The 576,716-nt window shown below is 47.3% G+C and overlaps 2 protein-coding genes across 3 annotated transcripts; one reads left to right on the forward strand and one right to left on the reverse strand.

Annotated features, from left to right (window-relative positions):
- Positions 1-44,433: 44,433 nt before the first annotated feature.
- CLDN16 (claudin 16) lies at positions 44,434-277,671 on the reverse strand. 2 transcript variants are annotated; one of them, XM_069617451.1, is made up of 6 exons: positions 277,311-277,671; positions 219,789-219,891; positions 198,083-198,169; positions 131,594-131,758; positions 52,388-52,579; positions 44,434-45,967 (listed from the first exon to the last, which is right to left on the reverse strand). In XM_069617451.1, exons 1-6 carry the CDS (start codon positions 277,422-277,424, stop codon positions 45,831-45,833), a joined length of 798 nt encoding a protein of 265 aa, XP_069473552.1. In that variant the 5' UTR covers positions 277,425-277,671; the 3' UTR covers positions 44,434-45,830. The 2 variants fall into 2 exon arrangements, with proteins under 2 accessions (XP_069473552.1, XP_069473553.1); XM_069617452.1 differs by lacking the exon at positions 198,083-198,169 and having other exon boundaries at positions 277,311-277,590.
- Positions 277,672-429,380: 151,709 nt separating this feature from the next.
- On the forward strand, positions 429,381-468,175 carry LOC138492795 (axoneme-associated protein mst101(2)-like). The gene is made up of 4 exons (XM_069620152.1): positions 429,381-429,570; positions 431,418-431,534; positions 463,832-463,911; positions 466,010-468,175. The coding sequence occupies exons 1-4, from the start codon at positions 429,381-429,383 to the stop codon at positions 468,173-468,175; spliced, it is 2,553 nt and encodes an 850-aa protein (XP_069476253.1).
- Positions 468,176-576,716: the final 108,541 nt, after the last annotated feature.

Here is a 576,716-nt window from a genome sequence, read left to right on the forward strand (position 1 = left end):
CTTCTGGCTCCTATGCCCAGCTTATTCTGACATCAGGAGTCGCACACTGAAGCTGCTTCTGAGAGAGGCTGGTTTCACTATGTGCAGCCCCAGCAGAAGATATCACCCACTTCTCGCTCCTATGCCCAGCTTATTCTGACATCAGGAGTCACACACTGAAACTGCTTCTAAGAGAGGCTGGTTTCACTATGTGCAGCCCCAGCAGAAGATCTCACCCACTTCTGGCTCCTATTCCCAGCTCATTCTGACATCAAGGGTCGCACACTGAATCCGCTTCTGAGAGAGGCTGGTTTCACTATGTGCAGCCCCAGCAGAAGATCTCACCCACTTCTGGCTCCTATGCCCAGGTTATTCTGAAATCAGTATTCGCACACTGAAGCCGCTTCTGGAGAGAGGCAGTTTCACTATGTGCAGCCCCAGGAGAAGATCTCACCCACTTCTGACTCCTATGTCCAGATTATTCTGTCATAAGAAGTCACGCATTGAAGCCGCCTCTGAGAGAGGCTATTTTCACTATGTGCAGCCCCAGCAGAAGATCTCACCCACTTCTGGCTCCTATGCCCAGATTCTTCGGACATCAGGAGTCGCACACTGAAGCCTCTTCTGAGAGAGGCTGGTTTCACTATGTGCTGCCCCAGCAGAAGATCTCACCCACTTCTGGCTCCTATGCCCAGCTCATTCTGACATCAAGGGTCGCACACTGAAGCCGCTTCTGAGAGAGGCTGGTTTCACTATGTGCAGCCCCAGCAGAAGATCTCACCTACTTCTGGCTCCTATGCCCAGCTTATTCTGACATCAGGAGTCGCACACTGAAGCTGCTTCTGAGAGAGGCTGGTTTCACTATGTGCAGCCCCAGCAGAAGATCTCACCCACTTCTGGCTCCTATGCCCAGCTCATTCTGGCATCAAGGGTCGCACACTGAAGTCGCTTCTGAGAGAGGCTGGTTTCACTATGTGCAGCCCCAGCAGAAGATCTCACCCACTTCTGGCTCCTATGCCCAGCTCATTCTGACATCAAGGGTCGCACACTGAAGCCGCTTCTGAGAGAGGCTGGTTTCACTATGTCAGCCCCAGCAGAAGATCTCACCCACTTCGGCTCCTATGCCCATCTCATTCTGACATTAAGGGTTGCACACTGAAGCCGCTTCTGAGAGAGGCTGGTTTCACTATGTGCAGCCCCAGCAGAAGATCTCACCCACTTCTGGATCCTATGCCCAGCTTATTCTGACATCAGTAGTCGCACACTGAAGCCGCTTCTGAGAGAGGCTGGTTTCACTATGTGCAGCCCCAGCAGAAGATCTCACCCACTTCTGGATCCTATGCCCAGCTTATTCTGACATCAGTAGTCGCACACTGAAGCTGCTTCTGAGAGAGGCTGGTTTCACTATGTGCAGCCCCAGCAGAAGATCTCACCCACTTCTGGCTCCTATGCCCAGCTTTTTCTGACATCAAGGTTCACACATTGAAGCCGCTTCTGAGAGAGGCTGGTTTCACTATGTGCAGCCCCAGGAGAAGATCTCACCCACTTCTGGCTCCTATGCACAGCTCATTCTGACATCAAGGGTCGCACACTGAAGCTGCTTCTGAGAGAGGCTGGTTTCACTATGTGCAGCCCCCGCAGAAGATCTCACCCACTTCTGGCTCCTATGCCCAGCTTATTCTGACATCAGTAGTCGCACACTGAAGCCACTTCTGAGAGAGGCTGGTTTCACTATGTGCAGCCCCAGCAGAAGATCTCACCCACTTCTGGCTCCTATGCCCAGCTTATTCTGACATCAGTAGTCGCACACTGAAGCCACTTCTGAGAGAGGCTGGTTTCACTATGTGCAGCCCCAGCAGAAGATCTCACCCACTTCTGGCTCCTATGCCCAGCTTATTCTGACATCAGGAGTCGCACACTGAAGCCACTTCTGAGAGAGGCTGGTTTCACTATGTGCAGCCCCAGCAGAAGATCTCACCCACTTCTGGCTCCTATGCCCAGCTTATTCTGACATCAGGAGTCGCACACTGAAGCCACTTCTGAGAGAGGCTGGTTTCACTATGTGCAGCCCCAGCAAAAGATCTCACGCAACTCTGGCTCCTATGCCCAGCTCATTCTGACATCAAGGGTCACACACTGAAGCCACTTCTGAGAGAGGCTGGTTTCACTATGTGCAGCCCCAGCAGAAGATCTCACCCACTTCTGACTCCTATGCCCAGCTTATTCTGACATCAGTAGTCGCACACTGAAGCCACTTCTGAGAGAGGCTGGTTTCACTATGTGCAGCCCCAGCAGAAGATCTCACCCACTTCTGGCTCCTATGCCCAGCTTATTCTGACATCAGGAGTCGCACACTGAAGCCACTTCTGAGAGAGGCTGGTTTCACTATGTGCAGCCCCAGCAGAAGATCTCACCCACTTCTGGCTCCTATGCCCAGCTTATTCTGACATCAGGAGTCGCACACTGAAGCCACTTCTGAGAGAGGCTGGTTTCACTATGTGCAGCCCCAGCAGAAGATCTCACCCACTTCTGGCTCCTATGCCCAGCTTATTCTGACATCAGGAGTCGCACACTGAAGCCACTTCTGAGAGAGGCTGGTTTCACTATGTGCAGCCCCAGCAAAAGATCTCACGCAACTCTGGCTCCTATGCCCAGCTCATTCTGACATCAAGGGTCACACACTGAAGCCACTTCTGAGAGAGGCTGGTTTCACTATGTGCAGCCCCAGCAGAAGATCTCACCCACTTCTGACTCCTATGCCCAGCTTATTCTGACATCACAAGGCACACATTGAAGCCACTTCTGAGAGAGGCTGGTTTCACTATGTGCAGCCCCAGCAGAAGATCTCACCCACGTCTGGCTCCTATGCCCAGCTCATTCTGACATCAAGGGTCACACACTGAAGCCACTTCTGAGAGAGGCTGGTTTCACTATGTGCAGCCCCAGCAGAAGATCTCACCCACTTCTTGCTCCTATGCCCAGCTTTTTCTGACATCATGGTTCACACATTGAAGCCGCTTCTGAGAGAGGCTGGTTTCACTAGGTGCAGCCCCAGCAGAAGATTTCACCCACTTCTGGCTCCTATGCCCAGCTCATTCTGACATCAAGTGTCGCACACTGAAGCCACTTCTGAGAGAGGCTGGTTTCACTATGTGCAGCCCCAGCAGAAGATCTCACCCACTTCTGGCTCCTATGCCCAGCTTATTCTGACATCAGGAGTCGCACACTGAAGCTGCTTCTGAGAGAGGCTGGTTTCACTATGTGCAGCCCCAGCAGAAGATCTCACCCACTTCTGGCTCCTATGCCCAGCTCATTCTGGCATCAAGGGTCGCACACTGAAGTCGCTTCTGAGAGAGGCTGGTTTCACTATGTGCAGCCCCAGCAGAAGATCTCACCCACTTCTGGCTCCTATGCCCAGCTCATTCTGACATCAAGGGTCGCACACTGAAGCCGCTTCTGAGAGAGGCTGGTTTCACTATGTCAGCCCCAGCAGAAGATCTCACCCACTTCGGCTCCTATGCCCATCTCATTCTGACATTAAGGGTTGCACACTGAAGCCGCTTCTGAGAGAGGCTGGTTTCACTATGTGCAGCCCCAGCAGAAGATCTCACCCACTTCTGGATCCTATGCCCAGCTTATTCTGACATCAGTAGTCGCACACTGAAGCCGCTTCTGAGAGAGGCTGGTTTCACTATGTGCAGCCCCAGCAGAAGATCTCACCCACTTCTGGATCCTATGCCCAGCTTATTCTGACATCAGTAGTCGCACACTGAAGCTGCTTCTGAGAGAGGCTGGTTTCACTATGTGCAGCCCCAGCAGAAGATCTCACCCACTTCTGGCTCCTATGCCCAGCTTTTTCTGACATCAAGGTTCACACATTGAAGCCGCTTCTGAGAGAGGCTGGTTTCACTATGTGCAGCCCCAGGAGAAGATCTCACCCACTTCTGGCTCCTATGCACAGCTCATTCTGACATCAAGGGTCGCACACTGAAGCTGCTTCTGAGAGAGGCTGGTTTCACTATGTGCAGCCCCCGCAGAAGATCTCACCCACTTCTGGCTCCTATGCCCAGCTTATTCTGACATCAGTAGTCGCACACTGAAGCCACTTCTGAGAGAGGCTGGTTTCACTATGTGCAGCCCCCGCAGAAGATCTCACCCACTTCTGGCTCCTATGCCCAGCTTATTCTGACATCAGTAGTCGCACACTGAAGCCACTTCTGAGAGAGGCTGGTTTCACTATGTGCAGCCCCAGCAGAAGATCTCACCCACTTCTGGCTCCTATGCCCAGCTTATTCTGACATCAGGAGTCGCACAATGAAGCCACTTCTGAGAGAGGCTGGTTTCACTATGTGCAGCCCCAGCAGAAGATCTCACCCACTTCTGGCTCCTATGCCCAGCTTATTCTGACATCAGGAGTCGCACACTGAAGCCACTTCTGAGAGAGGCTGGTTTCACTATGTGCAGCCCCAGCAAAAGATCTCACGCAACTCTGGCTCCTATGCCCAGCTCATTCTGACATCAAGGGTCACACACTGAAGCCACTTCTGAGAGAGGCTGGTTTCACTATGTGCAGCCCCAGCAGAAGATCTCACCCACTTCTGACTCCTATGCCCAGCTTATTCTGACATCACAAGGCACACATTGAAGCCACTTCTGAGAGAGGCTGGTTTCACTATGTGCAGCCCCAGCAGAAGATCTCACCCACTTCTGGCTCCTATGCCCAGCTCATTCTGACATCAAGGGTCACACACTGAAGCCACTTCTGAGAGAGGCTGGTTTCACTATGTGCAGCCCCAGCAGAAGATCTCACCCACTTCTTGCTCCTATGCCCAGCTTTTTCTGACATCATGGTTCACACATTGAAGCCGCTTCTGAGAGAGGCTGGTTTCACTAGGTGCAGCCCCAGCAGAAGATTTCACCCACTTCTGGCTCCTATGCCCAGCTCATTCTGACATCAAGTGTCGCACACTGAAGCCACTTCTGAGAGAGGCTGGTTTCACTATGTGCAGCCCCAGCAGAAGATCTCACCCACTTCTGGCTCCTATGCCCAGCTTATTCTGACATCAGGAGTCGCACACTGAAGCTACTTCTGAGAGAGGCTGGTTTCACTATGTGCAGCCCCAGCAGAAGATCTCACCCACTTCTGGCTCCTATGCCCAGCTCATTCTGGCATCAAGGGTCGCACACTGAAGTCGCTTCTGAGAGAGGCTGGTTTCACTATGTGCAGCCCCAGCAGAAGATCTCACCCACTTCTGGCTCCTATGCCCAGCTCATTCTGACATCAAGGGTCGCACACTGAAGCCGCTTCTGAGAGAGGCTGGTTTCACTATGTCAGCCCCAGCAGAAGATCTCACCCACTTCGGGCTCCTATGCCCATCTCATTCTGACATTAAGGGTTGCACACTGAAGCCGCTTCTGAGAGAGGCTGGTTTCACTATGTGCAGCCCCAGCAGAAGATCTCACCCACTTCTGGATCCTATGCCCAGCTTATTCTGACATCAGTAGTCGCACACTGAAGCCGCTTCTGAGAGAGGCTGGTTTCACTATGTGCAGCCCCAGCAGAAGATCTCACCCACTTCTGGATCCTATGCCCAGCTTATTCTGACATCAGTAGTCGCACACTGAAGCTGCTTCTGAGAGAGGCTGGTTTCACTATGTGCAGCCCCAGCAGAAGATCTCACCCACTTCTGGCTCCTATGCCCAGCTTTTTCTGACATCAAGGTTCACACATTGAAGCCGCTTCTGAGAGAGGCTGGTTTCACTATGTGCAGCCCCAGGAGAAGATCTCACCCACTTCTGGCTCCTATGCACAGCTCATTCTGACATCAAGGGTCGCACACTGAAGCTGCTTCTGAGAGAGGCTGGTTTCACTATGTGCAGCCCCCGCAGAAGATCTCACCCACTTCTGGCTCCTATGCCCAGCTTATTCTGACATCAGTAGTCGCACACTGAAGCCACTTCTGAGAGAGGCTGGTTTCACTATGTGCAGCCCCAGCAGAAGATCTCACCCACTTCTGGATCCTATGCCCAGCTTATTCTGACATCAGTAGTCGCACACTGAAGCTGCTTCTGAGAGAGGCTGGTTTCACTATGTGCAGCCCCAGCAGAAGATCTCACCCACTTCTGGCTCCTATGCCCAGCTTATTCTGACATCAGGAGTCGCACACTGAAGCTGCTTCTGAGAGAGGCTGGTTTCACTATGTGCAGCCCCAGCAGAAGATATCACCCACTTCTCGCTCCTATGCCCAGCTTATTCTGACATCAGGAGTCACACACTGAAACTGCTTCTAAGAGAGGCTGGTTTCACTATGTGCAGCCCCAGCAGAAGATCTCACCCACTTCTGGCTCCTATTCCCAGCTCATTCTGACATCAAGGGTCGCACACTGAATCCGCTTCTGAGAGAGGCTGGTTTCACTATGTGCAGCCCCAGCAGAAGATCTCACCCACTTCTGGCTCCTATGCCCAGGTTATTCTGAAATCAGTATTCGCACACTGAAGCCGCTTCTGGAGAGAGGCAGTTTCACTATGTGCAGCCCCAGGAGAAGATCTCACCCACTTCTGACTCCTATGTCCAGATTATTCTGTCATAAGAAGTCACGCATTGAAGCCGCCTCTGAGAGAGGCTATTTTCACTATGTGCAGCCCCAGCAGAAGATCTCACCCACTTCTGGCTCCTATGCCCAGATTCTTCGGACATCAGGAGTCGCACACTGAAGCCTCTTCTGAGAGAGGCTGGTTTCACTATGTGCTGCCCCAGCAGAAGATCTCACCCACTTCTGGCTCCTATGCCCAGCTCATTCTGACATCAAGGGTCGCACACTGAAGCCGCTTCTGAGAGAGGCTGGTTTCACTATGTGCAGCCCCAGCAGAAGATCTCACCTACTTCTGGCTCCTATGCCCAGCTTATTCTGACATCAGGAGTCGCACACTGAAGCTGCTTCTGAGAGAGGCTGGTTTCACTATGTGCAGCCCCAGCAGAAGATCTCACCCACTTCTGGCTCCTATGCCCAGCTCATTCTGGCATCAAGGGTCGCACACTGAAGTCGCTTCTGAGAGAGGCTGGTTTCACTATGTGCAGCCCCAGCAGAAGATCTCACCCACTTCTGGCTCCTATGCCCAGCTCATTCTGACATCAAGGGTCGCACACTGAAGCCGCTTCTGAGAGAGGCTGGTTTCACTATGTCAGCCCCAGCAGAAGATCTCACCCACTTCGGCTCCTATGCCCATCTCATTCTGACATTAAGGGTTGCACACTGAAGCCGCTTCTGAGAGAGGCTGGTTTCACTATGTGCAGCCCCAGCAGAAGATCTCACCCACTTCTGGATCCTATGCCCAGCTTATTCTGACATCAGTAGTCGCACACTGAAGCCGCTTCTGAGAGAGGCTGGTTTCACTATGTGCAGCCCCAGCAGAAGATCTCACCCACTTCTGGATCCTATGCCCAGCTTATTCTGACATCAGTAGTCGCACACTGAAGCTGCTTCTGAGAGAGGCTGGTTTCACTATGTGCAGCCCCAGCAGAAGATCTCACCCACTTCTGGCTCCTATGCCCAGCTTTTTCTGACATCAAGGTTCACACATTGAAGCCGCTTCTGAGAGAGGCTGGTTTCACTATGTGCAGCCCCAGGAGAAGATCTCACCCACTTCTGGCTCCTATGCACAGCTCATTCTGACATCAAGGGTCGCACACTGAAGCTGCTTCTGAGAGAGGCTGGTTTCACTATGTGCAGCCCCCGCAGAAGATCTCACCCACTTCTGGCTCCTATGCCCAGCTTATTCTGACATCAGTAGTCGCACACTGAAGCCACTTCTGAGAGAGGCTGGTTTCACTATGTGCAGCCCCAGCAGAAGATCTCACCCACTTCTGGCTCCTATGCCCAGCTTATTCTGACATCAGTAGTCGCACACTGAAGCCACTTCTGAGAGAGGCTGGTTTCACTATGTGCAGCCCCAGCAGAAGATCTCACCCACTTCTGGCTCCTATGCCCAGCTTATTCTGACATCAGGAGTCGCACACTGAAGCCACTTCTGAGAGAGGCTGGTTTCACTATGTGCAGCCCCAGCAGAAGATCTCACCCACTTCTGGCTCCTATGCCCAGCTTATTCTGACATCAGGAGTCGCACACTGAAGCCACTTCTGAGAGAGGCTGGTTTCACTATGTGCAGCCCCAGCAAAAGATCTCACGCAACTCTGGCTCCTATGCCCAGCTCATTCTGACATCAAGGGTCACACACTGAAGCCACTTCTGAGAGAGGCTGGTTTCACTATGTGCAGCCCCAGCAGAAGATCTCACCCACTTCTGACTCCTATGCCCAGCTTATTCTGACATCACAAGGCACACATTGAAGCCACTTCTGAGAGAGGCTGGTTTCACTATGTGCAGCCCCAGCAGAAGATCTCACCCACTTCTGGCTCCTATGCCCAGCTCATTCTGACATCAAGGGTCACACACTGAAGCCACTTCTGAGAGAGGCTGGTTTCACTATGTGCAGCCCCAGCAGAAGATCTCACCCACTTCTTGCTCCTATGCCCAGCTTTTTCTGACATCATGGTTCACACATTGAAGCCGCTTCTGAGAGAGGCTGGTTTCACTAGGTGCAGCCCCAGCAGAAGATTTCACCCACTTCTGGCTCCTATGCCCAGCTCATTCTGACATCAAGTGTCGCACACTGAAGCCACTTCTGAGAGAGGCTGGTTTCACTATGTGCAGCCCCAGCAGAAGATCTCACCCACTTCTGGCTCCTATGCCCAGCTTATTCTGACATCAGGAGTCGCACACTGAAGCTACTTCTGAGAGAGGCTGGTTTCACTATGTGCAGCCCCAGCAGAAGATCTCACCCACTTCTGGCTCCTATGCCCAGCTCATTCTGGCATCAAGGGTCGCACACTGAAGTCGCTTCTGAGAGAGGCTGGTTTCACTATGTGCAGCCCCAGCAGAAGATCTCACCCACTTCTGGCTCCTATGCCCAGCTCATTCTGACATCAAGGGTCGCACACTGAAGCCGCTTCTGAGAGAGGCTGGTTTCACTATGTCAGCCCCAGCAGAAGATCTCACCCACTTCGGGCTCCTATGCCCATCTCATTCTGACATTAAGGGTTGCACACTGAAGCCGCTTCTGAGAGAGGCTGGTTTCACTATGTGCAGCCCCAGCAGAAGATCTCACCCACTTCTGGATCCTATGCCCAGCTTATTCTGACATCAGTAGTCGCACACTGAAGCCGCTTCTGAGAGAGGCTGGTTTCACTATGTGCAGCCCCAGCAGAAGATCTCACCCACTTCTGGATCCTATGCCCAGCTTATTCTGACATCAGTAGTCGCACACTGAAGCTGCTTCTGAGAGAGGCTGGTTTCACTATGTGCAGCCCCAGCAGAAGATCTCACCCACTTCTGGCTCCTATGCCCAGCTTTTTCTGACATCAAGGTTCACACATTGAAGCCGCTTCTGAGAGAGGCTGGTTTCACTATGTGCAGCCCCAGGAGAAGATCTCACCCACTTCTGGCTCCTATGCACAGCTCATTCTGACATCAAGGGTCGCACACTGAAGCTGCTTCTGAGAGAGGCTGGTTTCACTATGTGCAGCCCCCGCAGAAGATCTCACCCACTTCTGGCTCCTATGCCCAGCTTATTCTGACATCAGTAGTCGCACACTGAAGCCACTTCTGAGAGAGGCTGGTTTCACTATGTGCAGCCCCAGCAGAAGATCTCACCCACTTCTGGATCCTATGCCCAGCTTATTCTGACATCAGTAGTCGCACACTGAAGCTGCTTCTGAGAGAGGCTGGTTTCACTATGTGCAGCCCCAGCAGAAGATCTCACCCACTTCTGGCTCCTATGCCCAGCTTATTCTGACATCAGGAGTCGCACACTGAAGCTGCTTCTGAGAGAGGCTGGTTTCACTATGTGCAGCCCCAGCAGAAGATATCACCCACTTCTCGCTCCTATGCCCAGCTTATTCTGACATCAGGAGTCACACACTGAAACTGCTTCTAAGAGAGGCTGGTTTCACTATGTGCAGCCCCAGCAGAAGATCTCACCCACTTCTGGCTCCTATTCCCAGCTCATTCTGACATCAAGGGTCGCACACTGAATCCGCTTCTGAGAGAGGCTGGTTTCACTATGTGCAGCCCCAGCAGAAGATCTCACCCACTTCTGGCTCCTATGCCCAGGTTATTCTGAAATCAGTATTCGCACACTGAAGCCGCTTCTGGAGAGAGGCAGTTTCACTATGTGCAGCCCCAGGAGAAGATCTCACCCACTTCTGACTCCTATGTCCAGATTATTCTGTCATAAGAAGTCACGCATTGAAGCCGCCTCTGAGAGAGGCTATTTTCACTATGTGCAGCCCCAGCAGAAGATCTCACCCACTTCTGGCTCCTATGCCCAGATTCTTCGGACATCAGGAGTCGCACACTGAAGCCTCTTCTGAGAGAGGCTGGTTTCACTATGTGCTGCCCCAGCAGAAGATCTCACCCACTTCTGGCTCCTATGCCCAGCTCATTCTGACATCAAGGGTCGCACACTGAAGCCGCTTCTGAGAGAGGCTGGTTTCACTATGTGCAGCCCCAGCAGAAGATCTCACCCACTTCTGGCTCCTATGCCCAGCTTTTTCTGACATCAAGGTTCACACATTGAAGCCGCTTCTGAGAGAGGCTTGTTTCACTATGTGCAGCCCCAGCAAAAGATCTCACGCAACTCTGGCTCCTATGCCCAGCTCATTCTGACATCAAGGGTCACACACTGAAGCCACTTCTGAGAGAGGCTGGTTTCACTATGTGCAGCCCCAGCAGAAGATCTCACCCACTTCTGACTCCTATGCCCAGCTTATTCTGACATCACAAGGCACACATTGAAGCCACTTCTGAGAGAGGCTGGTTTCACTATGTGCAGCCCCAGCAGAAGATCTCACCCACTTCTGGCTCCTATGCCCAGCTCATTCTGACATCAAGGGTCACACACTGAAGCCACTTCTGAGAGAGGCTGGTTTCACTATGTGCAGCCCCAGCAGAAGATCTCACCCACTTCTTGCTCCTATGCCCAGCTTTTTCTGACATCATGATTCACACATTGAAGCTGCTTCTGAGAGAGGCTGGTTTCACTAGGTGCAGCCCCAGCAGAAGATTTCACCCACTTCTGGCTCCTATGCCCAGCTCATTCTGACATCAAGTGTCGCACACTGAAGCCACTTCTGAGAGAGGCTGGTTTCACTATGTGCAGCCCCAGCAGAAGATCTCACCCACTTCTGGCTCCTATGCCCAGCTTATTCTGACATCAGGAGTCGCACACTGAAGCTACTTCTGAGAGAGGCTGTTTTCACTATGTGCAGCCCCAGCAGAAGATCTCACCCACTTCTGGCTCCTATGCCCAGCTCATTCTGGCATCAAGGGTCGCACACTGAAGTCGCTTCTGAGAGAGGCTGGTTTCACTATGTGCAGCCCCAGCAGAAGATCTCACCCACTTCTGGCTCCTATGCCCAGCTCATTCTGACATCAAGGGTCGCACACTGAAGCCGCTTCTGAGAGAGGCTGGTTTCACTATGTCAGCCCCAGCAGAAGATCTCACCCACTTCGGGCTCCTATGCCCATCTCATTCTGACATTAAGGGTTGCACACTGAAGCCGCTTCTGAGAGAGGCTGGTTTCACTATGTGCAGCCCCAGCAGAAAATCTCACCCACTTCTGGATCCTATGCCCAGCTTATTCTGACATCAGTAGTCGCACACTGAAGCTGCTTCTGAGAGAGGCTGGTTTCACTATGTGCAGCCCCAGCAGAAGATCTCACCCACTTCTGGCTCCTATGCCCAGATTCTTCGGACATCAGGAGTCGCACACTGAAGCCTCTTCTGAGAGAGGCTGGTTTCACTATGTGCTGCCCCAGCAGAAGATCTCACCCACTTCTGGCTCCTATGCATAGCTCATTCTGACATCAAGGGTCGCACACTGAAGCTGCTTCTGAGAGAGGCTGGTTTCACTATGTGCAGCCACCGCAGAAGATCTCACCCACTTCTGGCTCCTATGCCCAGCTTATTCTGACATCAGTAGTCGCACACTGAAGCCACTTCTGAGAGAGGCTGGTTTCACTATGTGCAGCCCCAGCAGAAGATCTCACCCATTTCTGGATCCTATGCCCAGCTTATTCTGACATCAGTAGTCGCACACTGAAGCTGCTTCTGAGAGAGGCTGGTTTCACTATGTGCAGCCCCAGCAGAAGATCTCACCCACTTCTGGCTCCTATGCCCAGCTTATTCTGACATCAGGAGTCGCACACTGAAGCTGCTTCTGAGAGAGGCTGGTTTCACTATGTGCAGCCCCAGCAGAAGATATCACCCACTTCTCGCTCCTATGCCCAGCTTATTCTGACATCAGGAGTCACACACTGAACCTGCTTCTAAGAGAGGCTGGTTTCACTATGTGCAGCCCCAGCAGAAGATCTCACCCACTTCTGGCTCCTATTCCCAGCTCATTCTGACATCAAGGGTCGCACACTGAATCCGCTTCTGAGAGAGGCTGGTTTCACTATGTGCAGCCCCAGCAGAAGATCTCACCCACTTCTGGCTCCTATGCCCAGGTTATTCTGAAATCAGTATTCGCACACTGAAGCCGCTTCTGGAGAGAGGCAGTTTCACTATGTGCAGCCCCAGGAGAAGATTTCACCCACTTCTGACTCCTATGTCCAGATTATTCTGTCATAAGAAGTCACGCATTGAAGCCGCGTCTGAGAGAGGCTACTTTCACTATGTGCAGCCCCAGCAGAAGATCTCACCCACTTCTGGCTCCTATGCCCAGATTCTTCAGACATCAGGAGTCGCACACTGAAGCCTCTTCTGAGAGAGGCTGGTTTCACTATGTGCTGCCCCAGCAGAAGATCTCACCCACTTCTGGCTCCTATGCCCAGCTCATTCTGACATCAAGGGTCGCACACTGAAGCCGCTTCTGAGAGAGGCTGGTTTCACTATGTGCAGCCCCAGCAGAAGATCTCACCCACTTCTGGCTCTTATGCCCAGCTCATTCTGACATCAAGGGTCGCACACTGAAGCCTCTTCTGAGAGAGGCTATGTGCAGCCCCAGCAGAAGATCTCACCCACTTCTGGATCCTATGCCCAGCTTATTCTGACATCAGTAGTCGCACACTGAAGCCGATTCTGAGAGAGGCTGGTTTCACTATGTACAGCCCCAGCAGAAGATCTCACCCACTTCTGGCTCCTATTCCCAGCTCATTCTGACATCAAGGGTCGCACACTGAAGCCGCTTCAGAGAGAGGCTGGTTTCACTATGTGCAGCCCCAGCAGAAGATCTCACCAACTTCTGGATCCTATGCCCAGCTTATTCTGACATCAGTAGTCGCACACTGAAGCTGATTCTGAGAGAGGCTGGTTTCACTATGTGCAGCCCCAGCAGAAGATCTCACCCACTTCTGGATCCTATGCCCAGCTTATTCTGACATCAGTAGTCGCACACTGAAGCCGCTTCTGAGAGAGGCTGGTTTCACTATGTGCAACCCCAGCAGAAGTTCTCACCCACTTCTGGCTCCTATGCCCAGCTTATTCTGACATCAAGGGTCGCACATTGAAGCCAATTCTGCGAGAGGCTGGTTTCACTATGTGCAGCCCCAACAGAAGATCTCACCCACTTCTGGCTCCTATGCCCAGCTTATTCTGACATCAAGGGTCGCACATTGAAGCCGATTCTGAGAGAGGCTGGTGTGACTATGTGCAACCCCAGCAGAAGATCTCACCCACTTCTGGCTCCTATGCCCAGCTTATTCTGACATCAAGGGTCACACACTGAAGCCGCTTCTGAGAGAGGCTGGTTTCACCATGTGCAGCCCCAGCAGAAGATTTCACCCACTTCTGACTCCTATGCCTAGCTTATTCTGACATCAAGAGTCGCACACTGAAGCCGCTTCTGAGAGAGGCTGGTTTCACTATGTGCAGCCCCAGCAGAAGATCTCACCCACTTCTGGATCCTATGCCCAGCTTGCTCTGACATCAGTAGTCGCACACTGAAGCCGCTTCTGAGAGAGGCTGGTTTCACTATATGCAGCCCCAGCAGAAGATCTCACCCACTTCTGGATCCTATGCCCAGCTTATTCTGACATCAGTAGTCGCACACTGAAGCTGCTTCTGAGAGAGGCTGGTTTCACTATGTGCAGCCTCAGCAGAATATCTCACCCACTTCTGGCTCCTATGCCCAGCTCATTCAGACATCAAGGGTCGCACACTGAAGCCGCTTCTGAGAAAGGCTGGTTTCACTACGTGCAGCCCCAGCAGAAGATCTCACACACTTCTGGCTCCTATATCCAGCTTATTCTGACATCAGGAGTTGTACTTTTAAGCCACTTCTGAGAGAGGCTGATTTCACTATGTGCAGCCCCAGCAGAAGATCTCACCCACTTCTGGCTCCTATGCCCAGCTTCTTCGGACATCAGGAGTCGCACCCTGAAGTCGCTTCAGAGAGAGGCTGGTTTCACTATGTGCAGCCCCAGCAGAAGATCTCACCCACTTCTGGATCCTATGCCCAGCTTATTCTGACATCAGTAGTCGCACACTGAAGCCACTTCGGAGAGAGGCTGGTTTCACTATGTGCAGCCCCAGCAGAAGATCTCACCCACTTCTGGCTCCTATGCCCAGCTTATTCTGACATCAGGAGTCGCACACTGAAGCCACTTCTGAGAGAGGCTGGTTTCACTATGTGCAGCCCCAGCAGAAGATCTCACCCGCTTCTGGCTCCTATGCCCAGCTTGTTCTGACATCAGGAGTCGCACACTGAAGCCACTTCTGAGAGAGGCTGGTTTCACTATGTGCAGCCCCAGCAAAAGAGCTCACGCAACTCTGGCTCCTATGCCCAGCTCATTCTGACATCAAGGGTCACACACTGAAGCCACTTCTGAGAGAGGCTGGTTTCACTATGTGCAGCCCCAGCAGAAGATCTCACCCACTTCTGACTCCTATGCCCAGCTTATTCTGACATCACAAGGCACACATTGAAGCCACTTCTGAGAGAGGCTGGTTTCACTAAGTGCAGCCCCAGCAGAAGATCTCACCCACTTCTGGCTCCTATGCCCAGCTCATTCTGACATCAAGGGTCACACACTGAAGCCACTTCTGAGAGAGGCTGGTTTCACTATGTGCAGCCCCAGCAGAAGATCTCACCCACTTCTTGCTCCTATGCCCAGCTTTTTCTGACATCAAGGTTCACACATTGAAGCCGCTTCTGAGAGAGGCTGGTTTCACTATGTGCAGCCCCAGCAGAAGATTTCACCCACTTCTGGCTCCTATGCCCAGCTCATTCTGACATCAAGTGTCGCACACTGAAGCCACTTCTGAGATAGGCTGGTTTCACTATGTGCAGCCCCAGCAGAAGATCTCACCCACTTCTGGCTCCTATGCTCAGCTTATTCTGACATCAGGAGTCGCACACTGAAGCTACTTCTGAGAGAGGCTGGTTTCACTATGTGCAGCCCCAGCAGAAGATCTCACCCACTTCTGGCTCCCATGCCCAGCTCATTCTGGCATCAAGGGTCGCACACTGAAGTCGCTTCTGAGAGAGGCTGGTTTCACTATGTGCAGCCCCAGCAGAAGATCTCACCCACTTCTGGCTCCTATGCCCAGCTCATTCTGACATCAAGGGTCGCACACTGAAGCCGCTTCTGAGAGAGGCTGGATTCACTATGTGCAGCCCCAGCAGAAGATCTCACCCACTTCTGGCTCCTATGCCCAGCTCATTCTGACATCAAGGGTCGCACACTGAAGCCGCTTCTGAGAGAGGCTGGTTTCACTATGTGCAGCCCCAGCAGAAGATCTCACCCACTTCTGGATCCTATGCCCAGCTTACTCTGACATCAGTAGTCGCACACTGAAGCCGCTTCTGAGAGAGGCTGGTTTCACTATATGCAGCCCCAGCAGAAGATCTCACCCACTTCTGGATCCTATGCCCAGCTTATTCTGACATCAGTAGTCGCACACTGAAGCTGCTTCTGAGAGAGGCTGGTTTCACTATGTGCAGCCCCAGCAGAAGATCTCACCCACTTCTGGCTCCTATGCCCAGCTTTTTCTGACATCAAGGTTCACACATTGAAGCCGCTTCTGAGAGAGGCTGGTTTCACTATGTGCAGCACCAGGAGAAGATCTCACCCACTTCTGGCTCCTATGCACAGCTCATTCTGACATCAAGGGTCGCACACTGAAGCCGCTTCTGAGAAGTGAGAAGTGCTAAGTATACTCCCGGTGACAGAAGGCGGCCCCATACTTGCTCATGGGAAGTGCTAAGTATACTCCCGGTGACAGAAGGCGGCCCCATACTTCCCCATGAGAAATGCTAAGTATACTCCTGGTGACAGAAGGCAACCCCAAACTTCCCCATGAGAAATGCTAAGTATACTCCCGGTGACAGGAGGCGGCCCCATACTTGCCCATGAAAAGTGCTAAGTATACTCCTGGTGACAGAAGGCGGCCCAATACTTGCCCATGAGAAATGCTAAGTATACTCCCGGTGACAGAAGGTGGCCCTGTATTTCCCCATGAGAAGTGCTTAGTATATTCCCGGTGACAGAAAGAGGTCCCGTACTTGCCCATGAGAAATGAGAAATGCTAAGAATACTCCCGGTGACAGAAGGCAGCCCCATACTTCCCCATGAGAAATGCTAAGTATACTCCCGTTGACAGAAGGTGGCCCCATACTTGCCCATGAGAAAAGCTAAGTATACTCCCGGTGACAAAAGGCGGCCCCATACCTGCCCATGAGAAGTGCTAAGTATATTCCCGGTGACAGAAGACGGCCCGATACCTGCCAATGAGAATTGCTAAGTATACTCCCGGTGAGAGAAGGTGCCCCTGTACTTGCCCATGAGAAATGCTAAGTATACTCCCGGTGACAGACGGCGCCCCCATACCTGCCAATGAGAATTGCTAAGTATACTCCTGGTGACAGAAAGAGGTCCCGTACTTGCCCATGAGAAATGAGAAATGCTAAGAATACTCCCGGTGACAGAAGGCAGCCCCATACTTCCCCATGAGAAATGCTAAGTATACTCCCGGTGACAGAAGGTGGCCCCATACTTGCCAATGAGAAAAGCTAAGTATACTCCCGGTGACAAAAGGCGGCCCCATACTTGCCCATGAGAAATGCTAAGTATACTCCCGATGACAGAAGGTGGCCCCATAATTGCCCATGAGAAGTGCTAAGTATATTCCCGGTGACAGAAGGTGGCCCCATACTTACCCATGAGAGATGCTAAGTATACTTCCGGTGACAGAAGGCGGCCCCATACCTGCCCATGAGAGAAGTGCTAAGTATATTCTCGGTGAAAGAAGACGGCCCCATACTTGCCCATGAGAAATGCAAAGTATACACCCGGTGACAGAAGACGGCCCCATACTTGCCCATGAGAAGTGCTAAGTATACTCCCGGTGACAGAAGATGGCCCCATACTTGCCCATGAGAAATGCTACGTATACTCCCGGTGACAGAAGGCGGCCCCATACTTGCTCATGGGAAGTGCTAAGTATACTCCCGGTGACAGAAGGCGGACCCATACTTCTCCATGAGAAATGCTAAGTATTCTACTGGTGACAGAAGGCGGCCCCATACCTGCCCGTGAGAAGTACTAAGTATACTCCTGGGGACAGAAAGTGGCCCCGTACTTGCCCATGAGAAGTGCTAAGTATACTCCCAGTGACAGAAGGTGGCCCCGTACTTGCCCATGAGAATTGAAAAGTGTACTCCCGGTGACAGAAGGCAGCCCCATACTTGCCCATGAGAAATGCTAAGTATACTCCCGGTGACAGAAGGCGGCCCCGTACTTGCCAATGAGAAGTGCTAAGTATACTCCCGGTGACAGAAGGCGGCCCCATACTTGCTCATGGGAAGTGCTAAGTATACTCCCGGTGACAGAAGGCGCGGCCCCATACTTCCCCATGAGAAATGCTAAGTATACTCCTGGTGACAGAAGGCAGCCCCAAACTTCCCCATGAGAAATGCTAAGTATACTCCCGGTGACAGGAGGCGGCCCCATACTTGCCCATGAAAAGTGCTAAGTATACTCCTGGTGACAGAAGGCGGCCCAATACTTGCCCATGAGAAATGCTAAGTATACTCCCGGTGACAGAAGGTGGCCCCGTATTTCCCCATGAGAAGTGCTTAGTATACTCCCTGTGACAGAAAGAGGTCCCGTACTTGCCCATGAGAAATGAGAAATGCTAAGAATACTCCCGGTGACGGAAGGCAGCCCCATACTTCCCCATGAGAAATGCTAAGTATACTCCCGTTTACAGAAGGTGGCCCCATACTTGCCCATGAGAAAATCTAAGTATACTCCCGGTGACAAAAGGCGGCCCCATACCTGCCCATGAGAAGTGCTAAGTATATTCCCGGTGACAGAAGACGGCCCGATACCTGCCAATGAGAATTGCTAAGTATACTCCCGGTGACAGAAGGTGCCCCTGTACTTGCCCATGAGAAATGCTAGGTATACTCCCGGTGACAGACGGCGCCCCCATACCTGCCAATGAGAATTGCTAAGTATACTCCTGGTTACAGAAAGAGGTCCCGTACTTGCCCATGAGAAATGAGAAATGCTAAGAATACTCCCGGTGACAGAAGGCAGCCCCATACTTCCCCAGGAGAAATGCTAAGTATACTCCCGGTGACAGAAGGTGGCCCCATACTTGCCCATGAGAAAAGCTAAGTATACTCCCGGTGACAAAAGGCGGCCCCATACTCGCCCATGAGAAATGCTAAGTATACTCCCGATGACAGAAGGTGGCCCCATACTTGCCCATGAGAAGTGCTAAGTATATTCCCGGTGACAGAAGGTGTCCCCATACTTGCCGATGAGAGATGCTAAGTATACTTCCGGTGACAGAAGGCGGCCCCATACCTGCCCATGAGAAGTGCTAAGTATATTCTCGGTGAAAGAAGACGGCCCCATACTTGCCCATGAGAAATGCAAAGTATACACCCGGTGACAGAAGACGGCCCCATACTTGCCCATGAGAAGTGCTAAGTATACTCCCGGTGACAGAAGATGGCCCCATACTTGCCCATGAGAAATGCTAAGTATACTCCCGGTGACAGAAGGTGGCCCCATACTTGCCCATGAGAAATGCTAAGTATACTCCTGGTGACAGAAGGTGGCCCCATACTTGCCCATGAGAGATGTTAAGTATTCTCCCGGTGACAGAAGGTGGCCCCATACTTGCCCATGAGAAATGCTAAGTATACTCCCGGTGACAGAAGGCGGCCCCATACTTGCTCATGGGAAGTGCTAAGTATACTCCCGGTGACAGAAGGCGGCCCCATACTTCCCCATGAGAAATGCTAAGTATTCTACTGGTGACAGAAGGCGGCCCCATACCTGCCCGTGATAAGTACTAAGTATACTCCTGGTGACAGAAGGTGGCCCCGTACTTGCCCATGAGAAGTGCTAAGTATACTCCCAGTGACAGAACTTGGCCCCGTACTTGCCCATGAGAATTGAAAAGTGTACTCCCGGTGACAGAAGGCAGCCCCATACTTGCCCATGAGAAATGCTAAGTATACTCCCGGTGACAGAAAGCGGCCCCGTACTTGCCAATGAGAAGTGCTAAGTATACTCCCGGTGACAGAAGGCGGCCCCATACTTGCTCATGGGAAGTGCTAAGTATACTCCCGGTGACAGAAGGCGGCCCCATACTTCCCCATGAGAAATGCTAAGTATACTCCTGGTGACAGAAGGCAGCCCCAAACTTCCCCATGAGAAATGCTAAGTATACTCCCGGTGACAGGAGGCGGCCCCATACTTGCCCACGAGAAGTGCTAAGTATACTCCTGGTGACAGAATGCGGCCCCATACTTGCCCATGAGAAATGCTAAGTACACTCCTGGTGACAGAAGACGGCCCAATACTTGCCCATGAGAACTGCTAAGTACACTCCTGGTGACAGAAGACGGCCCAATACTTGCCCATGAGAACTGCTAAGTATACTCCTGGTGACAGAAGACGGCCCAATACTTGCCCATGAGAAATGCTAAGTACACTCCTGGTGACAGAAGACGGCCCAATACTTGCCCATGAGAACTGCTAAGTATACTGCCGGAGACAGAAGGCAGCCCCATACTTGCCCATGAGAAATGCTAAGTATGCTCCCGGTGACAGAAGGTGGCCCCGTATTTCCCCATGAGAAGTGCTTAGTATACTCCCGGTGACAGAAGGCGGCCCCATACTTGCCCATGAGAAGTGCTAAGTATACTCCTGGTGACAGAATGCGGCCCCATACTTGCCCATGAGAAATGCTAAGTAAACTCCTGGTGACAGAAGGCGGCCCCATACTTGCCAATGAGAAGTGCTAAGTATACTCCCGGTGACAGAAGGCGGCCCAATACTTGCCCATGAGAAATGCTAAGTATACTCCCGGTGACAGAAGGTGGCCCCGTATTTCCCCATGAGAAGTGCTTAGTATACTCCCGGTGACAGAAAGAGGTCCCGTACTTGCCCATGAGAAATGAGAAATGCTAAGAATACTCCCGGTGACAGAAGGCAGCCCCATACTTCCCCATGAGACATGCTAAGTATACTCCCGTTGACAGAAGGTGGCCCCATACTTGCCCATGAGAAAAGCTAAGTATACTCCCAGTGACAAAAGGCGGCCCCATACCTGCCCATGAGAAGTGCTAAGTATATTCCCGGTGACAGAAGACGGCCCGATACCTGCCAATGAGAATTGCTAAGTATACTCCCGGTGACAGAAGGTGCCCCTGTACTTGCCCATGAGAAATGCTAAGTATACTCCCGGTGACAGACGGCGCCCCCATACCTGCCAATGAGAATTGCTAAGTATACTCCTGGTTACAGAAAGAGGTCCCGTACTTGCCCATGAGAAATGAGAAATGCTAAGAATACTCCCGGTGACAGAAGGCAGCCCCATTCTTCCCCATGAGAAATGCTAAGTATACTCCCGGTGAGAGAAGGTGGCCCCATACTTGCCCATGAGAAAAGCTAAGTATACTCCCGGTGACAAAAGGCGGCCCCATACTCGCCCATGAGAAATGCTAAGTATACTCCCGATGACAGAAGGTGGCCCCATACTTGCCCATGAGAAGTGCTAAGTATATTCCCGGTGACAGAAGGTGTCCCCATACTTGCCCATGAGAAATGCTAAGTATACTTCCGGTGACAGAAGGCGGCCCCATACCTGCCCATGAGAAGTGCTAAGTATATTCTCGGTGAAAGAAGACGGCCCCATACTTGCCCATGAGAAATGCAAAGTATACACCCGGTGACAGAAGACGGCCCCATACTTGCCCATGAGAAGTGCTAAGTATACTCCCGGTGACAGAAGATGGCCCCATACTTGCCCATGAGAAATACTAAGTATACTCCCGGTGACAGAAGGTGGCCCCATACTTGCCCATGAGAAATGCTAAGTATACTCCTGGTGACAGAAGGTGGCCCCATACTTGCCCATGAGAGATGCTAAGTATTCTCCCGGTGACAGAAGGTGGCCCCATACTTGCCCATGAGAAATGCTAAGTATACTCCCGGTGACAGAAGGCGGCCCCATACTTGCTCATGGGAAGTGCTAAGTATACTCCCGGTGACAGAAGGCGGCCCCATACTTCCCCATGAGAAATGCTAAGTATTCTACTGGTGGCAGAAGGCGGCCCCATACCTGCCCGTGAGAAGTACTAAGTATACTCCTGGTGACAGAAGGTGGCCCCGTACTTGCCCATGAGAAGTGCTAAGTATACTCCCAGTGACAGAACTTGGCCCCGTACTTGCCCATGAGAATTGAAAAGTGTACTCCCGGTGACAGAAGGCAGCCCCATACTTGCCAAAGAGAAATGCTAAGTATACTCCCGGTGACAGAAAGCGGCCCCGTACTTGCCAATGAGAAGTGCTAAGTATACTCCCGGTGACAGAAGGCGGCCCCATACTGGCTCATGGGAAGTGCTAAGTATACTCCCGGTGACAGAAGGCGGCCCCATACTTCCCCATGAGAAATGCTAAGTATACTCCTGGTGACAGAAGGCAGCCCCAAACTTCCCCATGAGAAATGCTAAGTATACTCCCAGTGACAGGAGGCGGCCCCATACTTGCCCATGAAAAGTGCTAAGTATACTCCTGGTGACAGAAGGCGGCCCAATACTTGCCCATGAGAAATGCTAAGTATACTCCCGGTGACAGAAGGTGGCCCCGTATTTCCCCATGAGAAGTGCTTAGTATACTTCCGGTGACAGAATGCGGCCCCATACTTGCCCACGAGAAGTGCTAAGTATACTCCTGGTGACAGAATGCGGCCCCATACTTGCCCATGAGAAATGCTAAGTGCACTCCTGGTGACAGAAGACGGCCCAATACTTGCCCATGAGAACTGCTAAGTATACTCCCGGTGACAGAAGGTGGCCCCGTATTTCCCCATGAGAGGTGCTTAGTATACTCCCGGTGACAGAAGGTGGCCCCGTATTTCCCCATGAGAAGTGCTTAGTATACTTCCGGTGACAGAATGCGGCCCCATACTTGCCCACGAGAAGTGCTAAGTATATTCCTGGTGACAGAATGCGGCCCCATACTTGCCCATGAGAAATGCTAAGTACACTCCTGGTGACAGAAGACGGCCCAATACTTGCCCATGAGAACTGCTAAGTATACTGCCGGAGACAGAAGGCGGCCCCATACTTGCCCATGAGAAATGCTAAGTATGCTCCGGTTAACAGAAGGTGGCCCCGTATTTCCCCATGAGAAGTGCTTAGTATACTCCCGGTGACAGAAGGCGGCCCCATACTTGCCCATGAGAAGTGCTAACTATACTCCTGGTGACAGAATGCGGCCCCATACTTGCCCATGAGAAATGCTAAGTAAACTCCTGGTGACAGAAGGCGGCCCCGTACTTGTCCAGGAGAAATGCTAAGTATACTCCTGGTGATAGAGAAATGCTAAGTATACTCCTGGTGAAAGAAGGTGGCGCTGTACTTACTTGCCCATGAGATATGCTAAGTATACTCCTGGTGACAGAAGGCGGCCCCGTACTTGCAGATGAGAAATGCTAAGTATACTCCCGGTGACAGAAGGCGGCCCCGTACTTGCAGATGAGAAATGCTAAGTGTACTCCCAGTGACAAAAGGCGACCCTGTACTTGCCGATGAGAAATGCGAAGTATACTCCCGGTGACAGAGGCGGCCCCGTACTTGCCCATGAGAAATGCTAAGTATTCTTCCGGTGACAGAAGATAGCCAAATACGTGCCCATGAGAAATGCTAAGTATACTCCCGGTGACAGAAGGCGACCCCCTACTTGCCCATGAGAAATGCTAAGTATACTCCCGGTGACAGAAGGTGCCCCCATACTTGCCCATGAGAAAAGCTAAGTATATTCCCGGTGACAGACAGCGCCTCCATACCTGCCAATGAGATTGCTAAGTATACTCCTGGTGACAGAAGGAGGTCCCGTACTTGCCCATGAGAAATGACAAATGCTAGTTATACTCCCGGTGACAGAAGGCAGCCCCATACTAGCCCTTGAGAAATGCTAAGTATACTCCCGATGACAGAAGGTGGCCCCATACTTGCCCATGAGAGATGCTAAGTATACTTCCGGTGACAGAACGTGGCCCCATTCTTGCCCATGAGAAGTGCTAAGTATATTCCCGGTGACAGAAGATGGCCCCATACTTGCCCATGAGAGATGCTAAGTATACTTCCGGTGACAGAAGGCGGCCCCATACCTGCCAATGAGAAGTGCTAAGTATATTCCCGGTGACAAAAGGTGGCCCCATACTTGCCCATGAGAGATACTAAGTATACTTCCGGTGACAGAAGGCGACCCCATACCTGCCAATGAGAAGTGCTAAGTATACTCCCGGTGACAGAAGACGGCTCCATACTTGCCGATGAGAAATGCAAAGTATACTCCCGGTGACAGAAGGCGGTCCTGTACTTGCCCATGAGAAATGCTAAGTATACTTCCGGTGACAGAAGATAGCCCAATACGTGCCCATGAGAAATGCTAAGTATACTCCCAGTGACAGACGGCGCCCCCATACCTGCCAATGAGAATTGCTTAGTATACTCCTGGTGACAGAAGAAGGTCCCGTACTTGCCCATGAGAAATGAGAAATGCCAAGTGTACTCCCGGTGACAGAAGGCAGCCCCATACTTGCCCATGAGAAATGCTAAGTATACTCCCGGTGACAGATGGTGGCCCCATACTTGCTCATGAGAAATGCTAAGTATACTCCCGGTGACAAAAGGCGGTCCCATACGTGCCCATGAGAAATGCTAAGTATACTTCCGGTGACAGAAGATAGCCCAATACGTGCCCATGAGAAATGCTAAGTATACTCCCAGTGACAGAAGGCGGCCCCCTACTTGCCCATGGGAAATGCTAAGTATGCTCCCGGTGACAGAAGGTGCCCCCGGTACTTGCCCATGAGAAATGCTAAGTATATCCCCGGTGACAGACGGCGCCCCCATACCTGCCAATGAGAATTGCTTAGTATACTCCTGGTGACAGAAGAAGGTCCCGTACTTGCCCATGAGAAATGAGAAGCCAAGTGTACTCCCGGTGACAGAAGGCAGCCCCATACTTGCCCATGAGAAATGCTAAGTATACTCCTGATGACAGAAGGTGGCCTCGTACTTACCCATGAGAAATGCTGAATATACTCCCGGTGACAGAAGGCGGCCCCGTACTTGCAGATGAGAAATGCTAAGTATACTCCCGGTGACAGAAGGCGGCCCCGTATTTGCAGATGAGAAATGCTAAGTATACTCCCGGTGACAGAAGGCGACCCTGTACTTGCCGATGAGAAATGCGAAGTATACTCCCGGTGACAGAGGCGGCCCCGTACTTGCCCATGAGAAATGCTAAGTATATTCCCGGTGACAGAAGATGGTCCCCTACTTGCCCATGAGAAATGCTAAGTATACTCCCGGTGACAGAAGGCGGCCCCCTACTTGCCCATGAGAAAAGCTAAGTTTACTCCCGGTGACAGACAGTGCCTCCATACCTGCCAATGAGAATTGCTAAGTATACTCCTGGTGACAGAAGGAGGTCCCGTACTTGCCCATGAGAAATGAGAAATGCCAAGTGTACTCCCGGTGACAGAAGGCAGCCCCATACTTGCCCATGAGAAATGCTAAGTATACTCCCGGTGACAGATGGTGGCCCCATACTTGCTCATGCGAAATGCTAGTTATACTCCCGGTGACAGAAGGCAGCCCCATACTTGCCCATGAGAGATGCTAAGTATACTTCCGGTGACAGAAGGCGGCCCCATACCTGCCAATGAGAAGTGCTAAGTATATTCCCGGTGACAGAAGATGGCTCCATACTTGCCGATGAGAAATGCAAAGTATACTCCCGGTGACAGAAGGCGGTCCTGTACTTGCCCATGAGAAATGCTAAGTATACTTCCGGTGACAGAAGATAGCCCAATACGTGCCCATGAGAAATGCTAAGTATACTCCCAGTGACAGAAGGCGGCCCCCTACTTGCCCATGAGAAATGCTAAGTATGCTCCCGGTGACAGAAGGTGCCCGCGGTACTTGCCCATGAGAAATGCTAAGTATATTCCCGGTGACAGACGGCGCCCCCATACCTGCCAATGAGAATTGCTAAGTATACTCCTGGTGACAGAAGAAGGTCCCGTACTTGCCCATGAGAAATGAGAAATGCCAAGTGTACTCCCGGTGACAGAAGGCAGCCCCATACTTGCCCATGAGAAATGCTAAGTATACTCCCGGTGACAGATGGTGGCCCCATACTTGCTCATGCGAAATGCTAAGTATACTCCCGGTGACAAAAGGCGGTCCCATACTTGCCCATGAGAAATGCTAAGTATACTCCTGATGACAGAAGGTGGCCTCGTACTTGCCCATGAGAAATGCTGAATATACTCCCGGTGACAGAAGGTGCCCCCGTACTTGCCCATGAGAAATGCTAAGTATACCCACAGTGACAGAAGGTGGCCCCGTACTTGCCCATGAGAAATGCTAAGTATACTCCCGGTGACAGAAGGTGGCCCCATACTTGCCCATGAGAGATGCTAAGTATACTTCCGGTGACAGAAGGCGGCCCCATACCTGCCAATGAGAAGTGCTAAGTATATTCCCGGTGACAGAAGACAGCCCCATACTTGCCCATGAGAGATGCTAAGTATACTTCCGGTGACAGAAGACGGCCCCATATTTGCCCATGAGAAGTGCTAAGTATACTCCCGGTGACAGAAGGCGTCCCCATACTTGCCCATGAGAAATGCTAAGTATACTCCCGGTGACAGAAGGTGGCCCCATACTTGCCCATGAGAAATGCTAAGTATACTCCTGGCGACAGAAGGTGGCCCCATACTTGCCCATGAGAGATGCTAAGTATACTCCCGGTGACAGAAGGCAGCCCCATACTTGCCCATGAGAAATGCTAAGTATACTCCCGGTGACAGATGGTGGCCCCATACTTGCTCATGCGAAATGCTAAGTATACTCCCGGTGACAAAAGGCGGTCCCATACTTGCCCATGAGAAATGCTAAATATACTCCTGATGACAGAAGGTGGCCTCGTACTTGCCCATGAGAAATGCTGAATATACTCCCGGTGACAGAAGGTGCCCCCGTACTTGCCCATGAGAAATGCTAGGTATACCCACGGTGACAGAAGGTGGCCCCGTACTTGCCCATGTGAAATGCTAAGTATACTCCCGGTGACAGAAGGTGGCCCCATACTTGCCCATGAGAAATGCTAAGTATACTCCCGGTGACAGAAGGTGGCCCCATACTTGCCCATGAGAGATGCTAAGTATACTCCCGGTGACAGAAGGTGGCCCCATACTTGCCCATGAGAGATGCTAAGTATATTCCCGGTGACAGAAGGCGGCCCCATACCTGCCAATGAGAAGTGCTAAGTATATTCCCGGTGACAGAAGACAGCCCCATACTTGCCCATGAGAGATGCTAAGTATACTCCTGATGACAGAAGGTGGCCTCGTACTTGCCCATGAGAAATGCTGAATATACTCCCGGTGACAGAAGGTGCCCCCGTACTTGCCCATGAGAAATGCTAAGTATACCCACAGTGACAGAAGGTGGCCGCGTACTTGCCCATGAGAAATGCTAAGTATACTCCCGATGACAGAAGGTGGCCCCATACTTGCCCATGAGAAATGCTAAGTATACTCCCGGTGACAGAAGGTGGCCCCATACTTGCCCATGAGAGATGCTAAGTATACTTCCGGTGACAGAAGGCGGCCCCATACTTGCCAATGAGAAGTGCTAAGTATATTCCCGGTGACAGAAGACAGCCCCATACTTGCCCATGAGAGATGCTAAGTATACTTCCGGTGACAGAAGGCGGCCCCATACCTGCCCATGAAAAGTGCTAAGTATATTCCCGATGACAGAAGACGGCCCCATATTTGCCCATGAGAAGTGCTAAGTATACTCCCGGTGACAGAAGGTGGCCCCATACTTGCCCATGAGAAATGCTAAGTATACTCCTGGTGACAGAAGGTGGCCCCATACTTGCCCATGAGAGATGCTAAGTATACTCCCAGTGACAGAAGGCGGCCCCATACTTGCCCATGAGAAATGCTAAGTATACTCCCGGTGACAGATGGTGGCCCCATACTTGCTCATGCGAAATGCTAAGTATACTCCCGGTGACAAAAGGCGGTCCCATACTTGCCCATGAGAAATGCTAAGTATACTCCTGATGACAGAAGGTGGCCTCGTACTTGCCCATGAGAAATGCTGAATATACTCCCGGTGACAGAAGGTGCCCCCGTACTTGCCCATGAGAAATGCTAAGTATACCCACGGTGACAGAAGGTGGCCCCGTACTTGCCCATGAGAAATGCTAAGTATACTCCCGGTGACAGAAGGTGGCCCCATACTTGCCCATGAGAAATGCTAAGTATACTCCCGGTGACAGAAGGTGGCCCCATACTTGCCCATGAGAGATGCTAAGTATACTCCCGGTGACAGAAGGTGGCCCCATACTTGCCCATGAGAGATGCTAAGTATACTTCCGGTGACAGAAGGCGGCCCCATACTTGCCCATGAGAGATGCTAAGTATACTTCCGGTGACAGAAGGCGGCCCCATACCTGCCCATGAGAAGTGCTAAGTATATTCCCGATGACAGAAGACGGCCCCATATTTGCCCATGAGAAGTGCTAAGTATACTCCTGGTGACAGAAGGTGGCCCCATACTGGCCCATGAGAGATGCTAAGTATACTCCCGGTGACAGAAGGTGGCCCCATACTTGCCCATGAGAAATGCTAAGTATACTCCCGGTGACAGAAGGCGTCCCCATACCTCCCCATTAGAAATGCTAAGTATACTCCCGGTGACAGAAGGTGGCCCCATACTTGCCCATGAGAAATGCTAAGTATACTCCCGGTGACAGAAGGTGGCCCCATACTTGCCCATGAGAGATGCTAAGTATACTCCCGGTGACAGAAGGTGGCCCATACTTGCCCATGAGAGATGCTAAGTATACTCCCGGTGACAGAAGGTGGCCCCATACTTGCCCATGAGAAATGCTAAGTATACTCCCGGTGACAGAAGGCGTCCCCATACCTCCCCATTAGAAATGCTAAGTATACTCCCGGTGACAGGAGGCGGCCCCATACTTGCCCACGAGAAGTGCTAAGTATACTCCGGGTGACAGAATGCGGCCCCATACTTGCCCATGAGAAATGCTAAGTACACTCCTGGTGACAGAAGACGGCCCAATACTTGCCCATGAGAACTGCTAAGTACACTCCTGGTGACAGAAGACGGCCCAATACTTGCCCATGAGAACTGCTAAGTATACTCCTGGTGACAGAAGACGGCCCAATACTTGCCCATGAGAAATGCTAAGTACACTCCTGGTGACAGAAGACGGCCCAATACTTGCCCATGAGAACTGCTAAGTATACTGCCGGAGACAGAAGGCAGCCCCATACTTGCCCATGAGAAATGCTAAGTATGCTCCCGGTGACAGAAGGTGGCCCCGTATTTCCCCATGAGAAGTGCTTAGTATACTCCCGGTGACAGAAGGCGGCCCCATACTTGCCCATGAGAAGTGCTAAGTATACTCCTGGTGACAGAATGCGGCCCCATACTTGCCCATGAGAAATGCTAAGTAAACTCCTGGTGACAGAAGGCGGCCCCATACTTGCCAATGAGAAGTGCTAAGTATACTCCCGGTGACAGAAGGCGGCCAAATACTTGCCCATGAGAAATGCTAAGTATACTCCCGGTGACAGAAGGTGGCCCCGTATTTCCCCATGAGAAGTGCTTAGTATACTCCCGGTGACAGAAAGAGGTCCCGTACTTGCCCATGAGAAATGAGAAATGCTAAGAATACTCCCGGTGACAGAAGGCAGCCCCATACTTCCCCATGAGACATGCTAAGTATACTCCCGTTGACAGAAGGTGGCCCCATACTTGCCCATGAGAAAAGCTAAGTATACTCCCAGTGACAAAAGCCGGCCCCATACCTGCCCATGAGAAGTGCTAAGTATATTCCCGGTGACAGAAGACGGCCCGATACCTGCCAATGAGAATTGCTAAGTATACTCCCGGTGACAGAAGGTGCCCCTGTACTTGCCCATGAGAAATGCTAAGTATACTCCCGGTGACAGACGGCGCCCCCATACCTGCCAATGAGAATTGCTAAGTATACTCCTGGTTACAGAAAGAGGTCCCGTACTTGCCCATGAGAAATGAGAAATGCTAAGAATACTCCCGGTGACAGAAGGCAGCCCCATACTTCCCCATGAGAAATGCTAAGTATACTCCCGGTGAGAGAAGGTGGCCCCATACTTGCCCATGAGAAAAGCTAAGTATACTCCCGGTGACAAAAGGCGGCCCCATACTCGCCCATGAGAAATGCTAAGTATACTCCCGATGACAGAAGGTGGCCCCATACTTGCCCATGAGAAGTGCTAAGTATATTCCCGGTGACAGAAGGTGTCCCCATACTTGCCCATGAGAGATGCTAAGTATACTTCCGGTGACAGAAGGCGGCCCCATACCTGCCCATGAGAAGTGCTAAGTATATTCTCGGTGAAAGAAGACGGCCCCATACTTGCCCATGAGAAATGCAAAGTATACACCCGGTGACAGAAGACGGCCCCATACTTGCCCATGAGAAGTGCTAAGTATACTCCCGGTGACAGAAGATGGCCCCATACTTGCCCATGAGAAATACTAAGTATACTCCCGGTGACAGAAGGTGGCCCCATACTTGCCCATGAGAAATGCTAAGTATACTCCTGGTGACAGAAGGTGGCCCCATACTTGCCCATGAGAGATGCTAAGTATTCTCCCGGTGACAGAAGGTGGCCCCATACTTGCCCATGAGAAATGCTAAGTATACTCCCGGTGACAGAAGGCGGCCCCATACTTGCTCATGGGAAGTGCTAAGTATACTCCCGGTGACAGAAGGCGGCCCCATACTTCCCCATGAGAAATGCTAAGTATTCTACTGGTGGCAGAAGGCGGCCCCATACCTGCCCGTGAGAAGTACTAAGTATACTCCTGGTGACAGAAGGTGGCCCCGTACTTGCCCATGAGAAGAGCTAAGTATACTCCCAGTGACAGAACTTGGCCCCGTACTTGCCCATGAGAATTGAAAAGTGTACTCCCGGTGACAGAAGGCAGCCCCATACTTGCCAAAGAGAAATGCTAAGTATACTCCCGGTGACAGAAAGCGGCCCCGTACTTGCCAATGAGAAGTGCTAAGTATACTCCCGGTGACAGAAGGCGGCCCCATACTTGCTCATGGGAAGTGCTAAGTATACTCCCGGTGACAGAAGGCGGCCCCATACTTCCCCATGAGAAATGCTAAGTATACTCCTGGTGACAGAAGGCAGCCCCAAACTTCCCCATGAGAAATGCTAAGTATACTCCCAGTGACAGGAGGCGGCCCCATACTTGCCCATGAAAAGTGCTAAGTATACTCCTGGTGACAGAAGGCGGCCCAATACTTGCCCATGAGAAATGCTAAGTATACTCCCGGTGACAGAAGGTGGCCCCGTATTTCCCCATGAGAAGTGCTTAGTATACTTCCGGTGACAGAATGCGGCCCCATACTTGCCCACGAGAAGTGCTAAGTATACTCCTGGTGACAGAATGCGGCCCCATACTTGCCCATGAGAAATGCTAAGTGCACTCCTGGTGACAGAAGACGGCCCAATACTTGCCCATGAGAACTGCTAAGTATACTCCCGGTGACAGAAGGTGGCCCCGTATTTCCCCATGAGAAGTGCTTAGTATACTCCCGGTGACAGAAGGTGGCCCCGTATTTCCCCATGAGAAGTGCTTAGTATACTTCCGGTGACAGAATGCGGCCCCATACTTGCCCACGAGAAGTGCTAAGTATATTCCTGGTGACAGAATGCGGCCCCATACTTGCCCATGAGAAATGCTAAGTACACTCCTGGTGACAGAAGACGGCCCAATACTTGCCCATGAGAACTGCTAAGTATACTGCCGGAGACAGAAGGCGGCCCCATACTTGCCCATGAGAAATGCTAAGTATGCTCCCGGTGACAGAAGGTGGCCCCGTATTTCCCCATGAGAAGTGCTTAGTATACTCCCGGTGACAGAAGGCGGCCCCATACTTGCCCATGAGAAGTGCTAACTATACTCCTGGTGACAGAATGCGGCCCCATACTTGCCCATGAGAAATGCTAAGTAAACTCCTGGTGACAGAAGGCGGCCCCGTACTTGTCCAGGAGAAATGCTAAGTATACTCCTGGTGATAGAGAAATGCTAAGTATACTCCTGGTGAAAGAAGGTGGCGCTGTACTTACTTGCCCATGAGATATGCTAAGTATACTCCTGGTGACAGAAGGCGGCCCCGTACTTGCAGATGAGAAATGCTAAGTATACTCCCGGTGACAGAAGGCGGCCCCGTACTTGCAGATGAGAAATGCTAAGTGTACTCCCAGTGACAAAAGGCGACCCTGTACTTGCCGATGAGAAATGCGAAGTATACTCCCGGTGACAGAGGCGGCCCCGTACTTGCCCATGAGAAATGCTAAGTATTCTTCCGGTGACAGAAGATAGCCAAATACGTGCCCATGAGAAATGCTAAGTATACTCCCGGTGACAGAAGGCGACCCCCTACTTGCCCATGAGAAATGCTAAGTATACTCCCGGTGACAGAAGGTGCCCCCATACTTGCCCATGAGAAAAGCTAAGTATATTCCCGGTGACAGACAGCGCCTCCATACCTGCCAATGAGATTGCTAAGTATACTCCTGGTGACAGAAGGAGGTCCCGTACTTGCCCATGAGAAATGACAAATGCTAGTTATACTCCCGGTGACAGAAGGCAGCCCCATACTAGCCCTTGAGAAATGCTAAGTATACTCCCGATGACAGAAGGTGGCCCCATACTTGCCCATGAGAGATGCTAAGTATACTTCCGGTGACAGAACGTGGCCCCATTCTTGCCCATGAGAAGTGCTAAGTATATTCCCGGTGACAGAAGATGGCCCCATACTTGCCCATGAGAGATGCTAAGTATACTTCCGGTGACAGAAGGCGGCCCCATACCTGCCAATGAGAAGTGCTAAGTATATTCCCGGTGACAAAAGGTGGCCCCATACTTGCCCATGAGAGATACTAAGTATACTTCCGGTGACAGAAGGCGACCCCATACCTGCCAATGAGAAGTGCTAAGTATACTCCCGGTGACAGAAGACGGCTCCATACTTGCCGATGAGAAATGCAAAGTATACTCCCGGTGACAGAAGGCGGTCCTGTACTTGCCCATGAGAAATGCTAAGTATACTTCCGGTGACAGAAGATAGCCCAATACGTGCCCATGAGAAATGCTAAGTATACTCCCAGTGACAGAAGGCGGCCCCCTACTTGCCCATGAGAAATGCTAAGTATGCTCCCGGTGACAGAAGGTGCCCGCGGTACTTGCCCATGAGAAATGCTAAGTATATCCCCGGTGACAGACGGCGCCCCCATACCTGCCAATGAGAATTGCTTAGTATACTCCTGGTGACAGAAGAAGGTCCCGTACTTGCCCATGAGAAATGAGAAATGCCAAGTGTACTCCCGGTGACAGAAGGCAGCCCCATACTTGCCCATGAGAAATGCTAAGTATACTCCCGGTGACAGATGGTGGCCCCATACTTGCTCATGAGAAATGCTAAGTATACTCCCGGTGACAAAAGGCGGTCCCATACTTGCCCATGAGAAATGCTAAGTATACTTCCGGTGACAGAAGATAGCCCAATACGTGCCCATGAGAAATGCTAAGTATACTCCCAGTGACAGAAGGCGGCCCCCTACTTGCCCATGGGAAATGCTAAGTATGCTCCCGGTGACAGAAGGTGCCCCCGGTACTTGCCCATGAGAAATGCTAAGTATATCCCCGGTGACAGACGGCGCCCCCATACCTGCCAATGAGAATTGCTTAGTATACTCCTGGTGACAGAAGAAGGTCCCGTACTTGCCCATGAGAAATGAGAAGCCAAGTGTACTCCCGGTGACAGAAGGCAGCCCCATACTTGCCCATGAGAAATGCTAAGTATACTCCTGATGACAGAAGGTGGCCTCGTACTTGCCCATGAGAAATGCTGAATATACTCCCGGTGACAGAAGGCGGCCCCGTACTTGCAGATGAGAAATGCTAAGTATACTCCCGGTGACAGAAGGCGGCCCCGTATTTGCAGATGAGAAATGCTAAGTATACTCCCGGTGACAGAAGGCGACCCTGTACTTGCCGATGAGAAATGCGAAGTATACTCCCGGTGACAGAGGCGGCCCCGTACTTGCCCATGAGAAATGCTAAGTATATTCCCGGTGACAGAAGATGGTCCCCTACTTGCCCATGAGAAATGCTAAGTATACTCCCGGTGACAGAAGGCGGCCCCCTACTTGCCCATGAGAAAAGCTAAGTATACTCCCGGTGACAGACAGTGCCTCCATACCTGCCAATGAGAATTGCTAAGTATACTCCTGGTGACAGAAGGAGGTCCCGTACTTGCCCATGAGAAATGAGAAATGCCAAGTGTACTCCCGGTGACAGAAGGCAGCCCCATACTTGCCCATGAGAAATGCTAAGTATACTCCCGGTGACAGATGGTGGCCCCATACTTGCTCATGCGAAATGCTAGTTATACTCCCGGTGACAGAAGGCAGCCCCATACTTGCCCATGAGAGATGCTAAGTATACTTCCGGTGACAGAAGGCGGCCCCATACCTGCCAATGAGAAGTGCTAAGTATATTCCCGGTGACAGAAGACGGCTCCATACTTGCCGATGAGAAATGCAAAGTATACTCCCGGTGACAGAAGGCGGTCCTGTACTTGCCCATGAGAAATGCTAAGTATACTTCCGGTGACAGAAGATAGCCCAATACGTGCCCATGAGAAATGCTAAGTATACTCCCAGTGACAGAAGGCGGCCCCCTACTTGCCCATGAGAAATGCTAAGTATGCTCCCGGTGACAGAAGGTGCCCGCGGTACTTGCCCATGAGAAATGCTAAGTATATTCCCGGTGACAGACGGCGCCCCCATACCTGCCAATGAGAATTGCTAAGTATACTCCTGGTGACAGAAGAAGGTCCCGTACTTGCCCATGAGAAATGAGAAATGCCAAGTGTACTCCCGGTGACAGAAGGCAGCCCCATACTTGCCCATGAGAAATGCTAAGTATACTCCCGGTGACAGATGGTGGCCCCATACTTGCTCATGCGAAATGCTAAGTATACTCCCGGTGACAAAAGGCGGTCCCATACTTGCCCATGAGAAATGCTAAGTATACTCCTGATGACAGAAGGTGGCCTCGTACTTGCCCATGAGAAATGCTGAATATACTCCCGGTGACAGAAGGTGCCCCCGTACTTGCCCATGAGAAATGCTAAGTATACCCACAGTGACAGAAGGTGGCCCCGTACTTGCCCATGAGAAATGCTAAGTATACTCCCGGTGACAGAAGGTGGCCCCATACTTGCCCATGAGAAATGCTAAGTATACTCCCGGTGACAGAAGGTGGCCCCATACTTGCCCATGAGAGATGCTAAGTATACTTCCGGTGACAGAAGGCGGCCCCATACCTGCCAATGAGAAGTGCTAAGTATATTCCCGGTGACAGAAGACAGCCCCATACTTGCCCATGAGAGATGCTAAGTATACTTCCGGTGACAGAAGACGGCCCCATATTTGCCCATGAGAAGTGCTAAGTATACTCCCGGTGACAGAAGGCGTCCCCATACTTGCCCATGAGAAATGCTAAGTATACTCCCGGTGACAGAAGGTGGCCCCATACTTGCCCATGAGAAATGCTAAGTATACTCCTGGCGACAGAAGGTGGCCCCATACTTGCCCATGAGAGATGCTAAGTATACTCCCGGTGACAGAAGGCAGCCCCATACTTGCCCATGAGAAATGCTAAATATACTCCTGATGACAGAAGGTGGCCTCGTACTTGCCCATGAGAAATGCTGAATATACTCCCGGTGACAGAAGGTGCCCCCGTACTTGCCCATGAGAAATGCTAGGTATACCCACGGTGACAGAAGGTGGCCCCGTACTTGCCCATGTGAAATGCTAAGTATACTCCTGGTGACAGAAGGTGGCCCCATACTTGCCCATGAGAAATGCTAAGTATACTCCCGGTGACAGAAGGTGGCCCCATACTTGCCCATGAGAGATGCTAAGTATACTCCCGGTGACAGAAGGTGGCCCCATACTTGCCCATGAGAGATGCTAAGTATATTCCCGGTGACAGAAGGCGGCCCCATACCTGCCAATGAGAAGTGCTAAGTATATTCCCGGTGACAGAAGACAGCCCCATACTTGCCCATGAGAGATGCTAAGTATACTTCCGGTGACAGAAGGCGGCCCCATACCTGCCCATGAGAAGTGCTAAGTATATTCCCGATGACAGAAGACGGCCCCATATTTGCCCATGAGAGATGCTAAGTATACTCCCGGTGACAGAAGGTGGCCCCATACTTGCCCATGAGAGATGCTAAGTATATTCCCGGTGACAGAAGGCGGCCCCATACCTGCCAATGAGAAGTGCTAAGTATATTCCCGGTGACAGAAGACAGCCCCATACTTGCCCATGAGAGATGCTAAGTATACTCCTGATGACAGAAGGTGGCCTCGTACTTGCCCATGAGAAATGCTGAATATACTCCCGGTGACAGAAGGTGCCCCCGTACTTGCCCATGAGAAATGCTAAGTATACCCACAGTGACAGAAGGTGGCCGCGTACTTGCCCATGAGAAATGCTAAGTATACTCCCGATGACAGAAGGTGGCCCCATACTTGCCCATGAGAAATGCTAAGTATACTCCCGGTGACAGAAGGTGGCCCCATACTTGCCCATGAGAGATGCTAAGTATACTTCCGGTGACAGAAGGCGGCCCCATACTTGCCAATGAGAAGTGCTAAGTATATTCCCGGTGACAGAAGACAGCCCCATACTTGCCCATGAGAGATGCTAAGTATACTTCCGGTGACAGAAGGCGGCCCCATACCTGCCCATGAAAAGTGCTAAGTATATTCCCGATGACAGAAGACGGCCCCATATTTGCCCATGAGAAGTGCTAAGTATACTCCCGGTGACAGAAGGTGGCCCCATACTTGCCCATGAGAAATGCTAAGTATACTCCTGGTGACAGAAGGTGGCCCCATACTTGCCCATGAGAGATGCTAAGTATACTCCCAGTGACAGAAGGCGGCCCCATACTTGCCCATGAGAAATGCTAAGTATACTCCCGGTGACAGATGGTGGCCCCATACTTGCTCATGCGAAATGCTAAGTATACTCCCGGTGACAAAAGGCGGTCCCATACTTGCCCATGAGAAATGCTAAGTATACTCCTGATGACAGAAGGTGGCCTCGTACTTGCCCATGAGAAATGCTGAATATACTCCCGGTGACAGAAGGTGCCCCCGTACTTGCCCATGAGAAATGCTAAGTATACCCACGGTGACAGAAGGTGGCCCCGTACTTGCCCATGAGAAATGCTAAGTATACTCCCGGTGACAGAAGGTGGCCCCATACTTGCCCATGAGAAATGCTAAGTATACTCCCGGTGACAGAAGGTGGCCCCATACTTGCCCATGAGAGATGCTAAGTATACTCCCGGTGACAGAAGGTGGCCCCATACTTGCCCATGAGAGATGCTAAGTATACTTCCGGTGACAGAAGGCGGCCCCATACTTGCCCATGAGAGATGCTAAGTATACTTCCGGTGACAGAAGGCGGCCCCATACCTGCCCATGAGAAGTGCTAAGTATATTCCCGATGACAGAAGACGGCCCCATATTTGCCCATGAGAAGTGCTAAGTATACTCCTGGTGACAGAAGGTGGCCCCATACTGGCCCATGAGAGATGCTAAGTATACTCCCGGTGACAGAAGGTGGCCCCATACTTGCCCATGAGAAATGCTAAGTATACTCCCGGTGACAGAAGGCGTCCCCATACCTCCCCATTAGAAATGCTAAGTATACTCCTGGTGACAGAAGGCGTCCCCATACTTGCCCATGGGAAGTGCTAAGTATACTTCCGGTGACAGAAGGCGGCCCCATACCTGCCAATGAGAAGTGCTAAGTATATTCCCGGTGACAGAAGACGGCCCCATTCTTGCCCATGAGAAATGCTAAGTATACTCCCGATGACAGAAGACGGCCCCATATTTGCCCATGAGAGATGCTAAGTATACTTCCGGTGACAGAAGGCGGCCCCATACCTGCCCATGAGAAGTGCTAAGTATATTCCCGGTGACAGAAGACGGCCCCATTCTTGCCCATGAGAAATGCTAAGTATACTCCCGATGACAGAAGGTGGCCCCGTACTTGCCCATGAGAAATGCTAAGTATACTCCCGGTGACAGAAGGTGGCCCCATACTTGCCCATGAGAAATGCTAGTTATACTCCCGGTGACAGAAAGCGGCCCCGTACTTGCCCATGAGAAATGCTAAGTATACTTCCGGTGACAGAAGATAGCCCAATACGTGCCCATGAGAAATGCTAAGTATGTTCCCGGTGACAGACGGCGCCCCCATACCTGCCAATGAGAATTGCTAAGTATACTCCTGGTGACAGAAGAAGGTCCCGTACTTGCCCATGAGAAATGAGAAATGCTAAGTATACTCCCGGTTACAAAAGGCGGCCCCATACTTGCCCATGAGAAATGCTAAGTATACTCCTGATGACAGAAGGTAGCCTCGTACTTGCCCATGAGAAATGCTGAATATACTCCCGGTGACAGAAGGTGCCCCCGTACTTCCCATGAGAAATGCTAAGTATACCCCCGGTGACAGAAGGTGGCCCCGTACTTGCCCATGAGAAATGCTAAGTATATTCCCGGTGACAGAAGGTGGCCCCATACCTGCCCATGAGAAATGCTAAGTATACTCCCGGTGACAGAAGGTGGCCTCGTACTTGCCCATGAGAGATGCTAAGTATACTTCCGGTGACAGAAGGCGGCCCCATTCTTGCCCATGAGAAGTGCGAAGTATATTCCCGGTGACAGAAGATGGCCCCATACTTGCCCATGAGAGATGCTAAATATACTTCCGGTGACAGAAGGCGGCCCCATACCTGCCCATGAGAAGTGCTAAGTATATTCCCGGTGACAGAAGGTGGCCCCATACTTGCCCATGAGAAATGCTAAGTATACTCCTGGTGACAGAAGATGGCCCCATACTTGCCCATGAGAAATGCTAAGTATACTCCCGATGACAGAAGACGGCCCCATATTTGCCCATGAGAGATGCTAAGTATACTTCCGGTGACAGAAGGCGGCCCCATACCTGCCCATGAGAAGTGCTAAGTATATTCCCGGTGACAGAAGACGGCCCCATTCTTGCCCATGAGAAATGCTAAGTATACTCCCGATGACAGAAGGTGGCCCCGTACTTGCCCATGAGAAATGCTAAGTATACTCCCGGTGACAGAAGGTGGCCCCATACTTGCCCATGAGAAATGCTAGTTATACTCCCGGTGACAGAAAGCGGCCCCGTACTTGCCCATGAGAAATGCTAAGTATACTTCCGGTGACAGAAGATAGCCCAATACGTGCCCATGAGAAATGCTAAGTATGTTCCCGGTTACAGACGGCGCCCCCATACCTGCCAATGAGAATTGCTAAGTATACTCCTGGTGACAGAAGAAGGTCCCGTACTTGCCCATGAGAAATGAGAAATGCTAAGTATACTCCCGGTTACAAAAGGCGGCCCCATACTTGCCCATGAGAAATGCTAAGTATACTCCTGATGACAGAAGGTAGCCTCGTACTTGCCCATGAGAAATGCTGAATATACTCCCGGTGACAGAAGGTGCCCCCGTACTTGCCCATGAGAAATGCTAAGTATACCCCCGGTGACAGAAGGTGGCCCCGTACTTGCCCATGAGAAATGCTAAGTATATTCCCGGTGACAGAAGGTGGCCCCATACCTGCCCATGAGAAATGCTAAGTATACTCCCGGTGACAGAAGGTGGCCTCGTACTTGCCCATGAGAGATGCTAAGTATACTTCCGGTGACAGAAGGCGGCCCCATTCTTGCCCATGAGAAGTGCGAAGTATATTCCCGGTGACAGAAGATGGCCCCATGCTTGCCCATGAGAGATGCTAAATATATTTCCGGTGACAGAAGGCGGCCCCATACCTGCCCATGAGAAGTGCTAAGTATATTCCCGGTGACAGAAGGTGGCCCCATACTTGCCCATGAGAAATGCTAAGTATACTCCTGGTGACAGAAGATGGCCCCATACTTGCCCATGAGAAATGCTAAGTATACTCCCGGTGACAGAAGGCGGCCCCATACCTCCCCATTAGAAATGCTAAGTATACTCCCGGTGACAGAAGGTGGCCCCATACTTGCCCATGAGAAATGCTAAGTATACTCCTGGTGACAGAAGATGGCCCCATACTTGCCCATGAGAAATGCTAAGTATACTCCCGGTGACAGAAGGCGGCCCCATACCTCCCCATTAGAAATGCTAAGTATACTCCCGGTGACAGAAGGTGGCCCCATACTTGCCCATGAGAAATGCTAAGTATACTCCTGGTGACAGAAGATGGCCCCATACTTGCCCATGAGAAATGCTAAGTATACTCCCGGTGACAGAAGGCGGCCCCATACCTCCCCATTAGAAATGCTAAGTATACTCCTGGTGACAGAATGCGGCCCCATACTTGCTCATGGGAAGTGCTAAGTATACTCCCGGTGACAGAAGGAAATGCTTTTCTAGGTGAAGGGGGGCACGGAAATACAACACAACCGCAATCTTCATGCACCCCGTGAATGCAACAGTCTCTTAACCTGTCGCTACGATAGGTTTGTGGTGAAGGATTGTAACCCCAGGATCTCTGTGACTTTAGCGTTCCATCATAATAATGGCGGAACGTTGAGATAGCCAGACGTGCCCAACAATCATAGCGCGTGGGGAGCATTGCAACCAAGTCCAGAGACTGCATTAGAGAATACAATCACACTTCCGGTTTCTTGATGAACTTTACCTTGCGGTCCATGCTGATGATGTAATCATATAACTCAATTGCCTGATGGGTAGTGAAGCCCCGCCCACTGTTTGTGTCGCTAATAGGGGAGACCTCTGAAACCTCTGATTCCGCACTCATAGGACTAAAATCCTCTAATACTATAATGATTAGTAAATATCTGAGACTATTGCTCCTCTACAGACCCATTTAGTAGGTCACCACAGGGCTCCATGTCAGCAAAACACTGTGCTCCATTCCGGGCCTTTCCTTTTACAAATCATTGACTTCTGCTCATCGCACGACTGCTTCCATGATGAACCAGGAGTAAAACAGTTGTATGTTAAATAAAATCACAGGTCACGAGCGTAGCGTGCAAGAACCCACAAGGTCCTCCTATCGCAAGCAGGGGTCTGGCTCGCCATCTTTGTTTGACTACACTGGCTAAGGCTGATAGGACCTGTACTCCACAACATCTGGAGAGCCAAAGGTTGCAGACCCCTGTGAGAGGGGGGTGCCAATGAAATGAGAGTCATTGGTCACCATGAGAGGTTTGAGACCCCAGAAGTCACAGAAGAGATGTAACAGTAAGGTCATGGTGGTACTTGGTGAAAAAAGCGACTGAATTTCTCAGATACATAACTCTCCCCCGAGGACCATAAACCAAGAGTTGACATGGTGAGTAAACAAACCCCTCAGAATACCTGCCCACAGGCTGTGCTCCTTCATTCAGTGTATCTGGGGTCATTGAACTTGGCAGCCACCAATCGAAAAACCGCCACCTGCTTAACCTGTACGGTTACTTTGAAATTTCTTGGTCCCAAAACGTCAGTAGTACAGCACATGACAAACTGGCGTGGCATTTCACAATGGCTTGCCTGCCAGTTTCTTTACATGGGATAATTTACAAAAATACATTTTGTTTTTTTGCAAATTGCCCCCCATTGGCTACAAAGGTCAGAGGTTCCCCTTAGACTAGTGGTACTTCTTCCTAGGCTGATGTAAGGGTGCTCATTTTAATAACCTTTGAAGTGGTGTTAATAAGGCAGCTATGGCATACTAAATAAACAAGGGTATCTTCTTTTAAGCTTTGGGGGGCGGCTGTAGAGAAAATCAGTGAATTCCAGGCTGGATGTTGCCCCTGAACGGTCCGGAGACCCACAGCATAATCCATAACACGCACAGCCAGTCTCGTTCCTCTTCACATTAAAATATCAGGCAAATCCTGGCACATCCATACACAAGTGCGACTCCCCCACGTGTATCCTCCTGTCCTCCAATGGGTGGCCTCTGTTGCTACGCCCCACCCCTTGACCCATCCCCAAGCTGCCCACAGCCAATAGCAGGTAGGTTAGCAAGTCAGAGGCGGGACAAGTCGCCGAGGCAACCTGGAAGTTAATGTGGCCCCTTGAAACTCAGGCGTTTCCGGTGGATTGCCCCCGAAGGCGTTCCCATGAAGTACCGATATTTGCAAGTCATGCCCACAATAGAATCCGAGGATGATGTGGTTAGAGGCAGGCCTGTGCGTCTCACTTTCGCCCATGAAGCACAAGAAGCGATTGCAGTGTAAGGCAGCGTGCAGGTCAGTGGGATATCAAAGGATGGGGGGGGGCTTAACCCCGCCAGGGGGGATTAGAGAGCCTTCTTAACCTGCCGCTGCAGGCCTACCTGGTTGTTTGCCAGAGCCAGCCAGCCATGCCCCAAAGCGGAGGAAGGGAGTTCTGAGGACCACTTCCCTTTCCATGCCTTGTCATAGGTGGCCTACACCCCTGTCTGCGTACCCCAGTGTGACCAGTGTTCTCTCTTTTCCTTTGTAGGATCCCAGGAACCTCTGTTGAAGAAGCAGATGACCCACGGGAGAGAGCAGCGGTGGGCCGCGCAACTTATGTCATAGCTCTCAACTCACACGCTTTTGGCGGGTGTCACCCGCCTTGTAAAGGGCTGACTCACCCGCCAAGCCTCCTGCACGCCCATTCATTCCAATGGGCGTCTCACCTGCCAAAAACAGAATCGAGAGATTTCACCCGCCTTTACAACACAGATGGTTGAGAGCTCTGAGTTATGTGAAGCTGAATAATAGCAATTTACCATACACCAGAGAGGCAGCTATCTCACCACGGCGACATGAAGACCACTCGCCAGTGGAATCCCTGCAACCAGAACTATTAGAGACAGCCTCACCATGCCAACATAGGTGGAGGAGCATACAATCATTTTTAAAGCCGTCGTCCCGTTATGGGGCTCTTGGGAACAGACAGTAATTGGTCCCTAAGGTCAGGTGTGCAATTGCACCAATGGAGAGCAAAGGGGGAGGTGGCAATCAGAACGTGCATGATAGACAGGGAGTGTGGGAATCACATCAAATTCATCAGATGAGGTCAGGTGAAGGGGAGGCAGACCAAGAAGCCAGGCGGAGGAAGGACACTGGAACGCAGCGTGCTGGAAACTGTGGTGGAGATTCTTACAGGCGAGTTGTTGGATCATGATAGAAAGTGGTACATGTGTGAGGGGGTTTGTGAATGATTGCTGAAAGGTGTGAGCAAGGATTAGAGAAAGAGTAGGTGAGAGTGAGAAGAGTGTATGGGAGTGTGAACGGGGTGAGTGTAAGTGGAAAGAGAGGAGGGGTGGAGAATAGAGAGCAGTGTAGAGGCGAGAGTATAGTGTAGAGTAGTGGGGAGGGAAGACAAACAAATGAGGATAGAGAGATGGGAGGAGAATGTAGAGTAGTGGGGAGGGGATAGGAAGGTGGTGAGCAGAGGAGAGAGAAAAGGAGAATGGAGAGTAGTGGAGAAACAGGAGGAGAGTGGGCAGTAAAGAGGAGAGCAGAGGGCGAGAGAGTAGAGAAGAGAGAGAGGGTATTCAGACATTGCATGACCGTTAAAGTGAGAAGAGAGGAGGGTGTATATAGGGAGGAGGGAGAGAGTGAGAGCATTAAGAGAGGAGAAGGATCAGGGAGAGCAACGGCGTGAACGTACTGAGTGCCAGGAACTGGGTGATTGAAAATGCACCACACCATACTGAAGAAGCCATCATTCCAGGGTCCCTTAGGATTGGTTGCCCCCTTGAAAATCCCAGAAAGACTGAGACAGAGAAGGCTGAAGACTTAAGGCTATAACTCCAGTCAGAATGTGGATGGTAGGAGTTACCGTTCTCTAGTCACCAGTCCACGGAACTGGGACGTCTTGGTAGGCAGGTGGGAAGACGACTGGAGATGAGAGAGGGACCTCTCTAGTCACCAGTCCCGGGAACTGGGACGTCTGGGCTAGAGAGGTGGGAAGCCTACTGGTGACGAGAGAGGGACCTCTCTAGTCACCAGTCCGGGAAACTGGGATGTCTTGGCTAGAGAGGTGGGAAGCCGACTGGAGACGGGAAAGGGGCCACCATTAGAGTGGAATATTTTGTTTACATATCGTTTAGTTTCCACCACACTTGAGCACAACCTAATAAGAACCCTTGAACCATCTGGAGTCTGGACATTCGTAAGGCCACCTGTGACCGGGAGACAAGGGAAGAAAGTCGTGCTGTCGCCCCCCCCCCCTCAGCCAATGCCAGGGAGAAGGGCTGTTCTCAGGTCCAGAGGTACCAACCAACCTGATTTCCTGACCTATATTTCTCTTAACACGTGCACGCCATGGAATGCGCCGGCGCGATTTCTGTGAAGTTCTATTGTGTATCCTAGTGGGACATTGCAATTTTGTGAAGCTGCCAAAATTGGAATTAGGGTAGGGAGGAGGGATTGAAATGTATATTTTTCATAATGAAATCACTTGCTTTTGGGCTCTCATTTTCATTTGATTTGCATTGAATCAAATTCCCTTGAAGGGCCCGCCACGCCACACAATGACCGGCATAGGGGTGTGCGGTCTGGGGTTTAATGTGCATGTTTCAAATATGAAAAATGGGTCTTTAAAAACCTCATCGAACGTCAGGGAACCCCTTCATTCCCAGAGCCCCCAGATTTCCTCCAAAGCGAACTGTACAATTAATAAAAGCCAGCAACAATAGATGCGCTCGTTATTACATTGTATACTTTTCTCTGAATAATTTGGCACAGTCAGATCATTTCCATGGAGCTGTTTTGATGGAAGGAGAAAAAAAGTGAATTCAATGTCGATGTTTTTAGTTCTGTTTTCCTGCAAGCTCGTAGGTGTCATGCTTCAGAAGGTAATGTCCCCTTTTTCAGAAACTCTGCTCCCTATGTGGGCGCCGCAATGCTTTTGAGGCAGGATTTCCTGTGCAATGCTTGAACATCGTCTGCCAGAGTATTTTCCCAACTCAGCACCTGCAAAGCAACTCTCTGTGCCAGAGACTCCAATATTTGATGAATGGCGACCTGCCTCAGAAACAAGAGCCTTGAGCTGAGCTTGTCTTAAGAATACACGACCCATGGCATCAAAGAATCATGGACCCAATGAGGGTGCAGTTCAAAAATAGGATGATAGAGAAGTTTTCCGTCGCCTACCAAAATATAAAGGTACAATCATTTACTTTTTGGTGAAATTCTTCGTTTTTCCCTTTTAGCTTTGAAGGATTGTAGCGATGGCTAGAACTTGGACACCAGCACGAAACTGGGCGTCCCTCGCAAGCCAGTGCTCGGGGAGGGTGAGAGAGTGATGAAAGAGCCCCAACATGGCAGCAGGAAATCAATGTCTAAGACCCCTCGACTTAGAAGAATCTTTTTTGTCATCTAAAGGAAGACAAGAGGTCATTTGATTTTTAAAAAAACTGGCAGAAAATGAAGGGTGCAAGAAAAGAGAGAGAGAGAAAAAACGAAATGGGTGAGCTACTCACTCATGTTTTCAAGAAACATCAACTGCTTTCTTTTAAACGTTCTAAATTCTCCACTTTCAAGTTGCCAGTGTCACTTCCTGCCATTTCTATGAAGTAAGTTTTCAAGTGTGTTCATCGCTTTTCTGCTTCATGTGTCCATGGCAGAAAGAGAATGTCCCTACATAGCTGGCGGCTTTGTGTTGACATCTTAAAATTACAACATTGAGCGAAACCCAAAATTCAATCAATGGCAATGGGCACTTGTAATCGACATGGACTCAGATACATTTGCATTTCGATCAATTCCCCCAAAACCTCAACTCTGCTCGGCTATATCCTGAAAATGCCACCAGTGCAGCCTGCGTGTAATGCCATATAGACTGTGCCCCATGGGCCTGGAAGGTGGAGAAGGCAAAACGCAATGTTGAGCAGCTGGGAGGTGGAGGGCGAAGGAAGCTACACAAAACCACATGTCTTATAATGGGGCTGTATCAGGGTAAGGCTTGAGACTAAATAGGATCTTTCCTCCAGTGGAAGCAATAGCCCAGGTGGCACCACAATTGGGTCCATAGCAGATTCATTGGGCCTGGTGGTCCCCTCCAGCCATCAAATTGTCTGTATGGCAAGCAGTGTCATATCACACTCGTGTGTCCACGGCGTACATCTTGGCAGTTGCGCTTCGAGCGGGTGAGTACAGCTTTGCCATTGCTGTGCCGGCGCGCGATCGGACCTTCCTCGACGAATAAGATGAGTGGCTTCTGCTGGATCCAACATCTGTGTTAAAAAATGAAAAGCTTTTACTCCTCTCCACATGGTGCATCATAGATTCGTTTGTGACATTTTACAAAACATCTTTTTTTTGCAGGAGCAGAGACCTGTTCAGTGATTTTATCTAAGTTCAGCACTTTTACTCTACCAGTTCATAACAGAAGCAGCAGGGCAGGTGGTATTGCCATCCTGTACAAATCCTACCTCGCTATCTCACACTCGGAGGAACATGCCTGCAACTCAGATTGCAAATCCCTCCTGGTAAAATGTCTGCTCACGGCCTCGCACACTCACAGCTTCCTGCTCATATACAGACCCCCGGGGTACAATATATGCTTTGCACGAACTCTTAGCGACTCTTTAGCAGCCCTTCTGGTCTCCCACCCCCTCCTCACAATACTAGGGGACTTCGATGTGTGATTTGGCAAACGACATAACCCCATGACACAATCCCTACTATACAACCTGGAAACCATAATCTAACACAACTAGTCTGAGGCCGTACCCACTCTGCAGGCCACACCCCTGGTGCAATCTTCAGCTCTCCAGACCACGTCACCTCACTGCCCCCTCACCCACTCATCGTCATGGACCACTCAGCCATCTTTGTCACTCTTTCGACGGTAGACCCTGCATCCTGCACCTCCCCCCAGCAGCCAGGGGGGTTGAGGGGAGGCAGGACCTTTGGAACAAGGTCAAAGTAACTCCTGACCTCCAGACCCCTCCAGTCGGGCCAGATCTGCATCCACCACTTTGATCTCTGGCTCTCGGAACAACTCAGCCCACTCACCCCACTCACATCCTTCTCTAGCAGCCCTCAAAACTCTTATATCCCAGAAAGAAAGCTGATGGCAGGCAGACCCATCACCGGCGCTGCACATAATGGCCTACACCTACCAGCTCAAAGCTTACTGGGCAGAAATATGAAAGGCCAACAAAAATCCTACTATTGCTGGAATAGAATCACAATCGTTCGGAACCCCTCTAGGGAAGTCCACAAGCTTATTTCCAAATTCAATGCCTCTGCATGCAATGCCTCCTCCCCCTCACACCTTAACACTCTGCAACTCTATCTCAGACCACTTCCACAACATAGCCATAGAAAGAAACATTGCCATCGTCACTACAATAGTATTGCTCACCCCGACCCCCGCAGGACACCGACCAGGATATTAGAACCGCCTTCCACCCACACACTCTTCTATTCCTTCTCGCCTCTCTTCCACCCTCAATTTCTAAAGCTACTATCTAACAGCAGCCACTCAGGATCCCCTGGAGACCCCGGCCCCCTACTCTGCTAAAAGAAATCCTATCTTCAACACATGCCGGAGACATCGCAAGATCTATCGTTAACACATCCCTCTCTTCCAGACCCTTCCCAGGAGAATTCAAGACTTTGTACACCAAGCCCCTGCTCAAAAACCCCTCGCTCAACCCCCTTGCCCCGGTGAATTACAGACCCATCTCTAACAACCAATTCATAGCTAAACTAATCGACCAAGCAGCCTACTCTCAACTATCCCATTTCACAGAATCCAACCAACTCCTCGACCCTGCCATATATGGCTCCAGACCCCGAAGAGGAACTCAATTGTGCTTGGTCTCCATCTGAGATGATTTCAAAAGACGTTCAGACCCGGAAGCACTAATTCTACTTGACCTCTCTGTAGCCTTCAACACCACTGACCTCGCCCCCCTCACGGGCAGACTCCACTCCCTCAGCATCCAGGGTGCAGCTCTGAAGTGGATAACCTCCTTCCTCTCCAACAGATTCCAAATAATGCACAAGCCTCCTTTCGCCTCGACTCCCCGCCCTGTTGCCCATCGAGTGCCGTAGGATGCCTCAGTATCCATACCACGTTTTATCCTGTACCTGAGTCCCATCACCACACTCACCTGATCCTACGGCCTATCCTGCTATAACTACAAAGATACCCAAACCGTCCTTAAGATCCCAAAGGGCCGTTCCTCCACCTCCCCTGATCTTGTATCATGCCTCTCAGAAATCAAACACTGGATGACTCCGAACCACCTCCTTCTCAACCCAGGAAAAACTGAGATCATGCTCTGCGAGAAGACTGCCCTCTTACCCCAATCCACCCTGAGCCCTCTCTCTCTGGGCCCACCTACCTCCGCCTCCAACACAGTTAAAAACCCCAGATGCATTTTGGATGCAGACCTGATCCTATCACAGCATATCAGTTCTGTGACCAAAAGCTGCTACCTACACATGTTCATTCTCTGCCACATCTTTGACTACCTGACTCTCCCACACAGAGTCTGCGCGATCGTAGCTATTGTCCTTTCATGCATACACTACGCTAATTTTGGAAATCCCTTATTCACATCTCGGACTACTGTCCTCCCAGGGGCGTTCATCCCAACAGTGCTTCGAGGCTATCCCAATGGCAGTAGGTGCTATACAAGTGCCATATAACATAACTTCCCGGTTAGAATAGAAGTTAATGTGTGTGTGTTGTACATGAGCATACGTGTGCTGCTAGATATAGGGGGTGTTCTTGTGTATGACCCTGTCTTCAGGCAGACAAATACACAAATAGGTGAGTGGCCTTTTGGAGGTGAACAGGTCACATTTTATTGTACAAAAGGTTCAAGACAAACCCCACATGATTTCTGCAGTTCACAAGTTAACTTGGTCATGTCACGAGTACCTTCTGACCCACGAGTAGCTGGCTGTTTTTATCCCGGCTAATTGGTAAGTCAAATGCCAGTGCGGTCAGAGAAAGACCCAACCCTGGCACCCACATTTCATCTCTGATTAGCAAGCCAAGGGACCAGCCGACCGCCCACGCCTGCTTGCTCGCCTATTGGACGGCAGAGGACCGCTCAACCACAGCCCAGTTGGAAAGTGGAGCTCACGTATGGCTCATGATCATTACATCTCTATATACATTTGAGAAGATACCCATCAACATCACCATGAAAGCACACAATGTGACCCTGAACACAGAGAGTTAGCACAGCACAATAGCTGATACACAAAACACAAACGCAGTCAAACGAGAACCAGGTCCCAATGTCCAACCGCTGAAAAACCACAAAACATGGGATGGGATGGGAGGATGTTTGATCATCAGGTGGGAGAGCCAGGTGAAGATGGCTTTGCGTGTGTGAACCCCCTTCTTAAAATGTGGCCACCACCAGTAACAAGCTAACCCCCCATTCCCACCCGCCCAGTAAAAATCATGCCCTGTAACTCCCACACATAAGACCCTATGCCCTGCAAGTGCCCAGTCCTGGACACAGAAAATGCCAGGACCCCTCAGCTGCTCCATGGCCAACGAGGGAGCCCCTAATGGCTGACACACATGTGGTGCAATGATGGCACCACCATGACTTGCTTTCACGGGCACCGATCAATCCTCGTATTCTGGAAAAGCAATGCGTGTCATGGCAGAACTGCATTGCAGGGTTCCTGTACCTTTTGTCTGTGCCACCGGGACTTCCCACACTCTAGCTGGCAGCATTCTTATGCCTACAGTATGTAAGACAAGCACTAGTGTTACGGTGGCACAGGGGCCGTGTGGTGTGTCCTGGAAGGAGGAGGTCCCTCGACTGCTAGTCTGTGACAGCGGGATTGCATGGTGTATGCCGTCGCATGGCGATGGTCGCAGGATGTGGTGAGGTCGTGCCACAGACCTTCTACCAGCGATCAGCCCTTCATATGGAAGTGTGGCTCTGGGGGACGTGTTGGTGAGAGCAACACGGTTTGGTCCTTGACTATTCTATCTTCCTCTGGGACCTTCTGGTGTATTTCTTTGTTCTTGGAACCAGCCATCGTCTTGTCGGGGGAACCCACCCTATATGCGTAGGCAATATTGACGTCAAGCCGGAAAAGCAAGAGCTATGGAGTTCCTGTCCTGATTGGTTTGTCCTCAGGCCACTTATGGTGGACTGGGCAGAGCAGGGGTTACCGCTTTGCACAAAGTGCCTCCATTTGCTAAAAGGACATGTTGACCAGTCATCGTCACTCGAGGGGAGAAATCCTATAGAAGGGGCAATGGGATATAGCAGGGTATGTCTACCATGCATAGATACACTTCTCATCCTTGCGCGTTTGGATCCTTAAGAGTAAGTCTATTCTATTGTTGTGTATTTGTGGAGCGCAAATGCCCCAAGTGTCTGTGTGCTGCCTGCGCTGCACTTCTGCACCCTCCAGAGCTTGGAGACTCTATCTAAGAGACTCCTTTGTTCTGCAGAGGTCAAGGGGGTCCCTGGGGGTAGTGCGTGCCATTGTGTCTTCAGTGACCTAATGATCACACACTGCTTGTTGCTTCATACTGTGCATCTTGCTGTTTTTGCACTATTGTGGGTTGTGCGAAAAGGGTCTGCTTTTGTAGATTCCCTGCCTCTGTATGCACTTTGGTGAGTCTCATAGGTTTCTCGACCCTAGAGGGGCCAGCTTGCCTTAATTGATTCAATATCTCTATAGCCAGGGGCGCCAAGTACACGGGTGCTCCGGAGCCCGGCCACCCGCCGGCAGAATGAAGTCGGGGCTGAGCGCCCCCCCACCCCCTGGGCCGGAGAGAAGAGACGCAGTATGGATGGCCCTTCGTTCCATCCATACTGTGTCTCTCTCTGGTCCGGGTAAAAGCCGGGGAAAAAACGATGTTTCGAAATTGAGGGACAGAGGCTCTTGCTTTGCATCTGTCCCTCAATTTCGAAACATCGTTTTGGGTTGGGTGTACCTCTGCATCTATGCACCCGCGCACTATTCAATAACCAAAAGTGCTTAAGCATAATGTGTAAATACTATACTTCTCACCGTTGGGACAGTAGTGCGACTTGGGACAGAGGCTTCTACACCTTTTATGGGGCAGCACCCATTCAGCCTACTGGACAGCTTCCCTTTTAATGGCACTTCTCAATAGGGCTGCTATACTTCAATAGGAAATGACCAATACTACCTCGCAGGGAATTGCATACTCTTGATGCCACCGAAGCAGCACTTCCACCCACCACAGCTGCTTTATTTTTAATGGCACAGTGTGTGTACTTCTCAGCCACTCTACTTTACATTTAAACAGACCGAATTGTAATTTCTCAGCAGGAGTGCGACACTGTGCCATTGTGTTCTGTATGTTGAGTGCTTCTTCACCACCAATGCGGGTTCATGTCACTCTCCCAGTGTCTAAATAGTAGATCTGGCTACTTTCAATTGGCAACAATCATGTCCCGAGCTGCCGGCCAAGGGATAGAAGGCTTGAGCTTATAAGATATCAGAATCAGCAGGGTTTTAAAACCTGCTCACTCATTCTGGCGTGAGGGGCCATGAAGCAGAATGAGCCTGATACCACATACAAGGGGTTATTACCCCTTTATCTCTCCTGAATGAAAGAATGAGCTCTCTCAGACACAAGTTATCACCCCTGCACACACATTGAATGAAGATGGTATGTATCTATAGATCGAGAAAACTAGAGTGAGAATTCAGAGTGTTTTATCAGAAATATAATTGTCTTCCCAGATGGGAGACTGACTCCATTAATATACATGGGGTCACTGAGAGGACCAAGAGTGAAACTATACGTTCAGTTGTGAGATTACCAGCAACAGGGGACACTATGCTCCAAGGAGTGAGGTGCCCACTCAATATATCACACTGTTTATAGGGGTGAGACCCATCCTGAATGCTTGCCCAAAGAGCTTTGGCCAGAGTTTCACACTGAAGAAGTGAGCATGTGATCCGGGGGTCTGCAGCCCACACACACACGCATGGGGTTCCCTTGCACCCACTTGCGAGATTTGCAACAAATTAGTGAGATTGTGCTCCAAGATAGGAGGCACATGCACTGAGGTTTGACACACTCACAGGATGGGCTGACATTTCGTTCTGCTATCCCAGTTGTGTTGCTCTGCTTTTTGAGGGCTACTACAACCTAGATGATTATAGAGGGGTGGAGTAGGGGCAGTGATGGATCACTGGAATGCAACTGGAAGGCTTAAACCTCCTTCCTACTTGACTTTAGTATATGCAATACATGCTAGCCAATGTTTCCACTGTTCTGCACCCCCTAACCCCCTGGCACCAAGTTGGCGACTATGTGCAAATGCGGTCATATAACAGCCGATGATATCACTTCCTATAGTTGGGCACCCGCCAGGAAATTCATAAATCGGCTCCCCTGTCTATAGCCCAGCCTTCCCAGTAACAGCACAGATGATGCCACCCTGAGCACCAGTGTCCAAGAAGCAGATTAACAGTGACCAGCAGGATATCGGGCAGTCTTAGCCACCCTGAAGAGTTGAAAACAATGACTAGAAAGATCCCTAGCATGGACAGCCCCATCTCCAGACTTCACCATGGCTGGTGGGCATTGCTGGTGATCAGGGCAGTTCTTCACTTGAATCCTTTGTAGTTTGTGGGATACAGGAGGGTACGGTGCCCCAACCCCCTGTGATTACCTTTGAAAAGATAGAGGCAGCAGGTCAGCACGGCCCCTCCTAAGAAGCAGCCCATGGACCCTACCATCCCGAGCCAACAGGACCAGCCAAACTTGTACTGGATCCCCAGGAAGACGTTGTGAAAGACCAGCGAGGATCTCTCAACGTAGACATCGATGGCGTACCACACCGAGCCGATGATTCCAGGGATACCTGCGGATGCAAACGACAAGCAAAAAGGACAACCAATGAAAACAGGTCAAGCATACATGGGAACTGAGGAAGCAAGCACTTTATGACTGCATGCATGCTTTCAAGTATTTGTTCACACTCGTTCTGGAAGGTCTTTGCACTTCACTGAGAGTTCTCTCCACTGCGTGCACATGAAACATGACCACTCACAACAATAACTTCCAGACTAGAATAAAGCACCCACAGAAGGATTTGCCCTACACTCAACCATTGCTGTTATTGCCCATCTCAATGGGAGGCTAAGAGGCTGAGTCACCCCCTCAGGAGTCAAGGCCATGGCATTTGGCTTTCAAACACTTCTTCACAGTGGACACAGTAGTCCTCCGAGCTATCAACATTTAGGCTTTGGGAGGTTTACAATTGAGAGTTCATAATTAGTTTCTGCTGCGTGCAGTGGCAGCATATGGGTTTCTGGGCATCCATCAAGACCGGGCTGTTCAGCCAATCACTCTGTCCATCAGTAGTCTGTGCATTGCAGAATCTGGTCTCCAGTGCTCTGGTAACTCCCCACCCGCCGTCCCGTCTCCAACCTCCACAACCAAATATACAAATCCATGGCGACAAAGAGAAATGTGACTGGTCAAATAAAAATAGCAACTGAACCCAACAGACATCGATAACTTTTTCCAAGAAGAATTTCGACCCAACAGGCATACACTCAAGAACAGTTCAGTACATGTCCAAAATGCCACTTTCCTCCAAATGACGCCAGTAGAAACCAATTGTGATTGGTCAAACAGACTTTCCACCAGTTAGAGACTAGTGCTGTCATTAGGAAGCAAGACAGGGACACAGATTTTGGGACTAATGTGGGATATGTGTGTAGCCTGCATGACTCGTGCTCAAATATTATTTAAATCAAGTCAAAATGTCCCTCCTATGAGGTGTATGAAATGAGGAGTACGTTTACTGAGTAACAGCTGTTGGGTGACACACTCTGCAGAACACTTAGACATTTCAGTAGGGTTATTGGGCGGTCCGTGCTTTATTTATTTTTCAATTTTATAATGCACTAGCTCACGAGGGTGCCACTTCAAAGCACCTGGAAAAACCTAAAACAGGACATTGGGTGCAATGCAAAGGTGTGATATATATATATATATATATATATATATATATATATATATATATATATATATATATATATATATATATAGAGGAGGAATAAGAAGCATGTGAAGGGGTACACTCTCTAGTAGTCTGCTTATTTGCAGTCGGTATCAGAGATCTGAGCTGACAGTGGTGTTGCATAGTGTGGTTGATGCTTTTGTTAAGGCAACAAAGGGAACAGAAATTCTGGTGCTTGCAGGTTACTCATATTACAACAAGCACAGAACAAGTGGATGCAGGAACAGTTCATGTAGCCTTTTGCACAGGGAGAGTCAAGGTTATTGGCTAACGGTTAAATGAGGCTATGATGCAGTGGTGCTATATGGTATACGTGTGCAAGAGGATGGATAGGAACCAATGGGGGAGGGGTTATTTGGTTCCTGTGTGCAGGCCTGTCTGAGTTAGATCTTCTGTTCATGGAGCCTGGTTTTCACATTCCTTCTGAACCTCTCGGGCATATTCTGTTTCCTGGGATCTGGGGCAGTAGATCCGGAATTTCAGACCTAATACTGCAATGGATCTCCCTCCTTGTTTCAGTCTTTTGAGCCTGGGTGTAGTCAGGTTGGTAGCCTGTGATGATCCTCGTGTTCTTGTGGGTGCATGTTTGTTTATCTAGAGGTCAGGCATTTAGGAGCAATGCTATAGAGAATTTTGAGTGTAATTCGGCTGATTGTGTCCACTGTTCTCTTTGCAATAGGAGCCAGTTGGGGGTTTCCAGGCCAACTAGGGTTGATTGCCAAAACAATTCTAGTTTCTTTATTTTTGAAACATTGCAGTTGATTAAGGTTTGTTCTGTTTAGTCCTATAAGGAGACTACCACAATTGTCTAGGGTGAGAGACAACAAAGCCTCTGGTCTCCTCAATGTCATTTAAGTAGGGGACCACTCTCCCGCAGATGTGAAGTGAGACGTGCAAGTCCATTTGCAGCTGTAGTGAGAGTTTTGTGTCAGACATAATAGCTGGTTTCCTTTCCTGGTAAGCAGGGGTGGGTGCCATAACCATAAATGAAGCTGTGGCCATTTTAAAGGTAATGTTGCTGGGGTTGCCATCCCGAAAAAGATAGTCTCTGTTTTAGAGGCCTTGAAGCAGAGTGTAAGGGCACAGAAGGGGGAGACTGACACACAGGTGGCATAGTGATTGCTATAAACATTGTTTGGGTGAAAAATAAAGAGAAAACCTAATTTTCCGTATCTCATTGAGCGTTTTCCCTGCCTCAACCAAAGTGCCAATGGGTCTGTCAGAATGTCCTTGTAAATTAAAGAGTCCACCGTCCTGTGTCAAACCTTCTGATCCTTACACGTGTAACTAAACTAGAAGGTTGTGTCAATGTTCTTGGTCCAGGAGAATGACTTTTTTCTACTGGGCTGAGTAGCACAGGTCTGGTTGCACGTTCCTAACTAGGGGGAATGACTCCCTTTCCCTAGTTCCAGGATTCCACAATTAAAGGACTGTCAGTCGTATAACTTCTGCATCAGAAAGATCCATTTCTTCACTCCAGGGGGAATGACTCCATTCCTCTGGCTTCTTAACCTGCAGCTTTGGCTAGCTGGATAATGACACCATTCCCCTGGCCTTGGTTACAAGAAGAATTACTCCCTTCTCCCAGTATCTAAATTCCACAGTTGAACACAACCAGGGGAAATGACTCCCTTCCCCTGGTTTTGGTTACAAGTTGAATGGCTCCCTTCCCCTGTTCTCTTTTACTTTGGTTTTACAATTACACTTGATTTCACAATTCAACACTGTCAGTGTTTTACTTTGAAGGACCCAGACCAAGACTTCCCCATCTCTAGTCTTTGGCAGACTTGGTTCACTCTCCTGCCAAGTGCTGCCACAAGGAAAAAGGCTTGTACTTCTCTTTTGTAGTAGGTGCGTGTCCCAGACCCATATCTCTCTGCTGTTCTGATATAGCAGAACTGGTTTACTCTCCTACCAGGTACTGCCACGAAGAAGATTACTTCTGTTGCTCTTCATTTGTGGGTGCAGATCCCAGACTCTATCATATGGCTTGTTTAAAGTTTCTTTTCAACCCACAGGTTACTGTCTCATCCCTAGTCTGTGGGTCTTGCTCTTTGACCCTCTTCTTAGTCTTCCAAGACTGTGTAGGGTTTCCACCAACCCACCTAGCAACCCAAGTACCTTTAGGGTCTCTGCCAGCATGATCCGGTTGGTCTCTTCCTGTGGCTTCTCTCACCCTCTGCCGTACTGCGATGGCTCTGCAGTCTCTGGTCCCTCGGAGCCTACGTGTCTGACTTCGACCGTGAAGTCCTGCCTCTCTCCAGGTTTGGGCCTCTGCTTTGCCAGAATCCACGTCTGACCTTCTGCGTCGGACTGGATAGAGATGTCTCTGCCTTGTCGCCAGCATCTCGGTCAGCAGCTTCTTCATTCTTCCACACTGAACCGCTTCCACACTTGCAGCTCCTCCAGTGATGGCTTGACTCCTGGTTCCTCCAGGGCAGACTCGACAACATACCAGGTCCTTCTTCCCTTTTTATGTCAAACCTGTTAAAACTTTGTTTATTTTGACTAGAACATTCACCTTTGTTCTGAAGTGTATTCTGCACGAGTCGCACCTCTTTCAGTACCAGTACTACCAGTCTCCAGTGGGTAGTGTGGAAACTCTTCTTCGACCCAGTCTTTATTATGTCACTGGCTCTACACATGTGCATAGGGTGAATAGGTATGGCACTGGGGTGTACAATATGTGTAGGATTAGGAGGGTTGTTTGGGAGGGGGGTATACTGTGTTTTCCCTAGATGTTCGTCCTTGTCCCCAGAGGGGAGTCTCTCCCCATGAGATCCTCCCACTGTGTACCAGCCCCAGGTGAACTATCGGGTTGTGGCCTCACCTCCCCGGCCTCATGGGAAGGGGATCCCCCTCGAGAGAAGTGACGACATCAAAGGATCTAAGGATTCATCACACGATTTTATTATCTATGGTCCAATCCTCGATTTTCTGTAGTTCATTACACAGCCAAGGTAGTGGCTGTGTAGTTATGGTTAAGTTGCTAATCCCATAGGAAGAGCACATTTTGGGCGGTTTATAACTTCGCTCCCCCTGGATGAATCCTCACCAAACCTTGCAAAAAAAGTATATGACCTACTCTGAATTTGTTTGGTGAGGTTTGGTCCAGGAGGGGAAAAGTTGTAGGGGGGTCCCAAAATGTCTTTTTTTTCCCCATAGACTGAATGGGAAAAAATCTTTGCTCATGCCTACAGCCCAAACCGCTGCACAGATTTTCACCAAATTTGTGGCAGGAGCAGCGACTTGGTCCCAAAAGCGTGCTTTTGTAAATTTGGTTAAAATCCGTCCAGAAGTTTTTTTTAAAATGACCAAAAAGTAGGTCACAAAAAATGTGTGTATCTATGTCCACTCCGCGGACACACTTCTCTATTCGCGCCGCGAACAGGACACTGATTGGTTAATCGGCTTGCGTCATGTCCGCAGACATGCAACATGTCTGCTGATTGGATGGTGAAGAGGTTAAAGTGTGTCAGATTTTTGGAAACGCCCACCATCTTGGATTCGCGGACATCTGCCGGTGTCCGCGAACATCGCAGTAAAAACATATTAAAAAATACAACATTGCACTTGTCAAACTTATCAAATAATCTCTGGGGAGGTGAGGGTGATGAGGATGGGATGGGATATGGCTGCAAGAAGCAAAAAATTTGTATTTTTTGCAGCGAAAGTCCGTTCGCGAACAGTCCTGAAAAGTTTGCGGACACCTCAACATTACAGGGTTGGTGAAATGCAGTTCTTACATGGCTTATAAATTTGGCGCCACTTAATAGAACTGCATGAGATTTTGCATGTATATTTCTGACCTGATTCCGAATGAGTTTCCAGATTTGGTGGGATTCTGTCATGAGGGATCAAATTTATAGGGGGATCCCAAAATAATGTAATGGCTTATAAATGAGGTGCCGTTTGCCGAATCTACACTTAATTTGGGAAACTGATAATGGATCTAGATATAAATGTTTTTGCGAAGTTTGGTGGGATTTTGTCATGAGGGGGCAAAATTAGAGGGGGTCCCTAAATAATGCAAAGGCTTATAAATGAGGTGCCATTTGACAAATCTACACCTCATTTGGCAAACTGATAATAGATCTAGATATAAATGTTTTTGCAAAGTTTGGTGGGATTCTGTCAAGAGGGAGCAAAATTTGAGGGGGGTCCCAAAGTATTGTAAAGGCTTATAAATGTGGTGCCATTTGACAAATCTACAGAAAGGTTTGCAAAAAGATTATAGATCTAGATATAAATGTTTTCGTAAAGCCTGAATGGATTTTGTCAAGTGGGGGCTGGGTTATATGACGATTGTATGTGCATACATTTGACACTTTTGAAAAAATAAAACATGGGTGGATTTCCAGCATACTTGCGTAAGGAGCATTGGCAAGGACCTACAAGCATGGTTTTGCAAATGTGCCAGTGTTTTAATATTTGACAAGTGTCATAATGTAGCTACAAAAAATAGCGGTATACCTTTAGTGACTGAGGGGTAACCTGTGGCCATGGGAAGTGGCCAGATTGTCCGGGTCATGGAATAAGGTCATGATCCAGACAATCTGGCTACTGGCCATGACCACAAGAGACAAAACATAGGATTAAAGTGGCCATGTCCACCTGGGACTGGCTTTGTGGTAAAGTTATTCGAAATTAGGATAGATTTGAAAGGGAAGAAAAATGTGCTTGTGGTAATTTGGTCACAGGGTTCTCTTTTTGCCTTCTGCAGGCTGCCATGGAAAGCAAAGAGGGGCCCTGTATGGAACCCCCGCCTTCCCTTTCCATGGTGGCCATCTTGGAAAAGGATTTTCCTTCCTACACCGGGATCGATTGGGTTGATAACTTGGGCTGCTGGGCCGGTATCCACCGTTCCAGTCCCTGGAACGGAGGATGAACGCCACAATATTCCCATTAGCATAACACAAAATGCAAATGAAAATGTTGGAAAATCTTATTGAGTCTATGTACTTTCCTGAGAAATATAAAGTAGATGGAGTCTATACGTTTTTTTTTTTTGTTTTTTTTTTAGTTCTACTTTTTAACTGTGAAAGGTGGTTCCTAAAGAACATTTATTTTGTTTTTGGATGCATTTTCTTTGGCAGGAGAGCTTAGAACGAAAGGTGGGGAAGGAAATGAGGCAAGGGGCACCAAAAACTAATATGGAGGGGCAGGTGGACAGGGGAAAATATTACTCGTGTGTTATTTCTAAGGTAGGGGGCAGTGTTTCTCATGCTCCTTGATTACAGCATTGGTGGTGTCCCTTGGGGAGGAGGGATGGCATTAGCTGATTCTATTTTAAGATAAATAGCAGTTTTGCTAAAAGTATGTACTGTGTACTAGATTGTTAATGGATGAGTAGGAATAGGTGTTGGAGCTGTGCAAGGGAATTTTGAAGTTGAAAGTTCCTAGATCAGTAGAAAATGCAGTTCCGAACTGTCCACGAAGCACAGTGCATACGGGTTCTCGGACACGTCATCATGCCGCGCGCCAGCATATGGTTATGTGGCACTCTCCGGAAGGTCTGCAATGAAGTCAGATGTTCGTAGACATTATGGTTAAGTTGCACTAATAAAAACCTATGAAATTCAATTAAAAATCTTTGTTAAGGGGACGTTATGGTTAAGTTGGACTCATAAAAACCTATGAAATTCAATGAAAAAACTTTGTTAAAGGGACGTTATGGTTCCAAGTAAAACCGAAAAACCCTTGAAATTCGCCAGTTATGGTAAACTAAGAAACCATAATTAGCGCCACCACCCTGCACTGCTAAGACTAACACCCAGGACATCAAAGATGACATCACAAATGTCATTGATGACATCACTGATGACATCACATGTGCATTTACCTTTCATGAAAAGTCTGTACAAGGGATTCTTATTGTAATGTTAATAAAAAATGTGTCAAGGATCAATGGAATAAATATCACGAGGTACGTAGTGCATTAAGTAATGCATTAATCCAAATAGCATTGTATTATGAAGTTTTTTCCGATATACCAAGGTACACATCTAGTAACATAGGCATAGTGTGCAGCAGGCATGATGAAGACGCAATATTAATAATCTTGCCATGTTAAATACTAAAATTATAAATGCTTTCTTATTAGAGTCTTGCATACTGTGAAACATTTAATAAGTGCCTAATCAAACACACTTACTACATTATTGCATGACTGCACACAAAACACAAACAGACAACAACACATACAAATATGAGCATATACAGGGAAAGTGAAGTAAACAAAAAAACAGCAGTATTACCCGACAATCTTCATAACCTACTGATTATCTTCATGCACAGAAATGATTGCTCTGCTTCAAAGCTACTACTTCCCTATGTATAACTATCACATATTGTGACTAGACCCTAAAGAAAGTATTGTAAGTGCAATGTGTACAAATATGAGCATATCCAGGGAAAGTACAGTAATACAAAAATCAACAGAACTATAAAACAGTGTTGATAACCTTACTAATCACCTTCATACATAGAAAGCATTGCTGTCTTCCAAGTCTGGGTTTTCCCCTTTGTATATGTTTCATATGCTGTGAGTGGACCCTTTGTGAATTACTGTAAGAACATATTTGAAGTATAAGTCTACAAATATAGTACTTTGTACTATAGTATAGTGAATGTTTAGTTCTTGACTATTACTGGCCTATATATATATCAGTAAAGGAAAAAAGAGTGAGCGAGACATGTGATGTCATCAGAGATGTCATCAATGACATTTGTGATGTCATCTTTGATGTCCTGGGTGTTAGTGTTAGCAGTGCACGGTGGCGCGAGTTATGGTTGCTTAGCTTACCATAACTGGCTAATTTCAGGGGTTTTTCGGTTTTACTTGGAACCATAACGTCCCTATAACAAAGTTTTTTCACTGAATTTCATAGGTTTTTGGTAGCGCAGCTTAACCATAACGTCTCTTTAACAAAGTTTTTTCATTGAATATATACATATGCTGCTTGTTACCAGGCCGCAGGTTGAATAGTACCTGGGAATCATCTACGTAAAATTGGAAAGATTTTGGAAAGAGTTGGATAATGACTCCTATTGGGTTCAATGTGAACATTAAATGCCATGGAGATAAAATGGAGCTCTGGGGACACCACACTTTAAGGGAAGACATGTTGCATTTAACTCTCCCATTGTAACCCTTAGGGTGCATTCATCAAGGTAGTCTGCATCAGCACAGCCCAGGCCTCCCCTCCAGCAGCACAACACTGACCCTCTCTCCAGCAGCAAAGCCCTCTGCTTCTCTCCAGCAGCACAGACCTGCCCCTCTCTGCAGCAGCACAGACCTGCCACTCCCTTCAGCAGCATCGCCCCCTCTGCAGCAGCACAGCCCCGCTCTCCTCTGTAGCAGTACAGCCATCTCCCCCTCGCCCGCAGACTCTACCTTTTCAGATGTACTCTCCAGTCTTACTGAGGTTATGCGTGTTGAAACTCTAAAATGCTATTTTTGCCACACCTTTTATCCTCTTGGGTACCTTCATAATGTTTCCTGCCATTCCCAGCCTTCAGGACTGAAGCACCAGCAATCCTTGCCTTTATTTCCAGTGATTACTCTGCCACAACACCAGCACTTTACTTCCTGCTTGAGCCTCCCCCATCTGGGAACAGGTGACACTCCTGACTGAAGAGTACTTGTCTTATCTCTGATCTTATCAGTGAGCCACTTCATTAGGGCTTTGGTTAAGACCCCTTGTATCGATGTGGACTGTACGCTGCCCTACTGGCAGCAGCATTCGTATTGGGTCTCCACGCCCCTCCCAGGTGAGCACCCGGTATCTCTGCAGGTACTTGGGCCCCTCTTCCCCCCTAAGTTTGTGGTCCAGCTTCTGTGTAGGATCATGTGCACCCACCAGCCTTTTTGGGGTAGCCTCTGGCATCAGCACACTTTCCTACTCCAACTGTAAGACTGCCCACAACTGTCACACGATCCCAGAATATCTCTCTGCAGTGTTCCCTGATCTTCCCATCCCACAAAGAATTTAGAAACAAAATGCTCCCCATTGCCATGATTAAAATAACAGCAGTGCCCTAACCAGTGAGAACCGACTCCTGCTATACTGCCCCAAGCGTGGCAGTATTTCATCCACTGATATGGACACCATATCTCTCAGCACCTCCCCTTCCTCAGAGAATTGACCAAGGCCACGGCGACTCAGAGAAAGGCTTATCCCTGGTCCCTGTGGTGAGAGGGATCCACTTGCATCTTTGACCATTCACGGGATGGCCAACCGCTGGGGCAGCATCTTACCAGGCCCCCTGTTAGGGAGAATTCTCATAAATGTGCTAAATTCCTTTACCTTTTAAGACCCCCAGCAACTTTGCTGGATTTCTAGGACTTAAATTTTTACCTGGAAAGAGTGTGAGCCTTTTTCCCCACTCTTTCATATATTTTGATGTGTGTTTTACTCTCGAGTTCTTTGATTATGGAGTTTTAGACAACTCCGTAGGCATCATCTTTTTCTTGTGTGTCACTCAGCACCCTCAGTGCAGTGGCACAGGAATGTCATTTAGACATCCCAAGGTTTAAATACCTTCTCTGGGACTGACTACTGCCTCCCAGTGAATATAAAGTTAAATTGACTTTGCTAGTCTTTTTAAATTGCTAGACCCAGCACACAATGCCTTACAGCAGAGTGCCGGAGGAATTACCTTGTGTCCCCTATGCCTAGAAAACTCATGTGGCCCTCAAAAGCTTCCCTTTCCTCTCAGAATGGCTGGTGGCAGTGGTATTACCATGATTTACCCGACCGCAACCCGTTTAAACGCTCCAGTAGTTGAAATCCACCTGAGCCATGTTTTTCAAGATGGCGTCTGAGCCCCTCTATAAAACAGGTTTCCGATCGACTTTTTTCGCCATTTCTTTTTGGAAAGGTCCTTCTAGTGTTTGTTTCCGCACGCCAAACCAGGTTTGGTCCCTTTGTTCGTGTGCCTTTGGCGGGCTTCTGTATCGAAGCCACCCTCTGGAGCCTGAGTGTCTGGGGTGGACAGGATGTGAGGGAGGTGCCCGAAACTCCCTGTGCTTAGTCTCCTAGGAGACCTGAATGCACTCTGGCATTATTGGCTGGCTGAGTGTCCGTCAAGGACAGCCACCCCACCCTGCTGGGTGAGTGACCGCTAGGCTGCAATGAATGGGAGAAAACTGTTTAAAAGCAGGTCTCTGGGACTTGGAAGGCAGAGTCGACCACTGGAACAAAAGAACCGAAGCCGAGCTGAAGGAAGACTGCTGCAACTCCTGGACCATTGGTTTGCCTGGTGAAGCCAGGCAGGAGGTCCGAATTGCCTGAAACTCCCTCTACAGAGAAGCCCCTTCAAGGCCGACTTCTTCCCTTGAGCTGGTGGGAGACACCAACTCGCAAGCCACCTGGTAACCATCTCCATACTGGTCGAATTCTCTTCAGAGTGCTGTTGAAAACCGGATAGCCAGTGAGAAGGATACCAGTTTGTGGACTTTAAGGCACTCACACTTTAAACCAATGTTTTGCCAAGATTGTGGATCCGTCCCTGTGCAGTGCAGGAACCTCCCGACGTCCTCCCTCTTGTCCCCATGACTGAGACTCAGGAACAGCGAGATCTGCAGGAACTGCCAGGAACAACTGCCTCAGCTACAGCTTTTCTTCATTCAAAAGGTACTGTGCAAATGTGGTAGAGAATCCTCTTTGCTGCGTTGAAAGTTTGTGAAACTTTCCCAACTTTGGAGTCTTGTTCACTCCTAAACCGACATACAACTCTTTTTCGTGCAAACTACTTCTAAGAACATTGGCAAAGACTTAACCGTTTACTACCAGAACTGTGCTATCCTATCCAAGACATTGATCCATTGACTTTGGCCCAGGCCTATTGAATTGAACTGCCTCTTGTAGTGAACTGAAACTATTTGCCCTGCCTATGAAAAGTAATTGAGTTTGATTCTTATAACCTTTGTTTTTTTACCCCTTTTGAAAGTTACTTAAGTGCCATTTTGCTCTCACTTCAGGGGAGTCTAACTTGTTCAGAAACTGCTTCTTACTATTGGAATGTTTTCTAACTGTGTAAATAAATTAATATTGTTTTACCAAGAAACCTTGAGTAAGTGTTTGTTTGAACCACTGTGATTGCAAGTTGTTTGTGTAACCCCTTGTACTTCTCACATCCCTCTTGAGATAAGCCTGGCTACTCAGCCAGTGCTACCACATAACTGTGTAGTACAGGCTTGTACCAAAGGTGAGATTGTGCTTACACCTGTAGTCTTAATTGTGTGTAGTGTTCCCAAAGGGTACTGCATGTAATTCTGCCCAACACCACCTTATTGAGCGCAGACAGAATGGGGAGGGGGGCAGAAGTTCTTGCGCAGATCCCAAATGGGTTCCCACGCAAACAGAACACAATGCCAGTCCTAACCAAGCTGTATTTCCAATGGGGACTCGGGTGAAGACTTTACTGCTGAGAGCCAAGCGATGCTGTGCCAGTTGGTTTGGCACCGATGTATGGAGGGAGAGTTCACAAGACGAGAAGAGAAGAAGCCTTGGCCCTCTCTGTGCAGAATCTGTGGGCATGGACACAATGGGTGGCATGGAAGAGGTGGGCATGGACACATTGGGTGGCATGGAAGAGGTGGGCCTGGACACATTGGGTGGCATGGAAGAGGTGGGCATAGACACATTGGGTGGCATGGAAGAGGCCACATGTAATACACGGCTCATATTCCTGGTAGATTTTAATGGCCAACTTGAACCACGTGGGGGGGGCTGGCCAATCTTTATTCTGATATACAGGAGGTTTCCGGAAGCGTTACGCCCCCACCAAGAGACATGACATGTAAGCTCAGAGTCCCCTCACTCCCAACCAGGCCCTGGGTGTTCAGGTGCGCCACCGATGGATCATTAATGATATCCCAGCGAAACCGACCCAAACAAACAGAAATTCACACGGGGTACGGCGCCCGTTGCGCATTGTAAGAAATTCACATGCGGTATGGCACCATTTGAGTATTGTAAGAAATTCACAGGGGGTATGGCACCCGTTGCGCATTGTAAGAAATTCACACGAGGTACGGCGCCCGTTGCGCATTGTAAGAAATTCACACGGGGTATGGCACCCTTTGAGTATTGTAAGAAATTCACAGGGGGTATGGTGCTGTTGCGCATTGTAAGAAATTCACACGGGGTACGGTGCCCTTTGCGTATTGTAAGAAATTCACATGGGGTATGGCCCCCGTTGCGCATTGTAAGAAATTCACAGGGGGTACGGCGCCCGTTGCGCATTGAAAAAAAATTCACATGGAGTATGGTGCCCGTTGAGTATTGTAAGAAATTCACAGGGGGTATGGCGCCTGTTGCGCATTGTAAGAAATTCACACGGAGTATGGCGCCCGTTGAGTATTATAAGAAATTCACAGGGGGTATGGCGCCCGTTGCGTATTGTAAGAAATTCACAAAGTAATACACTGCTTGCAACTCTTTCGCAGTATCTCTTCTCAAAGAAACAATCCAAGTTTATCTTGAATTGGCTTGATAACGTCTATGTAACATTAGCGAAAGCTGAAATTTCCATCAATTTGTTGGTGTATAATCCAGAGAAAGCAAAATCCAAAATTTACCAAACTGATTGGATTAACACCTGTGAATTATGTCGAACATATCGTGATGGCGATGTTGCACGATTTCCTCCAAAAAAACTAAGCATCCTGCCCAAGTATTTGATTTGCGCTCCTTCTCCGCAATTCCGGAGTGATATACTCCGCCTTCGATTCAATCCGTGCTAACACGTGATATCAAAGCAAGACGAGGACCAGTTAAACCTGACCAAAATGTATGCCGTTTCTGTAAAGACAAAACCAAGAGTGAGACTCTCGCACACTTGTTGACAGAGTGCAGAACGTGCAGAACGTTATTACCACAGAGACTAACAGCGTTCACCAGACATTGCCAATATTTGGGAAATATTTTGCAAGGCTGGGCAGCCTTATTAGGTTGTAATAATCTAGCAGTTCAAATTGCAGCCGTAAACTTTTTAACTAGTCTAAACTTGGAGGGGGATAATCTAGAACATTACTCTCCTTGTGATTGTTTAACTGGCACAGCTAAAAGTGCACATAGATACTCCAGAGTTCCATTGATTGGGTATACTTGGCACATATTTTAACTTTCACATACCTCAAATCATATTTCATTTTCTATTAATCACATGAAACGGAAGAGAATGAGAACTTCCTGTTCTTTTAATGTTTTTAGAAATGTCTTTGGTTTCCTGTATTAATTTTGTTTATGTTGCTAATGTATGTTGTAAACAATTGTTTGGCATTCATGCACTAATTTTCAGCTATGTTTAATGAATTGTTTACGTTTTCTGTCGATATTGACATATGTTTTGTAATTATTCGTTTTGAAAGGTTGATTAAATTCAACCATATCAAATAAAAAAAATAAAAAAAGAAATTCACACGGGATCCGGCGCCCATTGTGCATTGTAAGAAATTCACACGGGGTACGGCGCCCATTGTGCATTGTAAGAAATTCACAGGGGGTACGGCGCCCATTGTGCATTGTAAGAAATTCACACGGGGTACGGCGCCCGTTGAGCATTGTAAGAGATTCACAGGGGGTATGGCGCCCGTTGTGCATTGTAAGAACTTCACAGGGGGTATGGCGCCCGTTGTGCATTGTAAGAAATTCACAGGGGGTACGGCGCCCGTTGAGCATTGTAAGAAATTCACAGGGGGTATGGCGCCCGTTGCGCATTACACGTTTCCAAGCTTTCTGGTATATTTTTAAAAATTGCTTTCGCCTATCACTTGGAACCATCTAGCAAACAGCGGGCGTTACTGTCTGTTAATGCATGGCATCCTGCAATATCTGCACTACCATCTGTAAGCAACGTTGTGTTACAGTACAGTTGTGACATCACCACTCTACAGGGGCATCACGCCCCAAATGCAATAAGCGATTACAGTCTGTATGTGAGGACACGAGGCTGCAGCCTGGTCGTGCACAGAAAAGAAATGTCGTTGCAATCTAAGCTTTTAATTAAATGTGTGGCCAGATGTTCTGTTTTCATTTTCAGTTTGGGCTTTTAGGTGGCGCAGGTGTACACATACAAGCCAAAACTATTGCATTCAAGTACAGCTAGGGAGGAATGGGATATGAGGAGGGACACAAGGCTTAACGGTGTTGTTTGGTTATTTGCCCATCCATCTCCACTCATGGCCATGCTAATCCCTATGGCCATTCCCACCCAGGTCCTTACTTAAGTCCTGTTAAAAAAACAATTATTGGCAAAGCCAACAGTTTTGTCTTGTGTATAAGTATTAGGCATTTGAATGGTACTGCTATTAGATGCCCAGGTACTCGCAACATTTTGGACCTGCTACCATCAATGGGCAGTTAATACCACTACAGCAATGCATTTCCCATGCCTATACAAAAGCCCAAACTGTTGGCATTGCCACTGCTTGTTCCCGAATTGTCTGTGACAATTGACAGCCATTCCTTGGTAAAAAGGCATGTATGCTAGCATGCTTATTCAGTACACTGAGGGAGTTTAGTTCAGGAAAGTTGTGAACTATCTCCATGTTATTTGTAGGTCATGACAATATGAATCGTTATTGCCCACTCAGGGAAGGGGGGATACCCTATATATCCATCTATGCTTCACAGGAGAAGCCAGTCTCACACCAGTTGTATCCACCGTATCCTGCCTGAGTGGGTTATGTCCCTGCAGAGTTATATGCAAAATATGCTCTCATTTCTCCGTTTCGAGGATACCTGTGCCATTATCCACAGTTAAGGCCCGCTGATATGGGATTACATTCTTCAGGTTTCTTGAATTCTCGTGCACAGCCTTCCAAACGTGTGCTATTAGTACGCAATATTACCTTCAGCTAGTTGTGTTTAGGTCGTATCTTAACATGTTCAACTTGAGCCATGGTTCGAATCATTGAAACATTGGTAAAAAATGGAGTCGAACCACAATGGACCCGACTTTTGAGGGGATTTAAACGACCCCTTAATGTGCGCGATTCACCTTGTTTGCTTTTCAGAGCAATTAGAAGTTTAGGCATAATATAAAAACATAACACAGCGAACAAGCAGTGACGTTGCTAGAAACGCGGACTGAATCCAGCCCCAGCCGCCCAACCCACCTGAAAGTAACAATGTGGAACACTTGTCACTCAGCTGCCAGCCACCTACACTCATCTCTGCCTCCATCCCTGCTTCTGCCGCCACCTGCCAGCCTCAATGGAAACAGAAAAGGGGCTCTTCCGCAAGTTCTTTCTCCTAGTTCCATGGCGACCATCTTAGTTCAACATCTCCTTTTATATAAAAAAAAAAGTAAATATTCTCGGACTAGATATTATGCTGGGTGCTAATGGCAATATATGTATTGTGGTCAGCTTTACCAGGTGGTAACCTTCCTCCACCCTAATTAAAAGACTATCACGTAATTCATGCATAGTGCTTGAAGGACTCGGAGGTACTGTGTAGTCAGTTGAATTACCGGTACTAAACCTTGAGGGCCACTTTGTTGGCAGCCGGGGCCCACTGGGAAGTTAATCTGGAATCCGTCAAATAGTTACATTTACGTAGGCCAAATTCTTAGCTGGGTGAAGTATTCTGAATCCTCAATAGCTTGCTAATAGCTTTTAATCCCGAACATTAACATACGTGGAAATACAGTGATACAACAGCTCATTAACTATGGCAACTATAATGATAAAGCTATTCCGGTGAGATAGCTCAGTGAGTTGAGCGCTCACTGCTGGGATCTGCGTAAGATCTGCAGGTCGCAGGTCTAAATCCTAGGCAGGCCAACTCAGCCTTTCATCCCTCCAAGGTCAATACATTACTACCAGATTCAGATATGTTTGGTTAAATGTAAATTTGTTCTCTGTACAGCGCTTCGGCGAACGCGCTACCTAAATAACAAATCATTATCATCACTTAAACTAAGTTATTGAAAGGGTGTCAGGGGTTAAAAACGGTCCCATTAGCCATTCCTTTGGCCCTGGAGAACGCTGGTGCGCCTCTTATCCAAAAGGAAATGGTCTGCTTTTTGGACCCAGAATGGTTTATTGTCACAAACGAATGCCCCCGGTAGCTAACACTATAGGTGCAAGAACTTTCCTACAGTGACAAGTGTATTATAAAAGTATATGCACCAGACTGTATCATTCGCCAAATTTGTTATATGAGTTGCATGTGGTACATATATATATATAAAATAATACTCAATAATAACACAATCACAATAAACTGAGCGGGGAATTGTAACACTTGCTATTTGCATATCTTTGGTGTAAATTATACATTTTAGAAAAAAGGGTGCGAAAATAAAATGTAACCTCAAAATTCAGGGTTTGCCGAGCAGCACATTTAGGATTCAGCCAATCAGCACACAGTTTGTCAAAACCAAATATGAAGCGTTACAGTTGTTTATTTCATAAATTATGATCTAAACTTGAAAGACACACTTTTTATAAAAAATTAAAGCACTCATTTAAATAAGTACCCCTGTGTGATGTATTTATATTCATTTTGACATCATCCTTACAAGCCAGAAAAGAACAGATTAACAAAAAAGGAAGGATTAAATGGATGGATGGACGTTGCATATGCAAAACCACTGCTACTCGAAGTAGCAGGCTTCACAAACGCAAAATGCCAGGTTGCAATGAACAAAATGGATATTATAATTTGCCATTGCCATTGCGTACGCAGTTTGTGACCTTCACAGAAACTATGCAACGACCTTGCGGACCACTTTAAAAATAAAATCAGCAAAATCCCTCAGATCATACAAAGCAGACCAGTCAACCAAAACATACAACCAAACCCACCAAACGTGAAACCACAGTATAAACTCCAAAGCTTCCCACAAATATCAGAAGAGACATTTGTCAAGCTGGTAAAACACAGCAACAAAGCAGGCTCTCCCATGGACCCCTGACCTCCAGACATCCGTAAATCAATCCTCAAACAGGACACACCGCTGGAATGCTACAGAAACCTCTTTAACCTATCACTCACAACAGGGAAAGTACTGGCATGATTCAAATCAGCACACATTAAACCACTCCTCAAGGACACGAGAGGCAAACGTGGAAGACCTCTCCAACTGCACACCTATTTCATACATCCCCTGCCCAGCAAAACTCCTAGAAAGCTACATCTACAAACAGGAACACGTTGTAGAGGAGCAGCTGAATGCCTCTGCAGGAAGTCCCGCCCCCATTTTGCCTATATGCTGGAAACCGTAATTGCAACATGCGCAATGCCGGACAAAGAGCCTTTGAGGCAAGGTATCCATTCAAAAGACCCTATATGATGTATCCCCACAGAGATGACAGTCTCTTGGAGGAGATCCTCGAAATCTGAAGATAAAATAAAGAGAGGCTGGTGGCGTCACAAGAAATGGCCGTGACACACTAAAAAGAGTGTCAGAAGAAGAGAATCCATAGACCTTATAGAAACTGACAGCAAAGTAAAGAATTGAGAAAACTGTCATATACGGAATGAAGATTGCACGTGTGAAGAAGCACTGCAGAAAATGCAAGCCGTTTTATAACTGTACAGATGCAGCAACGCAAGCAGACTAAGTGATCTTAAGGCTGGCTATACATAGTGACTAGACTGCAGGCGGTGCCGCCATTTTATAGACCCAGACCCACAGAGAAAGAAGGATCGGGAGGGCTGTGTGTTGCCGAAAGAAAACCAGCTGAAGATCGAGAAGAGGCCTGAAATGGCTGTCTGGCTTGATGCCAAGGATGGAGCAGCCAAGAACTGCTTATCTATCCTTGAAGAACAGTAGATGTGAGAAGCTGAATCAGCCCTTGTTGAGGTGCAAGGAAAGAAGGATCTACGTGACGTTTGCATGAGAAATGTATGCACCACAAAAGGTTCGTACTTTTCCTATGCGAACATCATTTTAAAAACCCTACCAAATCCACACCCCCACCCATACCCCCAACACACCCCCACGCACCTCCTACTTAGATTTTAAAACGCACTGTTGTCCCACCTCGCCAGTTCCCTTTCACTTCGTTGATCAGGAACCAGCGTAGCAGGATTCTTTTCTTTTTTTGTTCTTTTTGGGGAAGCTACAGGGGTTTCCCCCCACAGCCCCTGTTTTCTTTCTTATTTGTTCTTGTTTTTCTCAGGAGTGCGGCAGGGGTGTCCCCCGCAACACCCCGCTCACTATACTGTACAGTGTAGTGAGCGGGATGTTGTGGGGACACCCCTGCAGCCCCTGTTTCTTTTTTTTCCCTTTTTTTTGGGTGTGCTGCGGGGTGTCTCCCGCAACCCTCACTTACCATACTGTATAGCATGGTGAGCGGGGTGTTGCGGGGGACACCCCTGCAGCCCCCGCAGTGTTTTTTTTTTTAAATGCATGCCACCAAAGGTTCGAACTTTTGGTGTTCGAACCTTTGGTGGCATGCATTTACAACCTTTTTGTATAAGTCGAAACCTTTTTTTCGGTAATTTCTACGGATTCCAGAAAGAACACCATGAGTGGCAAGTTATTAATTCAAGACAATTAAATGCTGCAAAACAGGCCGAAATACGGTCTCCAGCCACGTGAGCTGAGGATGAAAATAGGAGTGGATCTGCAGACCTGAGCTACGATAGGGATGTGCCTATACTCCCTTTTATTCTCAGGAGCAGTGCTACTTTGCAAGGCCAAGTTCAAAGACAATCTGAATGGCAGATGGCATGAGTGATGAGAGATGGTGGGCTAACTGAGTGAGGAGACACAGTCAAGTCCACCCACCAGCACCTGCGGTACCAACACTGGTCTTCCAAACACGAAGCGAAGAGAAACATCTATTCAGCCAAGAGCGTAGAGCTTTCCCCATTCTTGGGGAAAGAGATGATGACATTTGGAAGAGAGCAGGCTATTCATGTGTGACAGCACAGAACACAGTGCACGATGGAACGCTGTTTAATAATTGTAGAGCAGATGTCTAGAGGGCTATCAGACTACTGTATTCTGACACATCAGATATGGGTGTAATCATGACACGCAAGATGAAAGAAGATGAGGATCCTCTTGCTTACATTCAGGATACGTGCGTGCCGTCAGAAAAGACAGTGGCATTATTTTACCACATTCTATGTCAACGGTTCCCAGAGCAAGTACAGAGGCAACTAAAAAAGCAAGTGGGAATGGAAGCAAAGCCATAGGCAGAAATACAGTTGACGATAGTGCATCACAGTTGGCTGATGCAGGAGAAAAACAGGAATATAGAAGAGGCCAAAAAACTTGAGGAAGCTAAATTAGTTCAGAAGAAATTGTCAAACTATGCCATAGAAGGGGCGGTTATTGACAAGCGGAGAAGGGTTAGGAGTACAGCAAGCAGCGGGTACCTCGCAGGCGAATAATCAGCGCCTGATGGATCAAGGAGGGAATGGGTTTGTGCCACGAGATAAAGGCATGGGCTATAGAGGAAGAGGCGGATTTCAAAGCAATCAAGGTGGGTTCCAGAACATGCAGAATGACAACCATAATGTGCAAAGAGGGTTCAACCAAGGGGGATCAGTCAGACGGGCTCCTCCCATATGTTGGACATGTGGGATGACAGGGAACATTGTGCGTCTATGCGGAATCCAAGTGTATGTACAGAATGGCCAATTTTCAAGAGGGGGGCAGCTTATCCTCCAGCATATAGCTTGCAAGCTAGGGAAGGTTTTGGCCAAGATTAGACAGTGTATCAGGCACAAGCGCTGCAAATGCAACAGGCATAGCAACCACAGCAAGCACCATTGATTCCACCGCAAGGGCAGTCGCAGCACGCCCCATGCAGATACAGCAGAATGCAAACACAGGACAATCATTGACACCTAGAATAGGGGGTTTCACTGTGGTGGGAGGAAATCCTTTCACAGGTACAGGGGTGTGCATGTATTCACAATAGGACAGCTCACAGGGCGACTTGGTGTGTTCAGTACTATCAGTGACACGAGACCCCCAAGAGGAAAAAGGGTTGATGTGACGATAGGAGGCAAATCTTTTTCGTTTCTAGTAGACACTGTGGCTACTCGTTCATGTATAAGAGAGGGAAAATATCCAATGTCGGGAATTGCCATGAATGCTCAACGGATATTCGGAGCTACGAGTTGAGTTCCTTTTACTGATGAATTACCAGTCACCAAAGGAGAGTGTGACATGTCTGGTCCATTGTTGTATTCAAGACAGACACCAGTTAACATTTTGGTAAGAGACTTAAAGGCCGATTCATGGAATAAATGTGTGCTTCCTGCGCAAGCGTGCAAAACCGTGCGAATCGCAGTGCAAGTGCGAAAATCGCAACAAAACCCGCGCACATCGATTCATGGAAGTCCGTGCGCGAGTAAAATCTGGGATGTGCACTGACAATCTGTGTGGCTGGCGCACAGGTCATCTAACGGCGTTAGCTACGCCACAGCGAAAGCGCACATAGCGCGGCGCACATAACAAAAGTAGGCGTAACACGGGGCGTGACACGCGGAATGGGGAACAACGCGTGAAAATGTGGGCGTCACGGGAGAAGTACAGGAGGCAAGTGCGCAGAACGCCCACACGCTCGCCTACAAGACATATTCATGGAATCGAATAGGGCAAACCAGCGCACCGGCGAAGACGCACACAGGCCTAAACACGTACGCCACACAAAGGCAGGCGGTAACGTCCCTGCGCATGAAAAAAATGTGTGCCAAAATGTGCGCTAACAAAAAGCACGTATATAGAGCTCTGATGATTGTCCCATACTGTGGCCCTCTAGGACAAATGACGTGCAAAGGGGTACGCGACAAACACGAACACCCGCTGTGTCAAAAATAGCATGTGTGTGTATTTCAGGGGTGCGCGGGAAGTTTCACACGCGATTGGCCTTGGGCGAGCGGGGTGCGTGTAAATCTGCGGTTGCGGGAAGTTTCACACGCGATAGGCCCTGTGCGAGTGGGGTGCGTGTGTTCCTGGGGTTCGCGTGAAGTTTCGCACGCGATTGGCCTGGGTACGTGTAAATCTGGGGTACGCGGGAAGTTTCACACGCGATTGGCCTTGGGCGAGTGGGGTACGTGTATTTCAGGGGTGCGCGGGTAGTTTCACACGCGACAGGCCGTGTGCGAGTGGGGTACGTGTATATCTGGGGTGCAGGGGAGTCCTACACGTGAATTGGCAGTGTGGGTCCTCCCAGGCCCCACAGCAGTGCAGGGCACCTGCCAGCAGGCCACCATTCATGTCCAACTCATGTCCCCTTGCACCCCCACCCCCAGCAGTGCAGGGCACCTGCCAGCAGGCCCCCACTCATGTCCCCTTGTACCCCCACCCCCCAGCACTGAGGGGCATCTACCAGCATGCCCCCACTCATGTCCCCTTGCACACCCACCCCCCAGCAGTGCAGGGCACCTGCCAGCAGGCCCCCACTCATGTCCCACTCATGTCCCCTTGCACCCCCACCACCCAGAAGTGCAGGGCACCTGCCAGTGGGCCCCACTCATGTCCCACTCATGTCCCCTTGCAACCCCACCCCCCAGCAGTGCAGGGCACCTGCCAGCAGGCCCCCACTCATGTCCCACTCATGTCCCCTTGCACCCCCACCACCCAGCAGTGCAGGGCACCTGCCAGCAGGCCCCCACTCATGTCCCCTTGCACCCCCACCCCCCAGCACTGAGGGGCACCTGCCAGCAGGCTCCCACTCATGTCCCCTTGTATCCCCACCCCCCAGCAGTGCAGGGCACCTGCCAGCAGGCCCCCTCTCATGTCCCACTCATGTCCCCTTGCACCCCCACCCCCCCAGCAGTGCAGGGCACCTGCCAACAGGCCCCCACTCATGTCCCACTCATGTCCCCTTGCACCCCCACCCCCCAGCAGTGCAGGGCACCTGCCAGCAAGTCCCCACTCATGTCCCACTCATGTCCCCCTGCACCCCCACCCCCCAGCACTGAGGGGGCACCTGCCAGAATGCCCCCACTCATGTCCCCTTGCACCCCCATCCCCCAGCAGTGAGGGGCACTTGCCATCAGGCCCCCACTCATGTCACCTTGCACCCCCACCCCCCAGAGGTACAGGGCACCAGCCAGCAGGCCCCCACTCATGTCCCACTCATGTCCCCTTGCACCCCCACCCCCCAGCAGTGCAGGGCACCTGCCAGCAGGCCCCCACTCATGTCCCCTTGCACCCCCACCACCCAGCACTGAGGGGCACCTGCCAGCAGGCCCCCACTAATGTCCCCTTGCACCCTACCCCCCCCAGCACTGAGGGGCACTTGCCATCAGGCCCCCACTCATGTCACCTTGCACCCCCACCCCCCAGAGGTGCAGGGCACCTGCCAGCAGGCCCCCACTCATGTCCCACTCATGTCCCCTTGCACCCCCACCCCCCAGCAGTGCAGGGCACCTGCCAGCAGGCCCCCACTCATGTCCCCTTGCACCCCCACCACCCAGCACTGAGGGGCACCTGCCAGCAGGCCCCCACTCATGTCCCACTCATGTCCCCTTGCACCCCCAACCCCCAGCAGTGCAGGGCACCTGCCAGCAGGCCCCCACTCATGCCCCACTCATGTCCCCTTGCACCCCCACCCCTCAGCAGTGCAGGACACCTGCCAGCAGGCCCCCACTCATTTCCCCTTGCACCCCCACCCCCCAGCACTGAGGGGCACCTGCCAACAGGCCCCCACTCATGTCCCCTTGCACCCCACCCCCAGCAGTGCAGGGCACCTGCCAGCAGGCCCCCACTCATGTCCCACTTATGTCCCCTTGCACCCCCACCCCCCAGCAGTGCAGGGCACTGCCAGCAGGTCCCCACTCATGTCCCATTGCACCCCCACCCCCAGCAGTGAGGGGCACCTGCCAACAGGACCCCACTCATGTCCCACTCATGTCCCCTTGCACCCCCACCCCCAGCACTGAGGGGCACCTGCCAGCAGGCCCCCACTCATGTCCCCTTGCACCCCCACCCCCCAGCACTGAGGGGCACCTGCCAGCAGGCCCCCACTCATGTCCCACTCATGTCCCACTCATGTCCCCTTGCACCCCCACCCCCAGAAGTGCAGGCCACCTGCCAGCAGGCCCCCACTCATGTCCCACTCATGTCCCCTTGCACCCCCACCCCCCAGCAGTGCAGGGCACCTGCCATCAAGCCCCCACTCATGTCCCACTCATGTCCCACTCATGTCCCCTTGCACCCCCACCCCCAGAAGTGCAGGCCACCTGCCAGCAGGCCCCCACTCATGTCCCACTCATGTCCCCTTGCACCCCCACCCCCCAGCAGTGCAGGGCACCTGCCATCAGGCCCCCACTCATGTCCCACTCATGTCCCACTCATGTCCCCTTGCACCCCCACCCCCAGAAGTGCAGGCCACCTGCCAGCAGGGCCCCACTCATTTCCCCTTGCACCCCCACCCCCCAGCACTGAGGGGCACCTGCCAACAGGCCCCCACTCATGTCCCCTTGCACCCCCACCCCCCAGCAGTGCAGGGCACCTGCCAGCAGGTCCCCACTCATGTCCCACTATGTCCCCCTGCACCCCCACCCCCCAGCAGTCAGGGGCACCTGCCAGCAGGTCCCCACTCATGTCCCACTCATGTCCCCCTGCACCCCCACCCCCCAGCACTGAGGGGCACCTGCCAGCAGGCCCCCACTCATGTCCCCTTGCACCCCCACCCCCCAGCACTGCAGGGCACCTGCCAGCAGGCCCCCACTCATATCCCACTCATCTCCCCTTGCACCCCCACCCCCCAGCAGTGCAGGGCACCTGCCAGCAGGCCCCCACTCATGTCCCACTCCTGTCCCCTTGCACCCCCACCGCCCAGCAGTGCAGGGCACCTGCCAGCAGGCCCCCACTCATGTCCCCTTGCACCCCCACCCCCCAGCACTGCAGGGCACCTGCCAGCAGGCCCCCACTCATATCCCACTCATCTCCCCTTGCACCCCCACCCCCCAGCAGTGCAGGCACCTGCCAGCAGGCCCCCACTCATGTCCCACTCCTGTCCCCTTGCACCCCCACCGCCCAGCAGTGCAGGGCACCTGCCAGCAGGCCCCCACTCATGTCCCCTTGCACCCCCACCCCCAGCACTGAGGGGCACCTGCCAGCAGGCCCCCACTCATGTCCCACTCATGTCCCCTTGTACCCCCACCCCCCAGCAGTGCAGGGCACCTGCCAGCAGGCCCCCACTCATGTCCCACTCATGTCCCCTTGTACCCCTACCCCCCAGCAGTGCAGGGCACCTGCCAGCAGGCCCCCACTCATGTCCGCTTGCACCCCCACCACCCAGCACTGAGGGGCACCTGCCAGCAGGCCCCCACTCATGTCCCCTTGCACCCCCACCCCCCAGCACTGAGGGGCACCTGCCAGCAGGCCCCCACTCATGTCCCACTCATGTCCCCTTATACCCCCACCCCCCAGCAGTGCAGGGTACCTGCTAGCAGGTCCCCACTCATGTCCCACTCATGTCCCCTTATACCCCCACTCCCAGCAGTGCAGGGTACCTGCCAGCAAGCCCCCACTCATGTCCCCTTGCACCCCCACCCCCCAGCAGTGAAATGGCGATCTCATGACACAAACCAAAAGTCAACTATGTACATCAACACATGTCCGCCACACGAAGGCAGGCGGTAGCATCCCTGCGCTAACAAAAAGCCTGTATATACAGCTCTGATGAATGTCCCATACTGTGGCCCTCTAGGACAAATGACGTGCAAAGGGGTACACGACAAACACAGACACCCGCTGTGTCAAAAATAGCGTGTATTGCGGGGGTGCGCGTGAAGTTTCACACGCGATTGTGCCTGGGCGAGCGGGGTCCGTGTACTTCAGGGGCTCGCGGGAAGTTTTACACGCGATTGTGCCTGGGTGAGCGGGGTACGTGTACTTCAGGGGCTCGCTGGAAGTTTTACACGCGATTGGGCCTGGGCGAGCAGGGTACGTGTATTACTGGGGTGGGCGGGGAAGTACAGGAGGCAAATGCGCAGAACGCCCACACGCACGTGCCAAAAAAGACGCGCTAATCCGGAAACACATACACCAGCAGAAAGCAGGCGTATGTGGACCCGCGCAGCATAAAAGTGCGCACAAACAACAAGCAATCTCAGACGCCAGGATGAACATACCGTTCCTAGCAACAGTGGTCGTGGGATACCGCAGGAGGAGGAGGAGGATAGTCAGGCCCAGAATTTTCACACCCAGAACCAGCCTTTTTGGAATGCCTGATGACGAGGTGTATGGGAGGTACAGGTTTCCACCTCACATAATACTCGACCTGGTCAGTGAGTGGGAGGATGACCTCACATCACCCACCCTCTGCTCCCAAGCACTCAGCCCCCTGGAGAAGGTCCTCAATGTACTGCACTTTTTGGCCACCGGATCATTTCAGCGGAGAAGTGCCATAGTGGGGGGGGGTCACAGGCCACACAGTCACGTTGCCTACACCAGGTCTTGGCCATCATGACTGCACGCCCATCAGTCCGCAGGCACATATACCTGCCCAGAGCACCTGCAGAAAGGCAGGCTGTCGTCCAGGATTTGTACGGGGTGGCACAATTCCCCAAAGTCCTAGGTGCCATTGATTGCATCCATATGGCTCTACGTCCCCCCAGGGCAACAGAGCACAGCTATAGAAACCGGAAGCACTGGCATTCCATCAACGTCCAGGTAGTTGTGTTGCCAAGGGAATCATCACCTCAGTATATGCCAACTATCCAGGGTCCACCCACAACTGTTTCATTCACAGAATGTCAAGCCTAAACCGGGACCTAGAAGCTGGGCGGCATGGCGATACATGGCTGCTTGGTGAGTATAAATGCCTCAGCACATGCATGCATGCCAGATACTGAGTAACGTCACAACCCTACTAATGATACCCATCACAACCTCCCCAGGGGACAGTGCCTACTCTCTGAGCACCCACATGATGATGCCAATTCGGAACCCCACGACGCCACCCGAGGTAAGATACAACACAGCCCATATTGCAACCCAGGGCATAGTGGAGCGCACATTCTGAGTGCTCAAGTCACGCTTTCGCTCCCTTGACCGTTCTGGCGGGCAGCTGTTATACGCTCCCCCAGTAGTGTGCAGGATCATAGTGGCAGTATGTGTCCTGCACAACGTTGCAACATGCCGGGGCCTGCCGGTGGACATAGTGGTGCCCCCACATCCCCAACCACATGCAAGCCCGCTGCGCATGGGAGGGCAAAGGGCACAGGGTGAGGCAGCCCTAACGCAGCTGGTGGCTAATTACTTCACTTAGAATCACACCCTTTGGAGTGCACACAGCCCTGCCACATACCAGCTGACAATCGATGATGACACAAGGGACAGTGAACTGTCACAACCATACCAGCCTGAGATTGGTCACCTGGAAGTGTCATAATGTGTGCATCCCTACCTACAGAAACACCACCAATGATGTGTCATCAAAAGACACATATGCTGCTAAATGCATTACCCCCTTGCAAAATACAACATGAGAACAGTGTCATGTCACCCAACCCCTCCCCAACACCACCACCCAACACACCATGGCATGCCATGCTATGTGAGAGCAAACAAGGCAATCCGAAAACCTGACACAAGTGTCACAAAGTACAGTGTCCCTAATGGAAACTGGCCACACACAATATGCTCCCAGTAATGTTGAACTAACAACACACATGACCAAATTCTTACCAACAATACAATGCAGCTACACAAGCTCAAACATAATTTAAACCTGACAGTACTAAGTTAAAGTAGTCGTAGTCTTACAACCTGAATATGCTACCACATCGCCCCCTTCCAACTGTAGTCTTGTAGGCTTCAAACTTGTCTGTGTACTGCATACAACATGAACTCCATCTCCAAAGTAGACGGCCTTGTGAAGACATGAGGAATGAACCTGCAAATTCAGAGGGAGACATGGAAGCAAAAGCATACATAATTCCAACATGCAGTGTACAATACAACAACAATATACACAAGGAATGTCTACACAGTATTGACTACAGACTGCCCACACAGCTCATGGGAGCCCAACATCACTGTGTACATCACTGTCACTTGGTCACACCCTTTGCAAGCCCATGGAAACGGGAAGCAGGAGGGATGTGATTCTCACAAACCCAAGCATCGAACCCAAACTCAGGACAAGCCTGCATGTGCCCAGCCAGAATACAGTGGATGCCCACGGGAGCCACACAAGGCAACACACTGTTAAAAAATAATCAAAAATCAAAAATCAAAAAAGCAAAAATCAAAAATGGCCATGTGGAGGAGGTCCAAGGACAGGGTGCACACCAACAGCCGCCTGTGTGGATGTTGGGAAAAAAAACACCTCCATGGGCTCATGGCCTGCACGGCTATGCCAATGTGGGAGAACTGCTGCTGTCACTCTGAACACCCTCTGCTGCTGCCACAGGAGGTGGTGGTGCTATGGGAGGCAGCCCACGCAAAGCCCTGGTATGGTCCTCCATGGCAGCAAGCATGCAGGTGTGGAAGGTCTTGTTCTCGAGGATTATAGTGCGGAGATCCCCATGCAGCACCTGACGTGATGCCCGGATCTCCTCCCGAGTTGCATGCATCTCAGCTGAGAGCGAACGTGTGAGCCGCTCCAGCTGCTGTTCTGTCCTCAAGTCAGTGGAAGTCTCAAGGTCAACAAGAGTCTCCCTGAGGTGATGGAGCTCTACCCTCAGGGCTTCCCTGTGGCCCTGGGACTCTATTGATATTGATTGGCGTAGAGTCTCCAGTGCCGCCCGCCTGTCCCTGTTGGACGCCAACATGTCCTCCCTGTGTGATTGGCAAATGGAGTCTGTTGCCTGCTGTAGTAGCTCCATCTGCCTTTCAGGGGGGACAATGGAAGTGGCCACCCTCTCCATTGCTTGAGCCATCATCTCAACTGATGCTGCCTGTTGGGTTGCCATACCGTAAATGGATTGTTCCCATGCGGTATTGCCTGGTGGCGTACGGCCACTGTGTCGGCGGGCAGCACACCTGTTTGGGGCAAGGCGATCTGCGCCTTGATGTGCCGGCACTGCCTGAGGCTGCAGGACTGCATTCCCCCTCTGATCTGCTGGCCCAGGAACAGGATCAGATGTTGTGGAGTGTGACCCTGCACCCGTAACCTCCAAAGGCTGACTAACCAACACTGACATCCCCATAGAGGGTACTACCCCTGGTGCAGGTGGGTTGGACAGAACAGAACCCCTTCCAGAAACACTTACCTGCAACGCCACATAGGTCTCATCATCTGAATCAACACCTGAATAGAGGTCTGGGGAGGTGCACCCAGAGACACCCCTCAACAGAATTGTCTGCAGCAAGAGTGGGTTCGCACCCACCACCACACCACGTACCCCACTGGTGGCCGGTTGTGCCTCAGGTTCCTCCTGGGTCTGCACCATCTCCTCAACCTCAACAGCATCAAGTGAGTCATCCCCTGCAAAAACATGAAAGACAAAAAATGGAAACAGGTATTAGCACCATAGCACACAAAAAGGCCTGACAAGCTACAGAACCAGTACATGATTTACACATGTCCCACATGACTATAACCCTCCCATGCATGCACTGTCACAGAGTTGGAAGGGGAGGCAAAAGTCTGACACTGATGACACCAAGATGAAAGAGCAACACATTTGCTGCATGCTGGGTAGCACTGCCATCACACATTGGCCTGTGAATGGCATGTCCTATACACATAAATGACACATGCCATCACACAGATAGCATGTACCATAGCCATGGTACATTCCACAAGTACATCCATATGTCAGTGAAGGAGTACTGTCACCCATCCATGTGAGATGGACATGAAGAGATGAAAAATGCCACATAGTGTGAAAAGATACGCCACGTGCCATACACTGCAACACATCCAGTGTAAAAAAAATACAGTGATTGCAGGGCCATGTACACATCAATGGTTGTGCACTTCAACATGACAGGAAACAACTAGCATGTTCTACATTCAAACAGGCCCAAAAACATCATGTGATCAGGACAATACTCATTCAGCCTGAATGGTCAAATCTTTCAACTACCAAGGTGACACATGTGGGCCTATGTGGGGTTCTTCACTGACAGAAGCATGTCACATATGTCACAATAGAGCTGAGGAATGTGTTGCAAAAGTGGGAGAATTGAAACAATCAGCCTGAAAGAACACTGAAAAATACAAACAATGTTGTTGCATGATGCCACCTCAAGGGCAACTGACGTAATGTTGCGCTAAATTACTACTGTGGGCAGAAGGGATAGTGTCACACCCAAATTCAAGGCCGCAGAATGTTTTGTATGAAGCACATGGGTGACCCATACTACTCAGTCACACACACCCTCACCTGCCACTCAATCAGAACCCGTCACCCAAACAACAAACACATGCATTACACACACACGCATGGGCACTCACCGGACAATGTGTCATAATCGGGTAGTTCTCCCACACCTCGAATCTGTTCCTCTGTGACGAAGGTCCCAGCAACAGACTCATGTTCAGTGAGTTTGTTGTCCATTTGTGGAGACCCACCGCCAGTCACCAGAGTAGTGGCATGACTTGAGGCCAGCTTGTCCTTTGCTCTGCATTTCAGGTCGTTCCACCGCTTGTAGCAATCATCAGCTGAGCGCCTCACAAATCCAAGGGCACTTATGTCGTTGGCGATGGTCTGCCAGTGTGCCTTACGTTGACCAGGTGTGGTCTTGGACCCTGCAGTCACCACCATTTCGTGGCTATGTTGCAACACATAGCTCAGAAGTGCATTAAGCTCCGCGTCATTAAAGCAAGTCTTCCTTGACGTGCCGGAGTGTGTAGCCGTGCCTGGGGTCTCAGCCTGTCGTGCCAGGGCACCCTTCTTCCTCTTTTAAGAAGGTGGAGCGGAGCCAGAGTGGCAAACTCCGCTCTGGTCAGTAGGTGCAGAATCACCGGTGGACTGGGTTGTTGGAGTGTGCGAATGCACATTGACCATAGGACTTGGTGCAGGCATTGTCTGAAGTGTGATGTTGGCAGGGTGAACATCAGTATGATGGACCTGTACCGACACTGTCCTGGTTGGGAGAGTCAGAGCTGGGGTGAATGGAGCTGCAGCTGCCCCTGCAGCCTCACCACCCTGCATACTTGGGGCAGCAGATGACATAGCTGCCCCAGATCCATGTGCCTTGGTGACAATGTACACTGCCACACGTGGCCTAGACTTGCTGCCCTGGAAGTCAGCCAGGGAGTCATCCTGTGCCAGGTCAGGTGCCACAATGGGCTGGTCCAACAGGGGCTGAGCTGGGATGGTCTCAGCCATGTTTCCCTCAACCATGGGGGGAGGGGCATGGGTGTCCCTGATTGATCCTCCACACATGGGGTCTAGGGGCACCCTGCAAATCCTGGCCATGTCCCCTACCGCGTCCACCACGTCCACCTTTTGAAGGTCGGCCACCTTTGCCTCCCTTACCGCTTGGTCACCTCCCAACCATGGCACTGATGTTGTGTGTATGGGAGGAGCAGTAAACTATTGTCCTGGGCAATTGGGGGTCAAAGGGGTAGGGTACTAGATGGCATTCGTACCCTAGTGCTCTAACAAGGCTGTCTGTGACCCCTGGGAGAAGATGACTGGTCACGAAACGCACAGGCAGCACAAAAACAAAAATAAACGTGCACGCAAACCCCTCGTAGACCACGTACGTGGAAAAATGAACCCGCACTATGCTGTGGCACCCAGAAACACAAAAATAAGCATACGCGTGATACACGCAGCCTACAATGACCTCTGAGGGGGTACGCGACACACGGGGCAAGCACAGTTGCTAAGTATGTGCGGAACTCACCGTCTGCCTGGAAAAAGAACGTGAAAAATACGCGCGTGTGCGCGTTGGCAACACCCCCGCCAAAAGAAGAATTGTACGCTGTCTGAGGAGACAGGAGAAAAGGAGAAGTGAAGACTGATTGAGGAAACATGCCCAAAAAAGTAGAAAAATGAAAGCTGTCAGAGGTAACACGGAGTACGAACTTGAAACGCTGTGAAGTAATCACGTGTGAACCGACAAGAAATACAGAATCCACCCACTCGCTCTCCACAAAAAGCATGTACAAGGAAATGGCGTCCTACACGTACCTTTTAAACCGGCCCACACGTACACGTCACTAACGCGTGTACGCGCCCTTTCCTCCAATTACACGTGCTGACACTCGGACGGGCAGCTTTTCCACGTGTGCTCTGTCATCACGTGCTATGAGGGAAACACCCGCGCGCGTCACGTCACAGACGCGCTTACACGCTAAGGGCCTTTGGTCCAATGAAATCGCATACGTGCGCTGACGCGCTTACGCGCTATGGGCCTTTCCTCGAATTACACGCTGACGTGCAAGATTTTCAAGTGCCAAATCACTCCGTATCAAGCTGGCCATGCGTTCACACACGGAAGACCACGCTCCTGCCCAGAAGGCCTAATTACTGCCCCCCAGAGCCCCGAGCACGCTCCCACCTGCCATCTGCTGCTGCCTGATTGCCTGCTGCCCACGTGCCCTGCCATTTGCTGCTTGCACATCAGCCAGGGGTGCTGTTGCTGTGACCACCCCTGCTGGAACCGAAGACTCCTGACTGGGATTCCATCGCTCCACAGCCCAGCCCCAGGACCTAGTTGTTCACCCACCCCTGCCTCTGGGGTTGCCATGTCGGGCACACCACCATCTGAGACCACTGGCAACCCCCAGCCAGAGAGGCAGAGGGCCACCAGCTTCACTGCCACCGAAGTTGGTGTCCTGGTGGAGCAAGTCCTGGGGCAGTATGATGCCCTCTTCGGAAGGTCGCGTGCCGACAAGGAAGGACGGACCAGGATCTGGACAGACATTGTGACTGCCATCAACGCGGAGGGGCTGGCAGTCCGCGAATTCCATATTGTCAAGAAGCGCTGGGAGGATTCAGGTCCAGTACCCTCAACAAGGCCCGGCGCCTCTTGAAGGCAGCGGATGCTAAGGGCGCTGGGGCCACCTGTCGGAAGACCAAATGAGGGTCCTGGAACGCGTATGACCAGCGCTCCACGTCCAGGTCCTTGAGAGGCAGACCCGTCTGGAGTTGAGCGGTAAGTGTACATGCATACTGATTGGAAGCTGTGCGTGTGGTGGTGTGCCAGTAGTGTGAAGGTTGCACATGTGGTTTTGTAGGGCCATTTATGGATGTGTATGTACAGGGCCGTGAGGCTGACACATGCGAGTCCTTTCATGTGTGAGACACATGGATGGTGTATTTGTGGGTAAGCATGCAGGCCAAATGCAGATGTGTGAGCACACATGTTTGAATGACTGTGTATGTCAGTTGTCAAGTTTGTGGTGTCACACATGGATGTTGGTTCCAGCTGCATGTATCTGCACTGTGTACATGTGCATGTTTGTGTATCTGACAAGTGTGCAACTGCCATGCAACATGGATGAATGTGAGACTGATATGTAGAAGACTGATTGCCAGATGTGACATGGATGCCGATCTCATCACTGCGACACTTGGTGGAGGTGTACCCATGCATGTAAGTGTGGTGGCGTGTGTGCATGTCTAGTGCACTCCCTGTGTCTCATGTGATGTCTGGCTCACCTTTGCCTGCTCATGCTGTTATATGTGTATGGATGGTGCTGGCTGTTGCGATATGGCTGTGTAATAGCTCATGTGTATGATTTGAAATGACATGTGTGTTAGGGATTGTGATGCCATGTCTGAAGTTTGACAATGACACTCGTGTACAACTGTCATGTGTGTATGAGTCCATTGTACAGTGCCCTGATGCCTGTGTCCTATCTCTCCCTGTCTGCAGCGTCGACTGATGAAGAGGGCGGAGAGGGTGTTGTGGAGCACAGCGGCAGGGATCGCACCACCAGCCGGAGACGCAAGGCCCGGCTCCCCTCCCAGGTTGTCATCTCATCGGGGAGTGAGGAGTCCGGTGCCGCGTCCCAGGTCGCAGCTGCTGAGGGGAGGTCCAAGAGGCGGAGGTTGGAGTTGGACTCCTCGGCAGCCGAAGGGCAGCTGAGACCCCACAGGGCTCGACGGAGGAAGATGGCACGGAGTCATCCAGGTTGGTGGGGGGTTTGGTGGAGGAGGAGGCCGTGCAAGGGACAGAGACAGGGTCTGGAGGTGGGGATTCCACTGGTGCTAGTGGTGCAGTGCAGGGGCAGGGACAGGAGGCAGCACAGGCTGCTGCAGAGGTGCCTGTGTGTAATCCTGTCCCCGATCCTGTGACTGCATCATCTTGCACCAGCAGGGATACCTACATCCTCACCCGTTCTCAGGGAGGGGATCGGCTTACACCAACTGGCCTTCCTCTCCCTGTGGATGTGGCTATCCGGCACTGGGTTGAGCCTGTCCTGGGTGGGGTGGCATTGCGTCAACGTGCCATGCGAGCTGACCTGCAGTCTTTTCATGAGGAGACTGCACGTCTTCTCGCATGGCTCGTTGACCGTGTTGACCCACTGGGACAGCTCACCAAGGCCGGATTCCTCCGTTTTCTGGACCTTGTTCAGATCCCCTCCTCAACTGAACCCCCTATGCGCCAGTCGTCCTCCATGCCATCTTCCCACCCATGTGTCACCTGGGTGCCCTGTGGAGCTGCCTCTGACCCTGCGGCCAGGCTGGTGGAGGACACATCCCTGCCACAGTCGGGAGTCGGACGTCCAGCAGGGGTGGCCACATCAATGACTGCACCCCGGCCGGTGGAGGATGTGCAGGCAGCAGGAGCCAGGGCACGGGCACAGGCACAGCAGCAGCAGCAATGAGGTGGGAGCCATGATGGCTCGGGGCCTTCATCATCGGAGGGGCAGGCATCGGCTGGAGGGCAGGAGGACCCTGGACGGGAAGTGTCTTCCGTGTGGCAGCGGTTGGGCCATGCGATAGATGCGGAGCGGCAGCGGGCAGAAGAGGCACGGCTCACGATGGTCAGGGTGGAGAACTCCATGCATAGGGCCCTGAGGTGGGCGCAGTGCCTTGAGGCCATTCGCAGGGACCTGGAGATCCAGATGTCATCGTCCCTGCGAACCCTCGGGGCCATGGAAGAGGACCGCCTCCGGGACATCGAGCAGGAGTTCGATGATGCCCTGGCCCGGGACATCAACAAGTGAGCCATTGGACTTGCCCGCTGCCCTTGTAAATAGTTAGTTAGTTAGTATTAGGTTTCCTTTTGTTTTTTCTTTATTTTGCACCGCTTGGACAATGCACCACATTTTTGTATATAGTTTTTTATTAGGTAGTAGTTTTTGGTAGGTTTCATTTCTTAAGTTGGGCTCATGGACCCGGGATTCTTCAATTGTACATAGTTCTTCATTGGATTCATCTTTTTTAATATTTTTTTTTTTTGTGTTCACCATGGAGCAATGGTTTTTACTTTTTATTTTCCCTTGGATTTGATTTTTTGGACTGTGACTTTGGACAACATTTCTTTTTGGATTTCTTTTGCTAATGTTTTCTTGATTTTCATTATTTTTCGGACATGGACCATTTCTTTTGTTATTCTCATTGTTGTGTGTTTAATTTGATTTATGTTCATGTTATCTTTAATATATATTTTTTTATACTTCCATTTGTGGTATTATCTCATTGGTTTCATGCATGTCATGATATGGGTTTTGACATTCACTTGCACCCATTATGTGTGTGTGACAGACATGTGTTCATTTACATACTTGCCATTGGGGTTGTATCATGTAATTGGCATTTCTATGTGGGTGGATGCAATACTTGGGTGGGTCTTTGGCCTGTGGAGGCTGGCCATAAGGGCCAGGGATCTAGATTGTGATGACGTGTTGGCTGGGGGACATGTGTCGGGGCCTGCTGGCAGGTGCCCTGCACTGCTTGGGGGTGGGGGTGCAGGGGACATGTGTGGGGGCCTGCTGGCAGGTGCCCTGGACTCCTGGGGGTGGGGATGCAAGGGGACATGAGTGGGGGCCTGCTGGCAGGTGCCCTGCACTGCTTGGGGGTTTGGGGTGCAAGGGGGCATGAGTGGGCGGCCTGCTGGCAGGTGCCCTGCACTGCTGGGGGGTGGGGGTGCAAGGGAACATGAGTGGGACATGAGTGGGGGCCTGCTGGCAGGTGCCCTGCACTGCTGGGGGTGGGGGTGCAAGGGGACATGAGTGGGACATGAGTGGGGGCCTGCTGGCAGGTGCCCTGCACTGCTTGGGGGTGGGGGTTCAAGGGGACATGAGTGGGGGCCTGCTGGCAGGTGCCCTGCACTGCTGGGGGGTGGGGGTGCAAGGGGACATGAGTGGGACATGAGTGGGGGCCTGCTGGCAGGTGCCCCTGACTGCTGGTGGGTGGGGGTGCTGGGGGACATGAGTGGGACATGAGTGGGGGCCTGCTGGCATGTGCCCCTGACTGCTGGGTGGTGGGGGTGCTGGGGGACATGAGTGGGACATGAGTGGGGGCCTGCTGGCAGGTGCCCCTGACTGATGGGGGGTGGGGGTGCTGGGGGACATGAGTGGGGGCCTTCTGGCAGGTGCCCTGCACTGCTGGGGGTTGGAAGTTCAAGGGGACATGAGTGGGGGCCTGCTGGCAGGTGCCCTGCACTGCTGGGGGGTGGGGTGCAAGGGGACATGAGTGGGACATGAGTGGGGGCCTGCTGGCAGGTGCCCCTGACTGCTGGGTGGTGGGGGTGCTGGGGGACATGAGTGGGACATGAGTGGGGGCCTGCTGGCAGGTGCCCCTCAGTGCTGGGGCGTGGGGGTGCTGGCGGACATGAGTGGGACATGAGTGGGGGCCTGCTGGCAGGTGCACCTGACTGCTGGGGGGTGGGGGTGCTGGGGGACATGAGTGGGGGCCTTCTGGCAGGTGCCCTGCACTGCTGGGGGTTGGAAGTGCAAGGGGACATGAGTGGGGGCCTGCTGGCAGGTGCCCTGCACTGCTGGGGGGTGGGGGTGCAAGGGGACATGAGTGGGACATGAGTGGGGGTCTGCTGGCAGGTGCCCCTGACTGCTGGGTGGTGGGGGTGCTGGGGGACATGAGTGGGACATGAGTGGGGGCCTGCTGGCAGGTGCCCCTCAGTGCTGGGGAGTGGGGGTGCTGGCGGACATGAGTGGGACATGAGTGGGGGCCTGCTGGCAGCTGCCCTTGACTGCTGGGGGGTGGGGGTGCTGGGGGACATGAGTGGGGGCCTTCTGGCAGGTGCCCTGCACTGCTAGGGGGTGGGGGTTCAAGGGGACATGAGTGGGGGCCTGCTGGCAGGTACCCTGCACTGCTGGGGGTTGGGGGTGCAAGGGGACATGAGTGGGGGCCTGCTGGCAGGTGCCCTGCACTGCTGGGGGGTGGGGGTGCAAGGGGACATGAGTGGGGGCCTGCTGGCAGGTGCCCTGCACTGCTTGGGGGTGGGGGTGCAAGGGGACATGAGTGGGGGCGTGCTGGCAGGTGCCCTGCACTGCTGGGGGGTGGGGGTGCAAGGGGACATGAGTGGGGGCGTGCTGGCAGGTGCCCTGCACTGCTGGGGGGTGGGGGTGCAAGGGGACATGAGTGGGGGCCTTCTGGCAGTTGCCCTGCACTGCTTGGGGGTGGGGGTGCAAGGGGACATGGGTGGGGGCCTGCTGGCATGTGCCCTGCACTGCTTGGGGGTGGGGGTGCAAGGGGACATGAGTGGGACATGAGTGGGGGCCTGCTGGCAGGTGCCCTGCACTGCTGGGGGTGGGGGTGCAAGGGGACATGAGTGGGGGCCTGCTGGCAGGTGCCCCTGACTGCTGGGGGGTGGGGGTGCTGGGGGACATGAGTGGGACATGAGTGGGGGACGGCTGGCAGGTGCCCCTGACTGCTGAGTGGTGGGGGTGCTGGGGGACATGAGTGGGACATGAGTGGGGGCCTGCTGGCAGGTGCCCCTGACTGCTGGGGGGTGGGGGTGCTGGGGGACATGAGTAGGGGCCTTCTGGCAGGTGCCCTGCACTGCTGGGGGGTTGGGGTGCAAGGGGACATGAGTGGGGGCCTGCTGGCCGGTGCCCTGAACTGCTGGGGGTTGGGGGTGCAAGGGGACATGAGTGGGGGCCTGCTGGCAGGTGCCCTGCACTGCTGGGGGGTGGGGGTGCAAGGGGGTAATGCGTTGGTGATCACTAGTGCAAGGTGACATGTGGCTTGGCTGGGGCGGCATGCCCATGGTGGATGGGCTGCCTGCGGGACATGACCAGGGGTGCAGGGTAGTCCCCTGTGGTGTGGGCTGCCTGCAGGGGCCGTGGAGGGTGTAGAGGGAACACCTGGGAGGACCCACACTGCCAATTCATGTGTAGGACTCCCCTGCACACAAGATATACACGTACCCCACTCGCACAGGGCCTGTCGCATGTGAAACTTCCCGCGCACCCCTGAAATACACGTACCCCGCTCGCCCAAGGCCAATCGCGTGTGGAACTTCCCGCGCACCCCAGTAATACAAGTACCCTGCTGAAATTGCGTGTGAAACTTCCCTGCACCCCAGAAATAGATATACACTGCTAAAATCGCATGTGGAACTTCCCGCGCACCCCAGTAATACACGTACCCTGCTGAAATCACATGTGGAACATCCCGCGCACCCTAGAAATACACGTACCCTGCTGAAATCGCGTGTGGAACTTCCTGCACACACCAGTAATACATGTACCCTGCTGAAATCGTGTGTGGAACTTCCCCGCACCCCAGACATACACGTACCCTGCTGAAATCGCGTGCGGAACTTCCTGCACACCCCAGATATACACGTACCCTGCTTAAATCGCTTGTTAAACTTCCCCGCACCCGAGAAATACACGTACCCTGCTGAAATCGCATGTAGAACTTCCCACCCACCCCAGTAATACACGTACCCTGCTGAAATCGCGTGTTAAACTTCCCCGCACCCCAGTAATACACGTACCCTGCTGAAATCGCGTGTTAAACTTCCCACGCACCCCAGTAATACACGTACCCTGCTGAAATCGCGTGTTAAACTTCCCCACGCCCCAGAAATAATCGTACCCTGCTGAAATCGCGTGTGGAACTTCCCGCGCACCCCAGTAATACACGTTCCCCGCTTGGCGTTTGCTGTTTGGCAGCCCTGTATACTGGTCCAGGGTTAGCGCATCCCTTTGCGCTGAATTGGGAATTTTGGTGGCTTTTCCTTGCGCGAGGGCGTTCTTGGGGGCGTAACTGGCGCTGCTGCAGGGTCGCTGCGCCACTCTGTGCCACGGCTGGTTTTTGAGGCTAAAATCCATGAATACGGTGTGCGCGGAAATTGATTTTAGCGCACGCGGCTGGCGCAGAAATTCGCACGCGCACACTGTGCGCCAGCCGCGTGCGCCACTTTTGTGCGAAATTCTATGAATTACTCTGTTAATGACAATGCTTAGCATGACGATTTCTTTTACTGATGAAGGGATAGTGTGTTCCACTCCTGGGATACATTATTTGAATGTGGGCGAATTTATGTAGGCATTCACAGGGCAAGTGGTTCTGCAAGGTGTACTGATAGAGCCAGAGGTATTCCTTTATGGGCTGAGCATTCTGTAGACATGGCTACCTGGCTTAGTGGGAAGGGCTATGAGAATACGTGGCGAATTCTTGTTTAGACCACAGATACCCATGGACGAAGAGGGGGGACAGACCATCCTTATAGAATTAGATGCAGCCATAGTACAAGGGGAAATGTCAATGCTCGAAGGAACAGATGACGAGGGTAGACCGTGGAGAACAGTGGTTGCCATTGAGGAAGGGTGTAGATTGACTGATGTCACTGACAATTACATGTTTAGAGATGATCCATCAGACGATGAAGTAGTGTTCTCTATGAGCATTACATATTGGATTAGCATAGAGAAAAGGGAGATCCCACAGCGAATGGCAATAATAAAGCAGCGTCCAGCATTTTTTGACGAAGACTTAGAAAAGGTGCCAAGCGCCTTGTGCACTACAGGCCCTTATGACGTAGGCCTATTAAAGGGGATAGGGGAAGGTAAGATCAAATTGAAGCAAGGAGTGATTTTACTTCTAGTAAGGCAGTACCCCATGTCTCGAGAGGCTGACAAGGGTATTTGTAACTGATGGAACAAGGTATTCTAGTACCGTCAGAATCATCGTGCAACACTGTGTTGTACCCTGTGAAAAAATCAAAGGGAGGGTCGTGGAGATTTATACAAGACATGAGACCAATTAACCAGATTGTAGAGGCAGAATTTCCTTTAGTCCCTAACCCAGCAATGGTACTATGCATTATCCCAGTAGAAGCTCGATTTTTCATGGTGATCGATTTGAAAAATGAGTTTTTCTCAATCCCGTTGAACAGGGACTCACAAGACTTGACTTCATTTATGCTCTGCCAAATCCATCTGAAACATACTAGGCTGCCTCAAGTGTACTGTGAGTCCCCATTGAACTTTAACAGAGTCCTGCAAATGGACCTAGGAAATATTGATTTGAAGAGCACCGTGATACAGTATGTAGATGACATTTTAATTTCCAGCACTACAGAAGATGAGTGCAGGCAAGACTCGATTCAGTTAATGACTATCCTAGCAGACAAGGGATACAAGGTAGACAAAGAAAAGTTACAGTACTGTCAAGAAGAGGTGTTGTACATAGGCCAGTTGATCTCACATGAGGGAAAGAGGGTAACACCTGAAAGAGCTGAGGCGATCATGAAGAATGTAAAACCACACACGGTGAAGCAGATGCAACAGTTTTTGGGACTATGTAATTATGTTAGAGCATGGGTGTTTGACTATAGTTCGTACACAAGACCTCTTTTGCAGGTTCTAAAGAAATCACAGGTGAACAAGGAGAAAATAGAAGGGACTGAGGAAATGGAGGGAGGATTTGAAGAGTTGAAGAAAGCAATTTGTACAGCTCCTATTTTAGGAATTCCCAATTATGCTGAGGAGTTTTTCTTGTTTTCACACACAAATGGGACAGTCATGACAGCAGTGCTTAAACAGAGGACTACATTAGGATACAAACTTCTGGCATATTACAGTGGTATTTTAGATCCAGTTATGAAAGGGCACTTTCCTTGTGAACAGTCATTGGCAGCTGCCGCATTCGCAATTGAGAAATCTACAAGTATTGTAATGGGCTGCTTGTTGACGCTTTTTGTAGACATGCTTTGTTTGCCATTTTAGAGAAACCCAAAGGCACATTGACGTCCCAGAGAGCTTATGCTTATGAAATAATAATATCAAATCCAGCAATTAAAATGGTCAGATGTAAAATAGTCAATCCTGCCACCTTTTGTAGCTGAACCAGTGGGAAATGGCGAGAACGTGCATTACTGCATGAATTATATAGAGCTTTATGATGATATACCGCGTGTAAAGGAAAATGCACTGTCCGGAGGGGAGATTCTCTTTATTGATGGTTCTTGGAAAATTGTTCAAACAAGTGGAGAAAAACATTCTGGCACAGCTGTAGTGAGGCATAAAGCAAATGGCCAATTTTAGGTTGCATCAAGTGCAAGACTACCATCTCATTTTTCGGCGCAAGCGGCAGAATTGGTAGCGCTTATTGTCACACTTGAAAATCATGCAGCGCAGGAAGTGACAGTGTACAGTGACTCCACCTAAGTGACATCAACTGTGCATGCAGGGCTAGCACATTGGTAAAGGAGGGGCTACCTCAGAGTGGACGACACTCCAGTGCAGCAGCCATCCTTATTGGACAGGCTTATTAAGACACTACAACTCCCAGTAGCCATAGCGATAGTTAAATGTGCAGCGCATACTAAGCGAACTGATTTTATCTCTTGCAGGAACGAATCCGCAGATGCAGAAGCCAAAAGGGTTGCATATTCACCAGATATTTTAAGTTTTGATACTCCAGCTATTAAGGAGAACATAGTTGCGATTATGATAGTAAATGAAGGATTTAATCATTTACCAAGAACGCAATTCGCAATTAATGGTGATTCTAAGCAGTGCACCACAGGAAGAGCAGGAATTATGGAAGCAAAGGGGTTGTTCTTTGTCCCCCATAGATGCATTATGGCTACAGGACAGCACTGGAAAGCCGGTGATGCCAGTAGCTTTGTTAAGGGTAGCGCTTGAACAGCGGCACTACCCTGCGCATGTAACTAGGGAAAGTCTTGCTGCAACAATTGCAGAAGACTGTTTTGTGCCAAATTTGTTAGAACACATTGCATTTTATGTAGTAAACTGCATAGTATTTCAAAGGTTTACAGCTGGGCATACACTACGAACAATTAGAGGAGTAATTCCTTAACCAAATGGTCCATTTCAGCATTTACATATTGACTATGTTGATATGCTGCAAGTGTGTAGTGGATACAGGTATCTGATAGTGGCGGTGTGTCCCTTCTCCAGATGGATCGAAGCAAGTCCATGTACACACCCTGGTGCCACTTGCGCAGTGAAGTTTCTAGTACGTGAAGTCTTCTCAAGATGGGGTGTGTGTGAGGTGCTGAGATCCGATATTGGGCCACATTTTGTTAATGATGTATTTGAACAAATAGGATTATTGTTGAGTATTAAGCACAAGTTTTCTTCTGCTTATCACCCGCAAGCAAACAGGATATGTGAGTGTGACTTAACGGCCTCCTTAAGAAAAGGATTGCCAACCTTAAATTGACGCTGAAAAGGGGATGGCTATTTTGCCTGCCCTTAGCTTTACATAGGAATCAACCTGGTTCAGACCACCACCTCACACTCCACAAACGAGTGACAGGAAGGTGAATCAGAATGCCTTTAACTCTTCCATCGAGGAATAGAAGTGATGCCCAAAGTACAGCAAAAATGTTAAGAAATTAATTGGATGAATATTTGACATGTATGTCTGTTAGTATCTCTGTCATTTCAGATCAACTCAAGCATCAGGGGGGGTCAGTCTCATAACAAGGATGAAAACCATTCAGCAACCGGATCTTCAGAATTATTATCAGTACTGAGACTGTTTGCTGGCAACGCCATGCTGATTAGAAATTTCTGCAGGAAGTGGCACGAGCCAAGGTTCGACAGCCCTTATATAGTTGAGAATGTCACTCCCTCAGCAGTAAAGGTCCAAGGCAGACAAGCTTGATACACCTTAACGACGTGAAGCTACACGCCGGTGAGACAGTTGCACCCCCAACAATTGATCCAGAAGCAAGACAAGAAGAAGAATTTAAGCATGTGCAGACTCGATCTATGACAAAGAAAAAGGACAATAAGTCAACTAACTGATAAATGCAGATTTGCATTTGGACTGTGGCTCCCCCTAGACACTCCTTATAGATATTATAGCAGGTGTGCAAACTCTTTGCGTGAGTCACAGGAATCTTTGAAAAATGAACTTTAGAAAATTGTTGACATATCATGAACATGCCTGAGCTAGATTTCGAGTTCAGATTTGATAATTGGAAACATGAACAGTACCACGATTTGTTTCTTACTAAATATTTGTTTGACTGATTTTATGGTTCTCCCTGAAATTGATGTGCATCGTATCGTGCTTGCTATTTTTGTGTTTATTCTTCAAGCTTATCCGGCCCTTGATAGAAGAGATGTGGACAGGCACAGTTTTTTACAGGATCCTAAGAATGGCATTGTAATAAGGAGGTTGCTTATAGCAATAGTAGAGGAGCTACTACAATTGCCCAACATACTACAGTTACCACAGTAAAGGTTTCCCTTCCTTAAATTGCAATAAAAATTAGGAATGTTGAAAATTGTATGATTTCAGAGAATGAGCCAGCCCAAGTAGCACCAGAATGGCACAAGTGGTGAGGAATTATATGTTGGTTTGAATTATACATATGCACTATTATGCTTTGTGCCTTTTTGTTCCTTCTGATTTATTATTCTATTGATCCAAAGAAGGCAGAAGTCCCTTTGGTCCTCCCCACTTCAGTAACTTGTGTAGCTTTTCCCATCACAGGTAAACCAAAGCCTCTTGTGTTGTCTCCTCAGCGTAAGACTGCTCTAGCGTTGTTTCCATAGGCTGCAAAAATCCTGTTAGGAAGACACAGGAGGAGTGTAGAGGAAGACGATAATGGGATAAGCACATATCTAGACAGTACAGCACACTTGGGTAATAACATGTGGTATCAGCATATGAAAAAGGTGGGAGAGAGTACTTCCAGGGAAAGTTGCTATGTCTGCGTTCTCATACCGTATGCTATCTGAACTTCTAAGATATTCATAGCTACAGAACTACCAGTGCAAAAAGCTAATTGCCTAACACATCTCCCTCTCTGCCAGACAAGAGGACAGTTTCAGGGTTGAACAGCATCCTTGATATGGGTAACTGAAAAGACTTCTCAAAGAGAAGATAACTATGTTCTGAAGATAAAGGAGAAGCCAGAAACACATAATCTAGTAATAAGATATGAAAAGCCTGGAATGGACAGAGCAGGAATCAGAAGGGGAGAAAACAAGATGCTAAATTGTCAAGGCAAGAATAAATAACAGATACAGAGATGTAAGGAAAGAGGCCAATTACAAATCAAAGGAACAGTGCTGACTCCAGAAGGATGGGCTGAAGGCCTGATTGTGTGTAAAGCAGCAGCATTAATGGGATATTTCGAGCCAGTTATAGACATGGTAGAGAATGAATGCAAGCACCACTGGCCAAAGATTCCAAGGTTGTTGACATGGGTCGACGATAAAGGAGGACCATTGCATATAGTACCTCTAGCAAGTGCATTCTTGTATTTCAGAAACAATGGTATGAGGAAAGTTGGAGTAAATCATCAGTCTGGCCAAATATTTCATGTATCAGGCATGAAGGATGGATGAGTAGTTCTGATGGACCACTATTGGGCCTGTGAATCCAGAGCCTATATGAAGCTATCCAAGGATTGCGCATGGATGTGCTCTATAGTGCTTATTTATGTTCCAGCATTAGTAATTCCGAAGAGTGACCTGAATATTGGAGTGTTTCCAAAAGCAGATGCCCATTTGAGGAGGAGAAGATCATTCGAATTTCTCAACCAAACAAAGAGGGACAATTATTTCTCGGCTAAATCGATGGAAGCCTTTGATTCTATACTATATGAGCACAGGTTGTTCAGCCAAATTCTAGCAATATTTGAAACTATCTTTATGCCAGGAATCCAAACGATGGCGAATGCAAAGTGGTTACAGATCACTTGCTGGGAGCTGCTGTAGACGATCAACACTACCATAAAGGTATTTAACGCGATCAAAGCTGAATTAATGGTCATAAGACTGATGACCCTCCAGAATAGATATGTCCTGGATATGATCACAGCGATGGATGGAGGGGTTTGCGCCATAATCGGAGAATCATGTTGCATGTTCATACCTTCTCACGATGATGACAATAGGACCTTGACAGAGGCTATAACATTGCTGATGAAGCTACACGATCAGATGGAAGATGAAACAGAAGACATTGCAGATGATAGCTGGTCCGTGTCTATCTTCACATGGGTTCCACAATGGATGGCGAACATCTTCAAGTTCCTGGGAGCAGTATTAGTGATGGTGATGTTTGGATTCTGTGTGAACAGGATAATAATCACATAGTGCCAGAAGACAGCAAAAAAGGTGTTAGGAATGAAGATCATGATTGATGTTGAATCAGGGTTTGGACCCAAGGAATTGACAGATGAAGAAATCAGAAACAATGTAGAAGCCAGCATCTTCGCTCCTGATGGAACAAAGTTCCTGCAACTAATCCAAATGTACAATGCGGTCACATTGTAGAGGAGGTTCCAGAAATGGCCTGCACTCCAGCCACCCATTTTGAAGCACCAGGAACGTACACACCGAGATATGTGACGTATGATGAGCAAATAAACCAGCAGAGAGCAGCACTAGGGCTCTGTCCAGTGCCCGTCAGAATAGGAATACCTGTGGAAGTTCCAATAACCAGACAACCATGGGCAGCACGGTACCATTGAGACAACCATACCAGCAGCTCACACGAAATGAAGACTACTTGCAAACTGTCTCAAAAGAGACCCAAAGGGCCTTAATTGAAGGCGAATGGTGATGACACAAGGGCCCGGAGAGACTTACAGTTGAACAAAACGACAACCAAAAGATGACACGCAAAAACAAAATATTATGAATAAAGATGTAATGGACTTATAAGAAGAGGCGTTGCTGAAATGTAAAGAAACGTAACCATAAAGCAGGATGAAAACATGCAACTAGCTAATGCCTGTAAATAGGCTTAGAACGCAAGAAGCTAAGGAAACAGTAGTGCTTGCTATGCTTAGTAGAAGAATAGAGCGGCAAGCGCCAACTATATATCTACCTCAAGGAAGCACATTATACAAGTGCGAATCCATTTTAAAAAAGCAGAACTAAGCCCAGGTTGGTAGGGTTCAAACAGGCCAGGATTCAAATACCAGCACTAAGCCAGATGAAAGAGCGGAATCGAAAATTGGCAAAAAGCAGCTCATGCCTGGGAATTCGAGGTCAACCCAAGGAAAGGAGGAGAGCGGCAACGTCAAAGAATCGAAACTTAAGAGCATAGCAGCCTGCCCCGTGAAGGTCGAGATAAGGGGGCCCAGGCAGGTGGCGAAGGCCAAAAGGAGAATCAAATACGCAAATAGAAGGAAAATGAAGCAGTTTCACGGTGTACTAACATGTGACCAGCCAGGCACGGAGAGGTACCAACGTCTGATGTCACCCAAAACCATAGGATGCCAGAACTTTTCCTGATAAGAAGCTACAGTTTCGAGGCCATCCTCAGCCAACTAATTGACACATAGCCCTAAAGTACTGATTGATGGAAGGGAGGCAGGGTGAATCTTGGGGCATACCGCAACTGGGTGACCATTCTGCATGCTGCTAATTAAAGTGGAGATTTATGCCAAGGGGTGTAACCGACCCAATCACAGTGGACCAAATAATCTAGGGTCCTATAGCTATTAGAACCAATGAGACGTCATACTTTTAGTGACGTCTGGCACGAGTGATGTAGAGGGATGGGCGTAGACGCCCACCCGATAAGAGTTACCCAATCCTCACACTCCGTTACCATATACAGATATAGCACCTAAACTTAAGTTACCTTTTCCAACCAATAGAATTGCATGACAACATTTTGAGTGTTACACGTCAATGATGATGAATTTTGACTATAATTATTGCTGTTTGAATGAAGATTTTGGGAGTTGCGGCGAGACGGACTATCGCATCACTGTTGATATCCATGTTTCCCCGGTTTTGTACTTGTCATTAAATGGACTCCCCTTTGCCAAACCATTGAGTTGTCCTTATTTGGTTGGTGTTGGAGTAAGAGAATCCTGCACCCCATCCACTTCAAGGTGCATCTATCTCGTCTTAAAGTACTCGAGGGTGAGCTCTGATCCTATGGGCCCGTCAGAGGTCGCTCCGCCCCCTCCTGTACACTTGGTAGCAGAGGATGGTTTTGACCATCGATTATCGATCATTGATTAAAATAAGACACCTATTGACCGTCGACAGGAAGTAACTCTAGGTCTTCGGCAATATCACAAGTCCTTCGCCATTCGGCTGAGTAGACTCTGAAAGTTCCCGTGGACAATGATAGTTTAAATCAATCCAAAACTGCAGTGGGCCTGAAGGGACCCGTTTTAAAAAACATAACCCTTCCATTCCTACGGGCAGCGGATCAGGCGAAAGACTAAAGGAGGCGGTAACGGAGGCGGTGATCCCGAGGGTCCATAGAGGAACGATGAGAACGGTGAGTGAAACAAAAAATTGAATGCTTTGACAAATGTCATAGGCACTAGAACAAGAAAGAGAAGAGGTGGATAAACATAAAATAATCAGAAGTAGAGAAGACTGTATATATATAAGGGGATAATCACTCGAGAAAATTGAATAAATAGCGGTTACCAGGGTAGACACCCAAGAAGAGAGAGGTTACCGGGGTAGACACCCGAGAAGAAACAGATTACCAGGGCGGACACCTGAGGAAAGAGAGGATACCAGGGCGGACACCTAAGAGAAAGAGAAAGGATACGCCTTATTGCTGCGCTTTAATAAGCGGGCAGAAGAAACGTGAACTCAGAGCTCCACATAATAGGGGACGACTAGGCTACCACCACGTTTAAAGACGTCGTAAACAGAGTTTGTTTAGACTCCATGTCAGGGTACAAATTAGAGGCAGAGACATTTGTGTCCAGCTGGGGTCTGTCTAGTCTGTCAAGTGTCTGTCGTACGTGTTCTGTTGTGTGTCACATGTAAGAAATTTGTTGTTTGTTGATTAGAACTGAATTGGGAGTTCACACGATTCTATAGTTGAGTGGGAATCACACACTAATTGATGTTTTGAGTAAATTGGTGATATAAAATTTTGGTGGGAAAAAATTGGATTGGAGCTTGCAGTGTTTGGTGCTCGCTCATATTGGTGGCAGTGTTAAGGTTGCATGAAAGCATTGAAAAGTGTTGTATAAGAAGAAAGTAGAACAGATTTAAGCATGGAAGAAATTACACCATTAGCACACTTATGTAAACAACTGCCGAAATATGCACCCAAGCTTAAGAAATATAGCACCGAGTGGGTTAAGGGTACCGCTCACAAGATGTTTATGCCATGGCCACAAAATGGGTCCTTATCTAAAGCCGTCTTACAGCATATGCCGACTTACCTACATGCCACATATACATGCAAGAAGCTAGAAAAACACCTTGCTGTTCTAGAACTTTGGAAAATGTTCGAACAGTCGAAGGAGGATCTGCCTGCTGCAGACTGGATATTAAATGTATGCAGGGAGGGGGGTGAGACGCCTACCTCGCCACCTGCCCCGCCTGAAACAGAAACCGAGGGAAGTAAGCCTGAGGGACTCTACCCTTTAAGAGAGCTTAAAGCAGCCACAGGGTATAGCAACCCTGCATATGTGTCACCTACGTAGAGTAGTGACGAAAATAAACGGAAGGATCAGAATAAGAATCTTACCTCCACAGTCCCGAGGGACAAGGAGAGATGTGATGATGAGTGAAAGGACCATGCACAGACAGTGCATCCTTCGATAAGGAGAGAGAGGGTAAGAAGTGGAAAGGAAGTGAAAGCAGAACTGATGAGATAACATTCGCAAAAGACAAGTGGATGGGAGGACAAATATTATTGAAACTCGATGGAAAGGGAAGTGATGATGTGAGACCCAAAGAAAGGGTAGATGAGGCACAGAGAACGGAGAAAGAGAAGGAGTTAAGAGATGAAAGGATAAGAAGGAAAGATAGGTTGAGGCGAGAACAGCTATATCGCAAAGAGCAAGAAAAGCAGCTCGATCGCAAACAGAGAGCAGCCTATGACCAAGACAGACAGAAACAGGAAAGGTTGGAAGAAGAGCAAAGAGTATGTGAAAAAAAGGATAAGGAGATGAAGAGATGAGGAAGTTTGAAGGGCAGATGAATGCAGAAACGAAAGGAGAAGGGAAGAAGATAAGGTCAGAGAAGAGGCGAGGAAGTGCAAAGAATTTGATGATGATATTGAACGAAAACGTAGACAGAGGGCACACGATCTCTAATATTTGGAGAGGGAAGTTAAAAAACCCGATCCAGTGGTAGACTGGGTAGACATTGAAGAATTCTTTCCTGCGTACGACTCAGTATCAGGTACGACTGGGGCAAATATTGAAGATGACTTCGAAACCAGAAGCATCGGGGAAACGATTGATAAAATATATGATGAAATGGGGCTAGAATGAATATCCAAAGGAAAGAGGGAAGACGAGCGCTTGGAAAGCACTCAACTGTATGACACTGAGGATGTCAATGGAAATAGTGGGAGCAGGAAACTGTCCCTGGACAGACTAGAAATCAGTAAAAACGATGATGACACAAGGAGTTGCGTGAGCTGGGAACAATCAATGTCCGACTCCGGAGAGGAGATGGAGTGCGAGACAAATAAAGAAGGGAGACGGGGCGAAAAGCGGCTCCCGAGGGACAAAGGGGTACGATGGTCAGATGCAAGCGAATCCGCACCGAGGGCATCAGGGTCTGCCACTCAGTCTGACCAGCATGAAGGAACACCCCATGGTCAGAGGGGGGTGTCAAAACCCGCCTATGTAGACAGATTGAGGGCATTGCCAGGCAGACAGCAATAGACAGGAGAGCTATGAGAGAGGAAAAAGAAGGCTGCGCATTCCAATTTCCGCTACTAGAAAAAGGAGGAGCAAGACCACAATATATTCCATGGGCACACATGGATCGAGAAAACCTGAAAAACAAGCTTCCAATGTTGACATCGGGAGCCGGGAAGTGGATACATGAGTTAGAAAAAATGATGGGGGGAGTCACGCTCACAATAAGGGACATTAAAGGTCTACTGATCGCCATACTTGGTGAGAGAGCAGACAATGTGTGGACACTGGCAGGGTACCCTGGTGTAACCATAATTAACACTGCACACGACGGAGCACCATTTAATAATTGCAGAGCAGCAGTATGGAAAGCGCTACGAGTGCTTTACCCGGACACTTCTGATATGGGAGTTAAAATGAAGGAGTCAGAAGATCTGTTGATTTATGTCCAGAATTTCCAAGACAAAATCTATACCGGTGTTTTACCACATATTGTGCCAAGGGTAGCCTGAACCAGTGCAGAAACAGCTAAAAAATTGGTAGGGGTTGAGACTAAGCCTTGGGCTGAAATACAGTTAACTATCGCACATTACTATAGATTGTTGCAAGAAAAGAATCGAAAAAAGGAGGCAACTCGAAAGGGTGAGGAAGCGAAGCTGGTGCAAAAGAAATGATCAAAGTATGCTCTTGAAGGAGCCATGCTAACGAGCCCAGCTGAACAAAACACACCAGAGGTGGCTAATCCACAGCAGAACAACCAGGGTAATGTAAGACTGTACCCGAGAGGAAGAGGATTTAGAGGAAGAGGATGGCAGAGTAATCAAAGAGGTTTCTAAAGTAACCAAGGAGGTTTTCATAAGGTGCAAATGGGTAACCCAGATATGCCAAATGGACAAATAATCTGACCACTGCCAGTATGTTGGCTGTGTGGAATGACAGGGCATTTGGCGCGTACATGCAGAAGTCAAGGCGCATGGCAAAACAGCCAAGGAATGGGAGCAGGCATGGCGAATCCACCTGCAATTCCACAACAGGGCGGTGCACAGAATCACACAGTGCAGGAGCAAGCGCCAGGCATGCAGCAAGGGGTTCAACCACCGAACATGGGAAACCTGCCTCAGGGGCAATCCCAACAGGCACCACCACAACCTTTTCAGGGCACAAATCCCAGAAGCGGAGGCAACCCTGGGAATGGAGAAAATCCACAAGTGTACAGTGGGCCAAACTTATATATAAACTAGGACAGTTCACTGGGAACCCTGATGTGCTCTATCCTATCAGTGACACCAGACCCCAATAGGGATCCTAGGGTGAATGTCGTCATAGGGGGTAAAGAATATTCCTTCCTAGTTGACACAGGTGCAACACGCTCGTGCATACCTGAAGGCAAATTTTCCGTTTCTGGCGAGGCCATAGATACTCAGAGTTTTACAGGAGCTCACAGTCGAGTTCCCTTTACAGACGCACTCCCAGTCTCCGTAGGAGAGTGCGAGATGAATGTACCTTTATTATATTCACGTCAGACCCCAGTAAACATTTTGGGTCGTGACTAAATGACAAAATTGAACATTACAATCTCGTTCACGAAGGAGGGCATACTATGCTCTACCCCAGGAATGCATTATTCAAACATGTGCGTTATGATTAGAGCATATTCAGGACACACAGCCATAGCCAGAAGTTTTTTCGCATATGGCATGCGTGTGCTCATGGCAGGATTGCCAGGGCTCACAGGTAGGACTATGAGAACTCCCGATTAAATTTTATTCAGACCAAGAATACCAATGCATGAGGAGGAGGGACAGAAGCACTGGTCGAAGGCTACAGTGATGAAGGTAGACAATGGTGCGCGATTATCGCCATCGAAGAAGGGTATCGAGTGACTGACGTCACCGATGACGATCTGTTCGAAGAGCAACTAGACTCAGAAGAGACAAGGGTGGAAGTGAGTCTCGTATTTTGGGTAAAAATGATCAAAAGAGAAGTGCCTCAGAGAATGATGTTGGCGCTGATGCGTCCAGAATACTTTGATGACGACATGGCTCAGGTGCATGTCTCAGTATGGACTACAGGACCTTATGACGTGGGCCTCCTGAAAGGGGTGGGAGAAGTGAAAATTGAACTGAAACCAGGAGCAATTTTACTGAGAGCCCAACAACACCTCATGTCCAGAGAGGCGGATGAAGGGATCGCGAAAACAATTTCCGCCATGATGGATCAGGGCATCTTAGTGACATCAGAGTCACCATGTAATACAGTGATATATACTGTCAAGAAATCAAAGGGTGGATCTTGGCATTTAATCCAAGATTTAAGAGCATTAAACGATATTGTTGAAGCTGAGTTCCCTGTAGTCCCTAATCCATCTACAATCCTATGTAATATACCCATCGAGGCAAAATATTTTACAGTGATTGACTTGAAAAATGCCTTTTTCTCAATCCTGTTACACCGCGATTCACAAGATCTGACGTCATTCACGTTCAGACAAATGTGTCTGAAAAGTACGAGGTTGCCACAGGGGTACTGTGAGTCCTTTTCTATTTTCAACAGAGTCCTGCAGATGGACCTAAGTGATATTGCGGTAGAAAGTGTCGTCTTGCAGTATGTGGACGACATCTTAATCTGCAGCACCAGAGAGGAGCAATGCAGGCGCGATTCTGTTCAGCATTTGACCATACTGGCTGAGAAGGGTTATAAGGTTGACAAGGAAAAGTTACAATATCGTCAACAGGAGGTGCTATACATAGGCCAGCTAATATCACACAAAGGTAAAAAGGTTAAGCCACACACGATAAAGCAGATGCAGAGCTTTTTAGGCCTGTGTAACTATGTTAGAGCATGGGTCTTCGATTACAGCTCATATACCAAGCCTTTGCTTCAGGCTCTAAAAAAGGCCAAGGTGACAAGGGAAAAGATTGAATGGACTGAGGGAATGGAAAAGGGGTTTGCAGAACTCAGAGAGTGATTTTTACGGCTCCAGTTCTCGGGATTCCTAATTATGCAGAGTAATTCTACCTGTTTTCACACACCGATGACGGCGTTATGACGGCAGTGCTCGTTCAAAAAACCTCATTGGGGTACAAGCCCCTGGCATATTACAGTGGGAACCTGGACCCAGTAATGAGAGGCCACTTCCCATGCGAACAAAGCTTAGCTGCCGCAGCGTTCGCCATAGAGAAGGCAACAACCATTGTAATGGGATGTTCCATGACGTTATACGTCGCACATTCATTATTTGCCATTTTAGAGAAACCGAAGGGCACATTGACATCTCAGAGAGCCTCTGCTTATGAAGTGATCATATCTAATCCATCGATCAAAATAGTTCGATGTAAAACAGTGAAACCAGCCACGTTCATAGCTGAGCCAGTCACTAAAGGAGAGCCGACACATGACTGTGCAAACTATGAAGAATTATATGATGAAATCCCCAGGGTGAAAGAAAATGCCTTGGCAGGAGGAGAGATCGTCTTCATTGACGGGTCTTCGAGAATCGATCAAGAAGACGGACAAAGATATACAGGCGTTGCTGTAATGAAACACATAGCAAACTGAGAATTTCGTTTACTCGTTAGTGCACGAATACCATCTCATTATTCAGCACAGGCTGCAGAATTATTGGCGTTGATACTCGCCATTGAGAATCATGCAGACCAGGATGTAACAGTGTATAGTGACTCTACCTATGTGACGTCAACAGTGCATGCAGGCTTAGCGCGCTGGAAAAGGAGGGGATACCTCAGAGCAGACGGCACACCAGTGCAGCACGCAGCCTTATTGGACAGGCTGATTAAAGCACAACATCTCCCAGTGGGCATAGCGGTAGTGAAATGCGCCGCCCACACCAAAGGGACAGATTTTGTGTCACGCAGAAACCACGCAGCAGACATGGAAGCCAAGCGTATGGCATCCAAAAGTGAAACGATCACGGAAGTGGAAGTGGCATGCACCCATGAGAGGATGATGGTGGCACGTACCACACCTGAAGCCTACAGTAATCTGGGGCAGACACAACTAATGGAGCTTCAAGGGCAGGCACTGCAGAACGTAAAGTACCTGTTTAAACGTCGAGGGTGTTCTTTAAACCCCTCGGACGGATTGTGGCAGCAAGACAGCACTGGTAAACCAGTAATGCCGGTAGCCCTACTAAAAATAGCATTGGAACAGCTACACTACCTGATACACATATCAAATGAAAATCTAGCAGCAACGCTCACGGAATACTGGTTTATACCGAATTTAGCAGAGCATGTTGCAGTGAGAGGAGTCATCCCCCGGCCGAATGGGCCTTTTCAGCACTTACATATCGACTATGTTGACATGATTCAAGTGTGTAACGGGTACAGATAGTTAATTGTAGTGGTGTGTCCATTCTCTATATGGATAGAAGCAGGTCCATGTACACACCCTGACTCTACCTGTGTGGCCAAATTCCTAGTGAGGGAAGTGTTCCCTAGATGGGGGGTGTGTGAAGTGATGAGATCAGATAATGGGGCTCATTTTGTAAATTTAGTCTTTGAGCGGATTAGCTTGTTGCTTGGTATAAAGCACAAGTTCTCATCGGCGTATCATCCGGAAGGTAATGGTATCTGTGAGAGGCTCAATGGCTTGTTAAAAGAAAGGATAGCCAAGTTGAAGCTTACTCTAAAGAAGGGATGGTTGCACTGCCTTCCATTGGCATTGTATGCTCTTCGGAACCAACCAGGCTCCGACCATCATTTTACGCCGCACAAGATAGTCACAGGAAGGAGAATGAATACTCCCCTAACCCCTCAAGACAGAGCTAGATGTGATGCCCAGTCAACCCAAGAGGTCCTGGGAGCCGAAATGCAAAGGTATCTGAACTGTTTGACATCCAGCCTTACTGTAATTTCAGACCAACTGCAACAACGACGAAAAGGGTGCAGGCAGCACCAAACACACCAGGAGACACTGCAACAGACTCAGTTCAATGTCTACGTGTTCCACTCAACTTCCCTGGAGATGCTTTGTTGGTGAAAAACCATATGAGGAAAAATTGGGACGAGCCAAGATTCAACGGTCCTTTCATCGTGGAGGACTGCACTCCGTCAGCTGTAAAACTGCAGGGCAGGAGAGCATGGATTTTTATCAATGACATTAAGCCCTATATCGGTGAAAGCCCTCTAGCTGCACCCCTCCGCGAAGAAACTACAGACAACGGGGAAGAACCTCAGCACGTGCAGACAAGATCCATGACGAGGAAGAAGGACACATGAGCAGCAAAGCCAAGACAAAAAGAATCCTTTTGCAAGTTGTGGCTTAATTTGGACATTTCCTCTAAGCAAAAAAGGGGATAAGGACATGAAACGGACACTCTGTCAATCCTAGTTGCAGGGTGAAGAAAATAATTGCGCATATAAGCCACAGCACGTTGTTGATTTTTTGAACGTTTGAACCAAATCACACTTAAGCCATGTTGAGGAAAAGAGTATAACAGACTTTGACCAAGGTCTTTCACACTAAAAGCAAAATACAGTATCCTGATTCGTGCTATATTGAGACTTTAATTGGCAGCACGTATGGTGTCCCCCAGCAGAAACATCACAAAGGACCTGCTTGCCTACTTCCAGTTAGTGTTCGTATCATATCCGTCACTGTTAGGGAGGGTCACAAGGGTCACAGACTTTATCCAAGATCCTGCCAACAAAAAGGTAATCTGGCAACAACTTACCGTCATCGCGGAAGCCTTCATTGTACTGCCTGAATACAGTGATAAAGACACAAATGCTTCCACCACAGGCGATTCTAGATGAACTCATCAATGCACTTTTCTTTCGCATAATGGAAGAGTGCCCATCTATTGTCGGAAGAAATACAGATATGCTAACTTTTATTCGAGATCCAGCAAACACTGAACATTTGAGCCAGCTGTGGAACAAACTAAGCTATTTGGTTGCAATCCACACGTCCGGAAAGTGCAAGCATTGTTCACATCAAGGGAAGAGCCTGTAGTGCAGAAACCAGCAAGGCAGGGCAAATGTCCCTGTCACCCGAAGGCAGCCGACTGGCACATAATGTCCTGTTTCCTCTAGTCACTGACTTTCCAGAGATGGTGGGGAGACCTATCGAGGTTGACGTCCTCACCTTCATCAGAGATCTAGCTAATGTCGCACAGATGGGAACGTTTCTCCATGGCATAATGTTGCAGGTGGAGCTGTCAAACTTTCAGAGAGATTACCTGAGGAGATTCCAGTGAAACTTTCCGCCGAGGAACAGATCGAGGAAGCAGAGACAAGAACTTCACCTTATATTTGAAGATTGCCACTTTTCCCATTTCTTCACACTGTCCAGCATCCAGCATGTCCTCAGGACTGAAGCAGATTCGGGGGGTGGACTCTATTTTCCCATAATCTAGCAAGGAAACTGCATCTTGTATCAAGATACAATCATCACCCGCAAGAGGGGGGACACTTGTGAAGCACCAGACACTTTATGATACAAACTGTTCAAGAACAATACTGAATTGGGGGAAATAAATAACATTGACATTGAGTAAATGATTGAGATGGGGGCCCAGAACAGTAACCTAGTCCTCCCACAAGCAGAGGGGTGCCCCTGCTTCTCTTGATATGAAATGCTGCCAACTGACTTACTGCACCATCATGTATTTATGCATTGTGTTCATCATTATTTTGCTGTCTTTAACGATCAAGGCTGCATTTTTTATTGGTGCACGAAGCGTTCCAATTTCAGTGCACCCACCTAATCGTGTACGCATGAGTCCCACAAAAGCACCCAGACCCTATATAGTTATTCCAGTCCCGAGGAAACCTGATGGTAAGGTAAATTAACTGAAAATTAATGTAATTAGCAGTGGTACGCACACACTTGAGGTAACGAATGAAGAGAAAAGCTGGAGACAGTGTCAGCACGGAATTAATGAAAACATAGCACTGATAACTACACTCACACACACTGAATGCAGGGCAAGTGTCAATAGCCACAGAACCTCAAGTGAAGGCAACAGAGAGCACGAGACTGCCTACCGAACAACCAGTCCCAGAAAATAATGAGAGAAACTGAGAAGAATCAAGAGAAAGGCCAACAAAAGCAAACATAACAAAAGCCCTTAACAAGACAGAAGCGGCTGCAGGAGAATTAACAGCAAGGACTCAAATGTTAATAGATAATTTATTCCCGTTTATAGCTAGAGCGAAGAAACGGCAGGAGGAACTGAAAAATAAAACTGCAGAGACTGTATTGACAAGCACAAGAGTTCCAAAACAAGGGACACGTACCAGGGCCACGATGCAGCCATACACTGGGCCAGTGACAGGCTGGTGGTTGATAAAAGCACTTATAGAGGGCAGAAAAATAATGCAAGAAGAGAAGGAGAGAATTGCAAAACCTCCACCTACCTCATCGATGCAGATAAAGAAACCTGCTCCGTGGACCAGAATCCCCGAGAGTCCTCCAGTACGAAAAAGCCATACAGACGCATTTAGGGATGTAGTTATAGCAAACTACAGGAAGACACTAAGGATCAAGAGAAGCCTGCAGGAAGATAACAATGAACTGAATGACTACCTGGACAGCACAGCTCATCTAGGAAACAACATTTGGTACCAGCACATGAAAGAAGTTGGAAGAAGTAAAATCAGAAGGAGAATGCATCGTTTGTGCACTTCTACCGTACAGCATGGGAAAATCCAAGATCTTCATGGCTGTAGAAATTGATGTCCCGACAGCACACTCTCTGTCACATGTAGCAATGTGCAACACAAGAGGACAGTTTATGGAGAGGGATGCCTCATTGATATGGGCCACTGAAACGGATTACCCCAATGAAGATGACTACATCCAGGACATTAAGACGAGAAATAGAGCTCATACTAGGAATCACGTGATCAGGTATGAAAAGCCTGAAGTTAAAGGAGCAGGAATAAGATGGGAAATAAACCCGAGACTGAACGTCCAAGGAAAAACTCCAGAAGAAGCTCAAGTTTGAAAGAACAGAGGCCAAATGCAGATTTGGGGAACAGTGGTTTCACCAAACGGATGGGAAGAAGGAGTGGTGATCTGCCGAGCATGGATGGTCCTTGGAGCCTGCAAAGAAACAATAGAAAACTCAGAGGTTGTGCAAACCTCTATGGCCTAAACTCACAAAATTACTGACATGGGTCGAAGACAGGGGAGGACCCTTGCAGATAGTGCCACTGGAAAGCCCAAAATTGTGCTTCAGGAACAATGGCACGAGGAAGATGGGAGAGAATCAGAACTGCAGACAAATCTTTGAAGCTCCAGGAATGATTCACGGAACCGCAGTAATTATGTAATTATGGATCATTACTGGGCGTTTGGATCCAAAGCATACATAAGACTGCCGAAAAACTGGGGAGGCATATGCACTATAGTGAACGTCCACGTTCCAGCACTAGTGATCCCAAAAAGTGACCTGAATATTGACAGTTTCCCGAAAGCAGATGCTCACCTGAGGAAAAGGAGATCTGTGGAACTGGTATCCCGAATGAAGAGAGAGAATTACTTTTCTGCCAAATCAGAAGAAGAGTTCCATGCAATCCCATATGAACACAGGCTGTTCAGCCTCACCTCATCAGTGTTCACAACAATCTTCATGCCTAGAATCCAAGTTGGAGTAAATACCAAATGGTTGCAGATAACCAGATCGGAGTTATTGCAGACCATCAACACGACCATAAAAGGATTCAATGTAATCAAGGAAGAGTTAAGAGCGATCTGACTGATGACTCTCCAGAACAGATATGTACTTGACATGATCACAGCGATGGATGGAGGTGTTTGTGCAAAAGTCGGAGAATCATGTTGCACATTTATACATTCACATGACGAAGAAAATGGAACCTTAACAGAAGCCATAAGTATGCTGACAAACCTACAGAACCAGATGATCAATGAAACTGACGAAGTTGATGATGACAGCTGGTTTGGAGTACTATTCTCATCAGTCCCACAATGGATGGAAGACATATTCAAGTTTCTGGGAGCCCTGCTATTGATGATACTACTAGGATTTTGTGTCATTAAGATAATAATCTCACAATGCCAGAAAACTGCAAAGAAAGCCATAGGGATGAAGATCATGATCGATGTCAAACCAGGATTTAAGCCCAGAGACCTGACTGATGAAGAAATAAGAGACTTTGTGAAGGCCAGCAAATATGCGACAGAAGGAACAAAGTGTGTGTATCCCAGGAAACAAAGAAAGTATGAAGGAAAATTGATCTATTCCAGCCCAAATGGACAGTGCCAGCTAATGACCTAGAAAAAAGACAAGCATGTAAAAACAGCAGGAAGTTTGAAAGGAGTGATAAAAATATGGACTCCAAAGAGACACTCCTTCACACCTGCATGTACAAACCCAGAAGAAGAAATGGATACAGAAGAACCAAGTAAGACAAAACCAAAGGAGGAAGCAGAAGTGGTTGATGAACCGACCAGAAGGGGGAGTGTAGAGGAGGTCCCAGACATGGCCTGCACTCCAGCCACCCATTTTGAAGTACCAGGAACGTACACACCAAGATATGTGATGTATGATGAGCAAATAAACCAGCTGAGAGCAGCACTAGAGCTCTGCCCAGTGCCCATCAGAAGAGCAGTACCTGTTGAAGTGCCAATAACCAGACAACCATGGGCAGCACGGTACCCATTGAGGCAACCGTACCAGCAGAATGAAAACATGCAACTAGCTAACGCCTGTAAATAGGCTTGGAACGCAATCAGCTAAGGAAACAGTACTGCTTGCTATGCTTAGTAGAAGAATAGAGCGGCAAGTGCCAACTATATATCTACCTCAATAAAGCACATTATACCAGTGCGAATCCATTTTACAAAAGCAGAATTAAACCCAGGATGGTAGGGGTCAAACAGGCCAGGATTCATATACCAGCACTAAGCCAGACGAAAGAGCGGAATCGAAACTTAGCAAGAAGCAGCTCATGCCTAGGAATTCAAGGTCAACCCAAGGAAGGGAGGAGAGCGGCAACTTTGAAAAATCAAAACTTAAGAGCATAGCAGCCTGCTCCGTGAAGGTCGAGATAAGGAGGCCCAGGCAGGTGGCGAGGCCGAAAGAAGAATCACATATGCAAATAGAAGGAAATGAAGCAGTTTCACAGTGTACTAACACGTGACCAGCCAGGCGCTGAGAGGTACCAATGTCTGATGTCACCCAAAACCAGAGGATGCCATAACTTTTCCTGATAAGAAGCTACAGTTTCGAGGCCATCCTCAGCCAAATAATTGACACCTAGCCCTAAAGTACTAATTGATGGAAGGGAGGCAGGGTGAATCTTGGGGCATACCGCATCTGGGTGATCATTCTGCATGCTGCTAATTAAAGTGGAGATTTATGCCTAGGGGTGTAACCGACCCAATCACAGTGGACCAAATAATCTAGGGTCCTATAGCTAGTATAACCAATGAGACGTTGTACTTTTAGTGACGTCTGGCACGAGTGATGTAGAGGGATGGGCGTAGACGCCCACCCGATATGAGTTATCCAATCCTCACACTCCGTTACCATATACAGATATAGCACCTATACTTAAGTTACCTTTTCCAACCAATAGAATAGCATGACAAACTTTTGAGTGTTACACGTCAATGATGACAAATTTTGACTATAATTATTGCTGTTTGAATGAAGATATTGGGAGTTGCGGCGAGAAGGACTATCGCATCACTGTTGATTTCCATGTTTCCCCGGTTTTGTACTTGTCATTAAATGCACTCCCCTTTGCCAAACCATTAAGTTGTCCTTATTTGGTTGGTGTTGGAGTAAGAGAATCCTGCACCCCCTCCACCTCAAGGTACTTGAAGTACTTGAAGGTGAGCTCTGATCCTATGGGCCCGTCAGAGGTCGCTCCGCCCCCTCCTGTACACTATGAGCTGGAGTGTTGATGAACATGTTCAATCAGCAGGATCTCTGAATTGAGTAGTAAAGATTTGGACTCCGAAGAAGCATTTCTTCAAGAAAGGATACCAGGATGTGAAGATTGATGGAGGAATGGTCGATAAATCAACAAGAGGGGGGAGTTTAGAGGAGCAGCTGAATGCCTCTGCAGGAAGTTCCACCCCATTTTGTCAATATGCTGGAAACTGGAAATTGCGACATGCGCCACGCCGGTGAAGGTGCCTATTCCACAGAGAGATTTTGAGACAAGGTATTCATTGAGAAGACCCTATATGACGCATCCCCGTAGAAATGACAGTCTCTTGGAGGAGATCCCTGAAGGAATATGAAGATACGAGAAAGAGAGACTGATGACATCACAAGAAATGAGCGTGACACACTGAGAAGAGTGGCTGAAGAAGAGAATGCATAGACCTTATAGAAATTGATGGCGAATTAAAGAATCACAAAAACTTTCTTCAGCGGACTGAAGATTGCACGTGTGAAGAAGCACTGCAGAAAATGCAAGCCGTTTTATAACTGTACAGATGCAGCAACGCAAATAGACTATGTAATCATAAGGCTGGCTATACGTAGTGAATAGACTGCAGGCGGTGCCACCATTATATAGACCCAGACCCACAGAGAAAGAAGGATCGATGGCTGTGTGTCGCAGAAAGAAAACAGCTGAAGATCGAGAAGAGGCCTGAAATGGCTGTCTGGCTTGATGCCAAGGATGGAGCAGCCAAGAACTGCTTATCTATCCTTGAAGAACAGTAGATGTGAGAAGCTGAATCAACCCTTGTTGAGGTGCAAGGAAAGAACACCATGAGTGACAAGTTATTAATTCAAGACAATAAAATGTTGCAAAACAGGCCAAAATATGGTCTCCAGTCACTTGAGTCGAGGATGGAAATGGGAGTGAATGTGCAGTCCTGAGCTTTGATAAGAATGTGCCTATGCTCCTTTATTCTCAGAAGCAATGCTACTTTGCAAGGCCAAGCTCAAAGACAATCTGAATGACAGATGGCATGAGTGATGAGAGATGGTGGGCTAATTGAGTGGGGAGACATGGTCAAGTCCACCCACCAGCACCTGGGGTACCAGCTTACGTGATGCTAGTGAGCCAAATGTTCCAGAAGGACATAAACGTGCCAACCAATTGTAGAAGGCCATATTAAGCATATGGTTTTAACTCAAACCTTTGCTACATCACGTTAATTAACAAGTTATCGTAGTTCGGGTTTAAATTTTTAAAAAATTAAGAAAAATTGAGAAGAATAGAAAAAAACAACAGTTCAAAGGGTCACCCTTTAACACTTAAGGATAGTTATCTAACAATCCACTCCACTCCAAGTGGTCCATATCTATAAACACTCTAAGTTTCATTCTGGGTGCCCCTTTAAAATGTAGCCCTTAACACAGTTAGGGCTTTACTTGCACCGCTGATAGTTCAAAGAGTTTTTTCAAGCAAGCTAGCAATGCCAAAGTCAACGAAATTCGTGTACTTGACATCAACTACCCCCACAACTCTGCCGCTGTTAATGCCGTGGAGTTGTCAAGGTATTTAGCCAACCATTTATGTCAGAGCTCAGCGCAACCAGGGCAGATTAAGCTAAAATGGAACAAAGTTTCTGGGTCACAGATGCAGAGGCAACAATGGTGATCACGCAAGTCCGGATGCTTCCTTTCCTCATTACTTCTTTTGTTGGGTATATGTTCATTCTCACCCTAAGAAAGTCGTTGCGGTTAAATTTGCATGGGAACTTTAACATGTAAGGGGGATGGAGCCTCGAGCTCTTACTTCTGTGTAGTTATTGCCCTACAGTTTGGCATTTACTCTGGCCTCTACAGAGTGAATCCAATCCAGATCGTATAGTTTTTTTTTTGGATCCTAACTGGATGTTTTTGAAGCGATTCCACTGTTTCACTCAAGTCTGACAGGATATCCACACATAGCGACCTCCAGTCCTCGAAGAGATGGTCAACGGAGCCCGTCAGGGCCAGTCTAACCGCTGCCAGACCCCCTTTGCTTGTTTCTGCCTTGCACTTCCTTAGAAGCGACAGGCTTTTCCAAACTGTGCATGAGTAAAGAGATGTAAGCCTGAGTTCGGCCCTTATCACATGGATTGGTATAGAATTTGGGAGGTGTAAAACCTTCCTCCAGAAAGTTCCCTCAAGTTTACCCCACACTCAGGACGGTAAGGAAAACGAGGATTCCGCCCATAGGTCAAGATTGGAGCCACCTTGAGGCAATAAAAATCAATCAATGGAACCAGAGAATATTTGCAGTATCTAGTATTTATAAAGGGCCTTATAGTTTGAGAGTCAATGATGTACTGTGTACTTAATAACTGATGAAGATGACTTGCACTAGGGGTGGGCACAAGTTGTCCACCTGACTGTAGAGACCCAACCACAATCCAATCCCTCATAGAAAGTAGGATGTTCCCCTTGAGCCAACCACAATCCCATGTAGGTTTTCTTAGTTTGCCACATAGTATGAGGTCACACATGATGAGGTTTTGTTATAAAAAAGTGTTTTTTACGAAATGCGTTGAGACTTTGCTGTGCGACATCCATTGATGTCCGTTGTAACTCCCTGTTTTAGACAATTGTAAATAAAACAGTCGAGGGAGACATTTTGTCAACTTCCTGAGTCGGTCGTATTATTTAGTGTCAGAGTTATTCTGCATCCACATCCCTGTATGACGTGTTACTGATTTAAAAGAGTCCCTTGTGGGTTCAACGTAGAAAAACACCAGTTGCTGGACTAGACACAAGTCGGCTTTAGACCCGTGAGAGGAACAGAAATGGCACTCCTGTCTATCTGGGATGACCTAAAAACAAACGCAGATACCTACGCAAACTCTGCCCTAATAGTACTCAACCTCTCTGCATGTTAGGGTTAACAGACTTAGCCCTTCTCTGGATTAAATCACCCTTAGCGAACATAACGGAAACTGGGTAAAACCCTTCAAATCCGCTCCGCGGGAAACCAACTGTGGAGTACCACAAGGATCATCCCTTTACCCACTGTTCTTCAACATCTACCTGGCTCCACTAATCAAGATCATTATAAAACACAACCTTACGTGCTACAACTACTCAGAAGACACACAAATCATATATAAGATCAAAGAAGCACAAGAAGAATACACAACGCTGGAGCAATGTCTCAAAGAACTCTACGAATCGATGAACACAAACAGCCTCAAAATCAACCCAGGCAAGACATCATGGGTACATCCAAAAACCTGGAAAATAACATTTATATTCCATGTCCCACAGAACTAGGGACAGCTCCCACATCATTGAAAATAGTCACAAACCTTGGAGACCTAATGGACAATGCACTAACATTAGAACCACAAGTAACGCAATAATCAAGAAATGCCTATTCCTCCTGCAATCTGTAAAAACAATCCTTCCATTCCTGTCCTTCACCCTCATCATGTCAAGAATTGACTAGGCAAACAACCTCTACCTCAGAAACTGCAACGTATCCAAAATGCAGCAGCCAGACTCCTCCTTAAACTATCACGAAGAGACCACATCACCCCAGCGGTAGAAATGCTGCACTGGCTGCCAATCAAACAGCAAATCACATTCAAAACGATGTGCATAATGCACAGGGCAATCCACGGCCAGGGAGCAGAATTCCTACAAAAGAAAAATAACAATTTACCAACCAACAAGAAGACTTGCATCAAGCAAAGACATCCGCCTGGAACCAAAGCCATAAACAAGAAAAACATTGGGGATCCTTGCTCTCGCACCTGCCAGAAGAAACTTGGAACACACATCTGAAAGAAATACGCAATACTAAGAACACCTAAAATTCAGGAAACTACTCAAAACCTTGCTCTTCACCTCAGAACCGGATGTAATAAATTAACATACACCAACGGAAATGGAACACACCACAAACAAACGCACGTGGCAAGAAATAGCTGGAGAGGGCAGAAGCACAGGATTTCACCTTCTACCAAGGCAATCCCCACCGCCAGGCAAAGGCCAAGAAACAGGGGCCGCTTCTGCAGACGAAGGAGCATTAATCATTAACTAGCAGCCGACGTGACAGGTAGCGCTTAGTATTCAGAGGGAGGAGACCATGCCCTAGGAGCACAGGAAGGTAAGGGAAGACAGACCCCACTGACAACCAAAGAGCAACCCACAACTTAATGACCTCAACCCTGGGGAGGGGAGGCCCTCACCACCTTCCGACCCGCAGATCACTACACAGTCACAGAGACATGCCAACGCCTTGCGCAGAACCAGACGAATGAACCACCAAAGGAACGCTCCTGCAGACAGCTAGGGAGAGACACCTAACACAGATGACCGAAACAGCGAGGTAACCCCACAAACCCATCCTCGAAAAACCTAAACTCGCTTTCTACACCTCTCACACCCTAAACAAACACAAGCACCTTTTTGCAAAGGAAACCGAATGCACTTCACTACACTGCAACAACAACAAAAAACACACATAGGGCCTCATTACACGTTGTGCGTTAAATGAAGCCATTTACCTGGATGGCGTTATTTGTGTCTCCGCCCTCGCAAGAGGCCGCTAATTGCGTACTATTACGAGTACGCGGACACGAGCATAGTGCCATGCCGGTAATGGTCCTACCGCCATGCCGTAGAAGTCCCCAAAAAGTCCATTACCGGCTTCGACTAAAGTGCTAATGGCACCTCCGCCTTCACGCTGCATGCAAATTGCGTTCACCGCCATTAGCGGTCACCGCTATTAGCAGTCACCGTTAAAATGCGGAACCGGAAATAGCGTTATCGCACAAGAACGGGAAAGAGCACGGCGGCCATCTTTAAAAACACAATCTATTGCCATCCTCTGCATCCAGGACCCCTTTCCAGGAAACTCGGACACAAATCCATCCCGGATAGCCCAAAGATGCCCAAGGCCGTAAAATAAGCTGCTGATCGCCAATGTAAGGAAAAATTCAGCGATGAGGAGCTGATCATGCTCACTGAGACACTAGCGGCAAATGCAAATGTAGTCTTCAGCAATGACATGCGGCGGGAGACCATCCTCAAGAAGAAGGCCATCTGGGCAGAGGTTGCCCACAAAGTCAGTGCGGTGGGCACCACCACCCGCACAGTCAAGGACTGCCGTAAGAGGTGGGATGACCTCCAGCTCCGTGTCAGAAATATATTGTCAGTGAACCGCAAGCTGGCATTGGGCACAGGAGGTGGCGGCGATTCACCTCTGAAACTCCGTGAGTGGGAGGAGACCTGCGCATCCACAATTGGAGTGGAATCGATAGAGGGTGTTGGAGAAATGGAGCATGGTGTGGCCACTTCATCCGATGGAGGTGAGTGTATACATCAAAAAATGCACAGTGAAGTGTGAGGGGCCCCCCAAATATGTGTCCATATTCAGGCCATGGATCCAGCCACAAACATACATGCATGCATCACCACATACACGTGCAACACAGACCCATTCATGCATGACCCACCCGACATCCCCATTACCGGAATCCACAATAAAGAGGCCCCAATGCATAGAGCGGCATGACGTAAACATTCAGCATAAGGCAGGTAGAACCATAAACGATGATATTCCCCATTTCTCACCCCTACAGGATCACAGACAGAAACTGAGGACCCACGCACTGCGACACCTGCTCCCCCATCTACAAAAAAGCCCAGGAGAGATGCGACAGGGGACACCGCCTCCACCTCAAGGGTAACTGGGAGGAGTGTTCAGCAGCAGAGGGACAAAGGCAGCAGGAGCACAAGTTCCACACAGCCTGAGGCGATGCTGCTGCCATTGTTGCACCCACGGCAGTGTGTCCCATTGCATGTGAAATCAGCACGGAGGGCACGCACTCTGCTGCCACCAGTTCAACTGGTGAGGCAGCAGACACTGCACCACTTTCGGACGAGGAGGAAGCACTTGATATTGTGGATCGAAGCCAGATCCCCAGCCCAACACGCTCCATTGAGGCAAGCCCAAGGTTGTCATCAGGGTCAGGTAGCCATGGAGGATCAGCCACCCACACCGTGGAAGGGGCATGGAGCCCCCAGGTGTCCTCACCTGATGCCAGAGGCATGGACCAAGGCGCAGCAGTCATCCCTCCTGCTCGTAGCACGCAACATGACCTTGCATCCATCAGCCAGAGGGAGGCAGAGATCACTGGGCTGGTAGGGCAGCATGTGGCCGAGGCAGCCCGTCTGAGGGATGACCTCTGTATGTATGCAAGGCAGACAAGGGAGGGCATGGAGGCCTGCACAAACAGGATTTGCAATGAAATGGCCCAACTCAGGCAGGCCGTGATCCGTATAGCTGACGCGATTGAGCGCCAATGCCCACCCACAACACAGGATCCACCGGGCACCTCCTCCTCTGGGAGTTCCCGGAAAACAAGCCTGCGCCGCTCTCTGTGCAACCTGAGGCGCACCACATTCCAACCACCCAGTGGCAGAGGAGGCACTGAGAATTAGGGCCAGCAAGGACTAGGTTGCACATGTGGAGAAGGACACGTACACACTATGAGGCTCACATGGGGGTGTTGTGGGGGAGGGGGGCTAAGGGTGTTTTTGGGAGTGTTGTGAGGGGAGAGGGGTAAGGGTGTTTTTGGGAGTGTTGTGAGGGGAGGGGGGTGAGGTCGTTTGCACAGTCACCACGGCGGGTGGATCTAGCTTCCCAGTCAGAGCTGCCCAAGCATGGAACACACTCCCACTTGACCTTAGACGCCCCCTACCTTACACTAGATTTAGATCTAATGCCATCAAATGGCTGCACAACAACGATTGCAACACCTGTTAAGACAACATTCCTCTGCGCTTCCTCCTGCTGATCCTACATGTACTGCCTCACCTGTATCACCTGCTGTAAAGTATCACTTGCTGTAAATTACCACTGTTTTTGTAATAGGCTGTGTTCAGGCCTCTGTAACTAAGTTTCGAATCTACTTGTTTTGCTGCGCCCGACTGCCCACGGGCTTGGAGCGCATTAATAAATAAATAAACAAACAAACAAACAAACAAACAAACAGTTGGGGCCATGCACTTTTTGTTTGAATTTTGTTCACAATACACTGTTGAGCAATTGAAACACAGGCTTGGTCTTCATCATTGTGTATGTGTACTGTATTGGGGAGATGGTTCTTTGTGGGACTGACCACATGCATCAGGGCAACAATACCCATCTGCATCCATAATAGTTTTCCCTTGTATCTCATGGAATCTGATACATCAGATGCTGATGCACACCGTGTCCCTCCTGGCCATCGCCACTTGCATGTCCTTGCGGGCCGTTTGACCCATCCTCATCACCATCCACATCATCCTCATCTGGCGCTTGCATGTCAGGTGGCATAGGCACATTCCGTCTGATGCACTTTTTGTGCTGCATCACACATGGCATGGTTATCTTCAGCACTTTGTCATGGCCGTACAGGAGAGCCTCACCTGGCACGCTTAGGCCCAAGAGCTGTGTGTTTGAAAGGCCAAATGTCTGCTCCATCACGACGCGGGTATGGGTATGTTCAATATTGTTGTCCTCTTCCTGCTGGTTCTGTGGGTTCCATACAGGGGTTAGGTGCCACCTCGTCAGGGGATAGCTGGCTTTGCCTGTATGGGGTGAAGAATGGGTACCTGTTACCGGCCACCTCTGGTGCGGCCTGTACATGTCACACAAATCGTCTTTGCATTGTGATTGGAAATCACAACCGACAGCATGCATGCAGATGAACTGCGTGACTGCAATGTGCAAAGCTGAGCTCGACCATGCAAGTCGACATGCCCGAATTATGCCTCCGACAGTAATAGAAATGTCCTGGGTGAGGCCAGGTCTCAGGTGTCCTTGGGCCCAGGCAAATTTAGTTCCGCAATGCCAGTGTACTGCCATTCCAACATCCATGTTGCCATGCTGTGAAGCATCACTTCAGTGGTGCTATGGGTTTGTGGTCATGTGCCATGGCTAGGGGTGATCCCTTTGCATACATTCTAGGGCACATTGCTGTATTGATGTTGTGCTGCCCAAATTCTGTATGACTGTCTTGACGGCATGTTGCTGATTTGTGTATTATGTGGTGTGGCATGATGTGAAATGTGGGTGTGGATGGATGTGTAATCTTTCGAAAGTTGGATTGTATTCAATGTTGTGCAGCTTCACATTTCATGTGAGGTCTTCTCAAGTACATTGTGGCGTTCCCCGATGTACATTGGCGTACATCTGTATGACCATTTGTCCCACGCACGACGGTCAACTCCCAGTTGGTGTATGTTTCTCTCCCCCCTCCCCCAATCACACCACCATGTACATGCCCTGCTAATCACCAAATTGCCACGATCGTTGGCCGGCTTGTCGCTCCATGTTGCGTGGTATGGTTGAGTTCTACAGGACCATTGAATCATGGGTTGAGCCGGGATGTCTGGAGCAACAATGTGTGATTATCTTGTTTGCGTCACATGCCAATCGGACAATGATGGAGTGGAATTGTTTTCTGTTTCGGCGGACTACTTCATTGTGATGTGGGACCACCAATTCTGCATGGGTACAGTTGATGGCCCGATGCTACTTGGGATGGTTGCAAGTGAACAGATGCCAACTGTGGTGTTTGCGATCTCCTGGACAGTCCGTGGCAGGAATATGTGTTCATGTGCAAGCTTCAGGAGGGCATTGTGTACCTGGTTCGGCGTGCATGGGAATACTGGTTGTTAGATGCTATGCATCTGCCAAACAGTATGCTGCTAGGAGCTGTGGCCAGGAAGTGGAGCACAGTCACCACCTTCAGTAGAGGGGGGATTGCAGTTCTGATGTCTATGAGGCTCACGCTGTCATCATGTATCTTATCCACGATGCTGGTGATGGTATCCCGGTGCAGACGGTACGGGGTATGTATGTGCTCAGGTGTTTGGTTAAATGGACTGGCTTGGATCCTGGGTATTGGTGGCTGGCTCTGTGGTATTTCTGGGTGCCCTAGTGGTGCTTGCTGCGCTTGTCTTGCCCTACTCCTACTCTTCCTCCTGCGTCTCCTCTGTGCTGCCTGTTGTTGGTGCTGCCGCACTGCAATTGTGTCCTCCAGCCCATGTAATGCTGCCAGTATTGGAACCATTTTGGTGTGGGAAGGTGTGTGGGAAGGGGTGTGGTGTGCTCTTTGGTGCTGCAACTCTCCATTGCCTCTACCTGTGCTGGATGTGGCCACCTGTGGCAGGTGGGAACACTGCTCAGGTCTCTTAATGGGTGGTTCGCGATGCCGGTATTAGCGCCATGCCGGTAAGGGGGTTTTGGGTCTTTACCGTGCCGCTATTGCCATGTCCGCATGGCTTGTGATGCCGTGCAATTAGCGCCATGCCGCTATTTCCGGTCTGGGGCGTGCGCGCCCACGGACTTGTCACTATTAGTGGCACCGTACTTACCGGTTCCTCTAATAGCGGCAAGTCCGGGTCGTAATTAGCTAGGGAATTTAGCAGTACCGGTAATCGCTTACCGGTACCGTTATTCCCTTACCGCACAACGTTTAATGAGGCCCATAGCCTTGCACAACAGCACATGGGAATCTACCAATCCGAAACCCACACCCATGTTCAGCGAAGGGTGTTAACCGAACTGAAGCTGCCAACAGGACATCAATAAATCTCGCTCTACCTTTATCCCTGCTACACCTGACACACACTCTATACCCTCTTACCCTTCAGATGCGCCAGAGCACCAGGGGACCACTCCGGTGTTGATAGTGCACGGTATAAATGTCCTTTAAGGTTAACATTAATATATCTTGTGAGTTGCAAGATTTATGAGGTGGAAAGTGAATTTTAAACTTTCCTCGCAGCTCACATCAAAATGTATAGTTTCTGCCTGTTTGTGCAGGAGAAAAGTTGAGGGTACCAGTGAAGTGAGTGGACGCCATCTCATGAGCCAATCGCCAGAGAGGACTCTCTTAGAGATGCCGATAGGGTTGGAGCAGGCCTAATCATACGCAGGAAAGCCTGACGTGTGACTCCATCTCCCCAACCCTACAAGCTCTCAGAAGGCACTTGCCTGTTGGGCAGTCACTTATTCCACTGAATCTCACCCTGCACATCCTTCCCATCACAGCAGAGGATGCAAGTCTCCATGGGGTTTCCATGTCACAGCCTTCAACCTCCAAAACACCAGCAGATAGAGTGATTTCCGTCTCCCTGTTCACTCAGAAAAGTGCTTTCCTCTCTCAAAGCATCCTTGTCGATACCGTCGGATTTATAATGTTTTTGAGAGATTTCCAAATACCTACGTTCTGCCAAGATGTCAATATGGTTTGGGGATTATCAACAACATCTTGGACTGCATGACATGTAACTGACCTGTCCCCAGCTCTATTGACCTAGAAAAGGCAGCCCGCCTGTTAGGAACTCCTCTGATTTCCAAGCAATCTCCCCTTCTGTCAGTTTCCCCAACAGAGCAGAGCTTTCTGACTAGTCCTCAATCTATCGCTCTATACCCCTTCTGTCAGCCTATCCCGTGGGGGAACTGGAGAGATTTCCCCTTCAGGCAATCTATCCCGCGGGGGAACGGGAGAGATTTTCCCTTCTGGATGGCTATCCCGCGGGGTAACGGGAGAGATTTCCCCTTCTGGTAGTCTATCCCGCGGGGGAGCGGGGGAGATTTCCCCTTCAGGCAGTCTATCCCGCGGGGTAACGGGAGAGATTTCCCCTTCTGGCAGGCTATCCCGCGGGGGAACGGGAGAGATTTCCCCTTCTGGCAGGCTATCCCGCGGAGGAACGGGAGAGATTACCTCTTCTGGCAGTCTATCCTGCGGGGGAACTGGAGCTATTTCCCCTTCAGGCAGTCTATCCCCCGGGGGAACTGGAGAGATTTCCCCTTCAGGCAGTCTATCCCGTGGGGGAACGGGAGAGATTTCCCCTTCTGGCAGGCTATCCCGCAGGGCAACGGGAGAGATTACCTCTTTTGGCAGTCTATCCCGCGGGGGAACGGGAGAGATTTCCCCTTCTGGCAGGCTATCCCGCAGGGGAACGGGAGAGATTTCCCCTTCTGGCAGGCTATCCCGCGGGGGAACAGGAGAGATTACCTCTTCTGGCAGTCTATCCCGCGGGGGAACTGGAGAGATTTCCCCTTCTGGCAGTATATCCCGCGGGGGACCGGGAGAGATTTCCCCTTCTGGCAGTCTATCCCACGGGGGAACGGGAGAGATTACACCTTCTGGCAGTCTATCCTGCGGGGGAACGGGAGAGATTACCCCTTCTGGCAGGCTAGCCCGCGCGGGAAAGGCAGAGATTACCCCTTCTGGCAGGCTATCCCGCGCAGGCATGGGAGGGATTACCTCTTCTGGCAGTCTATCCCACGGGGGAACTGGAGAGATTACCCCTTCTGGCAGTCTATCCGGTGGGGGAACGGGAGAGATTACCTCTTCTGGCAGGCTAGCCCTCGGGGGAACGGGAGAGATTACCTCTTCTGGCAGTCTATCCCACGGGGGAACTGGAGAGATTACCCCTTCTGGCAGTCTATCCGTTGGGGGAACGGGAGAGATTACCTCTTCTGGCAGGCTATCCCGCGGGGGAACGGGAAATATTACACCTTCTGGCAGTCTATCCCGCGGGGGAACGGGAGAGATTACCCCTTCTGGCAGGCTATCCCGCGCGGGAATGGTAGAGATTACCCCTTCTGGCAGGCTATCCCACGCGGGAACGGGAGAGATTACCTCTCCTGGCAATCTATCCCCCGGGGGAACTGGAGAGATGAACCCTTCTGGCAGTCTATCCGGTGGGGGAACGGGAGAGATTACCTCTTCTGGCAGGCTATCCCACGGGGGAACGGGGGAGATTTCCCAAAATGAATGAAGTTCCTCTTAGAGGCCTCATGGGTAGGAGGATGTCACTCTGCCTGACATATCACGGATTAACCCAGTTCTACTGGTCTCCACTGCCTTTTATGAATTCGAGTTTCTGCATAGGCATTTCACACAAACCATGCTCACCTCTCGCTTATGCCTGCCACTCCTCTGCTCCAATGAACAAACATATGCGGCATAGTCTGAAGAGTTATAAAGAATGCTATCAGACAACGTTTAGTTCCTTTCTCTGGTGCAATCTGCACTCCATGTTTGCCTGTGTAACGTGTTAGGTTGCATTCAAATGAGAAGACAAACTATTCCGCAGGAGCCGAATAGCAAGAAACTATTCCGCAGGAGCTGAATCGCAAGAAACTATTACGCATGAGCCAAATAGCAAGAAAGTATTACGCAGGAGCCGAATAGCAAGAACCTATTCCGCAGGAGCCGAATAGCAAGAAACTATTCGGCAGGAGCCGAATAGCAAGAAACTATTACGCATGAGCCAAATAGCAAGAAAGTATTACGCAAGAGCTGAATAGCAAGAACCTATTCCACAGGAGCCGAATAGCAAGAAACTATTCGGCAGGAGCCGAATAGCAAGAAACTATTACGCATGAGCCAAATAGCAAGAAAGTATTACGCAGGAGCTGAATAGCAAGAACCTATTCCGCAGGAGCCGAATAGCAAGAAACCATTCGGCAGGAGCCAAATAGCAACAAACTATTCGGCAGGAGCCGAATACCAAGAAACTATTACGCATGAGCCAAATAGCAAGAAAGTATTACGCAGGAGCCGAATAGCAAGAACTTATTCCGCAGGAGCCGAATAGCAAGAAACTATTCCGCAGGAGCCGAATAGCAAGAAACTATTCCGCAGGAGCTGACTCGCAAGAAACTATTACGCATGAGCCAAATAGCAAGAAACTATTCCGCAGGAGCCGAGTGGCAAGAAACTATTCCGCAAGAGCCAAATAGCAAGAAAGTATTCCACAGGAGCCAAATAGCAAGAACCTATTCCGCATGAGCCGAATAGCAAGAACCTATTCCACAGGAGCCGAATAGCAAGAAACTATTCCGCAGGAGCCGAATAGCAAGAAACTATTTCCGCAGGAGCCGAGTAGCAAGAAACTATTCCACAGGAGCCAAATAGCAAGAAACTATTCCGCAGGAGCTGACTCGCAAGGAACTATTACGCAGGAGCCGAGTAGCAAGAAACTATTCCGCAGGAGCCGAGTAGCAAGAACCTATTCCACAGGAGCCAAATAGCAAGAAACTATTCCGCAGGAGCTGAGTAGCAAGAAACTATTCCGCAGGAGCCGAATAGCAAGAAACTATTCCGCAGGAGCCGAATAGTTTTTTTCAAGTAGAATTTGGTTGAATGATTACTTCAAGTGGAAGTTCGGTACACACCTGCTCAAAATGGCCAATCTGAAAAATTAGGTAAAAAATGCAAGAGGAAAAACAGCAACTGGAAAAAAAACAGGAAAACAGCAAAGAAACAGTATTTGGATGGGGATGTATTGCTGTGAATGCAAAGGACGGGACATTTCTCTTGGTGCGCGAGTGAGCCGTATTTAAGGGAACGATTGTTACTATGCCCTAATTCTCTCACACTGGTTTATGGAATGTGACTTACAACCCTGGATGAAAGTCGTTCCAGGTCTAGTGATTGGTTGGAACTGGACCAGAATGCCTGGTGGTCATTAATCCTGTGCACTGGTGCACACTCCTTGCAATGCACTCTTGTTAAGCTAATCCATCTCAAGTAATGAGCTGTCCAGCTGTTGAGCATAACCTGCTGCCAGCAGGCCAGTCCACTTAAAGGCAAGCCTTCCTATCATGATTTCCATTAGTACAAGAAGGTGCTAGAGGGTTAACAAAAAAGCTACATTTTCGAGTGCACTTAATATCTAGAGCTAGCCTGTTTCTGTTTATAAGCGCCTTTGTATTTGTGGGCGGTAATGAAGCAGACACACGAATATATTGAATTTCCCAGAATCACACACTTTGGCCAAGAGGAGACGCCAAGATAAGCTCTCAGATCATCAGATTCAAGGGCTGACTTTGCAGGTGCGCGATTCTGATTCAAGAACAATTGACAATATTTGATTTGATTTTCTTTTGTCTACGTTGTTACATGGCATAGATTTAGAATTTTTAGTGTGATGTAGGCTTCTGTGGTCCTGCATCCACATGCAAGCACTGAAGCATGGAGAGTTGCCAAGAGAGCTCATTAGTCACAGCTATGCCATTTGACTCCAGGAAAAGTAAGTGTGCAAAGATTTCCGATGTTTTATTTATTTATTTTTTGCATTTTTAAAGCGCTCAAGCAGCCCGGGGGCATCGAGGCGCTGATACACCAATATTACTTAGTTTCGTATTTATAACGTGCTTAATACCCAGAGGTTTCTAAACACAGACCCAGGGATCAAACCTGTGTTGCTTCGTGTCGTCTTGTTTCCAAGGCGAGCAATTTGCCGCTGAGCTATCCTCCCGGGAAAGCAGAAATCTTGGATCCACTTATTGAAGTAATATTGGACAAAATTAACTGGTTACACAAGGACCCAGGTAATACGGGACACTTAGGCGCAACACTGCCATCCATACTACACGACTTTAAAGGAAACAGAAATGCTCCACAACTATTTAGCTCCGAAAATGACACATTCATAAATGGTCATGGAATTATATGAGATTTGTAAAACATGATCAGAAAGGACCAGTTTTATCATGGAGAATTTTAGCGAATCTTAGTAAGAATGCGGGGGAAATATGGCCCCAATACAGAAGAACTGCCCTGGCCAATTGAGGCCCAAAATGTGCAGAAATATATAAGGCATGGTGTGACTCTCACACAACAATGGCAGAATTTCATTTGCAACTGCCACACATCAAAATGCTGGCTACAGAGACATAATGAGTATAAACACAAAATGGGCCCTGAGCCCAAAAGACATTTCTTCATGAGATTCGAAGGCCCGGGCACTGCACACCTTTCCGTGCCCTTATCAGAATATGTGGGAATGTTTTTGAAGCTGCGCCAGAGCCTGGAAGGGTGCAGGGCTGTTCTTGGGAAGAGTTTTATGGTGGTGATTGGTCCAACACTGAGCAAACAAAGACCCAACTAACGGTTTGTAACTCTGAATAATTCTCAAGAATTAACTCAAATTTGTCTTCCAGCTCCCTGAGCTGATGGCATTTGACAGACACCAAATGGTCTCACATCAGTGGGGGGGGACAGGTGAGGTGGTCTTCCTCTGTTCAAAGAAGATAAGATGACCTGTGACACCGGCTATTAACTTTGAAAGGAGCTAATGACTTGATTGCAGGCCGAGTCAACAAAAGAGCTGTTGGCCAAACCCCATGCTAAGTTTCTTTAATTAACCTCAGATTTCCTTTTTGTAAGTTAAAGTCTTGCAAGTTATTGGAGATTGCCATAGGTTTATATAGAGAATTATATTTTGTCAATTTTCTCCAGAACCGTAACTCTCACTGAAATGATGCAAATATCACTGAACAGATAATGCACAGATACTTCTACTTCGAGTAATCTCCTAAACATTCGACCTTGGGAACCAAAGTTATGAATTATGGCTTCCCAGAAAAAGTTACGCATAGGGAGTCGGGAAGAAGGCGGCTTATTGAATTAGATATCTGTATATCGCATCTTGAAACAATAACATTTACCGCTTTTGAAGAAAACACAAAAATCTGTCATTCGAACGTGCAACCTGTTGCCGAAATGAGACACCGTGCATTACAACCGGCATGATTACACCAATTTAAAAATATGTAGTTTGTGGCAATTATCGAGAAACTGAAAAAAGTGTCACATTGCAGGTTTTTAGCTTCAACTGTAAAATTGTTCTGAAAGATAATTGAAAATGGGTGGAGCTGTAACTCCCAGAGATGGTTCCTAGTAACTGAAGGAACCAATCATGCAAAGGGAGTGGACAATAGTTGTCCAATGCGAATCGTGTGCCAATAAGCAGACACCTCAAAATTCAGATATTTTGGGGTGTGTTTATGGGGTTAAAAGGAAACGCACACTGGGAAAAGTAGATCTCTTGCCAAAATGAGGAGTGTCTGTTCAGAAGGAAGAGCTGACTAAAAAGAGAAGAGCTGTGATGCCTAAACTGACTGGATCTCTATAATATAATTGGAAGAAAGACATAAGGAGGCGAATTTGTCTAGGAGAAAGATTACAATCTGGAAGGAACCTGGAGAGGCAAATAGAGGGGTGGATTCTGGAGGTCTCCATGACTGAACCTGGAGAGGCAAAAAGAGGGATTGCTTCTGGAAGCCTCCAAGACTGAACCTGGAGAGGCAAATAGAGGCATTGATTCTGGAGGCCTCCACGACTAAACCTTGAGAGGTAAATAGAGGGTTGGATTCTGGAGGCCTCCATGACTAAACCTGGAGAGGCAAAAAGAGGGATTGCTTCTGTAAGCCTCCAAGACTGAACCTGGAGAGGCAAATAGAGGCATTGATAATGGAGGCCTCCACGACTAAACCTTGAGAGGTAAATAGAGGGTTGGATTCTGGAGGCCTCCATGACTAAACCTGGAGAGGCTGCCTAACCAAGTCCCTATGATTCCCCTGAGATGATCCAGGAGCCTTGATGACTTTACCTGACCACCAAACTCAGAGAAATTCTAAGTGAGTAAACGTATGCAACCAAAAAGAGTATTGGTGGGGTTTTATTTGAATGAATGCCTTCCCCTAAAATAGATATTCTGGGGGTGGGTATCCAGGAGTAGCTCCTTAGTGTTTTCTGAGTAACTAATAATTAATCTGGGTGCAAGCTCTGGGAAGTTCGAAATCTCCAATCCCTCTCCCTGTGCTGATAAAGATATAGTAATTTAAAGTAATTGTGTATCCTTACATTATTTTTGCCAACCCCGAAATTCCCTAAAACGGAGGGGTGCATTTAAAAAACAAAATTCTCAACTGTGCAAAATTCTCAGACCATGCCTTAAAGCGGAGGTGTTCTGAGTGATAAACTGAATCACTGGGTTTGTGTGGGGCAGAAAGGTGTCTTCCAGGTTAAGGGGATATAACTGATTGAAGAGGCATACCCCCTACTGAGAGTGTGATACTCCTAATCGAAGAAACATTTTCAGTACCTAGTGCTAAAAAAAACAATTGAAATAGATGGAGAAAAGTGGTTTGTTATTAAATGCTTGGAGATGTGAACATTATTAGAAATTGAATGCACGTTGGTATGTCATAGCCAAATGGTGCTGCGCATGAAAAGTGTTCTGCCAATTGAAAAAATGCTACATGTTATTTAAAGTAAACCCCAGGCAAAGTATTTTGTGAAGTTAAAAAGTTTGAGCATGTCCAGAGTGTTGCACAATTCTGCACATTAAGAGTATTTTGTGAGTGGCCAAAGTATGATATTTTCTATAGAGCTGCGTTTATATGTGACCAGGGGGGATAGGGAGAAAAAAAAGGCAAACTGTCCATATTGTTGGGTTAGAGATTCTGCGATCATTGACTACCCTGAAGGAACTTGGTTTTTCAATATGCGGGAAAGGGGAATTGGCAGGACAGACTGTGTGCAACAGAGTATGGTGGCGTAACATGTGATTATTTTGAGCGATATTGATTTTGTTTACTAAATAATATATATATATATATTCTTTCTGCACACCTGCATGATTCTTGGCTTATCTATTGCACTAGGTTGAGGGCTTATAGTGGTATGAAATGAGTCAGAAATAGGGCTAGTAAGCAAATCTGATGAATTGAGTTATTGGTGTGGCGTTTTGAGCAACAAGCTCTCTCTGCAATTAATTGTTGCCCCATAAATATCTCCTACAAGAAGAGACAATTAAGAGGCACACCACCCACAACTTAGTATTTGAGCCTTGAAAAAGACCTCACGGTGGAAACATGTGTCGGCTCTGCTTAGATGCAAACCTAACCATGAGCAATAAACATACTTTGATACTATTGATCATTATTCTCTGTTATTTGGTAATGAAGACGTGATTGTGCATGCGCACAGCAACCACATCTTTTAACTGTAGTTACACAAGTACAGCGGACCCATAACTTAGTTATGAACCTATGGATCATGGGTGTGCAACCTTTGTACCTCCAGATGTTTCAGACTACAATTCCCATATTATCTGGCTTTTAACTATGCTGGTTAGGGATGAAGGGAGTTGTAGTCCAAAACATCCAGCGAACCAAAGGTTGCAGACCCCTGCAATACAGCATGGTTATGCATTATGTTGCCCTACCGATTATTTGGACTGCAACTCCCATGATGCTTCACCACTGACTTTACTGGCTAGAGATCATGGGAGCTGAAGTCCAAAACATCTGGAGGGACTCATAATCAGAGACCATGGTCTTGAGGATGAAAGCAATTAGTTAGAATCGTGGCATATAATTAGTCCCATGCTCAAGATTAGGGCCCTGAAGCAACGTGACCGCAAGCATCTCAGGTTTCTCGTGTCCATGCAGAAACATTTTAGGGGGACACCCTACAGACAGGCAGTGATTTCTAAAGAGCAAAGCTGGCCTTGAATACCGGTTTCTATTAATTGACAGGTGATGTTTGGCGCCTAACGTTGCCAATAATGGAGCTCAACAAAAATGGAGGGATGCAAAGCTTTTGATTAATCAGAACCTGTGCTGATTGCTCTGAGGAACTTCCTGTGAATTATGTATTAGCCTGTGAATAGTTTTTTTTAGCCTATCTGTGACATTACATTCACTAATTTTCTCAGGGGGAGCCTCAGATTACGCCAACTGTTTTTAAACAATGCCCCTTTCAAGTTTGTATTTCAATGTACTGTTCCGCGTCTATTTATTCTTTAATTCAACCCCCAATGCTCTGTTTTGAAATTGTGTGGTCCCATCATTCTTTGCCATATATCTTGTACACATCCATTCGTCACATTTAAGAACAACACATTCTTAGTTCCAATAGCATTAACACAATGCTTGTCTGATCTGTGTGCCTGATTCCAGGTGAAGGGTTGCACACTGTTTGTATTCTCGTGGAGAATCTGTGCTGAAGTTCTCAGTTTACTGCCTACACATGCATGGTCTCCAGAGAGCATGGGTAAAAAAAAGCAGAACATTAAGAATCTAGCTAAACTCAAACATAAAAAAAGAAAGAATCCAGGCAAAGCAAATAAACAAACAGGAGTCTTATAGACATTGTGCCAACACCAAGATCTTGGGATCTTGTAAATCTCCATCAGAGACCTGTTGGGATCCTCCAGAAGTCACAGTTTGAGAAAGTCACTCTTTTTCATTGGGTTTCCAAACTCACCTCCAATGAGCAAGGTGATGCCGGCCACGAAGCAGATCCGCAGCTTGATTGTAGGCTCGTCCTTGAGGAACTTGACGCAGTCGAGTCCAAGGAGCAGGATGATGAAACCAAAGCCGGCCAGAATGTCTGCCGTGATCATGAGCCCCCGGGTGACCACCAGCTTCACTGCAAAGCAGGGTAGGCCATTAGACAGCAGAAGACGGGCACGCGCCAAGAAGCATCAGCATCCTATGCGTTCAAGGGCTTTCAGTCATCTCTTTACATAGAACTTACACCACCAACTGGCTGCTTTAGAACACTTCCATAGAATGCAAAAGGTGGGCAGTAAGAATGGTTGATTATCAATATTGGGCACTAAAATCGATGCTGCACGTTAGGGGTTCAGCTAGAAGGTCTACACTATACTTCAAACACGCCACTCCTCATCAAAACAATCTGCAGACAAATATTTGGTTGGACATACGGAAGCTTGCTTGTCGCAATGGAATTTCAGTCATAATTACAAGAAAATGTCTATTCTTCAAATGGAATGAATTAAAAAATAAGCCCCGAGCACGGGGGGCATTACCAGGTCAGGCAATGCCCGGGGGACCATAGTTACATGCCTGAACGAAGCGAGGGCCTTAACGAAGGCCCCAGCGGCATTACCTGAAGTGGTAATGCCTCCCCTGCGAGGGGCTTATTGCTATTAGTACCCTGGCCCGTAAGACCATGGTACTAAAAGCATTTTTTTCTGTTCTGAAACACGCTAGCGTTTCTGAACAGAAAAATAAAATCCAAAAAATGCCAGCCGGAGAAGAGAAAACAAAGTCTGTGTTCCCTTTCCATGGCGGCCATTGCAAACGATTGAAAAAATGTAAACAAACAAAATGGCCACCACGGAAAGGGAGAAGGGTCTACATGTAGTCCCTTCTTCCTTTGAAGGGACTACATGTAGTCCCATAACCTTTCTGTAGCGGCCATTAAAAAAAAATAGGAAAAAGGTAAACAAAAAATGGCTTTCATGGAAAGGAAGAAGGGACTACATGTGGTCCCTTCTTCCTTTTCATGATGGCCTGTTGCAGATTGGAAGTGAACGCCAGGGGACAGAACTGTTCCCAGTGCGTCCTTTCCTGAAATGGAAAGAAAATGAGGTAAGTGGTGGTGGGAAGGCAGGGAGGGAATTCTGGGACGGGGGAGAGGGAAAGACTTAACTCATTCCCTGGTGAGGGGAGGTGAGCAGGCTCAGGACAGCGGGATTACCGTCTGGCAATGCCCGCATTCTGAGCGTCCCCATTGGCTGGGAGGCTACCACACCCCCTCACCGGGTACCAATGCAAAATAATACACTTTGCTTCCAAATTGTATATTCTTAAATCCTTCATTGCAAAATTGCTCCCAAGTAATATTAAACACATGAAACGTTTTAGAACGTTAAGATACTTTGCCGTTAAGTTTGAGAACACAATAAAACGTGTGCAGTAATTGACTACGATTGAAGACTCACTAATTCAAGTGATCTATTAGCCCACCGACTGCCTGCTGCCTCTTGTCTTGTCTCCTTTCTGTGTTGTCTTGTGTATATGTGTGACCTTATGCCTGCAGGCTTTCAGTGCATTATAAATACATAAATACATGCGTGTGGATTGTTTCATGAAACTTATGCAGTTTAATTGTGACGCGAGCACGGCACATATGTTCTTCGCAGTGAATGTGTGTTCAACATGCCACACATAGCACTGCTATAATTATGATTTGCTTTCAATGACTACTCTAATGTCTCTTTGAATTAACAAAGCCCCAGTTATAGATGAATTGTTTTGAAGATAATGTGGCCATCTCAAGACCGCCCTCTTCTACTGCACCCAATGAAGGTATAATGAAGATTTTGTTTTAAATTTAAAGTAAAGGTTTGTTAGGTTTTTCTTTTACCCCTTATTACCCGGTGTCAGCATCAGATGAAGAAGTAACACATGCATTGCGTCGTCGTGGCATATCAGTATAGATTATTCTAATAAAAGGCATCCAAAATTGGGATTTTATGTTTTTATACTATGGATGCAAAGGTTAATATGAGAATATGCTGTTTATTCCCCATTCAAAAATGTTAATATGGGACTCACAGTTATCCGAAGAATGTCTTTATTAGTTAACCCTTTTCTACAGTCCTCTGTTGCTTCCCAAGGTTAAGGCGCTGCTCAGTAAATTATATGAAATGTTAAGGTACAACTGCACGTAAACCACACCTTTTCCTGGACAGCTGCTTGCATTGAGTGTGTCCATCTGAACCGTGGGTTTCCCCACTATGCACAGGTTTTCCTGGACAGCTAGCTTGCATTGAGTGTGTCCATCTGAACCGTGGGTTTCCCCACTATGCACAGGTTTTCCTGGACAGCTGCTTGCATTGAGTGTGTCCATCTGAACCGTGGGTTTCCCCACGATGCACAGGTTTTCCTGGACAGCTGCTTGCATTGAGTGTGTCCATCTGAACCGTGGGTTTCCCCACGATGCACAGGTTTTCCTGGACAGCTGCTTGCATTGAGTGTGTCCATCTGAACCGTGGGTTTCCCCACTATGCACAGGTTTTAATATCTCTGAAAATGCAGCTTACATGTCTACTGTCTACTCGTGGTGTAGCATTCTGAGTTCATACCGGAGGTCTGTGTAAACTTCTTCTTAAGGCTGTGCTCTTGCTTACACGGAAAGCCCATTTTGGCCACTTCTCCAAGTCCTGAGTACCCTTATTCAGTATAATATGAATATCATCAACTATCAGATCAGAGATTCCTACACTAACACATTGTACCAGGCCTTTTCTGTATTACACTCCCCGTATAAAGCGGGATTCTGAAACGTCATCATGAGTCATGGTTTTAGTTATTGGAAGTGAATATGTGTGTCCCATTTGTTTCATTAGAAACAAGAGGGCAGCGCCACAATGTTAATTAGCTCTCCCTAATAAGCTCTTTTAATCTTTGACGCCAATACTCCTTAGGTTTGACTGTTTGTAATAGCTTTGGATAATAACTTGCATCCCAATACAATCATCAGGGAGGGCGGGTGACCTTTGCAGTCCCCATATGAATCACAAACAGATCTGAGATAAGTCAATTAAATCTATTTCTAGCCATTGTGTTATTAACCAGCAAACTGACTTCAGTGATGAAGAAATCACCCCCCATGCAAATACAGAGAGTACTCAGACCAAATACCCTTCTGCATCCTGCCAGAGGCTTTTCAGCATACAAAGATACGATGTCTTCCAGGTCTAACATGCCTCTCGTGTGAGATATATGTAATGGCTCTCTGATAGTCTCCCTTCCCTTCTAGCTAGTATTACGCGGCGTAATTTACGCCAGCTTTTCATGTCTTGTCTGTATGAGGCATGAGGGTGTTCAACATAGTTTGTATTCCTTGGTGAGCCACTCCCTGATTTGTAAGTCACTGATTTTCTTGCCATGTCTAATTCTGTGAGAAGTGACCCCCCCTGTATTCTGTCACCATGAGAAAGTTGGACCAGAATCACGCCAGTAGGATTGTTCGTGTTTTATAGCTGTCTAGGGCTTTGAGTTTTGTTCAGCTGTTTTCTCTCTCTCTCAGACAAGGAGTTTGCAACAATCTTTATACCCTGTGAACATAATGTCGGTATTAAGAGTCACTTTAGGAAGTTGTTTCTTTTTCAACATCTTCATTCATATTGAAGTAGATACAGACTTCCTCCATGTTTTATGCAAACACCCTAAATGTTATGTTTTAATGGTGTGAGCATTTTGAAAGCTATTATCAAATGTATTATTGCTGTTTTGAAATGTATGATCAAATGTTTTGGTAATTTCTGCAGATCTGGTGATGGTTTTCAATCTCCCGCCCTTGAATGCTTTCATTGAAGATGGAGACTCAGAAATCTGCCCCCCTTTTTCCAGCTGCTTATACTGCATGTGCCCGATGCATACTCAGCAAGTCCAAAGAGAATGTTATTCAAATTGCATTTTGCCTTCAGCAGTGAAAAGCTTCTTAGGGCAAATTTCATGGTGTGTGGTTCCTGATTGGTTCATTTTTGTTAAGTGAGGCTCCTTGTAACTTCTTGATCCTCGGGCATAGTTATCTTGATGGGCATAATATGTTGGAGGAAGAACAGCCTCTTAGCCCTGTTTTATCTACTTGATTTCTGTAGTTCTCTGTGCTTTCTCTCCACTGTGCAGATCTGAGCCTTTCAGGATCAATACTCTATTTAGTTGGGTGCTTGACCTGAGACACACATTGGTAACATTTCATAATAACGAACTGAGTTTAATAGTGTTTCTGAGATGACTTGGAAGCCAAACCCCCAGAAATGTCATATTTACGTGCCATATGTGTATAGCCTTCTTGGGTTGGATGTAAAATATGGCAGAGTTATAGGAGACTATGGTAAGATCGTCCCTCCCTCTAGTTCTAGGAGTTCTAGGAGACTATGGTAAGATAGTACCTCCCTCTAGTCCTAGGAGTTACAGGAGATGATGGTAAGACAGTCCCTCCCTCTAGTTCTAGGAGTTACAGGAGACGATGGCAAGACAGTACCTCCCTCTAGTCCTAGGAGTTACAGGAGACTATGGTTAGATAGTCCCTCCCTCTAGTCCTAGGAGTTACAGGAGAGTATGGTAAAATAGTCCCTCCCTCTAGTCCTAGGAGTTACAGGAGAGTATGGTAAGATAGTCTCTCCCTCTAGTCCTAGGAGTTAAAGGAGACTATGATAAAATAGTCCCTCCCTCGAGTTCTAGGGATTACAGGAGACTATGGTAAGACAGTCCCTCCCTCTAGTCCTAGGAGTTACAGGAGAGTATGGTAAGATAGTCTCTCCCTCTAGTCCTAGGAGTTACAGGAGAGTATGGTAAGATAGTCTCTCCCTCTAGTCCTAGGAGTTACAGGAGAGTATGGTAAAATAGTCCCTCCCTCTAGTCCTAGGAGTTACAGGAGATGATGGCAAGACAGTACCTCCCTCTAGTCCTAGGAGTTACAGGAGAGTATGGTAAGACAGTCCCTCCCTCGAGTTCTAGGGGTTACAGGAGACGATGGTAAGACAGTACCTCCCTCTAGTTCTAGGAGTTACAGGAGACTATGGTTAGATAGTCCCTCCCTCTAGTCCTAGGAGTTACAGGAGAGTATGGTAAAATAGTCCCTCCCTCTAGTCCTAGGAGTTACAGGAGAGTATGGTAAAATAGTCTCTCCCTCTAGTCCTAGGAGTTAAAGGTGACTATGATAAAATAGTCCCTCCCTCGAGTTCTAGGGATTACAGGAGACTATGGTAAAACAGTCCCTCCCTCTAGTCCTAGGAGTTACAGGAGAGTATGGTAAGATAGTCTCTCCCTCTAGTCCTAGGAGTTACAGGAGAGTATGGTAAGATAGTCTCTCCCTCTAGTCCTAGGAGTTACAGGAGAGTATGGTAAGATAGTCTCTCCCTCTAGTCCTAGGAGTTACAGGAGAGTATGGTAAGATAGTCCCTCCCTCTAGTCCTAGGAGTTACAGGAGAGTATGGTAAGGCAGTCCCTCCCTCTAGTCCTAGGAGTTACAGGAGAGTATGGTAAGGCAGTCCCTCCCTCTAGTCCTAGGAGTTACAGGAGAGTATGGTAAGATAGTCCCTCCGTCTAGTTCTAGGAGTTATAGGAGACTATGGTAAGATAGTCCCTCCCTCTAGTTCCCTCTCGCTATTGTCCCGCAAGTCATGTTTCTAAAATCTCCATTCGGATGCATTAAGTGCTAGATTTCATTTGCCTCCCAGTGCAGGGGGCATAGTCCCAGTCCTGACAGTCCTGCTAAGGGACGATTAACAATTACTCTTGTGAGCCGCAAGGACGTATCTGCAGTCAATCATCAGCATGGATCTTGACGATATCAGCTCTTAATGCCTCGTCCATTCAAGTCTTGCTCATGCTTTAAGTAAAGAGTATATTCACTAGAATGCACCCATGCGCCCCTGCGGCTTTAATCAGTTTCCCTTCATCCTGCGGAATTGAGCAGATCCTTCTTTTTCACAAAGGATCTCTTTTATTGTTCAGGGAATTTACCCTTAAGTATTCTATTTCTTTTGTGTTAGTGTATATTCTAAAAAGCAAAATGTGCTCTGTATTAATAAATCCAAGAGACATTCCATGAGTCCCTGATATATCAGGATGATGCATGGAAGTGCTGCTGACATTAGCTTACCTGTTTAGATATGAGCTTTGCCGAAGACGTTACCAAATGTAATTAAAGCATTCACCCCTCCCCCTTTTCCCTGAATTAGTCTGGTAATAGTTTGGCATCAGGGGCCTGTCACTGGACTTGTTGACCTCATTCCTCTCCGACCGACTATCCCAGTTTCAACTGGGCCCTTTTCTCTCCCCTATCACACTCTCCACCTGCGGCGTCCATGAAGGCTCTATCCTATCGCTGTGGCTCTTCAGTACCTACCTTGCCCCTTTGGCCCGCCTGATCTCCTCCTTCTCGCCTCACTTTCAATGTTATGCAGACGACACGCAGCTCTCTTTCAAGCTTCCCTCCACTGCCTCCTCTTCTCTTTCTCTAATCTCTGACTGTCTGACTGCTATTCAGGCAAGGTGTGCTGCCAATGATCTCTGCCTTAATGCCAGTAAGACTGAGATCCTTCTCATTGAGCTCCCTCCTTCCCTCCTACCCTCTAGCCACCCTCTATGGGCCCCTCCCCTCCTCTTGGTGTCATCTTTGACTCCTCTCTCTCCTTCTCGCCTCACATTGTGGACCTTGCCAAGAAGGCCCACTTTCGGCTCCACCTCCTCAGAGGCATTCTCCCTTTCCTCACCTTGCCCTGGAAACTCGTTGTCTCCAGGGCTCTGGTCCTCTCTAGGCTTGGCTACTGCAACAGCCTATTACTCCATCTGCCTAAATCTTCTCTGTGTCCTCTTCAACTAATGCGGAACAGGACTGCGAGACTTATCCTTGGGCTCAAGCCCAAGGACTGCATCTCTCCAGCCCTAAAATGTTTCCACTGTCTCCCGGTTGCTGCTAGGATCAAGTTCAAGACCCTCTGCATCATCCACAAGGTTTTCTGGGGCCACGGACCCCGCTACATCCAACTCTGGCTCCCTTAATACCTCCCAGCTAGACCCTTTCATATTCTAGCTCGAACTCTCAGCAAAGCAGACACTTTTCTAAGGGGGTAAGCCTCTTTCCTTGGCCGGACCCGCCCTCTAGAATTGTATCCCTGCCCCTCTCAGGTTTGAGGTGGATCTTCTTAAGTTCCAGAAGATCCACAAGACCGTCCTTTTCTCTTCTACCTTCCCTCCTCCCTGCCCTGCTAACACCCCCGTCTGCCACAGTGACTGGCTGCCTGAATCCCTCAGAATTCTACAGGGCACCAGGACACCCCACCCACCCTCATCCTCGCACTTAGCATGTGGACCTTACCCACCTGCACTCCATTAATGCCCTGGCACTTGCCCTCCTGACCTCCCCTTAGTGCTTGTCTAGCCCCCGTAGCCCTCCCCCCTCCTCCACCTACCCCTCTCACTTGCACTCTCTCCTCTTTACCATGTGCTTCCCTTCCCACCCTAGCACTTTGCATTTTTCTCAGTCTGGCACTCCCCCCCTCTCCCGCGCACTTTACTGCATGGGCACGTTATGAATGTCACAAGGCCTAGTAGCACCGTTATTGTTAACTTTCCACCTTATCTCCCCCCCTTTTTTTGTGTCTTGTGGTGCCTCGAAACACCATTTGTTGTGTAGGCACCTTACAAATATCCAATAACAAAATACAATAAATAAATAAATAGGATCAGAATTAAACTAGTGGAACTTGGTGCTCCCTTCAGTTGTACCTTTTTTTGTCTTCCCTTCTTCCCCACCCACCCAAACACTCCATCATGGTGCTGTGTCTCTGTTATTTCCCTCTTTCCCTCTTCTTAACATGGCCTTTGATTGGCTTTTGATCATTGTATGCATGTTGCTCGATTAAAAGTCCAAATAAATGAATGCAGCATATTGTACGCTAATCAGAATCTTGCACAGGTGCTGTGGCTGTCTGGGTTTATGGTTTCCACTCTGTCTTCGGGGGCTGCTCTGGTTGGCATCCTGGGGGTCCGCTTCAGCTTCCGGAACTGTGTAGTGCACAGAGGCTCCACTCTGTGTGGGTTTCTAGAGCAGTGTTTCAGGTTGCGGGGCATTGTGGGTACCCAGTGGTTGCACTCTCGGTTGCAGGGGTATGCAGATGCACCGGGGCCTTGCTTTATTCTGGGGCTGTTTGGGCTCCAAGGTCTTGGGCAATATGATGGTGGTTCTTATTCTTCTGCTGTTGTCCCTGGTATCATGGATAAGCAGAGTTGTTCATATTTACACCTGCTCATTCTAGCTGAGAGGAAAGCTCAGGGGCAATGCACTTGCCTTGGCAACAAGACAATGCTGTTCACCATGGGGACCCCCGTGCCAGTGCTTATAAGATGAAGGTGTCTGGAATTAAGAGTGATATAAACGGCCCATACATAAATAGACCCCAGTTCTCCTTCTGATTTGTGTCCATGGTGTGACAACGGATCCAATTCATTACATCTATTGCCTCTCCCTGTCCATGCAATGGGCCATACAAGGGCAGGCGACCTTCGGTTGTGCACGGTATCATAGACAAATATAGTTGCCCATGTATGTACATTGTCATCCCATCTCTGTATTTCCCACTTATTTCTGTCCGTGGTCTGTCCATTAATCATGGTAATCACACCCATGCTATCAATCCCTGTAGAAGAGGTACACATGGACAGGCAACCAGAGCGGCCCATTGTAAACCGTGGTCAGCCATGATTAAAGTTTGATCATAGTTTGTCCATGGACATTCGTCTTTGATTTTGCCCATTGCGTTTGTTTTTTAGGATAATTATTACGTTTTCGGCTTTCATGTTTGGGAAGATCCTTTTTTTTCTTTTAACAATCAAATAGCAGTTTCTGTTTTTTAAGCATCCCCTCCCTAAATCCCTCCCCTTCCATAATTCAAAATAACTTGAACCCAACTACATCTATTCCTATTTCCCTCCATCTCCTCAAAGTCTAGCTAACCTAATGATTAGCGCATTCAGTGGTATATGTGAGCAGGTGGCATGAACCCTATGCTGTGCAGGGCAGACTGGGGACCTCTAGTACCATGAGAGGGAACTGCATGCTCTGTTGCCCAGAGTTTAGTCACCCACAATTCTTTGCCACATTACAGCAGATTATGTTTTCATTCCAGCATGAATATTTACATTCCTAATATGGTTCACATGGCATATACAAATGTTTGTTTTCATATAATACTGTTAAGGTTTATGCACTGTAGGGTCCTTTGCAGGTGCAGATCTGCACTCAGCAGCCAATTGTTATGGATATCCAAACACTTCAGGATAACCATTTGTTTCCATGGTAGCATAGACACGATTAGACCATGGTTATCCCTGGATTGTGTCTGAATCTTTCTCTGTCTGTGGTTATCAATGGTTAACCCATGGTCGAAATCATGTACAAACCATGGTCTTCATGAACCTTTCCATGGTTGACCATGGTAACCACAGAGAACTATGGTTAGTCCATGAACTTGAAAATGAGGCTGCTCCAGGTTACAGGACTGTGTGGGTCCTGCTATGACTCTGGTTTACTTGTGTGGGTTCCTGAGAGGCTGAAAAGATGTAAATGGGGCTTTTTGCATCCTTGCATATGGGATTACGTCCATGATGTTCTTGCCCAATTCTTCCTTGCACAGACAGCTTTAGCCTTTGGCATATAGGGTATTGAATTATAGGGTATTGTTTACTCATATGCAATATCGCTGCAACCGGGATTAAACTGTTCTTTCATGTAAGAAATGGCATGGCTGTCAGTTTGTCCATGAGGAACATGTTCTTAAGTTTTTTGAGCCAGTCTTCCTTAGAGGGGGTCTCCGGACTTTTCCACCTTTGTGCTAGGGCCACCCTTCCTGCTCGCAACATGGTCTCCCACATTCTTGGGTACCTATATATTTCTGCCTCCTCCGGTGGGAGGTCCAACAACATCGTCAGTGGATTGAGTGGGAGAAGTTCTTCGGTGACCTCCGCCATCCATCCCCGTACCTTCTCCCAGAACCCCTGTTCCTTAGGGCAGGACCACCACATGTGACCCCTCGTCCCCACATGGCCACATCCTCTTGGGCATCTGGGGGACACCCCCGGGAACATCTTGGATAACGTAGATGGGTCTCTATGCCATCCCTGTAAAATCTTAAAGTTGTGCTCCATGTCCGACGTGAACAGGTTCCCCTGGACCATGCATCTTCCGAGAGAGCCTCCCCTGCCAGGTCATTCCAGAACCCACGAAACCCTCTCCTCCCTTCCAAGTTAACAGTGTTCAATATTTGGATCATTTTGGAAACTACCCCCTTCCTCGTTGTGGCCGTGTCTAATAACATTTCAAAGGGGGTCAACTGTCTCCGCAGATTCAGGCCCCAAGTCTGGTCACAGAGGATGCCCTTCAGGCGCAGATATTCAAAGACTGAAAGAGACCCCCGCCCAAGCGCATCTCGCAGCTCCTCGTATTCGAGGAACTCGCCCTCCTTGAACAACTGCCCCGCCCATTCCAGCCCCCCATCCGACCAGGACTGGGCATTCCTAAATCCCCTGCTACCTAGTTTGAGCGGGTGGCCCCAGAGCGAAGACATCGGGGAGGGCCATGAAGTGAGGTGCGCAGTTGTGGGACCCTCCTTCCAAATCGACCAGAGTATTCCCAGGGTTGGGTGGGTCTGCAGTCTATTTGGGATGTGTTTACGCGGCAGTCACAAAAGGTCACATACTTTCAGAGGGTGGGCATCCATGTCCTTCAGATAAGACCAATAGGTGCCCATCCCCTCCCTCATGTGTTCCAACAGGACCCTTAGCTGGGCGGCCCGGTGGTAAAGAAGGAAGTCCGGCAGCCCGAAACCACCCTCCTCCCTAGGTAACGTTAGAATGGCCTTCCCTATCCTCGGGTTCCGCCCCTGCCAAACAAACTCTCGGACTGCCCTCTGTAGGTCTCGAAACATCTGGTCGGGGACCTCCGTTCGGAGTGCCGTGAAAAGATACAGCAGTCTTGGGAGGATGTTCGCTTTCACCGCTGTCATGCGCCCGTACCATGACAGGATCATACCTCTCCACCTCCTCAGGTCTGATTTTATCTCTGCCATAATGGGCCCATAATTCGCCGAAGCCAGTTTAGAGAGATCCCTTGTGAGGAGTACATCCAAGTACCTGATGGAGTCCTTCCCCACCACAATCCCCGCACATCCATCCCGGCGGTCCAGCCCCGGGTCCCGAGCCCTCATAGGGGGTAACACTGATTTTGATGCGTTTATTTTTAGCCCCGGGAATTGCCCAAAGGTCGTCATCAGGGACAGGAGGGGGGGGGGCGAGGTGCTGGGCTCCACCAGGTATGCAAGAATATTGTCAGCAAACAGGGAGAGCTTGAACTCCACCTCTCCTCTTTTCATCCCTTTAATGTTGGGGTGAGCTCGGACCGCTATGGCCAGGGGCTCAATCGTCAGGACATATATTAAAGGGGAGAGTGGGCCTCCCTGTCGCATCCCCCGCGTGAAAGAGAATGAGTCGGAAAGTTCTCCGTTCACCTGCACTCTCGCCGTTGGGGCCCCGTATCAGGCGGAAACCCAGTTCCTGATGTGAGCCTCGAAGCCGATTCGACAGAGGAGGAGTTGCATGTACCTCCACTCCACCCTGTCAAAAGTTTTCTCGGAGTCCAGGGAAAGCAGACTTGCATCTAGATCTGATTCTTGGACATGGTGGATTAGGTCTATCGTCTTCTTGATGTTATCAGAGCCTTGCCTGCCCCCTATGAATCCCACTTGATCCCCGTGAACCAGCTTGGGCATTATCCCCTCCATCCGTTTGCCTATCACCTTGGCCAGGATCTTTACATCTATATTGAGGAGGGAGATTGGGCGATGTGAGGAGCATTCAGAGGGGTCTTTGCCCTCTTTGGCCAGGACCACAATTATGGCCCTCATCATGGTCTCCGGCAGAGAGCCCCCCTCTAACACCACATTAAACACCCTCACCAGGTGAGGGGCTAGGATAGCCCGAAACCTCTTGTAGAAGTATACGGAGAAGCCGTCTTCCCCCGGGGACGTTCCCACCTTCATCCCACTGATCGCGTGCTCCACCTCCTCTTCCGTCACCCGGCCCTCTAGACCCTCTGCCATTTCACCTGTCAAGGACAGGATCTGGATGGATTCCAGGACACCCTCTATCTGTGTGTCATCCCCAACATATTCTGACGAGTATAACTTTTCATAGTAACGGCGAAAGGCTGCTCCAATGTTAGGGGTGTCGCGATCTAACAATCCCCGATCATTCTTCACTGCCTTCACCGTTATGTTCCTTTGAATCTCTCTGAGTTTCCAGGCCAGGATTTTGTCAGCTCTGTCCCCCTTCTCATAATATTTCTGTTTCACTAGCTGGAGGCTCCGCTCGGTCTTATGTAACAGGAGGTCTTTCAACTGGAGTTTGTAGTTTTCCAGGGAAGCAATCTGCTCTCTTTCCAGGGGAGCCTGCGGGAGGTCACCCGGTTGGAGTTGGGCTATCTTTTCCCTTAGGGATTTTTCCTGGGCCTCCCTCTCCCTCTTTTTCTGGGCTCCCATTCTAATGAGGACACCGCGTAAGGTCGCCTTAAAGGCGTCCCACAGCACGTGTGTGCCCACCTCGCCGTTGTCGTTCTCCTAGAAGGCGTCCTGCACCTCCTGTACTAGAACTTCGTCCTTCAGCAGGGAGTCATTACACTTCCATCGCCCTCTACTGCCACTCCGCCATCCCCCTACTATAGTGGTACGGACCAAGTCGTGATCAGACCAAGGAACCGGGTCAACCCTGTGGCCAGAGACATGTGGGAGAAGGGGTTCATCTACCAGGGTATAATCTATACGGCAGTATGATGTGTGGATTGCTGAGTAGTATGTGAAGGAGGGGATGCCTGTCCTAGGAGTCGGAATGGTGTCCACCAGGCCCAGCTCCGCGTTAACCCTCTGGAATGTACGGGCCATGGTTTCATCTGCGGCCCTAGTGAGTTGAGGCCCCAAGCGTTTTCTATCCGCGGTTGGGTCTAGGAACATATTGAAGTCCCCCCCACCACCAACATCTTGTGAACAAACAATTTCAATTTGTCCTTCACTCCCTCCCAGAATTGCACCTGGCCCTCATTAGGGCCGTACACAGCTGCCAGAGTCAGAGGGGAACCCTGCAAAGAGCCCTTTGCCAGCAGATATCGGCCCTCTGGGTCCTTCACCGTAGCTTCCACTTCAAAGCCAACGTCCCTTGCTAGCAGTATGGCTACCCCCACTTTCCTTGGTTCTGTGGGATGCACAGAGGACCTCCCCGATCCCGCCCCCTCGCATTTTTGGTTCCTTCCCCCGGGCCCAGTGTGTTTCCTGAAGAAAGAGCAGGTCAAGTTTTGCCCTCCTAAATTCCCTGCAGACCAAGGATCTCTTGGTTGGGGTGTTCAACCCCCGCACATTAAGGGAACCCACGCCCAGGGCGGGCAGATCCTCAGCCATTGTCTATGATCAACATCTTACTGGGTAGCTGGCTCGTGGCACTTTTCCTTTCCTGCTCCTTTTGTGTTACAACCTGATCTCCCTTACCCCCTCCCCCCGGCCCCCAGGTGGGCCTTAAAGCTGCCCCCAACTGCCCCCTGGTCCCCCCTGAACTGAGCAACCCCAACTGTTCCTTCAACCCCCACCCCCCGCCCCGGCGTCCAGCCAAAGAGTTCCACCATTGCTGGTAATTGGCCGGACCACCAGCCTACCGCCTCTGGCTGGGCTAATGTCGGAAATCACTCCTCCTTGAGCCCCCCCTTTTTCCCCCCACCCCCCATTACCGAGCCCCCTCCCCCAGGTAACCAACATACTTGCTGTTCTGGGAGGCCCCTTACGTCCTTAGACCCCGTAGTCCTGGAAGTCTGCTCGTCCTTGTGCCAGGCCGGACGTTTGTGATCGTGAGTTGAGTTCTTTGCCCGGTTTCCCCGTACCCTTTTGTACTTCCAAGCTACCCCGGGCTCGACCAGCCCGCTCCTCCCTGACCGGGGTCGGCGTCTACCCTGTCCGTCGCCGGGGACGGCGGGTTCAGTTTCTTAAATTTCCGTGGACCCGTCTTCTTTCTCCTCTCTCCTTGTGACCTGCGTCCCTGGCTCCTTCCGCTGCGAATCCCGTGGGTTCTCTCCGAGGGGCCGGGTCCGACACATACCCTTGGATGGCTTCCCTTATGTCCTCCTCTGTAATCAGGGTCGACCGTTGGCCCTCGTACTCGAACTAGAGGGAGAAGGGATACCCCCATCTATATCGCACCCCCTTCTCTTTTAGCATTTGTGTCAGAGGGCGGCACATCCTGCATTTGGCCAGCATGTTTGAAGAGAGGTCCTGGAAAATGGACACTTGCGCGTTGTTATAGGTTATTTCCCGTGCCTTTCTGGCCTCCTCCAGAACTTTCGCTTTCTCAGTGTAGTAATGAAAGCGGACCAGGATTGACCGGGGGCCCCCAGCTCTGCCCCCCACTCTGTGGACCCGGTCGAACGTTGGTTCAGTCGTCATCTCATCCGAGAAAAGGAGGGTGATGAAGTCCCTCACCGTCCAGTTCAGTTCTCTTTCCGTTTCGCCCTCCGACTCCGGGACCCCAAAAATTCTGAGGTTGTTCCTCCGTTCCCTATTTTCGAAGTCGTCCATTTGCCTGGCCCTCTCCTCGTCTCTTTTTTCTAGTGCAGCTATTCTCATGGACATGTCCATCTCTTGGGTCGTTGCTGAGGACTGGTTGGTCTCCAGCTGCAACAGTCTGTCCTCGACCTTGTCCACCCTGCGGTCCATGTTCTCCATTTTCTGGGCAATGTCCGCCCGCATGTCTCTGATCTCCTGCAGGACCGAGGCAAAGCCCTTTTCCATTGTAAGGGTGGGCGGGGGCGAGGTCTCGGGCTGGGACATTCTAGTCGTCCAATCCAGGCCACTATTCTCCCTTCTGGCATCCTGGTAGCGATACTCCTGGAGGGTTTGGCGCCAGCTCATCCGATCTCCCTATCTCTCCCTCTGGTCGGTGGTCTTCGGGGGCCAAGAGCGATGATCCTGCTGGGAGACCACCTTAACTCCTTCAGGCAAAACCGCTCCTTGTGGAGCTATCTTTGAGCGGGCACACACCCCACCAGTCTCCGGCGGAGGCCTCACACTCTCTACATGCTCTTTTTCCCGCTGTTTGTGGTCGTCTGTCCCTGTGACGGCGATGAGTATCAAATTTGTGATCGGATGAGGGTCCAGGCTGGGCCCCCGGGTACGGGGGGCGCAGCGCCCACAGCGTGCTCGTTAGGTACTATCGGCCATGTTTTCTTCTGGGTTCGTCTCCAGGCGGGCACTCGCCCTGGGACGGAGCCCAGGGGCCACCACCTGTATAAGTCTCTCACCTTCTTCACCGGCCGTGCCCCGCTGTTGTCCGCAGTACACCGCTCCAATGGCCCTCGCCAGGGTCCGTTGGTCGGGGTCTCAGCGCCCCCGTTGTTCGACTCCATGTTCGGGAACTCGGGTCAAGCGGGCTGCCTCACCTCTGGCGGGTTTGGTTGGTACCGTCTCCCCGTGCCGCGGGGCCCCGACGGTGGGGTCTCCGCCGAAGCGCCGGCATGCTCTGTGACCGGGGTAGGGTGGAGGGGTCAGGTGCGCTTGCAGGCCTCAACGGTTACTGCGTACCACGACTCCACGCGCAGCTCTGGAGGTGGGCGGGGCCTCCTGCGGATTCCCGCGTTGGGCCACGGGCCTCGTTCTTGGGCATCCGAGGGTCTTTCTGCGTCGCTCTTTCGCCATGGGGGGTCTCCCGGGATTCACCGCCACTGAGAACCCCAGCTGTTTCGTGGGGAGGTTGCGGGGGTGGGGGCTCAATCCCATCCCTCAATACGGCCCAGTTTTGGCGGGAGCGGCGTCTTCAAGCAGCCATCGCCTGTGCGCCCCCTGGTGGCCTCCCTCCAAACTCACATTTAACGCAATCTAAAGATATATTTGGCAGTCTAAGTGACTCGCAAACCTAGAAAGGTATGTTTCTTTTAATGCAAAGTTAAGTTTGGAGATATTTTGTATGACACAAAAATTGCTAAATGGTGATTGTGACTCTTTTTTTCTCCTTTTGTGATGATTGGGTGGACTTCTGAAATGGGTATTTATTGCAATATTATATTATAATTTCCTGACATGTGGTGATAACATGTTTGGTTAAATGTATTTGTCTAAAAAGGTTGTTATAGCCCTGAAGATGGTGTGATACACACCGAAATACATTAGCTTTATTTTGAGAATCACAGACCATTTTTGCTTAAATGACTCCCTGATTTTAAACAACAGGAATGTGAATAAACATCTCCTGGATTTTACACAGAAATTCTTGCCTATGATTTTGGGATGACCTCATATGTTTCTTGACAGTATTCTAAAGCAAAAGAGATGATGGAAATGGAATGATATATGAGAAAATGTTTACACAAAGCCGAAAAACTTATTATGCTCGTGTTGAGTCAACTGGGAGCGCCAGACATAATGGGATGTTTTCATCCCATTCTTTCTTGTTTAGTGTGATTTTTTAGATCCGTGTGTCATAGGATCTTATTATCTGCCAGCACCAGGCTAAAATAGACATATTGAAATGATTTAATTAAGGAATAAGAGAAGAATTTGGAGATACCAAGACAAGGGGTTCGCCCACCCCCCTACTTCACTTTCATCATTCCACAGTGACCTTCATGTGCTAGATCAATGACTGCCTGTCGTAGATCCATGGGAATTACTATTCAACGTCCTCTCATGACAAGTCCATCCTCCGATATCGACAGGTCTTCTCTCACATTCTTGAATGCATGCATTTCCACAGCGAGATGGGTTTCTCGTACTTCACTGGTGCTGTACAGATTTCTCAATCTCCCAGATCGGATTAGTTCTTGTACCTTCATTAGTGCAATGTCTCACTTTGTGGGAACTAGGATCGTTTCAGATGTGATTGCTGTTGGAGGGCCATGGCATGTGAGAATGTTAACATATTCTTTCGCTAAGCTTTTGTCAGTGAAATCGCATGGTAGCGGGTGTCGCGTCATGAAGTCTGCCGAGTTGTATTCCTTGCCCAGCTTATGGATGATTGTGAAGTCAAAATCCTGTAATATCAGGCCCCATCTTTCTATTCGCGGAGGCATCTTGCATTGTGAACTTCCATAGATGGTCACCAGAACTTGATGATCTGTCCCGATCGAGAATGGTTTGCCCAGGAAAACATTTGGAAGTGTTTGCCTGTCCAGACAACGGCAAGGCCTTCTTTTTCTGGTTGCAACTATCTGGTTTCCACCTCTGAAATGCTCTTGCTGGCGTAGGCAACAACAGTCCAGGGAGATTCTCGTCCCAGTTGATATTGTGCCAGAATTACTCCCAGGCCGACTGGGCTGGCATCGACGGTCAATTCTGTGCACAGACTCGGATCAAAATAGACCATGTGTTCCACTGATGCAATGTAATTTTTTGATCTGTGCGAACGTGTCCTCACAGTGTTGTGACCATTGGAATAGTCTGCCTTGCATGGTGAGCTCCCTGAGGGGTGCACTGGTAGTCGCGAAGTCTCAGAGGTATCGGCCACAGTAGCTGGCCATTCCCAGGAATTATCTGACTTCACTGATGTCTTAAGGGTGAGATCTCTAAGATGGCAGCAACCTTGCTCGGATCCGGGGTCATGCCATCCTGTGAGATGTGTCCATAGAACTTGAGATGTGACTTGTGAAAGAAACATTCTTTGCTGTTGAGTGTCAGCCCAGAGTCCACCAGTGCCGTGCACACTTCTTGCAGGGCCTGATCATGCTGTGCCAGAGTGGCCCCCAATACCATGATGGTATCGCTATAGTTGAAGCAATTATTCACATGGCGACTTACTCTCCTCACACTCTCCCGAAATATCTCAGCAGCTGAGCAGATGCCAAAACTAAGTCTCTTATATCTGAAGAGTCCAATCGACATAGCAAATCTTGTGATATATGTGGATTGTTCATCTATCGCAATCTGATGATATCCTTTGTTCAGGTCAAGCTTTGAAAACACCTTGCTCCATTTAGTAGGCTGATCATATCGTCCAATTGCATTCCGGGATGCCTCTTGCGCCTGATTGCCTTATTCGCATGGCGCATGTTGACACATATGTGTATCTTATTGGTTGATCCTCTCTTGGCAACAGCAACTATTGGAGACACCCATGGAAAAAGACCAAAATAACGTCTCGTTGTGGAGGAAGCACCCCCCCCCCCAAAAAAACGTTGTATTATGGACTCCTGTATCAAGTGAAATATATCACAAAGGCAATACTGGACAAGAATCCTGAAAGAAGCCAGACCAAAACAAACAAAAAAAAGACCACCTGAAAGGAGAACGTAACAACGGACGGGTTTATATGAAATCCGTTTTTATCTTTATTTTACTTATTAATCACAAGAGTGATTCATGACTTAGGGCCCACACACTTCCTACGAAGGTCAATAAAAGAAAAAAGGTCCCACGACCTATGAAGCAGTTCCTCTCTGAAATGTGGCCCCAAGTCCCACCAAGACACTAATCTCCGTCCCTACTCACAAATGGGCAGAAGATCCGTGCACCCTACTCCTAAGGATAGCAGCTCGCATATGCTCGGAGGGCTCCTCCAGAAGAAAAGATATTCTGAGGCCACACATTAAATGGCACCTGAATAATCACCAGTTCCCACGCCGAAAAAGTAGACTCCACAAAGTGTTCTTGTGTGTTAAAAACCCATGGAGTGGGGCCATCAGCCGGTTCTATTATGCCTTCACTCAATAGGTATTGTATCTCTTCTTGCACCAGTGTTTGCAGATGCAAGGGAATCCACCTGGGATGTTGAGCAACCAGTGGTACTAATTCATCGATGTGAAGCATCACAGGACTTCGTTTAAGGCACCCAATTCCTTCAAATACGTTGAAAAAACAGTTGTCTGGCTGAGAACCTGGACTGCATTTTGTATGTAACCGCTGCAATCTCCATCTCTGTGGGGCGACCAAGAAGGTTTCTCCTGGGTACCTCTCCTTGAAGCACGTGAAACTCATCTTGGGTACACTTCTCTTTGTATCATAATGTTGTGGAGAACTTCCCGTGATTTTGTACCAGCCCTCTCGCTGCACACTGGAAAACATTCAGGTCAGATGGATTTTGCCATGGTGCAGACGTCATTTTGCGATATTCTGACACACACATAATGTTCAGAGTGGCACCAGTGTCGATGAGGAATTGAGCCTGGTGATCTCATACCAGTAGGTTGAGGTTGCCTTCGGGCAGGGTAGTCACGCCATTCATCAAGTAGGCGTAATCGCACTGAGTTGGTTCTCTGGGGGGTGAGAGCGAAGAGGACCTTCCTGTCACTTGTCTCACATGGCACACTAGGTATCGCCTCGCACTGGTGTCTCCCCTTGGACCATTGCTACATGCACTGAACTCTTGTTTGGATAGTATAGAGCTGTACCTCGGCGATCGTCCACGCAAAGCGTTGCAGATGATGGCCAGGTGGTTTTCCTGGCCGCACATGGTGCACGCACATCCAAATGCAGGACACTTCCCTCCTCCTTGATGGGGAAACTGAAGACCACATCTATAACATCTTCCGGACGACACAAGTCCTCTGGACACGTGGCTGCCAGCAGGTCCCCCTCAGGCCGATGACGATATTTGGTATATTTGCTCTTTCGCAGCCACTTTAGAGGTTTCAGTCTGCAAAGGTTGTGCATCCACCCTGGACTCTGTCCTGGCCATTTTCAGTATGGTAGCGAGTGGGAGAGGTTCTCGAGAGAAACTTTTTTCCTAAATGACGATGCCAAACATCCCTCTATGATTCTCAGTCGAATGGCCTCTTCATTGGAGAACGTGTGAAACTCACAGTGTGCTACCAATTTGCGAAAACGAGTTGCGAAGGCGTCCATCGATTCACCCACCAGCTGGCACGTCATGTTGAAAAGGTGTCTTTCATGCTCGCTGTTACGTTGAAGGTCAAAATACGCACTCAATGCTTTCTTGAGGCCTGGATAGGTCTTAACTTCCTCAGGCGGTCTTCTGCCTCATCTCCGACTAGATTCACTAGCAGCCTTCTGGAGAACTTATCGAGCGCAGTTTCGTCATGTGCATGCAGGTAGTTTTCAAATCGTCTTATCCACTTCTCCCAGTGAGGTCCTAGAGCTTGCTGATCATTCATATTGAACGGCCCAGGTCAGTGAAAAGCTGCTGCACCGCGTGCTTCTTCTTCATTTAGCTCACCTTCTGACATTGTGGAAAGTGGTTGTCCCTGTGAAGGCCTCAAAGATTCAGGTGTCATAAAGTTTCATGCACTTGGGTTGCAGTCACAGACACCCCATCCTCACCGCCATTGTCCTGTCCTTCAAGTGAGAAATGGCGTGACGCTGTTATGCAAGCACTGGAGGGAACTGGAGGGTTAACTCCAGTGAAGAGGGAATAAGCACACAGACCCAGAGAACATTCTAACCTTTCTTTATAGTTTGGGTCGGCAGCTGCTTGAGCGCGGGATGGCTAACACTCATGCGCGAACCTCGCGCATCCCCATTGGCTGGCACCTCTTGTGACGGAGCTCGAACGCTCCATTAATTGTGTCCTTGCCAGGATACGACAGGGAGGATAGCGCAGGAGCAGCGCGTTTGCCTTGGGAGCACGACGATGCAGCACAGCAGAGGTTTGATTCCCGGGTCCTGCACTTAGAGACCGGTCTCTAATCTTAAGCATGTTACAAAAGATTACTATTTAACCCCTACCACTGTTTTGTTATTGGTCTATGGGTGGGTGTTTTATATTTTTTCCAACAGCTGCTTTGTTTGCAACTAAGCCAGTGGATCTTTCCGTCTTGACACGTCGGTTCTTTGGTCATAAATGCTGAACTGCAGGTTACATTCTGAATGTATTCCAATTAATTGCACGCCATTTCTTTTGGATCAGGGACTATTCTGTATTGACATTCAGGGGGTCACTTGCTGCTCACCATCTCTGCGTTTCAGGGCAGCGACTTTAGAAGATGAATTAGGAAATGTTTGCCATCTCTTCTAAGTGAAATCCTGTAAACGTTGTTTGGGACCGGGGTATTTACCTCTCGGCTTTTCCTGATTAGGGGATATTTCTACAGGTCCTGTTCAAGAGGGGGTTTGTGATGCTATGGTTGGTTCTAGAAAACTCCACCTCTTGACTTTTTAAGATTTTTCAGAATGGTTTCAGCTCCCCTAATGAATTGAGTAAATACACTGGTCTTCCCGTCCTTGGTTACCCTCAACCCTACTATCATCTTTTCTGGTTCAAGTATGCGTACATCAAACTGCATTTATCTGGGGTAGGTCTGAGTCGACCTACTACTCATAATTTTTCCACCATTTCCCGCTGCCTCTTCACTGCCTTTGACGAACACAAAGAGAAATGCTAAGCGGCGAAGTGGCAAGACCCACACTAAGGAAAAAGCATAAGGCAAAAAACTCCAGAATGCAGACGATGTTCAGTCTACGATCAATCGATCTTAGCACAATGACATAGGGCATATGCAACGCAACTTTCACCCTGTATGACTCCCATACATTCTGCCAGTACATCATCTGACGGGAAGGAAGTATGCACGCCATGAAGGCGCAGGCTCCTTCCCAGCCATCCAACTATAACCAAAGCAAAGGTGTAAAAAGAAGTAGACATCTTGGAAAGGGAATCCACTTAATGTTGAACAAGAGCTAGGCATGCCGCCCATAGTGGATTGCAAAGTTTCTCAAAATGGGCCCTCAAAACCAATGAGCAATTATGCTTCTGGAACCCCGACACCCACATGTACAAACTGGCCTCCACCAGGCCAGTCCAATTTAGCAGGCTGCAAAACAAGGAGGGTTCTGGGAATACCTGTACCGGCAGAAACACAGCCCATTGACCTGTTCTTGGGTGGATGGCCCCAGGAGAGTCTCAACCAAATCTTTATCTCATTCTCCCTTTCAGAGAGGAGAAATAACCCTGCATATCAGTCTTTGTCCAGCACCAAAATGCTAGGCAATTCTCCTCTGAACAAGAGTACCAACATCAACCCCAGACACGTGTTTCGGCCCAGTCGGGCCTCATCAGTGAGGTGGAGCTGTGCCTCTCTAAGAACAGTGAGTAAGGGGTCCACGTCTGGATTCTCCTGCTAATTTATAGTGAAACCCAAAGTTACTTGTCCCTCTACCAGCACAAACACGGCCCATTGACCTGTTCTTGTGTGGATGGCCCCGGGAGTGTCTGAACCAAGTCTTTAGCTCACTGTCCCTTTCACAGAGGAGAAATATCCCTGCATATCAGTTTTTGTCCTGCCCTGGGGCAGTCCAGCACCAAAATGCCTGGCAATTCTCCTCTGAACAAGAGTACCAGACATTGGATCCCCTTCCTCACCTTCCCCCAGAAACTCGTTGTCTCCAGAGCTCTGGTTATCTCAAGGCTGGACTACTGCAAAAGCCTCACCCTTAATCTGCCACTTTCCTCACTACACCATCTTCAACTAACCCAGAATAGGACTGCAAGACTTATCCTTGGCATCAAGCCCAGGGACCTCATCTCCCCAGCCCTAAAATCTCTCCACTGGCTCCTGGTGGCTGAAAGGATCAAGTTCAAGACCCTCTGCATCATCCACAAGGCTTTCTGGGGCCTCGCTACATTCAACTCTCTCTCGCTAAATACCTCCCAGCTAGAGTCCTTCGGTCCTCTATCTCCAACTCTCTGCAGATCAAACATTTCTCCAAGCAGAGAGTGGGGGGTAGATCTCTCTCTTCGGCAGGAGCCTCCCTCTGCAACGGACTCCCTGTGCCTCTCCATCTTGAGACGGATCTTCTTAATTTCCAGAAGCTACTCAAGACCTTCCTTTTCTCCACCTCCTTCCCTCTCTCCCTCCCCTGCTAGTCTCCTCCTGCTGCTATGACTGGATGCCTGTATCTCTTATGAGTCTCCCTGGGGGCAGGCCCTCCCTTTGTCCAGTCTTCCCCTCATACCCTTCCTACCAGCACTTGCCCTCTGGCACCCTTCCCTGACTAGCCTTCTTAGGCTGATCCTCCCCTCTCCCCTCACCATTACCCCTACCTCTTGCTCCCCCTGGCACTTGCCCTCCTGGGCACCATTAGCACTTGCCCACCCCCTGAGCCCCCTCCCTCAGGCACTTCTCCCTCCTTCAACCCTCTCCCTACCCCATCCCTCACCTGCCTCTCTGCACTTCTTGATACTGCACTTGCACAATCTGAATGCATAGTAGGACCATTATTGTTGTTTCTCTTCTCCCCCCCTTTTGTCTTTGTGCTATAGCACCTTGAAGCATCTGTTTGCCAGATGGAATTACCAATAAAATATTTCAGACCAAAGCTGGACAGACTCAAAGTAGATGGTAAAATGCTGCTTTAATCTCAAGAAGTAAAGCAGGGCGAATCGACACTCATCAAATTGATTCATGCAGGATCACACTGTCTTTCTGGTTGCACTTAGTTTATATAATGCTTCGTGCATCATCTATGATGTCATCCTACCTGGCAAGCTGCAAAAACCTATCGACGGGTGGGATTGGATTAAGGGAACATGTCTACCTATTGAACATATACGTATTAATCACTCATTGGTGGTCTCTTATCTGTGAGACACACCCTGAGCTACTTCTATTCAGGTGGTGTAGGGCACACGTCATAGCAGAGAACATGGCAGCAGAATAATACTTTACAACATTGTATGTAAAAGTGCATGGCAGGCTATTTTAATTGGTTGGCATCCCATTTGGCTCGCTAGCAGAATGTACATAGAAACGAAACCCAGGTGCTTGGAGATATGTCAGCTCTCTCCTTGTTTCCCAATTCGTTCTATCCTCTCTCATCGGTAGGCCTCATGCCAGTGTCTTCTGTTTGAAGCCTGTCCTTGCCAGTCTGCACTGTCTCGGTCATTCGAGGGAGTGTAGGCACACCATTATCTTAGCTTCACACTTAACAAATAGCCCTTGTTTGCGAGCTCTTCATCACGTGTTACAAGACCATACAATTGTCTATATGCACGGTGCATTTAACACTATTTGTTTCAATTATACTGGGTGCAGTTGCTCCGCTTGGCCTTTAGAGACTTGCTTACTCCATTCCATATTAACTTCATGCCCTTTTAATTGTCCAATAATTGGCATCAGTCAATGTTCTTGTTCTTCCTAATCTTTGGGAGATATTTCCGTGAGCATGGTCTGCTCGTTAGACTCCCTTTGTGCTTTACCTTCATCTCTCAAAATAGCATCCTTAGGTTCAAAGCCAATGTATTCCTCTATTTCGCAAGGGAAACAGCCTCTTAATCATCTTTCTATGTTAAGATTCTGGGCTCGTATTTTGAGTTAGCTGGGTTGATTGACATGAGCCGTCGTCCATCTTCTTCTTCTAATGGTCATCTTAAACATTGAATATATACCTCTCATAAGCAAGCTTCTATCTATGCTTTGTACCTTGCGTTTCAGCATATTTACAGTTATTGACCAGGGGGTCACTTCATTTTTCTTTGTATTCGTAAGTACTGCATCATGGAGTACATGTTTCTCTTAGCACTCCAGTTACATTGTCATCCTTATGTATTTTCATATTGTTTCAGCATAGATTCAGCTATCTTCTTCAGGACATTCCTTTGCTGTTATTAGCCTTTGTTTAATGTACATCCATATCACACACAATTTTATCCATGGCTGCATTTCGGCAAATCAGCAAGGGATATCCTTCTTGGTAGCTTTCCTACACTGTGTTAACGTGAGGATATTTTCTGAATGGCTGCCTGAGTGCATATCGTCTTTCATACAATCGACGTGGTATAGACATGTCGCATAAACTTGTGCATGGTGTCCCAATCGTAGCTCTCTGTTACTCCAATAAGATAGGGCAGAGGGGGCGGTGACTTGGAAGAATGTATCCGCTTGCTCCTTTACATCTTGTGGCACCTAGGAACACTTTCAGCTGTATAGGCGTCATACAAATACTTCATACATACAAGATTTTAAAAAAATAACAAGACTTCATTTACTTCTGTCTTCCTTCTTTGCCATTCTTCCTCTCTTGCGCCCTGTTACCCTTACAGATACCTGGATTTCTCCATCAGGCTTTGCAACCCTTGCTGCCCTTCACAACTCTGCCTACACCTTCCCTCATTCTTTCCCCCCAAGTGCTAGTGGTGGTAGTGTAGGACTGTTCACACCTTCCAAATGTTCTCTCTCCTACTCACCTATCTCCCTCTAGTGTTCCCTCTTTCAAAAACACTATGCCCACAATCATTGCCCCCTTTGGCATTCATATTATGTCTATCAGTCACCTGGTCCCACTGGTCAATTTATTGACCACTTCTACCAACGAATTACCTTCCTTCTTTCCTCCCCATCATCACCTCATTGTCACTGGTGACTTTAACCTCCCCTCTCTGTCCACTCCTCTATCCACTGACTTTAGCTCTCTTCTCCTTAACCACACACTCTTCTGTCCACTCTCTGCCAACCCATTCAAATGGTAACTCCACTGGCATTATTCTCATCTTCTCTCAACTCTCTGCCTCTAATATCTCCAATGCTCCTTCTCCCTCTGATCATTCCATCGTCTTTATTGCCTCAATATCCACTCCTACTTCCTCCCACTCTCTCCATCTGCCACTTCCATTACCAAGAGCAAGTTTCCCTCCTCCAAAGTCCACATCTACCTCTCTCTGACCTACATAACTCTCTCTCCTCCAATGCAAAATTCACTGTTCCATCCACTGATAAAGCCTTCACAAACGCAGACGCTGCTTGTTACGCTCTCTTCTCCACTCACTTCCCGCCTGCTACATTCACTCTAAATCCTCCACTCCAGGGCCTTGTATTACACCTACTATCTTTACCCAGGAAACAACGATGACGAAAAACCAATGCACTTGGCAAAGAGGTAGGCACTCCTCATATCTCCAACTCTACCTGACAGCTCTTCAAAACTACTCCTCTGCTCTCGACTCTGCCAAATGTGACTTCTATCTCTCTCTCATTTTCTGAATCCTCTCAACCTAGGCACCTCCACAAATCTCAACTCAATTTTCTCACCTCCTAAACCCTTCTCCATCTCCACTACCCTTTCTGCTAATGATCGAGCTCTCTACTTTGCATTAACTGTTTCCAAAATTCAAAATACCCTAGCAAATGACCTTCCATCCCCGACCTGCTTACTTGTCTCCACCACATCTACCCTCCTCTACTGCCACAGTGTCTTCCTTTGCCCCCACTATCATGATGAGATTCTTGACCTTCTCCTCAGGATTAACCCTTCATGTGCCTCTATCCCCACACAGTGAAACTCATAGCTCCCAGTGTTGTTTGGTTTGCTTCCTATCTCACCCCCAGGCACTTCCAGGTGTCTTGGAACAGCCTCACCCCCCCACTTACGCCCCTCACTGTTGGTGTTCCCCAAGAGTCAGTCCTGCATCGTCACATCAATCTCTATACCTCTGCACTTGGCACCTTGATCTCCTCCTCTGGCTTCTTCTAGCAACTCTATGCTGATGACACTCAGATCGTCTTGTCCTTTCCCTCCATTCCTGACAAGCTTTGGCCAGAAATGTCTGTCTCTATGCCATCAAATACTGAGTGGCATCTCCATCGCTCATGCTCAACTCCACTAACACGGAAGGTCTCTACTTACCATGAAAACAGGCTATCTCATCCTCTCCCGCTCTTCTATTCTTATCTCCTGACTACCTATCGCCAATCTGCTTCTACTCGCAAGCTTGGTGTCATCTTTGAACCATCTTACAACTTCTCGCTCTTCATCTCCAAGTCTGCCACTGCGGACAGACTTAATCTTCTCAACATCAGAAAAATAAGGAATCTTCTTCCTTTCAACACTGCTAAGCGCCTAATCTCCTCTTTAGTACTTTCTCAATCGGACTAGTGCCAGCCTACACCAAGGCCTTCCCAACTATGCTTTTTCACCACACATCAAAGTCCTCAACTTTGCTGTCTACACACTCTTCAACCTTCCCCGCTTCACCTCCACCTCCCCATTCAGTCGTCAGTTAGGCTGGTTATCTATGAGAAAGAGGATAAAGTATAAACTCATTCTCATCATCTTCCAAACTATATGCAGACTTTCCCCACGCTACCTATCATCCCATTTATTTATTTATTTATTTATTTAAATTTGTATAGCGCACAAGCAGCCCAGGGGCATTGAGGCGCTGTTACTTGCATGAGCTTAGTTACAGGCATGGTATCAATAAGAGGCATATTACAGAAAGGAACAAGCAAGGTTCCTACACTCCCCGTCACTCCCTACAAATCCAAGTCTCACCTCCTTGCTACCTCTCATGCCCCTTGCACTCTGTAAGAGTATATATAGCATTTTACTAAATATGATGGCATTGTATGGTGTTTTATTGTAAATGTAATGGATGTACATATAAAACTGACAACTAACACAGAAAGAGAAAAAAAGAGAAAGAGAAAAAAAAATGCCACTGTCCATTTAAAAACAAATTATAGCAGTGCTACCAAAATATGTATTTTCACCTCATTTTGCACATGAGACTACATTATAATGTTAGGGAGTTAGAATTAGTGTTTAGTAAATGTTAATTAAGTTAGTCAGTTATATAAATAATGTAGTCTTCTATGTATGAAGTATCAAAAAAATGGTGCACTTCATTCGCTGCTGTTTCGCATTGGGCTTTTGCTGTGTTATGAATTCTGTACCTTGCATGCCACCAACAACATATTCACATGTTATACTGGCAACACAAAAATAACTATATATGTGTGCCATATTACTGCTGGCAACAACAGAAATGCCACTACATTTACAATAAAACACCATAAAATGCTGTCATATTTAGTAAAATGCTATATATACTCTTACAACTCCCGCTTGTTTGTGCTCGCTTCCACTCGTCACTCTCTCACTCTAGAATTATCTTCCTCTCTCTCTTTTCACTACTCCCACTCTATCTGTATTTAAATCCAAACTCCTAGCTCTCGATCTTTCTGGAGAACCACTTGCATAGCATTCCACCCAACCACATCTCCCTGTTCTCCTCTCCCCTTACCTCTCAAAGACAACCCCACGGCACTTATCCCTTCATCCTAAAACGTATTTCCTGCATGATCCTGTTCCTATATCATGCTCTACTGTCCTCGTCTCTGGTTCATATTTCTACCTCCCCTGCATCATCTGGTTTTATACAAACATCCTCTCACCCATTGTTAAGGACACTGGATCTCGACTCTGTAAATCAATGTTAAACGGTTTAGTGAGCATTTTTGTGCCAAACATGCATTGTTTTCCCTGTAATTCTCATTAAATAAAACACAAATATGGTGTGAAATATGTCACACTCCGTACCTCCTTCACACACCTGTGGTGGGAACACAATTTAAAGGCTTGGGGTTCGTATTACTGGGGAACAGTAAGAAAGCTCTTATTTGGTTATTTTAATACATCAGCACTACACCAGAGTACTAGGGACCAATTGTCATGGCAACAGTGCCTCATGCAATGCAGGGTTCAATCTATCCAGGGGATTCCTGTGAAGTATCATTAGGGGGCCAGTTGCAGGGGCAATGCTCCACTGATTTCTTTTCCTTATGCCTTGTGTTGACTTCCCTCTAGATCCTTTCTAATGTGGAGTTCCCTCGTCATCTGCTTAATGGTTTTCTGTAAAGAGGTATAGCACCCACCCTGTCCAACAGGGTGCACAGAAGCCCATCTGGAAATGTTATATCTTGCAAGCAAATGCTTAATATACCTACATTTACATGTCAACATTTAAAGGATGCACAAGTGCTTTGTACATAAGTCTTATTATACTATAGGCATGTACTAATTAATTCAGTAGTTTGCTGAATAGGCTCACTCCTTTTTTAATATAATTCTCCTTTCTACAAACGACACTGGTGTGGGTCCCTTATTGATGCCAAATCAAAACATTGAACCATAATGGGAATCAGAAATCCAGCCTGCAGGATGGCTGGAGCCTCAGTGAGAGATCGAACTATATCCAAGCTAATTAACGCTTCCTTCAACTCATGCACTGTCCCCATCAACATCAAAGAATCTTGGATATTACCTCTTCTCAAGAAACAGACCCTAGATCCAGCCATCCCCACCAACTACAGACCCATTACCACAGTCCCTTTCCTCCTTAAAATCATTGACATGGTAGCCTACCTCCAAATCCAAAACTACCTTGAGGCCAATCTTCTACTAGGCTCACGCCAATCTGCTTTCAGACCACAACATGGGACTGAAACAGCCTTAATCGAGCTAAAGACACAAATGAACGAGTTGAAGGAGAAAGGTAAAACAGCTATGCTGCTCCAACTCAACTTATCGGCAGCTTTTGACTTGGTGGATCACGCAGTGTTATGCTTATCCTTCCTAGCTAATCGTGCGATGAGAGTGTTTTCCCCCTCAGCGTCAGCAGACCCAATCCAACCTACCTGTGGTGTTCCACAAGGCTTATGCATCTCACCGACAATGTAAACTTCTTCACCAAGCCACCCTTCGACAAACTTGACAGACTGGGCGTTACATATACCAATTATGCTGATGATACCCAGATCCTCATACCCTTATCGGGCAACTTTGTCGAAGACACGGCTCTGGTGAATAGGATATATCTCATCATTCAGGCATGGATGGCCTCTCACGGCCTCTGCCTGAATGACGACAAAACTGAGATTCTGATTCTGGATTCTGACTCCAACCTCAAGAAACTTAGCCCTAAATACGCAGCATTCAATATCGATGGCAACGATATTAAAGTAGTAATGGAGGTAAAAACTTTAGGCTAAAATAAACAAGTTAGCTCCATGGCCTCAACTACAGCCTATACCTGCAAACTGATCAGGGCCTGTAGACCCTAAAACCAGCTGCATTACACTTGCCAATGCGTTAATAATGTCTAAACTAGACTATTGTAACGCCCTCTATGCAGGCGCCAACCAAAGAATACTTAACAAAATGCAAATTTTACAAAACAATGCCCTGAGAGCAGCGCTGAACATATCCGGCAGAGAGCACATCTTCAACCTCATTAGGGACCAGTAATGGTTAAAGATCAGCGATAGCATACTTCTTAAAACAGTCTTCCTTACCTTCAAATGCCTGAATAATGCTGCACCCCCCTATCTTTCTGCTAGACTGACCACAAAAACCTCCTCGCACTTTACTAGATCATCAAACCACCTCTGCCTTCAAACACCTAGATTTAGACTCGCCAAAGCAGGTGGAGGTAGCTTCCCTGTCAAAGCGGCTCTCTTGGAACACTCTCCCTATGGCCCTCAGAGGGGAGCAGCCATAAGCCAGATTTTGTTGTAACGTACTGAATTGGATTCGTTCTAAGGACACTTAAACATCGCTCCACATTCAGGACACTCAGACCTTACCTTTTGATACTGTGTAACCATTTTGTATGACTCCACCATCTGCATGGATCTGTACCACCCTCCATGTATCATGCACCCTACTGTATGTACTGTAACCATTTTATTTTCCCTGTACCTGCCTTGTTATGTTGTAACCAATCTTTGAATATTCTTGTATCTGCGCCCAGCTACCTCAAGGTATGGTGCGCATTATCAAATAAACAAACAAACAAACATCAAGAGAGGATGGGGAACCAGTCACACACAGATCACTGTTGGAGACAAAGAAAGGATGCCACATGATATGATGAGAGGGGGACAAGCATTCAGACCACTGTGGGAGGCAGAGAAAGGATGCCACATGATATGATGAGAGGGGGACAAGCATTCAGACCACTGTGGGAGGCAAGGAAGGGTTGCCAGATGTATGATGAGTCAGGGACGGGCATTCGGATCACTGTGGGAGGCAAAGAAGGGCTGGCACATGATATGATGAGTGGGGGACAAGCATTTGGATCATTGTGGGAGGCAAAGAAGGGCTGGCAGATGATATGATGAGAGGGGGACAAGCATTCAGACCACTTTGGGAGGCAAGGAAGGGTTGCCAGATGTATGATGAGTGGGGGACCAGCATTTGGATCACTGTGAAAGGCAAAACAAGGCTGGAAGATGATATTAGTGTGGGACAGGAATTTGTATCCCTGTGGGAGGCAAAGACAGGCTGGCAGATAATATGAGTGGGGGACAAGCATTTGGATCATTGTGCGAGTCAAAAGAAGGGGTGGCAGATGTATGAGTCGGGGACAGGCAATCGGATCACTGTGGAAGGCAAAGAAAAGTTGGCAGATGATATGAGTGAGGGACATGTATTTGGATCATTGTGGGAGGCAAAGAGGGGGTGGCAGATGTATGATGAGTGGGGAACAAGCATTCGGATCGCTGTAGCAGGCAAAGAAGGGCTGGCAGATGTTAGAATGAGTGGCCAACCAGTCACACCTATCACTGTTAGAGGCAAAGAAGGGCTGGCAGATGATAGGATGAGTGAGGGACAAGCATTCGGATCACTGAGGGAGGCAAAGAGGGCTTGCAGATGATGAGTGGCAAACAAGCATTCAGATCACTGTGGAAACCAAAGGAATAACAGATGATATGAATGGGGAACCAGTCACACACAGACCACTGTGGGGGCAAAGAAGGGCTGACAGATGATATGAGTGGGGGACAAGCATTCATATCACTGCGGGTGATAAAGAACGACTGACAAATGATAGGTCGAGTGGGGGACAAGCATTCAGATCACTGTGGGAGGCAAAGAAGTGCTTGCAGATGATATGATGAGTAGCGGACAGGCATTGAGATCACTGTGGGAGGTGTAGAGGAGCAAGTAAACGCTTCATTGCCAGTTCCCGCTCCCTCATCGCTGTCATATTGGAACAGTTGAAGAAGAGCCATAAATGGGACCCCCTGCTTCGTTCCTATACCGCATAAAGTGAGTGATGTACTCAGACAGCCATACAGAATATACCCTCACACTGAAAGTGTGGAAGGAAGTTGCATGGAAGAATGCTACATGAAACCTTGTCTATTGCCAAGATGTCAGAATGCATCAATAAATATCATGGACGGACGTTAAACTGAGATCTGACAAGGACTAAGTGATGTCATGAAGACGATATATGAACCTATGTTGGATTGATATGAATATAATTAGAAGTTACGATTTAACTGAAGCACTAAGAGTAACATGGATCTAAAGAAGATGGAGTGATTTACGGACCAATAACTATGAATACACAATAACGCAAGGTAGAAAGAAAACATATAGAAGCTTGCTCTAAAGGAATATATAACGTGGCAATCAACAGTCATATCAGGAAAATTGATGCTGATTCATGTTGAATTTAAACAAGCTACCTCAGAGACAGGCCGAGACTGCAAAAATCAGGAGATGCAGGAAAATAGTTTTGTGCGCAGAGCCTGAGTCAAGGTTGGCCCAAAGCGAAGATGCTATTTTTAAAGGATAAGCACAGAGCACAAAGGGAGTACATTGATAAGCTCTGAATGTGCGACATTCTTCATGGATGGAAGAAGACGAAAACATCTGTGAAAGCCAAACTGCCAGACAATTAAAATTGTATAAAGTTCACATGAGATGGCGTGAGCAAGTCTCTAGAGGCCAAAAGGAGCAAAAGCACCTTGCATAATTAAATCAAATAGCAGTAAATGGAAGGTTAAAATGAGCACATTCGTGGTCTTTTCACATGTGACTCAGAAGTCAAAAACAAAGACTATATTAGAGCCTTAAGATAATATAGTGGTGTGCTCACACTCCAATGAATGTTCCAGGTCATTGTGGAGCAACAAGGTCAAACTACAAATGGAAGACTTTGGCTGATAGCCTTTCGATGACAGGTGATGGACTAATTGGGAAAATGGGGAGTAGTCTGATTGGATTCAAACACATAGGTTTTGTTTCATGTAGGTGCTGCTAAAGAGCCAAAAGTCCAAGGTTGGGATAGTATGCCAACCCATCAGTGGGTTTGAGGGCAGGAGCCAATGCATTGGTGTTTTGATCCTTCTTTAAAGCTAGCCTCCCTCAGTCAGGTTCACTACGGCCAGATGCACAGTTCACTTTGCTTTATCAAAATGCGGGATTCACTTCCCGTAGCTTTCCTCTTGACAACTTGTCAAAGACTTTCTATTGTACAAGGGGTTTTCCCCGACCCTTGTATGACCACTTTGACCCTTTACGCCGGGCTCTCCTAGGGCCTCCTGGTATTTGTAGTTTCAACAAAAGGAGACCAGCCAGAGTTATTCAAATGAGTATCCACGTGGTGCTGGACCACTCTGCAGCTAGTCTTTCCCTGGGCTTCGTTAAAAGTTCAGTAACACACAAGTTCGTTGTTTCTTCGATTCAAATCATGTTGCCGTTTGCAACCTTTGCTCAACACAGTTTGCTTTACTTTCAGTTCTCCCTCTGACTCACTGGCTGTGCTGAACTCCTCAGTGTGTCTTGTCTTTGATTTGAAGGACAGTACCACGGTAGCAAGCGTGTCTCCCCTGCCTTGGTTATCAGTGTGAGAGAGCCCCATGCACCATTGATATCTGTTACCCCACACGTCAGCTGTAGTTCCCGGTCTTATGATTCCTTTCACAGAGGCTTTGCGGGTCCGGGTCGAAAAAGGGTAAAGGCACTTCTCTCCTTGTCGTCCTTTGAGATCTCACCGCCTTTCTCCTCCATTTGAACTGCTGTTCTGGAATAGCTGCTTCCTCATGTGATCTGCCTTGCTCAAAGTGTGCTGTCGTGATCCACCTTTTATCCCTGTGGGGAAGGGAAAGGGCCATCAGGTGTGTGTAAGTATTGTCAATTGCCTGACTCTGCCAGACCCTGGTGTTGATACATGTCAGGTAAATGACTCTGGTGTTAGTCTGATGTCTTTCACACTGTAAGAAAGTAGTTGTGTCGGAAAAGGGGGTAGAGCTTCTAAATATCCTACAGGGTAGGGTGGGGGAAAAGGTGTTATGCGAAGGGGGTACCGTGTCTCACCCGTCAGTGTCCGACTTCCACTGCTGAAGACCCCCCCCCCATCCAGGTGATCCTCCCCCACTGCCCCAGCCCCAGGAACTGGATACAAACGCAATGGCTGTGTCCTGGCCACCTGGATGACAGATCTCCAGGGACTAGTGGGTGAGACACTTATAGGTTTCTCACAGTTGCAATGAAGGTGAGAGGAAGATGAATTGAGGGAGATGAAAAGGGAAGAAGAAATCAACAACAGTAGGGGATTAAAATACAATGAAATAGAATATTTATGCCATAGGAGCATACTGCCGATTGATGTACAAGTACGGTTGGAGGATGAGAGAGGGTCACAACAGCCCCTACGGAGCTGCAAGGAATGCTGCAATCAGCATGGGCTGGTGGGCAGGATACAGAATGATGGAACAAAGGCTTGGCTAGCTATATAGGCAAATGAGGGACAGAGGAAGGTACAGAACACAAGAGAATATAGAAGGATCCCTATTAAAGGGAGTTGAAGGAAGATCAGGTGATGTCATAACAGACGAGTTCGGAACATTGTCTTTAAACAGATTAGATCTTGATTACGCGGAAGGAGACAATAGTCACAAAAGCTGATGTCAGACGAGGAAAGGGAGGAGAACGAAAGGGTGTGAAGAGAGGGTGCATGCAGGTTTTCAAAAGAATTGAGCATAGGTAAAGGGGTAAAATGGTCAGATTTAGAGGACCCTAAACAGAGGACACCAGAACTAACACCATATACTGAGCGACCACCAGCACAATCGCGTAGTACATGGGATGTATCCCTGCCATATGTAAAGGAAAAAAGAGACCCAATTGACGAGAACTTTGCTTTTCACTTTCCACCTTGTGCTAGGGTGGGCTTATCCTCTCTTTACCTTCCCCTGCACCCCATGTTACCTGACTCTAACATGACAGACGCGATACACATTCTACCCAGGTGTGCAATATCAGTGTATTCTCTTGCTAGGCCCCACTTGTAAGCAGGTTAAGACCAATACCAGGAAGGAAACAAATGGGCGAGGCTAGCTCTGCCTTGAAAACGAGGAGTGTAGGTAAATATAATTATGAACAGAACAAAGTTCCTGAGTAGGGAACTCACGTTCCCTGCACAGTATCTTGCTTCCTAAATAAGGCTAGAAGTTAAGAGGAAGTGGCAAGTGGCTCCTAGGGTGCAACCTAACTTGCTACTAGTTAATTTTTTCAAGTGCGTGCAATTTGTGCACAAGATAAGTAAGTTGAAGGAATAATAGGTAAAAAAAAACATTCTTCGAATGACAGTTCAATAGTCAGTTAGTTTCATAAATGTAATGACAACAAATGCCCAACACATTTTGAGTTGTACTCTTCATCAGGGGCTTCTAATCACAAGATTTCTTGTCCTAATTGTTCCTAGGGTCCGAGTCTACTATCTTCTTGAAGGTGAACCCCTCTGCCCTGCTTAGCCTGCAGATATGCTGTGCACCCAGGATAATATCCTGGTAGTGGTGCGTAGCTGACTCTCACCAGGTAAGTACTGCCAACACAGTAATCCGCCTTGCTTGTCGCTCGGTGGGACACAGAGAATTCCTGATAATGGTATGCAGCTGAATCTCCTCGGATAAATAGTGCTAGAAAGGAAGGCAGCCTTAATTGGCACCCAATAACCAAGATGTCCGGGGATAAAGCTACAGATGGTTTTTAATGAAAGGACCAGTGCTAGACGTTCAGACTTCTTGGAATACGTACAGCAGTAGATAATGATGCATATGAGTAGCAGCTCTTCAACTCAGACTTCAGACGGAAAACTTGAATGGAAAAAGTGCCACGAGCAACGATTATGAATCAGGATTTTCACAATTCCCATTAATGGAGAAGGGGGAGGAAGACCACAATATATACCATGGCCACAGATGGATAAAGATATTTTAAGGTGTAAATTGCTGAAGTTTACTTCCGGTGTTGGAAAATGGATTTATAAGTTAGAGAGGATGACATCAGGAATGACAATAGCTATAGATTACAAAAACGGGCTGCTCGCAGCTATTCTTGGGGAGAGAGCTGACAACATTTTGAAACAAGCAGGTTACGCAGGTGTGTCTGTGAAAAACACAACACATGATGGAGCGCCATTTAATAATTGTAGAGCAGATGTATGGTGAGCGCTCAGAGTGCAATATCCCGATACATCAAACATGGGTGCGATTATGACTAAGAATATGAGACAGGATGAATATCCTGTTGCTTATATTCAAGATATTCAAGGCAGATGGTGCCAGGAGACGCGTGAACAATGGGATAAAACAGTGACTTTATTTTACCACATTTTGTGTCAGGGGCTGCCTGAGCCAGTGCAACGGCAATTGAAAAAACAGGTGCGAATGGAAGTGAAGCCATGGCCAGAAATACAATTGACAATCGTGCATCACTGCAGATTGATGCAAGAGAAGAATAAGAAGAAAGCTGAGAACAGAACCAGGAGGAAGCAAAGTCATTCCAGAAGAAATTGTCCAAAGTAGCCATTAAGGAGCACTATTGACAAGTAATGAAGGAGGGGTGACACAGGAGACACAGTCAGTGCAGCAAAATAACACAGGATATTTCGCAGATCAGACTGGGTACAATTCGTGGCCAAGAGGAAGAGGGAATGGGCCTAGAGGAGTAGGACAAGGTGGATTTCAAAGCTAACGAGGAAGAGGTGGATTTAATGGTGGACAGCCACAGCAATGCTGTACTTGTCGGAGAATGGGGCATATAGCTAGGACATGCAGAAGCAGAGGAGGCATGCAACAGAATGGGCAAGCTCCAAGAGGGGGGCTGGGTTATGCTGTGCAACATAATACAGAACCGCAGGAATATTATGCCCAAAATCACACGTATGCTCAGACACATGTGCCGTAATCCCAACAAATGGAGCCAGTACCGCTGCAAAGGACAATCGCCCCAAGGGCAACCACAGCATATACCCATGCAAAACACAACAAGCACAACCACAGCAAGCACAGATACAGCAGGCTATGGTACTACAATGGAACGTGACTCCAGGAACACAACGGACACCTGCACCCAAAAAGTGGAGTGTGACTGTGATAAGAGGAAATCTTTTCACAGGTACGGAATGCATTTATATCCACAATAGGACAGCCCACAGAGTGACTTGATGTGTTCATTACTATCGATGACACCAGACCACCAGGAAGAACCAAGGGTTAAGGTGAAGATAGGAGGCAAGACATTTTCATTTTTAATAGACACAGGAGCCACTCATTCCTGTGCCTGTGAGGGAAGATGCCCAATGTCAGGTATTGCAAATAACAAGGGGGATCCTGGGAGACTAGTCCTGGTTTACAAGGACCTTACCCAGAGTCTTTAGCTCACTATCTTTCACAGAGGAGAAATATCCTAAACATATCAGTCTTTGTCCTGCCTTGGGCTGTCCAGCACCGAAATGCCAGGCAATTCTCCTCTGAACAAGAGTACCAACAGCAACCCCAGACACGTGTTTCGGTCTGTTTGAACCTCATCAGTAGGGTGTAGCTGTGCCTCTCTAAGAATAGTGAGCAAGGGGTCCACGTCTGGATTCCCCTAGTAACTTAGGGTGAAACCCAAAGTTACCTGAAATATGCAAATTGCCTAGCATTTCGGTGCTGGGCTGCCCCAGGGCAGGGCAAAGACTGATATGTTTGGGATATTTCTTCTCTGTGAAAGATAGTGAGCTAAAGACTCTGGGTAAGGCTCTCATAACCAGGACTCATGTCTGGCAGAGAGTCTCCCAGGACCCCCCTTGTTATCTGCAATGTCAGGTATTGCCACAAATGCTCCAGAGTTCTCTGGGCAATGAATTTAGTTCCTTTTACAGGCAATTTGCCATTTTCTAAAGGAGAACATGATGTGTAAATGGCATCAGTATACTGTAGGCAGACGCCTGTCAGCATATTGGAACGCGACTTAATGATAAAGCTTAACATGATGATATATTTTACAGATGAAAGAATATTGTGCTCCAATCCAGAGATACACTATATGAATGTGGGAGAGTTTACATTAGCTTTTACAGGCCAGAAAGCATTATGAGGAGTACCTTTGGATCCAGAAGTATTTTTGTATGAAGTGACTATTTTATTATCGTGGTTAGCCAGGCTGGGAGGTAAAATATTGACATTACCTGATGACTTTTTGCTCAGACCAGAAATCCCTATGGATGATGGGAAAGGGCAGATCATTCCCTTAGAGTTAGAAGTAGAAGAGGTCAGAGAAGAAAGGGTGATGCTGCATGGAGCAGATGATGAGGGAAGGGGATGGAGGACAGTGATAGCCCTCAGAAAAGGATACAGGTTTACAGATTCCTGTCAATATATTAGGTCGAGATTTAATGACCAAGTTGAACATGACGATTTCATTCACTGATGAAGGCATAGTGTGTTCAACACCAGGAATGCATTATTTAAACACGAGTGAAATTACTATGGCATTTGCAGGACAAGTGGTCATGCGAGGAGTACCGTTAGAACCAGATGTTTTTCACTATGGTGTACACATTTTGTTTGTTTGTTTGTTTGTTTGTTTTATTACTTATATTGCGCACCAGACCCAAGGGTAACCGGGCGCATTTTATACGACAGCTCAAAACTTTGTTACAAGATCACATGGCAAAAATAGCAAAAATAGAGCAACAAGAATAATATACAACAAAATATACAGGAGTATACACAAAATATACAGGAATATACAGCATGTGGAGTGTAAAAGCATGTGTTTACGGTCCTAGGCAGAGATTCCTAGGCTTGAATATGTCAGGCAGTAGATGATCTAAAGTGTGTCTGCATTTTTGATCCACATTATAAGGTTGTGTCGGAAGGTGGGGTAGGGTTGGTCAGTCTTCAAGGTGGATGGTAGGGCGTTCCAGAGTTGAGCTGCTTTCACCTGAAAGCTGCAGCCGCCGACTTTAGTCAGTTTGACTCTAGGTATGGATAGGTTATTGGAGTTAGCAGATCTAGTAAGTCTTGTTGGTTTTAGTTTGGTGAATCTGGCAGAGAGGTACTGCGGTGCAGCGTTGTTAAGGCATTTGTGGACCAAAGAGGCAACTTTTAGTTGGATTTTCTGCTGAGTAGAGAGCCAGTTGTTAGCTCGTCTGAGAGCGGTGATGTGGGCTCTCCTGGGAATGCAAAGTGCTGCTCTAAGCACGTTGTTCTGCAGAATTTGAATTCTTTTGATGACTTCCTTGTTAGCCCCAATATAGAGCGAATTGCAGTAGTCCAGTTTTGATAAAACGAGCGCTCTAGCGAGTGTGATGCAGCCATCGTTTGATAGGAAGGGTTTGCCTGCTCTTATCAATTTGCAGGTGTAGGCGGTTGCTGAAGCCATCGCATTGACCTGCTTGTTGAAAGAAAGGGTGGAGTCCAGGTAGAAACCCAGAGTTTTAACCGCGTGGGCGGTTGTGATTTGGTTGTTGTCGATATTGAAGGAGGAGTAGTTGGGGCCCAGTTTTTTGAGGGTGGGTGGTGTGCCCAGGATGATGATTTCAGTTTTGTCATCATTCAGGCATAGACCGTGTGTGGCCATCCATGCCTGGATGATGAGATACACTCTGTTCACCAAGGCCAAATCCTTGTCGTAATCACTGGTAAGTGGTAGGAGAATCTGGGTATCATCTGCATAATTAGTGTAGGTGATACCAAGAAGGTCCAGATTATCGAAAAGGGGCTTAGTAAAGATGTTATAGAGTGTAGGCGAAACACAGGGGCCCTCATTACGACCCTGGCGGAAATCAACCGAACGGACCGCCATAGCGTAAATAGCGTTTCCGCCATTGCACGATGGAGCAAAGTGCGGCTCATTCCGACCCATCGGGCACGAGCACCACGCCATGGCGGAAGTGCAAAGTCCGCGATGGCGGAAATGACCCCAAAACGGCCCACACCGCCGCCGTACGGCGCCCTAGGTGCAATACCGCCACCCATCTTAGCGGACACCGCAGTGAGCGCCAACCGGAAAGTACGGTGACCGTAAATATACGGAAACGGAAGTAAAAGCATGGTCCCGGAACGGGAAACATCACGCCGTACACCTATAAAACCACAAATTCCACACAACCATTAAAAATACTACCCTGAGACACATCCCAACCCGTCATCCACCCTAGTGAAACCAAGAAAAATGGGAAAAGTAGCGAAGAAAGCGTGCGACCGCAAGCGGCAGGTCCACTTCTCCCGTGAGGAACTCACCGTGCTCACAGAGACCCTCCAGGAGAATGCTGCCGCCGTCTTCTCCACGCAAATGACCAGGACGGCACTTGCGAACAAGAAGGCCATATGGGCCCTGGTGGCACAGCGGGTAAGTGCGGTGGGGACCGCACCCCGCAACCCACAGCAATGCAGAAAGCGATGGGGCGACTTGCGGATACGCGTACGGAGCATACTTTCTGCCAACCGCAACATTGCCACAGCTACCGGGGGAGGATCGGAATCACCCATCAAGTTGACCCCCTGGGAAGAAATCTGTGCCTCCTCCATTGGAATGGAGAGCATAGAGGGAGTCGGAGGGATGGAGAAAGGAGTGCAGACATCCGAAGAATCAGGTAGGTGTCCCAAATAAAACAATGCCAAAACCACAATGTCCAATCATGTGAAGTACCACGTGCCCACATAGTGCAACAGTAACACATGTCCAGGAGAACGTCCACATACATAGGCCTGATAGCACACTTTAAAACTCACATCAAATACATAAATAATTAAAAATCCTAAAAACACCCTCTACACGTGCAGCAGGCACACCCTAACTGCAGGCTGCCAAACAACTGCACCCTCACTCCACACACAAATGAAACCACCTCCAAGGCCCCGACCCAAATCACCCTCAGGTACCACCCCAATGCATGTGATACATTGCCATTCCAATTCCCACAGACCCATTAATAACGCTCGCCCTCCTTTACTCCACCACAGGGTCCGATCCAAACGACGAGCTCCAGGACACCCCTACCAGCACACCTGCAAAGAGGGCCAAGACCAACGGCCAAAGACCCTCCACCTCAGCTGCACGCATCAAGACACGGAAGCAGCACAAATCAAGTGGCAGCACAGAGGAGGGAACTCCAACAGGCACCCCAGCAGCCAGCATGCCCACAACAACACCACCACAGGTCCCCCCAATGGATGCCACAGTAGACACTGCTTCTGGTGGCAGCAGCACCATAGGTGACACTGCATTAATGGCAGCATGCTCCGACACAGAAAACGGGGATGTCGAAGTTAGATCCATCCATGACCTGTCTCAATCCCCCTGTCTGTTCCATCCCGTACACCATGAGGATACCACGCAGGGGCACCCACAAGACGACGACTGGCCATCCCCCACAAGCCCTGTGGCAAGGCAACATGAGGTGATCAGCCACTCTGTGACACCACCGCAAATGGCCATGGCCCAGCAGAGGCAACAGTCCCTCGACCAGGTAATCGTGCAACAGCAGCAACTGGCCACGCTCCTCAAGGACCATGCCGATGAATGTGGGGGCACTAAGGCAGACATAGAAACATCAACTGAGACACTTAGGGCAGAAATGGAGAGAAGTACAGAGACACTAAGGGCACAAATGGAGAGTAGCACCGAGAGCCTGAGAGTACAAATGGAGAGAAGCACCGAGAGCCTGAGGGGGGAACTGCATGCGACGTCCAAAGACGTATGTGCCGAACTTGCCGCAGTGCGCCGTGTGCTCACTGAGCTCTCACAAACCCTTAGGGACATGCATGGACGTGAGCAGGCAGAGACATCATCCGTTGCAAGTTCCGTCCAGGGCAGCCCCCAACGTAGATCTGGGAGGAACCTGCGCTCCACAGGCAGGGGTGCCCCTGATACCCGCAGAGGGGGCTTGCAATAGCGACTGCCCACTGACAATGAGCATCTTTGGACACTGGTGTTCGGGGGGAGGTAGGAGGGTGGAGGGGGTGTGTTGGGCTCACTTGGGTGGCGTGTCGATAGGGTGTTTAACATGATATCACATATGCCATAAACAATGCACGATCATCCAATGAGATGTGTGGACATTGATCTTTGTGTACGAGGCCATTATAGGCGTACAGTCCATATTGTGCATGTTCCAGACACACACAGTGCCACGAGTCCCGTGTCCATGTATCAGCCACCAGGCGTGAGTGCTAGAAGCATGCATCTATGAGATGCTGACGAATGTCACGGCCCTCCTGTGCCTCGCAGACTCCTTGAGGTGCTGCCACATCCCCACCCTCATCATGACCATCTTCAGGTGCTTGCAGTTCTGCGTCAGGGGGCATGGGCACATTTCTACGTACGCACATGTTGTGTAGCATGACACATGCCATCACCATCTTTGCAACCTTCACATGGCGGTACAGGAGTGCCCCGCCAGACCTGCTGAGGCAGCGGAAACGAGTCTTCAGTAGGCCGAATGCCTGTTCTATGACTACACGGGTACGTGAGTGGGCATGGTTGTAGTCCTCCTCATGCTGGTCCCGTGGGTTCCGGACTGGTGTGAGGAGCCATCTCTTCAGTGGATACCCGGCATCACCTGTATGTGGACAATAAACGAATTTTGAGGAATGCCATTGCTACGTACGCACCACCCCCCCCCTTCCTGCCAGGTCATTGCCGCATCACATACCCCACATCATCATGCATGAAATGAGACTCACCGAGTAGCCAGGATCTGTTCCCTGCGTGTCGCTCCATGTAGCGTGGTATTGTAGAGTTCCTCAAGACCATAGAATCATGGGTTGATCCAGGGAATCAGGCACAACAATGTGTAATGATCCTGTTGGAGTCACACACCATTTGTACATTCAGAGAATGAAATTGTTTTCGGTTGCGGTACTGGGCCTCCATGGCATGTGGGACGACCAATTCCACATGGGTGCAGTCGATGGCACCAATGCAACCCGGTATGCCGGCAAGTGCATGGAATCCCACTTTTGTGTTGGTAATTTCCTGCTCCGAGCGTGGTAGAGAGATGTAGTCGTCTGCGTGCTGCAGGAGGGCATCGAGCACTTGCAATAGTGTCCGTGAGAACAGTGGCTGTGATATGCCATGCAACTGTCCGACTGTGTGCTGGTAGGTGCCTGTGGCCAGGAAGTGGAGTACAGACACCACCTTCAGTAGGGGTGGGATGGCGGTTGGGCTATCTATCATGCTGACAAGGTCAGCCTGTGTCATGTCCACAATGGCGGTTATGGTGTCCCGGTCCAAACAGTAGAGGGTGTGGATCTGCTCATCAGTGAGGTTGAAAGGATGTGCTCGGAGGCGTGGGATTGCGGGCTGCCTGCGTGGTGGTAGTGGCTGTGCTGGTGGCCCTTGCTGGCCCTGCCTTGCCCTCCTCCTCCTCCTGCGTCTCCTCCGTGCGGCCGGTTGTAGTTGGTGTTCGTCTTCTTCTTGAAGTTGGAGTACTTGCAGTGCTATCAGGTCCCCCAGGGCCAACATAGCTAGTCCTGCCGGTAGCATTTCGGAGTGGGTGTGGTTGTGGGAGGAGACTGGGTGTGCAATTTATGTGTTTTCAGGCTGTATGGCCTCCACCTGTGGTGATTCATTCCACCTGTGCAAGCTGCTCTCCCCTTTGGGCGAGCACGTCCCGCACACAACGCTGCAATTCGACGAATGGCATCTTGCTATTACAATCATGTATTTGTACCCGATGGCAGTGTAACATTGGTTGATATGTTCATTCGGCTATGGTCCCATTGTTTCACATACTATCTTTGCAGTCGCGAACAGACTTGTGAAGGGTCAGTGGAACGTAGTACTCGAGTAACGGTGGACCCTCATGCAACACTGTACCGAGGTTCACCGACGGGCGGGGCGTCCCATTTGTGAGTGAAGGCAGTTGCCATTTTCACACACAGCCGCACTAGATGGATTAATTTGTGATTTCAAGCGGCCACAGATGCCTTTTCGACGTGATGTTGCAAATGAGGAATTCGAAGGGCGGCGCTTTCGGTTTTCAGCTAGCGGCGAGGAGATGCCCACAGGTCTGACTGCAAATATAACGTTCTATTGTTCAATGTCCTTGGGACAGGGGCCATGGCGAGGATGCAATGATTGATATGAATAGTTTGGGATGCGCAATAGCGAAGTGGGCGATGAGGCCGGACGTTCCCAAATACATGTTACTTCACAACACTGGAATTACGGGCTGGGGCACAGTGGATTTTGCAGGCTGCATAACGCACAGACTGAATGGAAATTTCACATGTTATGTGAGTATGGAAACAGGCGTTTTCATTACGGGATGAGGGAATGATGTATGGATGCATGGACAGATGATTTGATACAGAGTTTGCCATGTACAGGGCTTCTTGGAATCTATCCGCCTCCCCTGCGCTATGTGATGCAGGGCTGCCATAGTGGGACCATCCTCTATCTGGCCTTGTTGAGCCCTCCCTGTCTCGACGCGCCTTCAGACACTTGTGTCTATGCACGTTACCAATCCCATCTGATGGATTCTGTTTTAACAGACGCATGCACAGGTACACTCGTTTGTGATAGTGTTTTCACCTCGATATAGATAGTTATGATTCGCAAGTGGTTTTTGGGTGGTGATGATCCTTTGGAGTGGGCTAGCATGCATATGGCTGTGGATTTGGTGTGATCATTGAAGTGAGTAATTCAAATGTAGTTCTGATGGCCATACTATTCTTTTTCATTTCATTTGGTTGACAGGTATCTCCTCCCCTTTTGCCACTGCCATCTGTATGCCACTCCTGCAGATGGATTTTACTCCCGACACCTGCTGCTTCGTGTTAATCAGTGGAGCAGCATTACGATCTTATGGGACGATCGCCAATGGGCCACATGCCCTTACGCAGTACTAGTGGCTAGGAGCAACATTTCGGCCTTTCAGCTGGACTAGTGCCTCCCTATTGGGACGGCCCTGCGGTTCTAGGCACTTCCATGTTGCCTTTTCGTACGAGAATGTAGCCCCTGTGTACCATGAAGGAACATGGCGTCACACAAGAAGTAGCTGGTCTTTATTGCGGATGCAGCCCACAATGGTGAAATGTGTTTTGGAGTTCATGGCCTAATGGCTGTATGGGCTTGGTGAATTTGTTGTGCATTACATTTCTATTCTGATATGAACCGTGTAGCGTTCTTCTTTGCAAGTGATGTGGCATATTCCTATTTGGGGAGCGATGTATTGTGAGGAGATCTGCATTGGGTTCCAGCTTCGGAGTATAGTTGCGTGGTACTGTGCTGGGCGCGTTTGCCTACGAAGCCCAGTGAGGTCAGGGATAAGGGCTGCCAATATGACTGTTTTGATGATGTCATGCTCAGGGGCGGGGGATTAGCTTTTGTGTAACAGATGCCGGTCAGCCAGTTGGATTGGTGGAATGATGTGATTATCGGAATATTGCTGGTCACAGGTGCCTGTGTTTGCGTGCGTTTCTTGGTGGGAGACTGAGGTCATGTCCATTTGTATGGCTTCTGTATTCGTGCCATCTGTGCCCTGCAGCTCCCATTGGCCCCTCTTGAGATTCATTTGTTCGTTGGCAGGCATGGATGACTAGTACATTTCACTGGTTGCATTGTGTGACTTCATTGCACCTACGGGGAGTTGTACAATGTGGCCAGGGAGCGGTGTACAGGCACTCAGTAGGGCCGTTTACGGTTGGTTCGCGATGCCGTACTTCTCACCATGGCGGAATGGTACTTTCCGCCGTGCTTGATGGCGTTAGGTGCATGTCCGCTAGGGTCAGAATTCGCGTACCGTTGCGCCATGGTGGTAATTACGGTTTGGCATGGCGCGCGCGTGCGTACTTGGTGCAGTTAGCGTTGGCGTTCACTACGGTGTCGCTAATGGCATCGTACTTTGCGGTGACGGGTCATGATCGCACCGAGCGCTATTCGATGGCGGTATTGCATTTCCGCCATCGTTTTTCGATTTCCGCCAGGGTCGTAATGAGGCCCAGGATCCTTGGGGCACACCACATGTAATGGGGATGGAGTCTGCTGCCGCAGTGGTGGAGAAGACTCTCATTGTCCTGTTATTGAGGAAGGATTGGATCCATTTTGTGGCTTCTTCTGAGAAGTGCGCGGCTATATCCAGGTGCCTGCAGAGGACCTTGTGGTCAACAAGGTCAAATGCGGCTGATAAATCCAGGAGGAGGAGTAAGGCTGGTTTGCCTTGATCCCTTAGCTCGTCAATTTGCGCCTTTAGGTCTAAGAGGGCAGTTTCACCAGGTTTAGTGGGCAGGACTATGAGAATACCTGATGAATTCTTATTTAGGCCGAAGATACCTATGGATGAAGAGGAAGGGTGGATCTTTCCTTTAGAATTACAAGCAGCCATAGTGCGAGGAGAAATGGCTTTGCTTGATGGGAATGATCATGACGGCAGAAGATGGTGCACAGTGATTGCCATTGGGGAGGGTTACAGATTGACTGACGTCACTGGACAGGTAAAGAACTGTTTAGAGATGACTATGCAGATGATGAACTATGTTTTTTAGAAGTATTGTTTATTGGATTAAAGTAAAGAATATAGAAATACAGCAGAGAATGGCATTGGTAAAAAGAAGATCACCATTTTTTCAGGAAGACTTGGGGCCTCATTACACGGTATGCGGTAACCATGGCGCTATTAGCGCCATGGTTGCCGCCAGTATTTTACCGTGTCCACCTTGGTCCATAATTACCCATTCACCAAGCCACTTCCCCATTCCCATTTTTGCCCCCATAGGGCTCAATGGGAATGGGGAAGGAGCTAATTACGGTTCCGCAAATTGCGGTACCGTAATTAGCACCAAGGTCCCTTTGCGGTCCCGTTCCTTAACGGCTGCTAAAACCAGCCGTTGAGGTTGGGTCCAGCAAAGGGACCTCGTAGTAAGGCGGTAAGGGTTTACCGGTACCGGTGCCCTTACCGGTACCGGTAAACCCTTACTGCATTCTGTGTAATGAGGCCCTTAGAGAAGGTTCAAGAGATTTTGTGGTTCAAGAGCCCATATAATGTGGGTTTATTAAAAGGGGTGGGTGCAGTTAAAACTAAAATAAAACCAGGAGCTCTTTTTCCACAAGCAAAACAATTTCCCATGTCCAGAGAGATGGATGGAGGTATATTTGTGAGCATTTCCACTTTAATAAAGCAAGGCATATTGGTGCCATCAGACTCATCATGTAACACGGCTGTGTACCCTGTGAAAAAAATCAAAAGGGGACACGTGGAGATTTATTCAGGACCATTGGCCCCTAAACAAGATAGTCAAAGCCGAGTTTCCTTTAGTTACAAATCCTGCGAAGATACTGTTCGTGTAGAATATGTGCCTGAAACATTCTCTTCTGCCCCAGGGGTACTGTGAGTCCCCTTCCATCTTTAACAGAGTCCTTCAGATGGACTTGGGTAATGTTCAACATGAAAGTGCAATAATTCAGTATGTGGATGACATTTTGGTGTGTAGTGAGACAGAGGAAAGGTGCAGAGGAGACGCAATTAAATTTATGACCATACTCTCAGAGGAAGGAGATAAGGTAGACAGGGAGAAATTACAATATTGTCAAGAAGAAGTCATTTATATAGGACCATTGATCCCTCACAAAGGGAGAAATGTGACACCTAAGAGAGCAGAAGCAATCATGAAAACCATAGCACCTGAAAACAGTGAGGGAGTTTCTAGGCCTATGCAATTATTGCAGGGCTTGGGTTTTCGATTACAGTACATAAATTCAACCACTTTTAAAAGGACTCAAATAAGCACAGGTAGATAAAAGTACAATAACATGGACAGATAAGATGACTGAAGGATTCAAAGAATTGAAAAAAGCAATCAGTACAGCCCCTGGGCTGGAGTTCCCAGATTACAATGAAGAGTTTTATTTGTTCTCCCATTCAAATGGAGAAATCATGACAGTAGTTCTTACACAGAAGACGACATTAGGATATGGACACAAACCATTGGCATATAATAGTGGGACTTTAGATCCAATAATGAAGAGGCACTATCCCTGGGAGCAATCTTTAGCTGCTGCTGCATTTGCAATTGAAAAATATTCAAGTATAACAATGGGGTGTTTGGTAACATTATTTGTAGAGCATGCATTATTTGCAATTTTAAAGAAGCCCAAAAGTGCATTGACCACACAGAGCATCGGGGTACGAGGTAATTATTTCCAACCCCACAATTAAAATTGTTAGATGTAACACAGTCAATCCAGCAACATTTGCAGACCCAGTCGGAGAGGATGACTATGTACACGATTGCACATTGGGAATTGTAATGAAATCCCCCAAGTTAGAGAAAATGCCATTGGGAGGGGGAAGTTGTTTTTAATTATAGTTCTTTGAAAATTGATCAAATGACTGGGGAAAGGCATACAGGATCAGTGGTAGTGAAACTGAATAGATAAGGTGAATTTGAGGTATTAACAAGCATGAGGTTGTCTTTGAATAATACAGCACAGGCTGCAGAATTAGTGGCACTCATCAAAGCGCTGCAGAGCTTCGAGGGTGAGGAAGTGATGGTGTACTCTGACTCCGCCTATGTGGCATCTTCTGTAAAGGCAGGTTTGTCATGCTAGAAAAGGATGAGCATCCTCCACGCAGATGGCACTTGAGTGCAACATGCAGCCCTATTGGATAGGCCTATAGAAGCATTAAGTCTTCCATAAACCCTAGCAGTTGTAAAATGCTCAGTGCATTCTAAATGAGCAGATTTAATTTCTCGCAGAAACAAAGCCACAGATGTAGAGGTCAAAAAAGCAGGTTTGCATTTAACGAATGGCAAACCTACGTGACAAACTGGTACACAAGTACAAAGCCCCAGAGCAGACTCAAAGTTCCAGACAAACCACCTTGTGGCATCTTCCACCAGTAAGTGGACATTCTAAATGTGGCAACTGCTCTGTTTGCCGACTCACAAACAATTTGAAAACCATCAATCTCAAAGGCCGTATTTGGCATCTAAAAAAATGTAACAACTGCAGCACACCATGGATAATCTATGGGATTAAGTGCCCATGTGGACTACTATATATCGGCAAGACTAAAAGACCTATTAAACAAAGAATTTGCAAGCACTGTTCTTTCGTAAAAAAAACTCTGTTGCCGATAAACCTTTAGTAGCCCATTTTGTCAAGGCCAAGCATACTGAAGATGATATTGAATAGTTTATAATCCAAACTGTAACAGCCCATCCCCGAGGCGGTGACCGAGACCTTAAGCTCAAACAATTGGAAAAAAATGGATCTACGATCTAAACACGGTCCAGGCCGGCCTGAATCTCGGCATTGAATGGAGCCTATTTCTCCATAAATGACCGTTGATATAACTCTTACGTGCGTGTACCCTTTAAGAAGTGGGCTTTAATGATTCTCTGCATTATCACACTTTGCTTAGTATCAATGACAGAATAAAGTATCCATGTCCTATTGTGGAAACACGAAACAAAAATAACAATTGCTACATTGGGATATTTCCGCTATGATATGCGGCTCCTACATACAAACCCTGACATGCTCTTAATTATAATCATTCCATTTAGCGCACCTTTAAAATATATATATGGTTGGTTATGACCATCTGACATTATGACACATTCAAGATGGTGGGGTACACTTAGATCCACCTTTTCACCTTTTAGTCCAATTGGACCTATGTATGTTGCCCCTTCATACCATAAGGACCTCATTACAACACCATGTTATTTATAGTAACACGGTTAAGAATTGTGGTGATATGCCATATCCAGTTCAGCCACACTAGCAGCTGCATCAAGATATAATATAAAATAAAAATATCCTCATAAGGAATATGTAGTTATTCTAACCCCCTTTAAAAACTACGAGTAGCAACACATATATACGTAGACTGGTTGCGCGCCACCATTTTTCTATCCAAGATGGCGACCAGCGCATGCCACTTTATAACCAACCTCGCGGTCTAGTGCTCGAATATAATTAACACTAGACGAGGAAGCTGCAGGTTAATGCTTTAGCAGTGGATGTGCGGAATGCGAATAACACGGACGGCTCGCACGTATTTAGTAAGCACTCAGCGCTTTGAAAATAGGCTTGCATGTCCACATTACAGTACTGTAAAGGTTTATGACACAGATTTATCCTGACTTCTACTCTTTGATGTTTACCACGTTCCTACAGACGGGGCGACATTCATACAGCATCATAACTTAACAACCCGCGTTCAGCCCACATAACAACAAGTAGGATAGCTCGAGAATTTTGCTGGCTCGGCGCACACGTAATTGTTCATTTACAGGCAATTCTCTCACAATTTCTTTCACTATGTCTATGTTTTGACATAGATTAGACATGCCTTTCTTGCCAATGGATAATTAAGCTTGGCTAAACAACTTACTGTTGTCTGCTCGAATAACAGCTTTACAGTAATAAGGGAACATAGTGGCTCGAGTCCACGTATACAATCTCAGCACCCACATGCCCATAAAAAATTGTTAAAAATATTTAAATGGTGCTTTATGAGTGCAAAGTCAAGCACTTCTACCTAGGTGGAAATATGTGAAATGCTATTTGGAGAAACAACAGACATGAATGTTTATGTTTCATTTCATAGCTACACGATGTTGAGGATTGAAATATCTGTTGAACAAGAAATACCATCAACTCTATTGTAGATGAAGCCTAACACGCCGTTAAAGAAATTAGAAGGTTAGTGTTGATAGTTGCATTTGCCTAAAAAGAGATACAAAACGCTAAAAGGTTTTTAAGGTGTCACCAACACGTTTTTCGTTTTGGTTTTTAGATTGTCAAAAGTGAAGTTTCCCATGTTACGGGCCATCTTTAAATACCCTGTGCCATTACACAGTGTCCTGAAGACGGGTCCAGTGGACGTCGTAAAGCAGATTAAGTCGGCTATAGACTGTCATATATATTTGTGGCTACGACCCAGAAACACACAGGCCGATTCACGGAAATAATGTGCGCTGAAAAAATCGGCGCACGCGTGCGAAAACGTGCGATTCGCAGTGTTACTTGAAAAATCGCAGTGCAAGTGCGATTATCGCAGGGAAACCAGCGCACATCTATTCATGGAAGTCCGTGCGCGAGAAAAATGTGGGATGTGCGCTGAAAAAGTGCGCGGCGCACGCCGGCGCACAGGTCATCTAATGGCGTGCGCTAAGGCCACAGCGAAATCGCACATAGCGCGGCGCACATAACAAAAGTAGGCGGAACACGGGGCGTAACACGCAGAATGGGGAACAACTCGTGAAAATGTGGGCGTCACGGGGGAAGTACAGGAGGCAAGCGCGTGGAACACCCACACGCTCGCCTAGAACACGTATTCATGGAATCGAATAGGGCAAACCAGCGCACGGGCAAAGACACGCACAGGGCCATACACGTCCGCCACACGAAAGCAGGCGGTAGCGTCCCTGCGCAGGAAAAAAATGTGCGCCAAAATGTGCGCAAACAAAAAGCACGTATATACAGCTATGATGAATGTCCCATACTGTGGCCCTCTAGGACAAATGACGTGCAAAGGGGTACGCAACAAACACAGACACCCGCTGTGTCAAAAAAAGCGTGTGCGTGTATTCCTGGCGTGCGCGGGAAGTATTACACGCGATCAGGCCTGGGGGAGCGAGTACGTGTATTTCAGGTGTGCGCAAGACGTTTTACATGCGATTGGCCTGTGTACGTGTATTTCAGGGGTGCGCGGGTGTTTTCACACACGATCGGGCCTGGGGGAGCGGGTACGTGTATTTCAGGGGTTCGCGAGAAGTTTTACACGCGATTGGCCTGGGTTTGTGTATTTCAGGGGTGCGTGGGTGTTTCCACATGCGATCGGGCCTGGGGGAGGAGGTGCGGGTATTTCAGGGGTGCGCGAGAAGTTTTACACGCAATTGGCCTCTGTATGTGTATTTCAGGGGTGCGCGGGGGTTTTCACACGCGATTGGCCTGGGTACGTGTATTCCAGGGGTGCGCGGGTGTTTCCACACGCGATCGGGCCTGGGGGAGCGGGTACGTGTATTTCAGGGGTGCACGAGAAGTTTTACACGCGATTGGCCTGTGTATGTGTATTTCAGGGGTGCGCGGGTGTTTTCACACGCGATTGGCCTGGGTATGTGTATTTCAGGGGTGCGCGGGTGTTTCCACATGCGATCGGGCCTGGGGGAGCGGGTACGTGTATTTCAGGGGTGCGCGAGAAGTTTTATACGCGATTGGCCTGTGTACGTGTATTTCAGGGGTGCGCGGGTGTTTTCACATGCGATTGGCCTGGGTACGGGTATTTCAGGGGTGCGCGGGTGTTTCCACACGCGATCGGGCCTGGGGGAGCGGGTACGTGTATTTCAGGGGTGCGCAAGAAGTTTTACACGCGATTGGCCTGTGTACGTGTATTTCAGGGGTGCGCGGGTGTTTTCACACGCGATTGGCCTGGGTACGGGTATTCCAGGGGTGCGCGGGTGTTTTCACACGCGATTGGCCTGGGTACGGGTATTCCAGGGGTGCGCGGGTGTTTCCACACGCAATCGGGCCTGGGGGAGCGGGTACGTGTATTTCAGGGGTGCGCGAGAAGTTTTACACGCGATTGGCCTGTGTACGTGTATTTCAGGGGTGCACGCGAAGTTTTACACGCGCAATTGTTCTGGGTACGCGATTCCATTGGAGGCGCGTCTGTGACGTGACACGCGCGGGCATTTCCCTGAACCCGGGTGCATGTTACACATCCGAGAACTGCACGTCCCAGTGTCATCTCGTGTAATTGGAGGATAGGGCCTCAGTGCGTATACGGGAAGTGACGTTGGACGTTTGGTCCGGTTTAAAAGTACGTGTAGGATGTCATTTCCTTGTACGTGCTTTTCGTGGAGAGCGAGTGGGTGAATACTGTACTTCTTGTCGGTTCACACGCGATTTACTTCACAGCGTTTCTAGTTCGTACTCCCTGTTACCTCTGTCAGTTTTTTATGATTTTCTCTTGGACCTGTTTCCTCAAACAGCGTTCACTTCTTCTTTTGTCCTGTCTCCTCAGACAGCGTACAATTCTTCTTTTGGCGGGGGTGTTGCCAACGCGCACACGCGCGTATTTTTCACGCTCTTTTCCCAGGCAGACAGTGAGTCGCGCACGTATTTACCAACTATGCTTGCCCCGTGTGTCACGTACCCCTTCAGAGGTCATTGTAGGCTGCGTGTGACACGCGTACGTTCATTATTGTGTTTCTGGGTGCCACAGCGTAGTGCGGGTTCATTTTTCCACGCACGTGGTCTACGAGGGGTCGCGTGCACATCATTTTCTGTTTTTGGGGTGCCTGTGCGTTGCGTGAGCCGTCATCTTTCCCCAGGGGTTCCATACAGCCTTGCTAGAGCACTAGGTTACGAATTCCATCTTGTACCCTACCCCTTTGACCCCCAATTGGCCAGGACAATAGTTTACTGCAACTCCCATACGCACAACAACATCAGTGCCATGGCTGGGAGGGGAGCAAGTGGTAAGGGTGGCAAAGGTGGCCGAGCCTCAAGAGGTGGGCGTGGTGGGCACGGTAGGGGATGTGGCCGGGATTTGCAGGCTACCCCTAGCCCCCCACGTGTGGAGGACCAGTCAGGGACACCCATGCCCCCCCCATGGTTGAGGGAAACGTGGCTGACACCATCTCTGCTCAGCCCTTATCGGACAGGCCCATTGTGGCACCTGACCTGGCACAGGGTGACTCCCAGGCTGACTTCCAGGTCGCCAAGTCTAGGCCACGGGTGGCGATGCAAGTTAGTGTCACCAGGTCACGTGGATCAGGGGCAGCCATGTCATCTGCTGCCCTGAGTAGGCGGGGTGGGGAGGCTGCAGGGGCAGCTGCAGCTCCGTCCACCCCAGCTCTGACTCTCCCAGCCAGAACAGTGTTGGTCCCAGTCCATCAGACTGAGGTTCCCCCTGTTAACATCACACTTCAGCTAATGCCTGCCGAAAGTCATATGGTCAGTGTGCCATCGCACACTACTACTACACAGTCCACCAGTGCTCCTGCCCCTAGTGGCCAGAGCGGCGTAGGCCACTCAGGATCCCCACCACCTTCAAAAAGAAAGAGGAAGAGTGCTTGTCCAGTACAGGCTGATGCCCCAGACACGGCTACACAGTCCGGCCAAGGAAGCCTAGCCTCAATGATGCCGAACTGGATGCACTTGTGCAGTATGTGTCTGCACATGACGGCAAAATGTTGATCACTTCAGGGTGTAAGATCACACCTGCTCGACGTCAGGCACACTGGCAGTCCATCGCTGACAGCATAAGTGACCTTGGGTTTGTGAGGCGCACAGATGGTGAGTGCTACAAGCGCTGGAATGACCTTAAGCGCAGGGCAAAGAAAAACCTGGCCTCAAGTCATGCCGCAACTCTGGTGACTGGAGGTGGGTCTCCACAAGAGGACATTGAACTCACTCTACATGAGCATGTTGCTGGGACCTACGTCACAGAGGAGCAGATCCAAGGTGTGGGAGAACTGCCAGATTACGAGGCATTGTCCGGTGAGTGCACATGCATGTGTGTGTGATCCATGTGTATGTTGTTTGTGGGAGGGGTTCTGGTTGTGTGCCAGGTGAGGGTGTGTGTGCCTGAGTGTTTCGGGTCACCCATTTGCTTCATCCAATACATTCTGCGGCCCTGGATTTGGGTATTACAGTATCCCTTCTGCCCACAGTAGACATTTGGAACTACATCACACCAGTTGCCCTTGAAGTGGCATCCTGCAACAACATCGTTCCGTATTTTGCTGTGTTCATTCAGGCCGATTGTTTGAATTCCCCCACTTTTACTATGCATTTCTCTGCCCTATTGTCACATATATGACATGCCTATGGTACATGCCATCTGTGTGATGGCATGTGTCATGTATGTGGATTGGACATGCCACTCACAGGCCAATGTGTGATGGCACTGCTAGCCAGCATGCAGCTAATGTGTTGCTCTTCCATCTTGGTGTCATCAGTGTCTGACATTTTCCTCCCCTTCCAACTCAGTGACAGTGCATGCATGGGAGGGTTATAGTCATGTGGGACATGTGTCAATCAAGTACTGGTTCTGTAGCTTGTCTGGCCTAATTGTGTGCCATGGTGCTAATGCCTGTTTCCATTTTTTGTCTTTCATGTGTTTCCAGAGGATGACGCACTTGATGCTGTTGAGGGTGAGGAGATGGTGCAGACCCAGGAGGGATCTCAAGCACGACCGGACACCAGTGGGGGACGTGGTTTGGTGGTGGGGGAGAACCCTCTCTTGCTGCAGGCCATAGTGTCCAGGGGTGTCTCTGGCTGCACCTCCCCAGACCTCTTTTCAGGTGTTGATTCGGATGAGACCTATGTGGATTTGCAGGTATGTGTTCATGGAAGGGATACTGTTCTGTCCGACCCACCTGCACCAGGGGTAGAGCCCACTATGGGGATGTCAGTGTTGGTAGGTGCGCCTTTGGTGGTTACGGATGCAGGGCCACACTCTGCAACATCTGATCCTGTTCCTGGGCTAGCAGATCAGAGGGGGAATGCAGTCCTGCAGCCTCAGGCAGTGCTGACACAGCAAGGCGCAGTTCGCCTTGCCCCAGACAGGTGTGGTGCCCGCCAACGTGGTGGCCGTCAGCCACCAGGCAATACCGCATCGGAGCAATCCATATACGGTATGGCAAACCAACAGGCAGCATCATCTGAGATGATGGCTAAAGCCATGGAGAGGGTGGCCATTTCCATTGTCCCCCCAGAAAGGCAGATGGAGCAACTACAGCAGGCAACAGACTCCATTTGCCAATCACTCAGGGAGGACATGTTGGCGTCCAACAGGGACAGACGGGCGGCCCTGGACAATCTGAGGGAATCCATTTCTTTAGAGGCCCAGGGCCAGAGGGAAGCCCTGAGGGGAGAAGTCCGGCACCTCAGGCAGACTCTTGTGGACCTTGAGGCTTCCACTGTCACGAGGACGGAACAGCTGCTGGAGCGCGTCACCCGTACGCTCTCAGCAGAGATGCAGGCAACTCGGGCAGAGGTCCGGGCATCACGTCGGGTGGTGCATGGAGATCTCTGCACCATATACCTGCATAAAGAGACCTTCCACACCTGCATGCTTGCTGCCATGGAGGACCAAACTAGGGCTTTGCTTGGGCTGCCTCTCATTGTACCACCACCTCCTGTGGCAGCAGCAGCAGAGGTTGAGGAGAGCGAATCCAGCGATGAATCTCCCACGATGTCGTAGCCGTGCAGGCCATGAGCCCATGGAGGTGTTTTTTTTTTCGCAACATCCACACAGGTGGCTGTTGGTGAGCACCCTGTCCTCGGACCTCCTGGGTGGCCTCCCCCACCCCCCTGGCCCACACATGGCCATTTTTGTTTTTTGATTTTTGATTTTTTGTTGCAGTGTGTTGCCTTTTGTGGCTCCCGTGGGCATCCACTGTATTCCGGCTGGGCACATGCAGGCTTGTCCTGAGTTTGGGTTAGATGCTTGGGTTCGTGAGACACACACCCCTCCTGCTTCCCATTTCCATGGGCTTGCAAAGGGTGTGCCCAAGTGACAGTGACTTACACAGTGATGTTGAACTCCCACGACACTTGTGGGCAGTCTGTAGTCAATGCTGTGTATACATTCCTAGTGCATATTGTTGTTGTATTGTGCACTGCATGGTGTATTGATGTGTGCTTGTGCATCCATGTCTCCCTCCTAATTTGCAGGTTCATTCCTCATGTCTTCACAAGGCCGTCCACTTTGGAGATGGAGTTCATGTTGTGAGCAGTGGACTTCCAGATGTGCGTGGCAACAACACTGTACAGTTGGAGGTGGTGGATGTGCTGGCATTCTCATGTTGTAAGACTACGTATCCTTTACCTTAGTACTGTCATGTTTATGCTATGTGGATTGTATTGTGGTAAGTATTTGGTCATCTGTGTTGTTATTTCTACATTTATGTGGGCATATTGTGTGTGGCCAGTTTCCATTAGGGACACTGTACTTTGTGACACTTGTGTCATGTTTGGGGGATGACTTTGTTTGCTCTCACATGGCATGTCATGCCATGGTGTGTTGGGTGGCGGTGCTGGGGAGGGGTTGGGTGACATGGCACTGCTGTCATGTTGTATCTTGCAAGGGGGTAATGATTTTAGCAGCATATAAGTGTGTCTTTTGATGACAGAGCATTGGTGGTGCTTGTGTAGGTAGGGAAGCACACAATGGAACACTTCCAGATGTATAATCTCAGGCTGGTATGGTTGTGACAGTTGACTGTCCATTGAGGCATCATCATTGTCAGATTGATTCATCATTGATTGTCAGCTGGTATGTGCCAGGGCTGAGTGCACTCCACAGGGGTGTGATTTTATGTGAAGTAATTAGCCACCAGCTGCTGACGGGCTGCCTCACCCCGTGCCCTTTCCCCTCCCATGCGCAGCGGGCATGCATGTGGTTGGGGATGTGGGGGCACCACCATGTCCACGGCCAGGCCCCGGCGTGTTGCAACGTTGTGCAGGACACATGCTGCCACTATGATCCTGCACACTACTGGGGGAGCGTATAACAGCTGCCCGCCAGAACGGTCAAGGGAGCGAAAGCGTGACTTGAGTACTCCAAATGTGCGCTCCACGATGCCCCGGGTTGCAATGTGGGCTGTGTTGTATCTTACCTGGGGTGGCGTGGTGGGGTTCCGAATTGGCGTCATCATGTGGGTGCTAAGAGGGTAGGCACTGTCCCCTGGGGAGGTGGTGATGGGTATCATTAGTGGGGTTGTGACATTACTCAGTATCTGACATGCATGCATGCGCAGTGGCATTTATACTCACCGAGCAGCTATGTATCGCCATGCCGCCCAGCTTCTATGTCCCGGTTTAGTGTAGACATTCTGTAAATGAAACTGTCGTGGGTGGAGCCTGGATAGTTGGTGTATACTGAGGTGATGATTCCCTTGGCATCACATACTACCTGGACGTTGATGGAATGCCAGTGCTTGCGGTTTCTATAGATGTGCTCAGTTGCCCTGGGGGGACGTAGAGCCACATGGGTGCAATCAATGGCACCTAGCACTTTGGGGAATTGTGCCACCCCGTAGAAATCCTAGCCGACAGCCTGCCTTTCTGCAGGTGTTCTGGGCAGGTATATGTGCCTGCGGACTGATGGGCGTGCAGTGATGATGGCCAAGACCTGGTGTAGGCAGCGTGACTGCGTGGCCTGTGACACCCCCCCACTATGTCACTTGTCCGCTGAAATGATCCAGTGGCCAAGAAGTGCTTTACATTAAGGACCTTCTCCATGGGGCTGAGTGCTTGGGAGCACAGGGTGGTTGATGTGAGGTCATCCTCCCACTCACTGACCAGGTTGAGTATTATGTGAGGTGGAAACCTGTACCTCCCATACACATGGTCATCAGGCATCCCAAAAAGGCTTGTTCTGGGTGTAAAAATTCTGGCCCTGACTATCCTCCTCCTCCTCCTGCGGTATCCCACGGCCACTGCTGCTAGGAACGGTATATTCATCCTGGCGTCTGAGCTTGTTTGTTGTTTGCGCGCACTTTTATGCTGTGCGGGTCGACGTACGGCTGCTTCCTGCTGGCGTACGTGTTTCAGATTGGCCACGTTCGATTCCATGAATACGTGTGGTAGGCGAGCGTGTAATACTTCCCGCGCACCCCTGAAATACACGTACCCAGCCCGATCGTGTGTAAAACTTCCCACGCACCCATGAAATACACGTACCCAGCCCAATCGCATGTAAAACTTCCTGCGCACCGCTGAAATACACGTACCCAGGCCAATCGAGTGTGAAAACACCAGCGCACACATGAAATACACGTAACCAGCCCAATCGCGTGTAAAACTTCCCGCGCACCCCTGAAATACACGTACCCAGGCCAATCGCGTGTGAAAACACCCGCGTACCCATGAAATACACGTACCCAGCCCGATCGCGTGTAAAACTTCCTGCGCACCCCTGAAATACACATACCCAGGACATTCGCGTGTGAAGACACCCGCGCACCCCTGAAATACACGTACCCAGCCCAATCGCGTGTCAAACTTATCGCACAACCCTGAAATACACGTACCCAGGCCAATCGCGTGTAAAACTTCTTGCGCACCCCTGAAATACACGCACCCAGGCCAATCACGTGTAAAACTTCTCACGCACCCCTGAAATACACGTACCCAGCCCAATCGCGTGTGAAACTTCTCGCGCACCCCTGAGATACACGCACCCAGGCCAATCGCGTGTAAAACTTCTCGCGCACCCCTGAAATACAGGCACACGCTCCCCCAGGCCCGATCGCGTGTGAAACTTCTCGCGCACCCCTGAAATACACGTACCCAGCCCAATCGCGTGTGAAACTTCCCGCGCACCTATGAAATACACGTACCCAGCCCAATCGCGTGTAAAACTTCCCGTGCACCCCTGAAATACACGTACCCGCTCCCCCAGGCCCGATCGCGTGTGTAAACACACGTGCACCCCTGGAATACACGTACCCAGCCCAATCGCATGTTACTGCTAAACCCGTAATACACGTTCCCCGCTTGGCGTTTGCTGTTTGGCAGTCCGGTAAACCGGTCCAGGGTTGGCGCAGCCCTTTGCGCTGGTTTTGGGATTTTGATGGCTTTTCCTTGCGCGAGGGCGTTCTTGGGGGTGTAACTGGCGCTGCTGCAGACTCGCTGCGCCACGCTGCGCCGCGGATGGTTTTGGATGCGAGAATCCATGAATACGCTGCGCGCGGAAATCGATTAATATTTTGTACATTTTGTATACACTGATTAAAATATGTGAATCTTTATTACTTTGTCTAAATATATTCAATGACATCGTTTTTGGCGCTACTTGCAACTAGACACACCTAGTACATGTTAAGGCGGGAAGCTGTTTTTGTGGAATCCTCTGTATACAACGAGGTCAAAAAAGCAGCCAATCATCCACCCACATCTAGTTTAGAGAATGACAGGACAATGCATGTTAGCAAAGAGGGTTTTAACGTGCTGTCTATTGTCCAGTTAATTGAAATACAAGGTTGAGCCTGACAAGAAGAACAGGATTTATGGAGAAAGCGGGGGTGTTCTTTATATCCCACAGAGACAATTAGGAGGCAGGATAGCACGGCAATCCAGTTATGCCCCTAGCATTATTGAGAATAGCGCTGGAGCAACTTCCCTACCCAGCAAGCACGACTCGAGAGAGTCTAGCTGCAACAATTGCAGAAGAGCGGTTCTTACCCAATCTCCTGGAGCATGTGGCAAAGTTCATTGATAATTGCATAGTTTGCCAGAAATTCACTGAAGGGCACACTTTACGAACAGTAAGAGGAGCAATTCCTAGACCCAATGGCCCATTTAAGCATTAACATATAGATTATGTAGGTGTGCTGCAGATATGCAACGACTACAGATATATGATGGTATGTCCTTTTACGAGGTAAGTCCATGCACACACCCTAATTCACCGTGCGCTGACAAGTTCCTTGTATGCGATATTCCTCAGGTGGTGGGGGTGTGAAGTTTTTGCAGTCTGACAATGGACTGCACTTTGTAAATGAACTTTTGAGAGATAGGACTTCTGTTATGGGTAAAACATACATTTTCCTCTGCTTATCAACCACAGGCAAATGGCATCTGCAAGAGATTAAACTGATTGTTAAAGGAACGCATAGCCAAGTTGAAGATGACTATGAAAAAGGGATGGCTACATTGGCTGGCCCTTGCTTTATATACCCTAAGAAATCAGCCTGGTGCGGATCACTATCTAACTCCTCAGGAGTTGGTGACTGGATGCTGTATGAGAACCCCATTGACTCCTCCAACTAGGGTAAGAACTGATGCCCACAGTGTAGTGCTGCTTGTGCGTAAATGTATTCACACCTGTGGCACGCCCCATTTTACCTTGGAACACTCTTTTTAGACAGGCTCATAGAGACAATGAGAAGAATACAGACTTTCAAAATGCAAGAAGAACTTCAACCATTGTTTATGATACCTGTCATTACACTAGTGTGGACATTCATATCTGTTCTTTTTTCCAACATATTGCAAACTTATCCAGCTCTAATACAAAGAAGAATAAATGTTATCACATTCTTGGCGGCCCCCAAGAATAATTGTATTGTCTGGAGAGTGATAATTGCAATAATACTCCCGTTTTTATATAGAAGTGATTAAAAAGGAGATAACAAATATGCATATTAAAGTAAATATAAAAAGGAGAGGCTTCAACATTTTAGCGATTCATTGCCATCCAGAAAGTCAATAGGTTTTCATGGAATATTGATGGTGATATCCGTTGATATTATGATTTGTGTGTTTCTCCTTATTATTATGGCATTATGAAATGTTGCAAAGAAATGCCACAGATATAGAGGGTATGAATGAAACATCTATTATTGTTCCCACTAAAGGCACAGACAGCCTGTTTTACAATATAACTAGGAGTGTGTATCGATTTAAAAGGGATGTTGATGAAAAACAAGAGGATATAAAAACACATCTTGATAATTCGGCTCATTTAAAAAATAACCTATGGTACCAGCACATGAATAAGATGGGAAGGAGGACGTCAGACGATTGTGGTTTCATGTGTTCCCGTATACCTTACGCTTTGGGAACATCTAAAATATGTATAACTACAGAAGCATCAGCGAAAAAGGCACATTGCCTGACGCACCTTGCACTTTGCCTACCCAGAGGACAGTTTCAAGGCAGACCAGCATCCATAGTGTGGGTGAATAAAGCAACATCGTCAAAAGAAGACAATTGTGTCCAAGATATAAAGTCAAGAGAAAAACAAGGAACAAAGCACAGAAAATACAAAAATATGAACAGCCTGAAATAAATGGAGCAGGATTCAAGACAGCAGAAAATAAGGTGCTCCAATGTGAGACTGGGGAGGAAAGACGAGAATGCTGGGAATGAGGTCAGCTGCAAATTAAATGAACAATGTTTACTCCTGAAGGATGGGCTGAAGGATTGGTTATATGCAAAACACTAGCATTAACCGGACAAGGGGAAGCAGCTGTGATGAACGCAGAAAGATAATGCAAACACCAGTGGCCTAAGACTGCAAGATTGTTGACAGGGGTTGATAATGAGGAGGGACCTTTGCAAATATTACCCCTGAAAAATGTGTCTTTATGTTTCAGGAAGAATGGCACAATGAAAGTAGGAGAAAATCTTAAGTGTCGTCAAATTTTTGACGTTGCAGGCATGAAGGATGGAAAAGCAGTACTAGTGGATTACTATTGGGCCTGTGGATCTAGAGCATATATGAAGTTACCACTAAAGTGGAGAGGAGTGTGCTCATTGGTACTAATAAGTACCAGCATTGGTAGTACCACAAAGCAACTTACAGACAATACATTTTCCGAAAATGGATGCACACCTGAGGAAGAGAAGGTCATTTAATAAACTCTGACAGAGGAGAAGCAATTATTTCTCAGAAAAATCAATGGAGGCCTATGATGATGTTCCAGATGAACATAAACTGTTTAGTAGAAAAGCAGTGATATTCACATCTATCTTCATGCCAGGAATTCAGACTGCAGTAAACACCAGGTGGTTTCAGATTACCAGATGGGAGCTGCTGCAAATGATAAACACAACAATAAAAGTATTTAATGCAATTCAAGAAGAAATGAGGGCGATTAGACTTATGGCCCTACAGAACAGGTATGTCCTGGACTTAATTACAGAAATGGAAGGAGGTGAGTGTGTGCCGAGATTGGATCTTCTTGCTGTACATTTAACCTGCCCATGATGAAAAGAATGGAACCTTGACAGAAGCAATAACCACGTTGTCAACTTGACACACAAACATGGTGGAGGAAGTAGACGAAACTGAAGATGATGATTGCTTAACATCTCTGTTCTCATGGATTTATACTTGAAGCAATACTAGTGTTCATACTGCTAGGGTTTTGTCTCATAAGGAACATCATGGGGCAATGCAAGAAGACAGCCAGGAAAGCTATTGGGATGAAGATAATGATTGATATTGATGCTGGAATGGGTGAGCAGATGCAAGATGAAGCCAATACCCATGAGAATATAAATAAAAGTACCTTTGCACCTCCAGGAACCAGGTTTCACAACCTCAAGGATCGGGAAAGATATGTTCACCATCTGGAGTGTGCCGTCATATGACCTGGAGTGTGGCTGAACATGTAAAACATGCAGGTGCCCTGAGAGGGGTGACAAATATTTGAATTCCAAAAAAGAAGCAGGAAGAAGAGAAGATGCTGATAAATGATGAAGAGGAGATAAAGAGTATGGAAGAAGAGAATTCAGTCAAATATTTGACCAGAGGGGGGAATGTAGAGGAGCAGGTAAGTGCTTTCTTGCCAGTTCCCAACCACTCACCACAGTCATATTGGGACAGTTGAAGAAGAGCCATAAATGAGATGCTCTGCATCATTCCTATACCACATCGAGTGTATGAGAGATGTTATACACTCAGACAGCCATACAGAATGTACCCTCGCACTGAAAGTGTGGAAGGATGTAGCGTGGAAGATTTCTACATGGAAGGATGTCGCTTGCCAAGATGTCAGAATGCATCAATGAATATCATGAATGGACATTAAAGTGAAATCTGATGAGGACAAAGTGATGTCCTGAAGGAATATGAACCTATCTTGAAACAATATGAAAATAATAAGTAACAATGTAACTGAATCACTAACAGTAACATGAACCTAAAGCTAAAGTAATCATGGATCTAAAGAAGATGAAGCAACTTACTGACCAATAACTGTAAAAACGCAGTAACGCAAGGTAGAATGACAACGGATAGAAGCTTGCTATAGAGGAATATATAATGTGGCAAGGAAGGCAATATCAGGAAAATGGATGCTGGTTCATGTTGAATTTAACCAAGCTACCTCAGAGACAGGCCAAGGCTGCAAGAATCAGGAGATGTGCAGAGCCGATGATGAATCACGGTTGGCCCAAAGTGAAGATGCTATTTTTAAAGGATAAGCACAGAGCACAAAGCGAGTACATGATAAGCTATGAATGCAGGACAGTCTTCATATATGGAAGAAGATGAAAACATCTGTAAAAGCCAAACTGCTGGTCAATTAAAAGTGTACAAAGTTCATATGAGATGGAGTGAGCAAGTCTCTAGAGGCCAAGAGGAGCAACAGCATCCTGCATAATTAAATCAAATAGCAGTAAATGGAAGGCTGAAATGGACAAATGTGTGGTCTTTTCTCATGTGACTCAAAAGTCGAAAACAAAGGCTATTCATTAGAGCCTTACGCTAAGATAGTGGTGTGCTCACACTCCCTTGAATGATCCAGGACCGTGAGCAGGCAACAAGGTCAAACTACAAATGGAAGACTTTGGATGATGGCCTTCCGATGACAGGTGATAGACTAATTGGGAAAATGGGGAGTAGTCTGACGGGATTCAAACTCCTAGGTTTCTTTTCATGTATGTGCTGCTGAAGAGCCAAATGTCCAGGGTTGGGATAGTATGCCAAACAATCAGTGGGGATGGGGGACAACCCAACATACATGTTGCAGAAGCCAATCCACTGATTTTATGTCTGTTATAATCATTACTGTTTGCATTTAGAGGTAGTTCAAGGCGTGCCCTACAGATAAGTGTAGCCAATGATGCACTTATCTTCATATGCTCTATAAGTAGATATGTCCCCTTCACCAATCCCTAACATTGATAGGTTTTGTATTCTGTCACATAGAATGACATCATAGAGGATGCATATTGGGGTATAAGACCTCCATGTAATCAAACATCTGTGAGATTGTGTATGCATCAGTCAGATGTTTGCCAGGTGACTATGCTTTATTGAATTGACAATAAAGTAGTACTTTGCCATATTCCCGGAGTCCGTCCGATTATTTGGTTTGTGACCATTATTGTAATTCCATCTAGCACAAATGATGCTTCAAGGTGCTACAGCACGGAGGCAAAGACGGGCTAACACATGATATCATGAGTGGGGGACAAGCATTCAGATCACTGTGGGAGACAAATAATGGCTGGCAGATGATACTATGAGTGGGGAACCAGTCACACACAGACCACTGTGGGAGGCATAGAAATGCTGACAGATTATATGAGTCGGGGACCAGTCACACACAGACCACTGTGGGAGGCAACGAAGAGCTATTAGATGATATGATGAGAGGGGGACAAATATTCGGATCACGGTGCGAGGCAAAGAAGTGCTAGCAGATGATTTGAAGGGGACATGTATTGGGATCACTTGGGGAGGCAAAGAAGTGCTGGCAGATCATATGATGAGTGGGGGACAAACATTCAGATCATTGTGCGAGGCATAAAAGTACTTGCAGATGATAAGTGGGGACAGGCATTCAGATCACTGTTGCATGCAAAGAACAGCTGGAAGATGACATGAGTGGGGGACAAGCATTCAGATCACTGTGGAGGCAATGAAGGGCTGGCAGATATGTGGGAGACAAGCATTCGGATCACTGTGGGAGGTCCAGAAGAGCTGGCCGATTATATGAGCACTGTGGCTGATCTCTACAAGACTGGCATTTGCAACACCCGTAAAGGGATCATGTCACTTCATTCTCTACCTTTACTTTCCGGTACTTACTTTCTTCCTCCATGTCTCTTCCCTCCTTCCTTCATTTCTCTTAGGACTGCATGTGTCACTTAGCTGTGGCCCTATCTGGTTGCTAAGTCTCTCCCAACAACTCATTAATGCAGTTCAGGCCCTTGTCATCTGCCCCTCCCCGGCCCATAAGGGGCCAATTCCCTCCAGAGGCTGATACCACGGCAATGCCCCTGACCATCTCTCTCCTTTACGCTACTATACAAAACCACTAGGCAGGTCTTCTCCATTAGCAGATAACATAGAGCGGGTTTCCCCCTCTACCTGGCAGAGAGGGCATCCAGGGTACCTGTAAATTCACAGAGGCCTGCAGTCAGAGATTGGGCAGGGCCCCTTGCCTGGGCAGCTTCAGGATCAGCGTTTCTCTCAAGGAGCGAGAAGAAGCACTGTCATTCAAGTGATGCTCTGGGCCACCACGACCAGTGCCTGGGACCTAGAGGAGCCACTGTGCTCTCCAGGCTGTTATCAGGAGAAATGCATCCCAAGTCTGGTACAGTGCAGATAACATGAAGATCAGTGTTTACATGGGCCTGCAAGCAGCCCTGCTCATCCTTAGTGAATGGCAGACACATATCAGAGTATGTCTAATCAACATATACATATCATAACCAATCTTAAAGCAATTAAAAACAAGTTAAATCATTGGCGTGTAGCAGATCCCTCTTGCCTGCCTCTGAGTTCAACACCAAGAGTCAAATGAAGGGATTTATCGTTGTACATCACACCTTCAATGCCATTAAATTATCAAATTGAGTTCCTATTTCCTATATCCATTGTGGAATGCGCTTTACATCAGCTTCTAGGAACTCTGTTAGGTGCAGGTGAATATATTGCATCATTATTACTCATGCCACAAGTTACTTCTACTCAATCTTCCGCCCCCATACTTGCTCGATGGCATCCACCATTAGCAACCTTGGTGTTTCTCAGCCGAGCCTAAAACTTCTGAACGATGTAGATCCTCCGTGGAGTCCTTTGGACCTGGTCATCTGCCACCATAGAGGAGGCTGCACGAGGCACACAGAAGCAACATTTCCAAATAAACAGGGTCATTGTAGAGGTATATGTAATGGATTACCTTTGAATTGCAAAACCTCAGAAGAGCGCTTGATATGTTTGAGTCCACAGTCTACCTTCAAGGGGCCTGAGCTTCCTGCTGCCTCGCCTGTCAATTCAATTATACGCCATCAGCTTCTCCATTTTCCAATGTCATGTTCAAATCAATTTCTGAGCCCTTTCAGGGCTTGGTCTCAGGGGGTGTTGTAACGTTTTACACAGTCTGTGTTAACTGAGTGTTGACGGCGGGAATTATTAAAAGTGCACATGGGTGGACTGCATTAACCAAAGTAAACAAGGATAATCTTGAACTTCCAATATCTGCGCGCCTGGATCCCCAGGATCAGCCAACGCCCACCTGCTCATTGCACTTGGCTTCAAACCATGGAGGTTTGGTGATGGAAGCCTGCCCACCCAAGGCCCCGGTGTCTGCCACTGTGCCAAATAGCTCTAATTCCATTGACCCTCAATGCCTGTGTCTCTGGCTGCTGTTCGAGTCTACCTCGTGGTGGTGCAACTCCCCACTAGGTCCTCATCCACCTCACTCAATCTCAATCACCCCTTGACCCTCACCCACCTCACTCAATCTCAATCACACCCTGGCCCTCCTACCTTGCCCTCCTGGATGGCGTGCAGTGTGTTACAAATCCTATAGAATATCACAAAACACGACATCCAGAAAGATGATGGAATGCACAAAATGGCTGCCAGTGTTTACATTATTATTACACAGCAGCCAACAACTCAACCGGCACCTCCGCACTGAGCACCAAAATGCCCCGGACCAGAAAGGGATGCTGAGAAAGGGCACAAGACAAGGCTGCACTGGAAACAGGCACACAAATCCAACCTACCACCGAAGCAACAACCTCAAATAGTAAAAAAACAAACGCCAAAAACCAAAACGACCAGAACAAAACTCCAAAGGGAAAACTCCCTATATCTCAGACCATACCTCGCAAGAACCCCAGAACCAGGATACCGAAATGACACAGAGACATCAAGACAGACAAAGAAAATCCCAAGACAACCAGAAAAAAGATGGGAACACCCAAGAAGAAGGTGGCCAGAGTCCGACCCCATCACCCCATACATCAAAAGAACAGAAGGACACCCCCAACACCCGCACCATACCGGACATAACGACGATGAAGATCTTATAGCCAACAACCCAAACATGAACCTAACTTACCAATTCAACGAAGAAGAAGCCTTCACGGACCTTGACCAAACCAGCACAAACGTAGAAGCAACACCACTGAACAGCCAAGCTTTCAATCTAGCAGACCGTCTCAATGAAGATGCAGCCTCCGCTGATCCTCATACGCCCTCCTACAGTGAAGATACAACCTTCGCTGATCCTCATCCACCCCAATCAACGCCAACAGTGATGCACCGCAACCAAACAACCACAAACCAAAACAAGGTACAACCAAAAAGCAAAACCACACCAATAAGATCCACTGCAACCTCATCAATGCAAGATCAATGTCGAAACATGCCACTGAGATATACAATCTGCTCTGCGACGGAGGGATTGACATCCTATTTGTAACAGAAACCTGGCTAGACGACAATTACAAGATCACCCTCAACAACTGCTTACCTGAATACTTCAAATGCATCCAATCAAACAGAAAAACCAAAAGAGGGGAGGGCTGGCAATCATTCACAAGGAACACCTGGATATCAAACTGGAAGACCCACTAATCATCGATAAATGTGAATCCCTAATCATACGTCCAGCAGTAACATCCAAAACAAACTTGAAATTCGTACTAATATATAGACCACCAACCTACGATGCAACGTTCGTAGATTCCTTCACAGAAGCGATCACCGTCCTAGCCATCAAACACAATCACCTGATAGTCCTATGAGATTTCAACATCTGCTTTGAAGGAGAAAACACAACCATACAAAAATCGCTAACCAGCCAACTAGCAGCAATGAACCTACAACAACTAGTCAAAGGAGCAACCCACTCGGCAGGGCATACACTTGACGCAATCTTCGCTAACAAACTACTCCTCACCACGGCACCCCCAATTCAAATACCCAGAGTGACCACCTCATCATCCCCTTTGTAATCAAAATGACCAGGCTAACAAACAATCAACCGGACAAAACAACGAAAACCATGAGAAGAAATTGGAGAACCATCAAAAACTCCAACCTGCATGAACTCCTGGAGCTAAACAAACCACACCCAACATTCATGGAAGAAGATGACCTGGACAAAAAGATAACCCTGCTGCATTCCTGGATTATAACCACTATAGACAACATCGCCAAAGAAAAACCCTTTGCTTCTTCTAATAAACCGTCTATGGCAAAATGGTTCACCCCACTTCTTTGCACCATGAAAAGAAAAAAATGAAGACTAGAACTTGATTGGAGAAAATAAAACAACGCGGCGAACAAACTGAAATTCCTACAACACAACCGGGCTTACAAAAAGGAAATACAAAAAACAAAGAGGAAACACTACGATAACCGAATCTTCGAAGCACCAAACACCCAAAAAGAGCTCTTCAAAATCATAAACGAAATCAAAAACCCTCCAGGATATAACAACACACCAACTCCATCCGTGAAACTCTGCAACGACCTTGCAGACCACTTCAAAAACAAAATCACCAACATCCAACAAACCATTCAAAGCAGACCGTCTGATCTGACCACAACCACAACCTACACCTGGGAGGAGCACCCACACAAACTACAAAGCTTTCCAGAAATATCAGTGGAGACATTTGTCAAATTGGTGAATGAAAGCAACAACTCAGGGTCCCCCGAAGACCCATGCCCACCAGACATATACAAATCAATTCTTAAACAAGGAACGCCCATGGAATATTACAGAAACGTCCTCAACGATTCCATCGCAACTGGGAAAGTGCCACAAGCCTTCAAAACTGCATACATCAGGCCACTACTGAAAGATACAGCAGGAAACGTAGAGGACCTCTCCAACTACAGACCTATCTCCAACATCCCATATACAGCCAAGCTGCTCGAAACGTACATATAAAAAATGACCCAAGAGTTTATAGAAGAGCACGGCCTACTAGACCAGGCACAAGTTGGCTTCAGACCACTGAGAGGAACAGAATCAGCTCTACTCTCAATATGGGATGATCTAAAAATCAACGCAGACTCGGACAACAGCACTGCCCTGATACTCCTAGGCCTATCGGCAGCATTTGACACAGTCGACCACAACACCCTCATAACGAGATTAGAAGCACTTGGAATAACAAACACTGCCCTACTATGGATCAAATCTTTCCTAACAAACAGAACGGTAACTGTATGGATGAAACCCTTCAAATCTAGCCCGGGACATTTGACCTGTGGGGTACCACAAGGATCTTCCTTCTCCCCGCTACTATTCAACATCTACCTGTATCTACTTATCAGAATCATCAAAAGCCATGGCGTCACCTGCTACAACTATGCTGACGATACACAAATAATCTTCAAAATACAAGACAACCCGGAAAGAAACTCAACGCTAGAAAACTGCCTCAGCGATGTATTCTTCTGGATGAACTCCAATTCCCTCAAAATCAACCCAGGCAAAACTGAAATAATGATCATCACAAAAAATGGAGGAGAAAACCAATTCATCCCTTGGCCAAGGGAACTCGGGACTACCCCAGCACCCTCGGCGATTGTAAAAACCTGGGGGTTCTAATGGACAATAATCTCACGCTAGAGCCACAAGTAAACGCTCTCTTCAAGAAATGCTTCTTACTCCTGCGAGCAGCAAAGAGAATCTTACCGTTCTTATCGTTCACCAACAAAACGACCACCACCATCATCGCCCTCGTCATGTCCAAAGTAGAGTACGCCAATAGCCTATACCTAGGCATGCCTGAATGACTTCTGAAACAACTACAACGCATTCAAAACGCGGCAGCCAGACTACTTCTGAAACTACCCCGAAGAGAACACACCGCACCAGCGCTGAAAACACTACATTGGCTAACAATAAAACAACGAATAAAATTCAAAACAATGTGCATTATGCACAGAGAGGTACACAACGAAGGCGCTGAGTTCCTAAGAGACAAACTGCGCCTACATCAACCAACAAGAACGCTCAGATCAAGCATGGACATCCGTCTGGAACCGAAGCCCTACAACAAAAGAAAACTTGGAGGATCCTCCTTCTCTCACCAAGCCCCGAAAACCTGGAACGACCTTCCAACGTACATACGTAACACAAGAAACCACCTATTATTCAGGAAATTACTCAAAACCTGGCTCTTCACGTCATAACTAGAAAGACTGGCCACAGGGACACCAACATAACTAAAAACATCAATGAACGTAGAGCAACCGCGATACGCACCGATCAATCAATGTGAAAAGCTGAGTTAAATATCCCAAGGCATACTAAAAGGACCAAACGGGCGACAGTTGCAATACAACCAAAGACAGTAAACATAGCAAACTAAGACAGAAAGACTAGAACAAATCATCAAGAGGACCAGGACCTAACTATGACCTTCCCCAACAGCCCTTAGAACAAAACATAGAGAGGGAAAGGAAGCACTGCATCACGGGCCCAATGCAATGGGTGAGAAACAGAATATTTCATCACTAAACACGGTCCACCAATACAAAGCAGGAAGCACAATGCCCCACAACACAAGACTACAACTAAACAACAGTCCCAAGGATGTACACGGAAATCAAAGAACCAGTCAGGACAGAAGGATACGAACGTCTGAATACACACGCTCACCAAGACGATCCACTAGGACAACACTTCAACACGACCCTGACCCTGAACCACTCAAAGCCTTAACCGACCAGGGTCAGACTAGATCACCTGAGAATAGATATCACCCACCCAGTCCCACACCTGAAGATTAGGTTCAGACGCACCCACCAATCCAAACTATACTCAATAGGATACAGTTGGATCAGCGCAACACCACCAAATCGAGTCGGCCCACGAGGAACCAGCGACATCCGAACTCACAGATACACAACTCTAACGGAATCATAAGTACCTGAACCAGGATACAGACCCCACTAACCCAACCCTCAATCTTCTGCATACTTAAACCCACACAAAACCACACAACCATCTGTCTCCCAGCAATCGGCACGCACTTTACCACACCGTATCAACAACACATAAACTTCACCCACAGCACTCGAGGCCTTCATCCGATCCGATACTGTCACCAAAGCCCAGCACTTGGTGTATACCGAGCTGAAGCTGCCAACAGCACACCACTCCTCCCACTCTCCTTCTCCCCTCCTCCCGACTACCCGTACCCCCACCCTTCCTGTTTACAGATCCGCCAGAGCACCTGGGGACCAATTCCGTTGGTGACGGTGCGCTATACAAGTACCGCTAACATAACATAACATAACATTATTTCAACGCAGTACTTTTACAAGGAGCAATGCACAAAATGGCTGCCAGTGTTTACATTACTGCACCACAATACTTTAACAAGGAGCAGGCGATCGGGCACATGATCTGGACATTCAAAAGCACTGAAATGTATGCATTGGTTTCATAAATGCTGAATCGGTGAGTACACGGATGGTTGAATGACTTGGGAATGGTATAAATGAATGAGCGAATGAGTTGCTGAATCTGTGGGTGAGTGAGTGAGTGAGTTGGTAAATTAGTGGATGAGTCAGCTGGTGGATGGGTGAGTTTGTCAGTTAGTGAGTGAGTTGCAGAATCAGAGAATGAGTAAGTGAATAGTGATTTGCACCCGGGGAAGGAAGCTCTGCCACTCAGGTGGCTGGAATAGCAGGCGAGAATACACAATCCACACCTGCTGTCCCAGCAACATGAGAACCTTCCCCAGGTGGCGTTTCTTTTTTCTTTCCTTTCAGTGTGGGGAGGCAACATGGAAGCTCTCCCTGTTGCCTTCCCACCCCCAAAATGACCTGATTGCCCCACCATCCCCTCCACTTACCTGCATGACTGGAGTATTGCGCTCCAGTCCCGGAACTCCTCCCATTTGTTTGTCATCAGAGAAACGGAAAAGGGACTTAGTCCCTTTTCCATGTGGCAGCACCCATCTTTTTTTTCATTTTTCATCGGGTGATTGACTTCAGAAGCAGTGCGGATCTACCCATGAAAGATAAAGAAAGCCATTTGCACCCCCCGGGCAAACCCCGGGGTGCGAAAGGCTTTCATGCCCTGCCCGGAAGGTGGACATGGACTTTAACGAACCACAGCCCGAGCTTTGCTTGGGTCTGCCTTAGCTCGGGCTGCCGAGCCGTTAAAGGCCATGTGCGCCCTCCTGGCAAGGCATGAAAGCCATATTCACTGAGTCAATCGGGCAGTCCGATATGGATTGACAGTGATTCCGCGACTGAATCACTTATCAATGAGTTTAGGATTACAAGTGAAGGAGTCTGTCTGCGAGTCAAGAGTGACTGAATCAGTTAGTGGATTAGTGGGAGATTCAGTTAGTGAGTCAGTGAATCAAAAAATAGTGGGACAAATGAATGGATCAGTCAGTAACAGTGAGAGCAAATTAATGAGTTTAAGTCAGTCACTAAGGGTCATTTTCTGGGTGACTCAGATGTGAAAAGTGGCAGAAAGCACTATGTGCGCAGCCAGGTTTTCCATTCAGCTGTTTTTTCTTGTGCACTTGTCAGGCAGAGTTGGGGCGCTGGGCAGACGTATCACGCCTGCCTCCATTTCCGATTCCACAAGGCAAATGTGGCTACCTTATAGTCAGCATGGAGTTTCCTAGGAATCCGTCTGAAATGACCACAGGGTAAAAGTGGGAGGATTCCATAGGAAGCCATTGTAAATACCTCCAGCAATTATTAAATGTGGGTGCCATTTACCCATTCCTAGCAACACAGCGGAAAAGAGAAGACTAAAGGAGATTGCGCTTGTGTTGCACTCTTTACTTTTCTATGGCTAAAATGTTCAAAAATTGCACAAGAGAACATTTTTGCACATAAGTGCAAGCAGATGTGGTCCGGTCTGGGCAATTTAGGATGCAAGCGAAAATGATTCAATTGACTTTCTTGCTGACTAGCTCTCCCACAATGGGGGTCATTTTCATTTCAAACCTAAATGGCGCAGAGTGGGTGACTTCTGTTTGCTCTTAAGTTCATTACGCCATTTTTTACATTTCCACCTGGTAGCGGAAAAGCAAAGTCTAAAACCAGGTCAAAATAATCTTTACTCTTCACTTTTCCTAGAGAGGTTTGTGGGAAAGTGAAAATGTCTCCAGCAATGAATGCCTGCAGTAGACATTCACAATGGATTCCTTGGTAATCCACCTCCAAGTAGCTACTAACGAACCAGCAAATTCCATAGGAATCCATTTGATGAATAATTTATGGCGGTGTAAAATGAAGTGAGTTTTGAAGATGGAGGAGGAAAGCCTGGTAGAACCGTTAATTCCACTTCGTGGCCCCTTTCCAGCCTTCAAAGGGATTGAAAATGTCCTGGAGCAGTAAAGCAAGGTTTAAAAGAATTAAGTCTTGCTTTCACGCCTTCGTTTATCGCTCCTCCCTTTATGAAAAAGACCCCTAGATCATTTGGTACAATAGTCAATTACAACAGGACTAGGTAGTCGCCTGTCTGTTTCCATTTCCTTCCCACTCTCCCCCTCCCTTCCTTATCTATGTTTTAGCTCTTGCACTATCTAAAATGTCGTCAGGCCGAGTACGATAGTTAATTTCACATCCTTACTGTTCATGGCCTGTAAGAATGTCATTGCATTTTCCCTTGTTCTCTCCCTTGCCTTGAAGCGCTTTGAAACACGTTGTGTATAGGCGCTATATTAATAAACTATCATATCATATCATGAAGGGGGCCGCCACCATTAGCATTTACGTGCTGTTGAGTCTGCTGCATGCACATTTCAACTTTTACAAGTGGCAGTGCAAAAGTAAAGAGTAAAACAAGGCGAAATTGCCTTTACTTTTAGTACTCGTTTTGTAAAGTATGTGAATGTTGCCTGTGAAAAAGGCTTTGCACGCAGCATCTACACTGAATTCGTATAGCTGCTTTCTGCTTTTAGCAAGTTCTGAAAACAGGCGGATTCTCCTGCAGAAAATATGATGGAGGTGTAAAAGTGGGTGCCGTTTGAAGTCGGAGGAGGAATGCAGAGCGGAAACATTCATTCCGTTTCCGCTCCTTCTCGGATTTTAAATGGCGGCAAAAAGCCCTGGAGTGTAAAAGTAAACCTTAAATGGCTAACACGTGGTTTTATGCCTTACTTCTGGACTCCTGGGCTTCCAAAATAACCCCCAAAGGAAATCTAATGGATTTCAGTTTAAAGACAGGCGTTCATTTGTAACGCCTGTCTTTACATCTTTGTTTCCCAATCCAGAGGACTTAGAAAAGGACCACACAAGCCTTCCTGTGAAAGCTTAAAACGAGTTTTAGCCAAACCCTTTTGCTACAAAGGACGCAGTGAAATTCGGGAACACACAGTCATGGGTAGATCTCCGGAACCAAGGTGAGTAGTGTGCAGAGTCAGTTTGTGCCAGCCAACTCTGCATATGGTGGGTGGCAAAGCACCGACAGAGGGTGGCCAAGCCAGGTGGCGCATAACGTAGGCCCGGCAGAGCGCGACTAAGCAATGCACGGCTGCCTTCTTTAAAACATCACCTTGCAGGGAGCTGGGTAATGATTTCTCATGTATATAGCGCTTTCCCAAAAGCGCTTTACATAGGACATATTTACATACACCACCCAACTGGAGCTGGTACTCGTTTATCAACCTCGGAAGGATCAAAGGCTGAGTTTTCCGTGCCAGGATTCGAACCTGCGACTTGCAGATCACACAACGTTTCCATTCTTACTCTTTTCCTAAAAATATGCTGAAAACATTGCTGTCAAACAATATTCGCCAAGTCCTTTCTTGTATACTTTCCAAATGCAGAACTTAGCATATCAGAGTGCATGAAGCAAGCGAAACTGGCTGCAACACCCTGCAGATCTGTGTCCATAAACTCAAAAAGAACTAGTTGGGCTATTTTAGATACTCTAGGACTTAGAAAAATGACAACCTACTTTTCCAAATTCCTTTCGCCACTAAAAAGTTTTTTATTTTAGGGCCAAACTGAAGAATAAACATAAATAGTTCTTAGTGCCTCTTAACTTCATTCATTGCAGATATTGGGCCTGTCTACCGTCCAACTCGCACCCTAAGGTCAAGCACGGCCCTCCTACTAGTGATCCCAGCCTCCAACTCAGCCAGGTTTGGAGAGGCGGCCTACTCCACCTTGGCACCAAGTCTGTGGAATTCATTGCCTCCCCACATCTGACACAACCAGGACTGCATGGCCTTCCGTAAAGTGCTAAAAACATTGCTTTCCCCAAATCAGTGAAAGGAACTGCCTAAGGCCACAAATCCATCTACAAATGGCAACATCTGATAGAATCTGCATTATTCGAAACACAGAATCAGTTAGGGCCACAGAAGCCGACCAACTAATGTAAGAGACAACGGAACAGTCAGGGCATGGAAGATGGCCTATAGACCAGAAGGGTTCCGGCCCAGGCGGGGGTGGACTCTACACACCTGGCTTGACCCCCAAGGCATAGCAGGTGGTATGTGATCAAGAGAGGATAACCCGCCCTACCTAGGAATAAGAGTAGAAAACTGCCCACCGGAGGCACCTAATTAACTATGCTCGGCTGGACTCTCCGGAGAATCATGCGATAACCCAGGAAGTACCCACCCTCCCACCTCAAACTTCCACCATGGACCTGGAAAATGGGTCCTTTCAGTCCTACTACAGAGTGTCTGGAAATAGTCCGCCCAAGCGAGCTAACATATTGTACCCTCACTGGCCAGAATATCCCTTTTGGAAATCCACTACCACGAACCACCAGGACAGACACGGCCGGCACATTGAGATCCGAAAGCAATCCAGGAATGGGGTCCTCTGACCAGTAACCACAGTCAGTCATTCCTACCAATATGCTCACTCACCACTTCGCATCAACAAACAATAGATCGCAGCTACACCCATCGATCAATTCAGCATAGCTGTACACATACCTACATTTCTCCGAAAACACCTCAACAGCCTGGTAGAATGCAGCTATACCCCACGTAAAATCGGCCTTGCTCCACACAATCTCCTACACAAGCCCCACGGCAGCTAGAGACCACCCTCCTCGCCGCGCACATTACACTGACCTATCACATCCACGCAACACACCTAGCAGTAGAATGCAGCCAACCCGCACAAACCACTCTGGACACACATTCCAGGGGCACCCAATTAAAATATATGCTACTCTACTCTCTCCACTGACATGGAGGGCATTGAACCCACCAATGATACATAAGGCGCTATAAAAATGCTCCTTAACATAATATAACATTGTGAAGCCACACTGGGGATTCTTTAAAACAAAACAAAGAATGTTGATGAAGGTTCGAGCGGAGCTCTGTTGACAGTTGCAGAACGACCCTCAGGATGGAGGGGTGAGCCGCCACTTCACTCAGCACCCCTGCTAAGGTACACTCTCCACTGATGCCTGGGATCAAAGTGTGGCACTCCCCTGACAGTGAGGGGAGCAGCAAAACTCACCAACGCCTCCCGGGGCCTTCCCTTACTGCTGCAGCCTGGCTCACCGGCACTCCCCAAGATGGGAGTGCCAGATGGTCACCACCACCCCTCCCAGGCTGCATTGGCAAATGTGCCACTCCCCATGAGGTAAAGGGAAGCGCAGCATGATTCATGAAGTGCCCGCCTGCTGGCATACGCAGCCTGGGCAGAGGAAAAAGATTGCCTCCATCCCCGATTGCTGAAATTAACTGCCAACCGCCACCTGACTTATGTAGCCCGTCTCTAACATACCAAAGGGACGCTGCTGCTGGGTTCCTCCCAGTGATCGAAGTGAGCGGGAACAGTTAAAAGCGGTGTTCCACTACTGTTATTTTTTTTCTGTTTATCATTCCTGTACTTTTTACGACCATATTCACCGTTCTATACAGAGGATTTGTCCATTCATGTCCTTGTGCATGTGTAAAGTTGCAATAAGAGACTTAGGGCCTCATTACATGGAAGGCGGTAAGGGTTAACGGTCACCGGTAATGGTACCGGTGACCGTTAACCCTTACCGCCTTACTACGAGGTCCCTTTGCGGGTTGGTACTTTAACGCCTGCTTTTTAGCAGGCATTAAAAACCAACCCGCAAAGGGACCAGGGTGCTAATTACGGTACCGCAATTTGCGGTACCGTAATTAGCACCTTTCCCATTCCCATCATGCCCTATGGGGCAAAAATGGGAATGGGGAAGGGCAATGGGGGAAGGGGGGATTACCGCCCCGCCAACCTTGGAATAGGGCGGTAATTCGCCTTTCCTCCAAGGCGGTGCCAGTATTTTACCGGCATGGACCAAGGTGCTAATAGCACCTTGGTCCACCCCTACCGTGTAATGAGGCCCTTAGTTACTAGTCACTTAAAGCCTGATTCATGGAAAAATGTGCACTTATCCCGCAAGGACCGTGCGCCGAGAACAACACTGGGCAAGCCTGTGCGCAGAATAAAAAATGCACGCTCTGCGTATTCATGGAATTGTTTGTGGAAAGTAACCGTATACGCAAGTCACGGTCAGAGTGACCCCAACACGCCCCCACGCAAAGCAAAAACAACCTGAAAAGTCACCTTTGTGTGCTCCCCCTCAAACAGTGTGTGGGGGTCACCGCAAGCAGGCCTGCATCTCGGAGACCCTGCGCAGCGTCCCCCATAACTCTTACCGGCACCCTGACAACATACATACGATACTTCGTAACTCGGGTAAAACTCAGAAAATCTGTGTGTGAAACCCCATAAACCGGCCCAGCACCCCACTATGCTGCGTATGCGTATCCCTAAATCCAATTGGATCACCGTCAGTGTGCATGCACCCCTAAATTCAACATGGAAACCCACCTCCGCGCTGCGATTCCTATGCGCAAGTGACTTTACGCCTGCCTTCAGGTAACAGAGAGATCGAGGGATTTGCATGGGAATTTCGCAGGCAAGAGTTTGCACGGTCACATCCATGAATACGCGCTGTCGTGCGCATCTGTGGGCGTGCTATGGACTGCCTGCGGCCTCTGCCTCGTAACGGACACTTTTTCCCTTGTTCTTCCTCATTTTCTGAGTTCCGTATAAAGTGTCTTTTGAATCCCCTTTTATAAGAAATGTTTAAAAACTGCTGGAGTCCTGGGAAAAAATAAAATCTCTAAATACCCCTTACGCCAGCATTTATTTTTCTGACTTTCCTTGTGTATGTTCAGACTTATGGGTTTCTAGTGTTTCTTCCTTGGGAGACTTGGTGAATCATTACCTTTGCCTTTTCATCCCACATCCTTTTCACACAGAGGTGAACCAAGGTGAGATGACGTTGCTTGAGACAGGTAAGAGGTGGGTTAAGTAGTTAGAAGGTGAAGTGTCAGAAAAGTATATTGCTATGCCCGCCTACACTGGTCTCCCATACAGGGAAGGCGGACCATCCCCCGCTGCACATCATTGGACAGAGCGGTCCAGGTGATAACGCACTTGGCCAAGTCCTCAAGCTATGCTAGTGCTGTGTTGTGTTATTCTACGCAACGTGTGCACTGCTTTCTTCTGTTCCACTATGGTACACTGTGCTAGTATATAGAAGACTTAGCTGGTGCCACGGTAGCAAGTGACTGCTTCAGGGCGCTTGCTGCGAAACATCGGATCGGGAACGTGGAAGAGCGATGGCGGAATCAGGTCAGCTTAGCGTAAGGATTGTGCTTTCGCAGTCTTCCTGAACAGCACTCATTCTTCACCAGGTGTCATGCCGGCTGGTGACTGTTCCACAACATGGGACCCTGTACAGAAGAGCTTTAACCGCCAAATAAATTTTAGGTTCCTCTACGCAAGACAGACCAGCTTAATTTTATTCACATTATTTTCATTTAATATGTTGAACTAACTTGAAATACTTCTGATGTAAAACGCAAAACGGTGTGTACAAATCGCCCAAATATGTCAAGTCTTCTTGGCAAAGATGTACTCTATTTTAGCATCGAATGTTTCAGAGTTTCCACCAAACCTTTCATTTTACAAAGCCACCACATGCATTTCTCCTAGGTCCAACTCTCTCAAGTCTGGATAAAAGGTAGGGACGTCCTTTGGAGAGGGGGTGGTCGCCAGGGGTAGCGCCTGAATTCTCCCTTACTACCCCTGAGGTCTCCTTTGCTACCCCCAAAAAAGGTGTTTTTTTTCTATTGAAACTCCTGTGCTGTGGCCAGTGCCATGTGGCTCTTTGTGCCTGGAGTGGCTGGCTTTCTTGTTCAGGCCTCTTAAAACAAACAGGGGGTTCCACAGGTGTAATACTTTCAGCAGTGACCCTTAATAAGAACGAATAAGAATAACAAATAATGTGTCTTTCTGGAATTCTGTACAATAATTGCTAGACTCATTAAAGGTTTATTTCAGGCACACTTCAGGGGGTGAGTCACTGATTTAGTCTGTTCTTAAACCCCTCAAATCCACAATACAGACAAAAATGTCCAAAAAGCATTTAGAGTAGAATAAGCATCCATTTAAGACTATGTGTTTTGCTTTTCTCAAGTTGCAGTTATAGCATGGTTTTCTTCTGCCGTTTTCTCTGTTATAACCATCACAAGACATTGCATCTCAGTAACTTGACAAAATCCTAACAGCTTCTGTAAGGTGTAGAAATGTTTGACCATAGCGCATAAAGTGGCACTTGACTTCATTGTGCCACAATTAATGCTTTGTTGTAATGTGTCTATCTTTCCCATCTCCCTGGCATGCAGTTCAGGATGTTTGTTTGCATGTATGAGGTAACGAGTGCCCATAGTACGGGATGCTGTGTGAGTGCTTTGCTTTCCCAGCGCTACTCTAAATTCTTTAATACACACTTATGAACCCCCAATAGTACGTATTTTGCCAACCTCTGAAGACTGAAAAGTAGATCCATGCATGCTTGACGTGTGGCCAACTTTTGACCTGAAGATGAACTGGCCTGCTGTTAAATCTCAGTTACCAGTTTATTGGTCTCCACTGCAGAGTCATTTGCTTACTGACTGAGAACATTCAGACATGTAATTGCTCATTTTACTATAGCCGGTAATATAGCTATAGCCGGTAAGATAGTTTTATGGGTTGAGCACTCGCTGCTGCGATGTGTGGGTGATCTACAGGTTGCAGGTTCGAATACCAGCAAGGCCAACTCAGTCTTTCATCCTTCTGAGCTTGATAAATGAGTATCCACACAGGTTTGGTCATATTGTATGTATATTCGTTCTATATAAACTAAAGCACTTACGCGTAAGTGCTTCATAATAACACATTATTATCATTTGGCATTGGGCGTCTGCTTGCATTCACAGTAATTTGGTAATATGGTCTTGTACACACTGATCTTAACGATACATGTGGTGACCCATTCTTGGATGAAATGTATATCACATTACAGTGATTTCGTAACCATATTTTTCGTAGTGTACTTAGGAACAATGCTATGTGATGCCACTTCCTGCTTTGTCTTGGGGTGAAAGGTTGTGTTCATCGCTTCCTGTGATGCCACTTCAGGGTGGGGTCAAATTACATCACTTCCTGTGATGTCTTCAGAGGTCAAGGGTAATGCAATGTCACCTTCGTTACCCCTGGCATTTTGGTGAAATGACGTCCCTAGTAAAAGGTTTATATTACAGACATTTCTAGAAATATGAAGAGGGAGTTCCAGGATGATGAAGACATTCTACCTATTCTGTAAAAGTGGCATGCTAGGATGTTAAAAATAAAGAATTAAACCTACCCTAATCCCATAACTCCTTTTTTGAGGAATACCGGCCGATTTGCCGCTCTCTCCCAAGAAATGCAGAGCTCTGACTTTATAATCTAGCTATTTTTTATTTATATCGGTAACAAGTCTGCATAAAGAGAGTTATGTTTAGAAATGTTCTTTGTAAGGATCAGGGTCTTTAATTAAATAGGGTCTAGCTCAAGACGGGTACGGACATAGGGGTACCTCGTGGTAGCTCTAGTCTAAGAGGCATTTCTATTTGAGCCCCTCCACAATCCAAAGCCAATTCCACTTTATGATATCAAAGGTCTCCACACATAGATTAATAAAGTGACAACTTCATTTTAGATTAATTAATAATGGGCAGGAGTGAGAAACACCCATATTTTTCATATGTACCTGGAGCAGGTAGACTTTCAATGTCACTCTCTCTATTGGGGCTGGTTCTCTATTCTTACTGTACACCGGAAAACCAAGCTATATAATTTGGGTCCCTTCCTCTAACTAGGAGGCCAAGAAAGAGCACGTGTTAAGGTGACTGTTATCATGCTGCTGTGGACTCCTTATCAGGAAGGAACAACTGTTTGGAAAGAGCAGTGAGACAAGAGCAAAAGAAAGGCTAGAAGAGATATGAGTTTAACGCCTTACGAAAGGCCAGATGATCAATGGTGCACGCAGGGCCAGAGGAAGTGGGGGGCGAGACAGAGAAAGCCGGCCCACCAATCGTGGATCTGGAAAAGCAGGGGGAAGACAGCAGAAGCTGGTTTCCAGACCGAAGATTCCTTGACAGAACATACTTAATGTGTTTAGCCCACAGATAAAGAGCAGTAAAAGGAGAGATGGACCAAACAGAGGGGCTTGAATTTAATTCTGGCTTAAACAGGAAGCCAGTGAAGATGCCGTAATACCGGTGATATGTGAGCAAATTTAGAAGGACCCACCCCCAGATGAGTGGCAGAGTTCCGTAATACTTGAAGGCGCTGTATCAAAAACTTAGGTTGAGAAAGCAGTAATCAAGTGTCCCTGAAATGGAAGCAGAGACAGACAGGCTCTAAAGGTTTGCTAGAATGGATGGCACATTTTCTTCAGCACCCTAAGTTTGCCGTGGCCTAAAATACATCTAGCCCTAACCTGAGGGGGACGCAGAAAGAGGCGCGGCTATTTTCATTGCCAGATTTTTTACTTTTTACAAGAGAGAACGGAGTAGGTAAAGAGCCCAGCGAGGAAGGCCAGAGGTCACTGGTCCAAAGTGATTGGACAGCTGGAGAATGTCCAAGTACCATAACCTCAGTTTTCTCTGCCTTTAGCTTGAGCCAGTTGGTATTCATCCAGCTGCCAATGTCGGCTAAACAATCTCTGAGGCGAGGGGCCATCAGCTCATGGTCTTGATCAATTCTGAGAATGAGTTGCGTGTCATCTGCACATGCCTAGAACCGACAGCCGCAAGAATGGATTAGTTCAGCAAGAGGAAGTACATAGTTAATAAAGAGAAGAGGGGAAATGGCAGATCCCTGGGGGTCTCCTCAAGTCAGTGGAGGAAGAGGCAGAAAGAAAACCAGGAAGTGAAAGCACTTGTGTCCGGTCAGCCATGAAGGACCTGAACCAATCCAGGGAAGATCCCCCAATACCGATCTCGTCAAGACGATGACACAAAATAGGGTGGCCAATTGTGTCAAAGGCTGCGGAGAGGTCTAACAATATTAGTAGACCTACTCCACCCTGATTAATATTCATGATCAGATCGTCAATGACAGACAGTAGTAATAACTCAGTATCCATTCCTGGGTGAAAGCTGGACTGGAATATGTCAAGTACAGATGACTGTTCTAGAAAATGCCTACTCCATAAATTGGGGAGACACAATAGAATCCAAAGCCTTCATCAGAAACATCAAAAGAGAGATAGGTCGAATGTTTGCTAAAACTGCAGGGTCCATGGAGGGTTTCTTCAGGAAAGGGGATACAATAGCACATTTCAGAATTGAATCCAGCATTCAAGGAGTAAAGTGCTGTGGTAAGCAGTGGCACTAGTTCAGAGCCAAGCGTTTGCATTATCTTTACGGGGATTGGGTCCATTGGAGAGGAGGATTTAAGATGATTAACGACTTTGAGGACCTGATCCTAAAAAGGAGAAATAAAATCAAAAGGGCCGGTCCGCCCTCTCAATACCCTCTAAATGAGAATAAACGGAGAAAGAGGAGGCTAAAATGTTTTCTCTAATCTTAGCAATTACGTTAATTAAAAAAACTAGAGAGGGAGTCGCACATCGTCTGTGATGCTGGAGTAGTTAACTTAGTGCAAGCAACTGACAAAAGCTGTTTGGACTGATGACTCGTTTCAAGGATGCGTTCTGAGAACTATCTAGTTTTAACCCACTGTTCTGAATGAAGCCCGCTTCTCGCAGGCAGCCAGTGTATACAAAAGCACGGCCATTCTAGGGAAAAACAGCCTAGAATTGTAGGATTGAGAAAGCAAAACCCAGAACTAGAGAACTCTTCACCATCATGGGCAAACTAGACCCACCGGTGCCTGTGCCATCCAACTGCATCCATAACAGTACTTGGCGCAGTAACATCCAAATGCCCTTCTTCACAAAATTGACATGACATGATACAAAAAAGATGAACCACCTTTCTGCTGCTTTAAAACTCATCTCTGACAGAGAGGTTGTCCAAATTATCAAAGGCCTCAAGCCTTCCCACTGCCAGGGAGACATCTGCCTGGCCCCCGTCATTAAGGACTCTGCGGAAACCCGTGCACCCTTCCTTGCGACCGCGATCAACTCCTTGTTCTCCTCCTGCTCAGTTCCATCCAGCCTCAAGGACGCCTGGGTCCTCCTACTCTTAAAAACACCCACTCTAGACCCCAACATTCCTACAAACTACCAACCCATCACCACCGCCCCTTCTTGCTAAAAATCTTGGACCGTGCGGCATATCTCCAGATCCAGAGCTTCTTGGAATCGCAGCACAACCTCCTAGGTTTACATCAATATGGCTTCCGCCGTGGTCACAGCACTGAATCGGCCCTTCTGGACCTAACGATCCAGTTAGATCACATCAAAGATGCGGGCAAGCAGCCCTCCGCCTGCTGCTTCACCTGTCCGCTGAGATTTTCCTTGTGCATCATAAAATCCTGTGCTGTCACCGGAGTTCAGCAGCGCAATTCTCACCTGATGCCATCTCTTGGATATCTTCCTTCCTCTCCGCGAGAACAATGAGGTTGTTCTCCACCAGTGTCGCAGCCCTTGCACCCCATGTGACGTGCAGTGTCCCACAAGGCTCCTGCATCTCCCAGACATGTTACAATATATTCACTAAGCCACTATTTGACTATTTGACCAGCTTGATGATAAAGGAAATACCTTTACATACTATGGGAATGACACGCAGATCCTGCTCCCCCTCACAGGGAATTATGACAATGACTCTCGCAATCTTCTATCCATCTACCACACCATACAGGTGTGGATGGCCTCCCACCATATCTCTCGTAATGATGAAAAGACAGAAATCTTGCTGGTCGGGTCAACACTCAAGAAGCTCAGCCCTGCCAATAAATCTGTTTGTCATTGAAGGCATCTGCATCCAGGTCTCCAGCAACGTTCAGACCCTAGTGTCCACCTGGACTCTACGCTCTCCCTCTCTAGACAGGGCAATGCAATTGCCTCCTTGGCAGCTCATACCTCTAAACTAATCAACACCTGCAGACTATTCTTGACCTCAGAAAGCTGTGTCACCATTGCCAGAGCATTCACAGGCTCTTGGCTTAACTACTGCAATGCCCCATTTGCAGGAACCTCCTCACGTAACATTAAAAAACGACAAATCGTCCAGAACGATGTGCTTAGAGCGGGACACAATATCCAATCGTGATCACATCCCGGCTGCAAGAAGAGATGTCCAGTGGCTCACCAGCCACAAGTCCACCATCTTCAAATCTCTAGCCATCACGCTCAAATGTCTTTCCAATACAGCGCCGACATACCTCACCCAAAAATTCTCTAAACCTCTTTCAACAAGACCCACCCGTGCAGCCTTTGCCCATCAGCTGACCATGCCGAGAATCAGAAGAAACAGATTGGGTGGGTCCAGCTTCCCGGTAACAGCTGTCAAGAGCTGGAACGTTCTTCCTCAAAACCTCAGATCTGAACAATCATACTGAACCTTCAGAAATCACAGCAAGACTTCATTACTCTCCATCTGATCCGGTTTGTTTCATCCTAAGTACCCGATATGCCTGTGGCCTTTGTGCACTTACCTGTAACCAGCACCTTGATGCCTCTGGTTTAGTGCGCTAAACAAATGCAAAACTAAATAAAGAAATAAAAGCCTCTATAATAGCTTTGTGGTTGTTGAGGCTATTTTCAACAGAGCTTTATCACTGGCAATTATAATGTTTGTATTTAATAACATGTATTATTAAAAAATGTTAATTAAAAGGTAATTCTCCTTTGCATTCCTTTCAAACCACAGACTTCATTGGAAGCCAAATGGCGTAGAGTCAAACAAGCTTGATTTTACCCAGTTGTCAAGCAGACATACTCCCCAAAGTGTCTGTTTACCTAGTATTGAGTCCCCAAAATCAATTTTCTTTTGATAAGAGAGCTACTGATAACTTTTAGATCTGGGTGGATTCCCCCGGTCAGATACGGTTGAGACATGGCTGCAAAAGACTGATCTCCAGCAATTTGAGATTGTAGCAATCACCCCCATGTCGGGGGTGTACATGGTGGGTAACAGCCACCAGCCTGAGCCTATACAGGCCCGAGTGAAGCAAGGGCCTTGGTGGGGGCTGTGGGCCGTTACCGCCGATGTATGCCCCCCGACAAGGCTTGGATAGCTAATAGCACCCAGGGCGCAAACAGTTTAATTTTTTTTATGCTTTGCAGGAGATGGACTCACGTATTGCACAAGCCCAATCTCCGGTTAAATAAACAAGATGGCCAGATTTCAATGGCAGCCACGGGCAGGAGCAGCACTGGGACCAGAGCACAAAGCTTGAACAGGTAAGTGGGGAGGGAGGGGAGGAGGTGGGAGAATGAGTGTGGGGTGTCTTTGTGGGAAAGAAGGGTGTGGGCATGGGGAGGCAACAGGGAGAGACTCCCTGTTGCCTCCCAAGATCAAGATGGCACCACCCAGGGAAGGGCATTGGGTGGCTAAAAAATGTGGGAGGTACACAGTGTGTTCTTGCCTGCATTTATGGATCGGGCACTGGGCTGGTTGACCTCTTTCCTCTCGAATCAGCTTTCTCAAGTTCAACTGGGCCCCTTTCTCTCCTTTGCCTCACAACTTGCACAGGCCTTCGGGGCTTGATCCTCTCACTGTGGCTTTTCAACATTTACCTTACCCCTCTTGCCCACTTGAGCTCCACCTTCTCTCCTCATTTCCAGTGTCATGCTAACGACACATAACTCTACTAAAGCTTCCCTCCTCTTCCTCCTCTCTTCTCCTTCCTCTCCCATCCTTGACTATCTGAGTGCTATACAGGTATGGTGCGCTGCTAATGATCTCTGCCTTAACTCTAGTAAGACTGAGATCCTTCTCAAAAGGACTCTGACTCCCTCCTTCCCTCCGACCACCCTCCTTGGGCACCCTCTCCTCACACTTGTGTGAGGCTAAAAATGTGGGTGTCATCTTCAACTCCTTGCGATCCTTCTCACCTCATATCGCTGACCTTGCCAAAAAGGCCCACCAGCAGCTTGACCCCTAAGAGGCATTCTCCCTTTCCTCACCTTCAGAGCCTTGGTCCTCTCAAGGCTTTATTACTGCAACAGCCTCTTCCTTAATCTACCCCTTTCCTTACTCTGCCCTCTTCAACTAATCCAGAAATGGACTGTGAGACTTATCCTTGGGCTCAAGCACAAGGACCACATCTCTCCAGCCCTAAAATCTCTCCACTGGCTCCCGGTTGCTGCAAGGATCAATTTCAAGACCCTCTGCATCATACACAAGGCTTTCTGGGGCGTGGTACCTGACTACATTCAACTCTCTCTCCCTAAATACCTCCCAGCTAGAGTCCTTCAGTCCAACTCTCTGCAGATCAGACGTTTCTCCAAGCAGAAAGTGGGGCATAGATCTCTCTCTTCGGCAGGAGCCTCCCTCTGGAAAGGCCTCCCTTCCCCTCTCCGACTTGAGCCGGATCTCCTCAAGTTCCGGAAGCTACTCAAGACCTACGTCCTCCTGCCTCTATGACTAGTTGTCTCCCTGGGGTTAGGCCCTCCTTTGTCCAGTCTTCCCCTCTCACCCTTCCTACCCGCACTTGCCCTCGGGCACTCTTCCCTGACTAGCCTTCCTAGGCTGGTCATCCCCTCACCATTACCCCTACCCCTCACTCCCCTTGGCACTTGCCCTCCTGGGCACACTTTAGCACTTGCCCAGCCCCTGGGCCCCCTCCCTCCAGCCCGTTTCCTCCTTTCACCCTCTCCCTCCCCCTGCACTTGCACAGTCTGAATCTCACGAGGCCTCGTAGGACCGTTATGGTTGTTTCTCATCTGTCCCCCTTCCCTTTTTTTTTGTCTTGTGGCGTCTGGAAACACTTTCTGTTCTCTAGGCGCTATACAAATGTTCAATAAATAAACACAAATAAAATGCCCAGTCACCTGATTGGCTGAGTGCCCCTCCCCGGTTGAAAATACTGGATTTATGTTATCAAAGGCGTAATACTGCCCTCTCCCCCTCTTCTGGAGCAATCATCTGACTGGCTCTGCCCAGCACGACTGCCCTTCCATTGACTCTGGCCTGCAATGGGCATCTCTCTGTCGACCTACTGATCATTTCTCATTTGTCTGATCCTACCGCTGCCACCTGTTGACGGAATCCCACCCTGCACCAATCTTAGAGTGACCATTGCAACCGGAAGTCTATGCTCATGGCTGTCTGTTAGACTTCGGAAGCGCCTGCAACACTTCCTGTGATAAAGAATTAAATCATGGCAGGAAAGGAAGGACGTAGTGTACGTACAAGGGTGCTCCGCCAAGATGGAGTCATACTCGTCGCAGGTCCGGATTCCATCGAAGGCGTTGGTGACGCACTCCCACCAAAGACCACGGCACTTCGTACTCACCTAAATGAGAGAAGAACACACATCAGCAATTGCATACAGAGAAGACAGGTTTGGTGTTCTGCGATTGGTCAAAACTGGTCTTTAATTGAACATTACATATTTCTACATCGTTTCAACACATTCTCCCAGCCAGCAGGTCCCTTCCTCAGCGTACCCATCCCTTTCTCTTTAAGATGCACTGGTCAAGATGCTGAGAGTTTATAGTCCACCTCCATGAGTGAGGGGAAAAGGCTGGAGGAATGTCACAGCACTGATTGGTTGTCTGCCTGGAGTCTAGACCCCACATGACTGGTTGGATGAATTTAATTGGACACTAGACTTCTAGTCAGACAGAGAGTGCAGTTTCTTGTACTGTAAAAAAGGCGGACACACCACAGCAATTTTAAAATAATGTTGCCATTATGAGGCTAATTTCAGTTTTGGGTTGCAAGCTTGCAGGACGGCACAGGAATCTTCTTCAGGAGTGGGGTCCAGTGGTATTGCAGATCATTTGTCTAGGCCCCCCATAATCTGCAGACTAGGTCCCCAGACCTATAAAAGTCATTAATTAATGGATAAGATTCTTCTAACTCTTAATCTCACTTATTTTATCATAAATTGTCAAATGTGAATTTCATTGACTTTTGTTGATAGAGTTCATGCGTGACAGAATTTTGGTATTCGGTCCCCGTAGTAGGTAGGTATCTGACCACACTGCCTACCACACCACAGCGGCACAGGGTGCGTCACTGGCACACATGGCAAAGAAGCAAGCTACCATTAGGCAGAGCTGTGCCTTCCTTCTTAATGGGCAGCCTTACTGGTCGTGGATGCGGTCATGAAGAGGGTGATGTGGGCTGGATAACCTGCAGAAGTCACACTAGTGCTATGTCGAATGCTGAAACAAAGCCCTTTCAAATTCAAGAGCCTGTCCATCCCAGGCGGCATCGCTCTCCCATCCTCCCAGTTCATGTGGCACAACATGCAATCAGATTCTTCACAAAGCCCTGCTACGACCCCTGTACCATGCATGTTCTTCACCTCAGCCCCCAACCAGTAGTGCATCACCAACTGCCTTTCCCCAGTGAAACTGACCTCTTCGTCTTAACAGTGCAGTTCCATGTTAATGTTAAAGGACATTTGTACCGGGCACTATCACCACCGGAGTGGTCCTCTGGCACTCTGGCGGCTCTGAAAAAGGAAGGGAGGGGGGGGTTAGTGGGAACAAGCTGATAAAGTGCAAGAGAACAGTGATGTGCTTTTGGCGGCCTCTGCCCGGTGGGGCCGTTGGCTGGGCATGGGGTGTTTGCGGCCAGTAGTCATTGTGTACTGTTGTGCGGGTCTATGTGTTTTTTGTTTTGTTGTTGCAATGTTGTGAGGTTTTTCCGGTTTGTTGTGCTTTAGGCTTTAGTTTTGTGGTTGTGTTTGGTTTGTAGTTTGAGAGGTGTATGCAGAGGGGGAAATTGTTAGTGCAGTTGGTTACTTGGCATCATTATCCTGAATTGAGGTGCTGGGCCTCTGCAATCTCCCCAGGTGGGGCTCGGGGGCACCCCTGCGTCTCAGTCCTGATCTGGGTCTGTCCGGTCTTCGAGGTCCCTTTCAGAACTGGTCCCTTCCTCCCCCAGTCTTCCCTTACCACTCATATGGCTAACGCACCTGCCTATGTCCACAGCTCAGATAGTGTGGTGAATGGTAATATCCCGATAATTCCACTATAATGTGGTACCTGGGGGCAGCTGTGGGGCGAGTGCGGGTGTTTGGTGAGATTATGGTGTGTGTGGGATTAGGGTGGGATGTTGACTCCATCTCAGTTTGGGTGTCACCTGTGTTCCCCTCTAACCGGCGTCCTTCGTCCAGGTGCCGTGGGATCTTCTTCCTATCGGGAGATGTCCACAGTCTGTACTGGGGGTTGTCCATGTCCACTACAGTTTATTCATCTCATTTCCTTTTGTTTCGGTTTTCAGTTTGAGTCGGTGGTGTTGAAGATCCAGGTTTTTAGTAATTTCCTAAATTTTAGGTGATTTTTGGTGTTTCCTATATCTTTTGGGATATTGTTCCAGGTTTTTGCTGCTAAGTGGTAGAAGGAGGTGCCTCCCAGTTTCTTCTTGAGGTATGGTTTAGGTTCCAGGCGGATTTCATTGCTTGACCTGAGGGGTCTTGTTGGTTTGTAGATTGTTATTTTCTTTTGTAGGAATTCTGCTCCCTATGCACATTGTTTTGAAGGTGATGCAATGTTTTACTGGGAGCCAGTGTAGTGTTTTTAGGGCAGGAGTGATGTGTTCTCTTCTTGATAGTTTGAGGAGTAGTCTGGCTGCTGCATTTTGGATCTGTTGTAGTTTCTTCAGGAAGTATTCTGGAGTTCCGAGGTAGAGGCTGTTTGTCTTGTGAAACACTTGTGTATAGGCGCGTCATAAATGCCATATCATATCATATCATAGTCGATACTTGACATGATGAGGGCGATGATAGTGAGTGTTTTGTGTGTGAAGCAGAGGAATGGTAGGATTCTTCTTGCCATGTGGAGGAGGAAAAACATTTCTTGACTGTTGTGTTTACTTGTGGTTCTAAGGTTAGGGTGTTGTCCATCAGGACTCCCAGATTGTTTACTACCTTAGATGGTGATGGTGCGGTTCCCATTTCCATTGGCCACGGGATGGCAGTTTCGTTCACTTGGTTTTTGGATATGATCATGATTTCAGTCTTTCCTGGATTGATTTTCAGGTTGTTGGCATTCATCCAGTTGAAGACTTCTTCTAGACACTCAATTAGAGTTGAATGATCAGCTTGGGTGTCATTGATTTTGTAGATGATTTGGGTATCATATGCGTAGTTGTAGCATGTAATGTTGTACTTTTTGAAGATTCGGATAACCGGAGTCTGGTAGATGTTGAAGTACAGTGGTGATAGTGAGGATCCTTGTGGTACTCCACAGTCGTTAACTCTTGGAGTGGATTTGAAGGGTTTAATCCATACGGTTTCTGTTCTGTCTGATAGGAATGATTTAGTCCAGAGTAGGGCCGTGTCTGTTATGCCTATGTCTTCTAGTCTTTTGGTCAGGGTGTCATGACTAACTGTGTCGAATGGCTGCGGAGAGGTGGAGCAGGATCAGGGCTGATGTTGTGTTGGAGTCTGCATTGGTTTTTAGGTCGTCCCAGATGGATAGTAGTGCTGTTTCCGTTCCTCTTGCGGGTCTGAAACTTGAGCCTGGTCTAGCAGGTGGTGTTTTTCTACATATTCTTGGGTGAGTTTATATACGTAGCTTTCCAGGAGTTTTGCCGGGTAGGGAATGTTTGAAATCAGCCTATAGTTGGAGAGGTCTTCTGCGTCGCTACTTGTGTTTTTCAGAAGTGGTTTGATATATGCTGATTTGAAGGTCTTAGGTACAGTTCCTGTTGCTAGAGAGAGGTTCATAAGGTTTCTGTAGTATTCTGCTGGTGTTCCTTGTGCGAGCATTGTTTTGTAGATGTCCGGGGGACAGGGCTCCATGGGTGATCCAGCTTTCTTGCTGTGTTTTACCAGCAATGCGAATGCCTCTGCTGATATTTCAGGGAAGTTTTTGAGTTTGTGCTGAGGTTCTGTGATGGGTTCGCTTTGTAGTATGTTGTGGTCGGTTGGTATGTTTTGTATGGATTGTTGTATGTCGTAGATTTTTTTTGAAGCGGTCTGCCAGGTTTTTGCATAGTTTCTCTGAGGGGGTTGTGGTGTTGTCGCAGCCTGGTGAGTTTCTCATCTCTTTAATGATGTTAAACATTTCTTTTTGTGTGTTGGCGGCATTGGTGATTCTGTCATCATAATGCCTTCTCTTTGCCTTTTGAATTTCCTTCTTGTATGCTCGGATTTGTCTCTGGAACAGTGTTTTTTTTTCCATGTTGTATTCTTTTCTCCATTCCAGTTCAATTTTTTTGTTTTCCTTTTTCATGGTGCTTAATAGTGGGGTGAACCATTTTGCCACTGCTCTTTTTTTTGATGGTGTGAATGGTTTTTCTGGGGCGATCTTGTCGATTGTGTCTGTGATCCATTTGTGCAGTAGCTTCACTTTCCCGTCTAGGCCAGTTAGCTCTACTTCTGTAGTTGAGGGTTTGGTTAACTCCAGTTGTTTGAATAGGTTGCTTTCTTTGACGTGTTTCCAGTTTCTCTTTGAGGTGGTTGTGAGTTTAGGGGGTGGGATGGAGACTTGAGTAGGTAGAGTAATCACGAATGGGATGATGAGATGGTCGCTCCACAGTATTTGTAACAGCAGTGCCATGGTGATGAGTTTTTCTTCCACAACAATTGCGTCAAGCGTGTGTCCTGCCGAGTGTGTTGCCCCTTTGACTAGCTGTCGCAGTTTCATGGTAGTGAGTTGTTCAGTCAGTGAGTTTAGGGAGTTGGTGTGACTGTCTTCAAACCAGATGTTGAAGTCCCCCAGGATGATTAGGTGTTCGTGGTTGATGGCTATGTCGGTGCTGGCTTCTTTGAAGTTTTTGACAAAGGTTGCATCGTATGTCCGTGGTCTGTAAACCAGGATGAATGTGACATTGGTTTTTAGGCTTGCTCTTAGGTGTATTACCATGGTTTCACAGTTGGGGATGTTGAGCGGTTCGTCTTTTTTTATTTTCAGGTGTCCTTTAAATGCTATTGCAATGCCCCCTCCTTTTTTTGATTTTCCTGTTTATTTGAAGGCATTTGAAGTTGGTTGGAAGACAGCTTTGGAGCGTGATTTTGTGGTTGTCATCCAGCTATGTTTCTGTGATGAACAGGATGTCAATGCCGTTGTCATCGAGTAGGTTGAAGATCTCTGTTGAGTGTTTTGACATGGATCTTGCGTTTATAAGATTGCAGTGGAGTTTGGAGGTGTTATTTGGCTTGGACTTTCTTGTTGAGGTTGTCCTCTGATCAGTGTTGGGGTTTCTTTCCTGGTCAATCTCTTGCTGAGGTGTGGGTTTTGGGGTGTCAGCATTTTCAAATAGTTCTTCTAGGTTCTGTCTTGGGTTTTTGTTTTCATCGGGTTTGTCTTCCATGAGTTGTGGTTGTTGATTGGAAGTACTTCTTGCTTTGGTGATGAACGGTGTTATCGCCTCTGAGGTGTGTTTGTTGTTTCTTGTTTTGTTCATCCTTCTTCTGTGCGATTGTGTGGGGTAGTTTGATGTTGCGGCTTCTAGCGTAGGGTTGGTTTTTCTGGTGACCCGTTGTCGGCGAGGTAAGGAGTTTAGTGGAGGGATTTGTCTGTTCTCTCGGTGTTGGTTAGAATCTTGTTCCTGAGTTCAGGGATGTGTTCTGTAGTTGTGGTTCTTAGTTGCTGTTCCGGAGTGTTTGTTGCTTCTTCTGTTTTTCTTTCCCTCGGAATGGGTCATTTGCGCAGCATTGTAAGAGGTTGTTTCGTCTTTATTTGTTTGCTGATGTCCAGTTGGTTCTGCTTTGGTCTGGTTGTCTTGTGGTGTCGTGATGTGTGTGGAGGGCTGTCCGCTAACAGTCAGGTCTCTGTCTGTGGGTGGTATTTCCTGCTGCTGTTGTCGGCTTGTTCAGTTGCTGTCAAGAGAGGGGTAAGGGAGGTGGATTAGGGGTTATATCGTTAGTTGATTCTCGGTGGCTCTTCTTAGTGTCATTCTCAGTATACGTGGTTCACTGCAGTGACCAAGCAGTGAGGGTTTAAGGAGGATATCTACTAGTTGAAGGGTGATTTGGAGGGGCGGAGCTAGGACATATGCCTTATGAGGTGTTAGCTTCTAATCAGGGTGTCACTTCATAGTAGTTCACTGGTGGGTTCTGTCTCCCTTTAGAGTTGAGTGGGATTTGAGAGACCTGTCTAAGAATCTATCAATGGGATCTGAATATCGTACTATGCAATCTAGAACTAGAACTCCTACTAAGCTTGAGAGACCTGTATAGGGGGAGGGAAGCCTGTCAATGCAATCTGAATACCACACGATGCAGCCTAGAAATAGAGCCCCTACCAAACTTGAGGGACCTGTATAGTGGGAGAGAGGCCTATCAATGCTATCTGGATATCGTTATCAGGTCATTGTATTGTAACCGGTTGTCTACCGGGGAAACAGCCAGCGGTGGGTCAGAGCAGTCTGAGGAATCAATGACGTATATGTACTCATCGTCGTCATAATATTGGACCAAGTCTGCTGTGTCCCCTTCATCCTCTGGGTCTGTGTATGTGCCAGGGTCCTCTGAGCCTTGCGTGGTATGGTAATCAGTATCTTGCCCTAGGCCCTGATGCGAGGTGGTAGCCCCGCTCCGAGGGTTCCCCGAGGATTGGGTGGTCATCAAAGAAATTAGTAAAAGAGGACATCCTCCTTATAACTATCAAATTGCTCTGTGGTCCACTGTGAGGAGCTTATACTAAAGAGGGAGCAGGAGTAGAAGGTATAAGTGGGGGCTCTGGGACAGAGGTTTTCTTATGGTGCATGGCCCCTAAAAGATTTCCCTCAGGGGTAGAGTAACACCTGGTTTTGGTACCTTCAACCTCTTTATTCTGGGATGTTGAAGACTTGTGTTTTTTTGACAAATAGGCCTTTAACAGGGTGTCGGGAACATGTTTTTTTGATTAACTTTCAAGCTCTTTGTGCTCTTTTAGGAGACCACTGGCACATCTTTCAACAACCGGTCATCTGCGCCTGAGGACTTTGTAGCTTTAGACGCAGTGTCGGAAACAGACTTTACCGTCTGTTTCGGGGGCCTGTCGTGCAGTGATCGCAACCGCGATGGCCCAGAAGACAGGAACCTTTTCGGACCTCCCCCTCAAAGATACGTGTGGCCTATTGGTCAGCAGCGTGGCCGACATTCGTCTGTGGGGGTGTGCTTGGTGTGAGAATTGGTAGTGCTAGAGCTGCCGAGTGTTGTCCCCGTAGCAGAACCGCCGGCCTGCCAGATAAGTTTGGGTGCTTGCACGCAGGAAACCGATGGATCCCTATAACCCTCAGCATCATTTAAGACGTCGATGCTGCCATCACTGGAGGCTCCCTTGACGTCCATGGCGGCCTCAGCCTGCATGGCGCGGTGGGCCCAGCATTTGGTCTTGCGGTCCTTTGGGGTTTTAAGCCTGAACAGTTTGCAAGAATTGCACTTTCCCTCGTCGAGATCCCTGGGGAGACAAAGATTACACACCTGGTGCAAGTCTTTCTAGGGGAACTTCCTATTACAGGAAGGGAAACATTTAAAAGGTGTGTTTTCCATGATGTGTGGGTGTGGCTGCCTGGCGAAGTAGGTGGGGGTAAAGGGGAATATACATTCTCTTAACGAGACTAGAAAATTGACCTCTGCCTGCTTTCCCTACTGTGCAGGACTGAGGCCGTAGACAAAGGATTGTCGAGACAGGTTGCGGTCATCGACGATTGAAACTTGTCCTTGAAGCCGTCACTGAAGATCTTGCGGTAAACGGATATGGAAAGGACAGAAAGAAATACTAGAATTAAACTTTTTCTAAATAATGGCATCAGACAAGAAGGAACTCTGCGATATGAGTCAGACTATGACGGTGGAAAATAATAATCTGAGGGACCCCGACGCGTGAAGGATCATGGGCACAGTAGACGTCACACCAGGGACAGTACCACCAGCACGCCCTGTCGACGTCCCTTTTCGAGTCTCAAAAACAAAAACTGCAACACTCCGCAGCCACCACTAGATGTCGGCATACGCACAGCATGTGAACTAACCAGATTCCACAAGCCTCAGAACTATGTATGTTAAAGGTATTTGTACCGCGCACCGTCACCAACGGAGTTGGTCCCAAGGCGCTCTGGTGCATCTGCAAGAGAGAAGGCGGGATGGGTTAGTAGTGTTAAGAGGGAGTAGGATAGTGAGAGGGGTGGTGTTCTGTTGGCAGCTTCAGCTCGGTATACACCGTGCGCTGAGCTTTGGTGCGAGTATTGGAGCGATGTCAGTCCTTGTGCGCTGTTGGTGCAGTTTATGGTTGCGGTGTGGTGAAGTGAATGCGGCTTGCGGTTGGAGAGGTGGCTGTGTTAGTTTTGTGAGTGAGGTAAGTATGCAGAAAATGAGAGCTTTTTTTGGGTTATTGGGTTATATGTTATGCAGCTAATCATCACAGTTTGGCTGAATGCCTCGTTTTCGGGAGTCCTGCATGGTGAGAAACAGCTAGATTTGCGAGTCTCGTTAGTTCAGTGCAACCCTAAAGCACAGCTAGATTAGTGGGTCCGTCCTGTATAGGGAGAAAGGGCCTACCCCTGACAGCAATTAAGGTATTTAATGCAATGCGCTCCATGTTCTATTCTAATGAACTCTCTATGGTGTTGTAATTCTAATGAACTAGGTATTGTGGGTCGAGTGTCTATTCTCCTCAATGGGTGTTGGAGTAGGGGTGGTGGTCTCCTCTTATCATACTGTCTATGTGAATGTGTCTGCCGGAACTTTGGATGTGGTACAAGCAGGGAAGCTGTGGATGAGGCGTCTCAGTGCTTTTGGTTGGACTGTGTATGTGTTCAGTCTTTAGTGTCCTCCTTTTGTGGCTATTTCTCATAATGTCTTATGGTTTGTCATGGAGTACGTTCCTTGGGTTCCGTTTGTGTCCGTCTTTGGTAGCGACAGAGATCGGTATCTTTATTCCTCGTTGTTTAGCGGTGTAGGGCATTTTTGTGCGTCAGTGTTGTGGTTACGCAGCGAAGAGCAAGGATTTGAGGAGTTTCCTGAATATTAGGTGGTTTCTTCTGTTTCATATATTCTTTGGTAGGTCATTCCAGGTTTTCGGTGCCTGGTGAGAGAATGAGGATCCTCCGAGTGTTCTTCTGTTATAGGGTTTCGGTTCCAGGCGGATGTCGTTGCTTGATCTGAGTGTTCTTGTCAGCTGGTATAGGTGTAGTTTATCTCTCAGGAATTCTGTCATACATCACTTACCATAACCATGCATTTCTGCTTACATTCACATGCCCCGCGTAGGCCGACAAATAGCGGCAACTGCAGAGTACCGCATATGAAGCTTTCGAAGTTCAAAAAAGGGACGTTGATTGGGCAGGTCCGTAATTCCATGCCCAGTGTAACGTCGACTATACCCATGATCCCCCACACGTCGAGGTCTCTCAGACTATCTGTTTCTGACAAGAGGGAGTGTAAGGTGTACGTGTGGAGTGTAGGTAGAGATCATTCGATCTAAAAAACTCTGTTTTCCCAAGAACCTTCTACTCCAAGAGGGGAGGCAGGGTGGGCTCATGTGAATCTAAGCAGATACAAGCATCAGAAATATGATTACGGTAAGTAAGGTATGCCTTCTGAGGCTTGTGGATCTGATTAAAATGATATGCTTTGCATAGATTAGCAAGCAGTACTTGGAGAAGGAGGTGGGTTGTTTTGAGTATCAGGGGTCAGAAATGTGAAGCAGACAACTTTGTGAAGGTTTTTTAAAAGATGCCATTTTATTAAATTAAAAGGTTGGATAACACCTCACTATCCCTATCATGATGAGGATTTTCCTGCCTAAAATAAACTAAAGAAAACACTTTAACAAAAAATATCTGTCCCTCACACTTATACATACAGTAACTCAAGAAGGTAATGCAAGGCAATTCACAACAGGACAACAGTCAATCGTTATAGTCTGGGTGAATTCCTCTTCCCCCGCTGGACTCTGTTCCACAGTTCCAAAAAGAAACCAGAAAATCCTGGTTTGCAATAAAATTCCAACTGTTCTTTGTAACTTCAACTTAACAACCGTAAATTCCAACACAGTTCTTTCTTCAGCAATGTAAGTCTGTCAAAATGGTTCACATTGGTGCTCTTTAGTATTCTTTAGCACTTTCCTAAAACTGCAAGTTTATTTATTTTTAATTTGTTTTTATTAGTGTTTCAAGATAAACAACATACATTCAGCACATTGTGCCAACAATCCCCAAATTCCCACCCCTCCCCCATGGTACAATACGACATGCATTACTTACCATAAAAGTATTTCTGATGATTGTATCTGCCTAGATTCACATGCTGTGCACAAAGTCCGAGATCCAGCTGCCACCGCAGAGCACCACATCCCGTCCCTCGAGAATCGAAGGGAGACGCCGACACGGCCGTGCCTGCAACACCATCCCCACGTGACGTGCAGTGCAACCAAAATCCCCCACACGTTGAGGTCCCCCTGACTGTACTTTCTCTGCCGTGAGGGAGCCTTATGACTATCGTGAGTGAGTACAGAAAAGAGAGAAAGTAGTAAGACGTCTATGTTCCTTCCACACCGAGTGGGGAGGCAGGGAGGGCGCATATGAATCTAAGCAGATACAATCATCAGAAATGCTATTACGGTGAGCAATGCATGTCTTCTGATGTTTGTTAATCTGCTTAGAATCACATGCTGTGCATAGACTAGCGAGCAGTACCCGGAGTTGGAGGTGGGTTGTGAGAAGGAACAGTAGAGAAAAGAGGTCTTATTACTGCTTGTCCCACCTGAGAGTCAGATCTAGAATGAGTGTCTAGGCAATAGAGTTTTGTAAAGGTGTGTACAGAACTCCATGTTGCTGCTTTGCAAATGGACTAGAGGGTAACATTTGTAATGAATGCTATGGAAGCCCCAGTGCCCCGAGTAGAGTGTGCTCTAGGCTTGAAGGGCAGTTCTCTCTTAGCAAGAGTGTAACATAGTGTGATGCTTTTGACGATCCACCTTGAGATAGCCGATTTAGAGACAGGAACCCCTTCTCTACCAGCTGCCACTGAAATGAAAAATTAGTTTGTTTTTCTCAGTGGTTTCGTTCTTTCCAGGTAGAAGTGACTGCTCTGTGCACATCTAGTATGTGAAGGCTTCTTTCGGGCAATGCTCGTGGGATTCTGGAAGAAAGTGGGTAGCTCGATCGATTGGTTCACATGGAACCTCAAGATGAATTTAGGTGCAAATCTGGGATGTTTGTACAGAACCACCTTATCCCTGTGGACTTTAACAAAAGGGTCTAGGACAGAAAGGGCCTGTAGTTTGCTAACCCTTCTGATAGAAGTGATAGCCACTAAGGAGGCAGTCTTGTAAGTAAGGTCTTTTAGACCTGCTTTATGCATTGGCTCAAAGGGAGATCCCATGAGTCTGGTTAAAACCACATTTAGATCCCATCCAGGAGCTGGGTGAGAAATGGGGGGGATGGATTCTCTTAACCCCTTCCATAAAAGCCTTAATAACTGGTATTTTCCACCAGACACTTTCTGTTGTGCAAGAGCTCTAAAAATTACCCATGCCTGGTGCTGTTTCACACTCGCCAGCTTATTCAGAAGTCTCCAGTGGGGCTTGCAATACACTTTTTTTTTTAATTAGGAATTTTCCTAAGACCTCATGCTGGACTTTTCACAGCACATGGTAAGGTATAGTAAGTGGAGAGCACTCCGCATGGATCCTGTTTGACACCAATGTGCATATGGTATTGCTGTTTGTGTGCAAACGCTCTTTGCAAGTGCCTGGTATGTGGGGCTTACTTGTAACCGATGGTGTTGGAGGGTTCGTCTTCCATGACTGGAGAGGTCGTTCCAGAAACAAGGGCCCCTCAGCGAGACTGACTGGCCTTTCAAAAAGTAGTAATTGCTTGTTGACTCAAGTCTGTTGGCTCACCAAGGGAGGCCACTTTCCATCGAGGAGAGGCCAATGCTGGGAAGACACATTTGCATTGTCATGAAGGACTTGTATTTGAACCGCTGTTTGACCGGGAACCAGATACGCACTTATGTGCAACTATGCAAAGACGGTGTGTATGAGTTGAGTTTTGTTAAGTGCTTGGTCGTTAACAGGCATCATTTCACTTACCACTGTCTTTTCTGCCTTACTCTTGCAAGGTTGTGCTGGATAATACCCACATCTTGACACAAGCGAACCAAGATCTGTGTATCATCCTCATAGGAGTAAAAACTGGTCATGGATAAGCTGCACCAGAGGCCAAAGATAAACATTAAACAGCATGGGGACAGAGCAGAGCCCTGGGGGACTCCACAGCAAAGGGGGATATGAGGGGGAATAGAATGTGTCCCTGGCTACAGATTAGGCCCAGTCCCTCAGAAAGGAACAAAACCACCTCAAGACAATACAACACAGGCCTACAGCCTCAAACCAAGCATGACAGACTGGTCAACATTGTCATCACAGATATAATCAAATCAATGCTGAGACACCTCCTAGTGTTATGGGATATTGTTTTTTCCCCATACTCAATGGCAGTCTTGATGCTCTCTCTTTGAGGGTGTAATGGTGTCACAGCATCTGTTTGAGAAGCATATCGGTCTATAGCGTGGGTATCAGGCTATAGCGTGGATATCGGGCTATAGCGTGGATATCGGGCTATAGCGTGGGTATCGGTCTATAGCGTGGGTCTGATGCCTTTGGCGCTCCAAATGATTTGGCCTAAAACTCCCATTGGCCCAAGACAGTAAAATCAGTGAGATGATAACAGTCGTAATCCAGATATATGGAAAACTACAGGTTGCCGACTGCTGGCCTGTAGATACATTGAGAGATTCCCCACCAGACTGATTCATTGATTCATTGAGAAGGTCAGAAGGACTGGGACAGAATGAGTCACATGACAGGTCAGGTAGACGCGTGACCTACTTTGTCCAGGAACTGTTGCCTTACAGAGGCACCAGCCTGGCATGGCTTTTCCCAGCATGCCTTTGGCGAGCCCGCTGGGAGAAGCCGTGCCTAGGGCCTCTCACTTCCCAGTCGGGGAGGGTAGGCGCATTGACCTGCACGCACATGCCATGCTCGGAAGCCGGGCTTGCTTGAGCTAAGACTCATGGGCGCTGAGCATTTCGAGGAAAGACCTTTCCCGTCATTTCTTTGGGACTTGGTCGATCCACGAGCACAAAGAGTCTAATGTCCCTGGGACATTATTCTAAGCACACCCACGAGGAAAACATTTACCCACATGAGTCACGACAGGGGTGTGTGCTGCGGGTCACTGGTGCACAGGTTTCTGGTCAATTTACACGTCAGTGCATTCATGTATGCCTAAGTGAGCCCTGAAAAGGGTGTATGGTGTTCTACCATGGAACGTGTGAGTGAGTGCAGACGCCTGTAGACACATCTGGAGGCCGGCGGGACTGAATACGTTTAGTAATGAGAAGGACCCACGCCAAGCGACTACACATGCTTGGGTTCCGTCTCCACGGCCACCCCAAACCCTGCATTCCCCCCAAACGCCTCCATTCCGTGTTCCCCAACAGAACCCGAAAACAGCCTGCATGCAGACAGACTCACCAAAGAACACTTCACTACCCCTTTCAATGAAGAAGCAACACGTGCGGGGCCTTGTGCAAGGCGGTATTGGGGTCAAAAGGAGCATCGCTAGGAACGAGAAGAGCTCAAGACTAGGAACTCTGACGTAGTCCTCAGCGATATCCCCAAAAAGTGATCCACAAATGTTTGAAGATCATTTTTGGGCAACGTATCAGCCAATGTAACCTCCAAAGCACATCTATGCTCTGCACGGCACCCAATTGCTTCTCTACCCCTCGCAGCAGCCCAAGCCACTTGCAAAAGAAGAGCTTAAACTAAATGTCCCACTGCCCAGTGGGGTCCTGCCAGGACCCATTAGGGCATTGGCCATTTCATAGGGTTCTTTGGGCTTGGCAACTGCCTGCCATCCTGTGCAGCATTCTCAGTATGGACCCCTAGGTGAAACTCAAACCTTTCTGGAAATGTCCAAATGTCTGCGAGAAGAGTTAACCCTGAACTAGTTCAAGCAGGTCTTCTCTGCAGAATCTAGAATGATCTAGAATTGCTCAGTTAGGGGAGCTGGGTGGGGATGGCTTAAGAAAATCAATTCCTACAGCCCAGGAGATATGAAAAACGTATCAGGGCGTGTGTGAGTATTGGACAGGACTTGTAACAAGAACGAAGGTCAAGGTTGGGGGACATATTAGAAAACCTTTGCACACAGACAAGTGCAATTTTGCTTAGTATTAATACCAGAGCAATCTTTGCCTTGGTGCAAAATGCATTCAAAGAATAGGTTTTTGTGCAAGGGCATGTCATGTGGTGATAAGGGTGTGTAGCCCTCCCTCATTGTTGTGAGGGGAAGGCCCACGTTTGGGCCAGGACAGAGGGAAGTGACGTTGGGTTAGGGAGAGGGTAAAGGGGAAAGGGAAGTTCAGTTGTCTCTACACTGGCGTGCAATAAAGACGTGTTTGTCTTGCACCGGCCCGTGTGCGTGTGGTCCTTGAGTGAAGGCCCCAGCCCTGAGCGGTCCTCAGGGTCTGGGAAGACATAACATCACAGGGCACATTTTGCCCTAGTGCCAATACCATGCCAAACTGCCATTGTCATGGTGCAAAATTGTTCTGATATGACCCCAATGATTTTTGCACTAGTGTCAATACAGTGCAACAGTGCACTTGCACCGGTGCAAATTTTCTGTAATGGGGACCCCTCCCACAGATCCATTGAAAGTGGCATATGAAGAGAAATACTGGGACATTCACTGCCCGTAGAGCAGAATGATACCTTTCCTGGCTGATACTTTACTTAGTCTCTGTATTTTTCCTGGCTGATACTTTACTTAGTCTCTGTATTTTTCCTGGATGATACTTTACTTAGTCTCTGTATTTTTCCTGGCTGATACTTTACTTAGTCTCCGTATTTTTCCTGGCTGATACTTTACTTAGTCTCCATATTTTTCCTGGCTGATACTTTACTTAGTCTCTGTATTTTTCCTGGCTGATACTTTACTTAGTCTCTGTATTTTTCCTGGCTGATACTTTACTTAGTCTCCATATTTTTCCTGGCTGATACTTTACTTAGTCTCTGTATTTTTCCTGGCTGATACTTTACTTAGTCTCCATATTTTTCCTGGCTGATACTTTACTTAGTTTCCGTATTTTTCCTGGCTGATACTTTACTTAGCCTCCGTATTTTTCCTGGCTGATACTTTACTTAGCCTCCGTATTTTTCCTGGCTGATACTTTACTTAGTCTCCATAACTTTCCTGGCTGATACTTTACTTAGTCTCCATATTTTTCCTGGCTGATACTTTACTTAGTCTCCGTAACTTTCCAGGCTGATACTTTACTTAGTCTCCGTAACTTTCCTGGCTGATACTTTACTTAGTCTCCATATTTTTCCTGGCTGATACTTTACTTAGTCTCCATTTTTTTCCTGGCTGATACTTTACTTAGTCTCCGTAACTTTCCTGGCTGATACTTTACTTAGTCTCTGTATTTTTCATGGCTGATACTTTACTTAGTCTCCATATTTTTCCTGGCTGATACTTTACTTAGTCTCCGTATTTTTCCTGGCCGATACTTTACTTAGCCTCCGTATTTTTCCTGGCTGATACTTTACTTAGCCTCCGTATTTTTCCTGGCTGATACTTTACTTAGTCTCCATAACTTGCCTGGCTGATACTTTACTTAGTCTCCGTAACTTTCCTGGCTGATACTTTACTTAGTCTCCGTAACTTTCCTGGCAGCCTCTACTCTGGTGACAATAGCAAGACAAAAGGGGTGACGGCTGGAAGGTTTAGAATAAATCTTAACCTTTGGAATTGCTCTGGGCAACCCTCCAGACCATCGGTCTTCACCTGCCAGGCCATTGCAGAAGGGGAAGGAGAATTTTACCCACAAAGCCAGCTTGTTAGTTCGACAGTGAAGTACTTGGCTCGGACATGGGGCCAGCCTGCACTTCTGTTGCTAGCACTGGCTCAGCCTTCAGATATATTGAGCACTGTCAAATTGCATGACGTGGAAACCTGCTTTAACTGCTTTTAGAAGTGGCCAGACTTCGGCATGAAGCGCTACATGAGAAAAAAATATGTCTCGTGGCTGACAGCCTTTTATTTATTGTGTCTCGTCACTCCCAACACTAGCTTTCCTCCTTCTGCTCCTCAGAAGAGTGGCCAGTCCGAGAAATCCCAACCCCCCCGCCCCCCACCACACCTCTTCACGCTCCATATGATCACTAATGCGCCAGGAGTGGGTCGATTCATAGGCAGGGTGCCTGTCCTGAAGGCGCCAATGGTAGCCTCAGCTTTCAACAGGTCCCCACCTGTAGCTCTCGCTACTGAGGTAGAGAGGGCAGGTTCTGATTGGCTGCACATCTCGATGCCTGGCACCATGGAGGCGAGAGGTGAGGCCCTCGCATGCAGGGTGCGATTCGGTCATCAAAATGACTCGGGCACCAATCAAAAACGGCCCACAATGGCAATTCCTTACTTTTCATGGCAATCTGAGTGCTAACTACAATGATATGTATAGAAGCTCACATGTGTTGCAAGTAGTATATTTTAAAGCACAACTGGCCAGTGTCATTGGTCAAAACTATAGGCTCTGCAGTGCAGTAACGCCTCACTCTGGGCCACTCACGAATGCTAGGCCAGCCCTGTGGGAATTGCCCTATAGGCCGGTCCGAGCCTGGCATCCACCCCGGCTGGGCCCAGCAGCCCTCGCAGCCGGGTCCCTGCTTTTGCCACCACACGTGACGAGCCGCCATCTGAAGCATTGTCCCGCAAGGCCACGGGTCATTAACTGCTCGGCTCCGGCCAGCGAGCCTCACGGTCTATTAGCAGCTGCCAGAAAAGCCATTCCATCAGGCATTAATGCCCGGGGCGGCCTCTGGGAGCACTTAGAATTCACGCCAGGCCCCTGGACGTGAGAAGACAGGCCCTCATTAACTAAAAGGGCCGTTAATTCCGCACTTGGAGCAGGCACGGCCAGGGGTGCCTTTGATGGGGGGATGGCAAGGTGAGCAAAGAGGCTGGTCACACTCGGGCGCGTCCACCCGCTAATCAGAGGGGTCTCTTCCGCCTCTTTGCCCTAGCGTGCACTAGGGGTCTTCTAGCAGGCGGTGCAGCGGCAGGCAGTGAACCACGAGTCAGTGTCTAGGGTGTGGAGTGGCTCTGTGATGGTGTGCTAGTCTAATTACTACTATCCTGGGCGGGGGTGGGGGGCTTTGGTATAGTCTGAAGTTGCAAAGCCCCTAAAATGCTGAGTGAAGGCCGCTCCAAGTCTATAATGCGTGCTGCGACTACTGCACTCTACCATGTAGTCAGGTGTTGCAGGGTGAGTGATCACAACACGTCTCTAACTAAGACGGCTGTGACCACGTGTGTTGCCTCAATAAAAGGGGTGAGTGGCCCATCACAGCAAAGACCCTGTGAAACCAGCACCCTACTGTGACAAGTCCAAGCAGACCACAAAGAATCCTAACCCATGACTACACACTCAACCCGAGAAAATAAATACTCAACCTGAGAAAATGCATACTCAACCCGAGAAGATGCATACTCAACCCGAGAACCTACATACTCACCCTGAGAAGATGCATACTCAACTCGAGAAGAAGATGCATACTCAAACTGAGAAGATACATACTCAACCCAAGAAAATACATACTCAACCCAAGAAAATACATACTCAACCTGAGAAGGTGCATACTCAACTCAAGAAGATACATACTCAACCTGAGAAGATGCATACTCAACCCGAGAAGATGCATACTCAACCCGAGAAAATACATACTCACCCTGAGAAGATACATACTCAACCCGAGAAAATACATACTCACCCTGAGAAGATGCATACTCAACCCGAGAAGATAAATACTCAACCCGAGAACATACATAATCACCCTGAGAAGATGCATACTCAACTCGAGAAGAAGATGCATACTCAACCTGAGAAGATACATACTCAACCCAAGAAAATACATACTCAACCTGAGAAGATGCATACTCAACTCGAGAAGAAGATACATAGTCAACCTGAGAAGGTGCATACTCAACTCAAGAAGATACATACTCAACCTGAGAAGATGCATACTCAACCCGAGAAGATGCATACTCAACCCGAGAAAATACATACTCACCCTGAGAAGATACATACTCAACCCGAGAAAATACATACTCAACCTGAGAAGATAAATACTCAACCCGAGAACATACATAATCACCCTGAGAAGATGCATACTCAACTAGAGAAGAAGATGCATACTCAACCTGAGAAGATGCATACTCAACCTGAGAAGATACATACTCAACCCAAGAAAATACATACTCAACCTGAGAAGATGCATACTCAACCCGAGAAGATGCATACTCAACCCAAGAAGATGCCTACTCAACCCGAGAAGATGCATACTCAACCTGAGAAGATGCATACTCATCCCGAGAAGATGCATACTCAACCCGAGAAAATACATAGTCACCCTGAGAAGATACATACTCAACCCGAGAAGATGCATACTCAACTCGAGAAGAAGATGCATACTCAACCCAAGAAAATACATACTCAACCCAAGAAGATACATACTCAACTCGAGAAGATACATACTCAACCTGAGAAGATGCATGCTCAACCCGAGAAGATGCATACTCACTCTGAGAAGATGCATACTCAACTCGAGAAAAAGATGGATACTCAACCTGAGAAGATACATACTCAACCCGAGAAAATACATACTCAACCCGAGAAGATACATACTCTACCTGAGAAGGTGCATACTCAACTCGAGAAGATACATACTCAACCCGAGAATATGCATACTCAACCCGTGAAGATACATACTCAACCCAAGAATATACATACTCAACCCGAGAAGATGCATACTCAACCCGAGAAGATACATACTCAACCCGAGAACATGGAGTAATGAGGCTCAAGCCTCGGTATCCAATAATCACTGAGTATGGATACAATCTATCAGCAAGAAGAAGACAGACAGCCGCCGGTGGCCAGTTACTTTCACTCTCACCCAGCTCTGTGTGCACATATTGAGTGGTGTGTCTGATCATGGCCCAGGCTCCCTGGAGCCCTTAACAGGTGCCTCAGCCAGAAGCATAGAGCGGCCAGAGGTATAACCACTACACAGTGTACAGCAAGCAGCCAGGGCGCACATCTACGGACTGAGGGCAATTGGGCAGCAGCGCCCACGCTTATTGGCTTTGGTGCTGGCATTAGTGGTTTATAGCTTTGGGTTCATATACATGGGACTAGATTTACCAAGCCCTTATTGCGCCTCGTGCAGTAAACACATTCTGCACCAGTTACGGTAGGACTGTGTGCCCCATTATTAAAAAAATATAGCCTGGGAACACACAAAGTGTTTGGAAGCGGCTTGTCGCGGTTTAGCGCAGGTTCACCAAACACCATTTAGAAGAGCGACTGCGCTCCTGCACAGGGGGTGTGTTTCTAACAGCACACCTCATGGGGGTGATCCCCACAGGGTCCCATGATCCCTCATACCTTCCCCCTATACAGACCCTAGACCCCTCAGGATTTTTCGGCATGAAATGGCACATTTTTCAGCACAAGCCTTTATTTATGGCGCCATTTTTGCAGCAACATTTTTATTGACTGTAGGGTGCAAGATTGGTACATTGCAGGAAAGAGGCTGTGTGCAAGGCTACAAGAGAGCCGGGGTATCATTATATGTATCCTTTGTACCAGTTTAATAAGAAGTGTCCTAGATGTCTCTGGCTTGGCAGAACATTGTTTGTTTTGGCTACGTTTTTTGGTTTAATGTGCATGGCTATTTAATATTATAAACGTTATTATTCATTCTCAGTTATAATGCTGAAAATATTCCCCTATGTTCTCCAATCCTGCAAACACCCACACACCTCTCTCACCCAACACACCTCACACCTCTCACCAATTCCCCATCACAACTTGTATTTTCGAACCTCACACTCAGTCATACACTTACTCTCATGCTCTGTCACACTGTCAAGTCACAATTTGCACTCTCTGGTCCCTGCCAAACTCGAAAACATACTCCCAACCCCACACCTTATGCTCACCAATTCCTCCCGCAGAATACAGTCCTTCATTCTTGCGTGCTACTTCTGCATCTTTCATCCTTTCTCCCATTCTATCGCACTCTTCCCTCATCCTTTCTCCCAATCTGCAGCTCACTGCCTCTTTCCGGCACACCCTGTTCTGCTTTGGGCCCACTACTAGCCCTGAGCCCACGCTCTTTCCACTTTCTGTACCTCTGCTCTCTCGCTCTTCTTTCTGGCCCACCGCCCCACTGCACCCACTCTGCTCTCTTGCCCACCGCTTCCCCCTTTGACCCACTGCTCCCCCTTTACTTTATTGCCTACCACTCCACAGCTCACCCATCACTCAGCCTCTCTCTCTCCTTTCTCTCACATATTGTGGCAATTTTAAAATAGAGCAAAGGATGTGCAGTTTTTAGATAGCCCAATTTTGGGAATGAGCAGGCCACCTTATTCTAGTGACCTGCGCATTTCCACAGGGCTGAACTGCAGCGCAAATGAGGTGCTGGCCAGCAGCCTTAAATACGTTTGTGTTGGCAGCGCTCTCCCGAAAATGGCCTACAGGCTTCCTATGCATTTCACCATGATTGGCCCTTGAGGGTCCTGCCACTGTAAAATGCAACCCAAAAAAATACATTTCTATCTCATTTGGGGAACATAAATGCAAGTGAGACAGCAGCTGTCACACTTAATTTTTTAAAAAACTATTGCATGAGTCAGTAAGGTCAGTAAAGACCCTGTAAAGCAGTGGCAACCCTCGTGCACCTATTCAAAGTGGATGCATATGGTTGCCTACAATTTCTGCACATTTAAAAGCGCATCTTGTTTGTCAATTTGGGATGCGCTTTTAAAGACGCAGAAACGCCCTCTGATTTGCGTGAAGGGGTGAAAAAGACATCTGAATGGGCACATATAAGAAGCGTCTATTCAGATGTCCTTTGTGGATTGTACTGCTCTTTTTTTGTGCAAGTGATGTGTGCTTGCGCATTTCATTTCTTGAGTAAAAATAAAATTGGAGAAACTGGCCCCTTGAATATTTTTTTTAAATTATTTATGCAAATACTGCCATTTTTTGGGTGTTTTTGCAAAAATTGCAGTTTTTGCACTTTTTTTTTTAAAAACAGCCATTTTTCGTAGCATTTTTCGGGATCACAAAATCGCTATAAACTGGAGGGTCTGCCTATATGTTCCCTTGAGGGTGCAGTGTGCATGTCTGCCACCTTCCGAGTGCAGCACATGCCGTATGTACACGCAGGACCAGATTACCAATGTGCATGCTTTTGCATGATTTTAATTAATTAATCTTCTATAAAAAGTTTAATACCCGAGGCCAGTCTCTAAGCAAGGGACTTGGATTAGAACCCGTGTTGCTCTGCATTGCCCCTGAGCTGTGCTCCTGGCCCAGGATTTGCATGGAGCATGCCTCTATTAAAATGAGAGCATGACCCATCAATAATCCATGCCCGGCAAAGGAGATGGGCATTATCATTGTTTGGTGTTTATTGAGTGTGGACCCAGCTTCGAGAAGCAACAGAGCACTTTTCAGAGGTAACAACAGAAAAGATATACATCGGGGGGTAGGATACAGAGGAGCACAGAGGAGGGGTTCAGCTGTACCGGGTGGTGGGGACGAAGGGGCAGGCAGCGTCAAGCGAGGCAGGTGGCACGAAGGGCGACGTGATGGCCTCTGTGTTGAGGAGTAGAGACTCCTTCAAGAGGTGCGTCTTGAGTTCTTTTCTGAATTGTGGGGGGCGAGTCTGATGCTGACAGGGAGGAGGGTCCATACTCTTGCGGCATAGGCAGGAAAGGCTTGTTTTCTGGTTCTTTCCTTTTTACGGCGGCAGATTTCAAGTCTGCACGTGTCCTGGCTTCTGGTGGTGCACTGTCCACCCGAGATGCTGAGTTTCTCTGTGAGCTAGCTGGGTGACTTGAGGGTGACTGCCTTATATATGATGCTGCAAGACTTGAAGGTGAGTGTGTATGCAGTGGGATCCAGTGAGGGTCAATGAGGACTGGGTTGATGTGGTTGTATCTGCGTAGACCCTTTATGAGGCATGCAGACGCATGTAGGACACTTCTCAGGGGCACAAGGGAGGATGGTCAGAGGCCTTCGAGGAAGGCATTGCCCCCATCCAGGTTGGATAGGACCAGTGCTTTAACTGGTGGATCTAAAGTTGTCTGGAGGGAGGAAGGGCTTGACCTTCTGCAGGAGGGAAAGCTGGTACCAAACTGTCTGAGCATTCTTAGCTATGTGTGTCTTGAAGGGGAGGTGTTTGTTGATGTGGAGCCTGAGGAACCTGGCGCAGGAGGTGAGGGCGAGAGGGCATGTATTCAGTATTACAAAAGGGGCATTATGCCCCCTTTCTGTAATAGCAATGTGTGCCCACTGCATGGTAAAAAACTCAATGCACGCATTTGTGGTGGAGGCAAATGTTTGCCAATGAGGTCACTGGACTATGAAATACCCTATGTGAAGCTTCCTTCATAAATGACACAGACTTAAAGGGACTCAAAGCAGAGCAGAATATTGCAACTCAGATGATGATATCATATATGCAGGGAAAACAGGCTAACTCTCCTTTTTACACTGAAATAATTTTGTGTTACTTTCTCCATGCTGAAGCTTTCACAAATCATCATCACTTGTACGAGAGCAGAATTTGTAAAAAGAAATATATTTTAATGTATTCTTTAATAAAAATATTTTCTCTTACAGTACAAAACATGAAACATTAATTGATGAATTTAATAAACATTGTTAACATCAATTCAACAAACACAGAAGGCAAAAAAAGGTATTACCCACAATGACCTTCTGCACAATTGATCTTTACCTTTATTTTACTTTTTCTCTATATATGTGTGGGGTGGGTTTGGGGTAATAAATAATTTAATGCGATTGGGTAGTGGGTTGCAAGGGGTTTTGGATTGAGTGGGGTCTTGCAGCGGGATTCCCCCCACATGTATGTCCTAATTGACCTTCATTTCACGATCACTATCTACCACACGTATCAAGCCTTATACATTTGGCAGAAAAACATGATATGATGTCTTCATCTTTTACGATCCTCCTCGTGGGTTTATAAATATTCTGCAGTATAATGGTGTGGTACGTTGTGGTAAGGGAAATGTATTGACCATTATAGGAGATGGACTAGTCAACGAATAAGTTCTAGTCTAATTGCAGGTCGACAAGTAGTGTTTCGGCCCCTGTAATAAGATACATTTATCCAAAACGTTCTAACATAACCTTTTGATGGGCCTTCTTCAGGATGATGGAGTTCTTTCAGACAATGACAGCTAATCCGCTGAATCTCAATTTCTTTCAACAAACTATAAAACAAAAAACAACTACTTTAAATTGCATATCCAAGGATATTCTGTGGGATTATAAAACGGAGATTCGGTTTAAATCGCACGTTTTAATATACCCAATATTATTTCATCTTGAATAAATTTATGCATATTGCAGTAAGGGTTCCAAACTCCTTTACCATTTCAATTGTTTCTTATTTATAATCTTTTTTATATAAAAAAACCTTTCTGTCAGTAGTGACATCACAATGTACTTAGCAGGAATGGGCATACGTCCTTTGGCGTTTGCCTCATGGTAGACACTAGCTTGTATGCTAGGATCTCATGTTCGTATGTTTCTTACCAACCTTATGCATGTTGGCCCAAAACAAGATTAATGTGGACATTCATTTACCTTCACTCTGTTGCTAGATCACGCTTGCAGTGCAAGGACGCTATGCATGACACAGTGCGCCCGGCAGCATTATAAGTTACTACGTGCTGGGCCTGACTGCCCGCATGAGAGGTTCTTAATAACGCAAAAAAGGAAGGACAAAGGTGGTGGCCATCTTAGGGCAGTAGTTTTGCTGCTTCTACCTATATGTATCTAATAATCTGAGTCTTATCCGAGCATAGTATCTGTCTCCTTTCCAAAGGGAACTTGAAGAGTTGTATATAAATGTAGCTATTTCATCTCATTCTCATGATTGCTTTCGGTATCATCCGCATGAAAGTATCAATGTTTCATTTGATTACAGGGATAACTAATCATAAATTCGATCGGCCGCCATCTTTTAAAAGTGATATCTCACTTTTATTTTGCTATTGCTGCCCCGTGGTCTAATTTCCATTGAGTCTTACTGCCTGGTCATTTTAGCCAACCACATGACAAGTTCGGTAAAGGGGTGAAAACATGTAATAATAAGTCCCACCCATCTTCCTGTCTGTTATGGAAGAAAGGGACTCTCTGGTTAATTGAGCTCTCTGTGGTTCCTGATTAAAGTGGCAGGTCTCCATTGAAGCTGTGGCAGGACCAGACATTTGGTTTCTGCCAAACCACATACTCGTACCTTCTGAATGCGGTCCCCCTGCGGGGATGACTACTGTAAATACATAGTCCCAGACATGACAGGCTACTTCCCTTGGGACTGAGAGGCGGGAGCTGGCTTCAGGTTGACACAGTGCACATCAAAGGTTGCTGGGGTTTTCCTGTCATTTGTTAGTCCTGCAACCAGGCCTCCATGGCCTGCTTGAATTAACTCCGATTAGTATGTGAAGCTGCCAACAGCAGCTAACAAAGGACAGGGCAGATCCATGGAGCCTTTGTTAATTAATTAGGCTGGCTATGGCAGGAGGAAGGTTTTGCCTTCTCCCTTCCGAGATACCCTAATGTACTCTTGGCTGTCATATTCCAACTAAATATGACAGGGGTGATCGGGGCCTGTAGGCTGTGTCCACCCAGAATACACAGGTCTATGTGTATGTCGTGCGATGAGCATAGGAAAATGTGTGCAGATTAGCCCCACACATTTTCCAGAGGTTGATCTACCATCAATTTCATTTAAAATGTTTAAAAAAGCCCAGGCAAGCACACACCTACCACGTGGATGGTTGAATTCCTCACAGAAGGATGCAGTGGTAGATGGTGTCGAAGTCAACTGAGAGGTCAATCCGGATGACAGGGCATGAGTCCCCCTTATCCATGATTTGGATGGCATCATCTACCAACTGGATGATGACTGTCTCAATGCTACTCTTGTGGCGAAACTGCGACTAATAGTCTTTGAGGAGGTGAAGTTGCTCTATTCTAGTGAGTAGTTGTGCGGTGACTACTTTTTCCAAAATGTTCCCAATAAACAGGAGGTTTGTAATGGGTCAGTAATTGGGTCTACGGTTGTTTTTTTTCAAAAGAGATCATATGAGGCCAGTCTTGTGGGAGTCTGGGAATAATCCTTCTTCAAAGAAGGCATTACTGATGCTGAGGAGTGCATTGAGCGCTGGGCCCATGAATTGTTTTATGATGGAGGCTGGGATGATATTGTCAGAGTAGGAAGTAGGTTTGCTGGAAGTAATAGTTGTTAAGAGGCCTGGGGGCGATAGAAGAGATAATTTGGTCAGAGGGGCAGTGTGAGTGTTAGGGTTCAGGGGGGATAGTGCTGTGTGAGGTTGATTTGATGATCTGTTGGATTTTGAACACCGTGTGATGTGGACAGTCCTTTAAAACCTGCACATTGAATGTATTCAGTATTTATGTAACTGGTTTATTCTTTATGGTCTTATTTCCCCTGTGATATTTTACAACACTGGCCTACTGTTATTAGAGTATTTATTATTTCTTGTTTTAATGTGCTACAGACTGTCACAGATGCATTTCTTTTGTTATCGTTAGAGGACTACATGGTGTCCCAGCATGTCTAGCGCACATTGGTATGCACTACACACACACGGAACACATGTCCTGAGCTTGCAGAAGCATTTGGGGAGGCACCTCAAATTGCACACAGAAACAATCTCCACTTTTTGACTAATCCACCTCTGGCAAAGTCACTGGCCTGATGCTTGTGGCCAGAAGACCAAGGAAAGCAAGAAAATCAGAAAAGAAAACACGGAAAGCAGGGCAACCAATTAAAGTTGGAAAACCAGAAGACGTTGAACTGTGGGGCAGTTCGTCCTCGTCTATAAGTGACTTTACTTTTGTCAACTCCTGCGTAGGTGCCAGGGGTCAACCCTTGGCCAGAGAATTCACTTTACAGATAGACGTGGGCTTAGCCAGGCAAACTAAACGCAGAGAAGAAACTGGTCCATTGGAAACACCACTGGGACAACTTTAGTCATCCCTTATTTATATTATGCTGCCCTTCGTTAATGCAAATCCCTAATAAACACAAGTCTAACTTTCAATGTATTGTGGGGTGAATTTAAAGGCCCCAAACAGAAGTCCCTTTGAACTGAACAGCAGCATTTAAACACTACAACCAAAAACGGCTTTGCTTTACTTTTATTTTACATGAGTGGCAAGAATTTCTACACTACAAACAAAAGCGGCCATGCTCTGCTTTATTTCACATGAATGGCAAGAAGTTATACACTGTAACCAAAAGCGGCCCTGCTTTACTTTTATTTCACATGAGTGGCAAGAGGTTATATTTACTTTTATTTCACATGTGGGGCAAGCATTACAACACTACATCCAAAAAACGGCTTTTGCTTTCCCTTTCACATGAACAACAGCCCTATAAACACTGCTAACAAAAACGGCCTGGCTTTTTCTTTTTGTTCATGTCAAATTAAAGAACCATGTGGAAAGGGGCCTACCCATCATCATCTATGGACAAACAACAAATGGAAATTCTCCCACAAGGAGAAATCAAAAGAATCCTGAATATAAAAAGCAAAAACGGCCGGCACATGTGTTGAAATAAGAAATGGTTTTAAAAAGATGCAAGGGGAAAAGATAGCACTGCTCACACAGAAAATGTCAAGGAAACATGATGTGGAGGGGTGACCAAAGAAAATGTATATTATGTTTCAACCCATAAAACTCCAGTCACTTTTGAAGAGACACTTACTTCAGGAAAAAAGTTATGGCTGAGGCAGGAACTTCATAATGACAAACCCCCACTTCCAGCCCCACTCACACCTATCCTCTAACAATCCTGCAAAAAATGTCATGTTGCTGAGGGCGTCAAAATTCCATATTCTGCAGACATGATGGCAGGAGCCCAGAGATTTCAAAGAAGGCAAATGTGTCTGAAGCCTGGCAAGAAGGTGTGAGTTCTTGTCTTGTTGCACCCACTTCAAAGAGCAAACTGCTAATTTCAAAGGGACTCATAAAAATCTCTGGTCACGGGCTGAGCCCAGGGGAGCAGATGGCTGTGGGGGATGAATCTGCCGCCCCATTTGCTGACAGAAACACTCATCATTTAAGTTAAAAGACTATTTCATTTTTAGCCATTTTGCGCAGCAATCAGAATGAGGATTAATTTTGTTTTGGGGATATAAATTGCAATTACCCAGGACTTTTAGGGCTGAAATGGCCAGTTAGATTAGGTTTCTGGCTGATCTGAACATGTGACAATTATGCAATTTGATGAAAAGGTGGAAACTGAAATTAGGAATATGCTTGATGATTTACATATTCATAACTGTTGTACATATTATGAAAATGACAAAAATGTGCCACATGGCCATGCTACATCGTACGAATTTGGCGGTCAGCTTATCTAATTCCCCATGATTAACGAAAACCAAAAACATGTTTCATATGGCAGTGGCTAGTACAATTATGAAGTTATGATACATAACTCGTTTTTGCCAAAAAAGTTGTAAGGGGAACAAAAGGAGAATGACAAATGGAAGAAACAGATGATGCTCTCCTCTCCTGAACCAATCCCGACATGGGGCGCAGAGAGGGCCGGTAACTGTCCTATCCGAGCGGCAGGGATAATTACAGGCTACTCCCCCTAGATTGTAAAATTAGTGATGTCATTTCTGCCATATAAGGAGGACTGTACAGACACACAAATACTGGGAAGAAAGAAAAGGAGGACGGAGAGAAAGCTGCTGAACCTTACCATCTTTGAGAGTGCAGTGACCAGACCCTTGTCCTTTCTTTCCAGAGTGTCCTAAGATCCAGTTGACTTTCCTGAATCCTAAACCAAGGCTTGCTTTGTAAGTAGCATATAACCCCAGCCCTAAATCTTATAAGCCCTTTGTTTTTGTAGTAGTGCATTTAATATTTCCCTATTGAAAACCCCAAATTGCCAGTGTAATTTAGTCATCTCCCCATAGAAGAATCTCTTGTTTGCCTGTGTATGTTAGCATATCTCCTTTGAAAGACCTCTCAGTTGTCTTTGTAAATCCTTAGTATTTCTATTAAGTAAATCGATTAATTCCCCCATTCAAGATTGTTGCAATTCGAAATCAATCATCTTGTTCCTGGTGTTTTTATTTAATTGTTATAGTCATTAAAGTGTTGCCTCAAAAGAATCATTCTCCTTGTAACTAAAAACCGAATTTGTCTGTATATTGTGTGCATTACCAAACTAATTCCTATTTGCATCTGTCCTATCAAACCCAAACCGTTGTTCCCATTGTGAGCAATCCCGTTGCCTAGTAATATACCTGTTATGTGCTTCTATCCTTGTCATTGAAAACCGATTTTCCTATTGTATGCTAAACCCCTTCCCTGAGCTGCCTGTCATGGTAAGCCCCAGTATAAGCACATTTCAATTTGCCACTGTGTTTTCCCTTTGCATTTGCTTCCTCCCAAAACCGATTTTCCCACTTCATGTCTATTTTGCCCTGGTGTGCTGATTAGTATTCTCTAACCTTTCCCTATCTCCTAAGTGTTAGCAATACGGATTTCCTTCCATTCTGTCCCCTAGCAGTTGTGAGTAATACTCAAATACCCATTCTTCCCTTTTGCTCCAAAAAATGGGTTTTCCCTTTCTTTGCTGGCTTCCCACCTTGTGGTGGTGGGCTTTACCCCAAAACCGATTTTCCCTCTATATTCCTACTCCTTGCCTTCTATTCAAAGGAATCAAGTTTAATTGATGTTTTGGGGTGAGTGTTGTAGGGGTGAGTGCTAAACAGTTGGTGCTATCACTTTGTAAAATGTGTTCTTTTTCTGTTTTGCCATTAAAGACCTGAGTGAACTGTAATAGGATATCTTAAAATAATTGTTCTGTAGAGATCATTGCATTCTCTGTTGCTACAACATTGATGGCTGCTATATTTTGATTATTTTCCTATTTCATTAAATAATTAATAGGTTATTGATGCACAACAGCCTGGTTCCTAGTCCATTGTGACAAAGGGTGTGTGTGGAGGTTGGGTGCAAGACGGGTTGGAGGCCTACTCAAGAGAATCCGTAGTTTATTAAAAATAAAAAGTGTTTTATTGTGCTCCACATCCATTGTTGGGAAAGGAGTTCTCTAGTTGGCGTCTGCCGTGTAATAAACTGTGACAGTATGATCCGTCTAGGCTTTGATCCAAGTCCATGGCATGACACAACGCTCCTCTGTTGCTCCAGCTTGTTCAAAAGCACTGTTCAGCTTAGGCTGCTCTCCTCTTGCTCCCCTTTCCTCCCACATCCGTTCACACCTAGCTGAGTGCTGAGTGCTCTTCCCATCAAGGGTACTTGCTTCTACTGCACAGCTTGGAACCGGGGTTCAAAGCTGGACTGTGCCTCATCAGCACTGTGAACACCTGAGATTTTTTTAATTGTTTTGATTTATTGCCTGATTCAGTTGGATATATTTTATATATTTCAATATTTATTATTCCCCCTTTCCCTAATGTAACTAGCGCCTAGATACCTGAGTATTCAATGAGCTGCTACAAATGAAAAAATAAATAAATATTTGTTTTTATTTCTCCCCTGCTTTTTTCACAGTATTGTACATATTGTTATTAGTATGTTTATTATTTCTTTTTTATATGCTACAGGCTCTCAGTGTTACATCCACATTTTAATATAGGAAAACTGCATGCCCCAGAATGTATAGGGCTTTTTGATGGGTACTGTGCACAACTGACACGTCCGGGTGAGCTTGTGGCGGTATCCCGTGCTGCATACAGAAGCAATCTCTACTTCTCAATTGACACCCCTCTCCCCTTTGCCCCAGTTTGTTCAAAGGTGTTGTTCAGCGTAAGGCACCCTTCGCCTCACTCGCCGCCGTACCCATCTGTGCCTGTACCCTATTCACTGGATTGCCTGAGGCAGCCTCACCAACCGCGCAGCAAATATGTCTGCTGGGCATCACCACCCAGGAACTCCCAATTCTCCTTACACCCCCTTGCCACAGTAACTCCCTGTGGTAGCACAGGTCCCTTGCCCTCCCCCAACCCATGCCCCCCCCCAAGGAAGAACAGCACTGGTGCCCCCCTGTCTGACCGCCCATTGCATATCATCATTCCACATGATAAGCAGGTCACCGTTAGCACCTGCAAATATTCCCCAGGAAAAATGGTGCATATACCATTCAAACACCTGTGGCCAGATGCTCGAAAAATGGGCCGTCTAAAAGCAACAGAAAGTGCACTTTTTTAAGATGCCTAATTTTTGGAAATGTGGAGGTTGCCATATCCGAGTGGTTACCTGCACGTTTCCAGGTCACTTAACTGCCACGCAAACTTTGCCCTTTGCTTAAAGTACTGTCAGAAACATGCTCCCAACATTAAAATGTGTCATGCTCCCAGCACCCATGTGGTTGCTGGCACAACATTTCACCACGGTGACAGACTGTGTGCCCCAAGCCCGTTTCATCATGTACTCATGGCGCCTTCCACCGCACGGGACGAGAGAGTTGAGAACAGTTTGTGCGTAGCTATTGGGCAGGTCGCTGGGTTTCAGTTCAGATAGACCCAACCCAAAATTCAATGAGAGAAATATCAATAAAAAGACTATACATAGATCTTCACAGAAACCAAGCTTTGAACCCCAAGAAAGTCAATCACACCCTAATATACCATGAAGATGCCATCCCTGTCCCCTGGGCCCCACTGAGCCTAACACAATCAAAATGATTATTACAAGAGTGTCTAACGTCCCATAAGTTACCATGCCCTCGGCTCGGCCCTCGTGAATGGGCGCTGCAGTTTCTGTCTAGAACCACATTGTGGAGGAAGTTGAGAGGCGCTGTTAATTTCCCTTTAAACCTATCAGTGTTGGAAAAAAATAAATCACCCTAGGGTCACTTGCAGAGCCAACAGGTCTCATGTTTGGGGCAAATAACTTCAAATCTATGCGGAAGTCTTCTGTGACCTTTGCCCGAGCCCATCATTTTGCCATTTGCAGTCGTACGTTGCATGTTATACTTGTTAGCACCATGCGGAATTGGCCCAGCTCAAAGGGCATGCAAGCTACATAACCGGCCATGACGTCACTACTATTAGGTGAGCTGTTAGCCTCTGATGGCGGATTAAATCATTCTAACATTTAACAGTTGCAGCTGAGGCATGAAGCCTAAAGCTTGCACCGCCTGCTGCAAAGGCCATAAAACGGGTTTGATGCCCACACCATCCAGCATAGCATCATCATCATCCAGCATAGCATCATCATCCGGCATAGCATCATCATCCGGCATAGCATCATCATCCGGCATAGCATCATCATCCAGCATAGCATCACCATTCAGCATGGCATCATCATCCAGCATAACATCGTCATCCAGCATAACATCGTCATCCGGCACAGCATCGTCATCCAGCACCGCATCGTCATCCAGCACCGCATCATCATCCGGCATGGCATCATCATCCAGCATGGCATCATCATCCAGCATAGCATCATCATCCGGCATAGCATCATCATCCGGCATAGCATCATCAACCGGCATAGCATCATCAACCGGCACAACATCATCATCCAGCATAGCATCATCATCATCCAGCCTAGCATCATCATCCGGCATAGCATCATCATCCGACATAGCATCATCATCCGGCATGGCATCATCATCCGGCATGGCATCATCATCCAGCATGGCATCATCATCCAGCATAGCATCATCATCCGGCATAGCATCATCATCCGACATAGCATCATCATCTAGCACAGCATCATCATCATCATTCAGCATAGCATCACCACCCAGCATAGCATCATCATCATCCAGCATAGCATCATCATCCAGCATGGCATCATCATCCAGCACGGCATCATCATCCAGCACGGCATCATCATCCGGCATAATCATCCAGCATGGCATCATCATCCGGCATGGCATCATCATCCGGCATGGCATCATCACCCGACATAGCATCATCACCCGACATAGCATCATCATCCGGCATAGCATCACCATCCGGCATAGCATCACCATCCAGCATAGCATCATCATCATCCAGCATAGCCTCAAAATCAAGCATAGCATTGTCATCCGGCATAGCATCATCATCCGGCATGGCATCATCATCCGGCATGGCATCATCATCCGGCATGGCATCATCATCCGGCATAGCATCATCATCCGGCATAGCATCACCATCCGGCATAACATCATCATCCAGCATAGCATCGTCATCCGGCATAGCATCGTTATCCGGCATAGCATCGTTATCCGGCATAACATCATCATACGGCATAACATCATCATACGGCATAGCCTCATCATCCGGCATAGCATCGTCATCCGGCATGGCATCATCATCCGGCATGGCATCATCATCCGGCATGGCATCATCATCCGGCATAGCATCACCATCCAGCATAACATCATCATCCGGCATAACATCATCATCCGGCATAGCATCATCATCCAGCATAGCCTCACCATCAAGCATAGCATCGTCATCCGGCATGGCATCATCATTCAGCATGGCATCATCATCCAGCATAGCCTCACCATCAAGCATAGCCTCACCATCAAGCATAGCATCGTTATCCAGCATAGAATCGTCATCCGGCATAGCATCATCACCCGGCATAGCATCATCACCCGGCATGGCATCATCACCCGGCATGGCATCATCACCCGGCATGGCATCACCATCCGGCATGGCATCACCATCCGGCATGGCATCATCATCCGGCATAACATCATCATCCGGCACAGCATCATCACCCGGCATAGCAACATCATCCAGCACGGCATTATCATCCAGCACAGCATCATCATCCAGCACAGCATCATCATCCAGCACGGCATCATCATCCAGCATGGCATCATCACCCGGCATGGCATCATCATCCGACATAGCATCATCATCTAGCACAGCATCATCATCATCATTCAGCATAGCATCACCACCCAGCATGGCATCATCATCCAGCATGGCATCATCATCCAGCACGGCATCATCATCCAGCACGGCATCATCATCCAGCACGGCATCATCATCCAGCATGGCATCATCACCCGGCATGGCATCACCATCCAGTATGGCATCATCATCCAGCATGGCATCATCATTCAGCATGGCATCATCACCCGGCATAGCATCACCATCCAGCATAGCATCACCATCCAGCATAGCATCATCATCCAGCATAGCCTCACAATCAAGCATAGCATTGTCATCCGGCATAGCATCATCATCCGGCATGGCATCATCATCCGGCATGGCATCATCATCCGGCATAGCATCATCATCCGGCATAGCATCATCACCCGGCATAGCATCATCAACCGGCATAGCATCACCATCCAGCATAACATCACCATCCAGCATAACCTCATCATCCAGCATAGCATCATCATCCAGCATAGCATCATCATCCAGCATAACATCATCATCCAGCATAACATCATCATCCAGCATAGCATCATCATCCATTATCATCCAGCACGGCATTATCATCCAGCACGGCATCATCATCCAGCACGGCATCATCATCCAGCATGGCATCATCATCCAGCATGGCATCATCATCCGACATAGCATCATCATCTATCACAGCATCATCATCATCATTCAGCATAGCATCACCACCCAGCATAGCATCATCATCCAGCATGGCATCATCATCCAGCATGGCATCATCATCCAGCATGGCATCACCACCCAGCATAGCATCATCATCCAGCATGGCATCATCATCCAGCATAGCATCATCATCCAGCATAGCATCATCATCCAGCATAGCATCATCATCCAGCACGGCATCATCATCCAGCACGGCATTATCATCCGGCACGGCATCATCATCCGGCACGGCATCATCACCCAGCACGGCATCATCACCCAGCACGGCATCATCATCCAGCATGGCATCATCATCCAGCATGGCATCATCATTCAGCATGGCATCATCACCCGACATAGCATCACCATCCAGCATAGCATCACCATCCAGCATAGCATCACCATCCAGCATAGCATTGTCATCCGGCATAGCATCATCATCCGGCATAGCATCATCATCATCCGGCATAGCATCATCATCATCCGGCATAGCATCATCATCATCCGGCATAGCATCATCATCATCCGGCATAGCATCATCATCATCCGGCATAGCATCATCATCCGGCATAGCATCATCACCCGGCATAGCATCATCACCCGACATAGCATCACCATCCGGCATACCATCATCATCCAGCACAGCATCATCATCCAGCATAGCATCATCATCATCCAGCATAGCATCATCATCCGGCATAGCATCATCATCCGGCATAGCATCATCATCCGGCATAGCATCATCATCCGGCATAACATCATCATCCGGCATAGCATCATCATCCGGCATAGCATCGTCATCCGGCATAGCATCGTCATCCGGCATAGCATCGTCATCCGGCATAGCATCATCATCCAGCACAGCAACATCATCCAGCATAACATCATCATCCAGCATGGCATCATCATCCAGCATAACATCATCATCCGGCATATCATCATCATCATCCAGCATAGCCTCACCATCAAGCATAGCCTCGTCATCCAGCACAGCAACATCATCCAGCATAACATCATCATCATTCAGCATAACATCATCATCATTCAGCATAGCATCACCACCCGGCATGGCATCATCATCCGGCATAGCATCATCACCCGGCATAGCATCATCATCCGGCATAGCATCATCATCCGGCATAGCATCGTCATCCGGCATAGCATCGTCATCCAGCATAGCCTCGTCATCCAGCACAGCAACATCATCCAGCATAACATCATCATCATTCAGCATAACATCACCACCCAGCATAGCATCATCATCCAGCATAGCATCACCATCCAGCATAGCATCACCATCCAGCATAGCATCACCATCCAGCATAGCATCACCACCCAGCATAGCATCACCACCCGGCATAGCATCACCACCCAGCATAGCATCACCATCCGGCATAGCATCACCATCCGGCATAGCATCACCATCCGACATAGCATCATCATCCGACATAGCATCATCATCCGACATAGCATCATCATCCAGCATAGCATCACCATCCAGCATAGCATCGTCATCCATCACAGCATCGTCATCCATCACAGCATCGTCATCCATCACAGCATCATCATCCAGCATAGCATCGTCATCCGGCATAGCATCGTCATCCGGCATAGCATCGTCATCCAGCATAGCATCGTCATCCAGCATAGCATCGTCATCCAGCACAGCATCACCATCCAGCACAGCATCATCATCCAGCACAGCATCATCATCCAGCATAGCATCATCATCCAGCATAACATCATCATCATTCAGCATAGCATCATCATCCAGCATAGCATCATCATCCAGCATAGCATCACCATCCAGCATAGCATCATCATCATCCAGCATAGCATCATCATCATCCAGCATAGCATCATCATCCGGCATATCATCCAGCATAGCATCATCATCCAACATAGCATCATCATCATCCAGCATATCATCATCATCCGGTATAGCATCATCATCCGGTATAGCATCATCATCCGGTATAGCATCATCATCCGGCATAGCATCATCATCATCCGGCATAGCATCATCATCCGGCATAGCATCATCGACCAGCATAGCATCATCAATTATATTAAAACACAACTTGAAGCCTCATAAATGATGTGCAAGAGACCGGTGAAGCTCCTATCAATCAGTTTACTGCAGGGTTAAAAGCAGCGCGTTGGCCCCCTGGAGCAGAAGGCCTACGCACAAAATCTACAAGACCGCGCATAGAAGGGCGTGCGCTGCGTGATAACTAGTGCTTGCAGCACAAGGAGAATATTGCGCGTCACCAAGACCAAGCAGCAGTTTAGCAGCCACGCGGATGCACAGTCGGCGTAATGTAAACATGAGGTTTACCAGGCGTAATGAATATGCAATAGCGTGTAGGCCATGTGCCTCCATGCAGTGGAAAAATATATGAGCAGCATCCATGCCTTACTACTTACCTGCAGAAAACTGGGACAAGAAATCAGGACTAGTCTGAGAGTCTACGGTGAGGATGGGGGCTGGTTAGTACGAGAGTCTAGGGTGTGGATGGGGGACTGGTACGAGAGTCTAGGGTGAGGATGGGCGACTAGCATGAGAGTCTAGGGTGAGGATGGGGGGCTGGCTAGTATGAGAGTCTAGGATGAGGATGGGGACTAGTATGGGAGTCAAGGGTGGGGATGGGGGACTAGTATGAGAATCTAGGGTGGGGATGGGGGACTAGTATGAGAATCTAGGGTGGGGATGGGGGACTAGTAAGAGAGTCTAGGGTGAAGGTGGGGAACTAGTACGAGAGTCTAGGCTGATGATGGAGGACTAGTAGGAGAGTCTAGCCTGAGGATGGGGGACTAGTACGAGAGTCTAGGGTGGGGATGGGGGACTAGTACGAGAGTCTAGGGTGAGGATGGGCGACTAGCATGAGAGTCTAGGGTGAGGATGGGGGCTGGCTAGTATGAGAGTCTAGGGTGAGGATGGGGGACTCGTATGAGAGTCTAGGGTGAGGATGGGGGACTCGTATGAGAGTCTAAGGTGAGGATGGGGGACTTGTGTGAGACTCTATGGTGTGGAGGGGGGTCTCATGTGAGAGTCTAAGGTGAGGATGGGGGTCTCAAGTGAGAGTCTAAGGTGAGGATGGGGGACTCATATGAGAGTCTAGGGTGAGGATGGGGGACTCGTATGAGAGTCTAGGGTGAGGATGGGGGACTCATATGAGAGTCTAGGGTGAGGTGAGGATAGGGGACTCGTATGAGAGTCTAAGGTGAGGATGGGGGACTTGTGTGAGACTCTATGGTGTGGAGGGGGGTCTCATGTGAGAATCTAAGGTGAGGATGGGGGACTCGTATGAGAGTCTAGGGTGAGGATGGGGACTCATATGAGAGTCTAGGGTGAGGATGGGGGACTCGTATGAGAGTCTAAGGTGAGGATGGGGGGACTTGTGTGAGACTATGGTGTGGTGGGGGGGGTCTCATGTGAGAGTCTAAGGTGAGGATGGGGGACTCGTATGAGAGTCTAGGGTGAGGTGAGGATGGGGGACTCGTATGAGAGTCTAAGGTGAGAATGGGGGACTCATATGAGAGTCTAGGGTGAGGTGAGGATGGGGGACTCGTATGAGAGTCTAAGGTGAGGATGGGGGACTCGTATGAGAGTCTAGGGTGAGGTGAGGATGGGGGGACACATGCAGTACCAGTGATGATGACTGTACTGCAAAGAATTCTTGAAACAAGGTATCCATTGTGAAAACACTATATGCATTCACGAAGAAATGATGGTCTTCTGGACGAGGTCCCTTGAAGAAGTGTGAAAATGAACAAGAAAGACTGGTGACGTCATACGATAAGAACTGACGCACCCTGAAAACATATACAAGACGAAAGAACAGACATTCTATAAGATCTGAAGAGGTGGTGTCAAAGACAAGCAACATTTTGGGATCAAAAGGAAGATGCTTGCGCGAAGAAACACTGGAGAAAATGTAAAGTCATTTTACACTTGTACAGATGCTGTAACGCAAGTAGACAAAATAATCGTGCGACTGGCTATGTATTGAATAGATTGCAGCGATGCGCCAATGTATTTACATGGGAATGTATAGAACCTGGATGTTCCATGATGCACTTTATCAAGACTTTAACCCTGTGAATGGAAAGGTATTCAATGTGACACAGTTGGAAAATAGCTAATGGGGAAGGTGAAGGTGAAATTCAGGAAAGGCTTGGCGGCCTGGCCCCGCACCAAGAGTCAAGGCCACTGTGAGCCTGGTTGTCCGTCAAGTAGCTACATGAACGTGAGAAAGAAACAAACTTCTGTTTGAGGTAGGATGAAAAAACTCTGAAGGAGTCATGAGTTCATCATTTAATAGTATATATGCAGCAAATAGCTCAAAGACGTGGTCTCCAGTCACATGGTCAGATGAAAATAGACTTAGGGCCGAGCTACACCGAAACCTGAAGATAAGACCATGCCACGCTCCCTTTTATTCTCAGGCACAGTGAGCTTCTACAAGACCAAGTTCAAAGCCTTAATTGAAAGGCAGACCGCAGGAGTGATGATAGATGTTTGGCTTATTGGGTGGGGAGGCATGATCAAGCCGGCCCTCCAGCACCTGTGGTAAGCAGCCTGCTTGCTGCTAGCGTGTGGAATATTCCAGAAGGGTACAAGCATGCCAACCAATTGTAGAGGGCCACGTAATACAGAGCCCTATAGTTGGTATAACCAATGAATCGTCGTTTATTTTGTGACTATGAAGATGACTTGCACTAGAGGAGGGTTTAGTGGTCCACCTGATGTTAGAGACCCATTCACTACCCCCATTAGTATGAACATATATTTAGATGTTCCCTGTAAGCCTAGCACATCCCCAAGTAGGTTTTTGTAGTTTGCCATGTAGTGTGATATCAATGATGACGATTTTTGACTATAACAGTTATGTTTTTTATTAAATTCATTGAGATCGTGCTTTGCGACGTCCGTTGATGTCTGTTGTAACTCCCTGTTTTAGACAATTGCAAATAAAACAGTACCAAGTTTAGCCAACTTCCTGAGTCAGTTTGATTATTGATGCAGGAGTACATTCTGCATCCCCATCCATCTCTAAGTATTGCTACCTCGCCTTAAAGGGCCCAGGTCTATGGATTCCATTGTCTGTCTTGAAGCTTCACAGGAGAACGAAAGATTCACAAAACTTAACTGGACAAAGGTGAGTTAGCAAACGTTTTCGCACGTGATGACGAGTAGTTTCTTTCCACATAGCAGTCGAGAGAGCATTCCACATAATCACAGCCTGCACTCAAAGGGCATCGCCTCCCCATTTCTGCAAGGATGACGTGCTTACATTTCTCGATGACAGAGAGCATATGGTAATAGATCTCTTGATTTTTTTTTAAATACAACAAATGTAGGCCTTTCAGATAACAGGCATTATGCCCTAAACGAGGGCCTTAAATTGAAAACATACTCCAGCTGGCAGCCAATGAAGCTCCTGCAAGGCAGGAGACCAGGGGCTCATTTTGGGGAATTCAGGTAGAGCAAATGGCCGAGAGTTAAGAACTCTCCGGAGTTTGTTTTGAGATACTTCAGCAGACCCAAGTAGTGAGAAGTGTGACGTCACCGCGTCATTAGCACACCACCCAAACGTGCTGCTTCTCAACACCCCTCCCTTTCTTGGTGCTCTATGTAGCATTGCTTCATGCAATGCTACTAAGTGCACCAAAGCAGAGTGTGCTTGAATGAGATATGTTATACTAGGCGTGTGCTGTTGTGTACTGCACGTGTTCCTTTTTTGGGTCCCAGAGTAGGCACTGGTGGGAACTGCTAGCTATTCGGTCTGGTGTGATAGACACCGACCTATGGCGATAACCTACATTTTCAAATGGAAGCCGTGAAGTAAACCTGCAAACAGTTGCCCGTCGTTCACTGGCCCCTACGGCAATCCATCAGTGCCAAAAAGGTGCTGCATCGCAGAACCGTGCGTCTGAGCCAGAACTCTGGATTAATAGCGCCAGGGCAACAATGTAGCTTACAATACACCACGTCCACGTGTACTCCATGGACTTCACAGGTTCGGTGAAAAGGAATGCTATTAGGAAACTGTTTTTGTTTTTTAAAGCTTGTTTGGTGACACAAAGGGTGAAGAACCAGGATAAACTACATGGGCTTCTTTTGAAGTGTTTTTGGGGTATTTTGGGTGACACAAATAAAAGAAGGAGCAGGGAAACATATGAAACAAACTTGTTTTTTGGGGGATTTTTAACAAGAGAGTAATGGCAAAAAAAGAGAAGATAAAAATACATAGAAATAGGGAAAAAAATGTAAACATCGACCAACAAGCAACACAAACAACTACAGGCAGTTTTGTTTGGTGAGACAGAGCATGACCATTGTCATGTTCTTCATTGTCTTGTGATTCAAACGAAATCAGTGGTGGGGTATTTTCACAATCACTGCTTGTTCATCATCTGTGGGTGACGTTGAGCTCCCATTATCTGACGCATACGAGGGAGAAGAGATGACGTTACACGAGCAACACAACGAGCAACGCAAAAACCAGATGATGCCCTTCATCGTCCGTCGCATGATAAAAGCGCTGCAGCGGCGCTTGGACAGTTGCATCTCCCACCAATGCACCGGGTCCGTCACATGAAGCAAGTGCAGCAGTGGCGCTTGGGAAATTGCATCTCCTACCAATGGACCGGATCTGTCACATGATGGAAGTGCAGAAGCGGCACTTGGACAATTGCACTTCATTGTCTGTTGCATGATGCAAGTGCAGAAGCGGCACTTAGACGATTGCACTTCATTTTCCGTCGCAGGATGCAAGTGCAGCAGCAGCGCTTCGACAATTGCATCTCCTACCAATGCACCGGATCCGTCACATGATACAAGCGCAGCAGCGGCGCTTGGACAGTTGCATCTCCCACCAATGCACCGGGTCCGTCACATGAAGCAAGTGCAGCAGTGGCGCTTGGGCAATTGCATCTCCTACCAATGGACCGGATCCGTCACATGATGCAAGTGCAGAAGCAGCACTTGGACAATTGCACTTCATTGTCCGTCGCATGATGCAAGTGCAGCAGCAGCACTTGGACAATTGCATCTCCTACCAATGCACCAGATCCGTCACATGATGCAAGTGCAGCAGCGGCACTTTGACAATTGCACTTCATTGTCCGTCGCATAATGCAAGTGCAGCAGCGGCACTTGGACAATTGCATCTTCTACCAATGCACTGGATCCGTCATATGATGCAAGTGTAGCTTCATTGTCCGTCGCATGATGCAAGTGCAGCAGCAGCACTTGGACAATTGCATCTCCTACCAATGCACCAGATCCGTCACATGATGCAAGTGTAGCTTCATTGTCCGTCGCATGATGCAAGTGCAGCAGCAGCGCTTGGACAATTGCATCTCCTACCAATGCACCGGATCCGTCACATGATGCAAGTGCAGCAACGGCGCTTGGACAATTGCATCTCCTACCAATGCACCGAATCCGTCACATGATGCAAGCGCAGAAGCAGCACTTGGACAATTGCACTTCATTGTCTGTCGCATATTGCAAGTGCAGCAGCGGTGCTTGGACAATTGCATCTCCCACCAATGCACCGGATCCGTCACATGATGCAAGTGCAGCAGTGGCACTTGGACAATTGCATCTCCCACCAATGCACCGGATCCGTCACATGATGCAAGTGCAGCAGTGGCACTTGGACAATTGCATCTCCCACCAATGCACTGTATCCATCACATGATGCAAGTGCAGCAGCAGCACTTGGACAATTGCACTTCATTGTCCGTCGCATAATGCAAGTGTAGCAGCGGCACTTGGACAATTGCATCTCCTACCAATGCACCGGATTTGTCACATGGTGCAAGTGCTGCTTCATTGTCCGTCGCATGATGCAAGTGCAGCAGCGGCACTTGGACAATTGCATCTCCTACCAATGCACCGGATCCGTCACATGATGCAAGTGCAGCTTCATTGTCCGTCGCATGATACAAGTGCAGCAGCGGCGCTTGGACAATTGCATCTCCTACCAATGCACCGGATCTGCTAACTGAAGACACTTTCCCTGGCCTTCTCCTCTGCTAACTAAAGAGATAGCAGAGAACGCTAAAGCAGGTGCATAACACTGCTCTGGCCTTCTCCTCTGCTAACTAAAGACACAGGTGCATAACACTGCTTTAGCGTTCTCCTCTGCTAAGTAAAGACACAGATGCATAACACTGCTTCGGCCTTCTCCTCTGCTAACAAATGACACAGGTGCATAACACTGCTCTGGCCTTCTCTTCTGCTAACTAAAGACACCGGTGCATAACACTGCTTTAGCGTTCTCCTCTGCTAACTAAAGACACAGGTTTATAACACTGCTTTAGCGTTCTCCTCTGCTAACAGAAGACATAGGTGCATAACAGTGCTCTGGCCATCTCCTCTGTTAACAAAAGACTCAGGTGCATAACACTGCTCTGGCCTTCTCCTCTGCTAACAGAAGAAACAAGTGCATAACACTGCTTCGGCCTTCTCCTCTGCTAACAGAAGACACAGATGCATAACACTGCTTCGGCCTTCTCCTCTGCTAACAAATGACACAGGTGCATAACACTGCTCTGGCCTTCTCCTCTGCTAACTAAAGACACAGGTGCATAACACTGCTCTGGCCTTCTCCTCTGCTAACAGAAGACACAGCTGCATAACACTGCTCTGGCCTTTTCCTCTCCTAACCAAAGAAACAAGTGCATAACACTGCTCTGGCCTTCTCCTCTGCTAACAGAAGACACAGCTGCATAACACTGTTCTGGCCTTTTCCTCTCCTAACCAAAGAAACAAGTGCATAACACTGCTCTGGCCTTTTCCTCTCCTAACCAAAGACACAGGTGCATAACACTGCTTCGGCCTTCTCCTCTGCTAACAGAAGACACAGGTGCATGACACTGCTCCGGCCTTCTCCTCTGCTAACAGAAGACACAGCTGCATAACACTGCTCTGGCCTTTTCCTCTCCTAACCAAAGAAACAAGTGCATAACACTGCTCTGGCCTTCTCCTCTGCTGACTGAAGACACAGGTGCATAACACTGCTCTGGCCTTCTCCTCTGCTGACTGAAGACACAGGTGCATAACACTGCTCTGGCCTTCTCCTCTGCTGACTAAAGACACAGGTGCATAACACTGCTCTGGCCTTCTCTTCTGCTAAGTAAAGACAAAGATGCATAACACTGCTCTGGCCTTCTCCTCTGCTAACAGAAGACACAGGTGCATGACACTGCTCCGGCCTTCTCCTCTGCTAACAAAAGACACAGCTGCATAACACTGCTCTGGCCTTCTCCTCTGCTAACAGAAGACACAGCTGCATAACACTCATCTGGCCTTTTCCTCTGCTGACTGAAGACACAGGTGCATAACACTGCTCTGGCCTTCTCCTCTGCTGACTGAAGACACAGGTGCATAACACTGCTTTTGGCCTTCTCCTCTGCTGACTAAAGACCCAGGTGCATAACACTGCTTTAGCGTTCTCCTCTGCTAACTAAAGACACAGGTGCATAACACTGCTTTAGCGTTCTCCTCTGCTAAGTAAAGACACAGATGCATAACACTGCTTCGGCCTTCTCCTCTGCTAACAAATGACACAGGTGCATAACACTGCTCTGGCCTTCTCTTCTGCTAACTAAAGACACCGGTGCATAACACTGCTTTAGCGTTCTCCTCTGCTAACTAAAGACACAGGTTTATAACACTGCTTTAGCGTTCTCCTCTGCTAACAGAAGACATAGGTGCATAACAGTGCTCTGGCCATCTCCTCTGTTAACAAAAGACTCAGGTGCATAACACTGCTCTGGCTTTCTCCTCTGCTAACAGAAGAAACAAGTGCATAACACTGCTTCGGCCTTCTCCTCTGCTAACAGAAGACACAGATGCATAACACTGCTTCGGCCTTCTCCTCTGCTAACAAATGACACAGGTGCATAACACTGCTCTGGCCTTCTCCTCTGCTAACTAAAGACACAGGTGCATAACACTGCTCTGGCCTTCTCCTCTGCTAACAGAAGACACAGCTGCATAACACTGCTCTGGCCTTTTCCTCTCCTAACCAAAGAAACAAGTGCATAACACTGCTCTGGCCTTCTCCTCTGCTAACAGAAGACACAGCTGCATAACACTGCTCTGGCCTTTTCCTCTCCTAACCAAAGAAACAAGTGCATAACACTGCTCTGGCCTTTTCCTCTCCTAACCAAAGACACAGGTGCATAACACTGCTTCGGCCTTCTCCTCTGCTAACAGAAGACACAGGTGCATGACACTGTTCCGGCCTTCTCCTCTGCTAACAGAAGACACAGCTGCATAACACTGCTCTGGCCTTTTCCTCTCCTAACCAAAGAAACAAGTGCATAACACTGCTCTGGCCTTCTCCTCTGCTGACTGAAGACACAGGTGCATAACACTGCTCTGGCCTTCTCCTCTGCTGACTGAAGACACAGGTGCATAACACTGCTCTGGCCTTCTCCTCTGCTGACTAAAGACACAGGTGCATAACACTGCTCTGGCCTTCTCTTCTGCTAAGTAAAGACACAGATGCATAACACTGCTCTGGCCTTCTCCTCTGCTAACAGAAGACACAGGTGCATTACACTGCTCCGGCCTTCTCCTCTGCTAACAGAAGACACAGCTGCATAACACTGCTCTGGCCTTCTCCTCTGCTAACAGAAGACACAGCTGCATAACACTCATCTGGCCTTTTCCTCTGCTGACTGAAGACACAGGTGCATAACACTGCTCTGGCCTTCTCCTCTGCTGACTGAAGACACAGGTGCATAACACTGCTTTTGGCCTTCTCCTCTGCTGACTAAAGACACAGGTGCATAACACTGCTCTGGCCTTCTCCTCTGCTAACTAAAGACACAGATGCATAACACTGCTCTGGCCTTCTCCTCTGCTGACTGAAGACACAGCTGCATAACACTGCTCTGGCCTTTTCCTCTCCTAACCAAAGAAACAAGTGCATAACACTGCTCTGGCCTTCTCCTCTGCTAACAGAAGACACAGGTGCATAACACTGCTCTGGCCTTCTTCTCTGCTGACTGAAGACACGTGTGCATAACACTGCTCTGGCCTTCTCATCTGCTAACTAAAGACACAGGTGCATAACACTGCTCAGGCCTTCTCCTCTGCTGACTGAAGACACGTGTGCATAACACTGCTCTGGCCTTCTCATCTGCCAACTAAAGACACAGGTGCATAACACTGCTCTGGCCTTCTCCTCTGCTGACTGAAGACACGTGTGCATAACACTGCTCTGGCCTTCTCATCTGCTAACTAAAGACACAGGTGCATAACACTGCTCTGGCCTTCTCCTCTGCTGACTGAAGACACCGGTGCATAACACTGCTCTGGCCTTCTCCTCTGCTAACAAATGACACAGGTGCATAACACTGCTCCGGCCTTCTCCTCTGCTGACTAAAGACACAGGTGCATAACACTGCCTCAGCCTTCTCCTCTGCTAACAGAAAACACAGGTGCATAACACTGCTCCGGCCTTCTCCTCTGCTGACTGAAGACACGTGTGCATAACACTGCTCTGGCCTTCTCATCTGCTAACTAAAGACACAGGTGCATAACACTGCTCTGGCCTTCTCATCTGCTAACTAAAGACACAGGTGCATAACACTGCTCTGGCCTTCTCCTCTGCTGACTGAAGACACCGGTGCATAACACTGCTCTGGCCTTCTCCTCTGCTAACAAATGACACAGGTGCATAACACTGCTCAGGCCTTCTCCTCTGCTAACGAAAGACACAGGTGCATAACACTGCTCTGGCCTTCTCCTCTGCTGACTGAAGACACAGGTGCATAACACTGCTCCGGCCTTCTCCTCTGCTGACTAAAGACACAGGTGCATAACACTGCCTCGGCCTTCTCCTCTGCTAACAGAAAACACAGGTGCATAACACTGCTCTGGCCTTCTCCTCTGCTGACTGAAGACACAGGTGCATAACACTGCTCCGGCCTTCTCCTCTGCTGACTAAAGACACAGGTGTATGACACTGCTCCGGCCTTCTCCTCTGCAAACTAAAGACACAGGTGCATAACACTGCTCCGGCCTTCTCTACTGCTGACTAAAGACACAGGTGTATGACACTGCTCCGGCCTTCTCCTCTGCTAACTAAAGACACAGTTGCATAACACTGCTCTGGCCTTCTCTGCTAACTAAAGACACAGGTGCATAACACTGCTTTAGCGTTCTCCTCTGCTGACTAAAGACACAGGTGCATAACACTGCTTTAGCGTTCTCCTCTGCTAAGTAAAGACACCGGTGCATAACACTGCTCCGGCCTTCTTCTCTGCTGACTAAAGACACCGGTGCATAACACTGCTCCGGCCTTCTCCTCTGCTAACTAAAGACACAGGTGCATAACACTGCTTCGGCCTTCTCCTCTGCTGACTAAAGACACAGGTGCATAACACTGCTTCGGCCTTCTCCTCTGCTAACAGAAGACACAGGTGCATAACACTGCTCTGGCCTTCTCCTCTGCTGACTGAAGACACAGGTGCATAACACTGCTCCGGCCTTCTCCTCTGCTGACTAAAGACACAGGTGTATGACACTGCTCCGGCCTTCTCCTCTGCTAACTAAAGACACAGGTGCATAACACTGCTCCGGCCTTCTCCTCTGCTGACAAAAGACACAGGTGTATGACACTGCTCCGGCCTTCTCCTCTGCTAACTAAAGACACAGGTGCATAACACTGCTCCGGCCTTCTCCTCTGCTGACTAAAGACACAGGTGTATGACACTGCTCCGGCCTTCTCCTCTGCTAACTAAAGACACAGTTGCATAACACTGCTCTGGCCTTCTCTGCTAACTAAAGACACAGGTGCATAACACTGCTTTAGCGTTCTCCTCTGCTAACTAAAGACACAGTTGCATAACACTGCTTTAGCGTTCTCCTCTGCTGACTAAAGACACAGGTGCATAACACTGCTTTAGCGTTCTCCTCTGCTAAGTAAAGACACCGGTGCATAACACTGCTCCGGCCTTCTCCTCTGCTGACTAAAGACACTGGTGCATAACACTGCTCCGGCCTTCTCCTCTGCTAACTAAAGGCACAGGTGCATAACACTGCTTCGGCCTTCTCCTCTGCTGACTAAAGACACAGGTGCATAACACTGCTTCTGCCTTCCCTTCCACCAAAAAATACTACTTTTGTCCCCTCCGCCAACAAAAGACATGTGTGCCCAACACCGCTTTGGCCTTCTCCCATGCCATCAAAGAAGACACTTGCCTTACACTGCTTTGGTCTTCCCTGACAACAAAAGACATGTGTGCCTTACACAAGTTGGGCTTCTTCGTCTATAAAACACACGTGGGATTTGTACTGCGTTGTAAATAAACTACTTAAACCCCAGTGATCCAAGAGGAACTGACAATGAAATGCTAATAATACTATTCATCCTCCAATGCTACAAATACGCCTTTTACTCTCAGATCCATAAAAGATACCAACTCGAATGTTTGACATGTGTACAGAACCCATGGGAAATACCGCGAAACAAAAGCACGATAGAAGGGTCCGTAACTGTTATATATAACACATAAACACTCAACATATACTAATATGCAGTTAATATGCATAAACACTGCTGTTGCCTTCTCCTGTGCCATCCATATGGAGTGTGCCGCTCCTACCTGCTGTACTGTAATCCCGCTCCCCAAAAGTTCCAGAGAGTGACTCTCAGACGTCTATCATAAATGCCCAACTCTACGGAAGCCCTATTATTGATATATTTCTACTCTAACCTACACTATTATTAATCCTAAACTATCAAATAGCTACACAAACCCGGAGCTCTGAAGTGTCACTCCCTCCTCCATAGATGCCAACTAACAAGCACGTCAAGTTGTGACTCACCTGCTTTTATTTAGATAATGAGTCGCACTCCGTCAAAATTATTTCCTAAAACCTCCAAAAAAAGATTGGAAAATGCACCCTGCTGGCGCCTTTCCAAATCGAGCGCTCGGAGTTGTACTCGAACTGTTGCGCCCGTGCCAGGAGATGTACCTACTTGGGCCTTTGCTGCTTTTGAAGGGCAGGTGATGCTGGGGCAGAGTCAGTCAAAAAGGATTTAAGCCTGACATGTGATTGACTCATTTCCAACTCCACCGGCCTTTCAACCCGATCAACTCTGCCGTGGTTAACCTCTTTTGAGCTTGGACCAGAACTAGAGAGCCCTGACGATGCCATGTTTCAATGTGAACGGCAAAATAATGTAGGCACAAGGTTCCCTTGTTTGCAGGACCATAAGAGACAGCAGAGGTTCTCAGAACTCCATTTTCCTTGTGCAAGATCTGGGGCAGACATATCAATTTGTCACATTCCAGACAGACCGATGCAACGGTTAGAATTGTTATTAGCGCCTCGGGTTAAGTTCCTGGTGTTCTAGTAGCAATATATTTGGTTGAATGAGTAATGGGTCACGGCAAGCGCTCGACCTGTTTGTGCAACCAAATACTCACCCAAGATGGCAGCCATGGAAATGGAAGGCGGGGCTCCATGCAGAGTCCATCTTCAATGTCCATTGTGTTTGAGGGTAGAGGAGCGGCTTGGCGGCGGCACATGATGCAAAGAGCAGGTAAACTGGAGTAAGCGAAGGGAATGGCGAGGTGGGGAGCTGGAGTCAGCTAACAGCAGGAAGATGGCGGGATAGGTGTGAGCAGCCTTCAGCTTGCTTGGAACGCGGGCTTGGATCCGGGGATTCAGCCCGCGATTGTGCAAGCATATTTTCTCTGGTGCCTGCCCCAAGTGCCAGACCTTATTTCTTTGTAGTCTTAGATTTGCAGTTGTGGATTTACAATGCAACAGCAAAACTACAAGTACCAGAAGATAGCCTCGCTGGAGACCTACTTCACGCTGACAATTAACTACTTCAGCACTATGCTGATGACTTAACTGATGTCGCTCTGTCCAACTTAATGCTAGGAAGACAGCTCAGTGGGTTAACACATATGTTGCAACAGTAGGTGTGTGGCATTGACAAGTTCATGTTCACGCAGGTGCAAGCTACCCCCTTATCTGAAAAAAGAAGATACAATTAGTACCACATAACTGTGGCAAAGCAAAACATGGTCATAGCTGCCAAGTTGCACCAGTCCATGTGTGGCATTTTAGATGTTAAGCCAACATTCATATTAATTCTGGGACATGTAGTTTCACATTTCCCGGTGCGAGACATTGGCCTACAGGTCCCAACAGGCAAAGTGTTGTTCGCCAAAATCGCTGCATTAAAGAAGAGAAGGTTCAAATCCCGTAGCAACAGCTCAAGCTTTCATCTGTGTGTGGTTGCCAAAATGAGTACCGCTCACTGATTTGGAAAGTTTTAACCCCTGTTAGTATAGTTTTCTCGAAGTCGCAAGTGTTCTATTCATTAATTATAATTATAATTGATTATGTATAACGCACTTAATACCCAAGGGTTTCTAAACGCGGACCCGTCTTTCTTCCAAGACGAGCACGTTGCCCCTGAGCTATCCTCCCGAGACCATATTAAAACATCCACTTTATATCTAATAGACAAATGGGATTATTTTGTGCAAATAGCAGAGCTTGCATGTTTCCCGTGGCTAAGCGTGAGAAGGCGATCCAGTCCTATGTTGCTTTCGCCCCTTTGGATTCTGCGAATTGTAGTTTGTTTCTTCCCAATTCGAAATTTAGAAATACTACAATTCCCAGAATTCCAATCAAAAACAAGACTGGATGGCCTTGAGAGATCTGAAATAGATGAAAAAATGCATGAACGCTCAAGAGGCCACCCACTCAATTCAAGGCGCTTGATGCGGGAGAGGAAGGCTTGCAACTGTTGCTTTGATTATTTACCAGTAATATTCACTGCTCCTAGTCCTACTCTTCTGCGTCACAGTACTTACCTCATGAGGCCCCTATTTCCAACACAGGACCTTCTTATATTTCTTTAAATCCCTATAACTCCCCCCCCCACATGCACATCACTCAGTTTTATATTACCAAGCCAGAGCATGGGACCTTCCCCACAGGGAGGGTGAGGTGGGTCGTCAGTACTGCGACGAGGAAGAGTAGGACTAGGAGTAATGAAGATTACAGGTAAGTAATCAAGGCATTACCTCCACGTCCACTCTTCCTCGTCCCAGTACTTACCTCATGAGGTATACCAAAGCAGCAACGTGGAAAAGGTCCCAATGAGATACAGGGCCAAAAACAGTGCAGCAAAACACACATCCACAATAACTCTTAATTCACATCCTGACAGACAAAACACCAACCCCGAAGGAACTAACCCCCGAGTGGGAGAAACTCAATCCAGAGCGGTTGATGAAAGTGATCAGCCAGGTGGCAGTCCTACAAATCTCTTGCAGAGAAACCCTCCTTGCATCGGTCCAGGAAGCCGCCAAACCCCTGGTGGACCGCCCTTGAATGTGTGCAGGCACAGGCAGGCCAGAAGCCACATAGGCCATGGAAACCACAACACAGAACCACCAGCAAATGGAAACCACAGATGCCTTACGCCCAGCCCCAGCCGGACCAAAAGTAATCAGAAGACTGTCCGAGTGGCGGAACAGAGCAATCCTAGCCAAATACTCCAACACGTCCCGCCGGACATCAATGTTATGCCAAGCCACCTCCTCAGTTGTTTTCGGATCTTGAAAGAAGGCAGGGAGAACCAGATCCTGAGAGGTGTGAAAACTGAGAAACAACTTTAAGGTAAAACTTTAGATCACACCTCAGCACCACCGAGTCCGGCAGCACCCTCAGGAAAGGAGGGTGACATAACAGAGCCCCATTCTCCCCAAGCCTACGGGCAGAGGTGATGGCAGTAAGAAAGGCAGTCTTCAGTGTAAGATGTTTGATATCAATCTCGGAAATGGGCTCAAAAGGAGGCCCTTGAAGGAAACGTAAGACAAGAGGGAGATCCCAAAGGGGAAGCCCTTTATAAGTACAAGGACGGGAAGAAGAAAAACCCCAGAGCAACTTCCCCAGCAACACCTCCCCATCCAAGTGACCATCAGAGTCCCCCAAAAGGAATGTAATGGAGGCCCACTGAGAGTGAAGCGTGGAAACCGCCAGGCCCTTGTCAAACCCCTGCTGGAGGAATTGAAGGATAGCGGGGAGGCAAGAACATAGTGAAGGGATCCCACACCGCCCACACCAGTCCCAGAAATCGCTCTAATGGCTGCTGTAAGCCTTCAGAGTGGAGGGTCTAAGAGCATTCATTATGGACTCGACTACAGGACCTGAGAACCCCGGAGATACCTGCCTAGTCCGTGCAATAGGCAGACTGCCCAGTGCATCCGGCTGACTTCCAACCGCAGATCCCCTTGAAGGGGACACAGCCACTTCGGAACCAGCCAAGATTCCTGGGACCGAAGCTCCAACAGAGAGGGAAACCAACTCCGGCGGGGCCAGAACGGAGCTAACAACAACACAGTCACCCTGGACACTCTGATGCGCTGAACCACCCGGGGCAGAAGGGGAATAGGCGGAAAGACATATAGGAAACCCAAGGCCACTGTACAGAAAGGGCATCCACCCCCCAAATCCACCTCGGCCTGAAACCGAGAGCCAAAGAGGGGAACTTTTGCTGAGGCTGGGGATGCAAACTGTCTAGAACAGGGGTCCCGAATCTGACACAAATCTCTGCAAAGACCTGCGCCGACAGGGCCAGTTCAGCAGAGGAGGGAAACTGGCGGCTGAGAAGATCTGCTCGAACATTGTCCATCCCCCTGATATGTGAGGCCACCAGAGACACCAGATGCGATTCCCCCCAGGTGCCTATCTGAGCTGCCAGAGCATTTAAGGAGCGGCCGGAACCCCCTTGGCGGTTGACATATGCCAAGGCCGTTGTATTGTCCGTTCGGACAAAAACAGCTGGACCTTCCAGCGACCCCTCGAGAATGGCACACAACTCTCGCCAATTGGATGATCGACGGCTCTCCCCAGATCCCACAACCCTTGAGCTGAGAGGACCCCCAATGTAGACCCCCCCCCAACCCATTTCGCTGGTGTCGGTAGTAAGAGTGGCCACAGGCGGAAGGACCAGGGACACCCCAGCCTGTAGATTTGGAACCCTCAGCCACCACAGCAGGGAGACCTGCAGCGCTGGGGACACTGAAATCAAAGCTTCGAAAGCTGAGACGTCGGTAGCCAGTGGGAGAGAAGATAAGACACCAGGGGACGTAACTGAAGACGGGCCCAAGGAACTATAAAACACGCAACATGCCAAGTACCCTGTAACTTCAGCAACAGGCAAGCCGAGACATACTGCTTTCTGAGAACCCTGCCCAGAACAGCCAGCAAGCGACGACCCTCTCCATCCCGGCGCAAACCAGTGCCCCAATGAAAACTAGATCCTGAGAAGGCTCCAGCTGAGACTTCCGCCAGTTCACCAGCAAACCCCAGTCCTGCAATGCCTGGCAGACTAAAGGGAGATGAGGCAGGACAGCCTGCCGACAGGACTCCTCGACCAACCAATCGTCCAGGTAGGGAAAAATCTGCACTCCCTGCAGATGCAAATGTACCACAAGGGGAGCCACCAGCATGGAGAATACTCCGGGAGCCGATCGCACCCCGGACGGGAGCCCTTGGAACCGAAAACGCTGTGATCTCATCCAATCCCCCCTACACAACATCCAGAGAACGTTCCGCAAAGCCTCCACGTTGAAGCGTTCTGTCCGGACGAAGCAGTGCAGGGCCTCGAGACCCATAAGCAGGTGACACATCCTAGAAGGCATAAGACGATCGAGACGAGGAGCCAGGGAAAACCACCAGTCACTGCACTTGCACAAGAGGAAAATCCCAGGACGTTGAATAAGGCCTGTGCCACAGTATAACAGCATGCTTGTCAGCCCACAAAAAGATCGGACCTATCAAAAAGGAAAATACAGGACAGACCGGTAGTCCAGCAGATACATATACACCAACCACCAAGGCCAACCCCCAAGTCCATGGCCCCCTCAGCCGACATAGAGGAGCCACCAGGCTGGCAAGACCATCTCCAACATGACCTGATGGCATTAAAAATGCCCCCTCCCAATGGGCAGAGTACTGTCACAAAGCGGGGCAATGCAATCGATCCCGGATAGCAGACACCAAAGGCAACCCCATACCTGGGGTATGCCTATACCGGAAACTCACAGAAGAGACAGCCCCCTCCACCGGCACCAGGGTCTCTGAGAACCCCTTTAAGCACAGACATGTGCCACAATCTGCCATATTACTTCCACACGTCTGAGAGGAGGAGTGAAAGCAACACGTCGGCACCTGAGGACCTAGGCCTTAAAAGTAGAGACACTGGGAACCCCCTGCATGGCCGTTACTTCCATGATGCATTAGCAGTTTCCATAATTCCATGCCGGACAAGGGAAAACAAATCAATCTCCTTCATCCGTCCCCTGCGAAGTTCAGAGGAAGAGGACAGGACAAGGTGCCTGCATCCATGGCTAGCACAGACACAAACACACCACTAACTCGCCCCCTGTATAAACAGCACAAGACTGAGAGTTGGCCCGAGCCCTGCATAAGTAGCTGGTAGCCCCATGCTCCACCTGTCGAACTAATGGGTACCCCTCCAGAAGGCACCGACCAAGAGGGAAAAACCAAACAAAACAATCCCCTAGGCAACCCTGAATCAAACAGGTAGCATGTCGTTGCACGGTCCCAACGGCAGGAGAATCAGGGCACAAACATTCACAAAGCCCCCAACTCCTTACCACGGCCTGCAGGACCCGAGCCGTGATGTCCTCGCGCCGGTCTACAACGTTGCAAAACAAAACCGGGCGAGGCACCAGCCTCCATAAGGCACACCAAGGAGCCAACATGAATGGAACGCCAAGATGGCCCTACCAGCAGGAGAGGGGAAAATCAGCAAGCACAGAGCACCCCCTCTCCCTACCTTCCCATGAGCCCAGCAGGTCCCGGGACACAATGCCCACGCTGCGGTCTGGAGCCCAGCAAAGAACCGAGCAAGGCAATCCTGCTCAACCGGGATCCAAAACCCCGCAGGAGGCCCAAGAGCAGCGCTGCACCCAAGGGAGCCGAAGGCCACGCCACACAGCCACCCATCAGGGGGCCAGCAAATCAGTGCCCCCCGGTGCCCTGCACCGGGAAGAAAAAGTCCAACCTGCCGGAGGCAGGAAAAATTCAACTGGGTGACGTGGATGTGGGGGAGGAGTTATAGGGATTTCAAGAAATAGAAGAAGGTCCTGTGTCGGAGGCAGGGGCCTCATGAGGTAAGTACTGGGACGAGGAAGAGTGGATGTGGAGTTAATGCATATATGTAAGAGACGGGCCCCCAAACAAGCCTTTCATCACCTGATTCACAGAACGTTTTCCTATGGGATTGCGCCATTATAAAATGCTTCGGTGAATCAGGCCCTAGAGTCAGACTTGAGAAGTAGCCCGTTGTTATCCGTGGCCAGCGAGGCAAGTCCGGGCGTTTTCGCCAGCAGTACTTTCCATCCACCGACCTGTAGTTCCACATTTCCATGTTGGGCCTACAAAGCCCAGAATGCAAACTACGCCCAGAATGCAAACTCCTTGCGGGTGTGAGCCGTGGTGCGGGGCCACTTGCCAGCTAGGCAAAGGTCCAATCAGACTTGACATGAGAGCCAGTGTGCCTTTAAGAAACTGCTATAACACATGCGTGTGAAATGTCAATGTGCTTAGTATAGCGCTTAAAAGCGGCAGCGTCCCTCTAAGAAGTCTCACTTCTGGAACCTTGATGTAGCGCCAACAAACCTACCTGGACCTAATATGATAGCAACCTCGTCTGTTTCCTCCACCCTCCCATTACTGTTTTTTTCCTCCCCACCACTCCTCCAGCACTATCTGAAATGTCGTCAGTCCTAGTATGATAGTCGCTTGTTTTGTTCCTTCCCTCCCTTTCTGCACCCCTCTCCCTCACCTTTTGTTTTTCTCCGGCTCTACCAGAAATGTTGTCAGGCCTAGTACGGTAGTCGCCTGTCTGTTTCCATTTCCTTCCCACTCTCCCCCTCCCTTCCTTATCTATGGCTTAGCTCTTGCACTATCTGAAATGTCGTCAGGCCGAGTACGATAGTTAATTTCATATCCTTACTGTTCATGGCCTGTAAGAATGTGGTTGTATTTTCCCTTGTTCCTTCCCTTGCCTTGAAGCGCTTTGAAACACATTGTGTATAGGCGCTATATAAATAAACGATCATATCATATCATATCAAACCCAGGCGATAAGTGGAGCACAGGACTCCACACCACATAGTACACAAACACCAGTGCTATAATTGGGGGGGGGTCAGAGGTCACTAGGGAACACATGTACAAAAAGGGTGGCCCACGCTTGGAAAGGAGTGGCCGAACAGATGCGGTCAAGTTTTTTCATCTATTCAATATGAAAACACGCGTTCTTCCTTTTCACCAATCAGAAGGTCTGCAAACGGGTCCCTAACTATCCATAAAAGCCCGCATTCCAGGATTCGTTGCTCTACCCTCTGTTCCATTGTTCCGGCCAATCAATGAGCTTGCAATGGAGGCTCTAAGCACCGGTAAAGGCTGGACTCCAAGATGAGCAAGGAGACACGGTCCGGCTCTCTCACGGGAAGTCCCCAAGTGAGAGAACCCCTCCCCCCATTGTTCTCTATTGTGTGCTAGGTGACCTGGCCTTCACCCTATTTAGAGACCCTCGCTTTCCGCTGCAGAAATCTAACACTCAAAAGAATTCTGCCTGTTACATACGTGAAAAGTCACCAAAGTAAGGGGAAATGGTCATGCAGTATAAAATACCCGTGGTATAGCTCAAGGTGATACAGTTCCAGCGACGCATGCAAACTCAAACGGTGCAGGTGAGAATGTGCCATGCAGATAGGACAGGGCAAGGGGTTAATATGTCCTCCGCCACGATCTGGGCCGACTCCATTACGTGGTACCATTAAATTGAGAAATAATCGGCGTTGTTATTAGAGCGCTTAGAAGTGGGAGGAATCTGCAATTAAGCGCTATATAAAAACGTGGTATTGTTATTAATATATGCGTTCAGGTGTCCAACACGCATGGCACGGCTCCCACCACCAAAACACCACAAGAGCAGTGGCCCCACTCATTATTTCAGCACCCCCACCCCTAAAAACTGAAAAACGTACCCTCTCATTCGCTGATTATGGAAAACACAGAGGGGAAAGTCACATTGTAGCACGGTGTCCCTTGCAGCAGCCGTGGCCATTGAGGGGTTAACGTATGTAATCGACGCAATTTGGGTGTCTCTACAGAGGGTCCTGCCAGGGCCAACGCGGCAGGGGAAGGGGGGTGGGGGGGTCCCAGCTCACTTAAAGCCCTGCACACACTGTAGTGCGTGGGGTGCAGCGAATCCCGGATTGTAGAACTAGGATGTGTTGGCGAAGGGTTTGGACTTTGTGCACCGTTTAGACACACGGGGTGCTAACGGTGGGACTGGAGCCCTGGACATTATTCCCAAATTAGCAATTTAGCCCCCAAAGCATTTGGTCGAAGTTGGGCGCAGGCCGAGCAGGGCGTCTTCCTCAGATCACACTTATGATCGGCGACGCTGGGATTGGAACTCGAGGCCAAGGCAACACATGTCTCGTGTTTTCCTTATTCTCATTATTGTGATGCACGTGACCTGCGCAGCAAATAGTCGTGCGGCTCAAACGTCTCGCCTCGAAGCGCTGTATAAACCTTTCCGCGTTTCGAGCCAAGGACCCCACGCAGAGCATCTTCGATGTCTCAAGTCCTCGAGCCGCATCAATCTCAACAGCAGCACGCCGACTGCTGGGCCAAGCAACGCGGCTCTGAACAGGTGAGCGCGGAACTCAGGAAGCTCGGTGGCTCCCTGCACCTGCGGCAGTGGTAAATGTTCATACTACTGAAGGGCCGACTCCGCCTTTTATCCTTCATTGATGCCCGTTGCTTTGGGTGACAATTGGACATTTTTTTCCAAGATGGGCAGGCGGGGTTTGTGGCCTTTGGCTAGCTCAGTAAGTTAATCACTAGCTGCACAGTCCTGCGTTCTTCCTTGGGTCACAGATGTGAACCCAAGCAGAGCAAGTTCACCTTCTTACTTAATACACTGAGCGGGCACTATAGATTTGGGTAATACAAATACAATTTACAGTGCCATAAAGCAGCAGCAAAAGCGCTATAGCGTGGTATAAAACATCAATCGGTGCTAAACACACGTTCACTGTTAATATGCTGTTCTGGTTCTATTGCAGAGGCGCAAACGAACGAATGGCATGTCTACAGTCTAGTCCAAGCAGAAGACGTTAATTTACCTTATAGTATAAATAATTAGACGACGAGCTGCGGGTTCCGCCACAGAAGTGCGCGTGCTTTCCTATCACTCTTCTGTAGGATTAGAAGGGAACGCCTTCAGTAGATCACCCTGCCTGCGGATAAACAGGTGTTTGCAGTTCATACAGAGCACCCCGCGAGATGAAATGCGTCCTGGTTGCAATCAGGTGTAGCTCGACTCCGCCGCAAGTCGATGAAAGGCGGAAAGAACGAGTGCGGGGTTCTAGCCAGTGGCCGTCACATCAGGCGCACAACCAGCTGAGCTGCCTTCACGCTTGAAAGGGGAACTGGGATGCCCTACCCCCGATAGCCCCCTGGAGCGGGGAGCGGCATCCACTCCGAGGCACTTGGAAAGATATTGTACAAATGCAGAAGCGATCCTTGTAATACAAGTTAATTGGTGAAATCGCAGAGGACTCAGTAACTGCTGCTTTTGAAGTTTATTTTTTATGTAGGGTCTATGTAATACGTGGATCAACATTACGCATCACGTGATCTGCTCTAACTTCTTGTAATATGTGTACAAGGTTCGCGTGTTTATTTTCTCACACGGGGGTCATACTCCAGAGGGGCGACGCGAACCCCAGTTTAACACTGAACACGGATAACCGATGACCACACGGCTGGGCCCTGTCCGGAATAGAGGTACGGGGGGCAGGAGCGCCTCGTGGGCCACCCGCATTACCCGAAAAGCCTCTTCCTCGTCACAGTCATCATCGCACAGGCTCAAGCAAAAGGGAGTAACGGGAAAGGTTGGGGAGTGAGTGCACCCCTCCCCATACTTGTGTGCCCCCCCCGCTTCCTACCTCCAAGGAGTCGTCTGCATTCTCCATCCAGCAGTCCGTCCAGGTGGCCACGATGAGGAAGAGTGCGGACACCAGGGCGAAGAAGAAGGCCACGTATTGCAACAGGACCCTCATCGTGGGAGCCCACCGGTCAGTCCACCCAGGGGGGGCATAGGACCGGACCGAGGGGCGCCGGGCTTCAGAGGGGGACTCGGCCTGCTTTTCTACCTTGGCTCGGTGCCCTGTAACCTGCCAGTCCCGGGTGCCCGGCAGCGCAAGTGATGCCGAGTGCGGGCAGCGGAGGGGGGTGTAGGGCGGGGCGGGCAACGCTGCTGCCAATCACGGCCAGTGCCAGCCCTCGGCCCCTACCAGGGAACAGTCCACGGCGCGTTAAAGGTACGAGGAAAGAACCGCACCTCAAAGAGCAGTCCAGCCAGCCTCAATCCAGCCCCTGAAAACCACAGCTCACCCACCCTCAATCCAGCCCCTCAAAACCACTAACCCTCAACACCCCAGGACGTTATCTCACCCGCCAACCCCAGAGTCCTAGCCCACCCACCCTCAATCCTGCCCCTCAAAACCACTAAACCTCAAAATCCCAGTCACTCATCTCACCCGTCAACCACAGAGCCCCAGACCACCCACCTTCAACCCAGCCCTTCAAAACCATTAACCCTCAACACTGCAGGCCCTCATGACACCTGTCAACCCCAGAGGCCCAGCTCACCCACCCTCACCCACCCTCAATCCAGCCCCTCAAAATCACTACCCCCGAACACCCCAGGCACTCATATCAGCCGTCATCCCCAGAGCCCCAGCTCACCCACCTTCAACCCAGCCCCTCAAAACCACTAACCCTCAACACCCCAGCATATCACCTTACCCAGAGGTCGGTCATTCCCTCTGCCCCAAAATCCCCAGGCCCCAAACATTCACCCCCAAATTCAAACCCCGAACCTGGGTCCTTCCTTTCCGCCACGCCACCCCAGAACGCTTTGGAGCCTCGCTTTTCGCTGTGCCCCCCATTCACACCTCTTAAAGGGCAAGTCCAGGCCCATATCTACACACCCACCCCCTCCCATTACCCGCAAACACAGCTGTGCCTACAGCAATTCAGAGGCAGGTCGTTACCGAGCTGGGCGTTTTGGCGGCTTCGGCGTTACTTATGTCCCCCTCCCCTGCAGTCTATTCCAATAAACATAAGGAACCCAGCATCCACGCGAGAGCGCAGTCAGACGTGACAGTGGATTGCGACTGGCAGGGGCTGAGGTTCGAATCCCCTGTAGGGGAACAGTTAAAAATAATTTAAAAAAAAACAAAGCCGCCCTGCCTCGCTGCCCTACCCTTTAATTTATTTATTTGAATTTGTTAAGCACGCTACAGCCCAGGGGCATCGAGGCGCTGTTGCAAGAAAGTGTCTTAGTTACAGGTAGGAGACAGAGAGTGAAAGCCTAACAGAATTCAGTGATGCAAGTACATAGGCGATTGTGTTTTTCCATAAATCAGACATTAGCAGAACGGGTTACAGAACATGGGTAAAGGTAGCATGCAGTGCTAGAAAGTAACAGAGCCAGTCGGGTCCAGTTTATACAAACAATAGAGTTTTGATAGCTTTCGGGAAGGCTGTGTGCGAGTCAATGCTTCCAGGTGCGGTGGTAGGGAGTTCCAGTGGGTCGCGGCCATGACAGTGTCCTGGATCCTCCTGCGCGAGTCTGCGTTGTCTTAGGAATGGTGATTCGGTTTGTGTATGCAGTTCTTGTGGGTCTGTCTGTGGAAGTTTTGGCAATTCTCTGTGAAAGGTACAGGGGGGGCAAGTAGAAGTGCATTTTTTTCACCGTTAAGGCACAACCAGTTTTCGAACATCCACATTTGAATCGTAGCGTAAATGGAGTTTAGAGTTTCCCAGTCGGACTCGTAGTCACCAGTGAGGGGGATGAGGACATGCGTGTCATTAGCATAGTTTGTATATGTGATGCCTAGTGCGTCCGGAAGCTGAATAGTGGCCTCATAAACAAGTTGTAGAGGGTGGGTGAAATGCAAGATCCTTGGGGGACCCCACATTTGACCAGATTAGGGATGGCACAAGCTAGGTCAGAGAAAACCTTCATAACTCTTTCTTGGAGGAAGGATGTGATCCAGGCTCAGTTCTCACCCACTTTGACCTCTGATCTTACCCATCCACGACACTCCACCAACACATATCACCCCACCACTGCAAACTCAACCCAGCAACTCACCTCATCCTACCCACATAATCACCTCACACATCCAGACTCACCCGAGCCACCTTCACCTCACCCCACCTTGAACCCAATGATCTTATGTGCTGATGTTAAACTGAAACACGTTGGTCCTGGTTTATGTGCTGGTGTTAGACTTAAACACATTGGTACTGGCTTGTGTCCTGATGTTAGACTGAAATACATTGGTCCCAGTTTAAGGGCTGATGTTGGACTGAAACAATTTGGTACTGGCTTATGTGCAGATGTTAGACTGAAACACATTGGTCCTGGCTCATGGGCTGATGTTAGAATGAAACACATTGGTACTGGCTTATGTGCTGGTGTTAGACTTAAACACATTGGTACTGGCTTGTGTGCTGATGTTAGACTGAAATACATTGGTCCCAATTTAAGGGCTGATGTTGGACTGAAACAATTTGGTACTGGCTTATGTGCAGATGTTAGACTGAAACACATTGGTCCTGGCTCATGGGCTGATGTTAGAATGAAACACATTGGTACTGGCTTATGTGCTGGTGTTAGACTTAAACACATTGGTACTGGTTTGTGTGCTGATGTTAGACTAAAACACATTGGTCCCAGTTGATGTGCTTATGTTGGACTGAAACAAATTGGTACTGGCTTATCTGCAGATGTTAGACTGAAACACATTGGTCCCGGCTTATGTGCTGATGTTAGACTGAAACAAATTGGTACTGGCTTATGTGCTGATGTTAATCTGAAAAACATTGGTACTGTTTTATGTGCTGATGTGAATCTGAAACACATTGGTACTGGTTTATGTGCTGATGTTAGACTGAAATACAATGGTCCCGGTTTATGTGCTGATGTTGGACTGAAACAAATTGGTACTGGCTTATGTGCAGATGTTAGACTGAAACACATTGGTCCCGGCTTATGTGCTGATGTTAATCTGAAACACATTGGTGCTGGCTTATGTGCTGATGTTAGAATGAAACACATTGGTCCTGGCTTATGTGCTGATGTTAGACTGAAACATATTGGTACTGGCTTATGTGCTGATTTGAGTCTGAAACACATTGGTCCCGGTTTATGTGCTGATGTTAGAATGAAACACATTGGTCCTGGTTTATGTGCTGATGTTAGACTGAAACATATTGGTACTGGCTTATGTGCTGATTTGAGTCTGAAACACATTGGTCCCGGTTTATGTGCTGATGTTAGAATGAAACAAATTGGCCCTGGTTTATGTGCTCATGTAAAAGTGAACCACATTGGTTCTGATTTATGTGCCGATGTTGGACTGAAACATATTGGTACTGGCTTATGTGCTGATGTGAGTCTGAAACACATTGGTCCCGGCTTATGTGCTGATGTTAGAATGAAACACATTGGTACTGGCTAATGTGCTGATTTGAGTCTGAAACACATTGGTCCCGGTTTATGTGCTGATGTTAGAATGAAAAACATTGGTCCTGGCTTGTGTGCTGATGTTAGACTGAAACATATTGGTCCCAGCTTATGTGCTGATGTTTGACCGAAACATATTGGTACTGGCTTGTGTGCTGATGTTAGACTGAATCACATTGGTCCCTGCTTATGTTATGTTATGTTATTTTACACTTATATAGCGCCTTATATACCATTGGTATGGTCTGAAGGCGCTGGTAGGTTGAACACCCTTGGGAACCGAAGTTCATATCAGTAGAGAGAGTAGAGAGAGTCAAAAAGGTGCGTGTGCGCACCGGGTATGTGTACAGCTCGTGCGGTATCGATGTATTAGCTGCTTTCTAGCGGTAGGTGTGGTGGTTGAGAGGTCAGGAGTATGTGTTCGTTCTGGCAGGATTTATCCAGATCGGATGTGGCTGCGTTAGGCCTGAGGAGAACGCCTGGCTGGGGGTTGTGTAACCAGCAGTGATTACTTAGAATGATGTGGAGTGAGCGGCGGATGTTGGTATGAGAACAGTTATACCGAATGGTGTCATAGTATCTCTGTGTTCTATTTGAGTGGTGATGTAAGGAGAGGGTAAGCGTGTTGGTGAGATATGATGTGTTACAGGCCCTTTCAGGGACTTCTAAATTCACAGAGAGGTTATTGGGTACACTTCTATATTCAACTTTCCACGGGAGGCTATTGGGCGTACTTCTTAATTCACAGAGAGGCTACAGGGCACACTTCTAAATTCAGCGGGGCTGTTGGGCACATTTCTAGAATCACAGAGAGGCTATTGGACGCACATCTAAATTCAACTTTCTATATGTACTTCTAAATTAACTTTCCACAGAGAGGCTATTGGGCACACTTTTAAATGCAATTCTATATTCAACTTATCACAGAGTGGGTACACTTCGAAATTCAACTTTTCACAGAGAAGCTGTTGGGTACACTTCTACATTCACTTTCACAGAGAGGCTATTGGGTACACTTCTAAATTCACTTTTACAGAGAGGCTATTGGGTACACTTCTAAATGCTGTTTCTAAATGCACTCTCAATTCAACTTTCTAAATGTACTTCTAAATGCAACTTTCCACAGAGAGGCTATTGGGCACACTTCTAAATGCAACTTCTAAATGCAATTCTAAATTCAACTTTCACAGAGTGGGTATGCTTCTAAATTTAACTTTCACAGAGAGGCTGTTGGGTACACTTCTAATTCCCTTTTCACAGAGAGGCAATTGGGTATACTTCTAAATTCACTATTCACAGTTCTATCTAAGTGTGGGCATGCTGATATTCACAATTCCATCTAAGAGTGGACATGCTAACTTTCACAGTTCTAACTAAGTGTGGGCATGCAAATATTCACAATTCCATCTAAGAGTGGACATGCTAACTCTCACAACTCCATCTAAGAGTGGGCATGCTATTTTTCACAATTCCATCAAAGTGTGGACACGCTAACTTTCACAGTTCTAACTAATTGTGGGCATGCTAATATTCACAATTCCATCTAAGAGTGGACATGCTAACTCTCACAACTCCATCTAAGAGTGGGCTTGCTATCTTTCACAATTCCATCCAAGTGTGGACATGCTAACTTTCACAATTCCATCTAAGGGTGGACATGCTAACTTTCACAATTCCATCTAAGAGTGGACATGCTAACTCTCACAACTCCATCTAAGAGTGGGCATGCTATCTTTCACAATTCCATCCAAGTGTGGACATGGTAATTTTCACAGTTCTAACTAAGTGTGGGCATGCAAATATTCACAATTCCATCTAAGAGTAGACATGCTAACTTTCACAATTCCATCTAAGAGTAGACATGCTAATTTTCACAGTTCTAACTAAGTGTGGGCATGCAAATATTCACAATTCCATCTAAGAGTGGACATGTTAACATTCATAATTCCATCTAAGAGTGAGCATGCTATTTTTCACAATTCCATCCAAGTGTGGACACGCTAACTTTCACAGTTCTAACTAATTGTGGGCATGCTAATATTCACAATTCCATCTAAGAGTAGACATGCTAACTCTCACAACTCCATCTAAGAGTGGACATGCTATCTTTCACAATTCCATCCAAGTGTGGACACGCTAACATTCACAGTTCTAACTAATTGTGGGCATGCTAATATTCACAATTCCATCTAAGAGTAGACATGCTAACTTTCACAATTCCATCTAAGAGTGGACATGCTAATTTTCACAGTTCTAACTAAGTGTGGGCATGCAAATATTCACAATTCCATCTAAGTGTGGACATGCTAACATTCATAATTCCATCTAAGAGTGGACATGCTAACTTTCAAAGTTCTAACTAAGTGTGGGCATGATAATATTCACAATTCCATCTAAGAGTGGACATGCTAATTTTCACAATTCCATCTAGGAGTGGACATGCTAATTTTCACAATTCCATCTAAGAGTGGACATGCTAATTTTCACAGTTCTAACTAAGTGTGGGCATGCTAATATTCACAATTCCATCTAAGAGTGGACATGCTAACTTTCACAATTCCATCTAAGAGTGGACATGCTAATTTTCACAATTCCATCTAGGAGTGGACATGCTAATTTTCACAATTCCATCTAAGAGTGGACATGCTAATTTTCAAAGTTCTAACTAAGTGTGGGCATGATAATATTCACAATTCCATCTAAGAGTGGACATGCTAATTTTCACAATTCCATCTAAGAGTGGACATGCTAATTTTCACAATTCCATCTAGGAGTGGACATGCTAATTTTCACAATTCCATCTAAGAGTGGACATGCTAATTTTCACAGTTCTAACTAAGTGTGGGCATGCTAATATTCACAATTCCATCTAAGAGTGGACATGCTAACTTTCACAATTCCATCTAAGAGTGGACATGCTAACATTCACAATTCCATCTAAGAGTGGACATGCTAATTTTCACAGTTCTAACTAAGTGTGGGCATGATAATATTCAAAATTCCATCTAAGAGTGGACATGCTAATTTTCACAATTCCATCTAGGAGTGGACATGCTAATTTTCACAGTTCTAACTAAGTGTGGGCATGCTAACATTCACAATTCCATCTAAGAATGGACATGCTAACTTTCACAATTCCGTCTAAGTGTGGACGTGCTAACATTATGGCAGTCTATGTTATTTGGAGGTTAGATAGAGTGGCATGGGCTTTCTGGAGTGGAGTGATTGCTCTACTCCCCCACCCATACCACACTCACGGTTTTGTTGGTGTCTTTTGATTGCTGGCTTCATTGGCTTCCCTTGCGGACACCTGCAGACACATCTTGGAGCCGCCTCTGTTGGAGCCGCCCTTGGCCTTAGGGCCCTTAGCCGCTGGGGGCTGCCGGGCAGAGGGCTGCCCTGGGAGGACCAGTGATAAAGGTCGAGGGGCCTATCAGAGGGGGGGTGGGTGGGAGGGATGGGATCAGGAAGAGGTTTTAGAGGAGGGGAAGTGGGGACTGACTCACTTACTCCTAGGATGGGAAATAGGTGCAGGAAGCGGGTCGGAACACCGACGGTGCCTCGACGCAACAACCAATCAGGGGCGGGGGGCGGGATGGGGGGCGGGAGGAAGGGGAGAGACCAGGAAATGGTGGCTGGGCCACAAGAGGCATACGGGGAATCTAGACACTTTTACAGTGTTTTCTTTCCAAAAAATGCGATCGCGTGCTGCTGCTCCACTCACCTTCCTTCTTGATAAGGAAAATAATTATGTGCTGATGTTAGACTGAAACACATTGGTCCTGGCTTATGTATTGATGTTAGACTGAAACACATTGGTCCTGGCTTATGTGTTGATGTTAGACTGAAACACATTGGTCCCAGTTTATGTGCTGATGTTAGACTGAAACACATTGGTACTGGCTTATGTGCAGATGTTAGATTGAAACACATTGATCCCGGCTTATGTGCTGATGTTAAACTGAAACACATTGATACTGGCTTATGTGCTGGTGTTAGACTGAAACACATTGGTTCAGGCTTATTTGCTGATGTTAGACTGAAACACATTGGTTCAGGCTTATTTGCTGATGTTAGACTGAAACACATTGGTACTGGCGTATGTGCTGATGTTAGACTGAAGCACATTGGTCCTGGTTTATGTGCTGATGTTAGACTGAAACACACTGGTCCCGGCTTATGTGCTGATGTTAGACTGAAACATATTGGTACTGGCTTATGTGTTGATGTTAGACTGAAACACATTGTTCCCGGCTTATGTGCTGATGTTAGACTGAAACACATTGGTACTGGTTTATGTGTTGATGTTAGACTGAAACACATTGTTCCCGGCTTATGTGCTGATGTTAGACTGAAACACATTGGTACTGGCGTATGTGCTGATGTTAGTCTGAAACACATTGATCCCGGCTGATGTGCTGATGTTAAACTGAAACACATTGATACTGGCTTATGTGCTGATGTTAGACTTAAACACATTGGTTCAGGCTTATTTGCTGATGTTAGAATGAAACACATTGGTCCTGGCTTATGCGCACATGTTAGACTGAAGCACATTGGTCCTGGTTTATGTGCTGATGTTAGACTGAAATACATTGGTCCCGGCATATGTGCTGTTGTTAGAGTGAAACACATTGGTTCAGGCGTATTTGCTGATGTTAGAATGAAACACATTGGTCCTGGCTTATGTGCTGATGTTAGACTGAAACATATTGGTACTGGCTTGTGTGCTGATGTTAGACTGAAGCACATTGGTCCTGGTTTATGTGCTGATGTTAGACTGAAACACATTGGTCCTGGCTTATGTATTGATGTTAGACTGAAACACATTGGCCCTGGCTTATGTGTTGATGTTAGACTGAAACACATTGGTCCCAGTTTATGTGCTGATGTTAGACTGAAATACATTGGTACTGGCTTATGTGCAGATGTTAGATTGAAACACATTGGTCCTGGCTCATGTGCTGTTGTTAATCTGAAACACATTGGTACTGGTTTATGTGCTGATGTTAGTCTGAAACACATTGATCCCGGTTTATGTGCTGATGTTAGACTGAAACACATTGATACCGGCTTATGTGCTGGTGTTAGACTGAAACACATTGGTTCAGGCTTATTTGCTGATGTTAGAATGAAACACATTGGTCCTGGCTTATGTGCTCATGTTAGACTGAAGCACATTGGTCCTGGTTTATGTGCTGATGTTAGACTGAAACACACTGGTCCAGGCTTATATGCTGATGTTAGACTGAAACATATTGGTACTGGCTTGTGTGCTGATGTTAGACTGAAACACATTGGTCCCGGCTTATGTGCTGATGTTAGACTGAAACACATTGGTACTGGCTTATGTGCTGATGTTAGACTGAAATACATTGGTCCCGGCGTATGTGCTGTTGTTAGAGTGAAACACATTGGTTCAGGCGTATTTGCTGATGTTAGAATGAAACACATTGGTCCTGGCTTATGTGCTGATGTTAGACTGAAACATATTGGTACTGGCTTGTGTGCTGATATGAGACTGAAACACATTGGTCCTGGCTGATGTGCTGATGTTAGACTGAAACATATTGGTACTGGCTTGTTTGCTGATATGAGACTGAAACACATTGGTATTGGCTTATGTGCTGATGTTAGACTGAAACATATTGGTACTGGCTTGTGTGCTGATATGAGACTGAAACACATTGGAACTGGCTTATGTGCTGATGTTAGACTGAAACACATTGGTACTGGCTTATGTGCTGATGTTGGACTGAAACACATTGGTCCCGGCTTATGTGCTGATGTTAGACTGAAACACATTCGCCCTGGCTTATGTGCTGATGTTAGACTGAACCACATTGATCCCGGCTTATCTGCTGATGTTAGACTGAAACACATTGGTCCCGGCTTATGTGCTGATGTTAGACTGAAACATATTGGTACTGGCGTCTGTGCTGACATGAGACTGAAACACATTGGTCCCGGCTTATGTGCTGATGTTAGACTGAAACACATTGGTACTGGCTTATGTGCTGATGTTAGACTGAATCACATTGGTCCCGGCTTATGTGCTGATGTTAGACTGAAACACATTGGTACTGGTTTATGTGCTGATGTTATTCTGAAACACATTGAGCCCGGCTTATGTGCTGATGTTAGACTGAAACACATTGGTACTGGCTTATGTGCTGATGTTAGACTGAAACACATTGGTCCCGGCTTATGTGCTGATGTTAGACTGAAACACATTGGTACTGGTTTATGTGCTGATGTTATTCTGAAACACATTGAGCCCGGCTTATGTGCTGATGTTAGACTGAAACACATTGATACTGGCTTATGTGCTGGTGTTAGACTGAAACACATTGGTTCAGGCGTATTTGCTGATGTTAGACTGAAACACATTGGTACTGGCTTATGTGCTGATGTTAGACTGAAACACATTGGTCCCAGCTTATGTGCTGATGTTAGACTGAAACACATTGGTACTGGTTTATGTGCTGATGTTATTCTGAAACACATTGAGCCCGGCTTATGTGCTGATGTTAGACTGAAACACATTGGTACTGGCTTATGTGCTGATGTTAGACTGAAACACATTGGTCCCGGCTTATGTGCTGATGTTAGACTGAAACACATTGGTACTGGTTTATGTGCTGATGTTATTCTGAAACACATTGAGCCCGGCTTATGTGCTGATGTTAGACTGAAACAAATTCGTCCTGTAAGAACGCAAGCATTAACAAATAGCAATTAATGAAGGGAAAAAAAGCAAGAGGGATTAATGCCGTTATTGGAGAATAAAACCCATAAACAGCAGGGATGAACTTTAGCAGATGAAGTGAGTCTCTGGTGGAATAGCCTGCACCCCCATCTTATTTAATCTTTCATTTAATGAACAAGATCTGGTCTTGTCTACTGTGCTTGTGGTCCTGACGGAGGTGTTCTATGAGGCTGTGTTTTTGTCGAAACATATACCAGTATCCCATCCAGTGATGCCAGTAACAGGGTGAGGCTGCATTTCATCAACTGTGCCCACCACGACACCAGCCCCGGTTGCAGAATTCTTAGATTCACCGCGTGTCAACGCGGATCCATACAGGACAATCGCCGATATCTTGGCGCTGTAACACTCGATGAGGGGCAATTGATTCATCATCTCATAAAAGTTCTCAAGCTCATTGTGTTGGCTTTTCCATATTCCGAAAAAGTAATCAGCGCGTCTGACAAACATTTGTAAATATTGCATTCATCGAACTGATTTCAGAGCATGTCCTGTCTCAAGGTAAAGCATGTAGGTATTGGCATACGAAGGAGCCATAGCGGTTCCCATACTCGTCCCTGAAGCTTGTACAAGAAATCGATTGCATAATCTAAAGAAATTGTTCATAAGAAGTAGCTTTAAGAGTGTAAGTAGAAACATGATATCTGCTTTACAAGCATCTGTAGACAACAGTAGCCTCGCCATTGTCTTAAGTCCAGCGGTACGAACAATGTGTGTGTGTATAGGTTTGTGACGTTCATGGTGAAAAGAACATCACGGTCCTGAACAAACTCAACCTCCTTCAATGTTGTGAGATAATGACTTCTGTCTCTATCATCGGTAGGGCTGCCTTGAATCAACAACTGTATGGCCGTATACAGATAATGAGCTAAGGACTCCAGAAGACTTCCTATAGCTGCATTTATCAGACGCCTTCAGGGATTCCATAAGCTCTTGTGGATCTTATGCATCATATAGAATACTGGCATCACTGGATGGGCGACTGGTAAATAACTTGTGTGTGATATGAAATCGCAACCCTGACTTCAGCTTCATCAAGGACTTCTTTGATTAAGTCTCTAACTTTCTCTGTTGGATCTTGATAAATCTCTATATACGTCTCTCTATCATTCAATTGATGCTCTGTTTCCATCCTGTAATCCTGCGTGTCCATTAGTACAAGGGCTCCCTCTTTGTTGGCAGGTTTAAAGATAATTTCTGGATTATCCATAAATCCCTTCAGAACTGTATTTCCCGATGGGAAAGATTTCCATGCATCTTCCATTGAAACTGTTTTTTTTTTACAAAGGTCATATAACGCTCACTTCTCAAAGGTTGTAAGAAAAGAATTCTGAACTAGAGGGTAAAAAGCACTCTTATATTTAATCTCTTTCTTCCTCCTCACTCTGCTACTCTAAAGAGTCAAAAAATACCTTTGAGTTTCCTCATCAATCTATGAAAATCTATTGTTTCATTTATTAAAGTCCTTATATGTTGAGTCACGAATGAAAGACCTTTCTGAAGTACAGACAATTCAAATTTGTCCAGCTGGTAAAATGTGTATTCTTGCTTCTTCAGACCTGTCTTTTCTTAAAAATAGATCCAAAGAACATTGCTGACCCAAATGTTGACCTGTCTCAGCTTCTTGGACTCCCCATGATGCAATGATCATGTGGACTGAATTAGGTTTGTAAGAGTGTGGTGTCAGAACCCAAGGATGGTTGGTCTGGTCTGTAAACCATTTTAAACCACACTTTTGGGTGACTCGGTCACCATAAAAAGCAGAACCTTTTCATTTATTCACCCCATCGCATCCTCTAATGCCATGCTGCACACAGGACTGGCCATTGTAATTTCATCTCTTCATTCATACTGGATGGTTCTTTGTGTCTTCCACAAACAAACCTCGGGGAGGCTCGTACCACTTTAGAAATGTGTAACCCATCGCCTCTGCACTTTAGAATGAGAGTCTTCCTGTTCTCTCCACTTCGTACGCTGATGAGGTCAGGGGACACTTAATTTTTCCCAGGAGTGATACAATCCTCCAGTTCAGCCAAGCCTTCAGGGAGAAGCTACCAAGCTCAGAGACACCAGGGGAAGGCTTTCATACCCGAACCTCTAACCACACCCAGTCTAACTCCAATACCTGGTTATCTATTTCAGCACAATAGAGTAACAATGGTAGCACCTTCACCTTACAAAAGTTAATTAGAGGTAGATCGAAAATGTACAATACTTAACCAACACTCTACGCATCTGGTGAGAGAATCGATCAAACTTGCCTTCTAGAATTACCAGCAAAGCTGATACATTGGGATGTGCAGTGATTGTGAAACCCAGATACATGACCGCACTTGCACGATCTGAATGACACGAGGACTAGTAAGATTGTTTGTCTTGTCTTTCTTACGTACCCTCCCTTGTCTTGTCACGCCTAGAAACACATGTGTACAGGCGCGTTATAAATGACTTATCATATCATATCATATCATATCATAGGAAGCGAAATTACCTCAGAGGAGTTTAAATACAGTTGAAGCTACTCCTCCCTCTTACCCCCTTAGAGAAGCAGATCATGTGAGACTTCTTGGTGTTAATCAGCAACTCATTAATGGTAACATATACTTTTAAACCATCTAAAAGACCCTGGAGGCCTATCAGTGTTAAATCGAGAAGGACTAGATCGTCCGCAAATGCCATGCAACAAATCCTTTGTTCGTCAATGCTGGGGATTACAAAGGCTGCCTTCTGCAGTGTCTCACCAATATCTACCAGCTAGAGAATAAAGAGGCAGCGGGACGCAATGTGCCCCTGGAATAGACCTCTACTGATGTTTCTGGGGTCTGTTAGGCTCCCCTGCCCATCCAAGCTGACCTCTACACTTGTGCTATTATGTATATGTTCATTCATGGCCAAGAGTGATGGAGGAAGGCCTCAAAGCCTTCATTTTTCTCAAAGAAGCTCTCGATTAATAATATCAAAGGCCTTGGAAAAGTCAATCATGGCAGCACAAAGGGCCGGATTTCCCTTGTTCCAGGATTTATTGTGCTTGATGTTAATTGCTAGATCATTTAGATTCGTCGACATGACCTTTGTAAAATCAACCTGAAACTTCTGTACAACTCCCAGATTAAGTGCCAATGACTCCAGTTCCTCTCAAACTTGCGCTGCAAAGATCTTACTGTCCGCATCTAGAAGTGCGATCAGTCTATAGCTACATACACCAGACTGATGGCCCTTTTAAAGATGGGGCCAATTTTGGAGTGTTTTCACAAGGATGGCATCTGTCTGGTATTTATTATATTTGGGAATAAGAGACTTAAGACATGGGACCAAAGCGAGTTTATCAGCTTTGAGAATAGTATTTGTAAGGCTTCCTTGTGAGTTCTTCATTCACCACACGTTTCTGAGTTGTATTGAGATCTTCAAAATGCATCTTCCAATTTACTTCTGAAACCGTGTTACTCTCTAGAACAGCTTTCGAGTTATCTTCCTGATTAATTAATGACCAGACGTATCGTGCGTCACGTGTGATCAGTGCAGTCAACTATCACAACTTTCACACTCTGTCCTTCTGGAGCATTAAAAAGCGATGTGAACTCATCCATCTCTTACCATTTTTCTTGGGATAACAATCACTCTTTGTGAGAGGCAAACCTTTCAGAGCGCGTAGATCCCTTCTGAGAGTTGTTTTTCCCCCACACATCATGCTCAAACATGTACAGAGAATTACTCGCAATCTCATTTAGACAAGTCCAGGTCCCATGAAAAAATGCATGAAATGATTTGCAGGACTGGCCTGTTCCTTCTGGTCTTTCAGGATGTCCATCACAAAATTCCAAATTTTCTGAAGAAGGCTAGCCCCCTTTCCAGAAAATGTAGCTATCCTATTTATCCCTGGATTTACTCTCAGGGCCATGTGGGATGCCGACTGACGCTGCTTCCAGTTGACTGTAAAATGAGCTGTCAGCATGTTATGGTCACTATTATTTGTTTCGAATATTTTGAAGGCATTGCATCTCATCAACAATGTGCTTGAAATCCGATGGAGTCATCACAGATACCCTGGCAGTAAACATCTCCCATGTGGCTAGGGGACGGCAGCCACTACCTGAGCCTGACCCTGGAGGTGGTAATATGAGGGAGGATCACATGGGAGGAAGCAACCACCGGGGAGATGTCATAGCTTCATTGGATGAGACACCTTGGGAGGATAGCTCAGGGGCAACGCGCTCACCTTGGAAGCAAGACGACGCAGAGCAACACAGGTTCGATTCCCGGGTCCACGCTTAGAAATCTCTGGGTATTAAGCATGTTATAAATGACCAATTCCATGATATCCCCCATTTGCCAATGAAAAAGACCTACTGATACCCAATACACTGATGGCCTATTGCAATGCATCTATCGCCCGCTTCAGGGAAAATAGAGAAACCTTTTCCCCCACACCATTTAGGACAAACTCCCATCCCTGGTGAAAAAGTAAAAGCTCCAAGAATACCTTTTTCAGTTCCAATTCCCCTTCATATAGAACAGTTCTTTTATATGGAACCATTGAGAGAGATTCTCCAAGTACTATGCATCAGTTGACATCAATGGACTCCAATTCCCACAACCACCTAATTAGTGGGATGAGGAGGATGAAGGAAATGATGTCGAGCAGAAGGAGCCTCAAGCTCAATAAGTGTGCTACAAGTTTTCATAAAGCACCGGTGAGCGGGACATTTAAAGACAGAAAACAAACAATTGGTAGCAGCTGTTCAGGAGAAGACATCACATCTCCCTCGGAGGCGTCTGGAAGCTGGAGGCATGAGCTGGTGTGGCAGAGCAAAGGAGCTCACCAGCAGAGAGGGAAAGTCACATTATGTGAGCATGATGTGCCGCAGAGACACCAAGAACAACTGGAATATTTCTGGGCATTCGCGAAGCTGGAGGAAGCAGCGTTACACTCCCCGGGACCTGAAGGAAAGCCGGCGTGCAGAAGCAGATCCACAATAGAAGTTGGAGAGACGTCGAAGCAGTCCAGAGTGGAAAGCAAGCTGCAAAGCGACGCTGCATAAGCGTGAATTGGAACTTAAGATGACACACATAGCCGGCGAGTCAGCCCAAGCAAAGTGACGAACCCGGGCCGTTTCTGCGGCTGCGCCAAACACAATTTGAACATTGTAAAGCTGCGGAGACAGAAACAATAAGAAAATTGTTTGCAAATCAAAAAGGCAGAGTACAAACATGGGCCCCAACAATATATAAGTGCATGGAATGCAGATATGGGGAAAACTTTGGATGTAAAGAGAAACTGCGAGTAGACCAGGCAGTTGGAAAAGCATAACAAGTCCTGGAAGGGGGGTATACCAGGAAATGGCAAACATACAACTTTCCAGGGAAAAGAACTGTGTTTGTTGAAGAAAGGTTGTGAAAGTAAAATATGAGCTGTTGGTAATGAATATTAGAAATCCTGGCAAGGGAGTATATCAGGGAGTGATAAGAAGCATAAGAAGACCTGGTAAGAAAGTATACCAGGCAATCACAAGTGCATTAAGAGTCCTGGCAGGGGAGTATATCAGGGAGTGATAAAAAGCATAAGAAGACCTGGTAAGAAAGTATACCAGGCAATCACAAGTGCATTAAGAGTCCTGGCAGGGGAGTATATCAGGGAGTGATAAGAAGCATAAGAAGACCTGGTAAGAAAGTATACCAGGCAGTCACAAGTGCATTAAGAGTCCTGGCAGGGGAGTATATTGAGCAGTGTCAAAAACTATAGGAAGTCCTGAGAAAGAACCATGTTTGGTGAGCAAAGAACTGTCAGACCAAGAGTCATTGCTGTTGGAGAAGGGTGCAGGGAGTAAACCTCTGGAACCAAGGCGTGTTACTACTGATGAATTTTATGTGAAGAAAACATAATTATGAAGCTAAGCAGCTTTGTACCTAGCAGGATAGCTTTGGGCTAAGAAAAGACACAAAGAACTGTTAGACAAATAGACATTGCCATACCATTGAAGAATCCAATCCAGGGAAAGTGAACCACTCTCTGGAACCAAGGTTCTGCTTCCTTGGAGAACATGTATGTTGGAGCTGTTCTATTTCTCATTTATGAATACTTTTTGCAAATACCAGGTTAAAGATATTTCCCTTCTCACCTTTTTATTTGGATTGTGGTGTAAGGGTCAGGATAGAACATTTGGACACAAGGACGGTTTTGATTTCTGACATCCTGACACAGACAGGAAGGTTTTAGGTAAGGAAATTCCTCTTAGAGCCGGGTCAGAGAGGCATTTTCCAAACCCGTTTATGTTAATAAGACTTTAACCAAAAACATGACAACTTTGTGTGTGGCCTTCATTTCTGATCCCTCACTGTAATCAATTATTAAGGATGCATTACTATTTTTTCCAGGTCATTCTGGTTTTGAGTCCCCTTTAACGTTGCCATTGGCTACTGTAAGGTTCCAACCTTTGAAAAATTGCAACAATTTGTCTCCATTTCAGCAGCTAAGCTGTCACTTTAATCCATTGAAATCTTCGGACTCTGAGTCCCCCGGCCGGCCCATAGAGCCGAGGTTTGCTCAGAAGTACTTTAAAATGAGATAGCTGCACCCTTGAGATGGATGGGGGTGCAGATTCATTACTCCAACACCAATCAATAAGGACAACTCAATGGTTTGGCAAAGGGAGTCAGTTTAATGACAAGTACAGAAAACGGGGAGTTATGGATATCAGCAGTGATGCGATCATCCTTCTCGCTTCAACTCCAACGAACTTCATACAAGTTGTAGCATTTATACTCAAAAGTCATCATCATTGACGTGTAACACTCAAAAGTTAACATGCAGTTCTATTGGTTAGGAAAGGGTAACTTTACTATAGGTACTATATCTGTATATGGTAATGGAGTGAGGGGATTGGGTAAACACTGTCAGGTGGGCGTCTAAGCCCTTCCTTCAAAAATGACTACTGTAGACGTCACTAAAAGTACGACGCCCCATTGGTTCTACTAACTATACGACCCTAGATTATTTGGTCCATTGTGATTGGGTTGGCACCAACCCCATGCATACTTTTCCACTTTGCTTAGCAGCACGCAGAATGGTCAGCCAGGTGCGGGGTGCCCCTTAGTTACCCGGCCTTTCCTCGATTATGGCTACAATCAATCATCACTTTAGTAGCCATGTGTCAATTAGTTCACTATGGTTAGCCTCGAGACTGCATTTTCTTGTCTGGAAAAGTTCTGATATCTCCGCCTGGTCAGGTGCCAAGCGTAGGTGTGAACCCTTGCTTCTTCTTGCTCGGCTGGTCACGTGATTCCTACCCAGTGAATTTGTCTCTTTTCTCTCAATTTGTGTATTTGATTATCATTTAGCCCACCACCTGCCTACGTCTTCTTATCTCGACCTTTCAGAGGCAGGATATTCTGTTCTTAGTTTCAGTAAAATGTAGCTACTGTTCACTTCTTCTATTGGTATGACCTTGGCTTTCCTTTTTCTGCCGAGTTTTGTTTCAGCTGTCTCTTCTTGTTTTGCTAAATATGAATCTTTCTCATTTGGCCTTTAATAACCTCTGTTGATTCTGCTTCTTGTGCAAAGTAGAAATACACTTATAATACTGTGCTTCGTTTTGAGGTATATTATGTATAATGACACTTGCCACACTATTCTTCTACTAAGCATAGCAAACTGCACTGTTTTCTAAGCTTTCTTGTCGTTCCAAGCACATTTACAGGTGTAAACTGGTCAAATGTCTTCATCTTTCTTACAGCTTTAAACTTCTTTGCATTTTGACATCAGCCTTTCACTTTAGGTTCACAATATCTTTATTCATGGCGTTTCGTCTCTTTGCATCATTCTCGGGTCGTCAGTTCTTCTATCTGTGAGTCTGTCCGGGTCCTTGTGGCGTCACCATTCGTCTTCCATTAAAACCTTTTTGATTTTTTCCGGGACTGTACTAAGGAAATCTTAATTTTGTTTCATTTGATGGTAGGGTTTTCTTAATGGATACCATACTGTCCATGGTGTTCTTGGTATTGGTACTTCAATAGGTGCTGTTCTTCTGAAAGGCACTGGGCAGAGCCCTACTGTAGGTCTCTGCTGGTTTATTTGCTCATCATACATCACATATCTCGGTGTCAACGTTCCTGGAACTTAAAAATGGACGATTGGAGTGCAGGCTTTATTTGGGACCTCCTCTACACTCCCCCCTCTGGGCGATTCATCGACCACTTTCACTTCCGTCTTTGCATTCATCTCACTCGGTTCTTCTGCATTCATCTTCACTTCATCACCTGGGTTCATTCCTTCTTCATCTACTGGATCTATACATGATGGTCTGAAGAAGTGCCTCTTTGGAGTCCATATTTTTATCACTCCTTTCAGGCTTCCTGCTGTCCTTACATGTTCGTCTTTATTCCATGTCATCAATTGACATTGTCCATTTGGGCTGCAGCAAACCCATCTTCCCGCAGAGTTTCGATGTTTCCTGGGGTAGAGAAACTTTGTTCCCTCTCGTGCGTGAATGCTAGCCTTCACAAAGTCTTTTATTTCCTCATCAGTCAGGTCTTTGGGCTTCCATCCTGGCTTGACGTCAATCATGATCTTCATCCCTATGGCTTTCTTCACAGTTTTCTGGCATTGGGAAATTATTATCTTAATGACACAGAAGCCTAGTAATATCATTACTAGCAGGGCTCCCAGGAACTTGAATGCATCTGCCATCCATTGTGGGACCCATGAGACTAGTGATCCAAACCAGCTGTCATCATCCACTTCGTCAGTTTTGTCAATCATCTGGTTCTGCAGTTTTGTCAGCATACCTATGGCTTCTGTTAAAGTTCCATTTTCCTCATTGTTAGAAGGTGTAAATGTGCAACATGATTCTCAGATTGTTGCACAAACTCCTCCATCCATCGCTGTGATCATGTCAAGCACATATCTGTTCTGGAGAGTCATCAGTCAGATGGCTCTTAACTCTTCTTTAATCGCATTGAATCCTTTTATTGTCGTGTTGATGGTGTGCAGTAACTCCCATCTGGTTATCTGCAACCATTTAGTATTTGCTCCAACTTGGAATCTTGGCATGAAAATTGTTGTGAACACTGATGAGGTGAGGCTGAACAGCCTGTGTTGATTGCATGAAAAGCTTCTTCTGATTTGGCAGAAAAGTAATTTTCTCTGTTCATTCTATTCAGCAGTTCCACGGATCTCTTTTTCCTCAGGTGAGCATCTGCTTTTGGGAAACTGTCAATGCTCAGGTCACTCTCCGGGATCACCAACGCTGGAACATGGACATTCACTATTGTGCATATACCTCCCCAGTTTTTCGGCAGTCTGATGTATGCATTTGATCCACATGCCCAATAATGATCCATTATTACGGCAGTTCCATGCACCATGCCTGGAGCATCAAAAATGTGTCCACAGTTCTGATTCTCTCCCATCTTCCTTGTGCCATTAGTCCTGAAGCACAGTTTCAGATTCTCCAATGGCACTATCTGCAAGGGTCCCCCTCTGTCTTTGACCCATGTCAATAGTTTTGCAAGCTTTGGCCATAATGGCTTGCATATCCTTTGTGAAATTTCAATTGCTTCCTTGCAGGCTGCGAGGACCATCCATGCCCTGCAAATCAATACCCCTTTTTCCCATCCATCTGGTGAAAGCACTGTTCCCCAGACTTGCATTTGGCCTCTGTTCCTCCATCCACAAGCCTTTTCCTGAGTGTTCCCTTGGACATTTAGCTTCTTCTTCACTTCCCATCTGATTTCAGCTCCTTTCACTCCAGGTTTCTCGTACCTGATCACATGATTCTTAGTGTGAGCTCTGTTTCTTGTCTTTATGTCCTGGACATAATCATCTTCATCAGGATCAGTTGCTTTGGTTGCCCATTTCAATGAAGCATCACTTCCCATGAACTGGCCTCTGGTCTTACACATTGCTACGTGCGAGAGACAGTGTGCTGTCAAGACATCAACCTCTACAGCTACGAAGATCTTGGACTTCCCCATGCTATACGGTAGGAGTACACAAACAAAACATTCCCCTTCTGAACTTCGTCTTCCAACTTCTTTCATGTGCTGGTACCAAATGTTGTTTCCCAAATTTGCGGTGCTGTCCAAGTAAACGTTTAGTTTACTGTCATCTCTGTGTATGCTTCTCTTGATCCTTAGGGTTTTCATGTAGTTTGCCATAATTATATCCCTAAATGCATCTGGAGGATTCTCAGGTATCCTGCTCCATGGTGCAGGTACCTTCATCTGTGCTAGTCGAGTGGAGGAAAGCTTGGCGATCCTTTCTATTTCCTCCTGCCTCTTCCTGGCTCTGGCTAATGACGGCCAAATCGATTCTGCTATCAGCTGTGCTCGTGAAATTTCCCTTGAGCTCTTTTTCTCCTCCATCGGTGTCGCATTAAGGGTGTTCAATGTTATTTCAGTTGGTTTCTTCTCCAACTTCTCTTGAATTCCTTCTCTTTGGTCAAAAGTGTCCATATCCACTCTGTCCTTGGGCTAGTATATGGCTGTATTGTAGAACTTGTGTTTGTCCCCTTCACTGGAACAGATGTGCTTGTTAATATCATCTCTGGTGATTTATTCTCCACCTCCTCTAGTGTCTTCTGGGGTTCAGTTTCTTCCCCTTGTCTTTTCACTTCACTTGTTGTGGAACTTCTCATAGTAGACAGTCTCTTCTTCTTCCTTGCTTCGGTTTGTGGCTCTGTAGTTATGGACACTAGTCCTGGTGTGTGTGCATTCAATGTTTGCAAGCGTGTGGTTGTCAGTAACCCTTTCACATTCATACTCGGCAGACCCTTTCTCCGGCTTTTCGGTTTGTCTGTTATCACAAGTGTGAGTTTGTCATTGCTAATCACATCCATCTCAACTTCACTCACTCCATTATCAGATCATCTAGGGACTGGAATGACTATGTAAGGTCTGGGCGCCTTCATAGGCTTCATGCGTGAATCATTAGGTGGGTGCACTGGGATTGGAACGCTTTGTACACCAATAAAAAATGCAGTTCTGATCATCAGCGACAGCAAAATAATGATAAATATAATACATAAATACATTATTCCCCTGTAGGTCCATCAGCAGCATTTACTTCCAGGAAAGGTTGGATGTCTCTCCACCTGGGGAAGGACGAGACTGCTGCTCTGAATCCCCATCTTGATCATCTGTTTAAATATGTTAACTTTTAATATAACTTCTAAACAATATTATCTCTGGATTCTGTTAGTTCTGGTTGTTATGTTATGTTACTTTGCACTTATATAGCGCTTATGTACCATCGGTATGGTCTGAAGGCAATGGTAGGTTGAATGCCCTTGGGAACCAGAGTTCAAGTCAGTAGAGAGAGCAGAGAGAGACAAAGGTGCGTGTGAGCACCGGCTACGTGTGCAGCTGGTGTGGCATTCGTGTAATAGCTGCTTCTTAGCGGTAGGTGTGGTGGTTGAGAGATCAGGAGTATGTGTTCGTTCTGGCAGGATTTATCCGGATCGAAAGTGGCTGCATTAGGCCTGAGGAGAACGCCTGGCTGGGGGGGTGTAACCAGCAGTGTTTACATAGAGTGATGGGGAGAATGCGGCACATGTTGGTATGAGAACAGTTATACCGAAAGGTGTCATAGTATCTCTGTGTTCTAGTTAGATGGTGGTGTAAAGAAGAGAGTAAGCATGGTGATGAGATATGATGGGTTACATGCTCTTTGTCAACGTTTGAAACAAACGTTCCATGCACTCCAGACTATTCCATGTAAGTCACGCAATTCTGTGCGCTCCAGTCCGTTCCATGCACTCCAGTCCGCTCCATGCATTCTGGTCCGCTTCGTGCACTCCAGTCCGCCCCACGCACTCCAGTCCACCCCACGCACTCCAGTCCGCCCCATGCACTCCAGTCCGCCCCATGCACTCCAGTCCGCCCCATGCACTCCAGTCCGCCCCATGCACTCCAGTCAGCCCCATGCACTCCAGTCCGCCCCACGCACTCCAGTCTGCCCCATGTATGCCAGTACGCTCCACGCACTCCAATCCGTTCAACGCACTCCAATCTGTTCCATGCAATCCAATCCGTTCCACGCACTCCAATCCGTTTCATGTATTCGATTCTGATCTATTTACTCTGATCCGTTCCGTGTATTCTAAGTTGTTTTATGCACTTCATCCATATATTTCATTCGTACCATTCTACATACTTCATCCGTTCCATCCACATATTTCTCACGTTCTATCCACATACGTTCCCGGTTTCATTGACATACGTCGCCTGATCCATCCACATACGTCGCCCGTTCCATCCACATACGTCATCCATCCACATACGTCCACCGTTTCATCGACCTACGTCACCCGTTCCATTCATATACTTCATTGGTTCTATTGAAATGCATCACTCGTTCTATCCATATACGTCACCCATTTCATCCACACACTTCACCCGATCTGTGCCCTCTACGCATTCACTGGCTCTATGTACTCATTTGCTCTACGCAGTCCTCCGCTCTATGCACTCTTTCGCTCTAGGCACTCATCCGCTCTACATGCACTCGGCACTCATCCGCTATATGAACTCATCCGCTCTACGCAACTCATCTGCTCTACACAACTCATCCGCTCTAGGCACTCGTCCGCTCCATGCACTGACTCGCTCTTATGCGCCTCACCTCTCTTATGTATCCCTCCTTCCGCTCTGCGCACTCTTCCGCTCTGCGCACTCTTCCGCTCTGCGCACTCTTCCACTCTGCGCACTCTTCCGCTCTGCTCGCCCATCATACTCTGCTCGCCCATCCGCTCTGCTCGCCCATCCGCTCTGCTCACCCATTCGGTCCCCGCACTCATCCGTTCCGTGCACTCTTCGGCTCCGCCCACTCTTCGGCTCTGCGCACTCTTCGGCTCTGCGCACTCTTCGGCTCTGCGCACTCTTCGGCTCTGCGCACTCTTCGGCTCTGCGCACTCTTCGGCTCCGCGCACACATCCGCTCCGCGCACACATCCGCTCCGCGCACTCATCCGCTCCACACACTCATCCGCTCCCCGCATTCATCCGCTCCCCGCACTCGTTCTTTGCAGGCATTCATCTGCTATATGCACTCTTCAGCTCTACAAAGTCATTCGCTCATACGCAGTCATCTGCTCTATACACTCATCGGCTCTATACACTCATCGGCTCTATACACTCATCGGCTCTATACACTCATCGGCTCTATACACTCATCGGCTCTATACACTCATCGGCTCTATACACTCATCGGCTCTATACACTCATCCGCTCTATATACTCATCCGCTCTATATGTTCTTCCGCTGTATACACTTGTCCGCTCTATACACTCATCCGCTCTATAGACTCTACACTGCTCTGGTCTGCACATTCATCTGCTCCAGCATTCTACACACTCTTCCCCAGTCATCCAGTCTACAGTCTTGTCCTCTTTATGCACTCATCCGCTCTACACTCATCCATTCTGCACATTCATCTGCTCCAGTGTTCTACACACTTCTCTGCCCGTACGCACTCATCCACTCCACACACTCGTCCGCTCTACACGCCCACCGCACTACCCACTCATCCGCTCAACATACTCATCCGTTCTGTACAGTCGTCCAATCTACACACTCATCCAATCTACACACTTGTCTGCTCAACGCATTCATCCGCTCAGCGCCTTCATCCGTTCCACATGCTTCATCCATGCTAACGATTTCATCCACTCCATACACTTTGTTCATTCTTCATGTATTACATCCATTTCGTTAATTTAAATCTCGTTACTGTTTTCGTACGATTTATTCTTATCATCCATTTCACTGCTTTTGTCCTTTTAATCTATATTATCGTTTATTAGATGTTGATTTCTTGTATCTAGCAGTTTGTTGGATTGGTGTCATTGAGATGCTGTTATTCTGTTTGGGTTAGTTTGCGTAAGGGTTGGTTTTAGGGGAAGAGCCAGGTTTTCAGTAGTTTGCGGAAAGACATTAGATCTTCAGTTAGGCGGATGTGGGGTGGGAGTGCATTCCACAGCATGGGGGCAAAGGCTGAGAATGATGATCCGCCTAACATGACCAGGTTTGTCTTAGGTATGACTAGGAGGCCGGCTGAGCTTGATCTTAGAGTACGTGGAGGGTGATAGGGTTTTAGTTTGTCTTCAAGGTATTGAGGTCCGGTTTTGTGCAATGCTCGATGGGAGATGCATAAGGTTTTAGAAAAATTACCCTTCGGGCCACAGGAAGCCAGTGCAGAGTCTTAACGGCTGGGGAGATGTGGTCTCTTGGGCCGAGCGCGAGTAGCAGTTTGGCTGCAGCGTTTTGTGCCCTTTGAAGTTTATTCAGTTGGTAAGCGTGAACTCCGAGGTAGAGGGTGTTTGCGTAGTCCAGTCTTGATATCACATTTGATTGGACCGCGGAGAGTCTGTTGGGAAAGGAGAGATATGGAAAGATGCGCCTAAGGGTTTTAAGGTGGTAGTGGCAGGACTTTGAGACGTTGTTGACTTGGCGCGAGAGTGGTAGGTCAGAGTCAAGGGTACATCCAAGGTTTTTCACTGAGTTAGAGGGGGTCAGTGATTTGCCCATGGCGGCTGGCCAGGGTAGCAGGTGTGGAAGAAGTTTGGAGTTGCCACATAACATGATTTCAGTTTTGGAGTGGTTTAACAGGAGGTGGCATTGGGTCATCCAGAGCTATATGTCAAGGAGACAGGAGGTGAGGTCAGGTCGGCAGTTGGGTTTTGAGTTTTGGAGTTTCAGAATTAGTTGAGTATCATCAGCGTAGTTGTAACACAGGATGTTGTGTGAACAAATTATTGGTGGGAGGGTGATCAAGTAGAGGTTGAACAGGAGGGCAGACAGGCATGCTCCTTGTGGGACTCCCGTGTCGACTGGTCGGGCCTGGGAGGAATAGGTGGAGAATGTCGTTATTTGGTACCTATCTTTGAGGAATGAAGCTATCCATTTAAGAGCGGTTCCACGAATTCCTAGGGAGTGGAGGCGGTCAAGGAGGATTTAGTGATTGATTGTGTCTAAGGCGGTGGATAGGTCAAGAAGGATTAATGCGGTGCATCCCGCGGAATCTGCCGTCATTTTAAGGTCATCCCAGATTGAGGTTAGGGTGGTTTCAGTTCCGTGACGGGCTCTGAAACCTGATTGTGCAGGGTCTAGGAGATTGTTGGCTTCGACAAAGGCATTTAGTTGGGAGTAGCCGGTTCGGTCAATGAGTTTTGCAAGGAATCTGTTGTTTGAGATGGGGCGGTAGTTTTTGGGCTCGAGCGAAGGTTTTTTTATTAGAGGTTTGACATGAACCGTTTTCAATGCGTCGGGAAAAATACCCGAGGAAAGGGAGTCATTTATGATGGATCTTGCATGTTCTCCTGCGCAGGTGGAAGCAAAATTTTCTTTGAGGGTTGTGGCCGGGCAAGGGTCCAGCAGAGAGCCGGATGGTTTGTGGGCAGATGGAAGTTTGAGAAATTGGTCTGGTGATATTGGACTAAAGGATTCGAACGTTGGTTGCATAGTGGTTGGAGGCGGTGGGTTGGCCGGTATGGGGGAGTGTTGCCTGGTGGATGTAAGGGAGCCAGTTTGGTGGCTAGAGCATTTGTTCTTTCGAAAGCCGTGGTGTAAAAGTGGAGAGAGAATGAGTTGCACAGTGATTGTGAGGGGGTCGGGGCAGTCGTGGTGCATGCCGGTTTGGTGAATTCAGAGATGATTTTGTGAAGTTCTTTGCTGGGGTTTTTGCAGTTTAGGATTCAGGAGTTGTAGTGGGCTTTTTTGCTTTCCGGATTTCGGCCTTGTACTGATGAAGGTGTCGGGCCAAGGTTGTTCTGCTCTCCTGGGTTTTGTCTTTCTGCCATTTGCCCTCTAGGTATTTATAAAGTTGTTTAGTGGTCTTCAACTCAGGAGTGAACCATCTGGGGAACAGGCCAGGGCGGGTTGATGGTTTGCAAGAGGGTGTGATCCGTATTAGTGAGGCGTTGAGCCATGAGTCAAAGGCGTCGGGGGTTAGTTGTTTATTGAGTTGGCAGGTATGTGGTGGAGACTGCAGGAGTGCGACGGCTAGGTCCGGAATGATTATTCATTTTTTCCAGCATTTGCATAGATTCAGAGGTTCAGATTCGAGTACGGGAAGGAGGTCAGGTGAGCAAATGGCGAAAGAAACAATGAAGTGATCAGACCAGATGATAGGAGTGGGAGGGTTTAAATGAATCCGGTTGTGGGAGCTAAAGATGGCATCCAGAGTGTGACCTTTATAGTGAGTCGGGCCGTTTATGTGTGGTTGGAGGTTAATTGCATCTAGACCGTCAACCAGAGAGTGTGTCATAGGGTTGGTGGGGATGTCGAGCCATATGTTGAAGTCACCAAGAAGGGTGAGGTTGGGATGGTTTAGTTGAAGGGTGGCAATAGAGTTGCAGAGGTTGTTTGAGAATTGTCTATCGTAGCCAGGGGGTCTGTAGATTATTAGGAAGCTGTGTGAGAGCGACAGGGAGAGGGATAGTTTAACGAGGAGTGATTCGCAGGAAGGAATGGAAAGTTGTTTGTCGATGATTGAGGCATGGAAGTGAGATTTGAAGACGAATGCTATTCCTCCACCTCTAGAGGGACGGTTCAGTGGAATGAGGGAGTAGTCAAGGGGGAAGGCTTCATTGGCAAATGGGGCGAAGTCATCAGAGAACCAGATTTCGGTGATGAAAACCAGGTCTGGTTTGTCAGAGGTGAGAAGGTCAAAGATGCAGTGTCTGTTTTTTGCTACGGATCGGGCATTAAATAGGATGCAGCTCACTTCGGCAGGCGAGATTGGTGTTGGAATTGGAGCGGAAGGGGGTGGGGGGGAGAGAGTGGAAACTGCAGAGGGAGAGGGGTAGGGTGATTGATGATCGATGGGAAAAGTGGGCGAGCAGAAAAGTTGGCGGGTTTCGGGTGGGAGTGGGTGGATGTGTGTGTTAGGATGATTGGGTTTGGCCCGGGGGATTTGAAAGGGGAGTGTGGGCGGTTAGGAGTTTCAGTTGTAGTTGATGAGAAATCGAGGGAGAGGGGTTTCAGGAAGGATGAAGCGAGGGGGGAAGGAGATGATTGGGGTAAAGAGGTAGTGGGTCGAGACAGGGGAGGCGAAGAGTGCTGAGAGATTGAGGGGGACCAGGTACGTTTCCTCTTTAGTGTCTTTGTTGCGATTGGAGTGTGAGAGAGGGTAAGGGGGTCAGAGGGGGAGAGGGATGAGGCTTCGGTTCTTGCTAGGGCTAGGCGTGCAGTTTTTAGGGAGGGGAAAGGGTGCGGTCAGCGGGGGAAGGTGGCAGGAGTTTGTGGGAAAGGCGGGGGGTGGATGATTGCAGGGTGGGGTGTGCCCGGTATGATAGTGAGGGGAGCGGGAATAATCAATGTAGGCTGGTCGGTGGTGGGGTTCAGGGGAGCAGTGGTCTTAGGGTGGTTGGCTCGCCATCGTGCCCCTCTGGCTTGGTGTTTGGAAAGGGGAAGGTTAGGGGATGTGAAGGAGGGTGGGATGATTTGGTAAGGGTGGGACAGGAGGGAAGGCAGACCTGGGAGTGGAGGCGGTCCACGGTGGTTGTTTCCGGCAAACCCTAGAGGAGTGGGTCCGCTCATGGTTAGTACAAGCTATTAGGTGTAGTTTCTAGTGCAACTTACACTTTATTGGACTTTATAAGTTCGGCTATATCACTGGGTGAGATTAGTCTTGGTTTCAGGGTTCCACTAAGCCGGGTGATATTATTCACTTATTCTAGGGTGATTAATTATAATATTAGGTTGCAGATATTAGGCCGTTTTGAAGTGTAGCTATACCTTAGGATATGCTGATTAAGCGGCCTATTTAGTTGCAACTACAGCACAGTTATGCTGTTGGGTAGGCTTTCTTCTAGTAAGCTGGAATACAGATAGGCTATTAGGTGGAAATTGAATGTAGCTACACCCCAGGTATGGTTTTAGTTGGACTTTTAGGTGCAGTTTAGCAGGGCTTTCTAATTGTAGTTCTAAATACAGTGGGGGCGCGACATTAGGCACACTTCTAGATTCAAGCAAGGGGTGCTATTAGGCCCACTTCTAAATTTGAGTCTTGTACAGATGGGATATTAGGGATGCTTCTATGTTCAGCTAATAACTCAACGCTACTGGGCACACTATCGCACAGAGAGGGATATTATGTACACAGAGAGGATATTAGGCATACTTCCAAGTTCAGTGTACACCGAGTGGATATTAGGCACACTCCAAGTTCAATTTGCACAGAGGAGGTATTAGGAATGCTTCTGAATTCCGCTAGGGCAAGATATCAGGTACACTTCTAAATTTGTTGCGCTATTGGGTCCACTTCTAAATTTAGCTTTGCACAGAGAGGATATTTAGGGACACTTCTAAATTCAACTTTGGGCAGAGGGGATTTAGGCACACTTCTAAATTCGAGTTTTGCACAGAGAAGCTTTTAGGCACACTTCTAGATTCAACTTTACACAGAGATGATATTAGACTATTAGGTGCACTTCTAAATTCAACTGTACACAGAGATGATATTAGGCCTACTTCTAAATTCAATTTTGTATAGAGGGGGAATTAGAGTATTAGGCACGGTTCTAAATTCTACATTACACAGATATGCTATTAGGTATACTTCTAAGTTAGACTCTCTGTGATAGTCTATTGGGCGCACTTCTAAATTCAACTTCTAAATGCACTTCTCAATTCAGCTTTCACATTGAGACTATTGGGCACACTTCTAAATTCAACTTTCACATGGAAGCTATTGGGCACACTTCTAAATTCAACTTTCACAAAGAGGCTATTATGCGTCCTTCTACATTCAACTTTCACGTAGAAGCTATTGGGCACACTTCTAAATTCAACTTTCAAGTAGAGGCTATTGGGCACACTTCTAAATTCAGCTTTCACAGAGAGGCTATTATGCGTCCTTCTACATTCAACTTTCACGTAGAAGCTATTGGGCGCACTTCTGAATTCAGCTTTCACAGAGAGGCTATTGGGCGCACCTCTAAATTTAACTTTCACAGAGAGGATAATGGGCACACTTCTGATTGAACTTTCACAGAGAGGCTATTATGCGTCCTTCTACATTCAACTTTCACGTAGAAGCTATTGGGCGCACTTCTAAATTCAACTTTCACAAAGAGGCTATTATGCGTCCTTCTACTTTCAACTTTCACATAGAAGTTATTGGACACATTTCTAAATTCAACTTTCACAGAGAGGCTATTGGGCGCATCTCTAAATTTAACTTTCACAGAGAGGATATTGGGCACAATTCTAAATCAACTTTCACAGAGAGGCTATTGGGCATACTTCTAAATTCAACTTCTAAACGCACTTCTAAATTCAACTTTTCACAGAGAGGCTATTGGGCACACTTCTAAATTCAACTTCTAAATGCACTTCGATAGTCAACTTTTCACAGAGAGGCTATTGGGCACTCTTCTAAATTCAACTTTCACAGGGAGGCTATTGGGCGTACTTCTAAGTTCAGCTTTCCACAGAGAGGATATTGGGCACACTTCTAAATTCAACTTCTAAACGCACTTCTAAATTCAACTTTTCACAGAGAGGCTATTGGGCACACTTCTAAATTCAACTTCTAAATGCACTTCTAAATTCAACTTTCACATAGAAGCTATTGGGCACACTTCTAAATTCAACTTTCACAGAGAGGCTATCGGGCACACTTCTAAATTCAACTTTCACAAAGAGCCTATTGGGCGCACTTCTAAATTCAACTTTTACATAGAAGCTATTGGGCGCACTTCTAAGTTCAACTTTCAGAGAGAGGCTATTGGGCACACTTCTAACTTCAACTTCTAAATGCACTTCTAAATTCAACTTTCACAAAGAGGCCATTGGGCGCACTTCTAAATTCAACTTCTGAATGCACTTCTAAATTCAACTTTCACATAGTAGCTATTGGGCACACTTCTAAATTCAACTTTCACAGAGAGGCTACTGGGCACACCTCTAAATTCACAGAGAGGCTATTGGGCGCACATCTAAATTCAAGTTTTACATAGAAGCTATTGGGCGCACTTCTAAATTCAACTTTCACAGAGAGGCAATTGGGCACACTTCTAACTTCAACTTCTAAATGCACTTCTAAATTCAACTTTCACATGAATGCAGCTATATCACAGACATGTTTGTGAATGCACACTTCTAACTGTAATGCTACCACAATATGAAGATTTTACAATGGGGTAGTTTCTAGGTTGGGTGGTAGGGTAGTATGGTGGGAAGTAATTGCTTCTGACCCCCACTTTGCCACACTAAGAATTGCCGCCTTCTTGCTTCTCCTGCGGATACCTGCAGATACGACTTGGATCTGTCACTGTCGGAGCCGTCCTTTGCCTTGGGTCCTTAGCCGCAGGGGCTGCACGGCAGAGGGCTGCCCTGGGGAGGGTCGGTAATGGTCTGGGTAATACGGTACAAGGGGCCAATAGGAGGGGCGGTGGGCCGGTCAGAGGTGGGAGGGAGTTGGATTGGGACGCGGGGCAGGCTCGGGAGGTGGGACTTTCAACGACCAAGGAAGCGTGAGCAAGGGGGTGCAGGTGGGGGTGCGGCAAGGGGTTTTTACACTATTTGGGCAGTTTTGTGTCATCAGAGGGGGGCTCCACTCACCTTGGGCACACGATGCAAAAGGTGGGCCTGGGCACGCACAAAGAGCTATATTCTATACAACACGGGCAGGGGGCCAATCGGCACGCAGGGCGGGCTCGGGAGGCAGGACTTTCACAAACCAGGAAGCGGGAGCAAGGGGGTGCAGGTGGGAGTGCAGCAAGGGTTTTTTTCACTATTTGGGCAGTTTTGTGGCCTCAGAGGGGGGCTCCACTCACCTTGGGCACATGATGCAAAAGGGGGGCCTGGGCACGCACGGAGAGCTATTGTGAGCTGCAGGTACTAAACAATTGTCCCCCTTTGTCTGAACACGGGATTGTCTAGTATTTCTGGACACAGTTCTCTTGTCGGGCTTTGGGAGGTGTCAAAATCAAGCAATAATTCAGTAAGTCTCTTTACTGTGCGTGTTCAAAATATATTAGCTCCTAGTCCATCTGCTTCATTCCCAAAGACATGTTGTGTCCTTTGTCAATATAAAAATAAGAAATGACATCTTTGCCACTGCTCTCTCGATCTGTCCCTCGGCAGAAAGCTTCACAATCTCCTCCAGAAACTCTGGCAGAGATTGGAGAGTTTAATTTGCACTACAATACCATGCAGGAGCATGCTTAGCTGGGTAGACTTTGCTAGGTCTCTGATGAACGTTAGGACATCAACACCGGCAGGTCTCCCCACAAGCTCTGCAAAGTCCTCAATTAGGTGAAAGAAGACATTGTTCATCAATCTGCTATCTTCAGGTGACCGGGACATTTGCCTAGCCTTTGCTGAATTCTGGAACAGTTCAGTACTCACTGTGAGTAGCTTCTGCGATCCAGGTTGATGTGGAGAGTGACCTGGATGTTGATGCCATTCAAGATTATGCTCAAGCGTTCTGTGTTTGCCGGATCTCGAAGAAATGTTAATACATCAGTGTGTCTTCTGACAAAGTTTGGGTGCTCTTCAATTAGACAAAAAAAGATCACGTTGATGAGTGTATTTGCTTCTTCTTCCACTTGGGACATTTGTTTTTTCCTCTCTGTATTCTGGAAGTAGGAGGAACTGTTTGGCAATTACAGTAAGCAATCTCCTTATAGTCTTTTCGCTTTCAGGATCTTGAAGAAAGTCAGTGACAATGGAGAGCCTCCCCTCCAATGATGGGTATGTTCATAGTACTAGATCGAAATATGATAATACATCTTTGGTGATGTCGATACTGTGAGACACCATAAGTGATTCCGAATAAGGTCTCTGTGTGGAAGGACTCTGGATACTGTATTTTCTTCCAATTTATGTGTCCTCGGTCAAAATTTGGCATATCCTTTTCTAATCAAGGCTTCACTGTGCCTCAGTCCAAAGTTCAAAGTAAACAGATTATGTTTTGGCTTCCGTGTGCACTTTTCCTCTTCACCCTGCAACTAGGATGCACAGAGTGTCAGTTTTTATAACCTTATCCCCTTTTTTGCACAGAGGATTGTCCGAATTGAAGCCACAATCTTTTGCAAAAAGTTCTTTGTCTTTACTTTGTTGCTGGTCATGCGTCCTTCTTCCTCATCATGGATCTCATCTGCACGTAAAGTGGTTCTTCCCCATCGTCTATAGTTTCTTCATCTTGGGGTGCAGGCAGGGGGCCTTCTCCGATGTATGGCTTAATGTCACCCAAAAAGATCCAAGCTCTTCTTCCTTGTAGCTTTACTGCAGAGGGAGTGCAGTCTTCCACTCTAAAGGGACCGTTAAACCTTGGCTTCTCCCACTTTTTCCTCATGTCGTTCTTTACCAGGACGGTATCTCCAGGGAAGATGGGTGGTACACATAATCCTTGAGCTGTGTCTGTAGTATTATCTCCTTCTGTGTTCCGTGCTGCCCTGCACCCTTGTCATGCAATTCAAGTAATCCTGCATTTCAGACCCTAAGATTTCTCCTGTTGACTGGGCATCACATCTAGCTCTGTCTCGGGGTGTCAGTGGAGAGCGCATTCTTCTTCCTGTGGCTATTTCGTGCGGCGTAAGATGATGGTCGGAACCGGGTTGATTCCGGAATGCATACAGTGCCAAAGGAAGACAGTGCAACCATCCCTTTCTTAGAGTAAGCTTCAACTTGGCTATCCTTTCCTTTAACAAGCTGTTGAGCTTCTCACATATCCCGTTACCTTGCAGATGATACGCCAACGGGAACTTGTGCTTTATACCAAGCAACAAGCTAAACTGCTTAAAAACTTAATTTACAAAGTGAGTCCCATTATCTGATCGCATGACTTTGCATATCCCCACCTGGGGAATGCTTCTCTCACTAGGAATTTGGCCGCACAGATAGAGTCTGGGTGTGTACATGGACCTGCTTCTATCCATCTAGAGAATGGACACACCACAACAATTAAATACCTGTACCCATTACATGCGTGAATCATATTGACGTAATCGACATGCAAGTGCTGAAAAGGCCCATTGGGTCTTCGGATAACTCCTCTAATTACTTTTAGTGTGACCCCTGACCACGTGGCCTATCTTGCTTGAAGGTGGCTTTGCCGGTCCCTGCCTCTTATTTACGTTTCAGCGAGAGAGTGGCAAGGGACTAGCTCAATGGTGGCTCCTTGTGGGCACAGCCGATGCTGTGCTGTAAGTCTAGCGCCTTGGACGCAGATCATACCTCAGGACTCCAGGTACGGCGTGATCTGCGAACAGAGTGTTGTCGCTTCCTGATGGAAGTGGTGAAGCAGAAGCAAAATTGCTCAATGATGCAGAAAGATCCAAAGAAGAAGTCGAAGGAAAAACAGCAGTCTCCCCAGGCCCCATGGGCTCAGGAAAGGTTTCCGGGACACCCTTGGTGTCGGTCAGAATAGACTTGTGATGAGGAACAGATCGAACAATCTCCTTCTCTTCTCCTTTGTCATGAGGTAGAGGAAAAGGTATCTTCTTGATGTGTGTTGCATGAATCCAGTGTCTCTTTCCTCCTACTCGTACAGTGGTCTGTGTGGCCAATAGGACTTGAAACGGTCCTTTCCAGCACGGTGCGAGACAGGCCTTCACAAGCACCCAGTCGCCAGGTTGAAGCCGGTGACCTGGCCCCTCGTATTTTACTGGTAGGGCTTCTCGCACCTGTTGGTAAATCAAATACAAATTTTGAGTTAACTGGTCACAGTACTCACAAAGGACCAAATGTTCCACATCCTTTATCCGCTTAGGTTTGAGTATGTTCCAAATATTGGCTGGTCTCCCCATGATTATCTCATAGGGAGAGAGCCCAGTTTTTGTTTGCGGGGTCGTCCTCATGGACAATAGATCTATGGCTAAGGCATCTGGCCATTTCAAATTGCTGCTGGCGCAAATCTTAGCCATCTTGTTCTTTAATATACCATTATGGCGTTCTACAAGTCTGGCACTCTGAGCATGTCTGACCGAATGGAACTGTTTATCGATCTGTAATCCCGCACATATTTGCAGGATAACAGCAGTGATAAAATGTGGACCATTGTCCGACCAAATGACTCTTGGCAAACCAAACCACAAAAATATTCCTTCAGCATGGTTTTCGCCGTCGTTATTGCTGTGACACCTTTTACAGGGAAAGCTTCAACCCACTTGCTGAAAGCACAAATTACTACCAGGACATATTTGTAATTTTGACAACGCTCCATTTCAATGAAGTCGAAATGTATAACTTAAAAAGGCACAGAGGGGGGACCAAAACTACCCCTAGGTGTCGATGTACCCTTTCCCACATTATGCTGTAAGCATACCATGCAATTATGGACCAAACGCTCGGATATTTACATTTACCCAGACAGGTTCTAACAGTCTACACATTTTTCTAACACATATATGAGTTGGACCATGAGCCATCGTAACCATAGCGGTGACATAAGAATCGGGTAGCATCCATCTTTGTTGTGCATTATCTATCCAACAACATTCATCGTCTAAACTTGCAAAACCCTCAGCCTATTTCTTAAGCTCTTCTGCAGTGGCATCAGCCTGAATGTCTTTCATACAATCAATTCCTTTGTCTATTATACAAGTGTTATTGACTTCTCTCGTTATATACATTTCAGAATACAAATCAGTGGCAGTCTGTTTGGCTATCCTGTTAGCAAAAGTGTTTCCTCTCCCCACATCATCTGTTACTTTCTGGCGTGCTGCGCACTTCATTATTGCTAGTTGAGTAGGAAGCGCAAGTGCTGAGAGTAGCCGAACTATCAAAGTGCCATGTTGCATCTTAGCTCCACGTGAGGTCAAGAAACCTCTTTCTGGCCATAATCTACTGAAGTTGTCAGCCACCCCAAAGGCATACTGACTCTAAATATATTCACACTAAGCCCTTCGGAAAGTTCACAAGCTCAAGTCAATGCAGTAATCTCTGCGGCCTGCACAGAGTTATGCAGAATTCTTTTGGTTTGGTTTCCACAATAGTGCTTAATGTAGTGATAAGCAGCAGTGGATGTACCATCCGGATGTTTGAAGCAGGAGCCATCACAAAACAGCTCCCCTTGTGGATCTTTTAATGGTGTATCATTTAAATCAATTATGCCTTTAGTCTCTTGTTCTGTGGTATAGAGGCAGTCATGTGACATCTTGTCACTGCAAGCAATTTCTTGTGGAAGAGGCAATAGTTTGGCCAGATTTAATGCGCAACATCTCGTATTTTGGATGGGTGGTGCAAATAGAACCAGCTCTTATCTTGTTAATTGTGCTGATGTGAGATGTTGTGTTTGCGTTCTGTTTAATAGAACATCTACAGAGTGGGGTATCATCACAGTTAAAGAATGACCTAAAACCATACCCTCACTTTGTTTTTACAGATGCAACAGCAGCAGCAACAGCTCTCAACATCTCGGCAAAGCACCTGCAACAGGTTAAAGCGTGGAGGAAAAACAACCGCACAGTGTATTATTCCCTCCATGCTCCTGCGTCAACACAGCCAAAGCGCATCCATCATATTCATGCACATACAACACGAAGGTCTTTTCATAATTTGGTGTGCCCAAAACCGGTGCTGAATGCAACGCAGCCTTCAGCAGATCAAAAGCTTTATGGCAATCCAAGTTCCACAGTAAAGGCAAAGAAATGCCCTTCTTTGTCAATGCCAACATTGGTTTTATCATTAATGAGAAATTAGGGATCCACTGTCTATAGCATGAAGCCATGTCTATCAAAGCTCTGACTTCCTTCTGTGTATTTGGGACAGACATGCTAGAGATGCTTTGAATCCGTTCAGGTGGCAGTCTTCTTCCCTCCTTCGACAGGAGGTAGCCTAAATAGGCGACCTCCTCTTGACAATATTGAAACGTTTTTTAGTGAAGCCTTATGCCCATGTTCTGCTAGTTGAGTAAGCAGCAACACGGTGCCCTCCTTGCAAGCAACTTCAGAATCTGCAGCTAAAAGTAGATTGTCCACATACTGTAACAACGTGCAAGTAGAAGGTATCTCAAGTGTATCAAGCTGTTCCTTCAAAGCTCTACAGTAGATGCTTGGACTCTCAGTGTACCCTTGTGGCACACAAGTAAATGTAAACGAGTGTCCTCCTAAGGTGAACGCAAACAAATCTACTGTCAACATGTACAGGAATACTGCAAAAAGCATTCTTTAAATCTACAACACTAAAATTAGTAGCTGAAGCTGGAATCATTGTCAATATTGTAGTCACATCAGGTAGAATCGGAAACTGTGGGGCAGCAACCTTGTTGATGGCGCGCAAGTCAATAATAAAACGAAAAGGAATCACATTATCCCCTTTCTTATACACAGGCAAAATCAGACTATTACACACACTCCCTGCAATTTCCTCAATCGCACCAATTTGTACAAGATCGGAGACAATACTCTACAAAGCCTGCTCACCTTCAACCGAAATCTTCTATTGCGGAATACGTGGTACTTTAACACCTGGTTTCAAAACACTATTTTAACTGGTTCAATTTGCAAAATGCCAACGTCATTGTCAGTAACTGCCCATAGACATGTCGGAACCTTATCTAATTCAGATATTAAACGTTTAGAAATAAACTGTGAGACAGACGTTTGTTGAGGCGAAATCGTTAAATGCACTCCATCTGGAGAACAGTAAATTATGGCATTCATTTCTTTCAACAAATTTAACCCCAACAAATTTTCACCACAATCTGTCGTCAAAAGAAATGGACATGAATCAGTAGATGACCCCAGTGCAATACGTACCGGCTGAGAGACCGGACTAACCACTGGTGTACCAGAAAACCATACAGAAATGTTGTTCTGCCCTGACAGAGGAATATCCGAAACCCGTGAGTGATCTATGGAACACTTCTGTGCTCCTGTATCTAGCAAAAATAGATGGTTCCTATTCCTCACCTGCATCTCAACTTACGGCCCTTTCTGATCGACGGGAATAGGTACTGGTTCCAGACTCTGCTTCGGGCTGTCCTAACGGAACAGTATGTCATCAAATGCGAACTCCTCAGAGAAATAAACAGTTGAAGGATTATCAAAAATGTTCCCACTATTGACACCATGTTGCTGAATATCCTGTGAAGATGACTGTTGGTTCTGAGTGAACTGACTTCTGCCAGGACCCCTATCCCAGGACGGCCCCTGGATGGTCTACCCATGGCACCATATGTGCTATTAGACCTCTGCTGAAGGACCGGGCATTGTGCTCACCAATGACCTTCCTGTCTACAATATGCACATTGGTTCATGTGTACAGGACCCAGTTGCGCATTACTCTGTGGTGTAAATTGACTTCTAAACTGTGTTTTCCCTTATCTGGCACCTCTAACAATATGTTGCAGTGGTATTTTAGTTTTCAAGTCTCCCTTCTTCTTTTCTATCCTCTCATTTTCTGTATTGACTCTATTTTCATAATACTGAGCCATGTGCAATACTTCAGACTGTGATTTAGTTTACCAGGTGCTTTCAGAAGTCATAATTTGTGATTGGATATCAGGCAACAATCCACGCACAAATTTGTCTACAAACACCCTTTTTCCTGACTCAGTACTTAAGTCCTGACCGCTAAAATCTGAACACACTTGTTTGAATCGATTAAAACATTCGGTAGCACCCTCAGATTTCCCCTGGATGCAAGCTGTAAGCTTGTCCCAAACTATTCTTTTCTCTCGAACCAAAGTTTTCAATTTAGTTACTATTCTGTCTGGCAGTGTCAATATCACCTGTGGCGGTTTCTCACCAGCTTTCCTTTCTCTATCTACCTGTACCAAGTTAACCCATGTATCACCCATCCCTGCCTGATCATCTACAGTTCTAATCTGTTTCCATAAATCAGAAGGTAGGATCACAGGGAACATCAAATCTATAGCAGCCAGCGTGAAAACTGATTAATGCAAGCCAGATTCAATTTCTTTATAAAATCCTGTTGGATTCGTCCTAATATCTAGAATTGTATGTCTAATGGTATTTACTTCCTGTCTAGAAATTGGTACATGCACAAACTGTGAGACATAGTGTGCTTCAATAGTAGTGGCTGGTGTGCCTGCCACGGCATCAGCTGGAATTTCTAATTTGGGAACAAATGTCAGAGGAACCTCCCTCATTGACAATTGTAAAGTAGGCAATTATGAACATTTATTAAGCAATAAAGCTAAATCTAGTGACAAAGTAGTCAAAGCAGTACCGGGTGAAAATGCTCTCTTATAAATGACCATCAAATCTGCGGGACAACAAACCTTTCTCTTCATAAACTCATCTTGTAGATACTCTACCATCACCTGTAACACTTTCCTTTGCATAGCCGAAGCTTATTGACTAAACGTGTCATGGACTTCAATGGGAGAAATTGAAACATCTGAAATCCATCTAAGAGCGTCTCTTGTGCAAATGGGCATTTCTTCACTCACTGGTTTCAATGAAGGAAGAAACTGCTTCTGCACATATGAGGCTTCAATCTATTACTATCCAATTCATCTTCCTGTAACCAATCTAGATCCCTTTTAAACTCAAATACCTTCTCAACATGCTCATGTACTTTCTCCACCGTGTCTCTTGAGTGAGCAAGGACATTCAAATCCCGCAGCCCCTGTGGGACATTCATGTCCATCAAATCACTCCAAATATCAGCTAAATGCATTCCCATCCCCTCTATCAAAATAGCCTGTTTGGGAATACGTTCTAGATCAGAAATAGCAGCCAAGACAGCTGATTCGTCACCTTCTTCTATAGATTTATTAGCCCATGCATACAATTCTCTTTTTCTAGCTTTAGATACTGTACCACGAGTCACTATTATTGAATCAGCACCCGCTCCTTCAATCACTGCAACTGGAGCAGAACCACTTGGAAAAGGAAATTCAGGCAAATCCTGTTCAATAGGTAGTGGAGACACTACCGCTGGTGGTGGAGACGGAATTAAGGGAACGGTAACTATCGGTAAGGGTGGAGGTACAGAAGGGGCGACAACAACAGAAAGAGGAGCAACGAATGGAGGAGGAGCAACAGCGGGAGGAACAGGAATAACAGGAATAACAACGGGAGGAGGTGCAACAGTGGGAAGAGGTAAAACAACAGGGAGAGTCACATAGCGAGGTGATGCAGTAGCAACAGTCCTACACTCATTTAAAAGCTTATCGATTAGTTTGTTTGAGGCATGAAAGTCCTGAGACGGATGCATTTTCTGTACCCCAAGTTGAAAAGACATATCCATGCTTCTAATAGATTCCAACTGTTTCTGTTGGTCATACAATAATGCTTTCTCTGAGTTAGACATATGTCTACGTGCATGTTTCTCTTTACTCTTAAGTTGCTGCATAGCTTCCTTTCTCCAATTCATAATTACATCAAATGCTGCAGGCCTGCCCTTTTTCTTTAACAATATAGACTCTAAATACTCTTCACGGCAATATCAAAACTACCATGAACTGGCCACGGAAATTCGGAAGCATGTCTAGTTTGTCTGTGCCAAATATTGTTAAATACTATACTACCAAGGCTGTACTTACAGTACATAGTACATGCCGGCGACCACTCTGGTGGCGCCAGTCGGCCATATTCCAAAGATTGTCTGTCTCTGCGGAATAAACCCCTGAAACAGGCAGACAATTTCCCAGGCATATCAGATCACTGGTGTTCCTTGGCATTGTTTGAACCCGCAGGTGCAAATCTACAACCAAATATCAGGATACTTAGGATCGGGGCACGACTCACCTGATTACAAAGGACAAAGGAGGTCCGATCGGATTACAAAGGATCGACGTGTCTAGCTATTCCAGCAAAAGTACCTGCCTCGATATGGGAACCCTTGTCAAGGTGTCCTCTCGAACCGCTTGCTCACCATTCAGGGATCAGATCGTACAGTACTGTCGAGGTGTCACATCTCATACAAAAAGGGGCCCCTTTCTCACGCTCCGATCCCGATCCGGTTGCTGCATCCTTGATTAGCGAGGTGACATCAATCTTGAGGGTCCCTGTTCGGGCACCATCTGATAGATCAGCAAGGAATATCGAAGCTTAGTACCATCAAAAATGGAATCCGCCAGTCACGAAGTCAAAGTTATGAATATAACTTTATTCTGTACATTGTCAAATATCAAAGCAGATAGATATCTGCCTCCCAAGCACCTTGCAGTGTGTACCAGCAGACACTGTGAGGGGAGTGAGTACTGGTCATCACAAAGCATGCAGTATTTATACACAGTCCTGGACATAGCCCAGCCTTCCCCAAACTAATAAGTTACAAATGTCGGTTTGTGCCCAGTTCACATAACAAATAGAACAACATTAGTATACACCTTTGACATGTTGTCCCATCCTTGAAGATTCAATGGTGATGTTGGTTCTCCAGCTTAGGTTGATCCTAGTTTCAAGAAATTAATTCAATAGTTTATTGCTAAGGCACATAGATTTAGTTTGTCTACCATTTAGTTCTGATGTTTGTATATGTCTGACGCTATTGATGCAGACAACACTTTGAATTGAAGTTCACTGTGGCTCCAAGGTTCCTTAAACATACTGGCAAACTGTGTTGTATTCAGCTGTGTAGATCTTTCCTTGTTTCGTGAGCTTAGGATAAGTCCTGTTCCAAGAAATGCACAAAGGATTTCTTCCAAAACTCACAGCTTTAGTTACCTTGCATTGTATGTCACTGTTTGAGGGAGGATGAGTCTGTAGACATAGATAACACTTTGAATGAGAGTTCATTCTGACTACAAGATCTCTTTGCACAGAACAAATAGTCTGCTCTTGGCAGCTCTAGTGTTGACATAGGCTCAAAGGTCAGTATGCTCTGGCAGCTGAAAACACAGTTAATCATTTCTGAACCAAGAGCAAGGGTCAGAATCAAAATGACAGATGTTGTCCAAAATGGCGGCAAAGTCAATTCTGTCTAGATCTAGTTAAGCATAGGTTTTAATACAAATGCGAAATGGCTTAGGCCAATGTTTATAATCAGGCAGTGTTTATGCAAATTTGGTTTAACACTATGTATTAGCATTCTTCTCTAAGATTGAGCATTGGCATTGATATAGGATTCCCTGCTTTCTCTCTCTCCCTTTTTTCTCGCCCACAGAGGTATCTGTGACAGTGTCATCAACGGGACGTCCACTCCTCACATACGTCCCAGGTTTGTGAACATATTTTTAGCCAGGCAGATTTTTCTGTTTACCTAAACAGGATCCCACACATTATTAAGCCCACTGCTTCACACAGAATTTTATACGTTTCTTTATAGAACCTAATGTTGAAGATGATAGTCTCCCATGGGAGCAACAGAGTAATCCCAGTGCACTCTTGATATAGCTCCAGTGAAGGGTTCCTTTGGACTCCAAGGTCAGTTACTTAGGAGCATTATGCGGGCCCTCTTTTTAGAATGCTTGATGGGCATACATTTGTTTTACATTATCAGCGACCATGTTGAGAAGTAGTTATTCTGTTTGGTGTCCCCATCATAAGGTACAGAAGAAGGCGAACCGCACAACCATTTGCCGAAACAGCTAAAGAAAGGACAGGAGTACAGCTATTGAGTCCTGCCCAAATCTTGCTAATAATTAGTGATGTCGACCTATACACATAAAACTGAGGAGTACAGACCCGCATAAATACATGGGTCATAACTAGACTTGATTTGTAGAGGTCACACTATAAAAGAAAGAAGCAAACACATGCCTATGGTTACAGAAATGTATATGCAATGCACAATTGTCTGTTTGTCCTTTTGTACACATGTTTGAGATACTGTTTTGTTGAATATATCCACTTGTTTCACTTTATGTACTACATGCACTCTGTAGCTTAACACATTTTTTTGTATGCCACTACTTATGAATATTTTGGAACATATGATTGTTTAGAGGAATGAGAGATATTTGATGTCCTTTTTATATTTATTGTTGTCTTTTGTTACTATATATTGGGAGAATTTGAGAAAAGTAATTACTCTCAGCTTAAAAAATAGAGAATAAAAGAAGAAAAAAAAATAGGTGGAAAAAATATATACCCACCACCACAATAAATTAAATTAGTTTCAGTTGATTTTTTTCCAAAATTGGTTGTTGCTTGAAATGTTGGAAATCATGAGACATGCATTGTCATTTTGGTTAATGGATAAAACGCACACCCATGTGCTTTAGGAATTGAACTATTAGGACACCTTATGTTACATAGTATTGCTTTGTAATAACAGCAGAATGCATAACACTATTCAATGCTGCCATATCCAGTCTTTTTAAAGAGAGAATATTCTGACTGGAGTCTGAGGTTTCTAATGAGGGATGCGTTATGAGTAGGTATTGCCCCTTCAGCATTAAAGGGAAATGGTCCCTTTCCACCAGGGCTGTTATTGAAAAGTTAACTATTTGGGGGAACAGATAGCAATCACCTTGAAACACTTGTGTATAGGCGCGTTATAAATGCCATATCATATCATATCATGTCATATCATATCCACTGTAGAGCAGCCAATGATTGAGGATGACACTCCTCTTATAAACACGTGCCTCATTGGTCTGTCACTCGGGCACCTGCCATTAAGCTCTATTAAAGCATGAGCCGTTAGATGGCGATGAAGCGCCCGCCCTCAGGCATCCAATCTGTGGTTGAGTGGGTCACCTCTGAGTATCCCAAATGATTCTTCTACGAGTAAACTCTCATCACCTGTTTCAGGAGTCGCACTCAGATTGGCATTAAGATCCCCCCATATAATAATGGTCTCCCTAGGATCCAACATTACTAAGTGTTCAAACAATTACACCAAGTCAATGTTGATGACAGAGCTAATTTTTGGCGGCAGACATTAGCCACTCTGAGGCTCTGATCGCTGCCAAAGCCCTCCAACCATATTGCAAATATTCGCTCTGAGTCAACTGGTAACCTAACTACATTAAATGGCAGGGATGCACGAACCCAAGTGTTCAAGCCACCACTCGAGTGACCCTGTTTACATTTATTAGCCTAGATGGTGTATCAGTTGTAGCCAGCCAGGGTGAGTTCTTCCGCGATACATGTTACCTGAAGACAAATAATATACAATTGCGTGACATGTCCCAGCCACTCACCTTCTAGCATTTTATCTCTCAACCCTGTGATGTACCATGACACCAAATTAAAAATGGGATAGTTAGGCAAGGCCCTGTCTGGAGCTACCACTGCGTAGGGAGTACGTGGCTTATGCAACTAAAAATGGAGTCGCAGGCTTGTCTGGTCAGGGCTGAGTTGTTTTCTCCTGGCTGTAGCGTGCGCTCCAGAAGTGCAGGAGTTCGATCCAAAAAGGGGAGTGTCCTACAGGCGTCTTGTTACTGGCGCCTAGAGAGTCAGTCTGACTAAATATATGGGTGGACTCCAAAGTATCAAGCCAAGCATCACGAAGGTGGCATTCCTTGGCTTTGGCGTCTAAGAAAACGTCAATGCCTAACGTCACCGACGCCTCCCTACCTTGGATCAGGCACGCCCTTAATTAGGGGTTGTTAAACCCAAATTGACCATTGCACCCTCCACAGAACTTTCAATCTGAGAGGATGCCTACAGAAGAAAAAGTCTTAAAAGAAATATCAGACGCTCCCAGAATTGTGTGCAGTGCATTAAGCAGGGACCACTTATAGGAATGGTTGTTTCCGCGAGTCTTCCCCTTAAAGACACAGATCAAGTTAAGATGTCTCCAGTCCTCAGGTGGGGCGGGGGATGCAGTTCCTGCAGATCTTGAGTCCATCTTGATTGTGCGATGAGTGGCGGGAGCTTGGACCGTTGGCTTCACGCTAACTGCTGTAAAACAAGATTTTTAGGGAAGGCCAGGTGGGGATTTCTCGGTTTCAATGAGTCTACCAGCATTGACCATCCCTAGATTTGCCAGGGGTTAGCCGTAAGATCTCTCCAATGCCACCCCGTGTACCCTCAAGAGTGGCATCTCCTGGTCAATCTGTCTAGAGTGTTTACTAAGGACAGAGGTTTAGCCATCCTGTGGCGATTGGCATCCCTAAGGTTGTAGGTGTGAGTATCGGAAGTACTACCAAGCTCAACTGTTGGGTTTACCCCTAGGTGCATTGTAGTATAATCAGTGGGGTCAGTCATGCTGTGCTGGGGCAAAGCCGGCCTAGGCAGCCAGACAGCTGGGGGTGGGGGGCGGGGGTCAGGAGGGTGGAGTGGCTGAGAGCCCACACTTGGGGCCAGGAGAGACAATAGGTTCTCACCCATTCCCAGAAATCTGTCCAAAAGCAGGTATTCTTTCATTTTCATTTCTATAAAATCCAATGACCTGGAGAAATCCAACATTGTGGCTAGCCTAATGTGTCCAAAAGCACCTAATGCACCATCACAGCAGCTGCAAAATTGCTGTCCACCGTGCAAGCAGAAGAAGGGAGGGGCGGGGGCCAGAGACTGAGAGTGGGCTGTGCGCCCGCTCTTAGGTGCCCCACTGGGGTTGCACTGGAGCTCATCCCTCTTATTTCCCTCGGGCTCTGCTGGAGATGCTGATGGGCCAGCTGAGGCTGGTGAATAGGGGCTTTCTCTCTGGAGGAGCGTCTAGCCCATGGTGTAGTTATGTCTGCAATGACTGCAGGTATTTCTGGCATTCGCTCAAAGTCCTTTACCAGCCGGTCAGCCTGTTTCGCCCTTGCCTTGAAGGAGCTCTGTCGCTGTGTAGCCTTCCATGGATCAAACGGTGCAGAAGCATGGTCGGACCTCGAGCCCTGCAACACCGCAGGTGGTGTTGCAGGCCCACAGTTTTTTGGGGGGTGCTCATATCTACCATTGGTGGAGCTAACCGGGATCCTAACCACCTCTCGTCGTAACGCTGGTCAATTGATGGGTCCAGCACTTCCAGCAATGACCGATCAGACAGGGCCACTTGTATGGGAGCCCAGGGAGCCATGCAGAGGCAATGAAGGACATGGCATGGAAGCTCTCCTGCACCCCCACCCACTGTAGTTATAGGGGGTTCACACCGGGGGTCCGGTGTATCTGCTGAGGCTAATTGAAGTAAATGATCTTCAGAAGGATCTGTAGGGAAAAGATCAGTAGAGATGGTTCGCCCCGCTCTGTTCCCTATGTTGCCGACCTTGTCCACTGCTGCTGCCGAAGAAAAGCCGTTGCGCGTATCTATACAGGAATCTGGGCCAAGATCCAGATGTTGGGGGAGAGTGGCACGGAATAGAGGAATCTGGGCCAGGATCCAGATGTTGGGGGAGAGTGGCACGGAATAGAGGAATCTGGGCCAGGATCCAGATGTTGGAGGAGAGTGGCACGGAATAGAGGAATCTGGGCCAGGATCCAGATGTTGGGGGGAGAGTGGCACGGAATAGAGGAATCTGGGCCAGGATCCAGATGTTGGGGGAGAGTGGCAAGGACAGCAAATGAACATTGGATGAGTCTTCTCTGTGCCATCAATAAGCCAAGGTGTAGGGAAATCCAGGATGGGCCTCCCGGAAGCCCCCTAGGCCCACTGTATCCCCTCTAGTGGAGGGCTTGTAGCTTGATCAGGGCAGGGAGGCCATTGCATACTGCCAGGCTTTGGAGGGCACACTTGACTGAAGACTGCTTGAACCCCCTTGTTTCCAAAACGGGAGCGGTTTTATACTCTCCCAACCTCCGAGGATTAGAGGTGTTGCCCCTTGGCGTTGACTTTGCAGATTTAACACCCAGCCTGAGAAGAGGGGCAGAGGGACCAAACATGACAGCCGTGTTCCTAAAATCAAGTAAGGGGAGTGCTAAGTAGCAGGGGGACGCTGCAAGGGAAAAGCCAGAATACAATAAGAAAATAGCCCACCCAAACTGCCACCATCACCTTGACAGACACAATGCTGGAACAGAACTTAAGTAAAGCTGTGGCATCAGAGGGTGCAGACATGGTTCTGCCTCACAAAGGAGTGTGGGAGCCCCTCTACTGAGAACGAACATGGGTCAAATAACCTGTTCTATGGAATGTTTCTTCCACCCAGGAGGGTCTGCAACCACGTTTTAGCTCACTGCACCCTTCACAGAGGAGAACTATCCATCTTTGTCCTGCCTGGGGGCAGCCCAGCACTGAAATGCTATGGCAATTCTCCTCTGAACAAGAGTGCCAACAGCAACCCCATACACGTGTTTCGGCCTTGTTGGGCCTCGTCAGTGAGGTGAAGCTGGGCCTCTCTAAGGCCCAGTGAGCAAGGGGTGCATGTCTGGATTACCCTGAGTTACTTAGGTAAAACCCCAGGTTTTACAAAGTTACAAAGGAGTGTGGGCACCCCTCTGCTGAGAACGAACATGGGCCAAATACCCTGTTCTATGGAATGTCTTCCACCCAGGAGGGTCTGCAACCACGTCTTAGCTCACGGCACCCTTCAGAGAGGAGAAATAGCCCTTTGCATATCAGTCTTTGTCCCACGCTGCTTTTCTTACTGCTTCCACAGTTTTTTTTGTCTGGTGGGGGGCCACAGCCACACCTCATGCCTGATGGCCAGTCACCAGCCCGGATGCTATGCTGCCCGTCGCGCAGGCTCTGACTTGCAACTAGAGGAAGGGAACTACTAGCGACAGCTGCAATCAGGGCCATGCCACCGCTCAGCTCTGAGACTTCTGCCGAATATGAACACGAAATGCGTGGCCGCTTCCCACACTCACACCCACACGCCTGCTGCATGTTTGATGTACCTTAGTTTGATACCTGTGTCCAATTGTGTGTTTGTATCGGGGCTGTCAAAAGGTGCAGTGAGGCCCGGGGGCAAAAACTTTGGTGAGGCCCCCTTACGATTATTTGCACTGGGCCAGCAGCGGCACCTCTGCACATAGGAGACACAATACATATACCCTGAATTTTTGTGTGGAGGAACCGAACTATAGTTTATTACTAGAAGTGCAAATCAACTACAGCAAAGTTAGGTTTCTCTCCTGAAGGAAGGTTTATGCCAGACTAACTTTTCTATCAACTGCATAAAAGTATATAGAATGGCATGCTGGCATGTGCTGCGAGGCGCCAGCATTAAGAAGCGCATGGCCCCTATATGCGCATTGCAACACACAACATACACAGAGACATCTATAGTGGAGGCTGGTGAGGGAGCCCAAACCAAAGAAGGGGTGCTTAAGAAGGGTTCTCACTCCCAAGAAAATGTTAGAAACATTGGGTTAAAATGGTGCATTTTACATCACTTTCTTTAAAACATTGGGTAGGAAGCCATACAGTTTGCAACTGGTTTTGTATGGTAGCACATGGAAAAAGCCAATAGTTGCAAGTCGTCAACCATGCCCAGGAACATTTACAATGCATTTCATGCTGCCTTTGCCCACAATTTATGCCAGTATAAAAATATGTTCATGCTGGCTGTTCCCATGTATGTCCATGCAGGCTGCACCAATATATGCCAGTATCACCATTTAAGGACTCCCAGCCACTAATAATGCCATGCCACAGAACGTATATCCAGGCTGGCTGCGCACCATCAGTGTTATTACTGGCTAAGCTGGCCTACAATTTAATGTGGTCCAGATTAGCCATCTAGTAACACTTATGTTTGCTCTACCCTTGATGCATGGTCCTGTGCATCAAGGGTAAAGCAAAACAAGCACTGGCAAAGGCAACAGTTCGGGCTTTCGTATAGGCATGGGAAAGGCACTGCTGTGTTGGAATTAACTGGCGGTTGATGAAATCAGGTGCAAAATGGTTCAAGAACCTGGGCATCTAACAGCAGTGCCTGGAAAATGCCTAATACGTATGCACACCCTAAAACTGTTGGCTTTGCCATTGCTTGTTTTAATGGGATTTCAGTGAAGGACACGCATAGTGCTTATTAAAATGTAGTGGCTGAGGTCAGTCCTGGTTAAGACATTTTTATTACACGAGCAGCTCTTTACAGCTCCAATTAAGCCATTAACTCAGAGAAGACTGCTTTGAAAAAACACTGGCAGGCACTTGGAGCACAATGTTTGATGGTAATGCTTGATAAAGCTAGCTCAAAGAGAACTCAGAAGACTGTGTTTTGCGCAGGGAGGGGCAGGCCATAGACAGTCAATGGGGGGCAGAGAGGGCATATCCAGACAACACCTACCAGCTTTGTGTCCCTCTTCATATGCCATTTCCCCCTGTCTGTACTCTAATGCAATCGTTTTGACTTATAGGTGCTGCACCTAATAGATACAACTAAAAAGGATGTCATAGTCTACCACTTGGATGATTAATATTGAGGATGTGTATGTCTGCATTTTTGAGAGCTACCTGCCTTGGGTGAAAAAAAATCTGTGTATATAAAAGAACTGCCTTAAAGTCAAAAGCACTTTTCAATCTGAACTTTAATTTTTAGTGTTCATGTGGGTATTTTAGGTCACATTCATGCTGCGCTGTTAGCTAAAAAGTATAACTATGTGAAAATGTCACACATGAGCATAGGCTGTTGCGACAGGACACGTTCAAGACAAGCTTAATTATTACTGGCCCTATTGTGCCCTTGCAGTGTTTTAATTTCTTCCAAGTAAAACCTGCTCACACACTTTGCTGCTGGTTGTATCGGATACTCACTTTTATTTTTTGTCAGAATAAACACAATCAGAATGGTCAGGCACAAGAAGGAGGAATTACAGTCAACAAACAATAACTATTCCCAAAGTCCCCAGCTGGGAATGCTGCGAACGCCAGAACCTCTCACAACAGCCCTGGTGAGGTCTTCAGGTCTTCTGTGCTCCTTGCAGCAGCGGGGATAAGCGCACTCCTTCTGCACCAGGGGGTGGGAATAAGCCTGGCCTCCCCAGGCCACATCACGGTTGATGTTATCGGAGAAACAGCCTCCGTTTGAAACCCATGTGAGTGAGGGGCGGGAGGCCCACATTGGCCTTAGGGGGGCGGGCCGGGCGACCGCCCGGGGCACCATGCCCCCCCACGGTGCCATTAGCCCCACACCATGCCAGGTTCGGGGAGTCTTTTAAGGGCTCCCCCGAGCTGGCACAGTGTAAAAAGGTGCGGCAGGTGCCCTTTTGTTATTAAATGCACCCGCGGTGGTAAGGCGCATTTAATAACAATAGGGTGCTGATGCAGAGCATCAGCACCTAGTCACATGATGATTAGCTCCTTGCTCTGACGCGGGAGCCAGGAGGTTTTCATTGCAATAGGCTGCTCATGCATTAGCGCCCTATTCCTGTGATTAACCCCCTGCGAGGCGCCGGAGCAGGGAGGGACAAAACAAATGTGGCGCTCCTGCCCCTCCCTGCCCCGCCTCTCCCCCTGTCGACCAGTGGCACGCCGGGAGGGGGGGGCACCAATTCACCCAGGTTGCTACTGCCTCTAAGGCCGGCACTGCACATTGGCAGTTCAACCGTTTCATTGAACAGAAGAAAAGTTCAGCAGAGTGCAGGCAAGTGCTGCTGCAGCAAGTGCCAAGGAGTGCTGAGGTGGCAGAAGACAGGCGAGAGGGAGATCAACTGGAAGAAGGTAGGTGCTAGAGGAGAGGGCGCGGTGAGGACCTCCCATACACGAGGCCTCGGGCAGTTTGGCCCTCCTGCCCCCTTTCGTGACAGCCCTGGTTTGTATTAAAAGGTCTGACGTTTCTGTGTATCAGGGTGCCCTCTGGGGGAAGTCTGTAAGAAACATACTTGGAAAAAATGGTTTCAATTATTTTTTTACGGTATAGCATCAGGGAACGCAGAACAGCCTCGATTCTGGCATTCTTTCTTGATATTTCGAAATGAAAGCACTGAAAATGTAAAGGCTGTACATATGTACTTGGTTGAAAATAAGCTTTGACTAATTTTTCTATTAGTATCCACCTTTTTGATCATGTTCTCAATATTCTATTCTTCCATCAAAACCCACCCACTTAAGGGCCTGATTCAGAGGTCCTTGATAAATTAGAAATGTGTTGTTACAGGACGGAACAATACATTTCTTAACTGAACCGTATTCTGACAACTAAAGAATGTGGCGCAGGGAAATGAAAGCTTCATCTCTTGCATGTGCTTGATTTACGGGTTGACAACAGCCCTAGCAACCATCAGGGGTGCAGGGCAACCCTAGCAGCCATCAGTAGTACAGGGCAGCCCTAGCAACCATCAGGCGTGCAGGGCACCCCGAGCAGCCATCAGGAGTGCAGGGCACCCTAGCAACCATCAGTAGTGCAGGGCAGCCCTAGCAACCATGAGGAGTGCAGGGCAGCCCTAGCAACCATCAGGAGTGCAGGGCAGCCCTAGCAACCATCAGGAGTGCAGGGCACCCCTAGCAACCATCAGGAGTGCAGAGCAGCCCTAGCAACCATCAGGAGTGCAGGGCACCCTAGCAACCATCAGGGGTTCAGGGCAGCCCTAGCAACCAGCAGTAGTACAGGGCAGCCCTAGCAACCATCAGGAGTGCAGGGCAGCCCTAGCAACCATCAGGGGTGCAGGGCAGCCCTACCAACCATCAGGGGTGCAGGGCAGCCCTAGCAACCATCAGGAGTGCAGGGCAGCCCTAGCAACCATCAGGGATGCAGGGCACCCCTAGCAACCATCAGGAGTGCAGGGCAGCCACATGGAGGGATCCTCCTCCCAGCAGCACTGGTTTAGCATGTGAATAAAAGGAGTTAATATACGACACCTCTGAGATGCTGATAAACTCCACTGCACACTTTTTCCATTTAAAAACACAGCATTTCTTAGACAGCAGCACCCCTTTTCTAGTTAAATGACAGTTTAAGAAAACATTTGTAAATTAGAAAAGTGGCGTTCTTTAAAGAAATGCTCGCAATGCCACTGAAGAGATTTTTTTCGCCCATAATAAGAGATTTTAGCAGCTTTTGCTACTGGTAAGCACAACATATCCCCTGAAATACTTCCACCCACTTCAGAATGGTGGTGCTGGAAAGTGGGGGGAGAATGTGGTATTTCCATGCTGTTTTTATCACAAGTTCAGAACCAGCCCATAAGGCTGACATTCAGCCCATCTTGATGTCCGGCAAAAGGGCCACATTCCACTTTCATTTGTTCTGCTTTATTCAATCAAATGTATTGACAAAGTGCTGAAAACTGTTTTATTATATATACAATTAATTAAGCCATGCATTTTACTAAGAGAACTAAAATAAAAATGTAATTGATTTGTGCATTAACATATTATTTATTAACCGAAAAATACAACTTTAAAGATGGAAAAGTACGAAGTGCCTCTTTACATGTTGGGCATTGTAACACGACCTGGAAGGTGCTGTGCTTGCCTGGACTGCAGATAGGCGGCTGCATAGAATGCTGGTGTGAGAGCAGTGCACATGTTTCACGCGTGATGCCAGAGGTGGCAGGGGTAGGCTAGTGGGTGTCGCCTTCATGTCATGTCATAAGCAGGAGACTGGAACTGCAATTTGCCTAATAAGCGCACCTGAGTGGAACCTGAGGCGTCCGTAGGGGGAGCGGGGTCTCCATCTCGTGGGTCCCATCCTCGCCCCCAGTGTGGCAGCAGAAACTACTGCCTGATGGAAGATGCTGGAACCTTGATGACGTAAATGGAGAACCCTCCAGACCATGTGCACTCTGACAGATCTGACACCAACATTCGACACACCTGTCCACGTGACTTCACAGACATGGCCTGCCTGTAACCGGAAGTGTCCTGCGTCTTCCGGCAGTTACCGCAGGAAGCTGCAATGACAGACACTGGACACAGGAACAAGGGTCGAAGGTCAGCTAGACGGAGAGTTTGGATGCTATGGGAACAATTTGCGTAACGGGAATGGGCGGTGGGGGAGGGGCGGGACTAGGCAGGGCGGTGGTGCGCTGATAATGTGCAGGACCACATACAGTTTTAGGAGGAGTGGGAAAATCTGCCAAAGGGCCATGGTCCGGGGAAGTGTTGAAAGAGGGGCTTGGGGGATGAGGTCAACAGCCAATAAAGCGCTGGGCACCTGCAGGTGAAAGAGTGTTATGAGGGGGAACCTTCCACACTTAAACATTTGACAAATTACATTTTATTAAGCAAATAATTCTTGATCATGTACTACTTATATTGTACCCTATAGCCAAGAAGAGTTTTCTTAGACATCTGTATAGAAAAGTTATTCTCAATCAAATATAAAGCGAGTATTTGTATTCAGTATTTCACAAAGTTTTCCCTCAAAGTCAATTGAGTGCAAAAATGCTGAACTTCCTGTTAGTGGCCCGAGCAAGTAAAATGCTTCTTCTTTCTGCCCTGCGTATTAGCATGTGGGGTTTTTCACAGAAACTTTGAGCAAGTGCAACTTTGCACAGTACTTGCAATGGAACAAACATTGCTCTTGCCTATATGCATATATTTTCTATGCATGTTTGCACCAGTGCCAATACTGTACAAGGCAGCACTGCACCAGGGTTTCCTTTTCTGTATTGGGGGCCCAGATGCAGACATAATAGGATTTTGCATGGTAGTGTTTGTGTGGCTTTTAGACATAAGCCTCGGCAATCGACTTACATTTCACGTTCCTGGCCAGTGCGCCCAAGCACCATGGAACACGAGGCGCAGCTGTGGGCACATGCCTCTCTGCTCCCGGAAATTTAGCAACAGACCCACACGCAGAGCTCAGAGAACGTCTGGTATGAACAGAACAGCAAAACTATCTTGCATTTTCCCTCTCTCCCACTAAATTACCCACCCCCCCTCGTTTCCAGATTTGCCAGAGCACCTGGAGAACATGAAAGAACATGGTGAGCAGTATAAATCCCCACGACATGATATACGATATTAAAAGTAATGACAGCCAGCAAAGACTGTCATGCATTCTCCAATATTAACAGCAGATGGCAGCAGACCCTTGTAATTGTGTACAACGCCACGATTTCAAATGTTGAAGAGTTCTATAACTGACTTTGCTCTCATACTCCTAGGCGTTCCAATATGTTTAGTAACATTTTAGGAGGCATGAAACATAGCAGAATGCTGTGTGATATACCATGCAAACTGTCAATGTGTAGCACACATCTTTACTTTTTAGCAGAGTGCATGCAGTCTTTTTCCATTTAAAAAAAAGGACAAGCTACTCTGTCCAAGATGGCCACCGCCATGTGCTCTGGAGAGCCCTCCCCGATTCCCTCTGCACTGCTCCCGCCTCAGCTCCACTATGATTGGCCTAGCATCAGCCTATCTGCTGCCAGCCACAAGTGCAGGCAGGTCCTGCCGGTAGGCCCAGCTCAGCAAGGCCCACAAGCAAGGCCGATTCCTGTCGGGACCTGTCTGGGACTGGAGGCCTGGGCGCAAAACTCTGTCCTTGCTCCCTCTCTTCCACGCTGCTCACCAGAAAATGCCTATCATGCGGCGGCCTTACTGTGGTCTCTGACATAGGTAAGTCCTATACTGATCTCCACAAGCCTCTCTCTGTCCGCTGTAACTCAGCTTCAACCCTTGCATCCAGATGTCATGCTTCATCCCTTCGTCATAACCTGCTCCCACCGCCACACACAATGTGTCTGCCCGCTACCACACTTCGTTCTAACCCTCTCTCTCAGTGGCACATGCTGCATCAATCACCCCCGTCCATAGCCTGACCTGCCCACACAGCGTTGCGCTCCTCAGCATCCCATACGCCCAGCGGTGCACATGAAGTCTCCACCCCGGCCAGCAAACACAATCTTTCTCAGAGGCTACCTTATTTATCTTTAACCCTGCCCGTTATACGCCCTGCCGTTATTGCCGCAATCCTGCATCTCGGCCTCCCTCCCATAAATCATCAGCTGAACGTGCAATGGAACCACCAATATATGCGTTCAACCCCTGCATATCGTTTTCCCGCTCCAAATGTACCTGTTGCTACCTCAATTGTGATGCAAGATTCGCCAGATGTTTTTGCTTTGTGTGCCCACCTCATGACATTGCCATGCATACCGCCCCAAATGACAATGTAATATGCCCTACCTGCCTGATGACACTGCCATGTGTGCCCATCTGAGAACAATGCTCTGTGTGCCTCATGCTATGGTCATGCGATTGGGTGTTTCACCCGATAACAATGTGCACAGCGGCAACCTGTTGGTCTCCACTTGTGGCCCACATGCCCTGCTCTGTCTCCTCTGGGGATTCTATCACTGTACCCGCTTCAGCCCTGACCACCCTTACTGGTGCGGATTCAACTGATCACTCTGGTGAGCCGCACGCCCCTGCCTATGCCTTGCCTGAAATATTCACCTCCCCCACCAAGAATACGGCCACCCCTATTGCCACTCCACTGACTACAAACGTGCACACTACTGTTATTACCAGTAGTTGGTCCATTTACAACCGCTCCACACATGCCATGCTGACCCCCTCAGATGAGTGCTCACCTCTCTTGGTTAAACCAAGCACCTTGTTGGAACTAACCCTAGTCATTCCACATCACTTCACTCCAGGAGGTAACATCACTATGCCACAATTTGACAGTGCCCTCAGTGGTGTCATGCCTACCCGTTCATCCACTACTGTGAGCTCTCTTCCCCAACTTGCAAAGCCCCACGCCCCCATGTCCCCACTCCACCTTCCTACTACCAGCCACGTTCCCAGCCTCCCCTAATGTGCACCATCCACAGAGGCAGGACGCGGCCATCTGTCACCTAACTATATCACCTGACCCATCAGGAGACATGCCCACAGACTCACATATCAGGCTTTCTTCTTTCTTGCCCCATGCTAATCCTTTCCCTCAGACTAACAACCTGCACATCCTACCCCACTTTTACACAATCTCGCCCTGCCCATGCTACTTCCTGTCCAAACCTTTAAGCGACTCAGTTCTGCTAAACTGCACTGGTGCCCTGTCCCCTACCTGCCCCAAGCCCATGAATGCCCCGACACCTGTGCTACGCAACCCCATGAATGCCCTGCCACCTGCACTATCCAAGCCCAAGAGTGCCCAGACGACAGTTCGACCCAAACCTATGTGTGCCTGGCCGTCTGCGCTACCCAAGCTGACAAGTGCCCTGCCACCCATGCTACCCAAGCCCATGAGTGCCCTGCCACCTGCTCTGACCCACGATTGCCTTGCACCCCCCATGCCCAAACACATGAACACCAGTTCCCCCCTTAGGAGCCCAAAAACGACACAACCTGCGCTCTAGAACGTCCCGGCACCCCGTTGATCAACAACAGCTCTCCTACCCTATCACAGCCAACCTCAGACTGTTTAGGCTATCCAGCCAGACCTCGCACCATCACCACCTGAACACCTTCCCCCTACCATGAGTCCACATGACTACCCTATCTCTCTTAGTGCTCAGAACAAACCACTTAGTTTGCCCTTATCAAAATCATATCCCTGGGCACCCACACTATAGAAGCTCATGACCTCATCATCGACAAGCAAATTGACCTACTAGCCATCACAGAATCTTGGCTACAAAGTTCCTCAGGCCCTATGCTCAGTATTGCTATTGCCCCCAACTACTCAATCACTCGAACCCCACGCACATCAACACCCGACCACCACCCCTCCTGATCCTAGCAAGAAGCACTCTCATGAAACTCTCAAACCCTCCTTGGATACTCTCATTGAACCACGGCCTCCCAACTGCAAGAGCCCAACAGCTCACACCCACCACTACCATGACAGCCTCCTACTCATTCTAGATCAATCTCTGAAACCTTTCAAACCCACTAACATCTGGTTCACAGATGAACTAGTTCTGCTCCTCAGACAGAAAAGGGCCATTGAGCATTTACAAAAGAAACCCCCACCCCCAAAAGGCCTCCCTGCTCTGCACCACTTCCAAGACCTACAAGGCCACTATCTTTGCAACTAAAGCTGCCTCCTATAAAACAGAGTTAGCATGGCAAGCTCCAACACCAAGGAACCCTTCACAATCCTGCACGAATTAGAACACCCTTGTGCACAAACCTCCCTAGTTCAGCCTGACAAAGCATGGTGCACCAGTATTCAAACTGCTCTAACTACCAAAATCAATTTACCCTGTAACAAAATAAAGACTTAGGGCCTCATTACACGGTAGGCGGTGGACCAAGGTGCTAATAGCACCTTGGTCCATCCGGTAAAATACCGGCACCACCTTGGTGGAAAGGGGAATTACCGCCCTATTCCAAGGTTGGCGGGGTGGTAATTCCCCTTTCCACCATTGCCCTTCCCCATTCCCATTTTTGCCCCATAGGGCATAATGGGAATGGGGAAGGTGCTAATTACGGTACCGCAAATTTGTGGTGCCATAATTAGCACCATGGTCCCTTAGCGGGTTGGTTTTTAACGCCTGCTAAAAGCAGGCGTTAAAGTACCAACCCGCTAAGGGACCTCGTAGTAAGGCGGTAAGGGTTAATGGTCACCGGTACCATTACCGGTGACCGTTAACCCTTACTGCCTTCCGTGTAATGAGGCCCTTAGAAGGCCATACTCACTGCCAAATATACGCACCGGTCCATCAAAATATCGCACAAGCCTATCCCTTCCATAACCAGTCCCTAGCTTTTTCTTTCAACCTGTATCCCAAGTAGCTGTTCTGAATACCATCCAAGCCCTCACACCCTCCAATTGCAAAGGAGATACCTGCCCTGCCAACATCATATAGCTCTCATGGACCATGACCTACTCTGCCAAAACCATTCTGCGATCTTCCACTTCTCACCCGAGGCCGTCCGATGGATTGAATCCTTCCCAAGTGACCGTAGCACCAGAGTCTTCATTGACAACCACTGAGCCAACCCCATCCCAGTCCCTCTTGGTGTCCCTCAAAGCTCTCACCTTTGAAGACGACATGCAAATTCTCATCCTCCTCTCCGGGCACTACACTAATGACTCTAACACTATAAACAAAGTCTTCTGTATCATTCAATCTTGTAACCTTTGCCTCAATGATGAGACGACAGAGTTATTCAATGTAGGCTCACCCACTTGCCTCAAAACCCTATAACCCGCCTACACTTCCATCATTGACGGCTTTACCATTCCTGTCCTCAAACATGCCAAAACCCTCAGGGTCTACCTTGAAGCGGAACTAACCATGACGAGGCATGTCAGTGCTCTGGCTTCCTCAACCTCCCACACCACCAAACTTATCTCACTAAGCAGACGATTCCTGAGCCCCAACAACTGCCTCATGATCCCCAGAACCTTTATCATGAGCAAACTAGACTACGATAATGCCCTATTGAAGGGCACATCCGCGTCCAATCTAGCTAAGCTACAGCTGCATCAAAGCAAAGCCCCGTGGATGGCTCTGGGTCTCTGCAAATCAGACCACATGTCTGCAACTCAACGAGAAGTCCATTGGCTACCAATAAAAGCATGGATTGACTTCAGAACCTTGACGATTGCGCACTGGCGTATCTAGAATGAAACCCCATACATCTGAACCACTGCATCACAAAGAAACAGCACTGCCGCGCACTCCACGCCTCCGACCAGCTCACCCTAGCTGTCCCACGCTTGAGACTAGCCAGAGCAGGAGGAGTGAGTTTCAGCACCACAGCCTTAGCCCTGTGAAACTCCTTACCTCCACTCTTAAGAAATTAGCCCTCCTACCCAGCATTCAAGAGACTGTTGAAAACTTGGTTATGCAATAGGTATGACTAACACTTTAAGCATGAACTGTCTCCTACTTTCCCATACTACTTCTTACTTACTCAATGATCTGTAAAGATTTATTCTGTTACTAACCTGTACAAACGATGTGATATCTGTGGGTGTGGGCGTTACACACATGTTTTAAAAAAATGGTTAGCTTTACACGGACGGTGAAAGAGATTCAATAGGCACAGGCTTCAGGAAAACCCCAAATGTTGATGTCCTACATCCTGCCCACAAAAGCAGCAAAGTCACCGAATGAAGAAAGGTGCAGCCCTGGCACTTCTAAACAAATGCCACTTTGCAAAGCAAGTGATAAAGCTGCAGTTCTGCCATAGATCCTAAAGGTGGCACTCTCAATCTAGCATTGTATCCGTGCTTGTTCCATTTTTTTTAAAACACCCCTTTCCTTGTTGTCAACATTCATTGTAAACACCCCTTATTCCTGAAATCAAGGAGTCCGTAAAACAATTACAGCACAGATGCTTGAAAGTGTCTTACCTGCACAAGACAATCAGACACCTCTGTGTATTGCCCGCCTTGTCTTCACATCACAGAATTGTTTAACGAAAACGTCTTCTGACTAAAATGTGCACTCATTATTACCACACTGTTTTCATGCCAAAAAACTAGGCACATCGCAGACTAGCTAGAAAAATTAGGCTTATGGGTTGCTGGCATATACTGTGGAGTATACAGAGAATAAGGCGCTTTGGGGTGCTGGCATATACTGTGGAGTATACAGAGAATGAGGCGCTTTGGGGTGCTGGCATATACTGTGGAGTATACAGAGAATGAGGCGCTTTGGGGTGCTGGCATATACTGTGGAGTATACAGAGAATGAGGCGCTTTGGGGTGCTGGCATATACTGTGGAGTATACAGAGAATGAGGCGCTTTGGGGTGCTGGCATATACTGTGGAGTATACAGAGAATGAGGCGCTTTGAGGTGCTGGCATATACTGTGGAGTATACAGAGAATGAGGCGCTTTGGGGTGCTGGCATATACTGTGGAGTATACAGAGAATGAGGCGCTTTGGGGTGCTGGCATATACTGTGGAGTATACAGAGAATGAGGCGCTTTGGGGTGCTGGCATATACTGTGGAGTATACAGAGAATGAGGCGCTTTGGGGTGCTGGCATATACTGTGGAGTATACAGAGAATGAGGCGCTTTGGGGTGCTGGCATATACTGTGGAGTATACAGAGAATGAGGCGCTTTGGGGTGCTGGCATATACTGTGGAGTATACAGAGAATGAGGCGCTTTGGGGTGCTGGCATATACTGTGGAGTATACAGAGAATAAGGCGCTTTGGGGTGCTGGCATATACTGTGGAGTATACAGAGAATGAGGCGCTTTGGGGTGCTGGCATATACTGTGGAGTATACAGAGAATGAGGCGCTTTGGGGTACCAATGCCCCCCCTAGTGAGCTGTGACTTGCATATATATTGCTAATGACCATGTAACTAAGGAACTAAGCTTTGTACAGTAACAAGTGCCACAATGTCCTCGGGCTGTTGTGCGCTATGTAAATACGAATAAATAAATAAATAAATAAAGGGGCCATTAGCACTCTCCAATTCACACTTTTTTGGAACTCAAGTTGCCAACAGCACAAAAAAAGTTCTCTTGCGCTTTCCCTCTCCATGCTACTAACTAACCTTCTGAAGCCCTCCTTCCTGTTCAGATTCACGTAGCGCCTGGAGACCATGATATGGGCGGCTGTGCACGCTAGAAACCACAATAACATAACAACACTTGACCTGTGGCTTGTGAAGCCCCTCTATGGCTCTACCACCACACTACTTCAACGCCCTTCATTAATGCCAGCCAGGGGAGTTGCTAGTTCTGGGAAAGGTCTTGGGATGCACTAATGCCGGGACTCTGAGGAGGGTGGGGGGGGCTAGCTAGCCTCTTGAATGTAGCCCCTAAGCTTCTATCCAGGGCTACAAACAAAAGACCCGGGGTTATAGTGCCCTCCAGTACTCACCTTAGCAACGCCTCCGATGCCTGCCTTCAGTGTGCAAAAAAACCCAACCCGCTATCAGGATTTCACAGAGGCAGTTTTAGATTCCAAAAAAGCACCTTTTACCATATTTTTGTGGACGAGAATGTGTAGCAGAGCAGTTTAAATGCCACCACCGGACCTTAGATAGGTCAAAAGCAGACACGCATTCATGAAGACCACATCCCATCTGCGAGCTGGTTACCTTCATCCGGAGCAGACGAGCACGCATCACCTGTGCGGAGAAGAGGGCACGTGTCACCTGTGCAGAGAAGACGGGCATGCGCCACCTGTGCGGGGCAGACGGGCACGCAACACCTGTGCACGCTACTCCTGAGTAATGAGTGAGTGAGTGAGTGAGTGAGTGAGTGAGTGAGTCAGTCAGTCAGTCAGTCAGTCAATGAGCCAGAGCGAGTCTGAACATTTATTAGTAACACAGCAAGCCAAAGCGTCTCAAACTAAAAGGCAACCATTGAGAAAACGAATTGCTCAAACAAATAACACTTAATAAGCAGTTTGGAAAAGATAGTATGGGAGAGGGCATTTGTAATTTCATTGGTCGAGGCCTTTGAGCACAGGAGAGGGCATTTGTAAGTTCATTGGTCCAGGCCTTTGATCACGAAACACCGAATCTTTTGTCTACTTCAAAGACAAATAAGATGGTGGCGGTGATTAAAGAAAAGTGTGTGCATGTGTCTGACTTGCCGTCTGGGAATATACAGTGCACGCTTGTCAAGCTGCGCGGGGGCTTTTTTGTGCGGACATTTAAAAATGAAGTTCGAGCCTTTAATGAACTTTATTCGTGTTCCCACTGAAATCGAGTGAAGGTCCAGCTGTCTCTCGCACACAAAGTTTCAACTCCCAAGGCTGGCGACCAATCCCACGGCTGCATGCTGTGCTCTGTGTGCCTAATGTACAAGATGGAATTGGACCCTCCCGTTAAGGCCAATGAAACAACATGAACTTGTAGTGACTCTAGTGCGCATGACCAGCGCGTGGTACTTACTCTAGGTAATCAAGAGGGGTGCACTCACCTTAACGTTTGCCACGTGTTCTACTTGCAGGTCCGACAGCCCTGGTTAGAGGCCCGAGGGAAGTGCACCTGATTAGCTACTGACACAGATGGAAACCAAAAGGAATTGAGAAGGGGAACTACTGGTAGTCCCTTCTCCATTTCAGTTCTAGTCATTAGTGACAGTAGTACTGGGTGTGTCGTAAACGGCGGCCTCTGACAAGAAGCGGTCAGGCACTGCGGAAGGGAAAACTGACAAAGTTAAGTGCGGTGGGGGGTCGTGCAAAGGTCCTCAAGATCTGCGGATGCAAGAAGGCGGTGTCCTGATCATCCTGGCGCTCAGAAGGCGGGCTAATACCCTGAGGTAAGGCTTACATTCCATGTTCCTCGATTGGCTGGGATGTCCATCGAAAGGCAGTTACTCAGTTTTGTTTCATGTTCATTTGGTCACTCCGCCTACAAATAAAGCTGGGAGTCGTTATCTAAGGATTGTAGGCCAATCCCATTCTTGCTACTAAGATTAATAAGAGGGGCAGTTCAGGCACTGAATGGTGCTAGTACCAGGCCGAGCCCTGGGGGACTCCACTAGCGCCAGACATGGTACCCTCCCTTTTGCTAAACGTCATAATAGGTGGTTATTGGGCACGACATGGAGGCCTGCAGACAGATCCAGCAGAAATATTAGGGTTTCCTGGCCTCTGCGTCCCTAAAGATGCTTCCGTAGGCACAAGGGAAGTTGTTTTCAGTCCCAGGCTTAAGCCTAACTCCTAACAGGACGGGGCTTTAGGGATTTCATTTGCAAGCAGATGTTTTTGCAAAGTAGAACAAACACACATTCCTCCAGAATCTTGAAGACTATTTATATTCCAGAAGTTGGATGAAAATGTGAAGGGTCTTCTGGATTTGGCTGAGGTTTCTTCAATTGCTTTAATGGAAGAAGTCCCTGTGCTAGGTGTAGTTGATGATCAGACGACAGAATTACTAAGATCTTAAAGTTTTCTTTTCAAGCCAGTCCGGGCTGCGGTCTAAAGATGGTTAGATTTAATCAACGCTTTAATATTGTTCGTTGATAATAGGTCAAAGGTTATGATCATGCTGCCTACTCCATCCCCCACTGGATCTATTAGTCTAAAGCTACCCATGTACTCTCATTTGTAGGTTCATTGTGGGGCTCAGGGGACTTAAGTTGCATTAAGGTGTTGGAGTTGCCTTCGATGCTTGCCTTATGTTGGAAATTCTACTGAAAAGGAATCGCCCGAACTCGTTCCTAAGATCCCCGGACGCTTTAGGGCGACCGTTGATTTGAGCCCCGAGCGGGGGGAGAGTATCCGCTTTTCTAAACACTTCCCGGCTCCTCTTTTTGGCCTTCTGAATCTTAATCCCATGGAAGGCTTTTTGCATCAGCATGGTTTTATGATAACTCTTAACACCTCCACCTTCCTCCCTAAATGATAACCTTGACTTAGCCTTGTCATGACTTAGCCTTCCTTTCTACCGCCGCTGAATGCCCTGGTGTGGTGTGTGCGCCTCCAATGCCTCTCTTAATGAGCAAAGTCATTGATTAATGGTTTCAACCCTTATCCGATAGAAAGTGTCTGTCTTATGCTATAAGTAGTTATGCATACAGCTCTGTGATAAGGGACAGGGTAGACAGGCAAAGTGCAGGGCCGGACTTTGCATCAGGCAATGCAGGCGGCTGCCTTTTGTGCCAGTTTCTAGGGGGCGCCAGTCCGACTGCAAAACCACCACCATCATGCATGATTCTGCATCATTTTATTATTGTAATAAAGTACAACGTATAAAAATATAAAGTGGTGTGAAATCATTCAGACTTAGTCTGAGCGCTGTAGCATGACGGCTGTCAGCAGCGTTGCAGGCAAAGCCATGCTAGCACCTCCTGGAGTCTGCAAGCTCTGGATGCCGGGCCCAGTCTACATTTAATTTCATCTTATAAGCAACATTTGTTGCTTATCAGTTCCCGGGCCCCGCCCGGCACCGATCGCGCGTGCCTCCTCCTCAGTACATGCGCTGTACACTCTAGTTGGGGACGATTGATTGGGCTTGGCTGCTCTGCTTCAGACTTCGGACGTACAGGGACTAAGAGGTTAGAATCTCTATAGCAGAATGCAGCCTCACCATTGAGCTCGGGAGGATCAACAAGGCCCAGCAAGGGCAGCAGGACAGGCCAACCACTGAACCAAGCCCACAAGCCCACCACCACGTGCAGCAAGTGAACTGGCTGCTTGCGGCCTGCCAGTGGAAGACTGATCTGGGTGAGCCGACCTGCTGCTGAATGCCTGCACACACTGACCAGGACAGTGAACAACCAAACAGCTGATCAAAGGTACGCCGACAGGGCTCTCTGCCCCTTCTTTGCCCCTTGTTTGATAACACCTATGTTTAAATGCCTGAAATGTATTCTGTTTAAATGCACCATGCAAAGTTTGCCATCGGTGAATCTTCTGCATTCATCAGGGGTTTTATATAGCCAGCACTATATAGAATGGGGTTAAATGAAGCCCCCAAGCAAAGTATGGAAGAATCTCTCAACAGAGCTGTTTGCAAAAGTATTTACACCAATAGAGCAGAAATGTGACGACAGGTTGCCTCCTACTTCAGGCAACTACCCAAAGAAGCAATTAGAGATGGGCCAAAACACAAATATGAAAGGGAGAAAACCACAATCACAAACACTACAAGCACTCCATTGTCTGATACTAGAACGCATAGAATATTCCGACGACTTAATCTTAAATCGTCACAATGTGCTATGGCTGTGTCACCTGATTCCCAGCTTAAGAGCGATCGAATCTGAAGATCTAAAAATTGTGGAATTCCTTAACGAAAGGAAAAGCAACGCTGCGATTCTACACTTACAGTCCAAGCTCATAGCCGACGCGCTGCTGGATGCCGGTCCGGTGCTGATGTCTTTGGGGTTCGACAAAGCTAAAGCAGATGGAGGTGCCTGGCTTAAAGCTCCTAAAGAGGGGGCTTGCAGCTAAAGAGGGGGCTTGCAGCAGAACAGACCTTGCAGTGAGTCGGAACCAAGTACAGGAAATGAAAAGCAGTACAGCAGCAGAGGCGACTCAGTTCCTTGTGTCCGAAAGTCATTCCAATTTGGACTCTTCGGAGTCATTCCACATGGGTGAACTGATAAGGATAACAGTTAACGGAATGGCGAGTCCACCGACTATGCGAGACGATGTGAAGACTAAAGGCAATGCGACCTACAAAGCCGACGATTGGTCCTGGCTGGCTGCAACTCTAAATATGGAACCGAAGAAGTAACGCCAGGAACCGGGGGGCAACAGCGTCTGTACTATAGGCTCTTGGAACACCAGAGGCTTTATGCATTTGTTCGAAACAGCGTGGGCCAAAGACCTTGACCTCTTGTGTTTACAAGAAACTTGGCTAAGCGAAAATCCGCTTTTAGAAGGGTTTGAATTAGTAATGAACCCAGTGATAAAACAGCCAAAGGGCAGACCTATGGCAGGCCTTCTCTTGGCTGTAAAAAAAACGTCTGGATTCCAGATCCTGAATTCCTGCAATTTATCACCATTTACACAGGTCTCTACCATTAGTGCCCCGCATTATCAATTTATATTGGAATCATCTGTCCAACGATGTGTTGACTTTTATCAATCAAGTAACAGCAGTGATCGATGAAGTAGCAGCCGCTGGACCAGATCATATGTGGAGACCTAAACATTGTCTGCATTCCAAACACAGAACAACCTGATGGTAAGAATAGGGGTGTGAGTAAACAGGAACAGACTGCGTCCCAATGGTGTTTGGAAATGGAACTTCGTGGGCTGACAATGCTAAATGGCAACACAGCAGGCGACATCCCGGCTCGCTCTACGTGGAGACGGCTTGAACAAAAATCAGTTCTCGACTATATATTTGTATCCGAAAACATTCACAAGAGGTCGATGAAACTAGAAGTCATCAAAATTAACCATAGTGACGACGACATGGTACAACTTTCAATCGATTACCATACCCCCTGTGATCAAGCACACTGGCCCTTTGTGGTGAGCACAGGTTCTGGTAGGATCCATCTAAATCTCTTGGACGCTGAAGTATCTGCCATCACAACCAACTTCCAGCAAAAATCAGAGTCCTTGGATTACCAACATCTATTTTCCAAATTTGAAGAATGCAAACACATCTTGAAGCACGTCGGTTTTGTCCCAAACACAAATTTGACGTGATTGTTCTTCAATGGAAAAGATCTATGCGACAAGAAATAAGGAAACTAGAAGGGCCAAACAATGAATCTATGCAAGAGAGTAAAAGGGTGATCAAACAAAAATACAAGAACTGGCTCAAAACACAAGCAGCCACTATGCTGCAAAATGACTCTGAGGACATGATGCTAAAAATGGCTGGTACAAACTCAGCCGACTGCTGGAGGTTGATGAACAACTGCCTGGCACCCCAACACGCTTTACAGGCCAACGCAGTCACAGAAGCAGAATGGGCTGAGTTCTACACAAATTTATTTGGTAGAGACGCACTAACTACAGCCTGGGAATTCACAGTGGTAAACCAATGGGACTTTGTGTTTGAGCGAGACGACATATTACACGTAATCAAAAATGGTTTACAGTGAAAATGTCGACTGCGAAAATGTAGAAAAAAAAAATTTTAAATGTTTTTTTTTCCATTTTTTTTTAATGGGAGGTTCCTCCCAACCCCCCATTTATTTTTACTAGCTATACCCCAAAAAAGCAAAAAAATAAAAAAGAACACATTTTAATTTTTTTTTCTACTTTTTTTTCTACATTTTTGCATTGGACTTTTTGCAGTCGACATTATAACTGGACACCATCAAAAATGGGGCCCAATGGATTAACGAACTATATGATCCAGCCTAATCCAGAATTATGGACAGACTTCTGTGTAACCTTATTTGACAGAGTCGTTAAGAGTCGACCTACCCCTAAGTCATGGAAGAGCGCTGTGGTGGTCCCAATCTTTAAAAAGGGGGACCGAACCAACCCAAAAAGCTATAGACCTATAGCGCTCCTCGTCGTCTTGGGGAAGATCTATGCTACTCTTCTCCAACAAAATCTCTTAAAATGGGCCAAAGAATCCAACCACGTAGACCCGAGACAAGCAGGTTTTGTAAAAAGGGTTGGATGCGGTCTAAATTTGCTATTACTGAACTTACTAAAGATGGAAGCAATTAGATCACATTCCAAAATCTATCTGGCCCTGACAGACCTGTCACACGCGTTCGACAGCATAAACAGAGAGATGCTGTGGAAAAAACTGACCAGATGGAACTGTCCTCCCAGTATAGTGGACTCAGTTTGTGAATTACACACGGACACTTCCATCAAGATCCGACTGGATGCGAAAGGCACGCTGTCTGCCCCAATCAGTACACATAAGGGTGTGAAACAAGGCTGTCCTTTGGCAGCCATCATTTTTAACCTGTTCATATCGGATTTAAATGAGGCATTTAACGGCGCAGCCACGTTTCCTCCAGAAATTCACGGCTCGCCCATTGACTACTTGGTTTATGATGATGATCTTATCTTGATAGACTTGACTCCAATAGGACTTCAGCGCAAACTGAACCTCCTTGACGCCTACATAACAACCAATGGGCTTCACATCAACAAACAAAAATGTGAAATTCTAATTTTTGAGAAACTATCGGAATCAGTGGACAAAGAAAGAAGTCCAGTTGCTGCCTTGCTAAAGACCACCTGCAGATTGCATAAAACACCCCATATCTAGGTATGAGGATCAGCGCCAGTAGAAATGATGATCCATGGGCTGAAGTTGCTCAAAGTAAGTGCCGGCAGCTGGCATGCCAAGCTTCCCTGATCAATAAAAAATTTGGGAAATTCTCACTAAAACCAATCATCATGTTTTTCCAGCAAAAAGTCGTTCCAGCTCTAATCTATGGTGGTGAAAACGCCTTCGGATGCACTAGCGACCTGTGGAACTCACTCGAAAATATATTCTGGACACGAGTGTTACAGCTTCCTAAGGGCACTTCAACTGCCTGTCTATGGTACGAATTGGGCCTCATTTCAATCCATGCAAGAGTCATATGGAACTTATTGAGCTTGTTTCGAAAAATGATGTTTAAGGTGCCAGTGCAAATTAACAAGGGGGTCCTGGGAGACCCTCTGCAAGAAATTAGTCCTGGTTACGAGAGACTTACCCAGAGTCTTTAGCTCACTATCTTTCACAGAGAAGAAATATCCTAAACATATCAGTCTTTGTCCTGCCCTGGGGCAGTCCAGCACTGAAATGCTAGGCAATTCTCCTCTGAACAAGAGTACCAACAGAAACCCCAGACACGTTTTTCAGTCTGGTTGGACCTCATCAGTAGGGTGGATCTGTGCCTCTCTAAGAATAGTGAGCAAGGGGTCCATGTCTGGATTCCCCATGTAACTTAGGATGAGACCCAAAGTTATTTAAATATGCAAATTAACAGGGGGGTCCTGGGAGTCCCTCTGCCAGACATTAGTCCTGGTTATGAGAGACTTACCCAGAGTCTTTAGCTCACTATCTTTCATAGAGAAGAAATTCGGTCTGGTTGGACCTCATCAGTAGGGAGGAGCTGTGCCTCTCTAAGAATAGTGAGCAAGGGTTCCACGTCTGGATTCCCCTAGTAACTTAGGGTGAGACCCAAAGTTACTTGAATATGCAAATTGACAAGGGGGGTCCTGGGAGTCTCTCTGCCAGACATTAGTCCTGGTTACGAGAGACTTACCCAGAGTCTTTAGCTCACTATCTTTCACACAGCAGAAATATCCTAAACATATCAGTCTTTGTCCTGCCCTGGGGCAGTCCAGCACCAAAATGCTAGGCAACTCTCCTCTGAACAAGAGTACCAACAGAAACCCCAGACACATGTTTCAGTCTGGTGGACCTCATCCGTAGGGTGGATCTGTGCCTCTCTAAGAATAGTGAGCAAGGGGTCCACATCTGGATTACCCTAGTAACTTAGGGTGAGACCCAAAGTTACTTAAATATGCAAATTAACAAGGGGGTCCTGGGAGTCCCTCTGCCAGACAGTGGCCAAAGTTCAAATACTGCACAAGCCTGACAGTGGCAAAGTGTATACCATCCTCTCCAAATGGAACCTCCTTTGTCAAGAACTATTAAAAGAGTACGATATCACCCTTCTGACTCTAACAGAAAATCCAGACCTGGCAAAGAAGAAGATTTGGAGGTCAGACTGGATCAACACCTGCGACCTAAGAGCCACATCAAAACTGATATACGAGGTCCCAGGAGAAGCAAAAGCCTACGGTCAGGGACACACCTATTTAACTCGCCTTCCGGATCAACATGCAAGAGCACTGTATATGCGCTTTAGGTTAAATATACTGGCAACGAAAGAACAAATGGGTACTTGGTCTAAGTACGCCGAACTCGACCTTACGTGCAGATTTTGTAGCAAAGACAAGGAGACCCTAAAACATCTGACGATGTCCTGCCAGGCATTCCAGCACCAAAGAGGAATCCATTTTGGGCCAGTGATCAATGATCATCAAACTATGCGTGCTGAAGAATGGTGGAAAGCACTTTTCGATGGCTCTAACAGATCAGTTCTATTTGCACTAATACATTTTCTTCGAGTATTAAAAGGCCGCTTGGACGAGCAAAAAGTAAACTTAGGGCCTAAGTAAAACTAGAGAAATCTGCTGTATGAATTTATCGGACCTATTGATGGACGTCTATGTGTTAATTATGGATTTATGATTGGACAATGTGAAGAGGAGGGAGGGAGGGAAAATGTTGTTTTGTTTTCTTTTTAAAGGTTTGAATAAACCAATAAAAAAAAAAGGATTTACATGCACACCGATAACCTAGTTAATTGGGATGGAAAGCTGCAGAGCAGAGCACAGCTGGTAGGTCACACAGCATGGAGGAAGCCATGCCATGGTGTGCTCCAGAATCTTGGTACTGGCACTGGAATTTGTAAATCCTCAGGAGGACAAAGAGGTGTGGGAGAAGGACATCATATACTCAAGTACAGGGTTTAGGTTTCCATTGGAAGAAACAGGTTTCTTGGCAGGCGAATTCACACAATCTCGCCCTTCCCCTTTTCCTGGCACTGCCAGTCCCACCACCTGTATCACACAGCTCTCCTCTCTCGTCTGCTTCTGTTTCACAATTGTTTCCTCTTGGCACGCATTCTCTCTCTCTCTCTCTCTCTCTCTCTCTCTCTCTCTCTCTCTCTCTCTCTCTCTCTCTCTCTCTCTCTCTCTCTCTCTCTCTCTCTCTCTCTCTCCATCATACTCTGCTACACACGGACTCCTTCCTACTCTTTTATCAGGCTCCCACTGCCTCCCTGTCAACTGCAAGCTTTCCGCTCACGCTTTCTCTGTCCCTTTTACTCTTAACGTGTCTTCCCCACACTCTGCTGTCTTCTCCTCCCTCACTCTCGCACCCTGTCTCTGCCCCTCCTTCCCTATGTATCTTAACCGTCTCTCAAGTTCGGCCTTCCTCACATTGGGGGTTCGGTCTCTTGGCTTGTCACTCTTTGCAGTCTTTCTCACTGTGGTCTGCCCAGCCTGGCTTCTCTGGTTTCACTATTCCTCGCCTCCTCTGTCTGGCGCAGAGTTCTACTTCTACCGTTGCCTCCCCTCTCTCCTTGCAGACTCACTGTGTGGCTCAGTGTAGTGGTCTTCAATGTTTCTTGAGGTTCCCTCTTGCACTGTTTCTCTTACCGCCTCTCTTGGTGTTTTCTTTTTTGCAACTCACCACCCTTTGTGAGTCACCCAGGTTTCTTCCCCTCTACCATTACCATGTGTTTCCTTTTCATTAAAAAAAAATGTATTTTCCCTTCTTATCTACTCCTTGTTTTCCCAGTCATTTCTTCTCTGTCTCGTGATATATAACAGGCTGTGCCTCACTGTTTCTCAGTCCGTCTTTTTCTCTACTCTATCCATTGTGTCTGTTCCCTCTTTTCAAGCTGTGAGGTTCTAATCCCAATAAGACAGCTTGTTGGGTTAATGTCTCTACTGCAAGACACATAGAGAGACTGCAGAGGGCTAGTTTAAAGCCCAGTAATCGTAGGACATACTGGTGTCTACTGCCGATTTCTGCTTGTAGCCTCCAGATCACGGGTTAGATATCCTGCAGGACCAGCACTAACATTTACCCTTTTAATAACCACACAATGAATACCTCTAAAATGGTAATAACGGCAATGCTTACTGGATGACTGTGGTACCCGAGTGTGAGATCATAATGAGCATGTCAGCTAGTAATAGTACTTAAGGCACAACAGGACCGCCTCTCCTTTCTATCTTTTCGAATTAAGAGGCAATCCTGTGTCAGAGTCCGAGAGCTGTCAATGACTTATCACTCAAGTGGCCCGTTCTGCTGCACTTCTAGTGCTAGAATGGCACCACTGATGCTTTGGGTAACAGATGAATATGAATGTACAGTTAGATTGCCGTCTATGGAGTACTACCAGCAAGATGGACGGTTGGGCACCAGGGGGTAGCTGTCACCCTCGCATCTTCCATAGTGAAGGGAAACAGGACATTTTGGACCAGTCTCTGAGGCTTATATGGCTTTTTACTGCCCCTGGGAGAGCCATCAGGATGGGCCCTCTGGTAGCAGAATGTGTCATGGCCGCAGGAAGTGTCCTGGTAATGGGATCAGTTATCCTGCAGACCCGTTTTTTGACACAGTGTTTGTAACCAGAAATAGGGGCAGCACCTTAATTAATGGCTTCAGCAGTTAACATAAGCAGTGTAGAAGTGTCCCATTGAAACTCCCAGCTCTGGGTAATGCATGCCTTTGTAGTCACTGTTTGACAATCAGATGGTTTTATCGCAAAAGCTCTTCTGAGGTGTCTAAGTCATGGCCTGCAGGGCAGTTTACAGAGATCTCAAGTTCTCCAACATCAAGTGAGAAATAATCACCAAGTTTTTGGCAGAAAAGGATTATTGTGAGAAACAAGGTGCCCTGGCAATTTGATATGTGTGTAAGGGCTGCAGATTGAGGCAAAAGAGAAGGCAACCTGCCAAAGTTGCCGACAGTACATGAATGAGACAAAACAGTGGTTTGCCTGATATCTACGCACAAAAACACAATTCAAACTACAGTTAGCATGAGTTTTAATTGAAGAATTCTTGAGCAGCCTGACACGTGTTTCGAGCTAAGAGGCTCGTCATCAGAGGCTGGTAATTCTTGTATTTCTTGTGAGGTGGGTCAGCCTGACAATGTATTGGATCATATTCCAGATCATAAGTATTGTGAGCTCCACTAAAAATGTACCGCTTCCATTGCGTAGAGATGCCGGCGTCTCCGCCGATGTGAACTTCAGCTCCAGTTAACATTGGCAGAGACGCTGGCATCTCTACTCAATGGAAGCGGTATATATTTAGTGGCGCTCACAATACTTATGATCTGGAATTACTTAACATGTAGATTACTGTTGTTGAACAGAAGTGGAAACATGTGCCTTTGCCACTTAGGTGGGTTCATCCCATGGGACCAGGTGCACATGTATGTTGACTTCCAGAGATTTTAGTGCAAATCTTTTGTGTATGTTAAGACGTTTAGGAGGACAGTTCCTGCTTTTAATCCTTAAGAAGCAATGAAACGAGTACCACATAGCAGGTAACAGTAACATCTGTTTTTTCCAATGAAGTAAAGCCAGTGGCTCTCGTGTGGATAGCGTTGGGTGCTGAAAGTAGGTACAGAAGAGAGGATCTGGGTGCAGTCTATGACAGTGCCATAGTTTACTGATTCCCTGTGAGAAGGACTGGATACAACATATATTTTTTTTAATTTGGATTTGTAAAGCGCACTAACAGCCCGTGGGCATCGAGGCGCTGTTGTAGGAACACGTCTTAGTTACAGTCGGGTTACTTTGATTATTTCACGTTACATTAATACATTCTAAGGTAGTTACATTACGTTACTTTGATGCAGGTTACTTAGGACATGGATGCCTTAGACTTGCCACTCACAAGTCATACAATCAGAGTGGATAGACCAAGGTAATGGTACCTGCAGTTATTTCGACAAACTGTCTAGTTTTCAGAGCTTTCCTGAAGGCTAAACGTGATTCAATACTCCTGATGTGGGGTGGCAGAGTGTTCCAGTGAGCTGCTGCCAGGACCGGAAATCTGGACCCACCTGCCCGTAGCCTCAGTGTTTTGGGAATAGAAATCCTGTTTGTGTAGGCAAATCTTGTGGGTCTATCTGGCGTGGGCTTGGCCACTCTTTGGGGAAGGTACAGAGGTGCGTTAGTGCAAGAGTTTTGAAGACTATCCTTTCTTTAATGGGGAGCAAATGGATCTGCCTCCTAGTTTCCGAGATATGCTCCCTTTTAGAGATACCAAAGGCCGCCCTTCGGGCATTATTTTGGACAATATGTAGTTTAGAGAGGTTTTTTGCTGATGTCCCTATGAAGAGGGCATTAGAGTTGTCCAGCCGCGACCCAATTATTACCCTTGCGATGGTGAGGCAATTCTGTTCCGACAGGAAAGGTCTGGCCGCATTGAGCAATTTGGAATGGTAGGCATTAACTTGCTGATTCATGGAGAGGTCAGAGTCGAGATAGACTCCCAACGCCTTGACAGCTTGCGATACAGGGATGGAGGTATGGTCAATAGTGAATGAGCTGTATCGTTTGTCGAGTTTCCTCAGGGTGGCAGGTGAACCCACAAGCAGAAGTACATTTTTTTCCCTGTTCAGGCATAACCAGTTTTCTGCCATGCAGGTTTGGATGGTAGTATATATAGATTTGAGGGTGGCTATGTCCGCCTCATAGTCACCGGTCAGGGGAATGATGACCTGTGTGTCATCAGCATAATTAGTGTATGTGATGCCCAAGGCATCCAGAATGTGGAATAGGGGCCCTGTGAACAGGTTGTAGAGGGTAAGAGAGATGCATGAGCCCTGAGGGACTCCACATTTAATGTTGCTAGGAAGGGCACAGGCTAAGTCAGAGAAGACTTTCATGACTCTACCCTGCAGGAATGAGGTGATCCAAGCAATGGCTATGGGGGAGAAGTTGGCAGAGGATGAGGATGAGAGATGGTGGCAAAGGGTAGTTTGATCCACTAGGTCAAATGCTGCAGATAGATCCAGGAGCAAGAGGAGAGTGGGATTGCCAGCACCTCTGGAGTCGTCCAGTTGGTTCTTAAGGTCTAAAAGTGCTGTTTCGGTTCTGTGTCCTGGACGGAAACCAGACTGTCTGAGACCAAGTAGACTGTTCTCCTCAAGGAATTTCTGGATTTACAGATAGGCTGCTTTGTCTAGAATGTCTAATAGGAATGGGACCGTGGTGATGGGCCTATAGTTCCCTGGGAGAGTGGGGTCAACTGATGGTTTCTTGAGGAGAGGGCGTACCCATGCCACCTTGAGACCAGTAGTGTCATGGCCTGACTGGAAGGAAGCATTTATAAAGACTGTGATGAACGGAGTTAGGGACTGGGCACAGTCTTTGATGAGTTGTGCCGGGCAGGCATCCCCTTTGAAGGAGGAGGGTTTGATAGATTTAAGGAGAGCACTGACTTCCTGTTCACTCACTTGCCTAAAGGTAAAAGTAGGCTAGTCTCCATCATTCCTGCCTTGTGCTTCAGAGATTTGGTGGCTGAGAGCCCATTGGTGATTTTATCTTGCAAGGTGTTGAGTTTGTCATGCATGGCATTTTGTATTTTGTTACACCAGTCTTCGTTCTTGCGCAGAGAGGGTGGAGGGGGAGTGGGCATCTCCAGCTCCTGGAAGATGGCAAAGATTTCTCTGGTCCCCGCTTTAGCATTTGCTGTCCTAGTATTAAACAAGGAGGCTTTTTCTTTGACAATGGCTGCTTTATATTCTTTCGAGATAGTGTGAAAGGCTGCCTGGGGGCAGTTGTTCGAGTTTGCTTTCCAATTGGAGAATGCTGTCCTTTTCTTGGCATGGAGGTGAAGAAGTTCTTGGGAAAACCAGGCATTAGAATGCTTGGAACGTTTGGCTTTCCTTTGGGTTAGTGGGGCAATGGCATCAACTGCTTGTGTGATGATGTCTTTGAAGGCTCTGGCAAGGATTTCTGGATCCCTAAAAAAGGGGGCCTTGAGACAAGGTACTTGGAGTTAGGGGGTGAGTTTGTCTTTGGTGAGCAAGCGGGAACTTCTCATAAGTCCAGGTAGCAGTGGATTCTGAGCCTGACCGGAGGCCTTCATTGTGTGGGGTTCAAAATGAACAACGTGGTGGTCTGACCATGGAACATGCGCTATATCCTTAACCGTGAGGGAGCAATTATGAAGGGCTTCCCAGTCATGGGTGAGGCCTTTGGGGTGTGTAGGTTCCGAGATGGCCTGCAAGAACCCCAGGGTAGACATGGAGGTTACCTGGGAGTCCTTAGGGTCATTTAGGCCTACGTTAATATCTCCCAGGAGAATGGCTTGGGAGGGTTTTATCAAGTTATCTGATAAGGTGTGGATCAGTGCCTCTTGGAATTCAGACGCTGGCCCTGGTGGGCGCTATACAATGTGGAGGGCAATGGTACAGTTAGATGATAGATTCATTTTAAGATGAAGATCTCCTTCCACTCTTCTGATGGGGATCGATTCTTTGGCAATCAGAGCGACCCCTCCCCCTTTCTGTAGGGGTCAATCCTGTCTGAAGATGGAGTAACCCGGTGGATGGCGAGGGCCAAGGCAGGGCCCGAGGCTGGAGTGAGCCAGGTTTCAGTTATGGCCAGAAGTCACTGGGGTAATAGCATGCTATTTGAGTTATTGTAATTTTAGTGGGGTCGGGGATCTCCAAAGATACTTCCCACCTGGGGTGCCATCTGGTCTAAGACCAGCCCTGCACAAGTGAGGTACTAGAACCCAAAGGTATGTGAGCATGCTGCAGAGGAACGAAGCAGATCAACAGAAGACTGCAGCGTGACTATAAAGGGGAGGGTTGATTATCTTCCTGAACGCCATCAAGTTACTCAGATGTCAGGCTTCTTCAGCAAGCAAATTCCAAAGTTTGGCACCCGCAAGTGCACAGGAGCGACCAAGGCCACTGGAGAATCTGAGCGATTTACAATCATGGTATGCCATAGTGCTTATCTCATAGGCCTCACTGAAGAGTGCCTGTCCCAAAGATGTTGGATGAAGTGGGGGAACTAGCCATAAAGGGCATTGTGAGCATAGTTGAGAGCTTGAAGTGAATTTGTGCTTTTAGTGGGAGCCAGTGCAGCCTTCTGGGGATAGGGGTGATGCGTGCACGTCTCAGGGTATTAGTGTTGATACGCGCAGCCGAACTCTTGATGACCTGCAGCTTCTCCATAGCACAGGTAGTGACACCAGCATACAAGGCATTGCAGTACTCCAGCCGGGCGCCGATAATGGGTACCTGTGAATTAATCGCACAATGTTTCTCGGATCTTAAGATCATCAATTGAAAGAATGATGCACTTATGACTTTCTTTATTTGCAGGTTTCGGAGGAGAGAAGAGTCTGGGGTAGCCCCCAATGTTTTAGCCTTGGTTGAGAGTTTTTATGGTTGTCCTGCTCAAACAAAACAAGGGTAGATGGCCAAGATTTTGTACATTTCTGCAGGGGAAGCAACAATCATAATCTCTGTTTTTTCCTGACTAAGCCAATTTTCGGCCATCCAGGATTCAACATGACAAGAATGTGATGTGGATGGGCTATATTGGGCTCTGCTTCATTGTTCAGCTGGAACAGACACTGAGTGGCACGCGCATCATTTTGAAACAATGTGCCTTGATTGGGTTTCAAGTAAATATTGAAGGGAGTGGGGCAAACGCATGCGCCTTGTGGAACACCCCACTTCACAATCTCCCAATCAGAGACGTGATTATCAATTTTAATGGGAGATAATCAATCATAAACAAAAGAAGGAGTCCAGCCAACAGACTTTTTAGAAGCCTGAATGACATCTCTGATCCTTTGTACTAAGACGGCGTGGTCAATGGTCTCAAAGGTCGAGGATAAGTACAGGAGCATCAGTACCCCAACTTGGCCCCTATCTACAATGTGTAGGAAGGCCTCTTTCTTATCCACCAAAGCCAACTCTGTGCCTCTATCAGGACGGAAGCCAGACTGGCGAGCTCCTAATAAGTAGAACTCCTCGAGATGGCTTTGAAGCGGAGAGGTTGCGACACGGTCTAGAATCTTGAAAGAAAAGGAACGTTTCTTATGGTGTGATCTTCAGGGTCCAGAATGGCCTTCTTCAGAAGACGGGTAACGTAAGTCTGCTTGAGGGCTGCAGGATCATGCCTCCCATTAATTTTATTTCCAGAGTATTTGCTATTCCCTTCGCTCTTGCACATTCTAGACAAATGTGTTTGTATCTAAATTCTCCTAGTTCCTAATAAAAGCATGCGTGGGCACTTTGAGGTGTGTTTGTTTCCTCCACTTTTTGGTGGATTCGAAATAAGCCTCGTCTGACCCCAGAAGAAGAAGTGTGTTTATTCTTACTGAGTAGAAGCCTTTTGGGCAAAAAGCATTAAGGGTGTGGCCTAGTTTAGGCATCTGAATTCTCATTGGACATATCTAAGCAGCCAAAACGCAACCTCACCATCCCATACCGGATCTACGCTATAAAATCGAATCGCATAATAGCGAGTTGGAAAATTGATATTGATATTTTATTTGTATCGCGCTCATACACAAGAGTTTCAGGGCAGGAAAAGGCAAGGAAGGGTAACAAGGAATGCACCCTTACTGGTGATAAATGCTCTAAGCAATTTCTTTATATGGACAGATGCAAAATTTAGGGCCTGTCCACAAGTTTTTTCAAAGCTATGGTCTCCTATGTAGGAGATCCAAACAAAGAGTCTGTAAATACTCGACGCTCACTGTGTTAGAAATATGCAAACATTAGAAAGCAATAGTTTATTTGCTAGTTGCATGAATACATCTAGTGCAAAAAGAAAAAAAAACATTTAAAATACAATGTTTAAGAATTGCGACATACATGGGTATTCCTTCTAAGTATAACAATAAATGTTTCAGGGTCTTCTTAGGGGCGACCCTGCAATGTGTATCGAAAACTCATTGGAGTTTTCTATACACATTGCAGGGTCGCCCCTTTCTGAATTGAGCTGTACCCTATTACCCTTTGGGGTTACTTATGTTACTAACAAGGGAGAACAAAACAACGATCTTACTAGACCCAGTGACACTGAGAAGGCGCAAGTGCAGGGAAGTGGATTAGGGCGCTGTATAGTCAAAGGATATGTTACGCGCTAGCTAGGCCCTAAAAGAAGCGCGGAGGCGGGACACGTCTGAACCTCTTCTTTATTAATTAACAACTGCCGTCCCCAACTTTCCCGCTTCCCCTCCGCCTCCCGCCCCACACCGCCCATCTCCCTCTTTCCCTCTTAACTTCCCTTAAAGGGTTGTGTCCCTTTTCCCTCACAACATCTCCCCTTACTTATCAACTGAGTCCAAGTTCACATTTCTTCGATGAGTCTGGCGGGTCATCTGGCTGCCTGATGGGGTCGTCCCGTGGGCTCGTCCTCATCGTGGTCCCGGCCGCCCGGCGGGGTCTCCTCCGGTGGGTCGGGCGGAGGCTCCGGATCCCCAGAGTCCTCTTCTTCTAGAGGCATGTCCTCGGTGTCGTCTTCCTGAAACAATCGCCTGAAGTGTGAGGTGTTTTGGGTCATTTCGCCTTGGTCTCCTGAGGCTGTGACCATGGGTCCGTTCACCTCTGTCACTATCATGGGCTCAGGACGGTGTCTCGAATCCGTTTTCCGGCGTTGGGTTCGTCTGACTAGCACGGTTTCCCCTATTGGGATTAGGGGTTCCTTTGCTTTCCACTTTCTGTCAGTCCATTCTTTGGCCCTTTGTCTCTTGTCAGCTTCTCGTCTCCGGATCTCCTCATCTTCCTCTGGCGTGTAGTCTTCCAGTTGGGGAAGTCGGGACCGTGGTTTATATTTGATCATGAGCTCGGCTGGAGTGTGACCCGTCGCTTCATGTGGCGTGTGCCTGTAGCTCCGTAGCATCTGTGAGATGGGCTGTGGCATTGAGGCCTGGTCGGTTGGCGCTTTCTGGTGCGTGCGTTTGATATTCGCCATAAACCGTTCCACCATCCCATTGGCCTGGGGCCATAGTGGTGTGATTTTTTGGTGGTGGAATCCGAGATGTGTCGCAAATCTTTTGAATTCTTGTCCTTGAAATGGGGACCCATTGTCTGTTTTCACTACGATGGGGATGCCCCACTCGCTGAATAACTCCTCTACTACACCTACTACGTGGTGGATGGCTGTAGGTTGTACGTGCTTCACTAACGGGAAACGGGAGTACTCGTCTATGGCGACTAGCAGGTAGCTTCCCTCTTCCAGCAGGCCGTAAAAGTCAAGTGCCACGCATTGCCATGGTCCATCGGGGGGCAGAACTATGCGCAGCGGGCAGGGTTGTGTACCAGCTGCGTTCACTTGGCATGGGTTGCAGTGTCTTAGTATGTCGTCCACAATGGTGTCCATGTGGGAAAACCACACCTGGTTCTGTAGTATTTTTTTTGTGTTGGCGACACCTCGATGGCCTTCGGGCACGATCATTATTAGTGGCTTCCTTAGGCTTTTGGGTGCTACCAGGCGGTTCCCTCTGAGTGGTATGCCTTGGTTTGTCGTGGCCAGTTCATTGTGCATCCTCTCCATTCTGGCTAGGTCTCTTCTGTCGACTCCCCCCCCCTCCTCCGGCTCAAAGTGTTCGTTGGCTGCTAGACGCCACCTTGTATTCGTGAGGTGAACTGCTGCCTTGATGGTGGGGTCAGCTCAGCTCTTTTCTGAAAATAGTTGTGCTGTGATGGCCGGAGGAAGGGCATTGTGTGACAGGTATGCGATGTATCCGTCGGCTTCTCCCTGCATCATGGTGTCGGGTGCTTCGTCCGGCTGTCGTGAGAGATACTCGGCTGGGTTGGCATCGCCTCCAGGTTTGTGGACTATGGTGTAGTCATATTCTTGGAGGCGAATGCCCCATCGTTCGATGCGTGGAGGCATTTTGATTCTTGGGTTGCCAAAGAGGGCCAGCAGGGCCTGGTGATCTGTTATGAGAGTGAAAGTTTGTCCGATAACAAAGTGGTGGAACTTCTCGCATGCCCACACGGCCGCCAGGCTATCCCGCTCCACCTGCGAGTATGCTTGTTCGGTGGCATTGAGCACACGGCTGGCGTATGCTACAATGTGGGTTTTGGTGTTGTCCTGCGGATCTGTTTGGGCTAGAATTGCACCCAGCCCCACTGGGCTGGTATCTACCGTTATCTCCGTGTGACATTGTGGATTGAAATACGCCAGTTGTCGGTTGGCGGCAAGCTCCTGTTTTATGGTGGAGACAACTTGTTGACAGTGGTCTGCCCATAGGAAGGGCTGATCCTTTTTTAGCAGTTGCCGCAGCGGGCTCGTGAGTGAGGCATACTGTGGTAGGTAGGGGGCACAGTATCCACGAATGAGCGTAGTTCGAAGACATCCTTTGGACTGGGCAGGTTTGTTATGGCGCTGATTTTCTCCGGATCCGCCCTATTGCCTTGGTCCGAGAAGATGTGGCCAAAGAAGCATAGAGTGTGTGTGTTGATCTCGCACTTCTGGCTGTTTAGAGTGAGTCCTGCGTCTTGGAGGATGCGGGAGACCTGATGTAAAGCGGTTTCGTGCTGGTCTTGGGTGACGCCGAATATGAGTATGTCGTCACTGTAATTGAACGCGTTGGTGACGGGGCTAATAAGTCTGTGAATTGTCTCTTGAAAAATTTCGCTGCGGATGAAATCCCAAACTTGAGACGTTTGTATCGAAACAGGCCTTCGTGGATGGTGAATATGGTGATGGGTCTGGATGCCGGGTCAATGACAAGTTGGTTGTATGCCTGATTGAGATCCAGTTTTGATAATTTGATGGCTTGGTTGAGTCTGATCAACATGTCCTCAATGTTAGGGCCGGGGTGTCTCTCCCGCTGGATATCTGTGTTCGGGATCCTCATGTCCACGCAGAGGCGGAGGCGTCCGCCTGCCTTGGGGACAACTACCAGTGGTGACACCCATGGTGTGGGTCCTGTTGCTCTTTCAAATGATATCATTGTCCAGCAGTGTCTGTAGCTCATGGGTTACTTTCGCCTGTAGGTGAAACCCTACTCTCCTGGGGTGTTGTGGTACTGGCGGTACCTTTGGGTCTATGTGAAGCTTGATGACACTGTTCCTTAGAATCCCTACTCCTTCAAATAGCTTTGGGTAGGTGGCCTTCAGGTCTTCGATGTTTAGGGTCTCGTGATGGATGGCCTGTATCAGTTGGGAGCCGGGTGGTATACATTGAATAGCTTCTGATTCATCGTAGTGGATGTCAATGAGTCCTAGAGCGAGAGCGGTCTTGTGGCTCAGGAGGCACCTTCCCATTGCGGGACTGTGTATGACATGTATCACTGTCTGTATTCGTGTTCCTCTATGGACAAGGTCACATGCGAACTGTCCTTTTGACATTAGCGGCTGTGCTGAGCCCCACTGGAATATTTGGGCGTGCGACGGCTGCTGCGGGAATTTGTCTTTTAAGGGTTGGTATGTTAGATTGTTCATAACATTGACGGTTGCGCCCGAGTCCACCAGGAATGGTGTGTATATTCCTCCTAGGTGAACCGTCACCTTGGATGCTGTGCTGTCATCTGATGCATCTGAGATGAGTCGGACGTATTCCCTGCTGTATCAGTCGTATTCCGCATATTGTGCATGTTCCATCGAGTGTTCCTCAATATGAACTGACCAACTGTTTCTTGGGGCATCTGGGTGCACTGATTGAATATGTAGCGTTCGTAGTCCCTTTTTGGGACTATTATTAGACAAGTGTTGATGGCTTCGATATGTTTCGGGTATGTAGTCCTTTCCGCTTGCGGGATGGTCTTGATGATGCTCTTAATGTCCTTCCCGACCAACTTTGTGAATATGTCCAGCTTATTGGGCGCATCTTGGTTCCCTACCGCACTCATAAATTCTTCAAATTCGTCCATCCATTCTTGCCATCTCTGGCCTTGGTTCTCTTGCGGTTCTAGTGCAAATGGGTTTGGACGACAAAAGAATGTCACGGGGTTAGTGGGTGTTACCCCTGGGTTTGCGGGTGCTGTGGTGTCCACTGCTGCGTCTGCTGGCTGTGACATGTCGACCGGCTGTGGTTATGGTTGTCACGAGGGCCATTGTGTGTTATCGTGCCCTCGTGTTGTAGGGACGTTTGTTTGGCGTTTCCCTCGTTTTCTAGTGGCTGATGGCAAAGTCTGATGTTTTCTTGGAGGCTTTCCTCGCCTTCTAGTGATTTATGACAATGACTGATGCTTGCTTGGAGGGTTTCCTCGCTTTCTAGTGGCTTATGACAATGACTGATGCTTGCTTGGCGGGTTTCCTCACTTTCTAGTGGCTTATGACAATGACTTATGCTTCTTCGTGTCTCTATGACGTACGTTACAGTACTGCGGTCATGCCACCCTTTCACTGGGCCGGGCCCCTTGTGCTCCGTACCTGTGGTTTTGTTCAGTGCGGTCCTGCTGCTCAGGGCCGCATTGCTCAGTCGTCTCCCTTTTCCCTCTCTCCCGGTGTGGGCCTCCTCCGTGTCACGGCTGGCTCGTGCCGTGTGCTGCTGCTCCAGGTTCCTCTGCCACTCTGGATGCCTGCCGCGGTCGTCCTCCTGAGCTGTACCTCTGCGCTCACACGCGTCGGGTCCCTCTTCGACTCTGGCTGCTGTGTGGATGTCCATTGCGGTCGTCTTCCAGCACCGCACCTCTGCGTTCACACGCGTTGGGTCCTTCCTTGACTCGGGTTGCGTGCGCACTGGCGTCGACTCTGTCCTCGGCTCGTGGTCGCGGTTACCTCTGTGCACCGCGCCTCTGCTGGGCTCCTGAAGCGCCGGGTTCCTCCTCACACTGGCTGCTCCGAGCGTTCTTCCGTGCGTGGCTCCCCGGTGACGGCGGCCGCCGGGCCTCTTCACCGGCATCCCAGTCTGCCTCCTGCGGTGTGGAGCCCCTCAGTGGCTCACCTGTGCATCATGGTCCGTCTCCGTGTTCGTCGCCAGTTGTTATGCGCTAGCTAGGCCCTAAAAGAAGCGCGGAGGCGGGACACGTCTGAACCTCTTCATTATTAATTAACAACTGCCGTCCCCAACTTCCTGCTTCCCCTCAGCCTCCCGCCCCGCCCCTCTCCCTCTTTCCCTCTTAACTTCCCTTAATGGGTCTGTGTCCCTTTTTCCTCACAACAGGATGCAGGAGGAAGTTGGAAAACATTTCGTATTACATTGCAGACAAGGTTTTAGCTCATCATCAGTTGAACGTCTTCTGGAGATGCAAAGAGAGTCGAAATGCTGAAACCGCGTGAGAGCTTAAACGTTAAGTTCTAATGACGGATGCACAGAGAGGGGGGAAGAATGCGCATGCGTTGTGAGAGAAAGTGAAAGATACCGGACACAGTGCAATCGGATTACTTCAGCCCGAGTATGTGGAGAAGGGTTTTGCACATCAGCGTGTCTACCGAGGTAATAAGAAGCTACATGGCTACAATTAGCTAAAACTATTTTAAACTAAATGAATCCGAGTTGACCAATTCATTAAATTACTTTGAGGAGAATTGGATTGGATCCCAGGCACGTGTAAGCAGAAAATAACCTGAAATAAAGAGAGTCTATTGGAACTGCTATGAGGCGATACTTCACGGTTCTTCCAAAACAAACAGCAAACTTGAGGAACGGCATCACAGCCTTCATGCAGCAATGGGACAAAGCAAGCCATCCATTTGGACATGTGTAAGCATCCTAAAACTGGAACAGGTTATACAGGCGACCTGCATGCTTCAAAAAATAAGTGGCAAACATGTGCACAAAAAACTACTAAGAGTATTCTCAATACCCAAAAATTGAAAGAAAGTGCTGAAAAATATGAGACATTGTGTTTAACTGATTTTTCTTGTCTAGACTTTCATGTTGGGTTCATTGTGCTATAGAACTACAGAAGAAAAGACAACGCGGGTGAACTAATAGCTCAATTGTACATAATAACTCGGTTACATTTTTTTTTAATGAAGATAAGGTTTGGACATATTAGAATGTTATGAAGTTTTGAAGCTAATTAAAGCAGTTTTAATACGACTTGATGAATCATTCGGAAGTTATTCTGTGTTTTGATATGTTTAGAGGTGAATAATATCCTTGGTTATGGGATTAAGTATATTGAGTTTGCTGTTTTCGTTTGTGGTGCAGGTATGTTGATGGTCACCAGATGGCGGTAAGGAAAAAGGGAAACATTGATTGCATTATCACGGTGGGAAAACGCCGGGAAAATATGGTAAGTAAACATTTGTGCTGTTGTTGTATGAGGAAATGCATGTGAGCATGTCATGGTGGTCAAATGATGTTATGCTGCTCTGGGGGGGGGTGGGGGGGAGTTGCGGGGGAGCCATTGGTTTATGAAGAGAGGAGGACGAAAACGCAATTTTGGATGATACGATCTTTTGTGTGATGTAGAAAATGCAAAAATGGTTGACACAGTATTTTTAATATGAGATTTGGGGGTAATACCCCCATACTCGTCTCCCTACTTGACCCCTCCACTGAAACCCACTGCCCATAACACAGAAAGCCAGCCCAACTGTGGGTCTCTTCAAAGCTCGGCTTGAAGTGCACTTACTTGGTAAAAAGGGAACTCCGGCTACCCTCTCCCCCTTCCTTCATACCTGACCCCACCACTGCCTCCAGTGACGTTTAATAAGGTAATTCTGTACAATTTAAGTAGTACTCCTCTTTCGTTTGAAGCACTTGCCCCCTTAGGTTAATGTTGTTATTTTCGTACACATGTATGTGTTCTCTGTGTCTGGTTTTGTCCTTGTTATGTGTCCCACTTCCTTCTTTTTTAACACTCTCATAACCTGGCTGACCACTTGCTCTCATCTTTGTGTGATTCTACAGGCGCTCTTGGCTGGAAGGCCTTCGCCACCTGAAAATGTGCTAATGTCAGTCATTTCAGATTGCAATTGACCTCCTTATTCTTCAAATAAATACAAATACAAAATAGAAATTGTGTGCGCCTTTATCGGCCCCATCCCCCGGTGAGCCGAGCGCCATTTTGCACATTGTATCTACCAGGCAAACTTCCCTTGAAGGCAGTTTGTGGAGGGCAATAACGTGCCAGTGTGTTTCGCAGCGTCAGGTGATCTGCCTGTTACTTGAGCAGATTGTTAGACAGATCTGGAGTATTTGGGGTACTTCATGAAAGTAATAACTGGTACAAGGAAGAGGGGCATGAGGGTAATGCCCAGATTGCTTCCTCATAATCTTTATTACTCCTAGTCCAGGTGTCTGTGCTACCTGTGGCTCTCCAACTGTATTAGACTACAACTCCCATCAGGCCTTGCCAGCATAGTCAATGGTGATGAATCATGGGAGGCGTAATCCAAAATATCCGGAGAGCCACAGATCGTGGACTCCTGGCCTAGTTGATGGGTGAGAAAGTCCAAGGAATTCTGATGACATCTTTGGTTTCAGAGAAATTGGGTGACATTCTGGCCTCTGACTGATCTAAGCATGTAGGAGACAGTGGTCAGCAATAGGCCTGACCTGTGCCAGAAGACCTGTATGTAAGGTCAGATGTGTAGCCGGGAGGCCGATAGGCTAAAATGACCTTGCCAGAGAATTACTGGCACTAGACACGTGTTCATACCATCGTTTCCCGGTTTGGTTGGGGCATTACAAGGGGAATAGTAGACTTTTTTGTTGAATTCTGATAGATGAGGGCCACTCGTCCTCCCAATCCAGAACTTGTATTTTTGCTGGCGATTCTCTGTTACTCTGGAACCAGGTGAAATTCCCCCTCCTCTTTTATAGGTACAGTACCATCACTCATTGAGGAAATCGCCAAACTGCCTGAGGGCCCACACTGAAAGGGGCCATGGGAGCCTTCTAGTATACCTTCACTCACTTCCTTTCCCAATTTCCACAGCACCACATCACGTGTCTCCACCATTTTCTAATGATCCGCCAATATGCTAAACTACAGACCATTATCACTAGTCTTCAACCCAACCTCAAAATCCTCCCTCAACAGCCATACACCTCCCATTTCTGGGTAGTGCGCCCATAGCCTGTCTATAATAAGCTTTTTGCCAGCAGCCCTCCGCATGTGGCCCACACACCGCCTCCCGGCCCGCTACAGTTCACATCTGGATGCTTCTCTGAGCATTTCCAGTACTGGTCTTCTTACCAGCAGGCTGCCCTACAGCGCAACCCCCCATTAAAACCCCAGTACCTTTCTCATCTTTGGCCCCACTCCCCAGGGAGTGGGGCAGCCCAGAAATTGCATGTGTGCTACTGGCACCCACCGGCTGTCTGCACTGCCACCACACGCCTAGTTGGTGGCTTCGAGTAAGGACAAACACCTGAATCTAACTCCCCCCCACGTCATAGATTGATCCCAGAGTTCCTCATCAAATGGTAGCCGAGCAACCCCCCACGATTGGCTTGCACCACCCTCATGCCGTCCATGTACTGCATCAGGACTGGCCTGCATTGCACAATGTGTGCCGGGGAGCATCAGAGCGCCCAGGAGTCCCAGTGCTCTGGGGTTGTGGGTACCCTCCGCCTACCCGCGGAGCCCGCCTCTTCTTCCCTCGACCTTTCTTTGCATCTCAGCTCCCTGTGAAGCAACTTGAAACCCCAGCAAGCTTCCCCGCCCATGCCTTGGGTCATGCTGCCTGCGACACAGAAACACTACCCGGCCCACTCCCCACGCTGGGCCGCACCTCTGTCGGGACCTGTATGGACTTTCTCTTCAGTTCAGGCCTCAACAAAGCCCCGTGGATCCCCCCCCCCTTATCCCTTGTCCCCTCTGGTCTGAGCCAGAATACCCTCCTCTTTCCCCAAACTTTCCGACTGTACCCCTCATCCTTCTAGTTTCTAGATTGAAACTCTTCCAATTTCCTTTTTGTATTGAACAACTTCCAGCCATAAATCTTCTTGCTCCAGTCGTGGGCCATGCCACCACTGGCCGCTCTCATCTCTAACCCCCAGCTGTAACAACCCCCACCCCGACCCCCAGCAACCACTCATGCTGCCAACAACCCCCAGCCTCCTCTCTGCCATTCTCACCACCCCTCGTGGTTCACGGTCACCATCACCCGGGAGGCTGGCACCTCTCTCACAGGTCGCCGATGACCTCCTATCTTGTAACCCACCCACTGGGCTCCTGCTGCCCCCCTGCTCACTGCCCCTCATCATCTCCTGTGTGCGCTTCTCTCTTCAATTCCCCAGGCCACGCCACGGTGCCCTGGCATCTTTCCTCTCACATCTGCAGTGCAAAGAGGACGCTCAGAGCCACAGCCCCCACCATCGTGAATGGAGCCTCCATGTCGCCAGCTCCAGAATCCTCACAGCAGTTCTCCGTAACTCACGGGCTCTTGCCAGTCTTCCCAGAGGTGGCGCTGCAACCCAACCCTCCACCTGAAGTAGGTGCCACCGTGTGCCCTTCACTTCTTCCCTACTGTGCCCCTCACCTGGCACCCTCCACCTGAATCAGATGCCACCGCGTGCCCTTCACTTCTTCCCTACTGTGCCCTTCACCTGGCACCCTCCACCTGAAGCAGATGCCACCGTGTGCCCTTCACTTCTTCCCTACCGGTCCCCTCACCTGTCACCCTCCACTCGCTGGACAAACCGTGCCCCTTACCTCTCACCCTCTACTCGCTGGACAGACCTTGCCCCTCACCGGTCACCCTCCACTCGCTTGACAGACCATGCCCCTCACCTGGCACCCTCCACCTGAAGCAGGTGCCACCGTGTGCCCTTCACGTCTTCCCTACCATGCCCCTCACTGGTCACCCTCCACTCGCTGGACAGACCATGCCCCTCACCTGTCATCCCTGTCACCCTCCACTCGCTGGACAGACCGAGCCCCTCACCTGTCACCCTCCACTCGCTGGACAGACAGTGCCCCTCACGGGTCACCCTCCACTCGCTGGACAGACGCTGCATGCAGTGCCATCTGTTGGTCCTTTGTCAGCCGTTCATTTGGGCCGGGCACCCCAGCCTTCTTCTCCTAATGCCAGCACACCCCTGAAGCCCTCTCACTGCCTGCATTCCATGTGAAGTACACACAGTGCTTTCATGCGCCATACTCTTTTTTTAGGTCCTTCTACTGTCACACCCTCCAGTACCTCACCACCATTCTGCATCCCCGTTGCTGTCTCCGGTTCACTCTAATACCTGCACTGATCTTCCATGCTGAATTCCACCCGGTAGCACTGTCCCCTTTTTCCCCACGCTCCATTTGCAGGGTTTCCACACTTCCTTCCTCCGTTTCCCACTTTTTCTCCTCTTCCATCGACTCACACGCCTGCCCCTGAGGCCAAAGCATCCTCTTTGCGGCTCTCACAAGCCCATTGCCCTGGATCTCATCTTAGTCATTGTCATTGCTGCCCTTGGCGTCACTCTGGGCGTTCCCTCCAACCCGTATGGTCCACACTCTCTCTCAGATGTTCACGTGCAAATGTAATTCTCCCAAGTTTGCTCAAGTACGTTCCCTTTTATTTTTCAATTCTTAAGAAAAGGAGTTTTTTCTGATTGTCCCTGATTTGAAGTAGAAGTTTTTCTTATTTGCTAGTTTTAGCTGGTTGGGGATGCAATTGTTTTCAATGTGATCTTGCATTGGGCAGCCACAATACAGGGACATCCATACTGCAGGCGACACGTGTTGGAATCGCCAATGGTTAATCTATGACTGCATCGCTGAGATGTTCACGTGCAAATGTAATTCCCCAAAGTTTGCCCAAGTGCATCCCGGGATGGCCGGGATGGCCCAGCAGCTCTGGGGTTGCTCCAGGGATTTGGGAATAAGGTAAAAGTGAACAGGAGCAAAGGTCTCTCCAGGTTTGGTGCCAACCTTTGTGATGCAGTCCACCCTTACTGAACATATGGACATATGTAGTGTGTGCTCATATGTTAACCTAGCGATCGCTCTTGTGTAGAAGTGACCCGCGGTGCTCTGAAGCATCGTTTTGGGGGCTCTAAGCACTATACAAAATATCTTTTAGAGAGAAAGAGAGCCCTGATTGAGGAGAGCCCTGATTGGGGAAAACACCAGTCCCATTGGGTAAAAGGCAAAGTGGCCCCTCTCCTCCAGCATGGTTAGTGAATACATGTAAAACAGAGGCGATCATGTGGAACACTCGCAGTGGGAGAGGGAAGGGGTGGGGGCGGCAGCCCACACCAATCACCTGGTCTAAGCAAGACCAGATGGGCCTGGAAAATGAGCCATAAACTGCTTCAAACCAAGCACTCCTTCCACATGGAAGGACCCCGAGGGGCAGACCGAGGTCAGAAGAGGAAGTGACCTCTGCACTGGAAGGGCTGGATGTAATGGAGCTGCCTGGCCAGTGTTCCCATCCCAGACCCCCCAAAGCTGCAGCCATCATGGAATGGGAGCACCTGCTCCCCGCCCTCGCCCTGTCAGCAGATGCAGCCGACTGATAGCCACCTTGCGCCGCTTAGGAAGCCACGGGGACACCCAAACTGTGGGCGAGGAGCACAGCTACACACTACACATGGAAGCAATCACTAGGCCTGGCCTTCTCTTCATGCATGCAAGGCCTCTGTGTCTGGAGTGGACTATGAGCCCGATTCTCAGATTTCAGCAGAATGTGCAAAGGGCCGGTGAAAACGTGTGCAGAATCCTAGTCACAGAATCAGACATTCAGCAAAACCTGTTCACCCCTTTCAGCAATCGTGCAATGCAGTGCATTTTAATGTGCACCTCGAAATCATTAACTTCGTATCCTGTCAAATGCGCAGTAAACATAAGCATGTGGCCGCACCTATATGGAACAGTGCAGTGGCATGTGCGATGCATGGAGCCCGCTTTCCTGCATTTCTACTTTCATTGGGGCAGAAGCAGTATGCACAGCTGCAATCGCACTTGCATTTCTATCCCCCAAAAAGGAATCGTTGTCATTTCACAATGACAGGCGTGAAATGTGCTTCTACCACCCATGTGGGTGCTGGGAGCCAGTCCCAATTAGTGTCCGAAGTGTGCTCGCAACACTTATGTGTGCATGGGTGCTGGCCAGCGTGCCCATTTACACTCATGGAAATTCCCTGGCCACCTGTGTGGGCAGGGTGACCTGCGCATTTCTGAAAATCGGCAAATAAAAAATAAATAAAAAAGGCATCCCCTGCATTTTAAGATGCTGATTTTTGGAGAATGGGGGTAGAGACGTACTCTCGCAAGAGTGGGCCAACTCTCGCAGGTGAAGGAAGCAGAGCACCGAGCGCACCAGGAATCATTCAAAAGACCGCAGCCCCAGGGCCCCTGCAAAGGAGGCAAGCCCCCAGTCCCCACTTGCCATCCACCCCAATCACAGACCCTCTTGAACACTTGTTGTGTGCTGCCTCACACTATGGCCTGACACTGTGCTGTCCGGACTGCAAGCTGGTAATAAAGGCCACATTCACTCCAGCTGGTGGCCGAGAAGAGTTTCAGGACTTGTTCTCTGATGAACCAGGAAGGATAAAAAAATGACGTGCACTGAATAAAGCTGAAACAAGGGGCAGCCCAAGTCAAACATAAAGCGAGGCATGTTCCCTCAACCGCAAGAGGGGCATTACAGGAGCAACTGGACAAAATGCTCAAAGACGGAACAATTGAAATAGTAGATTCATCCGAGTGGCTGCGCCCGGTGGACCTGATCAAGAAACAGCACTCCAGCGACCTACGCATATGCATTGACCTCTGCAGTTTGAACCTCGAAGCAGTGACTGACAGCTACCCACTTCCCAGCATAAATTAGTTAATTATCCTCATAAAAGAGGCCAATGTTTTCTCGAAACTCAATGGGGGTCATTACGACCCTGGCGCTAAGGGATTACTGGTACCGGTAAGGGTACCAGTACCGGTAATCCCTTAGCGCCCAATTCTCATAACGGCGGCTGGAACCAGCTGTTTTTGCAGGGACCCGCAAAGAGACCCTGGCGATAATTATGGTACCGCAATTTGCGGTACCGTAATTACCGCCTTTCCCCATTCCCATTATGCCCTATGGGGCAAAAATAGGAATGGGGAAGGGCCATGGTGAAATGGGGAAGTACCACCCCGCCAACCTTGGAATGGGGTGGTACTTCCCCATTTCACCATGGCGGACTCTTTACAATACCGGCAGCAACCATGGTGCTAATAGCGCCATGGTTTAGCACCAGTGTTGTAATGAGGGCCAATATGAGGCATGCATACCATCAAATTGGTCTACATAAAGAGTTGAGGCCCCTGACAACATTTATAATGCCATTTGGGACATATCAGTTCACCCACATGCCGTTCGGTCTGTCGTCAGCCACCTTGGCTTTCCAACGCATGATAGGCTCACCTTTTCGGACAATTGGTAACATAGTGTATTTTCAGGATCATATCCTGGTTTACGCAGCTGATATCAAAACACAAGACAGAGTGCCCCGAGAGGTGTTGAAGTGACTACAGGGAGCCAGACGCCTACTACAATTCGACACATGCGTCCTGTGTTAATAATATTTCCTTTAAATGAATCACCAACATAGAATATTATTTAAAAGGCATATAGTCTGTTTCTTTTAAAGCGCTGCCAGCAGGAGTAAACAACAGCTGTGAGCTTCATTCTACCTCTGAAGTTCTTCTCAAAACACACATCTTTATATACATGTGTACACATAGTTTCATGACAGGTAATTAACTCACAGGTTAAATTTGAACACAGGCCAGGGTCTCGGCTTTCGTCGGTGCAGCTGTTAACTGGCTATTTCTACTCCTGATTCTTGTTTCAAGAATACAAATGGAGAGCAAAAACCGCAAAAGGGCGTTCCTTTTCATGCAATGCAAGCAATCTCCAAACGTGTGTACAGCCATATAATTAGAGAACTGTGCTCATTCATAATACAAAGTGCCTACAAGTATTCATAATTCCCACAATCAGTCCTTTGAACATAGTTCTATAGTTACAAGCATGTAAGTCACTCTGCGTCTATGGCCATCATCTCTCGAATGACATTCTCTTGCATAATAAAAGCATTTAAGGTGGATTTTAGAGTTGCCTGTGATCTGTGAGAGGGTGGCACTGGGCACACTGATTAGTATACCAAACAAGGATAGTGCTACATAACATTCCAGTGATAATAACCTACAAAACACATAAACATTCACTGCTGACAGTACTGCATATACAAAACCTTTGTCACAACGCCTTTGTTGTATGTTTTCCCTCTCTGATAGGAGCATAAAGATGCATGAATCCTCTTGGGGATGAAATAACCGTGCATGTGTTTTGGCATAGCTTGTGTATGGAGCACAGCAAAACACAAAATAGAAATTCCATCAGGACATGTTTCGTGGAGCTTATCACTCCTTGGAGTGTCTCTTTTACTGCCTCACCCCTTCAAGTAGTCACATAAATATGGTGGGCTTGCCCACCTAGTAGCTGTCCTTTACAGAAAGGGATTCCTCTTCATAGTTTGTAGTCCAGTTGCCATTGGTTTACAATTTCCTAGGTCTCAAGTTATATGTCAGTTCCTCTGTTGGTCCAGCAATGTCCTCAGAAACAATGTTTTAGCAAAGGTTAATAGCCTCACCACCAGCAGGGGGCCTTTGGGTCTCCTTATCAGGCAATGGTCCTCATTCCAAGGTGGGCAGCAAGGGGTTAATGGCGCCGGTAAGAGTGCCGGTGCCATTAACCCCATACCCCTGCATGACGAGGTCCTTTAGTGGGTCCCGCTAAGGGCTGCTGGTTTTACTAGGCGCCCTTATTGGGAACCGCTAAAGTACAAGCATGCTAACAACGGGCCCGTTATTAACAGGCCCGTTGTTAGCATGGTCCCCATTCCCATTGAGCCCTATGCGGGCTCAAATGGGAATGGGGATGGATTCCCTGAATGGGGAAATACCGGGTCTTCCAAGGTTGGAATGGCCCGGTAATTCCCCATTCAGGGAACCTGGACCCGGTATGCGGTAAGGGGGTAGCCATGGCGCTAATAGCGCATGGCTACCTCCAACCTCGGAATGAGGCCCAATGTACTATCCACAAGGCCAGGTAACAAAGAGGATGGTGCACGCTTCATGTGACTGGAGTGGATACAGCTTTTGTGGCCACTGCACTTCACAGAAGTCTGAGTGGTCAGCAGCATCTGCAATGGACCCTTCCACATGGGTTGCAGCCCAGAAGTTCGCTGGAAATTTTTCACAAAAATCCATTCAGCTAGTTGAATGCTGTGTCTTGGCCCCTCTAGTAGTTTTGGAAATTTGGCAATTTGTCAGTGACCTGTTTGCAGAGAACAGATAATGTTTTATTCTGCTCCTTACAGTAATCTACCAACACACAGTAAGGTACAGTACTTAAACGCTTTGGATTTGGCACACCCCACACATTAGTTGGATGGCCCATCAATACTTTGTAAATAAACAATCCAACATCTCTGTGCACTAATTTCTAATATGATATCCTCTGGCTGCATCATGTGTGTAATATACATAAGTGCCACAGGGGACTGTGCAGTTGATTTGCAATTTGCTCAGCAAAAGCATTACCTCTCCCCATATCCTTTACAATGGCCTTGTGTGTGCTGCATTTAATAACAGACAATTTCTTTAGCAGAGTCAGTGCATACAATAATTTAGAAATCAAGGTACCACACTGTCATTTTGTCCCATGTGAATTTGAAAATCCTCTCTCAGCCCACAAGTGGCCAAAGTTGTGAGCTACTCCAAATGTGTATTGGCTGTCAGTAAAAATATTAACTACAAGACCAGAGCTTAACTCACACGCTCGGTTAAGGGCAATACTTTCAGCTGCTTGGGCTGAATGCTGAGATATCCTACACGCCTCAACAATGTTTTTCAATGTTGTAATAGCATATGCTGCTGTGGTAGTACCATTTAGTAATTTAAAACACAAACCGTCTACATACAATGTACCATCAGGTTTATCAATTGGAGCATCCATCAAGTCGACCCGTCCCTTTGTTTCATTATCTATTATTAATACGCAGTCATGCATTACTGTTGATTCATCCGATAGGAGGGTATCAAGGTGGCAGAATTTCAAGTATTACAACGTTGTATGACATATCTAGTCAACCTGGCATGTGGCACAGACAATGGGCCTCATTACGACTCAGGCGGTAAGGGGTTTACGGCGGCGTAAACAGCGCCGACCCTTACCGCCTGATTCCGAGGTCCCTTAGCGCCATTGTTAAAATCCATGGCGCTAAGGGACCTTGATGTTAATTACGCCACCGTAATTTACGGTGGCGTAATTAACGCCTTCCCCACTCCCATTATGCCCTATGGGGCAAAAATGGGGATGGGGAAGGGTAAATGGGGATTGGGGACTTACCGCCCCGCCAACCTCGGAATGGGGCGGTAAGTCCGCCAACCACCATGGCGTAAACATAGTTTACGCCATGGTGGTAAAGGTACGACCCAGGCGGTAACTTACCGCCTGGGTCGTAATGAGGCCCAATGTAACTTGGTGTCCCAATATTATGGCATTGGCTTGCTTCATAGAAATGCCTGCATCCGCCACACCCCTTAAACAATTTGGAAGTGTTTTTGCCACTGGGTCCAATGTAGAAGAAAAATATGCACATGGTCTGTTTTTTCCCCTTGTTGTTGAGTTAGTACAGATAACACACAGTGGCCGAACTGTACGAAAAGCAGTAGTGGAACTATTTTCCCGGCTGGTCAGCCCTCACTCCCCATAAACCCCATTGCCACGCCCCCTCACGTGCACAATAGAATCCCCCAAACGCACGGGCCTGCTGTTTAAGGGATCTTTCAATGCAGTGCCGTGAAGTGCAAGTTTCAACTTTTTCCTACACTTTAAAGAAAAAAAAAACATTCCAGAACGGTTTCCTTTTAAATTGAAAGTATAGGAACAGTAAAACTTAATTTAAAAAAGTAGAGGAGCGCCACTCCCAACCGCTCCCGCCCACTTCGACCACTGATAACACAAAGCCTTGCTTTTCATGCACAAACAACAAAAAAAGGTTTCGTATAATCGGGAGTGCCCAAAGCAGGTGAGATACACAATGCAGATTTTAGAACATCAAAACTTTCTTGCTGAGCAGCAGTCCATGGCAAGGGAACTGGGGTGCTCCTCAGTGTTAGTCCTAGCAACGGCTTTGCTAGAAGTGAGAAAATGGGAATCCACTGTCTGCAAAATGAAATCATCCCAATAAATCCTCTAACATCTTTATATGTGATAGAGACAGCCATTTTCATTATCGCCTTTATGCGCTGAGAGTGTAATCTATGCTCTCCTTTTGACAATAGATATCCTAAATAGGTGACCTGAGTTTTGCAGAACTGCAGTCTCCATAGGGACACTTTATGGCCCAGCGGTGCTAAAACTGTAATAACTGTACAGTACAATCCATGCATTGCTCTTGGGTGTCTGCAGCTATCAAATCATCAACACATTGAAGCAGTGTATTATTTGCAGTTGGTTTGAACATGTCTAGCTGTGTTTTCGGTGCTTGGCTGGAAATAATTGGGCTTTCAGTGTAACCTTGGGGGGCCCTACAGAAAGTGTAGGATTGCCCTTCCACATTAAAGACAAATAGATACTGACTGTCCTCATGGATCGGAATGCTAAAGAAAGAATTTTTGACGTCCATAACAGTGAAATACTGAGCTGATATAATATGATATTTTATTCATATCGTGCTCGCACACACGTGCTTCAGAGCGCGACCAGGCAAATGAATGGGAAACAAGGGAGAACAAAAACAACGATCTTACTAGTCACAGTGACATTTAAGAACACGCAAGTGCATGGAAGAGGGAAAAAGGGGGAAAGTGCACGGAAGGTGGATACAGTGGAAAGTGTGGAGCAGAGGAGATAAAAGCATAAATAATAAGTAAAATAAATAAAAGCAATGGACAGTGTTAGTGTGGCCAGCAAGTGGCAAGTGCTAGATTTGTCAGATAGGGTATAACTGATAAGTGCAGAAGAAAGTGGGAGGGTGACTGTATGGGTACAGGTACAGATCCCAGTACAAAGGGTGGCCCAGAGGCAGTGCGGGGTCAGCAGGTACTCGGGCCCGAATGAACAGAGGGTGGCCGGGTGAACAGTGCCAAGAAGGAAACAGATCAGCAGGGGAGAGTGGGGGGCAAAGGCAGAATCGAAGAGGAAGGTCTTGAGATGTTTCCGGAACCGGAGATGGTTCTCCTCAAGTATCAGGGTGGTCAGGAGGCTGTTCCAAAGGGAGGCCCCAGCCGAGGACAGAGATCTACCCCCAGCTCGTTTCTTTGAAAAACGACTGACCTTGAGGGAGTTAGAAGTAGAGGAGCAAAGGGCTCGAGAAGGGAGGTATTTGCGGAGGGATAGTTGAAGGTATTTTGGACCCAGGCCCCAGAAATCCTTGTGGATAATGCAGAGAGTTTTAAATGTAATACTTGCACCCACTGGGAGCCAATGAAGGGATTTCAGAGCTGGAGAGAAACGATCCCAGGGCTTGAGGCCAAGGACAAGACTTGCAGTCCTGTTCTGGATTAGTTGCAGAGAGCGCAGAGTTGAGCCAGGCAGATTTAGAAAGAGGCTGTTGCAGTGGTCCAGCCTAGAGAGAACCAGAGCTGGAGGTGGTATCATGATGAACCGGGAAGTCATGTTCGGAACCACTAGATACTCTGGTTATACAATTTTATTTATTGCGCGGAGATCAGTAGTTAGTCCCCAATTTCACTTAGACTCCCGTTAACTAAGAAATCCTGTTTTACAGGCTTAATTCCTTCTAAACCTCCCTTGGGTTTCTTGTACTGAGGAGTTTGTGGTAATACAGCACCGGCTTAACCCTTATTTTCACAGGGACAACTACCATACATCCTACATCATTGGCTCCTGTAGCCCTTATCACACGGTCAATTCCCTTAAATTCAGGTGGCAATTTATTAGTAATAGCGACAAAACATTTTGAAAAAGACTCAGCATTACATGTTAGGTATACTCCATCAGGCAAAACAATGTAAATTTGCATGCAAATGTTTCAGCAAATCCATTCCTGACAGATTTAAAGCACATTTATCAGTGACAACAAGCTGAGCCTATATGACCCCCCAGAGGGTCGCCAGATTCAAGAGTGCAGGAAAACAAACATGCCCTAAATGTGGGGAGGAGAATGCCGGGATGGTACACATGGTCTGGGCTTGCCTGGAGATAGTGAAATTCTGGGGAGAAATCGCCCATCGATTGTCCGAGAAAGGAATAAAGTTGGATGTGGAATCAGTGTGAGCATGTATGGTGGGGAGCTTCACAAGACCTTGCAACCTGAAACATGTAAGTAAACCTAAGGACCTGGCTTACATACTAGGCAAGCGTAGAATAGCCATGGGATGGGCTGGAAGGCAAACCAAGGCCCAAGATAGAGGTGTGATGGCAAGATCTCCAGAAATGGGCAGAGGCGGAAACAGCAGTATGGTATGAAGCGACTAGTAGGGGGGAAGAGGAGGAAACAGAAACTCTGATGGCCTGGAGACACTTAGTGGCCTCACTGTATGGGTCTACCCAAAGCAGGCCAAGTGAACAAGACTTCTCTGAGGATACAGGGGAAGAGGAACCTCTAAAAGATACTAAAGTGGAGGGCGCGGGAGAGCAAAGCTCGAGTTAAGGGGGAGGGTAAAGGGAAAACAGTGGCCCACATATGGTAAGATGTTTGATGCTTGATAATTAAGACATACACTGTTGGAGTGTTCTTTTTTCCCTTTTGACTGTTATCATCGAAAATAATAAAAACTGTTTTTTTATTTAAAAAAAAAAAAAGCTGAGCCATGAAATATATAGAATCCATACTGAAATGTTCAGGATCAGATGTTAGAATTTGGACCGGATTATTAGAGAATCCACTGACGTGTTTCTTTTCCCAGAGAGGGGAATATGAGGCAGTAGTTTGCGGGAAATGGATGTATTGGAGGCTTCTGTGTCAAGGAGACATGTTGCCTGTTTGCCTTGCACTGTAGCTTTTACAAATGGCCCCTTTGTATCTACAGGAATACTTATGCGCCCTTCTCCCTCTCCAGGGAAGCCCTATGCTGTGCAGTCTATTGTGTTATGGTCATCTTCATAATAATGCCTAGCTGAATATTGCTGGCTTTGCATAGGGTCAAAATAATTATGCTGTTGCTCATTATTCTCTTCTAGTGTCTCAGTATTTGCTATTATACTGCCCTTGGCGTGGGTCCTTATAAATGTTTCTCTTGCTATTCCTTGCCCATAAGAGCGTCCACGCCTTCTTTGGCGCAAAGGACACTCCCTTATCCAGTGGTCTTCTACCTCACAAAAATGACACCCAGTATCTATCATACCTGCTCCATTATTTGTCGGGCGCTACCACCTCTTCCTCTTCTATACATTACTCTTCCCTTTTGTTTACACATATTACCGCTGCCTCTTTCTGGAAAAGCCTGTTGTATTAGTTCCCTGGTTTTTAATTCCTTCATTTTCTTTTCCTTCTCCCCTTAATCTTTGGCATGGCGATTGGCATAGTACCTAGCCATAGTCAAAATCTGGGCAGCAGCTTGAGTCGCCCATGTAGACTCCTAGGTTTGTATATCATTCTTTAGGTGAGGCAACAATTCCTCTACAAAATGTGAACAAAAAGCTTTCTGTCCCTCCGGCATAGCCATGTCCATTTCACTAAACGAGGTAAATGCGTCTTCTTTTCGTCCAAAATATCTTTCAACTGACTCCCCTTCTTCCTGCCTGCAAGCAGTCAGTTTATCCCAATGCATTTGCTTGCGGGGAACCACTTGCTGCACATGTCTTATCAGCAGTGCTGGGAGAGCTATTATTTTTTTGAACAGTTCCCCAGTCTTCCCCCTTTTGTTCGTCTAAACTGTCTTACATTCTGTATTGGTGCCATATATGTGCTTGCAGAATGCATGAAAATAACTGATCTATATCGCCCAAATTTGAGCGGACCTGTTTTAAGGACCGAGTCTGTCTGGGTGTACCATGTTCTGGATTTTGTCTAATATCTGGATAATCTTTAGTAAAAGACAGTGGGCCTCATTACGAGTTTGGATGAAGCCATGCCGTTTTTAGTGGCATGGCTAACCCCAAACTCGGGTCCCGAAAAATGGGAATTACCGGGCCATACCAACCTTTGCGGGCCCGCTAATTCCGATTTGCGGGACCCGGCCCGGTATGTCCCCATTCCCATTTGAGCCCCCATAGGGCCCATAGGGCTCAATGGGAATGGAGAGGATGCTAACAACTTGTTAGCATCCTGTTCTGCTAGCGGGTGCCGCTCTGCACGTCTGGTCTGAGGGTGCTGAGGCAAGTGATGTGTGTAAGCAGAAGCTGAGGCAATTGGAAGTTGGAGGCCAGGGCCCGGTGGACACAAGGGCCCTGGTCACCAATCACAGTGACTTTGAGGTTAGCAGAGGAGGGAAGAAGGAAAGAAGGAAGTGAAAAGGAAAGTCTTGAGGAGCTTCTGGAATTTGAGGATTTGAGGAAGTCCAGCTCAAGACAAAGAGGAAGTGGGAGGGAGGGTGTTCCACAAGACAAAGCCAGCAGAAAGAAGAGATCAGCCTCTGGCCCCTGTTTAGCAAGACCCTTTGCACACAGAGAATTGGTTCTGGAGGAACGTAGAGGTCTAGAGGAAGAATATTTAGTAATAGCAAGTTGCAGATAGCGTGGTTCCTGGCCCCAGACAGCCTTGTGAATGATGCAAAGGGATTTGAATTTAATCTGTGCAGCAACCGGGAGGCAGTGGCGAAACCCAGGCACTTCTCTCATTGGAAACGCTTGAGTTACTACATACTTTGATGGGGCATTTATGATCCAAAATAAAAATGTTGACACTATTTCAAGACAGAAATGTGCATCAAGCTTATACTCTTGGATTGCTTGTTCTATTTTCTCATAATCACAAGATGCCGAGGAGACACCTTATCACAAGGTACCCGATAGGAGGGTGGGGGAGGCCTTTTAACCATTAAACATTCTAACAATGGATCTGTCTGATCCTCTAAGGTCACTTTTGATTCGGGTGTCAGGGCTGAGGGGTAAACCTTGGCTACATACACACCCATAATTCTCATTATATCTTCACAGTCTCCCTCTTCCCAATCCTTAATTTGATTATTATGATGCTCGTTGAAGCACTTCTAGCTTCTTCACTGGGCTTGTGAAGGTCCTTCAAGGCAGAGCTGGGGAGTGTGTTGCCGGCAATCGCCTTATCCTTGGTTGGGGGTCAGAGACTCTCTGGCCCATCCCACCTAGGAAGCTTGCTACAGAGCCTAGCAGGGCACGCTGTGTGCTTTCTGGGTACCGGTTCTAGAGCTGCGGGTGAGTCCTCTGGATTCAGTATCTCTCTCTGATCCCTGGGAGATGTTCATGGGAGGGAGTTTGCTTCCATCTTGGAGGTCCTGGCCTTCTATCACTGGGCGGAAGATGTAAGGCAGACTGTACCTTCAGCCAGGGACCAATGATGAGTTATTCTTGCTACTCCTTGCAAAGTCTTCAGATCTGCCAAAAGTGGGGCTCAGACCTCTTTCAAAGCCAAATGGACCACAGGGATTGGTGTAGGATAAGCCTACCTTAATGAACCAATCCTGGGTCGCCACTCACAATCTCTTGTAAGTGTGAGGTCAAAACCAGAGTGCTGTCCAACAGAAAGGGTAAAGGGGTGAAAACATGTAATATTAAGTCCCACCCATCTTCCTGTCTGTTGTGGATCAAAGGGTCTTCCTGGTTAATGGAGTTCTCTGTGGTTCCTGATTAAAATGACAGGTCTCCCTTGAAGCTGCAGCGAAACCAGACTCTCTGGCTCTGGCAAACCACATCCTCATATATTATGAATGGGCTCCCCTTGCGGCGTGAACGACTATAAACACACAGTCCCAGACATGGCAGCTCACTGTCAATTGATATTGAGGGTGGGAGCTGGCTTCAGATTGACAAAGTTGAATATGAAAGGTTGTTGGGTGTTCCTGTCTCCTTTGTTAACCTCTGCAGTCAGGACCCATGTGGGACTGTTTGAAGTACTCTCTTATAGTATATTATTTATGTTAAGCAATGCCACCAGCTTCAGGGTCCAACAAAAGGACCATGGAGACTTTGTTAATCAGGCTGGCCATGGCAGGGGGGAAGGTTTGGTCCTCCCTTCTGGAGATGCATTGTGTACTCCTCCTGTCATACCCCAACTAAATATGACAGGGGGGCTGCACCTGTAGGTTGAGTACACAGGTCTATGCGTATGTCGTGCGGTGAGCATAGGAAAATGTGTGCGGATTATCCCCACACATTTTCCAGAGGTTGATCCACCATCATTCAATTTAAATTAACATTTTAAAAAAGCCCAGACGAACGCACAATCACTCCGCAGATGGTCGAATTCCACGCATGTCCCCCAGCATCAACAAATGAACCACCAGCCTACTCAGGGTCTGGTTTGTCATCAAGGTAAAAGTACCTACTGAGTAAATCTGAATTTCCATGCTGAGAGCCTGGCTTGTGCTGGATGTCCATAACCAATCCCTGTAGAGATAAGGCCCAATACAAAATCTTAGGGTTTTCTCCTTGCATGGCCATTAACGATGGTCTGTTTGAATAGTAAAGTGTGACCTAAAGATGTAGGGTTTCAGCTTCTTTATGTCCCACATGACTGTGTAAGCCTCTTATCAATGACGGCCCAGTTCCTTTCCCTTTTTGTCACTTGCCTGCTAATGTAGGCGACAGGTTGCTCTATCACTTGAGAGTTGAGCTGCGCTAACACTGCTCCAATTCCAAATTCACAGGCGTCTTTCTGGATAATGAACTGCTGACCATAGTCTGGCACTTTCAGAACTGGGGCCCTGCACAATCCATCCTTTAAATCCTGAAAGGAGGTTTGACAGGCAGGGGTCCAAGTTACCGTCTTTGGCATTTTCTTGGCAGTTACATCATTCAGGGGCATGGCAATGGCCCCATATCACTTGATGAATGGCTGGTAGTACCCGGTGAGATCTAAAAAGGCTCTTACCTGTGTGTGTTTTGTGGGGATGTCCCAATCCTTCACAGCCTGTACCTTTGCTTTGAGAGGTTGTTCCTTACCTCCACCGACCAGGTGGCCTAGGAAAGTCACTGTGCCCTACTCTGTTTGGCACTTCGTGGCCTTGATAGTCAGGACTGCGTCCTGCAGTGGCTGAAGCACTTGTTCCAGGTGGGATAAGTGATCCTCCCAGGTGTGGCTGAACACAGCAATGTCATCTAAATAGGTGACACTGAAGTTTTCCAGTCCAGACAAAACCTGGTTAACCATCCTCTGAAAAGTGGCAGGGGCATTCTTCAATCCGAAGGGCATCACAGTGAACTGATAATGTCCTTCTGGGGTTGAGAATGCTGACCTCTCTCTCGCTCCATCTGTCAAGTCAACCTGTCAATACCCTGCCGTGAGGTCGAAGGTACTCATGTACATGGCAGTGCTGAGCTTGTCAATGAGCTCATCTGCCCGTGGAAATGGGGTGCACATCTGTCTTCATGACAGAATTGAGCCCCCTGTAGTCCACACAAAAGCAGACTGCAGTCTTCCCACCACTAGTCTTTTCAGGGACCAGTACCACTGGGTAGCCCAGGTGCTGTGGGATGGCTCTATCACTGCTAGGGACAACATCTTGGAAACGTCCTCCTTGATGGTGGCCTTGAGCTTATCAGACATCCGGTGAATCCTACTCTTCACCGGCTTACTATCTCCAGTGTCCACATCATGGGGGCACTAATCTGCATGACCGGGAGTCAGAGAAAACAGACCGGCAAACTGCCCCAGTAAACCGCAACAATCTGTCAGTTGCTGTTCTGACCCATCTGTGACTTCAGTGTGCAGGAGGTCTGGGAGGGGATCAGTCTCTTCATCTGTTACTAACGCCATGGAAATTATTAAGTCGCGCGACAGTCGATGGTGTGCACTTCTTACAGCTAACAAGAAAAATCAAATGCTGCATTCATCACGATCACAGCAAAAAATGTCTCCTTCTGTAAATACTAGGTGAAAGTGTATGTATATGTATAAATGTGTATATGTATGGGATGTATGGTCCATGAACCTAGCTGGGAAGCAACAGAGTGCTGTACATCGGGGACGAACCCAGGTGGTAATTGGTTGGCTGTGGGGGTAGAAGAGTATGCCAGGAGGCAGGGGTCGAAGTTAAAAAAAAAAGGTTGTGAAATGATATTCCTTCTGCACTGCTCCCTTTTCTGCCCCGTCCCCTTTTCTGCTTCCTCCACTCCCCCATAGTCACTGTTACTCGGGTCCACTAACCCCAATTCAAACCCCCAGTGCCTGAGTCCTTCCTTTCCTCCACTCCACCCATCTACTCTGTGTTTCACTACAGTTCTAAAAAGACTAAAGAAAACGCGCGGAAAGAACATGCAATAAATTGGCCCCCATTAGTGTGTCATTGTCTCTCTCCCTCAGCATGCATCTTTTAGCAGCCTCCCCCTCCAATCACCCCCAATTGACACCTCTTAAGGGACATGCCCAGGACTATAGCCACTGGCGCCCCCCTCCCATTACCTGCGAGCACTGCTGCACCTACAGCAATTCACAGATCGAAGCTGAGCTGAGCTTTTTGGCTGTTTGGGAATGGGTTTTATGCCCCAAGCAGTCTTTTCAAATAAACAACACCAATGCAGGCATGCAAGATAGCACAGTGACATGTTCCGCTGGCTTGTTATGAGCAGGGCTCAGGCTTGAATCCTCAGTAGGAGAGAAGTTTCTTTTTCTTGGAATGGTAATTTGGGTTACATAAAGTGAGGGAACGATCATGGATTTCCAGACCCTTTAGTTTCCCCTCTCTTTGACCTCTGGTTACAATTGCGTTGCGATAAAATCAGTGGCACCGTTGCTTTTATCCCTGCCTCACTTGTCCCCTGCGATGCGTTTGCCCATTCAATTGCACAAGCGTCTGTGAATGCCCGGGTTTAGATTTGGCCACACTAAACATTGGGCCTCATTCTAAGCTTGCCGGTCCGGGAAATACGGTACCGCTAAGCTTGCCGGTGCTGCAGTTCTCGGACTGGCAAACTACAAACTGTGCTCGCAGGTGCCTTTCTGCCCGCCAGGTCTGACCTGCACAGCATGCCACATGCCCCGGCACCATTCACAAATGGTGCCGGGGCAAGCAGCTTCCCCATTCCAGTTGAACCCTATGGGGCTCAATGGAATGGGCAAGAATTGTTCCCAGCGCCCTGGAATGGGCATTTGCTGGGTCCGCTGGGGTTGGCTCCCGGAAAAAAAGGACTCAGTCGGCAGCCGTGCCTGTATTACAAGCACAGCTGTCCGCCAGGGTCGTAATGAGGCCCAATGAGTTTATGTATAGTGGTTGTGGGGATGCGCTGAAGTCCACGGTAACACATCCACGCTGGGAATTTGATGATGAGTCGGTAGAAAGATTATGGAAATCTGGTAAAGCGGAAATATTTTGTGAATTTGGGATTGCTATGGCGCTCGTGGAAATGTCAAACACCCCTTGTCAGGACCCGGCCTTCCCCACCTGCTTCCCAGTAGCAGAAAAAATAGCCTGGTACGCATTGCACTGAGGTGCACAGTGACAAAACATACAAGTATCATGCCATGTAAGCCGCTCTCCTTGTGTCCAATTCATAGCAGGAGATGGCAGGTCATGTGATAATGAAATCAGTGATGCTCTGGGGTACTGTGTGTGTCCCTGTGGTGTGTAAATAGCCAACATCATTAATATTGTTTTTCTGTACAGTAATCTTGTCTTGCACGTGCTGTGCCCTCCTTGTGTCCCCTGCCTCCCTTCTACACCTGGTTAATGCTCAGATTACTTACTGGTAATCTTCATTACTCCTAGTCCTACTTTTCCTTGTCACAGTACTCACCTATGAGGTTCTGCCTCCCACACAGGAGCTTTTCTTTTACCTGGAGGTATATATAGCACCTATTTACCCATAATCACCAGTTCATTGCAAAGCAAGTGGGATCAAGGGACCATACACAATGAGAGGGCATGGAGGGTCGGCAGTACTGTGACGAGAAAGAGTGGGACTAGGTGTAATGAAGATTACCGATAAGCAATCTAAGCATTACCTCCACATCCCTCTTCTTCATCCCAGAACTCACCTAAGAGGCATACCCAAGCCAACAAGAAGTGGATGGGCACAATATGACCCCCAAACCACAGGCCAATGACGCAACCCCTCAGAATGCAGAAAGGAACCAACTCAAAGGCAGAGGCCCCCGTACGTCACAAGAGCAGGCCAGTCCACGGACGACCACCAAGGATACAGGATCAAATGACAAGGCAGCCGGAACCACCAAATGAACCACCCAGGAAAACACATCCACAAACCCCAAGGCCGCCCAGAAGCCAGGGAAGGCAGAAACAACAGACCTACGGTAAACCAAGGAGCATGCAACACCACCAAAGGCAAACCTGTGACCCACAAGGTGAGACAAGCAACCAGGAGAGCCTGCATCCAAAAACAATACGGGCATAGGGAGCAAAGGGACCAACAGCAGAGGCGCAAACTAATGAGCAGACTCAAGGAGGAACACACACCCTAAGGAAGCCAGGAGAAAACCAAACCCCCACGAAATGGACCAACCAACTCCAGCACATGCAGGGTAACCCAGAAACCCCCAGGGGAGCATACCCAGGGCCGCAGACAGGAGAGGAGGCACCTGCAGTGCCAGAAGGGAACAAACCTATACTGGAACCGAGGACCTAGGAAGAGACTGGGCAGCCAGGAGGACCACCCATAAGGTCCAACCTCTGCAGACCACTGAGAAGCACCAAGGCGAAAACAGACAAAGCAAGGAACCGATGACAGAGGAAGGCCATGAGAAACCACCCAGGCTGCTTGCTCGCCCCAGACCAGCCACACCCAACCTGCACAAAGCCAGGGATGCCGGAGGAAACACCAGAGAGAGCCAGAAGACAAAGAACCCTCACAAGGGAATCAACACCAGCCCAGAGCACCGATTTCCAAGACCCCTAGGTATTTGTATTTGTATTTATTGTTTTATAGAGCACCTTAATCCAAGGCGCTTTACAATGAACAACAAAATATACTTTAAAAATGGAACAGTAGAAGCTATAACGGTAAAAATGAATCAAACCAGAAAATCAGCATGTAGAACAATTTACATATGAGAAAGAATGCGGATGTTAAAGAGATGATAGCGATATGCCCGAGAGGTGAGGGAGATGTGATGAGTAAAGGAGAGAGAAGAGTCAAAATAAATGCCAAGATTACGAGCATGGTGGGAGATAGGGAGACTAGAAGGGGGAAATTGAATAGAAGGAGGGGGTGAAGGAGGAGGAATTGTGTTAGATGGAAAGAACAAGACTTCAGTCTTGTCAGTGTTAAGAGAGAGATAGTGAGATGACATCCAATTTCTAATGGCTGTAAGACAGGATAAGGCATTGAGATGTATGTCAGAGGTGAAGGAAGAAAAGGAGAGGAACAGTTGGGTGTCATCAGCATAGAAATGATGAGAAATCCCAAAGGAGGAGATGATAGGAGCGAGGAGTGAAGTATATAGAGAAAACAAGAAGGGTCCGAGGACAGAGCCTTGGGGAACACCGTAATCGAGGGGGAAGGTAGAAGAAGTTCTTTCGCCCCAGGAAACCGTGAAAGAGCAGTGGGAGAGATAAGAGGAGAGCCAGTTAAGAACCGAGCCTTTGAAACCAAGGGAGGAAAGAGTGTTGAGAAGTAAGGGATGATCGACAGTGTCAAAAGCAGCGGAAAGGTCAAGGAGGATAAGGATTGAGGATTGCTTAGAATAGCGAGCAGTAAAGAGAGAGTTAAGAACGTAGGTAAGAGCAGACTCTGTAGAGTGTTTGGGACGGAAGCCGGATTGCAAAGGGGGAAGGAGAGAGTGGGTAGTGACAAAAGTAGAGAGCTGAGAAGAGAAGTGCCACCCAACGGAGAACCTGACAGACCCGGAAAATACAGGAACGGCAAAGCCGCCCCACGCCACCAGACACCGGGGCATGGGGAAGCCGGGAAGACCATACAACAGGAATGGCACCCTGACCCACCCCCTTCACCCCGTAGACCAATCCAGAAGGAGGGCAGAGAAACAGGACTGATGGAAATACACCACCACAAGAACAACCGCACGAGCCGAAACAGGAGGCCCAGCAATTGCGGCTCCCGAAGGAAGACAAAGGCCTCCACCTGCCGGGCAGACAGCAGAGGAGTGGGGAGGACTATACCCCCCTCCAATCTCCCTCACTGACAGTAAGCCGAGGGAGCAACCAGAAACCCCTAACTATGAGAGACAGACACCCACCCAAAACCCAGCCCCATAGGAGGCCCAACCGAACCCATGGCAGCAAGAGGGAAGGCCAGTGAACACCCACAGGCAAGGGAAGTGGGGGAACAACCGACAAACACCCAAGTCGTAGGCAGGTACGACCAGAACAGCTGGACAGTAGGGAGAAGAGAAGAGGGGGGCCCAGGAGAAAGAGCCCCTAAGGGGTGCAGGCACCCCCCAAAGGAAGGACAAGGGGGTGAGGACAGAACCCGAAGGCATCCTCGCTGGAAACCAAGTATGGACACACTGGCCAGAGCCCTTAACCGGCAGCAAGATGAGAACGAAAGGCCAACCAAAGTACCAGCGACAGGACTGAAAAGTGGCCACAAGGCCACGAGAAAAACAGCCTGCCCACCGGACTAGCAAGCCCTGCCAGAAGCCTGAGGGGGACGCACAGCCAGCCCCCCAAATCTCACAGAGAAGGACCAGGAGCCACCACACGAAGCAGCCAAAATAAAGGATGAGAGGGCCGAATTTCCACCCCTGCCCTGTCCAACAGACAAGCTCAATAGCAGGTCAGCGAACCCCAAGCAGGCCAATGCACCACAGGCCGTTCCCACCATCAGTCTCTGAGGAGTAATCCATGGAGACCTACCCCAGGCAGTTCCGGAAAGCAGAGAGGAGGGGAGGGTACCAGACCCCACCCCCAGTCGAGAACAGGCCGGGAGAGAAAAGATGACCAAACAAAAGGCACAAAAGCCGCGCCCCCAGTCAGGCACCCTCCAGGGCCAAAACCAGCAGGCACCAACCGGCACCCTGCTAGCCGAGAGGCTGACATGCAAAGCCCGACATCCACAGGACAAGTAGGACAGGGGGACGCACCGCCACAACACCGGGACACAAATGGCCACATTCCCCAGCCACCTGCCCAGAGCAATTCCATGCCCTAACCACAGAGTCACCGGGATCCCATGCAAGCCCACACCGCCACAGCAATAACACTGGCCCTGAGAATTTTGACCAACCGCACAGAGGGTGTGTGCGCACACCCGGGCTTTACTGAAATATAGACGAAATTCAATGATGGTAGAACAACTTCTGGAAAACGTGCGGGGCCAAGCTGCGCACACACTCCTATACCCATCGCACAACATACACAGAGACCAGCAAACTCTTGGTGGACAAAGCCTACAGTCACGGTCCGCCCTGGCACATTTAGTCAGAAAGGGGACACCCAGCAGTACACCAAGGCATCGCAAAGGGTGGGTGAAAACCCCCCCACCTGCCATGGCCAGCCAGACGAAACAATAAAGGCTCCATGGATCCACCCGATCCTGCATTGGCCCTGCTGGTGGCAGCTAAGCACAGCAATGTGTTAACTAAAGCAGGCCCACGAGAGGCCCGAGCGCAGAGCTAACACCAAACAGGAACACCCCAACACCTCTGAGATGCATATGTGTCTACCCGGAGCCAGCCCTACCATCAAGGGTAGCAAAAAGACATGCCAGACACATGCTTACACAGCAGGCCCCCCCACATGGGGACCCCATTCAGAGGGTAGCAGCATGTAAAATGATGGAGAAGGAAATCCTGTTCATACCACAACTTGAAGGGAGACCTGCCACTCTAATCAGGAACCACAGAGAGCACAATCAACCAAAGAGACCCTCTGACCCACAACAGACAATATGATGGATGGGACTAGGTAATACATGTGTCCACCCCTATACCACGCCCGTAGCAAAGCACTCGAGTCATGACCCCACGCATACAGGAGAACGCTGGAGGGGACCCAGTACAGGAAGGTAGGCACAGCCAACACCAAAAACTGGGGCCCATTTGGCTACAAAAGAGGGTCAAGCCCCTAATTTGGCAGATCATCTGAAGACCACCCAAGCAGCAACAAGAAGAACACATACATACGCTGGCGGGAGTTAGAGAATGCCTCACATCTACCGCCAATGAAGAAAGGCCAGCCATCCCAAGAGTGAAGCAAGAACCCCCGCTAAACAACGCCCAGGGGTTACATTAGCCTGAGCGGCAATCGGACCCCTGGACCAGGCAGCTGAGAGACACTTCCATTGGAGCCACTGGAATCCTCCATCCCCTGCAGGCGACACATCCTATTTGCCCATGGCAAACCAATGCTCCATTCCACTGAGCCATGTACGGCGTTCCCCACCAGGAGAAGTCAGTCAAGCAGGCCTGCCCCCAACCAGAGAAAACGGCGACCTCACGCCAGAAAAGTGGAGGGGAGGGACCACCAATACCCTCCCTGTCAGAAACCACACCACACAGAAGCGGCCACCAAAAAGCCAGAAGGGAGCCCGCTCCCCAAGCCCGACAACAAAGAGGAAACGGGGGAAGTGTGATGAATCCACTTCCGGGGCACCAGAGGTCCAGTGATTAATATTGGTTTCTAAACCATCAATCAGCCCCACACCTCTAGTACACCAGAAGGGATCCGAACAGATTGGAACCCAAATCAATTATAAACCTCCTTGTCCAATTTTTGGTAATGTGGATGGAATGGCAGGCTTATCTCCAATTATTACCCAACGATAAAAGGGACTGTCCAGTCAAGGCTGTATAAAAATGTCTACTATATTATTACTACAACTGACAGTTATAGCACGCTACAAAAGACAACCCACCCTGTAAAGGAACACAGAGGACAGAAAGTTTCACGAAGGAAAGGGATGCACTCTGGATACTAACAGGAGAATAGTTGGTAAAGTAATCAGTCTTACTGTTCAAGGTTATTTGGTTTCAGCACCAAGGGGCAAAGGGTCGGAACTGTCTCTAGGGGCCTTCAGAGAAGGGCCGGGGGGGCAGAAACACAATGTACCTGGTCCTGAAGAAGTTGGTCCAGCGTTGAGGCAAGTCCAGGGTGCTTTGCAGCTCCTGAGACAGAGTTTGTGGCAGGAAACAGCTGCTGGTATCTGGTGGCTCAGGGCCAAGATTCGTTGTCTATGTGCTAGTTGGCAGGTCTGGAGCGCTGATAGAGGTGGCTTGGATGGCTCTGGTGACTGCGGCGTGACATCCGTCAGCCGTGCAGCCGAATGCAGTTCGAGGACTCGACTGTCTCAAAAATGCCCTTGAAAGATGGATGCTATTTGATGCTTGTGTTGAACTCCTCCTAGCATATTCGTGGGGCTCCTGTTGTCCGTTCAAGGGGGATGGCCCAAAGCTCAGGAGAGTGTTTGCAGGCAACAGTCTTGTCCTTTGTCCAAAGACTCTCTGGCACTTCCCACCTAGGAGGCTTCCTGGCAGAACCTATCAGGGCATGCTGTGTGCTGGCTGGGTATCGGTTCTGGAGCTGCTGGACGGGTCCTCTGAGTACGGTATGTCCCACTGTTCCCTGGGAGATGTTTAGGGAAGGGATCTTGCTTCACTCTTGGAACTCCTGGCCTTCCTTAACTGGCGGAAGATGTAAGGTAGACTGTACCTTCAGCCCGGGTCCAAATGAGTCCTCCTTACTCCCTTCAAAGCCGTTGGATGATCTGCTAAGTGAGGGGCTCAGCCCTATTTTAATGCCAAATGGGTCCCAGTGATTGGTACAGGCTAAGCCAGCCTTAATGAGCCAATCCTGGGTCCCCACCAACAATCTTCTGTTATGCATGAGGTCAGGACCAAAGTGCTCTGCAACAGGAAAAGGTAAGGAGTGAAAACATATACCTAAGTTCCACCCATCTTCCTGTCTGTTTTAGATCAAAGTGTCTCTCTGATTAACTAAGCCCCATGTGACTTGATTAAAGCGCAGGTCTCCCTTGAAGTATGTGGCGACCTTTGAAGTATGTGGCGAGAGCATACTTCCTGTCTCCCCCAAATCACATACTTCTCCCCTCTGAAAGGTGAACCTCTGTAGGGGTACTTACGGTAATTGATGGGCCCAGACATGCCATTTACTGCCTTTCAAACTGAGGGGTTGGAACTAGCTTCAAGTGACACATTGCATACCAAAGGGGTGTTAGCCCAGCTTTTCCTGTTATCTGTTCCAGAAACCAAGTCTGTTCAAGGCTTGCTCCAATTATCTCTCAGTAGTAGGCACTGCCACCAGCCAGATTAGACAAATGGAAAGCAGATCCATGGAGCCTTTGATATTTAAATTATTATGCCCATGGCTGGAGGAAGGTGTGCCTTCCCACTTTTTGAGATGCTTTGATGTACCCGTAGCTGTCACATTCCTGCTGGACATGAAAGGGGAGGACGGAATCGGTAGTATGTGTCCTTTCGGAGTACTCGTGACTATGCGTTTCATGTGGCAAGTGGATAAAATGTGTGTGGAGTCCCTCACACATTTTTGGAGGATGATCTCCCATCATTCATTTTCATTTATCAAAAAATCTAAAAGCCCAGGCGAGCACACACTCCTCGTGCGGTTGGTCGAATTCCTCACAGGAGTCAATACCAACCCCCACCCCGCCAGCAAGAACGCACCGAAGCAGCAATCCAACAGGCTGGAAAGGGCCCCCCCCTCCCAACGCCCGACCACCCGACATACAAAGGGCAGCAGGGAGGGCAGGGCGGGCTCCCATAGGGCAGGGAGTGCCCTATGGGTGCTCGAATGGGAATGGGGAAAGACCGGGCCCGGGTTCCCTGAACAAGGAAATACCGGGCCCTCCAAAGTCGGAATGGCCCGGTATTTCCCCATTCAGGGAACCCGGACACGATTTTGGATGCAGCCATGCCCTTATTAAGGGCATGGCTACCTCCACAGTCGTAATGAGGCCCACTTTATTTGTTGGTCCTTTGTGTAGCCTGTTCTACTGCTCACTTTACTCTTGAGATAGGTCTGGCTGCTCAGCCACTGCTACCACCTTACTGTGCAGTACAGGCTTGTACCAAAGGTGAAATTGTGAATGCGCTGTCAATCATACAAGCTCATGTACAGAGCTTCTTCTTGAAAATCACCATACTCTCCAAACACTGCACAGATGACTGCATGAATACAGATGCAGTGCAGTAATAGGCCTGGCATGACGTCAAGCACCGTTCAGCCAAACAAAAGCACCAGTCTGGTCGAAGAGAGCCAGGCTAAGCTGCAATCACTGCCACTGTTGACAGCTGCAAGCACACAAACCCTATCCGAAGAAGGAACTCGGGTGCTGGCAATAGCCAAGATAGGTAAGACCGTGCCCATTTCCCAAGAATCTCCCCTCAGTGGTGGAAGCTGATACCAAGCGCTGTCTGAGATCACACGGACGGAGAGTCGGTGGGACTCCAGCCAGACACACGCGCTGCTGTGTCGAGCTGAGCACTTCGCTCCACCCAGACAGGAGAGCGCTGGGATGAGCTGGGGAGCTGCGCTTTATGTTCGCCCCTCTGCCTCCACGCCCTTCTGTGGAATTCCACTAATGCTGAGCGCCTCCCAGGTAGAAGATGGAGGGTTTCTCTCCTGCCTGTTCCAGCACGTTTCCTCTTCTCTCTGTCCCTTCGTTTGCAAAGCTGAAGATTCAGAACACCGCAGGAAAACACACCCAACGAGTTCACAGAATTCTACCTTGAGACCCGTTCCGAATCTCACGCAAACGTGTTGGGTTTCTGATTACTTTTAGCTGGGCGACTTCCTGAGAAAGAGACCTGTTTGGCCGTGAAGGCCTTCAACCAATTAATGTTGCTTTCTTTGAAACAGCAAGATGTGCTTGTCAAGAAAATGTAGAGCACAATGTTGCGAGCAGACTGGACTCGGCCGCTACAGGGTGCAGCCTGTTCACAGCAGGCCCGGTGCCTGCGAAATGCTCTTCCGCTGGACTCAGGGGTAAGCCTGGGTGAACATATTGACTGTATAGTGACAACCTGATAACCTGTGGACCCAAGAGTCTGGTGACAAACACCCCCGGCCCCCAGGTACCATAACAACATTGTGTAAGTGCTGGCAACAAAAGGCCGTGGTTCTTATTGCACAAGACCTAATGATATGATGTGATAGGTTATTTATAACACGCTTCAGGGGTCGAACCTGTGTTGCTCCGTGTTGTCTTGCTTCCAAGGCGAGCACGTTGCCCCCGAGCTATCCTCCGGAGACATAATAATACACAATCACCATAACACACTGAGCTATCCTTCCTCACCAATGAGAACTGCCCCCATGTGCCAGTGCACCCCCTGCTGCCAGCTTGGCTGGGCTCAGGCCTGGATGTGAAACTATGTCTATCTGTGAATTTTAATGCAGGCAGTCAGGCATTTGTGGGAGCTGCCTCTGCCTGCCAGGGCGCCATAAGTCAGTGTGAATGTTTCTGAAATCTGATTCGGAGCTGAGACACATTACAGTGCATTCAGTTTGCCAGCTGTCGGGGGGAAATTCTCCCGGGGTCGGCTGGGCCGTCCGCGGACCTCCGGGCAGGGAGGCCCCAACTCCTCCCGTATATCCCAAAAAATGAGTATGGGACACACGCAAGAAGCATTCTGCAGGGTCAGCAACTGTACTCTTGCTTGTTCAATGTTCATGGAAGCTCTTGCTTGCGGCCTACTTGGGCCTTGTGCATAGGTGGAAACGTTTGATGCACGGCGCTTTAGGTTATGGTATCATATTGCTTTATCCCCAGTATCATGTCTTAGTTATATTTCTCATTGCAATGCATGGGTTTAGGAGAGGCGTGAGCAAGCATTTTAGATGAGTTCATTGTGCGTCTTGCGTTTCTGCATTTTGAAAAACCTATGTGAAAAATAATAAAGATGCGCGTCAGTGGGTGTGTCCGTCACCTACGTCATAGCACTGAATATGTTCTTCGTGTGGATTGGTGTGGGAGTGTCCAGTGTGCATGTTTGCACAGGTGTGCTGACCGTTGGCTAGGTCGTCATGGCATCTCTAACGATGTGTTCATTTACTGTTGAATGGTTCAGTCGAGTTCATCCATGCCGCAGGTGTCGCCATGGGCAGGGCAGGCTGGTGGGCAGGCTGGTGGGCACATCTGTATGTTCCTGTACCAGGGTATTTGGTCGTCTGGTAGATGGGCAAACTCCTCTCGTGGCGGGTGTCTGGACCGCGATCCTCTAGGCCACGGGTGTGAGGGGATTGGTGGGAGCCTTTTGTTCCATTCTCCCACTTCAGTCCCCCCTCTGGTCGACTTGTCGACCACAAACATATCCTTTTCCTTATCTCCTCTCACTCTCCATATTTTAGTTACTCCTCCCAAGTGTCCATAGTGGTTGACATGGTCTTCAAATGACCAATACATATATACACAGGTTCCTCCAGGTGTGCAGTACACCCATTTCCCTTTGTAGCTCCTTGGGTTTCTTGGGTTTTTCGAGCTTCACAGATGGTGGGTCCAGGTGGTTGGTGATGATCTGTTTGCGCAGTTTCTCTCTTTTATTATTGTGCCTGTGTGCTGGCCATCATCTGCCGACATCAAGGGGTGCATACCAACCATTTCGATCATTTTTTCTGTGGTGCGTGCCTTCCGGGCCTTCCAAAATCTTATTATGATCAGTGCAGCTCCAGCCAGTATTATGCATCCAACTATAATCTTCAGTCCGTCCGACAGCCAAGGTGGCATCCATGACCATAACAGTGAAAACCAGCTGTCATCCTTCTTCACTCCTTTACTTTCTTCCATCATTTTGGAGTGCATCTGGGCCAGTTGTGATACTGCTTCTGTCAGTGTACCATTGTCAGCATCGTTATCAGGAATGAATGTGCAGCAGGATTGTCCTATCTTTGCGCAAACTCCTCCTTCCATTGCTGTAAGGAGGTCCAGTACATATCTGTTCTGTAGTGCTACCATCCTTACTGCTCGCAGTTCCTCTTTTATTGCGTTGAATCCATTTACTGTAGAATTAATTTTCATCATTAGTTCCCATCGAGTTATCTGGAGCCATTTTGCGTTTGCGTAAGCTTGTAGTCCCGGATGTATTATTGAGGAGAAGAACATTGCTGCTCTGCTGAATAGTCTGTGTTCTGGTGGGATTGAAGTGAGTGCTGTTTCCGACCTTCCCCATAGGTAATTTCCTGTCAGAGGTTCTCCTTGTCTTTTCTTTCTATTCAGGACAGTGTTGTTGCTGTTGTTTTGGTTCTCTGGCCCCTTCTGAGGTTGTACAGATCTCTTCTTCCTCTTGTTTCCTTCATCCATTTTAGGGAAGTTCACCACGTTCACATGTTTCTGGGGCACCACTAGTGATGGTACATCCATTGTGCATACACCATTCCACAGAGGGGGCAGTGAGTGGTATGCCTTGTCTCCGCAGGCCCAGTAATGGTCCATTAATACTGCTGTTCCTGCTCCCCCCTCAGGTAACTCCATCACGCTTGCACAGTCGGTGTTGTATCCCACGTCCACTTCTCCTCTATGTTGGTAGCATACCTTAGGTGCAGACAGCGGCAGTATTGTTATTGGGTCTTCATCCTTCTCTATCCACGTTAGCATGGGTACGTACTTGACCCAAGTCATCCAACATCTGTCATTGTATTCAGCAATAGTTGTAGTATTCTCTCTCGTTACCATGTTGCTGCCAACCACACCTATGTCCCATATGCTGCCCAGGTACACCTTCCCTGTTATTATTACCAGTGGTCTTTCCCAACATCCTTGTTTACCAGGAACTTCAGTGGCGTACCAATCACATGGTAGGTATTGTAGTGTTACTTTCTTTGTTTCTCCTTTTTCGGGGCCACTTGTCATGTATCTGAATGCTTCAGCATGCAAACTGGTCTTGTGGTAACTCAAATAAGTCTTGAGGAAGTTGTTTTCGTATGGATATGTGTCTCGCGTTTTCCATACCAGGTGCGCCACCGTCCCTTGAAATCTCCCTTTCGTTTGGAACAGTGCCATCTATTTCCGTGGCAACGAAAGTTCGAGAAGCGCTCATGGCGTATGGGATTAATGAGCAAACGTAGCAGCTGTCTTCTGTTGTCTGCTTACCTATTTGGGTCATGTGTTGGTACCACATGTTGTTCGAGACGTGAGCTGAATCTTGTATGTAGTTGTCAATACCTTTATTATCTGAGTATGTGCTGCGTTTAACTCCATTTCCCTTGTGTGGAATTTTGCTAGTACCACCTGACGTAACACCTGTTGCAGCCGTGGGTGGGGGTATATTAGGTTTGGGTACAGCCAAAATATTGATAGCATAACTTTTCTGCCATACAGAGGCAGCCAAGAACCCGGTGATCATCAAAATCCCTATCATCTTTATTACAGAGGCTAGGCTCACCGGCATTTTGCTCTTACCTTGCTGCAGTCCGGCAGCTTATTCTTGCGACGTTAAAGTTGCCCGCCTGAAAATTCTCAATATGCTTGTTATTAGTGTTAGTTGTTGTTTTCAAGCTCTCCCTATCAAGTAGTCGTTCAGTGCCCAGGCGAAGAGCTGTTCCCACGCCAATCTAAGCGATCTATCCCTTAGGGCAGGCAAGTGTTGGTGAAGATGGGACATTGATTGTTCTATGGCCAAGAGAAATGCTGTGTAGTAGACACGTACCCTCCTTCTTTTCAGGTACTTTGGCCTTTTTATGTGATAGACAAATTGGTGTGATAGCTCTTCAGGGTAGTTATCGTCTGAGGGTAGCATCTACTCCTGGGCAATGAACTTTGTTAGTTATCTGTTTCCTTAGCAGTACAATAATACGCAGTACCTGCATGTGCGAGAAAGAAAAAAGAGAACATTCAAGTGTTTACATGTGTATATGTGCAAGACAATGTCCTTCAGTTGGGTGATTACTGCAGTGGGTAGGGAGTCGATAGGCAGAGGGTTTAAAGCTCATCTGGCAGAAGTCTCTTTACTCTTTGATCGTGTGACCATGGGGTGGGCGGTATGGGAATTACCCTTCTCTATTTCAGTAGTTGTCTCTGGGGAATCTGGGGGGTGGTAGGGTATGGAGACACTTAGGTCGTCAGCTGTGGTAGAAGTCTCTTCCTCCGTGGGTGACGCTGTTGCTGTTCTTCCAATGGCCCTGTCGGTGACGCTAGGGCGGGTCTGGAGTTTGCAGATCTTTACTTCGAGTAGGTGATTCCAAGCACGTTTGTCCTGTAACTTTACTGCTCTCGTAGATACCTCCTCTACCAGGTGGGGGCCAGTGAAGCGTGGGCTGTTCCACTTTCTGTTGAAATTGCGGAGTAGCACGTTGTCACCTTTAGCAATTTTGCACAGTTTTCCCTTTTCCAATTCTTTATCCGCGTCTTCTTGTTGATCACTCTTAGACTCGCCCCGCGTGCGCTCGAGCTGTTGAGACACAAACACTACACTAGTAATCAAAGAAGACACATATTGGTACATTTCATCACCAAGAACAGTTGCAGTGTTTTCATAATCTGTGAATGCTCTTGATGTTGGCGTTAGAGGAAGGCGCATTTGACGTCCGGTCACCACCTCGTGAGGGGTGAGGTGGTGGTCAGAGCCTGGTCTATTCCTCAGCTCAAATAGGGCTAGCGGAAGGCAATACAACCAACTCTTCTTTGTTGTTTGCTGTATCTTTCCAATTGCCTCCTTCAGTAGGCCATTCAGGCGTTCGCATATACCGTTGGCCTGCGGGTGATATGCACATGCAAATTTATGCTTGATGTTGAGTAAGGATGTGATGTGCTGGAACATTTCATTAGCGAAATGCGGCCCATTATCTGACCGCAGTACCTCGCACACTCCCCACCTGGGGAAAACCTCCCTCACTAGAAATTTAGCTGCTCTGAATGCATCTGGGTGTGAGCAGGGTCCTGCCTCAATCCACCTGGAGAATGGGCATACTACTACAATCATATACCTATTTCCTTGACATACGTTGATCATATCAACATAGTCAATATGGATGTACAGGAAGGGTCCCTCTGGCCGGGGTATAGTACCTTCTTTCACCTTCAGCGTTTGACCGGCCGTGAACTGTTGACATGTGAGACAATTGCTGATAAAATTTGTCACATGGGAATTTAACTCGGGACAGAACCAATCTTCCCTAATTCGTGCTGCAATAACTTCCTTGCCTGTGTGGGCTGGGTGGTGGAGTTGGCTCAGGGCGGTGTTCAATAGTGCCAATGGCATTACCATCTTTCCAGTGTTACCCTGGCGCCATAGTGCGTCAGTTGGTGACATTGTACATCCTCTTTTTACCCATATTTCTTTTTCTGCCATTGGTGCAGCCGCTTGTAGCTCCATTATCTGTGTGGCTGGGAGATGGGTGTACCCTTCTCTTATCAACATCTCCTTAGCTATCCCCCTCCCTCTCCCTCTCTCTAACTCTGGGGGGTTCCATATCTCACCAAAATATGCAGCATACTTCGCATGTGCGTCTGCTGCTGCATTCCCTTTTGAGATATGATCTTCTCCATTAGTGTGTGCGGTACATTTGACCAAAGCTAATTCTTGGGGGTCATTTATTACTTCAATTAGTTCAGCTAATAAGAGAGTATGTTGCACTGGGGTGCCGTCAGCTCTCCTAAACCCTCTTCTCCTCCATTTGGACAATCCTGAGTGGACAGTAGACGTGACATATGCGCTGTCAGAATATATAGTCACTCTTTTGTCAAAGCTTTCCTTCAATGCCAAGATCAGTGCAACCAATTCAGCTGCTTGAGCAGAGTAATGCTGTGGTAATTGTACGCATTTCACTGCCACACACACCGGTTCCTCTGTCATTTTTACCACTGCTGCCCCAGTTCTCCTTATGCCATCACTTTGGTCTATTGTTGATGACCCATCAATGAACAAGAGCTCACCTCCATCTAGTGCATTCTCTTCAACTTTTCTAGTACATGAGTACATTTCGGTAGTCTGCGTACAATCGTGTGCATAGTCTCCTTCTTCAATTACTTCTGCTATAAACCTTGCAGGGTTAACTGTGCTGCATCTAACAATTGATAGTTCTGGTCTAGATAAGATGATCTCATAACCTGACGCCCTCTGCGTGGTTAGTGTGGACTTAGGCTTGTTCAATATTGCAAATAGTGCATGTTCCACAAATAGTGTGGTTGGGCACCCCATTGTTATTGATGATGCTTTCTCTACCGCAAAGGCAGCTGCGGCGAGACCTTGTTCGCAAGGGAAATGTCCTAACATCACAGGATCCAAGTGGCCGCTGTAAAACGCTACTGGTTTGTAACCCATGCTTGTTTTTTGAGCCAACACTGCTTTCATTACTGCTGAGTCGCAATGTGAAAATATAAAGAATTGTCGTTCATAATCTGGGGTGGCCAGTACCGGAGCAGTTGATATTGCATCTTTCAGTTCATCAAAGGCCTCTTTCATTTCCATTGTCCACCTCAACTTTTTCTCCCCTCTTTTAGCTTCTTTTAATGCCTCAAGTAGAGGTCCTATGTATGAGCTGTAATCAAATACCCAGGCTCTACAGTAGTTGCACAGTCCCAGGAACTGCTGCAGTTCCCTCACTGTTTGGGGCAGCGGCGTTTTTGAAATGGCCTGTGCTCTTTGTGGTGCAATCTTTCTTCCGTATTGGGATATGAGCTGACCAATGTAAAGTACCTGTTCCTGACAGTACTGTAACTTTTCCTTGTCTACCTTGTAACCCTTTTCAGCCAATATTGTCAGCATCTTCAATGAGTCCTCTCTGCATCTTCTTTCGCTTGTGCTGCAAATTATTATGTCATCAACATACTGCAACACTGTGCTTTCCACTTCAATGTTACCCAGGTCCATCTGTATTACTCTGTTGAAAATTGAGGGTGACTCGCAGTACCCTTGTGGCAATCTGGTGTGTTTCCATTTTGTGTTTCTGTACGTGAAGCTTGTCAGATCTTGTGAGTCTGGGTGCAGGGGTAGTGAGAAATAGGCATTTTTGAGGTCTATCACTATAAATCGTGATGCCTCTGCTGGAATGCCACACAATATTGTGGCCAGGTTTGCTGCTATGGGGTATTCTGCTTCCACTATGTTGTTCAAGGGCCTGAGGTCCTGTATGAAGCGCCAAGACCCCCCTTTAGCTTTGCGCACTGGGTATACAGCTGTGTTACATGGTGATTCTGATGGTACCAATATGCCATTATTTATAAGGGCCGTTATTGTTTCATATATGCCCTCATCTGCCTCTTTTGATAGTGGGTACTGCTTCACTCTGGGGAGTATTGCACCTTTTTTCAATTTTATTCTTACTCCCCCTATACTTTTTATGCACCCCACGTCATAGGGACTAGTAGTCCATAATGATGTTGGTACCTTTGCCATATTCTCCTCAAAGAAGGGAACTGGGGTGGATGTGGGTGCTTCAAGTGCCATTGCAATTTTCTGTGCCACTTGTTTGTATGTCACTCTTAGCCATATTTCTACACTCATCATAAATACCATTTCACCTTCTTCCTTTTCTTCTGAGAAGAGCTCCTCGTCTGACACCTGGGTGAGCCTACATCCCTCTGCTAGGGCTATCACTGCCCTCCATGATCTTCCTTCTCTGTCTTGGGCATGTACTGCGATGTAATCAGCAGTTGCTATAATGCTCTCTATGTTCACTGAAATCACCTTTCCTTCTGGTTCATTGGCTGGTGTTTCTGGTCTAAACAAATAGGCTGCTGGCCTCCTCCAGATCTTTCCTTCTATTCCTGGCATCCATGCAAATGCCATGTCTGTCCCGTACTGGAACAGTTCACCATCTACTGGCTCAGCCCTAATCACTGTCTGTCCACAGTATGCTTGCATAATTTGTCGTGCAGTGAGCATGTTTATTCCTGGAGTGGAGCAAATTATGCCGTCCTCCGTAAAGGAGATCGTCATATTCAACCTGCTCATTATGTCTCTCCCCAGTATGTTTACCGGTGAGGCCCTATAGTATAAATGCGGAACTGACATGTCATAATCCCCTATTGATAAGGGAATGTTATCAGTAAAGGGAACCAACCCCCTAGCCCCAGAGAATCCTTGTGTGTTCATGGCTTCACCTGACATCTTAAATTTACCTTACCTTATGCAAGACCGGGTCGCCCCGGTGTCAACAAGGAATTATCATTTTTTGTCACCTATCGTTACCTCTATGCATGGTTCCTCCGCACTATTAGGTGTTACCGACAGGATGGGACACACCAAGGCCGTCTGTGGGCTGTCCTATTGTGGCTATAATGATTGACCACTTCCTGTGTAAGGGTTGTGTCCTAGGACCGTCACCCTTCCCAGTTGTGTTTGCTGTAGTTGTGTATTGGTAGAGGTTATGTTATGGTCTTGAATTTGGGCAGGTTGCTGTACTTGCTGTACTTGGGGTTGTTGTGTTATCGCTACCTGTTGTTGTGGCAGTGAATATGTCTGTGGCTGTTGCTGTGTTACTAGTTGTTGCTGCCCATTTCCCTGTTGCGATGCCTGCTGTTTGCTGGATGCCCTGCTGTTCCTGTGTAGGCCCTTGTTGTCCCTGTTCTCCCCATGATGGTGTGACTGGTCTCACTCTACACGTGCGTGACATGTGCCCTACTAATCCACAAATCCAACACACCGGTGGTTCCCTGTTCTGCCATGGAAAGCTTCCTGGGTTGTCCTGGTATACTGGTTGCCCGGTGGGGTAAAAATGTCTAAATCCTCCCCCTTGCTGTTGTGTGTTCTATCCGTATCCTCTCCCCCTCATCATTCCTCCCCTTCCCCTGTTGTAATTATAATATCCAGCTCCTGGCGTTGAGTATCGTCCTCCCATGTTAGTCATGTATGGTTGGAGTGGCGGCAGCTGTTGTGTTAGTCTGTGATGATTGTATTTGGGAGGGATCTTGTGCAGCCACTACTTGTGTGGGGTTTTGAGTCATTGTTGCAGGTGTAGTTATTAGTGCACCTTCCATCGTGTATTTAGTAAGTTTTTTCTGTACCAATTTAGCCTCTTCTGTTTTTCTATCCTCTTCCTTTTGTTTCATCTTTTCTTGCCATGTCCTACAATGATGCACTATCGTCAGTTGTATTTCTGGCCATGCTTTTGCTTCCATCCCCACTACTTTCTTCAGTTGTTTCTGAACTGCTTCTGGGAGCCCTTGTACTAGTATATGATAGAACATTGCTGGTGTTTTGTCCCATTGTTCTCTAGTTTCCATATGCCACTTCTCTTGAATTTCCTGGATATAATCAACAGGATTTTCGTTCTCATGCATCTTGCGTGAGGTAATTGCTCCTATGTCTGATGTGTCTGGGTACTGTACCCTCAGCGCTTGCCATAATGCATGTCTGCAGTTTGCGAATGGTGCCCCATCGTGTGATGTGTTTGTTATTGTGACAACGGGGAAGCCTGCTCTCTTCCAGATGTCATCTGCTGCATCCCCCAATATTGATATTAGAAGGCCCTTTACATCCCCCACTGCCAGTTTCTGTCCTGCGGTGTGTTTTTCCATTTCATATATCCATTTTCCCGCACCTCCACTTAATGATTGGAGCCTGCACTTTATATTTTCCTTGTCTGCATGCTTCCAGGGGACGTATTGTGGTCTAACCCCTCCCCTCTCCAGAAGTGGCATTAAGTTGTGTCCTGGTTGGCCCCCTGGGTTCCACATAATCAAATCCGTACACCCCTCCTCTTCTTCCCTGTCTTCTACATCGTCAATGGGGTCCATATTTCCCCTGCCCGTAACTGTTTCTCCTCCATCTCTTCCCCTTCTTTTATCATTTCCTTTATTTAATGTGGGCGTGTGTATTCGTTCTCCCTGCCTGCGTCCAGGGAGGTCTCTAAGCCTTCCTGCATAGGGTGTCAGTTTGTGGGGGAAGGGCGCGAGTTTAGATGGGCATGTTGCACGTAATGAGCGTGAGGTAGTGGAGCACATGGGACGGGATGGTGAGGGTGTGGCTGCACGTGTCTGCCTTTCCGCTATTCCTTGCTCTTCCTCCTCACTTCCCTCCAGTTCTTCCTTTCTCCTGCAGATCCATGGTGATTCTCCATTTGTCCGGGCGATGTATAATTTATCTAAGCTTTCCCTTTCACTGTTTCTTCCTTCCTTCTCCATTCCTTCTCCTTCCTCACTGCAAAAGTCCTCCATTAATGGCAACACCCAATCTGTCTTTTTCCCCCTAATCGTTACTGTTTTTAAGTCTATTAGATCCGTTCCTCCCTTGTCTTCTTTGCCAATTGCTCCCCTTTGTGCTGATGTTGTTGCTACTTCTGTGTCTCTTTATACACACCTCCTTACTTCACTCCCCCCTCTCCTATCTTCTCTTTCCCCTTCATTTTTCTCCGCTATTTCTCTACCAATTTCCTCTCTTTTCTTTTTCAATTCCTCCATTACTTCACTACTCATCTTTTCCATTATCCTTTCTTCTTCTTTCTTCCTTTCCCATCTCGCTCTTTCCCGCTCTAATATACTCTCTATCATCCTCCCTTCTTCGTATTTCCTTGTCGTTTCTGAAAGTCATCTCGTCTTCCATATTTCCATTTCCTTTTCTTTCTCTTCTTCCTCCCTTTTCTTGTCACGCGGTGCTGCTCTGGATACCCTTTCTGCTACTGCCTTTAGCCTTTCTGCTTCTCTCTTTTGCTCCTCAGTTCGTTCCCTCATTTTGTCCAACTCATTCTTGCTTTCTTTCCTTTCCTGTGCTCTCTCTCTTTCCTCTCTCTCGAGCTGCTTGATCAGTGCATTCTGCTCATCCCTTAATTCTGCTAATCGTTCCTCCAAAATCTCTTCCTTTTGTCGTAACAGATCTTTCCCCTTTCTTTTCCCCTCTTCCCCTTTCCTTTCACTCTTCCTGGTGTTATCCTCGTCCATTTTCCTTACTACCTCCTCCTCTTCTTCTGTTAATGAGCCTCGTAATTTTAATAATACCTGCGCAGCTACCCACTCATCCTGTCCTATTCCTGCGATCTGCTCTTCGCCAATCCCCCCTTCCCCTGCAGACATTTTCGTACAAGCTGGTCCCGTTGTGCTAGTCTGCTCCCTTCCCGTGTGGCTACCTGTGGCTGTATATGGTGGCGGGCTGTATGCCGGGTTCGAGTACCCCTCAGCCGCCCTTAATTGAACCATGTCTCGTAGTTCTGTTAAAGGATACAACCCCCCTTCCTCCTTTTTCACTACCTTCGCTAGGGGTATATCGTCGCTCTGTTCCTTTTTTATTTCCTTTTCGTTTATGTTTTTACTCTTCTCTCCTCCCTCTTGTCCGTTCCCCGTGTTCTGTGTGCCTTCACTCTCTTTTTCCCCATTCTCTCCTTCCTCCTTAATCTTCTCCTCTTCCGCTGTTTCCCCCATAATGAACATTCTGTTTGGTCCTGGTCGGGACCCTTGGAACATCCTCCATAAGTTAAACGCCTCCACGTGGTGTATCAACTTCTTCCCCTTGTATGTGTTATGGAGATGGGTTAATAGTGAATGTTGGGTATATGGATCGAAACTGCCTTTAGGCGGCCATGGTGTCGTCATTTTGTTGTCTGTCCCCTGTGTCCATTCTATGCTATACTTGATCAGTTTCTCCCTATGGGGTGACAGTGTTTTACATATGTGCTGTAGCGGGGTAGTGAGGGTGTTCCCCCACCCTCCCGATCCTTTCCCGTATGACATAGTAGCGCTTCACTTGTTATCCTTCCCCTATTTGGTAGCGGTTATCTTGCTAACAGTGTACACTATGCAGTCTTAGATCTTTACCTGGCCCCGTAATTTTGGGGACTTGCGATTGTCTGCTAAGGAAAAATAGTAAAATATAGCATTTGCATTTTAATATTCTTTTCTTTCTTTTCTCCCTTTACCGAACACCTTTACGGCCCCCTGCGGCCGAGGCGCGCGTAGCCCCCTGCGGCTGCGTGCCCCGTGTGACGTTCTTATACAGCCGTCCCACTTTCTCTTACCCCTCCTCCCCTTTCTTCACTTGCCGTGGCCGGCGTTCTCCGTGCGCAGCCACGTCCCCCTTTTCACCTTCCCTCTGATCAACTCGTTACCGTTTATCTCCGTCTCCACTCCCTCACCATAATTCTCTTCCCCACCACTCTCCGAAAGAAAGATGCCTTGTATTCGAGATATCCTATGAAAGCCCTACTGGTGACGTCACCGATCTCTTCAAAACTACTGGTAAGTTCTTCACATGTTTTTAAAAGTTCAAAATACGCTTGCAATCTACCCCCGTTAACCCCTACGCTTGCAATCTACCCCCGTTAACCCCACAGCTGTCTTCCTGTCACGCCTGGAACAAGGTAATCAACAATATAATCGGACTGCGCACGCTGCGTCGCCTCGCATGTGATGCGCCCCTCGACAGGAGGGCTTAACCAGCCGATTATCTTCCGTATTAGGCAACCAGCTAGCTACCGCCTACAGGGAAACGTCATCTATCTATCGAGTTTCCTGCTCGATCAATAGGGATCCTCATCTACTCATTGATCAATAATCACCAAATCGTAGGAAACCGCACACACACACACACCCTTACACGTGGTCGCGACCTAGGCCAATCAGTGTCTACGAGCGGTCGCACGTGATTTTTTCGTGCTCCGCCCCCTCCTCTTCCGTAACGTAGCGGACTGCTCTCGCACTTGTCCAGCTACCATTCACTTCACCGTCAACACTAATTTGTCAAACCTTCGCCGCGCACCTGTGTAACACCTCCCGCCTCCCGTATTCAATTCCTCCCCCCTCACTCACAATTTCACATTGCTTGTTGTGCATGGCATACTCACCAAGTTCTCTTGATGCGGGGCCGCTCGACTGCGTGCACCCCTCCAAGCGGCTCGCCACCTCCCCTCGTCTGGACCACGTCTGGACACTCGCCAACCGCGGGCGGGATACTTCTCAACCAGCTCCGGAAGGCCAATATCCGGATTGCGCTGTCCGGTCTTCTGGCAGTTCCTCGATGGTCCTGTAGTCCTCAAAAGGGGGCAGCGGCAGTGGGGGCCGCGCCGCCGGGCCTCCTCGCAACGGGAGTACTTGGAAAAATAAAATAAAAGCAGACCTTAAACAGATCTCAGCAGTGCCTCCAACTTGTCGGGGGGAAATTCTCCCGGGGTCGGCAGGGCCGTCCGCGGACTTCCGGGCAGGGAGGCCCCAACTCCTCCCGTATATCCCAAAAAATGAGTATGAGACACACGCAAGAAGCAAGGTGGTTCTGCTGTTTATTAAACAAAACGTCAGGGATGGGTCAAGGATCGTATGCGTCCGTCCTGACACTCTCTCTAATCGTGGGGCTCGCAGGCCCTTTTTACCTTAGTATGACGCGCTACTTGCGTCATCTGGGAAAAGTTAGCAAAAAACCTATCGCCACTCTGTTTTGGTTCCTCGAGTGGTAGGGTTAGTATAGCATACGTATAGAGAGCGTTGTTAGTGGTTGAGGGCCAGTCAGGTGGTATACTTGGGTTGTCCCTTCAATTTGATACATGAAAATTGTTACATGAAGACCCCTGAGGATTGGCTAATGTTAATGGCGTCAGTGATAAGAGCCCCATGTTCTGATTGGTCCACTCGCGAGCCCCCCAGTCTGGGACTGTCGCTGTTCCCAGCTCGCGGTGCACCTGTCATTTGCAACAATGTATCACTATAGGTATGTGCAGACATTGTGAGGATTTATTCATATGCTGGAAGGCAGACTACTCCCACCGCCGCAGATGTCCATTGAGTCGCTTAATTGTATCTGCCTGTGTCTTGAAACGTGGGATCCAAGCGCCTCTCTCCTCCTGGGCCTGGCACCCTGTCAGGTTCGGCTTGGTCACGTGAGGAGAGACCGTGGTTGAGGCAGAATTCTGCACATTTAATATTGCATTTTCCACTGTGTGCCTGGCTTAATTTGCAGGTGTGACCTTGGCGTCGGCTTGCGGCATGCGAGTTTGCAACATTGTGCCCTTGACTGTCTGCTCTCGCCGGGCTCATTCTGCAGGGTCAGCAACTGTACTCTTGCTCGTTCAATGTTCATGGAGGCTCTTGCTTGTGGCCTACTTGGGCCTGGTGCATAGGTGGGGACGTTTGATGCACGGTGCTTTAGGTTATGGTATCATATTGCTTTATCCCCAGTATCATGTCTTCGTTATATTTCTCATTGCAATGCATGGGTTTAGGAGAAGCGTGAGCAAGCATTTTAGATGAGTTCATTGTGCGTCTTGCGTTTCTGCATTTTGAAAAACCTATGTGAAAAATAATAAAGATGCGCGTCAGTGGGTGTGTCCGTCACCTACGTCATAGCACTGAATATGTTCTTCGTGTGGATTGGTGTGAGAGTGTCCAGTGTGCATGTTTGCACGGGTGTGCTGACCGTTGGCTAGGTCGTCATGGCTTCTCTAACGATGTGTTCATTTACTGTTGAATGGTTCAGTCGAGTTCATCCATGCCGCAGGTGTCGGCATGGGCAGGGCAGGCTGGTGGGCAGGCTGGTGGGCACATCCGTATGTTCCTGTACCAGGGTATTTGGTTGTCTGGTAGATGGGCAAACTCCTCTCGTGGCGGGTGTCTGGGCCGCGATCCTCTAGGCCAGGGGTGTGAGGGGATTGGTGGGAGCCTTTTGTTCCATTCTCCCACTTCACAGCCTGTTCGATTTGCTGCATTTATTCAACCCCCGCGCTCCCAGTGCCCCCCCCCCCCTGAGTCTGTGGTCATTTACTTCAAATGCCAATTTTGCTCCCAACCCACATTAAACAAAACCCATTCTTGGCGCCCGACCCCACAAAACAAACCCATACCTGGCACCCCCTCACCAGAAAACAAAAACCACACCTGGAGCCCCCCCCCCACAAAACAAAAGGCATGCCTGGTTTTAGGACTAATTTTCTATACAGTGGCCTAGGTAGCAATGACAGACAGTATAGGCTAGGTTCTTCAGAGGCGGCGAGCTTGAAAGGGGTGCTCAATTAGGTCACACAATGGGAATCACAGATTACACTTAGACAGGATGTATAAAAATACAGTTATTTATTTATGGCCAAAACACTATAGAGAAATGATTACAAGCAGGTAGACATAGCACACAACACTTTCAAACTAAATACATATATGCATTCACTTTGTTATAGGGAATAATACATATAAAATCCTGCAAAGGAAAGGTTAGACAAGTATTATTCACAAAAAGGTCCACAGAGATGACCCCTAACTAAAATTGTCCAGCCCTAAATTGCCTGGGTCCTTTTTCCCAATAGTTCAGGATAGAGTTCCACAAAAGTAAGGATGCAGGAGAAAATGTAGGTAGGGTCTCTGGGGTTCAGTGAAGGGTTCTTAGGGTTAAGGTTCAAGTTAGACTAATGCTCAAAAGCAGCCCCAACAGTCAGATGTCTTGCGCAAGCAAACAAAGGCAAAGCCAAAAGTGTTAGAAATAAGCTCTATTATAAGCCTGTTGACTTATAATGGGAGTACAGGGGTAGGTTAGAAACTCTGTAACTTACCCCCATACTCCGATTCTTCCCCAGACTTTGCAGAACAAAGGAAGAGTGACTGATGTTACTTTTCCCGCTGAAAGTCGCAGTGTTTGATTCACACGGGTTGCAGGTTCCAACTGATCTCTGGTTGTCTTTTACTGTTACAAGGACTCTCGATTGAAGAATGCACAAAAACTACATGTAGCACCCCTCCAGGACTGGACTCGGATCAGGCAAGCTATTTCGGATAGTGGTCACCGCAGCAAGGTGACGCAAAGGACTCAGCAGCCGCGGTCGGACTTTCCCTCCTATCTCGGGTCCCCTTGATGCTAGGACACTGACATTTCGCAGGAGGTAGTCTCATAGGGCCAGCTGAGGATCCGCCGGGTTTCAGGCCAAAACTCGGCACTTTGACTCTGGCAGCAAGGTAGCACAAAAACAAAGCTGGTCAGCCACAGGACAGTAGCAGGGCACTTCTGAAGGCTTCCTATGTCAGGGCATCGAGCAGACGTCATGAATGGATGGTCCCTCCACTCCAAGGGTCGCAGCTCCTTCGCAGGACAGGGCTCCTCCAGGGCAGCAGCTGAGGTTGGTGGCCAGTCCTCCTTCAGTCAGGTCTCAGGTTTCTTTGAGGGTCTCACAGTTGGACAGGATACTTGGCTCCTTCAGGTTTCTCCAGGATCTTTCAAGAATGGGTGCAGGGGTCCTCTTCTTATCATAAAAGCCAGGTGGGAGCTGAAACTCTCACTAGACAATAGCAGGACTAGCCCACATACACACCCCAGCAGTGATCCAAACAGGGCCACTGGTGGGAACATACATGCATACCACTCACACACACTGAAACCAGTTTGTGGATTGGGGTCAGACAGACCCAGCTCGCATTCTGCCAGCAAACACACACAGCCCTCCAGGAGCCCGCCAGAAGCTTCTGTTTTCCTGGGCACTGGAAGTCCATATAAGGAGGAAGGCTAAAGAATACGATGGCAAAAGAACAGGTGAAAAATCTCGTGACACGGCCATGTTTGACCAGTAGCCACAGTTAGTAGCCAAACGTGGTAAACGCAGTAAAACTAAAGCAAAAAAATCCCCACAAAGTGGGGAAAAGTCACTGCTGCTACCAACCTATCCTTTTAGCACACCTAGAGTAACGAAAAATCCTCTGAGTGTTAATCTAGGGCAAAACAAAAATAAACCCCATTGTACTGCAGTGTAAGCTGCTGTGCACAATGATAAAAAGTTACCACAAGTGACACAAAAGTAACCAAACGTAGTAACACAGTAACACGACTAAGGTTTCCCAGTACTGATAGCCTTAAGGACATATCAGTTTCCCCATAACATGTGAGCAAAGGCCAGTACAGTGAAGCTTAGGGTTTCACTGCACTGTAAAAAGTACAGGTCAGATGGAAAAATAAAAGCAAAACGTTTGGGGGTTCCATAAAGATGGAAGGAAAGGTGCAGTAAAGAGAATCTTTCCTAACACAGCCCATCAACATTGCTACATTTCTGGCCTATGCCTGATAGTGAAGGTCAAGGCCTGTAGACTCACAAACCACCTGAGCCACTTTGGATTCTCTCTCTTAACATCTATCAACCACTTCAAGGTTTGAGGGGGAGCGTACACAGAGAAGTGAGTCCCATGGAGGTAGGACCTCAACATCCTAAGGCACCATACAATGGAAAAACAACCCTTCTCTACCTGGGGCCAACTGAGTTCTCCACTCTTAAACTGGTAGCTGATTAGTCATATAGGATGTTCCTGACCTCTGTTATTAAGCTGCAAACGTTTCCCAACTATCCCAGTGTCATAGGCATCTGTCTGCACTAAGATAGGTCTCTTCCAATCAGGTGCCCTTAAACCAGGGGCCGGACATAGGGATTATTTCAGGCCAGTGAAGGCCTTCCCACACTCAGGGGTACATAAGAAGTCTTTAGGTCCTGTATGAGTAGTGAGGGCAGTCAGGGGGACAGCTATATTGCTATAGGCAGCCACCTTGCTCCTGTGTTTCCCAGTGAAGCCCAGGAAAGTCCTCACTTGGGCTTGGGTAGTGAGGTTGCCTAGTTCAGTACACAAAGTACTTCACTGTCAAGAGGTTGCATCTTGTGCCCACATACAACAACCTCATGCATGAGGAAGGCCAATGGCTCCTGTTCAGTTTGACACTTGCTTGTCTTCCTGAACAAGTTGACCTGATGAAGGTCCTGACACCCAGTATATTGATACCACAAAACACAACAAGAGGTTGAGGGAAAGAGATGCCCACTTCTAACCTACCCTCATAGAGGTATGTAACCTTTAACAACAGACAAAAGGGTTTGAGGGGCAACGTACTCTATTGCTACCAAGTGATAGCCCAGGAGAAAGCAGTCATACACAAATCAAGTGTGCTTCTAGTTAATTAAATGGCGAAGCAGAAGATTAGTAGCAAAAAATAAGCAATTTTATTAATACAAAAATAGCACCAGTCAATAGTCACAAATAAAAAAGAATTTTTATAGTAGATAAAATACAACACGATGTAGTCATCCTACTGAATCAGTTATTCAAGCAGAGTAGAACAGTGCAAATGTAAAGCAGACAGCAATTTGATGGAGATTATGGGCTTCAGAACAACAGCCCTTTAATGTCAGTAGTGTCAGGAGAAAGTGTCTTGTGCTGTGCAAAGTCCGCAATTCATCCACATCCAACACTTCATTCATTCTCATCAACATTCACTCATCCACATACTATCAACAGATACATCCAACATGTTTCTTTACATCATATAAAGTGCAAAAGTAAAGGGAAATTCGTCAGGGACAAGGCCCTGTATTCAGCAGTGTACAAGGCAATAATACCAGCAAGAGTTTAATCCATCTATTGGAGAAAATGATCTAATAGGTATCTAGCACTGAGCTTGTGCTTAGGGAACACAACAAACACCTCATGGAGAGTAGGAGGTGGAGGGTGCATCCATTATTCGACAACTGGTGACACAGCGTATCACCTGCAATAGAGGAGACAATGGGGTCAGTATCCATTTGTCTCATAAACATATGATCAAAAAATCAACAATATATGCTCCCAATCTGTTGGCTCAGATGGGAAAACGCCAAAAAGACAACCAGATTGTCTATGGGGCATGCACAAGTAGAAAGCAACTATGAAGGAGGAGCAAGGCTTAACAGAAATTCTATACTAAGGGCCAACATCTCTCATGCTTGTTTAAGGTGACCATCATTTGAGCGGGGAGGATTAAATGTCGGGCCTAATGATGCATTTAGCTAACCGCAACAGCATCCATTATTATACCATCGATGTTTAGGTACAGGTTGTTAGTCCTGATATCTCAAGGAACGACTTACCATAGGTTTTGTAGGCAGGAGGTTCAATAAAGATGAATGGGGAACGGTGGAAGGACAGATATGGCCTTCTGATGTATAGCAGACCTTCAAATGTGACACACGGGACACAAATCTCTGTTGAAAAGCGCACGGGGTGACTGTGATGCTGGAAATGCATCGGAGGGACAGGGCCTCCTTATCCTTGTCCTTTAATGCTTTTTATTGTGTGTTCTGTTGTGTTTTCCATGCAGGAGTTCATTATGGACTCCTGGCGGTGCAGTTCTCTCTTTTGGTTTGCTGAACAGACCCATGGGATACCCTTATGGGACACATGGGTGGGGGTACAACCCTGTGCCACTAGTGTATGTTTCTTGGCACCTGTGTGTGACCCACAGAGCAGGGTACGGGCTGGTGGTAGCTCTGTGCTGAATTGACTGGTGCCCTGAGCGTCCTCCGTTTTGGGATGCCCAGGCCCTATAATTGGAATCGGTAGATTCCTGATGGAGACAAGATGGCCACCATGGCCTCTTGCCTTCCATCACCTGTTACCTTGATCTTCCCGAAGTCCCGGGAAGCCCTGACTCTGTCCCTTCCCCCTGACTGGCTGTTGGGTGGAAGTTCCTTATATGGTAGTGTGGGGAAGTGCCGACCACACTGGCTGGAGCCTTCTCAATGACCGTATGTTGTGGGTACGCCTGTGGGTGGGACCTGGGTGAATAGAGTGTGTGACGAATACGCATTCTGTGTTGTGGGTATCTAGTATCTGGTGGTTGACAAAATGACTGAGACATCCCTGCACGAAACCGGTATGAATGCAGTGTGGAGTGTTGAATGGCTGGGTACTTGTCCCAATACACATAACTTGTTGTGAGTGTCTGAAGAGAAGTGAATGGCCTGAATGCACTGTGTGCCTGATTGGCTGCCTGCCTGCATGAATGCCCTTCGCCGTGATTGGATGCTTGAGTATGACCCAGCGGAATGAATGGGAGATCAACAGTATATCTGGGGACCTCTCACTGCTAGGAATCGTGTTCAGAAGCTGAAGTCCACTACGACGAGTAACTGGAGTAACTGAAGCTTAACCTTGAAGCCCTGCTGGACGAGAAGAATTGCTGTTGCTCTCCTTCACAATCTGAAAGCTGCTGTGTCTCCAAGGACTCACTCAGAGAGGACCCGGTAAGGCGCCCTCTTCCCGAGCTCCGAGGGACCATCGTGCACAGCTGATCTTTGCCAAAGCTCCCTGGTAGACAGACCTTCGACAGGCTGCCGACCCGAGACAGGGACTGCTGCAGAATCCCAAAGAGAAGCGCCCGGACTGTTGTCTGCCACTGTCGACGACCGCCATCGCCGACCGGAGCCGCCGTGCCTCCGTTTGCCTAAGAACTTTCGAATCCAAGGACGCTCTCGTCCGCATTGTCGCAGCTGTATCCTGCTGGAGAAGGCCTGACCGTCGACGTGCCGAGGAGCATCCACCGGTGGGTTTCCCGCCACCCAAAGACCACAGTGATGCAGACGACTCGACGCCCTTGCTGGGCCACAGTTCTTCCAACTCTTTGCGGTCCAGAACTATCGACACCAAGGTGCCCCGCACGCCTCTTCCTTGCAGGACGTTTACGCTTCCCCATCAACGAGCACCGCTAGGAACGAAGCTGCCACTACACCGTCGTAGCTCACCCTGTTCTCCATCGGATGTTCGCCGACCCGTGACTCCTGCCTTAAAGGCAGGACACTCAAGAAGGGACGTTGTTTCCCCGGCGAGGAACGCTACAATGCCAGGTTCTTTGGGGTTGCAGAACTATTGGGAAGTCTCTCGTGAACAATATATGGACTGGTCTTGTATCTTTATTCTACAGGTTGCCCCGGTGGGAGGATCTCCACACAGAACTGTGTTTAACGGTAGTGACCAGTATTTCTGCCAATTGTTCTTACCAACTGCTTTCCTCTTACCTCTATTGTTGGTTGCCTTTACAAACTGATTTTTGTGCCATTTAACCGTACAGTTCATGCACTTTAAAGAGATCTAATAGTAATTGTGGTACCACGTAGAACTGTACATTTGTCATTATAGATACCCGAGTGCAAAGTGAGCTATCGTGATATTGTACATAACCTTGAATATTGATTATAAAAAGACTGTGTTTTTTTAACCGATACAGTGTGCGGACCTTCCTTTGTGGGGGCTTGGGGACTACACTGTACTTAAGAACCAGCCTGCATCACCTCCTGAGAAGCTAGGCCTTGATTGCTCGTCCATTGCTACCACAATAGAGAATCTTGGCTGGGGTCCTCTGTGCCTCTCCTCTACCATATAAAGAGCAGAAGTACAGACACCCCCCTCCGGTCTTTACAGTGACCGATTAGATAGCACTACAGGAAGTGAACAAGTTTGCCTGATGAAGGTCCTGACACCCAGTATCTTGAGTCAGGCCCAGTTCCTTCCAAGTTGCGGTTGAATTTGCCATGTCATCCAGACATGTATTCCTGAGATCCATTTTCCCATTCAGAACAGGGGATAAGCTCATTTGACAGGTGTCAGTTTCAGAAACCAATCCAGAATCCATACAGTGAAGTAAGGCTCTGAAAAGGTCAGAACCGCTGTCTCCTCCTCAGCACAGACTGCAAGGGATATGTTGCCATACCCTGCAGAGAGATCATAACAGCAACTGTACCTTTCAGTACAGAGCTGATCCACTAAGGTGTTACCTCTTAGTGAAGAGTGTGCTTCTGTCTTGGGGACAGAAGACATAGCTCTAGGGTCCACACAGAATCCAAAACTTGCTTTACAAGTATATTCCTCCAGTTCCTCAGAACTGAACTCTTGACAGCTAGAATCCTCAGACACTCTTTGTTCCAGCACAGGATAGATCTCACACCAACTGTCAGAACTTTCTCTTAGTTCTGAGCCACCACAATACCCACAATTGGTGGTTTCCCTTACTCCCAGAATACACAGTCTGGTTTACACCATCTTGTTATAAAGGGTGTCAGTGACAACAAGGGGGGAGATTGCATCAGCAAACTCTCCAGCTTGCCGTGCCGATGTGGGGTCAGGTGAGGAGACACTAAGCCATCCTCAATGGAGCCATGAAAATAGCTACTTTGGCACAGGGCAGGGGGATACACAGATTACTCTGGCCCCCACTCTATAGCAGAAACATGGCTCCAATTGTATCCCTCAAGATAAAATCCTCCATATTATTTCCAGGAAACTGGATGGCTACCTGTCCAGGTTCATCAAAGCCTTGAGAATAGTTTACCTTCCCAAGCTGTGAAACATGGCAAGGCCCAGACCACTGACATGTAGTCAGGGGTGTGCAGAACAGGTTTGACAGGAGAAGGTCCCACCTCCTTCTCTGGGGCTCACAGAGAGCTCCAATCAAACTCCTGAGAGATCTGATAGATCTCTCTCTCAGACTATCCTGTGGATGACAGCTCAGTGACACTTGACAGGTCACTTCACCATCCCTCCACTGGGTCTGACCACTACTGATGACAGCAGAGGAGCTACCTCTGTAGCTGTCATGCAGTATGGTGTCAATGTCTGACTGTGGGTTGGCACAAGGGTATATGGGATTGTGATCAGCAATCGCCACTTGCAACCTGTTGCCGAGGTCTCCAGAGTCAAAGGGCTAATACAATTAGGCTTGGTACCTGGTAACAAGGAGTGCACTCCTAAAAGTGAACCCTGGAGTAACTGAATTCTTGTCTTACCCCTGTCAACATGGTGACAGAGAGTGAGACTCCTACAGTGGTGTTCCTCTGGGTCCCCCATCATTGACCAGCAAGAATGTGTGTTAGACCACACAGGTGATATCCTGAAACTAGGATGCATCACCAGGGGAATGTCACACACCGACTGTAGCAGGAAGGGCCTCACAACCTAAGCAACCTCCAACCTCTCAATCCATTGGTTTGCTCTAGTGGGCTCACTTTGCAGTGACCCCCCACTCCTCTTCCTGTTGAACTCTTTGCTTCACTGGAGGAGAATCCTCCCATTGGAAGCATTTCTCGATAAACCTAACCATGATGGTTTTCTCTTTTGTTGGCCCATGCTCCTCTCTCTCTCCTGGGGCTCTCCTCTACATGTATACTAGGCCGCTGAGGAGGCCCATAGGATTCAAGGTTTTCCAGGTCCCTCTTCCAAACTAGGAATGTGGACACTTCAAACTACCTCAACATCAGCTATAGGTAAGGCAGGGGGAATATTCTCATCCCCTCTGCCTCTGTCTCTGACTCCACTAGCCATGTGTTTCCCCTTAGGCCTAGGCTTTCACTTAGGCTTGGCTAAGACAGCCTGATTTTGAGGCCCATTGCTTGAAGGGTCTGGCGAGGGGCTATCAGGACCTAAGTCTTGAAGGCTCAGCTCACCCAGCACTCTTCTAGGAACCACTCCCCTCATATTGACAGATGCCCTGACCATTTCTCCATTCACAGCTTGAATGACAGGTGCTACTAGAACATTGAGAGAGGGCCTACCAGCCAACTGAGTATCCCCCACAGGAACTCTGGCAATAACCTGTGGGTTTACCTTGAAGCAAGCTACAGCAGTAGGACTGGGCCCAGTGTTCCTAACAGTAGAGGTAGTTGCACCTCCTCCCTGAACACTGTCCTCAACAGAATGATCACTATGTGCAACAGGACTGGTGTGGGAGCCAATGCATCAGCACTGCTAGTTTCCAAGGAATCTAGACTAACTGCAGACTCTTCCTCTCAGGGAATGCAGTCTAAAGGGAAGGACACCCCTGCTATCTCTTCACTCCCACACTGAGAGAAGGCCAGACTGGCAGAGTGCACCTCCAAGGTCTTAACCTTACATTTGGGGTCCCCCTTCCTGTAGTCACTTGCTCCACAAGTGTAACAAGTCCCACTGACACTTGACACATAGGGAGGCTTAGAATAACCACTCACATGCTTGGGAGGGTTAGTCCCACTACCCTGACCTGATTCCGATGACTTTCCCTTATGAAACGTTTTGTTGGCCTTCTTGGACATTGCTTTTTCAGTACCCCAACCCTCTTTCTCTTTCTGCTTCTTCCCCTCCTCCTGCTTACCTGCAGTAGGCTTGTCCTTATGGGACACTCCGAGTGATACCCATAAGTCAGCAGCAACGGAGTTAACTCCTTTAAGTCAGCCAAATGCTGTTTAAGCTCTGGGGAACAAGAGGCAAAAATATGTTCAAGCATGACCAAAGAGGCTACCTGATAGCCTTCTATGCAGCCACACAAGTTCTTCAAAGAATCTGAAACAAACTTACATAGGTCATACATTCTTTCTTTCTATATTCTCTAAACCTCCTTAAGTATTGGGCAGGATTCTTCCCAAACTCGAGGATCAGAGATTGCTTCAGTTTTACAAAGTCTAATCTATCAGCCTTTGACATTTCCATAATGGCACCACAGCCAGAATAGGGCAGTCTGCTGATAAACCATGCAATCCTGTCAGCATCACTCACTCCTTGTAGCTCACATGAATATTCAAAAGTCACAAGCCAGTCAATTATGTCATTCCTCTCTTCATGCATACTTAGGATGCCTTTAGGAAACCTAGGATGTGAAGAGGACCCAGAACCATCTCCAGATCCTCTGGAAGAACCTTGTGAAGCCTGAATCTTGGCAATCTCCAGCTGGTTATCCCTATCTTTCTGCCTCGCAACCCTCTCAATTTCCAATTTGGCCATAGCAAACTGAAGTTCTTTCTCTTTGAGTCTAAGGGTGTCTCTTTTCAAATTGAACAATGCCTCAGCATTTGAAGAGGTCACAGCCAGGACTCCAGAGGATGCACTTTCTTCCTCCTCATCCTCAACGGTAGCCACTGCAGTGGCAGCAATTATATTACTGGTGCTGGGTACAGCCCCATCTCCACTATCAGGACCATTTGCTAAGTTAGGCACAACCTCATCTCTCACAAAGTCTAGAATTTTTACAACCAACTCTGCTTTTGTGCCAGAGACTGTCAAGCCCCTCTCAGCACACACCTTTCTCAACTGATGTACCTTTGAGGCGCTCAAAAGTCGTGAACGTGATTGTCTCCATTATATTTAGTACAGTAGGTGACTTGTACAAGGCAATCCAAAATTAAAGTGTTCTGTGTAAGTGTTATCAGGACACACCACCAGTGATCTACACTGCGGTACCCAATACAGATCCTTTCCGCAAAACACCTAGATGTTATGTGTAGAGGGTCATCCCACTGCTGTACACCAATTTGTTAGGACTGATTCCCTATAATCTGGCCTGGTGGACAGATGTATAGAAGACCAACCTATATTGTGACAGGAACAACTCTGGGAAGCTGTAGCCAAACTAGTTTAGGTAGCAGTGACAGGGGGTCTAGGCTAAGTTCCTAAGAGATGGTGAGCTTGTAAGGGGTCCACAATGAGGTCACACAATGGGAATCACAGATTACACTTAGACAGGATGTATATATAAAAATACAGGTATTTATTTATGGCCAAACACACACTATAGAAAAATGACTACAAGCAGGTAGACATTTCACACAACACCGTCAAACTAAATACATATATGCATTCACTTTGTTATAGGGCATAATACATATCAGAAACTCCTGCAAAGGAAAGGTTAGACAAGTATTATGCACAAAAATACCCATAGAGATGACCCCTAACTAAAATTGTCTAGCCCTAAATTTCCTGGGGCTTTTTGCCCAATCGTTCATGTTACAGTTCCACAGAAGTTAGGATGCAGGTAAAAATGCAGGTAGGGTCTCTGGGGTACAGTGAAGGGTTCTTAGGGTTAGGGTCCCAGTTAGACTTATGCCCAAAAGTAGCCCCAACAGTCAGATGTCATGCACAAGCAAGCAATGGCAAAGCCTAAAGTGTTAGAAATAAGCTTTATTATAAGCCCATTGACTTATAATGGGAGTATCGAGTTGAGTTAGAAACTCTGTAACTTGCCCTCGTACTCCGATTCTTCCCACAGACTTAGCAGAACAAAGGAAAAGTGTCCAACGATGCTTTTCCCACTAAAAGTCGAAGTCCTCGATTCAGAGGGGATGCAGGTTCCAGCTGATCTCCGGTCTGTGTCTTTTACTGTTGCAAGGATTCTCGATCAAAGAATGCAGAAAAACTCAATGTAGCACCCCTCCAGGACTGGACTCGGGTCAGGAAAGCTATTTCGGACGGTGGTCACCGCAGCAGGGTGACGCAGAATGACTCAGCAGCCGCGGTCGGACTTTCCCTCCTATCTCTGGGAAAGAACAGGGACCCTGTCGGGGCTCCCTGGGACCGACGCAGGGCTTAGGGACAGTCGAACCACATGGAAGACAGATGCCCAAGGCTGCAGACATCACCCCTAACTGTCCTGGAGCTCTGGCTGGCCTGCATTACAGCTTTTTCCTCTGGCAAGGGACGGGGACCCTGCTGGGGCTCCGTGATGCTGCCACTGGGCTTGGGGGCGGTCAATCCACATGGGAGATAGGCGCCCAAGGCCTGGGGCCAGCACCCCCGGCAGTCCTGAAGCTCTGGTTGAGCTGTGTTACAGCTTTTCCCTCAGGGAGGGATGGGAATACTGCCGGGGGTTCCCTGGGACAGCAGCTGGGCTTGGGGATGGTCGACCAACATGGGAGATGGATGCCCAAGGCTGTGTACAACACCCCGACCATCCTGGAGCTCTGGCTGGCCTGCGTTACAGCTTTTCCCTCTGGGAAAGGACTGGGGCCCGGCCAGGGTTCCCTGAAATCGCCACTGGGCTTGGGGGCGGTCGACCCACAAGGAGACCGGTGCCCAAGGCTGGAAACATCAACCCTAACCATCCTGGAGTTCTGCCCGGGATGCGTTACAGCTTTTCCCTCCAGGGAGGGATGGGCACCCTGTGAGGGCTCCCTTGGACAACCTCTGGATTTGGGACTGGTCGACCCACATTGGAGACAGGCATCCAAGGGCAGGACTAGCACCTCCGGCCGTCCTGGAGCTTTGGGCATCCTGCATTGCAGCTTTTCCTTCCAGGGTGGGTTCGGGACCCTGGCGGAGGTTCCATGGGAACACTGATGGACTTGGGGTTGGTCAACCCATATGGAAGACAGGCACCCAAGGGCAGGGGCAGCAACCCCAACCATCCTGGAGCTCTGGCTAGGCTGCATTCCAGCTTTTCCATCTGGGGTGCGGATGGGAGACTGCCGGTGCCCCCTTGAACCACCACTGGGCTTTGGGATGGTCGACCCACATGAGAGACAGATGTCCAAAGCCGGGGTCATCACTGCTGACCATCCTGGAGCTCTGGCAGGCCTGTGTTACAGCTTTTCCCTCTGGGAAAGGACAGGGACCCTCCCTGTTCACCAAAAAGTCAGGATGGTATGGCCAGGTCTCCCTTCCCCATGTTTTAAGCACTGCACAAGGCTGGACATCTGAGCACAGCACACTCCTTGGCCTCATCAGCACGAGGGTCACAGTTCCAGTTCTACCATATCAAAGACCTTTAGAGGCTGTCTCTTTCCTGCAAAAGTCTCTTGCCTTATTGCCTTAGAAGACCTGCTGATTCACAATCACAAAACAAACAAAGGTTATTTCAGTGACCTTGCACCTTGGGTGATTGCTCCTTGCCCCTTGGATCTCCCTGCGCCGGGCTCCGACCCTCCTTGCAACTCGGGCCGGTATCCAGTTATAATACTGAGAAAATAAAAGTCGAATGCAAAAATGTCAAAAAAGATAATGTCGAAAAAAAATGTGAATGTGTTTTTTGAAAAATGTGTATGTTGTTTTTGGGTTTAGCTAGGAAAAATAAACAGGGGGTTGTGGGGAACCCCCCCACTAAATTTTTTTTTTTTTTAAAAACATTCGAAATTCTTTTTTTTCTACATTCTTTTTTTCCACATTTTTGCAGTCGACATTTTCACTATAAACCACTCGGGCCTCCCTCTGTCGGATTCACTACGGCCTTTCAAGTGCAGCTTGCAATTTTCTAGAGTCTTAATGTCCCTTTGAACGACTTCTCGCTGTGGACAACCCTCGGTCAGTTTCACTCTTGTTGACACAATGTTCATGGGTGTATTAGCCTCCACCTTGCAGTTTGGGCCTCCCTCCGCCGGGTTCACTACAGCCTTTCTTTAACACAGTTCATGTATTTCTAACACAGTTCATGTATTGCTCATTTTCATCAGAAAGTGGGGTTTTCCTTCTCCTAGCTTTCTTTCGGCATCTCTTTGTTGGGTTCACACTTGCCTTATTCCACAGTTCACAACCTTTATCAGAAAGTGGGGATCCCTTCCCCTAGCTTTCTCTTGGAAATGGGTCAGAGACTTTCGATTCTACATGGGACTTGACGTGACCCTTGTAGGACCACTCATTCAGGATGTCTACAAGATCATTCTTCAGGTGGCCCAAGATGTTTGTGATATCAAACTGACTATGGCTGAGCTCAACTTGAAAACTGGTCAGCTTGATGGCAGGGTTACAGACTTGGAAAAATCTTCTTTAACTATGAGCTCCGAAATAGCTGGCAGCTTACCGGCTTACAATAATCTAAAATCTGACTTGCAGAAAGAAAAAGAACAGCACTTGGAATTGGAGTTGAGGATTAGGGCTAAGAACATCAGATCGGTTGCAGTGGAGGACTCTGCTGGAAATGAAGAAGATTTACCTTCCTTGGTTATTCAAGTTTTTAAGGAGAGTTTTTGTTGTACTTCAATCAAGATGGGAGACATTAATAATGTTTGCAGGAATGGTAAACGCCTGGGGGTTAAGGCAAGGCATATTTTGGTTTCCTTTTTGAATCAAAGATCGCAGGAATGCTTGATGAATGCAGCCAGACTAGTGCAGAATGCCTCTTTTAAAGGTAAATCTGTTTTTATTTACCCTGATTTCCCTAAAGAGATCCTGCTCCTGAGGAGGTCATTTAGAGGTGCTAAAGACTTGGCCAAGCAATTTAACCTAAAGGCCTTTCTCAGCAGGAATAATGTCTTTACAATTATATTCCCTGATGGTGAAAAGAGCACTTCAGACGCAGTACAGGCTCTTAGGTGGCTTGAGATATATAAGAGGGACCTTCCTGAGCCAACTCTCATCAGTGAATTATCTTGGTTTTGCTTGTGCCTCCCCCTCATTATTTTGATTATTTTAATGTCACTTTTCCTTATTTCTGACATGTTTTTTGGCATACTTAAAATGACACCGGTGTGTAATGACAGTTAACGTTGCTGCGTTTGAAAATCTACAATGGAACCTCTTCGCTTGATGACTTTCTATGTATTACATAGGACTGCAGTGACTCACTCAGGATTCTAATCTGCGGCCTCGATCCACGCTCTCTGTTGGTTCCTGCTTTGTGCTTCCATGTGCAGGTTTGAAAAAGGAACCCTCATGCTGTGACGCACGACGCAGGACGCGCCGATCAGCTGATCTGTTGCCGGCTGTGTTTATCGGTCGGCGAGTCCTCGTTGGATGCGCAGTGTCTGCGCTTTCGTCTTGAGGAGCGTGGACATGGCCGCTCCTACAGCCACTACCGTCATGATTTTTGGAGACATCGAGGCCCGGACTGTGAGGTGTGTTGGGGTCTGTGATGTTTCTGCTACTGTATCACTGTTCCCCCGCCTCATATGGGATCGAGTGGGATGCTCCGTCACGGCACGTGATTCCTGCCGGGGTCACGTCCTGACTGTGCAAGACCGAAACATTTGTGGGGGAGGGGACGGGGCTGTATTCCAGATGTGTCTACTAGGTTTGTTATTCACCTGGATGCCCGGTAGGATTGCGGAACTGAACCCGGCTCAGCTTACACATTTGGAAGGTGCTTGCTGTGTTAATCTAGGTAGAAATGATGCAGGGAATATGTCATCACTTGCAGCTTATCCCTCATGATGAACAAAATTTTACTCAATTTGCTTTGAATGCCTAGGCTCTGTATTATACAGCGGGTTTTATGCCTTTTCAGGTCATCTAAAGGGTGTCTAGAGTAGACTATACTATTTATGGGTGATCCGGCGTTCATATCTATTTATCTATCCCTGTGGGTGTTTTTCATGTGGTTTATTGGGAGGTCTGGAATGGCAACGACTGAAAATAATAGGAGTTGGTAAGTGAGATCAACTGAGAGCAGGAAGGATTAGAAGAAGGGAGATTAAAGTCACCCAAAATTAAAAAAGATGAAGAAGAAGGAAGCCGAAAGGATAGGAGATCAAGATGGTCCAGAAAATCACTGGCTGGGCCCAGGGGAGGATACACAACAAGAAGCGTGACCGGAAAGGGGCCCGAGAAGAAAGAATAATTATATCCAAAAGACTGAAAGGTTGGAAGGCCAAAAAAAGATGGTAAGGGAGTCCAGGGGGAATTATAGAGAACTCCAGTACCCAGCCGCGTCTGAGAGGGCAAGGACTATTAGAGAATAAGGTATAAGAAGTATGAAATGACGCAGGTATAAAGAGCTGTCAGGGGTAATCCAAGTTCTGGCAAGACAGAGTGCAAATTAGAACGGAAAAACAGATCAAGAATCGAGTGACACTTTTTGAGACTAAATAGGAATTGAGAAGACCAAAGTGAAAAACAGGCAAGGCATCTGTAAAAATTGGAGGGGAACATAGACTGGAATGGTGGCGAGAACGAGCAGAGACTACCCGAAGAAAGCAACAGTGGGTTATCCTAGATTGAAAGGAGCAGATGGCCGGCAGATGACTGCATAATCCGGCGCGAACAGGGACAAACAGGGAAAGACAATGGGCCTCATTACGAGTTTGGAGGCAGCTGGCTGCCTCCAAAACCGGGTCCGGGTTCCTTTAATGGGGAAATACCGGACCATTCCAACCTTGGAGGGCCCGGTATTTCCCCATTCAGGGAACCCGGACCCGGTACATCCCCATTCCCATTTGAGCCCCCATAGGGCTCAATTGGAATGGGGAGCATGCTAACAATGGGCCCGTTAATGACGGGCCCATTGTTAGCATGCTGAGCTGCTCGCGGGACACGCTAAGGACGCCTGGTTAAACTAGGCGTCTTTAGCAGGTCCCGCGAGCAGACCTCGTAATAGGGTGGTAAGGGGTTAACGGCTCTGGCACCTTTACCGGCGCAGTTAACCCCTTACCGCCCTCCTCGTAATGAGGCCCAATGCCCTTAGAGGGTCGCCCTTTGAATGGGATGCCCAGGGCAAAGGACACCATAAGGCCACTTCCGAAGTAGTAGCCAGGTCATAGTTATGTGAACACTCCTACATGTCCAGGGGGGGCGGGCCTCAGAGGGGAGCCTGCGGAAGCAGAGGTGTTTACACTGCAGATAGAAAGTGCACAATCCAGGTGGCAGGACAGGGGCCAGCAGCAGAGGAAGTCAGGTCAGCGGGTAGCACACACTACAGGTCGGAACAGCCAAGAACTGCAAGGGAGCAACAAGGAAGCTCCAGATCACTTCCTGAAGTAGCAGGTGATAATCATGTGACCGCTCCTGCATGTCCAGAGGGGCGGGGCCAAAGAGGGGTTTCCACTGCAGATGGAAAGTCCACAATCCAGGCAGCAGGGCAGGGCAGGGGCCAGCAGCAGATGAAGTCAGGTAGGTGGGCAGCACACACTGCAGGTCGGAACAGCCACCTGGAACAGCACTGCAAGGGAGCAACCAGGAAGCTCCACACCTCTTCCTGAAATAGCAGTCAGGTGATAATTACGTGATTGCTCCTCCATGCCGAGGGGGGCGGAGGCACTGACGGGAGCCTGCAGCAGTGACAGTGCTTACAATGCAGTTGGAAAGTCTACCATCCAGGAAATGGGGCAGGACCAGCAGCAGATGAAGTCAGATAGAGTGGCAGCATACACTGCAGGTCGGAACAGCCTAGAATGGCAAGGGAGCAACCAAGAAGCTCCAGGCTACTTCCCGAAGTAGCAGTCAGGTGATACTAACATGACCGCTCCTGTAGTTCCAGGGGGCAGGGTCAGAGAGGGGAGCCAGCAGCAGTAGCAGTGTTTACACTGCAGATGGAAAGTCCACAATTCAGGCTGCAGGGCAGGGGCCAACAGCAGATGAAGTCAGAAAGGCGGGTAGCACACACTACAGGTCAGAACAGCATAGCACTGCAAGGGAGTAACAAGGAAGCTCCAGGACACTCCCTGAAGTAGAAGTCAGGTGATAGTCACGTGACCGCTCCTGCACATCTGGGGGGGGGCGGGCCACGGAGGGGAGCCCACATCAACAGCAGTGTTTACACTGCAGATGGAAAGTCCACAATCCAGACTGCAGGGCAGGGGCTACCAACAGATGAAGTCAGGTAGGTGGGCAGCACACACTGAAGGTCAGAACGGCCTAGCACTGCAACGGAGCAACCAGGAAGCTCCAGGCCACTCCCTGAATTAGAAGTCCAGTCATAATTACATGATTGCTCCTCCACGTCCAGGGGGGTGGGGACACAGAGGGAAGCCTGCGGCAGTGGCAGTGCTTACACTGCAGATGGAAAATCTACCATCCAGGCAATAGGACAGGGGTCAGCAGCAGGGGACATCAGGTAAACGAGCAGCATACACTGCAGGTTGGAACAGCCTAGCACTGCAAGGGAGCAACCAGGGTGCTCCAGACTACTTCCTGAAGTAGCAGCCATGTGATAGTACCATGGCCGCTCCTGCAGGTCCAGGGGGCGGGACCACAGAGGGGAGCCAGCAGGAGTGGCAGTGTTTACACTGCAGATGGAAAGCCACAATCCAGGTGGCAGGGCAGGGGCCAGCAGTAGATGAAGTCAGGTAGGCGGGCAGCACTCACTGCAGGTCAGAACAGCCTAGCACTGCAAGGGAGCAACCAGGAAGCTCCAGGCCACTCCCTGAAGTAGCAGTCAGGTGATAATCATGTGACCGCTCCTACACGTCCAGGGTGGGGGGGGGGCCACAGAGGAGAGCCTGCGGCAGTGTTTACACTGCAGATGGAAAGTCCACATTCCAGGCAGCAGGGCAGGGGCCAGCAGCGGATGAAGTCAGGTAGGCAGGCAGCACTCACTGCAGGTTGGAACATCCTACCATTGCATGGGAGCAAACCAGGAAGCTCCATGCCACTTCCTGAAGTAGTACTCAGAGGATAATCATGTGACCGCTCCTGCACGTCCGGGGGAGCGGGGCCTCAGAGGGGACCCCGGAGCAGCAGCAGTGTTAACACTGCAGATGGAAAGTCCACAATCCAGGCGGCAGGGCAGGGGCCAGCAGCAGATGAAGTCTGGTAGGCGGGCAGCACACACTGCAGGTCGGAACAGCCTAGCACTGCAAGGGAGCACGTTTCTAGGTTAAGTAATAAAGTTAGATTTGCAACCTCTATAGGTGTGTCACTACCTGTGGTTTGGCGGGAGCTGCCTGGCTGGCAGATTCCCACCGTCTGACCACCATCACATGCCAGGCAGTGCCAACTGCCACATTAGCTTATGATGGCACTGGTGCATGGCATGTGATGTGTGTGTATGTGTGGCTAAACTGGCCATATGCTTGATGACACTATCTGGCATCTGTTTGCGGGGATGCACCTCTGCATATAATATCACTATCTGCCATGCAGGTACGAGGATGTATCTGAACATATGTTGGCAATATCTGGCATCTAGCAGTGTAGGCCTGGGCATATCATTGCATTGCCTGGCATGTGGTCAGGGTATGGGCTAATTCGCCTTGGCATGTTATCGCGGGCAGAGCTACCTTGCACACAGTGTTTTAATTATGGTCATATTACTTTTCATTTAGTGCAAAGAGGGTATTGGGATATTAAGAAGCTGCCTGGCATGCATTGGAAAGTGATGGTAGCCTTGGCGTGTAATGGCACCGCCCATCATCTGATGGGAAGATGTGGTCAACAGGCACATGGAAACATGACTTAGTAAGTGAAGGAAGTTCTCTTTGGACATATAATCGTCCAATCTGCCATGTGTAGTGGGGGAGGGTGCCTTCCCATGTGTGGCTACTACCCAGCATTTGATAACTGGTCTGTGTCTGGCCTGGGCAAATAGAAATACGGAATACCAATGTGGAACGTGACCAGGAAGGTCAAAACTGACATTTGAGTTTTCTTAAATTAATGCGAAACTGGCATGCAATGGGGATACATGCATGACCATTTTCTGCAATGTAGAAGTGGCATGACGAGAAGGCAACAAGAACGTTGCCTTTTGTGGGGCATGCTGAAACTGTAATAGCAGGATGTGGTGGTCTGGAATTCTCGTTCACTGGCATGGGAGTGTGGAAACTGACATGGCAATTTTCTGGAGGGATATAGTAGCAGACATGTAAATATATGCCAAACGAGGGCAATGTTAAACTAATATGCCATTATGGACTTTGCCATGACAATTTCGCCAAGGTACTATTAAACTGAAAGGGCAATTTTCTGGAGGCAATTCAGTACTAAGCATGACCATACTAGGACTAATGTGATGCGCTACACCATGGAAGAGTGAGCAGCGGGCTGAATTGTACCTGCAGTCGTGGAAACATTCAGGGGACAGCTTAACCAGTCATCTTGCATTCAGGGGACAGTTTAACCAATCATCTTGCCTTCAGGGGACAGTTTAACCAATCATCTTGCCTTCAAGGGACAGCTTAACCAATCATATTGCGAGCAGATGGGGCTGCATGAGATGTGCCACAGAGCTGTGAGCTCATTAGTAAGTAAAGGTTGTCTTGTGACAGGTGCCTGAGCATATATGTGAGCTACACACTTCCGTCCAGGAGGTCAGTTTAAGGGCAGGTGTACCCACACTCATTTGCAAGGTGGTCTGATCCTAATGGGTCTTTAGTGTGCCCCTGCACAGCCCTGTGAAGGTGCTAATCTTTGAATCGTAGAGACCCTTGCAGAGGAGAAGTCAAGTACCCCCACTCCAACTGCCCCGCCTACATTACCTTAAACGTATGAACCAAAACATGTGATGTCTACTGAACAGTTAAACCAACAAAGAGAAGAGAGAGGGCTTTGTGCAGTACCCATAAGAATACCTATACCTAAGACAATATGGGAGGTAAGGTACCCATTGAGGAAACCATACTTGCATCCAAGACAATATGATGGCCATTTGAACGAGATTCCTGATGAAACAAACAAACTGAATGACCAGGATGAATGGTGACATCATACAAAGTTGAATCGACACCCAGATAGAAAGATAACCAGACCAGAGAGGTAGACGATTATAAAGAACAAAGAAGTGCCAAGGATAAGTGATATCTTGGGATCAAGATGAAGAAACTTATGCCACAAACCTGATGAAGATACTTAGTTCATTTAAACATGTACAGATGCAATGAAACGCAAGCAGCAAATCAATCATCAAGCTACCCACATGCGTAAATAGATTAGACCACGGAAAGCACCAAATTATACATAGGTAACCTCATAGATACATGTGGATTAAGTGAAGAATTAATGTTTCCACCATGTATAAAGCAGTACGGAACAACGCGAGAAGACCTCATTTTAGTGTCGCAGTTACAAAAAGCAATTGAATTAAACAGAATCCATTTCAGCTAAGGAGTTAACTGAGCTAAGAAAGCTAAGGTTTTATCAAACTAGGAGTTGGCTGACAATGGATAAAATTAACGTGAAAGAACAGAAGCTCCTGTTCAAGAAGGTCAAGCAAAAACAAAAGACGTCAGAGGACTATTGAAGAATAAAATCAAATACACGAAAAGGCTCTCTTCATGGTGTCCAGTCACGTGATGGAAGAAAGTAGGATGGACGAGATGGTCACACCTACGCACAGAAGCCGGATTGTACCCATACTCCTTAAAAATTCTCAGAGAACAGTACAGACTCATGCAGACACCTCCAGGAAAAGTACTAATTGACACTAGACCATTGAGGTGATGATGGATCCCATTTTAATTAGAGGGAAGCTGGTATCAAGACAAGCTTATCTGCACCTGGTTGTTCAGTCTGCGTGCTGCTCACGCAGGTGGAAAATTACTGACGGGGGTTAGAAGCCAAACAATTGTAGGTGACCACGATGTATGAGTAGAATCTGCATCCCCATCCATCTCCAGGGTATTGCTACTCATCTTAAAGGGCTGGAAGCCTCCAGTTAACTTGGTAGCAGAGATTGATGGTTAGATAAGATACCATCGGCCGTCGACATAAGTAATTTTAGAGTCTCTGCAATATCGCACAGCCTTTGCCATTCGGCTGACAGAACGTGAAGCTCCCCGTAGATAGTGGTTAGTATAGGAAAAATCCCTGCAGGAAAAGGTTTGACAAGCCCCTATTTTGACATAGAAACCCCTCTCGAAGAGACGGTAATGAAGGCGATGATCCCGAGGGTCCAAAGACGAAAAACATGCGAAGGGTGAGTGAATAAACAAAAAGGTATGGCAAAGGGATGCATGCGTAGTAAATAACAGAGCATAACGGAGGGAAGCGGGATAAAATATAATGCAAGAGTAAGAGTGTAATATATAAATGTATATGGGAAACGAGATATTTATTGACTTGAGTATGATCAAGTAATATATGAGGAAAAATAGTCATGAGTGTAGCCACGCTATGAGGATACGCCCTGTTCCTAGACTTTAAGGAGTGCTAGCAGAAGCTTTAATTCAGAGCCCCTTTACGTGGGACATATAGGAGACGAGATTAGTTTAAAGACTTTCTTAAAGGAATTAGCTTACGTTCCAATCAGAGCAGATCTAGAGGGTAAGACGAGTCTTAGAAGAAGATCGTAAGCAGTACGTACATGTGGCTGGTCAAGTCTGTCTGTTTTGTTTTATGTGGTTGTAAGCTGTGATGACATCAGAATTGAAAAAATAAATGTTTTAAGTGATAAGAAAACATGAAGTTGAGACGCGAAAAGTGATTTTTTTAAGATTAAACTTGGTGGTGGTTTTTTAGCAAGATTAAAGTAAAAAAATGGTATTGTGATGGATTGGAGCTTGCGACGGTTGGTGCTTGCTCATAAGTGTATGTTGATTAAGACGTAAAATTGAAAAACTGTAACTAAAGCATAAGCAAGTGGTAGCAAAGAGAAAAGTAAAGGTTAAGAAATGGAACAAGTTATGCCATTAGTGCATCTTTGCAAACAGCTACCAAAGCACATGCTTAAACTTAAACAGTACAGTGCAGAATGGGTTAAAGGAACCGCAGATAAAATGTTTATGCCATGGCCACAAGGCAGGTCATTTTCGAGAGCAGTTCTGCAGCATATGCCAACATATTTGTTTGCTGCGTACACAGGAAAAAAGTTAGAAAAGCGCCCAGCGAGTCTAGAGCTTTGGAAAATTTATGAACCGGAGAAGGAGGAGGAGCCTCCTTTAGATTGGATACTCAATATATGCAAAAAGGCGGGTGAAGAGACTTCTGCTCCGCCCACCCCGCCTGAAATGAAAGACGAGATTAAGAAAGATGAAGGATTATACCCATTAAGAGAACTTAAAGCAGCGACGGGATATAGCAATCCGTCATATTAGTCACCTACGTAAAGTAGTGACGAGGGCCCAGAAAAAGACACTGAGAAAGATATAACCTTCAAAGTCCTGAGAGACAAGGCGAGACACGATAAGGAGAGGAATGATCGAGCAGGTACATCTCTAGACATAAGGAGAGTTGGAAAAGAGATAAGGAGAAAACTGATGAGATAGCACTCTTACAGAACGAATGGTCAGGAGGTCAGATATTACTTAAACTTGATGGCAAGAGTATTGAAGAAGTAAGACAAAGGGCAGATCAAGACGAAAAAAGACAGAAAAGACAAAGAGAGGGAGGAACGATGGAAAGATGAAGGAGCAAAAAGAAAAGATAGACAAAGACAAGAACAGTTATGTCAAGATGAGCAAGCTAAAAAACAAGAGAGAGCAGAAGAGCAAAGAAAACGTGATCATAAAAGGAGAACTGCCTAAGAACAGGAAAGGCTAGAAGGAAAAAGAATAGGAGATGATGACCAGGAAAGGATAAGAGAGAAAAGAATACAAAGACAAATGGATGAGGAAATACGAAGGGCATATGAACGAAGGGATATGAAAAAGAAATAGGAAGATAGAGTAAGAGAAGGAGTGAGAAAGCGCAGAGAAGTCGATGACGACATGAAATGTAAAAGAAGACAGAGAGCACGATATCCCGAGTATTTGGAAAGGGAAGTAATCCACGAGTAGCATGGGAAGACATAGAGGAATTCTTCCCCGAGTCCGAGTCATTACCAGGCACGTCTAGAGCAAATCTAGAAGATTAGTTTGACTCAAGAAGCATTGGGGACACGATTGATAAGGTGTACCATGAAATGCAAGCCCAGAAAGAATCACAAGGAAAGGGACAAAATGATTGTCTTGAGAGCACTCAGTTTTATGACACGGAGGAAGCCTCCTGTAGTGCGAGACATAAGGAGCTGTCTTTAGACAGAATAACATCAAATAGATAGGATGAGGAGAGAAGTTGCACGAGTTGGGCACAAGAAGTATCAGACGAAGAAAGGGAAATCTTCCCGAGGGAAAAGAGAAGTGATATATGTGGTCCAGAGGGATGTACACCTACGGATAAGGGAGTAAGATGGTCAGATTCAGAAATAGCTATGTCTAAGGCAACAGAGCCACTGACACAGTCAGATCAACATAAGAGGCAACCCCATGGTCACAGGGGGGAGTCCCTGCCTTATGTAAGCAGGCTAAGATCACTGCCAGGTAGACGGCGATGTGGAAATATTACCTTGGCGGTAGATAGACAAATGATGAGAGATGAGAATGAGTTTGGAGTGTCACAGTTCCCCTTGTTGGAAAAGGGTGGGGCCAGGCCGCAATATATATACCATGGCCCCAGATGGAAAGAGAACATTTTAAATGTAAACTCCCAAATTTAACTTCCGGTGCTGGAGAATGAACACACGAGTTAGAAAAAATGACAGAAGGGAACACATTAGCTATAGGGGATATTAAAGGTCTTCTAATCGCCATACTTGGTGAGAGAGCTGATGACGTGTGGACACGGGAAGATTACCCTGGGGTGACTACAGTCAACACCGCGCACAATGGAGTGCTATTTAATAACTGTAGAGCAGCGATTTGGAAAGCGCTTCAAGTGCTATACCTGGACACGTCCTATATGGGAGCTATAATGACGAGACAAATTAAGGAAGGAGAGGATCTGTTGCTTTACATGCAAAGTTTTCAAGACGCCTGGTCGCTTGAAACACGGGAGGCTTGTGGGAAGTCCATACCTGTATTATATCATATATTATGCCAAGGGCTGCCAAAGCAGGTACAGAAACAGCTCAAGAAATTAGTGGGGATTGAAGCTAAACCATGGTCAGAAATCCAGTTAACCATTGCACATTATTGCAGACTCCTGCAGGAAAAGATTCGCAAAAAGGACGATGCACGAAAAGGTGAAAAAGCAAAATTAGTTCCGAAAAAGCTATCTAAGTATGTACGTAGGCGGATCAAATTCGCAGCAGTCAGTGCACATGCCACAAGTAAATCATCAAAGACGGTTTGAGCAGACAAATAATGGATATGCTCCACGAGGAACGGGATATCGAGGGAGAGGTTGGCAAGGAAATCAAGGGTATTGGCAGAATAATCTGGGAGGGTTCCAGAATATGCAAAATGGTAATCAGAACATGGAATATGGGCAGATGGGGAGACAGCCGCTTGTATGTTGGACATGTGGAATGACAGGGCACATAGCTCGTATGTGTAGAAACCAAGGGATGATACTGAATGATACATTTTCAAGACAGGGAATGCCAAATCCACCTGCATATTCGCACCAGGGCGGAAATGGATTTGCGCAAAATCAAACAGGGCAGCAGCAAGCGCTGAGAGTGCAGCAAGGCTTGCAATCACAGCAAGTAACAGGTAATCAACCGCAAGGACCATCGCAGCAATCTCCTATGCAACTTCAGCAGAACACAAACACAGAACTGTCTATGGCACGTAGAATAGGAGGTGTTACTGTTGATGGAGGAAATCCATTCACAGGTGATGGAGTGAGACTGTACCCGAAATAGGACAGCTCACTGGGAGACCTGATGTGTTCAGTCCTATCTATTACGCCGAATCCTCATGAGCAGCCAAGGGTACACGTAATTATAGGCAGCAAAGCTTTTTTCTTCTTAGTGGACACGGGAGCAACGCGCTCGTGCATGTGTGAGGGTACATTTTCAATGTCTGGCGATGTGATGAATACTCAGGGATTTACAGGAGCAATGAGTTATGTTCCTTTTACAAAAGAATTACCAGTCTCCATAGGACAATGTGATAAGACAGTGTCACTGCTTTATTTGAGGCAAACACCTGTCAACATATTAGGATGAGATTTAATGACGAAAATGAATATGACCATTTTGTTTACAGACGATGGCATAGTATGCTCAACACCGGGAATGCATCTAAACATGTGCGAAATGATCAGGGCATACATAGGGCAAATAGTGCCTAGAGCGATAGTGTTGGAACCTGAAGTGTTCCATTATGGGATACATGTTTGTCAACATGGCTGCCAGGCCTAGTAGGCAGAACCATTAGAATACCAGATGAATTTCTATTTAGACCTCAGATACCGATGGACGAAGAGGATGGGCGAATGTTCCCCTTAGGCATAGAAGCAGCTATAGTTCGAGGAAATATGGCTTTGCTTGATGCAACTGATGATAAAGGTAGACGATGGAGCACAATAATTGCCAGTGAGGAAGGTTGCACAGTGACTGACGTCATTGATGAGGATTTGTTTGACATATCTGACGATGTTGTGATATTTGAAATGTGAATTACTTTTTGGGTAAAGGCAATTAAGAGAGAAGTTCCGCAGAGAATGATGCTAGCAAAAAAGCGTCCTGAATATTTTGAAGAAGATATAGTGAAAGTGCCAATTGCATTATGGACCACTGGCCCCTATAACGTAGGCTTACTGAAAGGAGTTGGGGAAGTAAATATTAAATTGAAACCCGAAGCGATTTTACCTCAAGCACGACAATATCCCATTGCTCGAGAGGCAGATGAAGGTATTTTCAAAACAATTTCTGCCATGATGGACCAAGGTATCTTAGTGACATCAGAGTCACCATGTAATACGTCAGTTTATCCTATCAAGAAATCTAAGGGGGGGTTGTGGCGTTTAATACAAGACCTTTGCCCAGTAAACCAAATTGTAGAGTCTGAGTTCCCTCTAGTCCCTAACCCGTCTACGATTTTATGTAATATATCTGTTGATACACGATATTACACAGTGATTGATTTGAAAAATGAGTTTTTCTCAATCCCATTGCACAAAGACTCACAAGATTTGACATTGTTTACTTTTAGACAAGTTCGATTAAAAAGCACAAGGCTGCCTCAGAGGTACTGTGAGTCCTCATCAATTTTTAACAGAGTCCTCCAGATGGACTTGAGCAATATTGCTTTAGAGAGCGTTGTGCTGCAATACGTAGATGACATTCTAGTTTGCAGCACCACAGAGGAAGAGTGCATACGTGATTCTGTTCAGCTGATGATTATACTTGCTGACAAAGGATATAAGGTTGACAAGGAAAAGTTGTAATGTTGTCAACAAGAAGTGTTGTACATAGGCCAATTGATTTCACATGAGGGAAAGAAGGTCACCCCTGAAGGAGCTGAGGCCATTTTAAAAACAGCCAAGCGACAAACGATAAAACAAATGCAGAGTTTTCTAGGACTATGTTATTATGTCAGAGCATGGGTCTTTGACTACAGCTCATATACAAGGCCCCTTTTATAGGCCTTGAAAAAAGCACAGGCAACGAAAGAAAAATTGTGTGGACTGAAGCAATGGAACAAGGGTTTGCTGAATTGAAAAAAGCTATCTGCACAGCTCCAGTTCTAGGGATCCCCAATTATGCAGAGGTATTATTTTTATTCTCGCATACAGATGGTACTTTTATGACAGCAGTACTCACACAGAGAACCATGTTGGGGTACAAGCCCCTTGCATATTACAGTGGAATTTTGGACCCAGTAATGAGAGGTCACTTTCCATGCAAAGTTTGGCAGCTGCCGCGTTCACCATAGAAAAGGCTACAAGCATAGTGATGGGATGCTCCATGACGTTATTTGTTGAACACGCATTATTTGCAATTTTAGAAAAACCAAAAGGCACGTTGACTACTCAAAGGGCTTTTGCCTATGAGGTTATCATATCAACTCCAGCGATTAAAATAGTTCAATGTAAAATAGTGAATCCAGCCATGTTTATAGCTGAGCCAATAACCGAAGGAGAGCCTATACACGATTGTGCAAACTATGAAGAATTCTGTGTTGAGCTCCCTAGAGTAGAGCTCTCCCAGGGGGAGAGGTTGTCTTAATTGAAGGGTCTTTGAGAATCAATCAAAATGATGGGCAAAGATATACAATCCATGCACGCACCCAGACTCTACCTGTGCAGCCGAGTTCTTAGTGTGCGAAGTATTTCCCAGATGGGGAGTGTGCGAAGTAATGAGATCAGATAATGGACCTCACTTTGTTAATACAGTTTTCGAGTAGATCACCACGCTGCTTGGTATAAAACACAAGTGTTCTTCGGCTTATCATCCGCAAGGAAATGGTATCTGGGAAAAGCTGAACGGCCTGTTAAAAGAAAGAATAGCTAAGTTGAAGCTTACTTTGAAAAAAGGGTTGTTGCACTGCCTACCACTGGCATTGTATGCATTGAGGAACCAACCAGGTTCTGACCACCATCTTACGCAGCACGAGATTGTGACAGGCAGGCGAATGAGGATACATTTAATGCCTCCATCCCGAGTTAGAAGTGATGCTCAGCCAACGTCAGAAATTCTAGAATTTGAATTGCAAAACTACTTGAACTGTTTAACATCTAGTTTTTCTGTGATTTCAGGACAGTTGCAGAGACGAGTGTGTAAGGCAGTACAGAACACAGAAGGAGATGCTTTAACAACCAAAACTCCCGAATTTCTACATCCAAGAATCTACCCAGGAGATAAAATCCTAATTCGTAACCACACAAGGAAAAAGTGTGATGAGCCCTGTTTCAACTGACCTTTTGTCGTTGAGGGCGTGACGCCATCTGCTGTCAAATTGCAGGGTAGGCGAGCTTGGTTTTTCCTGGGAGATACAATGATCTACTCCGAAGAGACCCCTCTGCCTGCACCCCACCACGAAGAAACTACAAACATCGGGGAAGAACCACAGCACGTGCAGACGAGATCTATGACGAAGAAGAAGGATGCATAACCCGACAAGTCGAAAGAAAGGAACCTACTAGTGGACTGTGGCTTCATTTGGACACTCCCTTTTCAGCTACAAATAAAAGGGTAAAAGGACACATTCAAACACTCTCTGCATCTTAGTTGCAGGGTTAAGGGAAGATCTGCATTCTTGAAAGCCACAGTAGCTTATTGACTTTGGACTAAGGCAGACTTGAGTCTTGATAAGAATAAGGATACGCCAAATTTTGATTGTGGACACAGCAATTGGAAGAGGGTACAATACCCTGATTCATTTTACACAGAGTTCTTGTTTGGCTCTACTCGTGGTGTTACCCAGTGATGACCTTTCTAGGTTCATACTCACGTATCTTGAGTGGGTGTTATGTTCTTATCCTACGTTGGTGGGGAGAACTTGCCGTATTCCAGCATATATCCAGGATCCTGACAATGAGAACTTGACTTATTCACTGAAGAGGTTTTGAAGTTGCCTGAGTTCAGTGAGGAAACCACAAATGCCCCTATCAACCGACGCAGCACATAGACTGGTCAGTGTGGTGTTCTTTCGTCTAATTGAAGAATACCCGCATCTCGTTGGAAGACACACAGACGTAGTAACTTTCTTAAGCGATCCAAGAAATACTACGAACTTGAATGTGATCCTGGAAGGAATTATCATCCAGGTGCCAATCTATTCTGAAAGAAATCACAGAGCTGTGTAGAAACTTTCCTCCGAGGAACAGATTGAGGAATTGAGTGAAGGACAAAACTCTTTGTTCATGCTGACAGGGAAGCAACATGTCATCTGGACTGAAGCAGATTCGAGGCATTGATTGGGATCTAATAAATGAAGCAGATTTCATAGAGGCTCACCAAGGACATTTTTCTTCACGATAAAGGAACATTTGCATCCTGATTGGGGAAAAACTGGTTCAAGAGAGAAAGATTGACAGGCCGATTCATGGAATAAATGTGCGCCGAAAATCCCGGCGCAGAGGGGCCAATACGTGCGCTGCGCCGAAAATTAGCGAAAAGCGCAGGGAAACCAGCGCACGTCGATTCATGGAAGTCCGTGCGCAAGAAAAGCAGAGGATGTGCGCTGAAAAAGCGCGCGGCGCAGGCCGGCGCACAGGTCAACCAACGTCGTGCGCCACGGCCACTGCGCTATCACTCCGAGCGCAGCGCACAGCTCTAAAGTAGGCGGAACACAGGGCGGGACACTCGGAATGGGGAATAAAATGGGGCACAACACTCGGAATGGGGAAGAATGTGGGCGGCACGGGGAAAGTTTAGGAGGCAAGTGCGCGGAACGCCCACACGCTCGCATACAACACGTATTCATGGAATAGAATAGGGCAAAAAAGCGCACGCTCAAAGCAGCGCACAGGCACAAACAGGCACAAACACGACCGCCACAAGAAAGCAGGCGGTAGCGTTTCTGCGCCTGCAAGAAATGTGCGCTAAAAGGTGCGCCAACAAATAGCACCTATATACAGACATGATCAATGTCCAATACTGTGGCCCTCCAGGACAAATGACGTACAAAGGGGTACCCACAAACACAGACACGCGCTGAGAGAAAAAATAAACGTGTGCGTGTATACCGGGGTGCGCGGGAAGTTGCACACGCGATATGGCCGGGTACGTGGATTGCAGGGGTGCGCGGGAAGTTCCACACGCGATATGGCCGGGTACGTGGATTTCAGGGGTGCGCGGGAAGTTCCACACGCGATTAGTCAGGGTACGTGGATTGCAGGGGTGCGCGGGAAGTTCCACACGCGATATGGCCGGGTACGTGGATTTCAGGGGTGCGCGGGAAGTTCCACACGCGATTAGTCAGGGTACGTGGATTGCAGGGGTGCGCGGGAAGTTGCACACGCGATATGGCCGGGTACGTGGATTTCAGGGGTGCGCGGGAAGTTCCACACGCGATATGGCAGGGTACGTGGATTGCAGGGGTGCGCGGGAAGTTCCACACGCGATTAGTCAGGGTACGTGGATTGCAGGGGTGGCGGGAAGTTGCACACGCGATATGGCCGGGTACGTGGATTTCAGGGGTGCGCGGGAAGTTCCACACGCGATATGGCAGGGTACGTGGATTGCAGGGGTGCGCGGGAAGTTCCACACGCGATATGGCCGGCTACGTGGATTTCAGGGGTGCGCGGGAAGTTCCACACGCGATTAGTCAGGGTACGTGGATTGCAGGGGTGCGCGGGAAGTTGCACACGCGATATGGCCGGGTACGTGGATTTCAGGGGTGCGCGGGAAGTTCCACACGCGATATGGCAGGGTACGTGGATTGCAGGGGTGCGCGGGAAGTTCCACACGCGATATGGCCGGCTACGTGGATTTCAGGGGTGCGCGGGAAGTTCCACACGCGAATAGTCAGGGTACGTGGATTTCAGGGGTGCGCGGGAAGTTCCACACGCGAATAGTCAGGGTACGTGGATTGCAGGGGTGCGCGGGAAGTTCCACACGCGATTAGTCAGGGTACGTGGATTGCAGGGGTGCGCGGGAAGTTCCACACGCGATATGGCCGGGTACGTGGATTTCAGGGGTGCGCGGGAAGTTCCACACGCGATTAGTCAGGGTACGTGGATTGCAGGGGTGCGCGGGAAGTTGCACACGCGATATGGCCGGGTACGTGGATTTCAGGGGTGCGCGGGAAGTTCCACACGCGATATGGCAGGGTACGTGGATTGCAGGGGTGCGCGGGAAGTTCCACACGCGATATGGCCGGCTACGTGGATTTCAGGGGTGCGCGGGAAGTTCCACACGCGATTAGTCAGGGTACGTGGATTGCAGGGGTGCGCGGGAAGTTGCACACGCGATATGGCCGGGTACGTGGATTTCAGGGGTGCGCGGGAAGTTCCACACGCGATATGGCAGGGTACGTGGATTGCAGGGGTGCGCGGGAAGTTCCACACGCGATATGGCCGGCTACGTGGATTTCAGGGGTGCGCGGGAAGTTCCACACGCGAATAGTCAGGGTACGTGGATTTCAGGGGTGCGCGGGAAGTTCCACACGCGAATAGTCAGGGTACGTGGATTGCAGGGGTGCGCGGGAAGTTCCACACGCGATTAGTCAGGGTACGTGGATTGCAGGGGTGCGCGGGAAGTTGCACACGCGATATGGCCGGGTACGTGGATTTCAGGGGTGCGCGGGAAGTTCCACACGCGATATGGCCGGGTACGTGGATTCCAGGGGTGCGCGGGAAGTTCCACACGCGATATGGCCGGCTATGTGGATTTCAGGGGTGCGCGGGAAGTTCCACACGCGATATGGCCGGGTACGTGGATTGCAGGGGTGCGCGGGAAGTTGCACACGCGATATGGCCGGGTACGTGGATTTCAGGGGTGCGCGGGAAGTTCCACACGCGATATGGCAGGGTACGTGGATTGCAGGGGTGCGCGGGAAGTTCCACATGCGATATGGCCGGCTACGTGGATTTCAGGGGTGCGCAGGAAGTTCCACACGCGATTAGTCAGGGTACGTGGATTGCAGGGGTGCGCGGGAAGTTGCACACGCGATATGGCCGGGTACGTGGATTTCAGGGGTGCGCGGGAAGTTCCACACGCGATATGGCAGGGTACGTGGATTGCAGGGGTGCGCGGGAAGTTCCACACGCGAATAGTCAGGGTACGTGGATTTCAGGGGTGCGCGGGAAGTTCCACACGCGAATAGTCAGGGTACGTGGATTGCAGGGGTGCGCGGGAAGTTCCACACGCGATTAGTCAGGGTACGTGGATTGCAGGGGTGCGCGGGAAGTTGCACACGCGATATGGCCGGGTACGTGGATTTCAGGGGTGCGCGGGAAGTTCCACACGCGATATGGCCGGGTACGTGGATTCCAGGGGTGCGCGGGAAGTTCCACACGCGATATGGCCGGCTACGTGGATTTCAGGGGTGCGCGGGAAGTTCCACACGCGATATGGCCGGGTACGTGGATTTCAGGGGTGCGCGGGAAGTTCCACACGCGATATGGCAGGGTACGTGGATTGCAGGGGTGCGCGGGAAGTTCCACACGCGATATGGCAGGGTACGTGGATTTCAGGGGTGCGCGGGAAGTTCCACACGCGATATGGCCGGCTACGTGGATTTCAGGGGTGCGCGGGAAGTTCCACACGCGATATGGCCGGGTACGTGGATTTCAGGGGTGCGCGGGAAGTTCCACACGCGATATGACAGGGTACGTGGATTGCAGGGGTGCGCGGGAAGTTCCACACGCGATATGGCCGGCTACGTGGATTTCAGGGGTGCGCGGGAAGTTCCACACGCGAATAGTCAGGGTACATGGATTTCAGGGGTGCGCGGGAAGTTCCACACGCGAATTGGCTGTGTGCTCCCAGGCATTACCTGTACACCCTCCACGGCCCCTGCAGGCAGCACACACCACAGGGAACTACCCTGCACACCTGCTCATGTCTCCCACCACCCCCACCCCCCATCCACCAGGGACACCCTCCACCAGGCCCCCACCCATGTCTCCCACCACCCCCACCCCCCATCCACCAGGGACACCCTCCACCAGGCCCCCACCCATGTCTCCCACCACCCCCACCCCCCACCCCCCAGGGACACCCTCCACCAGGCCCCCACCCATGTCTCCCACCACCCCCACCCCCAGCACTGTGGGGAACCTGCCAGCAGGCCCCCACCCATGTCTCCCACCACCCCCACCCCCCACCCCACAGGGGCACCCTCCACCAGGCCCCCACCCATGTCTCCCACCACCCCCAGCACTGTGGGGAACCTGCCAGCAGGCCCCCACCCATGTCCCCCTGGCCCCAGGTCCTGACGATACACAATCATGGCAGTAATGGCCAGCATACCCAGCACAAACACCCAGGCAAGGATTGCATGCACCCACATAGTGAATGCAATCACATGACACAACCCCAAAGGCAAGTATGCAAAAGAACACATGTCCGTCACACACACATACACAATGGGTGCAAGTGAATGTCAAAACCCATATCATGACATGTAAGAAACCAAAGAGAAAATAACACAAGTGTAAGATAATATAAAAATGTATTAAAAACAAAAATTAAGTAAACCAATAAAACATACAACTATGTGGCAAAGTAAATAAAAGGTCCATGTCCGAGAACAAAAATGATAAACCAAAAAACAAAGGATTAAAAAATCAATAGAATTTGTCCAAAGCAAAACCATGTAGTAGGAAATCAAAGAAAAACCATTACGTCATGGTGTAAACAATAAGAAAATAAAAAAATGTATCTCCCAAAAAATAACAATATATACAGGAATGTTCCAGGGTCCATGAGCCCAACAGCACAAATGAAACCTAATACTAACTAATAAAATAAATATGTACAAAAAAGTGGCCATTGTCCGAGCGGTCCAAAATAATAAAAATAAATAAAGGAAACCTAGCACTAACTAACTAAAAAACTATATACAAAGGCAGCGGGCTAGTCCTGCGGCTCACTTGGTGATGCTGGCCAGGGCATCCTCGAACTCCATGTCAATGTCCTGGAGGCGGGACTCTGTCCTGGCCCCGAGGTCTCGCAGGGACAACCCCATGTGCTCACCAAAATCCCTGCGAGCCTCCTCGAGGCACTCAGCCCGCCTCAATGCCCGACGCATGGAGATCTCCGCCCTGGCCATGGCGAGCCGCTCCTCTTCCGCCCGCTGCCGCTCCGCACCTATCCGCTGGCCAAACTCCTCCCACACGGAACACACCGCCATGCCAGGGTTGCCCTGCCCTCCGGCCGATGCCTGCCCCTCTGATCTTGATGGCCCTGAGCCATGATGCCTCCCACGTCGAGCCCGCTGCTGCCTCCGACGCCACTGCCTCTGCCAGCACGACGGCATCCAGGCTGATGGTAACCACCGACGCCGTCGTGCACGTGCCCTGCCCGATGATGCCGGCACATCTTCCATCTGCTGGGGTCCACTTGCTGTGTTGTCCACCCCTGCTGGACCTCCGACTCCCAACTGTGGCAGGGATGGGATCCCCACCGAGCTGGCTGCATTGGTCGGGGCAGGTCCACAGGGGGCCATGGTGGCATCTGGGCCGGAAGACGGCAAGGAGAACGACCGGTGGATAGCCTGCACAGAGGAGGAGAGGGCCGTCAGATTGGCCAACACATGCAGGAACCCCCCGAACATGGCCGATCCCAATTGGGCCACGTCGGCACGGTGCACTTCGTGATGACGTGCGTGCTCCTCCCGGGAAGCACGCACGTCATCACGAATCACAGCCGTGCGCATCGCGACCCCAATCAGGACCTGCTCCACGCGGCCAGGGGTTCCCACGGCCGCAGGTGGAGGGGAGTCAGTTGACATGGACATCCCCTCTACCTGCGGACGGGCCTGGGAGGGGGCATCCCTGCTGGTGCATGGTGGTGCACTCACAGGGTCAGGGACAGCGACATGCACAGGCACCTCCACGGTGACCTGTGCTGCCTCCTGCCCCTGGCCCTGGACTGCACCACTTGCACCAGCAGGGATGCTCCCACCAGGCCCCATGTGTGCACCAGTGTCGGCCTCCTCCTCCTCTGTGCAAACCACCAACCTGGATGGCTCCTCACCGTCTCCCGCCGTAGCAGGCCCCTGTGGGGGCTCACCCACCCCTTCCGCTGCAGCCGTGGGGGCATCCCCGCCGCCTTGCTCCACAGCGCCGTCTCCGCCCTCTTCTTCACTAGCCGCTGCGTAGAGGGAGACAAAGGACACAAGCATCAGGCTACTGTAAAATGGTCCCCTAGACAGGAAGCAATAGCAGATGAGCACCCCTGTCAAAGTACACTTCCATCATGTCCCTCCACAACACATGGGTCAGTCCAGGCAAAACACACACAGTAACAGGCATGGTGCATGCCATGCACATTTCCATGCATGTCCAATTGACTCTTGAAACATTCAATGATATGTAACTCACATGCATCATGGCTCATGCATATCACATGCACACACTTCACCTCAGTCACATCCATCTGGCCCCAAACACAACGAACACAGGCGAAACAAGGGTAAGTTGGGTGCGTCACTGAATCTGTGCATTGTCACACACATGTGTCATGCATCCATGGCATGCACAAGTCACAGACACGCAGGTCAGGCACACAGACATGGCTACCATATATGTACCTGGCATCAGCACCCATCCTTCACCCCCATCCATGTCCAGGTACAGAGACTGGCATGCTCTCATGTCCTAAATCTGCATAGGGCTCCCCATGCCGCATTTCAACACATGCAACAACCATGTGGGTCACACATCACTGGTCGCACATGCATTACCATGATGTCCCTGCACACATACATGCATACATGGCCCATGGCACACATACAGGCAAGTATCATAGAACCAGCACACCGCAACATGCCCTGTCTCACACAGTAATGCTTGCACACTTACCGCTCAACTCCAGACGGGCCTCCCTCTCAAGGACCTGGGCGTGGAGCGCTGGGCGTACGCGTTCCAGGACCCTCTTCTGGATGGAACTCATGCGGCCCCGGCCCCCCTCCACGAGGCGCCGGGCCTTCACAAGGGTCCTGGACCTCAAGTCCTCCCAGCGCTTCTTGATCTTCTGGACGTTGCGGGTTGCCACCCCCTCCGCGTTGATGGCAACCACACAGTCGGCCCAGATCCTCTCCCGTCCTTCCTTGCTGGCGCGGGACGATCCAAAGAGGGCATCATACTGCCCCAGGACATGCTCCACCAGGACACCAACTTCGGTGGCAGTGAAGCTGGTGCCCCTCTGCCCCTCTGGCCTGGGGTTGCCACTGGTGCCAGATGTGGAAGTGCCCGACATGGCAACCCCAGAGGCAGGTGTGGGTGGGCAACTGGGTCCTGGGGCTGGGCTGTGGAGCGATGTAATCCCAGTTGGGAGTCTTCAGTTCCAGCAGGGGTGGACACAGCAACTGGACCCCTGCAGATGGCTGATGTGCAGGCACCAAATGGCAGGGCACGGTGGCAGCAGGCAGGCAGGCAGGCAGGCAGCAGCAGATAGCACGTGGGAGGCTGCTCAGGGCACTGGGGGGGCAGTAACTCGGCCTTCTGGGCAGGAGCGTGGTGTTCCGTGTGTTTTCGGGTGGCCAGCTTGATACGGAGTGATTTGGCACGTGAAATTCCTGCACGTCAGCGTGAAATCCGAGGAAAGGCCCTTAGCGCGTAAGTGCGTCAGCACGCATACGCGATTCTATTGGACCAGAGTCCCTCACCGCGTAAGCGCGTCTGACGTGATCCGCATGGGCGTTCCCCACTCAGCACGTGATGACGGAGCACACGTGGAAATACTGCACGTCAGAGTGTCATCGCGTGTAATTGGCCAAAAGTGCGCGTACACGCGATTGGCCTATGTACGTGTATTACATCGCGTGTAATTGGCCAAAAGTGCGCGTACACGCGATTGGCCTATGTATGTGTATTTCATCGCGTGTAATTGGCCAAAAGTGCGCGTACACGTGATTGGCCTATGTACGTGTATTTCATCGCGTGTAATTGGCCAAAAGTGCGCGTACACGCCATTGGCCTATGTACGTGTATTTCAGGGGTGCGCAGGCACTTACACACGCAAGTACGTCAGCGCACCTGTATGCCTGCTGCGTGGGAATTTCCACACGCTATTGGAGTGGGAACTAGATTCCAGGGGTGCGAGGGTCACACGCTCGCCTAGAACACGCGCAAGGCATTAATTTGCGCACTTATCAATAAACAAGCCAGATGCCAGGATGAACATACCGTTCCTAGCAGCAGTGGCAGTGGGCTACCAAAGGAGGAGGAGGAGGAGAGTCAGGGCCAGAATATTCACACCCAGAACCAGCCTATTCGGGATGCCTGATGACCAGGTGTATGGGAGGTATAGGTTTCCAGCACACATCATACTGGACCTGGTCAGTGAGTGGGAGGATGACCTCACATCACCCACCCTGTGCTCCCAAGCACTCAGCCCCCTGCAGAAGGTCCTGAATGTACTGCACTTCTTGGCCACTGGATCCTTTCAGCGGACAAGTGCCATAGTGGGTGGTGTGTCACAGGCCACGCAGTCACGCTGCCTACACCAGGTCTTGAACATCATCACTGCACGGCCATCAGTCCGCAGGCACATATATCTCCCCAGGACTCATGCAGAAAGGCGGACGTGCATCCAGGAATTCTATGGTGTGGCTCAATTCCCCAAAGTGCTTGGTGCAATTGACTGCACACATGTGGCTCTACGTCCACCCAGGGCAACAGAGCACATCTATAGAAAACGCAAGCACTGGCATTCCATCAACGTGCAAGTTGTATGCAATGCCAAGGGAATAATCACATCAGTATATGCCAACTATCCCGGGTCCACCCACGACAGCTTCATCTACAGAATGTCTACCCTATGCCGGGACCTAGAGGCTGGCCAGCATGGAGATACATGGCTGCTTGGTGAGCATGAATGCCACTGCACATGCATGCATGTCAGATACTGGGTCATGACACAACACCACTAATGATACCCATCACCACCTCCGCAGGGGACAGTGCCTACCCTATCAGCCCCCACATGATGACCCCAATCCGGAACCCCACCACGCCACCCAAGGTAAGGTACAACACAGCCCACATTGCAACACGGGGCATAGTGGAGCGCACATTCGGAGTGCTAAAGTCACGCTTTCGCTCCCTTGACCGTTCTGGCGGGCAGCTGTTATATGCTCCCCGAATAGTGTGCAGGATCATAGTGGCAGCATGTGTCCTGCACAACGTTGCAACACGCCGGGGCCTGCCCGTGGACATGGTGGTGCCCCCACATCCACAACCACATGCACGCCCGCTGCGCATGGGAGGGGAAAGGGCACGGGGGGAGGCAGCCCGTACGCAACTGGTGGCCAACTTCTTCACCTAGGAATCACAGTGCTGGCTAGTGCACACTGCTCTGGCACATACCATCTGACAATCAATGATGACACTACCTGACAATGTCACAAAATTACTTGACAATAAACTGTCAGATACACATCAGCCTGAGATTGTTAACATGGAAGTGTCACTATGTGTGCACCCCTACCTACACATACACCAGCAATGCATCACAACGAAAAGACACAACTCCATCAATCAAATATGCATTGCCACAGGCGATTCACTACATGACAACATTGCCATGTCACCCATTCCCTTCACAGTCCCGCCACTGAGGACACCATGTCATGGTATGTGAGAGCAAACAAACTGGCCATCACAACATGACACCGGTGTCACAAATAGCAGTGCCCCAAATGGAACATAGCCGCACTTGAACAGCTAACCGCGCTGGAGCCACTACTACACACCTGTGTAAGAGTAATTTCAATCAAATTACACACCAACCCACCCTGAAGCCCACCCAAACAAGACACAATGCATGTAATCAATGGTAGTCTCATTACCTGATTCTGCTGGTATGTCCTCACCGTCCAGATGTACAGTGATGGCGCCACGCAAAAGTGTCAGTGCACATCTACCGACATGTAGTCTGACTCCAGAGAGTATGCCCGTGTGAATAACTGTGTGAAATACCTGCAAAACATGAGCAACATATGTAAGTAGAGGCACATATCAAACCATCATGCATAGTTAGGTGCAACAACAATGTACACTATGAATGTCTACACAGTATTGACTATGGACTGGCCAACAGCTCATGGGAGTCCAATGTCACCGTGTAATTTGCTGTCACTTGGGCACACCCTTTGCAAGCCCATGGAAACGGAAGCAGGAGGGGTGTGGATGTCTGGTACCCAAGCATCGAAACCAAACTCAGGACAAGCCTGCATGTGCCCAGCCACAATACAGTGTATGCCCAGGTACCCACACAAGGCAACACTATTGAAAAAGAAAAAAAAATTGAGAAAAAATGGCCATGAAAGGGGCCACCTATGAGGTCCGAGGACAGGATGCATGCCACAATCCACCTGTGTGGATCATGGGAAACTAAAACACCCCATAGGCTCGTGGCCCACACGGCTACTCTGTTGTGGGAGATGAGTCGCTATCGCTCTGGCCAGACCCTGCAGCTGACTCAGGAGGTGGGGGAGCTGCCTCAGAAGATGGTGTGACAATGGGAGGCAGCCCACGCAAAGCACGAGTTTGCTCCTCCATGGCTGCAAGCAGGCGGGTCTGGTAGTTCTGGTTCTGGGTTATAATCATGCGGAGGTCCCCATGCAGTAACTTCCAGGATGACCTGACCTCCGCACGAGTTGCCTGCATCTCGGCCGAGAGCGTCCGTGTCAGACGCTCCAGCTGCTCCTCTGTCCTTCTATGGGATGAAGCCTCAAGCTCTAACAGGGTCGACCTGAGGTGATGGAATTCTTCCCTCAGGCCTTCCCTGTGGCGCTGGGACTCCATGGAAAGTGATTCCCGCAGAGTCGCCAGTGCCGCCCGCCTGTCCATGTTGGACGCCAACATGTCCTCCCTGTGTGCCTGGCAGATGGACTCTGTAGCCTGCTCCAGTCGCTCCATCAGCCTTTCTGGGGGGACAATGGAAGTGGCCACCCTATCCATGGCCTGTGCAATCATCTCGGATGATGCTGCCTGTTGGGTGGCCATACCGTAGATGGATTGCTCCCAAGCGGTATTGCCAGGTGGCATACGGCCACCACGTTGACGGGCACCACACCTGCCTGGGGCAAGGCGGACTGCGCCTTGCTGTGCCGGCAAGGCCTCAGGCTGCAGGACTGCATTCCCTCTCTGATCTGCAGCCCCAGGAACAGGATCAGAGATTGTGTGGTGTGGCCCTGCATCCGTAACCACCGGAGGCTGAGCTGCCGACACTGACATCCCCATTGAGGGCAATGGCCCGGCTGCAGGTGGGTCGGACAGAGGAGATTCTCTCCCAAGAACACTCACCTGCGACTGCACATAGGTGTCATCCTCCGAGTCTACACCTGAATACTGCTCGGGGGAGGAACCCCCAGAGACACCCCTCGACAGCACGACCTGCAGCACTTGTGGGTTTTCACCCACAAACACACCACGTCCCTCACTTGTGGAAGGTCGGCCCGGGCTGCCCTCCTGGGACGGCTCAACCACCACATCCCCAGCATCAACAAGTGCTTCGTCCCCTGCAAAGACATGAAAGAGAAAAATGGAAACAGGCATTAGCACCATGGCATGCAACAAGGGCTGATGAACAACAGAGGCAGTAGTTCTACGACACATGTCCCACATGACTGGGAGACCTCCTATGCATTCACCATCACTGGGTCTGTAGGGGAGGCTCAGGGCATACAATGTACAGATTGGAGAGCAACGCCTGCTCACCATGCTGCCTAGCACTGCCATCACACATTGGCCGGTGATTGCCATGTCAAAGGCACATGCCATCACACACATGGCATGTGACATAGCCACCAAGTGAAGAGGGAGAGGAGGGCAACTTTTTTGGATTTCAACCACTCTGGTCCTGACATTGCATCATCACATCAATAAGTTAACATGTTGTACATGGATCTGCTAGTCCAAATTGGCCACGATGCACAGTGCCTTGTCTACATCAACAAAATGCAGTAAACAATGAGATTCCACCTCCCCATCACCTGTAAAGGAATCATATAGCATTCGTGAAGCACCGGTCCAGAAATGTATGAAGGTACAGCGGAGCACTGAGGGGTGGTGGGGCAGAAGGGGATGCCAGTCAACAATCCTACTGGTGCTGGTGTCATTCATGTCACGCAAGTGCAGGGGTGGGTGGCACAATGAAGTGCAAGGGGAAGTGGCGGCTGGAAGTGCTGTACAAGGTAAGTAGGACTTAACGTCAAGGGCAGATGGTGTTAGGCGCAGACAAGTGCTGGGGGGGGGGCCTATAGGGGTACAGAGACAATCATGCAGTGCTGTGGGATCGGAGGGGACAGGGGAGGTACACACTGCATCTGGCTCGGCAAGGTCCTTGCAGATTTCTATGTGTCCTGCAGAGTTGTCACATGCCGCAGATATGTGCCCTTGGATTGGGGATCTCATCTTGGTGAAAAGGGTGAGGCGCTATTGCCTTTGGAGCATGTGGCAGGCCAGTTTGCCAGAGGATGAGCATGATGCAGGACATTCCCTCTCTGCCACCCGGCACCTGTGGTTTGGGTTCACAAGATACGAGTCATGCCAGGACTCTGCATTGGCATGGGGCTTCAGACAGGTGGTCATGACCGTGGCAAAGACATCCAGTGTACCTGACATAGAGTGGAGCATGGAGTGGGCCCTGTCAGGATGGGAGTGAGCCTAAGGGGGAGCTGGATGGGGGGGAGATTTTGGCAGCATAAGCCTCGACTGACACACACTTCATGGGTTGGAATACCAAGAAGGTGTGTGACAGTGGTGAGGGTGGCTTTGCCTGTGGGGTGGTGAGGGTGAGCTGGGAGGAGAGGAGAATGTGATCACTCCAGGAGAGAGGAGTGCAGAGATGGACGGAGAGGGGAAAGTCAGATGAGATCAGAGCATCAAGAGTGTGCCCTGCAGAATGAGTAGGGACAGACGGGAGTCTAGAGGGTGAGAGGGAGTTGCTGAGGTCACGTGGGGGGGTCAACAAGCATGCAGGTGGATGCGTACAGCACCAAGGAAGAGGATTTCTGTGTCTGGGGACATGAGTGAGGAGGAGAGGTGAGGACACTCAGAAAGGAAGTAGTACATTTGACCAGTTTTCCCAGACACAGTACGCACAGTTTGTGAATGTCAAGGTGTGGTAGAGAGAGACGTCACACAAGCCATTCCAGAGTGGAGTAGGTCTAAGTAGGAGTGACAGTGGCAGGAATACCCTCAGGGAAGCCAAGGGCACACCCCCCCTGCACAGTAGTGGCGGGCCAAGGAGAGGGTCTCCTGAACATCAGGTAGGAGTGTGTGAAGGATGCAGACAGAGCTGGCCGTCAGACATGTTTCCATGAGACCAAGGATGTCAAGGTGCATAACCTCATGTAAGTGACAGATATCGGAGGAATGCCTGATGCAGCCGCAGTGAAAGGAGTGTAATTGTGGAGGAGGTTGACAGCCTTGTAGGACTTACGGGGAGTGCTAGAGATCAGAGGTGCAGCATGTGTAGGAGTTGGAGTGGGAGGCGGAGAAGGATCATGGGAGGGTGCAGGGAGGCAGTGCAGGATTGATGAGGAGAGAGGAGGGGGGACAGCAGGAGAGGAAAGGAAGTTGATGAGATGTGGGTAGCATTTCTCAAGGAGAATGAGGTTGGCCTAAGGGCCTTGGACTGAGATGCTCCCATTACCATGCACATCAATTGTGGCCTCTGAGGATTGGAAGGAGGCCAGGAGTACACCCCAACGGGTCCCACCATTGATGGTGGAAGAGGAGCAAGGAGAGAGGACAGGGACCATGTGAAGGGTCTATGGGACAGGCAAAGGCATGTATGAGCAGATGTCAGTGAGAGTTAGCTTTGAGTAGGCTCAGATGCACTTGTCAGCAATAGGGTGGGTCGCATTGGAGGGCAGGGTGCCCTCATTTGACTGTTAGCAAGCAGGTGTCGTGAGTAGGGCACGATGGTCTGAACTGTAGAAGTCAGGGAAGATAGACCATGAAGAGCAGCATGGAGTGTGAGGGAATGGGGCTCGAAACCAGACGGTACCAAAGCACACAGGTAGGAGGTGGATGTCAAGGCAACATCCACAGTATGACAGCATGTTGGTTGGCATTTATATACAGAGGACGCATTAGCATGTGGTATCATTGCATGTCAGGCATGTGAAGATGAAACTTGAATGGCTGGGGGAAAGTATAGGAATGGTATGTAAGACATCAGATGAATAGACAGGGGAGTATGAGCAACAATGTAGTGACAAAATGACAATTCAAGGGCAACTTCCATGGTGTAGGGCCATATGTGCACTGTTGCCAGTAGGGATAGTGCTGTGGGCAGATGGTGTTGCACTGAACATACTGGATGGGGCACATGGGTGCCACTATCAACTCTGCCACACACCCCCTTGACAGGCACCCAACATGAATGCTTCACACACACACCATGCACATGGATAATACACACATGCATGTGCACTCACCGGATGATGCCTCGTAATCAGGGAGATCTCCCACACCTTGGAGTTGTCCCTCGGTGACGTAGGATCCAGCTACGGACTCGTGTGGTGTGAGTTCTATTTCCTGTGCTGGGGACCCACCTCCAGTCACCAAGGTTGCGGCATGACTTGAGGCCAGCTTATCCTTTGCCCTGCGCTTAAGGTCATTCCAGCGCTTCTGGCAATCACTAGCTGTGCGCCTCACTACTCCAAGGGCACTTATTCTGTCAGCAATGGTCTGCCAGTGTGCCTGGCGTCTGGCATGTGTGGTCTTGGACCCTGCAACGATGACCATTTCCCTATCATGATCTGACACATACTGAACAAGTGCATTCAGTTCGGCGTCTGTGAAGCTTGGCTTCCTTGATGGGCCGGACTGTGCAGCCGTGCCTGGGGCATCAGCCTGTGCCGGACGTGCACTCTTCCTCTTGCGCTTGGAAGGGGGTGGGGATCCAGAGTGTCCTACGCCGCTGTGGACACTAGGGGCAGGAGCCGTGGTGGACTCAGTACTGGGTGTGTGGGATTGCACACTCAGCATGGGAGTAGGTGCAGGCATTGGGGGTAGAGGGATGGGGTCAGGCCTGATCTGAGGTGCATGAACTAGGACCGACACAGTCTTGGCAGGGTGTATGAGAGGTGGGGTGGATGGAGCCACACCCTGGCTACGGGGGCCAGCAGATGACCTATCTGGCATAGATGCGCGTGCCCTGATGACACCAATGTGCACCGGTGCACGTGCAGTGGACCTGCTGACCTGGATGTCAGCGATGGGATCACCCTCGGACAGGTCTGGTGCCACAATGGGCTGGTCCGACAAGGGCTGATCAGGGTTGGTATCAGCCACATGACCCTCAACTGGGGGGGGGGGGCATGGGTGTCCCTGACTGGTCCTCCAGACTGGGGGGGACAGGGGCACCCTGCAAGTCACAACCACGTCCCCTAGTGGATCCTCCACGGCCACCACGTGTGGCTCGGCCACCTTTGCCACCCTTACGGCTTGCACGCCTCCCAACCATGGCACTGATGTTATTGTGCGTATGGGAGTCGGTGTGCACAATTGTCCTGGGCAATTGGGTGTCAAAGGGGTTGGGTACCAGATGGTATTCGTACCCTAGTGCAGTGGCAAGGCTATATGACACCCCTGGGGAAAGATGACGGGTCACGCAACGCACAGGCACCCCAAAAAAGTTAAGGAACGTGCACAATACCCCTCCTAGACCACGTGTGCTGATGGAAAACCCTGCACTACGCTGTGGCATCCAGTAACACTTAAATGAACGTATGCGTGTCACACGCAGCCTAGAATGACCTCTGAAGGGGTAGGCTACACACGGGGCAAGCACAGAAGTTAGATACGTGCGTGACTCACCGTCTGCCAGGTAAAAGAGCGTGAAAAATGAGCGTGTTTGGTTGGCAACACCCCCGCCAAAAGAAGATGTGTACGCTGTCTGAGGAGACAGGACAACAGTAGAAGGGGACACTGTTTGAGGGAACAGGCCCAGGTAAACCAGTACAAGAGGAAAAAGAGAAAAAGCTGTCAGAGGTAACAGGGAGTACGAACTGGAAACGCCGTGAAGTAAATCGCGTGTGAAACGACAAGAAGTACAGAATTCACCCACTCGCTCTCCACGAAAAGCACGTACAAGGAAATGGTGTTCTACACTACCTTATATACAGGCCCACACGTACAGCGTCACTTACGGCGTGTACGTGCTTGGCCCATGTTCACCAATCACACGCTTTGTCACTTCTGCGTGTGGATCCTTTTTCTCCAATCACACGCTTTGACACTCCTGCGTGTAGCTCACTTTTCACCAATCACACGCTTTGTCACTCCTGCGTGTAGATCCATTTTCACCAATCACACGCTTTGTCACTCCTGCGTGTAGATCCATTTTCACCAATCACACGCTTTGACACTGCACGTGCAGGTAACTATAGACGCACATATGCTGGTGACGGGTTTTCGCGCGATTCGCTGAGTGTGGGATTTTCACGTGCAAAATCACTCCCTATCAGGCTGTCCACGCGTTCAAACACGAAAGACCACGCTCCTGGCCAGGAGGCCAAATTACAGTCCCCCAGAGCCCTGAGCACGCTCCCACCTGCCATCTGCTGCTGCCTGACTGCCTGCTGGCCACGTGCCCCACAGTGCTGGTGGGTGGGGGTGGTGGGAGACATGGGTGGGGGCCTGGTGGAGGGTGCCCCTGGTGGATGGGGGGTGGGGGTGGTGGGAGACATGGGTGGGGGCCTGCTGGCAGGTGCCCCTGCACTGCTGGGGGGTGGGGGTGGTGGGAGACATGGGTGGGGGCCTGGTGGAGGGTGCCCCTGGTGGATGGGGGTGCAGGGGGACATGATCAGGTGTGCAGGGTAGTCCCCTGTTTTGTGGGCTGCCTGCAGGGGCCGTGGAGGGTGTACAGGGTACACCTGTGAGGGCCCACCCAGCCTATTCGCGTGTGATAATTCCCGCGTACCCCTGTAATACACGTTCCCTGGCCTATCGCGTGTTCTACTTCACGCGTACCCCTGTAATACACGTTCCCTGGCCAATCGCGTGTTGAACTTACCGCTACCCCTGTAATACACGCACCCTGGCTGTTCGCGTGTGATAATTCCCGCGTACCCCTGTAATACACGTTCCCTGGCCTATCGCGTGTTCTACTTCACGCGTACCCCTGTAATACACGTACCCTGGCCAATCGCGTGTTGAACTTCCCGCTACCCCTGTAATACACGCACCCTGGCTGTTCGCGTGTGATAATTCCCGCGTACCCCTGTAATACACGTTCCCTGGCCTATCGCGTGTTCTACTTCACGCGTACCCCTGTAATACACGTTCCCTGGCCTATCGCGTGTTCTACTTCACGCGTACCCCTGTAATACGCGTTCCCTGGCTGTTCGCGTGTGATAATTCCCGCGTACCCCTGTAATTCACGTTCCCTGCCTAGTCGCGTGTAGAACTTCCCGCGTACTCCTGATTTGAAGATTGCCCGCTTTGCTTTCCTTGTTTGCCTGCCCTGTGAAGTGGTCCAGGGTTAGCGCAGCCCTTAGCGATGATTTAGCGATTTTGATGGCTTTTCCTTGCGCGAGGGCGTTCTTGGGGGCGTTACTGGCGCTGCTGCAGGCTCGCTGCGATTCTCTGCGCCACGGCTGGTTTGGGAGCATGAAATCCATGAATACGCTGTGCGCGGAAATCAGTTTTAGCGCACGTGCCTGGCGCAGACTATCGCAGGCGCACGCTGTGCGCCAGCCGCGTGCGCTACTTGTGCGCTGGATTCTATGAATTACCCTGAAAGTCACTTTGTAAAGGCATCCAGAAAGCAGAAAATTTATGAAGGACGAATGCTGAATGAAGACAACAGCTTCCAGAAACAATCTAAAGATGCAGAGCCATTAAAAAAATGTTTTTTCCTTCCCTAGCATCAAATGATCGAGATGGGAAATTTCAACAGCAACGTTGTGTTGCCCCATCAGGACAGACGTACAAATTGTCCAAGAAGTAGATGCTGTTGCTTCACATACCACTGTATTATTTAGACATGCATTCTATTCATACTCATGTTGCTTTCACTGACAGTGAGAACTGCTTTTTATATAGGAGTTCATGATGCAAAGATTCCTGTATATGTTTCTGAGCAGAAGGAAACAGTGAGCGTGGCAACTACAAAGCAGCCTAGAGCCTACATAGTTATTCCTGTCCCAAGAAAAAATGGGAAGATATCTGAGCTTGAGGTGGATGTTGTCAGTAATAAATCACACACAGCACTTGTTTCAAACACTGCCTTTAAACGCTGGAGACAGGGTCGGCGGATTAGGCAAAATGAGGGGTTGACAAAGGTTGGGCCTACACAAATAATGCATAAAGACACACCTGGTCCAGCAGCAAAAGGCCCAAGCCCAAGTCCCACAGAAAGATCACAAGCAGAGATTATAGCAGAATCTATATGGCCTTTTTTAGCTATTGCCAGAAAAAGACAGATGGATAATGAAAGACTTGCTGAACTTTCTTCTACGCAGGGAACCCGGATGGATGATCCTACAAATCGACCAGTCAGAAGAAGCTATACTGATGCATTCAAAGATGTAATTATAAGTAACTACATGAAGACTTTGAGGACCAAAAGAAGCACTCAAGAAGATAATTATGAACTGAATAATTATCTGGACAGCACAGCACACTTGGGAAATAATATATGGTACCAACACATGAAAGAAGTTGGAAGAAGGACATCAGATGAAGAATGCTTTGTATGTGCACTCCTGCCATACAGCATGGGGAAGTCGAAAATCTTCATAGCTATTGAAATAGATGTCCTAACTGCACATTGCATAGTGCACCTAGCCTTCTGTAGTACAAGAGGCCAATTCATGGGTCGAACAGCCTCTCTCAAATGGGCAACTGAAGTAACAGATCCAAATGAAGATGACTATGTTCAAGACATAAAGACAAGAAACAATGCCAAGACAAAGAATATTGTAATCAGATATGAGAAACCAGGAGTAAAAGGAACTGGAGTAAGAAGAGAACTAAATAAAAAACTAAAAGTTCCAGGGCACTCTACAGAAGGCATCCGTAGATGGAAAAACAGAGACCAGATGCAGATTTGGGGGACTGTCTTATCACCAGATGGATGGGAAGAAGGAGTATTAATCTGCAGAGACTGGGTAATAATAGGTCACTACAAACCAACAATTGAAAATGCACAAATGTTGTGTAAACGATTATGGCCAAAACCTGCTAAACTACTGACATGGGTCGAAGACAGGGGAGGACCCTTGCAGATAGTACCATTGAACAGTTCTAATTTGTGCTTCAGGAACAATGGTACAAGAAAACTGGGAGAAAATCAGAATTGTGGTTGAATCTTCGATGCACCAGGAATGAATATCGGGACAGCAGTAATCATGGATCATTATTGGGCGTGTGGATCTAAGGCCTACATCAGACTGCCTAAAGACTGGGGAGGAATCTGCACATTGGTGAATGTCTGTGTTCCTGCATTGGTGATGCCTAAAGGTGACCTGAACATTGATAGTTTCCCGAAAGCAGATGCTCATCTAAGAAAGAAGAGATCTGTGGAACTAATATATCAAATGAAGAGGGAGAACTACTTTTCAGCTAAATCAATAGAAGCCTTTGATGATATTCGAACATAGACTGTTCAGCCAGATTTTGTTAATGTTCACGTTGATCTTCATGCCAAGGATTCAGGTTGGGGCAAATACCAAGTGGCTTCAGATCACCAGATGGGAACTGCTACAGACGATTAATACTACCATAAAGGAATTCAATGCAATCAGAGAAGAGCTGAGAGCTGTAAGATTGATGACCCTCCAGAACAGATATGTCCTGGATATGATCACAGCTATGGATGGAGGTGTTTGTGCCAACATTGGAGAATCATGTTGCACATTTACACCTTCTCATGATCACGAGAATGGAACATTGACAGAGGCCATAGATATGCTAACGAAGCTACATCGCCAGATGATAGAAGAGGTCGAATGACAGCTGGTTTGGATCACTCTTCTCATGGGTTCCACAATGGATGGCAGATATGTTCAAGTTTCTTGCAGCTTTATTATTATTAGTGATGCTTCGAATCGTTGTGATCAAAATAATAATCTCACAATGCAAGAAGACAGCAAAGAAAGCCATAGGGATGAAGATTATGATTGATGTTGAACCAGGATGGAAGCCTAAAGGTCTGACTGATGAAGAAATCAGAGACTTTGTGAAGGCCAATATCCATGCACCTGAGGGAACAAGGTTCCTGTATCCAGAGGACCATAAGAAGTATGTGGGAAGATGGATCTACTGTAGTCCAAGTGAACAGTGCATGCTCATGACATGGAACAAGGATGGGCATGTGAAATGAGCTGGATGCTTGAAGGGGGTAATAAAGATATGGATCTCTAAGAAGCATTTCTTCAGACCGGATGTCTAGATACAGAAGAAGATATGAGAGTGGTCGATAAATCGGCCAGAGGGGGGATTGTAGAAGAGGAGTCAAGTACCCCCACTCCAACTGCCCCAACTACATTACCTGAAACGTATGAACCAAAATATGTGATGTATACTGAACAGTTAAACCAACAAAGAGAAGAGAGAGGGCTCTGTACAGTACCCATAAGAATACCTATACATAAGAGAATATGGGAAGTAAAGTACCCATTGAGGAAACCATACTTGCATCCAAGACAATGGCCCTCATTACGACCTTGGCGGAGAACCATGGTGCAATTAGCACCATGGTCCATGGCGCTAAGTTGCCAACTCCGCCATGGTGGTTGGCGGACTTACCGCCCCATTCCGACCTTGGCGGGGCGGTAAGTCCCCAATCCCCATTTACCCTTCCCCATTCCCATTTTTGCCCCATAGGGCATAATGGGAGTGGGGAAGGCGTTAATTACGCCACCGTAAATTACGGTGGCGTAATTAACAACAAGGTCCCTTAGCGCCATGGATTTTACCGCCTGCAAAAAGCAGGCGTAAAAATCACCATGGCGCTACGGGAACTCGTACTCAGGCGGTAAGGGTCGGCGAAGTTTACGCCGGCGTAAACCCCTTACCGCCTGGGTCGTAATGAGGGCCAATATGATGGCCATTTGAACGAGATTCCTGATGAAACAAAGAAACTGAATAACCAGGATGAATGGTGACATCATACAAAGTTGAATCGAAATCGACACCCAGATAGAAAGATAACCAGACCAGAGATGCAGACGATTATAAAGAACAAAGTATCAAGGATAAGTGACATCTTGGGATCACGATGAAGAAGAGATATTTAGTTACTTTAAACGTGTACAGATGCAATGAAACGCAAGCTAGCAAAGCAATCATGAAGCTAGCCACATGCTTACATAGATTAGACCGTGGCAAGCGCCAAAATATACCTATATACCTCATAGATACATATGGATTAAGTGAAGAATTAATGTTTCCACTATGTATAAAGCAGTACTGAACAATGCGAGAAGGCCTCATTGTAGTGTCGCAGTTACAAAGAGCAATTGAATTAAACAGAATCCATTTCAGCTAAGGAGTTCACTGAGCCAAGAAAGCCAAGGTCTTATCAAACTAGGAGTTGGCTGACATTGGATACAATTAACGTGAAAGCACAGAAGCTCCTGTTCAAGAAGGTCAAGTAAAAACAAAAGACGTCAGAGCACTATTGAAGAATAAAATCAAATACACGAAAAGGCTCCATTCATGGTGTCCAGTCACGTGATGGAAGAAAGTTGGACGGACGAGATGGTCACACCTACGCACGGAAGCCGGATAGTACCCATACTCCTTAAAAATGCTCAGAGAACAGTACAGACTCAAGGCCAACTTCAAAAGTACTAATTGACACTAGACCATTGATGTGATGATGGATCCCAATTTAATTGGAGGGAAGCTGGTATCAAGACAAGCTTATCCGCACCTGGTTGTGCAGTCTGCGTGCTGCTCATGCAGGTGGAAAATTACTGACGAGGGTTAGAAGCCAACCAATTGTAGGGGACCACGTAGTTGGGGGTCCTATAGTGTGTGTAGCCAATGGGACATTGCACATTTAGTGACGTTCATAGTGGCCATTTTGGAGGGAGGGCTTAATTGCCCACCTGATGTTAGCTATCCTATTACCTTTCTCTGTTACTCCATACAGATATAGTACCTATGCTTAGTTATTCACCTAGACCCAATCCCGTTTCCTGATAAGTTTCTGTAGTTCACCACGTAGGATGACGCTGGCAATAACGCAGGTCAACACGTCAGCTATGTCCAATTATGGGTATAAGAACCCAACTTTTTTATGAAGTAGTTAGAGTCATAGTATCGAGCGATTGCTGATGTTTGTTGTACTCCCTGTTTTAAGACTTGCATTAAAACAGACAAACGTTGACAAACTATTTGTGTCGTCTTGATTATTGATGTATGAGTAGAATCTGCATCCCCATCCATCTCCAGGGTATTGCTACTCATCAAAGGGGCTGGAAACTCCAGTTCACCCTCCTTCAGAGTGCACTGTGGGGGTGCTCTGCATTATCTGTGAAAGGTGTTCCCTCTTATGATTGGTGCATGCCTTTTGCATATAAGAGAACACCCCCTTTGAAATGCTCAGCTTGTGGACACTTCGGCAATTCCCATGCAGTGATAGCAGCACTGTGCGCTGCATGTGCAGGGGGGCAAACCTGTGTTTTTGAGACCCCTGGCATCAATAGTGGGTTACTTTTCTTCTGCTGCATTGCCAGGATGGGTTCTACATGCTGAGCAGTGGCCGTCTTTCACATGGTGCATCTCAATCTGGGGTCCCTCCCCACAAGGAACAGTCAATTCCCAGCCACTCACAGTCCCGGGGTTTAAAGGGTATCTGCACTTCTTTCTTGTCTCCTTTGGTCGATGAATCGGGTCATCTGCCTCCCATCCTGGGGGGGCACTTAGCCTGCACAGGGGTGGAAGATGAGGAAGGGTAGCGGCAAGCAAATCCCCAGAGCATTATTGGGAGACTGGTGATTAGAGTTTCCCTAAAGGCCTCACTTCGTCTCCCTTGCCACCTCGCAGTCTCTGGGTTCTGGCACTCTTGCCCAAAGCATGGTGGTGTATTGACTCTTTGAAGGGTTCTAACAGTGATATCCCTAAGGGGGCTTGCCTTACACCTTACACCTTGCCTTACACCTTACACTTTGCCTTACACCTCCTTGTCACGCCCTGCTCACGTGTACTGTGTACTGTGTACTGTGTACCCTGCCTATTCCTGTGCAACTAACTCTCAACCGCGCCGAGACATCTGCATTTAGCACCTCGCCAACGGCTGCCATATGCCCCAGCGGCTGCCATATGCCCCAACTGCTGCCATATGCCCCAACTGCTGCCATATGCCCCAACTGTTGCCATATGCCCCAACTGCTGCCATATGCCCCAACTGTTGCCATATGCCCCAACTGCTGCCATATGCCCCAACTGCTGCCATATGCCCCAACTGCTGCCATATGCCCCAACTGTTGCCATATGCCCCAACTGCTGCCATATGCCCCAACTGCTGCCATATGCCCTGTCTCGAACTCTGCACCAAGTTCACTGCTGTATCCTCTCACTCTCGTCATCCAGCCTACTGCCATTACCTGCAGGCCTTAGACTTTAGTATCTAACGCCTAGCCCACTGCCACGCCTTACATTTGGCTGTACCTGATACCTGCAGAAGGTCCCGTGCTGTGGCCAGTTACCTGCCTAGCTACCTGCCTTGTGCAACTAACCTATAGCTTTGCCCTGATACCTGAAACTAGTACTAAGCATACCTCTTGGCCTCTCACCATCTCACCTCTGCCCAACACTGTACGCCCTCATGACCATTAAGTATGTATGCTCAGACCCACTAGTTTCACCCTATACTACTCTTTAGCTAGGTGTTGCCCATTGTACTTCCAGCCAAATGTGTTATTTCAAATCTAGGTGTTGCCCCATTGTACTTCCAGCCAAATGTGTTATTTTCGAATCTAGGTGTTGCCCCATTGTACTTCCAGCCAAATGTGTTATTTTCGAATCTAGGTGTTGCCCCATTGTATTTTTAGCCAAATGTGTTATTTTCGAATCTAGGTGTTGCCCCATTGTATTTTTAGCCAAATGTGTTATTTTCGAATCTAGGTGTTGCCCCATTGTACTTCCAGCCAAATGTGTTATTTTCGAATCTAAGGGCCTCATTACACACATGGCGGAGAACCATGGCGCTATTAGCGCCATGGTTCATGCCGGTAAAATACCGGCACCGCCTTGGCGGAAAGGGGAATTACCGCTCCATTCCAAGGTTGGGGGGGCGGTAATTCCCCCTTCCACCATTGCCCTTCCCCATTCCCATTTTTGCCCCATAGGGCTCAATGGGAACGGGGAATGCGCTAATTACGGTACCGCAAATTGCGGTACCGTAATTAGCTCCCTGGGTCCCTTTGCGGGTTGGTTTTTAACGCCTGCAAAAAGCAGGCGTTAAATCCCCCAACCCGCAAAGGGACCTCGTAGTAAGGCGGTAAGGATTAACCGGTACCGGTATTTTACCGGTACCGGTAAATCCTTACCGCCATCCGTGTAATGAGGCCCTATGTGTTGCCCCATTGTGTTTTTAGCCAAATGTGTTATTTTCGAATCTAGGTGTTGCCCCATTGCTTTTTAGCTTAAAATATCGTACTCTGACTCTAGAAGCTGCCCCACTGCACCCTAACGTGAGTGAATCACTAGCTACTGCCCTACAGGCCTACCCCCCTTCCTAGCTCAAACTAGCTGCCTGCTAGTCATAGCTCGGGTTGCTCCTCCAACTAGTGCTACAACTCTATCCTCCAGCACTACGCACCCTCGTAGCCAGACCATGACCTCCTGGTTCGCCTTTATCATGTTCCCTTTCTGCATCATGTTGGACAATGTACCCTGCAGCGATAACAGCTACATAGCCTACAAGGACAGCCTAGCCAAACTCGGATGTCCAAGACACCACCCCATCCCCTGTCCCACACCCTTCCTACCACCCTTGTTCCCCTTCCCACCCACTCACCACCAGCCTTATACATGCTCCGTAAACTCAGGCGTCCCAGCCAACACCAACACAACCCACAGCCATCTTAGACCTAACGCTAAGCCCAACCACACCAATCTGAACACTAAACATCGTGCCCTATCCATGCCTCCTGGCCCAACCCCCTCATCCTTCACTCCTAACCTCCTAGCCCGCAACGACAGACTAGGCACCAGGCTCCCCACTAAAACAAATAGGCCTATCACCAAACCTAATACCAAAACCAACAAAAAGCACAATGTGCCTAATAATCCCATATCTAATAAGCCCATACCTCCTCCACTAAAAGGAGCCCTACTCAATGTCAGATCCCTGGCCGCCCACCCTACAGAAATCGCCGACATCATTCTTACCTATAATCTCGATTTCGTAGTCCTAACAGAAACCTGGCTTCATGAAGCGTCCTGACCACACTTATCGCTATCCATCCCGGACAAATACTCTATCCTCAGAGCCGAGAGACCTAACGCTAGGGGAGGAGGTGTAGCGATCATCTCTAAATCTTCCTTAGACTTCAGATCAGCTTCCTCAGTGTCACTCACTTCCTGTGAGACATTCACAGCCAAGTTGCAAACTTCCCCCACAAGCACTATCACCTTCCACCTCATATATAGACCCCCAGACCCCCTGGGGTCTTTGAAGAAGACCTCACGTCTCTCATTGCTGAAAACTCCAAACCCTCAGCACAAGTTATCATCCTCGGGAACTTTAACCTTGGTTACCAGGACCCGAACGACACACATGCTGCATCCCTAGCTAACGTCCTAACAGAACATGACTTTGCACAACTCAATGTCTACCCCACCCACCAAAAGGGCAGAATCCTTGACTGGGTAGCGGCTTACAACTGCAACACAACCTGTAAGGACCCCCAACTTCTGGCATGGACAAATCATCACTTGATCCCACTTGAGGTCAACATCAATCATGCACTACCCAAAAAGGGCCCCCTGGCACCAGCCTGTCCCACCAGGAATAAACGCAACATTACTGCCGAAGCCTTACTAACCTTGGTCCTTCCTACCCTCAACTCTCTCCCAGCCAATGCTGATTTAAACCTACTGATCAACACCTTCAATGACTCCATGGCTAAGGCGATGGACACCATTGCCCCCCTGAAACTACTTAAAATGAAACCAAAAGCTCACCTGAACTCATGGTACACCCCCGAACTTAAATTACTCAGAAAAAAGAAAGCTAAAGCACAACTCACATGGAAAACCAACCACTCCGCGGAAAACAAATCAAATCTCATGAATATATCCTCTCTATACAAAAGCGAGATGATTCGCTCCAAAAGAGATGCCTACAACACCAGGATTGATCAGGCAGGGTCCTCCACTAAGGAACTATTTAAAATTCTAAAAGAACTAGAAAACCCCAATTCACCACCTGACACCTGCTTGAAAGACAAACCCTGGTGCACCAGCATCCAAAACGCCCCTAACAACCAAATTACTGGACTCCAAACCAAAATTGAGGACAAACGCCAACAACTCTCCAATAACAAGGTCACCAACCATGGCTTACCCATGCCCAACAATACTAGATCGGGCTTCACATTCAAGAAATTTACTACGGTCGAAGTTCAAAAAATCATCACCTCCTTAAAACCATCGAATTGCAAAGGGGACAGCTGTCCCGCCCAAATCATAAAAGACGCAGCTAGAGAGCTTTCCCCCTTCATCACCAAACTTATCAACCTATCTTTCATCAATAACTCAGTCTCCAGTAGCCTATAACAATCATGGGTTCTCCTACTCTTGAAAAAACAATCCCTATACCCAGCCATACCCACCAACTACAAACCTATTACCACAGTCCCATTCTTATTAACAATCCTGGACAGAGTCGCCTACATCCAAATTCAGGAATACCTGGAATCCAACCAATTGCTAGGAATACGTCAATCTGGCTTCAGACCTCAACACGGAACAGAAACTGCCCTTGTTGATCTCAAAAGTCAGATTGATTAAATTAAAGACAAAGACAATGCCGCGATTCTACTCCTCCTAGACCTCTCAGCGGCCTTCAACCTGGTCGACCACAAAATTCTTTGTAGAAACCTAGCCACTGCAGCTCACTTCTCCTCCTCTGCCATCACATGGATGCAATCCTTTCTGCCAAACAGAACCATGCAGGTTTTTTCAACAACATCTGCAGCAGACCCCATCCCCATTTCATGCGGGGTCCTACAAGGCTCCTGTGTATCCCCCACTTTGTATAACATATTTACAAAACCCCTATTTGACCAATTGGACCGTCTGGGTGTCACCTACACAAACTACGCAGACGACACCCAGATACTCCTCACCATCACAGGCAACTACCAAGCAGACGTCACCCGGATCAACGAAATATTCTCCATCATTCAGGCATGGATGGCCTCTCATGGCCTCTGCCTGAATGATGAGAAGACAGAGCTCCTCATTGTTGGCTCCCCCAGCAACCTGTCTAAACTTAATCCTAGCTACAATGACATCACTATCAATGGTCAAACCATCCCTATTGCCAAAAACGTGAAAACACTCGGACCGCCTCAGCCTTGGCCTACATCGGCAAGCTCATCAGGACCAGCAGACCCTTCCTATCATCCAATAGCTGCCTCACTCTTGCCAGAGCCCTCATTCAATCCAAACTGGACTACTGCACAGCCTGTACCTAGGTGCTAACCAGTCCATAATTAACAAATTGCAGGTACTTCAAAATAACGCACTGCGCGTAGCCCTCAACATTCCCAGGCGAGAGCATATCTCCACTGCTAGGAAATCCTGCAAATGGCTCTCCATATGCCAGAAAATTGATCTGAAAACCATCTGCCTCACGTACAAGTCCCTTAATCACCTAGCCCCACCATATCTAACACATTTCACCATGAAACCAGCCACCAGAACCACTAGATCCTCCAACACTCTATGCGTGTCAGTGCCTAGAATCTACCTAAAAAGAGCTGGACGGGCTAGCTTCACAGTACTTGCCTCCCAACTCTGGAAGACCCTACCACTCATCATCAAAACTATCGAGTCCTTCCAGATCTTTAGGAAGCATGTTATCAGCTGGCTCCTGAACAAAGAGTAGCACCACTAACGCCTGGCTGCACTGCTCTCTGCTTGATAAACTGCTGTATGTGATGCTAAGGTACCACCCAGACATACGTGTACACCTCCTACTGCTTAACTATGTCTGTAACTCCTGTAAATGGATGTATATTGAAATTGTATATTGCAAACTGTATATTTTAAACATATAACTGTAAATTGTATATATCATAATTATGTAACCGTCTGCTTTAAGCGCCCTTCTACCTCTGGGTTTGGAGCGCTAAACAAATAAATAAAAAAAACAAACAAACAAACAAACCTATTACTGCTTTGCCAGGTGCTCAACCCTCCACCAGACCCATCTCCCTCCGGAGCACTATCTCCACCTTCTCCTGTGAGGGTTCTCCTGAGTTCCTCCTGAGGTTTCTTCTCCCCGTTCCTAGGCTACCTTCAACCTTCTCCTGATGTCTCTTTTTGACCTTCTCCTCCTTATCTCTAGTGTTTCCGGCCTCCTCCTCATACCTCCTTCTAACTTCCTCTCTCCTTTTTCCCTCAACCTCTTTGTCCCCTGTCACCTCAGCCACCGCGCTCATAGACTCTGTCTCCACCAGTCTATTCCGCATCTCACTCCCCAGCTCCTTCCAGTCGCGGAACTGACCGTCCCTTTTTCTAAGGACCTAGGCCTTTCGCTTTGGCAGCTCTCTATAAAAACGAGAGCCGCTCTGTCTCATGATTGGTGAGGTAATAAGATTGAACTTTTAGGGTTTTAAAATCTAAAACCCCTGTTTGTAATCTTGTTCTGGCACTGTACACGGCAACGTGAATCAAATCCATTTCAGGTCAGTCCACCATCTTTGATCCACACTTCCGTACAGGATGCCATAACGCTGTCCAACCTCACTTCACCGAGTCTGGGTAATGCTGGGTGGACTGTCAATTTATGTAAGTGCTCTCAGAACGGGACAAGAGATTAAAGGCCTGATTCATGGAAAAAGGCGCATTGACCCTGCAAAGTTCGTGCCTCGAAAAGTACTTTACGCGTCCCTGCTGAAATAAGAAAATCTGCACGCTCTGCAAATTCACAGAATTTTCTGCGCAAAACAACCCCATGCGCAAGGAGTGGCCAGAACGCTCCCATTCGTAGCAATTCCAGCTGCGCATACAGACCTTTGCGGACTCCTCGACTGTGAAGCAACCCACCCTGGAAAAACTGAATGCGAACCCCCACAACCAAGACAGCACCCCGGTGACACTACGTAGGGTCACTCGTAACTATTCCCAGCACCCCCACATCATGCTTGCTATGCATTGTAGAATTTGTCATTTCCCTGTAAATTTGCATGCATTCCTCCATAAACCGAGCCTGCTCCCCACTACACTGCTTAAACTCACCCCTAACTTCGATTGGAACCTTGACTGTGTGCACCCCTAAATTCAGTGATTCCTATGCGCAAGTGTATGTATGCCTGCATTTGGGTGGCGGTTAGATCGAGAGCTTTGCGTGGTCATTTCCCAGACGTGAGGTTGCGCAGTCAGATCCATGAATGCGATTTGTTCTGCGCAGTTGTGGGCGTGCGATTACCTCACACAGGCCATCCCTCGGAACGCCCACAATTTTCCTTGTTCTTCCTCATTTTGCATGTTCCACTGCATACTTTGAGCTCTGCGTAGGCCAAACCCACCCTTTGCAAGGAGTCTTGTGCAAGGCGCTCGATCGCTTGCAGAAACGTGCCGAGCCGGCGCATGCTCCACACAAGTCCCGGAAAAGTCTGTCGCAGTCGATTCCATGAATCGACGAAACGAGGTTTTGCACGCAGAATTGCCAGCCAGGTCCTGATTTTCCCCCCCGCAAAGGATTCCATGAATCAGGGCCTAAGTGTGACAGGCAACTCTGCTGAGTCATACCAGAGACGGCTGCATCATCACGCCGGGATCCAGGACTCACAGATGCCTCTCACAACTCACTTCATGAGAAAATCTACCTTCCTGAGAAACTCTGAGACATGCCTCAACCACAGAGGCGTCGCTAGGGGGCGGCTAAGGGGGCTATAGCCCCTGGTCTTTTGGTTGTAGGCCCGGATAGAATCTCAGGAGCTACAGCCAAAAGGCTAGCTAGCCCCCGGTCCCAACAGTTCTGACATCAGCGTAGCCCCGGGTCTTTTCCAGACCTAGCAACACCCCTGCTCAACCACGCTATCTTATGACACTGTTCTTTATGCCAGAAAGAGGGATGAGCACTGGCACGAATACGTCTACAAATAAACTGAAACATAACTCTGCTTGGTAGTGTTTTTACAAAAAAAAAAGCCTGACAGAACTCAGCCCAGTGTGCCCTCGCCCTTGATTTGTGATACGGTTCACGTCAAGGGCATATCCGCAAGTGAGCCTCACTAATTCTGAGGTTCCAGGGGGCTTTTCATCCAAATAAAGATTTCTAAATAATGGGTTGAAATGGTGTGCGCTACAGCAAACTGTTTTGTTTATGGTTAAAAAAAGACATGATTTACAATCGGTTATGCAATGGCCTGCATGAAAATGCCAAACAGATGCCAGGTCGTCAACAGTAAGCAGAAGCTTTTCGCAACGCATGTTTTTGCTGGCTGGGTCTGTCTCAACAATGTATGCCAGGATGCCACTATAAACACACATTGTCATGCCAGCTGTGCCCACTATAATACAACTATAACCCACTGTCACATCCTTTTAATGCTTCCTGTGCTGCCTTATTTACTAACAGAATGCCAGGGTAAACATGTCACGCTGTCTGTGTCCAGAATATGTCAGTATGCCACCATTGAAACACATTTTCTTTCTGACTGAGCCCAATGCATGCTAGCATTGCCACTGTAAAAACATTACAATGCTTCTTGTGGTGGCCAATATACGACATCATTGACACTGTAAAATGTTCTGATTCTAGCTACACCCCATACCTGCCATGTACTCCCAATATTTACTAACAATGCCCTGTTAAAAATGTTGTTCTGCACATGGTGACTAATGTTTTCACTTTGCTGGTTTTAGCAAATATATACAGTATTGTCACTCTAAAATATTTTTCATGCTGGCTGTACCTTGATGTGTGCTACTATTCAAACAGTGTTGTGCTGGATGTGCCTGTCATAGGCCAGTATTGCCACTGTAAAAATGTTACCACACAAGCTGTGCCCAATAAATGCCAGCATTTTCCTGTAAAGCAGAGTGCCGTGCAGCCAGTGTCCCAATAATGCAAAATATTTCCTTCCAACCAGTGTCCAATCGATGACCAGGTTGATGTTGTACGACACATGTTCATGGTGTCCATGTGTGGATTTTCCACCACTTACATATCACACACACAAACACACACACACACACACAAACTCACACACAAACTCACCTTCACGCATGTAAAACCACACGCATGCCCACACTTGAACACACATTCACACAAAGACACTCACTTTCACACAACATTCAGACATACTCAAAACTATTCTTTTGTGTTTACTTTTGTCTATTAGGTGGTGCAATAAACTTGGGCACCACGCTAAAAAATGTTGGCATGGGAAGTGAAGATGAGGCAGAGATGGATTTCAGGAGGGTCAGTCAGCCTGCCTGTGTTGTTTGTCTTTCCACCCTCCCACTGGCCAACCATGCCCATGCCAGCCCCAGTGACGTTCCCATCCACTGCCTATCATTCCCTGCCCAACACACTGCCCGTCTCTTTGAGTTAACTCTGTGCTGTTAGGGCAATGTCCTTGGAGTCTTCTGAAAGGTAATGGTTTAGTTGAAGCTGTAAATTGGTGCCTGGTGTAATAAAAATGTTTTAAAGAAGTCTGACTTCAGCCATTGAATTAATACGCATTATATGCGACCTTGCATCTGTTCTTGCACTGAATTCCTGTTAAAAACAAGCATTGGTATAACAAACAGTTTTGGCTCTGGTATAGGCATTAACTAAGGACTGCCATAATATACCTGGTACTACCAGCATGTGCGTTCTGTTGCCATCATATGGCCAGAAAGTACCATTGTAGCACTGCCTGGAAAAGGCCAGCACACACGTGTTCCCAATGCTTGTCTGAGACAACTGAGCCAACTCCAGTACGCTCCCTTCAGGTTCTTCATCACATCAACATCCGTTCCACAAACTCTGACGTACTGCGGACCCCCTTTAGGAAAACTTAAATCCCAGTCTATCAAACCCCAAGTTTACAGGGGCCAAGACCGCGTCAAGGGGTCCTGACATGTCACCTGACCCCCGCTGGAATGAATGAATTGATGCCGATGCATGGCTGCCCATGCACAGACGGGTGGGCGCATGAATGAAAGTAAGGCTGCATGGGTGGATGAACGAATGCTTCACATATCAAACAGACGAATGGATGAATGCTTGAGTGGGTCATTAGAATGAATGTACAGACTGGGTAATGAAGGAGTTCACTAATGTTGGGATTACTGAGCGGGCGCCCTCTCAGCTGGGGTGCCCAATGGATGAATGCTTGACTGCTTAATGTGTAAGTGAAGTGATAGAGCGTGTGTGGGGAAAGAATGCCAGAAGGAGAAAACACGTAAGAAATGGTGCATGAATGCATGGGTGCCAGAAGGAGAAAACACGTAAGAAATGGTGCATGAATGCATGGGTGCCAGAAGGAGAAAACACGTAAGAAATGGTGCATGAATGCATGGGTGCCAGAAGGAGAAAACACGTAAGAAATGGTGCATGAATGCATGGGTGCCAGAAGGAGAAAACATGGGTGCCAGCAGGAGAAAACACGTAAGAAATGGTGCATGGAAGCATGGGTGCCAGTATGCCAGTATAAATGAATAAGTAAAGGCGCTTCTCTCTCTCTCTCTCTCTCTCTCTCTCTCTCTCTCTCTCTCTCCCTCCCTCTCTCACTTTCTCTCTCTCTCTCTCTCTCTCTCTCTCTCTCTCTCTCTTTCTCTCTCTCTCTCTTTCTCTCTCTCTCTCTCTCGATATTAAGCGCGTTATAAATAACCTGTCATATATATCAAATCCATTAAGAGCCCTGCTCTTTAAGAGACAAGCTCCTGGAAGCTGTATTCGGCCGTGGAACAGCGGCAGTTGTTGTTGAGTGCGATTTACTGAAGCACTGAAGCTTACATGACAAGCCCTCTTGCAACATTGGGATAAACGAAACCCGCTTGTTGTTGTGCAATTAGAGAACAGTGCGGGCCTTTCTGGGCTGAATAACGACGGGCCCGCGCGGCGGCGGTATTAGGCCGCCTAGGCTATAAATAAGCCTTGTGTTACTCTGGAATGCAGATAAGTGGTTGCGGTGCCCTTTAAGACAGTCAGCGCTTCTGGGGCACATCTTCTGTGTACAAGAGAAATGACAAAATGACACTGATGTTCTCTCTTTTGCAGGTAGCATTTTCCTGCTTCCCTAATTACGCAAATCAGCCTTAGACGCGGAGCCCGGGCCAGACACCAGGCACTTGAAGTGATAACGCACCGCACTCTGGCAACCGTTGATTAAAGCGCCTGTTTTTACCTCTGATAGCCTCGTGGTAGTTTGTAGAACACTTTGACACATTGTGGGGCTTGGTAAAAAAAGTAAAGTGCACGACCATAGTCTGGAAATCAAAGCTGGGTGCACTGGGGGAACTGCGCGGAATAAAGAAAGGAGCAAATAACAGAGAGAGGGGACAAGAAAAACAACCCTGCAAACAGACAGAAGACTGGGCAGCGAGCAAAAGAAAAGAGAAACGGCAGCAGAGGAAAAAAGCAGAAAAAACAAAAGAAAGCATTCAAGAAACAGAGAGAAGACTGGGCAGCGAGCAAAAGAAAAGAGAAACGGCAGCAGAGGAAAAAAGCAGAAAAAACAAAAGAAAGCATTCAAGAAACAGGGAGAAGACTGGGCAGCGAGCAAAAGGAAGGAGAAACGGCAGCAGAGGAAAAAAGCAGAAAAAACAAAAGAAAGCATTCAAGAAACAGAGAGAAGACTGGACAGGGAGCAAAAGGAAGGAGAAACGGCAGCAGAGGAAAAAAGCAGAAAAAAACAAAAGAAAGCATTCAAGAAACAGAGAGAAGACTGGGCAGCGAGCAAAAGGAAGGAGAAACGGCAGCAGAGGAAAAAAGCAGAAAAAAACAAAAGAAAGCATTCAAGAAAGAGAGAGAAGACTGGGCAGCGAGCAAAAGGAAGGAGAAACGGCAGCAGAGGAAAAAAGCAGATAAAAACAAAAGAAAGCATTCAAGAAACAGAGAGAAGGCTGGGCAGCGAGCAAAAGGAAGGAGAAACGGCAGCAGAGGAAAAAAGCAGAAAAAAACAAAAGAAAGCATTCAAGAAACAGAGAGAAGACTGGGCAGCGAGCAAAAGGAAGGAGAAACGGCAGCAGAGGAAAAAAGCAGAAAAAAACAAAAGAAAGCATTCAAGAAACAGAGAGAAGACTGGGCAGCGAGCAAAAGGAAGGAGAAACGGCAGCAGAGGAAAAAAGTAGAAAAAACAAAAGAAAGCATTCAAGAAACAGAGAGAAGACTGGACAGCGAGCAAAAGGAAGGAGAAACGGCAGCAGAGGAAAAAAGCAGAAAAAAACAAAAGAAAGCATTCAAGAAACAGAGAGAAGACTGGGCAGCGAGCAAAAGGAAGGAGAAACGGCAGCAGAGGAAAAAAGCAGAAAAAACAAAAGAAAGCATTCAAGAAACAGAGAGAAGACTGGGCAGCGAGCAAAAGGAAGGAGAAACGGCAGCAGAGGAAAAAAGCAGAAAAAAACAAAAGAAAGCATTCAAGAAACAGAGAGAAGACTGGGCAGCGAGCAAAAAGAAGGAGAAACGGCAGCAGAGGAAAAAAGCAGTAAAAAACAAAAGAAATCATTCAAGAAACAGAGAGAAGACTGGGCAGCGAGCAAAAGGAAGGAGAAACGGCAGCAGAGGAAAAAAGCAGAAAAAACAAAAGAAAGCATTCAAGAAACAGAGAGAAGACTGGACAGCGAGCAAAAGGAAGGAGAAACGGCAGCAGAGGAAAAAAGCAGAAAAAACAAAAGAAAGCATTCAAGAAACAGAGAGAAGACTGGGCAGCAAGCAAAAGGAAGGAGAAACGGCAGCAGAGGAAAAAGGCAGTAAAAAACAAAAGAAAGCATTCAAGAAAGAGAGAGAAGACTGGGCAGCGAGCAAAAGGAAGGAGAAACGGCAGCAGAGGAAAAAAGCAGATAAAAACAAAAGAAAGCATTCAAGAAACAGAGAGAAGGCTGGGCAGCGAGCAAAAGGAAGGAGAAACGGCAGCAGAGGAAAAAGGCAGAAAAAAGCAAAAGAAAGCATTCAAGAAACAGAGAGAAGACTGGGCAGCGAGCAAAAGGAAGGAGAAACGGCAGCAGAGGGGAAAGGCAGAAAAAAGCAAAAGAAAGCATTCAAGAAACAGAGAGAAGACTGGGCAGCGAGCAAAAGGAAGGAGAAACGGCAGCAGAGGAAAAAAGCAGAAAAAACAAAAGAAAGCATTCAGGAAACAAAGAGAAGACTGGACAGCGAGCAAAAGGAAGGAGAAACGGCAGCAGAGGAAAAAAGCAGAAAAAAGCAAAAGAAAGCATTCAAGAAACAGAGAGAAGACTGGGCAGCGAGCAAAAGGAAGGAGAAACGGCAGCAGAGGAAAAAGGCAGAAAAAAGCAAAAGAAAGCATTCAAGAAACAGAGAGAAGACTGGGCAGCGAGCAAAAGGAAGGAGAAAAGGCAGCAGAGGAAAACGGCAGAAAAAACCAAAAGAAAGCATTCAAGAAACAGAGAGAAGACTGGGCAGCGAGCAAAAGGAAGGAGAAACGGCAGCAGAGGAAAAAGGCAGAAAAAAACAAAAGAAAGCATTAAAAAAACAGAGACATCAAAAACACAAAGTGAATGACGAAAACATGAAATAGGCCTATACAAGGAAGTGGGGGGGGAATACATATAGAGATAAAATGTAAAATTAATGAAGCTTAAATAATTTGAGAATAAATAGAACAACATGTAAATCAGAATGTAAGAAGTAAAAAGGAAGCAGTGCACAAGTGGTAAAAGAACACAGAGCAGAACGACTGCAAGAAATGTACAGAAAGCACTGAAAATGCGTGAAGCAAATGAAGAGAGAAAAAGAAGATGGACGCTGGGCGGCTCTGGGTAATTGCGCTAGCCCGGAAAATAGTTTTCTCTTAGCAACGATAAATTGATAGACTGCAATTATTATTCAATTATTATTCAATATGAATCAGCGCAGGTATCTTGATGCGCTTGATGTGCTGCAGTGTAATTCTGTGCGCATCAACAATTCAGCCTTTCAGCCTTCAGCCTACACGTGTTTCGACAAAACTGTCTTTGTCAAGGCAAGGTTGATTGTTATTAAGGCCTGGTTGGTAAGGCTATGGAGCCTTGTAAATAATATGAATCGTTTTCACGGTTAAGGTGGTTCAATTCATGAAACCTTTCAGGATTGCTAGGCAATAAGGGTAGAATATTACGAAGCACAGTGGCTGTGTTCCAATATATATGGAAGCGAAGCAACCATAAACCTCAAGTGGTCAGCTTTGCCTCCCATTAGGGATATATATTATAGAAGAAAAGAAGGTGTTAGATGTCTATGTTCCTTATACTCCAAGAGGGGAAGAAGGGTGTGCGCATGTGAATCTAATCAGATACAAGCACCAGAAATACGATTATTGTGAGTAGTGTATGTCTTCTGATGCTTGTGAATTGGCTTAGAATCACATGCTGTGTGCTTACTAGCAAGCAGTACCAGGAGATGGTGGTGGGAAGACTTTGTTTCAAGCGCCAATACTTTGCCTCGTAAACTCTTGGATAAGGGTTACCCAGCCAAACTAGTAAAGACCTCCTTCAAAAGGGCTCATAATAACAATAGAGAGGCAATTCTGGAATAAAACCAATAAAAAACGAAGAGAAGTGGGTACTGTATTTGTCAACACCTTCTCCAATCTGTTGTATAAAATAAAGAATGTCATTGGCAAAACATGGAAAAAAGCCTACAATAATACAAAATCACCTCCTCCTTTAGTAGCTTTCAAAAAGAGCCAGAATTTAAGAAATATACGAATCAGGAATGATATCACTATCAAACCTTCCGTGCCCGTGAAACAAACCATCTTGTGGGGTCTTCCCCCTGTCTTGGGCCATTTCCCCTGTGGTCATTGTGTTATGTGCAAGTTCACCAAAACTGCCAAGTCTGTTCAGATGAATCCAGACTTGCTTTGGACAATGAGTAGCATGACCAATTGCAACACACAGAATGTCATCTATATGATTACATGTCCATGTGGCCTTCATTGTATCGGCAAAACAAATAGGAAATGCCGTACCAGACTTATTGAACATCGTAGTTGCATTAAAAACAAGGTTCTTACAGCACCTATGGTTAAGCACTTTGTAGACATGAAACATGACTATACCAATTTTGAATGGGTGATCCTGAAGAAAGTTGAAGGCATTAACAAAGAGGTAATTGACCAAAAATTACTGAATTTTGAACAAAAAGTAATATTTAAATTGCAAAGTCATGTGGTGGGTCTAAATGAGAATGTGGATTGGCACCAAGTTCACCTATGAGCTATCTGTTGGAATTGTGACATTTGACCAATTATGAAAAACACATGTGCTGGCTCTATTGTCTATGAATCAGAATTGGGGTACGGCAAGTTCCAAAGAAACATGTATAAATTCAGAGGAAACATGTAAGAATTTGTATGAAGTTGTTTTTGTGCACTCGCTGTATATTAAAACCGTATGTGCCCTCCTATGGAAGTTTAACTGTATTCAAATAAGTACCGTGGATCACAAAATGTATGCCATTGCGAAAATTCTGAGTTTGTGCCATTAGGTTTTCTAAATGTTCAAAATTATGTTCTGCACATGATAGACTTGGTTTTGCAGCCAGCCAAGCCTTGGTTCATTCAATCCTGTGCACCATAGGGAGTCTGTCCTATGGGGCCCTTTTATTCCTCCAATATGGCGATATACATGCATTCGCGTATATATAGGGCTCGTTTTTTGAAGTCCTTCTTTACTTTCCCCGGTGCCTACGTAGAATACGGAAGTATGTACTTTAGCTCCATCGGCATTGCTGAGACGTAGATGGGCCCTATCTAGGTCAGGCATAGGTGTTTTTTAAGTAAGTTTGAATTTGTACGCTGGTATGTTTTACTGCTTCTACTAACGCAGCGAGTATTCGCCGTAATGCCTGACACACCTGCCTGTGATATCCATTACGCCTGGGTGTCATTCTATGAGATACTGTTTTTGATATATGCAATAGTCTGAGATATATTGTGCCCCCGTTTGCTCAAACACGCTGGCTGGTTTTCCAATTGTGCCAGCATACAATGTTGAGTCGAAGCTCCGATTTAGGTCCCAATTTGGGGGGCAGTATAGCAACAGGGTTTGTTTCCATTGTTTTCAGATTTATGAACAACTCCGAATTCACTTTTTTCCAGTGAACCTACTGTATCCTGACGTAGTTTGGGACAGTGAATGACTACCTGTCATTTAGGTGATCTCAGTGTTGGATCACGGATATGGTGCAGGGATATTATACTGCCAGGTAATGTTTAGTTGTGTCTTGCCTTTCTGATATAGCTGGTAATTTCCCACAGTATTTCTTTCACAAAATGTCTCTCTTTCCTGTACACTTCGATGATGGTGTGCTCTACTTACCTTAGGTGATTCATTCACCTTCTATATTAATTTGACCACATTCCAAGTGGTCAGGCGAACAAATAGTATGTTTTGTCTCCCGGAAAGTGACTATTGATAGTCCTCCATTTGAAGATTGTGAATCTGGTTTCACGCCAAGGGTGATTGTTTAGATTCTCAGTAAATGTGGTCATGGTGACTGTTTTTCTTACCCTCTGTTTCACGTTCGAGGCCATGTACCTCAGCTTTTATAGAGATGGTGAATGTTGTTGAGTTAACGTTTTGTGATTACTGAGTACTTAGGTTTTTGTGTCCCTTATATCTTGCAGCTGGTGTGTACTACATCTGTTGGTGGATGTGCTTAGGACCCCTACTGCACAACATTGAAAGAATTTTAATACTACAGGAAAGAAGTGTTTGTTTTCCCCTGAAGAGAGTTCAGCCATTGTATGGCAATAAGAACTGAAACATGTTACATGTCGGGATTATGTACATCGTTGAGAAGACATTTGTTTTGTGTGATATTGTGATTTCCTGCAAATGTTGTGTTTGTGTATGTGGTATTAATGTTTTATGAAGAATGGTTTGAATGGAGTAATTGAACTGTATTTTTATGATCAGTTGTTGTGCTGAAATATGGGTCTATTTTTCAAATTTTTCGAATTTTTCAATTTTGATGTATAATAAATTTATATATTTTTGTACTTTGTATTTTGTTGTACTTTATCTTTTCTTTCAAGATATAAGTACACATTTTCTATTTAGGAACACGCGTAGGGTCTCAGAATTACACTTGTATTTTATTAGTCTTGTGTCCTATCTCTTTGCTTAAGTATATCGTGATACCCCCTAAAGGTAGAGATAGTGAATATTAGGGGTCAATTCTGTTTGCCCTGTTTTGATTTACTGGGATGTGTGAAGGAAAATCAGCAAAGGGATGTCTTTACACTGCCTGACCCACCTGAGAATCAGTCTTAGAGTGTGTGTCTAAGCAGTAATGTTGAGGTGAAGGGGTCCACGGAACTCCAGGGAGCCGCTTTGCAAATAGAATCAAGAGGAACATTTACAATAAAAGCTATAGTACCTCCTGTGCCTCGAGCAGCATGTGCCCTAGACGTAAAGCGTAAATCTGTCTTAGCAAGAGAGTAACACGGTTGGATGCATTTAACATCTAGAGATTGCCAACTTAGAGACATGGTCCCTTTCTCTAACAGCGGCAACAGAGGCAAAGAATGTATCCATCTTCTGAAGTGGTTTTGTTTTATTGAGGTAATACATCACAGCCCCCCTAACATCTAGTGTATGCTGAGTTAGTAGGATTCTGAAGGAAAGATGGAAGTTCAATGGGCTGGTTTACATGGAACTTGGAAATTAATTTAGACGCAAAGCGTGGGTGTGTGCGCAAACCCACATTGTCCTTATGAATGGTGAGATATTGGTCTTGAACTGAGAGCGCCTGCAGTTCACTAACTCTCCTTATGGAAGTAACAGCCACCAGAAAAGCAATCTTATAGGTGAGAACCCCAAGACTAGCCTTGTGCAGTGGCTCAAAAGGAGGGTCCATAAGTTTAGTGAGGACAACATTCAAGTCCCATGCGGAAGTTGGATTAGAAACAGGGGGGTGAAGCCTTTACACCCCTTCCATGAAAGCCTTGATTACAGGGACTTTCCCCCAGGAAACCTTGCTCTGAGACATGGTGTAATCAGAGAGGGCAGCAAGGGGGACTTCCAGTGACTTAAAAAACTAGTGCTGAGTTTAGGAGGTGAGTTAGATAAAGGACGATGTGTGTGGGTGAACAATCAATAGGGTGGATGTCACGGGTACCAAACCAAATGGCAAAACGTCTCCATTTACTGGAATAACATGTCTGTTATTTGGTTTGTGTACCTCTTTAAGAAGCTGCCCAAACTATGACTTCAGGAGCCATGCTGCTAAATTGAGAGTTTGAGGCCATGGTGCAGTGTTGTTCCCTGATTTTGGGACAGCATGTTGTAGGGGCAAGGCCGTTTCATTGGAGGGCAAAATGGCATTCTCATGAGATGCGAGAACCACAGCTGACGAGACCACATTGGTGCTATCGGGATTCTTGTCACTTGTTCCTGGTTCATCTGTTGAGTAGAGGAGTTGGCGGAAAAGCATAAACAAATGTCCCTGACCATTTGATCCAGAGACTGTTCCCTCTTGGACATCTTTTGGGGATACCTCAAGGGGTAGTCTAGGCATTTTGCATTCTCCAGTGTTGCAAAGAGGTCGATGTCTGGATGACCCCATTCTGCAAAGACGTTGTGCAAAATATGTTTGTGTAAATGCCACTCATGTTCTACGGGTATCTGAACGTCTCTGCTGCGCATGACTACAAGAGGAGTGTGTTCCCCTGGAATGTGTTGTGACAGCAGGAACATGTTGTGTTTGAGTGTCCACTTCCAATTGCTTTGAGACAGTTTGGTCAGCCCGGGAGAGTGAGTGCCTCCCTGCTTGTTTATGTAAAACATGGATGTGGTGCTGTCTGTTAGGACTAGAACGGTCTTCCCCGGTAGTTGTTGTTGAAAAGATGTCAGAGCTTTGAACACTCTCTAACAGGTTGATGTGCTTGTTCGCTACTGGGACCATGTGCCATGCGCTGTCTGGTGGAGGCCCCACCCTATCAGGGATGCGTCTGCATTGAGAGTGGCCTCTACTGCAGGGGTGGTGAATGATTTCCTCTTCAGAAGGTTGTCGTTCATCCACAACTCCAGTGATAGAACAAGGGCTTTCAAGGCAACCACTAGATCGTCCCACTGACCGCTTGCTTGACACCATTGGCTCGAGAGTCACTCTTGCATAGGACGCATATGCAAATTGGCATGTGGAACAAGGAGAATTAAGAATGCCATAATTCCTAATAGCTGCACGGCTTTCTGTGCTGTTATCTGATGACCGGCCACATATTGAGGGATCTGGGCAACATGTTTGGGCCCTCTCATTGGAGGGCGAGAGAGGTTCATCTTCTGTCCGAATTAGGGCTCCCAGAAATTGTGGTTTCACTTGGCTGGGGACAAGGCTTGACTTCTTTTTGTTGATGGAGAACCCTAGTTGAAAGAGAAGGTCTACAGTCTTTTGGGTGTTCCCTAGACACGCTTGTAGTGTGTCTCCTGTTATGAGCCAGTTGTCTAGGTAAGGGTACACCTGAATAGACTCTGCCCAAGTGACCTGCAACCACTGCCAGAACCTTGGTAAAAACCCCCGGTACAGAGGCAAAGCCAAAGATCAGTACTTTGAATTCATAGTGAGTGTTCTCTATCTTGAACCTCGGGTACTTTCTGTGTGCTGGCAACATTGAAATATGAAAGTATGCCTCTCTCATATCCAAGGTGGCCATGTAATCCCTCTGCTTCAGCAGTGGAATTACCTCCTGCAGAGTCGTCATCCTGAACCTCTGAGACTTGACACACTTGTTTGCAGGGCGCAGGTCTAATACAGGGCGCATGGTCAGATCCTTTTTGTGTACAAGGAAGCATATTGAATAGATACCTTTGTTTACCTGAGCATCTGGGACGGGTTCTATGGCTCCCTTTTGCAGCAGAGCCTCCACTTCTGCCTGAAGGATGTGGTGATGGTCTGGAGACATTCTTCTTTTCTTCGGTGGGTGGTCCCGAGGTGTTTGAAGAAACTCGATGCAATAACACTTGCCCACTGTTTTGAGCACCCACATATCTGAAGTGATCCCCTTGCATACGTGGGTGAAGCATATTATCTGACCTCCTACTGGAGATGCATGCAAGGGGATTCAGACCAGAGAGTAATTTGTGGGCAGGGGACCCTCTGGCGGCTGCATTTCAACCCCTTCCTTTGCCACGCTGAAACCCCCACTGTTGAGGGGCTTGATATGCGTTGGACACTCCTTGGCCAGAGTACCAGGGTGGACCCCCCTGCCCTATAAGAACTCTGTTCGGATCTAGAGAAGGATTGCCCCTGAAAGGAGCAGCAGGTATTAAAAACCCAGTATGTCACAATCCCATTGTGGGCCCAGCACAGTCAGGCCCAAGGGAGAGGGGTATTCCCCCATGGTAGAGTGAGGAGGTGGTGGACAGGTATGGTGGCTGGTGTAAGCAGTAAGAATGGAGCAAGGCCGCAATCTGAACCAGCGCGCCTACCAAGAGAGAGGGAACGCCCGGCATGTGCAAAGGAGCTCCGAGTACGTGTGGGGATCCAACGCTCCTGGCAGTCTAACGATGACAGGGCATGGCCCAAGGCTATAAAACCACGGCCCAGACCGCATCCTGTGCTTGGCGTTTCTTCTGCTCTTTGCAAGAAGAGTGTCTCGCTTATCGCTCCTGCTCTCAGTGCATCTACAGACAACTTTACATGGATGGGAAGCAGTGGGAACTCATCTGAGGAAACTCACCTGAAACAAGGATCCACGCCCTCGGGTAAAGGCTCGGTCTCTGTGTTCATTTTTGTTTCTTCTGAACAGCACCCAGAGTCTACAGGTGGGGCTGCTCATCTTGGACATTGGTTCTTCATCGCCTGCTCATCTTGGTTCTTCCTTGTTTCTCCGACTGTGGTCTTTCCCGCAGCATCCAAGGACCTGAAAGGCAAAGCAACAGCGTGAGAGATCCCATTCCATTCTTCGACCACCACCAGTCCCAGTGCCTCGTGTGCTCACCTGAACATTGATTCCAGCTCTGCTCTGTCAATATCTCATCGCAGTGTCGGCCTTCAGTCACTCAGCTCCTGTGAAGAAGAAAGACAAAGACATTGTGAAAGTACAATCAGACCAAGTGTGCAAGCACAGCAAGTTGGACACTCGTGTTTAACCAAGACTTACCTGTTCCCATGTTTAAATCAAGACTTACCGGTTCATCGTCGTATCCTGTGTGTCGCAGCCGGCCCGGACCACGCATCTTTGGTGAAGTAACTGGAGGACGATATGGACCTGAGGACCGTGACCATAGTCGCAAACATTATGGTGAGCAGCGCTCGCTTCGTGCCAGCCAGCCTACCCAGGGTCTGGAGGGGAGGGGCAGAAGGGAAGGTACTGCACTTATACTTACCCTGTACTTACCTTTAGGTCATCCTGACCCCCAGAATGATACAGCCCCAAAGTCCTGTAACCACCCAGGTCCTCCCAACCTCATGGTCCGCTGGGAGTTAATCCCCAGTCGACCAGTAGAGGAAGGAGTGGCTGGGGCAAGCGTCAGGGTGAAGGCAGCCAGTGAGGGGGCTGCGCATCAGTACAGACCAGGCACTCCTGCAGGCACCAGAGGTAAGTGTGACAAAATGCTAAGCCCACGTCAAAAATCCTGCCCGAGTGCCATGGATCCAGGGGTAGACCAGTTGTCAACTCTGTTGGGGGAATTGCGGGCCGAGGTGCACGCGGCCCGCTCAGATACAAATGCAATCAGGAGGGATGTGGTCGTCAATAGAGAGAAGATCGAGGATTTGGCCAAGTGGCTATTGGTCGCTCAGGCCGGCCAGTTTCCTCTACCAGGTCCTTCAGACAGAGTAGCAGAGGGGGTGACCCAAATTCAGGTCACAAGACCACCTTCTGTTCCCTTAGCCCCTCCCAAACGCTTGCTAGGTGACCCCCAGAGGTATGCCATATTTATGAACCCTTGTAGGTTGGACTTTCTGTGCCGACCAGGGGCCTTTCCCTCGGACCAAGCTAAGGTGGCCTTTGTCTTGTCTTAGCTGGGGGGGTCACACGGCTAATTGGTCGGTACTGCTAGTGTACCGAGATGACCCCGTTTTATATAACTATACATCACGACATTCAATCGTGGCTGAAACTAATTGGCCAGAGGAAAAAAGAACACACCTCTTCTATCGAAGCCTCAGGGGTGAGCTGAAAGACGTTTTAGCGCAATTAATCAACCCACCTGAACGCTGTGCAGACTATATAGACTTAGTGATACAGTTGAATCATCGTTTGCAAGAGAGAAAGGCAGGTCGAACAAAGGCGGAAGCCTGGCCCGTATATGTGCGCCCACGTGAAGTACAAGTGCGTCCCCAAGAAAATACCCTGGAACCCATGCAGTTGGGCAGTGCGAGGGGACCACTCTCGACGGAGGAAAGAGAGAGACGCCGGCAGCAACAATTGTGTCTATATTGTGGCATGGCGGGCCACTTCCTGAAAGACTATCCTGGTAAGCCGAATAAACGAGCCCTGGGTGCCATTGGGGAGGCAGTGACCAGTCCTGAGGATCTCACACAGCCGTCGGAAATCTCCTGGACTCGATAAGAGTAGGGATCGGCTTGTTGAGGGAAACTAAAGTAACCATAGTGTTACACTTCACCTTACCTGTCATCCTGATCAGGCCAGGGCAACCTCACCGGATGTACGTCCTGGAGGCTTATATTTATTGCGGGGCCAACGGCAACTATACAATGTCAGAGTAGCTTGGAGAATGGGCATACCGGGGCAGCCAAGGGGGAAGATAGACAACATCATTTCAGTAGACGAGTCTCCCCTGTCATCCAGACCTGTAACGCAGTGCACAGAAGAAGTGGAATTATTATGCAAAGACGGCCACAGAGAGCGCATGACTTTCGACTTGATCAGTGCCCCACCTTTTCAACTCATACTTGGCATGCCGTATCCAGAACGGCATAAACCCGTCATTAATTGGAAAACGCACACAGTGATTTTTCCGTCCGAATGCCTGTGCACTTGTTACCCATACCTACCACCAGTCCATAGAGCGCTAGAGTTAGGAGCAGCGGCCTCCCCCAGCATGGCAGGACAATTACCTCCCAGGTACCAAGAATTTGAGGACGTGTTTTGGAAAGAATCAGCCAACACCCTTCCACCCCATAGACCGTATGATTGCCAAATTGATCTAATACCACAGGCCCAGCCTCCGTGCAGTCGCATCTATGCGCTCACAGAAAAAGAGAACCAACATCTGCGGGAATATCTAGACGAGTATCTGGCTAATGGGTTTATCCCGCCCAAGTCCCCGGCGTCCTCTGCCCTGTTTTTCATACCGAAGAAAGAAGGGGACCTCAGGATGGACGTGCATCGACTATCGAGGGCTCAATGAAATCACTGTGAAGAACTGGTACCCCTTACCATTGATTCCCACTCATTGATTCCCACACATTGACCAAGTTATGGACACAAAAATATACTCCAAATTGGACCTGTGTGGGGCATACCACTTAGTCTGCATTAAAGAGGGGGACGAATGGAAGACGGCCTTCTGCATGAAGTACGGGCTGTTTGAATACACTGTAATGTGTAATGCCCTTCGGGATGTGCAATGCCCCGGCGGCCTTCCAGTTCTTCATGACGGATATACTGCGGGAGTTATTGGACGTCTGCACTATTGTCTATATTGACGATATATTAATCTACTATCCGACCAAAGAGGAGCACGTACATCATGTTAGGGCCGTCATAGAAAAGCTCCACCAGCATCACTTGTACGCAAAACTGGAGAAATGCTTTTATCACTTAACCACGGTGGAGTTCCTTGGCTTTATACTAACCCCACATGCCATCCAAATGGATAATAGGAAAGTGGAGCCAATTTTTAACTGGCCTTCGCCTACATCGCTCAAGACCGTGCAAACCTTCCTGGGCTTTGCTAACTTCTATCAGCGGTTCATACCTGGGTTTTCGGATATTGCACACCCTATCACCTTGCTGCTTAGGAAGCACAAGGCCTTTAAATGGTCTGCGGAACTTGAGCGAATCTTCAAACAACTCAAGATGCAATTCACAACAGCACCCATTTTGAAGCATCCAAACCCAGGGCTACCGTTCATGGTTGAAACAGATGCTTCCAGTGTCGCGATGGGAGCAGTGCTGTCTGAAAGGGACCCGACGACCACTCACTTGCATCCCGTGGCATTTTGGTCGAAAAAGTTTTCACCAGCGGAACTAAATTACTCGATAACCGACAAAGAGTTACTGGCCATCAAGGCAGCGTTCAAGGAATGGCCCCACCATCTGTTAGGCGCGCGACATGCTATCATGGTGTACACTGACCATCGGAATCTGCAGTACCTGCGAACGGCGCAAGCCCAGTCCCCACGCCAACTCAGGTGGGCCCAATTTTTCTCAGAGTACGACTTTGTCAGCACATTTCGACCAGGGGTTAAGAATTGGAAGGCAGACGCCCTATCACGCATCGGATAGAGCCTAGAGGGAAGGGATACCTATGCAGTTCCAGAACCTGTGTCCATCATCCCAGGGAGCAAGTTGCTGGGCTTGACCAGTTCTACGTTACCACCCTTAAACCAGCTCCATCCTGCCATCCAGCAATCGTTGAACCCGGAACAATGGCAGCAATGGGTTACCCAAGATCTGCAACGAACCATTGAGGGCGGGATCCCTTACTACCAGGGACGGTTATATGTCCCGGAGCCCAGAATACAAGTCGAAATACTACACAACTACGATGATGCCCTAACAGCGGGTCATCCAGGAATCACCAAAACCTAGGAAAGATTCAGCAACATTATTGGTGGTCTACGGGGCAAAAGGACGTGATTCACTACATCAAAACTTGCGATGTATGTGCCCGCAGCAACACGCCTAAAACCAAACCTTCAGAGTTGCTCCACCCCCTAGCTATACCGCCGCCCCCATGGCACACCATTTCCCTGAACTTCGTCACGGAATTCCCACGTGTAATGGGTACAATATCATCATGGTGGTCGTGGACTTGCTGACCAAGATGGTGCACTTCATAGCACTGAAGGGCCTACCAAACTCAGGAACCCTTGTGCATACTTTCTTAACCAACACAGTGTGAGTACATGGCTTCCCTTCAGTCACCATTTTGGATCGAGGAAGCCAATTTATATCGAAATTTAGGAAGCACTGCTGCACCAAGGCCCAAATTGATATCCGGCTGTCCACTAGTCATCATACGCAAAGGGATGGACAGACCGAGAGAACGAACTAAACCCTGAAACAGTATTTGCGGTGTATGTTTCCTCAAGCCGACAATGGCTTGGTAGATCTTCTCTGGGCAGCAGAATGTGCCTTCAACAACAGCATCCATAGTTTCACTGGGTTCTCACCTTTCTACTTCCTCTATGGACAAAACCCACGACCCACCCACTGCTCTGGAAATGCTGCAGTCACATCGTTACATGCCAACATCCAAGAAACCTTACAAAAGGCCATCCAAACCCTACACATCACGAACAACGCCCAAAGATTCTTTGCCAACAAAAGAAGGAAGGAGGCACCCAAGTACCAGGTGGGTAACACGGTTTGGCTTTCTACCAAGTATATTCAATTAAAAGGCCCGTAAAGATTCCACCCCAAGTTTATCGGTCCCTACCCAGTGACAGCTGTCATTAATCCTGTTGCACTCAAAGTTGAACTCCCATTGGCAATGAAAAATCACCCAGTCTTTCATGTATCGCTGCTCAAGCACGTTTACCCAGCACCCGAAATTCCTTGACTAACCCTCCTCCAATAGAGGTCCTGGGAGGTCGGGGGAATATGAAGTAAAAGACATCTTATATTCCGAAATGAGCAGACAGTGTATATATTACCTAGCGGATTGGAAAGGGTATAGTACCAAAACCATCCCAACAAGCCAGGGCCCGGTGTGGCCCTCCTTGGAGGGACTTTGGAGAGGAGTGCTGTCACAAAACCATTGTGGGCCCAGTGCGGTCAGGCCCAAGGGAGAGGGGTATTCCCCTATGGCAGAGTGGGGAGGTGGTGGACAGGTATGGTGGCTGGCTGGCGTAAGCGGGTAGAATGGAGCAAGGCTGCAAGCTGCACCAGCGCACCTACCAAGAGAGAGGGAACGATCGCTACATGCAAAGGAGCGCCAAGCACGTGCGAGGAACCAACGCCCCTGGCAGTCTAATGCTGACAGGGCGTGGCCCAAGGCTATAAAACCACGGCCAGGACTGCACCCTGTGCTTGGCGTTTCTTCTGCTCTTTGCAAGAACAGTGTTTCGCTTACCGCTCCTGCTCTCAGTGCATCTACAAACAACTTTACATGGATGGGAAGCAGTGGAAACTCATCAGAGGAAACCCGCCTGAATGAGGATCCACACCCTCGCATAAAGGCTTGGTCTCTGTGTTCATTTTTGTTTCTTCCGAACAGCACCCGGAGTGTACCGGTGGGGCTGCTCATCTTGGACATTGGTTTTTCATCACCTGCTCATCTTGATTCTTCCTCGTTTCTCCGACTGTGGTCTTTCCAGCAGCATCCAAGGACCTCAAAGGCAATGCAACAGCGTGAGAGATCCCATTCCGTTCTTCGACCACCTCCCGTCCCAGTGCCTCGTGTGCTCACCAGCGCATTGAGTCCAAGTCTGTTCCATCAGCATCTCATCGTGGTGTCGGCCTTCAGTCGCCCAGCTCCTGTGAAGAAGAAAGACAAAGACATTGTGAAAGTAAACTCAGACCAAGTTTGCAAGCACAGCAAGTTGGACACTTGTGTTTAACCAAGACTTACCTGTTCCCACGTTTAAATCAAGACTTATCTGTTCACCGTCGTATCCTGTGTGTCGCAGCCGGCCCGGACCACGCACCTTTAGTGAAGTAACTAGAGGACGATACGGACCTGTGGACCGCGACTGTAGTCGCAAACATTACGGTGAGCAGCCCTCGCTTCGTGCCAGCCAGCCAACCCAGGGTCTGGAGGGGAGGGGCAGAAGGGAAGGTACTGCACTTATACTTACCCTGTACTTACCTTTAGGTCATCCTGACCCCCAGAATGATACAGCCCCAAAGTCCTGTAACCACCCAGGTCCCTCCCAACCTCATGGTCCGCTGGGAGTTAATCCCCAGGCGACCAGTAGAGGAAGGAGTGGCTGGGGCGAGCATCAGCCAGCCAACCCAGGGTCCGGAGGGGAGGGGCAGAAGTGAAGGTACTGTGCTTATACTTACCCTGTACTTACCTTTAGGTCACCCTGACCACCAGAACAATACAGCCCCAAAGTCCCGAAACCACCCAAGTCCCTCCCCACCTCACAGTCCCCTGGGAGTTAATCCCCAGTCGACCACTGGGGGAAGGAGTGGCTGGGGTGAGCGTCAGGGTGAAGGCAGCCACCGAGGGGGCCACGCATCGGTACAGACCGGACCAGGCACTCCTGCAGGCACCAGAGGTAAGCATGACCCAGTATGGCGGAAAAAAACAATCTGGTGGGACCTCGGCGCATGAGGGTTCATGGGTACACTAAAGATCACACTAGGGATAGTGTTACAGACATGCCCAGGTCAACATCCCTTTTCAATCTACGAAAAATCCACTGCGACTACCACTAAATATTGGATTATATGCACATCATGTTGTATGAAGCAGATTCACAAGCAGCAGAAATATATTTACATGGGTGAACTTGCACATATCGGTGCATCCATCATGGACATGTTTCCATATAGTGTCATTAGTGCATGATGGGTAAAGCCAACATGAGTATTCTTACATGGAAACAGTGACATATATTATTGCAGTCATTATGGACCTGTCTTCTTACAGCGCATTGCTGGTATTTTAGGAAGAGCCAACAGGAGTGTGTTATTATGTAGGAATACCTACACATATTAGCTCAGCCAGCAAGTACATGTTTTCTTTTTGTCTCACAGTGATATTACTGGCATTATGGATAAAGCCATCATGAGCGGTCTTAAGTGAGGGTACTGGCATGTATTGGCATACCCATCATGGACATCATTTCTTTAAGTAGCATTATTGCATTATGGACAAACTACTGATTGCGAGCGTTGTGTTTCCTAGATGGAGGACTAACTGCAGAGCACCGGTATACAAGATGGTCGGGCGCGGAGTGCCACTTCGAGTGCAGTTGGCGCCATTATAAAGGTGTGAGTTTGGCCATTTACACCCTGTTTCTGGATACATGGATACATGTATATACACTCTACGTTGTAACTGAACACACTCTGTTCATATTGAAAACACAATGCCTGGAGCTGACATTTTAGCCCCCTTTGTTTTGTTGCAGTTATTTAGTTTATCCTCAGTGCTAGCACAGGACCAGTGTCTCATAACCAACAGTTCAGCAGACAATCTTCATTAAATGGTGACCAGGAGCTACCTTGGGGGAACCCGGAGCTAGTAAATAAAGTTGCTCAAATCTAACCTCAGCATAAAATGCAAACAAATCACTTTGTTCATGATTCATGACACCTTATGCTTTATATGTTGTATAGATGTGTCCTAATGCTTATTTACAGATTGTCACATAGTTGTTGCATCAGTTGGCCTGGGGAGTCAAAAGAAGCCCCTGGTAGCTGTTGGCGTCAGGCTAACCAGGATCTTCTAGGTCACAAGCAGGAGCTAAAAAGCTCCCAGCTGCCCTCAATTTCGAATCCTGCAAAGGGAATATTGTGCAGCGTACATGGACGTCATTTGGGGGTTGCCAGAGGTCGCAAGAGCGACCGCTGACGATTGGCCAGCGACCTCTGTCAATCTCTTGCGACCTCTGGCATCCGTCCAATCAGAGGAGGGGACGTGGCCACATTGCTGGTCCTCCATTTTGCACGTGGTTTCGGTTTGTCTAAGTGCGTGGCACTCCTGAGCTCTGCTCCTCCTGGCTGTGTCCAAGAAAGGCCCAGTGATGGTGAGGTGAGTACACAGTCTCAGGGGTGGAAGTGGTTGTGTAAGTCTGACTGAGAGGAGGGGGGTGGGCAGGTGTGTGCGTGGGGGCGGTTGCTGCATCGTGTGTGTGGGGGTGGGCGGGTGTGTGGGCGGTTGCTGCATCATGTGTGTGGTCGGTGGTGTTGCTGTGCCCAGCCCTTGCCTGCTGCCACGGCACCGCCGCAGGCCCAGGCTGAGGTCGGGTGTGTGTGCTTCGCACACCATGTGGTATTCCCATCTAGCTTTAAGGGTTTGGTGCCGTGTGTTGCTGCAAATTGTAGGGAATACCATGACTCTGCTTGTTTACTGTATCGGGGGGCCCGCTAAACGTTATACATCGGAGAGGTTGTGGGGGAATGTTACCACTTTGAAGAATCTAGCAACAACAGATTGTGACTTTATATGAGTGAAGTAATGCAGGCGGATGAATGGGGGAAGTCAGGGTGGGCACACGGTGGGCGAGGACGTTAATTCAAAATTTTATCCAAGGTAGGAGGGTAAAACTGGGGCCTGTGGGGCAAAGGACTTATCATGAGGCGCTCTCCGCAAGTGAGCAATGGTGGGCGTAGAGAGGTACAGAGCGGCAGCAGCACAGAGCAATCTATTATTGTGATCTTGGTATTTTCAGGGATTGTTATTGGATGCGGGCCAGGGGCATATCCGGCCCCCTTACACGTGTTCTCATCGTGCGGAATAGTTAAACAGGATGCAAGTACATGTTGTACCAGAGTTTGCTAGCCGTCTTGCTTCGGGCCAGTTCTGTTGTTTGAAAGGGATTGATGGTGGTAACATAGGGAAGGAGGTTTCACAATGTGGGGTGCAGTTCATAATAATTACGCAGTGTTTGCTGGGTGGTAGATGCTTCTTTCTGGAAATATGAGCGTTTTTGGTGCCCATGCGGTGCCTTTTGGAAATGCGAGTTTGGAAGAAAGAAACCAAAAAACGAGGGAAAAAAAAATTCCGAGGGGGTGGCAGGATAGGATGTCGATTGAGGGAATGTGGGTTGAGGGGAAGGCGGATTGGATATGAGCAGAGATCTTCATCTCTGTTGTCCCAGCAATAAAGTAGCTGTGATAGCTCAGTGAGTTAACGCGCAGGCGGCAGCCACTTGGGTTTTGCTCTGCATTAGAGTAAACCGGTTGTGGAATGTGGATATACAAGGGAAGGGGGTGTTTTTAGCTATTTGGGGCTTGTTAATTTGTAGGGCGTTTCAGTTTTTACCAGGAGCCAGGGACAAAGGGGTTTGGGTCACCGAGTGACCAAGCAAGTTGGGAATGGCGGGAGCCACATCGCCGCAGGGGGGCACCCAGACGAGGTACAGTGCGGGCACTAGAAGTCAGTTACAGTGCAGCAATTGCTATTGCATAAGTTGAATTGAATTGCATTCGGTCATCACATATTTCGGAAAGGGTAATGTCGGTGTGCAAAGTGAAATATAACGGGGGAATATTCATGGGGGAGAGCAAATCAGGTGGGTATGCATGGGAGCTGGAATTGCAGGCAGAGGATGGGGGGAGTGGTTGCGGCCAAGTGTCCAGTGTTGGTTGGGGGCCATTGGGGGTATTGAGTAGGGTGCGGCCTGTGAATCGTTGTTTGCCATGCAGCCATTGCTCAGGAATTTAGGGGCTCGTGAAATTAACAAAATTGGCACCCGGGTGCTCCGCAGATTTGAATGGTTTAATGAAGGGGGTGAGGCGGTGGTTGAATAAGATTTTGATTTTCATGTGCGGGGGCTGGAAATGGGCTCCGGGATGTTGTTATGACATGATGGTCATGAGGGGGATCCAAGAGAGCACAAGGCGATACTTAACAGGTAGCTGTACAGGCAAGGTAGGCCTCACATTTAGGAACCCTAGATGTAGGAATGCGTCCAACAGTCCTCAGTCCCGCCACTGCACCAGGAAGCAAGGACACCCTGAGACTCACATTTGCCTCTCAACACAGCCCATAGGTGTAATCACACTACCAGGGGTGCTTCCACCAAGTAGTTTAATCCCGTGGGCAGGTGACCGCTAGGAGACGTCTGATGGTGCCGAGGAGGGAAATCCATGCATTGCTTGTGTGGTTGGGGAAACCCTTTTGATTGGGAGGAGAATGGGAGGGAGACTATTGCCAGCTCTAAGCTGGTACTTGGGGTAGCAAATCTCTCGCCAGCCATCATTTCCCTCTGCCACTCACTGAATCAAGAAGCCTGTTTTGCCATTCAGTTTAATAAAGGCACGGGCTGAAACGAGCTACCACCAGCAAAGCTAGTAATATACCACTGATCAGATGCTGCCATGACAGAAGGGTTGGGGAAAGCAGGTGAAGCTAACCTTTATATGCCGGCCTTCAACCCTGCAGCTCTGCATTCCTTCAACCAGCCCCTATCACTCTACTTTCTGACAGAGTAAGAGTGGTCTATCCAGCAACTCATGTAAGGGCAGCACCATAAGCCAGTTTAGACAGTTGTTTGTGCTAGTCTCATGATAATTGGGCGGCTTGTACTTTTGACCAACGGTTTTTGAAAATACCCTATTTCACACAACCCTTCCAAAAAGTGCACACAGAAGTACAAACAAATATGAACTACTCTTTTTTTGGTGGTGGGCTTATTTGAGGTTTTGGCTATTAAGTGGCACTTTAGCATCACCTATAAGCCGAAACTATTGGAACAGAGTACAGCTATGGAGAAATGGCATAGGAGGAGTGACTCAAATCTTGTAGGTGTTTGGTTATTTACCTACCCATCGACTGTACGTGGCCATGTTAATCCCTATGGCCATTACCAACCTCTTCCTGCCCCGCCCCTCTCATACCCTCCCAATGCACATCTTCCTGGGATCTTAGAGCTCAAGCCTTAACATCAAACTTTGTGCTCGAAGTTCCTGCCAGTGTTTTTTCAAAGCAGTCTTCTGAGAGTTAATGACATAATTAGAGTTGCAGTATTTGCCAATGCATTCATCAAACCCATTTTAAACTTAGCTCTAGGTTCTGGAGGAGATGCAAATCAGAGACGTATGGCTGTTTGGTCCAGAATTAATGAAGTTCATTAAACAACTGCAAACAGTACAACGCAACACTGAAGGTAACTTGTTGAATCAGAAGAAAATGGGGTAATTGGGTTCATACACTTCCCGTGGCAACATGGACCTTGCCACTGCTACATATGATGATCCATTCTTGTATGAAATGTCACAATAGACTGATATTGTAACCATATTTTTCTTAGTATACTGAGGGATAATGCTTTGAGGCCACTTCCTGTGATGTCACCTGGGGGTGTGGTCAAATGGCATCACGTCGAGTGATATCACGTGGGGGTGTGGTCAAATAACATCACTTCCTGTGATGTCACTCTTGGAGGCGTGACATGTGATGTCACTTCCGCTACCCCTGGCATTTTGGTGAAATGACGTCCCTGGCAGCGTATCCTACTGGTTTGGTTCGTCATATGCTGAAGGCTGTGATCTGAGGCACAATTTCAAGTGGCATCCCACTAGCCAGAAGTGCAACACAAATACGCAGCAAACCATTTCTTACTCGCCAAGAGGCAGTAATTCTGAGCCCTGGGCATTGATGCGTGACATTCAGAGCACTGTTCGTCCTTGTGTGCACAGTGAGTATAGCACTTTACACATATTTGCCAACCATTATTGTCCCAAATACTGCTGTAATTGCACCACCGCAACATCATGTACTCTTTTCTATGGGATGGCTTGAGCAGTTGACTCCTCCAGCCACCCAACCATCCACACAATTAAACACACATATCTTTCTTGAGTGTCTATTAAATAATGTCTGTTTTGTGGGCATTGCTAAGGCTTTCACTGGGACAATGAAATGTCCTCATTCAAAGTCAAATCATTACTTTTGGAATCTGCTGTCTCAGTATTACTGGTGGTGTATTTTTGGAGTAAGCATTGTTTATATAGTGTGAATTTAAATAAAAAATAAAACATTATCCAGATGGTCAAAAGTGGCGGCTAAACATTCCAGTTTATTAAAATGGCATCATTTGACCAAAAAGCTAAAAACACCAAAAACCCTGGTACCAATTCTCTAGCTCCATCACCTTCACACAAACTGCTAGAACAAACTCACTGCATACCAGCCTTCCAATCCAAACCTGGTGGTCAGCATTTTGCTAGTCTAGCGTCCTCTTTCCTCCATACTTTTGGGCCATTCCATCTTTCGGGACAGGACCGGAGCACTTTTTTTGTAGCACCCAAAAACATTTGCCTTTTCTTTATTTTGCCTGAGAGACAGCGCATGTGCGGCCTTAGCCCGGGCTTCCTGAGCCCGTCCCAAACCTCGCCCTTCAGTCCTTTTCTGATCGCTAAGGTCAGTGATCTAATAACTAAACAGTATTTTTAAGAGGGGCGTGCCGATAGGCGTGCTGGAGAACCAGCACTCAGAACTAGGAGTATGTTAGTCACTAAGGTTGAGTAACTCATACTCCTACTCTCTTTTAAATTGCCTTAATACTTATGGAGATTTCCAAGCACTGGACTAGACTTATTGGGTGAATGGTCCAAATGTCATATATTTTAAAGAGATTTTTTGGTACTACTTGCTCGAACTGAGCGTCCGCTCTGGAATCCAAGTCAAGGCAGTATGTTTGCAGAAGAGGAAAGCCAAGTAGCTGCCTTTGCAATGGACTCCCAGAGGACATTTATGAAAGGCAACAGAGGAGGCCTTTACCGTCACATGATGGGCATAGAGAGGACCTAGAATAGAATAAGCCGCCGGGATGCCGTTCCGAAGCCCCATTGATGTGCTACCGTCTGTGAGCCCGCCCTTGCCCACATGTGATAAGCTGCCTGCCTACGTTAAGCAACTTCCCCCTGTCAGACGGTAGGCGATGCCGGCCCCCACTAAAGGCCAACTCTTAAGGCCATTGATTTAACACCCTGACTGGCCCTGTCCAGCCATGGAAGGACACCCGACCACTCATCACACAAGGTAATCGAATTACTTTCCCTCTAATGCTTTCCGAAAGATCACTGTGCCATGATCCTTGCTGCACCACAATTCAATCCCGCCTCCAGTGTGCTACCACCCCTCGTCCGAGGCCCACACCGCATAGCTCCTCAGACCTCCTCCTATTCCCGCCCCGCGATCTTAACAGACTCCTGCCAACACCCCTTGCCACACAACAATCACCCACGCTATGCAAGTCCTAATACACGCAAAGGCTCTATGCACACGAGCGGTGCACTGCAAATCCCCATTCCCTCCACACCCCGCTTTGAAGATGACTCCTCCACCTAAGACTCCTCCCCCCTAAGAGCCCAGTGCTCTGAGTACTGGCCTCCAGGAAATCCCCTAGCCAAAAACACCTTTGTGTTTTATCTCTCGGCCATGCTTGGGCCGTGAAAGATTATGGCGCCTCTCTGCGCACACTGAAGGTGTGATGGCTAACTTGCCTGCACACAAGAACTCATCCAGACCGGCGTTCCTAGCACCTCACTCTAATTCCCCGCACACATGGTCCACTTGATCATCAAAAAAATACCCCATCGTGCACTGCACTAAATCCTGCCATCAACCCAACCTACACCCTAACCACGCATACCAGACCCACATCTAACTTTGGCCCTGTGGGTGACATAAATGTCCTAATTAATTGATTGCCTCCGAGCCCACTGCCTGTCTTGAATGGTTTAACCACCCTACTTACACCAGTGCCTCCCACGGCTAGTCACCCTAACACTGTCAACACGCATCCTAGATTCTTCTTAAATACCCCTTTGCATCTGTAAGATACTTCCCCCTTTGACCATTCTAAGGGTCTTACCGTAGGCACCCCAGGCTCACCCAGCACTCTCGCTTACCATGACATCACGGCCAGGTCCATGTGCACCCCTGCCTGCGCTTCCTACAACCTGTCAGGAACAATCTCCCTATTGTCACAGATAAGCCCACCCAACTCCTCGCCCACTCAACCACCTGCCAACGCAGGCAAAACCACTACTTTCTCTATGAACCCACTGATAAAGGGGGCATTTGTGAATGCCAGATCCATTGCTGCCCACCGTCTTGAAATCACTGACCTAATCACAGCCAACAATTTTGATATACTAGCCACTCTGAATCATGACTCCATGCTGCCTCAGTACCTTGCCTATCTCGAGTAATTCCACCCAAGCACACAATATATTGCAGAGAAAGATGGGATTCAAGAGGTGGCGGAGTCGCCCTCATAGCTAGAGCCTTTCTGCAAACACCACCTTCCCCAGCGGTGAACTCCTGACTACCAAGCTCAACATCTCACACACATCCACAGTGACCATCCACTTACTTTACCAGGCTCCAGGCCCCATCCTCTCCTTCGAAGAGGACATCCTTCATCTTCTCTCCAACTCCAAACCTACATCCAAAACCCTTCTCCTCTGCGATCTTAACCTTGGCTTCAATTACCAAATTGACCCAAATGCGCTTTCCTTAGCCAGCTCTCTCAAGGAGCTTGGATTGGCACAACACATCCTTAACCCCACGCACTCCAAAGGGCGAATCCTTGACTGGCTTGCCGACATGAACTGTAACACTTCTGTTACTTCAAATCAACGCTGCCTGTGGACTAACCACAATATCATTCCCTTCACACTACCAGTCGCAACCTTCCCCCACAGCGTCCCTTCCCGCCATATCTACTCAGAGCACTAGAAACATCCCCCAAGCCTGCATCCTGCCTTTGCTGGATGAGCTTCTTCACGCACCCACTCTTGTCAACAACCCAGCCTCCCTGGTAAACAGCTACAATACTATTCTCACTAACGTCATCGGCTCTGTGGCTCCTTTTACCCAGAGGAAAGCCAATGCGGTCTTGCACCATAACTCTCGGTTCTCACCCGAACTTAAAACCCTTTGCCACCTTAAACACCAGGCTGAAACCAAATGGAACCTCAACCCTACTGAGCAGAACAAAGCCTGCTTCACCCTGACTGCCAGCACCTACAAAAAAGCAATCCTCCATGACAAAATACTAGGTTTGAGAAGGCGACATCCAGCACTATGAAGCTTTCCGCCATCATACGTGAACTTGACTCACCAGTGCCCCAGTGCCCACACCCACTAACTGCACGCAGGACAGTACCTGGTGCATTAATATCCAAAATAGCAAAAAAAACAGAGAATTGCTGACCCATAACCCTCCGTCACAGGAGCCCAAGTCACCTCCCACGATGTTCCCCTCTTCAGGTTTAAATACAACTCTGTCTTGGAGATCACGCATATCATCAAAGGCCTCAAACCTTCCAGCTGCCAGGGAGACATCTGCCCAGCAGCAGTCATTAAGGACTGTGCTGAACCACTGGCACACTTCTAGGCTACCCTTATCAACTCCTTCATCACCTCATGCTCCGTATCCTCTAGCCTCAAGGATGCATGAGTCCTTCCTCGTCTAAAAAAACCTACCTTGCACCCTGACACCCCTGCTAACTATCGAGCCATCACCACTGTGCCCTTTCTGCTGAAAATCGTAGACCGTGCCGCGTATCTTCAGATCCAGATTCTCCACAAAACCCACATTCTCTTGGGCCTGTGCCAGTCTGGCTTCCGTCCGGGCGTTGACACTGAATCTGCTCTGCTGGATCCGAAGATTCAGCTAGACAAGCTTAAAGACGCTGGCAAATCAGCCCTCCCCCTGCTGCTCGAGCTGTCTGCAGCGTTTGACCTGGTGGATCATCAAATCCTGTGTCGACTCCTGGCCTCAGCTGCACACTTCTCACCAGATGCTATCTCTTCCTCTCTGAGATAACCATAAGGGTGTCCTCAACCAGTGTTGCAGCTCCTCCAGCCCCTGTTACATGTGGCGTCCTGCAAGGCTCGCATGTCTCCCTGACGCTTTACAACATATTCACAAAGCCACTTTTTGACCTGCTTGATGATAAAGGAATTGCCTGCACGAACTATGCGAACGACATGCAGATCTTGCTCCCACTGCCTGGAAACTACTCTGCTGACTCTCTCAATGTTCACTCAATCTATCATACCGTCCAGGCTTGGATGGCCTCCCATCACCTCTGCCTCAATGATGAAAAGACAGATCCTGTTGGATGGCTCACACTCTTCCCTCATTAAGCTTGGCCAAGCCTACAAATATTTCATCATTGAAGGCATCCCCATTCAGGTCTCCAGCGATGTCAATACCCTGGGTGTCTACTTGGATGCTACTGTGTCCCTCTCTAGGCAGGTCAACGCAATCTCATCTTTGAAAGCCCACACCGTCAAATCGATCAATGCATGCAGACCCTTCCTCACCACAGAAAATGGTGTCACCATTGCCAGAGCACTCATAGGCTCGAGACTGGACTATTGCAATTCCCTATTTGCAGGGACCTCTTCGCGCAATATTAATAAACTGCAGGTTGTTCAGAATAACGCACTTAGAACGGCACTCAACATCCAAAGCGTAAGCACATTTCAGCAGCTCGAATAAGTGCCCATTGGCTACTTATTAGGGAGCGCATAATCTTTAAATCCTTAGTCATTACTCACACATTTTTTTCAAACACAGCACCAAAGTATCTCTCGCAAGAATTCTCTAAATTTCACTCCACTAGACCTTTCCTTTCCGCTCTGCGTATTCCCACCAGCTGACTATCCCTAGGTTAAGCAGGAAAAGATCTGAAGGGGACCAGTTCACAGTAATCGCCTCCAAGAACTGGAATGCCCTTCGTTTGCATCTGAGATCAGAACAATCATAATGGAACTTAAGGAAACATCTCGAAACCTTACTCTTCTCCTCTAACTCAACACTCGTCAGAGCCCCTGAATACCTGAATCTCCCTGGACTGGTCTAACTTGCCCTCTCTTTGATCAAACCGTCAGCTTAAGTTCATCTATTTGCTTGAGCCAAAAGGTGGCAGGAATCCGTCCTTCAGATAAGAAGGAGGGGAGAAGCCTACTGTGAGCCTTAGGCCAAAAGGTGGCAGGAATCAGGCCTTCGGAGGAGGAGGAGAGAAGCCTCTGGGAGCCTTTGGACAAAGGGTAGCTGGAATCAGGCCATAAGGGGAGAAGGAGGACAGTAGCCTACTGAGGCAAAATGGGGCAGGAATATTCCGTTGAGAAGAGAAGGAGGAGAGAAGCCTCTGGGAGCCTTAGGCCAAAAGGTGGCAGACATCAGGCCACGAGAGGAGGGGGACAGTAGCCTCCTGAGGCAAAAGGTGGCAGGAATAAAGCCTTAAGATGAGAAGGAGGTGTAGGGGAGGCATGGTATCAACAGTATGACACTGACACAGAGGATACAATTTGTAAAACCTTTATTGAAATCATTGGGATTGGAGAAACTCCTATTTTGCCATATAACTAAAATGAGAGTAATCTGGACCATCAAATAATAAATAACGCAGTCCTAGTGGAGTCTGTCCAATCAAAATGTACTAAGCTAAAAAAAACGAATGCCTGCCCTATCTCTTGTACACAAAGTTTAAAAAGGAGAAATGTATGCAAAAGGAAAAATCAGTGTTGAAAATGAAGTGTGGTTGAACCAGCTCTCCTCCCCACGTTAGATGGCACAGAGTAAGGCTGTCCCTGTAGGCAGGATGACACACTCTGGTTCAGCTTCCAATACGATATACAGTTCCAGAACGTGGATCAAGGCCTGTCTGGCCTTCAACATTTTAAGTCTCTTTTCTCTAGTTTCCAAAGATAATGTTTCAACCAAACACTTCACAAAGGTCCCCCTCTGTCAGCTCAGAGCTTTTACTACACAGTTCTCATAGGTCCCCGGCTGCTGGGCTGAGACCTCTCATGATAAAGTTCAACACGAACTTGCAGGGGGGGCTTGCCTCCCAAGCTTATGTCATGTTGGGTCTCCCTCTGTCAGGCTCGGACCACTATCGGATGTCAAAGACTTTCGAATGTGTCTGGTTTACTTTACACACCACTGCAGGACCACTTCGACTCAAAGCTTATAGTAACATTTTCACTTTCCCCTTCTTCAGGAGTTAAGCTTCTTTATTTCACTTTTGCTGTTCATTCGCTTTATCGCTTTTAACAATGTACCTTTCATGGAGACTTTCGAGCGGGTTACTTCCTTTCACCGGACCATTCAGTTATTACTTAGTATCGGTCATTTCACAGCTGTGTTTACTTCAAAGTTCATTCACAGGTGTGCGTTTCCTCGCATCTCATCCACACGCATACAGCCTTCCCTTGTGATATAATGTTACTGCTTCCACTTCAACGCACACCGTTCTCTCAGGTCGCTTGCCAACTCACCAGCTGTGGGCATCTCTTTCCTGGTTTGCAATATCCACTTCATGAGTCAAGGTTAGTCCCACAGGCTTGGCCTCGCCTCCCCAACTTTGCTGTTCACCCGGGAGGGTCGCTGGCATCCTTGAAATGCAATGCAGTCTTCGTTTGTGGGACCTGGCCTTCTCCACTTGTTTTCCACAGCCTGTCAGAGGCAACTGCCTCTGGTAGAGAACTCTTGGGGTTTTCTACCTGCTGCTCTTGCCCCTTGGTCCGTCGCTCTACTCCAGTAGGGTTGCCTTTTCCCTGGATGTTTTGCTTGTACTCGTATTCCGCCTTGCTCAGAGTGTGCCTTTGGGTTCTGCCTTTTATTTGTGTGAGGAGAGGACTAATTCATATCCGGTGTATGCTCCTGGAGTTGAGTGCCTGACTTTGCCTGATCCGATTAGTGGGACAGATCCAGTACGATGTGTGAAAGTTAATGTTGTTACTCTCAGTCACCCTCTTCCTTGTCCCAGTGTTTGTGTAAAAAGGGGGGGGGGGGATTTGGGACTTCGGTGAATCCTAAAGAATAGGAGGGGCTAGATAAACAAGAGGGGGGATACCGCATCTCACCATCGGTTGCCTCACCCCCACTTCCCGAAGACCCCTCACCCAGGTTATCCTCCCGCACTGGTCCACCCCCAGGAACTGGCTCCAAAAGCGATGGGTGTGTCCTTGCCACCTGGATGACGAGTCCCTGAGGACTAGCGGGTGAGACACCCTTTGGTTTTGCATAGAGGAGAGAAGCCTACTGAGAACCTTAGGCCAAAAGGTGGCAGAAATCAGGCATTGAGAGGATGAGGAGAGAAGCCTTCTGTGAGCCTTAGGCCAAGGGGTGGCAGGAATCAAGCCATAAGCAGAGAAGGAGGACAGTAGCCTGTTGAAGCAAACGTGGCAGGAGAGGAGAGGAGGGGAGAAGTCCACTGGGAGCCTTAGGCCAAAAGATGGCAAGAATCAAACCTTGAGAGGAGAAGGACGAGAGAAGCCTATTGTGTGGCTTAGGCTAAAAGGTGGGAGGAATCAGGCCTTGATGGGAGAAGTAGGGGAGAGGTTCACTTGAAGCCTTATGTGAAAAGATGGCAAGAATCAGGCCCTGTGAGGAGAAGGAGGAGAGAAGCCTATTGTGAGCCTTGGGCCGCAATGTGGCAGGAATCAGGCCTTAAGACGAGAAGTAGGGGAGAGGTTTGATGGGAGACTAAGCCTAAAGATGGAAAGAAAGCCTTAAGCCACAAGGTGGCAAGAATCAGGCCCTGAGAGGAGAAGGAGGAGAGAAGGCTACTGTGAGCCTTGGGTCACAATGTGGCAGGAATCAGGCCTTGATATAGGAAGGAGGAGAGAAGCCTATTGCGAGCCATAGGCCAAAAGGTGGCAGGAATCCGGCATTCGGGTAAGAAGGAGGGGAGAAGCCTACTGTGAGCCTTAGGCCAAAATACTGCAGCAATCATGCCTTGAGAGGGGAGGTGGGGGAGAAGCCTACTGTGAGCCTTAGGCCAAAGATGGCAGGAATCATGCCTTGAGAGGAGAGGTGGGGGAGAAGCCTACTGTGAGCCTTAGGCCAAAGATGGCAGGAATCATGCCTTGAGAGGAGAGGTGGGGGAGAAGCCTACTGTGAGCCTTAGGCCAAAGATGGCAGGAATCATGCCTTGAGAGGAGAGACGGGGAAGAAGTCTACTGTGAGCCTTAGGCCAAAGATGGCAGGAATCAGGCCTTGAGAGGAAAAGGCAGAGTAAAGCCTACTTAGAATGTGCTGAGTCTTCAGGCTGGCATTAGCTTTCAATATGGCTTTCACCCCCACTGTGAGGGGTGGACATGGCCTTTAACCGACCCCAGCCTGAGCCTTGCAATGGCTGGGGGCCGTTAAAGACCATGTCCGGCCCCAGAGCAGGGGAGAAAGCCATTCGCACCAAGGAGTGTAACTGGGGTGCAACAGGTTTCTTTTTTTCCTCCGGAGAATGGCAACCCTTGCACAATCAATCTGAAGAAACAAAGAAAGAAAAGGAAAAAAGATGGCTGCCACGATAGAGAAAAGGGACTATGTCCCTTTTCCATTTCGATGGCGGCCTGGAGACGGGAGGAGCGCCGGGACGGAAGCACAAGGCTATGGTTCAACGGCTAAGTGGGGAGGGAGGGGGAAGGGGTTTGGGTTGTTTGGGGAGGCTACAGGGAGAGTATCCCTGTTGCCTCCCCACATTTCACATTTTTTTAAAAAGGTGAAAAGGGGCTTTTGGTGGCTGGATCAGTAGGTGGAGAATGTGTATTCTCGCCCACTATTCAAGCCACCTGATTGGCTCATCACACCTCCCCAGGCGCGAATATACTGAAAGTCCTGGTCCGACTATGCAAGGCATGAGAAAAAAAGGAACCATCTGTTGTGGATGCTTCTAACAAGCTTTGATAAAGCCAACGGTTGTGGCTTTTGTGTAGGCATGGGATGGGCAATTACCAGGCACTACTGAAAAAGTCCTATTAAGCCAGAAGATGACAACAGCTGGAAAATGATGTAAGTGTCTGGTCATTTTATTGGTACCTAAAAACTATACACAAGCCATAACTGGTGGTTTTGCCAATACTTGTTTTTAAAAAGGCTCCAGTGCAAGTGGCTAAAGACACACTTGCCTAAGACATATTTTATTAGTGCAGAAGCTTATTTACAGCAGCAATTAAGTCATTAACTCTCATAATATGTCTTAGAGATAACGCTGGCAGGCCCTCTATAGTGCAAAGGTTAATGTTACTAGTTGATAGTGCTTACTCAAAGAGATACTGGGCATATGTGTTTTGGGTGGGGAGTGGCAGGTAATGTGTGTGAATGGCCAAAGAGAATTACATGGCCATGGGCAGTCAGTGGGTGGTTAAAACCCAAACAACAACCACAGGCCCTGCACTGGTCAAATCCCATCTCCCTTCTATCTGTACCCCAATGCAATAGTTTTGACTAATAGGTGGCACCTTAGTATCACTTAATTGCCAAAACTAAAAAAATAACAGGAGAATTGAAATAGCAAACTCCTGCCTGGAGAACAATCCGTAGAATTCTGCCAAGTGTGGGCTCAGCAGAACTTCAGGGGCCCTCCCCACGCCCCACCCTGGAGACCCAGACCCTTGAGAAGCCGGGCAGGTGATCAAGCCCTTTGTGTATAACAGGAGAGCAAAGACATACAGCTCTGGAGCGACAGGCAGGAAAACAGACAAAGCCCTGAGTACCTTATGACAGCACTGTAATCTAATTATAACTTTCTAACCAAGAAAGAAATGAACTAAAATGATAACAGAGTCACCCAAATAGCAACTGCTGAGGTCAGCCAGACGATAATCCTCCCACAACCACAAACAGATTTTAATGAATACGTTCCCTGATCGCCAGGTCTAAGATCCATGCACGGAAGAAGGATTTCATCATTGCTCCCAGAACACACAAGAGGGGAACAGGCATGGAAGAAAAAACAAGGTGTCCACCAAACAGGCAACTCTAGGCGTCTAGATGATTTTGTACAGGGGTGTTGCTAGGTCTGGAAAAGATCTGGGGCTAAGCTAATGTAGGGACTGTCAGAACTCGGGGCTAGCTGGCCTTTTGGTTGTATCCCCTGAGCTTCTATCCGAGTGTACAACCAAAAGACCCGGGACTTTACCCCCTTTTACCCCCCACACACCTAGCCTCGCCTAGTGACGCTTCTAGTTTTGAAAATGTCTTTAGGGTGACGTTGTTTTCCTCATTGCGAGCTATGTTCTCCTCATTCCACTTTGTCGCACGTTGATCCGGATCCACCACAACACTCTCCTCACTCGCTCCAGGCCGCGCAAGCCTTTGCTGTTCCTCACCGCCCTCCAGTGAGTCATATGCCGATTCTAAACTCATGGGGCTCAAGTGTCCTCCAGAGGCGAGCCTGATCTTCATTCTAACTTGAATTTTTGTCAATTTCCAATTTCCAAGGTAAAACCTCCAAAATATTGATACATTCTGATGCGTTTCAATAGAAGTTTGAAGTAGACCCGAATTTCCATGTCAGAGTCAAATCATTAGAACTTGGAGAGTTTGAGCTCCAGTCTAATGTCTGTATAATTTGCCTTGCTTGGATCAGTACAGCCTTTCTGACTGCAGACCAGGTCCAATGTCCTCCTGTGCTCTGCCTTCATTCTCTGTACAGAAGTCCAGGGGATATATGGAGAGAATGTTCAACAGGACACAGCAGTTCAAAATGTCACATACCAGCTGGGGTACAAACCACACCGCTGGGACGTGGACGAATGACCTGATCCGGACATGGTTCAGACCACAAAATTGCTGGTACTGACCCAAGCCCACCTTCTATTTAGAAGCGGGCAGACAGGGGACTCACAGGAGATGCTTAGTGATGGCACTGGGGACCAGCTTCTTACAGACAGGGATAAATTCCGCGCCAGCGGGACACAGGTTTTTGCAGAACCCATAGTGTAGGACGGACATCCATGAGTTTGGCCACTTGCCCCTGATAGGAGATTATTCTTATAGAAAGGTGCTTATTATTGTTTTGGAGGATTTCCCAAAATACCACGCGTGGTATTTCTGAAAATATGCGTCTATGCATTCTTAATATGTTTAATCCATGTCCACTGTTGTTTTGAGGATGAGAATGGCAAGTGTACAGTAGCTGTTCATAAGGCTACTGTACAATGTTATCAAAATGCAGAAAAGGGCACTACCCTTCCTCGTCATTGCAATGCAAAGGGGTTGCGGTTTCTGGCTCCATCTGTTGAGTGATCAAACCGAGTATTCAAGGTAAGGCGGGGATTACACCTTTGCATATTTGGGACCCATAGACTCCTTAGAAGCGAATTTTCCAAGACCGTAGCGTATATGGAGGCGCCAAGGACAAGCGTATTGATGTTACCCATGGCTTTACGCCTCCATTCATGCTACATGAGAGCTCATGTCTGATGTTGCGTAACTTAAGCAACATTCATTTGAATGGCGGATAGGAGGGTCAGAACGCATCTTGTGTTGCCTTCCTCTCGGCCATGCAAATGTCCCAGCATTTCCGCCTGCATGGATTGTCATGCTGGTGCAAATGCTGAGGATACCTATAGAGCTTGCTGGCTTTATGCACCAGCATAAAGTAGGCAGACTCCATAGGGATTCATTGTACACACTGCTTGCTATGCTCACATGGCAGGCAGCGTTTACAATTACAATTTAACGCTGCCTGTCATGCGATGATGGCAGGAAGCATTTATAATTACAATTGAACTCATCCTACCATCAAGAATGGCAGGCAGCATGTAATGGTACTTGTAAACGCTGCCTACCATGCTAGCATGCACGGCAGAGTGCAAATGACCAAAATTTGGTGGTGGGCAGCTGCCATGATTAGGGTGACAAGATGTTCAGGACAATCAACCGGGATGGACAACAACAGAAAAGAAGAACTATGCCCACACCAGGACACCCCGACTTGTCCCTCCAACCCAACACCTACCCCAAACCCCAGAGTATTTCCAGCACTGCCCATGCATATATAGATATCTAAAGGATGCAGTTTTGACTTTGGATAATGTCAATAAAATGTCAATGTCAACAAAAAAGGAGCTTTTGCTCAGATTGATGTTACAGGATTTGCTGTTTATTGTTTCCCAACCGGTCTCTGTGGCACAGTCAGGTAATGCAAGTCGCTGTTATCTGACAGAGAGCCCAATTCTGGGATAGTCCTGGCAAAACTGTATCATCTGTATAGTCATGCTATATGCGTACACATAACGGCTCCCCACCGGCAAATTAGGAGCTCCAAGGAAAAAAACTCCAGCAGATGTTCTTTTCACGCACTCTGTACGCTTCGGGAACACGCTACTTCTTTTTGGCAACAAAATGGCGAACCCCAGTAGGGCCTCAGGTTTCAAAGTTTGCATGAATTGCGGCCGGCAGAGTTTGGTTTCGGATCCCCATCACGTATGTTTGTTTGTATTACTTGGGGTAGAAGCAAGACGTCTACGATTGCGGGTTGTACCAATCCATGCTCCCCAGTGCCCTGAGGGAAAGGGTGGCAAAACTGTTACTAACCCCCACAAAGAGTGTGAAGAGGGCGCACAGTCTTGGTTGAGTTCACGTAGCAAGGAAGACCTCTCCAAGGTCAGGCATTCTGCGAAAAAGGTCCAGAAGAAGAAGCCCAATAAGAGGTTTTGCTTCATGAGCAGTTCCTCGCGGCATCATTCCTCTCCGTCCTCGGAGAGGAGTCATTGTTCCAGAGACTCCCAGGAAACAGTGCTGCAGGTACCATCTCCCACTCAATCATCCACCCCAGAGGAATGGGAGAATATCCAATTGAAGATGCTTGACATCTTCACCAATGTCCCACCACCAACGGCTTTGACTATAGCACCAACAGCACAGCTGGCTCCATTAGAACCTAACATGTTGCCTTAAACCGGCAAGGTACCCATAGGGGAAAACTCTGGCATGCCTATGGGCTTGTGCTGGACCCAAGGGGTGACAATGTCCACTCTGAGTGTCAAGGCCTCAGCGCCAGTTCCGAGATCGTCACAGATGTCATCGGTGCCAATCAGTGTCTAACCTTTCTTTCTGGCTTTTCAAACTACCTGGCATCTCTTGCCCACTGCATCGCTACTTTCTGCTCCAATTATCTGTGTTATGTGGATGACACCCAGCTCTCTTTCAGGTTCCCCTCTGCCACCTCTGCTCATTCTCTCATACCAGACTGTCTGGCCACAATTCAGGAATGGTGTGCTGCCAATGGTCTCTGCTTTAATGCCAGTAAAACTGAGATTCTCTCATCGGGACACCTGCTCCCTCCTTTCCTCTCTCTCTCTGGCTGCCCACTCTGGGCCCTCTTCCTGCTCCTTCCTGTGAGGCTAAGAACCTTGATGTCATCTTCAACTCCACCCTCTCCTTCTCTCCTCACATCTCTGATGTCTCTAAGAAGTCAAACTATCAGCTGCACCTCCTCAGAGGTATTCTTCTGTTTCTTACTTCCCCCCAGAAGCTCACTCTCTCCAGAGCCCTGGTCCTCTCTAGGCTGGACTAATGCAACAGCCTCTTTCTAAATCTGCCTGTCTCTACTCTTCAACCTTTACAACGTATCCAGAACAGGACTGCAAGAATTGTCTTTGGCCTCAAGCCCAGGGATCCTATCTCTCCAGCTCTGAAATGTCTTCACTGGCTCCCTGTGGCTGCAAGGATCAAGTTCAAGACCCTTTGCATCTTCCACAAGGCTTTCTGGGGCCTGAGACAGTACTGCCTCCAACTTTCTCTTCCTAAACATCTTCCTTCTCAAGCTCTCTGCTCATCAACCTCCAACTCTCTGAGGGTCTGACGCTTCTCCAAGCAGAAAGTTGGGGGCAGATCAATCTCCTCGGCTGGGGCCTCCTTCTGGAACAGCATCCCTGCCTCTCTCAAACTTGAGCAGAACCACCTCTGGTTCCGGAAGCAAATCAAGACCTTCCTTTTCGCTTCCGCTTTCTCTCTTCCTCTGCCCTGCTGATGCACCTGACTGCTCCGCGCACTGGTCACCTGGTCACCGTCTAAAATCATGCCCAGGCTCGTGCATGTCCAGTTGCCCTTGCACTGCCTCCGGCTCCCCAGCACTTAAGGGTTTGTACCTGAAACCCTACAGTCCCTTCTCTCTGTACTTATGAGCCACCCGCTGGCTGCACTTATGAGTTAACTGCACTTTCCCCTTTCCCTCACTCCTGGCCCTTCTCCCCTTCCCTCTTCCCCCCACTTGCACAATCTGAATGACCCAAGGCCTTCATCGTTATTTTGTCCTCCTTTTGTTTCCCCCTCCTTGTCTTGTCGCGCCCAGGAACACTTGTGTACAGGCGTGTTATAAATGCCATATCATATCATATTATATCATATATGTATTTATATATATACATAGAGTCCCCGTCTTAGCCTATTGTGAGGCTGGGTTCATATTGCTGCAACAATGTTTACTACCACTTCCTGGATGCATGATGCTCGTATTAGTAGGTAACTGCAGAGTTTGGGCATACGTCTGTAAAAATAGTTGTTCTAATCCATTATACCCAACAAAAGGGGTTCCCTTATGTGAAAAGTACATCCAAGACCTGGATGCAGATCTTCAAGAGGCTAAGTGGTATCGACACATTGCATGAGCTGGATGTCCTACCAGACTCAAGCCTCAAGCATCATTCCAGAAATTGACGAACATGGTTGCTGATACCCTGGGGCTATCAGCCTCATCCAGGCCAAAAGTCCAATTTGAATTATCAGACATTCTGGACGAAGGCCTGAAGAAGAAGACTTTGCTATCATTCAACAAAGCAGTGGAGGCTCCTGTGTTAGAGGTGTGGGAAAGGCCCATCTCTAAACTTGCAGTTGATAAGGAGCTTCCGAGGAAACATTGCCCTGCCCCATTCAACTCAATGTTTTTATCCACCCACGCTTCCCGGAGAGCCTGGTGGCACAGAACACAAATGAAAATGTAAAACTATTCTCCTTCCCTTCTCTCCCTCCTAACAAAGAGGAGACTGGACACCTGAGGTAAGAAGGTTTTTGCCTCAAGGAAACCTGGCCCTCTGGGCAATAAACACCTCTTTATGTTCTGGCGAAGTTCTCTTATGGAATTTATGAATCCTTTACCAGGAGACACAATAGAGAGAAGTTCTTTTTTGGAATTTGGGAGGGCTCTTGTACTCAAAGAAGTTCTCTTTTGTTCTCTAGTCAGCAGTGGCCAAGGCAGGAGACCACATCCCTGAAGGGACAAGAGAAGAGGATTTGTGGTCATGGTTGAGAATGGCAGGGAGGCTTCCCACCAGATCCTGTGGTCGGGACTTAACACAGCTGACTGTGTCAGGCATTCCATGACCACAGCCACAGTGGTGAGGTGTATTTTTTCCTCCGTTCCATATTTCTATGGAAGAGAAACGATTCCATTGGCTGGACCCGTGCAGTCCCTCAGCTATTACGTCTCTCGGGCGAGGGACATCAGGAAAGATTATCAGCTTTTCATGAGTGCTCATGCTGGCAGGGCTATGACTAACAGACCCTGTCCCAGTGGATCATTCTCTGCATCTCGGAATGTTACGATCCGGCTGGAAAGGATGTGCCTGAGGGTCTCATTCTACCAAAGGAGTGGCTGCCACCTCTGCCCTGCAAACGGGAGTTCCTGTCCTGAACATCTGCCGGGCAGCGATGTGGGCGTCTCTACAAATGTTTGCTTAACATTACTGCTTGGATTCACTTTCAGGACAAAATAAGTACGTTTTGTGACAAGGGGTGGATCCAAAATGATTTAAGATTCAGTATTAACCTGTTTCTATATATTGAGCCTGAGACAATGCTGGAATCTGTCCTCATTCACATTCTATTCTGCACACATACATATTAAACATCAGAAAGATAGTAAAAATGTAGTAAAAACAGATGTAGTTGGTGTCTCAACCACCACTTCGGTGTACAAATGTTACTACTCATAGGGCCTCATTACACGGACGACGGTGGACCAAGGTGCTATTAGCACCTTGGTCTATTAGCACCTTGGTCCATGCCGGTAAAATACCGGCACCACCTTGGTGGAAAGGGGAATTACCGCCCTATTCCAAGGTTGGTGGGGCGGTAATTCCCCCTTCCCCCATTGCCCTTCCCCATTCCCATTTTTGCCCCATAGGGCATAATGGGAATGGGGAAGGTGCTAATTACGGCACCGCAAATTGCGGTACCGTAATTAGCTCCCTGGTCCCTTTGCGGGCTGGTTTTTAACGCCTGCAAAAAGCAGGCGTTAAATTCTCCAACCCGCAAAGGGACCTCGTAGTAAGGCGTTAAGGGTTTACCGGTACCGGTAAAATACCGGTACCGGTAAAACCTTACCGCCTACCGTGTAATGAGGCCCATAGAGGTTACAAGTATTGGATAAACAATACTGACTTGAATACTAGGAACACTGCAAATACTACTCAGAATATGCATACAGGGCAATACGAACCACCAACATGGACAACTATCTTTAGGTGATTCGATCTAACAAACATGAATGCACAGTGTTCACAATCTCGTGCCCTTCACGTTTATAAGCCCTGTTCTCTGCAACGGTTGAAGGGTATCTGTATTCACGTGTGTGTTCATTGCTATTGGTATAGCATTGCCTTCAGGTTTCCACATTGTAGAGAATGACAGCATGTTGTCTCATACTAGTAACTGCGCTTGCTAAAGGTGCCTGCATCTCTTCTACTGTGGTACTTTGTGACTTCAGACAGCATTTGTAGCAGTACCTAATAACCATGCTACATTACTGCCTTTTCATAGTGCCTCCCAGTGATGACTGCGGCCTATTGCTTAAATGGCCACGTCTAATACCCTGCAACTAGTTCTGTCGATTTCACGATTCACTTTCAGGCCAGGACGTCCACTCTGGTAGAACCGTCCTCCAGAGATTCCTGGTCTAGGTGGGGTCTTTGCTCTCCTCCCGCCCCCAGATTTACATACTGATTTAGGAGTCTATCCTAGATGAAGAATCCATGGGAGGAAGGAATCCATTATAAGACCAAATTGCTTACCTCTCTGTCATGTTCTTTCTGGTGGATGTTCCTCCCACAGATTCCTCATTGCCCGCCCTACATGCCCCTCTTGGCGGATAGCCAGTTCGCCATCGGTTCTGCAGTTCCTCAATGTCAGAGTGCTATGGAAAACGGGTGGAACTGATGTCAAGGGGCGCGGTGCCAAAATATATACTTGTCTGATATCATAGGGGCGAAGAGGCATGTGGCGAAGCCAATGCAGAGCTGCACTGCGCCCCCTGGTGGCAGAACAGATTCCGAAGATCAACTGTGCTGCAGATGGGACCATCGTAGATGAGGAATCCGAAGGAGGAACATCCATCAGAAAAGACATTACCAAGAAGTAGGCGACTTCTTCCTTTTCAGTCCCTCGATAGAACGACATGTAAGCAAAAGTGTCTGTAACTCATCTATGAAACCCAGCATTGGGAGCACTGTCGTAACGGGGGCCCCACCACCACATGTCCTGGGAGGGGGGCCCCCTTGGACTAAAAAAACAATATTTTGTAAAGTTTTTTTTTAAGTCACTCTGCCTTAAAAAATACATTATTTCTGTTACAGCATAACAGAAATAATTTCTTTATGAAGGCAGAGTGACTACAATAAGAAACTATTTATTTTTGAAGTCTGAGGGTTCCCCCTACCCCATTACATGGAAGCCTCTAGGCTGGCGGCCTCCATGTCATGGGGTGGGGGAGCACTTTGACTTCAAAAAGAAATAGTTTCTTTTTGAAGTCATTCTGCCTTCATAAAGTAATTATTTCCATTTTGGAGCGGTCCTAACGGAAATAATTTCTTAATGAAGTCAGAGTGACTTAAAAAAGAAATCATTTCTTTTTTAAATAATAGGGCTCCCCTCAACCTCATGATGTGTGCGTGTGTGAGTGTATGGTGAAAAGGTGTAAACTTAAAGGTATAGGTGGCTGCCAGTGTGAGTGTATGCTGAAAGGGTGCACACTTAAATGTATAGGTGGCAGCCTATTTGACTGTATGGTGAAAGGGTGCACAATTAAATGTATGGGTGGCCGGGTGTGCGTGTCGAGTGTATGGTGAAAGGCTGCACACTTAAATGTAGGGGTGGCTGCCTGGGTGTGCCTGAATGGTGAAAGGGTGCACACCTAAATGTATAGGTGGCTGCCTGTGAGAGTGTATGGTGAAAGGGTGCACACTTAAATGTATGGGTGGCTGCCTGGGTGTGTGTGCCTGTATGGTGAAAGAGCGCACACTTAAATGTATGTGTGACTGCCTGGGTGTGCCTGTATGGTGAAAGGGTGCGCATATAAATTGGCTGTCTGGGTGTGCCTGTATGATAAAACGGTACACACTTAAATGTATGGGTGGCTGGGTGGGTGTGTATGTTGAATGGTGTGTATGGTTGTGTTCAGGGGCACAACGATACCTACATTTTGGGGGGTGCTAACCCTTCAAATGTTGGTAGAGGTGCTAACTTCACGCGCAGTGGAGGAGGGACAAACTTCTTTGTGTGGGGCATCTAACTTCTTTGTGCATTGTGATAAGACGGTTTTAGTGCATCTTCAATGTTACAAGCAGTTAACTCTCTCCTTTAAGTATGAATGCACCCATTTATGGACTGCTGTGATAATAAGCTATTTCCTGTCCCCTCTCTACCATTCCAAGCACTTCCCTGGCATGCAAGTACTAAATCCACATCAAGATTTCAATTGCCTAAAGAATTATGCATTTGAATGCAGGTACTAACAGTGAAATGCTTTATGTTAGTAATTGCTGGGACTTTGTTAACAGCGAAACCCAGGTTCCATTTAACATATGTTCCCTGTTCTGTCCGGCAACAGCTCTGTTGGTCAGCTCGGTCGAGTCAACATAGTCCAAAATGTCAAGGGGAAGAGGGTGGGGAGGGCTGAAGCCCAGCCAGCTCAATGGTGTTGCACCACTACTTGTGTTCAATCAATTGGTTAATTATTGATAATCTTCATTACTCATAGCCGTACTGTGGCTACCATCTATCGGCCACCTGGTCAGATCTCCTCCTTCCTCTGTGAGTGGGCGGATCTCTCCTCTTCCCTCCTGGTCTCGACCACTCTACTCCTCTTTCTTGGAGACTTTAACATCCACCTGGATGCTTCCTGTCCTTCCCCTGGACTCTTTTGTGACCTCTGCGACTCTCTCTCACTCTCTATCCTCCCCTCTGGCCCGACTCACTCTGCAGGGCACCCTCTGGATACTCTGATCTCCACTGACCTTCCCTTTTCTTTCCCTCTCACCACTCCTCTCTCCTGGAGCGATCCCTTTCTCCTTGCCTCCCAGCTCACCCTCTCCACCCCTCAGGTCAAGCTAACTGCAGCACTGCCACCTACCTTTTTGGTTATCCAACCCATGAAGCGTGTGTCAGTTGAGGCTTTTGCCGCCACCTTCTCACCCCCCCCCCCTCCTCCTTTGGCTGACCCACACCCTGAAACAGCCCTCTCCATGCTCCACTTTGCTATCTCTGATACTCTTGATGTCCTTGCCCTTGTCATAAGGATCTGCTTGAAGCCCAAAGCCAAGTTTAACTCCTGGTACGACTCAGACCTTGCCACCTTTAAACGCAAGTGCAGGGTGGCTGAGAGAAACTGGCGTGCTTCTAGTACATCCTCTGACAAACTGGCCTGCCGCCAGCTCCAAAGGCAATATCGGCTCTCTGTCCGCACCAAGAAGAGAGCCCACTTCCAAGTCTGCATCTCTGCGGCATCTAACAATTCGGCCGAACTCTTTCAAATCTGCAAGGAACTGGCGAATCCTGTCGCAGTCGCTACCTCTCCTGTCCCCTCCCAGGCCCTCTGCACTGCCCTGGCTTTTCATTTCATCTCTAAAACTCAGGACATCCTGTCCTCTCTCTCTTCCTCTCGCCCTGCCCCCTCTACTCCCAACTCTTCCTCCAGCCCTTCTTCGGCCACCTCTCCTCCCTCCTTTTCTTCCTTTACCCTGATCTCCCCAGATGAGGTTTCTAGACAAGTCCGATATATGAAAGCCGTGTCAAAACAGGTCCACCCCTGTTCCCTCCAAAACCATCAAGGACCATATTGACACCTTGGCCCCTGCTCTGGCGGACTTCTGCAACAACTCCTTCGCCACAGGGGTCTTCCCTTCCCCCCTCAAGCACTCCCTTGTGTACCCTCTTCTTAATAAACCCTCTGCTGACCCATCCTGCCCGGCTAACTATCGCCCAATCTCCATCACTCCTTTCCTGGGCAAACTCCTCGAAAAGCTGGCCATCTCCCAGCTTAATCTCCATGCTGAATGTGTTGGTAGTCTTCATGACCATCAGTCTGGCTTCAGAGCTGCCAGAAGCATGGAAACTTCTCTCCTGAACATCCGTGAAGACCTGCTCTCCAACCTTGACTCTAACACCCCATGCGTTCTCATCTTGGTTGATCTCTCTTCTGCCTTTGACACAGTCAACCCTACCATCCTGCTCAACCGTCTCCGTGATAACCTGGGTATCACCAGTCAGGCCCTGGCGTGGCTGGCTTCCTTCCTCTCTGATCGACACTCCCAGGGCCAACTTGGGTCCTTCGTCTCCTCTATCTTTATCTCTACCTGTGGTGTTCCCCAGGGGTCTAATCTCTCTCCCTGGCTGTTTGACCAATACCTGACACTCCTTGCCCACCGCATTGCCGCTCTCTGCCCCAACTTCCAGTGCTATGCGGATGACACTCAGCTCATTTTCAGGCTACCCTCAGCGACCTCTTCTCCTTCACTCATCTCTGACTGTCTGTCTGCTAGCCAGGAGTGGTGCGCCGCCAATGATCTCTGCCTTAATGCCAGTAAGACTGAGATTCTCCTGATCGGCAAACATGCTCCCTCCTTTCCTGCCACTCTCTGGCCGGTCTCTTTTGGCCCTCCTCCTGCCTCCACCTGCAAAGCTAAAAACCTTAGGATCATCTTCGACTCCACACTCTCCTTCTCACCACACATCTCTGACAACTCTAAGAAGCCATACTACCAGCTGCACCTCCTCAGAGGTATTCTTCCTTCTCTCTCCTTCCTCCAGAAGCTCACTGTCTCCAGAGCTCTGGTTCTCTCTAGGTTGGGCTATTGCAACAGCCTCTTTCTAAATCTGCCTGCTTCTACTCTCCGCCCGCTGCAACTCATCCAGAACAGGACTGCAAGACTTGTCCTTGGCCTCAAGCTCAGGGATCGTATCTCTCCAGGACTGAAATCTCTGCACTGGCTCTCAGTGGCTGCAAGGATTAAGTTCAAACCCCTCTGCATTGTCCTCAAGGCCTTCTGGGGCCTGCAGCCTCAATAGCTTCAACTATCTCTTCCTAAAGATCTTCCTCCTCAAGCTCTTCGCTCATCCACCTCCAACTCCCTCAGGGTCAGCCGCTTCTCCAAGCAACGAGATGGTGGTAGATCTCTCTTCTGCGGGGGCCTCCCTCTGGAACAGCCTCCCTGCCTCCCTGAAACTTGAGGAGAACCATCTCCGGTTCCGGAAGCACCTCAAAACCTTCCTCTTTAATTCTGCTTTCTCTACCCCTCTCCCCTGCTGAATTCCTGGTTGAAGCTGAGATTGCACTGGTTACCTGTCCACCCTTCTGATCTCGGGCCCAGGCCCAGCCAGTTGCACACCTGCACTGCCTCCCTGGCAACCACCGCACTTGGTGACTGTTTCTGTATCGCTACAGTCCCCCTACCAGCACTTATGTCTGCACTTACCTTGCACTTGCCCCAGTTGGCCGTATTTGTATTTCTCTATTTATTCTTTTATCCCATGTACTGCACTGTCCCCTCCCCCTCCCCCTCGCTCTTTTCCCATTCCCCCTTCCTATGCACTTGCACGATCTGAATGACACTGGGCCTAGTAAGATCACTGTCTGTCTTCCCTCTGTTCCCCCTCCCTTGCCCCGTCGCTCCTTGAAACACTTGTGTATAGGTGCGTTATAAATGCCATATCATATCTATTCCTCCTCGTCCCAGTATTTGTGTATGTAGGTACTGTGACTCATACACAAGTAAGAGGATGAGGGAGAGGGACATGGAGGTAATTCCGCACTTAGTTACCAGTAATCTTCTATACTCTGAGTCCCACTCTTCCTTATCCCAGTACATGAGGCAAGGAGCCTGATACGTAAGCACTGGGAAAAGGAAAAGGGATGTGGAGGTAATTCTGGGCCGAGAAACTGATTTTGGAGGTTGTGGCAGGGGGTGGAATGGAGAGGTGATTTGTGGGGGGATGGGGATTGTGCAATAAATCATAATTGTTATCCATGTCCAGGCTAAGCAGGCTTGCTATGTGGTATTAGTGGCTAGAGAGGCATTTTGGTGCAGCCAGTCTAGTAATTTCTTAGTTTGGCTTGACTTTTTTTTAACTGGGCATCTTTGATAAAGCAGGCCTGCTAAGTGTAATTACCTGGCTAGAGTGGCATTTGCGTGCTGCCAGTCTAGCCTTTTCTTACCGCAGCATTGTATATTTCTCTTGGCATCTGTGATAAAATAACCATGAAAAGTGTTATTGCTTCGACTGGTATTTTAGTGCAACCAGTCTAGCTATGTCTAAATGTGTCCTGGCATGCTTTACTGTAATATGTTATTACATGTCTAGACTGGTCTACATTGTGCTGCCAGTTGGACATGTTTTCATTGTGGCATGGCATTTTTAATAGCAAAGCATTATATTAATGAAAGCATTAATGTTCCTGTGCACAGTTGGTGACTTGCATGTATTGGATTTTTGGATTGGTGGTACCCTACAAAACAATTGCAAAACACTGGCCTTTTAGCCATTTTTTCTCAGAAAGTGTGCTGTATAATGCATTAAAACACATATAGTGCACTGTGCGGCGTACCACTACAGTAGCACGTTCGTGTGTATTGCGCAAACGTAGTAATCTAGGCCGGCCCAGAGTGGGACATGATCCGTGATTTGTTGCTGAGCTGATGGTGGGGGGCAACTTAGCATGGCTCACAGGGGGGGCCCCCAAATTTTGTGTTAGGCCACTGATTGGGAGAGTTCACTTCCAAATTCCTGAGATTGGGATTGTGTGTCTCTAGAGTCTTTAACTGGTAGTGTCAGTCCGAGCAGCACTATATACACGCTTGGCTTTTCAATGCCAGATTTCACAAATGTTGCACTAAGAGCAATTTTGAACAGTGTTCACACTAGCTCGTTTTTGCTCTGGTTTAGCACCAGGACAAAGTGTGCCCTAGAGCTGATACGCGATAGCATTAGGACTGGGGCAGTCTTTGCACTGCTACACAAAACACTTAAAACATGTTTTTTGCACTGAGGCTTGTTTTGCCCTTGTGCTAATACCATGCAAAATTGCACTTGCCCTGGTGCAACGTTTATGTAATATGAACCCAGGTTGGGCCTGCCTGGGCAGATAAATGCAATGGTTCTGCAGAGTCACTGCTGCTTAGTGTGATTCACCATGAGCTGGCTTTTGGGTTAAGCTCATAAACCCGTGCTTTTGGTTCTTTTTCACTGATGTCAAACTTTTCTCAAATAAGAGTTTTGTATTTCGATGACACATGTACACACATAAAATCAAGATCTTTCAAATGGCAGCTTCTCTTAAGTGTGTCCTTTATCTTTCCGACCTTTTCAAATAACCTTGCCCCGCCTAAAGAAGACAGGGCTACAGTAACAGCCAGCCAGCATCTCTAGCAAGATAGGGCCATAGTAACAGCAAGCAGGCACCTCTAGCAAGACAGGGATACAGTAACAGCCAGCAGGCATCTCTAGCAAGATATGGCCATAGTAACAGCCAACAGGTATCTCTAGAAAGATAGGGGCATAGTAACAGCCATCAGGCATCTCTAGCAAGATAGTGCCATAGAAACAGCCAGCAGGCATCTCCGGCAAGATAGGGCCATAGTAACAGCCAGCAGGCATCTCCGGCAAGATAGGGCCATATTAAAAGCCAGCCGCCATCTCTAACAAGATCGGGCCATAGTAACAGCCAGCAGGCATCTCCGGCAAGATAGGGCCATAGTAAAAGCCAGCAGGCATCCCTAGCAAAATAGGGCCATAGTAACCGCCAGCAGGCATCTCTAGCACGATAGGGCCATAGTTACGGCCAGCAGGCATCTCTAGCAAGATAGGGCCATAGTAACATCCAGCAGGCATCTCTAGCAAGTTAGGGCCCTAGTAACAGCCAACAGGAATCTCTAGCAAGATAGGGGCATAGTAACAGCCATCAGGCATCTCTAGCAAGACAGGGCAATAGAAACAGCCAGACGGCATCTCTAGCAAGATATGGCCATAGTAACAGCCAGCAGGCATCTCCGGCAAGATAGGGCCATAGTAAAAGCCAGCAGGCATCTTTTGCAAGATAGGGCCATAGTAACAGCCAGCAGGCATCTCTAGCAAGATGGGGCCATAGTAACAGCCAGCAGGCATCTCTAGCAAGATAGGGCCCTAGTAATACCCAGCAGGCATCTCTAGCAAGATAGGGCCATAGTAACAGACAGCAAGCATCTCTAGCAAGATAGGGCCATATTAACAGCCAGCAGGCATCTCTAGCAAGAAAGGGCCATAGTAACAGCTAGCAGGCATCTCTAGCAAGATAGAGCCATAGTCAGGCAGCAGGCATCTCTAGCAAGATATGGCCATAGTAACCACCAGCAGGCATCTCTAGCAAGATAGGGCCATAGTTTGTTTGTTTGTTTGTTTGTTTGTTTGTTTGTTTGTTTATTTGTCAAGCGTGCCAGGCCCTTAGGTAACTGGGTGCCACAGAATACCAGGTTACTTCAAGCTTAGTTACAGAATGAGGACAAGTACAAATATAAGGGCAATACATAATCAAGAGGTCTAACTAGTGGATATACAAAAAGATTAGGGGGACCAGGAATCAAATGATCATAGGCACAATGTATATTGTCAAGCGAGGCGGTCGTTAGAGGGTAGCCATGTGAGGATGTTACGTCGGAAGTTGCAGTAGGATTGGTCTTTTCTGAGGTCAAGTGGGAGTGGGTTCCAGTACTGGGCTGCCTTAACCGGGAAGCTACTCCCACCTGATTTTTTTAGTCTAAATCTAGGTACTAGAAGGCAATAAGAGTTGGCACTTCTAGTAGGACGAGTTGATGTTCTTCTGACTATTCTTTCCGTCAGGTACGGGGGGCTGCATGATTAATTCTATCTCTGATTTTTAGCCAATGATGTTCTTTTCTCAGGATTTCTAGCAAGATTTGCTCTAGTTGTCTAAAGCAGTTGCCGTTCTTTGGACAGAGCCAATGTAATTTTGCATGTTTGTATAGTACTCCTTTTAGTTTGAAGTTTCAGTTGAACCCCACGTGCCCCTCCCCCTGCCTGCACCCACCCCCGAGGTTAATGCGGCGTATGGGGGTGACGGGAGGGGGCAGTAGGTCCCATGACTATCATGGTAAATAAGGGTGCAATGCTGTGACCCGCCGCCAGCAGGCGCTGTGAAAATGTCTGCTTTCTTGTTGGGAAGAGCAGATTCGTGTAGCACCATCACGGTCTCCTGATAGAGGCTTCCCATCATGCACTGGTGTGAGCTGGGGCAGTAGGGTGCAGCCCGGGCCGCAGCTGGCGATGGACACAGGACTCTTATATCCTATCAAAGTAACTTCTTCTTACTCTCGGAAGCCCTGCCTGCAGTGGGCCCTGCAAGCTCCCGAAGCAAAAGCTGCCTTTTCTGGGATGGCTCCGCGGGCGAGGGGGGCACATGCCGGAGATGACGTCTGTACTGCGAGATTTGTGCACGCGCGCCCATGGGGTCGATCATCACTTCCGGGAACGTCATGCACCTTCAGAATAAACACACGACAGTGATGCCCGTTCCCAAGCTCATCACGATACACTGCAAAGCACTGCCTGGCACATTTCTGCCTTTCCCTTAGAGCAAGTCCTTTCCTAGCAAATGACAGAGAAGGCGCAGAAGGAGAAACCAGAGAGAGCTGAAAGGAAGGAGTTAGGCAGGGAAGGGGTAAGATAGGCAGGGTGTTGAACACAAGTGCGTGGGGGTAAGGGGGGGGGAGAAAAGAGACAGAACACGAGGCAGCGAATGAGACGGAATGGGAGGGACTTAGAACAGAAGTGAGTTAGATGTCTGTGTCATGGCCCAAGCGAAGCCGCTGCGAAGACCCTGTGAAACCAGCCCTACTGTGACAAGACCACACAGACCAAGAAGAATCCTAACACACGACTACATACTCAACCCGAGAAGATGGAGTAATGAGGCTCAAGCCACGGTATCCAAAATTCACAGCTGATGGATACAAATCTATCAGCAACTAGAAGAACAAGCGCTCCGCACGTGCAGCAGAACGACTGGGGACCTCCAAGAGGAACGACTGAGGCCGCGTCTCATTTATGTAGGTGGGAGCACAGGCCTACATGCCCCGATGCCGTGCGACCCTTGTGCCAGTACGGTGGCAGAGGTCGGCATGGTCAGGGGCATGGCTTGCTGTGCCCCCGCTCCTGATGCTGCTGATATCCCATAGTATCATGGGGCCTGATGGCTGTCCAGAGCAGGCCCCAACCCCCAGAGACACTGGGCCTCAAGAGTGCTGATGTCTGTAGCACTAGAGGAGGGTGGGGGGGTCGCTGGATGTCCATAGTGAGCCCCCTGTAACAGATGAGAGTGTGAGTGACAGAAGGACAGAGGCTACGAGATGCCAGCAGCTGGAGAAGAGCAAGACATGGAGTAGAAGAGAGAGAAGACAGAGAATAGGGGGTGCTTGTATCAAGAGATAGAAAGGGGAACACAGAAAAGAGGGTCTGGGCGAGAGAGAGAAAGAAGAGACTGAGCAGTGTTATGTGTGTGTTCCTTTAAGGAACTGATGTTGCAGTACGTCATCATGTTCCTGGAATAAAAGGGGACTCTGCGCCACGAGCCGGATCGTGAGTGTCGGAGCCCAAGCAGCAAGCCCTGTCTCTGTGTCATTATTGCCAGAGCGGAAGGACGCACCAGGACGTGGCCCGCTCAGGTGTCACCCTGGCGATGAGGGGGAACTGCCGCACTGGAAGGTGACCCAGCGGCTGCTACTCACCCATCGACCCACAGCCCGCGCTCTGCAGTCGCCGTGGCCCTGGCTTGCCGCCGGCACCGCTGTACAATGGTGCGCAGTAAGGGGAGGAGGAGGGGTGACGTGCTGTGCCCGCGCTCTCCTAGCTATCGTTTGGGCTGCTCGCGGTGACATAAACATGGAATATTCGTGGTGCTGGGCCCTGGGCTCTCTTCCTATTCAGCACGCACACAGAAGTGCAATAAAAGAAATAATTGAACACAAAAAAGGCAGTAACAGACACGAGGGACAATTCGGTGTCAACGTGAGGCACGTGGTGGCACTTTGGAGGCTGGTATTTCACAGCGGGCCCTATCCTCAGATACCTCTCGTGCAAGACACATGCTTCGTGAATTTCCTCCCGCTCTTCAGAATGCTGCTGGGTTGCAGCTCCTAACTGGAGTGCTTGTGCGCCCCCACTTGGAATGGTTGTGAAAAGGCTTGCAGCTCCTACCAGGAGTGATTGTGTGCCCCAACGTCGGCCCCCTGGCTATGGTTGGGGAGGCCTTGGCCCGCTGGGCTGGCCCTGAGTCGCACCAATGTTCTAGGATCCACGGACATGTGACTTTATTTTTCCACTGTGAGTCGGTCGGTGTAGCAGCCATTTTGGTCACGCAACATGGCAGACGATGCGACAGGTGACCCCGCTGGTGGCAGATTCCCACGCCAACAAGGCTCCCTTGCCCCACTGCAAGAATCTGGTGATACAGATGCCCCATTGTCCCTTGGTTCAGGATGGTCTGCGTGGGTGAAGCACCTCAAGTTGTTCCTGGCTGACAGAGTTGAGGGCAAGGATATCAAAAAAAGTTGATCATGCTATATTCAGCCGGCCCCGCTGTGCACAACATTTCTGAGACCCTGCAACCCGCGGACAGCATGTTTGATGCTGTGAAAAATGTGCTACAAGAGTACTTTACGCCAATGGTGAAGCTGGACTACAAGAGCTTTCTCATCAGAACGGCCTTGCAAAAGGAAGGGGAATACCTCGATGCCTTCCATGGCAGGTTGCAACGCATAGCACTCAGGTGCCCGAGGCCCAATGAGGAGCATGAACTGCAGCAGCAGCTCATTCTCGCTTGCACGTTGATAATGAGAGGAGACAGATTCTGCGCGAGCCCGGTATCACCCTTGCCCGGATCATGGAATTAGGATGCTCACACGAGCTGACAGATGTCGGAGCTACCAAGATGTGTGCAGCATTAAAGTCAGTCAAGCGGGAGAACGCCTGTGCTATTGGGAGGCAACAGACCCGCAGAGCGGATAGAAAACCATTCATTAGTAAGAAAGAAGTTCAGGGGGAGAATGCTACCCCGCCCCCCCCCCCCAATGTGGCTTTGACCGTCTCCATTCCAAAGACTGCCCAGCGAAAGGCCATGTCTGAGGCAAGTGTGGGATCTCAAATCACTTTGCACAGGTTTACCATGGACCAGACCCATCCACACACTGAATTCGGCAGGCGTCCCCAAGGGAGGCATTCTGGAGGCCGGTGCGCAATGTTGCGCAGGTTGAACAACCTTCCCTTGACCTGGACCAACCAGAAGAAGAGGACAACGAGGAAGATGAGTTCTTCATCTCCAGCATGAAAGATCTGCAGGTGTCCAGGAGGCACCAGCCAAAGTGCATGGTCCGGATCTGTGAGTCCTCAGTCCCCATGCTGATCGACACTGGAGTGTCAGTGAGCATTATGGCATTGCATCATTACCATAAATTGCAGGATGCACTGCTCCTGAAGGACACCAGCGTCTGCATGCACACGTTTGGTGGGAAGCACCTACTACCACGCAAGGGTGTTTTTGTGGCCCCTGTCCAGCATGATGATGTAATAATAAAAGCAAGATTCTTCGTCACAAAAGTGAGTGCAGTGACGCTGATAGGGTGTGCCACTACAGTGGTGCCTTTGGCGTTTACCTGGAGGACATTCAGTCCCTACTGGCCCACTTCTCAGGTGTATTTACAGGCATAGGGACATTGACTGGTGATCCTTTTCACCTCCACATTGACTCCACCATCCAGCCAGTAGTGCTGAAGGGAATCTGTATATTTATTTGACAAAAATAAACTAATGGAAGATTTATATGAAAATCAGCTTGGCAAAATCTTTGAATAAATCCCGCATTCGGTGTCATTATAGTGAACAAGGGTCACGGGTGCTGCAGGGTGTTCCCCCACCCTTGTTCACTATAATGTCATCAAGGGTTGCAGGGGTGTCTCCTGCTCCCTATTGAATACATTTTGAAAAAAAAGAAAGACAAAAAGAGGACTCTCACAAAGGGACTCATGTTCGTTCTGTGAGACCTGTATTATCTGGGCATACTCTGTAACGCTCACCTGATTCCCGCAGAGGCGCCGGTCTTGACTGGGTGAATGCCATATCTTCAAAGGTGATGTGTAACACACGGTTGGCTCTTTGGGCTGGACCTCTGTGCACTGTATGTCTGACTCGAAGAGTAAGATGTCTGCAGATAGAAAATATGGGATTAATGAACTGGGGTTATTGGGTGCCTCTCTCCTCTTCCCTTTCTCTTCTCCTGTAGAACCCCAAAGGTTAACACCCTCACCTTAGGTAAGTGAACGCCGAGCTCTCCATCTGCCTCGGGGCAGGGTGCCGTAACCAGTTTCTTCACTGGATAAGGGTGCAGGCCTCTTGACCTCAGAGGACTGCTGTCCGTCGTTAACTGCACGAACGGTAAGTTCTGGGCACTTCAAATGTCTTAAAAGTCTTTTGTAATGATATCTCTTGTTTTGCAGGGTTCCGGCGATGGCGGGCTGATGAGAGTTGAGGATCGAACCCGCGTGAGGAATAGAAGCGCCTGGAAGCACGTAAGTAAGCGCTTGTAGCCTGCTTCACGATGCGCACTAACTGTCCCTTTTATCTTGCAGGTACAAGTTCGGAGCTTTAGAGAAGCTGAAGGGTGCTGGAATACCCACTGGATTCGGCGTGGGAAGGAGTAATGGCACGTGAGTAATAAAGTTGCCCAATGTCTTTAAACGCACCTTCTTTTGTCTTTCAAATGCGGGATGCAGCGCCGAAGGCCTCCGGAGCGTGCGAAGAGCTGGTAAGCTTTTGTCTTTCAGATGCCGGAATGCAGTGCGAAGACCTCCGGAGCATGCGAAGAGTAGGTAAGCCTTTGTCTTTCAGATGCTGGAATGCAGCGCAAGGCGTTGGTGACAGCCGATGGACCAGGTAAGAGATGCGCTGCCACTGAAGACCGTAGTGCTAACCTGTTCTTTCTTTGTCTTTACAGGTGCTGCTGAAGACTGGATTCCAGGATGGTAAGCCTTTGTTCCCTTAGGCCCAGGATCAGAAGCAGAAGACACGATGAGCGTTCTGCTGCAGAGAATGCAGAATAACGCAAAGCAAGATTCATCCATCGGGTGTGGTTTAAATAGCCTCCTGTAGTGCTTAGGTGTCTCCTTCCACAGCCACGCCTAGGTAAGAAAAGAGTTCCTGCTTTCCAGAAGAGTTCCAGTGTTCTGAACCTAGGGAGTGGCTCCTGCCCCACCAAACAGGAAAAGTAGTCCCAAACAGAAGAGGATCAGGGGTTCAACTGGCAGGTAAGTAAGCAGCATGGTCTGCTGCAGGTAAGTCCACCCAAGCATTATGAGCCCGGCGCTTCCAGCGCTGGGACTGGGCATCTTTATGAGCCTGGTGCCACTGGCGCCAGGACAGAGTCCAAAAGGTCCCAATTGGGACTGGCTGGCACTCGGAACCGGGGTTATGGGTCTGCTTCCAAGGGAGTCGGGCAAGTCCTGATCTTTTGGAAGCAGAGATCATGACAGCACCCCCCCTCAAGGCCCCTCCCAAACCGGGCTTCTCCGGGGGTTTGGGCTTGTTAGGAAATGTTCGATGAAATCTTTTGATTAGACGAGGCGCGTGGACATATTCTGCAGGTTCCCAGGATCTTTCTTGGGGACCGTAGCCTTTCCAGTCAATCAGGTAAAATAGTTTAGATTTGGAGATCTTGGAATCCAGGATGCTTTTGACTTCAAACTCGAGTTCTCCATCAACTAGAATAGGTTTTGGAGATGTAGTTAGTCGGGTTTGAGGTTGCACGGGTTTTAATAGAGAGACGTGGAAGACCGGATGTATCTTCATGTGAGGGGGCAAGTCCAACTTGACTGCTACTGGATTTACTATGGTAGTGATGGAATAGGGACCAAGGTATCTTGGGTTGAATGTGCGTGGTCCTTTTAGAGGTAGATATTTGGTGGATAACCAGACTTGATCTCCTACTTGATATTGGGGGGCTTCCTTCCGATGTTGGTCTGCTCCTTTCTTGTATTGTTCTTTAGCCCTTTGAAGGTGAGAAACGGCTTCCTTAAAGGCTTGGGTGATTGTAGAATGCAGGTGGTCTACTGCTGGTGTTCCAAGATCTTGGAGTGGATCCAACTCCGAGGTTCGAGGGTGACTACCGTATAAAAGAAAAACGGGGTCTTCCCAGTTCCCGAGTGGACAGAGTTATTGTAGGCATATTCGGCTATCCAAAGGATAACTTTCCAAGTTTTTTCAGTTTGTTGTAGCATGCAGCGCAAATACTGTTCCAGAGTTTGATTGGTCCTCTCAGTTTGTCCGTCGGTTTGAGGGTGGTGGCTGGTCGAAAGTCTCACATCAATTTGAGCCGACCGACAGCAACTTCGCCAAAAATGAGAAATAAATTGACTACCTCGATCCGAAATTAGAACTGAAGGAAAACCGTGCAGTCGGAGGATGTTTTCGAGAAATTCTCGGGCCAGAGTTGCTGCTGTTGGTAAGCCTTTGAGTGGAATGAAATGCGCCATCTTGGAGAATAGGTTCACGATTACTAGGATCGTATTGTATCCGGAGCATGGAGGTAGATCGGTGATGAAGTCCATAGAAAGCGTATGCCAAGGGCGAGGCGGGATGTCAATAGGGCGTAAGAGGCCGGCTGGTTTTTCCTTTTGACTCTTGTTTTGGGCGCATACTCCACAGGACATTATAAAGTCTCTGATATCTTTTTTCCAAGACGGCCACCAGAAGTAGCGCTTCATCTTTTCCGAGGTCTTGGTCATACCGGGATGTCCTTCCATTAAAGAATCGTGATAACAAGAGATTACCTTTTTCTGTAAATCTGTGCTGGGCAGGTATAACCGTTCTTGGAAATATAATAGGTTGTCCTTCACCGTAAAGTCCTTTCCCTGCAGATGCCAATTCTGTATGTCTGCTGGAGTTACCAGTAGCCTGGCTTTATCCTTAACTTCCTCTATGGATTGTGTGGCGATTACACCTAGAATTCTTTGTTCGGGAATGATAGGTACAGGTTTAGGATTGATCAAATGTTCTTCCACTCCCATCCGAGAAAGGGCATCAGCTTTACCGTTTTTTGTACCAGGTCGATAGGTAATTATGAAGTCAAACTCGGCAAAGAATAGTGCCCAACGGAGTTGCCTAGAGGATTGAGCTTTTGCGGTTTTCAAATATTGCAGGTTTCGGTGATCTGTAATCACAGTAACGGTGTGTCGGGCCCCCAGAAGATAATGCCGCCAAGCCTTAAAGGCGGACTTGATAGCTAGAAGTTCCTTATCAGTAATAGTGTAATTGATTTCAGGAGGCGAGAATTTGCGGTACCAAAATTCCACGGGATGCAACTGATTGGTTACTGGGTCCTTTTGTGATAGAACCCCCCCCCCCCATGGCAAGGCTCGAAGCATCAGTTTCAACGATGTAGGGGAGTTCTGGGCGAGGATGTTTTAAGATCGGTGCAGAGATAAATCTAGTCTTCAAATTCTGGAAAGCTTGTTCCGCCTCGGTAGACCATTCAAAACGTTTGTTTTTCTTTAACAAGGCGGTGATGGGCTGGACTATTCGAGAGAACTCGGGGATAAACCTGCGGTAAAAGTTAGCAAAGCCTAACATGCTTTGAACACCTTTTACGGAGGATGGCGATGGCCATTTGAGAATTGCATCGACCTTCTTTGAATCCATACGCACTCCGCTAGGTGATAATATGAATCCCAAGAATTCAACTTCAGTCACGTTGAAAACACATTTTTCCAACTTAGCGAAAAGTTTGTGTTGACGCAATCTCTCGAGGACCATTTTCACGTGTTTCCGATGTTCAGTTTCCGATGAAGAATAAACGAGGATGTCGTCAATGTAAACAACAACACACACATCTATGAGCTCTCTGAGGACATCGTTCATAAAATATTGAAAGGCGGCCAGGGCATTGCAAAGTCCGAAGGGCATGACCTGATATTCAAATAGCCCATACTTGGTGTGGAAGGCCGTCTTCCATTCATCGCCCTCTTTTACTCATACCAAGTGGTAGGCTCCTCTAAGATCCAGCTTTGTATATATGCATGCTTTTCTGACTTGGTCCAGGAGTTCAGGGATCAAAGGTAACGGATATCTATTCTTAACGGTGATCTGGTTCAGGGCGCGATAATCTATACAAGTTCTAAGGTCCCCTTCTTTTTTTGGAACGAAGAACAAAGCTGAGGAAGCAGGGGACTTGGAAGGACGAATAAACTCATTTGCTAGGTATTGATCCAGGTATTGTCGGAGGTGAAGATTGTCAGGCTCGGTGAGGGCATACATTCTACTACAAGGAGGAGTAGATCCAGGTATCAGGTCTATCTGGCAGTCATAAGACCTATGAGGTGGTAGAGAGTTAGCCTGATCCTTCCGGAAAACATCTTGGAATTCTAGGTATTCAGGAGGTAACTGAGGAGCCTCCGAGGAAATTGCTGCCAGTGCAACACCAGGTCGAGGGTGACAAGTAGAGACACATTCTGGAAACTGAACCGTTCTTGCTCGCCAATCGATCTGAGGATTGTGCTTCTCTAACCAAGGAATTCCTAGAATAATCTGGAACTGAGGGGCCTTGATCACATCGAACACGATCTTCTCATGGTGTCCATCTTGACTTACTAGCGTCACTTCTTGGGTGGTATGCGTTACTGGTCCGGAGGCTATCTCTGTACCATCCACCCTAGTAATGACGTCCTTTACAGCCTTTGGACAAAGAGTCAGATTCATCCTCAAAACCATTTCATGATCCACATAATTGCCGATGGCACCGCTGTCGACGTAAGCTTCAATCGCATGTAATCGATCCGGATGTTCAGGGCTAATGAGGACCATAGGTATCACGAAATGCGAGGTCACGGAACTGGTTTTAACGCTCGGCAAGAGGACCTCTATTCTTGTCGGGCGAGGTCGTTTCCCTGCTCAGAGTTTGTGACCCTGGTAACTGCAGCTCCTACTGCCTTCTTAGCTGGTTTCACCGGACAGTCTCGAAGAAAGTGCCCCGAGTTTCCGCAATAGAGGCATAATTGCAGCTGTTTTCTCCTTTCCCGCTCCTTTTGTGTTAGTGGTCCTTTCAGGCCCCCTATTTGCATGGGTTCCCCGGAGTCTACTCCTTTGGTAGGAGTTGGTGGTTTGGAAAATACTCGAGCATCAAACTTGGAACGATCGGCCTTCCTGTTCTGCAGTCTGTGGTCAATTTGAACGACTAAGTCAATATAGTCCGAACAGTCTTGCGGGGGATTCACTACTTGGGCTAACACATCTTTGAGCTCTCCACGTAGACCTCTATAAAACAGCGTAATCCTTTTGTCCTGAGGCCATCGAGTTTCCACTATCAGTCTGTTGAAAGACGCAATATAAGCCAAAAGGTCTTGATTACCCTGTCGCAATGAAAGGAGCTCATTGTCCAAGGCCTGCCCCTGTGAATGTCTTGCAAACAGTTTTTCCATACTGAGCTGAAAAGCTTGAAAATCATGGAGAACCGGATCATCTTGATTAACTAGAGGGATCGACCAGTCTGCCGCATTCCCACTAAGGTACGAAAGCACGAAAGCTACCTTAGCTTGATCAGTTGGAAAGGCTGCTGGCCGGCATAAGAAGTGCAACCGGCAATGATTAATAAATACTGCAAACCTCTTTGGGTCACCAGAAAATCGTTCGGGCGGAGCCAGAGGTACATTCCCAGGTAGGTTGATCTGCACTGGGTTCGTAGAGGATGTTGAAGGAAGATTTGCCCCTGATGCGGGTAACGGAGTTTGTCCGGCTTGTGTCTAGCGAGATCGTCTGTTCGCTCCTTGGAAATAATCAGTTCCCTTCTTAGAGCATTCGTTTCCTGACGGGCTGCATGCACTTCTGCTCTTAGTTCCCCAAGTAACTGGGCTAGCTGGTCGGTATCCGAGGTTTCCATAGCGCCTGGGTGGGAGTTTTGCGATAGGCTTTGCGTTCTGTAACGCTCACCTGATTCCCGCAGAGGCGCCGGTCTTGACTGGGTGAATGCCGAATCTTCAAAGGTGATGTGTAACACACAGTTGGCTCTTTGGGCTGGACCTCTGTGAACTGTATGTCTGACTCGAAGAGTAAGATGTCTGCAGATAGAAAATATGGGATTAATGAACTGGGGTTATTGGGTGCCTCTCTCCTCTTCCCTTTCTCTTCTCCTGTAGAACCCCAAAGGTTAACACCCTCACCTTAGGTAAGTGAACGCCGAGCTCTCCATCTGCCTCGGGGCAGGGTGCCGTAACCAGTTTCTTCACTGGATAAGGGTGCAGGCCTCTTGACCTCAGAGGACTGCTGTCCGTCGTTAACTGCACGAACGGTAAGTTCTGGGCACTTCAAATGTCTTAAAAGTCTTTTGTAATGAAATCTCTTGTTTTGCAGGGTTCCGGCGATGGCGTATGGCGGGCTGATGAGAGTTGAGGATCGAACCCGCGTGAGGAATGCCTGGAAGCACGTTAGTAAGCGCTTGTAGCCTGCTTCACGATGCGCACTAACTGTCCCTTTTATCTTGCAGGTACAAGTTCGGAGCTTTAGAGAAGCTGAAGGGTGCTGGAATACCCACTGGATTCGGCGTGGGAAGGAGTAATGGCACGTGAGTAATAAAGTTGCCCAATGTCTTTAAACGCACCTTCTTTTGTCTTTCAGAAGCGGGATGCAGCGCCGAAGGCCTCCGGAGCATGCGAAGAGCTGGTAAGCTTTTGTCTTTCAGATGCCGGAATGCAGTGCAAAGACCTCCGGAGCATGCAAAGAGTAGGTAAGCCTTTGTCTTTCAGATGCCGGAATGCAGCGCGAGGCGTTGGTGACAGCCGATGAACCAGGTAAGAGATGCCCTGCCACTGAAGACCGTAGTGCTAACCTGTTCTTTCTTTGTCTTTATAGGTGCTGCTGAAGACTGGATTCCAGGATGGTAAGCCTTTGTTCCCTTAGGCCCAGGATCAGAAGCAGAAGGCACGATGAGCGTTCTGCTGCAGAGAATGCAGAATAACGCAAAGCAAGATTCATCCATCGGGTGTGGTTTAAATAGCCTCCTGTAGTGCTTAGGTATCTCCTTCCACAGCCACGCCTAGGTAAGAAAAGAGTTCCTGCTTTCCAGAAGAGTTCCAGTGTTCTGAACCTAGGGAGTGGCTCCTGCCCCACCCAACAGGAAAAGTAGTCCCAAACAGAAGAGGATCAGTGGTTCAACTGGCAGGTAAGTAAGCAGCATGGTCTGCTGCAGGTAAGTCCACCCAAGCATTATGAGCCCGGCGCTTCCAGCGCTGGGACTGGGCATCTTTATGAGCCTGGTGCCACTGGCGCCAGGACAAGGTCCAAAAGGTCCCAATTGGGACTGGCTGGCACTCGGAACCGGGGTTATGGGTCTGCTTCCAAGGGAGTCGGGCAAGTCCTGATCTTTTGGAAGCAGAGATCATGACATACTCAGACCTCTTCTTTTGCAGGAGACGAATCTCCTCACTTTGTGCAATTCATTTTTCATTTTCTATCCTCATGTCAGTCAGTTCCTGAGAACATAGCTCGCTCTTTTCCATGTCTGTCTTTAACTGACACGCTTCTTAACACAGGGCACTTTTCTCCTGCAACAATTTGCTATTCCCTTCACTGAAGTGTTCTCTCTGTCATTTCAGAGCGTTCAGACTTTGACGCTCCTGATCGCATTCCACCTGGGGATTGACTTCCTTAATGATCAACTGGCTATTCATATCTTTCAGTTGTTTAATTTGCATTTGAAATCCACAAATGTCCACAAAACAGGCCATATTATGCACCACTTGTTCACTTAATTTTTGTTGACTCTATTCCAGGTTTTCACACATTCTTGATATTCCTTTCTCAGTGCAGAAAAGTGGGACGCTCACTCTAAATTCGTTTGCTGCTGTGCCACTAACTCATCATTTAGCTGCTGAATAATGTTTTCTAATTTTAACTCAGAATTTTGACTCTGTTGCACTTTTTTCCTCTACTTGCCTCAGCTCTCTCTGTGCTTGATCTAAAAGCTCAGATTGGGTTTGGACAGAGGCTACACTCTCCTGGTATCTTTCTTCCATGATCACCGTATGGAAGTACATATATGCTGTGAGCTGAGCCCTTTTAATTTGCTCATCTCTGGGGGTCGGTGTCATATAAGCATCTGTCAGGGCCTGATGTTACAGGCCATTAACCTGCCACGTATCCACACTTACAGCGTTAACCTCCTGCATCTTTATAGATTGCCACATGCCATGCTCCTGTTCTACCCGTTCACACTTAATAAACAATTTGGATAGAAGTTGCTTCCTAGCCATATTAATTTCTACGGTGCTCATTATGAAATGTGTTCTGCACCTACTATGCTCTCTATGCAAGGGCAAAACCTCAACCCTGTTCCTGCTTAGTTTGTATTCACAATGACACTTAATGATTAATGTTATCTACACACACCGCCCTGAAACCCAGGGTACATGTTTGGATGGTGCCTTCACAATGCAATACAACTTTCTATCCTCTAAATACAATACTACCTTTAATGAATAGTCTGCTCTACTGCACTGTCACAAGTGAAAACTCTACCAATCACGGACGCACCCGCAGTTTTATTGCGGTTTATTACACAGTCACACCCAAGTCACGGAGCTCTTTCCCCCACAATGAATGTGGCTCACAATAAAAACGCCTTCGATTTTCTTTGAAGAGTTCAATGTGGTAAGGCCTCCAACCCATCTCTTACACAACCTCAAAAAATGGCGGTGCCACAATGGACCAGGCCGGTGTGTATTAAGAATATATTTATTAATTTATTTACTTAGCCAAATATCATAATTGAATTACATCAGCCACCAATGTTGCGGCAGCACAAAAACACAATGGGCCTCATTACAAGTATGCCGGTCCATTAACAACGGATCCAGTAAGCTACCGGCACCCTTGTTACTGGACCGGCATACTCTGAGTTCTGCGAGCGGGTGCCTTTCCAGCCGCCAGGTCTGACCTGGTGGCCGGAAAGGCACCCGCTCGCAGATCTTGACAGTAGCACCTGCACCGTCATGTATGGTGCAGATGCTACCGTCTTCCCAATTCCCATTCAGTCCTATTGGACTCAATGGAAATGGGGAGTCATTTTTACCAGCGCCTGGCTTTGGGGAATTACCAGGACCGCCGGGGCCGTAATGCCCCGGTAAATCCCCATTGCCGCGTGCCAGTAAAAAAATGACTCTGGCGCCAGCCGTGGCATTTTTACCGGCCCAGCTACTGCCAGGGTCGTAATGAGGCCCAATGACTTCTGTAAAGGCACTAACATTGAGATATGCAGTCCCAACTGATTCTTTTTAGATCACCCACCAAGACAGAAATAGAACAATTTAACACACAGTGATATCAGATTTGTTAATCGTTCTCCCAGCAACCCTCATCCCCCAAACATCCATTAGGCTTGATTCCTTTGAATGGAAGGCAGTGGCAGGCGTGAGAACACAATGGACAAATCGGATTTGGGGTATGATTCACAGAAACAATATGAAAGGAAGAACAGCAATGGACATTTCTTTTGCCACACTTAAAAGATAAGGCAGGGCGTAGGGTTTTAGTCAGCACACAATGGGAAAATCGGGTTTTAGAATACTTGGTCACAGAACCAATAAGGGAGACAGAAAGGTAATGTGGACATTTGTTTTGCAGAGCACAATGGGAACATCGGTTTTTGAATAATTTATCAGAGCTGCAATGGCAAAGAATACAATGAAATAGGAAATTTGTTTTTCTACACCTAACAATAACACACAGGGCTTTAGGATTAGGGCCATAACAGAATGGAAAAATCGGTTTTGGGATCTTGAGCACAGATGCAATGTGAGACATAAAATGAAAATGGGAAAATTCGTTTTACAGAGCACAATGGCAACACAGGAACAATTTTGTTTTTCAGAACACCATGGCAACACAGTGACAATTTCATTTTGCACCTTGAATATGCACAGGCACTACTGACCTTCCCACTTCTGATTTAACATGAATGGGGATGAATGGGGAATTTTGTTTTTACACCCTGCACACACACATGGAGGCAGGGTTGTGGGGTTAATTCTTTTGGCAAATATTTATGACTATACCGGATCACAACACACTGGGAAAAGATTGTTGGTTTTGAATGCCAACAATACAGATCCAGTGAATTAAATAGGGGAATTAATTGATTTACTTTGATAAATATGCTAAGGATCTACACAGGCAAATGGGATTTTTCAATGGGGAAATAACTAAAACAATGCTGAAATATATATGAGGCCTACACACTCTATGGCTTTTGAGGTTATTTCTACTTACAGGAGAGGTCTGGACTGGGGCATCAGAACACACCGCTGGGACAGCAAGGGGGTCAATCGAGGCTCTCCTCTCTTTTCTTCCAAGGGGTCCCAAGCAGTTTCTGCCTCCTGGCTCCCGTCTCCACTGCAAGATTAGGCTCTCTCTGCTGGGATGTTTCTCACCAGATTTCGGCAGCAGGTCACCTCTTGGAATTAGTGGAATAACTCCAGCTCTGAGGCAAACTGGCTTAGTTATAGGGCAAATAACGTCACTAACTTTTCATGATTCTCGCAAAAGGGATTGGTTGATGATCCATACCCCCTCCCACCTGTATTCTGATAGGACATGGGGATGGGGGAGTGCTTTGGACTGGCTGTGGGAGGAGAGAGGTTCATCATTTCACTTTGACAGGTGGGCTTGGTCTGCATTGGGACTTAAAAATCTCACCACATGGCAAGTACCCTTAATTTTTACATCTTGAAATATATGAATACTCTTTGGTAACTACATTATAGAGCAAATCAGATAAGACTAGTTTGGAGTCTGCACGTCCTTCCTGTGCAGAGATACAGTTTTTCCTTGTTTAAAATGTGTCAAATCATTTACATTTTAGGAGAGCACTTAAAACCCTTCTGTTCTAGCCCCCTGGCCATCTCTGCCTGGCAAATTGGCCGTTTCAATCAACTCTAGCACCAAGATACCTTTGGGTGAATGCTGCCACGCTTTACAAGTTATATTAACATAGCATAACTCAGGAACCATATGAGTGAAAAATATGCCGCTTTTACGGGCATCATATTAATAATGATGCACATGTTTTTATCAACTTTTCACATCCTTGGAAATCACAGGGAGGCTCAAATCACATTTTCATTAATAACTTTAGTTGTGTTTATCCCCCCGAAATCATTTTAGCATGTATAGAAGGGGTTGACTGTCACCTTTCATAAAAGCCCGGAATTACTGTTGTGTGATGTACACTGTCCATTTTACACGATAAAAGGCATTTCTCCCATTTTAAAGCAATGTACAACTTCATTCCTCATTTGCTGGGCCCCCACCTTTTTTTAAGTTTCACTTCTCCTCCTTAAGCACATGACGTTAGCAGAGGTCTGTGTTTAGATTTCACCTCCCCCTTCAAGGCCTAGTGGTCAAGCTAATGCACTTTTTATGGGACTTGTGACTTAGAGGTCACACATGCTTCCAGAACAGGCTGGGTTTATCAGTTCTCCACCGTATTTTCAATCTAAAGCATTGTATTTCTTTCTATATAGCACCCCAACATGAAAGGCCTGCTGTGAACTAACATGGAAATAAGGCCCTGCAATTGCAAAGTGCAAAGGAGCTAAATTAGTCATCAAAACTTGGAGATGCCTAAAAATGTTCATTTCCTGATATGAGGGGAAAGACATGAAACAATAGTTGCAAAAAGTCTGGGAGAGTGGAAATCCTATTGTCAGACACAGCAGTATTCAGAAGTTAAATGAAAATGCCCAGATCGTATGCAAGCCTGCACAGCAGAATGGGGCTTTTTCCTGTGTCAAGAATACTTGCATGTAAAATCCATTTTTCCCTTTCAGTTAAATAACTGCTCCTCAAAATGTGTGAAAAAGTATAATAAAGGAACTGAAAGTCTGTCCATAAGGGGTCCATCACAGAAGAATCCTTTAAGTCATGGAATCTACAAGGAGATGTGAATTGCAGCAGAATTAAAGGTTTCACGGCTAAAAACTTTACCCATTGACAATGCAATTGTGCCTTTAAAATACACACTTTAAGCATTTAGAGGTGCAGCTAAAGTCTTTAAATATATATTTATGTTGCCTTTTTGTGATCACTGTTTGCAGGAAATTACTTTTGCAAGGGTTTCCATGTCCAGATTGTGTGCATTTGCTAAGGTTGGTTAAAAACTGTTTTCAGCAGAGTTAGGCCCCATATCTTGGTTTTTAGTTTAATTTCCTGGCTGTGGGTATTCAATTGTGAAAGTAGATTTCAAAGCCCGTCGTCATGTGAATGGAAGTCTAGTTTGAGGCCATTCTGTTAAAAATACAAACCTAAGGCCGGTAGAGAACGTTTTTGCAGGGGGCAAGATAAGGAAATTCTTCTGCTCCCCAGCTTTTATGACTAAAACCACTTAGGCCATCATAAAACTGTCCATTAGCCCTTGAAGCCTTGGGCTAATCTAAACACAGGATATCCTCTTGAAATCTTAGCTAATAGCAGATCCCTTCCAAAGGTGGGGGCGACCAAGTGCCATATTTGGCATTAATATAGTTATGGGGGTAAACGAGAAAATACTGTAGCTTTGCCCCAGTAGGTTGCACAAATACCTGACAAAATCTATGTGATTCACAGAGAAATATAGTATTAAAAAATGCTGGCATATGTGTCCTAATATGATGAGAAAGGGCATTTGTCATACAATGAGATTTCCATGTGCAAAAACCAGACCCAGCCCCCTGTCCTGGTTAGATGATTGATTGAGTCTCCTCCCTTGGCTTCCCCAAACACGCCCACATTCTCTCGACCTATTGGCCCACAGATGGGAGGGAACCATTGAAAACTGCCATATCCATTTTGCGAGAAATATGACACATCAGTGATGTCACTTGCCTTATAAATAAGTCACTCGGCCTCAAATCAGGTCTCTCCCTACCAAATCTTGAGGTGTGCAGCTGACAAAAAAAATATGAAACCATACTTGGAGAGTGAGGCCTAAATCTTGGAGTAAAGCCAAGAGCTGGAGGGACCCTTTTGGAGGACAGAGAGAAGCTTTGACTGACCCTGTGATTGTCCCAGCAGTGATGCTCTAATGCCCCCTGATGTCCATCAAGTCTTCTCCTGTAAGTATAGACACCCCCAGCCATAGATTCAATAAGCCCTATTTTCCTCAGCATTGCCAAAGAGATCCCCCCATGGAAAAATCCCCTATCCTCTTTGTTTGTGTAATTCAGTCATTTTCCTATTGAAAATCTGTTTCTTATTTGTGCATTCTCGTATTTTTCCATTTGGAAAATCTTTTGTTTGCGTGGGCATTTCAATCATTTCCCATTTAAGAATCTCCAGTTGCTTGTGTAGATCCCTAGTATTTTTTCTCAGTAAATCAAGTAATTCCCACATTTGTTTCACGTGATTGGGATAGTTGGAATTCAAAACTATCTCTTCCCCAGTGCCTTTTGAGTTGATATAGTCATAAAGTGTTCCCTCAAAGATCCATTACATTGTGAGCTGAAAAAACGAATTTGTCCTTGTGTTTAAATGGTGTTCTACAAAACGGATTTCTATTCACATCTATCATTTTAAACCCAAACCAATTTTCCATTGTGTGCTATTCCTTTGCCCCAAGCCTATCTGTTATGTGCCTCTGTCATTATCATTGAAAACCGATTTTCCTATTGCAAGTTCCCCATTGCCTAAAGGTTGCCTGTCATTGCAGCCATAGTAAAAACAAGTGTCATTTGCATTTCGTGTTCCCTGGAAATTGAGCATAACGTTTTGAAAACCGTTTTTCCTAGTCTATTTCTCTTCCGGTACAGTATAGTGATAACGAATTTTCAATTGCATTCCCTTTCCATTTGCCCATGTGTTTGTTGCATATTCTCAAATTGATCTTTCTATTGTGTGCTGGATCGTCTGTTCTAAAGCCCTATTTGTCTTCTAGTCTAATCAGCATGAAGTACCATTGTGTGCTGTCCCATAGCTGTTGTCCTAACTAAGTAAAGACCCATTTAACCTGGTGCAGAAAAACAGAGTGTCTCATTCATTGCTGGCTCCCCATAGTGTTTCTGAAAACCCCACTCAAAATTTGATTTTATCTTGATGTTCCTATTCCTTGTCACTGCCTTCCATTCAAAGCTGACAAGCCGAGTAGAGGTCTAGGAGGGTGTGGGGAGGGTAGCTGGGGGCTCAAGGATCCCTTGTGTGTGCATTCACTTTCCTGTGGGTTGTATTCATTTTCATGGTGTTTTGAGCTATTTTGATGGTATTGGTGAGAAAAGTAAAAAGTAAAACCTTGTGCTATACATGTTTGAGTTGTCTCAGTGTGCCGTTTAACCAAAAAAGAACTCTGAAATGTGTGTTGCCCCACATTGGTGGCTATTGTAACTGTTTATTCAACTTTTCCATGAAATCCTAAATGAATCTATTCATTGATAACACCCTGGCCTGGTTACTGGTCTACTGTGACATGGGCTGCTTGTGGAGGTTGGGTGCGAGACGGGTTGGAGGCCTCCTTAAAAACGAATTGGGATTGTAAGAATAAAAGCGGTTTTATTGTGAGCCATGTTCATTGCAGGGGAAAGAGATCACAGACTTGCTTGTGCTGTATAATATATCGTGACAGGTACATCATATAGGGTCTTCGCAATGGATACCTCTTCTCAAAGACTCTCCGTGGAATAAGCCCCATCACTGGTGTCGTACATGTCGCGATCTCCAGCTTCCAGCATATAGGAAGGATGGGGGCGGGACTTCCTGCAGAGGCATTCAGCTGCTCCTCTACACTATATATGTAGAAGTGGGCTTCTTGACACTATGTAGATATGCGCTTTTTGCCGCTATGTAGATATGGGTTTCATGCCACTATGTAAATATGGGCTTCTTGCCAGTATGAAGATATGGGCTTTTTGTCAGTATGTAGACATGCACTTCTTGTCACTATGTATGTTGATATGGGCATCTTAGTATCATTATAGAACGGTATAGGAGAACAACATGATCACCATCATGTTTAAACAATTCTCTCATACACACAACAGACTGTCCCTATTAGACGGAACAATCTTTCCCTGTTTCCAAGTCTCTCTCCCTAGGAGGCGAATGATGCACCACCTAACTAAAAATGGATAGCAGAAGTCAACTCCCTATCCTCATACACTCATACCATGAATAAAAACCCTACAGTAGAGGGTCACTAATACTCTTGTATCCTCTTACAAGCATACACACGGAATTAGATGCGCCTTGTATCCTAGCGACACAGGTATATTCTCTTCCCTGGAATATTTAACTGCATTTCAATCACCTATAATCAGAGGTATAGCCTGGCTGCTGAAAACCTGTTACTGTGGGTAAGATCAACTTGACTGGTCCTCAATTGAGTAACTCAGCCTTTAGAAGTAAGTCCAACTTTCTAGGGGTCTAAAAACATTTTGTGATGATGTGAGAAAAGTCAATTGTTATTGTCATTGTCTTCTGCATGAGACTAGCTCATGCTTGTTGTGGTCTCTACTTCTAGAGGCTGAGTTACTCAATTGAGGACCAGTCAAGCTGATCTTAATCAGAGTAACAGGTTTTCAGCAGCCAGGCTATACCTCTGATTATTGGTGATTAAAATGCAGTTAAATATTCCAGGGAACAGGATATGCCAGTGTCGCTAGGATACAAGACACATCTAATTCAGTGTGTACGCTTGTAAGAGGACAGAGACTTGCTGCAGAACATTTATAATCCCCATTCCGCCGCGGATCACGGAGCGGAAAGTTGAGAGAAATTGATCTGCGGTGCCTGTGGGGAAGCACTGCAGTTTTTCTTCTGTGCCTATTGCGAGGTGTGGCTACGGACAGAGACTTGCTGCAGAATGTTTATAATCTCCATTCCGCCGTGGAACGTGGAGTGGAAAGTGGAGAGAAAGTGATCTGCGCTGACCTTGAGACTCGAGGCAGCCAAGAGCCTCAGATCAGTATAGGGCTACACACCCGCACTTTAACACTTGACCAGCCTTCTCACCCCTCTAGTCCCCCTTTCTGTCGGACCATGGATCCTGGCCCCTGTACAAAAATCAACAAAAAGATTGACGAGGCTGAAGGGCAGCATCTGAGAAGCTATCGTGTGTGCTATAACGGCACCACGTCAGGGAGCGTTTCTCTGGCTCGCGCCAGTCCAACGGACAATTCAGTGATCCAGATGCAGCCCCAACGAAACCTGGTCTCGACTCTAGAGACCGGAGAGACAGCTATTGACCCTGAACACCACTCTCTGGATGAGGAGTAGGTGTACATCGGGAGCCGTGCACAACGCACATGGAAAGCGCCATTAACATCAAAAAACATCAAAAAATGTTTCAGCGGCAGACAAACTTCTCACAACTTACCCGAAGATGGCTCTAGCCCAGGACCCGCCATATCTCGTGTCTCGAAAGCACTGTTTGGTGTATGGAGTGGTGAGTGTCCCAAAGAGGCCGAAACTGCACCTCTGCGGTCTTCCAGTGGGGAGCGCGACAACCGGAGAACAGACCTGGAATCCCATCCGATCCGTGAGAAGGCAGATGACATGCCCCCTCAAAAAAACAACAAGACGCCGCTGACAACATGAAAGAGAGAGCAGAGATATGGCAAATGAGAACCCTGGCCACTACTAAAAAGATGGATAAGAGTCAAATCGAACAGCCCCCCGCCCCCTTTGGGTGCAATACGAATGTGCCCCTTATAGTCGTCGCAGTAGTGCATTCAGGACTAGAAAATGTTCTGGTCACAGACATACCAGTTTTTCCTTCAATTGACAATAAAGCAGTCAAGTTTCCTAATGACGTGTTCAACGAAATCACGCCGGAATACCTGGATAAAGAAACACCGGTGAATACCAACTTTGCGCCCAATTTTAATAAAGATTTGACACATGGAAGCAATAAAAGCAATGAAATCGATAACGAAAGCTCTGAAATTTCTTCAAATGTGCACTCAGTGCGAAAGCTCAGTAAAAAGGCCAACCAGCAAAAAAAAGGTAAAGGAGAAGGTGTCCCGCCAACGGATAGTGAACAATGTGGAAAATTTCCCTGTATTATATGGAGGAAAGAAACCAACAAGCGACTCAAAATCACACTCAAGAAAAATAGGTGGAATCAGAGCAAAGAAATTACAGACACCGCTGATCTCAAACACATTAAAAAACTTATTTTCAGAAACAATGTAAGAGAAAATTGGATTCATCCACAGAATTGCCCGACACAGAAATCTTAGAGGTGATACAAGATCTGCCAACAGCAAAAGACCGGAAAGTTGAATCGACAATTTTAAAGGGTGTCCAAATTCCCTTATTACCTCAATTATCACCTGCTTCGCTGCGCCCGCTGGATCAACCATGACTGAATATAATAAACCTTAAATCTACACCTGAAAGGATTAGGGCTGAGTCTGAGAGCCAGCCGGAACCAAATGGGTTCAAAGAGGCCATAAAGAGGATACCATTGTCTAATGAGGAACAGCCGCGGACTCCTCCTCCTGCGGCAAATGTCAACCTGATGTTGGAAGATGATCAAAGTAAAGGGGATAGGCTAGTGATCCCGCCACCACAAACTAAAAACCTGCACAATACAATACCTCAACCTACATCCCCAGACCAGCCAAGATCTCCACCAAAAAAAGGTGACATATTACAGGAAGAAATTATGATTGAGGCAATTATCCTTCCTCCAAATTGCGCACAGAAGAAAATAGACAGTTCCAAGTGAACACAGAGCGCGGGAAGATCAACGGAAAGAGATTCCCAAACAATTATTCCTAGCTCAATAGATCGTCGGAACTCATTGGGGCATTGCCCTAAATCCAATGGTAGACTGAGTGATTTTCATCTCACAGCACCAAGAGAAACTCAGAAGAAGCCTGATCTGCTGACGATTATGTCAACGGTAACAATTGCGCTAGCTCCTTCTAGTAAGTTGTATGAGGCATTCAACGATTCTTTGAAAGACCAAACAACGGTAATCGCGATGATGCACTCTAGACTTATTTTTCTAGAAGGCTATATCACCGCCATGGGGCTAAAATCAACAGAGCATCAGGTGTTACTGGAACAAAAAATTCAAGAGCTGAAAAGCGTCCAAAATGCATGACCATCTGTCCATCAAGAAAAGTCTCCCGTATTAGAGAATATATTCCAATCTTTACAGAGACTGCCTGAAACAACTTCAGCCCTGTCCAGATTAAGGCAGGCCACTCAATGTAACTTGAATCTGTTGCTGAATCAAACAAGTGGCCAACCATCTTCTACGACCATAGAAGTGTAGCTTGACCATAATCCGATGATAACTGCGAACCACCCAATAGTGACAATGCCAAATCTAAGCCAAGTGCCGGGAATCACCAAACCTACAAATTCCAAAGCAGGTCCAAAAGACTCGATTGACCTAACTGCTGACTACTCGATCTTTGAAAACTCACAAGTATAAGCAAAAACGCCTATCAACAAAAAGAAGCAATTTGTTTTACATCTACCAACAAAGACCATAGCCAGAGTAGAAAGGCCTATACCTGAGCAAACGAACCAAACTTCTGGCTATAGTAACGCAACAGAAAAGTCACATGTGTTACAGAATAATTCAAACTCAGGGCCAGAAATGGTAGATCTGGCTAGTTCGCCAATCACAGCCGAAGACTTCATGAGTGACCAAGTGAAAGACCTGAACGTTCTGAGAGCTCGCAATCCGAGATTCACCAGAACCGATCAAAGGATGCGGTTAAACGACAATCAGATTCTGAAACACTTCCAGGCCCGAGCATTCTCAAAGAGACAAGACTCTTTAAACTAGAACAAACGGCATCCCTAAAGGAGGACATGATCTTAAATAGAAGATCAATCCTCCACTTACTCTCAAAAAGACGTAAGTTGAGAACTTTGCAAATTGAAGATTTTCTCCTAATAGATCCTTACCATCGAGAGCGGAAAGCCAAGGCATATTTACACATCAAAACCGCTGCAGTCAAATCTCTTCAACCAGAGGCGTTCAGTGAGCTCGAAAAAAGAGGTTTTTGACTTATGGAACTAGAAACCCAAAGGTCTACAAAGTCATCTGGACTGGAAGAAAGAGAGAATGAAAAATAAATCGATACATTTCGAAAACAGAAGGACTCTATAAAAGTTTGAGATGGGGCAGAACTACAAGATTTACGCCGGATAAAACACGTAGGCCATTGCAACGTAAGCCGCAGAGACCTGATCAGAGCGATTACTTTAGATCGCAAACAGAAAGTAACACTCCTGGCCCCAGACACTCCCCTCCCACAAATAGAAAACAAAGGCACATAGAACGAACCTCAGATGATGACTCACCATGAAGAAATTCACAGACTCTGGTAAAAGAAAACAGAACAAGGGAGCACGAACAAAAAGTCGATGCAACAAGATCAGCAGAAAAATAAAATTTGGGTGAGCTCTAGTAAAGGACCATGGGCATGGTTGCCAAAAGCCTTTGAAACGAAAATCAGGAGATAGCAACCATTAAATCCAACGCAAGGAACTTGGAGCGAGACTGCGAACACGGTCAACCAACTGATAGCCTCAACTCTGAAAATGGAATCATGGAATACCAGAGGCCACCAATATTTAACACAACCTGGAGGCATAGATCTGGGTGCTTATGATATTCTATGTCTCCAAGAGACCTGGTTAGTAGAAAAGCCAGCTCTTGACGGGTACATGGTTATTGTTGCACCGGCCACAAGAGGCCTCCTTGGCAGGCCCTCGTCCGGTCTTCTACTGGCAGTTAGAGTCAGATCTGGAGTAGATCTAATTAAAAAAATCTGAATCTTACGGCCATCTTGAGGCACTCCTAACCTGGGACAACTGCAATGCCACAAAACTTAAGCCAAGAAAAATCTGGCGGGGTATAGTAACATCATATTGAAATACAAAGAGAACAACAATGGAAACTTTTTGCACAAAAGTTGCAGAAGTCATCGACGAACCACTGGTGGACTACCAACTATCCAATATGATTATATGCGGAGATCTGAATGCGAAATGCCAAAAAGCTGATGAAACGACTAATCCGAAGACTCAGAGATCATCGGCAGAGGAGAGGAGTGTGGCACGGACAGATCTGATGAATTCAGGACACTTCCATAATGAGGCATCCATCTGCCAAACGGACCCTTTGATTCCGACATGGGAAAGGGACACCTCTTCTGCGACCCTCGACTACATTTTTGTTTCATACTCTCTGCTGACCAAATTACTCACTTTCGAGGTCCATAGAACGGGAAAAAGTGACCATAATTGTTTAGCCATGTGCTTGAATACAACCCGAATCCAAAACCCCAGCTGGAATCTGAGTGTTGAACCAAGCATGCAGCAAACTCGACTTCGGCTGACGGCATCAAATATAGCTGACTTAACAAAAAAATACAGCCAACAAGGATCGACCAACAAATCTGCAGGGACAATGTCTACAGTAAACTACCAACCCTTACTGATGAAATATAGGTCAAACCTTGTCCCAAGATCAGGAAAAAGCAATCATACCTATAACAAAATATTGGTCGACTGAAGGCGAAAATTAAGAAAGCTTAAAAGAGCGACAGCGAAACAAAACTCACCAAAAGCGCAAGCAATCCTCATGATCGAGATAAAGAAGTATAGATCGTGGTTAAAGGCCTATCGTATTAACCTCTACCAGCAATATTATAAAAAAATGCTGCAGATAGTGGCCTCTAAGAAAACAAAGGACTTCTGGACACTTATTAGACCTTGTGACTCCCAAACCCACGAAATATTAACAAACTCGGTCAGCGAGATAAAATGGGTGAACCACTTTAAAAAGCTCTTTGCCCCTGTAGAAGGACATGCTCAATATGACAGAGTGTTTTGGCACCCTGGGAGGACTAGGGCGATAAAGATGATATCATTAGAGTGATCAAGAATTTGAAATCATCAAGAGCGCCAGGACCCGATGGTCTAACCAACTTCGACCTAAAACAACATCCAAAAGAATGGACGTCTCTGATCAGCCAAATTTTCGGCCGGTGAAAGGCCTCAAAATCAATACCTAACTCATGGACATCAGCGGTAGTTGTCCCCATCTTTAAGAAAGGTCCAAGAGAAGATCCATGCAACTACCGCCCAATTGCCCTGTTTGACACTATCGGTAAGGTTTTTGCATCCTTAGTTCTCGCGAAATTTCAAAAATGGGCCAAGTCATCTCAGTGTGCGGACCCTTTCCAAACAGGTTTCTTGAAAAATGCAAACACCTCAGTGAACATTATGCTTCTAACTATCATCAAGAGTAAGGTCAGAAAGGGAGCCCCAAGAGGGTTTTTAGGCTTTTGTTGACCTCACCCAAGCTTTTGACCGGGTGGACCGGAAAAAGCTCTGGGAAAAACCTGCATTTTGGAAGTGCCATGAATCCATCTTGGCCCCTATAAAGGCACTACATACCGACACAAAAATGTGAGTACATTTGAGTCGTCAAGGCCTCCTCTTGGCCAAAGTTCCGTAATTCAGAGGTGTCAAACAGGGCAGCCCATTGGCACCAGCACCCTTTATCGCATTTTTGGGAGATTATCAGGAGGCTGCAGAAATGGTTTGTGCTTTTCCACAGAAAATCGGCAATACAGAAGTGTCTCGTATATTATACGCTGATGATATGACACTTATAGATCAAGCGCCCGTCACACTCCAAAGACAGCTGGATAATCTGATGTCATACATAAACCAAAATAACCTTGACATTTTTAAAAGCAAGACCAAAATCTTGACCTTGGAGAAAGTGCCAAGGAGAATAGTGAAACCAAGCTGGTTCTTGGGAGGACCGAAAATCGAGTCAGTCACCCACTTCAAATAACTGGGTGTCACGATTGACTGCTCTAAATCCGACGCACGTATGCAACAAGTCCTTTGGTCAAAGATGCGAAACCTCCCCACTCAAACAAGACCGATAGATAGAAAATATGGAAGGTTTTCACTGATGCCAGTTATACAATTCTACAAATCAAAAGTAATTCCTTCAATTGTCTACGGGATCAATGCCAGCCTTGCCATCCCTTCATCGATATGGACCGAATTGGAAGGTTTCCTTTGGCGTTCTGTGCTCAATGTACCAAAGTCTACATCAATCGCAGCTATTCGACGAGAACTAGGTCTACTTTCTCTATCAGTTATGATAGAACATAGTAGCATACAGCTTTTCAGAAAGATTTTGATGCTGGATAGCCCACGAGTCTACCAAGTGATTGCCGAAGAGGCTTCTAAAGGCATTTGTACCCTGCTAAACTCTTGGCTAGAAAAGAAAGAAATCCAGCTAAATAACATAGCATGTACAGAAGAAGAACTGATTACTAATCCCCAGAGAGTAAAAACGAAAATGGAGGACCAAGATTGGATCACCACCTTAGACCAAGTATGTATGCAGAAATAAACTCCTGACCCATCTACCACCATCATCCCGAAAAAGAAAAGAGATGATAACATATGTGAAGAAATTTCCTGCTAAAAGTCTTAGAGGAACTTTCTTGAGAGCTCGGCTCAACCTCCTTCGGACATCGGAAATTCTAGAAATCAGGTCATAGTCAACCACAAAAGAATGCAGACTCTGCTCTGGAAATAATCAGCCTGAAACTGTAAGGCATCTGATGATGTCATGTCCAGCTACGCGAGAGGTCAGAAAAGTATACCTCACGCCCTTGTTTTTGGTTTGTGATCTTTGTGAAGAAGAGACTTGGTGGTCTCGACTCATCTCAGGTGAATATAATAGATGGACCATTGCGGCGGCAAATATTTTGAAATACTCTATGGGAAAATTGCAAAGGTTGAATACAGAGGACAAATAAGAAAGGAGAAAGCCGTAGCGGTCTCATCTACATTCTTCATGAATTCAGCAGTTTTTTGTAAAAGCCTAAAATGGCTAAATACAAGTAATAATAAAAATAAAAAAATGCGCTTCTTGTCACTATGTAGAGATTTGCAGCTTGCCACTATGCAGATATGCGCTTCTTGCCACTATATAGAGGTGTGCTTCTTGTCACTATGCAGATATGTGCTTCTTGTCACTATGTAGATTTGCGCTTCTTGTCCCTATGTAGATATGTGCTTCTTGCCAGTATATAGATATGGGCTTCATGTCACTATGTAGGTGTGCTATCCTTGCCATTGTGCAGGTATGGCTTCTTGTCGCTATCTGAGTAGATATGCACTTTTTGTCTCTATGTGCCTACACGGTTCTTATCACTATATGGGTATGAGGTTTCTTGCCACTATGTAGATACATGCTTCTTGCCACCATGTAGATATGCATTTCTTGCAAATATTTAGATATGCGCTTCTTGTCACTATGTAGCTATGTGCTTTTTGCCACTATGCAGATATGCGCTTCTTGCCACTATGTAGAGATTTGCTGCTTGCCACTAAGCAGATATGCGCTTCTTGCCACTATATAGAGGTGTGCTTCTTGTCACTATGCAGATATGTGCTTCTTGCCACTATGTAGTGGTGGGCTTCTTGCCACTACGTAGATATGTGCTTCTTGCCACTATGTAGATATGGGCATTTTGCAACTATGTAGATTTGTGCTTCTTGTCAATATGTAGGTAGGGGCTTCCTGCCACTATGTATGTAGATATGGCATTCTTGCCACTATGTAGATATGTGCCTCTTGCAATTAGGTAGATATGCATTTCTTCTAGGTAGATATGCACTTCTTTTAGGTAGATATGCACTTCTTGTCACTATGTAGAGCTGTACTTCTTGCCACTATGCAGATATGCACTTCTTGTCACTATGTAGATATGTGCTTCTTGCCACTATGTAGAACTGTGCTTCTTGCCACTATGCAGATATGCACTTCTTGTCATTATGTAGATATTCGCTTCTTGCCTCTATGTAGATATGCGCTTCTTGCCACTATGTAGATGTTTGCTTCTTGCCACTATGTAGATATTCGCTTCTTACCACTATGTAGATATTTGCTCCTTGCCAATATGTAGATATGCGCTTCTTGTCACTATGTAGATATGCGCTTCTTGCCACTATGCAGATATGCGCTTCTTGTCACTATGTAGATATTCGCTTTGTGACACTATGTAGATATGTGCTTCTTGCCACTATGTAGATATTTGCTTCTTGCCACTATGTAGACATGCGCTTCTTGCCACTAAGCAGAGATGCACTCTTGTCACTATGTAGATTTGCGCTTCTTGTCACTATGTAGATTTGCGCTTCTTGTCACTATGTAGAGATGTGCTTCTTGTCACTATTAGATTTGCGCTTCTTGTCACTATTTAGATTTGTGCTTCTTGTCACTATGTGGAGATGTGATTCTTGTCACTATGTAGATTTGCGCTTCTTGTCACTATGTAGCGATGTGCTTCTTGTCATTATGTAGATTTGCGCTTCTTGTCACTATGTAGATTTGCGCTTCTTGTCACTATGTAGAGATGTGCTTCTTGTCACTATGTAGATTTGCGCTTCTTGTCACTATGTAGAGACGTGCTTCTTGTGGCTATGTAGATTTGAGCTTCTTGTCACTATGTAGGTAGGGGCTTCCTGCCACTATGTAGATATGAGCTTCTGGCCACTATGCAGATATGCACTTCTTGTCACTATGTAGATTTGTGCTTCTTGCCACTATGTAGATATGTGCCTCTTGCCATTTGGTAAATATGCACTTCTTGTAAATAGATATGCACTTCTTGCCACTATGCAGATATGCACTTCAGGCCACTATGTAGATAAGCACTTCTTGCCACTATCTAGATTTGTGCTTCTTGTCACTATGTAGATATTTGCTTCTTGCCATTATGTAGACATGCGCTTCTTGTCACTATGTAGATATTCACTTCTTGTCACTATGTAGATATGTGCTTCTTGCCACTATGTAGAAATGCGCTTCTTGCCGCTATGCAGATATGCGCTTCTTGTCATTATGTAGATATTCGCTTCTTTCCACTATGTAGATATGTGCTTCTTGCCACTATGTAGATGTTTGCTTGTTGCCACTATGTAGATATGCACTTCTTGTCACTATGTAGATATTCGCTTCTTGTCACTATGTAGATATTTGCTTCTTGACACTATGTAGATATGCGCTTCTTGCCACTATGTAGATATTTGCTTCTTGCCACTATGTAGACATGTACTTCTTGCCACTATGCAGATATGCACTTCTTGTCACTATGTAGATATGCGCTTCTTGTCACTATGTAGATTTGATCTTCTTGTCACTATGTAGAGATGTGCTTCTTGTCACTATTAGATTTGCGCTTCTTGTCACTATTTAGATGTGTGCTTCTTGTCACTATGTAGCGATGTGATTCTTGTCACTATGTAGATTTGCGCTTCTTGTCACTATGTAGATTTGCGCTTCTTGTCACTATGTAGAGATGTGCTTCTTGTCACTATGTAGATTTGCGCTTCTTGTCACTATGTAGAGATGTGCTTCTTGTGGCTATGTAGATTTGAGCTTCTTGTCACTATGTAGGTAGGGGCTTCCTGCCACTATGCAGATATGAGCTTCTGATCACTATGCAGATATGCACTTCTTGTCACTATGTAGATTTGTGCTTCTTGCCACTATGTAGATATGTGCCTCTTGCCATTCGGTAGATATGCACTTCTTGTAAGTAGATATACACTTCTTGCCACTATGCAGATATGCACTTTTTGCCACTATGTAGATAAGCACTTCTTGCCACTATGTAGATTTGCACTTCTTGTCACTGTGTAGATATTCGCTTCTTGTCACTATGTAGATATTCGCTTCTTGACACTATGTAGATATGCGCTTCTTGTCACTATGTAGATATTCGCTTCTTGACACTATGTAGATATGTGCTTCTTGCCACTATGCAGATATGCACTTCTTTTCACTATGTAGATATTTGCTTCTTGCCATTATGTAGACATGCGCTTCTTGTCACTATGTAGATATTCGCTTATTGTCACTATGTAGATATGTGCTTCTTGCCACTATGTAGAAATGCGCTTCTTGCCGCTATGCAGATATGCGCTTCTTGTCATTATGTAGATATTCACTTCTTGCCACTATGTAGATATGTGCTTCTTGCCACTATGTAGATGTTTACTTCTTGCCACTATGTAGATATGCACTTCTTGTCACTATGTAGATATTCGCTTCTTGCCACTATGTAGATATGCGCTTTTTGTCACTATGTAGATATTCGCTTCTTGCCACTATGTAGATATGCGCTTCTTGCCACTATGCAGATATGCGCTTCTTGTCACTATGTAGATATTCGCTTCTTGCCACTATGTAGACATGCGCTTCTTGCCACTATGTAGATATGCACTTCTTGTCACTATGTAGATATGCGCTTCTTGTCACTATGTAGATTTTATCTTCTTGTCACTATGTAGAGATGTGCTTCTTGTCACTATTAGATTGGCGCTTCTTGTCACTATTTAGATTTGTGCTTCTTGTCACTATGTAGATTTGCGCTTCTTGTCACTATGTAGCAATGTGCTTCTTGTCAATATGTAGATTTGCGCTTCTTGTCACTATGTAGATTTGCGCTTCTTGTCACTATGTAGAGATGTGATTCTTGTCACTTTGTAGATTTGCGCTTCTTGTCACTATGTAGAGATGTGCTTCTTGTCATTATGTAGATTTGCGCTTCTTGTCACTATGTAGATTAGCGCTTCTTGTCACTATGTAGATATGTGCTTCTTGTCACTATGTAGATTTGCGCTTCTTGTCACTATGTAGAGATGTGCTTCTTGTGGCTATGTAGATTTGAGCTTCTTGTCACTATGTAGGTAGGGGCTTCCTGCCACTTTGTAGATATGCGCCTCTTGCAATTAGGTAGATAGGCGCTTATTGTCACTATGTAGATTTGCGCTTCTTGGCACTATGTAGGTAGGGGCTTCCTGCCACTATGCAGATATGTGCTTCTGGTCACTATGCAGATATGCACTTCTTGTCACTATTTAGATTTGTGCTTCTTGCCACTATGTAGATATGTGTCTCTTGCCATTCGGTAGATATGCACTTCTTGTAAGTAGATATACACTTCTTGCCATTATGCAGATATGCACTTCTTGCCACTATGTAGATAAGCACTTCTTGCCGCTGTGTAGATTTGCGCTTCTTGTCACTATGTAGATATTCGCTTTGTGACACTATGTAGATATGCTCTTCTTGTCACTATGTAGATATTCGCTTCTTGACACTTTGTAGATATGTGCTTCTTGCCACTATGCAGATGTGCGCTTCTTGTCACTATTTAGATATTTGCTTCTTGCCACTATGTAGATATGCGCTTCTTGTCACTATGTAGATATTCACTTCTTGACACTATGTAGATATGTGCTTCTTGCCACTATGCAGATATGCGCTTCTTGTCACTATGTAGATATTTGCTTCTTGCCATTATGTAGATATGCGCTTCATGTCACTATGTAGATATTCGCTTCTTGCCACTATGTAGATATTTGCTTCTTGCCACTATGTAGATATGCGCTTCTTGTCACTATGTAGATATTCGCTTCTTGTCACTATGTAGAGATGTGCTTCTTGCCACTATGTAGAAATGCGCTTCTTGCCACTATGCCGATATGTGCTTCTTGTCATTATGTAGATATTCGCTTCTTGCCACTATGTAGATATGCGCTTCTTACCACTATGTAGATGTTTGCTTCTTGCCACTATGTAGATATGTGCTTCTTGTCACTATGTAGATATTCGCATCTTGCCACTATGTAGATATTTGCTTATTGCCACTATGTAGATATGCGCTTCTTGTCACTATGTAGATATTCGCTTCTTGCCACTATGTAGAAATGCGCTTCTTGCCACTATGCAGATATGCGCTTCTTGTCACTATGTAGATAATCGCTTCTTGACACTATGTAGATATGCGCTTCTTGCCACTATGTAGATATTTGCTTCTTGCCACTATGTAGACATGCGCTTCTTGCCACTATACAGATATGCGCTTCTTGTCACTATGTAGAGATGTGCTTCTTGTCACTATGTAGATTTGCGCTTCTTGTCACTATGTAGAGATGTGCTCCTTGTGGCTATGTAGATTTGCGCTTCTTGTCACTATGTAGAGATGTGCTTCTTGTGGCTATGTAGATTTGAGCTTCTTGTCACTATGTAGGTAGGGGCTTCCTGCCACTATGCAGATATGAGCTTCTGATCACTATGCAGATATGCACTTCTTGTCACTATGTAGATTTGTGCTTCTTGCCACTATGTAGATATGTGCCTCTTGCCATTCGGTAGATATGCACTTCTTGTAAGTAGATATACACTTCTTGCCACTATGCAGATATGCACTTTTTGCCACTATGTAGATAAGCACTTCTTGCCACTATGTAGATTTGCACTTCTTGTCACTGTGTAGATATTCGCTTCTTGTCACTATGTAGATATTCGCTTCTTGACACTATGTAGATATGCGCTTCTTGTCACTATGTAGATATTCGCTTCTTGACACTATGTAGATATGTGCTTCTTGCCACTATGCAGATATGCACTTCTTTTCACTATGTAGATATTTGCTTCTTGCCATTATGTAGACATGCGCTTCTTGTCACTATGTAGATATTCGCTTATTGTCACTATGTAGATATGTGCTTCTTGCCACTATGTAGAAATGCGCTTCTTGCCGCTATGCAGATATGCGCTTCTTGTCATTATGTAGATATTCACTTCTTGCCACTATGTAGATATGTGCTTCTTGCCACTATGTAGATGTTTACTTCTTGCCACTATGTAGATATGCACTTCTTGTCACTATGTAGATATTCGCTTCTTGCCACTATGTAGATATGCGCTTTTTGTCACTATGTAGATATTCGCTTCTTGCCACTATGTAGATATGCGCTTCTTGCCACTATGCAGATATGCGCTTCTTGTCACTATGTAGATATTCGCTTCTTGCCACTATGTAGACATGCGCTTCTTGCCACTATGTAGATATGCACTTCTTGTCACTATGTAGATATGCGCTTCTTGTCACTATGTAGATTTGATCTTCTTGTCACTATGTAGAGATGTGCTTCTTGTCACTATTAGATTGGCGCTTCTTGTCACTATTTAGATTTGTGCTTCTTGTCACTATGTAGAGATGTGATTCTTGTCACTATGTAGATTTGCGCTTCTTGTCACTATGTAGCAATGTGCTTCTTGTCATTATGTAGATTTGCGCTTCTTGTCACTATGTAGATTTGCGCTTCTTGTCACTATGTAGAGATGTGATTCTTGTCACTTTGTAGATTTGCGCTTCTTGTCACTATGTAGAGATGTGCTTCTTGTCATTATGTAGATTTGCGCTTCTTGTCACTATGTAGATTAGCGCTTCTTGTCACTATGTAGATATGTGCTTCTTGTCACTATGTAGATTTGCGCTTCTTGTCACTATGTAGAGATGTGCTTCTTGTGGCTATGTAGATTTGAGCTTCTTGTCACTATGTAGGTAGGGGCTTCCTGCCACTTTGTAGATATGCGCCTCTTGCAATTAGGTAGATAGGCGCTTATTGTCACTATGTAGATTTGCGCTTCTTGGCACTATGTAGGTAGGGGCTTCCTGCCACTATGCAGATATGTGCTTCTGGTCACTATGCAGATATGCACTTCTTGTCACTATTTAGATTTGTGCTTCTTGCCACTATGTAGATATGTGTCTCTTGCCATTCGGTAGATATGCACTTCTTGTAAGTAGATATACACTTCTTGCCATTATGCAGATATGCACTTCTTGCCACTATGTAGATAAGCACTTCTTGCCGCTGTGTAGATTTGCGCTTCTTGTCACTATGTAGATATTCGCTTTGTGACACTATGTAGATATGCTCTTCTTGTCACTATGTAGATATTCGCTTCTTGACACTATGTAGATATGTGCTTCTTGCCACTATGCAGATGTGCGCTTCTTGTCACTATTTAGATATTTGCTTCTTGCCACTATGTAGATATGCGCTTCTTGTCACTATGTAGATATTCACTTCTTGACACTATGTAGATATGTGCTTCTTGCCACTATGCAGATATGCGCTTCTTGTCACTATGTAGATATTTGCTTCTTGCCATTATGTAGATATGCGCTTCATGTCACTATGTAGATATTCGCTTCTTGCCACTATGTAGATATTTGCTTCTTGCCACTATGTAGATATGCGCTTCTTGTCACTATGTAGATATTCGCTTCTTGTCACTATGTAGAGATGTGCTTCTTGCCACTATGTAGAAATGCGCTTCTTGCCACTATGCAGATATGTGCTTCTTGTCATTATGTAGATATTCGCTTCTTGCCACTATGTAGATATGCTCTTCTTACCACTATGTAGATGTTTGCTTCTTGCCACTATGTAGATATGTGCTTCTTGTCACTATGTAGATATTCGCATCTTGCCACTATGTAGATATTTGCTTATTGCCACTATGTAGATATGCGCTTCTTGTCACTATGTAGATATTCGCTTCTTGCCACTATGTAGATATGCGCTTCTTGCCACTATGCAGATATGCGCTTCTTGTCACTATGTAGATAATCGCTTCTTGACACTATGTAGATATGCGCTTCTTGCCACTATGTAGATATTTGCTTCTTGCCACTATGTAGACATGCGCTTCTTGCCACTATACAGATATGCACTTCTTGTCACTATGTAGATTTGCGCTTCTTGTCACTATGTAGATTTGCGCTTCTTGTCACTATGGAGAGATGTGCTTCTTGTCACTATTAGATTTGCGCTTCTTGTCACTATGTAGAGATGTGCTTCTTGTCACTATGTAGACTTGCGCTTCTTGTCACTATGTAGATATTCGCTTCTTGACACTATGTAGATTTGCGCTTCTTGTCACTATGTAGAGATGTGCTTCTTGTCACTATGTAGATTTGCGCTTCTTGTCAATATGTAGAGATTTGCTTCTTGTCATTATGTAGATTTGCGCTTCTTGTCACTATGTAGATTTGCGTTTCTTGTCACTATGTAGAGATGTGCTTCTTGTCACTATGTAGATTTGCGCTTCTTGTCACTATGTAGAGATGTGCTTCTTGTGGCAATGTAGATTTGAGCTTCTTGTCACTATGTAGGTAGGGGCTTGCTGCCACTATGTAGATATGCGCCTCTTGCCATTAGGTAGATACGCGCTTATTGCCACTATGTAGATAAGCACTTCTTGCCATTATGCAGATATGCACTTCTTGCCACTGTGTAGATAAGCACTTCTTGCCACTGTGTAGATTTGCGCTTCTTGTCACTATGTAGATATTCGCTTTGTGACACTATGTAGATATGTGCTTCTTGCCACTATGCAGATGTGCGCTTTTTGTCACTATTTAGATATTTGCTTCTTACCACTATGTAGATATGCGCTTCTTGTCACTATGTAGATATTCACTTCTTGAAACTATGTAGATATGTGCTTCTTGCCACTATGCAGATATGCGCTTCTTGTCACTATGTAGATATTTGCTTCTTGCCATTATGTAGATATGCGCTTCATGTCACTATGTAGATATTCGCTTCTTGCCACTATGTAGATATTTGCTTCTTGCCACTATGTAGATATGCGCTTCTTGTCACTATGTAGATATTCGCTTCTTGTCACTATGTAGAGATGTGCTTCTTGCCACTATGTAGAAATGCGCTTCTTGCCACTATGCAGATATGTGCTTCTTGTCATTATGTAGATATTCGCTTCTTGCCACTATGTAGATATGCGCTTCTTGCCACTATGTAGATGCTTGCTTCTTGACACTATGTAGATATGCGCTTCTTGTCACTATGTAGATATTCGCATCTTGCCACTATGTAGATATTTGCTTATTGCCACTATGTAGATATGCGCTTCTTGTCACTATGTAGATATTCGCTTCTTGCCACTATGTAGATATGCGCTTCTTGCCACTATGCAGATATGCGCTTCTTGTCACTATGTAGATAATCGCTTCTTGACACTATGTAGATATGCGTTTCTTGCCACTATGTAGATATTTGCTTCTTGCCACTATGTAGACATGCGCTTCTTCCCACTATGCAGATATGCACTTCTTGTCACTATGTAGATATGCGCTTCTTGTCACTATGTAGATTTGCGCTTCTTGTCACTATGGAGAGATGTGCTTCTTGTCACTATTAGATTTGCGCTTCTTGTCACTATGTAGAGATGTGCTTCTTGTCACTATGTAGATTTGCGCTTCTTGTCACTATGTAGATATTCGCTTCTTGACACTATGTAGATATGTGCTTCTTGCCACTATGTAGATTTGCGCTTCTTGTCACTATGTAGAGATGTGCTTCTTGTCACTATGTAGATTTGCGCTTCTTGTCAATATGTAGAGATTTGCTTCTTGTCATTATGTAGATTTGCGCTTCTTGTCACTATGTAGATTTGCGCTTCTTGTCGCTATGTGGAGATGTGCTTCTTGTCACTATGTAGATTTGCGCTTCTTGTCACTATGTAGATATTCGCTTCTTGACACTATGTAGATATGCGCTTCGTGCCACTATGCAGATATGCGCTTCTTGCCACTATGTAGATAAGCACTTCTTGCCACTATGTAGATTTGCGCTTCTTGTCACTATGTAGATATTCGCTTCTTGACACTATGTAGATATGCGCTTCGTGCCACTATGCAGATATGCGCTTCTTGTCACTATGTAGATATTTGCTTCTTGCCACTATGTAGATATGCACTTCTTGTCACTATGTAGATTTGCGCTTCTTGTCACTATGTAGAGATGTGCTTCTTGTCACTATGTAGATTTGTCACTATGTAGATTTGTGCTTCTTGTCACTATGTAGAGATGTGCTTCTTGTCATTATGTAGATTTGTGCTTCTTGTCACTATGTAGATTTGTGCTTCTTGTCACTATGTAGAGATGTGCTTCATGTCACTATGTAGATTTAAGCTTCTTGTCACTATGTAGAGATGTGCTTCTTGTGGCTATGTAGATTTGAGCTTCTTGTCACTATGTAGGTAGGGGCTTCCTGCCACTATGTAGATATGCGCCTCTTGCTATTAGGTAGATACGCGCTTATTGTCATTATGTAGATTTGCGCTTCTTGGCACTATGTAGGTAGGGGCTTCCTGCCATTATGCAGATATGAGCTTCTGGTCACTATGCAGATATGCACTTCTTGTCACTATGTAGATTTGTGCTTCTTGCCACTATGTAGATATGTGTCTCTTGCCATTCGGTAGATATGCACTTCTTGTAAGTAGATATACACTTCTTGCCACTATGCAGATATGCACTTCTTGCCACTATGTAGATAAGCACTTCTTGCCACTATGTAGATTTGCGCTTCTTGTCACTATGTAGATATTCGCTTCTTGACACTATGTAGATATGCGCTTCGTGCCACTCTGCAGATATGCGCTTCTTGTCACTATGTAGATATTTGCTTCTTGCCACTATGTAGATATGCTCTTCTTGTCACTATGCAGATATTCGCTTCTTGACACTATGTAGATATGTGCTTTTTGCCACTTTGCAGATATGCGCTTCTTGTCACTATGTAGATATTTGCTTCTTGCCACTATGTAGATATGCGCTTCTTGTCACTATGTAGATATTCGCTTCTTGACACTATGTAGATATGTGCTTCTTGCCACTATGCAGCTATGCACTTCTTGTCACTATGTAGATATTTGCTTCTTGCCATTATGTAGATATGCGCTTCTTGTCACTATGTAGATATGCGCTTCTTGCCACTATGTAGATGTTTGCTTCTTGCCACTATGTAGATATGCGCTTCTTGTCACTATGTAGATATTCGCTTCTTGCCACTATGTAGATATGCGCTTCTTACCACTATGCAGATATGCGCTTCTTGTCACTATGTAGATATTCGCTTCTTGACACTATGTAGATATGCGCTTCTTGCCACTATGTAGATATTTGCTTCTTGCCACTATGTAGACATGCGCTTCTTGCCACTATGCAGATATGCACTTCTTGTCACTATGTAGATATGCGTTTCTTGTCACTATGTAGATTTGCGCTTCTTGTCACTATGGAGAGATGTGCATCTTGTCACTATTAGATTTGCGCTTCTTGTCACTATTTAGATTTGTGCTTCTTGTCACTATGTAGAGATGTGATTCTTGTCACTATGTAGATTTGCGCTTCTTGTCACTATGTAGCGATGTGCTTCTTGTCATTATGTAGATTTGCGCTTCTTGTAATTATGTAGATTTGAGCTTCTTGTCACTATATAGAGATGTGTTTCTTGTCACTTTTTAGATTTGCGCTTCTTGTCACTATGTAGAGATGTGCTTCTTGACACTATGTAGATATGTGCTTCGTGCCACTATGCAGATATGTGCTTCTTGTCACTATGTAGATATTTGCTTCTTGCCGCTATGCAGATATGCACTTCTTGTCACTATGTAGATATGCGCTTCTTGTCACTATGTAGATATGTGCTTCTTGTCACTATGTAGATATTTGCTTCTTGCCGCTATGCAGATATGCACTTCTTGTCACTATGTAGATATGCGCTTCTTGTCACTATGTAGATTTGCGCTTCTTGTCACTATTAGATTTGCGCTTCTTGTCACTATTTAGATTTGTTCTTCTTGTCACTATTTAGAGATGTGATTCTTGTCACTGTGTAGATCTGCGCTTCTTGTCACTATGTAGCGATGTGCTTCTTGTCATTATGTAGATATGCGCTTCTTGTCACTATGTAGATTTGCGCTTCTTGTCACTATGTAGAGATGTGCTTCTTGTCACTATGTAGATTTGCGTTTCTTGTCACTATGTAGAGATGTGCTTCTTGTCATTATGTAGATTTGCACTTCTTGTCACTATGTAGATTTGCGCTTCTTGTCTCTATGTAGAGATGTGCTTCTTGTCACTATGTAGATTTGCACTTCTTGTCACTATGTAGAGATGTGCCTCTTGTCATTATGTAGATTTGCGCTTCTTGTCACTATGTAGATTTGCGCTTCTTGTCACTATGTAGAGATGTGCTTCTTGTCACTATGTAGATTTGCGCTTCTTGTCACTATGTAGAGATGTGCTCCTTGTGGCTATGTAGATTTGCGCTTCTTGTCACTATGTAGAGATGTGCTTCGTGTGGCTATGTAGATTTGAGCTTCTTGTCACTATGTAGGTAGGGGCTTCCTGCCACTATGCAGATATGAGCTTCTGATCACTATGCAGATATGCACTTCTTGTCACTATGTAGATTTGTGCTTCTTGCCACTATGTAGATATGTGCCTCTTGCCATTCGGTAGATATGCACTTCTTGTAAGTAGATATACACTTCTTGCCACTATGCAGATATGCACTTTTTGCCACTATGTAGATAAGCACTTCTTGCCACTATGTAGATTTGCACTTCTTGTCACTGTGTAGATATTCGCTTCTTGTCACTATGTAGATATTCGCTTCTTGACACTATGTAGATATGCGCTTCTTGTCACTATGTAGATATTCGCTTCTTGACACTATGTAGATATGTGCTTCTTGCCACTATGCAGATATGCACTTCTTTTCACTATGTAGATATTTGCTTCTTGCCATTATGTAGACATGCGCTTCTTGTCACTATGTAGATATTCGCTTATTGTCACTATGTAGATATGTGCTTCTTGCCACTATGTAGAAATGCGCTTCTTGCCGCTATGCAGATATGCGCTTCTTGTCATTATGTAGATATTCACTTCTTGCCACTATGTAGATATGTGCTTCTTGCCACTATGTAGATGTTTACTTCTTGCCACTATGTAGATATGCACTTCTTGTCACTATGTAGATATTCGCTTCTTGCCACTATGTAGATATGCGCTTTTTGTCACTATGTAGATATTCGCTTCTTGCCACTATGTAGATATGCGCTTCTTGCCACTATGCAGATATGCGCTTCTTGTCACTATGTAGATATTCGCTTCTTGCCACTATGTAGACATGCGCTTCTTGCCACTATGTAGATATGCACTTCTTGTCACTATGTAGATATGCGCTTCTTGTCACTATGTAGATTTTATCTTCTTGTCACTATGTAGAGATGTGCTTCTTGTCACTATTAGATTGGCGCTTCTTGTCACTATTTAGATTTGTGCTTCTTGTCACTATGTAGAGATGTGATTCTTGTCACTATGTAGATTTGCGCTTCTTGTCACTATGTAGCAATGTGCTTCTTGTCATTATGTAGATTTGCGCTTCTTGTCACTATGTAGATTTGCGCTTCTTGTCACTATGTAGAGATGTGATTCTTGTCACTATGTAGATTTGCGCTGCTTGTCACTATGTAGAGATGTGCTTCTTGTCATTATGTAGATTTGCGCTTCTTGTCACTATGTAGATTAGCGATTCTTGTCACTATGTAGATATGTGCTTCTTGTCACTATGTAGATTTGCGCTTCTTGTCACTATGTAGAGATGTGCTTCTTGTGGCTATGTAGATTTGAGCTTCTTGTCACTATGTAGGTAGGGGCTTCCTGCCACTTTGTAGATATGCGCCTCTTGCAATTAGGTAGATAGGCGCTTATTGTCACTATGTAGATTTGCGCTTCTTGGCACTATGTAGGTAGGGGCTTCCTGCCACTATGCAGATATGTGCTTCTGGTCACTATGCAGATATGCACTTCTTGTCACTATTTAGATTTGTGCTTCTTGCCACTATGTAGATATGTGTCTCTTGCCATTTGGTAGATATGCACTTCTTGTAAGTAGATATACACTTCTTGCCATTATGCAGATATGCACTTCTTGCCACTATGTAGATAAGCACTTCTTGCCGCTGTGTAGATTTGCGCTTCTTGTCACTATGTAGATATTCGCTTTGTGACACTATGTAGATATGCTCTTCTTGTCACTATGTAGATATTCGCTTCTTGACACTATGTAGATATGTGCTTCTTGCCACTATGCAGATGTGCGCTTCTTGTCACTATTTAGATATTTGCTTCTTGCCACTATGTAGATATGCGCTTCTTGTCACTATGCAGATATTCACTTCTTGACACTATGTAGATATGTGCTTCTTGCCACTATGCAGATATGCGCTTCTTGTCACTATGTAGATATTTGCTTCTTGCCATTATGTAGATATGCGCTTCATGTCACTATGTAGATATTCGCTTCTTGCCACTATGTAGATATTTGCTTCTTGCCACTATGTAGATATGCGCTTCTTGTCACTATGTAGATATTCGCTTCTTGTCACTATGTAGAGATGTGCTTCTTGCCACTATGTAGAAATGCGCTTCTTGCCACTATGCAGATATGTGCTTCTTGTCATTATGTAGATATTCGCTTCTTGCCACTATGTAGATATGCGCTTCTTACCACTATGTAGATGTTTGCTTCTTGCCACTATGTAGATATGTGCTTCTTGTCACTATGTAGATATTCGCATCTTGCCACTATGTAGATATTTGCTTATTGCCACTATGTAGATATGCGCTTCTTGTCACTATGTAGATATTCGCTTCTTGCCACTATGTAGATATGCGCTTCTTGCCACTATGCAGATATGCGCTTCTTGTCACTATGTAGATAATCGCTTCTTGACACTATGTAGATATTCGCTTCTTGCCACTATGTAGATATTTGCTTCTTGCCACTATGTAGACATGCGCTTCTTGCCACTATGCAGATATGCACTTCTTGTCACTATGTAGATATGCGCTTCTTGTCACTATGTAGATTTGCGCTTCTTGTCACTATGGAGAGATGTGCTTCTTGTCACTATTAGATTTGCGCTTCTTGTCACTATGTAGAGATGTGCTTCTTGTCACTATGTAGACTTGCGCTTCTTGTCACTATGTAGATATTCGCTTCTTGACACTATGTAGATATGTGCTTCTTGCCACTATTTAGATTTGCGCTTCTTGTCACTATGTAGAGATGTGATTCTTGTCACTATGTAGATTTGCGCTTCTTGTCAATATGTAGAGATTTGCTTCTTGTCATTATGTAGATTTGCGCTTCTTGTCACTATGTAGATTTGCGTTTCTTGTCACTATGTAGAGATGTGCTTCTTGTCACTATGTAGATTTGCGCTTCTTGTCACTATGTAGAGATGTGCTTCTTGTGGCAATGTAGATTTGAGCTTCTTGTCATTATGTAGGTAGGGGCTTGCTGCCACTATGTAGATATGCGCCTCTTGCCATTAGGTAGATACGCGCTTATTGCCACTATGTAGATAAGCACTTCTTGCCATTATGCAGATATGCACTTCTTGCCACTGTGTAGATAAGCACTTCTTGCCACTGTGTAGATTTGCGCTTCTTGTCACTATGTAGATATTCGCTTTGTGACACTATGTAGATATGTGCTTCTTGCCACTATGCAGATGTGCGCTTCTTGTCACTATTTAGATATTTGCTTCTTACCACTATGTAGATATGCGCTTCTTGTCACTATGTAGATATTCACTTCTTGAAACTATGTAGATATGTGCTTCTTGCCACTAGGCAGATATGCGCTTCTTGTCACTATGTAGATATTTGCTTCTTGCCATTATGTAGATATGCGCTTCATGTCACTATGTAGATATTCGCTTCTTGCCACTATGTAGATATTTGCTTCTTGCCACTAAATATGCGCTTCTTGTCACTATGTAGATATTCGCTTCTTGTCAATATGTAGAGATGTGCTTCTTGCCACTATGTAGAAATGCGCTTCTTGCCACTATGCAGATATGTGCTTCTTGTCATTATGTAGATATTCGCTTCTTGCCACTATGTAGATATGCGCTTCTTGCCACTATGTAGATGCTTGCTTCTTGCCACTATGTAGATATGCGCTTCTTGTCACTATGTAGATATTCGCATCTTGCCACTATGTAGATATTTGCTTATTGCCACTATGTAGATATGCGCTTCTTGTCACTATGTAGATATTCGCTTCTTGCCACTATGTAGATATGCGCTTCTTGCCACTATGCAGATATGCGCTTCTTGTCACTATGTAGATAATCGCTTCTTGACACTATGTAGATATGCGTTTCTTGCCACTATGTAGATATTTGCTTCTTGCCACTATGTAGACATGCGCTTCTTGCCACTATGCAGATATGCACTTCTTGTCACTATGTAGATATGCGCTTCTTGTCACTATGTAGATTTGCGCTTCTTGTCACTATGGAGAGATGTGCTTCTTGTCACTATTAGATTTGCGCTTCTTGTCACTATGTAGATATTCGCTTCTTGACACTATGTAGATATGTGCTTCTTGCCACTATGTAGATTTGCGCTTCTTGTCACTATGTAGAGATGTGCTTCTTGTCACTATGTAGATTTGCGCTTCTTGTCAATATGTAGAGATTTGCTTCTTGTCATTATGTAGATTTGCGCTTCTTGTCACTATGTAGATTTGCGCTTCTTGTCGCTATGTAGAGATGTGCTTCTTGTCACTATGTAGATTTGCGCTTCTTGTCACTATGTAGATTTGCGCTTCTTGTCGCTATGTAGAGATGTGCTTCTTGTCACTATGTAGATTTGCGCTTCTTGTCACTATGTAGAGATGTGCTTCTTGTCATTATGTAGATATGAGCTTCTGGTCACTATGCAGATATGCCCTTCTTGTCACTATGTAGATTTGTGCTTCTTGCCACTATGTAGGTAGGGGCTTCCTGCCACTATGTAGATATGCGCCTTTTGCTATTAGGTAGATATGCGCTTATTGTCATTATGTAGATTTGCGCTTCTTGGCACTATGTAGGTAGGGGCTTCCTGCCATTATGCAGATATGAGCTTCTGGTCACTATGCAGATATGCACTTCTTGTCACTATGTAGATTTGTGCTTCTTGCCACTATGTAGATATGTGTCTCTTGCCATTCGGTAGATATGCACTTCTTGTAAGTAGATATGCACTTCTTGCCACTATGCAGATATGCACTTCTTGCCACTATGTAGATAAGCACTTCTTGCCACTATGTAGATTTGCGCTTCTTGTCACTATGTAGATATTCGCTTCTTGACACTATGTAGATATGCGCTTCGTGCCACTCTGCAGATATGCGCTTCTTGTCACTATGTAGATATTTGCTTCTTGCCACTATGTAGATATGCTCTTCTTGTCACTATGCAGATATTCGCTTCTTGACACTATGTAGATATGTGCTTTTTGCCACTTTGCAGATATGCGCTTCTTGTCACTATGTAGATATTTGCTTCTTGCCACTATGTAGATATGCGCTTCTTGTCACTATGTAGATATTCGCTTCTTGACACTATGTAGATATGTGCTTCTTGCAACTATGCAGCTATGCACTTCTTGTCACTATGTAGATATTTGCTTCTTGCCATTATGTAGATATGCGCTTCTTGTCACTATGTAGATATGCGCTTCTTGCCACTATGTAGATGTTTGCTTCTTGCCACTATGTAGATATGCGCTTCTTGTCACTATGTAGATATTCGCTTCTTGCCACTATGTAGATATGCGCTTCTTGCCACTATGCAGATATGCGCTTCTTGTCACTATGTAGATATTCGCTTCTTGACACTATGTAGATATGCGCTTCTTGCCACTATGTAGATATTTGCTTCTTGCCACTATGTAGACATGCGCTTCTTGCCACTATGCAGATATGCACTTCTTGTCACTATGTAGATATGCGCTTCTTGTCACTATGTAGATTTGCGCTTCTTGTCACTATGGAGAGATGTGCATCTTGTCACTATTAGATTTGCGCTTCTTGTCACTATTTAGATTTGTGCTTCTTGTCACTATGTAGAGATGTGATTCTTGTCACTATGTAGATTTGCGCTTCTTGTCACTATGTAGCGATGTGCTTCTTGTCATTATGTAGATTTGCGCTTCTTGTAATTATATAGATTTGAGCTTCTTGTCACTATATAGAGATGTGTTTCTTGTCACTTTTTAGATTTGCGCTTCTTGTCACTATGTAGAGATGTGCTTCTTGTCATTATGTAGATTTGCGCTTCTTGCCACTATGTAGATATTCGCTTCTTGACACTATGTAGATATGTGCTTCGTGCCACTATGCAGATATGTGCTTCTTGTCACTATGTAGATATTTGCTTCTTGCCGCTATGCAGATATGCACTTCTTGTCACTATGGAGAGATGTGCTTCTTGTCACTATTAGATTTGCGCTTCTTGTCACTATTTAGATTTGTTCTTCTTGTCACTATTTAGAGATGTGATTCTTGTCACTGTGTAGATCTGCGCTTCTTGTCACTATGTAGCGATGTGCTTCTTGTCATTATGTAGATATGCGCTTCTTGTCACTATGTAGATTTGCGCTTCTTGTCACTATGTAGAGATGTGCTTCTTGTCACTATGTAGATTTGCGCTTCTTGTCACTATGTAGAGATGTGCTTCTTGTCATTATGTAGATTTGCACTTCTTGTCACTATGTAGATTTGCGCTTCTTGTCTCTATGTAGAGATGTGCTTCTTGTCACTATGTAGATTTGCACTTCTTGTCACTATGTAGAGATGTGCTTCTTGTCATTATGTAGATTTGCGCTTCTTGTCACTATGTAGATTTGCGCTTCTTGTTACTATGTAGAGATGTGCTTCTTGTCACTATGTAGAGATGTGCTTCTTGTGGCTATGTAGATTTGAGCATCTTGTCACTATGTAGGTAGGGGCTTCCTGCCACTATGTAGATATGCGCCTCTTGCCATTAGGTAGATATGCACTTATTGTCACTATGTAGATTTGCGCTTCTTGGCACTATGTAGGTAGGGGCTTCCCGCCACTATGCAGATATGAGCTTCTGGCCACTATGCAGATATGCACTTCTTGCCACTATGTAGATTTGTGCTTCTTGCCACTATGTAGATATGTGTCTCTTGCCATTTGGTAAATATGCACTTCTTGTAAGTAGATATGCACTTCTTGCCACTATGCAGATATGCACTTCAGGCCACTATGTAGATAAGCACTTCTTGCCACTATTTAGATTTGCGCTTCTTGTCACTATGTAAATATTTGATTCTTGACACTATGTAGATATGTGCTTTGTTTCACTCTGCAGATATGCGCTTCTTGTCACTATGTAGATATTTGCTTCTTGCAATATGTAGATATGCTCTTCTTGTCACTATGTAGATATTCGCTTCTTGACACTATGTAGAAATGTGCTTCTTGCCACTATGCAGATATGCGCTTCTTGTCACTATGTAGATATTTGCTTCTTGCCATTATGTAGACATGCGCTTCTTGTCACTATGTAGATATTTGCTTCTTGTCACTATGTAGATATATGCTTCTTGCCACTATGTAGAAATACGCTTCTTGCCGCTATGCAGATATGCGCTTCTTGTCATTATGTAGATATTCGCTTCTTGCCACTATGTAGATATGTGCTTCTTGCCACTATGTAGATGTTTGCTTCTTGCCACTATGTAGATATGCGCTTCTTGCCACTATGCAGATATTCGCTTCTTGTCACTATGTAGATATTCGCTTCTTGACACTATGTAGATATGCGCTTCTTGCCACTATGTAGATATTTGCTTCTTGCTACTATGTAGAAATGCGCTTCTTGTCACTATGTAGATTTGATCTTCTTGTCACTATGTAGAGATGTGCTTCTTGTCACTATTAGATTTGTGCTTCTTGTCACTATTTAGATTTGTGCTTCTTGTCACTATGTAGAGATGTGTGATTTTTGTCACTATGTAGATTTGCGCTTCTTGTCATTATGTAGATTTGCGCTTCTTGTCACTATGTAGATTTGCGCTTCTTGCCACTATGTAGATATGCGCTTCTTGCCACTATGCAGATATGCGCTTCTTGTCACTATGTAGATATTCGCTTCTTGACACTATGTAGATATGCGCTTCTTGCCACTATGTAGATATTTGCTTCTTGCCACTATGTAGACATGCGCTTCTTGCCACTATGCAGATATGCACTTCTTGTCACTATGTAGATATGCGCTTCTTGTCACTATTTAGATTTGTGCTTCTTGTCACTATGTAGAGATGTGATTCTTGTCACTATGTAGATTTGCGCTTCTTGTCACTATGTAGCGATGTGCTTCTTGTCACTATTAGATTTGCGCTTCTTGTCACTATTTAGATTTGTGCTTCTTGTCACTATGTAGAGATGTGATTCTTGTCACTATGTAGATTTGCGCTTCTTGTCACTATGGAGAGATGTGCATCTTGTCACTATTAGATTTGCGCTTCTTGTCACTATTTAGATTTGTGCTTCTTGTCACTATGTAGAGATGTGTTTCTTGTCACTTTTTAGATTTGCGCTTCTTGTCACTATGTAGAGATGTGCTTCTTGTCATTATGTAGATTTGCGCTTCTTGCCACTATGTAGATATTCGCTTCTTGACACTATGTAGATATGTGCTTCGTGCCACTATGCAGATATGTGCTTCTTGTCACTATGTAGATATTTGCTTCTTGCCGCTATGCAGATATGCACTTCTTGTCACTATGGAGAGATGTGCTTCTTGTCACTATTAGATTTGCGCTTCTTGTCACTATTTAGATTTGTTCTTCTTGTCACTATTTAGAGATGTGATTCTTGTCACTGTGTAGATCTGCGCTTCTTGTCACTATGTAGCGATGTGCTTCTTGTCATTATGTAGATATGCGCTTCTTGTCACTATGTAGATTTGCGCTTCTTGTCACTATGTAGAGATGTGCTTCTTGTCACTATGTAGATTTGCGCTTCTTGTCACTATGTAGAGATGTGCTTCTTGTCATTATGTAGATTTGCACTTCTTGTCACTATGTAGATTTGCGCTTCTTGTCTCTATGTAGAGATGTGCTTCTTGTCACTATGTAGATTTGCACTTCTTGTCACTATGTAGAGATGTGCTTCTTGTCATTATGTAGATTTGCGCTTCTTGTCACTATGTAGATTTGCGCTTCTTGTTACTATGTAGAGATGTGCTTCTTGTCACTATGTAGAGATGTGCTTCTTGTGGCTATGTAGATTTGAGCATCTTGTCACTATGTAGGTAGGGGCTTCCTGCCACTATGTAGATATGCGCCTCTTGCCATTAGGTAGATATGCACTTATTGTCACTATGTAGATTTGCGCTTCTTGGCACTATGTAGGTAGGGGCTTCCCGCCACTATGCAGATATGAGCTTCTGGCCACTATGCAGATATGCACTTCTTGCCACTATGTAGATTTGTGCTTCTTGCCACTATGTAGATATGTGCCTCTTGCCATTTGGTAAATATGCACTTCTTGTAAGTAGATATGCACTTCTTGCCACTATGCAGATATGCACTTCAGGCCACTATGTAGATAAGCACTTCTTGCCACTATTTAGATTTGCGCTTCTTGTCACTATGTAAATATTTGATTCTTGACACTATGTAGATATGTGCTTTGTTTCACTCTGCAGATATGCGCTTCTTGTCACTATGTAGATATTTGCTTCTTGCAATATGTAGATATGCTCTTCTTGTCACTATGTAGATATTCGCTTCTTGACACTATGTAGAAATGTGCTTCTTGCCACTATGCAGATATGCGCTTCTTGTCACTATGTAGATATTTGCTTCTTGCCATTATGTAGACATGCGCTTCTTGTCACTATGTAGATATTTGCTTCTTGTCACTATGTAGATATATGCTTCTTGCCACTATGTAGAAATACGCTTCTTGCCGCTATGCAGATATGCGCTTCTTGTCATTATGTAGATATTCGCTTCTTGCCACTATGTAGATATGTGCTTCTTGCCACTATGTAGATGTTTGCTTCTTGCCACTATGTAGATATGCGCTTCTTGCCACTATGCAGATATTCGCTTCTTGTCACTATGTAGATATTCGCTTCTTGACACTATGTAGATATGCGCTTCTTGCCACTATGTAGATATTCGCTTCTTGACACTATGTAGATATGCGCTTCTTGCCACTATGTAGATATTTGCTTCTTGTCACTATGTAGAGATGTGCTTCTTGTCACTATTAGATTTGTGCTTCTTGTCACTATTTAGATTTGTGCTTCTTGTCACTATGTAGAGATGTGTGATTTTTGTCACTATGTAGATTTGCGCTTCTTGTCATTATGTAGATTTGCGCTTCTTGTCACTATGTAGATTTGCGCTTCTTGTCACTATGTAGAGATGTGCTTCTTGTGGCTATGTAGATTTGAGCTTCTTGTCACTATGTAGGTAGGGGCTTCTTGCCACTATGTAGATATGCGCCTCTTGCAATTAGGTAGATACGCGCTTATTGTCACTATGTAGATTTGCGCTTCTTGTCACTATGTAGAGATGTGCTTCTTGTCATTATGTAGATTTGTGCTTCTTGTCACTATGTAGATTTGTGCTTCTTGTCACTATGTAGAGATGTGCTTCATGTCACTATGTAGATTTAAGCTTCTTGTCACTATGTAGAGATGTGCTTCTTGGGGCTATGTAGATTTGAGCTTCTTGTCACTATGTAGGTAGGGGCTTCCTGCCACTATGTAGATATGCGCCTCTTGCAATTAGGTAGATACGCGCTTATTGTCACTATGTAGATTTGCGCTTCTTGGCACTATGTAGGTGGGGGCTTCCTGCCACTATGCAGATATGTGCTTCTGGTCACTATGCAGATATGCACTTCTTGTCACTATGTAGATTTGTGCTTCTTGCCACTATGTAGATATGTGTCTCTTGCCATTCGGTAGATATGCACTTCTTGTAAGTAGATATACACTTCTTGCCATTATGCAGATATGCACTTCTTGCCACTATGTAGATAAGCACTTCTTGACACTATGTAGATTTGCGCTTCTTGTCACTATGTAGATATTCGCTTCTTGACACTATGTAGATATGCTCTTCTTGTCACTATGTAGATATTCGCTTCTTGACACTATGTAGATATGAGCTTCTTGCCACTATGCAGATATGGGCTTCTTGTCACTATGTAGATATTTGCTTCTTGCCACTATGTAGATATGCGCTTCTTGTCACTATGTAGATATTCACTTCTTGACACTATGTAGATATGTGCTTCTTGTCACTGTGTAGATCTGCGCTTCTTGTCACTATGTAGCGATGTGCTTCTTGTCATTATGTAGATTTGCGCTTCTTGTCACTATGTAGATTTGCGCTTCTTGTCACTATGTAGAGATGTGCTTCTTGTCACTATGTAGATTTGCGCTTCTTGTCACTATGTAGAGGTGTGCTTCTTGTCATTATGTAGATTTGCACTTCTTGTCACTATGTAGATTTGCGCTTCTTGTCACTATGTAGAGATGTGCTTCTTGTCACTATGTAGATTTGCACTTCTTGTCACTATGTAGAAATGTGCTTCTTGTCATTATGTAGATTTGCGCTTCTTGTCACTATGTAGATTTGCGCTTCTTGTTACTATGTAGAGATGTACTTCTTGTCAATATGTAGATGTGCGCTTCTTGTCACTATGTAGAGATGTGCTTCTTGTGGCTATGTAGATTTGAGCATCTTGTCACTATGTAGGTAGGGGCTTCCTGCCACTATGTAGATATGCGCCTCTTGCCATTAGGTAGATATGCACTTATTGTCACTATGTAGATTTGCGCTTCTTGGCACTATGTAGGTAGGGGCTTCCCGCCACTATGCAGATATGAGCTTCTGGCCACTATGCAGATATGCACTTCTTGTCACTATGTAGATTTGTGCTCCTTGCCACTATGTAGATATGTGCCTCTTGCCATTCGGTAAATATGCACTTCTTGTAAGTAGATATGCACTTCTTGCCACTATGCAGATATGCACTTCAGGCCACTATGTAGATAAGCACTTCTTGCCACTATTTAGATTTGCGCTTCTTGTCACTGTGTAGATATTTTCTTCTTGACACTATGTAGATATGCGCTTTGTTTCACTCTGCAGATATGCGCTTCTTGTCACTATGTAGATATTTGCTTCTTGCCACTATGTAGATATGCTCTTCTTGTCACTATGTAGATATTCGCTTCTTGACACTATGTAGAAATGTGCTTCTTGCCACTATGCAGATATGCGCTTCTTGTCACTATGTAGATATTTGCTTCTTGCCACTATGTAGATATGCGCTTCTTGTCACTATGTAGATATTCGCTTCTTGACACTATGTAGATATGTGCTTCTTGCCACTATGCAGATATGCGCTTCTTTTCACTATGTAGATATTTGCTTCTTGCCATTATGTAGACATGCGCTTCTTGTCACTATGTAGATATTTGCTTCTTGACACTATGTAGATATATGCTTTTTGCCACTATGTAGAAATGCGCTTCTTGCCGCTATGCAGATATGCGCTTCTTGTCATTATGTAGATATTCGCTTCTTGCCACTATGTAGATATGTGCTTCTTGCCACTATGTAGATGTTTGCTTCTTGCCACTATGTAGATATGCGCTTCTTGTCACTATGTAGATTTGATCTTCTTGTCACTATGTAGAGATGTGCTTCTTGTCACTATTAGATTTGTGCTTCTTGTCACTATTTAGATTTGTGCTTCTTGTCAGTATGTAGAGATGTGTGATTCTTGTCACTATGTAGATTTGCACTTCTTGTCACTATGTAGCAATGTGCTTCTGGTCATTATGTAGATTTGTGCTTCTTGTCACTATGTAGATTTGCACATCTTGTCACTATGCAGAGATGTGCTTCTTGTCACTATGTAGATTTGTGCTTCTTGTCACTATGTAGAGATGTGCTTCTTGTCATTATGTAGATTTGCGCTTCTTGTCACTATGTAGAGATGTGCTTCTTGTCATTATGTAGATCTGCGCTTCTTGTAACTATGTAGAGATGTGCTTCTTGTCACTATGTAGATTTGCGCTTCTTGTCACTATGTAGAGATGTGCTTCTTGTCATTATGTAGATTTGTGCTTCTTGTCACTATGTAGAGATGTGCTTCTTGTCATTATGTAGATTTGCGCTTCTTGTCACTATGTAGAGATGTGCTTCTTGTCATTATGTAGATCTGCGCTTCTTGTAACTATGTAGAGATGTGCTTCTTGTCACTATGTAGATTTGCGCTTCTTGTCACTATGTAGAGGTGTGCTTCTTGTGGCTATGTAGATTTGAGCTTCTTGTCACTACGTAGGTCGGGGCTTCCTGCCACTATGTATATATGCGCCTCTTGCAATTAGGTAGATACGCGCTTCTTGTCATTATGTAGATTTGCGCTTCTTGCCACTATGCAGATATGCGCTTCTTGTCACTATGTAGATATTCGCTTCTTGACACTATGTAGATATGCGCTTCTTGCCACTATGTAGATATTTGCTTCTTGCCACTAGGTAAAAATGCGCTTCTTGTCACTATGTAGATTTGATCTTCTTGTCACTATGTAGAGATATGCTTCTTGTCACTATTAGATTTGTGCTTCTTGTCACTATTTAGAGATGTGTGATTCTTGTCACTATGCAGATTTGCGCTTCTTGTCACTATTTAGCAATGTGCTTCTGGTCATTATGTAGATTTGTGCTTCTTGTCACTATGTAGATTTGCACTTCTTGTCACTATGCAGAGATGTGCTTCTTGTCACTATGTATATTTGCGCTTCTTGTCACTATGTAGAGATGTGCTTCTTGTCATTATGTAGATTTGCGCTTCTTGTCACTATGTAGAGATGTGCTTCTTGTCACTATGTAGATTTGCGCTTCTTGTCACTATGTAGAGGTGTGCTTCTTGTGGCTATGTAGATTTGAGCTTCTTGTCACTATGTAGGTAGGGGCTTCCTGCCACTATGTAGATATGCGCCTCTTGCAATTGGGTAGATACGCGCTTATTGTCACTATGTAGATTTGCGCTTCTTGTCACTATGTAGAGATGTCCTTCTTGTCATTATGTAGATTTGCGCTTCTTGTCACTATGTAGATTTGCGCTTCTTGTCACTATGTTGAGATGTGCTTCTTGTCATTATGTAGATTTGTGCTTCTTGTCACTATGTAGATTTGTGCTTCTTGTCACTATGTAGAGATGTGCTTCTTGTGGCTATGTAGATTTGCGCTTCTTGTCACTATGTAGGTAGGGGCTTCCTGCCACTATGTAGATATGCGCCTCTTGCAATTAGGTAGATACGCGCTTATTGTCACTATGTAGATTTGCGCTTCTGGTCACTATGCAGATATGCACTTCTTGTCACTATGTAGATTTGTGCTTCTTGCCACTATGTAGATATGTGTCTCTTGGCATTCGGTAGATATGCACTTCTTGTAAGTAGATATGCACTTCTTGCCATTATGCAGATATGCACTTCTTGCCACTATGCAGATAAGCACTTCTTGACACTATGTAGATTTGCGCTTCTTGTCACTATGTAGATATTCGCTTCTTGACACTATGTAGATATGCTCTTCTTGTCAGTATGTAGATATTCGCTTCTTGACACTATGTAGATATGTGCTTCTTGCCACTATGCAGATATGCGCTTCTTGTCACTATGTAGATATTTGCTTCTTGCCACTATGTAGATATGCGCTTCTTGTCACTATGTAGATATTCACTTCTTGACACTATGTAGATATGTGCTTCTTGCCACTATGCAGATATGCGCTTCTTGTCACTTTGTAGATATTCACTTCTTGCCACTATGTAGATTTGTGCTTCTTGCCACTATGTAGATATGTGTCTCTAGCCATTCGGTAGATATGCACTTCTTTTAAGTAGATATACACTCCTTGCCACTATGCAGATATGCACTTCTTGCCACTATGTAGATAAGCACTTCTTGCCACTATGTAGATTTGCGCTTCTTGTCACTATGTAGATATTCGCGTCTTGTCACTATGTAGATATTCGCTTCTTGACACTATGTAGATATGCGCTTCTTGTCACTATGTAAATATTCGCTTCTAGTCACTATGTAGAGGTGTGCTTCTTGTGGCTATGTAGATTTGAGCTTCTTGTCACTATGTAGGTAGGGGCTTCCTGCCACTATGTAGATATGCGCCTCTTGCAATTAGGTAGATATGCGCTTATTGTCACTATGTAGATTTGGGCTTCTTGTCACTATGTAGAGATGTGCTTCTTGTCATTATGTAGATTTGCGCTTCTTGTCACTATGTAGATTTGCGCTTCTTGTCACTATGTAGAGATGTGCTTCTTGTCATTATGTAGATTTGCGCTTCTTGTCACTATGTAGATTTGTGCTACTTGTCACTATGTAGAGATGTACTTCTTGTCACTATGTAGATTTGCGCTTCTTGTCACTATGTAGAGATGTGCTTCTTGTGGCTATGTAGATTTGAGCTTCTTGTCACTATGTAGGTAGGGACTTCCTGCCACTATGTAGATATGCGCCTCTTGCAATCAGGTAGATACGCGCTTATTGTCACTATGTAGATTTGTGCTTCTAGGCACTATGTAGGTGGGGGCTTCCTGCCACTATGCAGATATGAGCTTCTGGTCACTATGCAGATATGCACTTCTTGTCACTATGTAGATTTGTGCTTCTTGCCACTATGTAGATATGTGTCTCTTGCCATTCGGTAGATATGCACTTCTTGTAAGTAGATATACACTTCTTGCCACTATGCAGATATGCACTTCTTGCCACTATGTAGATAAGCACTTCTTGCCACTATGTATATTTACGCGTCTTGTCACTATGTAGATATTCGCGTCTTTCACTATGTAGATATTCGCTTCTTGACACTATGTAGATATGCGCTTCTTGTCACTATGTAAATATTCGCTGCTTGACACTATGTAGATATGTGCTTCTTGCCACTATGCAGATATGCACTTCTTTTCACTATGTAGATATTTGCTTCTTGCCACTATGTAGATTTGTGCTTCTTGCCACTATGTAGATATGTGTCTCTTGCCATTCGGTAGATATGCACTTCTTTTAAGTAGATATACACTTCTTGCCACTATGCAGATATGCACTTCTTGCCACTATGTAGATAAGCACTTCTTGCCACTATGTAGATTTGCGCTTCTTGTCACTATGTAGATATTCGCGTCTTGTCACTATGTAGATATTCGCTTCTTGACACTATGTAGATTTGTGCTTCTTGTCATTATGTAGATTTGCGCTTCTTGTCACTATGTAGAGATGTGCTTCTTGTCATTATGTAGATTTGCGCTTCTTGTAACTATGTAGAGATGTGCTTCTTGTCACTATGTAGATTTGCGCTTCTTGTCACTATGTAGAGGTGTGCTTCTTGTGGCTATGTAGATTTGAGCTTCTTGTCACTATGTAGGTAGGGGCTTCCTGCCACTATGTAGATATGCGCCTCTTGCAATTAGGTAGATACGCGCTTCTTGCCATTATGTAGATTTGCGCTTCTTGCCACTATGCAGATATGCGCTTCTTGTCACTATGTAGATATTTGCTTCTTGACACTATGTAGATATGCGCTTCTTGCCACTATGTAGATATTTGCTTCTTGCCACTAGGTAAAAATGCGCTTCTTGTCACTATGTAGATTTGATCTTCTTGTCACTATGTAGAGATGTGCTTCTTGTCACCATTAGATTTGTGCTTCTTGTCACTATTTAGATTTGTGCTTCTTGTCACTATGTAGAGATGTGTGATTCTTGTCACTATGCAGATTTGCGCTTCTTGTCACTATGTAGCAATGTGCTTCTGGTCATTATGTAGATTTGCGCTTCTTGTCACTATGTAGATTTGCACTTCTTGTCACTATGCAGAGATGTGCTTCTTGTCACTATGTAGATTTGCGCTTCTTGTCACTATGTAGAGATGTGCTTCTTGTCATTATGTAGATTTGCGCTTCTTGTCACTATGTAGAGATGTGCTTCTTGTCACTATGTAGATTTGCGCTTCTTGTCACTATGTAGAGGTGTGCTTCTTGTGGCTATGTAGATTTGAGCTTCTTGTCACTATGTAGGTAGGGGCTTCCTGCCACTATGTAGATATGCGCCTCTTGCAATTAGGTAGATACGCGCTTATTGTCACTATGTAGATTTGCGCTTCTTGTCACTATGTAGAGATGTCCTTCTTGTCATTATGTAGATTTGCGCTTCTTGTCACTATGTAGATTTGCGCTTCTTGTCACTATGTAGAGATGTGCTTCTTGTCATTATGTAGATTTGTGCTTCTTGTCACTATGTAGATTTGCGCTTCTTGTCACTATGTAGGTAGGGGCTTCCTGCCACTATGTAGATATGCGCCTCTTGCAATTAGGTAGATATGCGCTTATTGTCACTATGTAGATTTGCGCTTCTTGGCACTATGTAGGTAGGGGCTTCCTGCCACTATGCAGATATGTGCTTCTAGTCACTATGCAGATATGCACTTCTTGTCACTATGTAGATTTGTGCTTCTTGCCACTATGTAGATATGTGTCTCTTGGCATTCGGTAGATATGCACTTCTTGTAAGTAGATATGCACTTCTTGCCATTATGCAGATATGCACTTCTTGCCACTATGCAGATAAGCACTTCTTGCCACTATGTAGATTTGCGCTTCTTGTCACTATGTAGATATTCGCTTCTTGACACTATGTAGATATGCTCTTCTTGTCACTATGTAGATATTCGCTTCTTGACACTATGTAGATATGTGCTTCTTGCCACTATGCAGATATGCGCTTCTTGTCACTATGTAGATATTTGCTTCTTGCCACTATGTAGATATGCGCTTCTTGTCACTATGTAGATATTCACTTCTTGACACTATGTAGATATGTGCTTCTTGCCACTATGCAGATATGCGCTTCTTGTCACTTTGTAGATATTCACTTCTTGCCACTATGTAGATTTGTGCTTCTTGCCACTATGTAGATATGTGTCTCTTGCCATTCGGTATATATGCACTTCTTTTAAGTAGATATACACTTCTTGCCTCTATGCAGATATGCACTTCTTGCCACTATGTAGATAAGCACTTCTTGCCACTATGTAGATTTGCGCTTCTTGTCACTATGTAGATATTCGCGTCTTGTCACTATGTAGACATTCGCTTCTTGACACTATGTAGATATGCGCTTCATGTCACTATGTAGATATTCGCTTCTTGTCACTATGTAGAGGTGTGCTTCTTGTGGCTATGTAGATTTGAGCTTCTTGTCACTATGTAGGTAGGGGCTTCCTGCCACTATGTAGATATGCGCCTCTTGCAATTAGGTAGATATGCGCTTATTGTCACTATGTAGATTTGGGCTTCTTGTCACTATGTAGAGATGTGCTTCTTGTCATTATGTAGATTTGCGCTTCTTGTCACTATGTAGATTTGCGCTTCTTGTCACTATGTAGAGATGTGCTTCTTGTCATTATGTAGATTTGCGCTTCTTGTCACTATGTAGATTTGTGCTACTTGTCACTATGTAGAGATGTGCTTCTTGTCACTATGTAGATTTGCGCTTCTTGTCACTATGTAGAGATGTGCTTCTTGTGGCTATGTAGATTTGAGCTTCTTGTCACTATGTAGGTAGGGACTTCCTGCCACTATGTAGATATGCGCCTCTTGCAATTAGGTAGGTACGCGCTTATTGTCACTATGTAGATTTGCGCTTCTAGGCACTATGTAGGTAGGGGCTTCCTGCCACTATGCAGATATGAGCTTCTGGTCACTATGCAGATATGCACTTCTTGTCACTATGTAGATTTGTGCTTCTTGCCACTATGTAGATATGTGTCTCTTGCCATTCGGTAGATATGCACTTCTTGTAAGTAGATATACACTTCTTGCCACTATGCAGATATGCACTTCTTGCCACTATGTAGATAAGCACTTCTTGCCACTATGTAGATTTACGCTTCTTGTCACTATGTAGATATTCGCGTCTTGTCACTATGTAGATATTCGCTTCTTGACACTATGTAGATATGCGCTTCTTGTCACTATGTAGATATTCGCTGCTTGACACTATGTAGATATGTGCTTCTTGCCACTATGCAGATATGCACTTCTTTTCACTATGTAGATATTTGCTTCTTGCCATTATGTAGACATGCACTTCTTGTCACTATGTAGATATTCGCTTCTTGTCACTATGTAGATATGTGCTTCTTGCCACTATGTAGAAATGCGCTTCTTGCCGCTATGCAGATATGCGCTTCTTGTCATTATGTAGATATTCGCTTCTTGCCACTATGTACATATGTGCTTCTTGCCACTATGTAGATATTCGCTTCTTGCCACTATGTAGATATGCTCTTCTTGTCACTATGTAGATATTCGCTTCTTGCCACTATGTTGATATGCGCTTCTTGCCACTATGCAGATATACTCTTCTTGTCACTATGTACATATTCGCTTCTTGCCACTATGTAGACATGCGCTTCTTGCCACTATGCAGATATGCACTTCTTGTCACTATGTAGATATGCGCTTCTTGTCACTATGTAGATTTCATCTTCTTGTCACTATGTAGAGATGTGCTTCTTGTCACTATTAGATATGCGCTTCTTGTCACTATTTAGATTTGTGCTTCTTGTCACTATGTAGAGATGTGATTCTTGTCACTATGTAGATTTGCGCTTCTTGTCACTATGTAGCAATGTGCTTCTTGTCATGTAGATTTGCGCTTCTTGTCACTATGTAGATTTGCGCTTCTTGTCACTATGTAGAGATGTGCTTCTTGTCACTATGTAGATTTGCGCTTCTTGTCACTATGTAGAGATGTGCTTCTTGTCATTATGTAGATTTGCGCTTCTTGTCACTATGTAGATTTGCGCTTCTTGTCACTATGTAGAAATGTGCTTCTTGTCACTATGTAGATTTGCGCTTCTTGTCACTATTTAGAGATGTGCTTCTTGTGGCTATGTAGATTTGAGCTTCTTGTCACTATGTAGGTAGGGGCTTCCTGCCACTATGTAGATATGCGCCTCTTGCAATTAGGTAGATACGCGCTTATTGTCACTATGTAGATTTGCGCTTCTTGGCACTATGTAGGTAGGGGCTTCCTGCCACTATGCAGATATGTGCTTCTGGTCACTATGCAGATATGCACTTCTTGTCACTATGTAGATAAGCACTTCTTGCCACTATGTAGATAAGCACTTCTTGCCATTATGTAGATTTGCGCTTCTTGTCATATGTAGATATTCGCGTCTTGTCACTATGTAGATATTCGCTTCTTGACACTATGTAGATATGCGCTTCTTGTCACTATGTAGATATTCGCTTCTTGTCACTATGTAGAGGTGTGCTTCTTGTGGCTATGTAGATTTGAGCTTCTTGTCACTATGTAGGTAGGGGCTTCCTGCCACTATGTAGATATGCGCCTCTTGCAATTAGGTAGATACGCGCTTATTGTCACTATGTAGATTTGCGCTTCTTGTCACTATGTAGAGATGTGCTTCTTGTCATTATGTAGATTTGCGCTTCTTGTCACTATGTACATTTGCGCTTCTTGTCAGTATGTAGAGATGTGCTTCTTGTCATTATGTAGATTTGCGCTTCTTGTCACTATGTAGATTTGTGCTTCTTGTCACTATGTAGAGATGTGCTTCTTGTCACTATGGAGATTTGCGCGTATTGTCACTATGTAGAGATGTGCTTCTTGTGGCTATGTAGATTTGAGCTTCTTGTCTTTATATAGGTAGGGGCTTCCTGCCACTATGTAGATATGCGCCTCTTGCAATTAGGTAGATACGCGCTTATTGTCACTATGTAGATTTGCGCTTCTAGGCACTATGTAGGTAGGAGCTTCCTGCCACTATGCAGATATGAGCTTCTGGTCACTATGCAGATATGCACTTCTTGTCACTATGTAGATTTCTGCTTCTTGCCACTATGTAGATATGTGTCTCTTGCCATTCGGTAGATATGCACTTCTTGTAAGTAGATATACACTTCTTGCCACTATGCAGATATGCACTTCTTGCCACTATGTAGATAAGCACTTCTTGCCACTATGTAGATTTGAGCTTCTTGTCACTATGTAGATATTCGCGTCTTGTCACTATGTAGATATTCGCTTCTTGACACTATGTAGATATGCGCTTCTTGTCACTATGTAGATATTCGCTGCTTGACACTATGTAGACATGTGCTTTTTGCCACTATGCTGATATGCACTTCTTTTCACTATGTAGATATTTGCTTCTTGCCATTATGTAGACATGCGCTTCTTGTCACTATGTAGATATTCACTTCTTGTCACTATGTAGATATGTGCTTCTTGCCACTATGTAGAAATGCGCTTCTTGCCGCTATGCAGATATGCGCTTCTTGTCATTATGTAGATATTCGCTTCTTGCCACTATGTAGATATGTGCTTCTTGCCACTATGTAGATGTTTGCTTCTTGCCACTATGTAGATATGCACTTCTTGTCACTATGTAGATATTCGCTTCTTGCCACTATTTAGATATGCGCTTCTTGTCACTATGTAGATATTCGCTTCTTGCCACTATGTTGATATGCGCTTCTTGCCACTATGCAGATATACTCTTCTTGTCACTATGTAGATATTCGCTTCTTACCACTATGTAGACATGCGCTTCTTGCCACCATGCAGATATGCACTTCTTGTCACTATGTAGATATGCGCTTCTTGTCACTATGTAGATTTCATCTTCTTGTCACTATGTAGAGATGTGCTTCTTGTCACTATTAGATATGCGCTTCTTGTCCCTATTTAGATTTGTGCTTCTTGTCACTATGTAGAGATGTGATTCTTGTCACTATGTAGATTTGCGCTTCTTGTCACTATGTAGCAATGTGCTTCTTGTCATGTAGATTCGCGCTTCTTGTCACTATGTAGATTTGCGCTTCTTGTCACTATGTAGAGATGTGCTTCTTGTCACTATGTAGATTTGCGCTTCTTGTCACTATGTAGAGATGTGCTTCTTGTCATTATGTAGATTTGCGCTTCTTGTCACTATGTAGATTTGCGCTTCTTGTCACTATGTAGAAATGTGCTTCTTGTCACTATGTAGATTTGCGCTTCTTGTCACTATGTAGAGATGTGCTTCTTGTGGCTATGTAGATTTGAGCTTCTTGTCACTATGTAGGTAGGGGCTTCCTGCCACTATGTAGATATGCGCCTCTTGCAATTAGGTAGATACGCGCTTATTGTCACTATGTAGATTTGCGCTTCTTGGCACTATGTAGGTAGGGGCTTCCTGCCACTATGCAGATATGTGCTTCTGGTCACTATGCAGATATGCACTTCTTGTCACTATGTAGATAAGCACTTCTTGCCACTATGTAGATAAGCACTTCTTGCCATTATGTAGATTTGCGCTTCTTGTCATATGTAGATATTCGCGTCTTGTCACTATGTAGATATTCGCTTCTTGACACTATGTAGATATGCGCTTCTTGTCACTATGTAGATATTCGCTTCTTGTCACTATGTAGAGGTGTGCTTCTTGTGGCTATGTAGATTTGAGCTTCTTGTCACTATGTAGGTAGGGGCTTCCTGCCACTATGTAGATATGCGCCTCTTGCAATTAGGTAGATACACGCTTATTGTCACTATGTAGATTTGCGCTTCTTGGCACTATGTAGGTAGGGGCTTCCTGCCACAATGCAGATATGTGCTTCTGGTCACTATGCAGATATGCATTTCTTGTCACTATGTAGATTTGTGCTTCTTGCCACTATGTAGATATGTGTCTCTTGCCATTCGGTAGATATGCACTTCTTGTAAGTAGATATACACTTCTTGCCATTATGCAGATATGCACTTCTTGCCACTATGTAGATAAGCACTTCTTGCCACTATGTAGATTTGCGCTTCTTGTCACTATGTAGATATTCGCTTCTTGACACTATGTAGATATGCTCTTCTTGTCACTATGTAGATATTCACTTCTTGACACTATGTAGATATGTGCTTCTTGCCACTATGCAGATATGCGCTTCTTGTCACTATGTAGATATTTGCTTCTTACCACTATGTAGATATGCGCTTCTTGTCACTATGTAGATATTCACTTCTTGACACTATGTAGATATGTGCTTCTTGCCACTATGCAGATATGCGCTTCTTGTCACTATGTAAATATTCACTTCTTGACACTATGTAGATTTGTGCTTCTTGCCACTATGTAGATATGTGTCTCTTGCCATTCGGTAGATATGCACTTCTTGTAAGTAGATATACACTTCTTGCCACTATGCAGATATGCACTTCTTGCCACTATGTAGATAAGCACTTCTTGCCACTATTTAGATTTGCGCTTCTTGTCACTATGTAGATATTCGTGTCTTGTCACTATGTAGATATTCGCTTCTTGACACTATGTAGATATGTGCTTCTTGCCACTATGCAGATATGCACTTCTTTTCACTATGTAGATATTTGCTTCTTGCCATTATGTAGACATGCGCTTCTTGTCACTATGTAGATATTCGCTTCTTGTCACTGTGTAGATATGTGCTTCTTGCCACTATGTAGAAATGCGCTTCTTGCCGCTATGCAGATATGCGCTTCTTGTCATTATGTAGATATTCGCTTCTTGCTACTATGTAGATATGTGCTTCTTGCCACTATGTGGATGTTTGCTTCTTGCCACTATGTAGATATGCACTTCTTGTCACTATGTAGATATTCGCTTCTTGCCACTATGTAGATATGCGCTTCTTGTCACTATGTAGATATTCGCTTCTTGCCACTATGTAGATATGCGCTTCTTGCCACTATGCAGATATACGCTTCTTGTCACTATGTAGATATTCGCTTCTTGCCACTATGTAGACATGCGCTTCTTGCCACTATGCAGATATGCACTTCTTGTCACTATGTAGATATGGGCTTCTTGTCATTATGTAGATTTCATCTTCTTGTCACTATGTAGAGATGTGCTTCTTGTCACTATTAGATTTGCGCTTCTTGTCACTATTTAGATTTGTGCTTCTTGTCACTATGTAGAGATGTGATTCTTGTCACTATGTAGATTTGCGCTTCTTGTCACTATGTGGCAATGTGCTTCTTGTCATTATGTAGATTTGTGCTTCTTGTCACTATGTAGATTTGTGCTTCTTGTCACTATGTAGAGATGTGCTTCTTGTCACTATGCAGATTTGCGCTTCTTGTCACTATAAAGAGATGTGCTTCTTGTCATTATGTAGATTTGCGCTTCTTGTCACTATGTAGATTTGCGTTTCTTGTCACTATGTAGAGAAGTGCTTCTTGTCACTATGTAGATTTGCGCTGCTTGTCACTATGTAGAGATGGCTTCTTGTGGCTATGTAGATTTGAGCTTCTTGTCACTATGTAGGTAGGGGCTTCCTGCCACTATGTAGATATGCGCCTCTTGCAATTAGGTAGATACGCGCTTATTGTCACTATGTAGATTTGCGCTTCTTGGCACTATGTAGGTAGGGGCTTCCTGCCACTATGCAGATATGTGCTTCTGGTCACTATGCAGATATGCACTTCTTGTCACTATGTAGATTTGTGCTTCTTACCACTATGTAGATATGTGTCTCTTGACATTCGGTAGATATGCACTTCTTGTAAGTAGATATACACTTCTTGCCATTATGCAGATATGCACTTCTTGCCACTATGTAGATAAGCACTTCTTGCCACTATGTAGATTTGCACTTCTTGTCACTATGTAGATATTCACTTCTTGTCACTATGTAGATATGCTCTTCTTGTCACTATGTAGATATTCGCTTCTTGACACTATGTAGATATGTGCTTCTTGCCACTATGCAGATATGCGCTTCTTGTCACTATGTAGATATTTGCTTCTTGCCACTATGTAGAAATGCGCTTCTTGCCACTATGCAGATATGTGCTTCTTGTCATTATGTAGATATTTGCTTCTTGCCACTATCTAGATATGCGCTTCTTGCCACTATGTAGATGTATGCTTCTTGCCACTATGTAGATATGCGCTTCTTGTCACTATGTAGATATTCGCTTCTTGCCACTATGTAGATATTTGCTTTTTGCCACTATGTAGATATGCGCTTCTAGTGACTATGTAGATATTCGCTTCTTGCCACTATGTAGATATGCGCTTCTTGCCACTATGCAGATATGCGCTTCTTGTCACTATGTAGATAATCGCTTCTTGACACTATGTAGATGTGCGCTTCTTGCCACTATGTAGATATTTGCTTCTTGCCACTATGTAGACATGCGCTTCTTGCCACTATGCAGATATGCACTTCTTGTCACTATGTAGATATGCGGTTCTTGTCACTATGTAGATTTGCGCTTCTTATCACTATGGAGAGATGTGCTTCTTGTCACTATTAGATTTGCGCTTCTTGTCACTATGTAGAGATGTGCTTCTTGTCACTATGTAGATATTCCCTTCTTGACACTATGTAGATATGTGCTTCTTGCCACTATGTAGATTTGCGCTTCTTGTCACTATGTAGAGGTGTGCTTCTTGTCACTATGTAGATTTGCGCTTCTTGTCAATATGTAGAGATTTGCTTCTTGTCATTATGTAGATTTTGCTTCTTGTCACTGTGTAGTTTTGCGCTTCTTGTCACTATGTAGAGATGTGCTTC

Source organism: Ambystoma mexicanum, chromosome 10 (genome assembly GCF_040938575.1).
Source record: "Ambystoma mexicanum isolate Mex_15411 chromosome 10, UKY_AmexF1_1, whole genome shotgun sequence".
NCBI classification, from domain to species: Eukaryota; Metazoa; Chordata; class Amphibia; order Caudata; family Ambystomatidae; genus Ambystoma; species Ambystoma mexicanum.

Coding starts and splice junctions, on each gene's coding strand:
- LOC138492795 (XM_069620152.1), top strand. CDS start 429,381: ATGATGCTAGCAAAAAAGCGTCCTGAATATTTTGAAGAAGATATAGTG. Junction 429,571..431,417: donor TGCTCGAGAGGCAGATGAAG/GTATTTTCAAAA, acceptor CTGTGATTTCAG/GACAGTTGCAGAGACGAGTG. Junction 431,535..463,831: donor AGGAGATAAAATCCTAATTC/GTAACCACACAA, acceptor TTTGTCTATTAG/GTGGTGCAATAAACTTGGGC.
- CLDN16 (XM_069617451.1), bottom strand. CDS start 277,424: ATGAGGGTCCTGTTGCAATACGTGGCCTTCTTCTTCGCCCTGGTGTCC. Junction 219,892..277,310: donor ATGCAGACGACTCCTTGGAG/GTAGGAAGCGGG, acceptor TCTCTCATTTAG/GTGAGTACGAAGTGCCGTGG. Junction 131,759..198,082: donor TGAGGTTTTGCAATTCAAAG/GTAATCCATTAC, acceptor CCTGCTTTGCAG/TGAAGCTGGTGGTCACCCGG.